A 546,101-nucleotide genomic window follows, 5' to 3' on the forward strand; every position below is an offset into this window, starting at 1 on the left:
AGGAAAGGATACTTCAGTGGAGGACTTTGAAATGGAAACTGTTTCGCATTCACGTTACACACAAGAAAAACCACGAAAATGCTCATGCAGCCATCCCATTCGCCGGAATAATACAAGATTTAGGGAAATTTTAACCAAGTAAGGATTAAGTCTTCAAAATACTACACATGGTTAGTATTAAGTTAAAAAAAAAATAATAAAAACCGGGGTTCTGAACATTTTTTGCTTTGTGCACCTCTTTCACCACTGCTAGTCGATCATTCCCCTCCTCTTCATTCCAAAACTCTAAAAATACATTTAATTTAGATTATTTTTTAATGTGTTGTAGGAATTAAACAACAAAATCATATAAAATGTTAATAATACCAAAACTTGAATAAAATTTGTGTTAACTACTAAAAAACCAATATTTATCAAGTAAATAAACTAGTATTTATCAGGTAAATAAAAGGCTGGCCGCATTCACCCCCCTAAGAAAATTTTATAAAATTTTTTTCCCCTATTTGAGATCTCCTAGTCTAAGAAGTCTCAGAAGACCAGCAGCTTATTTTCTAGGCAAGATAAAGCAGGTAAAAATAAGAAATAAATATATAACATAAGCTCAGCCCATATCCTTTTGCCCGTAAAACGTTAAGCATCATACTCGCTTCAAACACAAAATTCAAATGAATGCGTAAAATTGCTTCGACAGCTGCACGCGGTCCACAAGACCGTTGGTCGTTGGTCTTAGCCACTCGGTCATTGGTGCACCAAAGATAATTATGAATTAAGATATTTAATTGGCCAATCGTGATTGGAAGTGAATGTAAAGACAGTATTTTAGAATTCTATAATGTTGTTTTTTCCATATGCAAAACTGTAATCCTTATTAAGCATAAATAAAAATTCTTATGCAAGATATTTGCCTATCAAGCATTCTTCAAGAATGCCCTGACCACCAACGACCGAGGGGCAAAATCACTTAATATTGGTTAGTTAGACCAGAGATGAAATTCTGGTGAGTAGTCTGACTGCATGAAGTTTTCGCAATTTTCCTCGTGTATAACATGAGTACACGCCATTCCTCTTTAGAAATTTGTCCTCCCTCTTCTTAGCAGATAGTTCTCAAATGTTTGAACGTAATCTAAATAACCCAGTCCATCGGAAATGGCCAAACCCATTGATCATTTCAACGCCGAAAACGCTGCCCAAGATGCAGCCAGTTAGAGTTAGCCATATGTTACACCTATAAAGAGGAGGGAGGAACAAGAGATCAAGCTAAACATTACGCTGAAATAAAAACCACATTTTCTGTTAAGGTTAGGAGTCAGCTGCACTAACAACAGTGTGGTTCAAGGCTGCGTAATGAGAATTCAATCTATGCTCAATATTGCAGCATGTTATATTTTGAAACAAGGTATAAACATAGAATAATTTACACAAAGTCTATTAGTCATATACAAGCTTAGTACTTCACTTTCTGCTAGAAACTGGATTGTTTATTATAGTTTATTAACCCCTTAACTGCCGCGGACGTATATATACGCCTTGCTCAGCCGATGCGTTAACTGCCCCAGATGCGCCCAGATGCGCAGCCGATGCGTTAACTTTGCGAATAATTTTAGGTGTAGCAGCGCAAAGCAAATGATAGCAGTTTGGAAGGACGTATATATACGCCTGGGGCAGTTAACGCATCGGCTGAGCAAGGCGTATATATACGCCCGCGGCAGTTAAGGGGTTAAATAAGGATCAATCGATGTATGAGGCAAAAATTTATTGTAGATTGTAGAATTTATTGTATGAGGCAAAAATTATGATATATATGAGGCAAAAATTATGAAATCAATCGATGTATGAGGCAAAAATTTATTCGAATATTCTTATGGCAATTTTTTTTGAATAAATACAAACGCTTTACGTTTAATTTTCATAAAAATTTTATTAATAATTTAAAAGGTTCTTATTCTCTAAAAATTCTTATAGTCATCTACATGTAAAAACGAAATTTCATTATTTTGTTTTATGACATTCTTAAGCTATATTTTAATTATAAACTTAAAATATAAATAAAAAATAAAATTAAAGTAATTATTTGTGAAATATAAAAAGCTAAATAACAATTTCATAAATAAGATAACAGACTTACGTAATTCTTAAAGTTTGCTAAATACTTTCAGTATTACATATAGAACAATACTCAGTATCTGCTGGATTTATAAAGTAAACAGTTATCTGTACATTACTTGGAATTTCAGAATTTTCGATAAAAATTATTTTACAAAATTTCAACAAATGGAAAGAAATATTACTGCACAATTAGTATACAGCTCTTTATATGTACACTTGGTTTAAAGTTATATTTTCTTCTTCAAACAATTCGCCTCATCTTGAGCATCATAACAGTCCACGTGACCATCGCAGACTCTTTCTACCCGAAGACAGTTTCCTCCACCTACAGCAGCGCATGTCCATCCAGGGCATGATGATAAAGGAGGATTCTTGTTATCCGGCATCATCATAATTTTCTGAATCCAGTCTAGAAAGTACACAACTCTTGTATACATGCCTGGCGTCTTAGGCCTAGCACAACCTGTGCCGGCGCTAATGACACCAGCTATATACCACGACAAACCATCTTCTTGCAGGCACATCAGAGGTCCACCGCTGTCTCCTTGGCAAGCATCTCGTCCGCCTTCAACGAACCCAGCACACATCCAACGATCCATATTCTTCCTACAAGATTCGGTTAGAGGAACAGTGACCTCCAAGAGATCATCGGAATCATCATCCGATTCTCCAGTGTCTCCCCAGCCAATGGCCGTGCAAATGGATCCAGAAGTTTCGATCCTCCGAGGGTCAGGAAGGCATATCGGCCGCACCCAGAAATCAAAAACAACTGGTTCAGCAATTCTTAACATTACTATATCAAAATCCAAAGTAACAATGTTGAATTTGTGATGTGGTACCACCTTATCGATTCGATAGGTCTTTTGATGTGGTGTGAAAGATCTTCGTCGCAGCATGCCCAGTTGGACTTCGTAGTAATTGTTTGTATAACTGAGAAAGCAATGGGCTGCTGATATTAACCAGTTCTTGGTAATAAGAGTTGCACCACAAGCATAAGTACCATTCTTGTAGATTGCACCGTGCCAAGGCCATGCTCCTGGCTCAGAGAGCTCCCCACCAACTATCCTTCCTTGAGGACGTCGGGGCAGCAAGTGCTTTGGATTAAATCCACACCGAACGTCATCACAAGATACGAAGATGCCCTTGTCAGTCAAACATCCATTCCACTGTACAAATCTACCTAAATAATGGTAGACATAATCGCCTTTGTATACGTCTGGTTGTCGATCAAAACTTTTGAACTGATGTGTGCTGCCAGCGAGAGGATTAGCAGTGATGCTGACGCAGGCGAAAGAGGCCAAGGCATCTTGCATGAAATCCCGAGGATTGGCACACACAGGATACCAAACGCCTTTCCTGTTCCTCAAAAGAAAACCGGTTTTAGATACTTCAACGATTTTAGTTGAATCTGCAGGATCAGGACTGTCCGCATTTGCGATTGCTATATTCGATGACAACCTGAAAGAATGAACAAAAACCAGCAGAGATTAACAGAAATAAAAAATACATTTGCAGAAATGTTGCAGATCCTCTATTTTTTCCCTTAAAAGGAAAATCATCTATTATTTAACCAAGTTAAAAGAAACTACACAAAATACTGTTATGGCGTTTATATTAACACTAGTGCTAGATGGAACACCAAAGATACATGGATATACAGGGTTCCCACTAATGCCCGGTACTATCCGTTTAACTGGCGAACGGCTGCAGCTATATTCATAAAACTGGTGTCTAGATATAGTAAAGTGGCTATGCGCTACTTAACGAGATAGCTTACAGCGCCGCCTAGTGAAAAACGGCCGAATTAGCCTCCCTATCTCGGAAATGATACGAGATAGGAAGAAAGTGAATTACAAAGTTGGAGAGTATCGTCGATTTATTACGAATAGACAGATTGTGAACATGAATGCTAAAAACGAACGTTTAAAACACACATTTGTTTCATCGCGATTTTCGAAACTGTGACATCACAAAACTTGAACGAAGAGAGAGATTATCTTTCGGATGAAAAACATGCTCGTATCGTGGCAAAGTAATGTCGCTTGTAATTCACAACCGAAAGGACTGTGGTTCAAATCCCGTGGGGTGCATCCTTGTACTGATTGTCTTTACAAACAGAGTAGACAACATACATATCGGGCACAATCGTGTCGCAAAACGCAAGTTGAGCTTGATGTGCGAATTTGTGCATTATGCAAATAGTGTATGAAACGTCGCACCTGTTCACCAGAGACAGCAGTAAAAGAGATCTTCTCGTGGTTGTATGTTGGAGCTCATGGTCATGGAGTGATTTTCAAAAAATGATTATTGTGAGATGGTTCTACATATGGTGAACGTGAGCGTAAGGAACGATCGGCAGAACGGTTGCATCGACAACGTTTTCTTGCAGGTCCGCATCCTTCATACAAAACCATCTTACAGGTTCTGAAACGTTTAGGGAAACAGGCTGCGTAACTAGCCGACTTCGATCCGGCAGACCAGCTAAGGCAGGGCGGAAGGTGCAACCGAAAGATGTCTTATCACGGCCTCACACATCCAAACAGTGGCACAAGAGAGATAAGTGAAATCTCAAAAAGTCGCTTTTGGAAAATTCTAAATGAATTAAGTACTCATCCATACCAACACCTTAATGAGGCATTACTGGACGGGGATGCCTAGAGACGTTTCGCGTGGTGCAACTTCGTCATAAACCAGGTAAAGGTCCAGCCAACATTCTTGGCAGAAAAAATCATGTTCTGCCGACGTTTGACGTCAAATATACGACTTCCGATTAATGCTTGGTGCGGAATTTATAATAACAGGCTAGTCGGCTCAATATTCTACCAAGGTACGTTAATGGCCGCACAATACTTAGAACTTCTGAAAGGCATAATACCGGATTTTATTAAGAACCTGTCGTTGTTTCAACTCCTGAATGGATGGTTCCAATGCGACGTAGCAAGTGAAGCAGTACCTGATGGAGGAATTCGGAGAACAAATAATCGGGTACGGTGGTTTCGAAGAGTGGCTTCCACATTCTCCTAACCAGACTCAATGGACTTTTTGTTATGTGGATACCTCAAACAGTAGGTGTATGTTACTCCTCCACAAACATCGCAGGACCTTCAGCGACGTATTACAGATGCTTGTGCAAGCGTGTCACGCGCTATGCAACGACATGCAACGTGAAGTTCTAACAAGGGTCTAGATTTGCATTTCAGCTGATGGAGATATCGAAAATAAAGGTAGCTTGTGATAACTAATCACGGTTTGGGAAATATCGAACAAACAAATGCGCGTTTAAAACGTTCAGTTCTTAACATTCATATCCACGAGGTGTCTTTTCGTACTAAATCAACGATACTGTACAACTTTAATTCACTTTTCCTTCCTATCTAATATTATATGTAATTTAAGCAAGAGAAAAGGGGCAGGATTATCTACAGCTCACTGATATGGTCTGGCTTAACAGCGTTATGCTTTTTACAGATTTTACACAATACTTCAATGTGCAGAACAAGCAACTGCAAGGCTTGGGAAAAACGTCAGAAAGGATGTTTTGAGATATTAAAGCATTTGAAAGAAAACTGCATGTTTTTGAAAGAGATCTTGCAAGCGGGTAGCTGAAATATTTTCCAAATCTAAAGATTCATCTAGAAAATTCTACACGCTTTGCACACAATCCTTCAAGTCCTGAAGATATCTACAAGGAATTTTCAAGCATCGTAGCAGCTGCAAAGGAGAATTTTAATGACACATTTCTACAGTTCCGCCAAATGGAAACAACCATGTGTTTTCTTACTTCTCCAGATAAATTTAAGTTTGAAGAAATTGATCTTTCTTGCTTGCAATGGTTAGAGCTTGAAAATCTGAAAATGGAACTATTGGAATTTCAAGAAAGCTTTGCGTAGAAAAGAAAGTTTTCAGATCTGCGTGCAACATTTGAGAAGATGAAGTGTAAAGAGATCATACAGGACAGCTTAATTGATAGTTAGGAAAATGAAATCCTTAAAGCGTGGAATTCTCTGCCAAATAAGTTTAGATTTCATTTTGGGAAAACGGGCAACGTACAAAAAAGAAGATAGGTTGAAAGCCATCGCACTAGACAACTTCCAACGCTTCTGAAAAGATTAGAAACTGGAAGCTGTATCCCCAACAATGGGCTCCCTTTCCAAAGAACATACTATGAAGGAAATTTATATCACTGCAGAGTTTTCTCGAAGTAATATCTTTAATTTTCTGCCACGCTTCCCAGTTGCCTGTACCTTCACAGGAAATACGAGAAAAAGATACAGTGGACGGACAAAAATATGGAAACACCTTGTGAAATGCATGTTTGAAAAGAAAGTTTGATTTTAATGAAATATGTAGGTGGCGCTGGCGTTTTTGACTACTGACGCCACCTATATAACTTCGTAAATGTGCTAAACAGTTCAGTTGTTGTCGGAGTACTGTTATGTGAGGTTGTCATTGCATTATGTCAGAGTTAACAGACTTCGAACGTGGGCAAATTGTTGGAGCACGTATGGTAGGTGCTTCCGTAAGCAAGGTAGCCGAGGTGTTTAGTGTTTCAAGAGTACTGTATCGAAGATTTATTCCGCATATATGAAAAGCGGAAAAACATCTGCTAAATCACAGCGCGGACGAAAGTGTGTCCTGAGTAATCGTGACAGACCATCATTAAGGGCAATTGTGACGAAAAATAAGAAGACCACAGCTGCAAAAGTTACTGCTGAAATGAATGTTGTGTTACCGAACCCTGTGAGTACCAAAACAATTAGAAGGGAGCTTCATAAACAGGGAATTGCTGGCCGTGGTGCAATTGAGAAGCCACTCATCAGTGATGCTAATGCCCGTAACAGGAAAAGGTGGTGTTTAAGTCATAAAGCCTGGACTATAGAGCAGTGGAAGCGAGTAATATGGTCTGACGAGTCTTCTTTCACATTGTTTCCCACTTTTGGCCGAGTTTACGTCTGGAGAACGCCATCTCAAGCCTATCATACAGACTGCTTGTTGCCAAGAGTGAAACATGGCGGGGGTTCTGTTATGGTTTGGGCAGCCATATCGTGGTTCTCTGCTAGCCCCACGATAACTGTGTCAGGGCACATGACTGCCAAGACTTATGTGAACATTTTGGCCGATCAAGTTCATCCCATGGTACAAACTTTGTTCCCCGATGGTGATGGTGTCTTCCAAGACGACGAAGCCCCTGTTCACACAACTCACATTGTCCAGGACTGGTTTTCTGAGCACGAGGATGAGTTGTCCCATCTCCCCTGGCTACCACAGTCACCAGACCTGAATATTATCGAACCTTTGTGGTCTACAGTGGAACGGAAAGTGCGTTCTCGTTATCCACCGCCAACATCGTTATCTGAACTTGCCACCGTTTAGCAGGAAGAATGGTATAATATTCCCTTGGCAAACATACAGGAACTGTATTTATTCATTCCGAGAAGACTGCAATCTGTTTTGGATGCCAACGTGTTTCCTACACCATATTAAGCAAAGAAACATGTTTTTTAAAGGTGTTTCCATATTTTTGTCCAACCCCTGTATGTCAAAATTTATACATTGTCTCTTTTTAGTGTAGAGATACGAAAGGGTATAAATGACTTGAGAAATTAAGCGAAACATTCGGAATTAAAGAAAATGCGCAGATTTCTTAAAATGTACCAATCATTTTTCTGAAGCTACAGAAAAATTAGAAGTCACTCACCTGAAGCAGAAGTTTTCATCCATGAAATTATTACAGTCGATAGCAGAATCGCACACTTTATTCCTAGGTATGCACTTTCCATCTCCGCAATTAAAAGATCCTTCTGGACAATAAGAACAAAAGCTTTCATCACTCTCATCGAAGCAATCTGGGTACTTGTCGCAGAACTTGATTGGTGGCATACGGAAAGCACACACGCAGTTCAGTTCGTCTTCCGCTTTCGGACAATCCACCGTCCCGTCACACCTTTTCTCTAGAGGCAGACACTTTCTGGATGAATTGCAAGCGAAGTGGTGTTTGGGGCAGCTGAAGGGATTGGGAACTGTCCCGACGATTGTCTTCGAAGTGGAATTCGAATATGCATTTCTGTTGAAAGGGAAAGAGATGGTAATACCGCTTTCGATACCCTGCTTAATAGGTTCGGCTTTGGAATATAAAATACTGTCCTGTCCGTTTGCTTTACCGAAGTAAATTGCCAAAGCTATCACTCCAGTAACCAGGAGCCCCATAACAGCTGCTAAGATAGCACAACGCCAAGGAATTCTCGCACTGCATAAATGTTGCTGGAAAATCATTTGGACTTTCGTCCCCACATGCGCTCCCTTTTTTTCAGCTAAAAAGGAAAATATTGGTGAATTTTGAGCCTATAAGAATTTAGGTTATTAAAGAATACATACGAAATAAAAAATACAAGGTTATCGACAAAGAAGAACCTTATTTCAAATCACTATACTGTGTAATTCAGTGTTCTCGGTTTTCATACCAAAATAATTAGATTGTTTAATTATGGCAAAGCACACGACGGCTATCTGTCTAAGGGAAGTGATACCTTCATGGAGGACTTTCTAAAGAAACCGACTAGTATACATGTTACACATAGGGGAAAACCATGAAAACACCCATGCAGCGTGCTTGTTTGCCACGATTTAACCCTTTCAGGGGCGCAATGTTATGATTTTTTTAAAAGTTATGAAAAAGTAAGCATAATGACATGCATTGGTCCTATAGACAACATAAATGAGTTAAAAAAAATATTTTGGAAAGGGGACCGGTTTCGCCTTGAAACCAGCGCCCGTCTAGAGCATTTAAGACTAAACATTTGCTTATTTATCTTTACTTTGCTGAAAAGTATCTGAACGTAACCCAAATTGCAGATTATACTAGTAAATAACTGAACAACTAATGAAGTAAGTAATATTTGCATAAACACGCATTTTTAATTATAAATAAAAAATTTAAAACAGGAAACAAAAAAGTATGAGACTAAAAGTAACTAATAATGCACTAAATTACTTGCATTAAACTATGAAATATTTTAAAAAATTATGTTTAAAACTAAGAAAATTATATGTAAAAATAAAATAAATTAAGATGCATACAATTATTTTACTATGAGCTAGAAGCATGAGAAAAGCGACCGCTAAGAGAATCATAATAAAAACGCAACTGTGTTTTTCAGTGTGCTCTGTGTCTCTAAAAAATAAGAAATGTTTTCCCCTCTCTCAAAAGCTCCATAAATCCTCATCTTTGAAGCAACTCAAATGAAGATATTGTGCAACTGTTTACAGCAGTGATCCGAAAGCAATAAACACAACTGCAAAAAATCTCGCGACTGCGTCATCTGATCCTTTCTTCGATGTCCCAGAGGGGCGGTGGTTTCATACTGAAACCGCAATGAAAACATTCAAAAATAAAAGGTTTTTTTTTTTTTTTTTTTTTTTTTTTGTGTGTGTGTGTGTGTGTGTGTGTGTGTGTGTGTGTGTGTGTGTGTGTGTGAACTAAGGACATTTCATTACTCATTGATACCTGCTTATAAAATATATTGTGGAAAAATTAAAAATTTTTGGTTTTTTTGTTTTTAAAATGGGTCAAAAAGAGTAGTGTGCAAAAGAAGCTATTTTTGAATGATTCGTATCAATTAATGGATGCCCAGAAAGGTTTGCTGCTGCCATCTGTTATCAGCTTTAAGAAGTAATTTAATTTTAGCAGCGATTTTGAGAAAAAAAAATTTTCTAAATTTAAAAAAAATGTTGAAAATGCGGTTTCAAGGCGAAACCGCCGTCCCTGAAACGGTTTAACCCCGAACCGAACTACTAGTTTTCAGCAACTTTACCGCTAGGCAGCTGATGAGCCCAAAATAATTAGAAATTGCTAATATAAGTATAATAATGTAACTAACTAACCCATATATTTTCATGAGCTAATGTAATTTCACTTAGCCACTTACATTGCGCGCATGATGTGTAAAGAATAATATGTATATCAAGAATTAGTTGCCCAGCAGTAAATTATATCTTGTCTTCGACAACGTCTCGTCATAAGTATCATCTTTGTATCTATGAAAAAAAGCTTCTCTAGGTTGCTACAACTTCTCCAGCTTTAGTATATTGCAGCTATCGCACAATCAACAAGAGATTACAGTTATATTACTCATTGAAACCTAAATGCTGTGCCCTTGAGGAAAATCATTTTCTTCCTCATTGAAAAAGCATGTATTGTATATATTGTACAGAATTAAACTACATTCTCTAACGTTCTAACGATTTTTCTAAAAAGGCTATTCTATCACCACCAAGCATTTTTCTCTTTGAAGGTGGGAACATGCAAAATATAAAATATGAAAACAAAAAGCAAACCTTTAATTTTAATTTGACTACTTTCCTTTCCTGTTGTAAAACTAGTAAGTATTCGTAACATACCAATCTAAAGCGTGTTATTTCAAAGTGGATTGGATTGGATTGGATTGGATTATTGTAATTTGGCACAAAACCTGTCAAGGTTATCTGCTCCAGACAAATGGTAACAATGCAATTAGTCATTTGTAAAAACTTCCAGCTTAGGTAAAAAGAGACAGATTACAATCTATGATAAAAGCTGATATCTTTTAAAAAACAGGTTAAAGTCTATTATACAAGCCAATATCTTTTAAAAACAGAAACAAATTACGATGATGTGTTTTTCCAATTAAATTTCCTAAGTCCAGTTCTGAACAATTAAAATGTTTTTGGCGAAAATAATTAAAACTCTGGCATTCCACCAAGATGTGATGGACTGTCAGATCTGCATTGCAGTTTGGGCAGCTGGGATTCTCTTCTCCCTTCAGAAGATACTCGTGGGTCAGGCGACAATGGCCAATTCTCAGTCGAGTCAAGAGGACATCCTCCCTTCTATTAGCCATACATGGCCAGTATCCAATGGTGGGTTTTACATTTCTCAGCTTGTTATATACTTTGCCATCCCATTGCTTGTGCCATTTGCTGAGAATTTTGCTTTTGACAAACCCTTTGATGTCTGCTAGTGGAATCTGAAGATTGTACATTGTGGTTGCAGTTTTAGCTGCAATATCCGCCAATTCATTCCCCTTAATGGCAACGTGTCCAGGGATTATTTCAAAGTGATCCCTCTTCCTTGAAACACAAAAAAAGCTTAGCGATAAAGAAGTCTGAGAGAAAATGCAATACAGTAGCAAACCAAATTATAATATAATCATAAAAATATAAATTTGATGTACAATTTTCAAACAAATTATAAATTTTGGATCTAATCTTTTAAATAATTACAAAATTTTGAATACACATTTCTGACAATAAACGGAAACTTTAAAGTCCTGTTGGAATTCTTCCAATTTTAAAAGTTTGCAAGTTCTTTTTTTCTCAAAATATACGAGTTTAAAGGTCTTCAGATTTTTTTTTTTTTCCAAATACCATAAATATTGTCCTTAAATTTTTCAAGAAGGTAAAAGTTCTTGAAAGTCCTTGAAGTAGCATATATATGCAAAGGTAAAGAACATTAAAGATAAAATACCTGACTTTAATTTGTAACATCCCTTTAAAACTTTTTAATTTTGCCATTTTCTCTTTCACTAAAAATAGTAACAGGCTTATAATAAAAATTCCTTTTAGCCAATCATAATAATAAAAATTTGTTATCAAAAGTTCTGAACGAAGCATAAGGGAAAAAAAACCATGATTTCACTTTTCTTAATTTAGCATCCGTATTATCTTTGCTTTCTTTTCACAGTTTCCTGTGCTTCTTAAAATGGCCAACGATTATCTTTCTTACTCTTTGAATTGCTGCAAAACACACATGTAATAACTGAAGAATGGGTGCGAATGCTTCAGTTTAGCTGTGTATGCTATTCAAGAATGCCATGCCAAAACAAAGAACTGTATAACCTTCCAATGACGGCGGTTATACCTTTAAGCACCATCACCAGCTCTACGTCACCACTAAAAATTTCCATTTTATGCATGAAAAAAAAATGGATTAGACGAAGATACTACATCGAACGGTAAACAATACGGAATTTTACATGGCTCATTTGGCATCTATAAATTAATTTTTGTATGACTTAGAGGCGGTGATTGATTCGATTTCACGGCATGCAACCAGTTTTCCAATAACAGAATACTTCCTCTCAAGGAAATAATACATCTTTCGACTATAAGTATGAAATGTTTAATGAAAACTCGAATACCTTAACGATGAATACCAAGGATCACGCTGTTAAGAAAGAGGAAATAAATCTCAATTATCAACAGCGATGTATTCTAACGCAGTTTTCTTTGCAATTAGCATACCATTTTTTTTTTTTCTCATTATTTTAACGTTTCTGACAGATACAAGTCATTTATTTCTAGGATGCAATTTCGATTGATAGATCGTTTTCCCGAGCATTCCGTTACTCATCAGTAATATTATCTGGTTTTTTTTTTAATTCAGTTTCTTCTTTTGAACATCATTAAATTACTTTGAAAGTGAAAACAAGAAAACAGAAGAAGGAACGAAAAAATATCAGAGACATATTAGCACATCTTTAATTTTATTTTCCCTCCTCAAGGGAAATCCGAAACCGTTGATTGTTATGCTGCCATCAACCTAATAGCTTTAACACAGTTATCATGCTAGTAAGGAACATTGGTGTGGAAAGATAGGTGCCGCCAAAAAGGGGAAAATCAAAAGTAGTCTTGAGAATGAGATAAAAAATTTGATAATACAAGAGACTATACAGGATGTGTTAGTACAATAGTGACAAACTTTCAAGAGAGATAGAGTATACTTATACGATGGGAAATCACATAGCAATTGCATGGTCGGAAACGCTTTCCTGGCGCGATAGCGACGACACAATACGAAAAAAAAAAAAAAAGGGAAGGACACAAACAGTGAGACAAAACGTGTTTTATTATATTTAGTACAGCAGAAACCAACAAATAACAAAACAAAACAAAACAAAAAAAAAAAAAAAAAAAAAAAAAGATCTTTATTAAAAAAGGTTTTTTAAATTACAACCCCGGACCGAGATCTCCGTCGCATGGAAGATCGCCTTATGCCCCTTACGCCCTCGTCTGAACGGGGCCTAAGACGCATAACGCACGTTTCATGCATCACGGTCCGAGTCGAAATTTAGAACACCTTCTTTGATGACGATCGTTGTCCCTTTATGTTGTTTTTTTCCTTTGCTTTTGCTGTTCTCCGAATAATAAACATGTTTTCTCACCCCGTTCGTGTCCTTTCATTTTTGATTTTTGGGTCGTCACTACAGCGCCAGAAAAAGAGTTCCGACCATGCATTGCTATGTGATTTCCCATCGTCTAACGTCTATTCCACCTCTCCTGAAAGTTTTACCACCGCTGTACTGATAAACCCTGCATACATATGTACAAAATCACAGGATGAATACGTAACTACCCATTATAGGCGTTGGTTACTACTAAAGCCGAAAACGATGGTCCCTTTATTATGGAGGCACCTAGTAGGTGGGCCACCGTAGCCTCATATGTAGGTTGGTTTGGTTAATTTAATTATGGCAAAGCATACTAGGGCTATCTGCCTAAGGGGAGAGATGCCTTTGTGGAGGACTTTCTAAGGAAAAGTGGCTCGTATACACGTTAAACATGGGGAAAACCACGAAAACGCCCTTGCAGCCAGCCCGTTCGCGGGATTCAAACCTCGGACCGAACTACCAGTGTTCAGCGACTTTACCGCTCTGCCGCTGGTGGGCTACCTCCTATGTAGGAACAGACAATTTACATACATGCCTTCTCCGGAATTCGAACTCGAGCCCTTAGGTTCGGTAATCAGAATCACTAATCACTTTCCCGTCTGGGTGAGCTTTAATTCTGTTTAAAAAAAAAGTTTAAATTTGTATAAAAGTGTTTTCAATTTTCAGAAATAATAAATCACTCTACTTTTTTAATGCCAAGCATCTGTTCAGAGAGATCTAAAGTACATCTAAAAATAAATAGAACCAAAAGTTTTCTACTATATAAGCAGTACTGCAGAAACAATTTGACATTGCGGTTCGAAGAACCATAGATCTCGAAACATAGAACCATAGAAACAGGTCTCAAAATCTTCACTGTAATGAAGTAATAAGAGAATTAAATTAAATATACTTATTAAAAATAAAGCTTTTGGCTATGTTATTGCATTTGAAAAACCTGCTCTTTATTACTTAAGTATCACTTCTTTGTAGGCTATCCCAACTTTTCCGTGAGCATATGCATTATTAAAGATCAAATTATTTTAGTAATGATTGTAAGATTCTATGCTTGAAAAAAGCTTCAGATTTTCGCTAGCGATCATACTGTAAAATGAATCATGAAGAGAAGCTCTTGCTAAAAAATAATGCCGTGATTTACTGATGAATTTAATTTAAAATTTCAGAACGTAATCTTAAGATAGCAAATATTCGAGAAACTGTTTTAAATGTTGTAAATAACTTATGGAACAGTGAACACTTTTGATGATTCACTTCATTAAAAACATAACTTCTTCGCGTTTGCTCGCATTTTATTTTTGCATAATTTGCTCAGGAATAATTTCCAAATAGGGCCACAAGATGGCAGCAGCGACGAAAGCTTTCAGTCCTTTCAAAAGAGTATTATCGTCTCGGAAACTGCCTCAGCATGCGTAGATTATCGGCTACGGCAACAAAGCCCAGGCCAAAAGACTTGCGTCGCCTTTTTTTTTTTTTTTTAATTTTGTAAAAAATGAGTTTGCTAATGAGCCCCACATAAATTCTATGCTTAGATTTGTAGACTTCCAGTTAGACTGAAAGAACGGACTGTAATACCAACACTGTCTCGAGGTATAATCTCTTATACGGGCGCCCGCATGAAACTTTAAGTTAAATGAGATGGCAAGTATGTCAAAATTTATTTAAATTATATCTTTGTACGCATTTGTACTACTCTATTAATGGGCGTCAGAAATGGCCTTCTTTCTGAAGAGGCAGAGTGATAAAAGCACTGAACACTGGTAGTTCGACATGAGTTCAAACCCTAGTACACGGGCTGACTGCGTGGAAGATTTCGTGGGTTTCCCCATGCGTAGCGTAGATATGAGCCAGATTTCCTAAAAAAAAGTAATCCACGAAGACAATCTCTAAGGCAAATAGATCGCTTAGGCTTTGCCGTAACCCACATAATCCTCATTTTTTTAGCGCAAAATGTCTCCGTCTGGCATGCCTAGACTGTTTTAATGGGGCCTTGTAATTGGCAACACCTAGGCTGCTTTATCACCCCCTCTCAAAATGAAATATTTACAAATTTCTAAAAATGTTTTCTGTGGAGAAGGAGTGTTTGTGCTGTAAATTTTGCTTCTAATCTTTATTATTATTATTTCATTACTAAATGCATTTTGAGGCCATTACCTTAACCGTATATGTAAATATCTAATGAAATAAGAGATGATTTTTTGGGAGAAATGCTCACGTTTATGTCTTGGGTATAAAGAATAAAAGCATGCTATCAGATTTTTGAAATTACAGTTAAAATATATCTTCCTAACCGTCTAAAGCAGGACAGCTATTGCGAGGCGTGTTGTCGAGCCCCGCAATAATTAACTCAACATATGAGGCAGGTCATAGACGTATTTAAGTACATGCTTTATATTTAATCATTATTTCACAAATCAGTATCACCTCCAAAGTATTTTTTTGGTAATATGTCATAATGTAATTCGAGTTTATTGATTGCGCTGTTACGTTCTTGTTAGTTGAGTTCTTGTTACTATCAAATATGATGTTTTTTTAAACGATAAAAAGAATGTGAAAATTTGTATTACGTGAAATGGTACTTTTTAAATGATTGAATTCGGGAGAAATGCAATGTCAAATACATGCAGGCAAAATATTAGAACTGGAATCGGACACTGGTTTGAAAACAGATGTATTTTTTTGTAACAACAATTCAGTTTATTTATCATTGGGTAAAGGAGTATACGTCAATGAAATCTTGAAGTACAATTCTGATTATCACTCAGAAATGCAAAGATAACCAAACATGTGTTTTTCGGTAATTCATAAAGTGGCTAACGAGTTCTCGATTTATCATAGGTGGAGAACGATAATAAGGAACTACCAAACTCAAGAACTCTTTTTAATAATGAAAAAATATTTACTCGTAAATATGTGATATGAAAAATAAAAAAAAAAAAAAAAAAAAAGCCCACCAGCGGTCGAACGGTAAAAATCGCTGAACATTGGTAGTTCCGACTTGGTTCGACTAGATGCGATTTAAGACAAGCGGGCTGGCTGCATCTGTAACGTGTATAAGAGCCAGTTTCTCTCACAAAGTGCTCCCCGAAGGCATCTCTTTCCTTAGACAGATAGAGCAAGTGTGCTTTGTCGTAATAAACTAAGTAGAAAAAAATCTGATGTGTACACCACATGACTTCCTTGTACGGAGTGTTAAATTATACGCATTTTTCTTGCATTTCGTTTAAACTTATTGGATTAAATTAAATCTACTTCGCCAACAGCGCATAAACCACAAGAGAATAAATGCATTCTTTAAAATTCACTCTATTTGTTTAACATAGCGACACTCTGGAGCTAGGTTCACTTAACAGTATTATATTTCGTTCATATTATAACTCAGAATGCCCAAAATTTGTATCATTTAAAGAATTATCTAATCGTTGCCACATGTTCTATTCAAATACTATAATAAAGCTAGAACGATGTATAAAAGAAATTAAGAAAACAAAACAAAAAAGAAAGTTTTTCACAGACGATTGAGTATTTCTCCTTCAATTGACTCAATTCTCACTTCGGGACAAGGCAAAAATATATAAAAACTCAAAATATCCGTATTAAAAATTACTAATTATTAAAAATTAAATTATTAAAAATTATGTAAATCTTAAACACTTATTTCCTTGAAATAATTCCAGAAAGGATTAAGCATGATTTAATTGGCAATAATAAATGAAGGCGTTATCTTTGTTGTTGAGAAGCTAAGTTTCTCTAGATTAGCAACAAATCCACTACTCTGCTATTTCAAATGTAAACAAGCAATGGCCGCCATCAAAACAATTATTAGGCTTAATGGCACTTAAACAACTTTAAAATTGTTGATAATTCTAAAAATATTGCATACAGATTTACTAAAGGCATAAAACTCTTAACAGGAAGACAAGAACAGCATAATTCAATCATTTTTAAAGCAAAAAATGTACAATTTACAAGCATATAAAAGTAAAGAAACTGAGATCCATGAGACGGGTAAACGAGTGGATATATATATAAACATATTTATATACGTTTGGCGCGGTCGATTGCAACCAAAATATGAGATGCACATCTACATGTTATAGTAGTTATGTATACAAAATTTCAACGTTCTGAGGCTACCCGTTTTTGAGTTATGCGAGATACGTACGTACATACGTTCGTACAGACGCCACGAAAAATTCTCTTCAGAATTCATTTTAAAACAGTTTTATAATTTTTTTGGAGGAAAAGAGTCTTTTATTCTGTCCTTATATACAGATATCACGCAAAAACATAGTTAAATTGCATTCGAACGCGGTCAAAATGGATATTTTCGTTGAAATATGCTGCCTGAAACTTTAAAAGAAAAAAACTCGTAAATTAAAGAAATTATTAAATTAGCTAGACAAATTTTATAATATATCGAAAATATTGAAACATTAAATAATAAAGTTTTTTAGAATTCTAGCAAATATCATGAAATGTCATTGAAAACTGCAGTTTTCAATGAAATTTCCAAATATGTTATTTGCTAAGCCTCTGCATGATCTTTTTCAATTTTTCACATGGTAACGTGAATGCGAGCGTATTTCCTCTAAAACGTCCTCCACAAAGGCATTTTTTTCCTTAGGCAGATAGCACGTGTGTGCTTATTATTTCTTTAATCAATCAAACGCCTGGCATCCCTTATTATATTTAGGGTTTAACGCCTTGAAACTTTCTACTTTTTTACTGCTGATTTTATACCTTATTACCTAAGACATAACTGTGCTTTTGAAATTTCTTCATAAACAAAAGTTGCTCACGAGCAGTGAGGTGTCGCTGAAGACTGTTAATTTAACTTGGGTTCAATTCCAGTCGAAAGGGGTGGTTGCATGGGTGTTTTCGTGGTCTTCCCAGTTGGGTAACATTGATACAATCCAGTTTCCTTCAGTAACTCCTCCACGAATGCATCCCTGTCCCTAGTTTTAGCGCGCTTTGCCATAATCTAATAAAAAGTAAATAGTAGATCTCTATAAAGGTACCCCTTTCAAAGAATATAATTTTCAAGTACTTTACTGAGATATTCAGTTTAATTTTTCTTATAGAAATTATTTTTATGCACATGCTTCAAACGAAAGAATTGTTTAAAAATATTCAAAACACAAAATTTTTGTCTATCGTAGATACAGATTTTTATTTCATTTCTATTGCAGCAAAACACTCGTCAGCTATCTGGCTAGCACTTCCTAAAAGTGTGGTTTTTTAATTATCCGAATTATTATGGTACACTAGGGCTATTTCTAAGGGAACAGATGCCTTTGTGGAGGACCTTTTTAAGTGAAACTGGGTCGTATTCACATTATACATGAGAAAATATTCAAAACACAAAATTTTTGTCTAGTATAGATAGTTTTTTATTTAATCTATTACAGCAAAACTCTCGTCAGCTGTCTGGCTAGCACTTCCTAAAAGTGAGGTTTTTTTTTATTATGCGAATAATTACGGATTAATGTACGCTAGGGCTATCTAAAGGAACAGATGTCTTTGTGGAGGACCTTTTTAAGTGAAAATGGGTCGTATCCACATTGTACATGAGAAAATAGAAAACGCCCATGTAGCCACTTAATCACCTGGAATTCAAATGAATACCGGTCGAACTACCAGTATTCAGTGACTTTACCACTCTTCGCTGTTGGGCAGTTAATAATGGAAATTGACTGTTATTCGTATTATGGCCATCATAGAATTAAGACATTTTTCTGAGAAAACTGTTTTTCTCAGCAGTGGTCTAAACGAGTTTTCTAACCGAGACTGTTGCGTTCGGAGATCGATTGCGTAAGTACCCGCAGTACTTTATGGCGCTCAGAAAAGAAGGGGAACTAGTCAGTGAGACTCTTCCTAATACTTCTGGTAGAAATGTGTTTCTTGAAAAAGTTTTCTATTGAACTATGCACTGATAGATCTGATAAGGGTTTTACATATGAAGGCAAACAAAACTCCATGCAACCACCCTTTCATCACGAATGATGGCTGATAGTTCGAGCGGAGTTTCAATCTCCTTATTCTCTTGGGCCCACCAGCGGCCGAGCGGTAAAGTCGCCGAACACTGGCAGTTCAGACCGGACTTCGATTCCAGGCGAACGAGGTGGTTACATGGGCGTTTTCGTGGTTTTGCTCATGTGCAACGTGTATGTTAGCCAGTTTCCTTAAAACGTAAGCCACGAAGGCATCCTTCATCTTAAGCAGATAGCCCCAACATGCTTTGCCATAATTCAATAAACCATACCAAACCTTATTCCTCCTGGCCGTAGGTGACTGCGTAGGCATTCAAAGCAATCAAGCCTGATGTAAATGAACTTAGGTACTTTGATTCAAATGGTAATCGCAGAACTTTATTCGATCATTTGAGAAGTTTTCACGTACCCCTGGCTTCTATTAATCATCAATTAGTGACAGAAGAGATCCAGGTGAAATATATTTCGCAGAAAAAGGCACCTAGGCTTGTTAACCTCCATCCTGGTTAGGAAACATAATTTGTGAACAATGACAGAACATTCTCATAATATTTGCCGTTTCTGATTAAGCGAAAATTTTACTGAGGTTTTTCCTTTTTCTCGTGCGGTCCAACAGGAACCAAGTCAAAAGTTCAGAAGATCTGCAATTCGGCGTTTTTCCTGCCTTTTATTTTTATGTCAAGTTTTATTTAAGTTGAATATGATTTAATCTCTGCATTCTAAGATCTGAATTCCTAGACTATCTTGATTTTTAGATTGCGACGTTTACCATAAAATTTCTTTTTTGAGTTCCTGTAGCATACTGATTGTTACAGGCAAAAAATAAAAGCGGAAGTTGCTAACCTTATTCAGCCCCGTGGAGATGACATTGAGAAATGTAGCTTGAATTCTAATTTTGAAAATTCTCCTTAATGTAATAAATTTTATTTTACAGAAAATAGTTATCTTATACAGCTAACCCGCGCTTTATAATCGGTAGAAATCTTATTTTGAATTGTAAATTGGATCTTTTCTGATTTAACAATGCAAGTCATGAAGTCGAGGAAGGACGCTTTTGCTTACAAATTGCCCACAAAACGTTTCTTCAAAAAAATTCAGCTTGTTAAACCTCGATAAACGTCCACCTTTTTTGCTTTATGGATTTTACCAGCTGCACACCATTTAAGTAACGAGGGTCTTATCAGTATATCAAGAATAACAGAGTAAAGAATAACATTCAGCCTTTTCATTCTCTCATTCAATAATTGAAGGGAATCCTGGAAGAGGAAATTGCTCGAAAAGCTGGGAAATGCACAATTTTTGTTCTCTTTCATCTATCTTCTAAGAACTTCAATTCCCAAAACAAAATTGATAAGTAACTTTCTGAAGCAACCATGTTTTTGTAACAAGCTTGTTTTGGATCCTTGTTTGACGAAATACAAACTGCTAATTTTGCTCTTACAACATAGCCATCGTCGGACAGTGGTGAAAATATCTAACTTCTCAGAACTTTAGAGCAATATCTGTGCGTGTAATAGAAATATCTATGCTAAGAACTGGACTGTGATGTCCATTCTATGAGGAGTAAATCACTGTTTAACCCACTCATTGTAACATTATCCCAAGCTGACGGAGGTCAGACATCACGGCAATCAACTGCTGTATTTTTAAGTGCTCGTTGGTCAGTGGTAGGTGAATAAATGACATACCTGATGATGACTTGCTTTGTGCGTAACGATACAGATCTGTCCGTTCGGGTCAGCTTTAAAATAAATCCGATGTATGACCAAATGAAGCTGTTTATATTTCATGACTTCAAATTAGAGCACTCGGTCAGGCTAGCTCGAGAAAATTTGTATAAATCTGAAGATGAAAACATGTTCTCCTATACAAAAAAGTTAAAGGTTCATCACTGATGGACAAAGGACATTCTGGAGAATCTTTCGGTGTCTTGATTAGTTAACGGAATACTGCCGATGACTTGCTTTGTGTGTAACGATACAGATCTGTCCGTTCGGGTCAGCTTTAAAATAAATCCGATGTATGACCAAATGAAGCTGTTTATATTTCATGACTTCAAATTAGCTAGGGTAGCTCGAGAATATTTGTATAAATATAAAGATGAAAACATGTTCACCTATACAAAAAAGTGAAAGGTTCATCACTGATGGACAAAGGACATTCTGGAGAATCTTTCGGTTGCTTGATTAGTTAACGGAATACTGCCAAGTACATAAAGGCTACATGAAAAGAAACGTATATCTTGTTGGGAGCAGTTTTAAAGGTAAACAGACTTGCATTTATACACGAAGAAAACCATGAAAATATTCAGCAACTTTAAATTCACAGGAGTTTAAACCCAAGTCGATTTAGTAATATTCGGGGTCTTCCCCATTCCTCGCTGGTAGGCTTTATAATCTTTCGGTGATGGTGTGTGTGATTATTGCAAAACTTCGAGAGCTATCTGCCTAAGGGGAGGGATGGCTTCGTGGAGGACATTCTAAGGGAAACTGGCACACACGTTACACACATGGGAAAAACCACGAAAACGCCATGCAGCCAGCCCGTTCGCGGGATTCGAACCTCGGACCGAGCTACCAGTTTCCAGCGACTTTACCGCTCGGCCGCTGGTGGCCCGTCTAATCTTTCGGAGAAACCCCACTAAAATTTTCGGTTTCTGAAGATGAAATCCTGCATCTGCCTGACAGATGGGCAAGAGGTTATATTTATGTTATAAATGTTTCGTCCTAATTCTACTGGATGGGATACCAGTTTTTATTGTTCATTGCAGAATTCATTAAATCAATTGAATTATTGACTGCTGTGTTATAAAAGACCGTGTTCAATGATTTTACCCAGTGTCGGCTTTTCAAAATATTCAGCACATTTAAGTTTAGTTAAGATGATTAAATTGATTATACAACTAATTAGATTATGGCAAAATTTACAAGAATTATTTGCTTGAGGGAAAGAATGCATTTGTTAAGAAAGTAGAAAAAGCTGGCTTGTATTCATGTTACACAAGGGAAAAACCACGGAAACTCACCAGCCGGCCAGCTCGTTAGAATTCGAAATCGGGGCGAACTACCAGTTTTCAGCTTTCGTACCGTTCAGTGGCTAGCGAGCCCTCAGTTAACATATCCACTAAGTTAGATGTAATAGATGCCTTTGTGAAATTAACTACAGAGACCATCAGCAGCTGAGCAAGTAAGACGGCAAAACATTGGTAGTTCAAATTCCGTCTAATAGTTGTGTAGAACTTTTCGTACTTTTCTCCGTGTGCAATGGGCAATTCCCTTTAAAAATCCTTAGCCTGATGATCTTTTTTCCCGAGCAACTCTTGCATGCTGTACCATAATTTAAATAATCAAATCCCAGTTAAAGATATTTTGAAATTACACTGCATAAAAAAATGGCATCGTAATTCGAGGATGTAATTTTTTTAGGATTAAGTTTAGTATTCTTTAAATGAAACTTGTGACTTTTGAGCGGCTAAAACGTCTCACTTCCAAGACCAGTAGAAATGAAAAAAACTGAACTTGGCTTTATTGCGTAATACTTTGAAAGAAACGTTTATTCTTTCGCGCTGTTTTATGCTGATGTTAGTCATTGAATCGTGAAGAAACCTGTTTGGTTTAGGTACTTATATCAAGATTTTTCTTATCGTTTTATTCAGTGGCTAAGGAAAAAATATTTTTCAAGGTAAAAGTTAATATTTTCATTAAAAGTGGGATAAATGGTAAAGTGTCTCGAATTCGAATCCTAACAGGTTCTCAATTTTTTTTTAAATTTCTCATACTCTTTGTATAAGAAAAAAATATTTTGCTTAGTGTTAAGACTTTTAAGTAAAATTTTGTATACGTCTTCAATAAAAAAAAAATAGGAATGCAATTTTAATAATAGTCTTACAAAAGATACAAATAAAATTTAGAAAACGAAATGCATACTAAAACTTAAATTTTGAGTTTCATGTTTTTTTTTTTTTTTTTTAAATTTGATTATATGTATTTGAATAACAAGTCTAGTTTTCGATCATTTTCATTTTACAGGATAATACGTCAAACACTCTTCTAGTGTAAGATATATGCGGCGGTGTTACCCGTGGACAACCTTTTAATGTGTTGTTCTCATTTGTTACGAAAGTTCTCGTTTTAAAAATAAGTATTGTCGATAAAAAATTTTGAAAGGGTGCCATTCTATTTCGTTCTTTGTTTGTTGAAATAACTAATCTAAGATATATCTCTTGTGCTTAGAATACATTTCCTGTGTTTTCTTACTTTTACCAGAGTGGAGATTAACTAGTAATGAAAGATTGTTTTCTCATTGGAAGTTGAAAAATGTATCTTTCCACAAAAAATACCAGTTTGACACGTCTTGTTTTACAATTTTTTTTTTTTAAATTTTCCAGAAAATTTTTTAAATCAAAACAAAAAGAGGAGAAAACTATTTCAAGAATTACACCCTTGCGTTAAATATGGAAAGCTGAATTCTCTACAGTAAATACAGAGTGTGGCACTAAATCTTTCAACTGGATTACAAATTGAAACTGGTCATCCAGTTCCATCACCGAAGTTACAACAGTTGAGCCCCGTTTATTTTTAATTACAGAAATATTACAATGGACATAATTAAAAAGAAACTTTTCAAAGCTTTACATAAGAATTGAAACAAAGTTCGCTTCAAGTCGAAATTCGAAGGATTCGAAGTGATGAAAAATGCACGAAGATTAGAGTTTTCCAATCTCTAATTTTTTCGAGATAGGATGAAATTGGATTTTTTAGTAGTTCAAACTCTGTTGAAAAGGTTGTCTACATGATTGGTTTACCCATGTGTAATATGAATATGAAATTAGTGTATTCGGGAGCATCTTCAACTAAGATGGCCCTTCTCTTAGAGTAGACGGTCGTCGTGTATTTTTTGCCACATTCGCATTTCGTGGAGATATTTTTAAACAAAATTCGCATGAGAAAATCATGCAAATTCTAATGCAGTCAACCTTTTGCTGAAATTTGAATTCAGGTCTATTTACCAATATTCAGAGACTTTATCGCTCGGCCTACTGGATGATCCTTTTTCAAAACTCATAGGGTTCAAAAATTCGAAAGTCATTGCCTAATTTTTAGTTCTACCTTTATGATTTATAACATATTACAGACTGGATTATTCGTTTGGAACCCAAAGTTGGTTTGGTTTAGTTTGGTTTATTTAACGATGGCAAAACTCTCGAGGGTTATCGGCCTAAGGGAAGGGAGGACTTGCTAAGGAAAATACGTTACATATGTGGAACACTTCGGAAACGCCCATGCAGACAGCCCGTTTGCCGAGATTCGAAACTCTGAACGAACTATAGGTGTTCAGAGATTTTAACGCTCGGCCACTCGTGGGCTCCGTTTGGAACGAAAGCATGAAAAATTGTTAAATGTTTGTTCATCAAAATCTGCAGATACACAGTAAATTAATGTATATTATTATTTGTTGAATAACAAAAGGAAACTAAGTTAATAAAACTTAAATAAAAACTTGGTCTAATTACTGGCCGAACGCGTTAAGATAACTGATCAATTCTCCTCAACTCGGCTTCGAATCCCAAAGAATGCACCGACTGGCTATGTGTATCCATTCTGTGTATAATAGTAATTCAAGTTAGTTTCTGTTGGGAAATAGGTTCTCACCAGAGTGGATACGACCGCTGAGTAATAGTAGTTTTATCCCGGTTCAAGCTCAGGCGAACGATTTGGTTGTTTGGTTGATTTTTACCGTAATAAAATACAAGCCATTTTCTCTAAAGTTCTCAGCTAAGGCATCCACCCTGTTCGCAGGTAGCCCTCGTGAGCTTTGCCATTTTTAAAATCTGTTAAATTTGTGTTAGGAGGATTACCAAACTTAAATAATTGAGTATACTGATACTTAATGCATTATTTAAATTTTTTGTATCAACAACTGTGTTAAATGTTTGTTTTCACGTTTAATGTATTATATAGCTGAGTGTACCAAGTATAGCCATGTAACTCAGACATACCTTTACCTTTGTTATCAGCTGATTAATTGTATAATCAGTATTGTACAGCTCATTAATTGCTTCCGTTGTGGAAGTCCATTAATAGCATTTAAGCTGTCTTTATCCATCTCCAGCTCAGTACATTATGAAAACTGAAATGTTCTCCTCACCCGCATTGCACCTTTCTTCCATCCCTGAACCAATGACTCGTCCAGCACTAATTTTCCAACCCTCAGTGGTCATCCAGCACTCATCTTGCAAAAACACACACCAAAGTGCGTTTTGTGGACTTTTTGAAAAGAACTGAAACACGTCAGTTTTTGCTCTTTCGCCAAACACATAGGCTTGGGAAGCCTGAAACCAGAAATATTTGTAGCAAAATTGAATCTTTTAGCGGGACTACCCGGCCGATATGCTAACTGCCCCAGGTCATCGCCTGCCCAGCCTTCGGTGGGAAAAAAAAAAAAAAAAAAAAGTACTTCTCAACTGCAGAAGAATTTGACGTTATTAAATTAATACCATGTTAAAATTTCGCACTTGTGTTCCAATGCCTCTATTTCAGGTGCAGTTAGTAAACGAAGCCCGGACGGTTACAGCCGAAAACATCGCGGCAAAAACATCGCGGACGAAAACGTCGCGGAGAAAACAACGCAAGGCGAAAACGTCGTGCTACAAAACATCGTGGAAAAAACATCGCAAAGAGAAAACATCGCAGTTCTAAAACATCGTGGTACAAAACATCGTCGTCGAAAATAAAGCGGTTCAAAAACTTCACAGTTTAAGAACATCGTCGTCGAAAATATCGTGGTAAAAAATCTACAAAAAGTATCTACAAATCATCGCATGACGATAACATCGCAGACATGATTTTTTCAGGTTTGAATAATTGTAAATGGATATTCCCATAATGATTTGTGAGCGCAAGATGGAAAGAAGTATAATTTTTACTTTCATATTTTTTATTAGCTAATAAATTTTTACTGAGAAAATAAGGAGGAAACTTAAGCATAGAAAATTAATGCAACTTATAGCACTTAATTTTAAACCGACATAGCAAACTAACAAAGGCCATTAATAAATCATTTTTATGAAGTTTTTACTGGTAATTTTTCATGAAAAGTTTAATCTACAAGTTGCTTTTAATTTTCTATGTTTAAGTTTCCTTCTTACTTTTTCAGCAAAAATTTATTAGTTAAGAATATCCATTTACAATTATTCAAACAATTATTCATGCGATGATTTGTAGATACTTTATTTTTTTACCGCTACATTTTCGATGGCAATGCTTTTAAGCTGCGAAGTTCTTGAATCGCTTTATTTTCGACGACGATGTTTTGTACCACGACGTTTTACAACTGCGATGTTTTCTCTTTGCGATGTTTTCTCCCACGATGTTTTGTAGCACGACGTTTTCGCCTTGCGTTGTTTCTTTTAAGTATATCAAAAACTTAAAATTTTGCTACGGCAATTCCAACGGACCAATTACAAATAAGCCCTAAAAATTTCTTAAATACGTATAAAGACCAAACCTTCAGCCAATAGTCACGTGGCTAACCCTGGCACGAAGGCCAAACTTCTGGAAAGAGAAGAAAACCAACGAACTGTTTCTGATAAAAACCAAACTTCTTAACTCAAACCACAGCGAAAGAAAACCTTTCAAAATCTTATCCGTAAAAATTCCAGTCTCAAGGAATAAGCCTGCGAAAAGTATTCCAAAGCTTAAGAAACAGCCAAATTCTGGAAATATAACTGGTATTTTTCTCAGACTTCTTTAAAATTTTAAAAGAGACAAACAACATATTTTCTGATGTATCCATTTTGGACATTATGCCAACCATAGCTGTAGAAAAGACTGAGGTTAGGGAAGGCCCCGACAGCAATAGATAAAGCCTTCGTACCATTTTCAATATTCGAAGACATCTTAGGTCAAAATATATTCGCAAATGCAAATTCGATTTGGTACACTTTTATCTTAAATATTTTACAGCATGTTACATGGTTCTTATTACCAATTTTCGACAGCTAATTTTTTTGTGTGTGGAGTTTTTTTGGTACTATATGACCACTTTTTTGCCATTTCGTATATTGATTTCCTATTACTCATAATGTGATCTGAAAATTTCGTACTTCCATGATTCAGATTACTGTACTTGTTTACCAGTGTGATACTATACCTGTGCTTCTCAAGTTTTATCTAATCAACACGAGCTCCTGGAGACATCAAAATGAATGATTGTGTCTCATTAGAATGAATTAGAATAACTATGCATCATTAATATAGCATTATCAATTACTGCTGATATGCTGGTATGAAGGTTGAGTCATTAATTTGAGATTCCGGGGATAATCAGCATAACCAACTTACCGTAACCCTTCGGAAGGACTCCACAAAAATATTCTAATTTGAAAGACAATATAATTGCATCGTTATTCGCCCCACATTTCGTCATTATATTTCCTTTTTGTTCTTGTACGTTGAATTCTCATTTATTTATTTGCTTCAGAGTTTTGAAACAAATATTTCAGTAAAATGTGCAATATTTATGCTTCCATAATATAATTAGAAGTTTTGTCTAAAATGTTTAGTTTAATTTGCCAAAGCACGTTAGAGTTATCTACTTAAGAGTAGGGATGGCTTCGTGGAGGATTTTCTAAGGAAAACTGGCTCGTATACACATTACACTTTGGGAAAATCACAAAAACACCAATGCAGATCGGGTTAGATAGGGGATTTGAAATCCGTTCGCCGGGTGGTCTTTATTATCTAAAAGAATTCAAGTATATCATAGGCACTGTGCGAGCTTTCTTGTATGGTTGGAGGCGGAAAACTGCAGTACTATTGACTGCCTCGCATCCACGTTGAAGAAACACGAAAACATTTATTGAGTAGGTCAAAGCAAACTTAGGGGTTTCTTCTTATAGTACAACTTTTCCATTAAAAACGGGCTTCTTAAAGGGAAAGCTAAAAGCTTATGTAAGATAACTCATGTTCTGGCTCGAGAACGGAATTTGGAGCTGGTGTTGGTGTATTGAGAATACGGCAAAGCACAGTAGGGCTATCTGCCTAAGGGAAGGGATGCCTTTCGTGGAGGACTTTCTAAGGAAAACTGGCTCGTATACACGTTACACATGGGGAAAACCACGAAAACGCCCATGCAGCCAGCCCGTTCGCGGGATTCGAACCTCGGACCGAACTACCAGTGTTCAGCGATTTTACCGCTCTGCCGCTGGTGGGCCTGGGCCTCGGAATTTGGAGCAAACTACCCGAGTTCTGCGGCTTTAGCCTTGAATTCACTGTTGATTCCGAATGTAGTGTTGAAAGCATGTTTTATTTTTTTGAGCATTTACTCTCATAATGTTACCACATGGAATTTTCTGCATAAAAATCTGTGATTAGGCAAGATACATGTTGCAATTTTTTAAAGTTATTAAAAGAGTATTTAATCATTTATGGGTACTTGCCTACTATCGTAACCATTTCAGTAGAAATCGCCAACTTTTCACAAGGTGCCAAATCTCTGGTATCCATGTCCAGGTATGGTATATTTTATTATGGCAAAGCAGACGAGGGCTATCTGCCTAATGGGAGGAATGCCTTCGTAGAGGACTTTCTAAGGGAAACTGGCTCGTATACACGTTACACATGGGGAAAACCACGAAAACACCCATGCAGCCAGCCCGTTCGCGGGATTCGAAACTTGGACCGAACTACCGGTGTTCAGCGACTTTACCGCTCGGCCGCTGGTGGGCTATCCATGTCCAGAATTCTTTAGTTTTAAGGAACCCAATGACAACCAAGTTTTCATTTTCATATGCATTCTCTTTTTATTATATACCAATAGTTTTTATATATAAATTATACATTTTGTCTTAAACCCGAATTTAAAATTGTGCGATAAGTAAATTTGGTTAATCTTTGGATTATGGTAACTTGGCGATTTTTTGGCGAACATTTGGCAACCAACCCTGCTACAGCAACCTGCTAGTTTTGTTTTGGACGCCATTTTGTTTTCGCGAAGGTATTTTTTTTTTTTTTTACTCAATATTTTTGCCAACAATCTGCTAGCCGAATTACGCTTATACTAGAACTTTTATGGAACAAAAATGCTTAATAATGACGAAGATTAGGTGCGAAATTGGGAGAAAGTGCAGAATCGCAAACTGCTTGCCGCGTTTTCAAGAATTGCACATACACGGTATCATTAATGTACACGTCGACCTATTTTCACTTAAAAGAACATCCCAGAATTGCACAAAAATGGCATTGCGCACACTCTTGACTTTATCCATGTACACTACTAAAGTCCTAGCTAGTAACTTCTATCGCCTTACCAAAATGTCGCCAAACTACTTGTTACCATATTCCAAAGATTAGGCTTAAATTTTGCATTATTAATCCTCATTCTTTTCCTTCCGGCTAAAAATCGTATATAGCAAGTGTCAGCTTTTACCGCATGTGAATCAATTATGCTACTATATTATAGGCAAAGAAAGCTTTCGGCAATTTTCCCACCTACTTTGAAATATTTTGAGTTCGTTTGGTTTCGTTTATTCAGTTATAGGAAAGCTCTCGAGGGCCACCTGCCTAAAGGAGAGATGCCTTCGTGAAGTACTTTCTAAGAAAAACTAGCTCGTATATACGTTACGCATGGGAAAAACCACGAAAACGCCCATGCAGCCAGTCGTTTCGCAGAGATTCGAACCCCGAACCGAAATACCAGTGTTCAGCGACTTTACCGCTCGGCTCCCGGTAGGCGAAATATTTTGAGGAGGTGCTACAAAATTCCCGCCTTTTTTTTTTCTGTTATATGAAAGAATAGAATTATTTTTCTCCGGAAACTAGTACTGCATAATACAGCGAATTTAAAATTCTAGACTTATCTAAACAATCAATTTAATCCTGGCGTATTGACATAAAACTTCAGCAAAACAGAAGGTAGTTTTTGGAAGAGCTTTCAAACATAATGTGTGCCACAAATCCAGCGTCGTAGGGAGTTGCAAATCCCTACAAAACAATTCCCTTTATTTAAGCATAAGGTCCAGTCGATGGTGTTAAGTCTATTAATGCACAAATCTCGCGACGAGTGTGAAGAACCCTTTTATCTAAGTGCTCCGAAAGGGATTCGTAATCTCAAAGTAAATCAAGAATTGTTTGAGTACTGCTCGAGATATAACTATGATTTCAAATATCCAGATATTCCTCAAAACAAAAAGTTTTTACGATCTTCGAATAAGGGGTCTAGAAAAAGAAATTTTACACTCTAACAAAATAGAGAATGAGAACTGAAAAGAAAAAGATATTTAAAAGAAAATAAATATTAAAATTTCTCAAGTTAAATCATTTTAGTTAGGCCTACCAAAAAGTTGAAAATTTTTAGCTGCTGCAGAACTTCTGATCATGTCTAAGTTAAAAGTATCACGATTGTTAAAGATTACGAGGATTTAATTAAAACTAGTAACGAGAACATTAAGTGAATCGTGTTCTTACAGCGTCATTTGCAAGTTTTCACTAATGTGTTTCTTTTCCCTCCCTAACTCTGGTAACGTACAATTCTTCTGTTAAATGACCGGCTTTTATAAGTTTATTTTTAGGCACATCTGACCAAGAACTTTGTGATAACTAAAAAATATATTTCTCCCTTTTTTGTGCGTTTAGTTAAAACAGCATAACTTAAAAACTCGTATACAGTTTCCTTCTCTTCAATCCATAAAAAAGGAAAGAATAATGATTGTTTATGCGAGTATCGTTTGCTTCATTTTATTGTTGCAAACAGCGTAAATTCCTTTTGTTTTTCTTCCTTTAGTTTTGAACTTTATGTGTGGCAACAAGATAATTGATTGATAGAATTGTGTTTGTGACAGCCATGTAGAATGGCTTGCTTATTTTGTATCAATTATTTCGCATCGCTGTTATAATTAGTGTAATGGAATAAAAGTGAAGGAATACAGTCCATTTGTTGATTGATTATTCTTTGTGAAACATGTTAAGTAAAGATCAATTATTATTGGTCAAAAGTCTAGCCGGAGTGCTAGTGAAGATAGTGACTGTTCTAAGCGCATTGTAAGAACGCAAATATAATTATAATATAAGAAAGAATGCCTCTAAATGTAGAAATAGTCTTTTTAATAAAGATAAGAGCAAAGACTATAACCTCCATCCATAGTCTCCTGATTAAATTTACTTTTTTTAAGCCCAAAGTGGCGTTAGCCCAGAAGGACTATTCGGCACGAAACGGCACTTTGAGTTGAATCATTTAAATGAGATTTATTATTTTTCAGCATATTGAAGCCAAACATTATCTCCCTGTATTTATATTTAAAGAATATAAATAATGAAGAATCTGCGTGCATGTATGTGTGTATACATGCTTCTCGCACTGCGAAAAACCAACGGTACCTAGAGTTATAAAATTTTTGAATAGCATACTTTATAAAATTCTAACAATTTCTTGATTAAAAAAGTCAACAATTTCAAAGTGAGCAGTGGCAACACTATAGGGAATAGTATTTATCTCCAACGCGCGAGACTGTATATCGGAAATTCTAAATATATGTAGTTTTCAAATATTTTTAATTTTTAGCTCAAAGTGGCGTTAGCCCAAATGTTCTCGAAACGTGTATGTAAATGGGAAAAAAAAAAAAAAAAAAAAGCTTGTTTGGGCGCAATATAGAATCTAAAAGCTTCCAGGTTTTATTTATTTATTTATTTTTGTGGGGGAGAGATAATTTTCATTAAAAAAATCCCTTAGTATTAATAGACTTGTGATCATTGTTAACAGCCCATCGATCGATTAAAAAAATCAATTAGTATATTATGTTAAAGATTTCGAAGAAATTTCATTTAAAAATTAGAGGTGCCAGAGCCCTACAGAAGGCCATCAGAACACGTAAAAAAATAAAATAAGCAGCTAAAAATATAAAGAGATAAATAACACATTAATACATTAATTTAATGTATTACATACATTAAATAATATATTAAAAGGTACTTTTTCGTTTTGCCGGTGCAAACGATAAAGTCGCCAATAATGGTACAACTGATGGCAAACGGAATACCTTCGCTGGTAACCTTTTACACCTCATTTTCAAAACAAGTCGCAACCGTTTCTTATCAGATTGATTGTTTCTTTTAATACTGGCATACAATTACATAGAAATTTTACAAGATAGTTTACTTTTAGGCCCTAAGACGATTCGCGGTAATTAAGTCAATTAGAATGCAACCACATCGCTCACCCGAAAGCGAAAATATAGAAAAGACAAAATCAAGGGTTAAATTAATCAGTTCTAATGAGAATGCGCTAGCGAATTAAAGCACTACGGTTTTACATAATTTCTGAGTAAGCTATTCGTACGAATTGAAATAATTCTTGCATTTAAGCTTGTATTCCAAATTAAGATTTAACTTGAAATTAATGTAGATAATTACTGAGCGAATTAGATTTTAGTAGCGTAGTTTACGTGAGATGAGATCACTTGGGGTCACGTGATACGAACCGGCGAATCAGGATATTGAACCATGAAATCATAGTAAATTCTTAAATTAATGTCTTTTTACAAATTTATTGTCTTTATTTATTGGCTTTTTACAAAATTTTAAACCATATTAAAATGTTTATGCCTTCAAAATAAAAAATTCTTAGAATTAACATTTTTTATGTGTATACTGTATGTTGTCGCCAACAAAGTCTGCTTGGCGAGATTTGCGCCGGCGAAACGGAAAAGTACCGAAATAATTTCAACAATATTCGCTAAATCATAAAAGAAACTTATTAAAAAAGTCTTGTGACATTGTCATAGAACAACACGTGGAAAACAATTTTCAGCTGAAAAAGGCCTTACAAGTACCGTTAAAACGCTTTGTTCTCCTCTCTTCAAAGTTCTCGGCTTAAGTATATCGTTCTATTTCATTCTTTTTTTAAAATAACTAATTATATCTTAGCTAAGCGTAAAGATATAATTCTTAGGCTTATGAAACTTAAATGAAATGGAGCGTTTATCTCTGGAAATATCCGGTATATTTATATATGTTACGGTGAAACACCGAAATCTGGAGAATGTCGACTTTCACCGGTGAATGTCAACATTAACATAGTCTCTTGGTGTATGTCCGAAATATTTTCCAAATATTCTTATTTCTGACTTACACTGGTCAACGTCGACATTCACCATGTACTGATGGTGAATGTTGAACATATAACAATATTATATTTTCTTCTCCGTAATTCAGTCGCGAATAAACGCACTTGAAACTTGAAATAAGAATTTAAGAACATGAAAACCTAAAACATTCAAAATGAGAAAGGAAAATAATAGAAGTTAAAAACTTAATTATACAGTACGTTCTAAATGAGAACCTAAAAGGTACTTACGTATTAACGCAACCAGGCCAAAATTCGCATAAATCGCCAAATTTGGCGACCCTACTTACGGCAACCTTACATGTTATACGTAGTTCTTCGTAAAGAAATTACTTTTCTTACTGGTTAGATTGAATGCCTTGAAATACTTTAACTATGGGTATTTGGGATCTGCCTGCGAGTGAAAAAGATGCTGTTAAATTGTTGGAGGGATATGGAATTATACCGAGCGAACGTACTTGTAAAAATTCTCATAAAATGAAACTGTATTTTGGTAAGCAAATCTTCTGGAAATGTAACGTCGAAAAGTGCAATCAACATTTGGGTGTGAGAACCAGAAATTGGTTTGAAGGTAGCCGAATTTCATTTGTGACAGCGGTGCACTTCATTTATTGTTGGTGTAAAGAGTTAACTTCAATTAAATTTTGTGCAGAAGAGATGGGAATTGCTGACAAAACTGTTATAGATTGGAATAATTACATGCTTACATGCGCGAGATATGTGCCCTTGAAATGGATGAAAAAGAAAGAAAGCAAATAGGCGGCGAAGGAATAATTCTGGAACTTATTCAAATTCGAAACCGGAAGGGTTTAGTTTCTATTTTATATTTTAAAACAAAATAATATAAAAAACTGTATTAAAAATTATCTGTAATTAATAAATGTACATTTTCTTTCTATTCATACTTTTTTACTCAAACTTACAAATCGTGCCAACCTGGTTGCGATAATACGTAAGTACCAAATAGGGTAACAGTAATAAAAAACTAAATTGTGTGATTCAAATCTTATTTATTGCAACAACTTAAACTATTATGGCACTTTATGACCTCTCTTTTCGACTTTCACCGGAGCATATCTGCGTTTGTCGACATACACCGGTGAGAATCCGAATATACAAGAATGTAGTGAAATATTCGGTCTTTCACCAACGTATTTGGTGAATGTTGATATTCTCCGGTGAAAGTCGACATTCTCCGATTTCGGTCTTTCACGGTAACATATATATTTCTATAAAAGCATTCTTTGGTGAGTTTTGTCCTGTAAGGGAAAAGATCCAAAAAGCTAAGCAAAAGAAGCTTGCAAGGACTTGAAAACGAATCGTAATGTAAATATTACTGCAACCTTACAAATACAAATACAAACCGAAGACATTGCTAAAACAGGCTTTGTTTCCAAGAGAATTAAATCTACACTCATTAATATTAATAAGTGAAATCAGTTTATAAATTGCGCTTTTTGCTAAAATAACTATTTTAAAACTGATTTGGAGATAACTAATTTGCATTTTCATCATAGAATCCATTAGCTATTTGTTATGGTATGCAGCCTTTAAAGAAACAGATGTATGAACATGGAATACACAAACATAAAATGAATGTACAGTAAGTAATCTCTGAGATGACAATCCTCTCATATTTAGTCAATGGCCGTCTTAAAGAACCGACCGTCCAAAGTGAAGTTTTATTGATGTCATGAAATTAATACAACAGTTTTAATATACATTAGTTTTTTAACTTAAATCATAATTAAATGAGAAATTGATTACAGCAAGGGAAATTTTCTGTTATAGAACACATCCCAAACTATATTCCCTAGAAAATAAATGTACCAAGAGAGAAAACTTTATCATAAGCCGCATTTTCAAATGAGGTATTTTTTTATAAATATTATAAATGTATCTTTTCGATTACTTATTTGAATAAACAAGGATTGGAATAGAATGACACCCGTTAAAACTTCTAATTGACAGCACTTATTTTGAAAACAAGAAATCTTGTTATAACAAATATGAGCAACACACTCATATGGTAGTCAATAGGCAATGTTGTCGCGCATATCTTTCTGTACAAAACTGTTTAATACACGGTGTCCTATTACGGAAAGATTGTAGCAAGATACTAAGACACCTCTGCGCCTCTAGGAAGAGAGGCTTTTATGGAAATTTGAGAGTCTAACGGTCTTGTGGTTACGTTAGCCCATTAGTAGCCCAATGAATAAGATCTCTGAATGCTGATAGTTGGATCTAGTGATCAGACTACTTTATAGGAGTTTGCGTTATTTTCTTCCATGAGTAACTTAAATAACAACCACTTCCTGACAGAAACTGGACTTTCTAACAAATACAGACGGACCTTTAGAAGGGATCTCTAACATATCTGCTAGAGGACTTTATAACATCCATATTATTACGTATATATTCTACGTTTCAACTATATATTTATTTCAAAAGACAATCGGTAAACCTAGTTACAAAGGGTTTTTGTTTTTGTAGTGGTGAAAATTTCGTAGCGATCGCTTTGAGAAAGAATTCGAAGCATTGTTCCTTTACAGATTTTGCGGAAAAATAAATGTATTGCTGCAGAAATTTCACATCTCTTTCTTCTATCAGAGGAAAATTCTGAAAGGAAAAAACTTTAAAATCGAGTTTAAGACAAAAATTAATCACAGTTTTCTATAAAAGCTGTTGGAGCTTGGAATACAACAAAAAGAACTCTCACGAAAATAGCGACTTTGAAAACTGAATATTTGTCATTTCATTGAATAACTGGTACGCGCGTGGTTACCAGAGTTTAATGCGTTCTGAAGCTTTGGCGATTTCCATTAAGGTGGTTGCGATAATACTTAAATACCAGTCCAAAATTCTGCTTCAGATGAATATTTCTCCTTCAGAGAACATGGAAATAGTCATATAATCTGTCGCAGTGCGAGTGCTTGCAGAGTTGGAAATCAATTTATTGATGCCAAAATAAACAAACTTATGTACTTATATATTTTAAAACAAAACATAAAGCACTCAAAAAATGGGCACATTGTCGCTTTATATGCTTTACGAGAGCAAAGCATAATGCTCATATTTGCAAACTGTGGACTTTAACCTAACTGCCCGCATATAATAAAACCGCTCCAATACTTTCTTTGACTCACTAACTTGTGCACATGCGTTAAGTTGTGCTGAGCTGAATTTACGATTCATGCTAATATGCTCAAACCAAGGTATATTTTACTTCTTAGCTTCGTAGATCTTTGCGTTCTATAAAAAAATTTACACTTCCTCTTCATTTTTTAAGACCTGTAACTTCAGCCGTTACAGTTTTGCTCAATAATTAAGATAATAAGTAATTAAGATTTGCACTACGAGTACCATTTGTATCATCTACAGATTTATGCCATAATCTACGGTTGGTACTTTGCAGGCCTCAGATATTTGAACCCAGTTTTATTAACAACTTTAATTCTCATCGAAAATTTCAAATATATATTAGTTCATTCATAATTTTCAAGATTTTAATTTATCGCATTACAGCAAAGCACTTTTGGGCTACCGAAAACTGGTTCATTCACACTGCGCATGAGAAAAACCTTGAAAATGCTCATGTAGGAATCTCGTTCGTTGAGACTTTTCAGGATTTTGAGAGAAATATTTAAGCATAGCATAAGATATCGTAACATAAATTATTTATCATTATTGTGAATATCTGATCATTGATGTGAAAAGGGTTCATGAAATGTTTAATTTTTGGACCTGTAAGATTAAACCATTCCAGTTAGGTGCAAAATAAAAAAAAAAAGAGAAAGATCTTTGAAACGGCGGCAGTTTTTTTTTTTTTTTAACTGTCTTCTTGTTGGACGTTAAAAATCTAATTAACTTTATGCTTCTAGTAACTAAGTCTTGAAAAATAACTTACAACATAAATTCCTCATAAATTTCATAATGATTTTTAAGCTACACATAAAAGCAATTCAGGATTGGATTATATTATATTACTCTTCATTTAAAATGGAATTTTGTCATATTTCTGTGTTTCCAGGATAGGCACTCGAAAAACTGTTAGAAGTCAAAATAGCAATATATACACAATTTAGCATTTATTGTACACAAAACTTCCTTAAAAATATTTATTAAATTAACGAGTAGCAACATTTTGTTTCAGGTTCTGAAATAACAGCTAGCCAATGAAGATATTAAAAACAAAAAATCTGGGTTAATCTTTGGATTATGGTAACTTGGCGATTTTTTGGCGACCAACCCTGCTACAGCAAACTGCTAGTTTTTGTTAGGACGCCATTTTGTTTTCACGAAGTAAAGGCCTTTTTTTTTTTACTCAATAATTTTTTCTAACAATCTGCTAGCCGAATTACGCTTATGCTAGAACTTTTATAGAACAAAAGTGCTTAATCATGACGAAGATTAGGTGCGAAATTGGGAGAAAGTGCACAATCGCAAACTGTTTGCCGCGTTTTTAAGAAATGCACATACATGGTATCCATGTACACGTCGACCTATCTTTTTACTTTAACATCCCAGAATTGCACAAAAATGGCATTGCGCACACTCTTGACTTTATCCATGTACACTGCTAGAGTCCTAGCTAGTAACCTTTATCGCCTTAACCAAAATGTCGCCAAACTACCTGTTACCATAATCCAAAGATTAGCCAAAATCTGCAAAACTGAGCCATTTTCAGGACTTATTAACAGAAATTGACGGAAACCGGTAAAATAACATTCGACTAATAAGAAGTTGAAATTAAATAACATTTTCATTTTATATTATTTATATTATAACTATTTCAAATATTACAGAGCGAGACAAAATATTTAAACCCATTCAACTTTTTTAAAGTTACGAATGAAGCACAGAATCGTATCACTGAATCAAATAAAACTTCCTAAACCTTAACCAAATCAGAAAACTTTTAACACAGGATCTCCGATACTCATGTAAACAATGATGACAACAGTTTATTATACACCTATTAACTCCAATGTTTTATGATTAAATATCACTATTAACGATAAAATATAGATATTTCAAGTATAAAAATTATAAGCAGTTTTAAGAAACTACTTGTAAAACGCATACCTAAGTGCTTGGATACTGGATACAGGTCACTCAAATCCACACCTGTTTTCCTTATGCGCTTCGTACTGAATTATTTCCACATACTTTCCAGAGGTGGTTTACAGTTGTGGTTAATCATAAGTATTGTAAAGAAAGCCTCCCAGCGGCATACATGCAACTCAGAACGACGTTTCTGGACGTACAGTGCGCCAAAAAAAAAAGAAGAAAGGGACAGTTCTATATCACCCGTTCTACTGGGCCGATTGGCGAAATTCAACTTGCGTTTTTCATGTCTCAAAAGCGTGACTCAAGATATGTACTAGATTTATAAGTAGCATTGTTCTAATATAGGTATTTTGATACAAAATCGAACTTTTTCTGACATGACATGCCATTATTTTCCATATTTCGGTTCTACGACTTAAATTATGCCAAAGTGCCAAATTTTGTAAAAATCGCACGAGTAGTTTTTAAAAAATTAGCTCTTCAAATTTTATATCCTCAATGTTAATTGAATTTTGTATATATTTATTATTCTCTCTTTTATTAAACTTATTTGATTCAGCCTTTCACATTTCGAAATCTAAGTTCATTCCAAATAATATTCAGCCATTTTTTATGATTTATTTTTAAATAATTTTTATAAATGTTTCGAAAAAACTTTGAATTATAACCTATAAAATTGTTACCATCATCTTAAAGTCGATGTATTTCTAAGCATATCTGCAAAACATCACGTTTTTTATTCAAAATTTCTGAAAATATACGTGAATTTATATACAGTGTCTCAAAAAAGTGATGGGACACTTGTGCTTTACAAAAGGAAACTGCAATAAAATAAATTTAAAAAACATGTAAAATTTTTTGTGGGTGTGTTTCATACTTAAATTTAGTAACAATTACTACATAACATATATTTTCTCAAAATATTAAAATATTAATTTAATAAAAATGCAATTGTTTAGAACGGAGCAGAAAATGTCTCACTTAAGTAATGAGACACTTACTTTTCCATCAAATATTTATCCAAAAATTTTACTTTCCATAAGGTTTTAATATTTTGTTGGATCTCCTTTTACTTTTAAAACATGATTTAATCTTCTTGGGATGGATTCGACTAATGTCTTTGTGATTTTACCCCATTCTTCTTGAAGCACCGATTTGAATTGTTGTTTTCAAGAAATGGTGTGTTTGCGAATTCTTGATTCCAATTCTTGCCAAATATTCTCTATGGGATTTAATTGTGGAGATTGTGGGGGTGTTTTTATTATTTCAGGACAGTTATACAGCAGCCAGAGTCTAACGTTCAAAGCACTGTGCTTGGGGTCATTGTCCTGGTAGAATTTAAAATCGTTATGAAAGTTCAATTTTCGTGCTGAAGATTTCAAATTTTGATTTAAAATGTCAATATACTTGTACTGATCCATTATACTGTCAATAAAAACAAGGGTACCAACTCCAGCGGACGACATACACCCCCATACCATAACTCCTCCTCCACCATGTTTTACTGTTGGCACCAAGTTCTGTTTGCGAAATTCTTCCCTGGGTTTTCTCCACACCAAGATTGTACCGTCAGAACCACATATATTAAATTTACTCTCATCAGCAAATATAACTTCATTCCAGTAATCAGAATTCTTATTTATGTTGGATTTTGCGAAAGCCAGTCTGAGTTTTCTATTCTTTTCACTTACGAAGAATTTTTTCCTGGCTGCTCTACCGTGATATCCAGTAGATCGAATTACTCTTCTAATAGTCTCAGAATTAACAATTACTCCATAAAATGCTTGTAAATCAGCAGCAACTTTAGGAGCACCCATTCTTGGATTTTTTTTAAATATTTCGAACGATAATTCGCTTTATTCCATTGCATAGCTTTGATGGTCGGCCAGGTCTTCTTTTATCCTGAATCATATGATTCTTTTTATATCGTTTAATGATATTGAAAACTGTTGAATGACTGAAGTTAACTGTTTCAGTAGTTTCTCTAATAGATTATCCACGTTCAATATGCAAATTAATAACTAATTTTCGAATTCCATTTCGAATTTCTTTTCGTTTAGCATTCATGGCTGCACAGAGCTAAAAAACACAAAAATTCCAAAACCAACTGGAGAGAAATACTGCAGACGATTTTATAAATTATTGGCAATTGCTTTTGAGTAAAAATAAATACTCCAAAAGATATTTTTATTGCTTACTTCAGACGATTTTTTTTGCATAGTACGTAGTGTCCCATCACTTAAGTGAGCCATTTTCTGCTCCGTTCTAAACAATTGTATTTTTATTAAATTAATATTTTAATATTTTTAGAAAATGTATGTTATGTAATAATTGTTACTAAATTTAAGTATGAAACACACCCACAAAAAATCTTACATGTTTTTTAAATTTATTTTATTGCAGTTTCCTTTTGTAAAGTACAAGTGTCCCATCACTTTTTTGAGACACTGTATTAGCGAGTTTTGAAATTTGGCATATTTGTTGAAAGCGATAATAACTTCAAATGTGGTTTAGGCACTTTGTTAAAATTATTTGAAGGTAGGAACGATGTGACTTTGTTTCCGCTCCTGCACAATAGAAGGGAAAGGAAAATAGGTTGCTATATATTAAGAAGTTCGCCAAGTGAATTATTCTTGGCGCAAACTGAAAAAAAACCGCACCAAAATAAATTTTTGAATTTCTCCGTCAATTTCGCACCAAATTTTGCAAAATTTAATATTTAGGATAATGTGAGTCGTAGAATCGAAGTGTGGGAAAACTTTGGTATGGTATTTCACAAAACGTCCGATTTTGTGCCAAAATACCTATGTTAGACATACCTATGTTATACCAAATACCTATGTTATATATAAATCTAATATATATCCTTAGTCGCGCTTTCGAGACATGAAAAACGCAATTTAAATTTTGTCAATCGGCCCAGTAGAACGGGCGATATAGAACTGACCTTTTTTTTTTGCGCAGTGTACATTCAATGTCCGATTGCTGATTGAGATGCGTCTCTAGAAGACAAATGGCTAAATGAAACAACATTAAGCGATGTCATTTTCTACAAGTATTAAAATATGGATAGACGAATACGCAAATACCAGTAAATAGGATTATCCTCTGAACCATCTGAACACACTTTTGTTTTAGGAGATTATAAAAATTATGTTGTCTTTCCCTTCTTTCCATCTATAAAGTTTCACGTATTTTACAGAAATTTAACTTTCGGGTCGTTTATTCTCCCATCAATAAAATTCCGAGTTCCATACTCAAGGACCCCATTCCGGATATGAATTCCTGGGGTATTTACAGAATTTCTTGCCAGTATGGTTTAATTTACATTGGCCAAACTAAGAGAGCCTTAAAATTTCGCGTTAAGGAACATGAGGCATATGTTAAGAAAAAGGAAACACGGAAGTCTTCTGCTGCCCAGCATTGTTGGTCCGAAAATCACACTTTCAGTTTTTCTGCTGCCAAAATTATTCAAAAAACATCTTCCATTGGTGAACTGGATTTTCTAGAGGCATTTCACATTCAAAAAAATCTTTCTAGTTAACGACCCTAATTCCAATCCATCTTTGCCTTCAGCCTTTAAAGAATTTATGTTTTAGTTTCTGGTTTCATCAACAGATGAGGCCAGTAGCTTGACTCCTTTCCAAACTTTCTTATGTTATCTTATTTAATCATTATATCTTATCTCGTTCATCTGCGCTTTTGCAACTGAGGATGATGGTTCGATAAAACCATTGAAACAAACTAGTGCTGTGAAAATTTGAAAAATATAACGCTGATTTTTGTTGTTTGACTTCTATATTAATATTTGTTCGCCGTGTTAGTTTATCTCAACTTCGGTAGATATTGATTTTTCAACTGAAAAAGAGGCTTCTAAATGGAGAAATTTGAGTTTATGTGTACAATCAGATTACATATTTTAATTTTTTCATACTCAAATCTTTCATTCTTTTTTCGTCTTGAAATAATTTTTGATAGCAAAATATTGCATTCGTTATCCTTGTGTTTGAACTTCCACTAACATCTACGCTAAACAGACAACAGTTTCCGTTATTATATGACAACATACTTTTTTCTGATTAATTTTGCCCGAACTTCATTAACGTGAAGTTTCAAATTAAAATTTTAAACTGTTTGACAGGTTAACAATATTCAGTTATTCTAGAGAATCTAATCATTCCATGATTCAAGCCATTCATTTAGCGTTTACTGAAGCTTGAAAACAGTTTCTACTAGCTAACTAATAATTCGATAGTGCCGATAATATTGAATGAACTCGTTATGAACAAAAGTAAATGTATCACTTTTCGAGCGCTCGAGGGCAATCGCATTATATCGAATCAGAATTGAACAAGGTAGCGTTTAAGTGCGCCGATCCGTCACGTTCTCTTGAATTATTAATATTTCTTATGAAAAATAAGAGATTCGATAATGAATTAGACAATCGACAACAAATCACGCATGGGGGTAGACTTTCGTCGAGAATTTCCTATAGTAAATAATCTTATATTGTGGAAACTGTTACTAAACAAAAGCGAAGAAAATAAAAATGCAAGTAATTCGATCGGCTATGGACTCCAGGGCAAAATCCTGAGGATTCGGTAACACAAAGGGTCTGTCATATTAAGCAATAGTTTTCGCAAATCGGAAGGTAAGATTTTTTTTTCTTCTGATAAAGAAAGACCTGTACCTGTTTGCCCTCGAAATCGACTCAGTTCTTCACTAAATCTGCGCCAAACACGAGTTTGTTGCTTTGCTGATTTATTTTAAACTAATAGCAACTTTCTGAAAATTTACTCATGTAACTAGGCTCTTTAAATAAAGGCACATCTTTTGGCATATACTCTTTATAAGCATATACTTTTGGTGCTGCCGATTGCAACCAAAAAAGGAGCTGCACATCTATATGTTATAGCAGTTCTATGTACAAAATTTCAACGTCCTGAGGCTACTCGTTTTTGAGTTATGCGAGATAAATACATACATATATACAAACGTACATACATACGCCACGGAAAAAAAAAAAATCTCTTCTGAATCCATTTTAAATCAGTTTTATAATTTGTTTGGGTAGAAAGAGTCCTTTATTCCGTCCTTACGTACAGATGTCACGCAAAAACATCGTTAAATTGCATTCGATAGCTGTAAAAAATGGATATTTTCGTTGAAATATGATAGCCGGAATTTTTAGTGATTACGATACTTCCTTTACTTCGCATAAGGAAGTAAAGAATGCTGTTTTAGCAAATAACAGTTAAAAAAAAGTAGCTAAAACTTGATGGCTAAAATCCACTATCAAAATATATTTATAGTGAAAAATATTTTTGCAAAAATTTAATTTTTTACATGCTAATTATTTTAGCTTGGCTTTTTATTTTTTTACTTTTTAATTACTTTAATTTGTGAACTTATCATATAAAAAAGGATTAGCACATATGTCAGGTTTCTTGAGATTTTATTTATTTTCTTTTTTAAGAGAGAATGAAATGTGTACCGGCTCTCCACATCCCATTCTATGGCTGTGGGCACTCCATGGTATTTATGCTCTGACCGTCTTAAAAATTAATTTTGAAATAGTTCAAAAAATCGTATCTTATCCTTTATAGTATTTTCTAATTTAATTTTGAATGAAAATAATCTACATTTCTTTTTTATACTGTATTTCTCAGCAGTTTTAAAGGCCCAATAACTTATTTTTAAAGAAGTCTTGAAAATTGAAAAACCAAATTGTTAACATTTTATTCCTCTTTCTAAATTTATTTTTTTAAAGAGTACAGTTAGAGAGGAAATATATATTTTTCATGCTCTAAACTCTATAAGAGGATTTGGAAGCCTTCTGAAAATAGAGCACTGTTGCACATGCGCCGTTTGCCTTTCTGAAAATGAGTTCCATAAAATGTTTTAACTAATACTTCGATGCAAGTGCAATTACCAACTCATAACTTCAGTGTGCATTCAGTCAATACCTGCAGATCGTGTTCAAAAGATTCCAATTTTTCATACTTGCTAAGGTAGGGGCCCTGAACGAATTCGAAGGGGGCGATGAGCAATTATAATTTTGGAAAGGAGGTGATGAGCCATAAAAGGATGGCAATCTATGTTCTACACAAATGCTCTAACTCACAAAAGTTTTTTTTTTTTTTTAAATCTTGTACTACAATTTAAATAAACCTATAATTTCTAGTTTTCATCATAGAGCATAACACCACATATAAGGTAAACTTGACACATATCAAAATATTTATACCATTCACTTCCCTCCACATATATTAAGTTTTTTCATTCTTTTCAAGCGTTCATCGTATTTATTATAACAAGTTCCTTGTATGACTTATCTGGCCAATTTTAATTTAGGTTTTCATGTATAGCAATTTTGATTAGATTTATTTATCGTCTCTTCCAGTCTTTCATTAGTTCCTGATTCATGAAAGATGGTGGCTTTTCGTCGTTGTTCTTATATGGCTTGCTCGGAAGGAAAGTCTTTCAAAGCTAATTGAAGAATGAGGTAAAATAGCTAGATTGGTCATAGTTAGACAAAACCTCATATTTAGAACTACAATAGCCCATCTTTTACATTATGTAGCAGATACCAAATCCGATTCGTATCTGTTATCAGGGATTGATTTGTAAGAGAGACCTAAATATTGATTTGAACAAAATGATCTCCGTTTATCATCTAGAAGACCGAATTTCTGTTGAGAAAAAATGTGAAGGAACGTGCTGTTAAACGTAAAATTGGGAATGGTGATATGGCACGATTATGTACCACTACGGGCTCAAGAATACAGTAAGACCCCGCTTAACGCGGGGGATACGTTCCATCAAAGTAGAGCGTAATGCGAAACAGCGCTAAACGAGGCTATCTTTACATGTAAATATTGGGGTTAGGGGAAGATGGCTAGGAAATTGGTTAGGTATTAAATTTAAAAAATATGCTTTTTAATAAAAATAAAACCAAACATTTATTTCTTAAAGCCCAAATTAATACCACATTATTATTTCTTGCAAAAATAAAAACAAAATATAAATAACAAAACGAATATTCTTAAAAAAAAACAAATAAAATTCTCAGTCATATTTAGTTAGCCTTCCGCGTTTTCAGTGTTCTGCCTTTTTGTGACAAAAGCATCTAATGTTGTTTGCCTTTTTCTTTTGCGTTGTTCTCTTAAAAGTTCTTCATAAACGGATAGAGCATCTCTAACACCACGCCTTACTTTTGAGCTCCTGTCAAAATTCGGATCATTTTCAATGAATTGATCCATTATTTCAGTTATGGTAGACAAACTCCTTTATACAAACGCCATCGAAAGCTCTTTTTGCTCTTCTTCTGAATCACTGCTGTCAACATTTTTGTTTTCTTCTTGTTCAGTTAATTCCTTGAGCTCATCATTAGAAAGACTAGCCGCTGCTTCTTGAATTATTTCTTCGACATCTTCCACATTTACCCCTTCAAAATATGTCTGTACAATACCGCACCAAACAAGAAATACAAGTACACTCTTTAGGATATGTATTTGAAACCTATCGCTGCATAATATTTCGGGGAATCCCCGTATGCTGCGAGCGATTTCGTGGAATCCCCGGGTTGAAATAAAAGAGCGCTAAACCGAAACAGCGCTAAACGAAGCAGCGTTAAGCGGGGTCTTACTGTATTGAGAATGGCGATAATTCCATCCTCATTTAGAAGAAATCTTTTTTTGATTCTCATACAAAGGTCATCAAGGAATTTAATAATTTAAATAATCGTTTTTAAACATGCTTTCGCTATAAGCAACTGGTATTGAATTTAGTAAGGCCCAGGGGTAAGGGGAGATCTGTCCCCGGGCGCAGAATCCAAGGGGCGCCAAACTGATGTTACGACATTTTAGAATTAAATGTTTTCCATCCTTGGCAAGCAGTAGGGGGCGCGAAATTTTCAGTTGTCCCTGGGCGCTGTAAACCCTAGCTACGACTCTGGTAAGGCCACAAGACGGCCTCACAGATGTATCTTACTCAGAAGTTTAAGAATTATTGCATTGCTTGGATCAGTTCGAACCAAATTGATCCAAACAACGGAATAATTCATAAAACCTCTGAATAAAGCACGAAATCTTTTATGGAAAAACTAAGAATTTTCATATTCAGTTGGAACCATATGATGAAAGCCAATCTGAAATCTTTAGACTGAAATTTACTATTCATGCAGCTTATCTTTTCCAGCACGTAATTCTAACAATACCAACCTCTGTTTAGTTCCTTTGGTGTTCACAATATAGGAAATATTTCTTCCATCCTCCATTTTGTCCATTTTTGATTCAGACTGAAAGTAAAGAACTAACACATCCAATTTTTATTACATTGCCACGGAATAGCCAACATGTTTATGCTAATTAAGAGAACACCTTAAATAATCTTGAACTTGTTCAATCCTTTACTATTAAGGGGAAAATAATGTGACTTATCTTTTATAAATATTTCTAGAATGATAGTAGTACCTTGACTGAATGGAAGGCACAAAGATACTTTTACAGCTTGATAAAGCTCTTCTGAAGTACCATTTTAGACACAAACAGGGTCAAATAACACATCTATAAAATCAAGCTTTTGAATATGAAAATACTTGACAACAACAGCCAGATTGTAATACAGCTATATGAGTACTTTCACATGTTATCAATGTGTAGGGTTTTACTTTATTTTTCTAATAGTTATTTTTATTTTGAAAAAAAGCCTTCCCTTTACTTTCTAATTTTCTACCTGTGTTTCCCTACCGGGATGAGTTTTCAGTATTACGCTTTATGCAAATAAGTTAGAAAGGTAGGAAACGAGTATTTAAGCTGAGGTCTGAGTTACTTCATTAAGAGGACAAACGGAACGGGATTTCAGTAGGACAACGTGTTCTGCCTTTCGGCCGCGTTGTTATTAGTTAAAGCTTTCTATTCTACGGCCGTACTTAATACGTGCCTGTTAGTATACGCCGGCAATTCTTAAGTTAAGGGCCAACTGTGCGAGTTTGATTCTGTGCAGCTTCGGCTGATTAAATGTATCTAGCATTAGTTTAGTTCTGTATTTTCTATTTTAAATTAAAGCCCAAGTAGAGGCTTCTTGTACGCCCAAGAGGGGCCGGGCCATCTGTAAATCTATTTTGAGTTGGAATAAAAATGTAGTTTAACTCTTCTCCAGAGCTGTTACTTAGGCACAAAAACTCAGCGAATAGTCGCTGCATAGGTCTTCAGTGTTCAAGCATTCAAAGAACTCTATTTTAGCTAGGAAATTACAAGTGAAAAATTATTACTGCATATGTTAGAAATGCATACTTTTTTATGATTGGCTAAGATGCATAAGATGATAATAAGGTAATTTAATAAGATAAGACACTTTAGTGGTCTTCATCTGAGTTTGTTTTGCAATACTTCTACAATGAAATGTGTTTTATATGCTTCTATAAGATGATCGCATTGCGCAAATGGAATGTTATGCTCAGAGATCAGTGCAGCAATCAACTCTGTCTTTAGTATTTCTTCTTTCATTGTAGGTTTACTTTTTGTGCAAAATATGTCTAATATTGAGCTTGTCTTAGTAATATTTGCATAACTGTATTTTTGTAAGTTAGTAACATCGACTTATTTCCATTCTTTAATTTTATTTCATAACAAATACAATAAGACACACCTTACTGTCTTCTTTCAACCAATTCTTTAATTAAGCATTCATTTCTAAACGTTTTAGTACACCACCGTTTACTAACCTGTCTCTGTGGGGAAGAAGTTGCAGTCATTGTGAGTATGGTTAGTTAGTAGTTATCTTATTTTAAAATGCTCTATAAAATAAAAAGCCAAAAACTAATCCATAAACATAAAATAGAAATAGTTACTATAAATTGAATTTATTATATCAGTGCACGTAACACAGCATAAATTCAAAAATCATACCAAATAATGCAATAATCCCACGAAAGACGGTACAGCCTATATTCTTTAGGCTCAATAGGCTGCGCATATAACATGACTTAAAGGACAGAACTAAACAAAAACTATAGGATAGAACCTGTCCTTTTATGCTGAAATCCTTTTAAATTGATAGTATTTTGTGCAAGCACTTGAAATATTAAAAATTATAATTACTCTTGCTAGACTATGCTATTAAGAAAATTGTAAACTATTCTTCCTCATCGGCTCAACAACCCAGAGTGGGCCCTGGGCCTCCATAAGTCTTCTCTAGGCATCTCTGCTTCTGGCAACTGGCTTCCAGTTTTGGGCTTTTAGAATGCTTAGGTCATTTCCAACGTTATCAGTCTATCTCACCGGAGGTCTTCCCCGAGATATGGTTTCCATGAATTTTGCTAGAAAGGTTACAAAGTATTTTCTTCCTCCCTTCTGCATGACTTCATGGAGTAATGGTAGCATATTCTGGGCTTACTCGAGAGGCCCAGGTTCCCGTCCCGACGAAGGCATTACTCATTTTTCATGTTTCCTGCTTCAAAAAATCCTAATGACACTACAGTGGCACCCGAACTACAAAAGATGATGGATGATGGTGCACTGGGTTCCCTAATCCTGTCGCCCTTTAAAAGGAGGAGTATATAAGGTATTTTCCCCCTCCTTTCTACATGCCTTCGTTGTGTATCGGTAGCACTCTAGGCGCGTATTCGAGAGGTTCAGGCTCGAGTTCCGGCCAGGATATTGCTAATTTTTCCCGTTTCCTGCTTCAAAAAATCCTAATGACTCTACAAACTTATAACATACTTTTCTTATAACATCAATCTTCATGGATTCTGGCCAGATAACCAGTCCTTTAAGTCTCTGTAGTTTGAAGAACTTTAATACATCAGGTTGCCTATAAATCTTGTACAGTTCTAAATTAGATCTTCTTCTCTATGGTCCATTCACACGACTCCATTAAGTATGCATAGCAAAATCCTTATCTTAAAAATCCTCAAAGCTTCCTCATCACGTAAAGTCAGCTCCCAAGCTTCCCACGCATAAATCAGGACTGGCTTTATAAGACTCTTGTAAAGAAGTAATTTAGTTCTTAACTTGAGGAAGCTGGATTTAAACAGCTCTTCAGACCATGAAAGCATTTAATAGTAGCAGAGATTCTTTTAAGTATTTCAGAAGTTATCTCATTTTTACAATTTATATCTGCTCCCAAATAATTGAAACTGTAGACTTTTAAAAACTGTTATTTAATGCTTTAAAATTTATTGTATTTACAAGAAATAAAAATAAATTTATACTTAAAATTTAAAATTACCAAAAACGATCTATGAATTTGATTTTAATTTCAATATTTTGAAAATAATCAACTGCCAAACATTGTAATTTATGTTAACTAATGCTTTTGTACATATTTCTGTTAATAATTTTTCATTAAGTATCAGTTACGTTCTTGTTTCTGTCATTATCCTTTAATACCAGTTATATATAGAATAGTAAACCGTCATATTTAAATCCTGATTTCTTTTCTTGGTGAAGAGCACAGTTTCAAACTTGTTTACATTAAGCTATTTTTCATTTTTGGATGTGTTTGTTGTTGTAGTGCCTGAATGACTAAATCCAAGATATGCATTTTGAGTCATGATCACTGTATCATCTGCATATATGGTTAGTGTTGTATGTTTGTGTCGTATGTCATTCGCATAAATTAAGAATAATATTAAGCCAAACAAATTTCCTTGTGGTATCTAAATGTAAACAGAAGCTACGTAAATAATTTTTTCCCCACTTCTTGTGCCGCCGAGATATGTACTACTACTTCTTCTATGAGTATTATGCAATAGCAAGAGAGAAAGTAAACGCATTTATTTCGAAAGTATGTTTTGAGAGTGGGTTAAGTGTTGTAAGTAAGAATATGAAATATTACATTCATGATCTTATATTTTTACACTTTATTAAATATATAACTAGAACTTCAGATTTGAATTTCGGATTATAAATCTTTTTTTTTTTTTTCTTTTCCTTTCAAACATACTATATGATAAATTCGCCGTAATTAAAAACGCTTTTAAAAGTACACATATCGTTTTTGATAGTCGGTGATAGACATAAATGATTAATATAATAAATGAGTCTCATAACTTATCTTCTAAGTTATGCTGTAATTTTTTTTGTTACACAATAGTAATACTCAATAATCGTGTAGTATTCATTACTAATAATAGTATAGTATTATTAGTATGCACAATAATAGTATTAACAAGTATCAGAAATAATAATGCAATGTATGAAATATGTTTTATTAATCTTAATTTATTATTGAATTTACAAAAATATGAATACTTTAATTGCCTGTATTGATCATGCTAGCTGCGTTTCAGTAGCCACTTTTGTTACGCAAATGAGTTTTAAAAGTGGTATAAGATTTTTCAGTCATTTGAGTGTATTTTCTATTATAATTCAAAATTTCTTGAGTAAGTTTATATGCTTAATTATTCAAATAGGAAAAATAAGTTTTCATTTACAGAACATTTTTTTACTGTGTTCTACTTTATTTGTTTCATTTTATTCATTTATTTGTTTGTTCTGAAATAAAAGTTAATAGACATAAATTATTATTCATCTGTTTCACCCACAGAAAAAGAAATGTTCCCCTAATTTTCAAGTTTCTTACTAACTGTCAACATAATGTGCATCGGGAATAAACAAAAGGGCCATTTAATCTTAGACTTCTTACTAGTGATTGCAATGTCAAACCAAAAATACATTACCGGTATTTCATATTTTTTTTAATATTTCACAGGAGTACCAGTATTAGGAGTTTGTCAAGACAGTTACATAAAAATAGTTGTTTCTTTGTCATATTTATTAGTTTTATACAAAAAATATATAAAGTATAAAAAATATAAGCAATTTTTATATGTAAAAATATAAAAGGACCAAAAGTTATAATCAAGAACAGTAAAATAATAGTTTATAACATTAGAAACAAAAAATATAATATAAAAAACAAACCATTACTGTATTACTATACCATAAAAGAACAAAATGTATATTGTTATTATTAAGAAGAGTGAATATCACATAAAATTTTTTTTTCTTTAGTCTTTTGTATAATATCTATTAATAGAAAAAAGCATAATTCATGTATTGAACTGCCTTTAAGCTTGAAATTTATATTTGTGCACAAATTACCTGCAGTTGAAAATGCTCTTTCTGCATCCATACTGCTTTATGGTACTGTTATAGTTCGACCGCCTCATCTGCGACCATAAGCGCAAACATGCATGCGCCATTCGGACCGAATTATTCTCAAAATAGGGTGAAAGGATGGGGACTTTCTTTTCCTCCAGCACAGCTCCCTCTTTCCAGAGAAGAGAAGACCTTTCACATCGCAGCAAGTAATACAGTCCCTTTTGGACGAGTCTATGTGTTTTGGCAGAATGCCAACCAGGGTTGCTCTTCAGACGGTCGTACTATAATAATAAGCAGTATATTTCTAAATATTTGCCTCGGAGTCTTAACAACTTGCTCTCCCGTTTAATGGTTTTGGAAAAAATCTATTTTTCATATTACATTTGTATTATTGTTTGTGGCAATTATTTTATTTGTAGCTAATTATAATGTTTTCTTGAGAGACAATTCTTTTCCAATATTAACATCAACATCATTTTCAACAAATTCCTCTGCATAAGTTTGTTTTGCTTTTCATAAATGTTTTTGTAGAAATTCATGACAAGCTTAATTAATTCGTTCTCTGCTGATTGAACATGCTGACTGTGTATCTGTGGTTTTTACATTTTCCTTAAAATATAAATATAAACCATAAATAAAAATACAAACATAAATGAAAATATAAAACAAATAAAAATAGTCTTTAAAAAGTGTTCTTGAAGCATTTTCTCTATAGGCAGACCTAATGAGCTTTTCCTAGTTAAGAGCCATAGTCAAATAATCCAATTTAATCTTGCTTTAAGCACTAATACCAAAATTGTTTCTGTTATAGATATTCTTCAAATATATGGTATTATAATTACCATCTCTTGTGTAAGTCAAGTTTTTTGTGAAACAGAAAAGATGTTGAAGTTGGTTAGATCATATTCATCTAGTCTGTCACGTATGTTTTCTTCAACTGAGATCCAAGTTATACACAATCAGAAGCTAAAAGAATTTTCCCTGGGTAGCAGTAAAGGTAATTAACATTCTTCTCTCTTTCTCCTTTTTAATAATCTCTCTTTTTTGTATAATAAGAGTATGCATTATATTTGATCTAATTTGTAAGGTTCCTGCATCTGGCTGTGTGGTTTGTAAAGTGCCTGCTGGAACTCAACTTCTTTATTTCACAAGTTGCTGATGGATGAGATGTATGAGTGTTGCCAGATGATATGTGCAAAATAACGTTTCCGAAATACAGAAACTAATACCAATAATAATGTGTGGAACTAATAAAATATCCAAGTAAAAATACATTTTTATATATTTTCACTGAATTAGTTATATAATCAAACCATCTTAAATTGTTTTTGACCTGTCATACTTTAAAATTATATTTTACAAAATTCAAATCTGTTTATTGCAAATAGTATTTATTTTGCAGTTAAAAGTTAGAAAAGTAATGCGTGTTTAAAAAATCTTGAATTAGTCGTATTCAGCAACAAAATTGCTTTTAGATGCACATATTTGATTCATGTGATTTTAAAAAATAATGTAATACTTAGAGGTTAGTATAATGTAATACTTATACCAGATAAGTATAATGTAATACTTATCTGGGTTGCATTTTCTTCACAATAATTAGCAGAAATGAAACACTGCCAGTGATATTTTTGTAGCCCTTATCTGTAGCTATAAATTCTGGCTGTGTCTACAGCCAAATGTGCAAGTTATACTAACTTACCGTAATTAATAAATGCATAGATATTAAAGTTTAAAAAAAAGTAGTTAGCAAAATTAATGTACTGAAAAATTAGAAGAAAAAATGCAGATGATTGTTGCCATGGTTATCGCTTTTTTAGACAAAAAAAAAAAAAAAAGAAAAAGAAAAGAAAAAAAATTTGTATTAGTGATGAATGCGGTTATTTTACATGTTTATTGTATTTATAATTAATGTTATTTACATGTATTATGAATTTTTGTTCTTTATATGTGTAATTTTAACTTAAAGTTAAGACTAATGCTTTGCTTGAAATACATATGTTTAGACAAAGCAGTTTTACAATACAAGGAAATTTCACCATCTATCATAGAACTGGAGCACACTATTGTACCAGAAAGTTTACAAGGCCAAGGAATAGGAAAACTGCTTGCAGAGGTATATGTATAAAAAATAGTGAAATTGCTCTATGTAATAGTTTTCTTTTTTCGTGCTTTTGGATAATTTAAAGGGAATATACATGCATGTTATAATAATATGTGAAATCCTTTCAAGAATATTGGTATCATTTATCTGATTGATGGTTTTAGAAGTATTGCAATCGCAAAGAGTATTGGGTATCATATTTCAATGGAAGTGTTCGAATGATTTTTTTTTTTTTTTTTTTTTTGAGTGACATCTGTACATACACACAGAATAAAATGGATTGAAAAAGTTTTTTTTTTTTTTTTTATGTCTGTACGTACATATTTATGTTTCTCACATAACTCAAAAACAATTAATCATAGAATGTTAAAAATTTGTATATGGGATTGCTATAGCATCTAGTTGGGAACCTTGCTTTTTTTATCGCAATCAGCAATACTAAATGTGTGTGTGTGAATATATATACACCCAACCTCTTACCTGGCTTAACTCTTTGAAAACAGAACCCTTCGCTAACCTGTATGTTAGAATACCAAGCCGCCCATAATGGTTTTTGAGAATTGCAGCAATTTCTTCTCCTCCCCATCCATTAACACAAAGAAGAGTGAAGATTTCAAATGACATTCTTTATACTTCTAACAAATAAAGATAAATCCCTTTAGGGCGAGTTGTCTGCAATAAACTGATGGAATGCGTTTGGGGAAACTGCACCTGCTGCAGCATACCTTAGGGAAGGGAAGAAAACAGAATCAAAATTTTGGCTGTTTGGGGCGGTTGTGGTCGTTTTAATGAAAGGCCGTCTGGATTCTTATGGTCTTCAAAAGTCCTTATCTGGTTTTCATGATTGTTGCTCATAATTGCATACTTTACAGTTACAGAAGTGTTTTAAATGATGAAGATATTCATGTTTTGGTAACATCAAATTAGAAAAAAAATTAAGACAAAAAATAAAATCTAACTTTTAATGCAATCTCCTGTTTGCTGTACTTATATTTGAGAAAGTTTTATATTTGTTATGCAAAAATAAAATTACCTGAACTTTAACTCATGTACGGCAAAAATTGACTGGGATATTTAATTTCAAAATTTGCAGTTTTTATGTCATTTTCAACTTGCCATGAAAGATTGGTTATTCAAGTTAGACTAATTCGAGAAAATAAGTTTAAATGAAGTGCAGGAAAAAATGTGTATTATTTAATAGGCTGTACAAGGAAATCATGTGGTGTCCACATCCAACCCCCCCCCCCAAGTAAAAGCAGCTTGCTGTTTACATGAAAAGATCTCTTCAAACAGTGCACAGCTATTCATGATGTAATTAATATAAACAAGCCACCACATTTATCCACAGTTGTCTCGTTAACAGAAAAATAGTATTTATAATTTAAAACTAATAAGCTACAGATATTAGTTCTTAATGTCTTCCCTGCGTGTTCAAGAGATAATAGTAGTGTTGTGATTAACTGCATATATAATAAGTTTCGAAACCAAAATTTCTTAAGCAATATGCATTATCTATACAGCCCTGCTAAAAAACGCTGCATAAATAGAATTGCTCAGTCGTGTTAAAACTTGACAAAAGCAGTAAGAAGAAAAAGACATGATTAAAACTAATTTAGCAAATATTGAAAAAATATTGGTTTAGAATTGTTACATATCAGTTTTGGCTAGAGCTGCACCTACAAGAAATATTTGAGAATATTTCTTCTAGCAAGGAATTCCAAAAACATTGGAACATTATCCTGTGGAATCATCTGCAAATGCAGTTACACAGGAAGTTTAGTATACAAGATGGTTATAATCAGTGTTAAAATTTGTCTAATATGTTGTGATTGGAAAGGATTTAGAAATTTAGCAGGCAATGTAATATCATCATGTAAATTTTTTTTTTTTTAATGGTGGGCACTAGCTTTTCCCATTACTAAAATGGCCAGAAACAGTGGTAATTTTGTTATGGAGGCATCTAATATGTGGCCACTGTTACCTCCTACAAAGTTACAGACAATTTACATTCATGCCTCTTCTGGGAATCAAATCCAGATCCTTCGATACAGTAGTCAGAGTTACTTTTCTCTCTTTACTTCTCCCCCCCCCAGAGTTACTTTCCCTTCTGGACAGTTTATGTAAAACATTCTCAGGCAAGTTTATACTCATTGCAGGATGCTCTGATCAACATTCAAATATGTACAGTTTATATTTGATTAGAAAAAATTAAGTTCCTTAACACATTATTTCAAGTTTGTGTGATTTTTTACTGATGGTAAGGTAAAAATTACTTATCGGGTGTAAGCTGGTGGTTTTCACAACTGGTGGTTCCAAAAGATTCTCAAACTACTGATATTTATCATAAGCCAGCAAACATCATCAACACATGAAAAGAAAATATACATTTGCAATTTTAAAATGGAAATTTTAATTATTAATTAAGGATATTACATGACACATTAAAAATTAAAATACTCCTTCAAATCCTTCTGTAATTAGTCTCCCGACGTACTTCGCCCGTTCTGCACAAGTACACCCCATCGCCGACTAAGAGCACATTTCTTTATATATATAAATGTACCAAATGTTTCTAATTAAAGCCTTTTTTATAATTTTAATTACATTAACAAAGCCTAGAAAAATTAGACGTAATTTCTTTTTTGAACTAGAACATATATGCGAAATTATGTATTTATGTAAAACATTTATTTTATTTTATAAATCTTTTTTCAAAATTTTACTTTTCTTTTATTTCAGGCAGCTCTTGAATATGCTATTGATATGAAATTGAAAGTTAAAGTCAGTTGTGGCTTTGTTAAAACATATTTAGAGAAATATCCAAAACCCGAGTTTAAAGCTGTTTTATTGGATAAATAGTAAGCTTTAATTTTTTTAGCATTGATGAAATAAAACAGTTTGATGTTTATGAAGTTATTATTTATTTTTCTGAATTTTATGCCTGTATTCTTTTGTAATTTTTATATGCATACAGAAGCATTAAGACTATGATTTTCATTAATAATCAATCTGCACATTTGGAAATATATTTTAATGTAAATTATTGATCTTAAATAGTGATTATCTTCATATTTTCTTCTTAGTAAAGCTGACAGAAAATAAACATGCATTTAAGAAGGAAGTGGGGTGGGGGAGAATATTTAAATAGAAATAATGTAGATCACATTCAGTGAGTGACTTGAAAGCATTCTTAAATAATACATTTTTATATGGTATGTAAATCTCCATAAGAAGTAGTAATACTGTATTTGTTCGCATGTTTTATCTTATAAGTTAAAAAGTTTTTTGCATCGCATAATTTTCAGCTTCTTCTTCTTCAATTTCAACAAGATTGCTCCTCAAAGATATACCTGATGTTGGCAGATTTGTACAGATTTCTGAGGATCCAGTACTCTTCTGTTTTGATCTTTTCCGTTGTAGGACAGCTGCCATCAAACAATTTTTGTTATTCACTTTTTGGCACTGCTATGTAGTAAAAGTCACCAAAATTTTCAAAATGTGCTCAAATTCAGAAACCAAATGAATAACAATTCTTTAGTTTTAAAATGCAATGTAACATTTTCATATATGTTCTCTTTGTTGTATTCCAAGTTTCAATGGTCTTTCATAAACAAATTGTAATATTTTATTATAAATTCAATTTTAAAATATACATTTATGAGATTTGGTGCAGTGCAAGAATAGGTATACAAATTGCTCTTTGTAAAGTGATAACGACAAAATTTCCAAGAGCTTTAAGGGGAGAGAAGGCACCTACTAAATAATTGATTGATTCTGAGGATAAATATATAATTTTTAAAAAAAGGAAATTGTAAAGAAAAGTGTCATGGTATAATTTCTGCTTCATGTGGAAATAGTGTTTCAAAACTAAAAATATTGTTATTATGCGAGTCACATTTAATGTGCAAAAAGCCACTTCCAGCTTGTGAGCCATAGTTTGGCCATGTCTGTATTCTGCATTGAATATTATTATTGACAGCATGCCAGAACTGTGAATCTACAAAATTATCAGTTGTATTGCTGTCTTTTTTGGCATACGGTAAAACATTGAAAGATAGTCTAAAATTGTTTGTAGATTAAAACAGCAAAAAGTGCAGCTTTATGTTTCTATACGCAAACCGAATCCAAGGCCAAGAAATGAAACCATGGTGAACTTAAGAGTGTTTTGTGGCTTTAGCACTCGGATCATTGGTAAGCGCTCATTGAAATGGGCGCATGCGCTTCTTAAAAGAAGCACAACTTGAGACATTATTCATCTTTATTACAACCATCGTAAAATGGCTGGCTGTATTTTTTTAAAGCAGACTATTACAAAAAAATTGCAAAGTTCTTATTTCACTCCCTGGTTGATGAACTAATTAAAAAAGCTTAATAAAACCCAACTTGCATTATGTTGCCCCAGTTGCTGCCCAGACGGTGTAGTGGTTAGGAAAGCCTGACTGCGATACCAAAGGGCCTGGGTTCGAATCCCGGAAAAGGCATGGTTGTAACTGTCCGTCCCTTCATAGGAGGCAATGTTGGCCCACCTATTAGGTGCCTCTATAATAAAGAGACCACCACATCTGGCCTTAGTATAGATTAATGGACTCTGTTACAAAACTGTAACTGTTCACCATCTGCCATTGGAAAAAAAAAAATATGTTGCCCAAGTTTAAAAGTACAGCACTTCTAGTGAAACTTGACCAGTTGTTATTTTGGCCTAGTTAGAGTGATATATCATGTAGAACATTGAATATTCTTAAAATTCTATCTTGTCTCTAAACCTCTTGAATAGTTGCAATCTTAACTATTTGGATAATTTTGAATACATCACTTATTATATAAATCGAAGCCTACAAAGTGAGTGCATTATCCTTAATTAATGAATTTGTTTTACCTTAAAAAGGATTAAATAAGATACTTAAATAAAAATTAATTTTAATATTCTAAAATATAGACTTAACTTACCAATCTGTAATAATTGTTGTTGTTTTATATAGTGAAACTGTGCAATACTGTTCACAACAAAAACTGTTTTCGGTCAATGAAGCTATTCTGAATTTCAAAAAGTACACCACGGTTAATTAGGATTGAAATTTAATGCCAATTGTAAGTTTGAAAACCATGTACAACAAAATATCCATTTGGTTCTCTGAATTTGTCCAAATTATCTTTTTTGGCTTTGAAATGCATTAAAATAATGAAGATAGTAGAAAAAGTAAATAAGTTTACATGCTATATCATAATGGGACCAAACATGGTATTCAAAACTTATGGAAAATGGTGATGATCCGGATTCAGAAATATATATATATACAGTACAAAGTCCGTAATCTGGACTCATCGAGACTTCGGCGATTCCGGATTATAGATCATCAATTTAAATCTGGTAAGATGGCATGCAGAAATGATACAATTAAAATATGAAATAAAGAACAAATATCTAAAGGGTATCAAAATTTACAAAAAAAAAAAAAAAAAAAAGATTAATATTTATTTGTTTACTTTATTAAACATTTCTTTCAATGTAAGTTGTTTAAGATGCTTCCACAAAAAATTCAAAAAGTTTCTTTTTCTTATGTCACATATAGTGTACTTTCCAATGCCATACTTCTCGCATAATTTTGAGACGGATAGGCCTTTATCCATTTTTTGCAGTAATTCCACTTTTTGTTTAATGGATATCGAAACATGATCGCTTTGTAGATCCTTTGGCAGCTCCAGAATTGGAAACTCTTTTTGACATAATTGAAAGTTCAAGCTTAATTTTTATAAAATTGTTCTAACAGTCTTCAAAAAATAATAAGCCGGATCCAATTAGAAGATTAAGGAACAGTGCAATCTCACTGTCTGCAACATTAACTGAAATGCTTTAGATAATTTTAGCCTAGCTTACCGTCCATTATAAATTAAACGCGCATGCGTAAACGCATTCACATAAAGTTTGTAGCTTTGAGGTCCAGATTACAGACTTTGTATATGGATATATGTGTTCATGTATGCGTGTATGTATGTGCATAAATATGTATGTAGTGTATAGAAACACACACATACATACATATGCATACATTTCTCAATTCGGTCCCGATAGCAGAAGAGTACCTTTTGTTTATTTAATCAATAAATTTGCCATAAGTTTTTCTCAGTATGTACATACTATGTTATACTGTAAGGTGAAAAATAAATACTTTTCCTAAAAACTGTTTTCTCATTAAATTTAACAATATCATATCTAATTTTTTTATATATCACAGTATGTTGCACTATAAACAACAGCGCAAGATCGTAACTCTTTAGTATTTAAAGCTTGTTCTTAAAACCATTATGTGATTCATCAGATTTCCAACCTAAAATATTCACTAAAATTAAATTTTTAAAAAAAGAGAGAGAGCATCATAGACCTTAGTGTTTTAAGGTAACTTCTTCTGACTAGCATAATCATATTGTATAATTTTATTTATATGATTATGTAAATTAAGAAAAATTATTTATTTAAGTACTTTAGCCATTACATGGTGCTTTGGAATTTTAATAACTCAGAAGTACATTTTATCACATTTAGTTGTTTAATAATTTGAGATGAAATATTATGTTTGAGATGAATAACTTGCAACAAGAGCATGTTTCAGAGAGGTTGCGTAATAAGTTAGTAGAAAGTTAAAATTAATTTTTAGTTTGTTAGTTTACAAGTTGGATGTATGCACAGTTAAAATCTTATCAGCTGAAAATAAAAAGTAAAAAAAAATAATAAAAAAAAATCTGAAATTTTTCAGATTTTAAATTATGTCCAAAGGGGCGTTTTTTTAACGTTTTGAGTGTTACCTTTATTTATTAAATATCATGTTCTTTGCACTTAAACCATAAAATTCAGTTCAAGAGCAATATCGCAAAATAATGTTAAATTAAGCATATCTTTAGAATTTCCGATATACACAGTCTCGCGAGCTGGAGATAAAAGTATTTTTTTTCTATATAACGTTGCCATTTCTCGCTTTTAAAGCATTGAATTTGTAAATCAAAAATTCGTTAAAGTTTTACAAAATATAAAATCTATAATAAAACAAATTCCAAATTTGGGATTTCAGATGCCCATATTCGCAGTAGGATTTCGTCATTCAAAATTCGATGGCTCTATGTACCATTGTTTTATCACAATGCGAGAAATAGGCAATCATTTATGCAGATTTTTCATTATTTAATTTCTTCAAATATAATGCAGGACTCTAACATTTTGTGGCAACAGTTTGAAAAGTGAACCGACGTTTATGAGTCCAATGCAAAATGCCAAAACGAAAGCAATAGTCCTTCGGGACTGAAATCCCTTTGGACTAAAAATATTTATGAAATTATATAATAATAATATTGGAGTTAAAAGTTTTGACTGAATCACATATTGTTGTAAAATGTATGTGATTATTATATAAACAACTAATTTCAAGGTATCTCAAAACTCTTGACTTTCATGATATAAAAATGAGAATCTTTTTTAAGTCTTATTTGATGAAGTACTTTACTTATGTGAAGACTTTCTTATGTAAATTCATCTTTTAATGACTTTAAACTGTTCACTTATTTTCATTAAAAATTTTTATCTAATAAACGTATTACCTTCAAATAAAAGTATATAGATAGTTTTTTGTTTGTTTTAGTAGAGTGTTCTTAATTATTTTAATTAAATAAATACGTAAATGTTCTTAAATCCCAGTAATTCCTGAAGAAACATGGGTAAGAGATTAGATACATATTATATAATAGGTCTCAGAGACCTTGGGCTACAGTGAAGATAGTTAGACTTCTACACATCATTATTCTGGCTTAGATCGAAATGCCAGAGATTGGTTTATTTGAAGATGTTGGAAATTGTCATTCCTTAGCAATAATTTTTTCTTCCGGACTTTACTAACCGTGAAACACATAGGCAGCAATTCAGTGTATGTGACTTTCTATAGAATAGCTCAATACTTTGTACTGCAAACTGCTCAAAATTGTGTCCTATGCCATATTACTAATTCCGAATGGTACATTCGTAACAATTGAACACATGAGGAACTAAGGGTAGTTCAATTAAGGACACATTACTGTAATCTGACTAAGAAATTTCATGAAAGACAACAGCAAATTGACAATCTTGCTATTAAAATTTCAAATTGTATTTTAATGACCTAAATATAAATAGGCCCCTGGCTATCTTAAATACCTGGATGATGTAATTACTTATGTCTTTTGCATCTACATAATTTTATATCTCTATAATTTGCTTCTCTAGTATGTCATTATATTATATATTTATAGTATTGTATTTTGTTCTCTTTGCTGTAATTTGTATGGTGCCTATATCCAAACGAATCAGTGACCTTTTGTTTTGCACCGTCACATCATATTTTTATCACAGCTCTATTCAACTCAGTTCACCTGCGTTGTGCCTTTCTCCCTTCGTGATATATCTAACTTTATATCTTTCTAAAACCAAACTCAAGTTATTTATTCTGTCTAGGACTTACTTAAAAATTAATAAAAAAAAAACTTCATATTATTTCCTAGTTATTTTTTGCCATCTATTCAAAATGTAAATATGTTTTACAAGGGGTAGGGCTTCGAGCCCAGACACCCCAGTGTTTGACATCACACTACTAGAGTCTGAATACTTTGTAGAGGGGCCAACATTGTTTAAATTTTCCATTTGAAAGAAATTTAATGTAAGATGAATCTGCTGAAAACAAAATGCTTATCCAGGGTTCGTACACATTTCTGTGCTCGGAAATTAAGGACTTTTAAGGACCATTAATGAAAAAAATTAAGGACATATGAGCAAATAGGAATTAAATCAATTCAATTAATATTATTCTATGCCTGAATTTCACTTTTGTAATACCATCCTAAGAATAAAATAGATCCCTAAGTAGTATGCATTATTACTAAACATGAATTAACTAACATAATTATTAATAAGTTTGAGAATAAAATAAACTGCATGCAGTTTATCAAGCAGCATTAAATATTTTACACTTATAATAGTTGGACATATTTAAAAGAAGATAAGAGACATTTACGTTTTACTAATAGTTAGCTTTATGCTTTTTTTTTTTTTTTTTAATGTCATATTTTGTCACATACTTGGTTAGTCTAGAGGTTTAGCAAACAGTAGGGAGATTTTATGTCAAATGGCATAGGTTAAAATGAGAAGCAAGATCATAATCAGCATGATTCATTACAAAAGACTGAATGTTGTCCCTCTGCTGCTTGTCTATAGAGAGACCTGCTGATTGGAACAAACCTGAAAGGCCTGATGTAGGCACGGTTGGCAAGTGTTGAAAGTTAGTCAAGCTCTGCTTAATGCAGTTAATGTCATGGCTTTGTGTGGAGTTCCAGGGGTTATAACCCAGTTAATATACTTTAAGGTTCCAATAAGCCATTAAAGCGCCAAGAGGTGATAAGTTGTTTTATATATAAGTCTCAGTAGATGCAAAGAATAAGTTTTATTTGATGGTGTTGATGGTTACTCGATGGGTGTTGGATGATGTAATCTGAGACAATTACATGGGAAAAACGCTTACTATGAAAAAATTAAAAAGAAGACATTTTAATTAATTACATAGCTAATTTTGCTTTTACTAAGAGCTGTTTTGTAAATTATGCTTTATAGCTATATACCTTGTTTATTTTACAGATTTAAAATATTGTATAATAAGTTGCCAAAATGAAACTTTGTAATATGACAGCGAAAAATAAAAATGTTTTATTTTAATGTTATTTTTAAAATATAATTCTAATATATTACCATTATTTTAATGAAATTTATCAATGTTATGATGTTTTAAAAAAATCGTCGAAAAATTCTCAGGTCTTGGAATTAAAAATTTTCTATAGAAACTGATCTTAAAATCGCCAAAATGTTAACAAGTTGTCAAATTTAGAACCATTTAATAAAAGAATTCACAACCGCAAAAGCGAAAAGTTGTTTAAGAGCTCTTTACAGAAAAAATGAATTTTGAAATGCTTATGTTTCACTTCTTGCTTAGAAACTCGAGTATCCCATCATTTATATTAGAAATAGAAACAAGTTATAACCCATAAACCCATTCCAAAGATAACCATATACGTCAGTGAATTGCCAAAAATATTCCTCCAAAATGCTAATTCACACTCAAAATGGCAGTCGTAAAAACAGAGAGAAATTTCAGATGATTTAAAATTAAGGACCTTCTACTGATTTTGTCCAAAATAAAGGACTTTTAAGGACCAAAAATCGATTTAAAAAAATTTAAGGACTCTTAAGGACCATACAAACCCTGTTATCTAGATAAAAAAAACGATTATTTAAAGTAAAATATAAACACATATAAACCATATTTCATCACTTTATTGCTTTAAATCATTGAGGTATTGTTGTAGTTCTCTTCTTCATATAAAATTGTACATAAAATTCATCTCTACGATACTCAACACTCAACAAAGTAAATCTAATGAATATTTCATCCATGCCAACTAACTACAATCACATCGCATTACAGAACACAGTTATCACAAATACTGTAACAGAACTGCAAATGAACAGAACATACATATACATTATATACACAGTAATGCAATAATTTAAAGCACTATATATAATTGTGGTTAAAGTTCCATACTTCAGAGTTAAAAAAAAAATGTAACAACTTGTAAAACAACATAACAACCAAAAAAAATTAAAATTTGAGCATAAAGTTGATACCAGCATAACTATGATACTAGTTCTTACACTGAAAAGCTCTAAGTTAGCTTTCAAGCAAACAAAGTATTGTCTGGACGATTGTGCAGTGTTACTTGCACTATTACATTGATATTGAATAATATTATAAGGATAAAGCACCAATATGTTTTAGGTATTTAGCCTTTTATGCAGCCATAAACTTCATGGCTGCATTCTTTCATCGTATATTTCTATGAAACTTTGATTCAGAAAAATTTTGTTTCATACTCATCTGAAATATATGTATGAAAGAAAAATATAAAACATTTGAATGCATTTTGCACATGGTGATAGCGATATACACTTGGCATCAGACATACAGAGCTCCAAAATTATCACTCATGCAGTATTTTTACATTCAAATAGCATGTATATTGAATAACATGGTAGCTAGCTCTTAGAACTGGCTTCTATAACATTAAAAAAAATTCAGAGATTATTAATACCAGCGAATTTGTCATGACACATTGACAGACATGTATAGGCATACATTTAAGATATAATCTAACTAATGGATCCACATTTATGTATTGTTAAAATTGAGATGAATTCCTCACAAGAAAGAAACATATTTTCTACATATAATAAGAAAGGAACTGTACTTCTTGAGGTTACATCTGACTAGCCTATTTTTTTTTCACATTATGAAACAATGATTTGTATACAGTAAGTAGTTAATTCATGCAGATATACATAAGATTTTTTATTAGGATTTAGTCATTACTTAAGAAAGAATAATCTTAATATCAACAAATCCACTTTAATATTGAATTTTATTTTTATTAGTTAAATATTTATCATGAGACCTTTATTAAAATATTCTGGGATATTGTTATTACTATTTTGATTGAACACTGTTTCTGAGCTGGCTTAAAGTAATAATAACTTTAAAAATGAATCTTCAGGCTAGAAATGGAATAAATACCTTTTTTAAAACTTAAATTCTTAAATATTTAGAAATAGTTCACAGTTTGATTGTGAATTTTCCTCACTTTTGTCATAATATTTATTTTTCATCAACAGTTTATGCCGGGAAAATAGATATTACTTAGATCTTTGAGTTTTACTAAATTTTCTTGTTCTTAAGGATGTTAATGTATTTAAAGAAAGTAAAAATAAAAAGAAATAAATTAATTTAATGAATTCGGAAATTTGATATACGTTTAACATTTTACTTTAAGTAATTGTAGAGACAAAAAAGTTTGAAAATCAGTTTAATAATGCCATTTAATATACTGAGCAGTTGCAGTTTGTAAAAATGTTGACAAAATATATAACAGAAGCATATACTTGCGTATACTTTTACAATTCTTGATATTTAAATATATCGGGTGTATAATAAGTTTGAAAACTTTTTTGTTTGAGGAATACTGATAAAATCAATTATTCCCCTATATGTGTTAGTAACCAATTCAGAGTAAAGAAATTCGCACTTAATGCCAGTAAATGGTTGATGGCAAACAGCAAAGGATTTATTCATCACTGTATATGCTGCAATCTTCATGAAGGGAAAAATTCTTCAAAAACATGTACCTCAGTCTATTTCGTTCTTGGAGACTCTATTAAATTGATTAGCATGTGTGAATTTTAGTTTCAAAGTTGAAAGATGATGATTTCGATGCTGGCAATAAAAATACAGTGGAATTTTGGAGGCTGTTATAGATAAGGAATTGGAAGCATTACTGGATGAAGATTGATTTCAAAAAGAACTTGCTGAACATCTCACAGTCACTTGACAAAATGTATCCAAATATTTATACACCATAAAATCATATTCAACAGAAAGAAAATAGATGCTACATGAACTGAGTAGAACAAGGATGATCATACTGTGGAGAGTTTGAATATGTTCAATAAATACAACTGAAAATCTTCCATGAGGAAGACTATGTCAGATGATAAAAAATAGATATTTTACGATGATCCCAAATGCAGAAAATACTTGTTCTAACGATAGATCATGATAGATAATGAAACAGCATTGATGCAGAAATGCAATATTCATTTCCAGAAAATCTGTTTCGTGGGATATGAAGGATTTGTCTTGTTATGAACTATTGGAATTGGGTCCAGTCATTAAATACAAATGGTTATAAAGTTGTTAATTCTGGTTGTCAAAAGCTACAATTATTGCAAGTAAAATAAGAAATCAATTAAAAATTTTCATTTACTGGCAAATGATTCTATATAAATGACTGGTAATCATTTAGAACTTGCAATAAATGGCTCAAACTCTTTTGAAAAAGTCCTCAATTATAATACTAGGCCATATGTAACAAAAGCAGTTAAGGAACTATCTCTGATACTTAGCTGGGCAGTTTTGGATGATCTTACATATAGCCCTTGTTTTTGATGCAAATGGCTGCTACATGTTTCGGGACATTAAATGAAGTGCAAAAATGGGTTAATACTTAATCTCATTGCATGACAAAACAGCGATTGCTGGAATATGTCAGCTACTCGACCATAGCAGAAGGCCAAGGATAATGACAATGAATGTTTGATGATTAAAGATGCAATTATTTTTTTAGATAATGCATTGCATTAATTTAAAAGTACTTGAAAATTTATTTGTTAACCCAATAGAATTAGCACATGATGAGTGCTACATACGTAGAGTGATAAAAATATAATTTAAATATTTTATATTTTTATCATCCTTCAGTATGTAATTAGTGGAAGAAAGGTTGATTAGTAGGTTCCTTATGTTTGGCCAAAAATGCATGTTGCCTAATATACAAGCCTCTACTAAAACTGAAAAAAAAAGCTTGTAGCATTCTGTTTTAAACTCCTGTTAAGATTTTTAATGAAATTGCCTTTCATATTTTGAAAAACCTGGATATTAATTGTTTTTATTTTTAACACTCCCAGATTAATTTAATTAGGTCTCATAAAATCATAATACATTTTTTAATTAATTAAAGATATTCTCACAAAATACTTCTATTCTATCACAAAATTCTTATAAACTATTAAATTTTCTTTAAAGAAACAACAATTATTTATATACATCAAAGCTAATATATTTTAATCTGTATATTTGATTTAGTTCTGAATCAGATTGTGTTTTCTAATACATATTTGTTTAATTTTAATTATTTTCTTGACAGTATGTTAATTTTTATTTAAATTATTTATTGAAACGTTTTGCAGTGATTAAATTAAGAACATGAACGTTTCTTGCCTTTTAAATAGGAACATTAATTGAAATTGAAATATGAAGTTTACTTATTTATTTATTTTGGCACAATATATGGAACCAAAATATGGTTTTAGGTATACTGATATACATAATATAAAATTATGAAAGTACAGAGTTAGACAAAATAAAACTCAGTCAAAAAGGTTTAAAGTTAAAACAAGTAATCTACAGCAACTGATTTCGTCTTTAATGGCTTGTGTGATAAAATTCTACTCATTATCTTGCATCTTTTTTATACATTTGATTTAAAATGTGCAAAAATATTCCCTTATCATATAAAATTTAACATAGTTTAGTTATAACTACTAATTTTGAATGTAAATATTTTCTCGTTGAAAATTTTGTTTTAAACATAATTTATTAATTTAGTATAGCAATATTAATATATTTCAAGTTAAAAGTACTATTAGAAATAATGTAGTAATTCCTTTAATCTGAGATTATAGTGCGTCTTGCTTCGTAGCTATACTTCTATTGAAAAGAAATTTGAAAAAATAAAAACTTAAAGTACCATATCAGTACATGTTTAATCATTTTCTTTTTATAGTATATTATAATGAAAATGTTATATACTACCAGTAAAACAAATATTTAAGTATTAATTACAAATATTTAGATATTTAAGTATTTTTATTATATATATTAAAATTTTTTTGTCAAATTATGTTTTCATTATTAACATCCCAAAGATATTTTGAAAATCAGATAAAAAATTTCATTATAATAAGAGGGACAGATCATTCATAATTTGATTTCTCTGAATTACCTGTATGAAACAAATATACTTCAGTTCATGTAGATTTCATGAGCAAAAATTGACAAAATACAAAAATAATATTACATAGGATCTTTTAATGAAGATGTTAAGTTCTTCATGTAAAATATAAAAATAATGCTAGCTGTAAGGAGTTATTTTATTCCTTTGACATATTTCATAAAATAATATACAAGATTCTTTTCTTGGTGCTTCCATAGATTTCAAAGAATATTACCTGCTATTTCTTATAAGAAATTAAAATTATTCTTTCTATTGCAATTGAAAAGCAGTTCTAAAATAATATTTTCACTAATTTTAGCATTTACAAATCTGCGATATCACTCACAATTTTTTAAAACCAATTTCTGCCTTTTATCTTATTCCAAGACTAATATATATTTATACTTTGTATTTTTATGAAGTATAATTTTCAGAAATTCCCCTGAGTATTTGTGCTGCAGATTGAACTGCCAATAATAGCTTGCTGCACACTCAGTTTTCTCACTTTGCTGTAAGAATGAACACTTTCATCATAATATTTTATGAAATATTTAAGGTGCTTGAGAGGTTCCTGGAATGATTTTTTAGCTAATTGTTACAAAGAGTAAAACACTATATGACAACAACAAACAGCTGATATCTAATTATCATTACGTATTTTCACTGGACGGCCATTGATTGCTGCCATCAGATAAAGTGTTCAGTATTTATTAGCTTATCTTGTAAATGACTACAAAGGATTATCACTTCATCTTAAGGAACTTATGTACTTTATCATTCAGTGAATCTAATGTTTGACTGATGAAAAGCAATGTACTGCATAATTAAAACTAGATTTGCAAATAGTAAAAAAAAAAATTTAATCTTTTCATAAAAAATCATTTGTGAATCTTTTCAAGCACTCCATAAATTTGGTCTCCTCAAGCTGTGATGGAATGTGTGTGCGTGTTTCATTTTTCGAGATTCACTGGTGTGGAATTCTGCTGCAGAAAGTCTCCCAGTGTCAATCCCATATTATTGAGATCGCATAGCTTCTGGTAGAATTCGTTTTTGATTTTTTCCTCGGGTGTCCGAAACTGCTTCAGACGAGTCACACGGTTTCTGTTGTTGGACATAGGTGACCTGTTTGTAGTTTCTTGCTGATGCTTTGAGTTCTGCTCCTGATTATTTGAATTTGCTGACATATGGCAACTCTTGTAGTGTTCGTCTGAAAGGCTTCGTGTATGAAAACCTGTTCCGCAACATGCACATACGTTGCGAGATCGCAAGAGGTGGGTTCTTGTCTTTAAGTGCCTATTCAAGTCCGACTGTGTCACTCCATTATAGTTGCAGATCTGGCACATGTAATGCTTTATACCTGAAAAGATTATAAAAGTTTTATTTTTATTTACAATTTTAAAAGTTATATGTCTTATTTTGTAGAATGTTTTGTACTTGTATAATCAATTAATTATAAACAGTCATATATTTAGAATTTGTGTATAGTTACCAGTCATACATTTACATTTATAACTTGCCAAAAATCACTAATCCCAAATGCAAAAACTACCATCTCAAAGACAAAAGTCAATAGGTTGATATCATTTGGAGGGATTAAAGCTGATTCTCTGCATTTCAAAATAATGTCAGTTAATTATCCATTGAAATTCTACAGATTATCAGCAAAAAATTAATAAATGTAATCTTTTTTATCACAAACCTTTTTACAAGATTAAGCAACATTTTGAAATTTTAGAAAGCTACAAAACAACACTGCATTGTGAAATGTATTTATATTTTTTAATTGTGTATTAGCATTAATTGAACAGTGTTATTAAAATCATATGTATTTCTCAGTTTTGCTTCACTTGAGAGAAGTTTACTACTACTGTATTGAAATTGTTTTCTCATCATTTCTTCAAATTTGCTATCTGTATTTTGAAACAAAATTATTAAATTTTTATATATGTTTGTGAAAAAGCTTTTTGTTAAATTGTTATGATTCAATACAATAAATACAGCTGTAGTAATATAATATATATATATTACTGATTTGATCTTTTTTGCACTGCCACTCATCTGTGTTATGCATTTGATCCATAATTAACATGCTGACTGCCTCATGAAATGATTGCTTTATCTTTATACTACCATGATCACACAGTGCAAACATGAATTGCAGTATAAGGCATCTTTCTAGAATAAAATGATTTTTGAGGACTTAATATATTTTTATTACATTTTTCAAGACTGAGTTTGCTTTATTGTTACTAAAGTTTTTATATTAGTTCCCATAAAGTTAAAACACACATCTTTATGCATGAACCTTTTCAACAATCAATGAAATTCATAAATGAATAGTTCAATTCAAATTGAGATTCTACATTCATTTATTATTTTACATTTTCTTTCCGAATCCATCATTTGGGGAATTGAGCATGTTGAAATGTTGGAAAATTGTAAAATTATATCATTTGTTTTATATTTTAAAATTTTTTTAATCTGTGATGGTTAAATAATTTTAAAAAATACTCTGTATATATTTTTAGATGAGTAAATTCTTATAGATATGTGCTTTTCTTAGAAACATTAAAATTTCAAAGTCGAAAATTTTTTCTAAGAAATGGTTTGTGTTGGTGAATTTTTCACTTCTTTTATTTGTCCAAAATTCATTTGTTACAAGGGAGGTATTTTTATTCTCTCTCAGAAGCTTTCCTGAATAGTCCTGTGCTTCTGCAAATAAAGATGCTAATTTCTGTTCTTATGTACACATAATCACTTCTATTATTAAATGCATGTTCTTATTTTTCTCAAAAGGATTAATAGTTTCTACAAACAAAACAAAAATCTATAAATTATAACTTCATGAGTTTAGTAAAATCTCTTCATATGACATTTAAAAAATGTTTTGCTCTCAGCTTCATCTCTTAAATCAAAGCTTTCTGTGTTTAAATTGTTTATTATATGATTTTGCTATTCAAAATCTGCAAACTAAGTTGTCTTTTGTAGTCATTTTCAACTTATGAAATACTTTCAATCTATAACGAATGATACCAGAGGGAAGAAGAAACTGTCATAGATAATATACTATAAATGAGCTCTAAATCGTCTGTTGATCAAATGATAAATATGGCCAGTCTCACAAGCTGTAAACTGTGCTTATGAATTTAGTGATTGTCAGTACATGACAAATAAGAAAATTGACATTACTCCAGTGTTAGTTATTGTTAATTTCACTTTTCATATTTAAAAATCTGGTGTGGACACCATATGACTTTCTTCTGCGGCCTATTAAATTATACATGCTTGTTGCTGCTCTTCATTTAAACTTTTTTCCTTAAATTATTCTAACTTAATTAACCATTAATGAGAGATCTCAAGGCAGGTTGAAAATGACATAAAAAATTGCAAATTTTGAAATTAAATATCCCAGTCAATTTTTGTCATATGATCGTCAAACTTCTTTCAGTTTTATTTTTTCATAACAAGTACAAAACTTTCTCAAAAGTAAGTATAGGAAATAGGAGACAGCATTAGGAATTAGATTTTATCTGTCTTAAATATTTTTTTTTTTTTTTTTTTTTTTAAATTCGACATTACCAAAACATGAGCAATTTCACCATTTAAAACACTTCCTTGATTGGAAGTATGTGACTACGATCACCAATTGTGAAAATAATGGTCAGGTAAGTAGGTTGTTGTATATATATTATTTTTCGGTCTTCCTGAAACATTGATTGTAAATTTATGTATATATATGTATATATATACATTTGTTACTGCCAATTGCAGTGAAAAAAGGAGGTGCACAGCTAGATGTGAAGCAGTTCCATATATAAAATTTCAATATTGTATGGCTAATCGTTTTTGAGTTATGCAAGATACATGCATGCATGTAGACATCATGAAAAATCCCTTTTGAATCCACTTTAAATCCATTTGACAATCTGTTTTGGAAAAAAACAAACCTTTATTCTGTGCACATACAGACATCACACAAAAAAAATCATCCAAATAGATTCGGGAACAGTCAAAATGGATATTTCTGTTCAAATATGATATTCCAAAATTTTTCATGACAACTATACTTCCATCAGTTCATACAAGGAAGTAAAAATAAGTTTCAGGGTAATAATGAGAAACATTTAAGGAAAAATATTTGCTTTTTCAACTCTCCAACTGCTATGGTAGCATTTTCTTTATTGGAAAAAAATCTCATTGAAAGGAATCAGTTGTCAGCAGAAACACACAAAGCATATTTCCAGGAATTAATGTTAATGAGCAGAGGGAAACACTTCTAGTATATCTAACAGATTGATACAAATTTCTCCCTGCTGTATTGTGATTAACATTAAGACTGTTTAATACTTGGATATGGAATCAACTAAATAAGGAGATATTTGAATAAGAAGGTAACTGAAAAATTTAAATACAAAATGACTGCAATTTAAGAACAGTTTATTTCTATGTAGCTACAAAAGAAATATAAAGAACATAATTTTTATTTATTTGAGATACATATGACGTAGTTTATTTAAATTTGCAAAACTTTATTTCTTTTTATTTTCATTCTGTATGAAATGTAATACATTTGTATTTTTTAGGAATTACAATTCTGAAGTAGTGAATATTAATGAATAATTTTAAAGTACTTCATGGATGAAGAGAGAGTTTCAGCAAGATGTTATTTTCTTCAAGTGTATATTGTGGAATAGTATTTATATTAATAAATAATATATTTAATGTATTACATTTTATTTTAATTACACTAATAAGTACTTCTTTCCTTTTTTTAATATATGTTACAAAATTCTTTCATCATTATTTTATATAATAATATTATATTTAAATGCTTAAGTATAGTGGTTTCAAATTGCTCATGGGCCAAGTGCATGATCTGAAAGCAGCTGATGGTCTGCATTTTTTTAAACATGATGATAGAGAATTTATATATAGTTGTGTATGTATATATTTTGCACTCTATATAAGCCTAAGAAAGGGATATCATCCCTTTATGACCTGATGTTATATATATATAACACGCTCCACACAGGTATTGCATGCAAGTTCATAATGTATTTGAAAATATGTTTCAGTAATATTCAGTTGTATTTGCTACAGTATTTTTTTTCACATTTACTTTCTATTTCTCAAATTTATAGTTCCTTCCTTCTCTGTCTGGCTAAAGTTAGTCTTTCTTTCAGTTAAATTCTTTTGTCTTTTTTCTTTAGATTTCTGACATATATTTATCAAAACATAATAAAATAATAACAACAATGCAAAGGAAAAATTCAGATTTATTTTCTATCTGAAATTTTGGTGCTTGCAATAATAGCTAAATGTTAAATTTTCAAGCTGACATTGATTTCAAATAATTCTTATATTTTGAATTAACAACTAAATAACTTAAAACTAAAAAAGCATATTTCCATGAACTAAAAATTGCATATATTTGTATGTAAACAATTATAAACTTCTTTATATCTTACAATGTAATTTGAACAGTTGATGGTATTTCAGTTTTGATAAAGTTTGATTTTAAAAAAAAAATAATTAGAAACTATCTTCATCAGTCAGTCAGATTCTTGTCTAAGACATTTTGAATTTCAACTGTGAAAAAGCCTCCACATATAAATTTACATCCAAGGAAATCAATTATTCTTATTGCAAAACTTAATACTTGAGAGTATTTATGTTTTGATAAATGACAAAAGTACAAATAAAAGTTAATCAAATCTATATCTTCAAATACTTAAATAAGGTTTGTATCATACTGGTAAATTAGCACCATTTGTAGATTTTCTGATCTGTTATTCATGCCAATGGTAAGTTTATTTCTTCCTCAGTTATTTATTGAGAATATATAAATGTCCGGTTAAGTCAACGTTTTATTTATTTATTTTTGTCATGAAAATTTTTATTTTATTTATTAAATGTAAAAAAATCTGATGTGTAAACCACATGACTTCCTTGTACGGAATATTAAATTATACGCATTTTTTCTTGCATTTCATTTAACTTATTAGATTGAATTAAACTTACTTTGCCGACAGCGCATAAACCACAATAGAATAAATGCATTCTTTAAAATTCACTTTGTTTACCATAGCGACACTGTGGCGCTAGGTTTACTTAACAGTATTATATTTCATTCCTATTATAACTCAGAATGCACAAAATTTATATCATTTAAAGAATTATCTAATCGTTGCCACATGTTCTATTCAAATACTATAACAAAGCTAGAACGATGTATAAAAGAAATTAAACAAACAAAACGAAAAAGAAACAGTCTTTCACATACGATTGAGTATTTCTCATTCAATTAATTCAGTTTTCACTTCGCGACAAGGCAAAAATACATAAAAACTCAAAATATCTGTATTAAAAATTACGAAGTAAATCTTAAATACTTATTTCCTCGAAAAAATTCCAGAAAGGATTAAGCATGATTTAATTCGCAATAATAAATGTAGGCATTATTTTGGTGTTACGAAGCTTAGTCTCTCTAGATTGGCAACAAATCTACAATTCTGCTGTTTCAAATGTAAACAAATATGTCCACCATGTTATTTAAAACTTAACCGCACTTAAACAACTTTAAATTGTTGATAATTGTACAAATATTGCTTCCAGAATTACGAAAGGCATAAAAACTTTAACCGGAAGATAGAAACAACATAATTCAATCATTTTTAAAGCAAAAAATATACAATTTACAAACATATAAGAGTAAAGAAACTGAGATCACTGAGCCGGGTAACAGAGTGGATATATTTATAAATATATTTATATACGTTATTACGGCGCAGCCGATTGAAACCAAAATACGAGGTGCACATCTACATGTTATAGTAGTCTTATATACAAAATTTCAACGTTCTGAGGCTACTCGTTTTTGAGTTATGCGAGATACGTACGCACGCACGTACGTACATACATTCGTACAGACGCCATGAAAAATTCTCTTCAGAATTCATTTTAAAGCAGTTTTTTAGTTTTTTGGAGGAAAAGAGTCTTTTATTTTGTCCTTACGTATAGATATCACGCAAAAACATCGTTAAATTGCATTCGAAAACGGTCAAAGTGGATATTTTTGTTGAAATATGCTGCCTGAAGCTTTTCGCGATTACAATACTTCCTTTTTACTTCGTACAAGGAAGTAAAAAGGGAAAAAAAACTGGTTTAAAACATGTCCTTTACCTAAGTACAGCACCTTGCAATACTAAATAATTTCTCTTTATTCAGTTTCAGTTTCTTCACATTTCTCTAAACTTGATGATTCAGATCTTGTCCATGGGTAAATTTTACTGTTTTGGTTATTGTTTCAATAACCATATCCATCTGCAAACTTTTGGCACCATGTTACAATAAATATATAATTAAAATGGATTTGCGAGCCACCAGTTTGAGACCATTGTTTTAGTATATTTTAAGAAAGTGCCATTGAACATCAAAACATAACCAAAGTGTAGTTATTAAGTTGAATTCTATATTTTTTCCAAGATGGGCAGTATTATACAATCTGTGACAACTTTAAACATAAATTTCTAACTGAACATATTTAGATTAATTGCTGCTTTTTATGTAATTATGCACACTAACCTAATATTATTTATTATACAATGACACTTCATTAATTATGAAGTAGAACTGATTATGATTAAAAAAGTATTTTTAAATCTAATACACTATATCTTATATGTCTAAAATGTGTAGTATTTGAGAATATATACTTGAGAACATTAATGGCACAAATTTAAATTTATATTAACTAGATGTTCAGTACAGTAACAACAATAGTACAATGCTTAAATCTGTGTTGCAGTAATGGTTACATAATAAATTTTAAAGTTATTATTGTAGTAATGTGTGGCCAAACAATTGTTTCAACATGTATTGTAATATTTTTTGAACTACTTTATTCAGTGTTTAAGAAAACCATAATCTTGTTACAACCTATCGTGTATCAAATGAATAGAAATGCAAAGAACATTGCTAATTATTTAAAGAAAGGGAAAAAAAAAAAAAAAGATTTATTTTTGCAAAGAAAAGCATGCAGACTGAAACAAAGGTGTCCAAAATACCAGAGAAAATTATTACAGGAACAAAATAACAAAAAGGAACACAGGCAAAGAGGAAAGTGATGAAAACAGACAAAAAGCAAATCATCAACAAAAAGCTGTTTCTGAGAATAAAAAAGTTTGTTTCTGTGACTTGAAGGGAATGTTCTTGTGGATAATTTCATTAACTTTTATGGATTATTTGGGTTATGGAGTAACACAGGATAGCTATCTGCTTAAGGAAAGGGTTGCCTTCATGAAGGACTCTCCAAGGGAAATCTCAACAATCCCATGCCTGTTCACCAGTATCTGAACTTGGATAGAACTACCAGCATTCAGCGATCTTGCTGCTCAGCTGCTGGTGGGGCCTCATTAACTTTTGTGCAAATGGTGACTAAGTTAGCTTTAATGTTTAGTTTGATATTAAAAACAAGTCTATATAAGATGAAACTTTGGCTAGAAACAGTAAAGCTTAGACAATTTCAAAGCATTAAAGCTAGAAGAATAAATCTTGTGGGCAATGATGATATTCTGTATGCAAATGATGATATATGTATCTTGAGGATCTATAAGGTCAGTACTTTGGTCTAAGATATGGAACTGCTGGTGAGTAATAGCTAGTCATAAGTAAATGCCATAATTCAAGATATTAGTCTCTGTTCTATGCAGTTTTTTTTATTCAAGTTAACATGCAGCATGTATTTTTGCAACTATTTTCAAAGCAATATGAATAAAAGTTTCATTTGTTAATGAAAGGTTAGTTGTTTGATCTCTATGGAAGCAAGGCAAGTTTTAAGTTTGAAAAGTCTCACAAGTTTTGGTGACATACACTGAGTCAAGACTCCTACTTAGACTTAAGTGACTTATCGCTACGTCTAGATAAGCAACAGAAACATATGAAGCATATGAAAGACCCTTTTATTTAAAACTAACTAAGTTGAACAGAAGGCACATCTGGTGCTTACAGATCAGCCAGCATTTAAGGCATGAACTGAAAATCAGAATTTTAAATTGAATTAAATCTAAGTAACTGTTAGCCAAGAACTACGTAGCAATATTTAAACATGGAAGTTGTCTCTTAACCCAGCTGGCATGACACTATCGGCACTAATAAAGGAACACTGTAGACAGGAATGCTTAATATAAAATAATAATTAGTAGCATAAACTTCAGTAGGCAGAAAACACTTGTGATTCAAACCCTCAATTAATATACACACGAGCTAATTTGCATTCTGGCAGGAAAACAAAGAAGTCACAGTATGGCTTCATAAATACCTTACCAGTTAATATTCAAGTAATATTTAATTATCTGTAGTGAAGTGAAACATATCATTATAGATTGAATTTTAATACACAGTAGTCACTGAATGATTATAACTGCATTTAAAAACTACTTTGCTTGCAGGCCTTGAAAGTGCCCCCTTTATGTGAATTATTTCAGAAATATGCACGTATTTTTCGTGGAGATTTTCATCTCAAGTAGATAGTAAATAATTCTTGTGCTGGCATAATCATTTACCAAGTAACCATTTAACAGCAACAGAAAAAATATTTTCAATCAAACTGGTTTAATCACTATTAACTGAAATACTATTTTCAGATATGGAATCCACTAGAGGCGAAGCAGCTAAAGCAGTAGAACATGTTGATATTTCAGTGAAGGCATAATTGACAATAATTGAAGCACTTAAGATCTTCATGGGATTTTCTCTCTGTATAACATAAATATCAGTTAATTTCCCATATAAAGTGCTTTACAAAGGCATTCTTATCTAAACCACTAGTGAAAATTGTAAAAGCAAACTTCTGAGAAATAAATAATGAAAAGACAATAAAAGAAAAATCTGAAGGTAAAAATATTCTAATAAAAAATTTCAAGAAATAAATTTTAGTTTTTTTGCTATTTTTCTATAACATGAAATTAGAAAATGGAATTAAAAGACATAGCAAATAATAAAGCATTGCTCATATTTGAAACTAGATTGTATAATTTAATTGCATGTATGTTTTGTAGGGGAAAAATTTTACATCACATGGCCACATATCTTCATGCAAAACACTTTAGATAAAGATGAAAGGATGAATTAAAATTGTTCTCATTCATTAGCTAACTAGCAAAGAAACACTCTAGGGATAAACATCTCATCAAGATTAGCAACACTGCTACTCACTAAATACAATCAGGTGCCAATAAAAAGTATAATTATTTCATCATGTGTTTTTCCCCTTTCATAATGTGGAAGAAACAAATATACCTATAAAAAGTATAATGCAATGCGAATGTATGCATGCATGTACATATAAATTATTAATTTTGTAAGAAAAATTTAATTAGATAAAAAAATTAAATTTGTCTGTTATAAGTGCAGTGGCTCTTTCAGTGATTAAGCAATTAGTTGGCTAGATAAATATTTATTCGGTAACCCTAACTAATGTTTCCGACTGGTGACATTTATAAATAAATATTTAAAATTTATTATATTTAAATATTGCTACATCAATAGAACTTGTTTTTAAAATAATTAATTTGACAAAAAAAATTATTGTTTATTTTAAACAGTTGCTTGTTGCTTTAACTGTTGAGCCCTTCTGGTTTGCTTTAATTTTTTTAATGTGAAAAATGACAGATATTTAAAATTTCAAAATAACTTTCCAAAATGTTGATTTGTAATGTACAAATAAATTCAGTATTGAAAATATTCCCAAATTCAGAACTGTTAAGAAATGAAATAATTTTATCCCCATAATTCTGTTTTTCCTTGGATTATTTCCCCTTGTTTATAATGAATTTCTATACTTAGTAGGTTAGATAAGAATGTGCTTCGTAAAGCACTTTATGTGGGAAGGTAACTGAGATTTATGTTACATACTGAGGTCTAGATATGGGAAGACAACAAAATTCTAACTGAATTCAGCTGATAAATTGTTAATATTGTCAAATCATTTGACCATGCTTGCTCGACATTTTCTTTGATAATAAATGAATGGCTTGTAAAGCTTTAATTTCAGATTATTTTGCAGTACATTTGATGTGTACATGCATATCAAATTGAATAATAATTATGTTTTGTTTTGAGTCAAATAAGAAGCTGATAGGAAAACAATTTCATTAAAATAGAACATCAGACAAAATAATGCATATTCCCCTAACATTAATTACTTGAAGAATTCAGGGGAAAAAATTATGTAATGTAGTTTTTTTATATCTGAATAAATAATCTTGTTTTTTATAATTTTAACAATTACAAATTGAATGGAATTTTGAAAGATTCATTGTGTTGCATCATAATATTTTAATTCAGTTAAATGGAAAGGAGACATTTTAATTATACAAGCAAATTTGATAATCATGTCGCGTTTCAGTATTGAAAAAAATTTTCTCCGTAGCAACTGTAATGTATAGCAAAAAATCTAAAACTCATATTTAGTGTAAATCATAGGATGTTTATGACACTTGCACTTTTGGTTTATTCAGTTTTGGAAAGAAAATGCGGTTCTGCAATAATATGATACGTAAATACAAAACATAGATCAGAAGTTCTCAGCCAGGGAGAATTCGCCCGTGGGTGATATGGTCAGCCTTTATTTAACTTTAGTTCATAAATATAAAAAACTACTTTTATTTGAGGTTTGGTACTTACTAAGTTTTCTATACTTTTTGTTATTTGTGAAACACATTAAAAAATAATCTATATACATATGACATGTATTTTCAAGTTTTGGAAAGAGTCAAAACAGGTTGAGAACTGTTATAGATAAAATGAAGTTTACAAATTGCATTGACAAAATCTAAACTGGGACTATATTTGAGATGAAACAGAGTGACTGCTATATGTCTGCAAATTGCTGTCTGGATTGTCACCATGGACAGGTATGTAAAATTTGAGTAAAGTAAAATTTAAATTAACAGATTTCAAAACTTACCTTCATGCCGCATCATGTGGACTTTAAGCTGACTGTTTGTTCTGCTACAGTAACTGCAGTATGGGCATTTGAAAGGCCGTATATCTGAAAAAGTTCAAAAAAGAAAGTAATAAAATAGTTGCTATTAAATACTTTATTGCCAACATATTGAATATTTACTAGTATTTATAATTTTAATTAATTTCAGATGTTACATAATAGCTCATTTATTTAAAATATATGTAGGAAATCATCTACTGTAAGGTAATGTATTAGCAGCAAGATAAAGATGAGATTTTTTAGTACCAAATCAGCCAAACACTTACGTGAGTAATATTTAATTCTACTTTTTACCATATAAGTATAAATAAGTTTCTCTACAGTAGGTTTGGTTCTTAAATTGAGATTCCACTAACTGATTTGAGTCGTGGAAATCATTCAAGTTTTTTACTTGTCGGAAGATAATTCAAAATCCAAGACTGAGAGCATTTAAAAAGAAGATCCTTTAAAATTATGCAAGAAACAAGTCAGCTGTCTTGCATAATTTTTAATTTTGATAAAAAATTTGCAGAAATAATTGAATAAATATAAACAATAAAAGTGTCAATTTTATTTTAGAGTAGCTTTCAGTAAATATAATCATTTTGCTTATAGCATACTTACTCATTAACTGGATTAATCCCACTTAATGTATGTTGATATTTAAAATTCCAAATAATCTACAAAAAAATGTAGTGTAGTCTTATATTTTGATACAATTTGAAAAGATTTGGTCAAGAATTTTGGAATTATTCCTAATTATTATTCTGTATTGTATTATTATAATAACCTGTGCTATTTTAACCTTCATTATTACCAAAAGACAGGTGTTTTGGAAAATAAGTGAAATGACAAAGCTTTTATACATGCTGTCTTGCAGTTAATTTGATATTTGTTGCAATGTTTATTTTAAATGTAACATTAGGAAAACAGATTTAATTACATATACTGTTAACATTCTCTTGTGTGTTATTTATTTATCCATAACAGTTGCCATCAATTTGTAAATACTTTGTTTAGGTATTAGATATAAATTACGATTTAGCATGCTGTTTCTTTTATAATTTAGTGATAGCTCATTTTTCATATATTACTAAAATTAATGCTAACTGGCATATGAAAATAACATTTTAAAAAAGAGAACTAGGACACAAATTTTTACTTTAGAGAATTTGTTGATTCATTTAGAACTAATATTGTTTTGCAAAATGTGATTTAAAAATAAAAGAAAGTTACTGTGTTTTTGATGAAAGATTTAATATTCACTAATTTCTAGTATGATTTATGTGATTATATAAAGGACATTATAATATATTAAATCAGTATGGAAACTGCTGTCTCAAGTAACATGGAAGTGAGCATGTTAAAACCATTCCTGATTTTATAGTGCATAACATTTAAAAATTTGAGCTAATAGAAATATAAACATTAGAAGTACATATAAACAAATTAATGCATACTTGAAAATAAGAGCCCCCCTTTTTTGCTATATTTTAGGTCTTAATTTTAATAAAGTCTTGTAATTTAATAAATGAAACTGTAAAATGAGAGAAAGGAGTTTAATTATCATACTGTGTAGAATAATTACACTGCTTAAAATATTAAGTAAATACAGTAATTACTGTTTGTTTATTCATGGGAAGCAGCTTACATACCTGACCACAAGTGGCCCTATGGTTTAATTAGGCTGTCTCAGTTATAAGTACAAATGCACATTCACAAAGCGTGCACAAAGTAGAATTCTTGACACAATAATTAACAATGACACAATAAACACAATAATTACTTTATATAAACTACATAACTACTGTGAATTATAATACACTGACTACCAATAAGTATTTGGACACCTATGCAAATGACGATATCTGCGGTCCCAAGGTACGCCACGGACTCCGCCGGTATATATCGTGTTGGAAACAGCATCGGCTTTAGTCGCATGCAAGATGCCTCGCAGTTCGGAGCTCTCTGATTTTGAGAAAGGTATAATTATCGGGTATCACAAATGTGGCCAATCCTTAAGGGACATATCTAATGATCTGAAGTACCGAATATCGACAGCGGCCTATGTGATTAAGAAGTGGAAGGTGAAGGGAGATTGTCGGAATGTGCCCCGAGTCGGCAGACCAACGAAACTGGGGGATAAAGACCGACGAGTGCTGTTCAGAGAAATTCGGAAGAACTGCACCCAACCGATAGCCGTCACCCGCGAGGAGTTTCAACAGGCATCCGGGAGTATTGTTTCAATGAATACCATCCGTAAAGAAGCACATCTGCTTGGTTTTCATGGTCGTGCTGCTGCCCATAAGCCTTTGATCACAAAGTCCAACAGTGCTGCTCGGTTAATGTGGTGCAAAGCACATTGAAATTGGACCGTAGATCAGTGGAAACGGGTTCCTTGCAGTGACGAATCAAAGTTCACCCTTTATCGTTCAGATGGCATGGTCTGGCGTCTACCTGGAGAACCTGGTTCTGGGTCTGGCGTCTACCTGGAGAACGTCTCCTGCCAGAATGCATTGTGCCAACAGTCAAGTTCGGCGGAGGTGGAATTATGGTCTGTGGGTGTTTCTCTTGGTATGGGCTGGGACCATTGGTTCCCATTCATGGTATGCTCAACTCCTATGCCTACTGCACTATTTTGGATGACAATGTGCTTCCTACGTTGTGGCATTTTTACGGGTTGGACCCCTGTTACTTTCAGGATGACAATGCCAGTTGTCATGTTTCGGCGTTAACCAAGGCTTGGTATGGTGCCAATGGAGTTCATCGAATGGACTGGCCTGCCCAGAGTCCAGACCTGAACCCTATCGAGAACCTCTGGAACGAGTTGCATCGCCGAATTCAGGGATGCACTACCCGTGCAAAATCGGTGAAGAAACTTCTATGTCTTTTCCAAGCCGAGTGGAAGAAAATACCACTAGCTGTCATACAAAGACTTGTGTAAAGTATGCCCCGGAGGGTCCACGCTGTAATTACCTCTCGTGGAGGCTCTACCAACTATTGATTTTGAATAAAGTTAGTTTTTCTTTTCTATCACAGGTGTCCAAATACTTATTGGTAGTCAGTGTAGCCATATCTAGTTGAGCTATTTCAGTTTAGACATGCATCTTCTATATTAGGTACTGACAGGGCTGAGAGGGAAGGTAATAATGGATCATTAAGTTTTCCTAATTTTTCTTTCAACACCACAGTAAAACATTGTATTTAATGAAGTAGTTTGCCTTTTATTTTAATCAAAAATGGCATGATCAATAAACAGCCAATAAAAAGAACTGAAGCTTCCAAATAATAATATTTAGACCCCCTCCCCCCCCCAAAAAAATCAAAGTTTTTCGGGTTTCTGAGGGAGGAACCAAAAAATCAAAGTTTTTCGGGGTTCTAAGGGAGGAAATGCTCCAGTTTCAAAAATTTGTTATTACGCAGAAAGGCATTTCAATGTATAAAATGTTACTGATGATGTTCCAAACAACGCATATAGTGTCATATGTTAAGGTGGCACTGATTAGTTTCAAGTAGTTAGGATAAAATTGAGCCAACTGTGTTGCTTTGACCATATGTATAAATACTATAATGAGTATTATAAAACTCTCTCTCTCTATATATATATATTATCAGGGCTGGCGCTAGACACCCAGTGCAAACTTTGCAAATCCAAAATTCTGCCGCCCAGTTCCTTTCTAAATTTAAAAAAAAAAAATTTGCTGCACTTTAAGTCTGCTACCTGGTGCAGTCACACTGGTTGCAAATGTTCTGGTGCCAACCCTGCATATCATTTAACTGCAAATATTTTCCTAACATAATAATATTTATAATAATAAATAAGCTATACAATCAACTTAGAAAATTATGCCATCTGTTGCTAGACTTTAAATCTCTTGGTTACTGATCACTCAGCAACATGTGACATAATTCATTTTTTGAAATTCAAAATGTTGATACATGTGCTTAAAAATTTGATTTAAGTGCTGCCATTATGTGCAAGATTGTTACATTTTTAGGTTTCTTAACCTAAAATCCAAAATGCTGCTGAAACTCATTGCAATTGAATAATATCTATATAGGAAAAACACGATTGATATTACTATCCATAAATCATACAAGAAAATTTAAGACTAATAAAAATTTGTCTCTTAGAAAAGTCGGGGGAAAATGTTATTTGTATTTATTGTTTAATATGTTACAGCAAAGCATGCACAGGCTCTGTGCTTGAGGGAAGATGCATCTATGTAAAGGATTTTGCAAATAGGACCTGGCCTCAAATTTACATTACATACAGTGGAAAACACAACAATCGCCATGCTGCCAGCCCGTTCGTCCAGCCTCATACCTGACTCAAGTGACTAATAGAATTTCTTCATATTTTTTAAAACATGTTGTATCATTTTTACACACTGAATTATTAATATATCTTTTTCGGCTGACATTAATTATTTCTGAATTTTAATTATTTAAGCATTGTGGCTTTTAGCTTGAAGAAATCTGAGAATGCAGTGTTTTCACACATAGGCCTTTACCACAGTCAGTGCAACTAGTGAAGCTGCATCAGGTGGCAGAATTTATAGATGGCAAAATTTTGAAGCCACTGGGCAGAGGAATTTAAAAGCACAATGACTGCAAGTGCTAACAACATCAAAGCATTTAGCTCGATTTTATGGATACATTAATTCAATTAGATATCTGCGTATATGTGCTACATAAACAGATATACTCGTAGGTGGAATCCAAATTTTCATGACAAATGACATAATGTGTGATTAACTTTTGCACATAAAAAATTTTCTCCCCCCTCCCATTTTCATTTCTACACCCTTCAGAAATGTATCAAAATGCCAATCCTTATATTAGTGTAACTAATGTATAAATTTAACAAATTAGTTAAGCTTTCTAATGTTAAGCTGTGTGTCAGTAAATGTTATAATTTATATAAATACAGGAAGGAACTTCTATGAAATAATATTTCTGAAATATTTATAATGAATATGAATTCTGAATATGTCAAACAAATCAACAGTACTGTGAAATGAATCAAAACCTAAAAAGCAAAATTTACTGAGTAGCATAAGATGAAAAAATGAAGACATTTCTTGCCATTTTAAAAACTGGAATAGAGATATAAGACCTTGACTCCTGTGCCCACTGGAATACAGTAAATGAACAAAATGCACAACAAAAAGCAAGACCATCATATGCATTGAAAGTTTCTATGTCATATTTTTATAAATTTATTTTAACAGCAGAATAGAGAATCCACTGCCCAGCTACATTTGTTAATGGGAGGAACTTTTCCTTTCTCATATGATGAGCATGTTTTAACTAAATTGTAGATTGTCTTTTTTACTGTTTATATTTTGCTTAATATTGAAAAATTAAATGCCATATTAGATAACACTTGATAATTTTTTATGTAGAAAATATTCAAATTTACATCTATCTTAAAATCTTCTTGGGAAAAAGTGTTATTTATTCAAGATGAGTAGTTGAGGTCATTTTTATTTTCGTATTAAATATTATGTAATTTGAATTCTTATAATTTTAGAAAATAAATTATATATATATTTTAAATACAAATATAGTATCTTCAATATGCTGAAAGTAAAATAATAAAATTAATTTGCAGTGTAATGGTAATGTAGTAGTAGCATTAAAATTATACAGCTAAAATATATGTATCACATTCTTAAATTGAAATTTCGATTATATGACCTTCTCATTTATTGTTCTTTTTTCCCTTTAATAATCACTTGAATGATATATAAATGGTGGGCATTTTAGTACATATTTCGTTTTAAAATTTTTCTTAAATTATATATATATATAATTAAAAATTTTTTTTAAATAATTTAAAAATATATAGATATATATGTTATACATATACACATGTAAATATCTTTAAGAGTTTCAAAAAAGCAATTAGAAAGCATAATTAAAACCTAGACACAAATTTGCACAGTGTGCTGCAAAATTTTGAAAATAATAAATCAAAATTACAAAAATCTGAACAAAAAAAGAAAAAGCCACATTAAATATTTGAAGGCTAAACCTATTCTAACCATGTAACAAATAACTAGTAAAACACAAAGAAAAATACCAAATTCACAACAAAAATTTCTTTTCAAAGAAAAAAAAATTATGAAAAATGGGAAATAGTTCAGATTAAAAACCAAAATAATAATAATTTTCCCCCCTTCTTTTTTTATTCTGATTTCTGAGATTTTGGGTTATTATTTATATATACATATATGTACAAAAAATCTTCAGATATCGTATGCTTATAACTAATTAATTAAATGTTTGCAAAATTTGTTGGAATATAATAAATAAAGGCATATGAAATTTATTTATATGGAAATGCATTTGATAGATTTTATAACAATTCTTTTAAATTTACCTGCATGAAAACTCATGTGCCTGTTGATATCTGTGATCGAATTAAAACTTTTGTGACAGTAACTACATGGAAACAAGCATCGAGATTCAAAAGCATCTGGTAACTTTATAGCTGTAGAATTCTGCACAGGAACATCATTGTACACATTCAAGCTGTTTACAAAACATAATATATATAATTATTCAAAGTATTCAATTAAAGAACTTTCAAATAAAAGCCTAAGTAAGAAATTATATTATTTAAAAATGTTAAAATAACTTGCAGTTATCATAAACAAAATAAACTTAACTAAAATTTTAGTGAATGAAAGTTACAAAAGTAATTTTTTCTTGTTTTTAGACTATATATATTATTTAATAAAGACACACTGATTATATTATCTCTTAATAATATATATATATATATAATGTGAAGGAGTAGAATCAACTCATAATAATATTATCAATTCATGAAACAATACTGTTACAATTTTCTTGTACTTCACTCTCTTAAGATTTATTAATTCATTGTAGTAAGAATTACTATATCTGTTTTCAGTATAGTATTCATGTCAATTGAAACTTAAATTTGATAAATTTAAAACATATTTGTAATTGTGATAAAATCTTGAATGTTTCTAAAATTCTAATAGTGTGTTAGTCAAATTATGAAAATAGAACAGAGTTGCTTCTGATCAATTAACCACACCTGTATTAACCAGATTGTGGACTGAGGATACTTTTTCAAAAAAAAAATTAAGCTTAATTATTGTGGAATGATGGAAAAATTACAATTACAACCCAACCATGTAAAACAATATAAAGGCAAATGAATGGGATAGCAATAGTATCCTAAGTAATGGCATAATGTGATATAATAAATAATATATAAGTATAAATGTTGCCATAATCATTTATTACTCAGTTCTTCATTTCTAACAGTGTTTATTCTTTCATTATTTTACAGTGTGTTTTCTCTATATTTAATTTTTTATACTGATTTAATTTACGTATCCAGTATCCTTCAGATGAAACTTCATGAATGCCTGTAAATAATTTTGGTTAATGACTATATGTGTTATTCTTTTTTTGTGTGCTTTTTTAACTGCCCTCAGATTAACTGTGATTCTGAATTAGCTATGGATGTCATCTCCAATATTACCCCTGTTAATCAGGCTGTTACATCATTAATTTAAAATTCATGCAAATATGAATACAGTTATGGTGCTGTGCTTATATAAATGTAATGCAATGATTAAATATATAACTTGTAAAAGTTGAATCACTACCCAGAAATTTACCATGATTTTATTTAGACTTTTTTTATATATATATGATAGGACAATTTACTGCTATATCAGTAAATATCTGCACTGTGCTTATACATTATTAGTATATTGTTCATAATCACAATTAAAAAATATTAATATTGAATATTGTTGAGGAATAGAAACATAAAATACACTTCAGGATATTTTTTCCTTTGTATTTTTTAAAATATTTATTTATTTATTTTTTGTTTGTTTTCATGTAAGTGAAATTTATGCTGATAGGCATGCTGTTGAAAATGTTACTAAAAAATTTCTTCAAAAAACATGCTTTTTACAAAGCCTCATCTACTCATGAAATCAAAGCTCATTAGATATATTCTTATTTATGCATTGAAACTGCTACTGAAGAAGTAATTTTCACTTTCAGTGTGCAATGCCAAAAAAAAAAAAAAAAAAAAAAAAAAACTGGGCTAAAAAAGAATAAAACTTTCTGTACTCAAGAAATGACTGCTGGACGCTGATTGGTACCATGTGGTGGGCTGGCATTCAGCTTTTTGCACCACAGTTTTATGTCTGTTGTTTCTAAATTCCCTGTAAATTCGTAATTTTGAAAAAATTTGCTGCCTGGTGCAGCCATATAGTCTATGGTGACTGTTCTATATTGTGGCAATGTTACAAATATTTGCATCTTGAGTGCAGAGAGTTACAATACAAAAGGAAATCTTTAAAGAGAGTACTTGCCCAAGACTGTTGTCACTTTGAAATGATAAGTTCCTGTCTTGTACTTCACCTGTTTCTAATTCCCTATTTGGAGGTTCTTCCACTTTCTCTTTCACTGTTGGGTTTCTCATATCAATAGGTTCATTCACAGCTGGTTCAATATTGAAATAATTTAATTGAGGAAATGCTATTTCTGATTTCAAAGTACCATCTGAAATTAATAACAAAATATATTCATTTACCGTATATTCTTAATACCCTCAAATTAATATTATCTATTATATTTGATATGCTATTGCATACTGAATATACTTTCATTACTATTAGATATTTAAAAATAATAAAGAATAATATTAATTAGTTTTGAGCTTGTCATCATCAGAAATGAGAAATAGCAAAAACCAATTTGTATTAATATCAGTGCCTTTAAATATGTAAATTTTACAGGTTTTTGATAAAACAGAAATGGTTTTCAATGTGTTAGATATTATCAATATGGTTAATTATGATTCACTGAATATATTTCTGTTATCAATGAAATTTTGGCATGGCTTATAGCATGCAGAAGAATGATACAAAAAATATCAGAAGCATACTTGGCAGTATTTAATTACAATAGTGCTCGCTGTTCGGAAAAATAAAGTATTTCATTACATCAGAGATAGTCATCCTACAGAGGTGGTTATCAAGAGGTTTAACTATATTATTATTGTATATTTTGGAACTAAATGATTATTCATATGCAAGTTAATGAAATCACTGAATATATCTAACCCAATGCTAAAATGTATCATGTTCCTAAAAGTTATTTTCTAACCAAATGACATGCAAAGTGAAAGCCACTCTATAAGATTTCTTAATATCTTAAAAATGTTATTATTTTTTAGAGAAAATTTAAATATATTAGCAATAGAATAAAATCTATTTTATATAGATTGCACTTAATAATTAACAGCAAACTGAAAGGTGAAACTTCATTAATTTTGAAAGCTTATAACCAGTTTAATAAAGGGGGAAAAAGTATAAACTTTAGTATTTTACAATACACTATAGATTTTAGTAAGCAAACATACTAAGAGCTTCTGCAGCTGGTAGCAAACTGCTCTCAGAGACTGCTTCTGTGTGCTTTTCAAGAAAACTGTTTTCAGCGATTGAAAACAGCATATCTTCTCCACCAAGATGTAATGTTTGACAGGACATTGTAGATAATTTAAATGGCCTTCCTTTCCTTCGGTTGCCAAGTAGAGATCGTTTTGGATCTTGTAATACTTCTACAGCACCATTGTTACCCGTCTCAGTGCCATTTGTTAAATTTATATCTTTCACATCTTCAGCTACCCCAGGGGAAAGTTTTGGAGGGGGAACTTCTCCAAGATCCTGAGAAGGAGATAGTTGTGTTAGATGAGAGGTAGCATCAAATAATTTTGGCATTGTTGTTAATGTGTTTTGTTCATGAAAATTTTCAGGAATGTTAGATGCAATTGAAGTTGATAAATTTTGAGGCTGATCCGATTCTTGAGTTGCTTCTGTTTGTATTTTCACAGAGCTGCTATTAACATCTGTTTGGGTTGGAGGATCTAATTTATTCTGTCCCATTGAGTTTAATATCCTAACTGCAGTTTTCTTCAAAAATGAAACCAGTTTCTGAGAGCTGCTAACATTTCTCATCCTGTTAGGACGTCTTCTATATGGCAGAGGTTCTTTTTGTGCTGATTCAGCATGAAAGCGTATTATGTGATGCCTCAGATTTCTTAATTCACTAAATCCCCTGCCACAAATTTTGCAAAAGCAAGCTTTTACACCACTATGAATTCGTTCATGTCTCTGTAGTGAGAAAATACGATCAAAAGTTTTAGGACATAATTTACATTGGAAAGTGCAACCCTGAACCACATTTTTATCCTCATAATTCTCCATTGTGCTGTGATTTTCTGTAGAAGCATGGGAGTTATTTTGAATTGTTTCATCTTGATTGTTATTCCCTGATTGCACCTGAGGTTGCAAAGCTGCTGCAAAGAAAGGAAAGAAGCCAGGCTGCATGAGGGGAGGTATTTGTTGAGGCATAGGAAAAAAGGGATATGGCAACAACCGTGTTGCAGGTAAAACATTTTGTTCACTTGGAGTGACTACTGGAATAGGAAAAGGATTTACGTAGTAGCTGGGTAAGTAAGGAGACGTAGGCACATACTTTCTATCAGACGCCTGGTGACATTCTAAGTGAGAATCTAACTCCGTCCTCCATTTGAAAGATGCACCACATTTCTCACAATCTTTCTCCTTACTTGTATCATTGTGCAAAGCTAAATGTCCACATATTACCCTTAAGCTTGCAAATGCTTTGCCACAGAGACCACATTTGTAAAGAACGTATTTCTGTTGAGTTCCTGGATGAATTGCTTCCAGTTTTGATATCAAAACACTTTCAGAAGTAACCTGCAAACTTTCCCAAGATATAGGCTTTTCGTTCATCAAACCTTCTTCTGTTGCAGGAGTGCTAGGGAAAAATATATGTGGTGGCAGAACAAATGGATTAGAAGCATTTGTATTAGTTGTATTATTAATGCTAAAGGCAGTACCAGTTGTATTTGCTGTTGAACTTGGCAGAGTATTTGAGTAATAAGGCATTTGTTTAATGTCACTGTCACTTATGCCCATTAAATTTCTTAGAGTTCTCTCAGCTTTTTCATTGTTATTTTCGGATACATTATTATTAATCTCATCTTCATAAGAATCTGCTTTTTCTTTTTTGATTTCAAGAGTGAAGTCACTATTAAGATGTAAATCTATGGCATCTTCATTTTTATTTGGTTGTGTTAACTGCGGAGACTTGCTTGTGAAATTTTGTGTTGCTTGAGAGAAAAACTTTTGTTCAATCTCTTCATTTGGATAAGTAGGTAAAAAGGAATAATTCACTTTGTCCTGGGAACATTTTTCTTTGTTAACAAGTTCTTTCTTACTATGGTTGTGTGAGGTGCTAGATCCCAATTTTGACTTCTGCAGCCGAACATGAGGAGGTATCCAACGCCTTTTCTTCAGTCTGCTTTCTAGTGCTGGACTAAGATAAACTTTTTCATCATGCATTGACCTGAGATGATACCTGAGAGTATATATTGACCTAAATTGTCTTTTACAGTGAGTACATTTATGAGTCTTAATGCGTAATATGGGCACCTTTTTCGAACGATCTTTTTTCTTTTTCTTTGACATATAAATTGGATCATGATGATCCTTTTTACTCTCATTTATGTTATCTTGCTGCTCTAAGAATGTGTCATGTTCTTGTTTGATGGATGGTATTTCAGTTTCATTTTTACTTGTATCTTGGTGCGTTGCTTCCTCTTTTATATTATTTAAGCTGTTCTCATTTTGAGAACTAAAAAGACCAACAAAGCTTACTGGACCATCACTTGTGCTAGAAATTTCTTCGCCAGCAAGGATTTCTGTGTCTTCATCTTGGTCTATTACTGTTGGTGTTTCTGTTTTTTGTATCATGAAAGAATTATGCATGAGTTTATCCATCATCATTGGCATTTGGTTTGGAAAACTATCTTTCACTTTCGATGTGTTTCTTTTAACTTTTCGATGATCCAGGACATCAAGACGGTGTGCTGACAAGCCATCTTTAATGCCATGACTGAGGTACTGGTGTGTGAGTTGGCTTCTTTTACATTTAAATGTCTTATCACATGCCACACATGGGAAAGGTCTTTCACCTGTGTGTACCCTCATGTGGCGTAAGAGATCTGATGGTGTTCGAGCATGTTTTCCACACACTTGACATTTTTTATTTTTTTCAGGTTTATATGCATAATGAGGAATTTGCACCATGAATGATGAAGGAATGTTTTCTATAGGACTTTGTCCAATTTTGGATCGAGTTCTAGTGGTAGGACCATTTTCAATAATACCATTCTCATCCTGAGATTCTTGGATTTGTTGTCTACAGTTTTCTTGGCCATAGGAACTCGCATGCATAATGCCTGACATTTCGGAGACAGCGGAAAGACGTTCTGGTTCCCTCTGCTTAGACTGCACAGGTACCTCATCTCTGCTGTCCATAGGGTCAAAATCATATTGTTCCATGATCAAGTTACTTTAGCATCCAAATTGCACAAAGCTCCATTTCTTTCTCACATCTAAAATATAATAAAAAAAATTAATTTAAGTAGAATTAAATTCAAAGCAAATTCATATATCACACCAGTTGTATTTGCAGTTGAATTTGGTAATAAAGAAATAGGAATTGGAATAACTATTGCAAAAAACCACTGTATAAAATGATTGTAAAAGAAATAATCAAATACAAGAATGTAGTAAAATACAGCAGAGGATTTTACATTTCCCAGCATATCTTCTTCAGGGGATTCGTACACCGAGAAATGCAAAAGAAAGAGCCTGGAGATGTGCAATTAAACTTGTATATATATTATTTTATTATAAAAGTAGCAAGACAGCATTATTAGAGACTTTAGTGATCAAGAATTTTATGCATTGAGCTGCAAAATTTTTTTTTTAATTTTAGAAAACTTCTAAAATTTTATTTTATTATATATATATATAATTTATTTACTAAAGAAATATTAATTATATTATCTCCTAAGATTAATTTTAGTAGAATTGTCTTAAAAGAGTGAATCCATAGTTAGTAAGTTCAATTTCTAAAATTGTTTTAAAGTAACTTGAATGTAAATTGTTAAAAATGTTTAACGGGGACTTGAATTAAATCATGAATAAAAAAAAAATTCAATTGTAAAAAGAAATAAATTAAATGCAAGTAATCATTGCCATTGATCGGAAATTGGCTCAGAACCAGGCTTTTTCTTATATATATATATATATATATAAGTAAACAAGGTAATTATTAATATATAACAATATGGCCAAATATATCTTCAAAGTTAATACAGTCAGTGCTTTCAAATTAGAGAGCAGAATTAGTATGGTGTATATAGTTCATGATAGTTACTACAAAGTGCCCTATGTTGTAGAATATTAACATGTAGTTTAACAACACATAAACAAAACAGAAATACTCTAGACACTTAATAGAACATTCTTCATTACTAGCTCTTGGTAACAGTCTAGAGAAAGATTTTACCAGGTTTACTAGCTGAGGTCATGGAATTCTGGTGGATTACTAAGAGGTGACAATGAACTCTGAGCTAGCACTCAATAGCATCCCACATGTGTTGAATAGGATTAATATCCAGTCAATAGGAGGTGGAACATCATCTGGAATTCATAAGCTTGTTCTGCAGACCATTTAGCATAATTCTGGCCTTGTGATAAGCAGTGCTTTCCTTCTGGAAGAATTCTTTTCTAGTGGGGCAGATGGAAACCATGAAAGAAGTAACTGGTCAGCAGTGGTGTACACAAAATTCACAGCTGTCATGTTGTGTTCTATAAGAACCTCTGATCCTAGAATTTCCATCAACGTGATATAAAAGAAATTGTAATTCATATGATCAAATAACTCTCTTCCAGTGTTATGTGATCTTGTCACGATATTCACAGGCACACTATAACCATAAGCACTGATGATAATGGTTTAACGAAATGAGTGTTCTGCTGAGGAGCCCTGTATCCAATACAGTCTGTTGAATTGTCTGCTTAGATAACATGGACTTGGACCTGACCCTGTATTCAACTGTCAGTTGAGCTGCTGAAGCTACTGACAACCAACTATTTATCTTAATGAAGCAGGACAGTGTTTAACATTTGCATATGTTGGTCAGGCTATAGGACCTACTATCCTCTTTTCTCTTTTCACAGGTATTAAAAGCACAGCAGCATATGAACACCCAACAAGCAGTGACATCTAGAGAGGAGCAAGGGGGATATTCATCCCCAGGCATGTAATCCAGGGAGTGCCTAATTGATGTTACGTTTAGAATGAAATGTTTTACATTCTTGGAAAACAGGAACTTCAGTTGTCCCCAGGTGCTGAAATCCCTATCTACAGTTCTGCGAACAAGCAGTATCATTTTAGAGATACTCATTCCTAGCTCTTGGGCTATCATAATCTGTCCTGCATTGAAGCTGTTTAAATCAGCAACTTTTCCCATTACATTCACATATAGTTGACAGAATGATACCTTAGAAACCCCAATAGCCATTAAATAACTTTCCATGTTGCCATATCCCACAATGCCATCTACATCATTCCAATAAACACTTTCTGTCAATGTATGGGTGGTCATAATGTTTATGCCGATAATTATATTTTGAATTGATGAGTGAATTAAGACAATTTGGAACCTTAAGCACAGCCTGCTTCTTGAGCTATAATGCTTACTTTCCTAACTTTTTGGAGACTGCTTAAGGAAGAACACAGATATTACATTTTTCACAATTTAAATATTTTTGTTTGTATAAAAGAAGCTACTTTTCTTAATTGACCTTTGTTTATAATTTTATTAAATAATAACAATTGTTACAAATTAATAGACTTTTAATTAATATAGTATTATATAATTTTACAATTTAGATCCTTAAAATTTTGAGTTCTAGACCTTTGACAGTAAACAAGGTTTACTTATATGAACTTGAATGTCTGAAGTACCATTCTGTAATCGGCATGTCAAGGCTAATAGGATAATATGAAAGGATATTAAAAAGTGGTATTCAGAATTATATAATTTTAAACTATATTCATCATTGCATAATACAGTCAAACATATAGTACATAATGAAAATAAGAAGCTATACTAATAATATACTATGATGCCCTGTCTTTATATCTGAAAACATAACAATATAAAACAGTATCAACCATACATTTTTATAAATCACACATATTGCTTTAGACAGTATTAGTTAATACTTTCATAAATGTTTAATAAATAGCACTTAAAATATAGATTTTAATAATAAAGAATAATTAAAAAGATAATTATTAATAATTTTATCTTAAAAGTTCAATCTAAAGTAAAATTGACTGCATATAAATTTTTATAGTCTGCTTCATTTGTAACATTAATATGTGCAAGTTTTCTTTGGAAAAGTTGCACTTTGGTCAAATAAACTTTATTGATTTTAATTAAATTGATGCAAGTATGCTTAACAAGTTAATCAATTAATTCCAGTCCTATGTAAAATGAAGGTTGCTTCCTCAAGATCTCTAAATCAATTTACTGCTTATTTACATTGCAGATTGTATTTCTTCACAAATTGTTTTTGAACATAAGCTCTTTCTTAGATTTTAGGATTTACATTAAATCAGAGGGAAAAAATAATAACTAAAGCAAAACTTAAAATACAAACGCTACAACTTAGCTGAAGAAACGCTATAATATACTAATTTTTACACCTGAAGATGATTCAGAAACAGTTTTGCATAAGATGCTTTATAAGTCTGACTGAGCCCCAAAGAAGAATCTTTTCAGAACTGGAAGGCATGAAAATTCATGTCTGTATGCCAGTTACTATCCAGAAATTATACAAGCTACAGTATCTGAAGGAAACAGCTAGCTTCTAAATAAAAATATCTAAAATCTTTTGCTGAAGTTGACTGGTTCTAGTTAATCCTCAGTTAGTTGCTTTCATGTATGTTCTCAAGTTGGTCTCTAACTGATTATTCCACTAATTATACACTTTTAAGCTGGTCTTTTACTAATTAATGCGTAAATTATGCAAACTACAATATTTCAAAGAAGTGCCATGGATCTATATCCTTGACACTGATTGAGTGCCAGAGCGTTTAAGCAGTTGAAGATTGGATGCCTTTCTGAAGGTTTCCTAAGGGTAACATTTAGCGCAAGTGTAATAAAACTACTTTCTAAACAAAAGTTTAGAAAACGGAATTTGATTTACACTTTACGCGTGAAAATTATGATAGTACCAGTCTTACGCTGTGAAATAACGCCATTTGAGAGGCATATCATATGAACGATCGTCCAGGCATAATGGGATAGTTAGCAATCAGCAAGAAATAACTAGGTTACTTAATTTCTCATTTACTTAAAATTGACTTACAAATGATGAGGGGGGAAAATTAATCTAGGACATACAGCATTAGATCATCTTTGCCAGCAGGCGGCGCTCTCGCAGTAGAACATCAGTGTTTGACATAGGAAGACTTTTGCTTTGATCAAGAACTCGCTTTCTGAAGCTCATCCAGTGGCGGGAAAGGAGACAAAGTAAAGAAAACTGCGTGCGCGTCGTGATGAGGACGGTTACGCGCGTTTCGCGTGACATTCTTTGCAGGAAATCCAGTTTGGGTCCGAGCTGGATAGGTGACGCCGGTGTCAAGGCCGGCCGCATTTACACGCAATGCGCACACTTCTCGGGTCTTTTCTGCCTCCCCCCCACACACCAACAAAGCCCCGAGTGAATACTCAGGGAAAGGGGGGAGGGAAAAAAGATGGCTTATCGTCAACGCGTGATCAGCGAGCGCCTCTGGGTTTTCTTTCTCGGAAAGCGCAACCAGGATCCCAACCTGGCGAACTGCCGCTTCCTTAAAAAAAAGAGGGGAGGTGTGGAAAGAGTTGGTTAGGGAAAAAAATAAAAGAAAGCGAACGAGAATGGACTTAGCTGAAGCCTGAAAGAAATGAAATCGTTGAGTTTTGAGAGCGGAATGTTTTTATCTTGCTGTTCCCTAAATAAGAACGCATTAACTACTTGAAAGGAAAACCGCACCGCTCAAAACATGCTAGTTTAGAGAAAAAAGCTTTTTAAGATTGTAGTCAAACTGTGATTGAGATATTATTTATAAAGCAGAAATAAAGTAAAAGCTTTATGTGTAACAGATATTTAATTTTTATAAGGATTGACTATCACGGGAAGCAGGTAATAGGCAGAGCTAGTTTTTGTGACTATACTGTAACTCTGTTTAGCTATATAAAAACATGACATTTTAAAATTATTTTATTCACATATTTAAAATTTTAAATGCTTAAAATCATAGTTGCAGGTCACATGCAAATCTTATCCGTGATTTATCATAGTCGATGTATACGTGGAAAGTAAAAAAACATGCAATAGTTCAGTCGGCGTATGTATTCAGAAAATGGAGATGTAAAATTTTGTTGTTCGATGCTCGATTAGATAAAGGACGTGATGTATATGACTTCATGAAGAGATTTCTCTTAAGATTATGATTTCCTGAAGAACTATGATAAAGAACGTGATGTACCTTTAAGATTTCATGTAGAGATTTCTTATCATAATTGTTCATTTCCTACATTTCTTGGTTTTCAGACTGAAACGCATCTTTATATTTTCCGGTGAAATTTTTCGCTTCGTTAAATCATCATTGACATAACTAGCAATAGTTGCATTTTTTTCGGGGGGGGGGCATCTCTGATAAAAGAAACTAAGGACAGTTTATACATATGTTGACCGTAAAAATCGCTTGATACTGTCATATATTTTTCATGGTCTTGTTATAAAATTTATATCTATTTTAGGATATGTCATATTAAATTTCATAAATACGGTCAGAATACATAAAACCATTATTTCGACTGCATTTATAGATTCTCTGCATTAGAAATCTTGTAATGTAATATACGAGTGTGCAGCAACCCTCCTGGCCGATAATAATCGGCCTTATGGATAATGCAGCACACCCAACACAGATTAAAACAAAAATACTGTTAAAAACATCAAATCCAAATTCCCAATAAAGTTCACCAAATCGTTTGCAAATCTAAACTCTTTCCTGGGCAGTAGAATTCCTTTACGTTGCCATGTTTTTCCCTAACGTGCCGCAATAATACGCAGTCTTCGATGAAATGTTGTGCATTGCCAAAAACTATTATTTTGCTAATTAAATCTTTTCAGATACGCCGGGAAGCGCCCGTTCCCAGTAATTATTTGATTGTAATCCAAAATAGCATAACATTCTCTTATTTATAGAAACTTCATATGATAAGTTCAACAAACAATCTTTCCTTTTTTCCAAAATGTTCCATTTCTCTTCCCAGCAATCATAACAGAAATCCTTGATTTTACCAGTAACAATTCTTTTGATGCCTGAATATCGAACGCATTCACGGCATTACCCATAGCCGGGAATGCGTAACCCATAAGCCGGGAACTCACCAGATAGTGAGTCTCTCTATATATTAATATAAGTTTTAACAATCAGGCTTTCATCAATCCATTGAAGATCAGATATGATAGCAGACAGTTCGGCTTGAAAAACCGAATAGTAAGGTTCAAGTCTAATTTTGTCATTGTCTATTTCTATACCAAATAAATAAACCACACATACTGGAATTCCATTGTCATAACCCGAATCGTCAGTAAATACATCCAGTTCTCCGCGCAAACATTTAGTCTCTGATATTCCACTGTTTTTCTTAAAGCAGGATGTATACTGTTAAGATTAAAGCAGGGGCGTAGCTAGAGTTTCCATAGCCTGGGGACAGCTGAAGAATTTGCGCCCCTTTCTGCGTGCTAAGAATGGAAAACATTTCATTAAAAAATTTCGTACCATCAGTTTGGCGTCCCTTGGATGCTGCGCGCGGGGTACGCCACTGGATTAAAGGTAGAAAAACACGTATAATACGCAGGTGACAGGTCCGGACACCCGGGCGGCTTGCATAGCTTAATCGGGTATCGTCCGGATTCCGCAGCTGTTTAAAGGAACACTCCGAAATCAAGACGTTACATGGCCATACAAGGGTGAAGTATCAGATTATTCTGCATGCGTTACATAAAACAGAATATACGAAATATAAGTAACAGATCTGAAGACGCATAATACATTCCATACTACTTTCGATGGAATAACATTATTCTAAAAGCTCATGGTTGCAGAAATTTTGCAGTACTCTGAAAACATACCAAAAATAACTTTGTAATTAAACATTTTCCTGGTTACATCGCATGTTAACACACTGCTATACGTACTCGTTACACTATACATTTTATAATATGCATTGCATTGATCGTTGCACTATACTTAAGGCACATTTACAAAACTCATTACTACACTTAATACACTATATATTCTATGCTACATATTATGCTGAACATTATTCTTGACAATTAAACAAAGATTCTGAATAATGTAATTGAGTATATATAATACATAACTTGGTTATATAAGACATAGTTTTTGTTACAACAGACTTAAATAAAGAGCAAAATTACACATTACTAACAAATTACACAATGTGCAATATGCAGTAAAAGTCCCGTAAGTAATAAAATCAACATTTTGTGAAAGTAATTTAAATTTATCATAATTAAAAGAATAAAATATCGAGAGGGGCGGCATACCGGCTAATACCCAAACGACTTCGTCGTGAATCTTTTAAGGCATCTGATGAGAAGCAGTAGCCAGGGTCGTTGTATTGTGTCTAATTTATTTCTGATTCGCTGCAGATCCGCAGCCCTGAAACACCATATAATAAATATAACAGGAGTAATAACTGTTTTGTAAATTAATCTAATAACGTTACTGTTCAGTGCTAAAGACTCGGTTGAGAGATTTCTTTTATAATACAACGGAATAAAGTTTGTTCTTTTATAAATATTATTAAAATGTTCTTCAAAATTCAACTTACAATTGAAAAAAAAAAAAAAAAAAAAAAAAAAAAAAAAAAAAAAAACACCAAGCTATTTTAAATTTTCAACACATTTAATTCGAATACCTTCATATTTTAGTTTTTTTTTCACGTTTAGGGGAAAACAGGAAATTGGTTTTTTGTAAATTTAATCTCAGCTTTTCTTTCTCAATCCACATTTTCAGATCCTCTACAGCAAATGAAAACAGTTTCCCTAATTTATCCAAAGAGTTTTCACGAATCACATAAAATGTTATCAGCACAACATAACATTCTTATACCATTTGGACAATCTTTCTTTAGCAATCCATACATTACAGGGTTCAGAGTCGCAGCACTGCAAGAAAAAGCAGTGGGCATCTTTTGTAAACCATATAAATTTCCTTATAAAATGTGTAATAACATAACTAAGAAAGATTCTATAAATATTTTGGGGGATCTCAAATTCTCTAAAGATGGAGAACAAAGATGTTCATCTAATAGAATCAAAGGCTCCCCCTAGACATCGAAGAAGACCACAGCCAAATGGAATTTTGACTTTTGTCAGCTAATAATATTGCCTAGATCATAAAGAGCATTTTCCGTGGAGGGCCTGGCGTAACTCCGTATCGTTTTAATAATACAAAATCATTCTCTAATAAAAAGTAGTAGAGTCTGTTTGTCAGCAATTTATCCAAAACTTTTGCATAAAATTTTAACAAACATATAGGTCTGGTTGCCCCACTAAACTTCGGAATAAACAAAACTCTAGAAATTTTCCACATTTTAGGAAAACAGCATAAATAAGGACATTTATTCTATAATAACACAAAGAAATCAGAATATTTCCAAAATAAAAATTTTATTACCATAGTGGCTGTGATCCCACCTGGTCTCAGGGCACTACGATTACGCAATTTCTTAACCATGTTGCTAATTTCCTCAAAACTAAATGGCAGATCATCTGAAGCGCATCCAACATCCTGCAACAATTCCGCACCCCCCCCAAAAAAAACATCTTCAACAGACCCACAGCCAACGTGCCTATTAAAATAACCCTTTATAACCTCAAAATTATTCACATCAGTATTACCTTTTTCTCTCATAAACCATTTCCGAGACATGTTTTACCACTAGTCGCACGAAGAAACCCTCCGTAATACTTTGTACTCTGAAAAATGAATCCTATTTTACTTTGGCGTTTTTCATCAATATTTTAATCTGACACTGTTTTCTGAATGCGCGAATCCGTTGTTTTAATCTCTTTAGTTCTGGTGTTCACCAGAGAATAACATTCTTACCTCTCCTGTTGTGAAGTCTCAGGATCGTATTGGCTCTATTAACTATTGACTCTACTAACTTTCCAGTTTAACAGCAAAGTCATGAAGCTGATCTTTCTCTAGAATATATATAAGTTCCTTTCTTAAATTCTTCATTGTACTCCTTAAACTTTTAACATATCTTCCGACTCTTTGTATAACGTGAAAAATCTAATTGCTTTATGACATTTCATACGTATTTAATTCAAATTAATAGAAATGTATTTATGATCGCTCAATGATGCCTCTTGTTCAATAATTAATTACTCAGACATCGAAGACATTCCAGAGGACCTTAAAACTAAATCCGTCCAACCTTCCACAGCTGGAGATACAAAAGTAGGCAACTAATTGCAGTCACTATAAAGAATGAAATTATTCTGTAAAATGAAATCAAAAGAGTTACACAGTAGAAATTTTTGTCAACAGTTTGGAAGGGGAAGAAGATTTTAAGGGGAAGATAAAACATAGTCCTGCATTCGAAGGAGATAGCTTCTTTTGTACAATGCCATCATGTTTGTCATGCGGGAGGGTGAAGCACAGGAATTAAAATCACAATATTTTTGCCAACTTGGTATAAGAACCGACCAATCACAGGGACGCAAACATTAAGTGACATCCAGTCAGCTACATACCTACGCATGCGCAGCTTTCCTTTCCTTGATAGACTATGGCTTAAACCCTGTTAAATAACTGTGAATGACTTTTATGCCTTAAACCACAAAGGCCTTATGACGACAAATCCTTCGTCTGAATTAAATCTTGGATAATAGTACAGAACACTGGCAGTCCGTCTCAGAACAAATAAGTAGCACAACAGTTTTCATTAGTTTTCCTGGCATGTACATTGTGAATACAGTGACAAAAAATTCTCAAGGAAGGTGTCCTTAGACAGTTCACGTTTGAACACTTTTCCCAATAAATAACCTTTAATTGTTAGCTTATTATATTACTAGCCTTTATAAATTTGATAATTGTTTTTGAAAATAATTTTGACAGAGTATGTCCTTTGACAGAAGAAAAAAAAAAAAAAAAAAAAAAAAAAAAAAAAAAAAAAAAAAAACAACACTTTTTTATATTACTGAAATGCAGTATGCAGTGTTAGGACAGTTTGCATAAATCAATATGTTTATCGTACATAATAATGACCATCCATCTCTTAAACGCTAAAGCAAATTACCCCAAATTCTTTAAAAAATTAATTATTATTACCTATACGTGATTTTGAGAGTTGCACAAAATAATCATTTCGTTCCAGTCTGCCCCCTAGATCTTTTTTTTCTTTTTTGTTTCATCCCCCCTTTCGAATATAATTCGCATTTTGCCTTCTACTGAGTACGTGCAATTACACAACAAGCCTTGCGGATGGTTCGAGAACAGTATATTCAGAAGAGCACTGGAACTTTTGCAATAGAACGTTAGTCCCCCTTTCATTCCCAACAACGCGCACGATATTTCGAATGTGTAGAAGAAAACGAACAGGCAAGCGCACGCACACTTTGAGGCTGACGCACTAACAAATGAAAAGAAGGACGGGGAAGGAAAGTAAAAAAAAAAAAAAAATATTTTGCACGCACGCATGATCGTAACGATCGCCCAGTGGTTCTCACGGCCTCCAAGAGGCAAAAATAAGCGGTCGCCTTCTATCCACCCCTACACCCTAGCGGTCGAACAGTCCTCCAAATGATATGCACCCCACGAAGGATTAAGGGAAGGGGAGTTCGTTCCTGGGGCATGGAAGAAAAACATCGTGAAGTCAAGGCAATGGGACAAAAACATCACGTCTTTCTGCCCCTTCCTCGGAAGTTATTTAATTTTCGCCCAACACAGACGATGATTCATTTTGCTTATTTATTTAATGGAAATAAATAAAATTAATCGTACAGGAAGAGCTAATTTAATAAACAAATTTGAAGTAAAGTGGCTTAGATCAACTCAATATTTAAAGGTGAAATACATTCCTCTATCACACCACCATTATTGCAAGTAATTTTAATCCGCAGATATTTTTCAATCGGAAATGGGAAGGGACGAAATAAAAGGTTTCCGATAAAAAGATAACACTGAGATCGCATGATGGATCAGTTGATGGTGCTGAGGAAGTAGGATCTGATTATGACAATTTAAATGCTCAAACACAACAATTTAAAGCCTCAAACACTCCTGGGCAATCCATTTGCAGTCCCTTTGGATGCACAAAATCCGCAAAATCTATAAAATGTAAAAATGTTACACAGGGAAATAAATAATAATACTCTGAATACTCTTTATTTTTAATAATAACTTTGATTTTGAATAAAATTTTAATTCCAACATTCTATGCATTCAGAGTTCTATTTTGCTTGTTTTTCTGTTAGCAAAATCATCGGCAACATTCTAGAAGTTCGTTTTGTTGTGTCCACATTACACGAAAGAATAGTTGCCAGGGCCTACCACAAAGGGAGGTTGGACTTCTATTTTCCACCCTAATTTTGACGGAAAGCACTCGGGGGCGTGGTCCGGGGTTCTCTTTTCTCTCCCTCTACCAAACCACAAGATAGAACTTTCGGCTCGCCATATATTTAGAAAGCCCCCATGCTGCAAATACACTATACATTTACAAACATCCATGTCTTCTCCGGAATTCCAACCCGGGCCCTTGGGTACCACAGTAGGCTTCTCTAACCACTATACCGTCTGGGCAAGAGAAGTTCTTTTCACTACTCTAATAGCTCTTCCGTAAATAGTACACTAAGATTTAAATGTATTTAAGTTTTAGATCTCTGCCGCTTCTTCACCGACGTATACATAGGAAAATTTCAATGTGTAATAAGAGAGGGAGAGAGTGTAATAAGAGGAGAGGAGATTTCAATAAGAGAGGGAGAGGAGGGAAAAAGCAAGTCAAATATTTGCAGCATTTGTGAGGAAAATTCGCAGAAATTATTTGGAACTGCTTTCTGGAGACTATTTTAAAATAACCTGCAAAAACTCAAATCGACCCTTTTTTGTGCATATTTCTTTCATCTTCGGAAGCAGTCTCAAATGTCTCTTTCGAAGAGGAACTTTTACTTATTTATGCCGTTGTGATCGTAAGTTGATTAACATTCGTTATGTTTCATTCCTAAGTTTCTTTGGAGATCTTTCTTTGGACTCCTAAGTTTTCTTTGAAGAAAGGAGAGCAAGAGCATGAAGCCTGCTGAAATCTCTTTGTGATTTCTTTGGATACTCTATATCCAGTGTAAGAACAATTATCTCCTTAATTCAGTTTTATGTGACATCTTGTGATTCTTTACCTCACCAATGATCGAAACGGTAAGATGGGTGGATACTGGTAGTTTTACCTGCGGTCAAATCCGAAAGCTGCAGAAGGATTTTTGTCGCTTATCCTTATAAGTGCAACGTAAGGCATGTACTATAGTTATATATCCACGCATACATGATGTGAATACGGAGCTGATTTTCAGCTTTTAAGCTCTTCATGCAGAACTTTACTCTTCCACGAAGACATCCCTTCCCTTAGATAGATACTAGTGAGCTTCGTTATATTTCAGTACAATAGGCACTATTTAATGTGATCGCGTTTTTCTGCGGCTATTTTGATAACATTAAGGCATGATACACGATAAAAAAAATATCGTTCAAAATAGCAGTAGAATTCGACTAATTTACAAAATAATAAAAAAATTAAAAAAATCAGAAAAGTTTCATTTTTTAAATTACGCCCAAAGGGGCGTTTATAAAACATTTTATGTGTTATTTTTATTTATGAAATATCATGTTCTTCGCACTTAAACCATAAAATTCAGTTCAAGAGCAATATCGCAAAATAATTTTAAACTGAGCATATCTTTAGAATTTCTGATACACAGTCTCGCGCGCAGGAGATAAAAGTGTTTTTTTCTGTACAGCGTCCCCATTGCTAGCTTTGAAATCCTTGAATCTGTTTCGAAAATTCGTTAAAGTTTTACAAAATATGAAATCGGTAATAAAACCAATTTCAAATTTCAAATTTGGGCTTCCAGATGCCCATATTAGCAGGAGGATTACGTTATTCAAAATTGGATGGCTCTAGGAACCGCTGTTTTATCACAATGCGAGAAATATTCATACATTCATGCAGATTTTTTATTATTTAATTTCTATAAATATAATGCAGGGTTCTAATATTTGGCGGCAACAATTCGAAAAGTGAAACAATGCTTATAGAAAATTAACGCAAAATGCCAAAACGAATTTAATAGCCCTTCTGGGCAAATTGCTCCTTTGGACTAATAACTAGAAATATATAAACAGGTATTTTCATAGCATTTTAATTAACAGTCAAAAGTTTATTTATGAACTGTTCATAACATTTCAGGAAATTAGTTGACCCATGCTGTACCTCTAAATCTTAAAATTCGAAAAGGATCTCTCATTAGAAGAGAACTTGCCAATGTTAAATTTAAAATAAGCAAGAAAAAAGCAACCTTAGATTGGCGCAAATGTGTTTAGGAAGTCTTTTTGCTCCTGAAGAAGAAAGACCTGTGTCTGATCGCCTTCAAAATCGATAGAGTTATTGGAAATTTACGGCAAATAAAGATTGCTTCTTTGCATGGTTTTAAATGGTTGACTAAAATTGAACCCGAGCTGTTTGGAGACTTAATATCTTGCTTCGCAACATTTCTCTGTCACTTTGCAATTTTTGTAATCTATTTTCAACTTATTTATCGATTTTATCTTTTACCTGGCGACTTCAGTTTAAAACAAATTTATTCTATCAGACTTTGATCATATTAACGCAGTGCTTCTTAAACTTTTTTCATTCGAGATGTATTTTTAACATGGACATATTTTGGCGACTTAAGATATTAACTAAAGAATAAACATATAAAAGTAAATATTTTACCACAAATAATCTATTTCTTGGGTAAACGGTATACACATGAAAGAAAAAAAATCTGAAAGCTTTCAGATTTTATATTACATCTAAGGAGGGCGTTTTTTAAAGTTTTGTGTGTTACCTTTACTTTATTAAATATCATGTTCTTCGCACTTAAACCATAAAATTCAATTCAACAGCAATATCACAAAATATTTAAAAGAGCATACCTTTAGAATTTCTGATACACAGTCTCGCGTACTGGAGATAAAAATAATTTTTTTTTTTTTTTTTTTTTCCCCGTACAGTGTTGCCATGGCTTGCTTTGAAACCGTTGAGTTTGTTAATAAAAAATTCTTTAATGTTTGATAAAACATGATATAGATAATAAAACAAATTCCAAGTTCGGCCTTTCAGATCCGCATATTCTATTCTAGTGGAGGCAACAATTTGAAAAGCGAACCGTGAGTGAACCGACGCAAAATGCCAAAAAGAAATTATTAGCCCTCCTTCTGGGAAAATTGCCCCTTTGGGCTAAAAAAAAAGAAATTCTAGGATGTGTTTCTAATACACAAAAATTATTGAAAGAAATCGCATTTTAACGAGATGGATGTACTTGTTTTTACTGGATAACGAATTAAATCTTGGTGTCGCGACTCACAGTTTTAAAACTCCATGTCACCGAAATTTTAATCACAATATATTTTCCATGTTTTCCTATACGAACAGTCGAGGCTTCAACAACTCGATAAGAATATCCGAAAGATTCTGCCTAACTGCCTGATCACATTAAAAGGCGTCTGTTTTAAATCCCAATCGTTCCTTCTGCTCCGAAGATCCACATGACTAACTCCTATAATATGTTTCATATAAAAATTGCGTGCTCACCAGCGGCCGAGTCGCTGAACACTGGTAGTTCGGTCCGAGGTTCGAATCCCGCGAACGGGCTGGCTGCATGGGTGTTTTCGTGGTTTTCCCCATGTGTAACGTGTATACGAGCCAGTTTCCCTTAGAAAGTCCTCCACGAAGGCATCCCTTCCCTTAGGCAGATAGCCCTAGAGGCTTTGCCGTAATTAAATACACACATATAAAAATTGCTGCCGTTTCTACATATGCATTGTTTCAGAGCCCACGTTCTTAGTTTTGAAACAAAATCTAAATTACCGAAAAGTTTTTTTCGCTGTTGGTATTTCCGTATGTAGAAATGGAAATACGATGAAACTTTTCATGGCATATTGGTATATTTGATTTGATTATGGCAAAGCACGCTACGACTATCTGTCTGATGGGAGGAATGCTTTCGTGGAGGGTTTTCTAAAGAAATATGAGCCAATTCCCTTAAAAGGTCCTCCAAGAAGGCATCCCTTGTCTTAGATAGGCTTTGCCGTAACCCATATAATCCAAACGAATCTACATGAAGGATTCGAGAAAATTTAGGATTCTTCACTCCTCTATAATTTTGCTAATGAAACACATCTGCTTCTTACTATTTTAGGTAACAGTAATAAGAGAAATAAAATATTTCAAAAAATTTATATTTGAAAATATTTAGTTTTTCGGTTCATGTGGTATTCAAAAATGTTTTCGAAATTTGATTTTGATGTGCGGAATCTCTGCAGGAGTTGCGCGAAATCCTAATGTTCTGCGGAAGACAGTTTGAGGATTATTGGCCTACGCAAATAACCGCATGAACGCCCGAAGGTTCTAAATAATCGAACTTGGCAAGTCTAACTACCATTGAGGGAAATTCTTTCATTATCCCTTATCACTTTACACAAATAAATCGTATGCTTTAAATATTTTCCTAGCAGGAAATTTATTTGACGATGTATTCATTTAAATGTCGCTAAATTGGTTTAAATTAAATTTGCTTCGATGAATTAAATGCCGTTGAGTGCTAAATAAGATAGCTTGAATTAAAAATTCGTTTGATTGAATAAATCGAAGAACAGTTCTTTTCCCAAAAAAGTAAAAATAAATGTGATCCAATTAGAACAATTTATTTCAAGATTATGTTCATTAAAATACCGTCGAAATCGAATAAGCGTTTCCACGATATTAATCGATTTAAAGATCCATTAATCAAAGTTAAACGATTTCGAGGATCGGAAAGTCGTTTGATAAAGTAAATCGGAGGTCATAATCAACAAGTACTTCATATTTTATTTGGAGTTCTAAATCACTTATATATTTAAAGCTATTTAAAGCTATTCAAAATAAGTTAACAACGAGAATTCTTTATTGAAGCTACATAAAATGGTTACTTGCTTCTAATGTAAACCGTTGATTTAATAATGTAGAACGAATAAAAGATAATGTTTCATATACAAAAGCAAGTAAAATAACTGTTAAAATTAAAAGATACAGTTCACCTACGATTATCCGAAGTTATGTAAATTGCTGCCTCGATGGATAAATGAAAACTCACATAAATCGAAAATCCAAGACAAAGCTTGTTTGACGACTTGACATATGTGAACAAGGAAAAAATTGCAGCTTATAGCGTAATACAAACAAGAGTTTATCATTAAAATGTTTTACAAATTAAAATTCTAAAACACAAAATTAAAAAAAATAAGTGGTTTTTGTACCAGTTACATAATATGTGACTTCAGAAATATCTTTAAAAAAATCTGAAAAGTTTCAGATTTTATATTACGCCTAAAGCAGCCTCCCCTTTTTTTATTTACATACACGTTTCGAGAGCATTTGGGCTAATGTTCCTCTGAGCTAAAAGCCCACCAGCGGCCGAGCGGTAAAGTCGCTGAACACTGGTAGTTCGGTCCGAGGTTCGAATCCCGCGAACGGGCTGGCTGCATGGGTGTTTTCGTGGTTTTCCCTATGTATAACGTGTATACGAGCCAGTTTCCCTTGGAAAGTCCTCCACGAAGGCATCCCTCCCTTTAGGCAGATAGCCCTCGAGGCTTTGCCATAATTAAATAACCTAACCTAACCTTTCAGCTAAAAAATATTTGATAATAACCTATCTTTAGAATTTCCGATAAACAGTCTCGCTGGAGATATAAGTGTTTTTTCCCGTACAGTGTTGCCATTGTTCGCTTTGAAATCATTGAGTTTGTTAAAGTGCATAAAAACTTTAACCGGAACAAAAGAATAATACAATTCCATCACTTTTAAAGCAAAAAATGCATAGTTTACCCTGTATGTATGTTTCTCGCATTGTGATAAAACAACAGTATCTAGAGCCATCAAATTTTGAATAGCGTACGTCTCCACCCGAATATGGGTATTCAAATTTGAAAAGGAAGCTCAAATTTGAAATTTGTTTTATTATCTAATTTCATATTTTGTAAAGCATTAATGAGTTTTTGATTAAGAAACTCAACGATTTCAAAGCGAGCAATGGCAACATTGTACGAAACACACACAAAAGAAAAAGAAAAAAAAAAAAAAAATATTTATAGCACGTGAGACTGTGTATCGAAAATTCTAAAGATATGCTCTTTTAAATATTTTGTGATATTGCTGTTGAACTGAGTTTTACGGTTTAAGTGCGAAGAACATGATATTTAATAAATAAAGGTAACACACAAAACGTTAAAAAAACGCTCCCTTGGGCTAGTATAAAATCTGAAAGCTTTCAGGTTTTTTTCAGGTTAACTCAAAAGGGCTATTAATTTCGTTTTGGCATTTTGCGTTGGTTCACTACAAAAGTCTGAGTCACTTTTCATATCATTGCTACCAAATATTAGGCCCTGCATTATATTTAGAGAATTTAATAAATAATGAAGAACCTGCATGAATGTATGAATCGCATTGTGAAAAAACAACGGTATCCTAGAGACATCAAATTTTGAATAACGTAGTACTTCACTCGAGTATGAGCATCTGGAAGCCCGAATTTGGAATTTATTTTATTATCCATTTCATATTTTGTAAAACTTTAAAGAATTTTTGATTAACAAACTCAACGATTTCAAAGCGTTCCATTAACATTAACATCGCATGCATCTTCAAGCACGGATATTGTATGCGCGAGGCTTCTTTACATTTCTTACTGGTATTATGTTGGTAGTGTAGCAACACAATGACGTTACAATGTCTGGTGTTTTGCGTCGAATGACTTTGAATGTCTGCATCACTTTTCAAATCCGATTTTGAATCCTCTTGAAAAAAACGCCCCTTTGGATGTAGTATAAAATCTGAAAGCTTTTAGACATTTTTTTCCAATCCCCCCCCCAACTGCTGAAATAAATTTTCTGCTTCCAATTTTAGCTGAAATAAAATACGAAAAATAAAACTCGATAATGTGCACTACGGTAAATACGTTACTGAACTTACAGAAATGAAAGACGATTTAGTTATCTTGATTTTTAAATATTCGGATTCCAGTTTATTTTTTCTGCACAACAGAATGACTTGTTTTGTTACCGAACCGGATTTTCAAAACTGGAACTCCGGGACAAACCAGGCTCTTACGATGGAGGCTACATGGCTTTACTAGAAAATTATTCCTCTCTCCTTTCCGAAATTCAAAAAATACATATATATGTGTGTGATGTACCAGCTTTTGTCCGGAATAAATAGATTGGTGAAGACTCATAGATGTAGTTGTAGCTCAAAAGTATCAGACGATAAGTTTAAAAAACAAGATCCATTTATTATTATTCAGGAGAAATAGCAGTTGCAAAAAATCAGATCTCCGGTGTAAATAAAAAAGAACTACTAATAACTTTTTGTATGAAGTTTACTGCATCGTTACATTAAAGAAAAGACCCCGATATTCCTTTGCGAGTCCTTTTATAGACTCTGGAAAGGCGGAGCTTCCAATAAATGACGTCAGCCTCGCCAGCCAATCCAGTTCGCTTTAAATATTTCCAGAACATTCTATAACTGTACGTGTAGAAAAGGCGGGAAAAGCGACTTGACTACGGGGCTGTGGATTTAATTCTACGTACTTTCAAATAAGAGACCGTCGCCATTAAAAATGAAAAGAACATACAGTTAGAATTTTAAGTGTATTCTTGACTATGGAATTTTATTATATATATATATATATATATATTATTTAAATGAGTTTTAAAGCATTTTATAAATTAAATAAAAGCACAGAAAATGTTGATAAATACCAAAAAGCAGTTTTCATAAGCTAAAATTAAGTACCTATCAACTTAACCAGGGGACCTTTGCTGACTGTTAGTCTGAACTTCGGGTGAACGAGTCTCTGCTAATCGCTACACTGTACACCAAGACGCGATTTCAAATCCCACGCAAATCTTGGTTTTCTGTAAGCGTCCTACCACCGATAATGTACCCACTTCTTTCGGTGTGATATCGGTGATGCACCCTCGGCAACACTCTTATGATGAGAGGGCTAAATGGCCGAAAGGTTCGGCCATTTCCGACAAATGCATTAAATTTGGTCTTAAAAAAATATTTGTAATTTATTGTATTGTAAAACAACCGGAACGTATAGTGATTAGTGATGCTGACTGACGTTGAATTAATTCTGTTTCCACGATTCCTCTTTCCGCGTTTTTCAAAATTCTTCCTGTTCTCGCGAAATCGGAAAGTACAGTACTCCTCTCACAGCTCCTCAGGAGATGTCATGATGAGGCATTAAGAAGAGCTGGGCAGTTTTCTTGGTGAATAAATTAGTCTTCGTCAGAACTCAGAAGAGATATTCTATTTATCCCTGGTCTTCGTTAGATTGATATTTAGGCTCCTCTTGAAATCTTAAGTTTCATACTATTTGTAATTCTGCTACAATATTAGCTGTTATTTTCACATCTTATATTAATCAATATGAATGTTTTAGATATTAATGGAATTAAAAGGAAAAAAAAAACCTTTACCCCTTTTTAGGTTATTAGCATCGAATTAAGAATAAAAATAAGGAAAATATAGTTTATTGGATTTGCATAAATGAAAGAATTAAAATCTGCAAAAGCGAATTAAGACCAAAGAAGTCGTCGTTTTAGAAGAAAGAACGTCGTTTTAGAACGAATATTTATTCTGAAAGATTTTATAATAACTCATCTTTATGCAGAATTTTGGAAGAATACTGTTTTTTACTTTAGGAAACAATCTTTTAGTTCATTGTCAAAATCATCGCAGAGTTTGAACATCTCTCTCTTCTTTTAAATACAGTATTATCTTCATTCATGCAAAGATCTGAGATCGTAAATATTTTTCGATTATTTCTTTTAAAAATTCTTCTTTTTAATAAAAAAAAAAATTTTTGCTTTCCTACCTTTCGGGAGAGGCCAAGGTCCACTCAGCCTCCCCTACTATGTAACCCCTTTGAGAAATGAGGTGATGAAGATTGATGATTTCGCGGAAACAGGAATGATTTTGACAACAGCGGAAACAGGAATCGCAGAAAAAGGAAAACACCTTGACTGCCGTACCGATGGGCTGACTACCGTACCCGGGGAAAGCACGAATGTTTGTAAGTATATAATGTACGTGCGGCAAGAGGCACTCAAAATACACAGCGAGCCGAAAGTCCTTTCGAGTGGCTGGAAGTAGGGAAAGAGGAGCGCGAGACTCTTGGTCTGTCGCTTCTAGACGACATCTCGAATTGTTCTCCATCAAAATTGGAGTTTAAGAGTCAGCAAGCCACGGCGATAACCAGTACAGCTTCAGCAATGTACAGGTACTGGGCTCGCTTAACCTGTGCAAAATAATTCTGTAAACACATAATAAAAACAATTTTTTACAGATATCATCTACGAAAGTTCTTTTACTTTTTGTTCGTAAATTGATCCTAGGATATGGAGACTCCATATTATTCATTTTCAAAGCAATTTAATGCGATCCACACATTTCTTTTCAAGTTCAAAAATCAATCCTTCGTGGTACAGTGAAGGTAATAAAGGATACTCCGTTCTTCAATGCATGTCAGTAATCTGAAAGTCAGTAACTGAATAGAAAAAAGTCCATTTTTAATATAATTAAAATATGTCACTCAATGAAGAGGAACAAATCGATACGGGCGCTCCAACCAAGAAATATGTGTCACTGAACAAAGTGAAACGTTGATTAAAGAAAAGGACATTTTTAATAAAACAATCATATTTTGTGAACTGAAATGGAATAATTTCAATTACAAAGCATTAAATAAATCGAATCACGTAAAATTTTTTTTTAATTAATTCTAAAACAAATCACTACAAGAGTTATTATCAATTTAATCGGTTGGAATAGTTAACCTGTGAGGAATGAAAACCGGAATACTTTTTGAGAAAGAAAAACTTAGCCTGTTAAAATTGTTTTAGTACTGTTTAAGAGCAGCCGCTTGGCGTTTTTAAACCGTAGGTACGATAAATCCAGCTTCATTTCCATTTGGTTGATTTTAAAGAATTCAGAAAATTGGTTTTCGGTTTTTTCTCAGATATTTTAACATATGTGAATTATAGATATGAAAGTCGTACACATAATTTTATAATCTTCGTTCATAAAAATTATTTTTTGATTAGGGTTTGGAAATAGAAGGATATATTTTTAACGAATTTACCACATTATTTGCATTACTTAGATAATAGCCAAAGCATTTTAGGGCTCTCTGCTTGAAGGCAAAGATGCCTTCGTGGAGGAATTTCTAAGAGTAACTGGCTTGGATTGACGTTGCACATAGAGAAGAGCACGAAGTTTGCCTATGCAATCAGCCCATTCGCTGTAGTTTGAACTCAGACTATATTACCAGTATTTATTGATTTTACCGCCCAGCCGCTGGCTGGTTATCGCGTAATTCATAAATAGAGAGTTTGGATATTTTCTCCTTCCTTTCTGCATGCCTTCGTGGTGTAACATAGCACACACGAGGCGTATTCGAAAAGTCCAGGCTCGAGTGCCGGCGAAGGCATTGCTCATTTTTCATGTCTGCAGCATCAAAATAACCTAATGACTCTACAACACGTTTAGAAGGATTTTTTTTTCATTAGAATTAATATTTATTTTATTTGATAATCCTTTCTTGAAGTACGTACCATACTGCAACTTAATTTCTAAAATAAGAAAAGCTTTCTTTTAGTAAAGATTAGCGTTTTTTGCTTAAGCCCTAAGGGCCTTAGCCCAGAAGGGCTGTTAGTCTCGTAACGGCATTTTGCGTTGAATCACTTAAATGCGTTGTATCACTTTTCAAAACTGTTGCCACCGAACATTACCGCCCTGTATTACATTTAAAGAAATTTAAAAATGAACAATCTGCATGAATTTGTGTATGTTTCTCGCACTGTGAACAACGGTACCTAGAGCCATCGAATTTTGAATAGCGTATTCTTCCACTCGAATATGAACATCTGGAAGCCCGAATATGGAATTTGGAATTTGTTTTATTATCTATTTCATATTTTGTAACACTTTAACGAATTTTTGATTAGCAAACTCAACGATTTCAAAGCGAGCAACACTGTAAGATAAAAAAAAAACATTTTTATCTCCGGCGGAAACTGTCTATTAGAAATTCTAAAAATATTCGATTTTTAAATATTTTTAGCCCAAATGCTCTCTGAATGCGCATATGTGTGTGTAAATTATAAAAAAAAACCCTAAAAGTTTTTTTTTTTTTTCCTAAAGCAGTTTAGAGTTACAATAGTAAGTCGATGAAATGTAGAAGTTTGAAAAAAGTAAACAAAAACTATAACAAAAATACGTGTTTAATTTTTTGAAGAAATTCGGAGATAGAATTGCACGATAATACATGCATGACACCGAACGAGACGGATTCATGCAAAAGGAAGTAGCAATATAAGTAAGTAAGAATACAAACAGTCCATCACTGGGGATTTTGCAATCAAAAGCAGTTATACTCGTTTCAGATACAGTTGCTTTTACCGGTTGGTTTCCTACGACGAACCAGTTTTTTTTTATTTCAAGAACTATCCAGCATAAAAGTACAACACATCCTGTTATTTTCGCTGTCAAGCTTTTTACGGATGACTCACATTTTCAGAAAACTTGAACCCTCAGAGTAAGATAATCGGTACGGAATCATTCAATCTTCAAACGTTTACGTTGGTAATTTTGATTAGTATCACTGCACGACAACCTCATCTATTCGTTTCCCTTGCCATCAGCTGTCAAGGGTAAATGGTAAAAGGCGTCAACAAATTTAAAGGCTAAACATATCATCATAGCACTGAGCTATTTAAAGCACCAACTTTCACAAATCACCGGCAATGCAGTGTCCGACTTACGAAACTCGAGCAATAAGACAAGACCTCTTCTGAAATCCCCCGTTTTTTTTGTTCTTGTTCTTGTTTTTGTAACATAATCGATATACCACTCATTACAGAAAGTATTTCGCGATAAAAAACTAATAATTCAATAATTTTTCATTTAAAATTATTTAAACAGGGAGACTTTTCCTATATGTTTCATTTTCATGGTTTCAGTTTATATATATCAGTTTATATATATCTGTATAAAATATGAGGTCATATACAGTGGGTACAAAAAGTATTTGCACACATACATTTTTGTTCACAATTTATAAGAAAATGCATTAAGAAATACAAAAATTGGCATTTAAAAATAGAATAAGCTTATTCATTTAAATTAATTACAAAAAATACAATAATATTAATAAAAGACATTTTTTGCAACAATATTAAAATAGCTTATGTCAAAAAAGTATTTGCACACTCAACTCAACTTTAGCAAATTTGCATTTTTATGCTATTATTTGACAGTCATCCCGCAGAAATAACATGCGTAAGACGACTATAAAAGGAGGTGTTGTCAAACGTTATCAGTTGATTGTCGATTCAAATTGTAATGGCACCTAAGAAATCTGAATTGCCGATTTCGTTGCGAGAAAAAAAAATTTCTGTACGTGAAAATGGCCTAAGTTATCGAGAAATAGGTAAAAAAGTAAATGTTTGCTTCTCTACTGTTCGGTATGTTATAAAGAAAGAGGATCTACATCAAATAACTGGCGCTCTGGATGCCCAAAGAAACTTTCACTGCTAATGAAGCGAAAAATCGTAAGAGAAGCATGAAAAAATCCATTTGTTAGTGCAATTACTTTAGCCAATGATGTCGCTTCAACATCTGGAGTTCAAATCTGTGCTCAAAGTGTTCGAAATGTCCTGCACGATGCACACATTTATGGGAGATCACCAAGGAAAAAACCTCTCATAACTGAACGAAATAGACTGAAGAGACTTGAATTCACTAAGGAATATATCAATAAGCCAATTGATTTCTGAAAAAATGTCATATTCTCCGACGAGAGTTAAGTTCAATATCTTTAAACCAGATGGCAGGAAATTTAGTTTGGAGAAAACCTTGTACTGCTTTTCATATTAAAAATGTGTTATCTACAGTTAAACATGGAGGAGCTTCTGTTATGATTTGGGGGTGCATGGCTAGCAAAGGAGTTGGTAATTTGTGTTTCATTGATGGGAATATGACAGCTCGAACCTATATTGATGTGTTGCGAGATAATTTGCCACAAAGTGCAATAAAATTGGGTATCAGTAATTCGTACTATTTTCAGCAAGACAATGATCCCAAGCACACTGCCGGTATAACACATATGTGGTTGCTTTATAATGTACCCAGAAAACTTGCCACTCCACCACAATTACCAGACTTAAATCCTTTGGAAAATTTGTGGAATTCTGTGGATTTAAAAATAAGAAAAAGGAAGATTTCAAGCAAATCTGCCCTTAAACAAGCCCTTATTGAAGAGTGGTCGAATACTGACCCTACTGTTATAGAAAATTTAATTAAATCAATGCCAGCAAGATTACAAGCAGTAATAAATGCTAAAGGAATGCGTACTAAATATTAGTTATTTGAAATTTGCTTATATATTTTATTTCTTTTGTATTCATGCAGGTGTGCAAATACTTTTTTGATACGAGATATTTTAATTTTGTTACAAAAAAGCATTGTTATTTATATTATTGTAATTTTTATGTTTGTTTTGGATGATTAAACGTATTCTGATTTGGCAATACCAATTTTTTTATTTCTTAATGCTTCTTTTGATGAATTGCAAACAAAAATGTAGGTGTGCAAATACTTTTTTTACCCACAGTATTTTAAACCAGGGTCTTGTTTTTCCTGCAAAGTTAGATTAGGCCAATTGATTAAGGGAAAGCCTGTAAGGGTTATCTACCTACTTATCTAACTATCTACCTAAATGTTTGATATTTTAGAAAGCATAAAATTGAAAACCTCAAGAATTCTTAACTGCCTCCTCCCGTTCCTAATTTTATAAAAACCTAGGACTGAAAAATATCATAAAGTTTGATATTTTTTAAATGCTTTGGGAAGATCTAGAGTCTCCTGAAAGTGTAAACCCGGGAAAGTGCCTTTTGTGTAAATAAGACCGTGCCGATATGTGAACAATGTTAACATATCCCCAGCTCCCGTACTTCTCCCCTTTTTTTATTTACTTCGGTAATCAGCAAAAGGACTACCTTCAGTAACTAATATTTACCATTATTAGTTTTATTTGTCATTTATTTTAACTATCCACCGGCACCAGAATAAAAGACGGGCTACATGCAAGCCACCTGGGCAACTTCCATTTGTTCAAAAAATTAATTTTTCTGATATGTTATATTTTAATATGTATCATTATCTTTCATTTGCCTACCACTCGATATCGAGTAAAGGATTAATTAAATCTTCTTTTTTCATCCGTGTGTGTGAAGGGATATTCTTTAATATAATTATTATTATATTAAAGAATGCCGCTAAGTCCTTTTTTGTTTGATTTACACCTTCTTTGCCCTCTTCGACACCCTCTTTACTCGACAGGTTCTACACTACGTATAATCGACACTTTAAAAAAAAAGTATTGAAGCAATAACGAATAAGAAGATTACCACACGTTTGTCACCTGCACATACAATTGATAGGTACTCCGTCTGAATCGACACCGGCATGTCATCGATACAATGTAGACTGACATGGACATACGATGGACACTTAGGAAAATTGATTATTGGCATAGCTAAACAAGATGTAAAGTCAGCCAAACATCATAATAAAAAATTAAGAATTTGATTAAATTATTTTTGTAGGGTTCCTGCACAAGATCGACACCGGCATAAGACTGAAATTGGTTTTTGAGATGTTAAGTAGGTCCAATGCCAGCAAAGACACTGCCAATCCTGCGCAATGTGTCGACCTTATGCCACATTCCTTTTTGCTTGTGAACCCAAAATATGGTCGTCCTACATTGTTGTCCAATAGTTTTGTCTGTATAGGATTAAATAAGCAGAGCTTTGACTATTCCGCTGTCTACTGATCAATACACTGCCTATTGATCCACTGTCTACTGATCAAAGGGAGGGTAGTTCACACACTGAGCCAAGGACAGAGAAAATTTATGATATTAGAGTATTTTTATGCTTCTATGTTTCTGCCGAAAGTTACAACTTAAGGAGAAAGTAGCCACAACTGTCAGAATTTCGTTCACTTCTCAGCTGAGTGCAAACTCATGCCAAAGTGCGTGAAGTGTGCTGACGGCCATCAAAATTCAAGGTGTGAGAGTAAATGGATTCAAAATTTAAAGTGTTGCAGTTGCAATTTGGGCCCGCAACTAACTTCGAATTGTATCTGAGAAATCCTATGTATATGAGAAAGAGAGCTGCTGATAAGACCAGAGTGCATCCACACCAATTGCATCCAGTTATACCACGTGGGGCAAACTTGGATGCAAAGGCAGAAATTACCTCAGTTTGAAAAGTAAGCTGATATTTAAAGTTTTCAACACAAAATGCAAAAATGAAATTAATAGCCCTTTTGTGCTAACGCCCTTTGTGCTTAAAGCAAAATCGGAAGGCGTAGATTCGCCCAAACAAGAAAAATTCTGTATGCAGCGCACACAGAAATCGCGCAAACAGTAGGTTTCCTTATAATTCCAATTAACTCTACTCAGAAAAGACTTGCCTTATATTGAAAATATTTTTTATAGCAAACATAACATATGTCCTATCATGTACACCGGTACTCTGAAATCAATCATAATAATCATGGACTATCTAAATAATGTACAACGCAGAATAATTATAAGGAATTTGAATTATTTTTCTAGAAAAAATGAAGGTAAATTATTCAGGTACTACGTGATACATATAAAAAAAAAATTTGTTTGAGTTGACAGAAACCCTTTATTTTTATTCTGTTGTTTCGTGACAAATATCAGCTAGATGAAGCTTCTCATAAAAAGAGAAACAAAACAAAGCAAAAAGCAATATTATATCACGCACTGATCTCACTTGCATTCTACTTTAGCAGTGCACTGTAACTGTTTTATTATTCAGTAATTGATATTCTTCCCTTTATAAAACAGTCTCCTCTTTGCTTGATTCTGTATTATTAAGCTACAGCACGTAACAAACAGATTTTAATTCCTCAGATAAGCAATGTTTGGTATACCCATGGTCTAATAAGTTGTTGAAAAAGTTTGGACGTTCCTAAAGTGGGGGGGGGGAATAATGTACCTTTTATAGTCTTTAAAACAGCCTTCCGAGGAATTTTGCTGTTCCATGCAGCTCTTCTAGAGGGTTCCGGCAAGTCAGAAGGAAATTTTGAATACCGTGTAGACCGCAAATTTAATATCTGAAATTAAATAATATTGTTTTTATTCGTATTGTTATTGTAAAAAAAAAAAATCTGTTCTGGACACTACATGATTCCTTGTACGGCCTATTAAATTATTCACTTTTTTTGGCTGCATTTCATTTAAACTTATTTCCCCGAATTTCATTAGACATACATTTCTCATTCGATCAATTCAGTTCTCACTTCTCGCCAAGGAAAAAGTATACAAAATTTCAAAACACCTTCATAAAAAATTGTAAAATACAGAAAAACCTAAAACACCAAATAGAGTTTAAGACCGTTAAAAAAAAAGTATTTTTAGAATTAAAATTGAATTTAAATTAATTAAAATTAGGCAGAAAGACACATTTTTTTCAGTGAGCAAAATTTTTAGACCGTGCAGAAACTGACCTAATTCACTAAGCTCCTGTTTCAAATGTAAACAAATGGCGGCATCTTTAGGCTTTGTGGAACTTAAAACAACTTTTAAAGTGTTCATAATTCCACAACTATTGCATGCAGATTAACTAAAGGCATAAAAACTTAACTGTAACACAAGAACAATATAATTCCATCACTTTTAAAGCAAAAAGGGTACAATTTACCAACATACAGGAATAAAAAAAACTTAGCTCACATATACATATATGTAAGAATATGTAATAAGATTAAATTAGCAGTGAAAATTAATTCCCTTCTGTATTCTAAAAATAGTAACTTCTATTTGCACTGCGTCATTTCGAGAAAAATCTATGTCATATCATACATAATTCTGATGATGTAAATGGAACTAAAACTCAAACAGCCAATACTAATTTTAACAGCAATATTAACCATCCAATCAAAAGGCATTGAGAACCAAAACTAACTCAATTTGAATTAAGATTTCACTTTGAACACAACGCACTTGCTTTCTTTGCTTTAATAGATTCTGTAGTAGAACACAGGTGGTTGTATTCACAATAGAATTTTGATGCCGTAGAATGCTGAAACGCCGATCCACAAGGAATAAGAAATTTGGCAGTCAAAGTATATTTAATTTAACTTTTATTTCAGTAAACATGTTGTGGCCACAAGCAAATTGGCACATTTATTGTGACTATTCCCAAAAGCTTACATTTTTGATAGATTAGCAGTAAAAAGAAGGAGCAGTCCAGCTAAACCAAAGCGGTGAAAGCAAGTGCGTTCTGTTCAAAGTGAAATCTTTATTCAGACTGAATTAGTTTTGGTTCTCATTGTCAGTCTTCATTCGCAGGCTTTTCACAAAGCGAAACACATTAAACGGAAGTTTAGGGAAAAAATTAGGCAACTCAAATCGTCTGCTGCATTTGTCATTCCCCTAGTTAAGAAAAGATTCGGGAGGCGGAAAATAACCTTAAAGTTCGTATTTTAAAAGAACAGGCTATAATAAACTGCGCGATTTAAAGAGAATAAACGCCCTTTTTAATAATCTAAATCTCTATTTTAATAATAAACTAATTAAATAACATTTTAATTTATAATACCGGGTGGCCATAATTAAACTGACAGTGCTCACAGTGTTCTGTAGCGCGATCTATTTGCGAGAATGACGCCACATTTTGTAGGAAGATTAAACAAGACGGGGGACGAAGGATTCCGCGAAAAAAAAAACATTAGTTCCAAAAGCACCGCTAGGGGAATATTTGGTGCTGTGTAACAGAAAATAGAGTGATAAGAAATGCAAATTAATACGGAATAAAATTACCTTTTATTATGGATATGCCTTACAGAACGGTATGGAAAATCTTACGAAAGATTATCAACTTCTATCCAGCCGTGTGCAGGAGTTACTGTACCCCGACCATGATAAGCGATTGACTTTTTGCTCGCACCTTTCTTGCCAGAATGGAGGTGGATAATGCTTGGCCGTGGAAAATCTTATGGGGAGACGAGGCCCACTTTTACCTGAATGGAACTGTGAATATCCAGAACTGCCGAATTTGGGATGACAAATCACCACATGCAGTCACAGCAATTCCCTTACATTCACCAAAGGTAACTGTTTGGTGTGGGTTCACAGCGGAATTTATCGTAGGTTCATTCTTTTATGAGAACAGGACAGGACCGGAAACCTGTTCTGTTACCGGAGAGAAATATCGCCACATGTTGAACAGCTTTGTCATTCCGGCACTTCAGCAAAGACAATGCCTGGGGGAAATCATTTTCATACAAGATGGAGCCCCTCCACACGTTGCTGTACGAGTGCAACAGATGCTACGACAGAAATTCACAACAGAGTCATTAGCCGCTACTTTCCAACTGCATGGCCAACTCGGTCGCCTGATCTTACCCCATGCGACTTCTGGCTATGGGGTTGCCTTAAGTCCAAGGTCTATCAAGGTCTTAAGTCCAGGACCTGGCTACGTTGAAGGATAACATATCACGGACTATACGGGAGATTCCTGCAGACATGTTACTTTCTGCTGTTGTGCATAATGTGCACAGAATGCAATATATGGTTTACAACAACCGCAGCCACATTGAACCTCATTTGAATGCAAAAGAAAAGGTAATTTCCGTATTGATTTGCATTTGTTAACAATCTATTTTCTATTACACAGCGCCAAATATTCCCCTAGCTGTGACTTTTGGAATTAATTTGTTTTTTCGCTGAATCCTTCGTCCCCTCTTGTTTAATCTTCCTACAAAATGTGGCCTCATTGTCGCAAATAGATCGCGCTACAGAACACTGTGAGCACTGTCAGTTTAATTATGGCCACCCGTTATATTCAATTATTTTTATAAATATTTGGAGCATTATCGTAAATAATAGATGTTTCATTTGGTTTACTTCATAAAAAACTAGTAGCTTCGCTGCTAGCCTTCGTCTGGCTTTAAAATGTACCGGAAAAATGGCTGAAGGAAACACCAAACGTTAAGTTTAAAAACTGCGTAGAATTTTACTCTGCAGAACAACTTCATAAAAAAATTTTATTACGTATAACAAAATTACAATGAAATAAGCAATATCCTTTAATACAAATATTAATTATCCTAATAAATAAATTAACCAACTTCCCTTTGCAAAATCTTAAGAACTCAAATGGTATAAAGGAGGTGAAGAACATTTTTTCCTAAAAAAATCACTCAAAACTTTTCAATATCTTAAAAACAGTGAAATGAGCAATAAATAACATAAAAGAATACAAAAAACAAAAAATTCTGAAAAGCAAAGTATAATTAATAATATTTTATCTTATATTTTCAAGAGAAAAAAATTACAATGAAATAAGCTATATCCCTTAATACAAATATTAATTATCCTAATAAAAAATTAACCAACTTAATATCCTAATAAAAATCCTAATAAAAATTATCCGTTGAAGAAAAAAAAATCATGCAAAATTTTTCAATATCTTACAAACAGTGAAATAAGCAAAAAATAACATGAAAGCAACTCCAAAAACATAAAATTCCGCGCAGAATTTTACTCTACAGAACAACTTAAAAAAATCAATAAAAATGTATTATGGCAATGAAATATGCCAATCTCTTAAAAACAGTGACATAAGAAATACGATGAAAAATTGTTCCCAAACCCATATTTCTAAAAGAATGAAACTATTCAAAATGATGGGATTTCATCAAAAATCTATCAACAACAATAAGACAGGAAAATTGTTGCCAAAATCACATTTTTAAAGATGTGAGATGTGAGAAGTTTACTCGTAAGCTTCATTTAAAAACATTTTTAAAAATACGAAATATTATCGTTTTTCCAAAATAATTCTTTTTGTAAAAGCAGTAGCAAGGATGAAAGTTTAACGTGTCCAAAAATGAAAAAAAATAAATAAATAAATAAATAAATAAATAAATAAATAAATAAATAAATAAATAAAAAAATAAACTGTACATTTTTAAAAATAAACTTTTTTAGAAAATATTCCGTTGAAAAGATGTTAAGCTCCCTTTGTTAAATAAATTCGTATTTAATCGATTTATTGAAACACGAAATTTATTTTAAGTTCGTAAAATAGCTAAGTGCCTACGTTTCATGACGATGTGAAAATGGAGTGCGTAGAGTAAAATCTCGCTTTCCTATAGCCAATTATGTCTCAGAATGACGCGATTTCGTCACAAAACATAAAATAAAAAAAATTCGAATTTGAATTTCGAAAAAATAGCATCGAGGTGCACTGGCTCTTGTCTAGATGCACCTAGGCCCACCAGCGGCCGAGCGGTAAAGTCGCTGAACACTGATAGTTTGTCCGAGGTTCGAATCCCGCGAACGGGCTGGCTGCATGGGTGTTTTCGTGGTTTTGCCCATAGGTAACGTGTATACGAGCCAGTTTCCCTTAGAAAGTCCTCCACGAAGGCATCCTGTCTCTTAGGCAGATAGCCCCAGTGTGCTTTGCCATAATTAAATACACCACACACACCTAGATGCACCTATGTACCAAATTTCGTAGCCGTTGGTCTATTAGCTTACGCGCAAGCGCGAACGAGAGACACACACACGCACAGACAGACTCTTTCTTTTATTACATGTAGAGATAATTATAGAATTACTTAATCACTCAGTCTCAAATGTAAAACTCGTGTTTTTTTTTTTTTTTTTTTTTTCCCGAAAAGAGGAGAATATAAGGAGGTTTGGAGGTTTGTCAATAAACGGTTTTTGATAATCTTTTGTCTTTTGAAGAAATAGTATTAAGGTGAATTATGGACACAAAAAAATTCAATTTCAAAAGTTTAAATGCATCACACTCTTCTCTAGATTCTTCTAGGGGCCCACCAGCGGCCGAGCGGTAAAGTCGCTGAACACTGGTAGTTCGGTTCGAGGTTCGAATCCCGCGAACGGGCTGGCTGCATGGGCGTTTTCGTGGTTTTCCCCATGTGTAACGTGTATACGAGCCAGTTTCCCTTAGAAGTCCTCCACGAAGGCATCCCTTCCCTTAGGCACATAGCCCTCGAGGCTTTACCATAATCACACACACACACACTAGATTCTTCTATGATTTCGTTCAGCACATTTTTCAAGCAAATCAGCAGTTTATTAATTACAACTTCTTTATAATGAATTTCACATACTATGGTCCAAGTGATATTATATAGGATTTTCATCGAACATTGAGAACATTTACTTTATTGTTTGTTCACAGAAGCGCCTTTGTAAGGTAGCGTAGTTCACCAATATCAACGGGATCCCAGAACTCAGGTGAAAGAGAGCTGCTCACATGAGTTCGCCACTAATTACGCAACTGATATTGTTGCTTTTAGCCAGTAATTAACCACGGTAACTGATATTGTTGATGAAAGGCTTCAATAAATTTGGACTCGGTGAATGTACAGGAATTATTGACCTCACATTGTGAAGAGTTGAACGATAGCCATCTAGTTGGCACCAATGATTAATGAAGGCTTGACTACGACGACGATAAATTTACGATAGAGGAAAGTGCTCTCAAAAGCGAAATGTATTTCCAGGTTTCTGGAAATATTTCGCATTGTATTCGAATAGATGAAGTTTCGTACTATCACAATAATAACAACGTATTTCCATGCATGTTCTTGAGAGAAGTATACGCACTTTTGTTAAATGATAGACAATTATTTATCTAAACATCCAAAACATTATAAATAACTTTTAATTTGAAAAAAAAAAAAAAAAAAATTAAAAAAAAGGTAATATGAATTCCGGTTTTTCTGAATGTGATATTTATATGGAATAGAAGTATTTAAGATCTATTAGTGAAGTCTTATAGATATATTCTTATATATTAGAAGTATTTAAGTCTTTTTGAAAGGCTGTGGAACAAGAAAAAATAAGTAAGATTTCCAGATTCTATTTTTCGGGACTGATCAGAAGGGATGTGCAGCAACGCCAAAGAAAGTCTATGTATTCAATATAGTATATTCTTTGGCAACGCAAGACTGCACTCGCACTACTCGTGCTCAAGGTCTGCGACCAATGACCTATCTGTTCAGGACCTATACCTTCATCCTTGAAATTAGAGAACTACAGAAATTAATTTCGAAATAATTGTATGAATGATTAATGTACCTAATGTCATTATAGTTTCTTCAAAAACATTTAAAAGATGTCATAAAATAGTTTCCTAAATATTGATTGCCAGGTCGTAAAGTCCAACAGAATTATATAGCAGAATTTTAAATTCGGTGCCAAAGGGAATTAAATGGAAACAAAACTTTGCTGAAAATCATTCAGTTTTTCAGACTGAATCTTCGAAGGAACTCCCACTTTGAAATCATCGAAGAAGCTAAAAGAATCCATCGCAAGATTTCAAACTCACAGTTCCTTCTAAAAACTTCTAATTAATAAATTTGCTAAACACTGATAGTTTTCAACAAATATATTAAATATATATGCGCAATAAATTATTACAAATAAAAAATTTAAATCATTAATAATATTGTTTATTACACATGTAGAGACATGTGTAATAAATACTCATTAATGGAATTTATGAGTTTTCTTTAACAAAGTTTTCTCCTAGGTAACAGCCTCCCTCCCCCCCCCATTTTTCTAATTATACATAACGCAAATTTTTGTCAAAAATTTAGTCAACTTAAATTTTTGTGAACCTCTGCTTACGCTTCCACAGATCCCGAAAAGCTAACACCTTGTAATGCTATGTTCATTAAAACAATAGATTTTAGGAATATTTTTGCAATCAGTCCATGCGAGTTTTGAAAATCGAAAGTCCACTCACTGCCTGCAAATCCCTAAATCTTCAACTTCCTACCTGGCTGCAGGTTTTCAAAAGCTAGAAAAGACAATGGAATTGAAAAATGTAGATCTGATCAAGTACATTATTTCTGATCTTTACTGCTTTACTAAAAGTGAAGGCATAATCCAGATCACAGTTCCCAACGAGAAAGCTGAGGCGATCTGGTGGGGAAAGGGGGAATGTTACTGGCCCAAGAGGTTATAAGAAAGGCATTGAGAAGCCAGTGGTTAATAGGAACACACGCCTGGAAAATTTGGCAGCCTTAACATTTTGAAACAAATATTTAAATATTCACTTGATTAAATCATTTAAATATTCACTTTATCAAAATCGCGCTTCTGTACGAGAAACTGTGTTAGGCCAGTATTTCACACATGTTGGTCCAAGCTGCAAGTAGTTTCATTTTTCTGTTCTAGGGGAACGAGTAAAATCCAAGTTAATGATCCATCAATCTAAAATTTTAAAAGAACATGAAAATAAATTCGTACTTTATACGACACTCAGTATACGCGAGAAACAATAATGCTATTTTATGATGCAAGAGTAGGGAGCGCTGATCAAAAATACCCTTGAAAAAAGGGCGGCGAGACAGAAAAAGCTGGGAAATTATGATCTAGATCATTTTCATTTGACAACATTTTAACCATTTTGATTCTAGCATGATTCATCTATTGAATCTCCGTCTGTCTCCTTCTAAGACACTGAATAGCTTTCATACGTTTGAAGAACATTAACTACTATTTGATTACAATGCACAATTGGGGAAACAGAATAATTTGTGATCCACCGGACCGTGTCAATCATTCGAGATTTTAATGCTTAGCGTGTCTACGTAAATGATTTTAAAAAACAGCCATCTCCTCTCTACAAATGTTTTGGGGGAAAAAACACAAAAACTTGCTCATTTTTCTGGGCACCTTTAATGAGTACTTGCCATCATTCGATGAACTGCTTTATTTCTTTTCTGTAAAATTAAAACATTCAGAAATTTCTTATATCGTTACATAATCTTGATTACTTATCTTCCGAATGGGATTTACCAATTCCACAGCACAGGCGATTGGTTGTAAAACGGCACTTTTTCCTCTTAAAGGAGCCCCCTTTCAACCCGCAGCTCCTCTTGAGGACAGCATGCCCTAAATTCTATCCTACCAAAAAAAAAAACAGTTCCAAACTGAAACTTGCTTGCCGATCTAGCCCAACGATGCGGACAATCCCAGACACCGACGCACACGAAACAAGTTGAACAGACAACAGGGGGGAATAGTAGGAAAAAGAAGGAAGGCTACGTGACTATGCTTTCAAAGTAGAAGCGGTGAATCACGTGAGTACCAAGGGAGGGGGAGTTCAAGATTGGACGGTAAAAGAAGGAAAAAAAAAAAAAAAAATTGTTCTCCCCCCCCTTCATTGTCGTCGCGCGTTTTACGTCGCTGGCGACTGAGTGTTCCAAAGTATTTTCGTGCTTTTGCTGCGGAGGCAAACAGCGCCACGCAAAGGCAATTCTACCTCACAATGATAAAAAGAACGGCGAGGGAACTAAATCTTTACCGGACAAGAGTAATCAATAATTTCATGAGCTAATATTATGTAAATTGCAATTATCTAGTAGGGGTTGTTCATGCCATCAAGAGCCACATGTAATAATTTGAAAATATCCTTTAACCACGACCATGTTCCAAATCCAGGTTATTCATTTTATTTCAAAAGTAGTAAAACAGTTTTTGAACTTAAAATAATAATTGTTAAGGATTTCACACTTTTCTGATTATTGTAGCTATTTGAAAAAAAAAAAAAAAAAAAAAAAAAAAAAAAATTCTTTTTGCTCTTATTCCATATTCCTTAGACCACCAGCGGCCGAGCGGTAACGTCGCTGAACACTGGTAGTTCGGTCCGAGGTTCGAATCCCGCGAACGGGCTGGCTGCATGGGTGTTTTCCTCATATGTAACGTGTATACGAGCCAGTTTTCCTTAAAAAGTCTTCCACGAAGGCATTCCTCCCTTAAGGCAGATAGCCCTCGAGTGCTTTGCCGTAATCTAATAAACCAAACCAAACCATATTCCTTATTCTTTCATTCCATTCTTCGATTTCGATTCACAGATTTTAAACTTTTCTACGATGTACATTTCTTTTTATTTGTTTACTTCAGTTACAAAACCAAGCATTTTCTTTTTATTTCTAGTTCATCCACCCTTCGAGGTTATAATATGTCAACTGGTTTGAACACAAGTAAACTAACATTAAAAAAAAAAAAAAAAAAAAAAAAAAAAGCTCTATAGACAAAAATTTTAAAAAGAAAAGAAAGAGATTTAAAAAAAATTGTTTTTAATTGTTAGAAAAGTACTAAAAATAATTAAATTTATTAAAGTAATTAAATCATATGTTTTTCTTTAGTTTTAACATATATGAAGTATAAAAACTTGTATACTGTCAGAGCGTGCTATAGAGAAAATTCCAATCGATACCCAAAATTTATTTTTAAAAAAACCATCGGTTCACTACCGTTTTTAAATAAAAAATTCTTTTTCCCATGCAACTAACGTGAGAAATAACCTTGCATATAACTTGCATACACATTTTACGTGTGAATTTTAGGTAAACATTTAGTTACGAACTTGTTTTTTCTATTGCAAGTAATGATAACAGTCGAGAAACTGGAGAAATCCAGGAAATAACATCCACGGTTAACTCAAAATCACGGTTTTGATCCGACGGCAGTTTAAAAAACGCAGGAAAGAGGAATAATCCAAATTAAAACTAACAGAAAACTACTATTAATAATTCACATATATTTTCAGGAGAATAAATTTATTTGGTTATTTAACTTGAATCAGTGTTCAAAGCTCAAAGAACACATAAATAACGGAAGTTATAAATGGCGTTTGAGACCAACGATGACAACAAAACTTGAACAAATTCTTTAAGTTCAAACCTTTTTAGCTTTTATTGTATAAATATATTCTAGATTATGTACTATTTTAGGTTGAAAAAAGTTACCATATATCATAATTTTCTGCTGTTATCCTTTGCAATTTTCTTTTCCTTTTGTTACTGTTTTGCAAACTGTTTTCTTTCACGCTCAAAGTGGGAGAAAGTGCAGAATCGCCCACTACTTGGCGCGTTTTTAAGAATTGCACATACTCGGTATCCATGTACACATCAACCTATTTTCACTTAAAAAAAAAAAAAAAAACATCCCAGAATTGCGCAGAAAATCCAATTCTTCTTACTCTTGTAAAAAGCGCCAAATAAGTGGGCGATTCTGCACTTTAGCCCTCAAAGCGTTTGACAGTAGTTTTTTAATCGTTCCTCAATAAGTAAATTTATTTATTTATTTATTTTCCCACACAGAGCCCATTTAATCAGAAACTGACTGTATACATAATCGTAGAATCATTTCGAAATGTTTTTTTCAGCTCTCGATTAAACGGGAATAGATTAACCGATCCTTTAATAATAATAATAAGTGTGTTTATTTCAGAATGATGGGAAAAGAGAAAAATAAACCATTGGAAAATACTCTGTGACATTGTTTAGGTTTATAGTATAGTTCTTTAATACCATTTATGCCAAAACATTATGATGGCTAACAACAAAACTTGGTTGTAGCCAAGCCAATGTGTTTGGGTTTGAAATTCGGGAAAGACTTGAAAGTTGGTGATTACCATGCAGAAGAAAGAGAGTAAAATTCTGTACGTCCGAAAATATCCTCATGAATTTAGAAGCAGAGGAAAAGGGTTTGAGATTCTTAGATCCGTGCTGGAGGTATGCTCAAACTGACACCTCGACCTTCTTCAAAGCCCTATGATCAGCTCTAGATATATTCATGTCCCATCTATGATTTGCTTGTTCTAAATGGTCACAGGTTAAGCAAGGAAGCAAGAAAAGGATCAAAAAGCTTCTTTTTGTTCTTCGTTTATTTGTCCAAAGTAGGTACACAGTAATCAAGAAGAATAAAATATGCATCTTAAAATATCGAAGGTATGAAGTTCATTCATCCATTTTTATCATTCAAAAAAGAAATCATGCGACCGTCCTGAACCCATAATGTAGAGAATCAAAAGCTAAATTTGCTTAAACCCAGCACTTGTTCTCTTGTACAATTTATCAGCACAACAAGTCATTTTTTTTTTTTTTTTTTTTTTTTTTTTTTTTTTTTTTTTTGTATTTCGTTCTAGACAAAAATCTGTTAGTTTTATAACAGCAATACTTTTTGCGGAATAGTGTGGTATTGATAGCCTTCTCGGAAAATGCTCTTTTAATCGAACCCCTATCAAATGAAACACTATTGAATATCCCTATATCTTCTTTAATTAAACTCCCCAAGTGTGCAAACTGATTACAATGGATGTTAATTGGGATATAAATATAAACTCGATACTTATTTTAAATCGTTTCTAATAAGACTTGTTCCTTGTTAACAGTGATGGGTTTATGGAGAAGAAAAATGACATTTCTGACGTCTTAAAAAAGGAATCAGAGGTTGACAAATTCCTAAAATCCTATCAAGATTATTTCAGGAAGACTAATAACAATCTTGCCCATGATCAACGTTCCATCGATTGTAGATCTTCATCGATTTCAGCACAATCTTCTTCGTTGATTGTTTCTGGGGCCAAAGACTATCGATTCCAGTAAGGTCCTCTTGATCGATTACCACCACCAAGATAAAAGAGCAATCGACTGCGATAATTCTCTCAATGGAACCAAAGCGTTATTGATCGAAGCCTACTAAGTTAAATGACACAGTGATTTTAGCAATGTCTTCTCCATTTAATACTTGAAAGCTATTTATTTATCGTCAAGTTTGTACATTTTAAGAAATATAGAATCATTGATAAGTTCAATTAAATTTTTACATGCCTCATTTTGCCTAGTATGCGAAAATCTTTTTGTTTGATTTCCATTATGACAAAATTAAGTATGGTCTGAAGCCCTGATTTTCAAAATGCACTTGTGTCATTCTTATGGTTGTATCATGCCGTAGTAAAAATAATCCAAACTTGATGAATATGCCCTGACCTTTATACGAGTCAAGACTTATTTCTTTGACATCCTCGTCAGTGTGAAGTTCAGCATGAGAATTTCCAAGCAAGTCAAGAACTCAACCATTATTATGATCGAAAAATTTCTTGCTGATACTATGCATTCGAATGATCAGATATATGAATTAAGACTAAAAGGCACAAATATTATCCAACTAAAGACATTAACTACAATCAGAACTAATTAGCAGTGGAGTTTTTCATGTCAACCAGAATTGCAGAGTTTAAATTAACTGCAAGTAAAAGGTACAATATCTGTATCAGAACTGTCTTCTTCAGTGTTTCTGTTTACATCAATAAGGACAAGTAACGTATTTGTTGTATTTCGAGAAGACCCTGCCATTATATCTGGTCATAACATACATGAAACAGAGATGCGATTCGTTCTACTCATTATGCATGAATCAGTATTCAGAGATGATGCGAAAAAGATGACAATTCGAGTCGTCAAGATGGCGTGTCCCGACCAAATTCCGTTGAAGTTAGAGATCAGCTGTCTCATCCAAGGAAAGATACTGAGGCTGATATTATCCATAATTTCACTTGTAATGATGAACCCAGTGTGTCAAATGTATGATTTTAGACATGTTTCTTTACGCCCCAAGCTCATGTAAGTGTCTTTGATGAGGCCCAACTTTTGCGCCATCGTTGTGTTTCCAGTGGGTACCAATCACCAGTATCAGACCACCCATGACCGCAAAAGAATAGCAAATACGAAAGAAGTCTCTTTTTTATTTATTTATTTATTTATTTATTTATTATTATTATTATTTTGCTACGCATGGGAACAGTTGAACACAAGTGCGACATTCACCAAGAATTTCTAAACTGGCTGCAATGTGAAACGTTTCTAGGCGGGTAAAAGAACGTGGATAATATCTGCAATATTTTTTTCAGGCACCTACAGAGCAAATTCAAGCCCGTACCAAATGGAATATTATGGCTGAAAATAATATTCTTTTCCTTAACTATATTACCTCGTGAAAATTTTTTCTGAGGCTTTTTGAAGAAAAGGACTCTTTATCGATCTCCTTCAAAACTGCTCTAGCAATACAAGTAGTGCAAATTAAAAGTTTAATTTTAAAAATCGAAGTTGCACTAGCGAACCCTTAAATAAAGTGCAGAAACGTTAGGAAGATCTGCGTTCATAGAAAAGCACTGCACAGAATAGACACAAGGACTAGTTACTAGCATACGATCGATTCGATAAAAATGAAATACAGTGAAAAGTCGTTAATCCGGACACCCATAATCCGGAATGATATATAATCCGAACCTCAAAGCTACAAACTTTCTGCGCATGCGTCAACGCATAATGACTTCACGCATGCGCGTAATCCTTTTACGCATGCGCATATGTGTGTGCGCATGCGCATAATACGTTTATGCATGCGCGTTTAATGTATAACGGATGGTGTAAGCTAAGCTAAAATTATCTAATTATCTATTTCAGTTAATGCTGCAGATTGCGTTGTTCCTTAATCTTCGAATTGGATCCGGCTTATTATTTTTTGCAGACTGTTAGAGCAATTTTATAAAAGTAAGCTTGAACTTTCGATTATGTCAAATAGAATTTCCGATATATATTTACTAATATGTAAAGGATCTACAAAGCGAAAGTATGTTTCGATGTCCATCAAACAAAAAGTGGAATTGCTGCAAAAATTGGATAAAAGCATATCCATTGTTTCTCTAGCCATTCCGAAATCTATTTATCAATTTCACGCTGCTCTTTGGGGAGGGGGGCGACGTTGCGGCGCGCAATGAACTGGAAGTTGATTTGTCAGCACTATCCTTATTTTCAGGGCAGATGTTTTTATTTTATTTAGCTTAATTCCTTACTTAATGTAGTACTTCATCTCGATGTATTCCGTCTTTGATATGATTGAAATCAAATTCCTCGTCATTATAAATATCACGAGTACACATCAAATAGTTTTCTGGTTGCAATTTTCTAATTTCGACTATGCGTAATGTATGCTGTACGCATGCGCGCGTTGAAAGAAATGTTTAATAAAGTAAACAAATAAATATTAAGCTTTTTTTTTGTAAATTTTAATACTCATTTATTTATTTAATCATTTTAATACTAATTAGATCATAATTGCTTTTTATTTCTTAAATTACGGTTTCATATTTTTAATTTTATAATTTCTGCCCGCCATCTTACCAGATTTAAACTGATGATAATCCGGAAAAATCGATAATCCGCAATCGCCGAAGTCCCGACGAGTCCGGATTAAAGACTTTTGACTGTATAAATGATAAATATAGTACTGAGTAAGCAAACTAAAGCATATTTGTGATATGCACAGAGTCGTCACAGGCATATGATCAGTACTGCATCAAGTTGACATTGACACGACGCAGAGTCAACCCAGGTATACGCCTGATACTGTGTAAAATCGACATCGACTTGAAATGGCTACTACTATGACAAATACTGGCATAGCCCCGGCAAGAATTATGATTAGCGGAAAAATTTGTTAACAAGAGAGAAAGAACTTGGTTAAGTTATTATTTGTTTAGGATGCTTGTCATGGATCGACACTGTCAAAATATTAAAACTGGTCTATGAGCTGTAATGTCGATCACTTGCCGGTAGAGAAGATGGCGATCCTATTATGTAGTAGTCTTGTGTCGTTGCTGATTGAAAGACCTAGTCGCAGACGTATCCGTCGATCCTATTCGCAGTAGTATAAAGTCGTTATTGATCGAAAGACCTATTCGTCGATCCTATTAGCAATAGTCTTGCGTCAATCCTATTCGCATACCTATCTCTCGATTCCATTCGCAGTACTGTTGTGTCTTCTGTATAGGAATATATAAGAGAAAGACATAAAGCACAAAAAAAAAATTAAGATTACCACATAGAAATTTTTAAGGTGGTCTGAAAATCGAGAAGAAGTTGGTCCGGGATTCAAACTCCAGTGACGGCGTACTTGATTTTTCATGTGTCTTGCTTCGAAAAATCTTCAGAATCTCTACACTGGCATTCGAAATAAAAATGTGGCGAATAACTCGTCAACAAATGGATTTCGTCCACTGGATTTCGTGTCTCTTCTCAACGCACTTTTACCTTGAGAGATTGTACGGACATATCGCATTTCCCTGTGCGTGCTATTGTGCTGTAAAGAGCAGTGGCGTAGCTAGGGTGGGGCAAAGGGGGACATCTGTCCCCGGGCGCAGCATCCAAGGGGCGCCAAATTGATGGTACGAAATTTTAGAATGAAGTGTTTTCCATTCGTGGCACACAGAAAGGGGCGCAAAAACTTCAGTTGTCCCCGGGCGCTGAAAACCCTAGCTACGCCTCTAGTAAAGAGTTAGAGCGTCCTGTCAGCAAGTGGGAGATCCATGGTTCGTATCCCGACGAGGACGCACTTCATTTTACATGTTCCCTGCTTCGAAAATACTATAATAGGCTGTGTAACAAACAATTTACCTATGTCTGAATTAATTTACGCTTAAATTATGAAATTTATAACTTTAAAAAACTGAAAGGGAGGACAAGGTGAAATGTGTCGATTTCCCTCAAAAGTCTGCATCGAACGTTTCAATGCGAAGAAGAAAAGTCATGAAAATAGGAAAATATACCTTTCAGCTATTAATGAGCCCACCCACAATTTTCTCATTACCTGAGCAACAGTGCCATTGCGTGCCTCTGGCAGCATTTATGCAAGTTTTAACTGTCACGAGATTTATGTTCATTCCATCCAAACATGTCATTAAATGTACGCACGCTCGCTGCAAAATATCATTCCAGTTTCTCAGTTGCTGCTACTGCACGTAGTACTACGCTACAGACATATACACTGCCATCTAAATAAAAAGTCTCTTTGGAGGAATGAAAATCATTAGAGTTGTTATGCTTAACAGTACTAATTAGCCACACCAAATGCTAACATATCATTCAATGATGCATTGAAATCTCCGTAAAGCGGATACTACTCGCAAAGTATTAGAAACATCCAACTGTTTAGTGCGTAGTTTGTCAATCATTTTTTTTGGCTCACCAACCTCTTTCTCGGCGCTTTGTACCTCTGCAATGATGATAGATTAGATGTCCCTTGAATATGATTTGCAGGCACTGACTGAAATCGCATTGCTCACCGCGTTAATACGGAAACAGAATGACAATGGTTAAGGACATCTCAAAACATACATAGCAATGAACTTAATAAAACATGCGCAGATTCCTGCCATGCGCGGGCAGTGACACATACTGAAAAACAATCTGTTTTACAAACTATCAGTTTTAAAAATTTTAAACTGATAATTAGTAAATTCCGTTCATTTGGAATAAAAGAAAATGAATTTGGAAATAATTTCAACAAACATGAGCGAGAGTCAATTGACGAGCTTTGTTATGATTCTTGTAAAAAGATGCGTGACTGGTATACACGCCACAGATCAGTTTTTTGTTTCTTTTGTTACAACTTTTTCTTGGTCTTAGCAAGATCCACTTAGTTTGTCATCATCTTAATATTCTTTTATTTTAATTACAGATTTTCATCACAGATTTCTAAAATATATATAAATTAAATTGTTAATCTTTAAACTTGCAGGCCCAGCCCGTATGTTTTTTGTATATTTAGGACTAATAGCTGACCGCTATTTATTTTCGTTTTATTTTGATTTTATTTTTGATTTTAATTTTGATTTTAGTCTAGATTTAAGATGTTTCGGTATAGTTTAACATATTTTAACACCTTACTGTGTCATTTTGTGCGGACGCGTCGGGAAATTGGAACAGAGAATTGAGACTATTAAAATTTCCAAGACACTTTGTCTAAATTTAAAAAAAATTTTGTAGCGAAAAAGTTTCAATTGTCTGTTTCGGCGAAACGCGTAATGGGGTTAGCTTGATTCGATGTTCAAATAAATTAAATTTTTCTTGAAAAGCCAGTTTGGAAGTCGAGTTGGGCTAATTTACCATTTTCCGCTTACTTTTTTATCTGATTCTGTTTTTTTAAATGTTTTACATGTTTAATGGTTTGATTTTCATATGTGTTAATTTTTTTTAAAACGTGTTGAACTTTTTGGAGCAGCAGCTCTTGGTGACTTTTAGGCGAGCTTACTACAATTTATATATATATATATATATATATATATATAATTTATTTCCTAAAAAATATTGATTAATTGATTATATTATCTCGTAAGTTTAATTAAAGTAGAATTATTTTAAAAGAGTGAATCCATACTGGTAAGTTTAAGATCATACAACACTATATATATATATATATATATATATATAAATATAAAGAAACAAAATTATATTAAACTTAATTAGAACCCACTGGCAGTAGAACTTTAAACCCATACATATTAAAAACACATTTCCGCTTAAATGATACGTTTTGCCCTATTTTTAATCACTCTGTAGCATGTTATATCACTCTTTCCCTGCAATTTCACTGCACTGCGTAATCTTTAACTCAATCGCTGCTCAGGATTGAAACAAAGGTTTATAAACATGACCACAGTTACTACGTATCACTACACTCTCGCCTGCTGCTGCTTGAATAAACTACGTCAGTCGCTCCGCCTTCTTTCTTTATTACCTGAAATGTAAACTGCGTATATGGGAATTGTGGAAAGCGTTTACCATCCCTAGTGTGGTACCAATTTAAGCAAAAATGTATTTTGAAGAATTTTTCCTCATAAAAATAAGAATGATAACTATCAAGCCAGTTTTGATTTTCCCTCCAGTCATCTGCACAGCAATTGTTCTCGACCATGACTCAAGATTTAATTGATTCCATTATAAGATATTTTCTTCCTCCTTCCAGCATGCCTTCCTGGTGTAACGGCAGCACACTCGACACGTATTCCAGAGGTGCAGTTCTCCCTCTTTCTAGCATGTCTTCGTGGCGTAACGGTGCATATTCGGCGCGTATTTGAGAGGTAAAGATTCGAGTCTCGGCGAAGGCATTGCATATTTTTCACGTCTCCTGTTTCAGAAATAGCCTAATCACTCTACACAATCTTCAGCAAAAGCTACAACATCGCACACACATACATATATATATAATGAGTGGTAAACATTTCGATTCAAAATGTTAGGCAATCAAATTTTCCAAACGTTTTATTAACTACGTAGTAAGTTTTATAGGAAACTGCCTCATATTCACATTACACATAACATAAAACTACGAAAACGTCCGTGCAACCAAGCCCATTTAGCGAGAGTTGACGTCGAGTCAAAAATAGCTACGTTGTTTCAGTGCTCAACTGCTTACGGTCATATCAATGCCAATATTGGGAAACTATGGTTTAGAATAACTAATTCTTCTGGTTTTACCAGGAAAAGGAAGAAAGTCTTTCTTATTACCTCCCAAAAAGCAAAACGTGATAGATTGCACAACTCTAACAGTCAGTTTCAAATATCAAGCCAACATCGTCAATACCTAAAACAGCAATGTGACCGGGGAATGAATCGTCGGAAGTCCGCGAACAGTTTTTAAATTTGATTCATTATTTAATTTAATTAATATTTAAAAAATAATAGCTACCTGATGTTTGGCAAATTGCATATGAAAGAATTTCACAAATTCTTGAAGTTGGAAAAACGTTGATTTAAAGGAAGAACTAAAATCACACTTTCTGTACAAGAAAATTTTAGCAAAATGTTTACAGTCGAAAATTTTCTTACATGTGATACTAATTTAAGAGAACCGTCCTCGGTGGCAGAAAATTTTGACTTTACAGATGATCGCTCTATAGAACTTAACTTTTTAGTGATGTGCTTTACTACCATTTATTTACGTTCTCAGATATGCTGGCCAGTTTCAAAGATGGTAACCACTAGAAGTTTCACTGTGTAAGCAGATTTGCGGTTGTGGTTAAAAAATTGAGTATTAATTAATTAAAAATATGACATCTTCGATTGTGTGAAGAGATCCTAAGGATATATCTCGGAGAATGTGAGCAGCGGTTTAAGTCTCGCAACATTTCCGTACGCTGCTAATGGAGCCTAGCGAGAATGTCTTTGGGATATAATGGGATGCTGCATTAATCATATAAGAGGATATTCCGCATTTCAAGTATTTGTGTTTTTTCACGTAAATGTTTTGTAAATTCGTTTACCAATGAGTTTTAGGAACGTTAATGGAAAAGAGCAAAGTAACTAAGAAAGTTGTTAGGCTTACCATGGAGGTGAAGAAAGATATTGCTAAAAGGTTTTGCTTGGTTGGTTTATTTAATTATGGCAAAGCCCACTAGGGCTATCTTCCTAAGGGGGATGCCTTCATGGAGGACTTTCTAAGATTGCTAAAAGGAATGAAGGCGGTATGCGTGTCCCGGACTTAGCTCTTGCATACCTTATATCTATAGCACATAATAGTATAATGAAAAACAAAGATGCTTATCAAATCGGCTATCGTTGCGATGGGTGTGAAATCGATTACCAAAGAACAGACACATTACAGCAAGTTAAAAAATCGCTTTTGATCTGGACAGCAGGAAAACATATAGTAGTACTTCATTCATGTACAGTATATATTTCACCCAGTGCTTATGTAATGTAATATTAAACAGTGTTATAATAATAATAACAGGATTTTTTACAAGAACGATGAATGTTTTCCCGTTTATTTCTTACTGGAAATGTTAGCCTTCTATACTACTAGTCTGGTGTACGCCTAACGATCTGCAGCGGATCAATGACGTAGACCGAGGTACCAATCGTATGAATTAATGTCCACCAATAACGCAGTGGACAAGAACTCTGAATATTGATAATTCAAACATCGTCCGAATCCAAGCAAACAGCCTGGCTGCATGGGTATTTTCGTGGTTTACCTCAGATGTAATGTGAATACGAGCCAATTTCCCTTATACAGTTCTGCATGAAAACATCATTAATCTTAAGCAGATAAGCATCGAATATAAAAATACTACATATAATTTCACGGAAATACTTTTGCAGTATAAAGCAACGCTAGCAGAACGACAAAATGGCACATGAAATTCAACGCCAACTAAAAATATCTGATGTGTACACCACATGACTTCCTTGTACGGAATATTAAATTATACGTAACTTATTGGATTGAATTAAATCTACTTCGCCGATAGTGCATAAACCACAATAGAATAAATGCATTCTTTAAAATTCACTCTAGTATTTGTTTACCATAGCGACACTCTGGCGCTAGATTCACTTAACAGTATTATATTTCGTTCATATTATAACTCATAATGCACAAAATTTGCATCATTTAAAGAATAGAATTATATAATCGTTGCCACATGTTCTATTCAAATGCTATAATAAAGCTAGAATGATGTATAAATAAAATTAAGCAAACAAACAAACAAAAAAAAAAAAAAGTTTTTTCACAGACGATTGAGTATTTCTCATTCAATTAATTCAGTTCTCACTTCGCGAGAAGGCAGAAATACATAAAAACTCAAAATATCTATATTAAAAATTACGAAGTAAATCTTAAACACTTATTTCCTCGAAAAAATTCCAGAAAGGATTAACCATGGTTTAGCTGGCAATAATAAAGGAAGGCGTTATCTTTGTTGTTGCGAAGCTAAGTTTCTCTAGATTGGCAACAAATCCACTAGTCTGCTGTTTCAAATGTAAACAATCAATGGCCGCCATAAAAAATGGCTTAGCGGCACTTAAACAACTTTAAAAATGTTGATAATTCTAAAAATATTGCTTGCAGATTTACTAAAGGCATAAAAACCTTAACCGGAAGATAAAAAAATCATAATTCAATCATTTTTAAAGCAAAAAATGTGCAATTTACAAACATATAAGAGGAAAGAAACTGAGATCACTGAGCCGGGTGACACAGTGGATATATATATAAATATATTTATAAACGTTTGGTGCGGCCGATTGCAACCAAAACACGAGGTGCACATCTACATGTTATAGCAGTCCTATATACAAATTTTCAACGATTTGAGGCTACTCGCTTTTGAGTTATGCGAGATACGTACGCACGTACGTACATACGTTCGTACAGACGGCACGAAAAATTCTCTTCAGAATTCATTTTAAAGCAGTTTTATAATTTTTTTGAAGGAAAAGAGTCTTTTATTCTGTCCTTACGTACAGATATCACGCAAAAACATCGTTAAATTGCATTCGATAGCGGTCAAAATGGATATTTTCGTTGAAATATGCTGCCTCAAACTTTTCGCGATTACAATACTTCTATTTTACTTCGTACAAGGAAGTAAAAAAGAGCCAATGTTTCTGCATGCGATAAGACGAAACAGAGTGATGTGAAATGACGCGAAATAGTGACAGCTCACACCTGTGAGTTTATTTGTAAGTATAAGCCGCTAAACTTAATGTAAGGGTAACTGAGAAAGCTTCCGTCAGTTTAAGATGCATAAAAATTAAAAATCTCCGTTTTATGAGTCATAAACTAACTGCTCGCTTTTGAAATAAGAACCGAATACCATTCTCTGGTGAGACCTTTTCCTGACTTTGCTTGAAGTATACTAAAACAATGGCAAAAAACAAAACTGCAAAAGACGGCGATGCTGCATTTTTTCGTTCGCCACTTCCCTAAGCTGTTTGCGACGCGAGCATGAAATAGCTCGAGCGTTGCCAGAAAACTTGAACGAAATGATCAGTCCAAATACACAATGACGGAAAACGTTGACTCGTTGCCAATTTTCGCGGCAAAAACAACGAAATAACGATACGCGACTTTCGGAACAGCGTGATTCGCGCGTCCTCCTGCATCTTCGTCGCATCTGCAGAATTCGCAGCCACGAAAAATTCCAGAGAATATCTTAGCAGAAACCTCGGCCATCGACACTTACGAAATAGGAGTAAATGTGCTCCACGTTGATTGGACAACAGATTTTATCTATGAGGGCTGCGTTTAGCCTTCTAATGACTAGTGAACCGAAGGAAATATATCCAATTTTGCAAAGCATCATGTTTGACCTCGGTATTCGCCGCTCCTGATGGGGTATGGTGAAAGATTTGTGCAATGGCTATTCGACATCGCAGGGAAAGGTGCTGATGCTCACATATTATGGGCGCGAGTTTAAAAATCGAAGAACATAAGTATTATTAGTTCATCAATCCCTTAAATTCTGCTTTAGAATGCAAAACTATTGGGTTGTTGCAAATGAAAAAGCGATGGAATATATGGGGTAGTCTGTTTGCTCAAAGACTGTGGTTTATGGAAATTTTTTAGCATATGAAACACGTGCAAACATTGATGATGCAACAAGAAATACTTGCTAGTTTAAGTGAATGCATAATAATAATAATAATACCTACTTACATAAAATCGATCATTCAAACAAATCAAGTGGCATAAAGCCAGTTGACGTCACTCTTCTCAATAAAATCAGATTAAAGAATTCTGCAAGATTATGGAGAGAAATATCCAAAAAGTCTCTGAAAGAGCAGAAGAATGGCTTATGTGAACGCAGAATGCCATAACTGCCTAAGTTCCCAAGGCCTGTGATTTGATGACTAGACGTAAAAAGGTTCCAAAATCATTCTACACTTCTTCACGATTGTGTTCTTCCTTCATAAAAACAAGGAATGTAGACGTTGGGTGATCTTTATCGGATGGTCTGCCTACTTTCTCAAACCATTCGGCATTGATTAGTAAAAGTACTGGTACATAATATATGGATTTTCAAAATAAATCTTATGGCCATTCCCTTCCCTCTTTTGATCTCGCTTAATGAAAGAGTTTGATTGGCTGAGAGCCACAACAAATAATGTGGGATATCACGTAGATATTGAATAGGTACCACTCAACTGTTTCACGCCGCTTAACACAAAGGCATCTCTCACCTTAAACATGAGCCTTAAGTGTATTTTATGGTGATAAAATAATCTATTCTCACAGTTTAACAATAAGAGGTAAGAAGATTTAGAAAGTTAATATAAGGGTGCTGCATAACGTCGCCAGACATAACAAAGCAAAATGATATGAGTATGCCTATCTGGATAAGTACAAACAAAAAAGATTTACTCATCACATTCTGGCTACAGATGAACTGTGATTTTGTATTCTAGATACAGATGATATGTGGTTTATAAGTGGCAATAGTTCAGAACGTGGCTACGGCATAGTTCCAGGATGCACTTCAGAGCCAAGAAATAGTAAATAGTAATTATATCAAAAAATAGTAATGCTGATTCTATGATGGATCTCTTCCAGTGTCGTTCCTCCTCTCCTAGGAAGGTAGAACCAAGACAGCAAATTGCACTGTTAAAATGTGCAGCAAATATTCCAGAAATTGACTTTGAGCAGCTAAAGTTAGTCAGTACCTACAATACCTTGCTGCTTCAAAGACAACGCCACAATACTTGTCGCGTTAAAAACCATGCAACAGATATACCATCTGAGATTATGAAACATTTCTTAATTTTCCTTATTCTTCGGACTTTGTACTGGGAATACTTTTTTCAGCTCTGTGAAAACCAATGAATCACCAGTCGTTCAGACAGATTAGTGTTTCACGACATCCGTATAAGCTGAAACTTTTAAACATAAACAACTTATCCATTTGTTAGCACCTGCGGGTTTATGGTATGCTTTTTAATTATGCGTTCCGTAAGTATTCGCGATCTCATTATTCAGTTTGCAAAAGCTCACGAGTGATAAAAAAACTCACTAAAGAGTAGTGATGAGTCGGTACTACCGAACCGGGTATTTTGTAACGGGTACTGAAAATCGGTACGTCCAAGTACCCGTTACTTCAGTACCGAAATCGGTACTTTTCGGTATTCGTTACTTCTGTACCGAAACGGGTACTTTTCGGTATTCGTTACTTCTGTACCGAAACGGATGCTTTTCGGTATTCGTTACTGGAGGATCGATGAGGGATCAGCTCACTTCGGTTTTGGTACGAGGACAGTAGTATCTGGTTGTATTTGCGAAATGGTGATATGCGCTCCTTGTGTCCATGAATTGCCTGCTCCTCAGACACTTCCGTAGTTGACATGTTTTCTGATATTCAAAATCTTACTCCGTACAGATAAAATCAAACACGTGGTGACGTGGCAGAGTTCCTTCAGTGCGCAAAATTGTTAGCTGCGTATTTCGGTACTCCAAATCGTTACTAGGGTACTTTGGTACTCCAAATCGTTACTAGGGTACTCCGGTACAGCAAACCGTTACTAGGGTATTCCGGTACAGCAAACCGTTACTCCGGTATTTCGTTACTTCGGTACTCCAAATCGTTACTTGGGTACTCGGTACTTGAAATCGGTTTTCGGTACTTTTCAAAGTAACGGTTACTTGAGTAACTGGTATTTTGTACCGGGTACTTGTCTGTACCCGTTACTTTCGTACCGGGTACAAGAAAGTACCGAAGTTGCCCATCACTACTTTTGTGCATCTCCAAATCAGATGATGGTGGTTCAGTGGGTTTACTAATTTGAACACTTTTACATTTTAAACAATATTTTAATTACTATATACAGAGCGTATTCTTAGGCCGCCGCCTTCAACATGAACAAACTTTATTCTCTTACAACTAAGCGAGCAACAGCGCCCTCTAGCCTTTTTCTTCAAATTACACAACACTCCCCACCTGAACTCGGTGGAGAGTTCATCTTTCAATAATATATTCTAGAATATACAATTAATATTTCGACAATAAATCCTGGAGAAATGGTTAAATATAACAAACATGCATACATAATTATAAGCACATAAAATTTTACAAAACATTAAATAATACCTATCAGCAAGGTCAGGAGAATCAAACCTAAAAATACAAATACAAACATTAGTTAAGTTCCATATTATATAACAATTGTATAGGCCTTTTTAAGGTACCAGTAGGTGTTTTAATTATGCAAGATCTTATTTTACCATCTCTGCCTGGCTAATTCCAAAATTTTACCTATTGTCCAAAGATTTCTGGGATGTTTGTCGTCATGAATCAAGACAATATCGTTGATTTTAAACTGAGATGCGTTAGAGTGTGGAGGACAAATATTGGCAGATCTCAGATTAAAAAGATACTCTGATCTCCAACGCTTCCAAAATGATTTAAAATATCTTGATGGTATTTATATCGTTTAATAATTGAATTTCTTGACCCAGTCAAATTATTTGATGTTATTTTATTAGCAGGCAGAGATAGCAATCGTCTACCAACCAGAAAATGAGAAGGTGTTAGTGGAGAAGGTTCATTGGGATCGGTAAACACGTAGGTAATTGGTCTACAATTAATCATTGCCTCGATTTCAATGAGCACTGTTTCAAGCTCTTTCACAGTAAGGGATGATCGACCAATAATTTTTCGCAAGCTGGATTTTATGGTTCGTACCATACGCTCCCAAAACCCTCCCCACCATGGACCCCTCTCAATAATAAATTTCCAATTTATGTCTCTAGCAGAAAATAATTCTTTCACAGATGAATCACTCAAAGTTTTAAAAATATGTTTTAGTTCTTTATCAGCTCTTTTAAAAGTCTTGGCATTATCGGAGTACACGGTGGTACACAGTCCTCGGCGAGCTAAAAATCTTCGGAAAGCTAGCAGAAAACTTTCAGTGCTGAGATCAGTTACTATCTCTATATGTAAGGCACGAGTGACCGCACACGTTAACAACAGCATGTAAACTTTACCTTGCCTGTCTTTCGTAAAAAATGGATCGGCGAAGTCCAACCCGGTCACAGCAAATGGAGGCGACTCTTGAATTCTGTCTGGAGGAAGTGAAGCGATATCCTGTACCCCAGGACGAGCACTATATCGTTTGCATATCACACATTTGCTGATGATAGTCTTAACACGCTGTCTTCCCTTAATGATCCAATATTTGTCTCTGATCTGAGTTAGTGTCGAATTAACTCCAGCATGGAATACCCTTTCATGCGAGTCCGTGATGATCAACTCGGTAAACTTGCATTTTGAGGGTAATAGAATAGGATGTTTTAAATTCTCGTGACAGTCTGCAAATTGAATGCGACCTTTCAACCGAAGAATTCCCTCCTCATCAAGCCTTGGATTAAGGGAGTAGATGGAAGAATCGAGAACTGATTTTTTATTTGATAACTTAATTATTTCCGCTTGATACGATTCTCGTTGCGTAATTTTTACCCAATAATGTTCAGCTGCTTTAATCTCAAAAGCACTTAAAGGTCCATTCTCTGTAGACCTTTTCCGAAGCCTCCCAATAAATCTAAATACATAGGCAGTAATTCGAAGTAATTTTCCTAAAGAACTGAATTTTTTTATATGCAAAATTGGGGATTCATTGTTAATTACAGGTGCAGTCAAAATAATACTTTTTCTTAACTCCAACGATTCTGAATTTGGTTTTAATTTCTTTTGTTTTGGAAAGTTTTCAATAGGAAAACGTAACCAGTGTGGCCCATGCCACCACAAATCATTCTTAATTAGTGACCGAGCACTAATTCCTCGAGTTAGTAAATCGGAAGGATTTTGTTTCCCTTCGCAATGGTTCCACAATTTTTTGTTGCATATACTCTGTATTTCTGTAACACGATTGGCGATAAATGGTTTCCAATTATTTGGCGAACCTTTAATCCAAGTAATGGCGATTTCGGAATCACTCCAAAAATAAACATCCTCAATTAAATCACCAAACAATTTTTTCAAATATTTATACATTCGAGCAGCCATGAGTGCTCCCATTAACTCTAAACGAGGAAGCGTGATTGCTCTTAAAGGTGCAACTCTGCATTTCGACATGATAAAGGAAGTTTTAATTTTAGAATCACTCGTACAATATCTGAAATATGAGATGGCCCCATATGCTTTAGGACTAGCGTCCGAAAATAGGTGAAGGCTTATATTCATTGGATCGTCATCAAAGAAATTTCTCTGTATCGATATTTCAGTTAAATCATTAAGTTCCTCCCGCCAAATGTTGAATTTGTCCTTAATCTCTGCAGGAAGGACCTCATCCCAGTCAGAACCGGAACACCAGATTTCTTGCATAATAATTTTCGCCCGAATAACAAAGGGTGCAATAAATCCAAATGGATCGTATATTTGGGCGATGCTTTGCAAAAGTTCCTTTTTTTGTAGCAAAATCGTTTCCAGTAGAAAAGTCAATTAATTTTTTTAAATTTAACTTTATATTGTCTTCAATGGAATTCCAAATCATGCCTAAGAAATTCGATTCACTAGTTAATTTGTTATCTGATTCCTTAATCCCATTTAAGACCCATAAATCGTTTAATGTTTTAGAATTAGTTCTTAATTTTCTGAAATTCATCCCAGCATCCTTAAATATGTTAACCGCATCTACAGATAACCGATATGCATCTTCAACCGTTCCTGCTCCAAAATATAGGTCATCGACATAGACAGAAGAATTTAACATTTGGAAACTGTCCGGCATTTTATCTTTATATTTTCGAATGTGATATTTTATAGTGGCGGCCAAAATGAAAGGAGATATAGTCAAACCGAAAGCTACGCGACACATTTGCATAATCTTAAAGGAGTCATTATTTTCATTAAACCAAAGAAATTTTAGAAATTTTCTATCACCTTCAGCAATTCCTATCATCAAAAAGTCTTTTTCAACGTCTCCACAAAACGCTATCTTAAACTTACGAAAATTTAACATAATGTCTAGTATATTTGGATTTAGATTAGGTCCCGATTCAAGGCAGTCATTTAACGAATTCGTGTCCTCTGTCCTTGAGCTAGCATCGTACACAATTCTTACCTTAGTAGTTTTACTAGGTCGTATCACTGCTCGGTGCGGCATAAAATATCCCAAATTTGTATCATTATTTGGACATTCCTCCACAATTCCTTCTAATATCTGGTTCTCAATTATATTTTTATATTCCCGAAAAATCTCCGGAGTTTTACTTAGTTTATTGTGAAGGTTTGCGAATCGTTTCTTAGCTACCTCAAAATTATTTCCTAAATTATTCGGACTGTATTTCCAGATTAAATTTGCCTCATATCTTCCGTTTTTAAACTGCAAATTTCTTTCAAACTGGTCTACTATTTCGCAGTCAATATCAGAATAATCATCAGAATCATTAATTCCCATATGTTCTAATTCCCAAAAACCTTTTAAATCTTTCAACACAACAGTGTTTGTCATTACCGCTAAATTTTCAGAACAATTTTTGTTTGTTTTATTTTTCTCGATTCCTGCGGCAACCCAACCAAACACAGAACTGACTGCGTACAACCCTTCAGATATTTTAATTCTTTCAGAATAAACTACATTCCAGAATTCATCCCCTCCAATTAATATCTCAACATCTATGTTATTTTTTCTTGCGCAATCGGCGATCTGCAACCCCATATGCTCCATGAAGTCTGCAATTTGTTCACTAGGCACACTGATGGACGCCGAGGAAATAACATCGGAGATCAAACATTCAATTCTTATTTTATTATTTTGTTTCCAATTCTGAATTTCGATTTCAACGACCGGATAGGAATGATTCATTGCCTTCGTCGCACCAAATGAATAAACAGAAAATCTTTCATAACGGATTGGAGTAAGTTTTAAATGGTCGGCCAATTTTTTCGTTATAAAGGATCTGTGACTGCCTTGATCAAGAATTAATCTAGTTAATTTTGATTTATACTTAGAACAAGCATAAACTGTACAAGTTTGTAATAATATTTCCCTGGCATTACAGTCATTATTATTATCACATTGAGTAACAGAAGCAATCAATTTTAAGTTTTGAACTTTATTTCTTTCCTCAGAATTCAAAGTCAGAGATTCAGTTTCATTTTTGGAATAACCTTGTTCCAACTTTTTGTTTACAAGGGATTTATTAGTACAAATCGATTCATTGTGATACATACCGCCACATTTATTACATTTAGTTTTATTTCTGCACCTTTCTGATGTATGGAATTTTTTAAAACAAGAAAAGCAGCGGTTTTCGGATCTTAGTTTCTTTAATTTATCAGAAACATTCACTTCGCATTTAAATGACTCGTGCAAATTATCACAAAAGATGCATTTTCGGTTAACTGCAGTATGAAATGCAGCCGTGGGTGTATTTTTTACATATTTTCTAGTTTCATATTTTGATTGATCGACTCGCGGAGGCACAGGATTTTTCCTTTCGCTTAATACTAGATTTGAAACTTCCCTGCATTCTATTTCCGTTTTAATAAATTGTGTTAATTCCGAAACTTCAACTTTATCTTTCGATCCTCTTTGCCGATTAAATTCCAAAACTAAATCGTCCGGAATTAATTTTAATAATATTGGAATTAATAAATGTCCATATGAGCCAGAAGTTACTTCTAAAGTTTCCAAATTACGAATCGAAACTTCTAATTCGTCATATAATTTACGTAAAGCCTTTACGTTAGCAGAATTTTTAACGGCTTCTAAATTGAGAATTTTATTCATGAATGAATTAATGATCAGGTCTTTTCGACCATATCTGTCCTTTAGTAATGCTACACAACTATCATAATTACTTTCTGTTAACTCAAAGCCTGACACAACATTCGAAGCTTGTCCCGTTAAGAATGTTTTTAAGTATACAAATTTTTGTATTTTTGAAAGCGTTTCGTTTTTATGTATCGAATTTTCGAAACTATTCCAAAATTCATTCCATTGTTTGGGGTCTCCCCAAAATTTATCAATCATTAATTTTGGTAATTTCAGCGTACTACTCCCACTAGAACTGGAACTTACATGCAAAATTCCATTACCACTAGACTGGTTTAAATCAGAACTTTGGGGATTCCTCGCTGGCGGTACTGCGGTAACTGCACCTAGAAACTGCTTAATTTGACTACAAGCAATTATACATTTGTCATTGTATTCTTCGCTTATACTACAATCTTCTTCAATTAAGTTAACATCAATTAACTCTTGTATTTCATCATCAAGCGTTCTCAAATTATTTTTCTTTTCGGTTAATAATTCAAAGAATTCTCGTAATTCTTTAATCAAATTTTCCTCTCCTTCAATTTTTAATTTATCTTCAATCACTTTAATTAACCTAGTAACAGACAATCTCAATGTGGAACGTTTACGTTTCAATCTATCTAACTTCTCTTCCATTTTATTTAATTTAAATACACCCACGACAGCAATAATAAATACTTACTAATGTACTACAAATAATCACTAAATAATTAATTTAAGATTTCCCTACCTTTATTTGGAATTCCATTGTCCCTCGAGTATGAAATATCCATTGAAATCGAAACACTTGGATCGAACACCTAAAATCTTCACAAAGCCTTAATTCCTTACGCCGATGCACCATCTAATAATTTTGTGCATCTCCAAATCAGATGATGGTGGTTCAGTGGGTTTACTAATTTGAACACTTTTACATTTTAAACAATATTTTAATTACTATATACAGAGCGTATTCTTAGGCCGCCGCCTTCAACATGAACAAACGTTATTCTCTTACAACTAAGCGAGCAACAGCGCCCTCTAGCCTTTTTCTTCAAATTACACAACAACTACTAAAGAGACATGATTTTGTATCATTTTAATTTGTATCAGAAGGATATATGAAACGTTTCTACAATAAAACACAATAACTTTTCACGCATATTATGAGGACGCATGCATATATGTTCGATGAACATTCAAGGATGTATGAAAAGCTGACTGCCAAATCCCACGGCTGGAGAACAACGAGATCATGGGTTAATAAGATGACATACAGATTCTATAACTGCACCGAAGTGTAGTGTCGGCCTTCAACCGACACAGCATTTGGCCAGGACAATTTTCGCTTTAAAGAAAGGGAGCATGCAACTAATCGAAAAACATGCAAGTAAACAAGCTAGTTACCGGCTTCGGTAATGTCGCAATAACGCGCTCATCTTTGGACCAAGAGGACTCGAGAAAATAATCAAGAATTACCATTGCTTCTTTAAGGCACTTTTCAATTGCGTACACTTATTTTAGTTTTAAACGACCTGATTACTTCTCGATACTACAATTAGTGTCATATTTTAAATTATCTGGATAATTTAAATTGCTTGCTTTCCAAATTCGACAAGAATTTTTTTTTTTTTTTTTTTTTCATTCCAACAGTGGAATAAAAGTGTTCTAGTTTATTCACTTTTGCAGTGGTGAAAGCGGAAATCTCGCTTTAAAAATTCTATGTATGTGTCTGAGCTTCTTAAAATGGGAGAACAAAAAATGACATTTTAACAAAGTACTTGTTATCAAAAGTAGTCCCGTTATCTTTTGAGTTATTGTTTAAATATCCATATTCATAAGCTTTCACTTCCAAGATAGATATGTAATGGAATCTTTACAGGAAATCCTAAAAATTCCTAAAATCCTAAAATCTTCATCTCTTTTCAAAGATACGGCATTTGTGGCTAGATAAAGAAAGAGTGCAAGTGAAAAACAGAACTATTTTCCCCGTTAATAATCAGATCGAGTGTGGTTTAGAATACAATGATCTATCAACAAACTGCAGTGGCTATAGACTCTTAGAGGTGACTTTTATAGGCGCGTAAATGAGGTTCGAAAATATTCACCGTTTTATAAAGAATGAATATTTAGGGCCTCAAACGGGAGAACCGTAAAGAACTGTCAATAGGTTCCAGTAGCTGTAAACTCGTAAAGAAGATTAAAACATATTTATCGTTTTTAAAGAGCCTATTAAGACTTGTAATGGAATAAAGCTGAAGTAGAAGTTGGGCAATAACTTTGATACGACGCGAGTTTACGAGAACTTTAAGAGATTTAGAACGTTGAAGAAATTTGCGAATTTCGGATTTCCCACTATTACTTTTTGATTTGTATTTTAATTATTATATTGCTTTTATATTTAAATAAATTTTGTACTGCTTTTCATTAGAATCCCCGCAAAAAATACACTACGGAGTAATTTTATTCCACAATCCAAACTAAAAGTTTGAACTTGGAACCTGTTTCAGGACTTCTGAAATATGAGAAAAATTCACTTCTGGAAGTAATATAGAGCACCCCTCCTTTCCCTCTTAAGGCCAATAAGCGATTTTGATGGCGAAGGATTCTTTTTTAAAATCGTGCTATTCAGAAATTCCGTGTATACAGGATGATTCAGAATTCATCATCAATATTTGGTGGGAAGGTAGGGAATAGGAAAAGAAGGAGATTTCACATAGGAATGCATGGGCGCATATGCCATGTAGTAGGGCAAAATGATCCCAGTTCAATGATGGAAAGAACGCATAAAAAGGAAGTATAAGGAAAAAAATCATTTATTATCTTACATGTAACATTTCTTTGCATCTGTTTTACAGACTTACAAGAGGTGCTCGAACTGCTGACCATGTGCTAGAATGCATGACTCACAACGGCGTTGCATGGACAACCGGAACTTTTGGAATATGCTTGGCATTTACATGCATATCTGCAAGTTCATTACACATATACTGGTTCATGTTACTTCTGCAAAGTCACCTAGTCGAATAACAGCTGTGCTTATGTATGGAAGTTGTGTACACACAGCGCTCTCTACATCACCATGCGTTCGTCAGCGCCCATACTTTCCTATGTGAAATCTTCTTCTTTTCCTATTCCCTACCTCCCCACCCAATATTGATGATGAATTCTGAATCACCCTGTATACACCGCATAACATATAAAAACAGATAGTTATGATCTACATAAAAAAGCAATATTAAACATACTTATAATCTATACATAAAACAGCGATGTCAAATACGCTTCCAGAATGTGATTCGTTTATACATGTAAATTCCAGTTTTTATTTAATATACTAGCTATTTTTGTTATTGTTTCGTTTCTATTGCACATCACCTCCCCTTCCGGAATGTTAATGTATATCATCGATCGCAAAATTATCAGTCAATCTGAAGGCGCGAAAATTTTGAGAATTTTTAGCACTTACTGGGCGATAAACCAGGAAATTACTGCTCTAGGTATAAGTAATATTTCGTTTAATTGAGTTTGCATAGCCGCGCACTGGTTTCTAAGAAGTTGCGCCGGTAATTTTAAATACTGCATATGCAGCCAACTACAGGACATCAACATATGCTGGCACTGTGGTATGGACAGCCGCTCTGTTCCCATTGTGTTGTAATGGCTGCCATAGCCTTGGGTCCTGGTTCGAATCCAGGTGAAAGTATGGATCTTAAGTGTATACTGCCTTTGCCGTATGGAAGCACGTAAAATACTGCAAAGTCAAAAGTCTTCTCGAGAGGTGGTTTTAGGAAAAGAGGGATGGGAAACTCCTGTATCCATTTCTGGAGATGTTCTCGTCATTATTCGAACGGTGTTTTTCCTTTCTCGCGGGTGTTATTTCGACTTTTCTAGTGGTGAGCCTACAAACTTTCTCGTTGATGAGACGGCTATATGACCGATGGATTTGGCCATTCCCAACAAATGCATACATTTTTAACTGTTCGACTATTTGAAACAACAACAGCATATATAACAAACTCAACAGTTTCAAAGCATTTCATTAACATTAACATCGCATGCATCTTCGAGCACGGATATTTTATCCGCAAGATTTTTTACATTTCTTACTGGTATTATGTTTTAGTTTAAATATCACGCTGAATAACAATCAAAAACAAAGTCCAACATTAAGAATCAGTGTAATTTTTTCAAAAATTTTAGCAGTACTAGTTTCGATAGTTTTTGAACTACCTTCATCAGATGAAGTGCAAATGAACCAAATAAAGGGTGAAGAAAAGATGAGATAAGATAAGAAAAGTTGGACAGAAGTTAACTATTGGCGCCATCTATTGATGAAACAAAAACAAAATTCCTTTACACGTTTCCAGAGCATTTGGGCTAACGCCACATTGTGCCAAAAATATTTAAAAACAGCCTATCTTTAGAATTTCCGATAGGCAGCGTCGCGTACTGGAGATAAAAATGTTTTATTCCCTACACTGTTGCCACTGCTCGCTTTAAAATTGCTGAATTTTTTAAAAGAAAATTCGCTGAAGTGTTACAAAATATGAAACAGGTGATAAAACACACTCGAAATTCAAATTTCGGGCTTCCAAGTCCATCGGGTGAATGACTATGCTATTCAAAATTGGATGTCTCCAGGTACCGTTGTTCTTCGCCAATACGAGAAACAAACATACATACATTCATGTAGATTCTTCATTATTTAGTTTCTTTAAATATAATGCAGGCCGATAACATTTGGTAGCAATAATTTGAAAAATGATTAGAACATTTAAAGTGTTGGACACGAAATGCCATTTCGAGACTAATAGCCCTTCTGGGCTAACGCCCATTTGGGCTAAAAACTTGATGAATTTAGAACGCATACCGATAAGATTAATAAATAGAAAATTTCAATCTTTGGTGAAATAAAAAAGCTCGGAAGATTGCGTTATTTGTCTTCCTATAAATTCTGACTTTTATATTTCAATTTATAGATTTTGATGTTCCTTGGTAACATAAACTAGATCAAAAACTCTGAAAGACAAATTACGAAATATCGCTATGTGTTATAAGTACCACAGAGAAAGTAAAAGAGTGTAAAGGACCCTTTTACTAAATCAAATAAAGTTTAAGAGCCAGCACTATTTCGTGCTTACAGAAACCAACAATTAAGGGGTGAACTAAAGTTAAAGAAAATAAGATTAACCTAAAGACTTCACAACCGAATAGACGTCCATTATCCGGAATGATCTATAATCCGGACCTCAAAGCCACAAAATTTACATGTCCACGCAAACGAACCTAATGGCAAAAATAAATCAACGCCATTAAAAATACTGATCGGAAGAGAATCAGGCACTCCTAGTTCTACTCCTGTAGTTCTGTGTCTATAGTGTCTACCTGTCAGGTTATAAGGTATTTCTCCTTCCTTCTTAGCGTGCCTTCGTGGTGTAGTGGTCTGCACGCTGGTTGCGTATTCCAGAGGTCCGCGGTTCGATTCCCGGCGAAGGCGTTGCTCATTTTTCATCTCTCCTGCTTCCAAAAAAATACCTAATGTCTTTACAGTGGCGCCCGAACTAAAAGGGCGATGGATTATGATTCTCCACACCCAGGATTTAGCGATTGGGTCCCCTAAAATCCCAAGTCGCCCTTTAAAAGGGGGAGTATATAAGGTTTTTCTCCTTCCTTCTTAGCGTGCCTTCGTGGTGTAGTGGTCTGCACGCTGGTTGCGTATTCCAGAGGTCCACGGTTCGATTCCCGGCGAAGGCGATGCTCATTTGTCATCTCTTCTGCTTCCAAAAAAATATCTAATGTCTCTACAATATTATGTATTAAAAACTCTAGATACACACAACATGTATAAAACAAGAATTATTAAAAAATTCTAGGTGAAATGGAAAAAAAAAAAAACAAAAACATTTAGTTAGCAAGCGGTAGCAGGAGGGAGGAGAAGGAGTTCTATTCATATGCTTCCAGTCAATAAATATTAGCTTAAAAAGGTCGGTTAACAAGCTACTTTTGATTAAAATGCCAATTTGGCATTACAGGACCTTTATACCAGATTTCTTCAGTCATTTTTTATTTATCGTTATTACTTTTAATTCTATCTACTTTGCGAAAATTGTTAAATTACAGAAAAGTTATGTATGTTTGCTGAAAGCAAGAACTGTCTTTGTACGTGACTTTATACGTGAAACTGGCTTCTATTTCCGTTACATATAGAGAAATATTCGAATGTGACTACATGTGTTTATTTCCGCAAATAATTTTAATATGGAATTTTTCACCCATTCCAACATCTTCAAAGATCTTTACAGCATAAGTGGTAAATAGTATTTCTTACAGGAACATTATGCTAACTAATTTTCCTCCTAAAGGCAAACATCACTCATGTGGAAGTTAATCGTCAGTATACTATAACCTACTTAGCTACCTTCTTCCGAGCTTTATTTGCTTTAGAATACTGTTCAAGATATTTTTTCGATGATTTCTGTTTCTCCCTTTATTACAATATTTTTCCAATGCTTGAGAAATTTATTTCCCAATCTTATATCGAATTTTGTAGGCTGTCTGCACGTGGAGTTCGTTTGTAGGACATCGGAACTTAGAAAACCAGACGGCGACTTGGCCATTTGTTACGGAAAGCAAAATTTGACAAGTCCCATAAGGTGAAGGGGCAGAAGAAAAGATGGCGCCATTTTCTTTTTCACGTGTCCGATTACCAAGAGATATCAGGCCAAAACTATCGAATGACACCCGCATTCGTAACTGCAACCGCATGGGCTCCCACCCGTTCTCCTTGGTCCTCAAAGTCCCAAGATAAAAAAAAAAAGAGCGCGTGACGTGAAGTCCGAAACGAGTAACACGCAGAGCAAGACGGCAAGTCGTTGTTCGAGTTTTTTACCTGTTTCTCCTCCCCTCTGTGCATCCCCCTCTTTTACCTCAACTACCACTTATCACTCACGTTCGAAAAACATCCCTATTGCCATCCCACTCTCTTTTCTTTCTTTCATTTCGAAGGTGAAGATTACGAACAAGCTGGCAACTACTTGGAACAGCAGTTCTTCCCAAATTGATTCGAAGGTGAGGATATTTAATTGGAATTCCTTCGGTGTGACCGGAATGGAAACAAGCGAATCAGCAGTGAAAGATGTGTTCTTGACAGATATGGTCTGTTCCTGATAACCAGAGATATGTTCTTGATGATTCCAGCCTGGAATATCCGCCTCTTGAACGAAATAGATTCGCCGAATCTCTTTCTTCCTTTTTATACCATCTTATAACCTCAGTTGGTGGCGAACCGAGACACAGCTTGACCATGCAAGTGTGGCAAAGTCAATGAACTTAAGAATTAACCAACCACATTGTTCTGTAAAATTTAGGACTTGTTTTCGACAGCTATGCAGAGGTTATCAGAGCATAATCGTGCTGAAACCAAATTAATCTAGGCATCTAGGTTAATTTGCTGTGGCTTGTTTGTTGAATCTTCAGAGGGATTTCATACATTACCTTGACACCACATACTCACGAAATATAAAAAGCCAGTAAAGCACATTTAAATATATCTTGCTAATGTTTCGACATGATATACGCATTGTCATGAATAAATTACGCAAGAAAGGCAGTAATTAATAGTTCAGTGCATTTTAATGTGGATATCACAGCATACTACACCCCCCAGCGGATACGACAGCAAAATACTAACTGTCTCGCATTCCTTCCCCTCCCTTACTTACCAGTGTCCAACTGGTTAACTCCATGAAGAAATATCCATTAGTAATGTACGCTATAAATTTTCAATTTTTATAATGGATCACTTAATTTGTAGCACAGTAAACAGGGTTTAATTGCAGGCATCACAAAAAATTGTTTTAAAGGCGTTGGTAAATTAGTGGTGAAAGGGTGTTACAGATTAGCTAATTATATTATAATAGTTCAGGCTCAGTAACAACAGAGGGGCATGAAAAAAGTATGTTCATGTTAAAATTAATATGTGAAGGGCATCAAATGAATATCACTGGCGAAAAAGTGTTCTTCGAGTGCACTTCTGAGGGAAGATTTTTATCACTGAAAGGGCAAATAAGAAAATAACAGAAAGCCCTTTCACTGTGTAATTCTACCAAAGAATCAACCATATTTTTTTATCTAATCTGTATAAAAATGCGATGTTTTGTTTCCAAGTCACATTTAAAAAAAATTAATAATATTCAAGATACGGTGATGACTCATTGTGACATGCTACACTCTGCAGGTGGAGATATTTTCATCACTTTGGCAGAAGGCATCTCGGAGGCTTTAAGGGCCACAGAGATGTCTTCTGTATTATGAAATATCCAATACTTACTGCTTGAGGGCACATATGACATACAAATTTTCAATATTAGACTAAAAAAATAAAGCGAGAAAATTCCAAAAATATATAATTTATGCATCTTTCGAAATTTTAAAAGATCGAAATCTTTCATTAAAAAATGTCAACAAGCTGTGACACGCCCATCAGTTTAAAAGGGACAGCTGTCTGGTGTGGCAACGATAAAGTCATATCAGCTGGTGAATAGTATTATGTTCATCAACATTCTTTGCCAGAGCCTGTTCTATTAACTGTTAAAAGCGTGTTTAAAAGTTCCTCTGACAAAAAAAAAAAAAAAAAAAAACTCTCTATCAATGTGCATTCATGGAAGAACTCAAAACCCGAATGAAAGTTTTAATAATTGCATCTGGGCCCGCATACCAAAAACTATTTTTGCGAGTGTTAGATTAAAATTAGGAAGATGCGGTAATATGTTTTAATGATGGTGTACAAAGCCGCGATAAAGAAATGGAACTGTTACGAATACAACTAGGATTTTAAATGGTAAAGTTTTTGCGAAAAATAGATTGTTATAGAATTCGTAAGACCTATCTCGCTTATTTAAAGTTTTTTTAAATGGTCAGAAAAAAAAATTAATAAAATAAAAACAGCTTGATGTAGAGATGTCATTTCAAGACGATTGTGGTGCAGGAAAATACTTATTTTTTTTATACACTTTTCTTAAAACTATTCAGCCTGGAAGGTTTAAATTTTCCACACTTGTTATCTCATCTATTTCTTTGAAACTATGCAGGATATAAAATTTTCGATGATTGGTATTGGACATATTAAAAATTTAATACTATTTTTTTATGATTTTCAAAACACTTTGTTAATTTATTTTTAATATTTTTTCTATTTAAGTAAAATGCACTGCTTATTATTCTTAAATGGTATGTTTCTAATCATCGTTCAACATTTAAAGGAGTTTGATATTTTTTAAGAAAGGTGTACCAACCTAGCACACTGTCACAAAAGATTCGTCAAAGGTAAGTGAAATTGAACAACTGGTTTTTAAAAACAGTGTGTTACATTTTATGTGCGTTATCTAATCTACAATCTGTGTATTTTAGATGGAAAAAGAATCGAATGAATAAGTTTATTTTGAGAGAAGTTATAACCTAATAACTTTTGTCTCAAAATAGTTGCATTCCCTTTACTCAATTCTTCTGTGAGTAAAGTACTAAATTCCTTATTGCTGTTATTGTGACTTATCTCTCTTGTCTGGATCAGAACAACCCCACAAAATCCATCATGGCAAAGAGTACAAGATTACGCCTGTCTTTGACAAGAGCCTCGGCACCATATAGGTGACAATGCGATTTTGCTCAGTTACATACAAATTCTGAGAAAAAGCACGTCGGAGGAGGGGTGGTGGTGGATCTGAAGGACTCAGACACCTCTTTCCCTAATACCAAACCACGAGAGGACTTTCGGCTCGCCATATATTTACAGTACCCCCCCCATGTCGCAAAGACACAAAACATTTACAAACATCCATGCCTTCTCCGTTATTCGACATCGGCCCTCGGTACGGCAGTCAGAGTCATTAACCACTATACCGTTTCATCAATAATTTTCGTACTCGTACTAAAGGTTGATCCCAAGATTCTAGGTTTTCGCCTTACCCTGAATTATAAGTTTAACTGAAAATAGTTGCACAAAGTTTAATGATAAATAAAAATGTTCAAAAACAGCTGGCCTTGTAGGTTACAAAAGTTAATCACCACTAACTGCAGGAAAGAAAGTGAAATTAAGCAACGTTCTCGCTTTCCCGAAAACTAACTAAAAAGTTATCGAAAGTTCAAATCATAGTCTCACTATAGTTTAATATTAAAGGCTATCAAAATGTCATATACAATTTACTATTCCGGCTTCTAGGATTAAGATGCATGGCCGAATGGATAGATTTTTCCAATCTGTCAAGAGTGCAACTAAGATTGTGGCTTATCTGAGGTACAGCAGTGTTCAAGCACTTTACCTGAACTCTCAACATCAGACTATGCAAATGCGAAACCTTAAATACAAATATGCATTTCTTAGAATTTAGACGAAGCAATAGAAATGATAGCAAGAAAATAACTTGAACAAAACCGGGCACGAGCTAAAACTTTACAAGATTAGCAACACGACAACAGCTTATTAAGTTTTCGAAATATTTAGCGTCCTATTCCGTTTAGCGACAAGTCCGGGCTGTTCATTAATCCGAAGTTCTTGCACCACAATCTGGGAACAAAACGCAATTCTCTTCTTCTTTGGTGATCGAATAATCGTCAGTTTGACACGTCCCCATGCGGCCTAATTTAAGCAAAGGCTATCAGGCACTAATGCCCTGATCCTCTACTTCCAAAAGGGCCTCTTCTGCATTGTTTGAAATACGTAAAATTTTACAAGTTTTTTAATTTTGAGCTTTAAATGTATACAATTAGAAAGAAAAAATCTTAAAAAGTTGGAGAAGTTTAATTCCTTCTCTTATTCCCGATTGTCCACAATGCAATGCAGTTGAGCCTTCAAGACAGGATTGCCATGCCGTCCACCTGCACCATATAGGCATTTCAACCGATCCTATTTGCCCACTTTTTTGTGATTCTGAAGAAGAAAGGGACAGAGACCACCTGCTCCGATGTGGGGTTCTTCGTGGTCTTACAGAAGATTCGAGATATTGAGAGAGCAAGAACATTCTTTAGGCAATGACTTTGGTCTTTTCTTAGTTCGATTGTTTGTAACCTCTGTTTATGAGATTTCAGTTCTTTGTAAGCTTTTGCCTAGCCGTTGGAAATTTAAAAAAAAAAAAAAAAAAAAAAGAGAGATTTAAACATTTCAAATTTTTTAAAGACATGGAAAACCAGTAAGTTTCAAAAATCAAATACTCGGCTATTGTCTCGCCTTCTCGTTGGCAAGCGAGGTTTAAACTGCTCTGTATTTTTAAAGCAACGATGGCAACTTTCTCTTTCATAGTGGGAAATGCCTGTCAGAAAAAAAAGGTCGGGGGTGGAAACCTGAATTACTTTATTCTGTGTTTTAGTCTTATACTTAATACTCGTATACTTTTAGGAAATACTGAATACTCGTACACTTTTAGGAAATACTTAATACTCGTATACTTTTAGGAAATACTGATACTCGTATACTTTTACGAAACGGGAAAATAACTCAGTTGCATTCATTTGACCTTATCTTTGTAATTTAAGTAATTAAGGTTTGTAACCAAAAAGAAAAAGCACTGGGTTTAAATGTAAGAACTCGTATTCTGCACAATACTCAAGAAACAGGAACTATGAAAACAAAATGTACAAAAAAGTAAAATCTATTTTTTGTTTACATAAACTTTAAATGAAAAAAAAAATGCTAAATTATTTTTCCAAAAATTATTTTATGCAATTAACATCAATTGTACAACTGTTACCGTGAAAGACCGAAATTGGAGAATGTCGACTTTCACCGGAGAATATCAACATTCACCCAATACATCGGTGAAAGATCGAATATTTCACTACATTCTTGTATATTCGGACTCTCACCGGTGTATGTCGACAATCACAGATATGCTCTGGTGAAAGTCGAAAAGAGAGGTCATAAAGTGCCAAAATAGTTTAAGTTGTTGCAATAAATAAGATTTGAATCACATAATTTAGTAAGTTTTTTATTACTGTTATTTTATTTTCTCATTTAGAACGTACTGTATAATTAAGTAAGTTTTTAACTTCTATTATTTTCCTTTCTCATTTTGAATGTATTGTGCGTTTTAGGTTCTGATGTTCTTAAGTTCTTATTTCAAGTCTCAAGTGCGTTTATTCGCGACTGAATTACGGAGAAGAAAATATAATATTGTTATATGTTCAACATTCACCATGAGTACATGGTGAATGTCGACATGACCGGTGTAAATCAGAAATAAGAGTATTTGGAAAATATTTCGGACATACACCAAGAGACTATGTGAATGTTGACATTCACCGGTGAAAGTCGACATTCTCCAGATTTCGCTGTTTCACTGTAATATATCTACTAAGTTGAAAAAAATTAGATAGGGAGGCCTCCACGCCCCGTTAAAAGGCTGTCGTACTTGATTGGGCTAACAAAAACAAGAACAAGGACAAACCGCAATATTTCCTCGAAACGTGTTATCATAGAACCATTTCGAAAGCTTTGTTTCCAAATGCAATATTTTACGTCCAAAAAATGTTGCAGGTTGCAGATCGCCCAATCGGAAAAGAATGTAAAAGATAACAGAAACCTTCTGGTGAATTTCTACTTCGCTTACGACTCGGGTTATCGGCTGCAGATGGCAAACTTACTACGAAAGCAGTTTTTAGATATGTTAAAACTAATTCTGAGTTGCAGACACTGTTCTTAATCAGCAACGATTAATTGTATCTAATAGGTCCTTATTCCGGACGAGCGTGATGTGAGATGCTTACAAAAATTATCCTTCATCATTTAGAAGGCATCGAAAGCAACGCAAGTGAAGTGTAATCCGGATTATTGAAGCTTATGATAACACACGGCATCACAGTCGAATGTGTCAGAATATCGGTTGAGGGCATTCGCTGCATAGTTCATTTACTAATTTCATTTAGATCATTCACTAATTAGTTTTTCAGTTTTAATTCTACATAAAAGTTCGGTTCCATATGTTGACGATAGAATAACTAAATAACTAATTTCCACTTTACTCATGAGTTTTTGATTGGAAATGCTAACCAGTTTCGAGTTTTAAACGAAAATAAAAACTGGATTATGAAGCTAAAATATATAGAGAGGGAGAGACAAAAAGTAAGAAATTTGAACCAATTTTACACAAAGCCCCAAGAGAAGTGAAGTTTAATACAAATAAATTTCAAAATATCATATAAATATGCAAAATAAGAATTAAAGAAATGTGAAACTAAAACCTAAAAAATTATAAAAGATGAGGAATTCAACCAAATCTGTTATAACGTTATTAAGAATAGGATACATCAGACTCCATTACAATCCTTCTTACACTTGAAAAATTACTGCGTTTCTTTCAAATGAACAGCTATAATTTAACGGCAACATTAACAGATTTTTAATGTCCCTTTGGGCTAAAAATATTTCAAGATAGCATACCTTTAGAATTTCCGATTAACAGTCTCGCGCGCTGGTGACTTTTTTTTTTTTTTTTTTTTTTTTTTTTTGTGCAGTGTTTGCCGCTGCTCGCTTTGAGATGGTTAACTTTATTAATCAAAAATTCATTAAAATTTTACAAAATATGGAATAGCCAATAAAAAAATTCTAAATTAGGGCTTCTAGGTCCTCATATTCGGGTGGAGGACTACGTTATTCAAAATTTGATGGCACTACGTACCGCTGTTTTTTCACAATGCGAGAAACATATATTCATGCAGACTCTCCATTATTTAATTCCTTTAAATATAATACAGGGCGTTAATATTTGGTGGCAATAGTTTGAAAAGTGATATAACGCTTTCAGTGATTAACGTAAAGTGCCGTTTCTAGAATAATACCCTTCTGAGCTAAGCCCCTTTGGACTAATAAAAACAAATTCGAAATTGAAAATTCAGGCTCCGAAATGCCTATGTTCGGGCAGAGGATTACATTTATTAAAAATCCGGTGGCTCTGAATGCCGTCGTTTTTCCACAGCGCGAGACACATACATACATACAGGTTCTTCATTATTTAAATTTTTTAATAATTAATCGAGATAACATTTGATGGCAACAGTTTGGAAAAAATGATTTGGGCACAAAAATGAATTTCGAGACTAACAGCACCTTTAGCGCTAAAGGAAAAAAAAAAGAAAAAAAAAAAAAAAAAAAAGAGCGAGAGAAAATACTCAATAAGATTTTTAAAAAATTGTTCGATTGTATTAAAAAGATTAAAGATGCATAAAAATTGTTTAAGAAAACTGAGTCTGATCTTTGCATAGATTTAAGTTAATACTAAAACTAATTTTAAGCTTAACAGTTACCTTGGCTATGTTTATAAATTAAGCCCCAAATATTAAAAAATCAAAAAACTTTTTTTTTCTTTTTTAAAGTGGCAATACAGATTACAAATTTAGAAATGCCAAGAGTAATAGACATTAATAATACAACAGAGTTAATAAACTAAAGTCACTGCCTCAAAAGCTTCACGATTCTATCACAGCGCAGAACATAAATTTATCTCCTTGAAACGAGTTACACAAAATAACAAAATCAGACGTTAGGGAAGCACTGCGCGGTACAAAACTGAATTAATAAATCATGCTTAGTAAAAAGTTCCGATGTTTTATATCTTATTAGAAAAATAAAGTATACGAGTTCTAATCATATATTTCATTCATAAATTTACTAAATTACCATTCCGTGCCTTTCAGTTAAAAAAATCGTTGTTTTTAGAATGGTTTAATGAAAAACAAACGATCTTTAAGAGATTAAGGCATTGTAAGGGGCCCCTAGACACACTTTTCATGCTTTTATGATGAGGGAAAAACAAAATTATAAGAAATTATAGAATAATTCTGTGGTATTGGATTCACGGCTAGTTTCGGTAGTGACTAGGACCTGCAGATTGGTAGTTCCCGGTTTGAATCCAATGAGGATATGTGTTTTATCGTGAGGTCGCCTGAAAATTATGGTGCATAAATCTGCTTTTCGGTAGAGCAGCTAATGGAATGCAAATGCAATCAAATTTTCACGTGTAAAGTTGTTTGTCACTCTTCTTCAGCATCTATCAGTTTACTAACTTAAAAATAATATAATAATTTATTTATATGACGAAAAGAGTACGCCACAAAACTAAATGCTAAAGCAATAAGAATTGGTGTAACATGAGGGAATTGGCAAAGGTTAAATAGAACATTTCCCTTTAGCTGCGGGACTGAAAGCGACGAAAAAGACATACGTGAGATAAATTCGAGAATACTCTACCCAAATAACAGGAACCAAAACCACTGGCACATCTTTTGACCAAAACGTAAAAGAAAATCAACTAAGAAACAAGTTATTAAAAAGCTGTTGTAAAAAAGAGATTAGAATTGGGATCATTAATCACAGCCGGAAGAATTTTACGCTTGGAAAACTTCTTTAAAAAATCAAATTCACCAACAGAAGACATTTTTTAAAAATAATTTTGCCTATGGAGAAATACAAAAATGAGATTTTTTATCCAACAGTGATAAGCAATGGACGATTTATGTTTTTTTTTTTTTTTTTTTTTTCCAAAAATAAGTATCTTGCTTTTCAAATTCTGCATGTCATATTAGAAAAATCTAAGGATTATATTAAAAAGAATAATGTGTTCGGTAAAAAAAAAGGGGGGGGGGAATTATAGGCACACCTGCAAATTCAAAGGTTAGGAGAAGCGACAATTATATCATGTAGAAATCAATGGGCGGGGCAAAACGAAAAAGAATGTAGCATTTGTAGAGAGAAATACTAATGAAAAGTGAAAAATCAAAACAATAGAACTTTTAAAGCATTGGGAAGAAATTGGAATTAATATCACGAACAAAAGAAAATAAATTTTTATGAATGTGAGAGGAATATATAGAAATGAGGAAGCTTTAAAGATGGTTTTTTTTTCAAACCAGATTCAAAACTGTGGTTAAGTGCCACACTATGGTTTGGTTTATTTAATTATGGCAAAGCACACTAGGGCTATCTGCCTAAGGGGAGGGATGCCTTCGTGGAGGACTTTCTAAGGGAAACTGGCTCGTATACACATTTCACATGGGGAAAGCCACGAAAATGCCCATGCAGCTAGCCCGTTCGCGGGATTAATACCTCGGACCGAACTACCAGTGTTCAGGGACTTTACCGCTCCACTTGTGGGCCCAAGTGCCATACTATGATTAGTATCAAAGATTGTTTTGTTGGACTAGAAGAAGTATATTCAATTATTTTATTTATAAACTTAAAATAACGTTGGTTTGACGTATTTTAAAATTTACAATATGGGATCATTCTTTTCCTTTTTAAAAATATCTCCTATAAAAAGTACAAAGCAGCAATGAGCGTTTATAAATTGACAATTTGTCAGAAATCCACTAATAGCTTTCAGGACCCTTATTTCATTCATAAGTTTTTTTTTTAAATTTTTTTATCACGTCTGTCTATTTTGCTTCTTTTAACTGGCAATAACATTGGTAAGAGCGGCAATAACGGCAGAATGGGCATCTTTTATGTGCAATAAAAAGCATAAAGTTGTCTGGATTTCTAGACGACTTTTTTATCTTCATAATAAAGTGAATAAACTTATATGCAACGATTAAATTTCGCTTAAAAATGGTGAGAGCCAGAATTTCCCGGAATCATTTTTAATGTATCCGAAAACGTTGAAAAGACCAATTTTTGCCCCAAATGCCAATTTTCTTTTTATTCATTCATTGAATAGATTGTTAATTAGCTTTCCAGAACAGGTTTGCTTTTGTTTCTACGTTAATTAGAAGCCCAGATATTAAGGTTCCCATAAAGACGCGAAAACTGGATTGGTTATTTGTATCACCAAAAGTTCGCATTCAAAAAGCAGAAAAGCGCGAAAACTGGACATAAATTGTTCCCCCCCCCGTCTCTTGAAATATAACATAATAAAAGATTTTTTAAAGAGAAAGAATTAAATGAATTTGTAGCGTGTGAGGGCAACATGAAATTACTTCAAATAAAATGCAATATTTTTATTTACGTGTTGAAACTTTATATTTCTTGCTAAAGTATGAATCTGATTTTCGTTCTAAACATTATATATTGCAATTAGATTTATTTCGTTCTTCGATAATTTTTTGTAACACTTAAATTAAAAGTCTAGTGAGGGGTGATAAAAAAATCGAAGCCGTATTTGTAAACGTGTTGTAGAGTCATTAGCAATGAATGCTCTCGCCGAGATTCGAACCTGACCTCTCGAACACAGGCTGAGTGTGCTACCGTTAGGTGTGCTAAACGAAGGGAGAAAATACATTATATACTTCTAGGCGTGGCCTCTATGACCATAAAACCAACTTGTTTGGCTAGGTGGGTCGGGTTGCGCCCACTTCTGGTACCTTAGATGCTCCCCCTTTTAAAGCGTGACTGGGGATTAGGGGACCAGTTATCTTTTGCAGTTGAGACCTGTAGTAAGATGACGATACTCGATACCCGGGACCCAGTTGCCAAATCCTGGTCGTGAAGAATCATCATCTCCCACCTTTTAGTTCGGGCGCCACTGTACAATCATTAGATTATTTTTAAAGAGACATGAAAAATGAGCAATGTCCTCGCCAGAACTCGAACCTGGACCTCTCGAATACGCGCCGAGTTACACCACGAAGACATGCTGGAAGGAGGGAAAAAATACCTTATAATGTACGGAACAAATTTATGAAATGGGTTGCAAAGGAAATCGAAAATAATAAAGCAATTCCTATTAAATGAACGGCGTCCACCAGCGGCCGAGCGGTAACGTCGCTGAACACTGGTAGTTCGGTCCGAGGTTCGAATCCCGTGAACAGGCTGTCTGCATGAGTGTTTTCGTGGTTTTCCCCATGTGTAACGTGTATACGAGCCAGTTTTACTTAAAAAGTCCTCCACGAAGGCATCCCTCCCTTAAGGCACATAGTCCTCAAATGCTTCGCCATAATCTAATAAACCAATAAACCTTTTGAATGAACGAAAACTAAAAAATTGCTCACCAGCAAGAGATGTTTTTGAAAGCGATCTATGATGCGAATATTTATCTTTAAATAATGTCACCATGTACGCATGATTAGGTCATATTGTGAACGCTGTTCGAGGCTTAAAAAATTGAAGTGAAAACAAAATGGTCTTGCTGGACCTGTCAACGTAGCTCACCAATGGATGTCTTTATTGACGAACTTCAAAATTACTATGGAGTTCCAATTCAAGAACAATAAGTATAATTTACACGGTATAGTGTTGCGAGGCCCCAACTTGTTAGCAACAGTAGTAGTGACTGCTATGAACTGTAAATTACACAAAGTCGTAAGAAGGGTTTAAATCCCTTTTTATTCCACTTTAGAAATAACAGCTGCGTTCACTTGACGCTCACAAACTACGCCGACCCGGCGGTTTAACAAAACAGAAATGTGAAACTAAAAATAAATGACAGGATGAATAAATAACGAGATCACTACCTACGAGGCTCTAAAATCGTAACTAACTTAACTGCGTTCTAAGATACAGCTGAGATTCAGCAAGCTTACTGATTAAGCAGTTGAAGATTCAACGAACTGCCAAAATAGGCACACAGGCCGAAACGCACGGTTCTTAAATTTCTACCTAGCAACCTTCACGCTCGCGATTCAAGAAGCACACATACAAACTCGTTTCTCTTCTATTTAAACTCAACTTACTTCTGCTAAAATTTGAATAGACTGCGCGTTCTACTACAATTTACATACTCTGGCATTGGCAATTCTAGGGGAAAGTAAAGGCTTGATAGGAAAGATAGCTTAAAATAAATGTTAGTTAAAATAAATATAAACCCTACAACGGAATGCAAAGAATTGCTCCATTTTTCACACCATCTCTAGTGCAAAACAACCTATGCTATTGCTCAGCTGGACCAGACACTTGGTGTAAATATCAGCGAGTTAAGTCAGAAATCCAGAGGAGTGCCAAAGAATGTTTTTAATATTCTTAAACCTGTACATATGAAACTATGTGAGCAGAAGTGCTTATATGGAAAGACACAAAATACAGCAAAAGTTTTAATGGCATTTTGTGGAAATTTATATCGATGGATGTGTTTGTGGAATTACGAAGTCTTAAACTGGGGATATAGTATATGGCTGTTATACAATTTAATGGAGAGTTTCCAGGCTTACAACATATTTGCTATTTGTTTCCAGGCTTACTATATATTTTTACTATACATTTAAATTGTATAGAAATACAAAATGGTGAACATGCAATAGAAGGATTTAGTAAGCTCGACATGGAGCGAATAACTGAATCGAAATGTGACTTATTATCCAGAGTAAAAATTGCCAGAAAAAAAAATAGACTGATTATAAAAATCAAAACAATAAAGCTGAGGAAAAGGAATGTGTAACCTAAAGATTTCGGTATCTGGGTGAAGATTTAATAATAAAAATACAGCATCTTAAATATATTTTTCTCAAAATCTATTTTTTTTCATAACTTGCTTACTTGGTGCAATCAAATTACTATTATTTTATTTTTATGAAATATTGCATACTTAATAAACATATAATTAAGACACAATAACACGCCGAACAAATACTAATTCAGAAGTCAAGCATATAATTATCAAGAAAACGACATACCAGAATATTTATATGATAAATATTTTTTAAATTGTGGCATTATAAATAATAACATTACGAATTTATTGAAAATCTCATAAAAATTTGATAGGCCGAAAATGTTTTATTTTTTAATAAATCCTTAATATTGTATGTTATTCTCTAGATAAAAGCATTTAATTTATTACTGCATAATCTTTTCCTACATAACTGCAATAGTTTTTCCATGTAGGATGTTTCAAATTGTTTTAACATTTGCTTAAAATTTCACGTATGTTTAACCTTTTCCGCAGGATACTAATAATATACATTAAATTTTGAAACCCCATAATTAATCTGTGAAAAATATAAAAAGTATTTATAGTACACCTGTTCAGTTATCGCAATTTATCACACTAAAACCAAAAGTCATGAAATTCACATAATGAAGTTTACACACCAGACTTATACGACTGTATTCAAATATTTTAATATTGTTTACACAATAAGAACATTACATTTTCTACTTGGATAGACTCGCTAGCCATCCAGAGTTAAGTGCATATTAGATTATCAGCACAATCGCCTTAGAATTATATAATCAGAACACACAAAATAATAGCTATCAGCTTAACTCCATTTCTTTTTTACTATAAGTTGCTAGATCCATTAAGTTAAAACAATACAAAAACATTACACTGGCTTCACTTCATTTCAGCGTTAACAATACCTATACTGTACTTTTGAAAGAAAAAATATGATGTGTATACCACATGACTTCTCTGTACAAAATATTAAATTATACGCATTTTTTCTTGCATTTCATTTAAACTTATTAGATTGAATTAAATCTAGTTCGCCGACACCGCATAAACCACAATAGAATAAATGCATTCTTTAAAATTCCCTCTAGTATGTGTTTACCATAGCGACACTCTGGCGCTTGATTCACTTGACAGTATTATATTTCGTTCATATTATAACTGATAATGCACAAAATTTATATCATTTAAAGAATAGAATTATCTAATCGTTGCCACATGTTCTATTCAAATACTATAATAAAGCTAGAACGATGTATACAAGAAATTAAACAAACAAAACAATAAAGAAACAGTTTTTCACAGACGATTGAGTATTTCTCATTCAATTAATTCAGTTCTCACTTCGCGACAAGGCAAAAATACATAAAAGCTCATAAAAAATTACGAAGTAAATCTTAAACACTTATTTTCTCGAAAAAATTTCAGAAAGGATTAAGCATGATTTAATTGGCAATAATAAATGAAGGCGTTATCTTTGTTGTTGCCAAGATAAGTTTCTCTAGATTGGCAACAAATCCACTAGTCTGCTGTTTCAAATGTAAACAATCAATGGCCGCCATGAAAAAAAAGGCTTAGCGGCACTTAAACAACTTTAAAATTGTTGATAATTCTAAAAATATTGCATACAGATTTACTAAAGGCATAAAAACCTTAACCGGAAGATAAAAACAACATAAGTCAATCATTTTTAAAGCAAAAAATGTACAATTTACAAACATATAAGAGTAAAGAAACTGAGATCACTGAGCCGGGTAACAGAGTGGATATATATATAAATATATTTACATACGTTTGGTGAGGCCGATTGCAACCAAAATACGAGGTGCACATCTACGTGTTATAACAGTCCTATATACAAAATTTCAACGTTCTGAGGCTACTCGTTTTTGAGTTATGCGAGATACGTACGTACATACGTTCGTACAGACGCCACGAAAAATTCTCTTCAGAATTAATTTTAAAGCAGTTTTATCATTTTTTGAAGGAAAAGAGTATTTTATTCTGTCCTTACGTACAGATATCACGCAAAAACATCGTTAAATTGCATTCGATAGCGGTCAAAATGGATATTTTCGTTGAAATATGCTGCCTGAAAGTTTTCGCGATTACAATACTTCCTTTTTCTTCGTACAAGGAAGTAAAAAGTGCTCCGAATGTGTTCGGATACCTTAATTTTACGATGTTTGAATATACCGGCATTTGCCTAGAGTATGTTAAACGAAATGCGAAAAAAACTCGAGGAATATTAAAATGACGTTCAAAAAATACATTTATGATTATCGCTATAGTGTTAGTCTCGTGCCCATCTAAACAATAATAGATATTACGTACAAATTTTACACATATGATAGATAAAAAATTTTACACATTTTGTGGACGTGAGGAAGTATAAAATTCTTCGGAGCATGAAACACGGAAAATCCGCGATGCATTGGTGGGGATTTAAATCCAGAATCCTCCTATTCCCAGCTAGAAAACCGACCAGTTACAACACGCGAATACGTACGTTCCAAGGCGGTAATTCCTTATATTTTCTACATTAAAGTATTTCTGGGGGGGGGAGGAGGAATGAAACGCACTCGTCCAAATCCTCGTGAAGAAGAATTATAATCCAACACACTTTAATTCGGCAGCAGTACAGAGCTAATATAGGTATTTCGGAGCGAGAAACAAAAAAAAAAAAAAAAAAAAAAAAAAAAAAATTACTCTATATTCTTTCCGGGATTCAAACACACAACTTCGACTACTAGATGTACTTGCTATCAGTTACACCACAAAAGTACGTACGAGGAAAGGCGATAACTCCTTAGAAACTCCTCACATACCGGAGATTGATTAATCGAACTATGTCTTCGAAAAAGTTAAGTTTCTTTATTGCAGAGCGGTGGAAAAATCGTTGTCGAAAAGCAACAAAAAAAGGAAGTCCTAACTGATCTTTTAAGAGAGTTTGAACTCAATGACACTGCTTTGGTGATCATGTAAACAATTGTCCTTTAATAGCGCTTGTAACTTAGTTTCATCATTTGTAGTGATATTTCATCTTCCGTTATTCACAATACTTTCTCTTTGTTTTGAATACTGACTTAATTTACGCAACTAATTCTCTAGATTAAAGTGTTTGAAAATGCAGATAAGTTATGTATATATTTACATGCAATATATATTTTAATACAATATATATTATAAATATACACTGTATTAAAATATATATTGTATGTATATTTTAAAATACAGTATATATTAATATTTTAATACAGTATATGTTGTAACATATTATAAATAGAGTATATATATTTTTCTTTTCTTGTTAAATGTAATATTGGCTATTTCACATTCCTGTGTTCTTAAATTGTGCTCTTGTGATTCGACCGTGATTTTGAGTTTACCGTGGACCACTATCCGGGTAAATCGTGACAATCAACTCTCGATTTACCGGAATTACTTCAAAATGACGTCATCAAAACGCAAACCCGTAAGGGTATGACTTTATTTGCGTGATCTAGATCTGATTACATATGAGAAACAAGCCCTGCTCACCGTCTAATAATATAAGGAGAAGGCTAGGGAGTAAGCCCATAAATCACACTGTAATTCCTAGTAATGGTGTTTTTGCCTCCAAACAACCATTCCTGGTAATATTTAACAAGCAAAAATAACAGCAACAACAAAAAATGTGAAAGGTTTCATATTTTATATTACGCCCAAAAGGTGTTTTTTTTTTTTTTTTTTTTTTTTTTTTTTTTTTTTTTAACGTTTTGTGTGTTACTTTTATTTATTAAATATCATGTTCTTGAACTTAACTTTCAATTCAGCAGCAATATCCCAAAATATTTAAAAACAGCTTATCTTTAGAATTTCCGATACACAGTCTCGCGCGCTGGAGATAAAAAAAAATGTTTTTTTTTTTCGTACAGTGTTGCCTCTGCTCGCTTTGAAATCGCTGAGTTTGTTAATCAGAAATTCGTTAAAGTTTTACAAAATTGAAATAGAAAATAAAACCAATTCGAAATTCAAAATTCGAGCTTCCAAGTGCCCATGTTCCGTTGGAAGACTACGTTATTCAAAATTTGATGGCTCCAGGTACCGTTGTTTTTTCACAATGCGAGAAACATTAATGCGTTCATGAAAATTCTTCATTATTTATTTTCTTTAAATATAATACATGACGATAATATTTGGTGGCAACAGTTTGAAAAGTAAGCGAACGTAGAAAGTGAAACGACTCAAAATGCCGTTTTGAGACTCTGAGACTTTCCGCTAATAACATAATAATATATATAAGAAAAGAATATGCCGAGGAACTAAATGTTAAAGCGACAAGAATTAGCGTAACATGGAAACATTTGCAAACTATATCTGAAAGTTAAATAGAACCTTTCTCTTGAACTGCGGGATTGCAAATAACGGGAAAAAAACAACTTATGCAATCATAACAGAGAAAAGGACGTTGAACATCCTTGAAAAAAAAAAATGCTGTGGCTTGAGTACCAGAATTATTAATTTAGTACCTTAAACCTCTCAGTTAAAATCATAAACGATGCTACATATATTTTCATCCATAATTTTCCAATTTTATTATTGCTGTTGTTATTGTTACTATTTATAGTTTAAATTAAATTTTAAAGCAATAAATACTCCATTAGCGAAGCTTATAATGAGAAAGATTAAAAACCTCATTTTAGATGTCCCAAGATATGTTACGTCTTAAATTACTTCCGCAAATTTTTTAACAGAAAAAGCTGTAAAACATGTTTCGCAACCTAGCTTCAGTATGTGCTGAGAAAGCAATACCCGCCTGCGTATTAGTATATACGAGACAAATATGCATACATTTTTAAAATTTTTTCAAACAAAATATGGTACTGCTTATCGTCTTATTCTTTGCCGATTGAACAGAATTACCTTATTTCAATCTCTCAACGTAAATAATCCGCACTATAAGAGAATAGAGGAAAATTAACTGCAGATGCATGTCGCAAACAATTTAACTTTTAATCTCAGTCTTAACCTGTTATAACATTCGGTGTGCCAGTGTTGTAGATAGCAAACGGAAATCAAAATTAACTTCGAAATTAATTCAACAAGTATGCCAAATCGAAAATCCCAGATCCGAGTCCAAATCAAAACAAAGCAATTATTCAGACTAAAATGTATTCGCTGAATAAGTTATTATTAACAACAGCAACGAATTCATTTACTTACTCATTTGCAACTATCAGTCGTAGGAGACAATCTTCCAGTATTCGATGATCTTAGCCAGGGATAGGGAAACTGGACGGAGCGTCAGAACTTTCCCTATGGATTTACAGGTTTCGCTCCGTCTCACTACTGTTCTAACACAACATCCATTATAGAACATAATGCACTCGCCTCGGGATCCAGCTCAGCAAAGACTTTTTTTTAATGGCGGGCACTAGCCATTTTTAGGCTTTACTAAGGCCAGTAGTGGTGTTCATTTTATTATGGAGGCACCTAATAGGCGGCTACCGTTACCTCCTACGAGGAAACAGGCAATTTACATCCATGCCTTCTCCGGGATTCGAACCCGGTCACTTCGATATCGCAGTCGAATCACTATACCGTCTGGGAAGTAAGTGCTCAGCAATGAATCCTCTACATAATGTGAAGCGTTCTCACCTTTCTCGTACAGGGAGGTCTCTCCATGTTGCTTGTCTCGGTCATACACTCTGCGTTTCTTTGCATAGAATTCTAATTATTGTATTTTGAAATACCATTTGGATATTTTGAAAATGCCTTGGTGTCTATTTATAGCTCGTTGATCATACGTACATTTTTTGTTCGTTTTAACATTAACAATAAGAAACGTCAACTAGTATCATAATAAAGGAATATGGTATGAGTAAAATAAATTAGCCTTTGATGTATGACTTATCCTTTTGATTTGAATCCAGTCTAGATCATGTCTATGAATTCATCATGGCCAAGAAGCACAGAGCTGTGCCTGTCGTTGGCTTGGGCACCTTATTAGGAGTACAACCTACAGCTTGGGCACCCTATAGGTGTCAGGACGAGTCTGTCTAGCTCCATTCCATTTCTGATGGAGAAACCCCCACCCGGGGGACGAATCCAGGTCTCAACTTCTGAAAAGGGCTTTCGACGGTATTTGAAGTGCCTTCTTGTTGCAAAGAGACTACATATTTAGAAACATCCATGCCTTTTTCGGAATACAAACTTCGCCCAATGAATGGCAGGTACTAAATGCTACACATTTCAGAGCGACGTTTAGTGTAAAATAGTTATAGTGTGATTTATAAAGGAGTTTCCAAGGGACAGGAAGAATGTGCAAATGCAAAGATCTCAAAGGTACGTTTATAATAATCATCATCCCTGAATCACAGTCATGTATGAACTTTTCTCTATCCACCTGTACAATCAGTGATGAAATTTTGGTGTCCCGCCCATTTCTTCTCCTATTTCCCCACATCAGATCAAAGTAAAATAAAGCGTTAATGCTTTATTTCAACATTTTAGACATATCTAAAAATTTTAGGGTGGCACGACATTTGCGACAGAAGTGATTTTTAAATGTACGGTACCCTAACATTGCTTTATTTTCCGATATTTTTTATCTGGAATATTCGCACTTTAGTCCAACGGCGAGACGAGTAGAAATGTAATTTATTGTTGACAACAGAGTCGAAAATATCAATGACTGCATCTTTCCCATAATGCTTTTCGCTCTCTGAAGGATCGTTCAGTCTGGTAACTTCCAATCACTCGTTTCGAAATGCTTTCGATAGTACCACAGGCGAAGATGAATCTTCCATCGAAGGTAAAATGGTCAGAAGGAAAGGAAGGGTGGTGAAATGGATGGTGACGCGACGACTTGGATGACATAGAACGCGTCGCGCGTTCTTTTTTGGCAGGAACCACCTCCTCGTTCTCCCCCCCCCCCGTCGGCGAACGTTCGATGGCCAGTGAGTTCTACCAGGAGCGGAGAGCGCGAAACTTATTGAACGGTGGACGGGCGCCAGATGGGGGGACGCACGCAGAAGAAGGGGGGCGGCCAGGGAGGGTCTGCGAACGCGCCAGAAGGGACATCACGTGATAACGTCTTCTCGACCTTCCCTTCTGCCCGCAAAAGGGGGAAAGGAAAATGTGTGTGTGGAGGGGAGAGATTGGCGAGTTCGTGGAATAATTTGGTCGCCGGCGTAGCGTGGTGAGAAGCGGCAGAAGAAAAAGTTGGACGGGGTGGTTCTTTGAAGGGGGGGTTACCTCCTCCAGGAAAAAGGGCAGTCACAGGCAGACGATGATGTGATCAAATCGAAAGCCGACGACGATCGTGCACTGCTGAGCGCACACATGAGACACCACTTGCGCAACGAGGGATGTGCAAGAATTTACCAAACATTCGATGCATTTTCAATGAAAAATTCCCATAAATCTTGAGCAAACTTATAACGAAAGTGAGGGGGGCATGTAAAGGGACTTCGAAGTATCGTAAATATATTTTGTACAAATAACTACCCCCACTCCGTTCTGCGGCGGCATATGCGCTGCTTGTTTGGGTAGAAAAAAAGCGCATTTTAGTTGCATAATAACAACGCACAAAATGGTTTTTCATGAAATTTCGGATTTTCGGTTAGTACATTATATGCTTATTACGAGGGAGGTGTTTCCGAAAGGACTTTCTAACGGAAGCTAACACTTTTACGTTACACTTACGAAAAGCTTACCTGCAAAGGACAGAAGTGGGACAATCTACCACTGCTCTCTATCAGTTTCTCTAGAGCTGCCCGATAGGCCGTTGCTCAACCAATTTTCGCCTTTTCACAAACGAAAAATATTAACATAAAAACCATATAAATTTTTTATAATATCTGGCATTAAAGCATTTTCAATTCTCTAATTTTGTGACAATAAAATGTATTGCCACTGTTGCAAAAATAGTTAGATTTCGATTTCAGTCTTGTCTTCGAAATGTCGGGATGTTTTTCAAGATGTTTGTTATAAATTTCACGAAAAGTTACGTCGTTTCCCTTCCCCCAAAAATGTATATAATTATTAAAAATAACGATATAATTATTAAAAATAACTAATACCTATATGCATTCGTAATTATTAAATAACATATTTATAAACTGATATATTAAAAAAATTGCTTAAATTTAGTAATTCCCTTAGTCCTATTACTTGACGACTGGATTTCCGTGTAAATACATACAGTTTTGATACCTTATATTATCCTTTCACAAAACAGTGTTTTTGCATTTAGGGTGGAAATCACGAAAGATCACCTTTACATTTTAAGATATTTCTCCTAGCTTCTTGGCATGCCTTGGTGGTGTAGTGGTCAGCACGCTCGACGCGTATTCCAGAGGTCCATGCTTCGTGTCCCGGCGAGGGCCTTGCTCATTTTTCATGTTTCCTGCTGCGAAATAACCTAATGTCTTTACAACATTATTAGCTAAATAGACCGTATCTGTAATTTTCCTGGGTCTAGACTCCCCCCCCCAATGCAATTCTCATGTGAATTTTAAAGATTAAACTCATTTAAATAGTGTGTAAAGTAATACAACATAATTAAAACGGAAATTACAGGCTGGGAATCTGAAATTTTCATATTTTTTTAATAATCTTGTAAAACTATAAATTTGAAAAAAAAAAAAAAAAAAAAAAAAAAAAAAAAAAAAAAAAAAGAAAGGTTTTAGATTTTAACGGTCGCCCAAAAGAGTTTGTTAAGGTTTTTTACTCTCTCGCTGAGGTAGTTAGTCTGCTCTTGCACTCACTCCTACTAACACTTTATTTATTTATTTATTTATCATTTTTGCTTTGTTATTATGCATCTTTTCCTTCCCATTTACGCCACACAGTTCAACAACAAAATCACAAACATTTTCAAAGCTGCCTAACAGCGTATGTTCAGAATTCCCCTTACAGTGTTAAGTGTTGGCATGCATTTTATATTTTCTTCAGTCTTAACTCAGTTCATCATATCATTTTTCACTTTCATCAGTTATATGGTTAACAAACTCTTTATTATTAACTTATTATGTATTAACTTTATTTATTAAATATAACGTTCTTCGCACTTACGTCACACAAAATCCAATTCATGAGCAATATTTAAAATAGCATATCTCCACAATTCCCGAATACACACTGTCATACTTTATTTCCGCTGTATTATTTCTTTAAAAACTAATAGCTTTCGCCGCCAGCCGCCTAATATATTTATCATAAAAAGGAAAAAGTATTTAGTGATTTTAATGATAATGAATCCAGCTAGTGTAATTTTATAAAAATATTGAATATTTCTAATTACACTTTTCTTATTTTAATGCATGTGTATTTAAATCAATCACATTAAAAAACAGAAGAAAAAAAAATATTCTTAAGAACTGTGCTTATTACTTTTAAATCTTTTAGTTCATTATTCAGTAACCTTCCAGACTAAATTTGAGAGTATGTTACGTTTTACTGAATGGCGACACGCTGGCACATGGAAGATAAAAATATAGGGTGTTCCTAAAGTCCCGGACCCATTTTGATGTTTAATAACTCATAAAATAATAAAGATAAATTAAAATTAATAACATAACTGGTTAGATAAGACTCAAAAAGTTTCATGGCCCTTGTCAATGAACTTCCACATGTGACCCCTTCGTCGCACGGAGAATATCAAGTCGATATTCAATTTCACGCCAGGTACCGGAAAGCATGTGTTATGGTGTATGCATTCGCCTTAATATCCGATCGAATAAAACATCACATACAAAAGTACTAGAACAAAAACATCAAAAGTAAACATAACATTGCAATAATTGCCAAAAACAAAAGAGAGAAAAATGCAATTAATAAGCAGACGATATTTAGAAAAGTACAGATATTTAGACTGGAAAATGAAACTATCTGAAATTAACCACAAGCGCAGACGATATTTACAAAAGTAAAGATATTCAAACCTGAAATAGAAAATATATAAGTTATTCCATCAATAAATGCCATAAGTTTGTTTATATCTTTATTATTTTATGAGTTATTAAACATCAAAATGGGTCCGGGACTTTACAAACACCCTGTATTTTATTTCTGCGCGCGGCAATACATTGCTTTCATGAGTTTGTTAATTAAAATAGAAAGACATTTTTCTTACATTTTTCCGAATGGCAACAGTCTCGCGCGCTGGAGATTAAAATATTTTGTTTCGAACAGTATTTGTTGCCAAACCTTGCTTTCAAATCGTTGAACTTGTTAATCAAAAATTCATTAAGCTTTACAAAATATGAAATAAAAATTAAAGCAAATTTCAAATTTGGAACAAGTGGTTTTTTTCCTTTAGGCAAAAAAACAAGCAATAGGTTTTAGGTGAAGAAGAATAAGAAATAGTAATACAATGAATTACTTTTCTGGCTTCCAAGTGCACATGTTTGGCAAAATTTGATGGCTCTAGGTACGGCTGTTTTTTTTCACAATTCGAGCAATATACACGCATACATGCAGATTCTTTACTATTTAATTTCTCAAAAAATAATACGGGGCAATAATATTTGGTTGCAACAATTTTAAAAATAATACGTCGTTTATAGTGAACCGACGCAAAATCCCATTTCGAGGCTAATATTCCCTTTTGGGCTAATAAATAAAATGAAACTAAATGTTTCTGTCGCGTATATACAATACATGGGGTTATATGGCGCTGTTGTTAATGACAATAATATAGTTTGCCGTATCTGAGTTTCATTAACATGCTAAAGTTTAATTTGCATCTTTTCTTTACGTTTCATTTCATCACCGACTCGCTCATTCCAGAATTATGCAGATTTGATTGGCGAGTGGTTTAATATAAAATTAGGGTAAGAATTCTTAACCGTATAATTGTACTATGCATTAGATTAACGTTGGCTATACGCCTGTCGAGCCTGCCTATTTACAAAATGCCTCTGCTCAAGAGAAAATTAGAATTTATCACGTTAGCTTGGTGGCAAGTTAAAGATTTGATCCATCTTTTAGTTGTCGACCCATAGGTTGAAGACTTGATAAGAAGTTACTTAGATTCGTATAGAGACTCCAAAGTCTCAGATTGCTTCTCGGTGAAGTCACGGGATTGGTAATTTTGTGTTGCAATATTTTAATTTGTTCCTCACAAGTGGTGGTTTATTTTCTTGTTTAGTTAAGCTATCAGTGATTACATGCACCAAAGCTTTAAGGTAACATTTGAGGAGGAAGAGTCAGATTTGAAACAATTAGTAGTTAGAATTAGTTCCATACATTTGTTAAAAGTTTAAAGTGTTTTCATTTATATCAGTTAGATATACTTTAAATGCATTTATTGTTTTTAAATCCTTTTTACTTCCTTGTACGAAGTAAAAAGGAAGTATTGTAATCGCGAAAAGTTTCAGGCAGCATATTTCAACGAAAATATCCATTTTGACTGCTATCGAATGCAATTTAACGATGTTTTTGCGTGATATCTGTACGTAAGGACAGAATAAAAGACTCGTTTCCTCCAAAAAATTATAAAACTGCTTTAAAATTAATTCTGAAGAGAATTTTTCGTGGCGTCTGCACGAACGTACGTACGTACGTATCTCGCATAACTCAAAAACGAGTAGCCTCAGAACGTTGAAATTTTGTATATAGGACTGCTATAACATGTAGATGTGCACCTCGTATTTTGGTTCCAATCGGCCTCACCAAACGTATATAAATATATTTATATATATATCCTCTCTGTTACCCGGCTCAGTGATCTCAGTTTCTTTACTCTTATATGTTTGTAAATTGTACATTTTTTGCTTTAAAAATGATTGAATTATGTTGTTTTTATCTTCCGGTTAAGGTTTTTATGCCTTTCGTAATTCTGGAAGCAATATTTATACAATTATCAACAATTTAAAAGCTGTTTAAGTGCGGTTAAGTTTTAAATAACTTGGCGGACATATTTGTTTACATTTGAAACAGCAGAATTGTAGATTTGTTGCCAATCTAGAGAGACTAAGCTTCGCAACACAGAAATAACGCATTCATTTATTATTGCGAATTAAATCATGCTTAATCCTTTCTGGAATTTTTTCGAGGAAATAAGTATTTAAGATTCACTTCGTAATTTTTAATACAGATGTTTTGAGTTTTTATGTATTTTTGCCTTGTCGCGAAGTGAAAACGGAATTAATTGAATGAGAAATACTCAATCGTCTGTGAAAAACTGTTTTTTTTTGTTTTTTTTTTTTTTGTTTTTGTTTTGTTTGCTTAATTTCTTTTATACATCCTTCTAGCTTTATTATAGTATTTAAATAGAACATGTGGCAACGATAATTCTTCAAAGGATATAAATTTTGTGCATCCAGAGTGTCGTTATAGTAAACAAATATAGTGAATTTTAAAGAGTGCATTTATTCTATTGTCGTTTATGCGCTGTTGACGAAGTCGATTTAATTCAATCCAATAAGTTTAAACGAAATGCAAGAAAAATGCGTATAATTTAATATTCCGTACAAGGAAGTCATGTGGCGTACACATCAGATTTTTTTTTCTTGTAATCACATCTTCTCGAGCTACAAGAAAAAAAAACAACGTACAAAAAAACCACGAAGGGCAAAACACCGTAATAAAAAACATTACGGTAAGGGAGAAAAGGGAAAACCATTTGCAAAACTTTGTTACTTCAAACGATCGTGCCACAAAAATACAATAAAATAAATAAATGAAAGAACAAGAAAGCTTGGTCTTTTCAAACCATGACCGGGGGGGGGGGAAGCAACCAAATAAATAAATAAAATTAAGCGTAACAATGTCATGCATTTTATGCACCGGAATAATTTAAAATACCATACAGAAGTGTTTTTGAGAAAATAAAGTGCTAAATGGTTTAAAATTTATGATGTTAATGGTTAAAATGTATTCCATTTTTTCAGATTTCAGATAATGTTGAAATCGGGTAAGTTTTATACTTGGCCTGAATACAGTACATTTTTGTAAACGTTAAAAATAAATACATACTTAAAAATATCTATAAATTACTTACAGTATTCAGAATCGCAAGTAGTTATATCCAGGCTTAGCAACTAACCGGTTTCTTTTTCTGATAACCATGCTGGAACCTTAAATCTGAAAAGATTAAACAACAATTTTAAAAACTGAAAAATTTATTTTCCAATTAAAAAAAATCATAAATTGAATATTTATTTCAAAGTGTTAATGGTGTTCAAAATAACGTTTTAATTAATGCATTCAAATTTAATTGCACAGAATAAGAAAATGCTTCAACGCACAGCAATTACGGAGCATCTTAATCACAATGCAAATTTCTACGAATATTTTCGCGAATTCTAGAGGAATTATTAAGCGAATATCAAACATTTTCTTAATTTTTAAATAAATTATTAATTATTAATAACTGTTAAATTATTAGTCCAAAGAGGCTTTGTGCCTGAGGGACTATTGTTTTCTTTTGCGATTTTGCGTGGAATCATTCTGAATGTCCGTTTCATTTTTCAGACAGTTGCCACCAAATATTATCGCCCTGCATTATATTTGACGAAATTAAATAACGAAAAATCTGCATCAATATATATATATGTTTCTCGTATTGCGATAAAACAACGGTACCTAAAGCCTTCCAATTTTGAATGACGTAATCCTACTGCGAATATGGGCATATGGAAGCCCAAATTTGAAATTTTGAAGTTATTTTATTATCGGTTTCATATTTTGTAAAACTTTAAAGAATTTTGATTAACAAATTCAAGGATTTCAAAGCGAGTCATGGCAACGCTGTATAGAAAAAACATTTTTATCTCCAGCGCGGCGGAACTGTGTATCAGAAATTCTAAAGGATATGCTCAATTTAAAATTATTTTGAGAGATTGCTATTGAACTGATTTTTATGGTTAAAGTGTGAAGAACATGATATTTAATCAATAAAGGTAACACACAAAATGTTGAAAAACGCCGTTTTGGATGTAATTTAAAATCTGAAACCTTTAAGCTTTTCTTTTTTACTTCTTTGTACGAAGTAAAAAGGAAGTATTGTAATCGCGAAAAGTTTCACGCAGCATGTTTCAACGAAAATATTCATTTTGACCGCTATCGAATGCAATTTAACGATGATTTTGCGTGATATCTGGACGTAAGGACAGAATAAAATACTCTTTTCCTTCAAAAACATTATAAAACTGCTTTAAAATGAATTCTGAAGAGAATTTTTCGTGGCGTCTGTACGAACGTATGTACGTACGTACGTATCTCGCATAACTCAAAAACGAGTAGCTTCAGAACGTTGAAATTTTGTATATAGGACTGCTATAACATGTAGATGTGCACCTCGTATTTTGGTTGCAATCGGCCGCACCAAACGTATATAAATATATTTATATATATATATACTCTGTTACCTGGCTCCGTGATCTCAGTTTTATACTCTTATATGTTTGTAAATTGTACATTTTTGCTTTAAAATGATTGAATTAAGTTGTTCTTATCTTCCGGTTAAGGTTTTTATGCCTTTAGTAAATCTCTATGCAATATTTTTAGAATTATCAACAATTTTAAAGTTGTTTACGTGCAGCTAAGCCTAATACTTTTCTTAATGGCGGCCATTGATTGTTTACATTTGAAACAGCAGGATAGTGGATTTGTTGCCGGTCTAGAGAAACTTAGCTTCGCAACAACAAAGATAACGCCTTCATTTATTATTGCGAATTAAATCATGCTTAATCCTTTCTGGAATTTTTTCGAGGAAATAAGTGTTTAAGATTTACTTCGTAATTTTTAATACAGGTATTTTGAGTTTTTATGTATTTTTGCCTTGTCGCGAAGTGAGAACTGAATTAATTGAATGAGAAATACTCAATCGTCTGTGAAAAACTGTTTCTTTTTTGTTTTGTTTGCTTAATTTCTTTTATACATCGTTCTAGTTTTATCATAGTATTTGAATGGAACATGTGGCAACGATTAGATAATTCTTTAAATGATATAAATTTTGTGCATTCCGAGTTATAATATGAACGAAATATAATACTGTTAATTGAACCTAGCGCCAGAGTGTCACTATGGTAAAGAAATAGAGTGAATTTTAAAGAATACATTTATTCTATTGTGGTGTATGCGCTGTCGGCGAAGTAGATTTAATTCAATCCAATACGTTTAAATGAAATGCAAGAAAAAATGCGTATAATTTAATATTCCGTACAAGGAAGTCATGTGGTGTACACATCAGATTTTTTTAAATTACTTTTACGTTACTTTTCCTTACAATTTAAACAAAAATACCCTGATAGGTATATGTTTGATTTGATTTATCTGATTATTATAGGAAAGCATTCTAGGGTACCTGACTAAGGGAAGAGATGCCTTCGTGGAGGATTTTCTAAAAGGAATTGGCTCTTATATGGTTTACATACATGGAAAAACACGAATACGCCCGCGCAGCTAGCCCGTTTGCCGAGTTTCGAAATCCGAACCAAACTACCAGTGTTCAGCGACTTTACCGCTCAGCTGCTGGTAGGTTCCTGTTACACCTAGAAAACGCAAAACAATCCTAGCACAAATTTCAAATTAGAAGGATGAAATTTATTAAATTTTGCTGAACTTCTGTAGTACTAGAAAAAATTATTTCTGTTCGCCTTCAACGCAAACAATTAATTTGAATGCCGAATGATTAACCTACTACTTAATGAAGAATTTTGCGCATGTATATATAATGTACAAAAGTATTCTTCAGTTAAATGCTAGTTTTGCTCTAAAATAACTGTTTTGAATACTCATGGAAAGTTTGACTTTTTCCCAAAAAGTTCAATTAAAAAGCGTGTATGCAGTGCCTATCTAATTACGCGTTACTTAATCGTGTTATTGCTTTATTTCTGCTACATATTCCCCTTTTCAGAAAAGTTAATGTAAATCTTCGACTGCCAGACTTTTCGCGGAATCATTAATAAAAATTCCCAGACCGCGAGAGTTTTGCGAATTTTTACTGCCGCCACTGTCCAGCGGATTTTGTGGTTTTTCACCTCACAATAAAAGTACTGCCTAAAATATGTAAATAATTTTAGTGAAATTGTAGTATCTTTTGCATAATGTAAAATGAAATGCTTGAAAGAGAAGCACTCTGTCGGAGAAAGAAGAATACAGGGCCTAGTCTATTTAACATTCAGTAAATGGCTAAATTGGCAAAATATGTCGCCAGTGGCGTAGCGAGAGGGGGGCAAGGGGGTGCATGATGCCCCGGGCGCCGCTCGTACAGGGGCGCCAAATGGTCTCCAAACAAGATTTTCCGGAAAATTTCTATTTTTATTTTGATCGATTTCTGGAAAATATATTTAAAATTAATAACTATTGTAATATAATTAATTATTTTCTTGATTTGTGTGATAAAATGTGTAATAAAATGTTTGCAGTACATCAACCAAAACGTTCTTTCTGATCACTTTATTTCTCCAAAGTAGATATATATATTTAAACGAAATGCACGTATATCTCCCGCTTTTTATTTTAAAACGATAACACGACCTTGTCCCGAATTTCTCAAATATATCCAGTTTCCAAAATCCAATTCCATAATCTGGAAATGACATTTTTTGAGATTCGTAACGCTTCCGCTACAATGGATTGCGTTTGACTCTCCTATAAACGGCTGATGGCCTTCCTGGCTACCAATTCAACTAAGCCATCTTCCTGAGACGTTGTATATTAACTTCTACGAAGCATTTAACGCATGTGAATTGTTTTTAATCTTCTATTACAAAAGGAATACTGCAGGTCGTATAATTTACTAAGGAATACTGCAGGACTAAATTTGCATATTCCCAACTTTGTAAACGTTATAATTTTCCTTTATAATCTCTTCTATTTTCTTTTGTTCAAAAATGTTATCGATTATATGGTTATTTCATACCGAACCCACAATATCCCCTAATTGTTTTGAGCAGTGAATGTGACTGCATGACGTTACTCCGCAGTAGAAAAGAAACAGAACCTAAAACTCCACTACATATCTATAGAGAATATGTTTTTCCAAACCTAAGAGTCGCACTTTAAATACTACTTACTATGAACGTTCGTTCAGCAAATTAAAATAAATTTTCACATATTTACAATCAAAGGTGGGACAAGATCTCCTAAGTCATCTAGCATTTTTAAGTGTGGAAAGAGAAAAATTTGGAAGGATCGACTTTGATGAAGTAAATGATAAATTTGCTTCATCCAAGGTAAGAAAAATGTATACACAATAATTAATTTTATTCATGTATTATATTATTATTAATAAATATAAGAGCCCGACCAAGTCGAGGTGCACGTGATTGAAGCGAGATGAGGACAAATTAAAATTTTTAAGTTGGTTGGTAGTGTGTCTGACAATTTTAGATCTTTGGCACTCCAAGCATGAACGTATCCAGTTGGCTATGTCCTTTTGCATGCTAGGCCATACGAAACGTTTCTATATAAGTTTCCTTGAAGCCTTGATGCCAGGATGTGACAGACGATGTAACTGACTAAAAATGGCATGGCGAAACCCGGAGGAACAGTCGACCCGGAGGGAAGTCGAAATCTTGAATCCTGAACATCACAATAAAGTGATTTTCCAGGTGACAGCTGCATAGGCTGCAAGTTGAGATTAGTGGAAGATTTTCTTTTCAAGAGGGTTTGTAGTTCTGAATTCCGGTGTTGTTCATCCGCAAGGGCAGCAAAGTTTATTGGCGAAGGAACGGCTAGTTCTTCAATACGAGACAAGATGTCTGCTACAATATTCTGCGAACCCGCAATATAACAGATATCTGTTGAAAATTGCCCTATGAAGTCTAGGTGTCTCATTTGACGAGGAGAAGCTTTCTTCGCTGTTGAAAAGAGGCTGCTGAAAAGTATAGATTAAGGGTTCGTGATCTGTGAAGATCATGAAAACGCGTCCCTATAGCATATGCCTATAGCATATAATATTTCACAGCTTCATAATTTCCTAATAATTCGCGATCGTAAGTGCTGTATCTGGTTTGTACTAGTAAGAGTTTTTTAGAAAAGTATGAAAGGGGTTTCCATAATTCTTGACCTTTCTGTTTTAAAACTGCTCCTATACCTGTCGTTGATGCGTCAACGTGTAGAGATATTAAGTTATTTTTTGGAAGCAGAAGAGATGAAAAATATGCAACGCCTTCGCCGGGAATCGAAACGCGGACCTCTGGAGTACTGGCCCAGAGTGCAGAACCACTGCACCACGAAGGCACGCTAGGAAAGCGGAAGAAATACCTTATATACTCCCCTTTTTAAAGGGCGACTGGGGTTTTTAGGGGACGCAATCGCCAAATCCTGGGTGTGGAGAATCCTCATTCAACACCCCTTTTATTTCGGGCGCCACTGTAGAGACATTAGGATATTTGGAAGCAAGAGAGATTGAAAAAATAGCAATCGCCTTCGCCGGGAATCGAACCGCGGACCTCTGGAGTACCGGCCCAGCGTGCAAAACCACTACACCACGAAAGCACGCTAGGAAAGCGGGAGAAATACCTTATAAACGTAGAGTGATAACGGTTTAGATGCGGAAGGATACTGCAAATTTGTTGCCGAAATTAAATCATTTTTGCATTTTTGGAACGCTTCGCGAGATTCTGCGGTCCAGGTTATAACACGTTTATCGTTTTTCTTGATTCCAACCAAAAAAGAATTTAGAGGTGCTTGTATGGTTGTTGCATGAGGTAAGAAACGTCGATAAAATTTGAGCATAACAAGAAATCTTCTTAAGTCGTTAGTCCTTCACTGTAGATGGTTCGGGCATATCGCGGATAGTGGTGACTCTATCTGGAAGGGGTCGAACGCCATCAGAGGAAATTTCATGACCAAGAAAGCATACTCTTGGTTGGCCAAAAACGCATTTGGATGAATTAAGACTGACACCGTACCTTTGAAAACGTTCAAAAACTGTTCTCAAATGTGAAAGGTGTTCTTGCTCTGAAGAGGAGGCGATTAAGACGTCATCAAAATAAGGTACACAAAAGTCGAGGCCGTTTAACACCTGGTTCATGAAGCGTTGGGACGTTTGAGCAGCATTGCATAAGCCGAAATCATGACCGGAAACTCAAATAGTCCAAAAGGCGTAATAACCGCAGTTTTTGGAATATCAGTTGGCTTATCGGGCACTTGGTGATACGCCTGCTCAAGATCAATGGTTGTAAAAATAGCTTTTCACTCGAAAACTTGCATACAGTCTTGAATGTGAGGGACTGGGTAACGACCAGGAATTGTAGCTGCATTTAACCAGCGATAATCGCCACTTACCATTTCGTTTTCGAACTAGATGGAGCGGATTTACGCAGGAACTTTTTGAAGGACGGCAAATTCCCTGTTCCATCACGTATTGAAATTCCTCTTTGGCGGCTTTAAGCTTGTCCAGAGGTAAGCGTCTTGGTTTAGCGTCAATCGGAGGTCCGGTAGTTTCAATATAATGTAATACATTCTGCTTGGGTTCGGAAATACCCATAACTGGGCGCGTGTTTGTAGGGAATTCTCTGAGAAGTTGATGTCGTGGGTAGTTACCGGAAATCAGTTTAATGCTCAAATCTTGACTATTGCGAATTACTCCCGGATAAGTTAAGTTGGTTGTGGAATCTATCAAACGGCGATTCTTAAGATCGGCAAGAAAAGAAAATTTTTGAAAAAAATCTGCGCCAATAATAGGACTTGAAACAGTAGCAATCATGAATGGCCATTGGAAGTTGCGGTGCAATTCTAAATCAACAGATATCAGGTGTTCACCAAAAGTTTGAATAGGAGTTCCATTTGCTACATAAAGTTGTAACTTGGTAAGGCGCTTTTGTTCGTGAAAACGTGGTGGAACGACAGAAACATCAAAAGACAAGAACTACAAGAAACCTTAAGCCCGAATTCTTTTCGATGAGAAAAAGGCGTGCAAAATTCCAGCCGCTGTCGTTCACAATTTCGAGCAACAGCCCTTCTCGTTTCCCTGGTCGTTATAACGACACGGTGGGCGGTATTTGTTTGCCTTGTTTCGAAATTTGTGGTGGTAAAAACAAATACTCGGAGGAGGGCTTTGATAACGTTTCCTCAGTTGGCTACGGCGTGTATTTCGACCACGTGATGTGGAGCGGTTGCGCTGAAAAGGTTCAGCTTGGATGACTACTAACTGAGCAACCTGTTTGAACAAATCATCAATATAAGCTTGTAACGCCACAATACCTGGACCAGGAGCCTGCATTACGTGTATTTACGCTGGAATGGCCATCTCGTGAATTTTATCAGCGATTTCGGGAAGATTTTTAAGTGGCTCGCTACTGGCCGCTAAAATGGTTTGCATGTTAGATGGGAGTCTATTCATCCATAATGTTTTAAGAATGTTATCCGTTAGTTTACCGGCGACTAAATCTGACATTTTAGACAGCAAGTGAGAAGGCCTCATATCACCCAACCGTAAATCATGCAACAGCTGCTCGATTTTAACTGTCTCGGATTCTTCATAAACAGAAATTAATTTTTTTGTATTTGTTCGTCGTCGGTGGATTCAAAATTATTTCATGAGCTGATTGCAGTACCTCTGATTCTAACGCGGCTATCACTGTATAAAATTGAGTTTCGTCGGCAGTAATGTGACTCAACTGCGCATCCAATTGAATGAACCATAAACGATGGGTCTCGGCGAGAAAAAAGCGGTGGCTTAACTGCCACTCGCGCCAATTGCGAAGCAGCATCGTTGTCAACCACTTTAGATCAATCAAATATGCACAATAATAATATGTATAGAATATGCACAATAATAATATGTATAGAATATGCACAATAATAATATGTATAGAAAAATAATCAATATGTATATAGTGACACAGTTTCTTGGTATTTGAAATCAGAGATATTGGAGGCTCAAATGCAGCAGACGATATATATATCCGCTGAAATTATGACAGAAATATGTTGACTCACCGGAATGCGGTAAAAAGCTTGAAATGACAGGTGGATGTCTTACTTCATCTCATCACACTGGATAACTTACTGTTGCTCAGAATGTAAACATATAAACTCCATATTCGTGCAACATTGAAGGTTGCTATTCGTAATAAATACGTGTCACCAATTATGGTAGTACAATTTTTTGAGACAAATCGTTTATAACAATTGAATGGAATAAACATCATTTTTGTTTTTGGTTGCTATGGTTTATCAGACTGGCAGAGTTGAGTTGTAGTAGGCAAGTTGCCACATATCTATTTATCTATAATGTATATTAAACTTTTAATTGTTTAAAAACTGTACTTTTTAAAAACACTTATATAAATATGTAAAATAAATAACACCTTTTTAACTAATTCTAGATCATCGTATGTCAGATTTTTCCGCCGACACAGATGCATTTCAGAATCCAAGGCTAGTGCAGTTAGGTAGTGACTAATCTTAATATATTTTTGAGTATTTTATGGCAGATTCAGCATTTTATTATTATTTGCATTATTTTCTTATTACGAATATATTCTATACACTATATTACTGAAAGTTTTTTTGTGGGGGGCGCCAAAACGTTATTTTGCCCCGGGCTCCAGTTATGCTTGCTACGCCACTGTATGTCGCCAAGCTAGCGATTGTTTTGGCGACTAATTCTTATTTAGGATTCCAAACAACTCCAATATCTGGAAGTCAGATTCAAAATTCGAAAACAAATTTGAATACCATGTGAATCGCAAAAATATTTACTTCTTTTTACCAAAAATCACATGAAGTAAATCTAGTCTTATGAGTAAATTTTTTACATAAAATGCATATAATATTGATATACTTTCACTGCTTTTCTAAACCTTATTTTTCTGAGGATAGCAGAAAATCCGGAGAGGGGGGAAGGAATATGGGTTTTTAAAAAAATATAGTTTCCATAAAAGAAAATAATAATTTTGGGATTTACTTGCTTTGTTGATTCCCCGAATCGACGAATTGCTTAGCTAAATAAAGATCGCTGTTTAAATAATAATGTGTACGTAATCACTATGCAAAATACATGTGTTACTACAGTTAATTCTTGAAAATTTATCCTAAAATTTACAATTGTTTAGTAGACACAAGTTTTTTCCAATACGTTAGCATTTCAGGGGTAAAAGATGATATTCAAATAATTTACTCATCTAAAAGTCAGTTTTTCATTCGAATTTTTCCTACTTTTCCCCCTCATGGTTTATAATATTATTTAAAAATTAGTGGTATTTCACAGGAGTTCTAATTCAAGAATGCTCTGAATGAAGCCAGTTGGTTTTAACTAACTACCGAACACTTTGCTCTAAAATTAGTCAATCATACTCTTCTTTATATAGTCAATCATATTAAATTATAAAAAAAATTAAGAAACTTGTTTACAAATATAATTAACTAAAAAGGTGCACAAATTCTAGAGATAAATTCTTCTACAGCACTTAATTTTTTCAGCCAGAATTATTTCAATTTTATAATTAATAAAAAATAATAAAATAATGTTGATTATTATTGTCAAATTAAATTTTATTGCTAGACATCTGATATAAAATTCACTCTCATTTCTGCTTATAGTTCTGTACAGTTCATTTGAATTAATGACAGAAAAATAACGAAGATTTTTCGTTTCATAATTCTTCGAACTTGGCGATCGAAATATGCAAACAGGAAACATTTGGCGCCGATATCTGGCGGTAACGCAGCATTTTGGCAAACTAAAACAATCTTAAATAAGGTTACAATGCTAAGTCATTACGATTTTCCTTCCGGATAGCCACGCAGATGATAAATGATAGAAAGCTTTGGAGTGGAATGAAGAGGTCTATTTTTCAATTTCATTTCTTTATTTTAAATAAATGGTGTTTTACACAAAAACCGCAATTGCATTTAATTTAATGAATTACAGAAAGAAAGAATAAAGAAAACTTACGCAAACTATATCAAGGTTAAATTCCAAATTTAATCGCATGGTGTCGCGCTTTTTCAGTAGGAATAAATCTACGCAAGCTCATTAGTTCACTTGTTTTGATAAAACAGTCAACTCATCGATAATATATTAATTAAAAGAGGAAAACGAAACGATGAATACTGTTTGCCTACTTATCTCATAAATTATATAGTGCTTGCTTTTTTTTCCCCTTTAGTTTTCTCAACATGTGGCAATAAAAGTCAGTTGACCAATAAACATGCGCAGAATAATTTGCTTCTGAAACAGACAGACTGTGTCAAATTATCTTCCAAAATGTAATAAGATTTTTCATTTGAATTCAGTGCCGAAGAAATTTTATATTTTACCAATAATGCTATTAGAATGTTCCTACCAGAGGCTGGCCACGTAAAATTTCCGAACAATAATTGTTTCAAGTTTTATCTTTATGAAGAACAGAGTTTGTTTGTCTGAATAATTCGCTTGTGAAATAATGACGATATCTTCGCTAATATTGGTGAAAAGTGTCCATTAGTCCGGCACCTAATGGTTCAGTACAAGATGTGATTGAAAATTATGAAAACATTTTTGACACAAAAAATACTTTTATTAAACTCTTGTCATTAAATCTAATCATTCGAACGCTAAAATAAATTCCCTTAGAAAGTCCTCCACGAAAGCATCCCTCCCCTCAGGCAGATAGCCCTGAAGCGATTTGCCATAATTTAATAAACCAAACCGAAGGCAGTCTTCATGCAACAACATAGCTTCCAAAACAGAAAATGTTTAAGAATCAATAAAATTATGCATGTATGTTTTCAGTTACTAAATGCATTCGTAAAGTTACTCTATATGCATTCTTATAACATGCTAAATTACGTTTACAACGCAATTTTTGCTCTGTATTAACTTGATAACTCTGTATTAACTCGAGAAACCGTAATATCCATAATTTGTCACTATCGAACTTTAAGAGTGCATACAAATAAATAAATATATTTGATTAGATTGAATCTCCCTCTATATTTTTTCTTCTTAATTACCATAAAGAACATACTAACAAATGAAAAGTAACTTAATTCGATGTACCTTATTGCTATCTACTAATTTTTACAAATTTGTTGGTTATAATTTTAGTCATAGCTTCTTTGTTATAGTAAAAATAAAATAATAAAATAAAACAACATAAAAATTGCCTACATACGAAATTTTTCAAAAATTCTTGCTAAGTTTCCAAGTATTCTGGATTGTGCCAGGCAGTTCCACATTTCAGTGCATTATCCCGCTTTATATATTCCGGAAAATTTCCCACGTTCTATAAATATTTATGAATTTTGCAAATATAATTTACATGGAGTTTATTAGGGCCGTTACATATGACCATAAGGATGTTTTTGTGGATTAAAATAATTAAATAATCATCCTTTTTAGATATGTGCTTTAGGTACTTCGTTGGGTCTGCAAAAAGATTGATTTGTAAATTAATACGTAGATTTATTTTTCAGATGTATGTCGTACTTGAAAATTGGATACTGTAGAAGAATTTGATATGAATCCCTTTTGAATAGATTGAAAAATATAAATACGCGAGGGAAAAAAGCTTAATATTACATATAAAAAATTGCGGCAAAAAATAATTGATAAAAAGGATTCGATGAAATACTATATTTAGAAAAATTAAACAGTTTCCCTAGTTTAAAACGAAAGCGACATAGAAAGAATTTTCTTACATAATTTGAGCAATCGTATATTCTTTTTTTAATCTGTAACATTAATATCAGAATTTCGCTTATTGGTAACAAATGCCTCAGCAATAAACAATATATTTCGCGAAAAAGACAGTGAAACTTCTCGTGGCGACTATCTCTAAAAGTGGACAGTGTTTTCTGATAACGCAAACAAGCATTGGTATTGAAAATTATCGACAATCAAATTCCGTAAGGCGACTGCATTCACAGAAAACAGAAATCGTTTGGAACAGTAGGATGGGTGTTTTCACTGTGACCAACTGAAAATACTCAACAAGGAGTATTAATTTTTAATCTCCTCTGAAACCCGGAATGAGATACATTCCGATGACCTCATTGATCACGTGACTTATGTATATCTTTTGTAAACAAACAATGCAAATGACATCAGAGATCACGTGACTTATGTGCAGCTAATGCAAACAAGCAAGGTCATTCTTCCTCTTCTTCTCTTGCGGAATATATCTCATTGCCCCCTTTCTACATACTTTTCCTTCGCACCTATGCTTGAGTTTTTTCGCCCATCGGAGCAGAAAGACTTAGCGGGTGCAAAACAAGACATCGGCCTACTTTGCCTGTTATTTGAAATCATTAAATTAAGCTTCAGACAAAGTTTCACTTCTCTTCTATTCATCGAGGAAACTGTTTTGTGACACACTAGCTTCAGAAAAATCTCTTCACTTTAGTTAGTATTTGAATTACTGTCAACTCCCGATTAAAGAGGTCGACTATAACGGGTTATGGATTAACCTTGTCGCCGCCCTCTCCTGTCCGCGAAAATTTCTCCCCAGCGGCCGTCTGTTTTTCGTAGCGTGTAATGTTGTCTTCTCTGTGTATCATAACTTTCCATCCATAACTTTCGTAGTGGATGAATGTCAATGAATATTAAGTAAAATTATAAGAAAATAAAGCATAATGGGAAAATAATATCTCTGCTTATTTCTAACAGCAGGATAATTTGATAACATCTGTTCCAGGCCGTCCACTCCTCCCATTTTGTTGTTGTAATCTTTTACAATTATTGCTTTTTTTTTTACAGTTCTTTTCCGTGTTCCAACACCAATCATCGAGTTATTATGGACTATAGTCATCAAACGTATATCCTTCTTGTCTTTCCAATTCACAACCTCATTTTTTCTCTTTTTCTGCTGAGTAGACGTTGAAGCCATCTCTCACTGTCTTGTATCTTATGTAAAATGGCGCGAATATTTATAAAAACCGTGGCAAATTCAATTAGAAATAGAATTTCTGATGAGTGCTGCCCTCTAAGAGGTATTAGAACAAACAAAAATAAAAACTCAAACAAGTAAACATTTAGAAAGCGTTTTAAAATGTAGAAGAACGCTTGTAGGGCGTTACAGCCGCCCTGCGGAAGTTTCACTTGAACGCGTTACGGACGACGAAGAGGTTAACCAGGCGCAGTCTAAAGAAATAATTAATTTATTTCAGAACTACGGAATTACGATCACAAACTGTTAGCGTAAAGCAAAACTGTCTACGGACAATACAAGAAGAAAAATTCGCAGGATAACTTCTGTACATTTTCAGTATTTTACCGCAGATAAAATACCTAACATTAAAAAATCAAAATTCTTTTAACCTGAATTTTACAAAGTTGATTATTGCAAGTGTTCTTTTGTTAATAACATTTACTGTAACTTGTTCACTTGGCAATACTTACAACTTCATTTGCAACAAATTCACTTAACACTACATAGAAAACAATCTCGTAAATAAATAATGTTTTTCAAGAAGAATGTTCAGTTTCGTGTGAAATTTTCTATTAAAAAAATTTACATTAATTCAGAAAGATTTAGCTATCATGCTCTAATTAAAAGGGTACTTTTAGTTGCAAATTTAACTGTACGTAATTTGGAATAATAACATAGTGCAATAATAAACAGAATGTTCAGGCTGACTACTTTAAGCAAATTTGAACTAAGTACTGATCTAAAGCTCTTTTGTAAAAGTTCTTGATGCCATGACAATTGGCCCAAAAGGGGCTATTAGTGTTGGAATGGAATTTTGTGGCGGTTCATAATAAATACCGTATCATATTTCAAACTGTTGCCACCCAATATTTTCGCACTGCATTATTTTTAAAGAAATTAAATAACGAAGAATCTACATATATATGTACATACGTTCCTCCCATCTTGAAAAAGCGACGATACCCTAGAGTCAAATTTTGAATAACATAATCCTCCATCCGAACATGTGCATCTGGAAGCTCGAATTTTTCATTTCGAATTTCTTGTATCAGTATTTATTTTATACTTTCTAAACCTTTAGAGAATATTTCATTAATAATCTCAAGGATCTAAAAGGAGCAGTGGTAATAGCGTTTGAAACAAAGCATTTTTATTTCCAGCGCGGAAATCTGTTACTATTTGGAAAAAAATTAAGATACTTATCTTTCAATTTTAAATAACAAACTAGGCTGTATGAAAGGAATGGGTTGCCTCGACCTAAAACAAAATAGTTTTATGTTTCATACGCCAGCCTGTTGCCATTCAATGAAACCCAAGATACTTTCAAATTTAATCTGGAAAGTTATTGAGTAATAAACTAAGCGATTTAAAAGCAAAGAACACAGTTTTTATGAATAGTTTTGCTACTTTTCAGACTGATTTAAATACAGATGTATCAAAACAGTGAGATGGCTTATTAGAAATGTTCCATATTTTTATGAAATGACTCTAGCTGGAATCATTGAAATAATTATAAACTTTTTCTTTTTTATAACTATTTTAGGTGGCTGGCCGTGCAAGCAACGAGTTTTTAAAGAAATAATATAGCGAATATAAAAATATGTATGACAATCTGTAAAACTCTATCGGGCACTCTAAAGATATGCTGTTTTTAAATATTTTGTGATTTTGCTGTTGAATTTATGGAGCATAAGTACGAAGAAGGTGCATGATATTTAACAAATAAAGTTAACGAAAAGTTAATAATAAAAAGAAAGTTTTGTGAACCATCTTGCTAAGAAAACTGAAGACTGAAAAGATAAACTGAGAAAAGACTGAAAAAAAAAATAATAAATAAATAAATAAATGTTTACCAACACTTAACACTGTATTGAGAATTCACCATATGCTGCTACGCTGCATTTGAAAATTCGGTGATTTTGCTGTTCAATTGTATGTGGTGTAAGTGTAAAGAAAAATATGCTTAATAATAAAGCTAAAAAGACAAAAAAAAAAAAATGTTAGCAGGCAGATGCAGGAGCAGATGGGTAGACTGAGAGTTCAGAGAGAACATAGAAAAACTTTAACAAACACTTTAGGACGACTGTTAAAGTCTAAGCCCTTTCAGATTTTATTTTTTTCCTAATATTGTTTATTCCTTCATTAGTTACAATGGGCTCTTTTTGTTCTGAATACTGATATAATATTTACATAACCATATGAACTTATTTTCCGGGTTAAACTGCTCGAAAATGCAGTAAATTGTTTATAGTTTATTTCTGTTAATATTGTTACGAAATGTCCACCACGCGGTGGGATAGCTCCTCCGCAAAGCAGATTTAGAGTTGCCAGAAAATGACAAGGGAAGGCACGGTTGCCATATTTGGCGAGAAATCGCCCATTTGGCGACAAAATTGGCGAAATGCCACAGACAGCTGGAGAACCTTCTAGAACGAATTCTTACCGATTTGGACCAGAATGTTCTCGAAGGCAGCCCAAAAGCTATATAAACCCTACTTGTACGCGAAGTAGCAGTCAGTTAATAGGCGAGTCAGTGAGTCAGTCAGTGTCTCGTCTAGTGAGTTAATCGTCTAATCTAGTCTCGAGTTGGTCGTCGAGAGTATCGGGAAGTCTATCGAGTGCATCGTCGAGTCTATCGAGTGCATCGCGAGTTGTAGCGTGGAGAGTCTCGAGAGTACGTTGAGTTCCGAGAACGGCCGAACACAGTCGGGAGCTGTACTCTGGTGTTTTGCCGTGAAGCTGTCCTCACTGTTATAGTCTGAAGGCTAGCGTCTCCTAAGTACGTAGAGTTCCGAGAACTACAGAACCGACTCGGGAGCTGTACTCTGGTGCTTTGCCGTGAAGCTGTCTTCACCGTTATAGTCTGATAGCGTGAAGGCTGTGTTGCTGACTGTGTCAACGTGTTTTTCGACGACTGTCAACTTGATTTTGGAACTGTCCTGGGTAATACTGGCTAATAAAATGTGTTTTTATTCTTCATCAAGTATTGACGCCAATCACTCCAAATCTACAAACCCGTACAGAAACGCAACAATATTAACACGGATTTTTTCTCTTTATTGTGCTTTGTTTAACTGCCCTCCGATAAATCGTAATTTTGAGCTATACACAGACGATTACAGCAATAAATCGGTTGTTAACTATATTAACAGCGATGCCTATATTCAATAGGAAGAGGGAAGAGAGTAAAGGCCACAGCATTTTTCTGCTTCGGATCCTTTAAACATTATAAATCAGATAGCATAATTTCGGTCAGAGAAATCACTCATTTTTTTTTTATCGTATAAACTTTTTGATTCGAATTGAAAGGACTGTCTGAAGAGTTACACCTCTTAAATAATTAAATTGCGGAAGTATATCTTTCGTATTTTATGGTTAATGACCATTTACCACAAGTCTACAAATAAAAAATAAAATAAAATAAAAAAAGGAAATCTGGAATAATTTGAGGTGGAAGAAACGAATTTCTTTATTGGCAACGAATCAAAATACGGAAGGACGGGAGGATCACTTAACATCTGCATAAAGAGACATTGCAGTCAATAAAAGCTTCCTGAATACATTAAACTTCAATAAAGAAAGTAATCGTTTAACAACGAGTACGACTAGTTTTACTTTCTCACCTTACACAGAAATAAAGGTCTGGAGGTAACGAAGTTTGGTGGAGGGGTACAATTTGATTGTTTTGATTATTTCGAGTTTTATTTGCCGTTTAATTATTTTTATGATGGCATTTCTCACTTTGGTATTGTACATTGGAAACTAAAATTATGCGACGGGTCAAAGAAGTTATATATTTACAATGTCTCTCAAAACATAGGTAGCCTACACCTTCGTTTCTCCATTTATCCCAAGATCCAAAAAAATACTGATACAATGCCGCTGGAAAATCTTTTCCCCGCTGATGATATTATAAAGAATCCAGATACGTAATTAATAGAGGGCGATTCGTCAATTTTAGACGTTGCAGCATTTCAAAGATGTTTCTGCACTTACAATCCTCAGTAATTTCAATTCAATGGCAATGTTTTGAGCTATGCCGCCCAGACGGGAAAGTGGTTAGTGACTCTGACTATTACACCGAAGGGCCCGGGTTAGCTACGCCATTATGTGACACGCACTGATCTACAAATCAGGCAGTCCATAGAAAGTCATTTCTATTTTTACAATACAGACGGGAATTAAGAGCTATTGCTAGTTTAAATTATATACACTCATGTCCATAAATTAAGGATAATGCAAAATCAGGCAAAGGAAGAGTTAGAAGCAAAACAAATTTGACTTATTTGTAAAGCTTATTTATTAAACAAAAGGTAAAGAGCAAAAAAAGATGCTATATGTTTGATATTATTAAAAAAATTAGCAATGTTTTCTCCCTGGAGCAAATTACAAAAAAAAAAAAAAAAAAAAAAAAAAAAACCTACTTACAAAAAAAACCAATATTACATGGTTGGTAGGATTGTTAATACATTGTATGTCTCCCAGACGATGCAATACAGTCCATGCAACGCCTAGGCATGCTGAGTATCAAATTATCGATCTGATCTTGGGGGATATTACACCACTCAAAAAGCAATGCTATCCGAAGTTCCGGTAGACATGTAGGAGGAGGTTGACGGGCTGCAACTCGTCGGCCAAGTATGTCCTACACTTGCTCTACTGGATTCAAATCCGGTGAGAATGCTGGCCAGTCCATACGGGTGATATCCTCCGATTGAAGGCATTCGCTTACGATGTTTGCACGGTGACGACGGGCGTTGTCATCCATAAACACAAATTGCGCGCCCATGGCGCCCCGAAATAAACGTACATGTTGTTCCAGAATGATGTCCCGACAGATTTGGCTTGTCATGGTTCCAATTTGAACACGCAGGTCAGTTCTGGAACCCAGAATAATTCCACCCCAAACGAGCACTCCTGCACCACCGTAACGGTGTCGTTCAATGATGTTTTCTTGGTGGTAACGGGTACCTGGAGCTCTCCATATGAAAGTCCGGCGAGAATCAGACTGCAAGTTAAACCTGGACTCGTCGGAAAACATCACACAAGCCCACTGTTGTGGTGTCCACAAGGCATGCTCTCTACTACAGGCTAACCGCAGGCGACAGAGAGTTGCAGTAAGTGGAACGCATCTGACAGGTCTACGAGCATATAGACCAATCTGCCCTAAGCGTCTGTACACGGTCTGCCTTGAAACTGTCGTACCAGTGGCTGAAGAGAGCTGACGAGAGAGGTCTGAGGCTGTGCTCCGCCTGTTTCTTTTGGCAGTAACTGCCAAATACCGGTCCTCATTCGGCGTTGTAACTCTTGGGCGACCTGTGCTGTAACCTGTGCTGTGTCTACTCACATTCCCATCATCTTGGAATCGTTGCCAAAGCCTGGAGATGACACTCTAGGCAATTCCAAGTTCGTCTGATACTTCCAGTTGGATACGCCCACATTCCAGACGGCCGATAATTCTACCACGTAAAAAATCATGCAAATGCGTCCTTTGTGTCATAACTATTCGGTTATTGCACTGAAATGCTTATAAAGCGCCTGCGAAAAATTTTACTTCTTTGCCCGTATTCCTTATATATCACTCTCTTACACTCTCGTCATTGTGACGTACCATTGGTGTCATCTGGTTAATGTAATAATCCAGTAAGCAGGAGAAAAGACACAAATAATTTTAATCATGGCCGTTGGTTGCAGTCGGTGTTAGCATAGAAGGATGGAATTTGCAGACAAACGCAATTCTATATTCAAAACATTTTCTTTTTGGAAAAAATAATTCTTGAGACGTATACTCTGTTGCAGACATCATATGGACGTGGTCTGCACCCTACATTTATAGCACATTTGTGCACATGTTTAAAATATCTTCAGGCAATGTATGATACGGAGAAGTGAGCCGCTGCGTGTTACTTGGAAGCAAGCAGGCGGGAAAATGCGACGCATTCAAAAGAAAATATGGAGAAGAGTGTTAAAAGATTTTGGTTAAAAAAAATTTTGACTTCATTTTGAAATATTCTTCGCTGATTGGCTATCTGCATTGCAGCGTTATTAAGATCGCATGATACGGATTAATTTGAAATGAGCAGTTTAGATTGATATGCTATAAATAGCTACTATTTTTAGGATAGAAAGAGAAAAATACACAAATTAAAATAAAGAATAAATGATGTTATTGCCAATTAAAATCAGAAGTTTGCTTTACATATTTTTTTATAGTACATATATGAAATAATAAAATTCGATAGTCAAAAGTACACTTAAAATTCTAATTGTATGTTCTTTTCATTTTTAATGGCGACAGTCTCTTATTTGAAAGTACGTGGAATTAAATCCACAGCCCCGTAGTCAAGTTGTTTTTCCCACCTTTTCTACACGTACAGTTATAGAATGTTCTGGAGATATTTAAAGCGAACTGAAATGGCTGACGAGGCTGACGTCATTTTTTGGAAGCTCCGCCTTTTCAGAGGCTATAAAAGGACTCGCAAAGGTATATTGGGGTCTTTTCTTTAATGTAACGATGCACTAAACTTCATACAAAAAGTTATCAGTAGTTCTTTTTTATTTACTCCGGAGATCTGATTTTTTGCAACTGCTATTTCTCCTGAATAATAATAAATGGATCTTGTTTTTTAAACTTATCGTCTGATACTTTTGAGCTACAACTACATCTATGATTCTTCACCAATCTATTTATTCCGGACAAAAGCTGGTACATCACATATATATATATAAATTAAAGACGAATTTTTTAGTCTAAAACATCCTCAGAAAACCAAAAATTATTTAAAGCGGCAAAATACTAATTAAGCGGTTAGTCCGTTAATTTTTAAACCTTAAAATAAATAAATAAAAACAAGTTAAAGAAGTTAGCAGCAAGCAAAGCAAGCTAAAGCAGGTTAACCCTTCTTTAACTTGCTTTGCTAAAGAAGGGTTATCTGTTAATGTTAGAATAATCAAGATTTAATGTTAGAATAATCAAGATTGCCTTAAACACGTCTCTCCACCTCCGATGAAAGTTTATTTAAGGCAATCATGATTATTCTAATACTTTTTAATATCTATTTATTTTCTTTGTTTTATGTTTTGAGGTTTAAAAATTAAAATACTAACTATTTAATTACTTTGTCATTTTAAGTTGTTTTTGATTTATTTTAGGTTTCGGGATGTTTTAGAGTTAAAAAATAAGTAAATATTATTGTACTTATAACTGATTAATTTTGTTACTTTAGCGCAAATTAATCAGTAAATGGAATTACACATATATATGTATATATATAATATTCCTGAATATATGTATATATATAATATTCATTCCATAGATATTATATATATACATATATTCAGGATTCCAAAGATATAGCCACCTGATGGATATAGTTGTAATTAAAATTAAATAATGTATTTTCCCGCTGACATATAGAGAGTTTTCTTGATCAATTTCCTTAACTAAGTCATTTGAAATCTCATTAATGCCATGTAAAACACATATACGGATTCCTTTTCATAAATACAGAGGCTATTCACACATTTTTCAGACGATGTATATTGTATTCACAAAACTAAATTACACAAAATTCTTGTGTTTTAAACGTTCTATTTGACATCCCTTATTCTGAACTATCTTCCGACACCGAAATTTCCAGGATAATAATGCCTTTGAAGTGGCAGAAGAGATATTCTATCCCATTCCTCCCGAACAGCTTTCCTGTTGGAGTCCTGTTAGGGTTTTGGGACAACGTTTGGATAATGCAGTTTTTAAAAGTCCGAAAGCACAAAAATCCATAGGTGACACGTCGGGAGATTTAGTAGGGATATCAGTGAAGGGTATGGCCTCGATACCAGTTTTTTGTTCCATTTCTTTTAGGAAATTTACAGTGGATTTTGATGTGTGACTGCTAACTTTGTCCTGATGGAGTCTCATGGCACTGTGGGTAAAGCGATGGTATTTCATTCAGAAAAATTGGCGATAAAATATGTTCCTGATAGTATTTGGAGTTATTCTTGACATTTTTTTTTGCACTCTCTTTATTTTTAACTTGCCTTTATAAGAAAAACCAGCAACAATCATGAATCCCTTAGAAAAACTTTCTTTCGATTCTTTGAACCATGTACTTAAATTTTTTTTCTCCCCTTTTATGATAATAAATTACTCTTTTTTTTTTGTTACAATCATTTAAATACACCCATGCTTCATCTGTGACAATAGCTTTCCATTTTTCTTTGGATAAGAGTTTCTCATGTAGAATTCTGCAGCGTGTCCTGCGTTGAGCGATATGCTTTGGAAGAAGACGACGCACATTGCGTTTTTTCGCTTTCTTAAGATTTAAATCAACGTTTATCATTTTGTTTACAGTGGACACCGAGCATTTTAATGATTTTGCAACTGTCCTTTGACTAGGGGGATTTTCTTTTAACATTAAACCACGTACCTTTGCAATAGTCGAAGATGTCCGTTTTTTCCTTGGATACTTGCTTGGAATTTTTGTCCCACTTGAGGCTCCAGTTTGACGTTTTTTTTTTTTTTTTTTTTTTTTTTTTTTTTCTTGTTGATTATATTACCTATCGTCGCTTTAGATATCACAAAACCATCACTCTCACATCGTTTTTGGATAACGGAGTATGCATATTTCTCTTCGGAAAGAGCGTAAATGTAGCCTTCGAACCACTGCTTTGTTGTTAAATTCCCTATTTTGAATAAAAACAGAACTTTCAAGCCACAGACGATAATTTTGACTTTTAAAAACATAGTACAATTGCAATTATTTCTTTTGCAGCAAACGAAATTTTATTACCGCTTACCAAAATCGTCTAAAAAATGTGCGAACAGCCTCTGTAAAGATCAAAGCTAGTCAAGCGGCTAATTAGATTATTCGAATAACTCTTCAAATTTCATCATTAACTTAAGAAATAAATATCAGTACAAAAAGTTAAGCAAGCAATTACCATTTAATCAAGAAATAATCGGAAGCAAAAATTCCTGAAATATCGAAACTAAAGAATATCTTATGCGAGAAGAAAAATAAACAAGCAAAGATAATCTCTTCTGGAAGAAAACGATGAGAAAATAAAGGAACACAATTTTTCAACCATAGATTTGACAATAACAACGTCAAGAATAACAAAAAGACAAGACAGAGTTTAGTTAAATATTTTTTTAAATACTTTCAAACTGTTTATTATACATATATGTGAATTGTATCGAACGCAGAAATGTAATATAATCTCTTTCTCCGGGCGATGGTATATCATTTACATTTCCAAAAATAACTCATAAGTCTTTGGCAGATATAATAATGGATTTGTAAGCGTCAACATAATTGTTTCATTCATAAAATAGTCAAGATAACTAACGTCAGCAGGTTTTTCATACCACAAAACGCATTTTGTATTTGTTGCATTGACAAGATAGGCTCTTTAAAATTTAATTTAATTCAGTAAAATGCTTTTGCTTAAAAGAGTATCTTCTATTGTTACCGAAAATGCTCTTTTATACTTTTTTGTATCAAATTTGCGAAGTGATTAAATCTTTTAACAGCTGCATTTCAAAGAACTTCTATATTGAATAACGAAATACTTACAAGATATTATTTGAAGTATTTTTCATTAATGTATTGTAAGTACTTTACTTCTTAAATATTCTAGCCATCCAAATACTTCATTTTATTAAATACGCATTTCACTTGACTTTAAAGGAAACATGTTTGCTTTTTTAAAGGAAACATGTTTGCTTTAGTGTGAGCTACTATTAGCTCACACTCTCCTTATATCGTGTTCAAATTTTCAATCGTTAATATCACCCATTCAAGTTCAAATACATTTTTTTAAACTTGTAGTGGATGACACTTGATGTTAATACAGTTTTTAAAATATTAAAATTTAACAAATTTTTAATAATTTTTTTTGTATTTTTAAAATTTGTTTTTGTTCACCTAAGTAGGAATTGACTTTTGTTTTGCTTTAAAATGGTGGTTATTGGGGGGGGAGTATAAACCACTATACACAGGTCAGACCCTGGGACTTGAACCTGACTGCAAAATACTATAGTAAAAAAATTAATGTCATATTAAAAAACACAGAAATCATCTAACTAGCAAGCAAGATGGCGTTCTTACACTGGCGTATAGCATGCTACGTTTTATCAATGAACAACAAATTAAACTATTTCCCGCATAATTTAAGTTAAATAGATTTCTTCATGAAATTTGTGGACATAACAGCGAAAGTAACAGTAAAACAGAAATATTATCAAGTCAATGAAAAAGTGGGTCCTGAAAACTCAGTTTTCGAGACAAATATAGTAAACCATTGCCCACGCGATCTTGCGGAACGCGATTTTGCTTATACGCGTTATCTTTATAATGTATTTTTCCCGCGTTCTTAAACTTCGTGGTGTAGTGGTCAGCACACTCGGCGCATATTCGAGAGCTCTGGGGTTCGAATCCTGGCGAGGGCATTGCTCACTTTTCATCTTTTCCTGCTTCCTAATATCTCTATATCTTAATTGTATCCGTTGAATTTGGCCAACGCGAAGATTTCAATCATACGCGGTACGCTGCAGAACGTCGGGGTCTTGTTTATGCCTTTTAATGAATGGTTTGAAAATTTATTCATAAAGAGCTCAAACATTACTTAGAAAAGCAACACTTGAGCTTGTAGAGTCTAACTGTGTGTTTAAGGAGCATAAACTATAGACCCTACTGAAAAGACGAAGTACTGTAAAGACGAAGTTCTGTTTGCATAGCATTGCCTAGGCATAAAGGTGTGGTACCTTTATGAAGATTGCGTTTACTAAGTTAGAAAATGATCTGCATAAGGGAGAGGGCACCTTTATGAAGGGATATTCTTATGAAGGTTTCTGTCTTTTGAGTCGTGGCCGTAGGTGTCGGCATCTTTGCGTAAGCGTCCGTCATCAGCTATATAAGAGTATGGCAACCATACCACATATTACACGTAATGCCAGGAGCATTACTTTGGATGTTACAGTGAGATATTCCGCACTTCTTCTGGTCTAAGGCTATGGCCGAATGATGCTTTGTTGATAGTTCGAAGTGTTATAAATATTAATTGTTGCACAATTTAAACTGCCTACCAGCGTCGCTAATTCAAAGACACACCTACTACGGTGGCTCAGGATTACGATGTCGAGATCAGATAAATCCACTGACTTAGAATTTAGACGACATAAAATACAAACTAATATCATTCCGGAATCCACATCAGCGACCTTCGTACTACACCTGCAAGTACATAAATTCGAAAAATGTGCGAGTTGTTTCAAAAATTCGGCTCACTTGTGCGTAATGTCTAATCAAACAGTTTTGGAGAATAATCGGTTCATTCAATTTAACTTCCAAGTCTTTTTTTTTTCCTCCCTTATTAAGAAATGTAGGTTTCTCGTCAACAACTATTAAACTCCGAGCCATACGTCTTTCCATTCAAATTTCGAAATTTCAGCATCGGCTGTTAGGTTGAGGCGAATGGTGAATAATTTGCTATTTTTCATGAGTCACGGGAATTGAGTCCACATTTACTCCTCTCTGGAATAGAAGAAAGGGAAGGGAGGGTTCAAATTTCCCACTCAACTCATCCCCTTCCATTGATGACGGGGCAGTTACCCAGACAACCGTAACCTAGGAAATGAGAAATATTTCACTCTTCCTCAAAAATGATATCGCGGAATCTAAGGAATGATAGAATGGAAGGAGGTACAATTTAAGTTTATAATAATTATTTTTGCCGCTAGCACGTGAATATTATTTAAAAGTCAGCGCTCACATTTTTTCCGAAATACAAACGTTTCGCAGAAAATTTGCGCGATTTCTTTGCGGAACAACTCAAATGGTTTAAATAAGCTATCAGAAGTAGCGTCATCGAAAAAGAACTCACTGGAATTTTAAAATCCCATCTCCCCCCCATAAATTTTATAAATTTCGAAAAGCATCATAACGTATATTTTCGAATATACGCTGGTGTGCAAAAATTAAGGACGAGACGGTTTTTTCAATATAACTTTGCACAAAAGCTTTCCAAATCAACACATTTAATACCGTAAGATCCCCAATACGTAAGGACATCAGTAATGTAAGCAACACTTACTAAAAGAGAAATCAGAGGGATAAAAAGAAGCTTTATTGAAAAAGTAGCATGGAGCGCAATGCGACTGAAGGCCGAAACATCCCTGTGATGGGTGTCCAGCAAGAAACATCCGGTCTTTAATAGGGGATATGATCTCCCCTGACTGCTAAGCAGGTTTTACAGCGTCTGCCCATGCTGAGAATGAGGGTGTCAATGAGTTGTTGAGGCATTGCTGCCCATTCGTCTTGCAGCGCCAATCGAAGCTCCGGAATCGTTACTGGTGGTAAGGTATGAGCTTCCAAGCGTCTGCCTAGAAAATCCCATACATGCTCGATGGTATTGAGATCCGGAGATCGTGCCGGCCAATCCATACGTTCAATATCCTCACTCTCTAAGAGCTGTTCGGCAGCTACTGTGCGATGACATGGTGCATTGTCGTCCATGAAAAGGAACTGCGGACCCATAGCGCCTCTAAAAAGACGCACATATGGAAGAAGAATCTCGTTACAATAACGGGTCCCGTTGACTGAACCTGCGTCGAAGATGTGAAGGTCTGTACGACTACCAAGCATGATGCCTCCCCAAACGAGAACACCGCCACCTCCATACCTATCCCTTTCAATGATGTTCGAGGGATGATTGCGGCTTCCCCGCTCTCTCCATACGAGTATGCGATGAGAATCGCTACTCAGACTGAATCTGCTCTCATCTGTAAAGAGTACTCGTCCCCATTCATTGTTTCTCCAATTCCGGTGTTCCCGGCACCACAGAGAACGCCTTCTCCGATGGGCAGGCGTTAGAGGTACACACCGTACAGGGCGTCATGCAAACAGACCACCACCGTGCAGTCTTCTGGCCACGGTAAAACGCGATATCGGTCGTCCAGTCGCCTGTGTCGTGTGTCTAGCGATTTCTCCCGCTGTCTGCTGCCTGTTTCTTCTGCCTATAAGGCAATATACCGGTCAACGACCACTACTAATTGTAGTTTGAAATTGTCTCCAAAGTCGTGAAACGATGCTGTGAGCAATTCCGAACTCTGCAGCCACACTTGTCACACTGCGGCCTTCCTCCAACTTCCCAATGATTCGACCTCGAGTAAAAGCATCCAGATGTCGTCTAACAGATTGACTATTCGCCATTTCTCGCTGATGCAGCAACTCGGTGTGATTTTAACTGCTATACGGCGTGCAATCTCTTTGCCAGAAATACTGATCTTACACCGACAACATGCTTTATACTACTCAGACACTCCCCCATTACGTCTACCTGCATATCTGCGCATGTGCTACCGTACATCACGTTACTTAATCTCCTGATTGGTCTTTCTGACCGCTCTGCCTCTTCGTTCAGCTGATATGCTAATTTTTCGACTTCGTCCTTAATTTTTGCACACCAGTGTTAGACCGAAAGGTAAAATTTTGCTTCAAAATTTGAAATTCTGTCTATAAACTGAATTTGAAAATGGCCAATAAATTCAGCAACATACAATGACAATGAGTCATCTAATTTTGCTAGATAGACAAGCTGAAGATGATTGTCAAATCCTCATCTATTCCAAAAATAGGCCAGAAACGATCGTCCATTCGGTCAAAAAAATGTTGCATTAGCAATGCTATCAATAAAGATGAAGATGATATTATCTACGAGGTGAATGACGACAATCTGAAATACAAAATGGTAGACGATGCTTTCGCCCGGACTTGCGTGTAGCAGAATTCTGAGAAAATTCCGAGTCTCGTAAACTGATTTGAGAAATTTGATGTTTATTAGGATTAAATAAAATACAATAAAATATTTTTTCAGTTAATATCAATAATTAATAGTTTTTAGATTATTCAATTTTGTGACTTTTGGACTTGCGCGCTTTCGGACCAACCCTCTAAAACTTCAATAACAAACCGTTTGTTGAAAAATAAACGGCTTATACACAGAAATGTATGATATTTTTACTTCCTTGTACGAAGTAAAAAGGAAGTATTGTAATCGCGAAAAGTTTCAGGCAGCATATTTCAACGAAAATATCCATTTTGACCGCTATCGAATGCAAATTAACGATGTTTTTGCGTGATATCTCTACGTAAGGACAGAATAAAAGACTCTTTTCCTCCAAAAAAATTATAAAACTGCTTTAAAATGAATTCTGAAGAGAATTTTTCGTGGCGTCTGTACGAACGTATGTACGTATCTCGCATAACTCAAAAACGAGTAGCCTCAGAACGTTGAAAATTTGTATATAGGACTGCTATAACATGTAGATGTGCACCTCGTATTTTGGTTGCAATCGGCCGCACCAAACGTATATAAATATATTTATATATATATATATATATCCAGTTTGTTACCCGGCTCAGTGATATCAGTTTCTTAATTAAATCATGCCAATTAAATCGGCCAATTAAATCATGCTTAATCCTTTCTGGAATTTTTTCAAGGAAAAAAGTGTTTAAGATTTACTTCGTAATTTTTAATACATATATTTTGAGTTTTTATGTAGTTTTGCCTTGTCGCGAAGTGAGAACTGAATTAATTGAATGAGAAATACTCAGTCGTCTGTGAAAAACTGTTTCTTTTTTGTTTTGTTTGCTTAATTTCTTTTATACATCGTTCTAGCTTTATAATAGTATTTGAATAGAACATGTGGCAACGATTAGATAATTCTTTAAATGATATATATTATGTGCATTCTGAATTATAACATGAACGAAATATAATACTGTTGAGTGAGTCTAGCGCCAGAGTGTCGCTATGGTAAACAAATAGTGTGAATTTTAGAGAATGCATTTATTCTATTGTGGCTTATGCGCTGTCGGCGAAGTAGATTTAATTCAATCCAAGAAGTGTAAATGAAATGCAAGAAAAAATGCGTATCCGAACAAGGAAGTCATGTGGTGTACACATCAGATTTTTTATTTACTAGTAATGACAATATTAACATGAACCTTTCCTCATAAATATAACGCACTTCAAATTGAGAATATTTCTGAATTCTTCAATTTGAAAGGAAATGCAAACACTTGTAAAAAAGCAAGCTTCAGAGCATTGCCTGATACGTATTTCTAATTCGCCTTCGTTATTGAGATCACTGCAATACTCTCATTAAACTACTAATCACTAAGACATAATAACAGTTAATAACCTTATGCATTTAAAACCCTGTTCTTTCAGAGTTATTTAATTTTTATATTTCTCCTTAAAAAAATTAAACAAGCGTTTCAGACATTTCAAAGGAGACATGTTAATTATTATAACTAATGGCTATAGTCCACTTACCTGTTTCCCTTTCTGCTAATAGACACTAATAATCCTTTTCCTGTCAGAATACTTTTGTTTACCATATAAGTCTTATATTTTCAATAATGCTCTTTGCTGCTTTGTCACAATAAAATAGCTTATTTTTACAGATATTCAAAGTATATAGCAATGAGTTTTATAAATTTTAAAAAATAATTATTATTATTATCTTTTTACTTAATCAATTCTGCCGGGAAACAAATAACAAGAACAAAAATGCTGAAAATAGCCTTTTTTTCTTATACTTTTGCCTTTATTATACAGTATTAAAAATTTCAGCTTCATGTACCATTAGAAGAGAACACCTTCAAGACCGATGCCCCATCCCTCTTTCCCTACCACCAAACTTCTGAGAGGACTTTCGACGCACTGTATGTTTTGAGTGCCCCCTTACCTCACAGACACTATATACGCTTACAAGCATCCATGCCCTCTCTGGAATTCGAAACCGAGCCCGTTGGTACGGCAATGAGTGTCACTAACCACTATGCCAGTTGGGCGGGGATGCCTCGTCATAAAGGTGCGCGGGAAAAAAAAAAAAAATGGGACAGTTCGATATATCCCGTTGTGCCGATTGATGAAATTCAACTTGAGTTTTACATGTGTCGAAAGCGCGAATTGGGATATATATTAGATTTATAAGTACAACTCTGATATACGCCCTAATTTCACCAAATGTGGCGATATGTGTTCTGCGCTAGTTTTTGGCGCGATTCCGTGTTGTATGACAACCGTGTTGACGCTGAAAAATCTTTCGCTGGAGTTCGTTGGTTGGCGTCATACTCTGTGTCTGAGAAGCTAAAATGATGGAAGTTGTTGAATTGAAGTTCGGCAAAAGGAAATATCGTCTCGGCCATCCTGTTGAGGGGCAGTGGGTATTTGGAGCTGTGGAAAGAGGTTCTGGGAGATTATTTTTAGTGGCTGTGCATGATAGAAGTAGGGATTTGTGATTATTTGTTATTTTAATTATTTGTGAACCATAGTATGAATTTTCTGGATAGTGTGTTTGGCTGTCATATAAATACGATAGTGATTACGTGGCGGCATGTTAAAGGCGGTATGAAATTGGTATTTCTGCTGTTCGAAAAAGCATTGATACATGGTAAGTGCATTTTATTTTGTTCTTGTTCTTATTTTGTAGAATGTTAGGTTCATTTTTTTTAGTATGAATTTCTGTCGTTATTGCTGTTTTTTGAATTGTTTGAAATTTATTTTAGTTATTTTGTTGATTAGTGCGTACCGTCTAAATTGTGCAATTCGTAGATGTTTTTTAAAGTTGAAACCAGAACGCTGTATACATGGTATTCTTTGAAATTTATTGTTGTTATGTTAATTTATTAAAGTGAGGTGTGCGTAGTTCGTAGATTCGTTTGTTGCCTAAATTGTGCAATTCGTAGATGTTTTTTCAAGTTTAAACAGGATGCTGTGTACATGGTATTCGTTGAAATTTATTGTTGTCATGTTAATTTATTAAAGTGAGGTGTGCGTAGTTCGTAGATTCGTTTGTTGCCTATATTGTGCCATTCGTAGATATTTTTTTAAGTTAAAACATATCGCTGTGTACATGGACTCTTGTCAAATAATTTTGGTTAGAAACTTTACGGTTTTGCTATCTAAATTTTTTGTTTTTGTTTCGGATTTTTAGCTTAAATTGTGTGTTCAAAACGTGGTTTTTCCGGAGACATTTTAGGCCTAAAGTTCGAAATGTAGATAAAAAATTTAGATAGCAATATGACAGCGTGGAGTTTCTTGCCAAAAATGTTTGGCGAGAAATTTGGCGACTTGAGGGCGCATATCAGAGTAGTTCCGATTTATATATACCATGTAATATAGGTATTTTGCGACAAAATCGGACTCTTTCTGAAATGGCATGGCAGTTTTTTTCCCATATTCCGATTTTACGACTCAAATTATGCCTAAATATTAAATTTTGTAAAATTTGGGAGGAAGTTTAGAGAAAAATTACCCATATCAGAACAATGCTATATATAAATCTAACACTTAACCCAAGTCGCGCTTTGGAGACATGAAAAACACAAGTCAGTGTGCGTCATCCATGGTTCAGGCGGACACTTTTAGCTTGCATTCAACTTTCGGCACATGACTCTTCTACGATACAAAACACGCAATACTAAAACCCACAAGAGCGGCTAGGACAGCCGCAAAACTCACAGCATAGTAGAGTCATGGATGGTATTGTTGGCGGTGTATCGCCTGGTCTGGTTCATTTGATTACGCTAAAGTAATGATTGGCTTCGTTGTGTACATTCTTATGAAAAAATCGTATTCACATTACATACGAAGCAAATCTAGAAAACACTCATAAAGCCAGCCCGTTCGACTGGAGTCGAATCGAAATGGAACGACTAGCATTCCGTGGCTCGAACGCTCGGCCAGTTGTGAACATGTGAATCGTCTGTACCAACTAATACGCAAATATCGCGTAATCATACACATACATATAAATACGCTTTACTTTCATGCAGTCGAAGGTCTTGTTCTTCTGAAACGTTAATATTTTTAATGATAAGCAGTAAAGTATCAACTATTCATTCATCGCGTGTCACCACTGTCATTTTCGTTTCGTTTATGAAGTAGTTCCTCAGTTAAATTTGTTGTTTCTTGGTTGAGGCACAAGACAGAAGGACTTAAAAAAAAAAGGAGATCTTCATGGAGGGTTTTTCAAGGGAAACTGGTTCGTATTCTCATTATGAAAAAAATGCAGTGCCCCTATAGCAGACCCATATCTGAGGCAGGGGACGAATAATTAATGTTGAACGGTCTTTTCCATTCTATCGCTCGAGGGCAATACTAATTAAATTAAAAATTAAGGAATTATATATAATCAATTGTTTTGAATATAGTGTATGAATATCTTTGATGCGTTCAATTAGAACTAAATGCATATTTATTTTCCTGTTTCAAGCGGAAACTTATTTTTCACCTTTTCCTTCGTTGTGTAATATTGCCAGTACATGAAAACAATATTTATTCTATAGTATATCATTTTCCTTGCAAAATAACAAAGGTTTCTTTACTTCTTTTGACTATGGTGTGAATACTTTTGAAGTTTACTGTAGGTACACTGATTCTCTTTACAAGAAGAGTATTTCAGATTATAAGAGGCCCACCAGCGGCCGAGCGGTAAAGTCGCTGAACACTGGTAGTTCGGTCCGAGGTTCGAATCCCGCGAACGGGCTGGCTGCATGGGCGTTTTCGTGGTTTTCCCCATGTGTAACGTGTATACGAGCCAGTTTCCTCTTAGAAAGTCCTCCACGAAAGGCATCCCTCCCCTTAATCAGATAGCCTTCGTGTGCTTTGCCATAATTAAATACACCAACACCAACAACCAGATTATAAGATATTTTTTCTCCCCTTTCCGCATGTCTTCGCGCTGTAATTGGAAGTATACTCGACGCTTATTCGAGAGGTCCAGGGTTCGAGTCCCGGCGAAGACATTGCACATTTTTCACGTCTCCTGTTAAAAAAAAAAAAAAAAAAAAAAAAAAAAAAAAAAAAAAAAAAAAAAAAAAACTGCTGTCTTTAAACATAAAAGAATTTACTGTGGGACAAGATGAAAATCTATGTCGATGCGAAAATCTGCCGAATCTAGAAATAATGGCTGACTGAGTGGTTAAGATTTTTTTAAATCGTTTTCTTTTAAATCTTCTCATTTAGCGTTAGGTTACAATGTGTTATTTTAATGACAAATTACTACTCAATTTTTGCTCGGCTTTACACCATTTTTAGTTAAATGATTTCGGAAGAATTCTATAGCTGTGTCCAGCAGATTTATTATATATTTATAAGAACAAGATTTCAGATTATATACAGATAAAGTACAAAAAATGAAGTTATTTTAAAAACATGTAATTTCCTTTAACATTAAAAGTAACGGGTGAAAAAGTATTGCGATTTATTAGTCACTCATCCTAAAAAAGAATCTCCGAGTGCAAAAGATAATATCAAAAAATTGCCTTTCTAATGCACTTCGTAGACTTCGAATTTAACTAATTTTCAGACGAACGTAACGTAAGCGAAATTAACAAGCCTTCTCCTTTCGCTGTGCAAGAAGAAAATACTTTACATAGCACAGGGAAGAATATTACAGAAAAATTTCCCTGTTGCTTTAAATTGAAAATCATAGAAATAAATGTTAATTCTTAGACATCAACCTAGACATGATTAATTTTTAATGAGGCAATTCTCAGACATTGTATCGTTGTACAAAGAGTTGACGCAATTAACAAGGAACGTTCTTCATTAATTTACCATTTACAATTCTTACAGAATAAAAAGTTAAAAACAGCTTGTTTCGAGAATGTTTGAAATTACCTTTGAAGCCAACTAGAATATATTTTTGCCGATAATCGCTCTACATAATATTTCTAATGTATATATTCACTTTTTCTCCTTAAGCAAAAAAAAAAAAAAATAATAAATTCGAAATATCGTAAAAAAAAATTATGGTCTAACGCTCTCAAAATTATAATCGAACCCCTTAATCATTTAGCTGTGCCTTCACCGAGAGCTTTCTCCAGAGTACTGCACTCGTAAAAAGGGGAAAGCCAAGCCTTACACAGGAGATGAGCTCCCACTATTGGTTTCGGGTATTAGTCAGCTTCCATTCACCGCTATACAACTTCACAGTTAATTTTTACGTAATAAAAAAGTTAATGAAATTTCCCAATTTTAATGCTGATAAACATTAGAAACTGCAAGTAATAAACTTACAGAATCTCTTTTTTATACACAGAACAAAACAGGAAAAAGAGGGCGGAGCAACAGAACCTGAGCAATAGTTTCACATGTACAGTCCATTCCAGTTTCAATGGAAAAATCCCCAAGGGACAAATCCGAAGACCCCCTACTATTAAGCCTTTCGAAAGGACATTATGTTCGCTAGTATATTAAGTGTTTCCATGCCACACAGACACTTTACATTTACAAACATCCAAGCGTTCTCTGGGTCACCCAGGACCAACAATTCGGCAATCAGCATAGCTACTCACTACACAAATCAGAGCACACATTTTTATACACAAAATTAATGCCAGTTATTTTTAGAAATGAAACTAAATTATTAAAAAACTAAGCTGTTGTGCCCGGTATGGCGGTTATTGCAACCACCTGCCATATGCCATATCACTAGTACCTCGGTTCAAGTCTCGGAGAAAGTATGAATGGGCTATGTTCCATTTCAGGCTTTCCCAACTGAGGGTTTTTTTTTTTTTTTTTTTTTTTTTTTTTTAATTCGTGCCATTTCAGCTTCTCTTGATGGGGTGTATAAAAACTATTCCCAATCCAGCCTCTTCATTATTCAGGGTTAACGCAAATTCCGGGAAGCGCCATAGGAGGTCACGTGACTTTATCGGTCATGTGACTTTACAGTAATGCTGAAATGAGTCTTCTCCTTCAAACTTTAGACACTTGCTTAAGGGGACTCATACACCTTAAAACCCATAAGATGTTCGAATAGGTGACTGTTGCAAGAATTGGGATAGCGTATTTATTTTAAAAGCAATTACTTCCAACTTTTTACAGCTGACTACATAATATAGCTTCTTTCTGAAATAGTAATCAGAAAGTTTGTATTGCCACAAATATTTTTATAATTTAATCCGCTTTGTGACAACATTTTTGTCATGTTTCCACCTTGCGAGCACATTCTACTGCATAATTTAATTAGATATTTAATATATAGCTTTTATAACTTTTGAAAACGACTGTGAACCAAAATTCTAAGAATTTGATGTTAAATTTTTATTTTATTTTGAGTTGAGTTTATAAAATGTATTTTATTAACAAAATTTGTAATGTTTTCATCCATAAAATTTTTCAATATTAAAATATTTAACAGATTGTTGGTTCAGTTCGAAAATAGTGCCCATATAAAGAATTCCATCTAATTTCAAGTATGTACCATTAGCCATTTTTAAAATATCATACGCGCAAGGTGGAAACATGGCGAAATATTTTGTCACAAAGAGGATTAAATTACAAAAATATTTGTGGCAACACAAACTTTCTGGTTACTAGTTTCTAAAGCAGCTATATAAAGTTGGAAGTAAAAGTTGTTTTTAAAATAAATAAAATATCCCAATTCTTGCAACAGTCACATATTCGAAGATCATGAGGGATTTAAGGTGTATGAGTCCCCTTAAATAAAAATTAATGACATTTGTGATTATACCTAATACCGAAAACAAGATGTTTTTAAAACCCGAGTACCATTTAGTACTACAGTTTTCTTAAAACAGATTTCTAAATCTTGAAAACGGAAATACCGGAAGAAAAATCATACAGAAAGAGAAAAATGAAAATTTCTGAAGATTTCGTTATCATTAAATCTGTTTTAAAAATATAATATCCTAAGCAGGCATGAAAATCGTAAGTGGTACTACCACCACAGTTTTTTTTTAATTAGATTTATTATTTTATAGACTTTTAAAAACGTGACTTTCACTGTAGAAAGTAGATTTTAAATCATAATGTAGGGAATGGATTTTTTTTACGACTGTTTGACTTATAGAACATGGTATTCAGACAAAGAATATGTATTTTTTGGGCTGAAATAAGTGTTCTTTTTACACCTTAATCTCCCCACCAATTATAATGAAAAGTTAAGAGCAGAAAGACTGAAACTGGTACGATTTTTGATGTTTTCAATCCAGACCACCAGCAGAAGGACAAAAAAGGGCAGGAAATCACACGCTATTTGTTGCCGCTTTTAGATGGCCTGAATCGGGAAAGCTCAGAATGGGATATCATGGTATGGATGTTTTCAACTGCCTGGTCTGCGTTTTCTAGCGCGGCCATACCTCAGCAATATTCTTTGTGATGAGACGGCTAACTGACCAGTGGTTCGGAGCAAATGTCTGACTGTTTAAAATGGAGAAAAGAAAAACCGAGGAAAATATCCGTTCTTTTCAATAGTAAAACAACACGCGTCCAACAATTTTCTTTAGAAGCTACAACTGAAGATTTAACATTTCCAGCAAGAAAACATACTTTCGTCTTCAGCTCATATCGACAATCGTCAAATGTTTCCGAACATGAGCAACATATATCTTAGGTTAGCTATTTTAAAAATCTGACGTAAGAACCACAGAACCTCCTTATACAGCCTATTAAATTATACACATTTTCTGCTGCGTTTCATTTAAACTTACTTATTCTAATTATTCTAACTTAATTAACCAATCCCTCGACTCAAATAGAAAATGAAACCCAAAATAGCAAATTGTGAAATTAAATATTCCGGTCACCTTTTGCCATACGGGAGTCAAGCCTTCTTATAATTTTACTTTTTCATAACGAGTATAAAACTTTTCCAAATATAAATAAATATATGAACTGGAAGATCGCACTAAAATTAGATTTTGTTATTTGACGAAAATTAAATTTTTAGCCCAAAGGGCTATTAATTTCGTTTTGGCATTTTGCGTTGGTTCACGTTTCAAATTGTTGCCACCAAATATTAGAGCCATGTGTTATATTTAAAGAAATTAAATAATGAAAAATCTGCATAAATGTATGCCTGTTTCTCGCATTGTGATAAAACAACGGTACCTACAGCCATCCAATTTTAAATAACGTAATCTTCCACGGAATATGGGCATCTGGAAGCCTGAATTTGGAATTTGAAATTTGTTTTATTATCGATTTCATATTTTGTAACACTTTAACGATTTTTTGATGAACAAACTCAACAATTTCGAAGCGAGAAATGGCAATACTGTACGAGGGAATAAAATTGTCTCCAGAGTGCGAAACTGTGTATTGGAAGTTCTAAAGATATGCTCATTTTAAAATTATTTTGCGATATTGCTGTTGAATTGAATTTTATGGTTTAGACCGAAGAACATGATATTTAATAAATAAACGTAGCACACAAAACGTTAAAAAAAGCTCTTTTGGACGTAATGTAAAATCTGAAAGCCTTCAGATTTTATTTTTCATTTATTTATTTTTTTAATTTGATTATGCCAGAACATGAATATTTTTATCATGACCAACAACTGGAACTGGATTTTCAAGCCCGATAAGGACGGGGTGTATGCGTATATATATATATATATATATATATATATATATATATATACTAGAAATCCTGGCGGTCATACGAAATGACCGCTGTTCTAGATATTATAAATTGTAATTAAAATGATTTGTACAAAGGTTTCTGCTAATTTAAACTGAATTACCAAGAGCAGGCGGCGAGGACGCCCCTTTGCTTACTGCCCCACGGGTTCCCCCTTCTACTTGCTTACTTGCTTAAAGTAGTGTGCAATGAAGGAAACCACTGGCGGTACATTCACCGCTAGCTCAGTCAATAAAGGTGATTTAAATAATGAAATAAAAATACAAAATACAAAAAGAATACAAAAAGATCTGTGACATGTTATTTCACATGTCACAGATCTTTTTGTACACAACATTTGTGTAGATCTTTGCATCATTTTTAAGCTCGCCTTGCAGAGGACCATCCATTATTTTTAATTTTACGTCCGTTCTTTCACGAACTCTTGAACAGGCAATATAAAGTTGACCGTGTCCAAATGCAGGCTCAGGTAAAAAAATGCCGACACGCTTAAGCGCTTGGCCCTGAGACTTATGGATGGTCATAGCAAAGGCAAGTTTTACAGGAAACTGTCTACGTCTCAATTGAAACGGCAACCCTGTGCCGTGGCAACTTCACCCCATTGGCTAGTACAGTTACGCAAGCAATCAATAAACTATCGGCGACAAGCAGACACTTAAGCCGCATATATATTTGATGTAATATCATCTCCTCCGAAACGGCTGTCTCTTGGGCTTAGCGAAGCACACCGTTGGATTCCGGAAGACCATGGCACGCCATTTGGACCATTCGCGTCTTCTTGGGACTTTAATTAGCCGGGATATTAATTAAAAACTAATTCCCCCTTTGTTTTCCCTACATTTTCCACTTTCTTTCTTGGATTTTCCCTATTAGAGGGATTTGGCTACGAGCAAAATTCTTTTTTCTTGAATATCTACGGAACGTCGTCGAGTTGAAATTCGAGACGCCTATCCTCGGTTTCCAAAAAATTCTCCGAATCCATCGACACCGTTCTCATCTTCGTACGACTTTAATCGGCCGAGATACTAATTAAAAACTGCGGAAACGTTAATTTCCGCGCTCATTTTTCCGAGTGGCAACAATAAACTATCGGCGACACACACTTTAGCCGCTTATATATATATAAAAGATATACGTTTGGTACTGCCTATTACAATAAAAAAGGGAGGTGCACAACTAGAAGTTGTGGCAGTCCCGTATACAAAATTTCAAAGTTTTACAACTAATCGCTTTTGAGTTGTGCAAAATAAGTACATACAGACGTCATTAAAAATCCCTTTTGAAACAATTTTACAATCCGTTTTGGGAAAAAGAGTCCTTTATTCTGTTTGTACGAACAGATGTTACGCAAAAATATTTCCAGATGGTTTATCGGGAACGGTCAAAATGGATATGTCCGTTGAAATGGGATAACCGAAATGTTGCGCAATATTACAATACTATTACAATACTTCATTTACTTCGTACAATGAAGTAAAAGCAAACGAAGCGAAGTAGAATGACGCATTTAAAGTTGTTTAGTGACAGTATGTATGTTGTTTAGTACTTTAAAAGCAAGAACAACGTTGTAAGAGATAAAGAAGCCGTAATTAATTTAAGTGTGACCAATAAGATCGGAGCATTTATTCTTTTGCAGAAAATCGCCTGGTGCATTTGTTCTATGACAAAGAAGATAAAAAAAAAAAAAAAAAAAAAAAAATCATTCAACAACTTTAAATCTTCTGAGCTAATCCAATTAAGTAATTAAAGGGAAGTCATAACAATGAAAACAAAACTGACATTCTGCGCCACAAATACACATTTATCCCAGCATCCGAAAGAAGCACACATATCACTCACTGCATGTTCAGAGAAATGCAAACAACTCATCAACCGAAGCATTTCCTTTTCAGAATACAAGTTTTAAACATTTCAGCTTAAGCCCCGTTGATGCTTTCAGTCACGCACACGGTTCCCTGACAACAATAATACAAAACGCAAACGTCAAATATTCCATTTCTTGTTTAGAAGTAACAATTCACTGATTACCAAAGACATGGCTGCACTCGGGATTCATACTTACAGAGGTGGGAAGAGCACCTGTTTATTTATTTATTTATTTGTTTATTTATTAAATATAACCGTGCTAATTCTTTTTTAAGGTTAGAGCAATCATACGACAGTTTAAATCAGTACAAACTACGAGTCAGATTTAGTTTAACTTAGTTTGAGGGGGATATAAATGTCAAACTCCCGTGTATTTTATTGCAAAGAAAATTTTGAACGGAATTCACATTTTGATTTTCTCCGTTTATTTTACGCCATAAGACGAACTTCTAACTTTAATTTGCAATAGACTCTTAAATACCATTTTTAATTTGGTTATTTCTTATTTCCTTGTAAAGACATTAGGATTTTTTTGGAAGCAGACAAAATGAAAAATGAGCAACGCCTTCGCTGGGAATCGAACCGCCGACCTCTGGAATACGCGCCCAGCATGCAGACAACTACACCACGAAGGTACGCTATGAAGGTGAGAGAAATACCTTATAGGTTGACTTCACCGATTTTGCACGGGTGCATTACCCGTGCAAAATCGGTGAAGGAACTTCTATGTCTTTTCCAAGCCGAGTGGAAGAAAATACCACTAGCTGTCATACAAAGACTTGTGGAAAGTATGCCCCGGAGGGTCTATGCTGTAATTACCTCTCGTGGAGGCTCTACCAACTATTGATTTTGAATAAAGTTAGTTTTTCTTTTCTATCACAGGTGTTCAAATACTTATTGGTAGTCAGTGTATATATGTGTTAGACATGTGTTGATCTTTAAAAAGTATCTGTATCCTATATTATGTGACATATGGTGCTTACACCTAAACTGGTCCTATATGTGACCCGTTATTTCAAAGTTATACACATACATTCCATACTTATAACATTACAACTGGTGATGAAGAGGATCAAGAGTCTGCAGGTGATGAAAAGGAGCAGAAGCACATAGTTGTGCAGAAGCAAGCCGCAGAAAAGCCTGATGTGATACCGATTTTAAAAAGACAATGCATCGCTTGATTACTATTGGTTGGCTGCAGCTTTTGTTAGCATACTCTTATGAAATAATTTTGGCACTATTTTTCGACATTAAATTTTCCTACTTGCGGAACCCTTCTTTAGATGTAATATTTTTAATCCATGACGATGTAGGGATAGAGGCTTTTGCCTATGAAACTCTTCCTTAATCCCTAATCTTCGAATACTATTAGGTAAAAAGACTTTAGTTTCATTTTTTCCCGCTATACAGTAGGTACACTGCGGGAAAAAAAAAAAAAAAAAAAAAAAAAAAGACAATTCTATATCTCTCGTTTTACTGGGCCGATTGACAAAATTCAAATTGCGTTTTTCATGTCTGAAAGCCCGACTTTAGATATGTAATATTAGATTTATATATAGCATTGTTCTAACGTAGGTTTGGTTTGGTTTATTTAATTATGGCAAAGCACACTAGGGGTATCTGCTTAAGGGGAGGAATGCCTTCGTAGAGGACTTTCTAAGGGAAACTGGCTCGTATACACGTTACACATGGGGAAACCACGAAAACGCCCTTGCAGCCAGCCCGTTCACGGGACTCGAACCACGGACCTCCTGAAGACGCGCCCAGGGTGCTGACCACTACATCACAAAGGCTTGCTAAGAAGACGGCGGAAATACCTTATACAATAAATTTAAAAAATTGTTAATAACTTGTTCTAACATAGGTATTTTGACACAAAACCGGACCTTTTCTGAAATAAGATACCAATGTTTTTAGATATTTCGATTCTATGACTCAAATTATGCCTAGATATTAAATTTTGTAAAATTTGATGCGAAATTTGCAAGGAATTCAAATCTTTATCTTGGCGCAATTTTTTCAATTTGAGCCAAGAATAATTCACTTGGCGAACTTCTTAATATATGGCAACCAATTTTCCCTTCCCTTCCATTATGCCGGAGCGGAAAAAAAAAGGCATCTCGTTTCTACCTTTTTACATTGTGCATGAGCAGAAAAAAGTCACATTGTTTTCACGTTCAAATAATTTTTAAAAAAAGTCTAAACCACATTTGATGTTCTATCGCTTTCAACAAATATGCCAAATTTCAAAACGCGCCAATATATAAATTCACGTATATCTTCGGAAATTTTGAATAAAAAGCACAAATCTTTTGCATGTATGCTTAGAAATACGTCTACATTAAGATGACGGTAAACACTTTATAGATTATAATTCAATTTTTTTTGAAAAATTTAAAAAATTTTTTTTTAAATACAAATTTAAAAAATAAATCATAAAAAATGGGCGAATTTTATTTGGAATGAACCTGAATTTCGAAACGCGAAAGGATAAATCAAATAAATTTAATAAAAAAAAGGGAGATTAATAAATATATACCACGCTCAATTAACATTGAGGAGCTAATTTTTTTAAAAACTACTCGCGCGATTTTTACAAAACTTGGTAGTTTGGCGTAATTTCAATCGTAAAATAGAAATAGGGGAAAAAAATTCGTATGTTATTTCAGAAAAAGTCCAATTTTGTGTCGAAATACCTATATTAGAACAATGCTGTATATAAATCTAATACATATCCTAAGTCGTGCTTTCGAGATATGAAAAACGCAAGTTGAATTTCGTCAATCGGCCCAATAGAATGTGAGATATAGAACTGTCTGCCCCCCTTTTTTTTTTTCAGTGTACACCATTCGAATTATATAAGAATCATAAGACAAGCATTAATTAATTTGAAAATAACGCCCTTTGAAAGTTTTATTATCAGCACGACACTATTTTAAAAATGGAAAAGAAAAATATTCATAAATTTAAACATAAAAACATATTTATGTAATCGGCTTTTTTGCGACTAATCGACTAGGATTTTGCCATCTTGTTATAAGCCTGCGTGTTACGTACATATGTAATGATGTTATATTTAATAATGATGTACATGCATGAACATGAAAGCCAAATCATGAAAATGTAGATACTTGGGCAATCGTGGCGACTAAACGATATATATATATTTTTAATTTTGATCTTTGTCATGACACTTTTTTGATGCAGACACAGATTAATATTAATTCATGAAAAAAGAAAGTGCGTTCTTTGATGAATTTTCACATTTTGGAAGTAAACAAAAAAAATCTGATGTGTACACTACATGTCTTCCTTGTACGGAATATTAAATTATACGCATTTTTTCTTGCATTTTATTTAAACTTATTACATTGAATTAAACCTACTTCGCCGACAGCGCATAAACCACAATAGAATAAATGCATTCTTTAAAATTCACTTTGTTTACCATAGCGACCCTCTGGCGCTAGGTTTACTTAACAGTATTATAATTCGTTTATATTATAACTCTGAATGCACGAAATTTATATCATTTAAAGAATTATCTAACCGTTGCCACATGCTCTATTCAAATACTATAATAAAGCTAGAACTATGTATAAAAGAAATTAAGCAAATAAAACAAAAAAGAAATAGATTTTCACAGACGATTGAGTATTTCTCATTCAATTAATTCAGTTCTCACTTCGGAACAAGGCATACATAAAAACTCAAAATATCTGTATTAAAAATTACGAAATAAATCTTAAACGCTTTATTTCCTCGAAAAAAATTCCAGAAAGGATTAAGCATGATTTAATTCGCAATAATAAATGAAGGCGTTATCTTTGTTGTTGCGAAGCTAAGTTTCTCTAGATTGGCAACAAATCCACTAGTCTCCTGTTTCAAATGTAAACATCAATGGGCGCCATCAAATTAGGCTTAGCGGCACTTAAACAATTTTAAAATTGTTGATAATTCTAAAAATATTGCATACAGATTTACTAAAGGCATAAAACTCTTAACCGGAATATAAAAACAACATAATTCAATCATTTTTAAAGCAAAATATGTACAATTTTCAAACATATAAGAGTAAAGAAACTGAGATCACTGAGCCGGGTAACAGAGTGGATATATTTATAAATATAAATATTTATATACGTTTGGCGCGGCCGATTGAAACCAAAATAAGAGGTGCACATCTACATGTTATAGTAGTCTTATATACAAAATTTCAACGTTCTGAGGCTACTCATTTTTGAGTTATGCGAAATACGTACGTACGCACGTACGTACATACGTTCGTACAGACGCCACGAAAAATTCTCTTCAAAATTCATTTTAAAGCAGTTTTTTTTTTTTTTTTTTTTTTTTTAGGAAAAGAGTCTTTTATTCTGTCCTTACGTACAGGATATCACGCAAAAACATCGTTAAATTGCATTCGAAAGCGGTCAAAGTGGATATTTTCGTTGAAATATGCTGCCTGAAGCTTTTCGCGATTACAATACTTCCTTTTTACTTCGTACAAGAAAGTAAAAACCGACGACAACAAAGTAATACAGCAGAGATACAAAGAGCGCTTACTTACTCATTCTGATTACTTAATTTTATTCGGTTCGAAAATCTGAAATTATTGTTAGCTGAAGTAATGTGTAAATAAGTATCTGCGTCATTAACGTTATGTAAGAATCATGCGAAGAGGATTAATTAAAAGGCAGAAATATGGGTTTTCCCTTTCCGTTCTAAAAATAGAAACCAAATTAAAATGGAGAGTTAAGAGACTATTTTCAAACTAAAGTTATAATTTTCTTCTATACATTTTTATCTTATACATACACATGCGGATCATACTTATAGATTATAAAAACAAAACATCAGCTTCTAATTGAATACTTTACTTTTTACAAAAATAAAAAAATAAAATTAAAAAAAACTGTGCTTTAAAAATTCAGTTGTTGAGACAGTAGGTTATTTCGAAGCAAGAGTACAATGCCTTCGCCGGGACTCGAACACGGACCTCTCGAAGACGTTCCTAGTGTGCTTACAACTACACCACGAAGGCATGCTAAAAAGGCGGGCGAAATACCTTGTAAAGTAAATAAAAAAAACTGTTAATTATTAAAAAAAAAAAAGAGCATCACAAAATATCAGATACAATAGAACCTCTTTTAACCGGCATCAAAGGACTCTGCCGATTTCGGATACGAGATTTTTCCGGATAATTGTATATATAGAAAGAGCTTACTTGTTCATGTTTCATGATGTCATCAGCAAAAACTGCAGCATGCGAAGTCCATTGATCATATTTTTTAGATCGGCCCGAATTTAATTATTATGTTTAAAGAATTATGTTTAAAGAATGCCAAAAATCGTACAGTACTGGTGTACAATGAAGCTTCATACAGATGAACATTTCTCGACAAATTTCCTTCCACGTAAATATTTTTTGCTTTACGTGTCGTCTTTATTTTCATGATTTCCATACTGCTCATCACCTTTTTTTCCCCTATCCCAATAGGTATCCGATTATTTCCTTACTATCTTGAGGATGCGTGATGGAAAAAGAAGTTTTTACATCCACCCAAACCGAAACCCGAACATGCTCTTCATTATTATCAGTTTTCTCAGAACACATAACTAAATCCAAGATGTCGCCCATGGTTACCGGACGTGTTTTAAAATTAAAAGAATCTACGTCACTCGACTCGTCACCTGCACAAGCCATAATTTATACCAACAGCGGCGTTAAGTAATGTTCTGTACTTTTTCCCTAGCAAGATATAATTATAATAATGCTGATTCATACCAATCTCATTTAATTCTCGCTGATTTGAGTGGAACAGGGATTGGTGATGAAAAGCATCTAATTTCACACGATTCATTTTATTACGCTTTTTATATAATCTTTTAATTCTAATTGCAAATGACGAGTTATGCAACATCAAATATACAGTATCATGAAATTTAATTAGTATCAAATTACAGTATCATGAAATTTTTGTAGAATTTTGATTGCACTAAAAAGAAATTTTGTACAAACTAGTGTAAAACTGATATAAGTGAAAAATGTTTTTGAAATTTTATTTTGTAATAAAATTAAAAGAGAGCAATTTCAAAAAATACATTCAAAATCATGAAAGCAGCATAAAAACGAAACTCGATCAACACAGTGGAATTAACCTCACCAAAAATTGGAGATAAGCGAAATTTTTTTTAATTAAAAATTAAAACTAAAATTTGAAATTAAAAAGCTATAGAAAAATGTTTTCAATTCTCCAGACATCTTTATCAAGGAGTTGGTGTTTCGAGAATTGTAATTGTATTTATATATATCTATATATATGTCAAGCAAGGTAGTAATTACAATTTTGAAAAACTAATTTTGGTCTAGAAAACATCTTGCGCAATATGCTGCAAAATAAGTAAAATATAAAAATTGTAGTAAGCTCGCCTAAAAGTCACCAGTTTTCATATGTGTTAATTTTTTTAAAACGTGTTGAACTTTTTGGAGCAGCAGCTCTTGGTGACTTTTAGGCGAGCTTACTACAATTTTTATATCTATATATATGTATATATACATAAATTTTATGTAAATATAATTAATTATTTAATTATAAATAAATTTATAAAAAGAAACAAAATTAAAATAAATATTTTGTTTCCCAGCCAGTAGGAAATATATACAAGATGGACAGAACGCATATAATATTCCACAACGGACTTAAAACAAAAATTTAAAGATATTTATTTTATCTTTAATTTCATTTAATTCACTTCCACAGAAGGAAGAATTAAAAGTTCCTTATTAATGAATTTTGTGGAAATTATCCGTCTCACATCCGTTAAACCAACGGAGAATTAAAAAAAAAAAAATTAAAGTCTCCAACAAAAGTTAAGTACTGTCAAAAGCCTAAAGATATAAAAGTAAAGAGCTTATAAAGCACTTTCAATGCCCATCGCTCGCATTTATCATAAAAGAAAACCTCTCGTGGATAATAATTGGCGACTTTCTTTCAGCAGCCACGACATAAAGGAATAACTTGAGAAAATCATGGAAAGAAAATTACTAATTCTCTAATGCATGCGGAGAATAAGTGCACTCGGGAGTGAAGAAGCTAGCCTTCCGGCCGGATATTTAAGAGTACCGGATCGAATTTGGTACTGAGGAACACTTGTTCAAAATGGTTCCGAAGCTTTGTCCGGTTAGTAATAGTTAGAAACAGCATTTAAAAGAAGACTGGTCAGCAGCTTTTATATATAGCACATGCTAAATTTGCAACAGGGCTGGACTCGGATGTCTTTAGTAACCTCCTTTACTTTTTCTCTCCCCCCTCCCCCACTTTCTTCTAGGAAAGGAGGGAGAAATAAACTACATTAGAGTGCTTTCCCTATTCATCATTTCCCGGTCTCATTCTGCGGTCAAAATCGTCATCTTCCTCCCGGTAACCCTTACTGACGGGAAACTTTCCCATTTCATCCTCTTTTCAAAAAATCATTGTTATTATTATTACCTGATAAATACCCGTTGGCTTGTTACGCTTAATCATCTGATCGATACGCTAACTGCTGTGAAGTAATTTTAGAGTATGAAATATAATTCTGCTTTCGATGACGGCATTATTCGAAATTTTTGTCTCGATATTTTCATGCAGTTTAAAATGTGATTATGAGTTTATCGAAACCTCAATTTATTGAAACTAAACGTGGTCTATTTAGCTTTAATATTCGGAAACATTGCTAAATTAAAAATAAATTTGTAAAATAATTGTCGAAAGGAAACGGCTAGTAGACATTAAAAATCGAAAGCTCAGGCAAGTGAAAGCGTCTCGTCTACAACGATTTATTTGACGAAAGTGAGTGTTCGCTATTTCAAAAGATCACTTTTCGAAAGGAGGATGAAATGGGAAATATGGAATCGATAAGGGACAGTAGTGGACGAATCGGCACGATTTGCAGCTGAGCCTGAAAAACACTTATCCTAGCATGGTCTAATAATAGTCCCGATTCAGCCTTTTCCCAGTTCAGCTCTAGACGAAAATATCCCTTGACCCACATTCCCAACTCAGGCTTCTTTCCTATCCCTCGTAAAAACAGGTGGGTAGGAAGTAGGGGTAGTCAATGCCTACTCAGCTTCCGATTTTACACCAAAACAGTCAAAAGATCTATATTAACCTGTCTTCGTATTTGACTTTTCTGACGGACTAAAGTTTGAGAAGCAGATTCCCCCCCCCCCTTTTTTTTCCCTCTCATATGACAAGCTTAGCTTGTCGCACTATAAGGTTAAACTCAGTTTCGGCTTAATCTATAACTAGCCTAACCTTCTAGCCGGCTACACAAATTTAACTAACAATACCAGAACACTAAGTACAGATCCCCTTCCAGCTTTTTCGGCTCCCTAGACAATCAGTACAGTTTTCGGCCATATAAATTAAATAGGTTAATAAATTCAAAGCGAAATGTAATTTAATTTAGTTGCCGTTTAAGAGAAAAATTCTGTTGGCGCCCTTCGAAAACCGGCGCCTTAAGTACCTACGTCGCCAGTACTTGCAGCCAGTCCTGACTAAATAAGCATAATAGAAATAAAATAAACGTTTCTAAAAAGTGTGACTCATTATTTCTGAATTCTTGATAAGTGAATGAGACTTCCTTAGAGAGTATTTGGGTACTGCATACCTTGTTACAAACAGACGCCCCCCCTTTACGAACGAAGTACGTTTTCAACAACCGTTCGTACCATGAATTTGTTCGTAAATTTTACTTAGTTCGTTACGTATATCTCCTAACGATGTTCGCGAGATAAAAAGCTATGAATATTATCAAATAAACAATTAAAAATACTAAAAAAATAATACATTTTAAAATTTAAATGCAGTATATTATGAATATAAAAAATGTACAGTACGTATCTTGGATTGTCCCCTTTGAAATGTACGTGGACGGGATGAAGATGAAGCTAGTAGATGTCTACACAGATGACTCCTGACTCGCCTTCTGAAGACCCATCAACAAGTAAAGGGAACATTTAGGAGGCTGTATGAGAGGTGGAAGGAATTGGCATGTTTATTGGACCAATAGAAAATAAGCATCTAAAGTTTTCTGAATAGGATTTCATTTCCTTTCGTCATGAATTATACAATAGCACTGTATGGCATCGTGCACAGGAGATTTTACTTTAGCAAACATTTTAGACTTTCGGTCTTCGTTTTTCGAATAAGTATATTTCGAATTATTTTTGATTTCAAACAAATTTCACTTTTTGGAAATAGCTTTGTAAGTATCTGTGAAAATTCGTATGGTGGAGAGCGTTTTCAAGATTGCTTGGGACCTGAGCTTAAATTGCGCCAGAGCCTGGTTCCTATACTTCTCAGTTTCTGAGGTAAATCGTAATTCTAGCCGGAGCGCTAAATAAAGGGGATCTTGTACTTCTTTTATATGAGTGAAACACAGTTTCAGCAGACAAATTTTATTTTAGAAATAAATATAGCTTTAAAATCGATTGTAATTTCCGAATTCATGCCTGTCTTTCTCTGGGAAACAAGCACCTTGACGGAGGTTAAGACTTTTAAGGAAAGAAAAGCTCCTATCCACATGTCAAAGGCTTATTCTCCAGGTAGTGAAGTCAATTTACATGAAAGCGGGTAAACAATTTCTTTCCGGAACGTATTAACAGTGATCACCTTAGTCATCCTTGTCCAGTGCTAGTATCCGCTCACTGCAGAGCTTCTACAACTATGTAACCAAATACAAACAAATTGGACTATGTAACCAAATAGGGGAGACCAAAATTGTCACTCATGCAGACCTTACATTTGTTCTCATTAAGATAAAATAACACGCCGAACAAGTATTAATTTAGAAGTCAAACAACAAAAACACTTTCAATTTTTCTGCAGCCAAAATTATTCAAAAAACATCCTCCATTGGTGAATTAGATTTTCTAGAGGCGTTTCACATACAAAAAAATCTTTCTGTTTTAGTTAACGAACCTTATTCCAATCCACCTTTGCCTTAAGCCTTTAAGGAAATTATGTTTTAGTTCTCAATTCATCAATAGATGGCGCCAGTAGCTTAACTCCTGTTCAGTCATTCTTATCTTATCTCATTCATTTGCACTTTGGCAGCTGAGGCTGTTGGTTCCGTAAAACTACTGAAAGTAGTCCTGAGAAAATTTGCAAATATAAGGTTGATATCTTTTTTGGGGGGTGACTTCTAAATTAATATTTGTTCTTATGTTTTCATCGGATCGAATTCGGGAAAGTGTTCTGGCCCAGTCACATTTTACTTGATAGCTAGAATTCTATTCGCAGGGCACCACAGTCAGAAAGTGTTGCACACTTCTCTCTTTATTTTCGAAGCTACTATTCTCTTTCCATATTCCCATATATTTCTAGCATTCTATTTTCATTAGTGATGCTTTAATCGTTTGACTTTTTTCTACTGATGTGCGGGAAAAAGAATAGTTTCCCTCCCATAAAATATTTAGGATCCAAATTCTGCCGGAGGCCGGATGAGCTAGTTTTTCACCAAATAAGATGACAGTATCTTATTTATTAATTTAATAATTTATTAAACTTTCATTTATACGTTTATATATGCAGTGAGTTTCATTTATACCTTTATATTTATTGAATTTTAATTTTAATTTAAATATTTTAATCATTAGTTATTTTATTTATTTATTTTTTCCCTTTATTCCTGACGGCCTTCGAAAGGGCTCCGGCACTTGTTTTAGAAATTAAGCTCTGCTTGGGACTATTCTAACAATATATGCATTTAACGAGTAAAATTCCTATCAAATCCTAGGCAAATATAATTACTTTCTATAGGATATTTCCTATAACTAGCAAGAAATTCTGGCAAATTACTTTAAATTCGGTAAACTTTAGAAGCAAAAATTTTCCTTCTTTTTAAAACTACCCCATTTATACTGTACAGAAAATTCTGGCGAAAACTCGTTTTTTCCTATGAAGGCATACACATCTCTCTAGAAAGGCGAATATCGGAGTGTTTCATCTTTCCGAAAATTGGACTTTAGATGTATTGCCATCGCAAAAGACAATATCTTTTCTTGCAAAATAAGGTGTATAAGGTCCTTCAAACAGCATGTGCTTGGTAGTAAATAGTTCAGATTTCAAAAAAGCTTTCATTTTTCTTTACTGACATGATCATACTTTTCCTCTCAAACTTGAATTTTATGCGTCCATCACAGATACAGAGGGTGTTTATACATTTTTAGAACGATTTCGGGGCCATTTAGTTAACGTTTAAAATGTTCGAGATGAAAACATTTAAATTAAAATTCAAACAACAAAAAACAGCGTTATATTTAAAAAATTTTATAGTTAAAAGAACAAAATTTAAAAACTGTGACAATTTACAAATAAAACGCTGTTTTTCTGTTGTTTTAATTCTAAACTAATACTTGTTCGGCGTGTTATTTTATCTTAATGAAAACCTAAAACCTTTTTTTGGACTATAAATATGCATCGTGGTTTCTACGATAGAAGAGCTTTTCGTAAAATGTTCAGGTATATTGATTTCTATTCCTGCTCCATTACTTTCCAGAAACCATCAATCGTGATAGTTTTGCGCTTAGAAAGAGCTTTTTTTCGAGAGACTTAAAGCACAACTGTCCATAGGTGAAACGTCAGCAGAAATCCCAGGAATACTTTGAAAAAGGTATATATATATGTAATACCTGTATCAGTCTTCATTTTTTAAGGAATGCAGTGGTACTCTTCGAAGTATGACTCGTTGCTTTGTTTTGATGAAGTTTCACTCCTTTAAAGTCATTGGGATAAAGAAATGGAATTTCTCTGTGAACATCGGGAGTAAAACTTTCCTTTGATAGGCGCGTTGAGTTGATTTTAACATTTGTGTACACTCTTATTGTTTTTAGTTTCCCAATGGAAAACAGTCCTGAGACAGTCGTAAACCCCTTACTGAAATTTTCTGAGCATTGACGGAACGAGGTTTGTACGTTTTTACTTCCTTTACGAAGTAAAAAGGAAATATTGTAATCGCGAAAAGTTTCAGGCAGCATATTTCAACGCAAATACCCATTTTGAGCACTATCGAATGCAATTTAACGATGTTTTTGCGTGATATCTGTACGCAAGGACAGAACACGACTCTTTTCCTCCAAAAAAAACTAAAAAACGCCTTTAAAATGAATTCTGAGGAGAATTTTTCGTGGCGTCTGTACGAAAGTATGTACGTACGCGCGTACGTACGTATCTCGCATAACTCAAAAACGAGTAGCTTCAGAACGTTGAAATTTTGTATATAAGACTACTATAACATGTAGATGTGCACCTCGTATTTTGGTTTCAATCGGCCGCGCCAAACGTATATAAATATATTTATAAATATATCCACTCTGTTACCCGGCTCAGTGATCTCAGTTTCTTTACTCTTATATGTTTGTAAATTGTACATTTTTTGCTTTAAAAATGATTGAATTATGTTGTTTCTATCTTCCGGTTAAGGGCATAAAACCCTTAACCGGAACATAAAAATAGTATTAAGTATCTTGTTATTAAAGTAATAAGTATTAATAAGTATCTAGTATTAAAAATAGTATTTATTCTGAAAATATTGCACAAGATTTAGTAAATCTCTATGCAATATTTTCAGAATTATCAACAATTTTATAAGTTGTTTAAGTACCGCTAAGCCTAATAATTTTTTTGATGGCGGCCATTGCTTGTTTACATTTGAAACAGCAGGATAGTGGATTTGTTGCCAATCTAGAGAAACTTAGCTTCGCAACAAAAAAAGATAACGCCTTCATTTATTATTGCCAGTTAAATCATTCTTAATCCTTTCTGGAATTTTTTCGAGGAAATAAGCGTTTAAGATTTACTTCGTAATTTTTAATATAGATATTTTGAGTTTTTATGTATTTTTGCCTTCTCGCGAAATGAGAACTGAATTAATTGAATGAGAAATACTCAATCGTCTGTGAAAAACTGTTTCTTTTTTGTTTTGTTTGCTTAATTTCTTTTATACATCATTCTAGCTTTATTATAGTATTTGAATAGAACATGTGGCAACGATTAGATAATTCTATTCTTTAAATGATATAAATTTCGTGCATTATGAGTTATGATATGAACGATATATAATACTGTTAAGAGAATCTAGCGCCAGAGTGTCGCTATGGTTAACTAATACTAGAGTGAATTTTAAAGAATGCATTTATTCTATTATGGTTTATCGCTGTCGGCGAAGTAGATTTAATTCAATCCAATAAGTTTAAATGGAATGCAAGTAAAAATGCGTATAATTTAATATTCTGTACAAGGAAGTCATGTGGTGTACACATTATATTTTTTTTCTTTTCGATAATAGACTCTTTTGTTGCTGTTGTTGCAGCAGTTATTTAGGTAGACCCTATGCTCATCCAGGCTTACAATATATTTTCATTTATCTCCTGCTAAATAGTTTTCATACGGGGTTCTACAAAATATTCTGCAATAAGGCTCATGCCTCGGAAGAAACTACTGAACGTTATGTTTTTAAGTTTTTTTAAGTTCCAAACCTTGGTTTATTATTATATTTATTATTGTTACAGATATGTTTCAAGATTCTGTAATTGATTCTTTTCTACGTCGGCGGAGTTTCTGTTGTTACCAGCGATTTAACTTAGAGATAGTACGTACCTTTTTTGTGTATTTATATACACTAATGTCCATAAATTAAGGATAATTCGGAGTCACGCGAAAATCGAACTCTAAAATAAAATAAATATATCACCTGTAAAATCACAACACACATCTTCAAGAATCATAAGCAAATTTCAGGAAGTAACCAAATGACACCGATGGTACGTCACAATGACGAGAGTGTAAGAGAGTGATATATAAGAAATACAAAGAAGTAAAATTCTTCGCAGGCGCTTTATAAGCAATTCAGTGAAATAACCGAATAGTTATGACACAAAGGACGCATTTGGATAATTTTTTACGTGGTAGAATTATCGGCCGTCTGGAATGTGGGCGTACCCAACTGGAAGTATCAGACGAACTTGGAATTGTGCAGAGTGTCATCTCCAGGCTTTGGCAACGATTTCAAGATGATGGTAATGTGAGTAGACGTTACAGCACAGGTCGCCCCACTGTTACAACGCCGAATGAGGACCGATATTTGGCAGTTACTGCCAAAAGAAACAGGCGGAGCACAGCCTCAGACCTGTCTCGTCAGCTGTCTTCAGCCACTGGTACGACAATTTCAAGGCAGACCGTGTACAGACGCTTAGGGCAGATTGCTCTATATGATCGTAGACCTGTCAGATGCGTTCCACTTACTGCAGCTCACTGTCTCCTGCGGTTAGCCTGGAGTAGAGAGCATGCATTGTGGACACCGCAACAGTGGGCTTGTGTGATGTTTTCCGACGAGTCCAGGTTTAGCTTGCAGTCTGATTCTCGCCGGACTTTCATATGGAGAGCTCCAGGTACCCGTTACCACCAAGAAAACATCATTGAACGACACCGTTACGGTGGTGCAGGAGTGCTCGTTTGGGGTGTAATTATTCTGGGTTTCAGAACTGACCTGCATGTTCAAATTGAAACCATGACAAGTCAAATCCATCGGGACGTCATTGTGGAACAACATGTACGTTTGTTTCGGGGCGCCATGGGCGCACAATTTGTGTTTATGGATGACAGCGCCCGTCCTCACCGTGCAAACATCGTAAGCGAATGCCTTCAATCGGAAGATATCACCCGTATGGACTGGCCAGCATTCTTACCGGACTTGAATCCAGTAGAGCAAGTGTAGGACATGCTTGGCCGACGAATTTCAGCCCGTCCACCTCCTCCTACATGTCTACCGGAACTTCGGAGAGCATTGCTTTTTGAGTGGTGTAATATCCCCTGCCAATGCCAATGATTTAATAATTTCGGAGTTCCTATGGTTCAAAACCATCTACCTCCACATCAGAATTATTAAAAGCGAGCAGAAATAAGAAAAATTTGGCATAAGTGATTTACTTGATGCACACTAGAGGGAGCCACAGGCTCTAGAAAGTTTAGGGATAGAGATGAGTAAAATAAAAACTTAAGTTTCATAATTTTTTTTATAAGTTTTTAAAATTTTTTTTTTGTATTTTATATTTTATACTTTTTTTGGTTTTTTATAATTTTTTATACACAGTACAAACACTAAAGCAAAAAGTGGATAGGAAAGATTTTACGATTAATAGGCTCATTGGCATGTGGCTTGTGTTAGGGAGTGCAAATAATTATTGAGATCGCGATGAAAATATTCATAGGCAGATTTGAAATCTGCGGGAGATGTGATTCTTAAGTAAACAGATTGATAACTTTGCTTGAAGATCTTGATAGTAGTAGCAGAGGATGAAATAAGCAATTATATGGCAGCTCGCCGAAGAGACGTCCTTCCTTCTTGGCGCGGGAGCTGGAACTGATGTTGAGAGGGCGTGTCTTGCCCTTTGGATGGAGGGTAGATGCCGAACTCTCGGCCAATCACGGCTCTTGGTCTCTTCTGTGAGCTGCGAATAGCAGGATCATATGCTGGAATCTGCTGAAGTGCTCGGTTATCAATCTGTTCAATTTTGAGGAATAAATTTTGACTAAGCTTTTTAATATGATAATCTACAGGTTTAATATTTAGGTCCGAATGAATCACATCTGTACGGACGTACCAGGCTGCATTCAGGACCATACGTAAGGTTTTACTTTGAAAAGATTGAAGTTTTTTCACATGAGTTTTTGCAGCAGTACCCCAGATTGTACATGCATACATAAAGACAGGTCTTATAATGGATGTAATATCCCCTAAGATCAGATCGATAATTTGATACTCAGCATGCCTAGGCGTTGTTGTAATTTGCTCGAGGGAGAAAAAATCGCTAATTTTTTTAATAATATCAAACATATAGCATCTTTTTTTGCTCTTTACCTTTTGTTTAATAAATAAGCTTTACAAATAAGTCAAATTTGTTTTGCTTCTAACTCTTCCTTTGCCTGATTTTGCATTATCCTTAATTTACGGACATGAGTGTACTTTCTTATTCTTCTGGAGCCTTCATCCCATGTAGAAGTAATAATTAACGGTTTTTCCCGTTCTGATTAATAATGTTGCTTATTTTGCACTTAAAAATATTAATACCGTGCATTTCCCAATGGATACCATTTTTCTATATTAATACCATTTTTCTGTACTTGCAATGTAACTTCTGAAAAACTAACACTAACTATGAATGATACACAGTATGAATCGAGGGTGTTATATTTGCGGATGGCATATTGTAGCTAGGCATATGCTTCCTTTATTTTTTTAAAACTGTTTAACTGGAATTCAGAGACGATATGAATGGAGAAATGACCATGCAGTGATCCAAGAAAGAAGATCCTTAGTAGAAAGCCCAAACACTGCTTAAGAAAGTTCAAGGAGATCCAAGAGATGATGGCCTTATGAAGCGGAAACTTTTCAAAATTGTGTGGAATATCAGTTATATCATAAAGACTGATGGCTTTTTGAGCAGTATTGCACACTTGTAACGCCTTCGGATGGGAAGGACGTGGGGGATACAAATGCCGGATTATCGGATGTATCAAACCACTAGATACTGAATTAGCCGACTTAAGCTGTATGTCCTTCACGGTAAAAAAAAAAAAGTTCGCTCTTTACAGGCAAAAGTTTTGTAAAGTTACAGAAATCAAAAAGTTACAGAAGAATTTCCTGTAATGGTAATAGGTTGAAAGCAAACTGTAGCGGTAACAGCTGATTTGCTTGTAGCATTACAGATAATGTTTCAGTAGCCGCGCGGAAGAATCACGTGACTGACTGGAAATTAGCCAATCAGGAGAAAAGTGTTTGAAAGCTAGTTGCAGAAAAAAAAACATGGCTGAATGCATGTTGGTTGTATAGCGCAGGTAAGTAAGAAAATGTTTACAATTACTGCTTGAAATATTTTTTGTTCATTTTATGCAGATTATTCTCATGCACTTTGCACTGTTATATGTAGTGAGTAAGTATTTAAACGTTTAAGCTTTGCGATTAATTAATATCAGTGTTCGTAATGTCTAAAGAGTTGAAAGAGTGCAAAATATTTATTCCAAATGCAGATCTAATAGTAGTATTTTGTCATTGTGCATCCGATAAATTACGCCTTAAATTGCCCGTATTATTATTTAAAACTAATTATTCCAAAATTTAATCACTGTTTGTGGTATTTAATTGAAATGGTAATGTGGTTGTTGAAAACAAAACTAATCATGTTAGCGTTCTTTTCCAATCGTCTGACCAAAGAACGTTTGACATCTTTTTCCCGGTAGGCCTTGCGAGAAACGTTTATATAAACATTTAGAATTCTGAATGTAATGTATATATTTTTTGCTTACTAGGTTTAGTTTATTATTTTTCTAGGATTACCTAATTAGTTATACCTGGTTTATAATTCAGTCTAATATGTTTATGTACGAGTGTGTTATGAAGTAAAATTACAAAAACTTGAACAACGCGGTCGAGAATCTCGTTTATTCCTTTAGTGTAATAATATTTTTTTCAGTGGTATTAATTTCTTACGAAAATATTATAACTCCAAAATGAAGTAATTATATTGATTAAAAATATGCCGTATCATACTTTTCGTAATGTTTTGTTGTACTAACTAGATGCAACTTAATTATTCCATATATTTTAATATACCAATATCAACAGGGAAAAATGGAAATGACCTAAAATATTTTTCTAACAATTCGTTAAACTAATTATAAAACAAAACTAAAATTTTGTGCGTTATTTCCAAAAATATCATTTCATTAATATTTTATAAATGACAACATATATTATATTGTATATATAACTACCATTGCATACTTATAAGTTTTTAAACATTTAATGTAGAATTTATGTTGATTTTATTTTGCCCAGTTTTAATACAGTTTTGAAGTATGATAATCTTGTTACTAGGATAGCATGAATCTGCTAATACAAGTTTAATACATTTCTTGACAAATATTTCTCTTATTCATGTAATATAATATATAAATCATAAAATAAGTTTTCTTAAAAATAAATTATTATTGTTTATTGGAATTTAAAACAATTCTGTATCTGTATGTTGTATTAAAAATAAAATAATTATGAATTTTTAATGAAGCATTGATTTTAGCATTAACAATGTAAATAAATATATATATATATACACACATGAATAAATGGAAATGCAAGCTACTTTTCCTTACAAAACCGCCCATGAATATATACTTCCCTTTAGGCTGATAGCCTTTGCATGCTTTGCCATATTCTATCAATCCAAATGATGCAAATATGCAGAAAATTTTACTTTCTTTGAAAGTTAATACCGGAAATAAAATTCAGTGCATTTGTAAACTACATTAGTTCTCTTATAGCTTGGCATTTAATTGCCCAATGATTTACTAGTCCAAACTAAGGCAGAATTCAGATATCGTTCAAATAAAAGAAAATTAATAAGGTCTGATTTTTATACGTATATATGAAGATTTATTTTTTTAAATATTATTTTAAGTCAACCAAATTAATTTCAAATTTAAGTAAGTATTCATGCCTTTCAGTAGCATTATTTTTTATATCTTAAATTAAATAACTGAATGCAATATTTCTTGTTAATAAAAGAAAAGCAATGTTATGAAAGACTAGCGAAGTGGATTTGCAAGTTCTAATTACGAAAGGTCCCATGCTTTAAGGGGTCATTTTTAAAAATACTTAATTAAAAAAAATATTTAACGTGAAACTTCCAAACTTCACACATGTGGAATATTAATTCTATATATTTTATCTCATTCTTATTTTATTAATTAATTTCATAGCATTTCGTGTGACACTAGTAGTAATTATTAATTAAATTTTATGCAGTTTCTGATCTATGTTTTGATTTTGTTATTAATTACGTTAGTTTACATAAGATTTAAAATTATGTAAGGTACAAAAACCTCCTGCATCTATTAATATATGCTGAAGTGAATGAAATTATGCCAGTGAAATTTTTTAAAATCAAAAACAAATTTCTGTGGAAAATTAAAGTTATAAATTCTAAATGCAAACAAAGGAGTGAATTTGAAAGTTATCAAATAAGCCAAAGTGTTGGTCATTTTTTCAGTTTTGCAGAAGAATTTTTTTACTTTGCAGAATGGGAATATGATGTTTGGTTTTGTTAGTATTAATTATTACAACTGAATTATTGCAACTTACATTGCAACACGTAATTTAGCTTAAAATTCATTTGAACTTAATTTTCTAATTTATTTTGATCATGTATATTTCATGTGTCATAAGTCTTTGAAATGAACTTAATTCTCATCCTATTTATTTACACGATTTTTTTAAAGAAGAAAAAGTCACATTTGTTTTGCTTAATTGCACACGAAGATACATTTCTATATATATAGAGAGAAAGAGGAGTTATGTTTACTTGCAGACTTTTTTCCTCCTTTTATATTATAGTATGAAAATCAAGGGGGAAATTAAGCAATCAATTTAATTTTGAAGGATGTGATTACAATACGATCATAACCAATCAAAAATATTCATGAATGAACTACTGGTAACTATCATAGTATTATTATTTAAAAGAAACCTACATTCCAATAAGAACGCTTAGTAACATAACCATTTAAGTTATCTGATAAAAGTAATTTTGATTCCTACTTCCCTATACCTTGAATTTCACTCTTAGTATTGCCCACTACTACTCCCTAGACCTTCAAAGCATTTAATGCATCTGGAACTGCAATTTGTGTCTTCTTCTACAGCATGCAAGTTATCACCGTTTAGTTTGTACTGCCACGAGCAATGATCTTCAGAATTACCGTATTGCGTTGCATATTCCACCCCACCCAGCTTTAGAACCAGATTCGGAAAAGTAAAAAAATATTTACATAATTTTCCCCCTTTTAATGCATTCAGAAAATGAATATCCCAAGATTTTAAAATGGATTTATCAACATAATGATTGTTTCCGTCATACTAACAAAGGCAAACTTTTGCACACTTAAGGCCCCGTTGGGTCTTTCTCTTCTAACTGTTGAATATTATGTCAGCCTAATACAAACAATGATCTATGATAGTGAAAGCAAATACCAACTGCCATTCACTGTGCAATTTTGCCATATCAGCTGAATGTTCACCCTAGCAAGCATCGGACCACAACCTTCTCTAATTATTTATGTATGATCTGAGGCCTAAGGATTTGCAAGAACAACAATGAGAATGACAGAAGTTCAAATTATAAAGAAGAAATGAGATAACTTATTAGATGTTGCAATTATGTGTATTCTTATTGAAATAGATGTTTCTTTTAAATAAATAATATTGTGATAGTAGTAGTTTATCCATGATTACTTTTCATTTGTTATATTCCTACTGTGACTGTGTCCTTTGGAAATTAAATTATTCGTTTAATTTTTCCCTCTTAATTTTCGGAAGATAAAATTAGTAAAAATAAGTGGGAATATGGCATCAAGAGCATTAGATAGTCCCATTTTCTTGAAGCTGTTCACTATTATTGTTTCATCAATGATAGGCCATGCACCCAAAATCCACTAGCAAATCAGTTAGTAAGATGAAAATGACCACTATGCGGACAAAACATTTAGGGTAACTTGTTTTGTGAGCGCCTTAAGGAAGACAAACATTACCTAAATCATTAAAACATATTCAGAATCCTGTGCTAAAAGAAAGCTAGGGGGAAAATGTTGTCCGAGTCCCAGTGATTCCTTTGGACGAATATGTAATATTGTTTTAGAAATTTAAGGTAATAAATATAATATTTTTCGAATGCTAAAACAGTTCGAGAAATTTATTCAAGTTCTGAATTCTGAATATAAGTATACTGTATATTATATTTAATAACTATGGTGGCTTCATTTATGAAAATATTTGAATATTGGCTGTTTTTGTACAATGAACCTTCTCTAAGCTAGCTATACGTGATTCCTGAAAATTTTGATCTTTAAATGATAGTGGGCATCCTAGAGAAGTTATGTTTACTAATTAGTTATTTTATGAGGAATGCTGGTTAAATTTAAAAAGTGATTGACTGAGGTAGCTTGTCGTAATGAGACGGTTCACTGTAATCTAATTTTTTAAAGAATTTAAGCTGTTCTTAATTAATTAAGATATTATAAAGAAATATGATTAAAAGTGTTATATAAGCACATGTTTAAAACATCTATTAAAATAATTTTTATAAGCTTTTTAAGAACATGATTATGATTTTAAAAGAAATGTTTTTTTCTTTATTTAGGAGACATGGTTTACAAAGAGGGGAAAAACCATTCATTTTTTCCAAGCAGTCGAAACGAATTTTTATGAAATGTTTATTAAATTATATTATGTTATTTTTTAATTAATTCTTTTTTTCAGGTTTTATGTAAAGTTTATGAATTAAGTAATAAATTAATTTTACTTCTGTATTTTAATTAGCATATTATTTGCTTCATAGTGTTTCACAATAAAATTATAAATTCAATAAACTTCTTAATTAACATGCTGTAATATAGAGAGAGCATAAAGTTTGTTTTCTGTTGTCACATGTTTATTTCACAATTTTGTATGCGAATCTTGAAATTTATAATAACTAGGAATACTTTTTAGTATCACTTTCGAAATGGTAAATATTAAACTTAGATTTATTACATATTATGTTTGTAAAAAATTATAGGTAAAATTAAAATACATTAAATTTTAAGCTAAACTGAAGTATTAATTTTAGAAATAAATTTCTTAAAGGCATAATTGTATTAAGAATTTTAAGGGAAACAAGGCTTTAAAAATTAAGGTCAGTTGGCAAAGTTTTATGCTTATTCAAAAAGCATGACATTAGGTTTTTAATGAAAGACTTCTATCTGTTAATTCAAAGGAAATTATTTGAAGGTAAGTAAAAAAGTTATGCATAATTTCAAACTATAGCAGACTGTTGACAAACACTGAGTGCAGATAAGAATAAAAAAATTAGTTAGACGTTGTAATTCAAGCATATGAACAAAATTTTGAATTCCTTGTAGTAACAAAATTAAGTTCATTGCTATGTTGAATTCTTTAATTTACTGAAAATGTCATTTTTTAGAAGGAGAGAATATATTTTTGAAATATGAAGAACAGCTGTTCTGAGTTCTTCATAGAAATATTTCACAAAATGTCTTTTACTGTAATAATACTCGTATGATCATATCAACATGCAACATATAGGTTAAATCTAAAGCAACATATGTCTATTTTAGCTAAAATTACTAAAAAGGAACTTCTAGAACATATCTTATTAACTGACACTAAAACATGCAAATAAAACATACTATTTTTTTCAGCTATTTTACCGGGCAAATATAAGGAGTAGCATATCAATTTGAACTTTTAAATTAATCAAAATGATAATATGAAAGGCCTTTCAATAGTATAAGACATAAGTTTCTCTTCCTAAAACAAAAATACTCTGCAACAGACTAATGTTACTTTTTGAAAAAGAATATTGCTGTTGAAAGTGCATCTTTTAAATTAATGCTATTCTGAGGTCAAATTGGCTAATTTAAAAAACCAAACTATTATGCTTCACTTGCATATATCTGTATAATGATATACACATGCAGATATTTTTTTACTCAAAACATCTTGATTTCAATATATTTTATTATAATAAGCATCATTTTAGACAAAAAAATCTATTACTTTTATAGACATATCCTTTAGTATTATCTATGAAAAATATATTCTACACACATAATTACTTAATGGGATACTAGAAGGAAATAATCTGAAACCTTTACAGATACAACCATTGGAATTTTACGTAAGAAAAGTATCTTCTACTCACATAATAACTTGCTATAATAATACAAGCAAATAACCTGTAACGGTTACAGATATATCTGTTGAGATTTTACATGAGAAAAACATGTTCTTTTTACATAATTATTTGCTGTAATATTACACGCAAATAATCTGTAACCATTACAGATATATCGTTTGGGAATTTACATGAGAAAAATATGTTCTACTTACATAACTATATGCTGTGATATTACAAGAAAAAGATCTGTAACCATTACAGGCAAAACTCTTGTAATGTTACAAAGAAAACACCTGTTTCTGTTACTCAAATAACCCATGGCATCCCAGTTTCCATGAGTTTTCTTAGTAACCTTACAGATTTTTTTTTTACAGTGTTCTGATCTATAGGCCGAGTTTCTTCTACTGTTCCTCTTATGATAAAACAAGTTCTATTTGCACTAATCAGAATAAATTTGTAGAAATTTTAGAAGAAAAAAATAAAAGATATACAACAGTTCAGAATTCTCTATAATATTCGACGGCATTCCTAATTACTAGTCCATACGCAGTGGCAAATACTACAACGCTAATCTTTCATCGTTAAAGAATACCTCAAAAACATTCATGCGGTTAACTAGAAATTCGTTTACGTTGTTGTTTTTTTTTAAAAAAAAAAAGACAAAAAACGAAGTGCATCATCTAACTAAAGATTCTGCATCATTAAGAAGGAACTGTTGTTCATGAATGTTAGCTGTAAATCGTAAACGAAGCGCCAAATTCCTTACATACTCCTAAAGAAATTTTTATAGATTCAACAGGAATGTGAATTGAAAAATAAAACTGCACCATACTTTTCGTTTCCCTTAAAGGCGAAATAATCTTAAAATTTCATTTCTACACACCTTGAGAATTATTAGTGCTTAACAAACAGTTCCCCTGCTGTTTATTTCAGTTAAAAAAATTTGATTAAATTGTATTTTGATTCTTGGCAACAGCAATGGTATCTTCAAGTTTCCAGTAGGTTTACAATGCACGGGGACGTTTATATGGGAAACAGCACGTGGAAGCAAAAACTCTTTAATAACGGAACAACAGGAAAAGTTTTACAGGCAACAAAACTGGCTTATTATTTATTGGCTCATTCTAAATCCTTAAATACAGGCAGCACCGATTATGAATGGGTAATAAACACGATCGTGAATAATCGCAAATGCAATAGATGGTAGTTCTAGTGATTCGGCACGTCCATCCCAATTTTAACATGGCTTCGAAAGGGTGATCCGTTATAAGTTTGGTGATATCTTCAATGCAGGTCAGATCGTTCAGTTATTAGCCAACTCAGAAATCTTCAGAAAAGTGCCCTGGATGCTGCCTTTATTTTTTTTACAACAATCGCTTTATGTCTTGGAAGTGCAATCTTTATAAAGGTGTCAGCATACAGTAAATATGTCATTTTATGAAGGTAAGTTTTAATTTGAATAATACCCCCACTGAAATATTAGCATCCTTATGCAAGGTTTTAATGCTTTATTTAACAGAAAGAGCAAAACTAAGTGCTGGTATCTTTATGCCGAAAATTTCTTTCCGTTTTGAATGACCTTATATAAGGGTAATAACAGTGTCTGCATCCTTATGAAGAAAGGAGACGATTCAGCCAGTGTTGTTAGAAATTTTAGAGCTAAAGAAGCAAGAACAGAACCGAAAACTCGCAAAAAAAGTAGCACGTAACGTTAGAAATCAAGTGGTTTTTTTTTGGGGGGGGACGCTCCGAGTGTTTTGTAGATTACAGATCGTAACTCCAGGCTTGTTCACTATTTAAAAATTGGTTCTGCTATTTAGAAATCTGGTAATGCTTTGATTATTAAGTCATTTCAAATGATGTTTAACTGTTAGTCATATATTAATAACAATCAGGAGATGAATTTCATAATATATGGCGCATAGGCCAGGCCACAAATCATCACGTAATCATATTAGAAATGGGGGTGGGGAGCTTTAAAATTTTTTAAATTGCGGGAGGGATTTAAGAGTGATAAAATCGGCAGTATTCTTAACATTGTTTTACATTTGTTTCGAAATATTTTACTTTTTATTACTATTATTCGTGTGGAGCTGGCCCATTTCTCAATTATGCAATACAAACTGTGGTCCTATGAGTTCGGAGAAAAGGTTTTAAATCTCCTTTTATATAAAAGAGAGGTAGCTCGAGTACAAATTTTACAATCATTCCGTTTTCGATTTTTGAAATTATTTATATCATGGCTTATATATATATATATATATGTGTGTGTGTAATATAACTATGTTATTATTGTAACAAGACTGCGGCATTATTATTGTAATAAGATGACTTGGGGGGAAAATGTTGCAACGGATTGACGTTAGTTCTCTGTATTATAACTGCGTAGTTAGCAAGATGACACTCGAAGAACACACATAACGATAAATTCCACACATAATTTTATTCCATGATAATGCACATCCTCACTGTGGGTGCGTTGTGCATGCACTCAATTTTGTACAGCTTACATCTTAAAAAAAATGGACGAAATTAGAAAAGTAAACTCTGCGTGGATAGCAGGAATGCGACGGGCATATTCACAAAGCCTACAGACCATTTCACTACGGTCTGCTCTCATTGGATGAAACATCTGTTTGGCGGTCATATTTGGAATGGCGAGTTATCGCCCTGTAGGCGTGGTAATTAACGCCAAACAAACGGAAACAGCGTTTATTTCATTCGATATCTTTTTAGTTTATGAATGAAAGCTTGGAGGAATTGTGTGGAATATATTTTAAATAACTTACTGATCTTATTGATAGTTTATTAGTATTTGAATTTAAACTTTTAAAAGTACGCAATTGTTTTACAAGAAAAATGTGTTTACATGGAGATAGCATATGCACTTTTTCGTCATTTCTGTTAGAAAGAGTCTGATGTGTAAATTTCCATAGCGCATTCATTTATACGAATAAAGGAATGTTAAAAATAAACCAAATGAAAACATTCAGTAAACATTTAAGGGCGTCAGATACCTATTCTTTTTTACCTAAATTGAGTATAAGTAAAATTATATTTTATTCCATTCTGCGCTATTTTTGAAATGCTTTTCGGGATCTTGGATCGTATAATCTTGCTACTGGTATCTACTACAAAGAGTACAAACCAGTAAATAGAAATAAGAAAAATTAACAAAAATAGAGAAAATAAAGGAGTTTAATTTTTAACACCGCACCCGAAGGCGAAAAGACAAATAATGACAAAATCATTCAATAAAGTTAAAATAAAAACAAATACGTGTAGAGTAGAATTCATGAAAGCTACGAGCGGAGATAGAACAGGCGATCTGGAGGTCTGAGCACTTTTTTCGCGCTCGTTACCGCTAAGCTGCGGTTTCTCTGGTGGGTTGTGCACAATTTTTGGTACACCAGGCTCAAACACAAATTGTAAAGGCGATGAATCAAAAGTCGCCAAGCACTAGGTTCTGTAAAGCTACGTTTCCTGTTTTAACCAATCGGAGCAAACAGCAGTAGAAACGGTCTGTAGGCTTTGTGAATAAGCATGCGACGCAATTACCCTTTCATACCGAATTCCATTTCAGATCACATGACAGTTTAATGTCCAGATGTTGGGTTCATCGATAAGTGCGCATCAGAACTGTTGAGAGTTTAGTTAGAAAAATTATTGCTATGTTATTCTAAAGAATTCTAATTCTAAAGAATGAAAACGGAAGTTAAGGGCTATTGCTATTTTATTATTTAAAAGATAGATATTTTATACTTTATATATGTGTGTAAAATATAAAGCAAAAAGTAACACAGGAAAGTGATGGAATAATAGAAAATTTGAAAAAATTGCAAATAAATTTTAGCACATAAGTTTATTAAGGTTTGGCTCAGCACATAAGTTTGTTAAAAGTCTCCGATTTGCGAAAAATCGCATGATTAGGCAACACTGATTCCAGCTAAAGCTTATACTAAAAGAGCGGTACGATTTATTCCCAGTTCAGGCCGAACTGGAAATATTCCTTAACTATCACTCCCATTTTAGCCTTCTTTTTCCATTCCCTCATATGAACATAAAGGAGAGTGAGGGTCTGACTCTTACCTTTCGTCACACCTAAACAATCACGTGATTCATAAGCCTGTCTTTGCATTTGTCTTTTCTTATGTGCCAATTTCAAGTACCCCATTTTTTTTTTTTTTTTTTTTTTTTTTTTTTTGTTAGCTTGTATCACTATAACATACTATTTGAGTTAGGAATTCTTTTTTGTCGTAGCTTATGATGACTTCTAGTTAGTGTGTGGGGCTAATACCTGCTTACTTAGGGTAAATATTAGGTGGCCCCCTCACTTCTACATAACATAGCTTATGATGACAGATTTTTTTTAGAATGCCATATAAAAGTGGAAATAACCAAAATGGGTTTAACCATTGCAATAAAAATACTCCTTCAAATACAGATCGGGCTGAACTGGGGAATAAAATTACTGGTTCTTAACCATCTAAGGCTGAAACGCTAACAAAGCCGTTACTTTTATAGTCAAAACATCTTTTAAAGCCGGAGAGTTATTACATTACTCTTATATACAGAAATGTGCTATTATCAACTTTATGGTATCATCTTGTCTTTCGGCAGTAGATCAAGAAAACGTACTCTGAAAAAGAAAAAGAATTTTGACGAATGATTCGAGAATAATCAAGTATACTATGCTTAGTTTCATAAAATTTTCCTGATATAGAAGCTCTCAGTATTAAACAGAAGAAAATGCTAATTTTTTAAAGCCTGTTTACTAAATTTTGAACATGCATATACGATTGCAAACCTCGCCCCCTGGCGACGAATATCGAAACCGGAAGGGAGATGTTGGAAATGTTTGCTCAGCACCACTGCCCACGGCGAAAGCAACGCTTCATGTTTGCGAAGTGACCCGCCAGACGTCGTCACAAATCACTGAAATTTCACGTTGAATGCTGAGTTCCTGTATGGTGAGTGGCTTGTTTGCATGAAGTTTTTCTTTTTAAGAGCCCCAAAAGAAAAAAAAAATCGGTCCGACGTAAATCTAGGGATCCAGGCAACCATAAGCCTTTCGAAATAATCCGATCATCAAAATAGCTTTCGATTTCACTTATCCTGTCTGTCAGTCGGTGTCCTGATAGCTTCATGACTGCCTTTTTTTTTTTCATTTTCCAATGTACCAATTTCCTTTTATACAAGTTTTATGTATACATAACTTGGTGATTATCAGCATTTGCTTGGTTTTAGTTTAAAAAAAATCACCCTATACAAGCCGAAAATATATCTAAATTTTTGCGATAATTAGGAATGACATATCAATAATTAGGAACATCCATTTCCTTTAGCGATAGAATAAGCGTAGGAAAAAAAAAGGGAGGGGGGATTCGGAGAGAAGGATATAGGCCGAACCAATCCTACCAAAATAAGCTGGAGTCTTCTTAGCAATGCATCGAAGCTTGTTTTATTCCGTTTAATATCCACTTGCCCAATAAAATTTTAAATATAGAATCGGAAAATACAGGTATATTCTTGGTTGTATAAATGTGTGTATATTGAAAATACCGCAAAGCACACTAGGGCTATCTGCCTAAGGGAAGGGATGCCTTCGTGGAGGACTTTCTTAGGAAAACTGGCTCGTATACACGTTACACATGGGGAAAACCACAAAAACGCCCATGCAGCCAGCCCGTCCGAGGTATTCGAACCTCGGATCGAATTACCAGTATTCAGCGATTTTACCGCTCGGCCGCTGGTGGGCCGGTTGTATAAATGTATTATATGTTTTCCCCCGCTTATAAAGGTATCTTTCTAAAGGCATTTCCTGGAAAATAACACCCTCCTTACATTTTAGATAAGATTTGATTTATTTGATTTTGGCAAGGCACTCGAGGACTATCTGCCTAAGAAGAAGGATGCTTTCGTGGAGAACTTTCTAAAGATCGTATCACACATTCAAAATATTTCGGAAGAGCAACTCTTTAGAATATTTTTTTGCTTTGTCAGACGACATGAAATAGCAAATCACCGCGGATCGTTCTGGAGTTACTTCGTAAAGAGAAATTAGTTCTACAAAACAATGGAATTTGATGGCGCGGGATTTGACGCGGATAGCTGATTGGTTGTTGAAAACGAACAACTTTCAGTGTTCAGCGATTTTACCGCTCGGCCGCTGATGAAGCATTGTACATACATCATGCCTGAAGTGAAATCGCTCAGCTAAGTATGACTATTGTAATCAGCAGTAATTATGCAGTTCATTTATATGATAATTAAATTTGTGATTTATTTAGTATTTAAACACAGTCATTATTCTATTTAGCATGATAATTAAAATACTTCCTCTCGTTCTGCAATTTCACTTATCAAAATATCCTTAAATAAGACTCTACCAAATTTTAGAACAAAAATATAGCAATGAGGATTACAGACAGCATTTTCGGAGTTACGTTACTTGGGATGCGTGTTTCACCATGCCATTCTTTATCGTCTCTCCTAACAACTTCCCACAGTTTTGGATAATTTTTAATTTAAAAAAGAAACAAATTACATTTAAAACATTTGTTTTCAAGCTGTTCACACATTAACTCACCTTACGGTTCCTTTGGGAAAAAGTATAATACTTCTCAGAAAAAGATTTAAATATGTTATCAACTTTGGTAAAAAATAATACAACTTTAGAATTTTATACGCAATTATAAGGATATATAACTTGATTACTGTCAAGAAAAAATTAAAAACAACAAAAACAAAAGAAAAAAATCCAAAAGTTGTCAGATTTTATATTACTCCCAAAGAAGCGTTTCTTTTTAACGTTTTGTGTGTTACCTTTATTTATTAAATAGCATGTAATTCGCACTTCAACCACATAAAATTCAATTCAACAGCAAGACTACAAAATACTTAAAAACTTAGAATTTTGGATGCACAGTCTCGCGCACTGGAGGGTTTTTTTTTTTTTTTTTTTTTTTTTTTAAATATAGTGTTGCCATTGCTAGCTTTGAAATCCTTGAGTTTGTTAATCACAAAATATGAAATAGATAATAAAAACAAATTCGAAATTCGAAATTCAGAATTCGGGCTTCCAGGTGCCCATGCTCGAGTGGAGGATTACGTTATTCAAAATTTAATGGCTCTATACGTACCGTCGTTTTTTCAAAGCGCCAGAAACATACATACATTCATGTAGATTCTTAATTATTTAATTTCTTTAAATATAACACAACGCAAAATCCCGTTTCGAGAGTAACTGCGCTTCTCAGCTAACGATCCTTTGGACTAAAAAGATAAAATGCTATTCCGATATAGTATATGACTAAATTCATGACATTATTGAAACCATTTAACGTTTTAATAATTCATATTTTTTTTTTTTTACAATGCATTTTTGAGAAAGTGAATGTCAAATGTAGACCAACCTAACTTCCTTAAACACCCGTGTGAATTATAGTCTGGCCTTCACTTTTTAAATGCAAAAATCTTAAAACGTTAACGAAATTAACTTTCTTTTCTTGTAGGCTGTATAGATGATAATTAAAGTTTAGATTTAAAGTCTAACAACCTGGCTCAACTACTCACGACTGCAAATATATGTAATTTCAATCAAATATAAATTTAACATCCAGGGGTGTCCGCCGATAACATCGCGGACGAAAACGTCGTGGAGAAAACAACGCAAGGCGAAAACGTCGTGCTACAAAACATCGTGGGAGAAAACATCGCAAAGAGAAAACATCGCAGTTCTAAAACATTGTGGTACAAAACATCGTCATCGAAAATAAAGCGGTTGAAAAACTTCGCAGTTTAAAAACATCGTCGTCGAAAATATCGTGGTAAAAAATAAAGTATCTACAAATCATCGCATAACAGTAACATCGCAGGCATGCTTTTATCAGGTTTTAATAATTGTAAAGGGATATTCCCATAATTATTTGTGAGCCCAAGATGTAAAGAAGGATAATTTTTATTTTCACATTTTATATTAACTAATAAATTTTTGCTGAAAAAGTAAGAAGGAAACTTAAGCAGAGAAAATTAAATGCAACTTATAGATTATACTTTTCATGAAAAACTACCAGTTAAAAATTTATAAAAATTGATTTATTAATGGCCTTTGTTAGTTAACAAAATGTCGAAAATTGAAATGTCGGTTTAAAATTCTATTAAGTGCTATAAGTTGCATTAACTTTCTATGCTTAAATTTCCTTCTTATTTTTTCGGCAAAAATTTATTAGTTAATAAAAATAAGAAAGTAAAAATTATCCTTCTTTCCATCTTGCGCTCACAAATCATTATGGGAATATCCATTTACAGTTATTAAAGCCTGAAAAAAGCATGTCTGCGATGTTATCGTCATGCGATAATTTGTAGTTACTTTATTTTTTACCACGATACTTTCGACCACGATGTTTTTAAACTGCGAAGTTTTTGAACCGCTTTATTTTCGACGACGATGTTTTGTATCACGATGTTTTAGAACTGCGATATTTTCTCCCACGATGTTTTCGCCTTGCGTTGTTTTCTCCGCGACGTTTTCGACAGCGATGTTTTCGGCTGTAACCCATCCAGGAGCACAGAATGAAAGGTAAAGCAGCAGTAAATGAATTTCATAACAACATGATCAGGCTACTAGCTCTCTCTCACTAAACTAAAATTCTCGCTCATTATTTAAAACTTCCTTCATTTTGCATAGTAGATCAAACAGCAGAAATACAGGAAAGATTCAACAATATAATTAATTAAAATAAAGCTTACATTATAGAAGAAGAAAATCTCAATATATTTTAGTACAGAAAACTGAAATGAACATCTTACATAATTTTAATGAAGGGAATAGGGAAGCGATTGTTTCATAGTTTACCTGATAAGATGTAAATATCATGAAAATAATCCATAAATTGGCAAAGACGTTCGCAAACTGCAGACCGTTGCAGAAAACAATGGACACCATTACGGTTATAATTTCCACTTGACTGACCACTGCGACATTCTTATAGCAGTTCCTCTCGACAAATCGATTACCTTCCCATTCATATAGAAAGAACTACATGCTCTTAATATTAATCTTAAATCAGTAGTTGCTTTTATTATTATTATTTATTAGCCCAAAGGGCCAATTTTCCCAGATGGGCTATTAATTTCGTTTTGGCAATTTGTGTTGGTAAACCATAAACGGCGTTTCACTTTCGAAATCGCTGACACCAAATATTACAGCCCTGCATTAAAGAAAATAAATAATGAAGCATCTGCATGAATGTGTGTATGTTTCTCGCACTGTGAAAAAACAGCGGTAGCTAGAGACGTCAAATTTTGAATAACGTAGTCCTCCACTTGAATATGAACATCTGGAAGCCCAAATTTGGAATTTGTTTTATTATCTATTTCATATTTTGTAACACTTTAACGAATTTTTGATTAACAAACTCAACGATTTTCAAAGCGAGCAATGGCAACACTGCAGGGGAAAAAACAAAAAACAAACAAAAAAAAAAAAAAAAAAAAAAAAAAATATTCCAAAGCGCGAGACTGTGTATCGGAAATTCTACAGATATACTCTTTTAAATTATTTTGCGATATTCCGTTGAAGTGAATTTTATTGTTTAAGTGCGAAGAACATGTTATTTAATAAATAAGCGAAACACATAAATAGTTAAAGAATCGCTAAATAATAAATCTGAAAATAAATAAATAATAATAAAAAAATTGAAAGGTTTCAGATTTTATATTACATCCAATGGTATGTATTTAACATTTTCTGTGTTACCTTTATTTATTAAATATCACGTTTTTCGCACTTAAACCACAAAATTCAGTTTAACAGCAATATCGCAAAATAATTTTAAAATGAGCATTGTATAAAACTTGAGCGCTATGATCACGATTCACGATTCTATTTTATTCACGAGTTGGGAGACCATCAATTTAATCAAGAATATACTAGTATTTCAAGAGTCAATATACCATTTTCACGTAAAGACTCAACTTGAAAATAAGAAGTTCCAGTTGATACACAGAAATATTTAATGAAGAACTTATGTACATTATTAAAAACATAAAATGTTCATATAATATAAATTTCCCCATCATAGGGCCAAGATTAGTTTATCAAGAACAATTATTATAATTGTTGATTATCGCTATGCGGCCAAGAACAGATCATTTCAAGCGTCGCACTCAAACTAAACTCAAAGAGTTATTACATTCTTTCTCTGCCGCCAGTCGCGTGACCTAGTCGGCGACAGACGATAAATAATAAAAGAAAAATTGGTTCCATCGGAGGGAAAAAGAAATAATTTCAACAAGCATATCTTTAGAATTTCCGATACACAGTCTCGCGCGCTGGAGATAAAAATGTTTTTTCTGTACACCGTTGCCATCGCTGGCTTTGAAATGCTTGAGTTTGTTAATCAAAAATTCGATACACTTTCACAAAATATGAAATAGATAACAAAACAAATTCCGAATTTCAAATTTGGGCTTCCAGATGCCCATATTCGCAGGAGGATTACGTTATTCAAAATTGGATGGCTATAGGAACCGTTGTTTAATCACAATGCGAGAAACATACATACATGTATGCAGATTTTTCATTATTTCATTTCTTTAAATATAATACAGGTCTCTAATATTTGGTGGCAACAATTTAAAAAGTGACACAACGCTTGTAATAGTCCTGGGTAAATTGGCCCTTTAGACTAATAAAAATCTGAAAAACGAAAATAGAGCATAAAACACCATAAAATAATTAACTTGAATAGAAACATTAAGAGCCAGCGCATGCACATATAATAATAATTTTCGTTTCTTTTCTTTTTTAAAAAAATATATATGTATGAACTAATGCCACGAAATAAGATCGCTTACAAAAATGCAATATTTCCAGGCTAATTCTACAGCAAAGTCAAAATACCGTGTTCGGGTAAAACTGGTCTTCTTACCGTTTCGACATCCAATGAAAGCAGTTATTAACATTAAAACAACGTCAGGCGTCCTGGTGGTAGGGAAGCCGACTGCAATAGTTTTAGACCGCGTTGAAACCCCAGAGAAGGCATGAATGTGTGCAAACGTATAGTGACTTTGCGGCATCGGCATTTCAATATTGTCCAGCTGAAAAAATGTCCTCTCGGAAGACTGATGATACGGAAAATGGGTAGGAAATCTCACTCTCTGTTCTGGGGATTTGGTGCCCAGGCCTAAGCGACAGGCACAACTCTTGCCTCTTGACCGAGAGAAAATTCGTTCACCTAAATCTAGCTGCAGATCCAGATCGGGAGAATTAGAAACACCGACAACAACAAAACAATGTCCTGTTTCTTAATGGAAATCGGATCTTCCATAAAGAAAGCAATTCTAAAATTATTACCTACGATATCTACCATGTTTCTGAATCTCTTGAGTCGACTGTGCACTTGAAGTTACGTTTTTCAGATTCCAATGATTTTTCTTTTGTGGTTTCCTGGAATTGAAAAGTAGTTGTTGAATTTTCGCCGCACAATACGGAAGTTGAAACTGCTTCTCCTTCTTGTACTTCATCTATTATTTTCATATTTGTATTCACACTTAAGTCAATCTCTTCTTAAAACTCGTATTGTAATAACTAAGCAAAGAGAGCTGTGCATTTCTGTGTAATTAATTAACTTTGGTAAGACCGACCACCAAATCAGAAATATAACGATCTGTGACACTATTCTGAGATCTCAACACATTGTGATCGATGCATATCGACTGTTGACCTAACATTTCAGTCCATGCAAGTTAAAAAAAAAAATTAAAGCAAAGTTACATTGTTGAAGTAGAAAATTCACTAATTTTTCATTAATACATTTGTGTACGACGAGGTCTGTGGCATTTACGGGTATTACGGAGCCCTTGAAGCAGCCCTGCTGCTTATAAATAAAGGCTTACACAAAAAACAAGTATGTAAATTCTTATTTTGGTTTGAAAAGGATTTCAGACTAGGCTTAAATTTAGCCGGAGGTGATGAAAGCCCGGATCCTGTAGTTCTCAGTCTTAATTCCAGCCGAAGACAAATAACTTAAGATAATCGTGGATATTTTAGTTTATTCCTTAACTATTGGTCATTGATTAAATTTATTCACTTAATTAATTTTATAATTTATTTATTATTTTGTTTATTTAATTTTCTTACTTTTCTTGATAGCCTTCCATATGACTGTGGCCGTTCTAATTTAAAAAATTAAAACAAGCATTCGTACTCTTTGTATGCTGTGCCACTAAATGAAATCAGAAGTTATTTCACCGCCCTACTTTGACAGCGGAAAATTATTGATTTGTTTATTTGGTTGGTTAGATATGGTACATGATGATTTCGTGAAGGACTGTCTAAAGGAAACTTAATCACGTTACACATCGATAATTTCTTGAAAAATTGAATCGCGATGTATGGATTCTGCGACGCGCAAAACATGAATTCTTTGTTACAATCTGATTACTTAAGAATAGATGTTTTCTGTAGCATAACTTGTGCTGTAATTTGTTCTTTATCAAAGCTTTCAACATAGCTCACCACGATTTGTAAATGCACCCAGAAAAATGCTCATAAAAACAGAAAAATATGGTGATAGGCCCTCTCTCTTAATAAAACCGCTAGGATAATGATTTCTGCACGATCGTCTAGTTCAGCTTTTCTTTTTTTGAAAGTTATAATCTGAGGAAACCGATGAATCGATTACCTCCCGATTCAGATGAAAAGCGATATGTGCGCAACCTTTTCGCCGAACATCATCGCGAACCGTGGATTGGACTTGGCAGACAGAAAGCTCGCGCTGCTGCAGATTCACAAAAAAACAATGCATCGCCTCTTTTCCGGAGAAAACCTCACCGATATTCGAACTCGACTATCTTGCGCAAGGAAAGGTAATACGTCTTTTCGGTAGGTCCGAAAAAAAAAAAAAAAGGAAAAAACTAGGCCTAACACAAAACACTACAGCAGTAAAGGAGGGAGGGTAGTTGAAGGAACGGGGAAAAAATATCCTACAAATTAAAACGCAGGAAGAAAAAAAAAATCTTTAACTTGCACGAAAGCCTGAGGGAGAGAGAGGGGTGACAAAGAAAGAAAGAACCAAAAAAAAAAAAAAAAACTCCAAAAAACCAAAAAGAAAGGCGATCAGCAAAAAAACCAATTTGGCTGCGTCTCAGCATTTCGTTCCCAGGGATCACCAAGAGACCGTTCCAAGCTTGCCTCCCCCCCATCATTTCTATACTCTTCCCTCTCCCCCCAAACGCTTCGGGCTGCTTCTGGCGCTTTCATGGCCCCCTTCTAGTCCAATCCCCCCCCCTTTTCGGATTTCGCGAAAACACGTGCGCGCGCGTCTTCGCGAAAAGCAGTTTCTCTCGCGCCGAACGGATATCGGCTCGTCTGATGACGCCCCTCCCCGTCCTTTTCCGACCCCCATCCGAACGGAACGACGAGGGCTGCATGCGAAAGAAACAAAGGCTGTCCAATTGTCTAGGAAACTTATTTAAAGGTCACATCCAATACGGATGGAAGATCTTTGAGTTACTCGAACATGATCAGCTTTTATCATCAAATAGGAACACTCTGATGAAGCTTCATTCTGTGTTTCCTCTCTCCAAGAAATTACGTACATTGTACGCTCTCACCGAGAGCTACATTTAACTGCAACCAAATTATTATTTCCACGTAGAAGACTCAATTTGTGGCTTCGATTCAAATGACACTAATAGCGCAGACCTTATTACAGAAAGAAATTTCTTTGCTTACAGTCCATTACCACTTTTTATACATTTTATTACTTTATTGCCACTTACTAAACACTAACGACGTTATGGATCGTTTGGATCATTAAAAAACAATCGTCTAAATTGCATCCATTCTTCGGTCAAAGGTTAGGATTTAAGTGATTTATCATACAGAATCACTTTTGCTCTGAAAAACTATTTCCAGAAACGTCCAGTAAAAAAATACTTTTACCTATCAGGTTGCAGAAATTAGAAGTTACGTCTCGTGTGCATCCTTGTGGTGAAACCAGCGGTTGGAAAGGATTTGGGTTCGATCCATTCATTCTCTTTTCACCAATGCTGCTCAGTGATCACGGCCAACTTCTTGGTGACGTCATTTATTTGAAACGTTTCTCATTTTGGCAAAATACTCGATTGCAGTTTTCTCAGTTCCATGGCTGAATCTATGAGAATTTTCGTGGTTTTCCCATACGTAACATAACTACAAGCTAATTTCCCTCAAAATATCCTTCACGAAGGTATCTCTCCCCGAGGCAGATAGTCATCGTGTGCTTGGCCGTAATGGAAATAATTCAGTTCAAATCCAAGCAAATGTATAGATTAAATAAATAAATAGACACAGCAAAATATTTCCATATTCAAGCGCCTAATATTCAAGGACTTTATGCACATACTGGAAGGAATGATCTTAAGATTTCAAACTACAATTTAAAAAAAAAAAAAAAAAAAATGAAAGTTTTCAGATTTTATATTACGCATAAATTGGCTTTTTTTTTAACGTTTTGTGTGTTATCTTTATTTATCATGTTCTTCGCACTTAAATCATAAAATTCAATTCAACAGCAATATCAGAAAATAATTTAAAAAGAGCACATCCTTAGAATTTCCGATACACAGTCTCGCGCGCTGGAGTTAAATTTTTTTTTTTTTTTTCCTCCGCGTACAGTGTTGCCATGCCTCGCTTTGAAACCGTTGAGTTTGTTAATCAAAAATCCATTAGATTTTTACAAAATATGAAATAGATAATAAAACAAATTCCAAATTACAGCTTCCAGATGACCGTATTCGGGTGGAGGATTACGTTATTCAAAATTTGATGGCTCTAGGTATCGGTTGTTTTATCACCATGCGACGCCTTCGGCGGGACTCGAACCACAGACCTCTCGATTTCGCGTCGAGCATGCTGACCACTACACTACGAAGGCATGCTAAGAAGGCGGGAGAAATACCTTATATACTCCCCCTTTTAAAGCGCAACTGGGGTTAAGGGGACTTAATCGCCAAATCCTGGTGGCGGAGAACCATCATACACCGCCTTTTTTTTTTTTTTAGTTCGGACGCCACTGTAGACACATTAGTTTTTTTTTGGGGGGGGGGAGGAAGCAAGAGAGATGGAAAATGAGCTACGCCTTCGCCTGGACTCGAAACACGGACCTCTCGAATTCGCGTCGAGCGAGCTGAACGAAGGCATTCGAAGAAGGCAGGAGAAATAATTTAATTTCTTTAAATTTAATGCAGGGCTGTAATAATTGATGGCAACAAGTTCGCCGTTTATAGTGATTAGAAACAAAAAGCCAAAACGAAATTAATAGCCCTTCTGGGCTAATTACACCTTTAAAAAACCTTGTACGTTTTTACAAAATTTCATCATGAGCGGGTTTTTATTCTTAGAGCAAAGACTAATGTATACAAGTCGCATATGTTAGAAATTTTGTATTCGGTCTGTTCTAAGTGTACAAAACTTAAGAAAGATGATAAATGAAAAATATTATTCATAGCCATACGGCAACAATTTTATTTATGTCGCAGTTTAATTGAAACAGCAAACAATACTGCCTCAACGAGAATTCTTTGGTATGTTAAAAATGTAACGCAATTAAGTTTTTCCGATGAGTTAAAACGGAAATCTAATTCAGTTTTTAGCCCAAAGGGGCAATTTGACCAGAAGGGCTATTAATTTCGTTTTGGTATTTTGCGTTGATACACTATAAACGGCATTTCACTTTTCAACTTGTTGCCACCAAATATTAGAGCCCAGTATTATATTAAAAGAAATTAAATAATGAAGAATCCGCATGAATGTATGTATGTTTCTCGCACAGTGAGAAAACAACAGTACATAGAGACATCAAATTTTGAATAACATAGCTCTCCACTCGAATATTTTATCATCTTTCTTAAATTTGCTTCATTATCGATTTCATATTTTGTAAAACTTTAAGGAATTTTTGATTAACAAACTCAACGAATTCAAAGCGAGCAATGGCAACCCTGTACGGGAAAGAAAAAAACATTTTTATCTCCAGCGCGGTAGACTGTGTATCAGAAATTCTAAAGATATACTCTTTTTAAATAATTTTGTGATGCTGCTGTTGAGTTGAATTTTATGGGTTAAGTGCGAAGAACATAATATTTAATAACTAAAGGTCGCACATAAAACGTTAAAAAAACACCCCTTTGGGCGTAATATAAAATCTGAATGCTTTCAGAATTTTTTTTTTTTTTATATATTATTATTATAACTAAAATATAGCACAAACAGTAAATCCTGCGAAAAATTCATCTTTTTACAGCATCTAGGCATTTATTACAATTCCATAAGAAAATTTTTGGAGTTATTGCTTTTCTCAGTACATTAATTAGTAAGGAAAACTGGAAGTAACAAATCCTGGCAAACCTTCAAGCAAATATACTTAGACTTTTGGGTTTCTTCCCTAAAATTCAGTTATCTCATGCACCACAACTGTTTTGCAACAGAAACAAAACCTAAGTGAGACATTTCTCAGTCCTGCCCTAACTTTGGGGAAATTCATAAATTTATCGCCGATGCTCTTTCACTTCTTTACTCAGTATTTTTTCGAATTCTAGATTTGTCCAGTATTCTAAAGTAACAGATGTCCAGTGCGTCATAAGATTCCCACTTCCCCTATTTCTTAGATTCAAGCTTTCCTACTCAATTCTTCAGAGTAGAGGAAGAAAAGAAATGAGGGGTGTTTTTCCGAGTTATGAATGTTCCATGAATCCACTTTAATGCGTATTTCTATAGTATCATTGAGATGAAAAATTTATTGAAGTAAATTTATTAAAAGAGTTTAGAATTTCTTTTAATCCTAGGGATAAGTTTTTTATTTACACCCTCCCCCCTTGAAGATTTGTTTGAAAGGAAAAATGTTTGTGGATAAAAGTTGCAAATACGCGACATACATCATACGATAATTATGATGTCGCGATCGCGGTCGAATATTTCCTTAGAAGAAAATATATTTTGCTACGGTTCTGCCCCTCCCCACACTTCTGAAAAAGTTCAAACAATTATTCCCTTACTCAGAAAGCGCTTTAATTTATTTTAACCTTTCGAAGACATTCACTATGCATTATAAAGCTTTAGGACTAAGTTCTTACGAAATAGAAAGCTGAAGAAAACAACGCTATTAACCCTTTTCTTTACTTATACTTGCTTTCTTGATACGCTTATACAAGTGCTTGATTCCTTTGAAGAACTCTGCTTTTGGATTAAGGCTTATGCAATCTCGTTCTCTTCGGTAGCATAAACTAATAAGCTCTAGAAAGACTTTATAAGAAATTATCCTTGGGTCTTAGGACAACAGACAAAGTCAGAAGAAGGGTGTTTAAAGAACCCTTTATTCAATCACATATACTTGCACAGACGGCCCTAAGTGGGCTTATATAAGCCCACACTTCTGGCTTAACTCAAACAGGTAATGTTGAACTTAAAATAAAATGTAATTAAACTAACCTAACGGCTCACAGGATAATTTAAACGCGCAGGAAGGCTCTGACTCGTAGAAGTCGGCGGAAACAAGCTAAATGGCTAGAAGCACTCAATCACGGGTTCCAGTTGCCGCGTCTAACTTTCTAAATATGTAAGCCGTATACCAGCTATCGTAACACAGATGCTTCAAGGAGCGATGCAATTACAGAAATGCTTGAGTAGGTACAGAGGACAGGATGAAAGTTTGAGAGGGCGTGACTCCTTTGTCACGTGATCCAACAGGCTTGAAAAAATATAAGTTACAAAATAATACATAAAATAAATATCAAAAACATAACTTTCTCGTCATCTGCAGGTAATATTCAGTTGATATAAGCAATAATAGTCTTTCAAAAGCCTTCTCGTCATCTGCAGATAATATTTAGTTGACATATGCAATAATAGTGCTTCAAATAAGTGCAGAAAGTCCTACGAAAAGCAAAACAATGATATGGCATAGTCACATGAGCTGATAACCGTCGATGTAGTCTGATTGGCTGCTGGTCAAAAGTTCAAAAATCGTGAAAAAACACATTTCACAGATTTATACAGTACGTAAAACATAAAATACATATTTCCCCCAGAAAGCAGAACACTGTTTATGTAATATTTACAAGTATATGGCATGCTAAAATAGCAGAAAGTCCTACAAAAAGTAGGAAAAAGATTTAAAAGCGTGGTCAAGTCCTGACCCTCATGCTGCTGCTTGAGTTTGCACAATGTGGAGTTGTAATAACAATTTTAAATCCTATTTTTAGTTTTCATTTAAAATAAAAGCTGTGAAAGGGCGCAAGTGACGATCTTCTTGAAGAATTTCATAGCTGAAGAAATTGAAATGATTCATAATATGGCAATCTTGAGAGTTCTGAGTGACCAAAATCACCTTCCGAAACCTTCGCTGAAATAATCCTTCTTTCCTACCCTAATTTGAAAATGCGCGTTATCTAATTAGCATTCTGGCAGGAAAGTGTTGGTGAAAAAGGAGAATGAAAGGATAGTTGCTTTAACTAAAAATTAACTATTAGTCAAAATAAATGAATCTCCACAGGATTAAATCTCCAATTACAGTTTTCCGAATTTTTTTAGTGCTGTGATAAAGTCGCATAAAGGTTCTTTATCTACAATGAATGATTTCAGAATGCAATAGTACCTCTTTCTGACGAAAGGAGAAATCTTGGTGCAAAGAGGTGCCTTTGTTAATGATTCCGGTTGCAGCCTCGAAGAGCACCCCATGGGATAAAAGAAGTATTTTCATCAGGGTCAGAATGTAAACTTTGTTATGTACGAGTGAAGAAATATCCCTCCCCCCAGGAGTTCAGCGCCGGTAATGACACCGTGAGTTAGTTAGGTTTTGAGCAGCGAGAAAGGAAGGTGGTTTTTCTGAGAAGAGCCAAGACTTTCCTGCTGGAGCTATGGGCATATTGGCCCGCTAGAACTATCACTCCTCGTGTATAATGTTAATCGCGATAGCGCTTTCTTCCTGTTAACAATTTTTTGAAATTACGGGACTAAATGTTCAAGTCCCACATCGTGATGATTTTCATTTGTTAATGTTTTATTTTATTAAAATTCATGTTATTGATAGAACTTGAGTTAGAAGTTCTTTTCAACCCTGAATTCCAACCCGGGGTTTGTGTAGCGATTTCGGCCACTAAGCCACAATGCTTTTAAAATTACTATTCGTGAAGTAACACATAACGTTAGGGACGAGAAAACAAAATGCAGGAATCAAATCTGCTGAATAAGGCTAAGCATTTTGACATACTTTTTTTTCCCTAAGACTGTTTGACAGGATTGGAAGTTTGCAATGGCACAAATCGTGTGGCAAAAACCAATTATTCAATTGAGCTATTTTCAGGTCTAACGAGTTGAACCCTTGCCAAAAGTGTATTCATTACGTCTTTACAAAATATGGAGTTCACCGTCCATCAGTCGTGAACGAATTCCACGTGAATTATGCCTCTCTAACCAAAAAAATGTCAAAACTATGACATTTACTTGAGATTTCTGAAATTCCTATGGCCAAACTGAATCTTTACCTACCTTAACAGCTGATAGCCATTTTGGTACTATTCGGTTTCGAAGGCCGTGAGAAAATTGCAGCGAAAATATGCGCAAAAGCGCCAAATCTAGCAAACACGCCCATCTAACAGCGCTCTACATCTAGCGTACGCGCTGATTTCAGATTGCGTAAATTTATATAGTTCTATATTTCTTAAGACGCCATTGAAATACTAGTTTAATTTTTAAATCCTTTTTTGATATTCTATGGATTTAACAATTTGGGAATTGCCCATGACGAAAAGTCTGCAATAGAGTTCTGGATAAAGTGCAGAATAACCCACTGCTTGAAGCGTTTTTAAGAATTGCACATACACGGTATCCATGTGCACATTGACCTATTTTCACTTTAAAAAAAAATCCTAGAATTGCACAAAAATGGCACTGCGCACACCCTTGACTTTATCTATGTACACATCGACCTATTTTCGCTTAAAAAGTGAAAGAAAATTGACAAAAATCCAATTGTTTTTACGCTTGTAAAAAGAGGCAAACAAATAAGTGAGCGATTCTACACGTTACCGAGAATATTTTCAAAGAAAAGGCATCGTTCATTATAGATTTTACGTTTGAACAACCAACGAGATAAAATTATGCTTTAGCGATAAGCCGGTAGCGAAAGAGCGATGCAGGCACCCATTCAGTTATGTTTAGCAATTTTTATATAAATTATAATAATGATCGAAATACTTATTTACTCTTATGCTTCCATTCAGTCATTTTTAGCCTTTTTCATATAAATTATAATAATAGAAAAGTATTATATGAAATTAACCTTTCATCTAAATTAAAACATCAATCTTAAATAGTTATTTACTATAATACTTCCTTTCTTGCCGCAATAATTTTTGGCAGCAATGGCATCAACAATAGTTTGGCGATTTTTTACGTCCCTCGAAACCGAATAGTACCACCATTTTCTTTTAAGGATTATTAGCAAAGCGCAAATAAATTGGGGGAAAAAATTAGGATTGATGTGTGCTATCTGGATAAAATTATTGCTAGTCTTTGATAAGCTTTCCAATTTATAATAGCAGACGTTCGCTATATGAAAGCAAATGATTAACTGAGTAAAACTTCTGCCCATAAGCGAACAGTATCTTAAAAAAAGCAAGTTGAGATGTCATAGAAATAAATTCTGTTAATTATCGTTTCCCTGGTTTACTATTTACAATTCTAAAACTACTTAGTAGAAGAACTGCTTGTTATTCCCTAAATCAAAGACTTACCATTCTGCGCTCTGATGAAATACTCTTCATAACAGACTTTTACGGCTTATTTCCGCTTTATCAAAACACGATCATTCACGCATTAAATCTTTTATTCGGTCTCACATTCATTAGTAAAGGGATACTTATTTCTTTGCACTTTGGAACCAGCACTTTTCACAAATTAGATGAATCTCATTTCCAAACGCATAATGTGTTTATTGGTAGGAGAAAGAAGAATGATGTTCTTCCCCCTCTCATTATATTCAATGAGCAGTTCTAATTACAGCGGAATCTGGTTTTATGCCATGTTTTGGTGTCTTAAATATTGACACTGTAGCGCAGTCAGACACTTAACTGGAATACTTTCCTTCTCAAGAAGTTGATTTTGTTTTTCCATTTTTATTTCTGCTGATTTATTAATTTTTGATTTAATCCCTGTTTGATATTTTACAACTTTTAATTAATACTTTGTGAACTATATTCCTTTGAACAGACACATTCACAAAAATGTATCTCCTTTAGTTAATGACGTTATGCCCAATCCAGTTCTTTCCGATCTTAGCTTCTTTTAGCCAAAATCTTTGCCAATCAAAGGTGTTTACTTTTGGGAGGAAGGGCTTAATTTTTAATTAAAAAAAAAACTGCCATCGCTTAGCTTATACCATTATCAGTTTTTGATTTCGCCAGTGATAACTATAAAACACGCATATTCACTTTATGCTACTTCATTTTTTACAAAGGAATAACTCTTTGGTTTACGAAAGAAAAGTTTTCCGCTTTTATGAAAAAAATGGCGAAAAATTAAAATATCACTCAGCGTTTGTTTTAGGCAGCTGTTGAAGAAAAGCAAGACTAACTGCAAAACAGTAAGCAGGTTTAAAGCAGTTTTGTGCGACATTTCAACTAACTACAATTTATCCTAACAGGAAGAGAGGAGATATGTTAGACTATGCGGCCAAGAATAGTGCATACCGAGTCTTTCACACCACCTAGATCAGAGAATAAACTTTGTCTTTCGGACTGGCGCAGACAGAGAAAGTAAGTAGTAATCTGTCGTATCCATCCAATTCACCTGCCATTACTAAGCTTCCGATGTCTCACGCACAATTGTCACTGCCACGAAGTCCAAGTCTTCCAGTGTGCTGGCTATCTTTCGAATTTTAGACAGTGAAATGCACAATAAATGTAATATTACTGTTTATTTGAGTTATAGATTTATCATCTATAAAACTTCAAATTTGCTACATCTGAAGGAAAAAAACGGAATATCCTCTTTTTTTCAAAAATGCGCAAGTGTATTCATCGTTATTTGAGTACGGTGAATATGTCAAGTCCTGTAACACTTATCAATTAATTAACGATATTAATAATAGCACGACCAGGTTTCTATGTAGCATAACAGCCATATTCCCACAGAAATCCAAAGAACTCATTTGTTAAGTCCTTAGTCACGTAGGCAATATATATATATATATATATTCTTGCTCGTGATTGTTGATCATTTTCCTAAGTTGGAATTTGAATAATTCACCTCAGAAAGGCGTCCACAAAAATTATTGAAGATTCATTTTTAATTTAATATATATTAAAATATGAAGCTCTAGTAAATATAATCTCAGACAACCCACAATCAAATACCACAAAGCGGGTTAATATAGTTAAAATTATCTGCAGTTGTATAATAAATTACCAACAATGCTGGGATAGCTATGTTAATGAATTATCCTACGCATCAAGATCCGCTAAACACGATACCACAAGTAAAACAGTGGCTGAATTATTTCTCGGGAGGAAGCTGATTACCCTCCCCCTCAATAAACTCCTTTTTGTTGAGAAAAAAAAATCGAAAGACGTTAAGATGGCAGACATTTAGAAATTGGCGGACGAGGCAACGTGAAATTCAAATATGGAAAGTGAAAACCAACAATTTTATTATGATAAGAAAAGCGTGAGGTCAGTTTTAAAGCATTGACAAGGTTTTAAAAATTAAGCATTCACTTCTCTGTGCGCCAGCAAGCAAAGTGGAAAAATTTTATAGTAAATTCGAAGGTCCCTTTTTAATGGAGAGAAACACTTTTGTATTTAAAAGGAAACATGGGTGAATCTTTCAGAGCGACATGAAGCCGGCCAAAAAATACTATGAGCCGATCATAAGAGCTGGATTACAGGGATCACCTGGGCTAAGCAGTGCAGGCCGTTGAAAAGATCGGTTGGTTTAGCAGAGGTATCTGTGTCACAAAAAGACCAACAGAATGAAAGAAAAGATGTCAGAAATGGAAAACAGACAGGCCCATTAAAAAGAAAAGCTACAGGGTAGGGGGGGTCAAGAAGGAAGAAAAGAACAAGGAACGTGTCAAGGATCCCTGAGATGTCGCGACCACCCTAGTAAGAAATAAAGGCAACTTCAACGAATGCGAAAAGAAAAAAGTCTCTGTGAACTATATCAGCAGGAAGCTTGCAGAGATAGGGAAACGACTAGCTAGTTACGGAGAAACCTTACGCTAAAAAGGCCTCCGGACGAGTAATCATTACGAAGGATATTTAAAAGAACCAGCGATCAGAAAGCTCAGATGGAAAAGAGACCAGATGGTGTAGATCAGGGGTTCCCAACCGGTGGTACGCAAAGAAGCAAAGTATTTTTAACTATTAATTCAAAATTAAAACCCCAACATTCTGATTAAGTTTTTTCTCTAACACTCGTAAATTTAAGCGATTTGAGTTTTGTTATAGAGTGGTGGTGGTAATAGTACTTTGTAGCGCTGGTACTAAAGGTTTTCAGTTTTTGTTTAGATGGTACGCGTTAGTCAATAGCTTGAGAACCGCCGTTCCATTTATGATCATGAACTTCATAGGAACATTGCAAGTAAGAGGCTAGCACTACCAGAATACGAAGATCGAAGGAAATTGGCGAGAATTAAAGACCGATTCGAGAAACGAAAGAGGCCGTAAGTTGACCAGAATAACTACCAACCCTGTAGACAAATCGGACTCAACACAACTGTAACTGTAACACTACATAGAGTGAATTTGTGGAAAACAGTACATGAAACGCAATCCCCCCCCCGAAAAAAAGGAAAATTTACATTACTTCTTCAAGTAGAAGTTTATTTTATGTATGTTAAAATATGCGTAAAAAATTGCTAGTATACTTTGTACTAGCTATTAATACAGGTAAGAAGCGTCTTTTGTTGATGTATTCATCTACCTTTTAAGAATTTGTTTTGTGTGTTAATCACGATTATATTACTTTAGTACAAAAGACTGTAAATAGTGATAGTAGTAGAAAGTTTAGGCGCGAATTTCAAGTCAAAGTAATAACAACTAGTCTATACGCTTATACATTTCAAGGATCCCTGAGATGTCGCGACCACCCTAGTAAGAAATAAAGGCAACTTCAACGAATACGAAAAGAAAAAAATCTCAGTGACAGCAGGAAGCTTGCAGTGATAGGGAAACGACTAGCTAGTTACGGAGAAACCTTTACTCAAAAAAGGCCTCCGGACGAGTAATCATTACGAAGGATATTTAAAAGAGAACCAGCGATCAGAAAGCTCAGATGTAAAGTTGAAACTAAGTAAAAGTGTTGTTGTTGTGGCTGATCTCGCCTATCTGATGTGAAAACAAGCCCACGAAATTCATTGCGGCAAGAAGTACAAGATTACGCCAGTCGCTGGTAAGAGCGTTGGACACATTACGATTTTGCCCAATTCCACCCCAGTTTTGAGGAAGACACACCTTCCACCCCTCTTCTCCTATATCCAGTCCATACAACAGGGCTTCCTGCTCGCTATATATTTAGATAGCTACCATGCCACAAAGACAGTCCCTTCGGTCGGTACCGTAGTAAAAGTCGTTAACCACAATCCCGTTTGGGCGGCAAGTAAAAGTAATCTTTTGAATTATGGGCGGCAAGTAAAAGTAATCTTTTGAATTATGGGGGGCAAGTAAAAGTAATCTTTTGAATTATGGGCGGCAAGTAAAAGTAATCTTTTGAATTACAGTATATTGAATGACGTTTAATAGCTTGAATGCGTGAATAACATATGTTAAGAGCTAATGTATAGTAAAAAAAAAAAAAAAAAAAAAAAAAACGTGTTCTTAATCATGTGTATTGTAGATGAAAATTGAAAGTTAGCATTTAGTAAATGAGTTTACTTAAAATATATTAGGCTATCCACTAAACACTTATAAAGTTAAATGAAATTTAAGTCTAGAACATTAGGTATAGATTTTTAAATAGGGTGTCGTTGAGGTCTGGTGTGTCTAATGACTGTAACCATATAGGAATTCGGTTAGTAGATAGCTACTAAAATATATCAATTTTACATACTTGTGGCGGCCGCGCAGCTGCAGTGATTTATGGTTCGCAGCTGTGCTTTCGGTGTGAAGCGGAGGCTTTGTTCATGGCGACATCTATGGATCGAATCAGAAGTGCAATACGAGAAGCCGCGCTGATTTCGTGGACAGAACTTGAGACCGTGACATGGGAGCGGAATCCTCTCCCGCTAGGGCAGAACAGCTCTTGTGAGTTAAATTCGTCGAAAAATGTTATTATATATATATATATCAAATATTCTCTGCTAAACTATTTTTCTTTCCAGATTCCTGAAAGGAAATGTGAGACAAAATCTTGGATGGATCTAGAAATGTAAATTCAAGAGTAAGAATTAAGTTTAACTTAAATGAGATTGTGTACGAGCTGGGTGATGCGTTTGGACTTCAAAAATTTTAAATCTCTTTCAAGGTCATTAACACCTTCGCTTTCGATTAGGTTAAATTCTTTTGGGGAAATGCAAGGTTTATGTTAATTAACTAATTATTACGATTTGAACCTTTACTATAACTTTTTCTTTTCGTAGTGCTCACCAGAATGCAAATAAGTTGTGTGAGTATTTAAGCTAAGGTCTGAATGTTTTACAATTAGAGCTTTTGGCAGCCTCACTTGCAATTTACGTCGTATCGCTGTTTTTGTTAAAACTTACTCCGGCTTAAGCCGTTTTGCAAACTGACGTTAAATAGGCATCGATAAATATTTGAGCCAGGTTGAGTAGTCTACTTTATTTGAATTAGTTTAGTAGTCTATGTTATTTGAATTAGTTCAGTGGTCTATGTTATTTGAATTAGTTTAGTAGTCTATGTTATTTAAAATACTCACAACTGGCGAAGTTTTGTTTTGTAAGCACAAAAGTGGCGTCTTCTGTTAAGTATAGAGAGTAAATAAAAATGTTATTTTAATCTTCGTAGTACTTTGTCACTTGATTCAGTTAACACGCTTTTCAGTCAAGGACAGTCTGAAGAACATTGATTTAAACTAACTTCTACAAAATAAAACCCTGCACAATGAGCAGTGGAGGTACACTGCGCAAAAAAAAGGGGGGAGGGCAGTTTTATAACTCCGGTTCTACTTTCCGATTGACGAAATTCAACTTACGGTTTTCATGTCTCGAAAGCGCGACTTAGGATAAGTATTAGATTTATATATAGCGTTGCTCTAACATCGGTATTTTAACACAAAATCGGAAGTTTTCTGAAAAAACGTACCAATTTTTTTCCATATTTCAAATCTACGACTCAAATAATGCCAAACTATCAGTTTTGTAAAAATCGCATGAGTAATTTTTAAAAAATTAGTTCTCAAAATTTTAGCTCCTCAATCTTAATTGAGTTTGGTATATACTGATTAATCTCTCTTTTTATTATTAAGCTTATTTGATTCTTCCTTTCACATTTCGAAATTCAGCTTCATTCCAAATAAAATTCACCCATTTTTATGATTTATTTTTAAAATTTGCATTTTTAAATAATTTTCATAAATTTTTCAAAAAAAAAAAAAACTTGAAATATAATCTATAAACGTTTCACCATCATCTTAAAGTAGACGTATTTCTAAGCATACCCGCAAAAAATTACAATTTTTCACTCAATTTCGGAAGATATAGAATTTTTATATTGGCGCGTTTTGAAATTTGGCATATTTGCAGAAAGCGAGAAAACCTCAGGTGTAGTTGAAACACTTTGCTAAAATTATTTGGAAATAGAAAAGCTGTGACGTTTTCCCCACTCATACACAATGTAAAAAGGTAGGAGCAAGGTCCCTTTTTTTTCCGTCCAGCATAATGGAAGGTAAAGGAAAATGGGTTGCCATATATTAAGAAGTTCACCAAATGAATTATTCTTGGCCAAACTGGAAAAATTTCGCGAAGATAAATTTTTGAATTTCTCCATAAATTTCGCTCTAAATGTTACAAAATTTAATATCTAGGCATAATTTGAGTCGTAGAATCGAAATATGGAAAAAAATTGGTATGTTATCTTAGAAAAAGTCAGATTTTGTGTCAAAATACTTATGTTAGAACAGTGCTATATAAGGTGTTCGGGATAAATTTGACATATTTATAATTGATTATATTTTCCCGTAGGTTGGAGGTATTGACACACACTACTCGTCATTTAAAAGTTTGGACCCTTCTTCATTCATATACAAGATGTCCGAAAGGATGGATAACTGGAACCCACCTGAATCACGGAACAGAATAACTTGCATCATGATGATTCGTGCCGGCCATCAAAATAAGGATATTATGACTGCTGCCCAATGCTCCCTGAACACAGTAAAAACAATCAGGCATGAACTAGAGACTTGCAATGGTGACTACGAGGATGTAGCCACCACCAAAAGTCAAAAATGGTTGTCTGAAAATTTCTACAACTTCACCAGTCCAAATGTTTGACCTCCCCAGACTTTAACCCCATGGATTATTTTGTATGGGGCGCAGTTGAAAAAGACACCAATCGCAATTCCAGTAATACAAAAGCCCAGTTAATGGATAAAATTAAAACAGTTTTTGAGGCCCTTCCCAGGGAGACTGTAGCATCAGCTTGTTCGAGGTTTCGAAGCAGGATTGAAGCTGTGATCGGTGCTAATGGTAGTTATTTTGAGTGAATTTTGTTTATAGTATTGTAATTTACTCTACCTGTAATTTCTTTTGTTAATTCATTAAATTTAATAGATACAAAGCGGATTTTCTCTTTCCTCACGAAACTGTCAAATTTATCCCGAACACCCTGTATATATATATATATATATATATATATATATATATATATATATATATATATATCGTAAGTCGCGCTTTCGAGACATGAAAAACGCAATTTGAATTTTGCCAATCGGCCCAGTAGAATGAGAAATATAGAACTGTCCCCCCATATTTTTTCCCTCCCCGCAGTGTGCATATTTTTCTCGATGAACACAGAAAGTGTTAACTACATTAAGCCCATGAAAAATCGTTGCTGTTGACGTCTATTTTACTTCAAAAATCTAAAGGGAACAATAATTTTCCGAGTCGTTAGTTGCTCTCCATAACAGGAGAAAATTTCAGCTAAGAATTGCTTTATATCATGGCATTCGGTCGCTTGTTACTGTAACGAAGATAACCATTTGAAAACTAAATGCATTAGTTTGAGGATGCTTCATGACAAGAAAATTACTCATACGAAAAATCTGGCGTGCAAAATTTTAGCTTCCAAGCCAGTCGTATCAATATTCTTCATAAAAGGGTAGAAGTCCAAGGCTTTAATAAAATTTTACAATACACTAGCATACGAAGTAACAGGCAGGAATTGGTTGCCGATTTATCTCTTACACAAAAATTTACTGCTATATATTTCCGAACATAAATCAATCCATACACTTTATATAAGTTGAGAAGATAAGATTTTGCTGCCAAAATTTCAGGAGTGCATATTTTGCTAGTTTTAAATTAAAAATTTTTGCTTCTGTTGAGAAGTGCTAAGGACGGAACTGAAGATGATATCTTTTAAACGGTAGATAACGATTATGGTCAAATGCAGGAAGATGACATTAATCGAGATTTATCTCTAGCTGACAGAGACTTCTGAGAATTACTAGAAGAATCCAGATCGGATAGCAGTATTACGAATTTTGATTAATGTAGTACATTAGCATTAAATAATATAACAAATTTAATTATTTCACCCATAATACAATTTCTTCACAGAATTCTTTGTACAACATTTTAAACTCGTATATAAGAAGACCTCTCCTCATACTGCAGATGTGAAAGAAATTATTAAAAGTTCTCGCCTTATACACGGAAATATACAGTAAATAAAACCTAAATGTAGAAAAATAAGCAATACAATATATAAATAAAAATAAAAACAAAACTAATAGTTTCATTAAATTTCTCAACTTGTAGAATACAAAAATAAATAAATAACTATATACACATATATACAGATGGGTTTTTTACAGGTTTTTAGAAGGATCACAATAAAGACTTTTTTAAAAAAAGTTTTAGAATAAAACTTTCTGGCAACAGATTACTATTTGAAATGAGAAAGATCGACTGCTGCATTTAAATTTATTCTTCTTTGAAAACGTTGCACGTAAATAAGCTGTGTATTGAAGAATATATTTTTGCGCTTTCCGAAGAGAAATATTCCTATTCTATAATTAAAAAATTTGGCTAATCTTTGGAATATGGTAACAGGTAGTTTGGTGACATTTTGGAGGCAATAAAGGTTACTACCTAGGACTTTGGGAATAATGTGAGAAGTACTCAGTTCCGATTACGCATTATTTTGTGTGAGGGAAATGAGAGATCATGAGATATGTCATGTGACATTAATGGACGAATTACAGTTCTTTAATCGGAAAAGGGGGTAAAAATTTAGAAAAATATCTGTAGTACTATATTATTTTGTATTAAGCTTCATTGTGTGTTGTGTGAAAGAGTTTTGATTAATTTTTGGATTGCATGGCGATATCTAAAGTGAATTCTAAATCTTTTATGCGTTTATCTGATAATTCAAAAGAATTGGTTGAATGGTGTATGAGTGTAGGATTAATTGCGGATAAGTATGAATGTCCAACATGTGGGAATGAAATGAGATTGTGTGAAAGGAAGGATATTACAGATAAGTTTGAATGGCGGTGCAAGAAATCTGGTGAAAATGGACATTTTGTGAAACGGAGTGTAAGGAAGGGTACGTGGTTTGCTGAAAGTCGTTTGAGTATGGGGATTTCTTATTAGTAGGTGAATAGAATGCCAGTTGACTACTGGATTATTTAATCTATAAGAAAAGTTTATCCGCCACGTAATCAAGATTCTGAAGAAGATTAGGTAAGTTAGTATTTTTAATTATTTGAGGATATTATTTTTATGCAATGTTCTAAATGTAAGGAGTAAATAAAGTAATATGGTATTATTGGAAAATTGTTATTAGCAATGATTTAGTTTAAAGTAATTAGGATTGTAAGCTAATTTTTATTAATTTAATGTATGTGCTTATTTATATTTTAAGTAATGTTTTTTAATTTAATTATATTTTAATTAAATGATAGTTATTTTGTGAGTTATATGTTTGTAGTAATTTGGTATACGTTTCTGTGGAAGTAAACGTGCATGGCAATAATTTAAGTATTTGACACTAAGTATTTGCAACCATTTTTAATGTTTGCGTTATGAATTTGTTGGTGACGTTTATAATAGATAATTTAGAGGTAAAAGTTTTTGGATATTTTATTTATTTCATACGTGGAAATGTTCATCCTTGGAAAGGGTATATACTTTTTCGCGATCAGGTAATTTCATATATGTGCTTTTTACCGAGTTTAAAGATTCACAAAATTTTCCTGCATTTTCGTGCAAATTTTTGTAATTTATGAGAAAATAGCAGTGTAGATGGATAAAGTTAAGAGTGTGCGCAATGCCATTTTTGTGCAATTCTGGGATGTTTTTTTAAGTAAAAATAAGTCGACGTGTACATGGTTTATGTGTATATGCGATTCTGAAAAACGCGGCAAGGAGTTTGCGATTCTGTACTTTTTCCCAATTTGGCAGTTAATATTTGTAATGATTAAGCAGTTTTGTTCCATAAAATTTCTAGCATAAGTGTAATTAGGATAGCAGATTGTTGGAAAACAAATAAAAAAGGGCTAAAAAAAGGGGAAAAAAATAGAGGGTTGCTGTAGCAGAGTTGGTCGCCAAATTTTCGCCAAAAAATCGCCAAGTTACCATAATCCAAAGATTAACCAAAAATTTTCTTAAATGTATGAGTATTAAAATTCCTAAGTGCAAAATAAACAATATTAATTAATTGGCACGTGAAAAACCATCAATTGTTACTTTTACGTAGAAAGAAAATCCACCCCCCCCCCCTCAAAAAAAAAAAATACACGAGAAAGGTACATACTGTTTCTAATAAAGTTAAATCGTTGGTAACAAGAGAAAATCTGCCTGATGTAGAAATAAACTGAAAAATCTTCTACACATCTGTAGCAACAATAAAATAATAAACTAAAATTAACAACTTAAAAAAGTTAAACATTATATTCACCGGCTTTTACTGAGGCATTTGACTCAACGCAGAACAATTTGTAGACCCCTGTATGAAAACTACAACAGCAGGAGATAAATGGAGAACTACCAGGAGATAAATGGAAATGCATTCTGATCCTTGATGAAACATGAGTTTACCTAAATAACTGCAACAGTTTATGGCAAAGCACGCGAAGGTTATCTCCCTAAAGGAAGCATGGCTTTGGGGATTATGTTTTACAGAAAAGTGCCTCATATTCACATTGGGAAACCTAAAAAATTCCCATGCATCTAACCGATTTCCCATACCTGAATCCAAATCGAACTACCAGTGTTGAATGGTTTTGTCGGTCGGTAGCCGATAGGTAGGGAGAACGGGTCAGCTGTAAGGGCGTTTTCAAGTTTTTCTCCATGCGAAACATGAATATCAGCCAGTCCCCAACGAAAATCCTTCATGAAGGCATTTCCATCTTACACAGATAACCCTACTGCACTTGTGCACTTTACCACAATCGAATAAGTTAATACATCTTCAAACAAATGATTTTTGTTCTTTATCCTTTAAACCCGTGTACTTTTATTGTATAAAGCACTCAGCGTCTTTCTGGTTTAGGAAGGAGCACTCTCAAAGAGAAATCAGGAAGACCAGGGAAATCCTCGTTTCAACGATGGGGATTAAAAAAAAAAAAAAAAAAAAAAAAAAAAACTTCATTTAGTCAATTCATTCGTTAGAGTAAATTATTTGAATATGGAAAAGCACACAAGGCCTATCTGCCTACGAGGGAGGGATGCGGGATGCTTTCGTGAAGAAATTTCTAAAGGATTGACACCAATTTATTCGTCAAACCTCGTATTTACGCCAATTTATTCGTCAAAGAATATAAAATATCGAAACGATAAATAAATATAAGCTTTTATTGTTTAAATAATAAACTTTGATTTCAACATCCTAAAGTTCTATTATACTTTTTCTTTTGTTATAGTCAACGGCATTTATAAATGTATGTCATTACTCCAGTAGTTGCTATTTCGTAAACAGTACAGATCTTAAAAGCAAGTACTCACTTTTAGATCTCATGTGCGTCTTAAATCAGTTTGAATTCAGAAAATTTCCCTTCATTACAAGCAACATTTACAGCAATTGTGAGAAAAATTTGCAGTAATATCATTACATTTGGAATTGTACTGTATAATAACTGGTGGTAACTGTATGATAAACTTTTGAAGTTCAAACTGACCTGTCCTTCCACTTCTCTATTTCTTCTATTTTTTTCCTCAGTCAAATTCTTTCTTATTTATGTGAGTGCAATCTTAATTTAATTGGCATTCGTATTTTTCATTTCAGTGCAGAAAGAAAGACATAGCAAGAAGATGAAGATGGTGAAATCTCGTTGTGATTCCTTTGAATACCCTATTCCGTGTAGACACAAGTCTTCTGGAACTCAGTTTCATATGATAATTCAAGATCACGTGATTCTTCACTTTAACAGTGACCAAGTGGATAAAATGGCTAAATACCGGCAGTTCGTCCTAGGGTCAAATCTCAAAGAATGGGTGGATTACATTAAATTTGTTTATGGTTTATTCTATGTCTAACGTATGGTATATAACACTGTATTCACGCATACTTTGACGTGAATACGAGCCAGTGCCCTTTTCGCAAAGTGAATATGCGTCAGCTCCCATATTCAAGTCTAAACCTATTGCAGAGAATTTAATCCCTCCACGAAGGCATACCTTCTTTTAAACATATAACTATAGCTTATTATATTGTAATCCTTCTCTATGCTCGAAATAGCAATATATAATAACTAACCTGCATAAAACCGTATTTTACATGAAAATGCCAATAAAAAAATCACATTTCACATGAAAATGCCATCCCCAAAAATGTGCTCTCCGGGGTGAACCACCCCCCTCTAACTACGCCGCTGGTTTATGAGTTAAAGATATGTATTTTTACATCATACTGAAAATCATACAAACCTACAATAGAAAGCCGAAAAATTTCTACGTCAGGACTTCGCTCCCAAACTGCATTACCATTGCGCAACATAGAAGTATTTTCGCACGAGCTTCTCAACCAGGAAAGTGGGCGCGCGTTGCTTTAGCAACGGACGATCCACTTTTCCTTTCCCCTAACGTACGCGAAGCACGTGGGCAATGACCGGAAACTGTAACCGCTGGCCCCTAGCTACGCCATCGCTAGCTCCTGGAAGACAAACCTCGTTTATAATGCATTACGGGCAGTGTCTATATAAAAAATATCCTTGCGCGTGCTTTCAATTTGTACCATGACCTTCCCAATCTAATAAGGAGATGGAAGATGAGTGGAATGGAGAGGTAAACAGCTGGATCAGGAAGTTAATAAGTCTGGACGGATAGACTTTATTATTGTCTAACTGAAGTCATGTCACTAAATAATCATAGCTAGGACAAGAAGTGAACCTATCTTACTCTATGTACCGGTGGTATCTTACTCTATGTACCGGTGATAAGATGACTTTTCATGGTTCCACTTCAGTTTTCATCAAAAATACTTTAGGTGATACAATATAAAGGCTCTCGCTATTCCTTTTCCTCTCTCACAACCTCTCCATAGAGCTTTCGTACTGGTGGACTTCAAGTCACCTTGTTAGTTTCATGTAGCCGCAGAAACTGCAGTCACGAATCTCCCATATCTTACTCGGTATTCGAACCCCAAATTCTTTGGCGTAGGAGCAAGTGGTCCATTATGATAACCTATTAAACATCCAAAAGCCTAGATAAGTTTCTGAGTCTTTCGTATTTACAGATTGAAGACAATCACAAGGAAGATGTTAACCTCATATAGTAGTTATCCGGGGATTCTATAAATAACCAATAGTTTTGCAGAATCATCGCATTTTATTTATTCGTTACATTCGATCTCGACAGCAGACTTCGGGGCATTGCATTCCTATCTCGAGATTCATTTTCGTGGGCCAAATGGGATGGTTTCACAATGAAATGGCTAGTATTACCATTCTTTTCATCATAAGGAATGATAATATTAGCCCCTGTAGCATCTTTCATGAAGATGCAAAAACATAGACGGTTGGCCAAAAATGCAGCATATTAGACTGGAAGGTAGACAAATCGATCGCTAAATACATTAACAAGAATGCGGATACATATTTCTTTTAAAAACCTTTTACAAAAGCATACTTCATAAGACTGACAGTCTTCGAGTGTTTTGCTGCCACAAATTACATCTCTTCTTTCTTGCAGGGCATGAAAAGTCCAATCTGCTTCTGAAATGAAAACAATGAATTTGATGAAAAATCGAATATCTTAAGTGCGCCCCAGGGGCGTTTCCAGCGCCCGGGGACGTCTGAAGAATTTGCTCCCCTTTTTGTGTGCCAAGAATGGGAAACATTTCATTAAAAAATTTAGTAGCATCAATGTGGCGCCCCTTGAATGCTGCGCCCGGGGACAGGTGTCCCCCTTGCTACGCCAGTAGATAGAAAATGACAGTTCTGCAACAGGTGGGTCAGTGGGTCAGGGGGCGTGGTCAATGACATCACAGAGGGCGGGGCCAAAGGCAACGTCATTACACTAGGAGGCGTGGTTTCGAGTGGAGTTGAGTTGTTGGTAGATTGCTGGTTGAGTTGTAGACCTCCTGCTTTTCATTTAAAGTTAGTTTTTTAAATTGGCAACAGGAAATATTTTCTGCATCTTAATTTTGATGAAATGGCGATGCTGCCCTCTCTTGACGAAAAAGGGAATTATATGTTTTAGAAATATATTTTTAAGTCTGGTGTTAAATTATTCAATGCGCGACTCTGAAAACAATGTAAAAGAAACAAATATAAAAAAGACTTTCCTTTAATGGAACTACAAAATATTTGTTTTTATTACTCAATTTTATTCTGATACTTTTATCTTTTCTAGTTTTAAATGAAACTTTAACTTATTTCTTAGGTTTTCTGTTCATAATAACATATTCATTTACTGTCATATTTTTTTAATACTTAACGTTTCTAATTTGTAATATTTTATTTAATTTCCACATACTATTTTTTTCATACCTTTCATACCATTTCAGCATACCCTGATTTTTAACTTCTATATTATATTTCACAAACGTTCCCGCACATGCTGTTTATTTGTTACACTACTTAATTTTAGATGCACACTTTTTTTAACGTTATAATGTTCAATATATTCTGAATTTTAACTTCATTTACTTTTTTAAAACCATTCTAGTATTCTATACACACTTTAACTTAGTGGTTTGAAATTCTATTTAAAAAGAAACGTTTATTTTTCGTGATCTTAGTTCTTTTACTAAATTTTCTACAGAATTTCTAATTTCTTTCACATGTTTAACAATATCTTCCTTACATTACCGAATATTTTTTTTAAAAAACTTAAGTTTATAACTGTTAATTGCTTTTCTTACGTTCATGATTTCCCTTCTGTGTTTATATTTCTTAATTCTAGTTTAACTTATTTATTATAATGTTTTTATTTCTGTCTCATCACTCGTAATTCCAACATTTTATCCCTTTTTATTCATTTTAACGATATGGATTGTTTTCATTTACTCCATATTCAAATATCTTACAATTTTTATAATACTTGTTTTATTCCTCGATCATAATAGATCATCTACAGGTTTTACTCAGAAATTTCCATTCACAACTTTACAGTTTAATACCATTTATATCTAAATGTATTTCTTTCTCATATAGTTTTATGGTCTTCAAAGTTTCTAACATCATATTTAGTTTTAAATCCCGATTACCTTTAAGTGTGTTGATAATTTTCATTTCTAATTCTACAACCACGTTCAATGTTTCATCCACACATACCAAAATATTTCTTACATTTTCTGATATTTAGTCTATGTCATATTTCAGTACTTCAAATGAATTTACACTGCTCACACTATTATTTTTTCATGTTTTAGAGACACTAACTATACTAATTTTACTATTTTTCCTGCACTAATTGCATCTATGTCAGCACTCATGATAAACTAGCAATTGTTTTGCATCACATGCATAAAGAAATTCTTAAAACCAACTTTTTCAATATCGTACTCAAATTACTGTTTTCCAGATGGGAATTACCAGTATTCTTTGGTTTTACTCTGTTACATCTTTTTAAATTTTAGCATCTTACTTTTAATTCTAACATACATCTTTTAAACAGTTTTTTCTTTTAATGATAGCCTTACCTTATTTGTTCAAATTAATTCTTTCATTCACCTTCTTTACTACCTTTCAGTACCTTCATAATTCACTATGCAAACGCAATGTCTTTCACTGACATTCTGTTTAATAATACCACAAGTTTCCTTAATTGACAAAAAGCGAATTATTTCTCATTTCAAAATAGAACTACTATATTTTTGCACAAACATTTCCTTTATCCATTCAAGCCACCCCTTAACCTGTAACTGACGTAGCGATAGGAAAGGAGATTCTTATCATATGCTCTTTCGACATTTGAGGTTTCTAGAACTTCTTTGACAAGTATATCAATACCATCAGAAAATATACTTAACACTTTTACCCAGTTTAAAGGCAACATACTGTTATAAGAATGGTTTTAGTTAAATTTATAACACAAATAAACGCATTTTGTGCTAAATAGGCATAAACATTTAGATTCAGAATATTTCTTTTTAATCCGATGTAAGACTTGAATTTCATTCATGATACGGATTGTCTCTTGATTTTCTTTTTGTTTACCTTACACTAATAGAAAATTTTTATTTTACAAGTTCAGCTTTTAATGAAATAGAAATAAAAACTACGATACACCTGCTGTTTTTAAGAAAAGGAACTTTGATATATTTCTGGAAATGTAAATGCTTTTAGAGTTTTCTTTCAATAACGTTGATTTTCATTACTTTACTAACTTCAATAATTCTCTTATTAGCTAATATGAATGAAAGAAGATTGTCAAAAATGTGACACAGTATAATTCTTACGAACATACATACCTTTACCAGCATACAGGTATTACCGATTGAAATGAAGAAAGATACAGATATTTTACTCCAATCTACATTAAATTTAAAAAAAATATTTAAACTTTCATACATTCCAAAGAATAAACGAAAACTCAATAGATATTGTCATGTTTGTACATATGAGATAAAAGTTTTATGAATGGTATTTAAAGTAATGCTTAGAACTTCATAAAAGCGAACATTCACTATGTTAATACACATATCATCAGTTATTTACATTAATCAATGTAATATTAATCATTACATATACTATATGCATATATATTTAAAGTTTAATTGTCTTACAATTGAATAATTAACTATTGAGAGAAAGAGGTTCATATCTTACACTATTTAATTCACATGGAACAAATTTTTCCATCAACCACATTGAACCACGTTTATTAAATTCGCCAAAGCTCTTTTATTTCTGCATTTTCACACTCACGACACATTTTAAATGTAACTATTGATTACCCTTTCAAACACCGATATCATAACTCAGTGTAAAACTACATCATAACTCATTTTTTCCCTACTAACTACAATTTTATATGTTCAAGAAGTACATCTAAGACATGATCATTTTCTATGTTCTAGCAAATTGATTCAATTGCGAACATACTATTAAGACTTGCGATTTTAGAAGACTTGCATGTATTAACGATGTCAACGTTTCTTCGTTTTTGTAAGATTCGCATCAAATCATGTCGCATTCGAATGTGGTGTAAGAGATCACTTTTTCTTTTAAACACTTGTAAACAATGGATGCAATTTATAAGAAGAGAAGTATCATGCTGTTTCAAAACATCATCATCAGCATATTTCTGTTTCTTTTGACACCGGCAACATTTAAAAAAAAAGTTTCGTGAGATATTCTTCAAATTCTGTTTTACTTGAAAAAATGTCCGAACTTTCAATACGATGTAAAGTTTCATATTGTTTTAAATTCTTATGCTCACTAAATATTTTTTATCACGATTTACTCTTAAAAGTAACTTTATAAGTTTTCATATCCTTTTTACATGAAAAGAACTTGCGATTATTCACTACAAAATTCTAAGGCGACTTTTCAAACTACAAACTTAAATTTCTTAGGACATACACTACATCTGATGTTTCTTTCATGAGATTTCAAATATCTCTTCAGATTACTCGTATTCAAGAAACCTTACAAATATATCACATAAGTTCAGCGAATAATTGCTTCATAAACTCTTAAATTTTCAACACGAATGAATCACTTGAAGCATATACTGCACTGTAAACATACAATACTTAAAAAAATTGTTATAAAAAATAAAAATACATTCATTTCACCAAGAAGCTTTTCTATTTAAATACATTTATTTATTTCCAAAGAACAAGTTTCTGTATTATACATAAAATATACTTAGAATTTTCTTTCATTAGTTAATATCAAATTAACAACAATATCCATTTACTGATATTTGATATACATGTTTGTTTTAAAATTAAAACTAAAATTTCAATATATTTCTATTAAAAAAAACATAATGAAAAAAAAAAAATACTCATAACATCAACCAAAGACAGAAATTTAAATAGAATAGCTGTACTTATATTAGTGCATTTTTATAATCTTCATAACATTTCGATTCAAAAAACCTATTACAAAATAAATGAAACATTTTTTTCTGCCTTAAAGAATCTCTTATATTTTTAAAATTAATACATAAAAATATATCTTCACCAATATATTTAATTCTGTCCTCAACACTTATTATAATGCAATCATGTCTTGTTTGTGAAGGATGATTTACAATGCAACCTTCGCATTTATATAGCTTTTTTATCACTGAATTTAATTCAGTTTTGATAGAGTTTATGAGTTCTTTAAAAAGTTCATCATCATCACTTACCATATCCGAACAATTGTTTTTACATTTGATTTGCAACGGTAAAATAATTTCAAAAATACTTTTATATAAAGTATTAGATACATCAGGAATAATTTCTTTCAATTTTTTTAAAATATCACAGTTTACTTTTAGGTATGTAGGTTTTAGTTTAAAAGAATTTTCATCTTGTTTAAAAACTTGTTGAAAAATACACTCACCTTCTTTGTTGAAAACTACCAACTCATTATTGCAAATGATGCTGGCACTCATATAGACAAGATTAAATTCACATGGAACAAATTTTTCCATCAATCACATTGAACCACGTTTATTAAATTCGCCAAAGCTCTTTTATTTCTGCATTTTCACACTCACGACACATTTTAAATATAACTATTGATTACCATTTCAAACACCGATATCATAACTCAGTGTAAAACTACATCATAACTCATTTTTTCCCTACTAACTACAATTTTATATGTTCAAGAAGTACATCTAAGACATGATCATTTTCTATGTTCTAGCAAATTGATTCAATTGCGAACATACTATTAAGACTTGCGATTTTAGAAGACTTGCATGTATTAACGATGTCAACGTTTCTTCGTTTTTGTAAGATTCGCATCAAATCATGTCGCATTCGAATGTGGTGTAAGAGATCACTTTTTCTTTTAAACACTTGTAAACAATGGATGCAATTTATAAGAAGAGAAGTATCATGCTGTTTCAAAACATCATCATCAGCATATTTCTGTTTCTTTTGACACCGGCAACATTTAAAAAAAAAGTTTCGTGAGATATTCTTCAAATTCTGTTTTACTTGAAAAAATGTCCGAACTTTCAATACGATGTAAAGTTGTAAGGATCTTAAGTTTTACTAACGTTTATTTTATTTTAAATCTTTACTATCACTTCTTATTTTCTACTTCCGGCCAGAATTATAAGCGTGAAGGAGTTTATGCAAAGTTGTCTGGCGAACGCCAAGTATTTAAGTGTGGCCTTTTTGCCAAGCAGAAGAGAGGAAGCCGTGAGTTCGAAGCAGGCCGCTTACCTTAGAAGTTACGCAGTTGCTACTTTGCCTTCCAGGCCAGAGGTTTTAATCCTCTTGATAAATTAAACGTATTGTAGTGTTCACAGTCTCTGTGCTACATACGCTTTCTGTTATTATAAGGCCAATCTTATTCTAAAGTTAAATTAGAGTTTAGTTTTATTTTGATATCTTTTAAGTTAGACCCCGAGTGGAGGGTCATTGTATTCCGAAGTACGGAAGTCATTGTATATAAAGAAAAAATAAAGGGTTTTGTATACCCTTCGTCTGTATTCTGTCTACTTACTACAATTAGTGAACATAGCTCTCTGTTCTAGTCAGGTCATTGTATGTTTCCGAAGAAGGTTAGAAGAAACATTGAACCTGATAGTGGCGCCCGACGAAGAATAACCATGGCCGAGTTTCAAGAAGAACCTGTGCTGCCTGCAGAAACAGCTCAGAATCCAGAAATGCCAGCTGCCGCCCTGGAAGGATTTGGGTATATTGTCCAGACCATGCGCGCTTCGATGAAACCAGAAGCAACGTTTAATGGAAACTCACAGGTAACCAGTTTTTTGGAAAAATTGGATGACCACTTCATGCTCTACCCCGTGCACGAGTTTCAAAAAGTTACCTTAGCTACCAGCGCTTTGAGGGGCCAAGCGCTTAACTGGTTCAAATGTATCGGCAGAAGTCTCTTGGGTCAAGCAGGAAGTCCCACCTATACCTACGAAAATTTCAAGACTGCCCTACTAAAAGCCTTCCCTGTTGTAAGGGATCGTGCGAAATTAGAAACAGAACTTTTCAGTATATATCAACAAAGAATGGAAAACATCTCGAGTTTTATTTTAAGAAAAATTCACGTTTTCAAGCTCTTGTATGGAAACCGTCCGGATCCTGAAATAATTCAAGTGATTTTGCCGAGGTTACTACCCCAAGCGCAAGACTTTATTGAATTGAGAAATCCGACTACACTGGAAAAATTATTTGAGCTAGCAATCCAGTTTGAAAGTAGAAGAACGGCGGACGTCGAAAGAAGACGCCAATATCAACAGCGAAACCAATTTGGTACGCCAAGACTACAGCAAACTCAAGCACATGGCTACGGAGAAAAAGCGAATCAGTGGGCAAGGAAACCCGAGCATTCAAAAACAGCCGGCGAACGTCGACAGTTCAATAGCAACCCAGGAAAAAAGTCTCAAGGCCAGTGGAGAAAGAAGGAAAGCACCGAAAGAAAAAATAATTTAAACTAAAACGGATTTCTGCTGACGAGAGGGTGCGGAAATCCGAAGGCCACAAAAACCCCTCTTCCTACAAGTTAAATACATTAATGGTGAAAAATTTAACTCTTCCGAAGATTGAAGTCTTGGTAAATAATATCCCGGCCACCGCGCTCCTGGATACCGGCGCGCAGTGTTCCTGTGTGGCAGAAGTCTTTTTTAGAAAGTATTTTCGCAAATACCGCATATATAATGCGGATAATACAACAGTATTAGCGGCACAAGGAGAACAATGTAAGTGCGTAGGTAAAGTACCTTTGTACATCCGTATCAAGGACGAACAAGTAAAGGTGATGTTTTTTATAGTAAAGAATTGGCAAGCACACTTAATACTAGGAATAGACTTTCTTTCAGACGCACAAGCTACACTGGATTTTAATGAAGCGTCTCTTAAGCTGACGATGAAACCAGTGCGTGTAGAAAAGGTTGAACCGCCAAGGTTAAATCTCGACCACCTGCCTAATGACGAGCAAGATAGAATCCGACAAGTGGTAAGTGAATTTGCTTCCTTATTTAGTGATATTCCAGGATTTACCCAGGTTACTAACCATAGTATTGACACCGGAGATGCATTGCCGGTTCGTCAAAAACCATACCGGTATGATAAGAATAAGGAAAAAATTATAGAATGGCATATTACCGATATGCTACGTAAAAAGATCGTAACGCCTATCTCAAGTAGTTATGCTAGTCCGGTGGTTTTATGTAAGAAAAATAATGATTATCCTTTGGAGCATCTAAAAAGGTGGAGATTCGCTATTGATTACCGTAAATTAAATTCCATAACGAAATATCCGGTATATCCGTTACCGATTATAGAAGAAATTTTAAGGAACATAAAATCAAACAAATTTATGACAACTTTAGACTTAACGAATGGTGATTTTCAAATAGGGATCAGGCCTGAGGACGTGCCTAAGACTGCTTTTATAACCAAGTCTGGCACTTATGCATTTTTGCGAATGCCGTTTGGCCTTTCAGGCGCCCCAGCAACATTTCAGCGATGCATGGACATTGTGTTAAGACCTGTTCTCGGAAAGTCCACATTTATCTATTTAGACGATATCATTATTACTAGTGATAATCTAGACCAACATGTACAGGATTTAAGACAGGTGTTTTCTTTATTAAATGAGGCCGGTCTAAAAGTTAATGTCGAAAAATGCAAATTTGCAGCCCCTGAATTAAAATATTTAGGTTACAAAATATCGCAAAAAGGGATCGAGACAGATGAATCAAAAATAATCGCTGTACAAAAGTATCCGACTCCAAACACGGCAAAGAAGCTCTCTTCTTTTCTAGGACTTTGTTCATATTATAGGTCCTTTATAAAAGATTTTACGGCTATCGCTGAGCCATTGTTAAAATTAAAAAGGAAAAAGGCAAGATTCTCGTGGACGGCCGAAGCCAATAGTGCTTTCGAAAAATTAAAACAAGCATTAACGCAAGCCCCTGTGTTGAAATTTCCTGAAAAGGATGAAAATTTAGAAATTTCAGCGGATGCTTCGGATTATGCGGTAGGAGCGGTACTTTCGCAAAATCAGCAGCCAGTAGCATTTTTTAGCCGAACTTTAAATCAAACACAAAGAAACTATTCCGCGACCGAGAGAGAGGCACTTGCAGTTCTGTTAGCAGTGCAAAAGTTCCGAGTCTATTTTGGAAAGGCGCCGATAACAGTATATTCTGATCATGCGGCGGTAACTAGATTGTACTCTGGAAAAAATTTATCCCCAAGGTTAATAAGATGGGCACTCAAGCTGCAAGAATATAATCTGGTAATCAAGCATACCCCCGGAAAGGAAAATATCGTAGCAGATGCCCTGTCACGAATTAAATTAGACGAACAGGGTAATACCGTAAAAGTTGCAATGCTGACAGCGTGTACAATAAATTCCCGAGAAACTGTAATAAGCGCTGTAGACTTCACGTTATCATGATAACGTGCAGCACTCATCAAGGGTCTTCCTTCACTTCTGTATGTATTGTCAAACTTGGAATAGCAACAACAACCTTAAGATAATACATTCTTTCGCGTATGATTATCAGAGTTTTAGAAATTTTCCATTACTCTATCATGATAAGTAGATAATGCTTTTAAGATTCTCCTTATGCATATATGTAATATCGAGGTTCAGAATAACAACATTAGGACACTATAACACTTTCCCACTATCCTATCATGATTATTTTTACACATATGACGCCGGAAAGACTGGCTTCACAAACAAGACATGACAAGAATGTATTACGATAAGTGTTGATGAAATCATTTCGTTAATGTATGTTTTAGATAATTTTTGCTATTTAAGAATGCTACGTATTTCTATATCATTCAGAATTGTCGTTAGATTCAAAAGCGAATATGAGGAATATATGTGATACGGAGTTAAATGTGGAATTATACGAAGAATTTTATTCACGAAATGAAGCTGATATTTTGCTAGATGAACTATCAAATTATGATTTTAAAAATATTAGTTTTGAAATTAATGGGACTCAGTATGTTCCACGAAGAAAAGTACTCGGTTTTGGTGATGAAGGACTTAGTTACGAATTCTCTGGAACGAGCATTTGTGCAGAACCATGGACTCAAACTCTTCTAAATGTAAAAGATTATGTTGAAACGATAACTGGCAAAAAATATAATTTTGCTTTATTGAACTATTATCCTGACGGAGTGGCGAAAATTTCAACGCATAAAGACAATGAAACTTGTCTCGAACCTGAAAGTGATATACCTATCATCAGTTTAGGTGCAAAACGTCAAATGGTATTTACCAGGCGAAATTTCACATCTCGAAGCGTGGACTTAACTCATGGAACTCTCCTTGTAATGAAACACCCAACGAATCAATTTTGGATGCACGGAATACCCTCTCAACCTGACGTTAAAGATCCTAGAATTAGTATCACATTCCGAAACATAAAAATTTCGAAAATTAAAAAACGACGATTGGAAGATAATGAGGATGAACTTCCAGAGGATGACTGGTTTGCCCACTATATGAAGTCTGTTCCTGAAAATATCTTCATGCCGAATAATCGAGAACAGAAAAAAGAAAGTTCGAAGTTGATTGCACAGTGGACTCTTGGTTGGGGAAATTTTGTGTCCATAAATCAGTTTGAAAACAGAATGAACATTCATCTACGTGAATGTGTGGAACAAAATAAAATATTATACCCTACTACACGCGGTGTTGTTATAACTCCTGCAACATGGCAAGAATTTTCCTCAAAAATATATGAATTTAATCTTGTCTATATGAGTGCCAGCATCATTTGCAATAATGAGTTGGTAGTTTTCAACAAAGAAGGTGAGTGTATTTTTCAACAAGTTTTTAAACAAGATGGAAATTCTTTTAAACTAAAACCTACATACCTAAAAGTAAACTGTGATATTTTAAAAAAATTGAAAGAAATTATTCCTGATGTATCTAATACTTTATATAAAAGTATTTTTGAAATTATTTTACCGTTGCAAATCAAATGTAAAAACAATTGTTCGGATATGGTAAGTGATGATGATGAACTTTTTAAAGAACTCATAAACTCTATCAAAACTGAATTAAATTCAGTGATAAAAAAGCTATATAAATGCGAAGGTTGCATTGTAAATCATCCTTCACAAACAAGACATGATTGCATTATAATAAGTGTTGAGGACAGAATTAAATATATTGGTGAAGATATATTTTTATGTATTAATTTTAAAAATATAAGAGATTCTTTAAGGCAGAAAAAAATGTTTCATTTATTTTGTAATAGGTTTTTTGAATCGAAATGTTATGAAGATTATAAAAATGCACTAATATAAGTACAGCTATTCTATTTAAATTTCTGTCTTTGGTTGATGTTATGAGTATTTTTTTTTTTTCATTATGTTTTTTTTAATAGAAATATATTGAAATTTTAGTTTTAATTTTAAAACAAACATGTATATCAAATATCAGTAAATGGATATTGTTGTTAATTTGATATTAACTAATGAAAGAAAATTCTAAGTATATTTTATGTATAATACAGAAACTTGTTCTTTGGAAATAAATAAATGTATTTAAATAGAAAAGCTTCTTGGTGAAATGAATGTATTTTTATTTTTTATAACAATTTTTTTAAGTATTGTATGTTTACAGTGCAGTATATGCTTCAAGTGATTCATTCGTGTTGAAAATTTAAGAGTTTATGAAGCAATTATTCGCTGAACTTATGTGATATATTTGTAAGGTTTCTTGAATACGAGTAATCTGAAGAGATATTTGAAATCTCATGAAAGAAACATCAGATGTAGTGTATGTCCTAAGAAATTTAAGTTTGTAGTTTGAAAAGTCGCCTTAGAATTTTGTAGTGAATAATCGCAAGTTCTTTTCATGTAAAAAGGATATGAAAACTTATAAAGTTACTTTTAAGAGTAAATCGTGATAAAAAATATTTAGTGAGCATAAGAATTTAAAACAATATGAAACTTTACATCGTATTGAAAGTTCGGACATTTTTTCAAGTAAAACAGAATTTGAAGAATATCTCACGAAACTTTTTTTTTAAATGTTGCCGGTGTCAAAAGAAACAGAAATATGCTGATGATGATGTTTTGAAACAGCATGATACTTCTCTTCTTATAAATTGCATCCATTGTTTACAAGTGTTTAAAAGAAAAAGTGATCTCTTACACCACATTCGAATGCGACATGATTTGATGCGAATCTTACAAAAACGAAGAAACGTTGACATCGTTAATACATGCAAGTCTTCTAAAATCGCAAGTCTTAATAGTATGTTCGCAATTGAATCAATTTGCTAGAACATAGAAAATGATCATGTCTTAGATGTACTTCTTGAACATATAAAATTGTAGTTAGTAGGGAAAAAATGAGTTATGATGTAGTTTTACACTGAGTTATGATATCGGTGTTTGAAATGGTAATCAATAGTTATATTTAAAATGTGTCGTGAGTGTGAAAATGCAGAAATAAAAGAGCTTTGGCGAATTTAATAAACGTGGTTCAATGTGATTGATGGAAAAATTTGTTCCATGTGAATTTAATCTTGTCTATATGAGTGCCAGCATCATTTGCAATAATGAGTTGGTAGTTTTCAACAAAGAAGGTGAGTGTATTTTTCAACAAGTTTTTAAACAAGATGAAAATTCTTTTAAACTAAAACCTACATACCTAAAAGTAAACTGTGATATTTTAAAAAAATTGAAAGAAATTATTCCTGATGTATCTAATACTTTATATAAAAGTATTTTTGAAATTATTTTACCGTTGCAAATCAAATGTAAAAACAATTGTTCGGATATGGTAAGTGATGATGATGAACTTTTTAAAGAACTCATAAACTCTATCAAAACTGAATTAAATTCAGTGATAAAAAAGCTATATAAATGCGAAGGTTGCATTGTAAATCATCCTTCACAAACAAGACATGATTGCATTATAATAAGTGTTGAGGACAGAATTAAATATATTGGTGAAGATATATTTTTATGTATTAATTTTAAAAATATAAGAGATTCTTTAAGGCAGAAAAAAATGTTTCATTTATTTTGTAATAGGTTTTTTGAATCGAAATGTTATGAAGATTATAAAAATGCACTAATATAAGTACAGCTATTCTATTTAAATTTCTGTCTTTGGTTGATGTTATGAGTATTTTTTTTTTTTTCATTATGTTTTTTTTAATAGAAATATATTGAAATTTTAGTTTTAATTTTAAAGCAAACATGTATATCAAATATCAGTAAATGGATATTGTTGTTAATTTGATATTAACTAATGAAAGAAAATTCTAAGTATATTTTATGTATAATACAGAAACTTGTTCTTTGGAAATAAATAAATGTATTTAAATAGAAAAGCTTCTTGGTGAAATGAATGTATTTTTATTTTTTATAACAATTTTTTTAAGTATTGTATGTTTACAGTGCAGTATATGCTTCAAGTGATTCATTCGTGTTGAAAATTTAAGAGTTTATGAAGCAATTATTCGCTGAACTTATGTGATATATTTGTAAGGTTTCTTGAATACGAGTAATCTGAAGAGATATTTGAAATCTCATGAAAGAAACATCAGATGTAGTGTATGTCCTAAGAAATTTAAGTTTGTAGTTTGAAAAGTCGCCTTAGAATTTTGTAGTGAATAATCGCAAGTTCTTTTCATGTAAAAAGGATATGAAAACTTATAAAGTTACTTTTAAGAGTAAATCGTGATAAAAAATATTTAGTGAGCATAAGAATTTAAAACAATATGAAACTTTACATCGTATTGAAAGTTCGGACATTTTTTCAAGTAAAACAGAATTTGAAGAATATCTCACGAAACTTTTTTTTTAAATGTTGCCGGTGTCAAAAGAAACAGAAATATGCTGATGATGATGTTTTGAAACAGCATTTTCACTGAGTTATGATATCGGTGTTTGAAAGGGTAATCAATAGTTACATTTAAAATGTGTCGTGAGTGTGAAAATGCAGAAATAAAAGAGCTTTGGCGAATTTAATAAACGTGGTTCAATGTGGTTGATGGAAAAATTTGTTCCATGTGAATTAAATAGTGTAAGATATGAACCTCTTTCTCTCAATAGTTAATTATTCAATTGTAAGACAATTAAACTTTAAATATATATGCATATAGTATATGTAATGATTAATATTACATTGATTAATGTAAATAACTGATGATATGTGTATTAACATAGTGAATGTTCGCTTTTTATGAAGTTCTAAGCATTACTTTAAATACCATTCATAAAACTTTTATCTCATATGTACAAACATGACAATATCTATTGAGTTTTCGTTTATTCTTTGGAATGTATGAAAGTTTAAATATTTTTTTTAAATTTAATGTAGATTGGAGTAAAATATCTGTATCTTTCTTCATTTCAATCGGTAATACCTGTATGCTGGTAAAGGTATGTATGTTCGTAAGAATTATACTGTGTCACATTTTTGACAATCTTCTTTCATTCATATTAGCTAATAAGAGAATTATTGAAGTTAGTAAAGTAATGAAAATCAACGTTATTGAAAGAAAACTCTAAAAGCATTTACATTTCCAGAAATATATCAAAGTTCCTTTTCTTAAAAACAGCAGGTGTATCGTAGTTTTTATTTCTATTTCATTAAAAGCTGAACTTGTAAAATAAAAATTTTCTATTAGTGTAAGGTAAACAAAAAGAAAATCAAGAGACAATCCGTATCATGAATGAAATTCAAGTCTTACATCGGATTAAAAAGAAATATTCTGAATCTAAATGTTTATGCCTATTTAGCACAAAATGCGTTTATTTGTGTTATAAATTTAACTAAAACCATTCTTATAACAGTATGTTGCCTTTAAACTGGGTAAAAGTGTTAAGTATATTTTCTGATGGTATTGATATACTTGTCAAAGAAGTTCTAGAAACCTCAAATGTCGAAAGAGCATATGATAAGAATCTCCTTTCCTATCGCTACGTCAGTTACAGGTTAAGGGGTGGCTTGAATGGATAAAGGAAATGTTTGTGCAAAAATATAGTAGTTCTATTTTGAAATGAGAAATAATTCGCTTTTTGTCAATTAAGGAAACTTGTGGTATTATTAAACAGAATGTCAGTGAAAGACATTGCGTTTGCATAGTGAATTATGAAGGTACTGAAAGGTAGTAAAGAAGGTGAATGAAAGAATTAATTTGAACAAATAAGGTAAGGCTATCATTAAAAGAAAAAACTGTTTAAAAGATGTATGTTAGAATTAAAAGTAAGATGCTAAAATTTAAAAAGATGTAACAGAGTAAAACCAAAGAATACTGGTAATTCCCATCTGGAAAACAGTAATTTGAGTACGATATTGAAAAAGTTGGTTTTAAGAATTTCTTTATGCATGTGATGCAAAACAATTGCTAGTTTATCATGAGTGCTGACATAGATGCAATTAGTGCAGGAAAAATAGTAAAATTAGTATAGTTAGTGTCTCTAAAACATGAAAAAATAATAGTGTGAGCAGTGTAAATTCATTTGAAGTACTGAAATATGACATAGACTAAATATCAGAAAATGTAAGAAATATTTTGGTATGTGTGGATGAAACACTGAACGTGGTTGTAGAATTAGAAATGAAAATTATCAACACACTTAAAGGTAATCGGGATTTAAAACTAAATATGATGTTAGAAACTTTGAAGACCATAAAACTATATGAGAAAGAAATACATTTAGATATAAATGGTATTAAACTGTAAAGTTGTGAATGGAAATTTCTGAGTAAAACCTGTAGATGATCTATTATGATCGAGGAATAAAACAAGTATTATAAAAATTGTAAGATATTTGAATATGGAGTAAATGAAAACAATCCATATCGTTAAAATGAATAAAAAGGGATAAAATGTTGGAATTACGAGTGATGAGACAGAAATAAAAACATTATAATAAATAAGTTAAACTAGAATTAAGAAATATAAACACAGAAGGGAAATCATGAACGTAAGAAAAGCAATTAACAGTTATAAACTTAAGTTTTTTAAAAAAAATATTCGGTAATGTAAGGAAGATATTGTTAAACATGTGAAAGAAATTAGAAATTCTGTAGAAAATTTAGTAAAAGAACTAAGATCACGAAAAATAAACGTTTCTTTTTAAATAGAATTTCAAACCACTAAGTTAAAGTGTGTATAGAATACTAGAATGGTTTTAAAAAAGTAAATGAAGTTAAAATTCAGAATATATTGAACATTATAACGTTAAAAAAAGTGTGCATCTAAAATTAAGTAGTGTAACAAATAAACAGCATGTGCGGGAACGTTTGTGAAATATAATATAGAAGTTAAAAATCAGGGTATGCTGAAATGGTATGAAAGGTATGAAAAAAATAGTATGTGGAAATTAAATAAAATATTACAAATTAGAAACGTTAAGTATTAAAAAAATATGACAGTAAATGAATATGTTATTATGAACAGAAAACCTAAGAAATAAGTTAAAGTTTCATTTAAAACTAGAAAAGATAAAAGTATCAGAATAAAATTGAGTAATAAAAACAAATATTTTGTAGTTCCATTAAAGGAAAGTCTTTTTTATATTTGTTTCTTTTACATTGTTTTCAGAGTCGCGCATTGAATAATTTAACACCAGACTTAAAAATATATTTCTAAAACATATAATTCCCTTTTTCGTCAAGAGAGGGCAGCATCGCCATTTCATCAAAATTAAGATGCAGAAAATATTTCCTGTTGCCAATTTAAAAAACTAACTTTAAATGAAAAGCAGGAGGTCTACAACTCAACCAGCAATCTACCAACAACTCAACTCCACTCGAAACCACGCCTCCTAGTGTAATGACGTTGCCTTTGGCCCCGCCCTCTGTGATGTCATTGACCACGCCCCCTGACCCACTGACCCACCTGTCGCAGAACTGTCATTTTCTATCTACTTACGCCACTGGTATGCCCAAGTTAAAAAGACTCACTTTTTTGTCCAGTCGTTGTACTGGACAGTGCAAACACTTAATACGCATGTGAAATCTGTCAACTTGAAAATTCTTTGGTGTGGACAAAGGAGGACGTGGCGCAAAACCGATTAACCATAATGGTAAGGGTATGGTGCCCACGTCCTATGTAAAAAAAAAAAAAAATTCTTCGGTAGAGTTACAGACAAGGCAAGATGAGTAAGCGACGCTAGGAATTATTTCTCAGGATAATGTGTATCGTTACTCGAATGTTATGCTAAGAAAAGTCATGCTGTCATGAACAATAACTTATTGTAGCGCTAATTTCCGCAGTTATTCATAGGCGCGAGAAGGCGCGAATAATATAATATATAATAATTCAGTCGCGGCCGATATTCTAAACGAGAATCGCACGCAGAATGCATAATTGCAGTCCGATGCAGTCGTCATAACCATTCAACATACTTTATTTTCTAGACAAACAACTCTTTGGAAGCAAATTCCCATTACGAATCATGCATCACAATAGGCGCAAACTGCACCCATTCTTCGTCTCATTTTGTACCTTTTTACATTACGATTGACGATAGAAGCGTTCATGTAAGTACCTCCATCAGCAGAGTTATATACGATTGTATGACATGATTCATTTGGAAATGATATAGTTTAGTGAGATTTATTCTAAGCAGTTACTGTTTTTAGGACCAGATAGGAAAATAGCCAAATTAAAATGGAGTGTTAAGGGACTATTACAAATTACAGTTAGAGTTTTAATTTATATATTTTCTAATCTTACACATATTTATTTATGCTATTTTGCTGTAGAATTTCCACAAAAACACACTGCAATCTAATTCCATTCCAAAATCCGCAGCAGAGTTTTGACTTATTTCCAGGACTTCTGGGAATACCAGATAAAGTCGTTTTACAAAGTTACATATATGCGCGTTCCAGTGTCGGTCAGTGCCGATTAACAAATTTTATACTATGCGATTCTTTTTTAAAAGCACTACTTGATAAAGAAAATCTCTGTATGTATAATACTTAGCGGTTCTCAACCTTTTGACTAACGCGTACCATCTAAACAAAGATTGAAAACCTTTAGTACCACCACTACAAAGTACTACTACCACCACCACTCTTGAACAAAGCTCAGATCGCATAAATTTACGAGTGTTAGAGAAAAAACTCAATCAGAATGTTAGGGTTTTAATTTTTGAATTTAATAGTTGAAAATACTTTGCTTCTTTGAGTAACACCTATTTTGCTCTTGCGTACCACCGGTTGAGAACCCTTGCTGTAGAGTACAAAAATATCAATTTGTTAAATGTTAATCTTGATCAAAAACAGAGGTATTGAACTGATTGCTTTACAAATATGAATTTCGATTAAAAATTGTGTAATGTAATGGTTATTTAGTTACAATATTAGATATTTGTGCTGTTGCTTCCTTCCCAGGAGACATCTCATCCTCGGAAATGCGTAACTCCTCGATCGCGAAACTGTTAGTGCGCAAATTCCAAGTAGGAAAGTTTCAAGAATTTTACTTATTCCAGGCTTCACCGCAAATTTTACGATTCTGTGATACAATTACGTTCCTTTTCATTACTAATGGCCACGCTCATCCCTCAATAACGATTTTTGAATCCGTGTAACAATGGACATGGGTCAGGTAAGAAGCAACAGCATTCACTTAGTGAAGAACACCCAACTTTGACATTGTCTTTTCTTAAAGACTTTATTAGACTCATATATATTCGAAATGTGGTGAAATGTCACATAAAAAACAGTCTCTGATAAAAATGTAAGTTTCCTAAAATGTTTCTGGAACCGATTTACCAGAAATATTTGTTGTAAATCTGCTATTTTAAAGAGAGGTATATCGTAGGATGCTAATTTTAAGAAAATGCATGGTAACTCCCAGCGCGCATTCTGGCATAAAACGCTTTGGTGTCAGCGTAATCTGAATTTTAATTAATAACGAATCGGTGTCTGAAATACTTTTACTATGGCAATGTTTCTTTTGCTACATATGAGCCAGAAATTCTCAGTTTCGTCGTATACAGCACTTGAGCGTCTCTAAATTACTATAGTGCATTAGAATTAAAGAGTTTAATAGCTATGAAATGCATATTCCTTTATTTGGGACTGAAAATTACCGTGAAAGACCAAACAGAATGTAATTAATAACTGATAAAGATCAGCATCATCTTTCAAAGAAATAGTAATGAAACAATAAAATGAAGCAACAACTTGGCGATGAACGAAACAACAACTTGACGATAATGAAACAACAACTTCGCGATAATACAAGGGGTACCCTGAAGTCAACTCTAACCCAAAAGTTTTAGAATTTAGGAGAGGTGGCAGCAGGCTGGGTAGCAGAATTTTTAGAACTTTGGAAAGCATCGAGCAGTAGGAATTAGGACCTACAGAAATCGCACTGGGTGACAACATGTCTAGTGCCAGCCCTGCTTGCGACTGCTTTTCTAACTTCAGAGAAGACCATACTTGTTTATTTGCTCCTATTATGGCGTAGATATTTGGATATGAAAGAAATGACGTTTCGTCTCTTTACTTCTGAGTAAGCATCTTCTTAAATTTGCAAATATCAATTATAAAAAAGTGTTATCTATGTGCAATCCTACGATCTGCTCCGAGTATCTCACATTTGGGTAAGTTCATTTACTGTTAATCGTCAGAAGAGACTAATATATTAGGAAGGAATCAATATGTTTAGACAAATACTTGAAATAAAAATGTTTCTTAGGCTGTTTCCAAAAGGAAAAAAAGGGAAAAAAAACTGTTTTTTTTTTTTTTTTTTTTTTTTTTTCCCTTTCTTGTTTGTTTGTTTATCTGGATACGACAAACTACACTGCTTGAGGAAGGGATACTTTCGTAGAGGCAACTGGTTCGTACTCACGTTATGCATAGGGGGAAAAGTATGAAAACGTTGTGACAAACATCAGGTTTATATTAGAGAGACTCCTGTTTCTCTTGGAAATTAACAGCAGTATCCGCCGCAATGGCGGGAAAATGTGATCAAAGACTGGTGGAGTATCCGTTACTCTTCGGATAAGAGAAACGAAAACGTTGGCTTTTGTTTGAGAAATGCCGAAGTAAAACGCATCACGCGTTGAGACAGCTATTGTCTTTCCTCTTCTATAATAATGCTGCAATGTTACTTTTTAATTAACCAAGAAAGCCTAGTTTAAGTTTTAAAATAAATATAAAAAAGACAACTGGTTTGAGTTTTTCCATCACGGCAATTCGGCGACGTTACAACGCCCATGAAGACGCTGGCGGTAGACATTTTGCCACCCATCACAAACTCTCCGACTGCATAATTCTGCCAACTGGCTCCTTTCTAAATTCTAAAAATTTTGCCGCCCGGTGCGGCCGCAGAGATTGTGCACGCTCTGGCGCCGGCCCTGGTTCGATCTCTCAGTCGGAAAGAACTATTAGCGGAAGGTTTCTAGAACTCGCAAGTAGCAACAGGTATTAAAATATGATGAAGTTCTGCATAATTTCTGCCGAGTGCTTCTGTCTCATCTGAATTTAATTAACCATCGTATCTAAGAAGAAACACGTAGGAACTGTTTCGTGTAACATAGTCGTACACAAAAGAGAACAGAAGAGTGCACACACCGTACACATAAAGGCGTGAGTGTCATTACGACACAATGGATATTGCCAGGCACGGTTCGAAACCGAGGGCCGTTGTTGTACACTTTTTTAGTCCAAAGGGATTTGAATCCCGAAGGACTATTAGTTTCGTTTTGGCATTTTGCGTCGGACGGATAAATGTCGGTTCACTTTTCAAACTGTTGCCATAAAATGTTAGAGTCCTGCATTATATTTGAAGAAATTAAATAATGAAAATCTGCATAAATGTATGTATATTTCTCACATTGTCATAAAATAACGGTACATAGAGTCATCGAATTTTGAATAACGTAATCCTCCAACGAATATGAGCATGTGGAAGACCAAATTTGAAATTTGAAATTTGTTTTATGATCGATTTCCTATTTTTTAAAACTTTGACGAATTTTTGATTAACAAACTCAAGGATTTCAAAGCGAGCAATGGCAACGTTGTGCAGAAAAAACATTTTTATCTCCAGCGCGTGAGTCTCTGTATCGGAAATTCTAAAGATATGCTCGTTTTAAAACTATTTTGCGATATTGCTGTTGCACTGGATCTTATGGTTTAAGTGCGAGGAACATGATATTTAATAAAGAAAGGTAACACACAAAATGTTAAAAAACGCTCCTTTGGGCGTAATTTAAAATCTGAAACATTTCAGATTTTTTTTTTTATTTTTTTTTATTTTACTGAGAGGGGAAAGGCAAAAAAAGCATGACGAGTAAATAAGTTTTTTGCAAGTAGACAATAGACAGAAAGTTAATTGCGATGTATACTTGAAATTGGTTTGTCCAGTCAAAACGATTTCAAGAAGGGAGGTTCTATTTAATTTACTTTTATTTTACTTATTTATTTTTATTTTATTTTATTTATTTATTTTTAAGGAAAGAAGTTTGATAGATTTTTAAAACACCGTTAAGTAAGACTTGTTGAACTTGAAAAATGACGAAGGGAAAGGGAAAGAGAATATACAAAAACGCCTAACACAAAAAGTACTCGAGTCTTCGAAATTCAGCATGAGAAGTATTGTGTGTATTTAATTATGGCAAAGCTCACTAGGGCTATCTGCCTAAGGGGAGGGATGCCTTCGTGGAGGACTTTCTAAGGGAAACTGGCTCGTATACACGTTACACATGGGGAAAACCATGAAAACGCCCATGCAGCCAGCCCGTTCGCGGGATTCGAACCTCGGACCGAACTACCAGTGTTCAGCGACTTTACCGCTCGGCTGCCATGAGAAGTAAAAGAAATTGACTATTATCTATCATCAGTTAAGGTATCAGGAAAAACTACTCTACAATTTATAACTACATACACACACATAAATATGAGCAGAAAAACGTGGCACAAAAAATGACATTATTTACTTAAAAAAGCACAAAATCGGCAAATAAATAAGTTTGTTAAATAACTATTAATATCTGGGGGTCGAATCTATCTATACAAGAATTGCATTTTTTCATTCTAAGACGTGCTCCTTAATTTCAGTGTCACCAATAGGTGGGCTGGAATTTGTAGCAAATAAGGAAAATTCGAATCAAACACTAAGAAACATCTACCAAATATTTTTTTTAGTTGCCCACTGATTTATTTGCAACAATAACATTTTAACAGAAAATTAATTACTTCAAGTAATAAGGAAAAGTCTGCGATTCTAATACTCCCACCTGCTCTAAGACGTATCTCAATTTTAGCGACGTTATGTGCTAAAAAGAAGGGTAATGCCTTAGACTCGCAATACGATAAGTGCTATTATAAAAGGTAAAATTTGTAACATGCAACGAAGGAACGCATTTTGCGGAGAAAAGTTTCCATGCCCATAATTCTGCATCTTGTATTTATGAACTTTTCTAGAAAAGCATGCATCAGTTCATAAAAGCTAGGGCCAGAATTATCGAAATAATATTATTCCACCGTCTTTATTTGTACAATCTGATCCATAACGCATGTCTTGCGCAAGGACAAAACAATCATCGGTACTTTTCTGTTTCGCGGGCGCAAATCTTGCCAAGCACACTTTATTGGCGACAACATACAGTATAAGCATAAGCAATGTTATTTCTAAGAATTTTTTATTTTGAAGGCATAAACATTTTAATATCGTTTAAAATTTTGTAAAAAGGCAATAAGTAAAGACAATAAATTTGTAAAAAGACGTTAATTTACTATGCTTTCATGGTTCAACATCCTGATTTGCCGGTTCATATCACGTGACCCCAAGTGATCTCATCTCACGTAAATTACGCTGTAAAAATCTAATTCTCTCAGTAATTATCTACTGTGGGTAAAAAAAGTATTTGCACACCTACATTTATGTTTGCAATTCATAAAAAGAAGCAATAAGAAATAAAAAAAATGGGTATTGCGAAATCAGAATAAGTTTAATCATCCAAAACAAACATAAAAATTACAATAATATAAATAACAATGCTTTTTTGTAACAAAATTAAAATATCTCGTATCAAAAAAGTATTTGCACACCTGCATGAATACAAAAGAAATAAAATATATAAGCAAATTTCAAATAACTAACATTTAGTATGCATTCTTTTAGCATCTATTACTGCTTGTAATCTTGCTGGCATTGATTTAATTAAATTTTCTGTAACAGTAGGGTCAGTATTCGACCACTCTTCAATAAGGGCTTGTTTGCTTGAAATCTTCCTTTCTCTTACTTTTAAATCCAAAGAATTCCACAAATTGTCCAAAGGATTTAAGTCTGGTGATTGTGGTGGAGTGGCAAGTTTTCTGGGTACATTATAAAGCAACCACATACCTGTTATACCGGCGGTGTGCTTGGGATCATTATCTTGCTGAAAATAGTACGAATTAATGATACCCAATTTTATTGCACTTTGTGGCAAGTTATCTCGCAACACATCAATATAGGTTCGAGCTGTCATATTCCCATCAATGAAACACAAATTACCAACTTCTTTGCTAGCCATGCACCCCTAAATCATAACAGAACCTCCTCCATGTTTAACTGTAGGTAACACATTTTTGGTATGAAAAGCAGTACAAGGTATTCTCCAAACTAATTTCTTGCCATCTGATTTAAAGATATTGAACTTACTCTCGTCGGAGAATATGACATTTTTCCAGAAATCAATTGCCTTATTGATATATTCCTTAGCGAATTCAAGTCTCTTCAGTCTATTTCGTTCAGTTATGAAAGGTTTTTTCCTTGGAGATCTCCCATAAATATGTGCATCGTGCAGGACATTTCGAACACTTTGGGCACAGATTTGAACTCCAGATGTTGAAGCGACATTATTGGCTAAAGTAATTGCACTAAAAAATGGATTTTTCGATGCTTCTCTTATGATTTTTCGCTTCGTTCGCAGTGAAAGTTTCTTTGGGCGTCCAGAGCGCAAGTTATTTGATGTAGATCCTCTTTCTTCAAGACGTTTTATAACATACCGAACAGTAGAGAAGCAAACATTTACTTTTTTACCTATTTCTCGATAACTTAGGCCATTTTCACGTAGAGAAAATATTTGTTCTCGCAACGAAATCGGCAATTCAAATTTCTTAGGTGAAATTACAATTTGAAATCGACAATCAACTGATAACGTTTCGACAACACCTCCTTTTATAGTCGTCTTACGTATGTTATTTACTGCGGGATGACTGTCAAATAATAGCATAAAAATGCAAATCTGCTAAAGTTGAGTTGAGTGTGCAAATACTTTTTTGACATAAGATATTTTAATATTGTTGCAAAAAATGTTTTTTATTAATATTATTGTATTTTTTGTAATTAATTTAAATGAATAAGCTTATTCTATTTTTTAAATGCCAATTTTTGTATTTCTTAATGCCTTTTCTTATAAATTGTGAACAAAAATGTATGTGTGCAAATACTTTTTGTACCCACTGTACGTTAATTTCAAATTAAATCTTAATTTGTTATACAAGTTTAAATGCAAGAATTATTTCAATCCGTACGATTAGCTTAGTCAAAAGTTATGTAAAACCGCAGTGCTTTACTTCGCTAGTACATTCTCAGATGTACTAGCGAATATATAAAAGGCAAATATAATATAGAAAAGGCAAAGTCAAGGGTTAAATTCATCAAAGAATTGATGAATTTAACCCTTGACTTTGCCTTTTCTATATTTTCTCCTTCGGGTGAGCGGTGTGATTGCACCCTGATTGACTTAATTACCGCGAATGGCCTTATGGCATAAAATTGAACTATCTGTTAAAAATTCTATGTAATTAATTTTAGGCCAGTATTGAAAGAAACAATCAATCTGATAAGAAATGGCTGCGACTTGTTTTGAAAATGAAGCGTAAAAGGTTACCAGCGAGAATATTCCTTTTGGCATCAGTTGTACCATTATTGGAGACTTTATCACCTGCGCCGGCAAAACGGGAAAGTACCCAATCATCTTATCAACTGATAAGTCTTATTCGAAAGCGAATCTGATATGGGTTCGATTTCAGGCGAATGGACTGGCTGCATGGCGTTTTCATGGTTCCCCCCCCCCAATGCATAATATGGATATCAGCCTCAGAAAGTCCTCCACGAAAGCATCCCTCCCTTTAGGCAGATATCCATTACGTGCTTTGCCATAATCAAATAACCCAAGCCAATCCATTGAAAAAAAAAATCTGCTCTAAACAACTTTCCTCAGAGAGATATATGCACCAACATTGCCTGGCCACTGTTATTTAACATCGAGCTTTTCCTGTCTTTTTATAACAACACTTGTTTCTCTTTGCTTATTGAAATAACTAATCTAAAACATATATTCTTATGTTTAGAAAAATCCTTTTAACGCCTTCAGAACGAGCTGTTTATAAAGTTCCAGAAATTATGTGCCCTTGGCAAAACTAGAGAAGAGTACAGCGATTATTCGTTGTTCTTCTAACAACTACAGAAACAAAGTCCAAAGAAGAGTTAAAATACTCTTTTATTCAACCCAAAGAATAATAACAGTTGGTCCCTCTGAGCTTTAAGCTAAAAAATAAGCAACTAATGTTAACTAACTAAACTTTAGCCGAAGCTGTAAACCGAGTTGGCCCTTATTTAAACTTCAACGGGGAATACGAACAGGAATGTAAGGATAGGCCGAATATAGTAAGATTGGCTTAAAGCAATGACGTGGCCAGTAGGCAGAACACGCTCTACTGAGAACTTCTGAGTTCTTCTATAGAAGTGACTGAACTTCTGAATACTGGTTCTACCTCATTTACACAAAACGCGAAAGTGAAAACTCATTCTTGGCAGGGAGCTGTAAACGGGAAACAAGATAGGGTTTCAAAATTAAAAACAACTATTACAAAATTTAAGCAATCCCTACATGTTGATGAAAATATATTTTCTCGAAGTTAGCTCATACATCTTTTTAGAGAAACTGCTTGTGTGTTACACACGAAAAAGATCTTACTTACGTCTTACAAACAAGAAACGAAAAAACATGTTGTCTTACAAATGAAAAAGATCCAATTTAAGTTCTGTTTTACGTTGATTACGAGTTAGCAATAAATCTGAAATATTGATGTCAATAAAAACTTATCCGCTTAAAGTGATCGCTGGGGTAGCTCTAGCATGGTACGATGCTACTACGATTATTCCTTACAAGCAAATACGGATTACGATTTCCTTGGCAAAAACTAGCGCAAACAGCCCTAATGGGCCAAGGCCTGCAGTGTCCCGAAATCTGCTTTCTTGACGGTGGGCCCCGGGGTACGTAAGCATATGCCCTGAACAAGTGGTCAGCTTGGTCGCAGGACCCCCATTGTTTAGTCAGTACCTCCTACATATGTACTACCTGTATGTAGAAGGTACTGGTTTAGTCCCCAAGCGAACTTGGTACTCATTTTATCGACCCAAGGGACGGAAATCAAGGAACGAAAGGCCGAGTCGACCTTGCCCAGCCCGGAGTTCGAACGGCAGACCTGTGGTGCTGCTGCGTGATGCGCTATCCCCTGCGCCACCGGTCCTCATTTCCTCAGCAAAGGTTACTCAATAATTTACACAAATCAAAACACGTAATTAAATATCATTGTTAAATTTCAAATTCGGAAGTGTTTGTATTTCTACCGCATCCTAGACGGAGTAAATAACATAAACTACTTCAGGCGGTAATGCAAATAGTATTTAAAAAGTACAGGATATCTAAGGATTAATGCTGATAAATTTGAATGAGTTTTAATAATTCAGATTTTAAGTCAGACACTGAAATGTGGTTTGTTGTACCTGATGCAAAAATTCATAAAGTTTCGCTGTCTTTCAGGTGAGGCAATTGCCGTGTGGACGTCATAGGACAAGGAGCAATGTGTGTCTTGGTTCATATGAGCCAGTGATGTTCAACCTTGGTCGACTTGCGGAGCCCTTAGAACTATAAGATTCCGTCGGGGAACCCCATCCCAACCTCAGAAAAATACATCTTAAAATAATGTTTAAAGCAGATCAATATCAATATGTTATTTATTATATATGTAAGGACAAAGAAAAGTATTTTATTTTTTATTAAAACAATTTAACATGAAATTAATGTAATTTACTCGTTAATAGCATTAGATCATGTTCCAGATGTCATCTACCCTAGCATTATAATTTAGCGACAGAGGTGTGCTTCCATTCTTTTTACACAAACTGTTCAAGTGTAGCTGTATTGAAACTACCTGCAGTCGAATTTCATATTCTGCGGTTAATCTGCTTCTACGTATATTTTTTGTTGCCACACACGTTGAGAGAAACATTTTCATTTAAATACGTTGTTCCATATGACATCAAGATTTTTTTTAGCTGAGTGAGAAACTTCCAGTTATTCTGGATGAATCTACAACCAAAAATTTAGGAGCTGATCTTGCTTAAATTGAAATTTTAACGTCGAATCGGTTAATATGTCGATTAAGTTGTTCTATTTCTTTCACTGGCAAGCCTTCTGATTTATCATAGTACTCGAATGGATTTTTTATCCAAGTTTTTAATCCTAGGAAATATTCTTTAACAGTTTTCATCAATTGAAAAAGGGGCGTCCTTGTATAGCTTTCAACAGTGTCGTCTTAATAATTTAATTCATTTTCCATTAGAAAACAGTTTAGTTTTTGCTAACCATTGCACGACATTCTCTTTGACTAGTGATGGGCAACTTCGGTAAATTCTTGTACTCGGTACGAGAGTAACGGGTACAGACAAGTACCCGGTACAAAATACCTGTTACTCAAGTAACCGTTACTTTGAAAAGTACCGAAAACCGATTTCAAGTACCGAGTACCCAAGTAAGGATTTGGAGTACCGAAGTGCCCTAGTAACGATTTGGAGTACCGAAATACGCAGCTAACGATTTTGCGCACTGAAGGAACTCTGCCACGTCACCACGTGTTTGATTTTATCTGTACGGAGTAAGATTTTGAATATCAGAAAACATGTCAACTACGGAAGTGTCTGAGGAGCAGACCATTCATGGACACAAGGAGCGCATATCATCATTTCGCAAATACAACCAGATACTACTGTCCTCGTACCAAAACCGAAGTGAGCTGAACCCTCATCGATCCTCCAGTAACGAATACCGAAATACCAAGAAGAGACGCATATTTTCGTTACAAAGTAACGAATACCGAAAAGCACCCGTTTCGGTACAGACGTAACGAATACCGAAAAGTACCCGTTTCGGTACAGAGTAACGAATACCGAAAAGTACCGATTTCAGTACTGAAGTAACGGGTACTTGGATGTAACGATTTTCAATACCCGTTACAAAATACTCGGTTCGGTAGTACCGACTCATCACTATCTTTGACATAAGATGACCAAATGTTACGTTTTAAAACTAATCTGTAACTAAATGGATATTTATATTTTTAATTAATAAATACCCAGTAATTAATTAGACCGATTAATTTATAATTTTCTTTTCGAACATTTATTTTGACTCGCGGAACCCTGGGAAATTTTCTCACTACGTCAGAGGTCTCCTTCTGGACAAAGCATTCGTGCATTGCATAATGGAGCCCTTGTAGGCATTTAATAAAATTTCGTTTTGACATCTTTTAGACTTAATATGCATTCTGTAACGAAATCTAATATCCAATCGAAGGGAGGTTTTAAATTTTGAAAGTTTTTCAGTGTTGTTCAGCTGCTACGAGAACATGACACAAAAGAAAAGGTCGTGAAATAGTGAGATGATTATTATCATATTACATGAAATATGGATATGGAGTGTGTATTTAGTTATGGCAAAGCTCACTAGGGCTATCTGCCTAAGGGGAGGGATGCCTTCGTGGAGGACTTTCTAAGGGAAACTGGCTCGTATACACGTTACACATGGGGAAAACCACGAAAACATTCATGCAGCCAGCCCGTTCGCGGAATTCGAACCTCGAACCGAACTACCAGTGTTTAGCGACTTTACCGCTCGGCCGCTGGTGGACATGGATATGGAAGGCATTGATATTCACTTCGACGAGAAGCCATCCGTAGTTTCTTCGCACATTTAAATTAGCTAAATTAAAATTCAAAACATGTACCGTACAGTGACTGACTGAATAATACATAAGAACTGCGATTATTTGAACCAGTAGGAGCAGAACCAATTACCGATTACCCCCCCCCCACAAAAAAAACACTTTTTAAAAAATTTTTGATCATATTATTTTCAAAATTGTAATTTAGAATATCTGCTTCATAAACTGAATTTTAAAAATTCCTCTGCTTAAACTTCTTACTTTCATTTAAAGAAAATAGTATGCATTGTAATTAAATAATTGTTCATTTTAATTTTGACTACATCACGCTTTTTAACTATTAAAATAAAATTCCCGGAATGCATTTGATAAACAAAGTATGATGATACTAATAAGTATGATGTCTTAAACAAAGTATGATGACACTGATAAGTGTGATGTCTTAAAGTATGATGATACTAATAAGAATTGAAATACGGAAGCATCTTTAAAATAAATAAATAAACATTAAGTCTCGAAAGTAAAATTTAAAATCATGAAACAGAAAAGTGAAAATAAATCATAAATAATCTCAAATTTCGAGTTTCAGTTAACTCCTTCTGGGATATCATCAACAAGAGTGGTTATTCACTGACAATTTGTTCTCTTAGAATGATAAGAATTCATTTATAATTTATTGGAAGCTTCTGTTTTCGCCAATTTATTCAATCTTAAGGAATATACCATGCGAATATCAATTGACTAAAATTTCATCGATGAACGCAAATTACAGTATAAATCCGATAATCCAGCATCCGAAAGATCGCAAGATCCGATAATCAAGCAGCGTATCCCCAACCTGCGTGCCATCCGAAGGTGGTACAAGCATGTTATTCACAACACTTATTCCAGAAACATTCAGCAGCTGCTCCAATCCAAAGTTATTTCAACTAATCCATCTTGGCTTACGGGGTAACACATAATAAAAATAATATTGGAAAGATACCAGCTTCTAAGAAGTTCCTTTTTGGGGACACTATGAGCCTCCTTTGAGGCCTCTTGGCCCACTGCCACTCCTTTCGCCTCTGATTTCGTAGCCGACCGTTCTTTAATACACCATCCAAAAACAGCTATTGTTATTTCTTACACACATATATATGTAAATATGTAAAATATAACAAAATATGATAGCTGATTTTTAAAAAATATGGCGACCTCAAAATTAACATTCTAGATTTGGTGATCTCCCCTTAAACTCATCTGTTCTCCCAAATTCGAGATTTTTCGACGTTACGTAACTCTGCTTGAAAAGCCAAACTAATAACTAACCAATTATAGCTTATCTCTAAAATCCACTTACTCTGGTATAAAAACTCCTGGCAGTTAAGGAAACAACTACTTACGAAAAATCACAGGAGCACCCTGGTTCGTTCGCAATGAACAGCTACACAGAGACCTTAAACTCCAAAATCTGGCGTTAATTATCAATAAATTAAATAATAATTTTTTCAAGAAAGCCATCACCAACGCGGAGGTAAATTATTCTGACAATTTTAAGTACGAGCTCCTGGAAATTGACATCAGTTTAAGGCCCTATGCAACCCACATTTATCGGAATCCCTCATAAATACTCCTAACTTCTGCCAGCCAATTTTTGAAGTTTCAAAGTATGACTTCTTCATTTACACTGGCCTGGGCCACATCTACACAATCTTCCTGCAGTTCCTTATCAAGGTATTCCTGCGAAGCACTGTATGTTATGTCTCCTCTAACCGGGGTTATTTGAGGTACCTGTAATAGTGGGATATAATTCCTGCTGAAACAGGCATATCAAAAGTATCAAAGTATCAAAGTTACGTCATCTTCTTTTCCTAGCTTCCAACTTGCTAATATCTCCTCTCTTCGCTTCCCCGTCTAAACTGTCTGCGTCTTAATCTTTTATTACATACGTCTACATAGAAATTTATTATATCTAATTATAATCGAATAAGTGTCTGCCAAATTAATTAGATAAAATAAGGACTGGAAATTCTTCAAGTTCATGTTATATTATCTTCATTTGTAAGCTATTATATGCAGAATATATGCAGTCGTTGTAGCTTCACCCTCAGCTACAACGACTGCATATAATTCATCTTCTATGCCAGGGGTGGCCAAAGTGCGGCTGAGTCTGATATGGCTCTCGCAGGCAATTTATGCGGCTCGTGCATATAAAATATATGTATGAAATATGGTAAACTAAAACTATTCAGTGTCCAAAAAGAAGTAATTAATTAGTTTAGACTCTTTTTACAAAGTTATCAAGGATTTCTTTCTATTTAAAAGCTCCTCCACTACTTCTGAAATGATGTAAATATGAACTTGTGGCTTTTAGAAAATCTAGATTCGGCTCTCGAACATTCCTGAATTCAAACGTGCGGCTCTTACTGACATAAAAGTTTGGCCAACTCTGTTATATTATATATTAACCAATCTCTAAACCAGTGACTGCCGTAGCAATGGGCCCGGATTCAAATCCCGGAGAAGGCATGGTTGTAACTGTCCGTCCCCCTACAGGAGGCAACGGTGGCCACCTATTAGGTGCTTCCGTAAATAATGAAATGTCCAACACTTCCGGCCCTTCTAGATCGAACTACCAGTATTCAGAGACTTCATTATCACTGGGCCACTGGTGGGCGAGACAGTTTTGGAACTCTGACAGAATTATTCAAGTTGATTTGTCGCAATAGAATTGCTTCAGTTTCTGAACTGCCGTTTTTTTAACCCCGATTTAAAGAGAGTAAATTAATAAAATTCGGCTCCAAATGTTAACAGAGCTAGTGAAATGTTCTAATACTGTCACGCTGAACTTTGTTATAGTTATTCAACTCTCGATTTAGCGGTGCAACCGCGAAGATGTCGTTTACGGTTAATCCGAGGACAGTTAAAAAAATGCAGCAACTCATGTGATAATCGAAGGAGAAATACTATAAATAATTAACCTGTGATTTCAAGTAGTTTAATATGAAAAATAAATTCGTTTGAATTTGCAATGTAAATCAGTATTCAAAGCAAAAAGAATAAGAATTTGAATAACGTCATTAAATTAAAACTTGCGAAAAAAAGTCCGTTAGAACTTTTTGTTTTATACGGTAAAATGCTGATATATTCCGGCTCATGTACAATTAAACTACGCATTGTTGCAAATAAAAACAGCTTCCAGATATTATGATATCATCTGCTATCAGTGTTGTTGCCTACGCGGTTTTCTTTCCTTTTTATATTTTCCGAAAACTATTTTATTTTTCGCTTTGATGGTTTGACAGGATTTTTTTTTCAGCGTTTCGCAATAAATAAAAATGTTGTCTTTTAGACGAGTTAATCAATCGGAAGTTAACTTTCTTACTTAACCAAGAATGCTAATCCGCGATTCCCATTTTGAACTTGGACAACACGACGTGCACATTATTGGGAACTGTTTTGTCCCTATAGGAAAGGGAATGATGCGGTCCTGTCACTTGTAGTGTGCTATCAGGGCAAGTATTTGTATTTTGAGAGTAAAATATTTTACTTAGGTTCCTTTATCAAGAGGAAGGCGATCATTCTGAAATCTTTTCAAATCATACCGAGCCTTTTTTTATGTTCCTTGTTTCTAGGAGGAAAAAACACGATTATAAAGATATGTAAGATATTTTTGCAATCTCCTAAGGCCTGTGGCCTAGATACTTGTTAGTCTAGGTTATCAATCAGGCCCTTTTTGTACAAAACGCAGACAAACATCATCTTCTTCATGCTGTTGTTCTTTTTCATTGGATATACATATTTTTTAAAAATTAAAAATATAAAAGAGGCTTACTCAACTCACGGGGACAGAAACTTTCTTCTCATAGGGCAGAGGCTCAAATAGAATCGAAAATTCCTGGAAATGCTGTGACCTCATAACATACTCACTTCGTCCATTGAAACGACAAAGCAAAGGGGGGAGCCTCCTAAATCATGACCCATATGCTATTTAGTATATCCAAGAAGGGAGGCGCCAAGCGATATACACCACGCGCGCTTGCGTTCGTTCCAATTACCCCAGGACAAAACTAGAATCTTCAGAGATAATCGTCGTTCTTCGGCATCTAATTAAACGCAGGTATATCCATCGGAACTGGGTAGGGAAGAAAGAATTTAAAAAAAAAAAAAAAACTAAAGTAAAATAAAATAAAAGATGATCCTTTACTTAAATGAAACTAAGTAAAGAACTGTATCGATTGCAACTGAGATCTATCCTTGCCCTTGCATTTTTTTTTTCTTTTTTGTACTCGTTTTCCTTACTTTTTTCCCTTTTTTTCTTTTTATTTTCCCTCCGCCTGAGATTCTCTCGTGAAGAATTTTTTTTCGGCCGACTGAAGGAAGGAAGCGACGGAAAAAAGTTTTCCTCGCGCTCTGTCCCCCCCTACTTCTGCAGCCGCCCCCTCCACCTCCTCAGAGGGTGGTCGATCGATTGCCGGCTTCGGATGAGATCATCGACGGCGTCGGCGTCGACCGTCGATTGTTTTGTTGTTGGATGCTGCTGGACCCCACTTTTCGACACTTTTTCTTTGCAGAGACGAACGAAGACATTTCGAGAAAATAGTTCTCTTTTGCGACCAACCATAAATCCAGAACAAGCTTCTCACGCAGTAGGGTTGACTGGCAGTTAAATGCTACCTTCTCACAAACCGAATCAGTTTCGATACCATCAGCAGTTGAAAGGTTGATTGGATTTATCCGTCCATTTGCCACCATCAATGATTACAGCCAAGAAGAAAGACTAACCCACAGAAATCAATAGAAGACGGTAGTTTTTAACTACTAGTACATAAAACTAGGTCAAGGTGTAGAAAAATATTAGTAATACTACGCTAAAAATTCACTGCTATTATTAGATCCGCTGAATTCTTCAAGGGAAACAATATTACAGGCGACACTTGCTTTTTTTTAAGTAGTTTTTTCAGCTTTTTTCAGTTATAACCATAGGCAGCGGGGTGTATGGAGGACAAATGCAATTCCCTTCCCCTAAGATATTAAACCGCAAAGCCTGCCGAAAAATTCGCTCATTCTTCTAAACGTTTTTCAGTGAAGAAATTCTAGATCCCTGGACTAATAATTTTAATCGTTTCCAGTCCTTCACAGTTTGTCCTGCAAAACAGCAATCGGCTTGTCACGTCAGTACGGATAGCCTTTTATCTACTCTCACCTTAAAAGATGCAAATGAGTAGCGGGTAACTGGTTGTTATTTCAGTTTTCTGCAGGCAAAATTAGCGTTTTGCCTTATTAGTTGACAAATGAGTATATCATTTCCTCAGTACGCTTGAAGGTGGGCTCAAGGGAAGTTAACTTGGAAAAAATTATGGACTATGCCATTTAGAGTCTCAGATCTCTTCGTATAGTTAAGGAGAAGGGGAAAGGATATTGTTACAAACTCGCCTTTAATTTGAAGAGACATTAGGTATTTTTTCGAAACAGGCAAGATGAAAAATGAGCATTCGCCTTCGCCGGGAATCGAACCGCGGACCTCTGGAATACCGGCCCAGCGCGCAGAACCACTACACCACGAAGGCAGGTTATGAAAGCGGGAGAAATACCTTATAAATTTCATTCATTACGATGCCCAGGCGAACGGGCTTGTTTCACGGGCGTTTTCATAGTTTTCCCCATGCATAACGTGTATAGAGCCAAGTTCCCTTAGAAAATCCTCCACGAAGGCATGCCTCCCTTAGGTAGGCAGCCCTAATTTGCTGTCATAATCTACTAACCATTCATTTCGATATTCAGACTGTAGAATATAGCAAAGAACGTGGCGTTATATAGTTATAAAGAACATATGCTATATAATATTGTAGCATGCGTACGGGTTCATAACAGATTGAATGCACACAGGTTCGATGATAGGTTAATAAAAACTTATTTTATCAAAATAAACACTTCAAAGTTCTGGAATTTTCTGCAGAAATACACGTACGGGCGTTCGCAGTATAACACCTTGCAATTAGTAGTTACACATCAAACTACTAAGAACGTTAAATACAACAGAATGCAAAGGGCATCTAAAGAGAAAGCTAACCCGAATATCTCAGTTCAAGCGGAACTACAACTCGTAACAGCAATAACTAAGCAACCGAAAAGCAGATGCTCTCTCTTCGGTCTTAAATAGTTTTAAACGGACCGTCGAGATATTTCTAGTACTTTCTGCTTTTCGAAGTTACTGGAAAAAAGTACGAGGAATTACGGTTACAGCTAACGTAATGGTCAATTACATTTATTCAGTTGCTTTGGAATTCCGGAGCAAAGGTGCTTTTATGACAGTTCTTCCCATGTATAACGCGAATACGAGGTAGTTTCTTTTAGAAAGGCATACACGAACGCATCCCTTCCCATAGGCAGGTAGCCCTTGCATGTTTTGCTGGCGTCGGATAAATGCAAAAATCCATCTCCTTATATGCTTCTTTACATTATTTTATCCGAATGAATTTTGCATGCCCCCCCCAAGCCCGGACTCTCTTTATAAGGTAAAATTAAAATTATATATTTTTTATTTTTTAGAGTTTCAATATCATGCCGCGATCTGCCTATTATTTATGTTTACTAATGTTTCTATAGAAATACACTGAAGAGCCAAAACATTATGACCACTTACTCAATAACCCTTTGGCCTGCAAAACACTGCAACTCGCCTAGACATGAATGCCACAAGTTCTTGGTAGATGACTGGAGACAAATTGTATCAAATGTCTAAGCAGCGGTCAAGCAAAGTCGAGATATTCCAATATGGTGGTGTTTATGCTCCGAGCTGCTGCTCCATGACATCCTAAATGCGCTGTATCGGGTTGAAATCCGGCGAGATAGGTGACCAGGACATTAACTGGAATTCATCCTTATACTCCTCAAACCACTACAACAGAATTCGAACATTATGACATGGGACGTTGTTCTGCTGAAAGATTCCATTTCCAGTTGAGGAGACAGATGCCATATAAGGGCGCAATTATGTTCAGATAGTCGCATCTTTCATGGTCTGATCTACCACAGCCAAGGGTCCCACAGCCGCCCATGAGAACGTCTCCCAAAGCATAATACCACCACCAGCAGCCTGTGAGGTGCTGTACGGGGGGGGACTGTTCGCCTGTAAGACGGCGTACCCTGACACGACCATCGACATAATGAATGAGAAATCGTGATTCATCCGGCCAGGCAACTGTCTTCCACTTATCCATGTCCAGCCTCGATGTTCCCAGGCACACTGTAGGCGTAGTTGACAATGACGCTTGGTCAACACAGACAGACGAGTGGGAAGTCTACTGCGCATTTCCATATACAACAGTGCCCATTGAACTGAGTGTTGCGAAACACTTGTACTTGGACCTCGGTAGTAATGGGTTGTCAGTTGAAGGGCGCCGATTTTGCTGTACCAAACGGAACAATTTCTAACCTCCTTTAGCTTTGATGACGTGTGGACGCCCAACACCTAGGTGATTACTGTTGGTTTACCGTCATTTATCCACTTTGCATAAATACTAATAACGGTAGATCGTGAACAACTTACCAGTCGTGATACTCGTTGCAAGTCTTCGGGCTATTACAATCTGCCCTCTATCAAATTCGCTTAGATTAGCAGCCTTTTCAATCACTCGCAAATTTAAGTACAAGGATTCCTTACCTTCTCCAGCATCAGTTAAATACCATTCCCACTTAATTATGTGCCCTATACGACATCCAGACAAGTTCATTGAAACATGTGGGGATGGTCATAATGTTTTGGCTCGTAAATGTAAATCAGCAGCCTAAGCCAGATCGAACACCGGTTTCACGTAATAATATGGATAATAATAATAACAGGTGCAGCAGCATTATACCTGTGCTAACTTTAATACATTAGTTCTCTTCTTTCTAAACATTAATTGTTGATTCGAATTTGTCATTATTTTAGGGAAAACTAAATTGCCCCATAGACTATCGTAAGCTCTATAATATCAATTTCTATTTCTCTACTTTAAATTAAAGTTTTCCTAAAATAGGAAAAGTCATTCGTTGTTCACTAATTTTTCTAACTGTGGTCAAGATCATCAAAAATCTTTTGAATCTGAGCAGTCTCTGAAAGCTGTAATGTAGATTGTTTGCACATCGTCTTCTTCAGCCATGTCAGCCTTCGAATTCTTCAACCATTCAGTTTATATTATTTTCTGTTAATACTTCACAATCAAGAATCTGAATATTTTACTATGAATGTTCTACATTAGTAGATGTTTAACCCTCGTGAAAGAACATCGTATAAAGCAACAGATATTTTATGTCAGGATATTCTGCGTCGCTCATTATATAGCTGAAATCACTTTTTTCCCTTCAATGGCGGGCTCTAGCCGTTTATGGGTGTTGTCTACTCCTATGTCCGGAAACGGTGACCATTTTACTGTGAAGGCAACTAATAGGCGGCCACCGTTAAACCTCCTATGACGGGACAAAGAAATTCATTCATGCCCTTCAGTACGGCAGACAGCGTCACGTCACTAACCACTTTCTCGTCTGGGCGGCATAGCTTAAAACAGTGCCATTGAATTGCAAATACTGAAGCTTCTTAGTGTAACATCTTTCAGATGCTCCAATATCTACATAAAACTGACGAATTTTACAAAATATCTCTATTAATTACGTATCTGGATTCCGTAATTCGTCATCAGTGGAAAAGATTTTCTCGCGGCAGATCATCAGCACTTTTTTACTGTTATTCCCTTATGGTTATGTTAAAGATACCATATGAAAAGTTAAAAAAAAAAAGTGCAATGTTTCGTGATTTTCGTGACATAAACCTTTGCTCACTCTTGGAAATAATAAGCAAAAATTGACTATATGGAAGAATCTAGTATTGGAAAACTTCATGACAACGATGTTTTTCCACAAACAAAATATACTGTTCTTACTTCTTTGTCGGCCGAGCAATAAAGGCGCTGAACACTGGTAGTTCCTCTCGAGTTGAAATCTCAGCGAACCGACTGGTTGAATGGGCATTTTTGTGGTTTTTTTCTATGTATAATGTGGATATGAGGCAGTTTCCCTTTCCTTCACGAAGGCATTTCTTCCGTTAGGTAGACATTCGCTGAACACTGGTAGTTCCGATCTGGATTCGATTCCAGGCGAACGGGTTGGCTGCAGGCGCGTTTTGTAGTTTTCCACGTGTGTAACATGTATACGAGCCAGTTTCTCTTAAAAAAAATCGGCCCACCAGCGGCCGAGCGGTAAAGTCGCTGAACACTGGTAGTTCGGTCCGAAGTTCGAATCCCGCGAACGGGATGGATGCATGGGTGTTTTCGTGGTTTTCCCCATGTGTAACGTGTATAGGAGCCAGTTTCCCTTAGAAAGTCCTCCACGAAGGCATCCCTCCCCTTAGGCAGTTAGCCCTCGTGTGCTCTACCATAATCAAATAAACGAAATCAAACTTTATTTCGTACTCTCTTGACGTTGGGAAGGATTGGATTTCCGAAACCGACCATTTTATAGGAGGAGACCCGGGGTTCGATCTGGACCTTCTGAGAGAGGGCATAGCTCATGATGGTAGGTAATAACTTTTCTTGCCTCTATGGTATAGCTACAGGGGGGTGGGTTTACATAGCCTCTCTTGTCCCTATTCAACACAGGCACTAGACTTATGGCTCTCGCTGGTAACCAGGTTCGCCTGAGCTGTCGGATACCACCTCTGGGAGCCGAGTGGGACTGACCATCCCAGCGTACTGGCTAGATCAATTTCTAGACAGCCACGACTTCTGGGGTAAGTAATCAGTCTCCACAGGACTACAGCCATCGTTTATTCGGTGGTATGTTCAGGCTTGTACATCGAAAAGGTTCAGGTTGAATGTACACCGAAAAGTAGTTTAAAAAAATCCAAACAAGTAGGAAGTTCTAGAGAGATTTAGCGCAGGTAGAATTAAAATTGCTGTAGCATAACTTAAAAAGTTTAAAAAAATAAGTTCAGGAGCCTTTTTGCTCTTAGTATTCTCCAACTTCAACAATCTGCTTATTCATGTATTCGAGTTAATTGCTTATTTATTCGTTTATTCGATTAGGACAAAACATGTGATTATTCGATTATAGTTATACGCTGAAAGGGAAGGAATATCTTTGTGGAGAATCGTTTACGAGAAACTGCCTCGTTTTCATCTCAAACGGATATTTACGAAAAACCACAAAAATGCTCATACAACTAACCAGTTCGCCGGGATTCGAAGTCTTGGACTTGATTACTAATGCTCCGTTGTCTTTCCACTTGATCACTGGAGGTAGTATTCCAGGCCAGTCCCAATTAAATTTCTGAACCTAAAGTTCTTGACTCGGATATTGGCTAAGTTCATTGTTGTAATTAAGGTACCCCATTCAACTTCCAGTTAACCGGGATAATACTGAGAACGAGATGCACGGTTAACAAAACACCGAACACCGTATTATAACTAACAGAAAATACTATTAACAACTTATCTGTATTGTCCAGCAGTTTCGTCTGAAGAATAAGTTAATTTCTTACGTGAATTAAATCAGCGTTCAAAACAAAAAGAACAATATTTTTGTTTGTATTGTTCTTGTATTACGATAGGTGTCATGTAGAATAAAAGATTAATGACTATGCACTTGTTTTTTTGTTTTGTTTTGATTTGTCCCCCCCCTTCATGATTTAGCAATTTATTTTCAATGGATGATTTAATAATGCTTATTTATTCCAGATTACGCACAATTAAATTACATGCACTGTTGCGTATTAAAGAAAACAAATAATATGGCACATCTGTTATCAGTGCTGCTAGTCCAAACACTTTTCTTTTAGCTTTCGTATTTTTCGTAGACAGTTTTGTTTCACGCGTCATTTGTGATAATTATTTTGAATTGTTCCACAATAAACAAAGATCACCATTTGTATTCAGGACATTGTTAATCGGAAGTTGACAGTGCTATCATTATTGTTGTTATTGTTATTATTATTTAAGAAGGCAAGATTCGCAAAGGCGGTTTGTTTTTGAGATAAATCTCAAAATTTACACTAACAATTTCGTGAAAATTTCCCGAAGATTTGCATCATTAATTTCGTGGCATAAAACATTTTCTGTGACCTCAGAAACAGTACTGAAACTAATGACTTAGGGTCATTACGTCTTTTCTGATTCCTCCTCAGCTGAAAAGAATGCTAAATCATCCGCCGCCGTGCATTTCCTTTTTCCCGTTTCATCCATTTTTCGAAAAGCCGCTTTCTCATGCGGCGAACACTTGCTCTAGTCAATTAGACAGTTTAAATGAGCTTTGACCTGCTTTGTTAGATGAGCCGTTGTTGCTTTGACCTGGCTCAACTTTCAATTTTTTTAAAAAATTTATTAAATATTTCTTTCATACAGTTTATTCAGTACAGAATAATGAATTGCAGGTATGTTCAAAATACGAATATATCTGAATCTATCCGATTTTGTTATACAATACCCATTTTCGAAAATTAAATTCACATACTTTTAAAAGACAACAGAATTACGGTTACAGTACACTCAAAGAAAAAAATATATTCAAGAAATGCATACGACAATTCTATATCTCCCGTTTTACTGGGCCGATTGACTAAATTCAAGTTGCGTTTTTCATGTCTCAAAAGCACGACTTAGGATATGTAATTATATTTTTATGTAATTATATATAGTATTGTTCTAATATAGATATTTTGACACAAAAATCGGACTTTTTCTGAAATGGCATGCCAATTGTTTTTCCATATTCCGATTCCACGACTCAAATTACGCCGAACTGCCAAGTTTCGTAAAATTCGCAAGAGAAGTTTTGAAAAAATTAGCTCTCAAAATTGTAGCTTCTCAGTGTTAATTGAAGTTGATATATATTTATTAATATCTCCTTTTTTTTTATTAAACTTACTTGATGCCTTCTTCCAGAATTCGAAATTTAGGCTTAATCCAAATATAATTCGCACATATTTTATGATTTATTTTTTAAATTTGTAGTTTTAAATAATTTTTATAAATTTTGAATTGTAATTTATAAAATGTTTACCATCTTAAAGTAGATGTATTTCTAAGCATACCTGCAAAAAATTAGAGTTTTTTAATTCAAAATTTTTCTAAGATATGCGTGAATTTACATTTTGGCGCGTTTCGAAGTTTGGCATATTCGTTATAAGCGATAATAACGCCAAATGTGTTTTACGCGCTTTGTTAAAATTATTTAAAAGTATGAACGATAACCATTTTTATGCTAGTGTACAGTGAAAAAAAGGAAAGGAAATTAGGTTGCCATAAATTAAGAAGTTCGCCAAGTAAATTATTCTTGGCGCGAACAGAAAAAAAATGCGCCAAGATAAATTTTTAAATTTCTCCGTAAATTTCGCTCCAAATCTTACAAAATTTAATATTTAGGCAAATTTTGAGTCGTAGAATCGAAATAAGGAAACAAATTGGCACGTCGTTTCAGAAAAAGTTCTAATACAGTTATTATTGTCAAAATAACTGTATTAGAACAATGAGACCTTCTGAGCTCGCCTACGGAAGTGACTGAAACTTCCCATTAAATACTGGTTCTACCTCATTTACATAAAAAGCAATACTGAAAACTCGTTCTGGCAGAGAACTGCACACGGGAAACACGAAAATATAGAAAAGCTGTTTTAAAATTAAAAATAGCTAATAGGAATTAAAAATATACTCCTACCATTGTCTCAACAACAACATCCTAAAAAGAATCAGGAAAGATTCAGGCTTCAGTCAGCAGGAGAGAGAAAGATAAAGGCTAGCAGCGCAGTGAAAGGTTCCGTCAGTAGGATTTACTGATGAGAGGGATGAGGGGTAGTAGCGGATGAATCGACACGATTTTGACCACAGGATGAAACGGGAAAGGACAAATAGGAAAATCCCCGAAAATAACTAGCACCTTATCGAAATAATCAACATAATTGATTCATTTAATCAAAAATTTCCATTTAACAGAACAGCTCTTTAATAGCGTAACTGTTTAAAATTAGGCTTAAAAAGGGGGGTGGCTTTATTTTATAACAGATTTTGGATAAAAATTTATCGATTTTGAGAGTGCTGAAACACAAGTCGTCTTTTGTAATAAGGGGAAAAAATACATCATAGATAGTTTCCTATTGTGTTGATAATTTTTTAATTCCCTCTCCTCGCTATCGTTCCGTAATAAATAAACTTCATTATTTTAACCCTTTGCTGCACAGTGTGTCCGGTCGGGACACACCTAAAAATTTCCTTCCGTACGCACGGCAAAATTGAATGAAAAAGGATTTATAGGTTACTCTGAAACTTCTTTATTTATAGTAGATGGCAGCTCAACACAAACCAGTCCATATATTTTAGCCATGTTTAGTTTTTTAAGATCCTCATTTTTCAATGAAATCCTCCAGATTTTTTTTAGGGTATAAAAGGAATTGTTTCAAAAGAAAGTTTTATGTTATTTTTTTGGCTGTATGCTAATCTCCTTATTCGATATTAGTTTTAAATTTTTACCTTGAAATCTTGCCTAAAATCAAACGGCGAACTCTGGGTGTGCCCATACCGGGCTCACCGATAATGTAAGACAACTGAAAGTATGTATTCTTTGTATCTGCGCATCTCATCGGTCCGTTCATTGACAACAATGCTCGCTTCAGCACCCTTTTTGAAGCTCTATTCAATCAGTGTGCCCACACCCACAGAATTAAAACGGTAAGTGCTATCTTCACAAAATTTTACTTGTGTACTCCTCTAGGCCTAATTAGACTGCCTACCTTTTTTTTTTTTTTTTAAATCAAAACTCCGACTTTAAAAGGTAGCGTGCCGGAAAGGGTTAAAGACAAGGTTTAGTTCATCCGGAAACACCTGTGGTTAAGTTAATATCTGCGCAATTAATCAAGATTTGACTTTAAATTAAATACTGTTAGAGTCACATGAGGAACTAATAGATTTACCAAAATCAGAGGATTAAGTTTTTGCCTCTTCCATACCTATTTCTGGCCAATGTGGATTGAAAAACACTTGATTTTAAATATGGTACACGAATATGAATAATAATATTGAATTATAAAAAAACGTTTTCCGTTTGTATTTCATTATATAGCAGCTTGTCAATAAAAAGTTCGTGCGGCTTAGTGAATTAATAACTACAATAGGAGAACAAACGTCCGTCACAAATATCAGTCGTAATTAGATGACGCTTAAACTCACGTGGCACAAATAAGCTATCTGCGAAACACATTGCCGATTCCCAGAACAATGGAATGTCAGACAGGTAATTTTCTATGAAAAAACGTTCTGTTATTTTGTTTTATGTACACTTAGAAAACCCTGTTTCGGGCAATCTAAAAATGTCGGCGATTAGCCACGCGAATCATAATTGTCCTTCTTTCTTTCCTATGATTTCGACGACATCATTTAGAAAGCTTTGAGAATGAGCCACGACTTCACGCCACTTTTAGTAAAGAAAAAGCAACTAACTTCGCACACGAAGCGCGATTTTGACACGTGCTGTTGCGATGGCAACTGAACCTGCTGTTGGCAGCGCTTGCTGCAGACAGGAATTCTTTTAATCTTGAAGACTGTACCTTAAAACACTTAAGTTTCGCAACTTGCTTTCCATAAATAACCTGAGATTTTTATCTTGACAAAATTTTTTATATTGAAAAGAGATCCAGTTATCTAAAAAAAATTTGAAATGTTTCAGATTTTAAATTACGTCCAAAGGGGCGTTTTTTAACATTTTGTGTGTTACCTTTCTTTATTAAATATCATGTTCCTCGCACTTAAACCATAAGATCCAGTGCAACAGCAATATCGCAAAATAGTTTTAAAACGAGCATATCTTTAGAATTTCCGATACAGAGACTCACGCGCTGGAGATAAAAATGTTTTTTCTGCACAACGTTGCCATTGCTCGCTTTGAAATCCTTGAGTTTGTTAATCAAAAATTCGTCAAAGTTTTAAAAAATAGGAAATCGATCATAAAACAAATTTCAAATTTCAAATTTGGTCTTCCACATGCTCATATTCGTTGGAGGATTACGTTATTCAAAATTCGATGACTCTATGTACCGTTGTTTTATCACAATACGAGAAATATACATACATTTATGCCGATTTTTCATTATTTAATTTCTTCAAATATAATGCAGGACTCTAACATTTTGTGGCAACAGTTTGAAAAGTGAACCGACATTTATGAGTCCGACGCAAAATGCCAAAACGAAACTAATAGTCCTTCGGGATTCAAATCCCTTTGGACTAAAAAAAAAAAGAAAACTCTCAGATTTTATATTACGCCCAAAGGAGCGTAATGTAAAATTAAAGGGGGCGCTTTTTTTTTTTTTTTTTTAGTACTGAGTGTTATCTTTATTTATTAAGCATCATGTTCTTCGCACTAAAACTATAAAATTCAATTCAACAGCAATATCACAAAATATTTAAAAACAGCATATCTTTAGAATTTTCGATACACAGTTTCGCGCTCTGGGAATAAAAGTGCTTCTTTTTTTTTTTTTTTTTTTCGTACAGTGTTGCCATTGCTCGCTTTGATATCGTTGAGTTTGTTAATCAAAAATTCGTTAAAGTTTCACAAAATATTAAATAGATAATAAAACAAATTCCAAATTTGGGCCTCTAGATGCCCATATTCGAGTGGAGAACTAAGTTATTCAAAATATGATGTGTCTAGGTACCATTGTTTTTTCACAGTGCGAGAAACACGTAAACATTCAAGGAGATTCTTCATCATTTAATTTCTTTAAATATAATGCAGGGCTCTAATATTTGGTGGCAACAATTTGAAAAGTGAACAGCCGTTTATAGTGATCAAAATGCCAAAACGAAATTAATTTACTACGCAAAATGCCAAAACGAAATTAATAGCCCTTCTGGGCTAAAAAAAAAATAAACATTGAGGTAACTTCAGTCTTTGGAAATTCTTTGAAATTTGATATATTAGTCCTTTTTATTAAAACCTACTAGTTGACGAAGAATTTCTAATTTGATCTTAAAATGTGACTGAAAGCAAGATAAGATTATACGCTTACTGCATCATATCATTGATGGTTTATATATATTGATGGCTTACAGTGCATGCTTTACTCGACATTCAAATTTTATTATATATATATGATGTATGTAGCTTATTTTCGAATACCTACAGAGGCGGAGCGGATGCGCCAGCTGAATACTGTTAGTTTGATTTTTGAGCGAATCATAGCAAACGGGCCGACTCGTGTTTTTGTAACTTTCGAAAATAAATAAAAATGTGTAAATACTTGCCAGTTTTCCTTGGGAAATCTTCAGTGATGGCATCCCCCCTGTTAAACTGATAGCCTTGGGATGCTTTACCGTGAAATGGCTGAATAAACAGATTTCACATTAAGCCCCCTAGCACCTGCCGGAACGTAGAACGGCATTCCGGCAGGCGATATCAAAGGGTCTCGTAATCCTTTTTCCTTACCATCAGTCACATAAAAGGACTTTCCAAATGCCATAATTTAACGCCCACATACTTACTCCACATAAAAACATGATGATACAAGTATTTCAAAGCTTACTTTTACTTCGATACCAAGCACGTCGGTATGGTAGTCTTACCACTAACCGTCATAACGGCAAGATGACCTATATATTAAAATGTTGCTATTCACGAGAATCGCATTCAGTTTTTGTCTTACGAGTCTAACCTAATGGCTAACCATGTTACGTACTTAATTTATTCGTTTTTTCCTCTGTAAGGATTATGTTAATTTTATTAACAGTTAAATTTTAAGTTAAAGTTCCTTTCCTGTCAAATTCTTAACTTCAACTTACTACTTCCTGCTAGAACGTAGCTTTGGAATCTTGCTGAATATTTAATGAGGAGGAGCGGTATTTAAACGACGAAGTTACTTACAGAGGCAGAGAGAATCAGAGTTTCTGATTTACGCGCGTCTGCATTTTTGGCCACTCTCTCTCTCTCTATCTCAAAGCTGTTATTACGCTCGGCCGTACTCAGGCCCTTGCTAAGCTTCGTTGTCAAATAAGTTAAGGGGCCAACTCGATTTGAATCTTGATAGCTTCGGCTATATTTCTTTAGTTAATCTTAGTTTTAGTTTAATTCTTAGTCTCTTAAGTTCAAGCACAAGTGTCGGCTTTGTTTGTACACTCCCAGGCGGAGATTTGTTAAATCTTATTGAAATAATAAAGGGTTAGTTACCCTTCTATCTTGTTGTTTCTTGTCACCCGAAGTTGACCGATTATTCGCTATCTCGTTCTTAAGATTCTTCACTTCCAACATTACAACAGAATTACAAAGTGAGGAACTCTACACCTCCTTTAAGACATTTCAAATTAAGAATCACTAATCAATCTATTGAAGTAAAATCAAACGCTCTAGTTAGCAGTGGCGCATCAAATTGTCGCTTCGACTGTCTAATATTAATGCCATACCAGTTTTATCAATCATCTTCTAACAACTGCTCAACACAAGCTGACAACTTGTTCGCTGATATTACGGAAAATGGAAGCTTAATCATCGGATTTCAACCAGTCTTATCCGCTAGCAACGGATGGAGCTCAAAATACAGTAAGAAAGTACCACTGAGTACCATAGGTGTGAAAATACTACAAGCACAAAACTAAGCACTGCTCTTTGGATCTATATATATGTATGAGGAAATCTTTTTATTTACGACTTCTATCAAAATTAAATATTCAGGGAGGGGGGGGAAGAATTCTTGGACGAGGATTTACAAAATATGTAACCACTACATTCAAAATTAATTAAAAATACGCCACTCAGCATGAAGAACAGATTTTTGAGTTAATAATATAGTAATCTTCGCATAATAAAATTGTTTTTCTATGTATTAAATCAAAATATGCAGGTTACTTTAATTACATAAACAATAATTAAACATCCAACTTCGATCTTAATACAATAATATGACATCAATTTTAGCAACTATATGTAATAAGAAAATTAAACACTGTTTTCAGGACATCTGTTTCCGCAATCAAGGCTTAAGGGAAAAATATATGCTACGGCACAAATAAAACCGGATAGATGAAAAAGCTTAAAGTGTGCAAAAGAGTAGAATTTTATTTGTTTTACAATATTTACGTTCTAAAAAGGAAATACTCGGTTGTTTTACCCATATTCCCGTAATGCTTATGTTCAGTTGTTTTCAAAGATCTTGTCCAGTTGGCAAGAACTCTGGGAATGCCAAACTCTGAACAAATTGAGGCAGGTAAAACCCAATTTGGAGTATTGGGAGTCGAGAGGGAATCGAAAGGAGGACGTACTACTGACTCGCCTACGAATTGATCATTGCAGACTGACACATCAGTATCTCTTGAAAGGAGATAATGAGCCTATTTGTGGCACTTGCAACGTTCCCGTTTCAGTCAATCACATTTTAACCTGCTGTCCTGCTTTTAGTCAGAAACGTGAATTTTATTTTAACTCTACAAGTGTTAAATTAACAGATCTTGGACTTACTCCTACTAACATAATTTCCTTTTGCCATTTTAGCTTTGTTATTAAGTATCGTCGCTAATTTTTACATTCAATCTACACTATTTAATAAAATCATATTACAGCAGTTTTAGATTGTACCATTCTACGGTGATTTTACATTCATTTTAAAGTTTACTCAGTGTTGTGAATATACGAATAATAATATATCTTAGAATTTCGGATAGCGTATATGCAAATTTTACATTAAAGAACTGGCTATTTGGACAAGTACACTTCAAACGTTAACCTCAAAGTGGTATCCGGACATAATCCCGACAGCCGAAATCTCGACAAGCCAGAATCCCGACAAGCCAAAATCCCGACAGGGTCGAAATCCCGATTGTCCAATATCCCGACAGGGTCAAAATACGGACACGGGCGAAATCCCAATAAGGCCTAATTACCCCTTAACATACTTCCACAGCTGCAACTAGTATATGCTTTGATTACTAGCAAATCTGAAGAAAATTACAAAAGATTATTCCAAGATTTAATTGATTTCGCTGAAGAAAATAATATTAAACTGAGTCCATCTAGAATCATTAGTGATCTAGAAAAGGCAGCTATAAATGCTCCGCGCACTCAGAATGCTGTCGAGGATTGGCACAGAGATCGGAGACCTTAATTGGACGGACCATGTTGGCGTTTATAACATCATAGAAGGATTTCAAAAAGAACAGGAGCATGTGGAATACCAAGTTGAATGCATTCTTCGCGGAGAACAACAACCAAAACATAGGAAGGTAGATGACGACAGAGAAAGGAGAATTATGACTGTTGCGGACGATCGTGATAATCGACCTGTGATGGAATATCTTCGTGCTATCGCTCACAATGTGTCACTGTAAATATGTCGTTTGCATGTGTAAGTGATGTTTTCTTTTTCTTAATAAAAAGAATTTTATAAATCTTCATTTCAAATTTTAACGTTCATTTCAATTTGTAAAAAATTATTTAAGTAATGACATAATTTTTATGATTTTTTGATTTAAACTTTTAATTAGTAATATGTAATAGTTAGTTAAAAATTGTATTTTATTAAGCTAAATTGAGTGTTTGTGTTTAGATATTAACTTGCCGGGATTTTGGACAGTCGGGATTTCGACTCTGTCGGGATTCTGGACACTCAAGATTCTGACCCTGTCGGGATTCTGGCTTGTCGGGATTTTGACCCTGTCGGGATTTTGACCGTGTCGGGACTTTGGGTTGTCGGGATTTCGGACCTGTCGGGATTTTCGACAGTTGGGATTCCGACTGTCGGGATTTCGGCTGTCGAGATTATGACCCAGACCCCCTCAAAGTAGACCCCAAGAAGAGACAACTATATGGTGCATATATAATAGAAAAAAAAATTATGTAAAAAAGGCTTTCAAAAGAATATCCTGCACAACTGCTGCTAAGATTGGTATAAAATAATTATTTAATTAAGTTGAATTGTAACTCAACAGGCAAAGAATGAATTAAAAAGTTGAAATTTTATCAAATTATTAAAAATAATTAAGCAAAGTTGGTGGAATCTATGGAACTGACCTGGGCTGAGTTTGAAAAGTAATGAAGTAAATATGTAAAAATCCACGAAATTCAATTGGAAAAAAGCTGTTTTATTACTGTCAGACTAAGACTTTTTCAAGAAGTTGAAGAGTTTGCATATTAATACTACTACTTTTTCTAGTATTATCGATTATCTTTCTGTTCGCTTCCAATTAGCTGAGGCACCGAAGTTAATTATTTTAAATTATTTTTACGTCTGATAATTAAAAACGCCCCCTCTACATAACCAGTCTGCCGAAACAAAATCGTATTAATCGTTATTATTAAATCGTTATGTAATCCTATGCAATGATATTTCTATTTCCTTTCTGCCTGATTTATCACGCAAACTACAGTAATCAACAGCACAAGTGCGTATTGATTGCTACAGGGCATATGAACATATGACTATACTAGCGACCAACCTAGCTCAGAACACTAGATATGCCAGAAAACATGTGCATTCACTAAAAAATAATAATTCTATCATTTCTAGTAGCTTTAATTTAGAAATTAAACTATGAAATATGGATATCGTTGCGATAAAAAGGGAGAAAAAGGGAGAAAGGGAAAGCCTTAGGGAAAGAACATTTCACCGCTAAATTTTTATTTGAAAATGACGCAGTAAAGATGTCAATCATTTGATCACGAATAACTCCCTCTGTAGGCGTTACTGTATGTTTTTAACTGTAATTGTAACTGTTTGAAAAGATTCTCTCAGGGATCGCAGTTCCCCCATCACGTCTTGCAAACAACAGGAGCATCGTTAAAGATCGTCAAGTTCCTGCCCGCAAGATGCACTAAAGAAGAACTTTTTCTCCCGATGTTATAAGTATTTGCCTGCCTCTAAACCAGATGCTTTGGATGTGAAGAATTTTCATCTTTTTTACCGGATAACTTCGTGGTATAACTGAGATATTGCCTGCACAGCAGTTGAGAGGTCTGAATTTCGAATCCTGGAGACAGCAAAGCTGATTTTTTGCTCCGAAATAAACCAAATGACTCGACAGGGACATTTTCCACATATTTTGTAAATGGAGTTGCAATCACATGCATCAATGCACATGCACGCTTTATACCACATTCACTATTTTTATGAATGTGTTTTATGTATGTTCCATGTACGTTACAATTATAATTTATTTTTTTAGAGATACACAAGTGAAATATGCTGAATCATTAAAGCAGTTTTCGTTAATGTACGAGTAATAAATTCCTCCCGTAAGTATAACAAACACATAATTTATGACCTTAAGTGCTAATTTTTATTAAACATTAACTTTTATTTACCAGGCAGTTCCGAAAGTTTCAGGAGATCACTAACTTAAGATGCTGAAAAAGTAAACGTCTGGATACAGAGCGCCAATCTTTGATAAGAAACAAACAAATTTAAAGCTAGGAATGAACACAGATATTTTAGAACTGTTGTGTGAATAGTTCGGAATTCTAAATCAAAAGCAGATGATTTCAGACAGAAATATACTATGACAGTTTGACAGCTAGGCTGTATACGAAGGCCAGAAAAATAACTTCAAAAAGTAAGTTCTTCAGTCAAAAGAAAAATTATTCGACAAGAACTGCTTTAAAAAATAGTGTCATTATGTCTTTTGGTTGGCGTCGTGACGGATTTCAAAAATCGAAATAAAAGAACTTATTAATTGTTGCTGATTTCGAACTTCAGGCTGTCTACAGAATCGCTCAGGCTATCATTCCTAAATCACGAACCGTTTGAAATGAAGGAAAAAAAAAAAAAAAAATTACCAATCACAGTACAGCTCCAGAAAAGAGCAACCTTGTCAACTACTTTTTCAACCTCGTAGGGATTCTACCTGCCTTCTCCTCCTAGAGCAAAAAAAAAAAAAAAAAAAAAAAATTGAAAGTTTGTGGGTTATGGTAGCTCTGAAGTCGAGATTGCTCCAAACTTCAAAAAGCTTCCATAACCACATTTCACCAGAAAACATAGGAGTTGAAATGATTCAGAACTCTTATAGCATATGCATTTTTCTAAAGCTACATTACAATATTTGCTGCAACGAATCCATTAATGATGGCTACATTCGAACAGAAAAAGATCGCTCCATACATGGCCTTATCCTTGAGTTATGCGTGGGCTCCTTTAGCAACAAAAGCCGAACAGCGGTCGAAGAGTAAAACATCTGAACATAGGTAGTTTGACTCGAGTTCAAATTTCGGCCAGTTTTCCTTAATTCTGCCCACTAGGCAGATAGCCCTCGAGTATTTAATCATAACCCAAGTTACTATCATCATAACCAAGGTAACTTTTACGTCAGATGCAAACTAGCACTGCAAGTCATTCAAAATGACCAATTCCCTATTCGCCTCTGCTGAAACTATCAAAGTTCCAAATATGTGAGATAAAGTGATACTTTGCGTAATATACGTAATCCGTTCCGCAATAGCGTTCATTATGCTAAATGCTGTTTCCCATAGGTTATTATGGGAACAGTTTTACTCCTTTCATCAACATAATCCGCCTAATCATAAATCAAGTATGCCATATACCAGCGATTCTCAACCGGTGGTACGTAAGAGAAAAACAGGTGGTACGCAAAGAAACAAAATATTTTTAACTACTAAATTCAAAAATCTCACAAAAAAAGAACAATTGATACAAATTTCCTGCTATCGAATTCTTAACTGAAGATTTAAAAAATAACACACTTGTTAACTTTTGGCTACATCACAAAAAAGAATATAAAATCGTTTCAAATAAAGCTACTAAGTTCTTGTTGCCTTCTTTGTACAACCTATTTGTGTGAACAAGGCTTTTCTTGCCTGTTTTATTTGAAAAATAAATGCAGAACAGAATTAAAGGTGGATCCTAATTTGCTGTTAAAGTGGAATAAGATCAGACTAAAGAAACTGATCTGTCTTAAACAGGCCCAAAATTCCCGCTAAATTTTAGAATTGAAGTGTTATAGCTTAAATTTTAATAATTAAAATGGCAACCAAATTTTAATGTAATATTTTTTTATGTGGGCATATTTAATAGGCTGTGCAAATGGCAAAATATATTTGTTTTTAAATATATCTATTGAGAAATAATCATTGTAAAATGTAGTGGTGGTATTAAAGTTTTTCAGTTTTTGTTTAGGCGGTACGCGTTAGTCAAAAGTTTGAGAACCGCTGCCATATACATATAATATACGTACATAGTACGATACATATAATATACGTACTATGTACGTATATTATTGGAGAGACATTAGGTTTTTTTTTTAGTCCAAAGGGATTTGAATCCCGAAGGACTATTAGTTTCGTTTTGGCATTTTGCGTCGGACGGATAAATGTCGGTTCACTTTTCAAACTGTTGCCATAAAATGTTAGAGTCCTGCATTATATTTGAAGAAATTAAATAATGAAAATCTGCGTAAATGTATGTATATTTCTCACATTGTCATAAAACAACGGTACATATAACAATCGAATTTTGAATGACGTAATCCTCCAACGAATATGAGCATGTGGAAGACCAAATTTGAAATTTGAAATTTGTTTTATGATCGATTTCCTATTTTTTAAAACTTTGACGAATTTTTGATTAACAAACTCAAGGATTTCAAAGCGAGCAATGGCAACGTTGTGCAGAAAAAACATTTTTATCTCCAGCGCGTGAGTCTCTGTATCGGAAATTCTAAAGATATGCTCGTTTTAAAACTATTTTGCGATATTGCTGTTGCACTGGATCTTATGGTTTAAGTGCGAGGAACATGATATTTAATAAAGAAAGGTAACACACAAAATGTTAAAAAACGCCCCTTTGAACGTAATTTAAAATCTGAAACATTTCAGATTTTTTTTTTTTTTTGAAGCAGGCAAGATTGAAAAATTAGCAACGCCTTCGCCGGGAATCGAACCACGGACCTCAGGAATACACCACACCACGAAGGCATGCCAAGAAGGCGGGAGAAATACCTTATACTATACTATGTGCTATTTCGCAGTTTTTAGTTAAATTTACTCTGACTCTTCTCAACTCAGTTGCTGTCTGCTTTCTTAACACATGCTTGCTTTTGTTTTGGGGGGCGGAGGGAGGAAGGTCCAGATTTTAAGAAGTTGTCTAAAATGGTTTAGAAGTTGTCTCGGGAACAGCCTTGAAAGTAAGCGCACGGCATTGAACAAATGGGCGAATGAGCTACCCGTTCATATGAGCTTGGGATGTCAATGCTTAATTGTGATGCTTCATCCTATTTCTAATTAAATAAACTTTCATTTAAAAAAATGGGAGTAAGTCTAATTTTCACTTTTTCAAAAGCCTTTGGTAGTTGCAATGGATCCTTTGTGTTTTGCTCTTTCTCACCACGAAAGTTGGCAGATCTTAAGCAGCAATACAATAACGAGAAGTATATTTATTTGCTTGCTTCTGGGCTTTGTTTACACGCAGTTACTCCGCCCCCCTTTTTGATTTTTCCTATGCCCATTAAAACAGGAAATAACATAAGTTTAACTCAGTGTTTCGTGTGCGACGAAATTCGCGTGTCGTTTGTAGTGTCGACCCGAGTTCGTTACAGAGACATTTTTCGCGTTCGTTATTCGAAGAAATATGTAGTCCAGATCGCGAATGTATAGCAACCGCTTTGTTTCGTCCAACAAAATCGACAAATGGAGGCTGCGGAACAAAAATGGGAATTGAACTCATGCATTTAACGGTGATAACTCGAAAACTGTGAATGCTAGTTCAGGACCGTAAAGAAAACAAATCTGATGTACTCCGTAAGACTTTGAAACAATTGTTTTAAAAATAATTTTACATCAGAAAAAACTACGGTCGAGTGCGATGTGCTTAGTTCAACAGTGATAAAAAATGTTAATACATCATATAGATTACAAATATAAAAATCGATGTTATATACGATTTTGCAAAATGTGATGAGTTCAACAAATTCAAGGAATTTGGAAATGGTATCTGAATCCAACAAATTCAAGGAATTTGGAAATGGTATCAAGGAATCGAACGCATTTTGAGTTCTATACCTTCATGGAAATTTATTAATGTGGTTGGAGTCTTTCCATAGTCATTGATATGATTTTTTGAAAACTGCAGTTTCTGATTTGTGTAGTGAAAAGGGGATCTTTTCCAGTATGGAACAACACGGGCTAAACAATTTTCGACAGCAACATTATATGCAACAATTTGATATTTCTGAACGAAGAAACGCGCTTTCGTCACCCCTTCATTTCGCAAATGTTGTACGTGACATTTACTAATTGAGCTGATGACGAAAGTGTTTTTTCATTAGAAATGGTAAAATTTTTATAAACATAAGAACTATTTCTCTTAGCTATTTCATTAGACAAAGAAATAGAATAAACCTCCTTAAAAGCTTTTCATACAGAATATATTTTTAGAATAAAAACAGTGTCATAAGACATCAAAAAGAACAAATTTAACTTAATGGTGGCCAACGGGCAATGTTAGAGCATATACAGTGAATGGACAAAAATATGGAAACACCTTGTGAAATGCATGTTTGAAAAGAAAGATTGATTTTAATGAAATATGAGGGTGGCGCTGGCGTTTTTGACTACTGACGCCACCTATACAACTTCGTAAATGTTCTAAACAGTTCAGTTGTTGTCGGAGTATTGTTATGTGAGGTTGTCATTGCATTATGTCAGAGTTAACAGACTTCGAACGTGGGCAAATTGTTGGAGCACGTATGGTAGGTGCTTCCGTAAGCAAGGTAGCCGAGGTGTTTAGTGTTTCAAGAGGTACTGTATCGAAGATTTATTCCGCATATTTGAAAAACATCATCTGCTAAATCACAGCGCGGACGAAAGTGTGTCCTGAGTGATCGTGACATAAGGGCAATTGTGACGAAAAATAAGAAGACCACAGCTGCAAAAGTTACTGCTGAAATGAATGTTGTGTTACCGAACCCTGTGAGTACCAAAACAATTAGAAGGAAGATTCATAAACAGGGAATTGCTGGCCGTGCTGCAATTGAGAAGCCACTCATCAGTGATGCTAATGCCCGTAATAGGAAAAGCCGGTGTTTAAGTCATAAAGCCTGGACTACAGAGCAGTGGAAGCGAGTAATATGGTCTGACGAGTCTTCTTTCACATTGTTTCCCACTTCTGGCCGAGTTTACGTCTGGAGAACGCCATCTCAAACCTATAATACAGACTGCTTGTTGCCAAGAGGGAAACATGGCGGGGGTTCTGTTATGGTTTGGGCAGCCATATCGTTGTTCTCTGCTAGCCCCACGATAACTGTGTCAGGGCACATGACTGCCAAGACTTATGTGAACATTTTGGCCGATCAAGTTCATCCCATGGTACAAACTTTGTTCCCCGATGGTGATGGTGTCTTCCAAGACGACAAAGCCCCTGTTCACACAGCTCACATTGTCCAGGACTGGTTTTCTGAGCACGAGGATGAGTTGTCCCATCTCCCCTGGCCACCACAGTCACCAGACCTGAATATTATCGAACCTTTGTGGTCTACATTGGAACGGAAAGTGCGTTCTCGTTATCCACCGCCAACATCGTTATCTGAACTTGCCACCGTTTTGCAGGAAGAATGGTATAATATTCCCTTGGCAAACATACAGGAACTGTATTTATCCCTTCCGAGAAGACTGAAAGCTGTTTTGGATGCCAACGGGTTTCCTACACCATATTAAGCAAAGAAACATGTTTTTTTAAAGGTGTTTCCATATTTTTGTCCAACCCCTGTATATTTCTACTGAAATTGCTTGGCGTATGTTGTCCTATAACAGAAAAAATAAAAGGCGAGGAAGGTACTTTGTAAGTAATTTCAGTTTGTACCCCGACTATTTAAATACCTTTTTTTGCTTTTCTTGAGAAGGAAACGTGAAAAATAAATTATATCACTAGCGGGAAAACTATCACAAATATATCTTTCATTATACTAGAGGGATTTGCTAAACACAGCTTAAGAACATGCTCGGGAAGAATGCCTCAATTCTTTATATTCCCCTCACAAACTTAAAGAGAGACCAGTTACTTGAATATGGCAAAGCACAAGAAGGCTATCTGCCTAAGGGAAGAAATGTCCTTTGCGGAGGACTTTCTAGGAAAAACTCGCTCATATTCATGTTATATATGAGGGAAACTACGGAAACCAACCATACAGCCAGCTTGTTCCCATGGGCTCTAACTCATGTCGAAGAACCAGCATTCAACGATCTTAACCACTCAGCTACTGGTGGAACTCTTGCAGAGAGACAAAAGAGAAGCAGCATATAAGATACCGTTGGTCAAATCCAGGTTGTAACGAGTTATTGCTTATCATATTTTAATTCAGATACCACAATAGAAATTTAGGTTCTTTCGGAGCGAGAAATGGGAAAAATTAACTGCAGTTTCTCCGATAATCGAACTAAAGAACAACAAATAAAGAATTTCCAATCCATATTGCAGTTTGCTAACTAGGCATGCTAACCATCCAGCTAATAAAGTGAAATAACCATTTCACTTTTACCACAAAAGCACGCAGAGAAGAAATGCCGCAATTCTAAGCGCAGATGAAACCATTGCATCACAAAGACGATCTTAACCCAAAGATGTGTCCAAGAGAAATGCTTTGATTCCATGCACAGAAGCAACGATTACACTGTAAAAGCATGTCCAAAAGAAACGCCTCAACTCTTTACAAGCTATCGTAGGCCTAACCATCTGTAACAAAGAATTGTATTAGAGTATTCGACAGTCTTTCTGATTAACACGAACACAAATGTTAAATGACGGTTACATATTTCCGAATCAATATAGTTAACTACGGAGAGTTAAAATCCTCTCAGTTTATCATATTGCAAACACATGTCCCTCTTTTTATCAACAGAATAGATCTGAAAGACACACATATGCAGTCTACGTACATTTCGTTGCTATTCATACTTCGGTTAGCTATCAAAAGGATTTATTAATCTCTTCTATTAAATAATCAAGAATCCGTCTATCAGTCTGTATATATATATATGTACGTAAAGCAAATGAAAATTCAACTTGCAGATAGGTGCTCAAGCATAAAGACGTCCACACCTTTAAAGCGGGTTACTTTTTAATACTTAAAAACTGTTCTTCATAAAGAATTGATTCTTAAGAACTTCTGCCTTTTCAAAGCGAGGTCGATTTCTATACAGTAGCCCATCCTTTTATGGGAGAGCACTGTTTTGATGATCCTGACGCCTGCACAGAACCGACATCATACGGTCGGTATGGCATGGGATGGATATTGACATACAATTGGCGTTTACATAGCATAGACAAGGCTTATAAATTAGCAACGGCGCATATTTAAACAGGTAACAATTTGATTAATTTATTGCTTTTAAGGTACTTGCATAGGATCGAATCATAATGAACAGTCCATGCACCAGCTTTACTTTACGCTGTACTTCCAACACCGAAGTATTTGTGTCCATCCTGTCTTTTAGCAAATAGTATGAACGTGGCTCTGACGGATCCATCAGCAGCTGAGCGGTGAAATCGCTTAACACTGATAATTCGACTCGGGTTCAATATCCAGAAATAGGAGTTTTCGTCGCTTTCCTCATGTGTAACACGAATGCGAGAAAGTTTCCTCTTAAAACGACTTCCAAGTCATCCCTCCCTTTAGACACAATTATTCGTGTTCTTCACCGTAACCTAATTAATACAATGCAATTCGCCACTGTGATGCAAATTACTTGCCGGGATTTACGGCATGCGTGCGTTAATGATTTAAATCGGTTAATTCCAAGATTCCTTTTCAATTTTCTGAACACGAATATTTACATAAACATGCCCATTTCTGCGTATCTAATACAGTAGCGATACTAGTCTCTTCGCCACCTAGCCCAAACTTTGCGAGTCTGAAATTCTGCCGCCGGTTTCTTTCTAAATTCTAGAATATTTTCGGTCTCTAAATTCTGCCGCCTGGTGGGGCCGCAGCGGTCCTGATCCTAAACTTCGAACTGTTCGAAACGTTTTATAGGAAAACAATATCATTTCAGTTTTCTCAATATATGGTAAAAAATAAATAAATAAATAAATAAAATAAATAAATAAATAAATAAATATATATATAAAGTTTAGATGTCGAGCCTGCGGTTATTTAAATGTCTCTAAATTAAAAACTATAAGGGTCCGGGTTCGAATCCCGGAATTGGCATGGATGTAAAATTGTCTGTCCCTTCATAGGAGGTATAACGTGGCTACCTACTATGTGCCTCCAGAATAAAATGACCACCACTTCCGGCCTTAGATGTGGCTAATGCCGTTATAGGCAAGTGCCCGCCATTGGGAAGAATAATAATTGGGCTAGATTGAAAAATGTCAACATGGCAAAATACCAAACAACATTCTGGATGAAACTAATTTTTTTGTAAATATACTTGCATATATCACATCATGACGAAATCTCTTCAAAGCAAGCCCTTTGTTTACCAGACAATAAGAAATAAGCCCGCGAATCCGGAACGGAGGAATTAAAAGAAAAAAATTGGTCAATTAAGTTAGGAAAAAAAATTCTTCAAGTTGTTATAAATCAACCGTGCCGCGGTCTCATTATTTACAGATAAATATATATTTTGTAATAGAAACCAAGTTATCTCAATGTATTATATGCAAAAAAAAAAAAAAAAAAAAATTAATGGGAAATTTCTAACAAAGAAATGACGTTGGGGAAAAAAATTACCAATTTTGGAATCATTAAAGATTTCAGTAAATTATGAAAACATTTTGCAGTGTGTTCATGGGTGAATTTTTGCTTATCTATTTGACCGTGATGTTGTTTGTATTCCTTAAATTACTTCTGAACACAAAAAAATTTGGAAATTTACTGCATCTTTTTTATGGAATATAATGATTACACCTTCCTGTTTCATATTTTTTAGAAGTCGTATGATTTTGTAAATACTCATGTTTTAAAATTACAATATTATTCATTTTCATAATTTAGTCATTGTTCTATAGAAAACTGATTTCATTGCTTAAAAATGCTAATTAAAGGGTTGAAAATAAAATAATGACTATAAATTAAAAGCAACAAAAAATTATGAGGAAGTGGTTACGAGCCGTTCAGCCGGTATGGTGGTTAGCGTCGCTGACTGCCGCGCCGAGAGACCCGGGTTCGAATCCCGGAGGAGGCACGGATGTTTGTAAATGCGACCGTATATTTGGAGTGCCCGTGCGACATGGAGGCACTCAATATACGGTGAAGCGAAAGTCCTCTTGACAGGTTTGTGGTAGAGAAAGAGGGATGAGAGACCCTCGGACCCATTTCCCCGGGGTGCTCGCCATCAAAATTGGGGCAAGGCTGTTGCTAACGGCAGGCATAACTTTGCGCTCCTTACCACGAGGAGTTTCGTGGGCTTCGGCTGACTACAGACAAGGAGCATTAATTAGCAACAACAAGTGGTTATTCTAAATCCAAAATATAGCTTCCATCGTTAGTTCGCGATCTTTTATTATCGTCTGAGTAACTGTTGAACGCCTTCACTGCACGCAGGGGGCATTATTTGTTCAAGGGTCAATAGGGGGGACATTTAGAAGCAAGTTGCTAGTTAGAAAGCACTTGGAAAATTTGACTATATAAACATTTTTAAACGAAACAATCAAACATTCACTTGATTATACAAATACTACAGTTATGTATGCTTTCATTCATATTGGTCCAAACTGTATGTAGGTTCATTTTTCTATTTCAAGGCAGCAAAGTTACAAAAATTGGTCAATTAAGTTAGGAAAAAAAATTCTTCAAGTTGTTATAAATCAACCGTGCCGTTTTTTGTAAATATACTTGCATATATCACATCATGACGAAATCTCTTCAAAGCAAGCCCTTTGTTTACCAGACAATAAGAAATAAGCCCGCGAATCCGGAACGGAGGAATTAAAAGAAAAAAATTGGTCAATTAAGTTAGGAAAAAAAATTCTTCAAGTTGTTATAAATCAACCGTGCCGCGGTCTCATTATTTACAGATAAATATATATTTTGTAATAGAAACCAAGTTATCTCAATGTATTATATGCAAAAAAAAAAAAAAAAAAAATTAATGGGAAATTTCTAACAAAGAAATGACGTTGGGGAAAAAAATTACCAATTTTGGAATCATTAAAGATTTCAGTAAATTATGAAAACATTTTGCAGTGTGTTCATGGGTGAATTTTTGCTTATCTATTTGACCGTGATGTTGTTTGTATTCCTTAAATTACTTCTGAACACAAAAAAATGTAATACTCTAAATTATCATGACTACACATGTCATCCCGTCATGACTACAAATTCGCACTTGCAGTGATATGCAGTATTGCACCATGACAGGAATCTTATTGTTTCTAAAGTTCAACACTATAAATGCTTCGAAAAATCTTTAATTGTAATCCTTCTGTATCCGCACTGCTTGATGAACGTTATTAATAATTTCAAGAACTGTAGTTAAGTACCTAAAATTTTTAAGCATTTTTTGTCGGTGCTCGTAGTTTCATTCAAAAGATAGCGAATATTTCATTGCTGTGAGTGGTAGGGAAGTACTGTTACAAATTCGAAGGTGATGCTCAGCAAAAATATCATAGAAAATGGCACAGTAAATCCAAAATGGTTGGGAAACTATGATTTGGGTTATCGAACCACTTTCCGTCTAGGAAATGTTGCACTGATGTGAAGTTACTCAAACCAAAATCTCAAAAACAGTCTGGATGTGGCAACGGTTCTTAGCCCAGATCCCCAAACGTAATCACAGTTCACTGTAGCTATGTGTGGTCTCGCTTCCTGTACGAGGATATCCCTGAGATTGAGAAATTCTGATTATTGATGCTAGAGATCTTTCAGTTAGTAGCAATAAAAATCGACAGTGATATCTATATTTTCTGGAATCTAATACTAAAAAAAAATTAAAAAAATAAAAAAAGACAGATTATATGAATATAAGCCTGGTTACAGATGAAATTGAAATGAGTTTCTAATCTTCGTCTACTGTTCCCAAAGCTGAATTATCATACAAATTCATTTCTCATAGCAGTACGGCCCATGAGTGTCTCAAATTTGTTATGTAGAAACAAAGAAACAACCGAAGTCATTTGCATTCTGCTTAACAATGACCTTATGAAATATCCAAGTTGTCCTCTTAGTTAACTTTCAACTTTGATGGAACTGAGAGACAATGCTCTAGTCTCTTCAGCCAATTATGATTTGGTTACATGCGGATCAGTTTCCATTAATGCCTTCTGTATAACCTGAAATGTATTCACGGGACGCATTAAATTCCTTTGGTGGCCTGCAGCCCTGCAGTTCAAGACTACTGATCTAAAAATCCAATCGAATTGACCCGGCTTAAGATCTCAGCTAATGAACTGCAACCATTCTACAGATTTGCAACTTCGGAATGGAGCAGAAGACATTTGTTAACTTTATTTAATCCTCTGATTCGTTGAATAGGCCCACCAGCAGCAGGGCGGTAAAGTCCCTAAACACTGGTAGTTTGGTCAGGGGTTCAAATTCTGGTTTAGGCAGATAGCCCTGAGTGCTTATGCCATAATAAACTAAACTAAACAAAACTTCAGAGTAATAGCTTCAATAATATCCTCAGTTTTGGTGAGAATCGGGAGTTTCTTAATTACTGCTCGAATGGGTTTATCTTGCGCTAGAAGAAAAGTGTGGTGTGAAATGTCGCTCCGGTTTAGTAGCGCAATGGCCTTTCGATAATCGTCTGGAGTAGTCTGATATGTATGTTTCCAGTTTCTAGAATGCCTTCAAATTTACGTACAATTTTGACAATTTGATATCGAGGAGGCTTCCACTCGAGAACGTCGAACAATGATAGGAGGATTTCACCTGGCTATTTTCGCAGGCTTAAAACGTTATTTTCACTTAGTTGTGCATTTGTTTCCATAGCATCATCATTGGATAGAGTGGAAAATTTGTTTTGTATGAGAATGTCAGATCAGGCTAGATTCACTAGCCGTTCTTTTATGTCTGGATTTTTGTTGTTTCCATCCATTATTTTCTAGTGTTGTGTTATTAATTGCCATACTTGGCGGTGAATATTTAACAGTGCTACGATTAATTTCAGATGCAGCATTACGAGATTTGGCTTGAAAAACATCTAACTCTGCAGCTATTTTTGGTATGAGTTGAACAGTGCCATTTTTGGCATGATTTCGTAAGACAGTAAGCCTAAAAGCTACATTACTCAGTTCATCTTCATCCCTATGGGCAAGCAACTGTTAATGGTATTCCGGGTGGCTAAAGAATTTCATCCATTCCACTTCTCAAATAGTGGGATCCTGCATGCCGCCGCCCAACTGCGCTCTTTTAAGTACAAAAACACATTTAAATATTACATGTAAAGGTAAGTTCGTGCAATTTCCAAATTCGCAACAATAGCGATGAAAGCACTATGCCACAGATACCGTATCCGTGCTCAGCGTGAGGCCGTCCTATACTGTCCTGACAGGAGACTGACTAGCTTTGTTGAGACACACAATACATAGGGAGCTAAGAAGTCATCCAACTTTAACGTACGGCTTTTAGCATCGAAACTGCAACGTTAAGATAAACACAAGCATCAGTTTACATACTCCATCCACGAATCTCTCTCTTCAGTAGCAGGTGGGATTAGATAAGTAGAGCATTGGTATAGCAATGACTATAGGAAGAAATAACAGGATCCCATGAAGAGTTAAAATCGTCCAACTCCGTACTTATTACTACCACCTTGCTAAAAAATTTCACGAAGAACTGTTAATAATTCAGAAATTAAGATTTGTGACTATGATTTTTCAAATATTACTTATAAAAAACGATCCACGGTCATACTTCAACCCAGATATTGTCACTTTTCAAAACTAGAAAATGCTTCTATTATGATTTTTCTACATCTTATGTAACCATATTATTTTTGTGTAGGTTTCTCTAGTATTTTGTATTTAATTTGTTACTCTGCTGGCAGCACCTCAGTATTTCGTACCAGCCTCGATAGATTTTCTTCTTCCTCCTAATATAAACGACACGGGAAAGTTCCTAAAATCAGTTTCTTGCTCTCGTAGCAGAACTTCTGCATATAGTACCTAATCGAAAGAGATTCCTATGAGATTTAAAAGGCACAAGTACTGATACGACTGATTTCTGACCTGTAGTAATATTTTAAGATGATAATTTTCTATGATCTTCAGTTTCCAATAAAATGATGACCAATCACGGAAGTAAGGTAACTACCAGTTTCTCGTTTTTGCGGGCAAATCAACTAACTCTTTTATAATCCTGAAACTGCAACATTCTAAACTTCAACAGATTCCTGAAGTGTAGAAGATATAAAATCTGCATTAGATGACGATGTTAAAGCAGAATTAAAAGAAGACCATAAAACCATAGCGGTGAAAACAGCAGAAGCTGCTACCATATTGCGCACCTTTTTAGAGTGGTCTGCACACATGAATTAATCCCCTTTGATTTGATAGTTTTACCGAAAGTTGTTCAGTTCCGAAAAGATATAAACAGGCGTCAGGTTTTATTAACGGATTATTTTTACTAAAGTATGTTCTTCTATTCCCGTTTGTATTATGCATTTGACTAGACTCTATTTAACCCTTGATAAAGCTTATATTTTTAGTTTAAAAACTTAAAATTAAACATTGATAATATTTCACAGCTTTATTGCGTAATTCCTTGTCTTTAGTTTTGTATACATTGCAACTCTAAAATATATCAGGAATTAAAACAATAAAATTTATCAGAAAGTTATCTCAAAAATTCTTCCTTTCCCGCAAGACTCGAGGTATCCAGCTTCCATTGTAACTTTGTATGGAAAATCTAGTCTTCTTTTACAGCTAGAAATTCTATTAAATTTAATTCCTTCAATTTAAGAGAGATTAGTTTCGCCTTAAAGTTGATCCAAGTCCACTAAAAACAGGATTTCGAAAATTGGAGTTTACGTCAACATTCCAACATCTAGCGAAAAACCAGCAAGAAGCGGTCAAATCCTCAAATCTTTGACTGAGACCGAGATGTCATCCTGATAGATAGATCACCGCGTCTTCCCTGCCCCCCCCCTTTGGCGGCGCTGCGCCCCACTGAACAACCCGCCATTCATTTCCAGCCCCCCTTTCCTTTCAGAGCGCCAAGTGCAGTCCAGTCCAGTGATTTGTCTCCCCTTTCCTTCCCCCCCTTTCCCCGCACTTGGAGACACGTACCAAAGCCTGCAGGCCCCAGGAAAGGGGCTCCAAAAGTGTCCTTCTGTAGTGCAGACTCCGCTACTACTTCCCAGGAGATTTACCTGACCACTCCCACTCACGATGGTCAAGGGGGCGGTCACAAATTCCGTCATTTCGAACACTAGAATTGTTCGAAATGAGCTCATTTCCTTCCATTTGCAGTTCAGATGATGTCCACAAACAGAAATCACCAATATGAGTTTATGAAATGTTTTGCTTTTCGAAAATCGGAAAACTAAAAAAAGATCTTGATCTTCCTTCTCCAATCTACAGTAAACCGCAAATACAAATATCACCTTCAATACTTACTTGAAGATTTTTATTTAGAACTTTCCATCTATCTCGTAAGGTATATAAATGCACAATGTTATATTTCTTTAAAGGGGCAGATTTACAGAAATGGAGATATCTTCTGGAGGCTCCTCCTTTTAACACAGCAGATATCGTTGATTCCAGCTGTATAACGTTATTTCACGAAATAACCAAGTACAGTAGTAGGCGTACAATACGCCACTTAGTATGATCACCGTCGTCCATGGATATATTGATAACATTAACCAAATGACAACATTAAACGATAAGAAAAGATATCCTTCAAAATAGCAGGGGACTGTTCCTAATTTAATATAAAATTTTGTTCATGAACTGCTCATAATAAAGTTCATTTATGAATTGTTCATTATATTTCTGGAAATTATTTAACCAATGTTACATTCCTTATCGGGTTACAACAGGGCATCCCTTATCGGTAAGAACACTTGTCAGCGTCAAATATAAAATTAGGGGGAAAAAAACGTTTCGCGTAGATGCTTCCAGGATTCTGGAGAAATACTTTTGCTCCTGAACAAGAGGAACCCGTGCTTGATCGTCCTACATAACCAATAGAGTTATTCAAAATTTACGTCAAACTAAGTTTTTTTTTTTTTTTTTTTTTTTGCCTAGTTTTAAATAATTGACTGAAATCGAAACCAACCTGTTTGGCAATTTAATCACTTACTTGGCGACATTTCGCTGTCATTTGGCTATTTTTACATTTTTGGCGGCCTTAGTTTAAAAAATTTATTCTATAATATTTTGTTTATATTAGCCGAATTGTTAATCACAATAAGTGATGTATTTTTCATGTTTTCGTATATAGACGACACAAATTTGACAATTCAATAATAAACGAATGATAGCGTTAACAGCGATCACATTAAGCAGCGTCTACTATAACACAATATTTATTTATTTGAAATAAAAAACAACTCGTTTTGTACGTTTTGTTGTTATGGTTTCAGTTTACAGCTGTATAAAATATAATCTTATAATGTTTAAAGAACTCAATTTTTTCCCGTAAAGTTAGATTAAGTTAATTGATTAAGGCAAAACATACAACGGCTATCTCTCCAGAATTGGAAACTAGAAAAAAGAGCCTTTTCACTGTTTTTAATTTTATAAAACCCAGAATTTAAAAAAACATTAAAAAAAAAAAACAGCTGGATCAATAGAAAACATCGACGATTATATACTCCTGTAAATCACAACACGTAATTTCACAGCTACTTTTCAAGAGATAGTTTTGTTGAGTGCATGTTTTAAGAGTGACAAAAAATGTAATATCTTGTCTTCTTGTTCAGATTCCAATTTAGCTCCTGAAACAATTTTATGCTAAACAGTCATATTACGCCTTTAATTCCAGAAAATTTATGGTATAGAAAATAAAACTGCTCATTTAAAATGAGTTGTTCAAAATAACACGACTTGTGCGTGTGTGGAGGGACCTGAAATCAAAACCAATGGAGTTTCAACCAATCAAAACCAACACAAAGTTAAAATATTTGATGATGTTTTCCCTCCGTGGATATAATTTGTGAAAGAAAGTTTGAAAAGATATTTTGCGAGTCAAATGTCTCTTTTTACTTATAGCCTTTATCACTGATTATTTTGTACTTCTATATTCTATATAGTAATATCTAAATGATAGGATTCAAGTTCTTATTTTAAAAGTAAGATGATAAAAAAAAGACAAGAAAATGAATGAACTTATACAGATTTTCTTTAAATAACATAAAAGTCAGTATTGCAAAAGAAATTTGACCATAAAAATGCTCGTATTCCCGATTTCCAAATTTATTAGAGATAAAAATCTTTAATTCAGCCGTGTACATGATCTGACACTTCTAAATCCGGAGACAGCGAAGAATTCTTACATATTACTTTAGCATTCTTTTTAAAAGATTCAGTAACAACTATAACAGTTTGAGGTACAAGAAACTTCTAACAGTAAGGGAAAAGTGTGGATTACAGATAAAAATTAAAGTCTTAGTAAAATGTGTGTGATCCACAGTAATACTAACTAGTATATAACAGTAATAGTTAGCATTACTGTATTCTTTGGAGTAAACCCTTTTTTCAACAGCAAAAATTAGTTTCGCAGCAAAATTTTTCTGTTATATATTTTAACAATGAAAATGATACCTACATAAAAGGTACACATTCTAAATTTTCATAACATGATCAATGTCTTTCTAATTTCTATTATTTAGAAAAATTAGTCAAGAGAATTATCAAATAATCAAGAGAATTATCTGTCCGTATATCAAATAGTAACTCTTTTTGTAAACGTAAGAAAATTTGCGAGGCAAACCGAAACGAAAATAAGAGTTGTAAATTTAGGATTAAGTACTCCAAAATATTTACAGCAATTCAAATACAGTCCTCAGAAAAACAAATCAGGTTCCGTAATGTTATGCCCCCAAAGAAGCAAAGCCTGTTAATATTCATGAGATTACTGTATTTAAGCATTATAAATACATGGATTACAATAGAATATTAGCTGTTTCGAAATTATCTTTTATTACTAAATAAAAGTAGTTTATTACGTGGGAAAATTACCATACCTGTCATCATATATTTTAATAAATATCTGCCAGACACGCTTTAAAATTCTGGCATGTGAGCTATTCGATTTTTCATTTGATTAGTTAAATTCAAGTAATTAATCACGGATATCACATCTCGCTTTAACGAAATAATTCGTATGACGGGAATTCCTAAAGGGAAAGTATAATTAATACCGGTTTTGCATCCGAGATAAAGTTGCCATGGCAACGATATGCTACTCGACTATCGTTTTGCGACGGGCAGAAAAACTTTGACAATTTCGAATTCATGTATTTATTTTTAAATGATGTATTCATAATTTCGAATTCTCGTTAAAAGCAGTGACTGTGTTTCAAATCTAGAGATAGTTGAAGCAGATAATCATTCTGAAGTGGAAGTGAGAATACAGGCCATTCCCCGTATGTTGAAAATATCCATTCGTACACAATTAAGATACGGTAAAATAAATGGAATACAAAATAGCTCGTAAAGATGGTGGTCGTAAATGGTGCGACAATATTATTATTATAATTGTATTCCAGATAGACAAAATAATAATCTAATCTTACGACGGTTAAATAAATTAGAAATTAATTCACTGATATGTTGTTCATGAATCAGCATAACAACTTCTTTAAGGAACATGCAAGTACTTTTAAATACATCGAAGAAATAAAAACCGAGTTTTTTTAATTATTAGCGTTAGATCAATAAACCCTCGTAAAATTTACGAACTAACTTGACGGCATTGCATGATTTATAGCAAATAACTCAAGTTATCCCTAGCATGCACAACAGTAAATAATAGTCTTTATTAGTAATAAATTCATTTTAATGTACTAAGATTTCGATACTTAATTTATAGGAGTAAATGTATTATGTCATGTGTTATTTATTACGGTTTAATAACAAAGTAATCTTTTTCAAACTCATTATTTTAGACTTAAAAATTTGATTTATGCAGTGCGAACTAATGCTCTTTAGCACTTCACCTCTTTAATTTGCTAACATTCAACTGTTAACAGGATTTTACTATCTGAAATAAAAAGCAGCACCTAATGCCAGTTGTCCTTAAAGTTTTTTCTCCTTACTACATTCCGTACACTTTCTATTCGCGATTTTGTATTTAATTTCATTTCCTTATTGCATCTGTATTTCTACTGCGGCACATCCGTTGCAACTAATAATTTTAAAAAAGGGGTGAAAAAATTATGAACTCTGTCAAATATGTATTTTTTTCTTAGCATTGCATTAATAATTAAATTCACTAAGAAATATCAAAGATTAATAAATCCAGATCCATCAAAATGTTAAAAGTTGTTTTAGGGGGGGAGGGGTAACAATAATAAAAATATGGCGTCAGAAGAGCCTTCCACTCCCCCTCACCTGGGAAAAAAAAAAAAAAAAAAAAAAAAACAGCGAAAATGATCATTCAACACAATTTCGAATGTTTTGTGACTCCACCTACGGTTAAAGATAATGTTTTAGTAACTTTTAAATGACCTTACCCTACAGAAGTTTTCTTGGTACAAAAAATATGTATCGGCTGTTTGCTTCTTCGATGAAAACTTATTTAAAATCAATCAAATCACTGATCAAGGTATGGAGAACGAAATCTCTTGTTTATTTTTCCCTTATACCTTGAACACTAAGTTATTAAAGTATATGAATTTTATTCATTAAAGAAGGTGTATGAAAGCAATAATAGGGATGCTGTGTTTAGACATCTGTTCATAAAAATAATGAATAAATTTCATCAAAAGATTTAATGACCTATATCATTAATTCTCTATTTCAAGTAATTTATCACAAATAATAATTCTCCATTTGAAGAAATTTATCACAAACAGTAATTCACCATTTGAAGTTTCAACAACCACTGATTCCAGTCACATACCTTTTAATGATAAATAACTTTCTACGATGATTTAACCATAACCGAAAATAAACACAGCGAAGCAGACGACAGAAAATAACAAAAGTTGTCTCCGACCCTATCGAAGAAGGGCCAAAAACCGCCCTCCAGCCTAGAGCACGATGTCACGCAATCCACTAAAGCAATAAAGAATTAAAATAGAAAACGAATCATATAGATTTCTTTCAGCGCAGTACGTTTTAGAGCACAGTGTAATGAAGCGCCATGCATATTTTTTTAAACAAAAAATTCAACTGATAATTATATTTTATATTTGTTAACAAAAGTAATCTGGATGTAAAAGTAAACCGAAAATATATAGTTATTAAAGAATATTTACATGACAATGACTTCATAAACGAAAAATCAATAAAGCATCAATCAGTACGACCTAGAGGCAAATATTCTATTTATGTAAATCATTATAACGTCTCTGAATAAAAACAAGATTCCTTTGATAAACATGTCCCGATACTGCTTATTAATTAGTTAATAATTTCCACTCCAATTAAATGCATTAAGTTATTAACAAAAGTAACAGTTCTTTACTGAAACGGGGAAAAAGTCAGTAAATAACAACAAAAATTCGGAAATTTTTTCATGTACATTAAATGCCTCGATAAAATATTTAATTACACACAGATATATGTATATAGTGACAACTTTGGATTATAATAACTTTTTCCTTTCTGTTGTAGAAATGCAAGCCGCTAATATTTACGTTCATATTTCAAGGGGGGACTGCCTAATTAATTTAATAATTCTTTTTCTAAATGCACTCTAGTATCAAAAATCGTAAGAACAGTTGGAATAAAAATATCATCAAATAATATCTGTTTACATAGCTGGAGAAAGTAATAATTCTATAAAAAATCGTAGCATTTACCATTAAACGTCATAACAATAAATTACAAAAACATTGTTATAAAAATAATAATTAAATAAATATTAATAAGAAAAATGGATAATAAAATTTAAATATCAAAACGAAATGCTTCCTCTACTCAATATACCCGCTCATATGAACTAACTTCAAAACTTGCGAGCCCGTCCCAAAAGAAAAACAAAGAACGCGATGTCTCAGTAAATGAATTATCACACCCCTCTTCTCTTTTAATACCGAACGCTTTAGCAGTACCGCTTAATGCGCAAAATGTCAGCGCTAGGTCTTCTTCGTAAATCTACAATATTTCCAAAGAACTTCATCGCCTCAGCGGAATGAGCGCCAACCTCAATACACATTTCCCGCCAAATGTTATGATAAGAGAACTCACCCTTCTCCTTATGATGCTTCTCCTATGCAAAGATAAAAAGGCAGATATGTAAGCCGTCGCATATGATCAAGGTTACAGCTGAACGCAGACGCCGATATGGTAAACAGTATGTAGCAGTTCTCGAGGACGAAGTTTCCGCCGAAGGATGGCGCTGACGGCAACTTCAGACGGGCCTGCCAGTTCGTGGAACCTGTCTCCAATGGGAAGCTTGGTAAAAAGCCGAATTTATAAAGCCTTATTTTCAATAGCCCAAATCACATGATTAAATTTTATACCAGCATTAAATCCTCATTTAGTTTATACAAGGGGGCTGTACATACTTAAAACCACTCTAAATTAAGCATTTTAAAGGATAAAAAAAACTGGATATCCTTTTTTTTTTACTTTTCTCAATAAGGAAAGAATAATGAGAAGGTATAGTTTATTCAGCGGGATATTTAAACGACATTATTCATTTCAAAATTTTAAACGCAAGAATGACGTATGATTGGTCGGTAACTTAAATAATGAAAAATGATACATATTCCCTAACATTTATAAAATGTTAACTTTGTTACTGAATATAATTTCTTATAGAGAACAATAATAAAATATTATGTTGTTTTAACTTCAATAGCGTTTATTGTTTAAAAATGGGAGAGCTAAAAAATCTCAAATATTTCCAATATTTCTTATCCAAAAGCTACTGCTTAGAATATAGAAAATACTATTTTAATATCTAAAAATTTAACTAACTAACCAAACAAAAATTAGTAACATTATGACCATATTAAATTACTAAGCAAAGTATTTTAGATTATTGAAAATAGCAAATTTATGAATGATGAAAAATAAGTAAGTCCTTTATTCTAACTTGCTATTGCAATCTGATACCGACCATCTGACAAAATTTTCAGCTAAGCAATTTATGATAGGCTTCTAATTTAAGAATTAGTCTCCCAGAAATTAAACTTAAAATCTTAAGTTAAAAATTAGCTGTTCAAGAATCAAATCAAAATGGCAGAGAAAAATTCTATGACATTATGTGTATTTATTTAATAATCTCAAGACTTATGTATTGCTTCCACTTGTAATAAATATTTTCATCGAGTGGCAATAATTCCTGCTTTGACAAGACACAAAACCCACTAACATTAATTAATAATTTGGAAGCAGAACTCAAAATATTTCTTCCTTCCCCCCCCCAAAAATCTATCTCTTTTATACACAAGAAGCACTTGTTTGTGGTTCAACCCACTACGGTCATATTAGTTTATATATATGTGAGAATTAATTTTCCTTTAGAGAACAGTAATACATAATATGCAAGATTATGAAACTTGTCGACTCTTAATATATAATCAGTATGGGCTGGGTGGCTAAAAGCAAATATACAGCTGGAATAGTAAAACTTTGGCAGAGAGTAGCCCTATGACCACAAAGGGTCTTTTTTTGGTCCAAAATTTGATATATGTGATTTTTCATCACATACCTAGAACTAAGGATAGTTAATTTGAATACAATTACTAATAAGAGTAAAAAGTAGTCATTTCAAGCAGTTAATTGTAGACTGAAATCAGAAGATTGAGATTTATATTACTTTTTCAGCAAAGACCATGCTAATATTCTTTGACATTTGCTTTTATTACTGCATTTACTAAATTTGTTCGCACTTTTAATTTTGCATTTCAAGAATAAGTCTATTTAAAAGCCTGAGTTTGTTGACAGGTTTACCAAGTGCATGCCATATCAATTTTTCATCATTTTTTTAAATGATTAAAACCAAACTTAATGATTAGTGCTAAAATTACGGATTTCTGTTATTCATTTCAAAAAATTCTATTAAACAGTTAATTACAGCTTCTCAAGCAAATACTTATTCAGTATTTGAAAGCAGTAAATACTAGATAATTAAATAATATGGACTGATAACAATAATACAGTTAACTGAAGAGTTAATGATTTTGTGTAACTATAATGTGAAGTTTCCTAAATAATAAATATCTAAAAAATTACTATAACAACATTATTGCCTTTTTTATGCTCATTTGCATTTACAACTAAGGCTAAAAAATTTAAGCTTACATATTTGTTTCTCAATTTTGGAAAAATATAACTATGATGATTATGGGCATTTTCTAAAGCAGTGTTTCCCAAAGCACATGTCAGAAGACAAACTTTGTTTGGCTGCTAAAAGATTTGTATCTTGAAGTTGCCTTATTATATAATTATGTAAATTTATTTAAAATTATTATAGTTATGTATAGTTAACAATTATGTTATTTATTACAGTCCATTAATAAAATATTTTCTTCTTGACAGCAATTATGTGCATCTGAGTCACAATAAGTTATAACTGTACACATGTCAATTATAATACTAAAAGTTTGGGATACACTATTTTAAAATGATGTAAAAGTCTCAATGAATGTTAAAAACTTTTAAATATAGGTCACAAACACCAAGAATGGGCTAAATAAAAACTTACCACTAAGCAAATTTTTTATACAGCAGCATACAGCCGAAGTCATAAAATGTACTTTTAATATACATATGTAACATTGTAGGAAAGCTGATAGCATAGAAATTGATCTCTAATGAACAGCAAACTTGGCAGCAAGCACAGATTAAATATTTATTTTTATTTCAATTTACATTTATAGATACAATTCACTTGGCAATCTAAATGACCCTGATTCAAAACATTTACATTTTTGATAGTTTTGTGGTAAAAGAGAAGCAGCAAGCAGAGGTCTAGCTATGGTGAAGAAAACTAGTACGTAGTTATTTAATATGGAAGCTTAGTTAAAGATAAAGTTTTCAGTTCGAATTAGCTACATCATCATGTAAAAGTCACATGATAGGGATTAATCTAAAAATGACACAGTCCAGAAAAGCTATTATAACAATTATTGTTTTTAGAAAAAAGAGGGAAAATGCCTAAATTAAAATGCAAAATAAAGGGCCTATTGCTAATTTAAGTTATAATTTTGATTGACGTACTTTTTATATTACATATTGTGTGTGTATATATATATATATACAAACAGGAGCGTCATTAAATAACTTCCTCGATACATGAACCCCTAACGACTTATCTGCTCTACTAATTGAAATGCAATTTCAGATATTGTTATTTGGAGGTATGTGCTCAAGTTAGTGATGATTTAAAATAATAGATTTCTCACGATTATGGTTACAGTGAAACAATTTAGAAATTTTTGAATGGCAACAACCACTTTTTCCCTATGCAAATTGATCAGCACATTGAAAAATCATAAATGGCATTGGAACAATGCATGTATGACGAAAATTGCTGGCACGAAACATTAGCAAAGAAGAACATTATAAAGGCCAGGCCCAATGACAACACAAGAGAATAGAAGAAAAAAAATTGTTACTGGAATTACAAGTTTCCAATGTGGCCACCATCGGAGACAATAATGCATTGCAAGCAGGAGATTGTTGATAACAATGAACTTAACACTGCAGAAGGAATCTATATAACCTCAAGTTTTATGGCATCTTTCAGTTCTAATAAATGTTGTGGATCTGAAGTGTACACATTAGACATCAGATAACCTCAAAAGCAGAAAAGAGTGAGGTCAGGTATTGTTGTGGCCACGAAACTACAAAGTTATAGGAAACAACTCTGTCAAAAAAGTAATGTTGCTGCACTTGTCAAACACATGTGGAGGAGCACCCTTTTGCATCCATACAATGTCATTAATGACTTTTGCTGCTGCAATTCTGGAAATAAATAATTCTGCAAGGTCACTGTACACCAAGCTTTTGAGACAGAGCATGTTTTCACACCTGTGAAAGTGACCTCATCGAAGAAATATGGACCGAGAATGAATGTGTTTGTGATGCTGCACTGCACAGTTTCTTTGGCCTTATGAAAAGATGCTAGTGCTACATCATAAGGTGCTAGTGAAGATTTTCATCAGCCTAGTAAATGCAGTTCTTGAAGTTCATGTTCCCAGTTAAAGAGAAGTACACCTTAGCTATCCAGAATATCTACAGCAGCCATCTGCTATCTTCCTGATATGTGACGAGGGAAAAAATTCACAAAGTTGACATGCTGTTCCTCGCCTCCAGGTTCTAACATCTGGAATCTATAATACAGCATTCCCAAAACAGAGTGTAGAAGCTTGAAGACTGTGGTTTTCAGCAAGTCAAAAGTGGAGGCAACACTTCTTGCAGTATAAAATGGATCTGCAGTAATAGTGTTACACATTTCTGCAACTTCAACAGGAATACATAGTTCACCAATAAATTTGCACTGCTTCAGTAGCCTTTTATCTGCTCAGATAAAACAGCTTTTATCAATTCACCTCATTGTTTCCACATAAGTGTCATTGTTGAAACTCTCACCGACAACCACGTGATTTGCGCATGCGCGCAGTAAAAACTAAAACAGAACTCTTTAACTGGCTCTAAGAACTCGTGATGGATGTTTGAGTGAAACATGTAATCCTTCTCTTCTATGTTATATATATATATTAGTTTACTGATGTGATTGTAAATTAAATATTTTATTATCTTAGAAGCCTCTCTTTTTTTGTGAGTAGTGCCTTTGATGAATGTAATTAATAAAAACATTCCCGGATACGCCTTTGGAACGAGAAAGAAGATCGACTAAAAGGTAAGCCTTTTTACCTTTATTTTCTAAGAATGATTGATTATACTGTTAATCATATCATGAACATTACATATTTTTGGCATCCTGTGCCGCGAAGAAAGCAAATTAATTGAAGATTGATAATAATGATTTTGTGTATTTTGAATTTAAAAGGCACTTATTGAATTCTTTAAGATTTATATGTTTGATTCAGTAAACATGTAAGTAGAAGTTATTAATAACCTTCTCTTCTGTGTTATATATATATTTTAGTTTAGTGATGTGATTGTAAATTAAATATTTTATTATCTTAGAAGCCTCTCTTTTTCTTTAGTTTATTAATAAGATTTATATGTTTGATTCAGTAAACATGTAAGTAGAAGTTATTAATAACCTTCTCTTCTGTGTTATATATATATTTTTGTTTAGTGATGTGATAGTAAATTAAACATTTTATTATCTTAGAAGCCTCTCTTTTTCTTTAGTTTATTAATAAGATTTATATGTTTGATTCAGTAAACATGTCAGTAGAATTTATTAATAACCTTCTCTTCTGTGTTATATATATATTTTAGTTTAGTGATGTGATTGTAAATTAAATATTTTATTATCTTAGAAGCCTCTCTTTTTCTATAGTTTATTAATAACTTCTACTGACATGTTTACTGAATCAAACATATAAATCTTAAAGAATTCAATAAGTGCCTTTTAAATTCAAAATACACAAAATCATTATTATCAATCTTCAATTAATTTGCTTTCTTTGCGGCACGGGATGCCAAAAATATGTAATGTTCATGATATGATTAACAGTATAATCAATCATTCTTAGAAAATAAAGGTAAAAAGGCTTACCTTTTAGTTGATCTTTTTTCTCGTTCCAAAGGCGTATCCGGGAATGTTTTTATTAATTACATTCATCAAAGGCACTACTCACAGAAAAAGAGAGGCTTCTAAGATAATAAAATATTTAATTTACAATCACATCACTAAACTAATATATATATATAACACAGAAGAGAAGGATTACATGTTTTACTCGAACATCCATCACATATGTAATGTTCATGATATGATTAATAGTATAATCAATCAGTCATCTTGTTAGCAGGTTCAAACACCTGAGAACAATCTCCCCACACAACTTACTATAGGGTCACTACCAGTAATGTTCTGCACATGGTGTTCTGTGAATGGTGCTAATATTCTTAATCCCTGTGAATTATGCAAACTGCATCAACGCACCTCCTCTCTGTATTGCATTGCTTTACAATGGTTTAGTTGATTACAGCAAAGCACAACAGTATTATCTGCTTAAGGAGAGGAATGCTGTCATGGAGGACTTTATAGAGGAAACTGGCTCATATACATGTTACACATGAGAAAAACTATGAAAATGCCCATGCAGCCAGCCTGTTCACTTGGAATCGAACCCAGGTTGGAACTACCAGTGTTCAGCTATTTTACCATTTGGCCATTTATGGGTGCTCTTCTTCTTTGCAAATGTTTTATGGCAGTAATTTTTGTCACATGTGTATCATTCCAATGCCATTTACCATTTCTTAATGTGCCGATCAATTCGTACGGGAAAAAAGTGGTTGTTGCCATTCCAAATTTTCAAAACTTTTCACTGTAACCATGAGAGCTCTATTGTTTTAAATCATCACAATCTCAAGCACATACCTTCAAATAATATCCGAACTTTCATTTTGACTGATTGAGCGGATGGGCCACTAAGCATTCACATAACAGGGAAGTTTTTTATAACCACTCTATATTATCTCTACTGCAAAATTTAAATGGCAGACTTGGTCTTGCCATTTAAGCATGTTAATTTCTGCCCTTAACATATGTGAAAAATCTATATATTATTTAAAAAACATGTAAATTACATGCACTTAATATATATAATATATATGGAAGTCTACATATTGAATATTTATATATGTAACACTTGTAAAAAATCTTATGAAATAAAAAGCTTGAAACAACCTTCTTAAATTAAGACACAATAACATGCCAAATAAATACTAATTCAGAAGTCAAACAACAAAAATCAGCGTTAAAAAAATTTTTTTGTAGGTATTTTGTAGGTAAAAAATTTTGTAGGTATAACGCTGATTTTTGTTGTTTGACTTCTGAACCTTCTTAAATATTTATAAAATTCAAATCAAGTTTATAACATTAAAAAAATATCTCAAAGTTATAGTCCATATAAAATTATGCAGTTTACTGATCACAATTTTATAATTTGAATCACGATATTCAAAAGCTTATTTAAAATATAAATGTACACTAAAAAAATTCTACATTTTCCTCTAAATGAGTTTCTACAATATTTAAAATCTCTCACATGAATTTCAAATAGATATCTTGGAAATATGTAACTGAAAAAAAAATTTTATCCTTATGAATAACACAACACTTTAAAAAATATCAATAAATGTTCATATCTTAATAGCATGCCATCCACTGCTGTAAGTTCTTTAGATTTATGACATTGCTAACATCACATTCTACATTCACTTTATATTTAAGACTTTTCCATGTTAAGAAATTAAAATTTTTATTTGATGGTCAGTTTATCAGTTTCTTCATATTATATTTATCATTCAAAAACTTAATACAAAACAGCAATGATTCAAATCAGTACAGTTTATTAATTTTATTTACAATCTTATTTACATTAAAGGTTTTACATTAATTGTAAACAGTGAATAAAATGAAAATATTGTAACAATAAAGAAACTTTGTAATGCACATAAAGTTCATAAAACGTAATAACAATGTTAAAAATTAGTATCTTTTTTTATTTATGGATATATTTATAATATTTACTGCATTCTAATTGAAAGCCTTGATTCTCATTTACCAATTTTTAAATTTGAGATAGTTAATTCAGACGCTTCTTCCATGATGAACTCAAATGAATTCAGTTGCCTTGGTTTGCCAAAAAATTCTCTTGTCATAATGTGACAAATGCTTTATCTACTGCAATTAAAGTTTTCCATTTTTCCTCACCGAACATGCTACATAAAAGTATTTGTAATTACCATCTCTCAAATCAGTGTTTCTCTAGCATAAACTGAATACAATGTTTCTTAGTTATCCAAGAATTCTCAGTTGATTTTAAGTTGCATCATCTTTTTAAACATTAAAAATTATATATTTAGAAACTTCTAATGTTTGTTTAATAGCATATAAAATGTTGGCACACACTGACAAATATAAAAATCTACATTGAAGTTCTTTATTAAAAGTACTACAAATTTTTCGTATGAAAACAATATAACTCAGAAGTTTGGTAATGACTTTTTTTTTTTTTTTTTTTTTTAAATTCTGATAGAATAGAACAAAAAATGCTTCAAAACTAAATATGACAAAAATAAAATTTTCTTATCAAGAAAAACAAGTTATAAAACACATTAACAAAATTATCAAGAGCAGATAACACATATTTTAAATAAGTTAACTTGAAATGTTAACTTAAAATATATTTATCACAGCAGTTTTTAAGTATCACTTAATCAGCAGTTTTGAAGGCACTTGAAACTGTAAGTATTTCAGCAGCAGTTTCAGTAATAAGGATGGTATGCTCAAACTGTGCACTTCTGCTATTATCCTCAGTAGCAGCAGTCCACCCATCTTCTAATATGACTATATCTGGTTTGCCTTCACATATTACAGGTTCTAGAAGGTTAAAAAAAAAGGAAATGAGACTAAGTTCATTACAGAAATCTGCAGGATCTTTTTAAATTTGTAGGGGCAAAATCATAAAAATATTCTCAAATGAACAATATGTATAATGAAACTAAATATTACTGTCAAAAATAAAAAGTAACCACAGTAATTGGAAAAACAAGTTTTATTTCAGTGGTTAGGTTAGGTTATTTAATTATGGCAAAGCCTCGAAGGCTATATGCCTAAGGGAAAGGATGCCTTCGTGGAGGACTTTCTAAAAGGAAACTGGCTTGTATACACGTTACACATGGAGAAAACCACGAAAACACTCATGCAGCCAGCCTGTTTGAGGGATTCGAACCTTGGACCGAACTACCACTGTTCAGCGACTTTACCACTTGGCCGCTGGTGGGCTTTTATTTCAGTGACCATGGGCTGTTATTTAATCATAAAGCTTTGAATGTATGAAACTTTGGCATGGATGTAACGCCACGGAAAAAGAGGCATTGATTTGGTCACCATATGAGCTGACTGCACTTCAGTAAACATGAACAAGAAGTAAACATAAAAATGATACAAAAATATTATGAGAAAGTTATTCATACTATTATTAGTTATTTCATACTGTGAGCAATTCCATATGTCTTCACACTGCAAGATAAATCTTACATTGCAATTCATTCTAAAGCTTCTACTGTAAAGATGTCAATGACTTGGGATTCCTTTTATAATGACAGGTTTCATACAAATGCTGTTGCATTCTGACTCTTTAATTCACTTTAGTTCTAATAACTTTTAGATTTATTAAGGCTATATGACAAAATTTAAATAACCAAATGAGATTTAGAGGAAAAAATAGCAATAAAAAACATTTGTATATTCTTATATATTGGGTTCATTTGTAAAAATTATGTTAAAAAAACTAGATTCTCATTACCATCGAATCAGTTACTATTTATTAAAATTAATCTGAACTTAATCTCAAAATTATCATACAATGAATTTACTGGATTAATCACAAAATAGATTTCATTTCTCTGAGATTGATCCAACAGTTTAATTACCATTTCCATTTTCAAGATTACAAACAGTTAAAGAACACCCAATTATTAAAAATTAAAACTCTGAATATTTTTAAAAAGAAATTACTGTTGAACAATACAGATGTTTTGAAATCTGTAGCTCTACCTTCAAATTTGTTTCCCCAAGAACTTTTGAAACTTTTTTTATCAGCAATAATTTCAAAAATTTACCAGCAAGCTGACAATAAAAACAATAAATTAAGGTAAAGTTAGATATGTTACAGTTTCATAAAATAGAATGATGCCCAAAATTATCTTTAATGCACAAAATCAGATTCCTCAGAAACTATGAATTTCTGTGTAATAATACATAACATCATAAACCATAAATACAATTTTTTTTTAAAATTATAAAGCACTGCATATGATATAAAACTGTAGCATGAAACAATAAAAATGGTTATAAAATGTTACCAGGAAAGTTTTGGGGGAGAACTACACAGAAAAACAAATCAAGGCTTATGAATTTAATATGGAATAGGATCCTCCAACTTGTATACACACATTAACAATGTGCTTTCAACCTGGCAGGATGTGGTGAACCACTGTTTGGGGAATTAAGTTCTGTTCCTCCAGCAATGCAGCTTTCAAGAGATTTACCTCTCTAAGAGCAGGATGTCTCCATCCAATTGCTTTGCTAAGGTAGTTCCATAAGTTTTTTTATCATGTTAAGATTAGGAGATTTTCCTGGCTATGGTATTTGCTCAATGCTTTCACTTTTAAGGAATTTGTCAATGAGGTTTGCTCGGTGTGGATGAGCATTATCATCCATAAATAAAAAGTCAGATCCATATGAGCTTCTGAAGTCTTACATAAGGTTCTAAGACCTCATCTCGGTACCTTTAGCCCATCTCAGATCCGCTGTTGAAAACATGTAGGAACATAAGTCCATTGATCCTTATTCCTACCCATACCACCACATCTGCATGTTCTTCCATAACATTCGCAAGAAGATTTTATGTTCTTGACTCCCTATACATGTTTAGAATCAGATGTTAAACTGAGTTTCGATTCAACAATAAAGCAACATGGAATCCTTGGTGTTCACTCTAGTTTTGATGTACTTTGTATTAATTCAAGTGATCTCGTTTCCATTGTGAACACAGCGAAATACATACCTTTTGCTTTCTGGCATAAAGATTTTCTTCATTATGACTTCTGTATACATTTTTCAGTGATACAAAAGTTCCAGTAGCGATTGCAAGATCTGAACTTAACTGATGAGCAGTAGACTTCCAGTTACAGCGAGCAGTTAGTGCCAGATCTTGAGAAGCTGAGCAAAGTATTTCATTAATGACCTTGTACAGGCCTACTTACAACAGTTCCAGAATTCTGAAGTTGTTTCCACAGAGTAAAGACTGTTTGTCTTGAAATATTCACACACCTCACTGCTCCCTGATTGTCTGCCCCATTTCTAAATGACCAATGATTCATCACTTCACAGATTCTTCTAAATGATACTTTAGAGCCTTAACAAACCATTTTGAGTCCTTACACAATGATATCAAATGATGTATTTCAGAAATTCACTCAGATAGTCATTTTGAGCAAAGTGCTTGATTCACTATAAAATAGTGTAATGCCTTGATTTGCATATTAGAAACTGCTTGATTACTTTGATTGCATAATTGCATAGACTTGCTAATTACTACTTGATCACTTTAATTGGATAATGCTAATTACTCATACATTCCCTGCAAAAATGGATTACAACTATTGGATATTTAATGGAATATCATTATTTTTGGGTATGTAAAGATAAATCTGAACATGAGTGTATATAGAGTTACTGACATAAACATGCATGATCTCTAGTACTGTTTTAAACCCTTATCAGACATGAAAGCTATCTGTGACTACATGTCAAACAGAGCTGTGAATTAAACATATTTATCTCAATCGCAAAATGTAGTGTGTAGGACATCAGTTTCACTGAGACTGTTTTAGCTAGGAACCCTCCTGTTTAACCGCAATGATAAGAGAAGGAAAAACTCATTTTGCAGAAAAGTTTCTTCTACTGTCACACATTGCTAGATGTGACAACCCCATTAAATTAACTATACAAAAGAACAAAATGGAAAATTGATATAGATTGATGTTAATAAAAATATACAAAAAAGGAGAAAAGGATAAGAATATCTGGGATTGATACTGATCATGAAACTAAATCAAACCTTCTATCTGTTGAAAACAGAAGCAAATGTCATTGAAAAGGAAAAAAAAAAAAAAGCATTATGTGGCCAGTCTTTGGGTTAAGAAATTTAAGGCTTAGATTAATGGATGCAGAACTAGATTTGAGAAGATTGTGAAGATGACCCTCTAATTATAGCTAACACAAGGATTAAAAAAGTGAAGAAATAAAAAATTGGCTACATCAGTCGAGAAGAGCTTGCTGAAAATGTGGTCTGAAGAGTAACTATTCATAACATACTCAAGAAAGAAGTTACTTTCCAGATTAACCAATTAGGACACCACAGAAAATCAAATTAAATTTTTGAGAAGCTATTAAACAAGATTTGGCTCTCTTATTTCTAGATGGCATTCAATGAAACTTTTGTGTCTCTGATTATTCTTGATTCAATAAGGGCTTATAATTTTATTAATAAAAGATAAAACTTTCATTGCATGTCTAAATTATTAATTAGATTAAATTAGAGACTAATTAATTTTTAAAAAAAAATTAGAGACTTTTGGGCTACTTTATTTTTAATAGGCATTTTATAATAAACCTATTTATAAAAATTCCCTCTGAGATTTTGTTAAAAAAATAACTAACATAGTGTAAGAAGTTTTGCAAAGAATTGCTATCAACAGAGTATTTTAAAGTTTAAAAACTGCTATAACCTGTATGGCACATAACTGATTCTTGCTTTTATGGAATCAGTTTAATGAATGTGCACACACAGACTATGATACAGCAAAATTCATGGTTTCCTTATCAAATGATGTTTAACTTGTTTTGTATCATATGTATCCTCACTTATGAAATTCTTCATTTACAAAAGATTTATGATACTATTTCTTGAAGAGACTATAAAAAAAGGCCTGAAGACAATATTACCTTTCATGAGAAAATGGCAACAAGTGAAAATATTATTTAGCATTTGTTTAACCTAATGAATGAAAAAGTATAATTATAAAAGAGCACATATTAAAGCAGCTTTCAAGAGCTCTGAGAGAGAGCTGTACATCTCTCTCACAACATAATCTCTAACAACTCAGCGTAACATGCATCATCACTGATATCACCAGCTTTCCAGCATGATCACATTTTTTTCATTTCTGGGAGCTGAAACTCCACTATTTTTACCTAATTAGATAGTGCATATATCACATCAATCTAACTTTGAGTATTATTTCATATATATTCATTACAGAACTGGAAATACCCAGAACTCTTTCCTATGAATTAATTTTGGTCATTTTGATTAAAAACAAAGTTTCACAAGAATGTTCTGTTATTTCAAAGCATGGGGAAATCCGTAAACGAATGAAAAATCTCACAAGTAAGAAAAACCTGCATCTTTTTGAAACGCCCTATATTAACAAAACAAAAACAGATATTTGATGGTTTTGCAATAAGCAGGACAACATTTATAACCTTGACATTCAACAACTAATAAATTTCTGAACCTTTACTGATGTGCCATAACTTTACAAAGTTACAGATGTCTAAGCAAGTACTTGAAGTAAAAAAACTCATAAATTTTGAAGATAAAAATTCTTTAACCATTAATTAAAAAATAATATGATTGACGATAAATATTAAATTAGCTTAAAACCAAGTTCTTGCATCTAGAAGTCCCTTACTGCATTATGAATTACTACTTTAATGTTCACAGTCAAAACAATTTACAATTTTATGCAATAAACTACTATTAACCCTTTGCGGCATGGTGGGTCAATATATGTCCCACCTAATTAATATTTATTTTCTCAGTTAGCAATTTCCGTTAGAAATTTTCTAATCTTTTAAAAATAATCTATTTTAGTTATTATTTTTCTCAGTAGATGTCACTACTATATCAGGGCTTCAGTTTATAAGCAAAAAATATTCAAAATAGGATCACAAGAGTGATATCCATGTATCTCGCATTTTTCAATATTTTAAAACTTTTGGTATGCAATTTAGGATATGTATGATTCTTTTTAATATTCAAAGGTATTTTATTTTCTAAAATCTTAATTGGATTCAGTATTTTATAACATTAATTTTGCAGTTGAAATAAGTGGGTTAAAATTTGTCCCACCACACACTAGAATTTCCGCTCAATAGATGGCAGCACTCACGATTATTTTTTCTTTTCTTTTTTGCATCTATTTTTTTCGTGATTGCGCGCGCTTTTACATTCGTTGTATGCTCTGATGTGCTAAAATGTCTAGAAAAAAATTAACAACTCAGGAAGCTTTGGATCTTTTTGCTGAATTGCCATCCGATTGCGACTCAAATGCTTCAGATATCAGTTCTGATTCAGATGAAATTGAAATCCAGGAGAGAATAACTGAGGTTGAAGTTATTGCTGAAGAAGAAAGGGAAGTAACTATAATTTGTTTTGCTTTTTAAAGACACAGACCCATCTATGCATGTGGCACTGTTAATATGAATCGGAAGTATCTACTCACAAATTTATGTCAAGAGAATATATAGACTTTTCAGTTAGCGATGATTCAATTTATTGCATAAAATGGAAGGATAAAAGATCTGTTTCTATCCTGTCTTGCTTGGAAAAGGCAACTGAAATGAAAGAAATTAATAGAAAAAACGAGATGGAAAGACAAAAAAAGTACTATGCCCAAACAGCACTATTTCATACAATAAGAACATGGGATATGTTGACTGATTGATCAACTGAAAGGACTACATGAAATAGACCGCAAAAGCAAGAAATGGTAGCACATGATTTTTTCTTTTTTTTTTTTTACATTTGTTCGTGAACCCGATCATGATGTAAACACAATGAAAGATTTTCTTCTCTCAGTGATAGAAGGTCAAGCAAGAAAAAGCAGAAAAGAAAACTAAAATCCCCAGTTCAAATAAAAACTAAAAACCTGTTCGTACAACCAGAAAAGAGACTAAAAAATATAAGTCACACGCCAAAGAGAACGAGCAGGAGAAGATGTGCATATTGCAGCACATTGAAAGAAGAACGACGAACATTTTGGATGTGTGAAACATGTGAAGTGCCTCTATGCTTACAAAAGAATGAAACATGTTTTTCAAAGTTTCATGAAAAATGACTTTTTTTCAGTTTTAATCATATATAAATGTTTGTGAATCAAGTGCCAATTTCAATATTTTATTTAGTATCATATGTATGTGTATCAAATTTTAATCTTAAAATAATATTCAAGAAAATATTTTCTTTTGTTCCTAAAAATATTAAATATATATGCAAAATGTGCATATGCAAAATTTTACAAGTCATGCATATATGCAATATGTACAAAATGCATTTTAGTGTGTTTATTATGAATGTTTTAGAATGCATGCTTTATTTTGTTTATTCATTCCACATATGATTTTTTTTTCCTGCTATACACCAATATGCTATAAGACATGTGCTAGTTGCATGGTGGGACAAACGGTATCCCACCTTCCCCCGTAAAAAATAAAAGCGCAGAATTTTTTTGAAGCCTTAAAGACACTTAAGTAAGTCCATCTCACTTATTCTAAGGCATTTTTTTAAAGATTAAAATATATTTTAAATATGCGTGTCGCAAAGGGTTAATGGAGCTTCAACTGGTCATTTGACACAACTCAACCACTATCATTATTTCCAGCAAATGGATTCCCAAGATACATTCTTGAAGAATAATATTTGTAAACTATTATGAGACAGTGCCAGTATGTTTTGCCAAAATATAATTTTGCATTAAAACAATTTATTGTATTCCATTATTCCAGAACTTATAAGAATCTAATAGATGTTAAGGCCAAACTGTTAACTTAAACATAGAATAATAAGCAAGTCATGTCAACAAAGTACCAAAATAAGGATACTGCAACATTCTAAAGTAAGACTCATTCAATCAATATCTTTTACAATTTGTGTCAGTCACTGGCTGAATGACTAATGCTGTGAAACACTAGTAGTTCTCTATGGTTTATAATCTAGTTCAGTGGATAGGTTCCCTGCTCATGGTTTTAATAGTTTTCCCTAGTGCTAAAATTAATAAGAGCCAGCATGCTTAGAAAGTTCTCTCTAAAAGTACTCCTTGGAGTACTTTGTCATCATCAGAATAATCCAAACCACCATAAAATATAATAATGACTAACTCTCCCTCTAGAAAAGTGTAAAGACTCATGTGAAAATGCTCCTGTAGTGATACATTTATACATTAATAATTTTAAAACTATGCTGCCCTGATTAATGGTATTTCTGCACCCATGCAAATTTTTTACATACACAGATACCAATAATTATACTTTTCTGGCTAGTCAACTTACTTTAGTCCTACTATATTATTTTCTTTATAACTGCATCAGACATATTTATCTATTATGGAATATATACAGAGGAACTTTGGTAATGAAGACCTTGGATTGCAAACAAATTTTTAAAATGAAAAGTGTCTTTAATGATGTCTTGAGATACAAACAAGTAAGCCAGCAATAAGTGGTATGCCAAAATATAGTCAATGCAATGGAGGAAATGTTTTCAGAAGAAAACAGAAGGGAAGATGTTTCTAGCTATTTCCTAATTTGTGCAAAATGGGGTAAGGTGCAAAGGTTCGAAGAACATTATGAAACTGATAAAGCAGTAGTAACACAGAAATATTTGCAATGACAATGTCATGTCTTGCTTTAGGTGCATTTAAAAACACAGACAAGCAAATCACACTGAACTAAGGGCAGAAAGCTCAGTGATTCTCCAGTAGAGGCAAGTGATATTTAAAAAAAAAAAAAAAAGAGAGAGAGAGAGAGAGAGAGAGAAAACCAGAAAGGCAGCAGCTATCAGATACTTTACAGAAAAGGATTTCTCTTTCAAACTATAACATTTTATACCTTTGACCTTTTTCACCATTTTCTGCTTATGTTATCAACTTCCCTTGACAGAGATATGGTAAAATTTGATTCAAGTTTTCCAATCTTTTATGTTTAGTATTGCATTAAAAATTATGTATAAGTTAATACTGCATATGTATTAGATTTAATTTATTCCACTGATTTTGCATTATGAACTTACAAACAAAGTACTCTTTTCTAAGCAATCATCTAGGATCAATTCATTTTACTTTCATTCGTAAGAGGAAAATTGCTTTGGTTTACAAATATTCCAAATGATGAACTACCTTCAAGTATGAACTCAGTTTGCAAACTAAGATTTCATTGTATCTGGAAAAATCATATTCAGTATAAAATTAGGTTTATTTATCTGACATTAAATGTCTTCCATACTAATGCTCAGTATGATTTTATCTAAATTTTTTAAGTATATGCTATCTCAATTCCTGATCCTAAGTTTAGAGATCCAGAGCTTTGAGAAGCAGATAACTATTTTGACATATCATCTATTAGAGATATGGGACTGGGGAGAGATTTATTCCATTCTACTAGTACATCTATGTAGAAACAGACAGTGCTGAAATGATCCCACATCCAAAGCAATTTAACTATGCAAATATAACATAAACTATGCAAACAGTTCTAATAATCTATGCAAATATAACATATAAAAGCCATAGAAATACAGTCTTCATATGCAGTTTACAGTATGATATATGGATTTGCATCACATGTATAACTACAGTTAACTTTTATAATGTTTTACAGGAACTCTATGAACAACAGAACATATTTAAAGGACTAGAAAATAGATATTTTGAACTCGAGAACTTTACAGTATTAAAAGGATAAAATTGTCATTTATTTTTTGAGAGAAAGAGAGCCACAAAAATCCATGAAATAAGTTTAAAAATCTCAGATATAACTGGACAATAATTAAAAAATAATTTACTATATATAATAGCTTTAAAACAATTTACAGAAAAATATAACTTGAAGTATTACTAACTAAACTGCATGAGTATAAAGTCAGAAACTCAAAAAACATCTGTTAAGTGTACCTTCAACATTATAAGCTTTTCACATTAGAAATATTTACATTAGAGCAATAGAAACTTTTTAACCGATGGCATTACAAAAGGTGCATAGTTAAAATAAAGCAAATGAGAAAGCCATCAAAGCAGGTACCTGTTTGAATTCCAAACAAGTATTGCTTTTTTGGTTTTTGATATAGAATGACTAATTCATATTTTCTTCAAAGGTCTCTTTAAAAATACAGCTAGCTTATTTAAGCTCAGTTTAGAAAAGCATTATTATTAAAAATTACTGACTGTTAGTTTTGCTTATTTATATTACAACTAGATTTTTAGAACCAGTACTAGACTATTATTCTAACTAAATCTACTAGTTTAAAATATTTTATGAAGTATATTAAGCTAAACAGCATTCATAAAAATATTACCTATAGTAAATATCATTCCTTTGGACATTATACCTTGTTCTTCATTTTCTAAAATAAACATATTAAGAAAGTTAAATATAAGGTGATAGACAATACAGTTGAAATGCAAAGCAGCAACAAATACTTTTTCCTACAAAATATGCTATCTCAAGGCAGCATGCAAAGGTATATTAAGCTAATCCATATTTAGGATGCATTAAAAGTACCTATTTCTTAGAGCTAAGCCATAAGTCTAAGAAATATGTACTTATACTTTCTTAACATTAAGAAAAGTGCACAAAGAATGTTCATGTAATAAAAATTACATGAATACAAAATATGTCTGTTTATGAAAACAGGATAATGCAATCTCAGATTAACAGCCAATATTAAAATTGGTGTGCTTCAGATTCAATCATATCGTTTCAAAATAATTTGAAAATATAAAGTAAATATCTTCAGCGAGTGTTAAAATAATAATACTAAAATTTCCCCAAAATATTGAAATATATAAATTTTCCACTGAAATAATAAAACACAGTTGAATTGAGTCAAAAGATATTTATAATGACTTTATAATTTTACTGAATTTAGTTTAATTTGCATAACTTTCAAAAACAATATTAAATTATTTACAATAATAGTAATAATAACAATAATATGTTTATTAATTTAATAGTATTATTAATTAGAAAATTCTAAAGTACGTAGCGTATTCGGAAACTAAGTACCGTTTCATTCTAGCGCCGTTGCAGTGCTGTGGTAGGCGTCCCGTGCATGCACACTAGTCTTTCTTGTTTACTGACTTTCAATTGTCGCCATTTTGGTTGCTCTGTGTTGTGTTTTCAGTTTGCTGTGCACATTCAAAATGTTTAAGACAATTAGTTCTCCCGCTGACTGCGAGATTCGTGCCGTGATTAAATTTTTTAACGCAAGGAATGTTAAACCGGCCGAAATTTATCGTCAAGTGACAGAAGTTTACGGTGAATATGCGATAAGTGATGGAATAGTGAGAAAGTGGATAAGAATGTTTAATGCAGGTCGAACAAATGTCCACGCCGAGGCTCGGAGTGGCCGGCCTTCTGTTGTCACCGATGATTTGGTAAGGAAAGTTGATGAAGCAATTCATGAGAGCAGACGCTTCACAATGAAAACTCTTTCAGAGGCATTTACACAAATTTCACGTACTGTTTTGTTCGAAATTGTGTCTGACCGCTTGAATTATCGCAAACTGTGTTCCCGATGGGTTCCAAAAATGCTCACTGATGTTCACTAAACAAAGCGACTTGGTAGTGCCCTGACATTTTTCACGTGGTACAGTGATGAGGGAGAAAACTTTTTAAACCAAATTGTGACAGGTGATGAAACTTGGGTGTGTCATTTCACACCAGAATCGAAACAACAATCGATGGAGTGGAGACACACTCATTCTCCGAAAAAACAAAAGTTCAAAGTGACAATGTCATCACAAAAAATCATGTGCACTGTCTTCTGGGATAGGAAAGGCGTTTTGCTTACTGAATTTCTTCCCAGAGGTGAAACCATTAATGCGGCACGATATTGTGAGACTTTAACAAAACTAAGGCATGCCATTCAAAACAAACGAAGAGGAATGCTCAGTAAAGGAATTGTGTTGCTCCATGACAATGCTCGGCCCCATACTGCTGGTGTCACTCAATCGTTAATTCGACAGTTTCATTGGGAGCAGTTTGATCACCCACCGTACAGCCCGGACTTGGCGCCGTCCAACTATCACTTGTTCCTGCACATGAAGCACGAGCATGGTGGCAAGCACTTTGGATCTGACAATGACACAAAAAATGCTGTGGAGTCATGGTTATTGAAACTGGCGGGAAGTATCTTTGACGATGGTATACAAAAACTGGTCACCCGCTAAAGCCCCGTTCACAAGAGCAGATTCGACCGGTAGCAAAAACCGGTTCTTCCAACGTGTCCCGTTCACATGGGACAAGCATTAACTGCCTCGCCAAATTGGAGGTAGAACTTGGTTGAATGTTCCTTACCTCTCGGGAGCAGGGCAAATGGGGAGATTTCCCGTACGATACTGCGCGGTTGACTTAATTTTAGTTACTACTCGCTGGACTGTCAGCGAAACAATCGCGCTGATAGATGTCTGGGGATGTGATAGCATACCCCCAAAAATTAGAACTGTACAAGATACGAAAATTATAGACAAATACAGACAAGATTATCCGACGTTATTCCAGAAATGTCGTTCAAATTAAAACTAAAGTTAAGACAAGTGCATATCAGCTTCAACGCGACAAGGGACTCGGTATGTTTTGAATGATTTTTTTTTAATTAAGCATTTTCATCTACTTTTTATGAATATTATTAAATTGTTTTGTGAGACAAAATAATTTTAAGCTGGAAAAAAGTTTTTGCTAGTAATTTTTTTTAATTTAAAGTTTTGAAGAAAAATTTTACAATTAAAATGCCTTTCTTCTCCTACAATTTTCAATGTCTCCCCCCAGTTTTTTTATTGTATTTATTAGAGTGTTCTTAATAACTTGAAGGAATGATTTTGTAATTAATGAATTAGTTTCTGAGAAAAAAAATAAAAATACACTTTTATCTAAAATCTTTAAAACAAATATGATCTCAGTCACGTTTTCATTTCAAATAATTTTTCCTTTCAGTATTTTGCAAAATCCATCCTTGTTTCTATAAAGTATATAATTTTCAATGAGCAGTAAAAATAATAAAAAATTTAGTCCATACCTGTATATGTTTTAGGATTTAAGTAAAAGGATTTATTGAAAAAAATGCAAAAGGTTTCTCAGTTTGCATTTGCAGTTTAAAGAATACAAACTGTCTAAATAGACATTTAATCATTTCAAATCTTTAAAATTTTATTACTGAATTTCAATACATGCATATGTATATAAATCAAACCTAGAGCTATTTATTCAACATAAATTACAAACCTTTTTTTAAAAACCTTATGTGGCCAGAAATTGCAAAAACTCATAAAATGCAAACAGAATTTTTTTTAACCTGTTTTTGTTTTGTAAAACACGTTGAAAACAATTTTAATACATTTAATTAATTATAATATTGCTGTGTGTGTAATAGATTGATAATAATTTGTAAATGATTGTCATTGCACTCAAATCCGATGACAGCTTAATTAAATTTATTTTATCAACATAAACACTCCAAAGTTCTGGAATTTTTCACAGAAATATTCGTACAAGTGTTTAGAATATCACTAAGTATAATCAGTAGTTATGCTTCAATCTAATAAGAATGATAAACACAACGGAATGCAAAACGCATCTTAAGAGAAAGTTAACTCAGAAATATCTCCGATTTCACCCTGAACTAACAACTGGCAACAATAACAACATATATAGCATAAATAATGTCATAAAAATAGTGTGGTATAATGAGATTATTACTTTGAAACCGATGTTTCGAATTGATGTCCAAGAAGAACCAATATTTCCCATTCTGCTTCATTGCATATCTTTCAAAAAAGTAAAAAAATCATCCAATTTCCTTTATCATTTTTTTAAATGCGAAAAGTTTGTTTTATAAGCTGTGAAAATGTCGGAAGATTGTAACCGATATATTTTTAGATATGAAATTTTAAAATTAATGGGCATCAAAATGTCTAAAAATATGAACGATTTTCAAAAATTCTCCCAAAATATTTTTAAAAAAAATTACGCTAAAAATTTCATTTAATTTTTTTTCCTCCACAGTGTGTTATGGGGCAAACTAAAATATTCTGAGATTCTCAGTTTATTTGTTAATATTTGCAAAAAGTCGTTTCAACTTTAAGTTTGAAAAAAAATCTAATCCTCTAAAAATCAAAAGTGTGACACCACATCCACAAGCAGTGTATGTACAAAGTTAGTTCTATATCTTATCGGGAAGCAGCTTAAAAATCCATGACCATCTTTTAACCATAGTGACAAGCACCAAGAGTGAACTAAGTAACAGCTTATAAAATAATAATAATAATAATTAAAAAGCATATATTTTTCAGGAACCATTATGAAAGTTCAGGTACCAGTTGCGAAAGTACAGATTACAAAATTAGGAACAGTAAACAACGTTAAAAATGTGTAAACAGTATTAGAAATCTGCCAATTTGGAGATGTGATTGTTCACAGAGGTTTAGGTGTAAAGGGGAAGGAAGACGGTGGTCTTCTGAACGGGTCCTAAAGACGAAACTCTTTCATGTCTCCTTTTTCTCCTCTTGCTAACGACAGCTGTGCGAAGGAGCGTTGCATGTGAACAGGGCTTATGACAAGTGTTTGATCATTGGCGGAAACTATGTTGAAAAATAGTTTAAGACATGTATTTTCATGTAAAAATTCAAAAAAAAAATTGCTTTACTATTTTTTTTTTTTTTTTTCCAAAACGGTACTTAGTTTCCAAATATGCCTCGTATATGAATTAGTTCTTACAAATTACATTATGTAAAGTTATTCAATTTTACATTTTACTTTAGAACTATTAGTTATATGAACTAGACTGGTAAATTCTATATAATTATGCAGACTGCAAACAATTATTTGATACTAAAGTATGGCAAAGCAGACTGGAAATATTTTTTGCCAATTACAAGAATGCAAATGTTCATAAAAAATTTTAATTAGCTATACTTGTTACCTGTGAAATATATGTATTACAGATTATTTCAGTGATAGCATTAAAATATATAAAAACATATCTTCACTGTTTTTATATTGCGCAAATTAGATAAGCTAGATAAAGTTTTAATTTGCAAAGTAAAACAGATAATTTATACCTCATCTAATGGTAAACACCTGAAATATATCAAGTCAAAGACTAAGTTATAGATACTAATTCAGAAGTCAAACAACAAAAATCAGCGTTAATTTACAAAATTTTCACAGGACTAGTTTCGATGGTTTTACAGAACCATCATCTTCAGCTGCAAAACCGCAAATGAGCAAGATAGGAAATAATATTTAGATAAGATAAGAAAGCCTGGACAAGAATAAGCGAGTGGCGCCATCTGTTGGCGAAACCAGAACTAAAACATAATTTCTCTAAAAGCCGAAGGCAAATTTGGATTGGAATTAGGATCGTTAACTAGAACAGAAAGATTTTTATGAATGTGAAATGCCTCTAGAAAATCCAGTTCTCCAATGGAAGATGTTTTTTGAATAATTTTGGCAGCAGAAAAATTGAAAGTGTGATTTTTGGACCAACAATGTTGAGCAACAGAAGACTTCTGTGTTTCCTTTTTTCTAACATATGCCTCATGTTCTTTGACGCGAAATTTTAAGGCTCTCTTAGTTTGGCCAATGTAAATTAAACCGCACTGGCAAGGAATCCTATAAATACCCCAGGAATTCATATCCGGAATGGGGTCCTTGAACATAGAAGTTGGAATTTTATTGATGGGAGAGTAAACAACCCGAAAGTTAAATTTCTGCAAAATATGTGCAACTTTATAGCTAATTGATGGAAAGAAGGGAATGACAACAGAATTTTTATAATCTCCTAAAATAAGAGTGTGGCTTTTAGTGTGTTGAGATGAGAATTTTTTAACTGCTTGATTAATAATGTTGGGTGAAAAGCCCCTGTCAATAGCTATTGCTTTTAAATAATTTAGTTCTTCATCAAGGGCTAGTTTGGAGGAGCAAACTTGAAGAGCACGGAAAACATAGGAATAAAATGAAGCTAACTTTTGTTTAGTCGGATGACATGATTTAAAGTGTGGTGGAAGGCAAACCGATGAAGGTTTACGGTAAACTGTAGTACTGAAGTTGGATGTGTTACGTGTGACCAGAATGTCGAGAAACGGAAGAGAATTGCAAGTCTCAAGTTCAAAAGTGAACTGAATAGCAGGATCAATAGAATTCATTGTTGAAAGAACTCTATTTAAATCATCTTTATTACCTTCAAACAGGGTAAAAGTATCGTCTACGTAGCGGAACCATGCCGGGAAGTTTAAAGTTTCAAACAATTTTGATTCATAATAATGCATGTAGATATCAGCCAGGATGGGACTGAGGGGGCTTCCCATGGCTAATCCCTCAGTTTGCTTGTAATATTTATTTTGGAAAACAAAATGTGTTTGTTTGTAACTGGAAAAACATGGAAAACTTGCCTGCGCAGCAGAATCAGAAGCTGGTTCGGCTGCTGAAGATTTAAAGAATTGCCGTGAATTCAATTATAGACTTTTTGTAATAGACAAAAGAACTGGGATAAAATTTTTGATTGACAGTGGCGCAGATGTAAGTTTAATTCTAGCCACTTGAAATGACAAGGTAAGTAGCGATTTTAAACTTTATGCTGCAAATGGTACTGAAATTCTGTGTTTTAGACATAAAATTTTAACTCTTGATTTGGGACTTTATGCGCAGCGGAATCAGAATTAGCAGCCGGTTCAGCTGCTGAAGATTTAAAGAATTGCCGTGAATTCAATTATGGACTTTTTATAATAGACAAAAAAACTGGGATAAAATTTTTGATTGACAGTGGTGAAGATGTAAGTTTAATTCTAGCCACTTGGAATGACAAAGTAAGTAGCGATTTTAAACTTTATGCTGCAAATGAACTGAATTCTGAATAATTTCACTTCTGTGTTTTTACTGAATAACTGAAATTCTGTGTTTTACTGAAATTCTGTGTTTTAGGCATAAAATTTTAACTCTTGATTTGGGACTTCGCCATAATTTTCAATGGCCATTTATCATAGCCAAAGTCAGTAAAGGCATTTTGGGTACAGAGTTTCTTAATCGGTTTAATTTATTGATTGATATTAAAAACAAAAAGTTAATTGATGGTGTAACTAAACTCAGCATTGTTGGTGAAATTGCATCATCAGCCAGTGAATGAATGATAAGCACCTTAAACAAAAATAATAGATTTTCTAACATTTTCGCACAATTTCCAGAAATCACAAAACCTGATTTACTAATTTCTACAACAAAACATAATGTTGAACATAACATACCTACTAATGCCAAACCAATTTTTTCAAAAGTGAGACAATTAGATCCTAGAAGATTACAAATAGCCAAACAATAATTCAGCTTTATGCTTGAAAATAATATTATATGGCCATCCAAATCACCATGGGCAAGCCCACTTCATTTAGTCCAGAAAAAAGACGGTACTCTGAGAGCATACGAAGATTATCGGCGCTTAAATGATCTCACAATATCAGATCGCTACCCTTTACCCAGAATTGAAGATTTCTATCACGTTTTAAAAGACAAAACAATATTTTCTAAACTTTATTTACTTAAAGCCTATTACCAGATACCAATATCAGAGCAAGATAAACAAAAGACAGCTATAATAACTCCATTTGGACTTTTCAAATTTAATGTGACAAGTTTTGGCTTAAGAAATGCTCCCTCCACTTTTCAAAGATTCATTAACAAAGTTTTCATGGATGTAGATTTTATTTTTCCGTATTTAGACGACATTCTAATTGCGTCGGAAACTGAGGAACAACATACGAAACATCTTACGAAAGTATTTAATAGAATTCAACAGTATGGACTACATCAATCTATCAAATCAGTGATGGGGGATGAACAAATTAGAATTTTTGGGATGTTTGATAACACCAAATGGCTCAAAACCTCTTCCAGAAAAAGTACAAACCATAACAAGTTATAAACTTCCTGAAACTATTCACAAACTTTGTAAATTTTTAGGAATGATTAACTTTTATAGAAGATACTTAAAAGATGCAGCTAATACCCAAGCTTACTAAATGAATACTTGAAAGGTTCAACAAAAAAAGATCAAAGGAAAATTCCATGGACAGAAGAAGCAAAGAAGTCTTTTGAAAAATGCAAAGAAGATTTAGCCATTGCTGCTATGTTAACTTTCCTGAATCCAGATCTACCATTAGCTTTATGTACAGATACCTCTAATTTTGAAATTGGATCTGTTCTACAGCAATATGAGAATGGAGATTGGAAACCAATAGCATTTTATTCAAAAAAATTAAATGATACCCAAAAAGCTTATAGCACATATGACCGGGAACCTTTAAGTATCTATCTTTCCATCAAACAATTTAAGCATATGCTAGAAGGACATGAATTTACGATTTTCACAGATCACAAGCCAATTATATTTGCATTTAAACAAAAAAAAATGATAAAGCATCTCCTACGCAATTAAGACATCTCCAGTATATCTCGCAATTTTCGACAAATATAAAATACATAACTGGGAAGTTGTTGCAGACTTGATGTCTAGAATTGAATCAGTTTCGGACATTGATTATGACAAAATTGCGGATGAACAAATCAATAATGAAGAATTAAAAGAATTACTAAATAGTAGTAAAAATTTAAATTTTAAACAATATCCACTACCTTCGGAGAAAATAATCTGGTGTGATATTTCAACTTCAACTATTTGACCGTTTACACCACAACAATTTCAAATAAATGTTTTCCACAAAATACACGACTTGAACCATCCTGGCATCAAATCATCAGTGAAACAAGTAGCATCAAGATTCATTTGGAAGAACATTAAGAAAGATGTTAGAGAATGGGCTAAAATGTGCATTAATTGCCAGAAAAGTGAAATTATTCGCTTCACATTTTTCAAATTTAACTCATTTGAAGAACCTGATGAAAGATTTAGCATAATTCATATCCATATAATTGGACCATACCCACCATCAAATGGAAATAATTATTGCTTAATACGCATTGATCGTTTTACTTGCTGGATGGAAGTTACACCGATAGAAAATATAACTGCAGAAAAAATCACGAAAGCATTTTATGCAAATTGGATTTGTCGTTTTGATGTTCTTTTCAATGTGATCATAGATAGAGGAAATCAGTTCAGATCAGAACTTTTCAGAAGTTTAGATACTAGCTGTGGAATTAAAATGCAAACAACTTCATACCACGCGCAAAGCAATGGGAAAATTGAAAGACTACACAGAACATTAAAAGCAGCCATTAGAGCTCACAATTCAAACAAATGGAGTAAAACTTTACTAACTATACTCCTTGGTATACGCGCATCTCTACGTGATAATGCCAATTGCTCCATCACAGAAATGGTCTATGATAAATCACTGAAGCTACCAGGATAATTCTTTCAAGAGCCCAAAACCAAATTAGAACCAGATACTTTCACCAGTGAACATCAAAAACAAATGGAACAATTAAAAGTCGATGCAAAAGAAAACAGAAATTAGTTTTCCATGAAGATTCAAATTCGTGTTTGCATGTATTTATAAGAGTGGATCGTGTCAAAAAGGCATTAGAACCTCCTTATGAAGGACCTTTTCCTGTCATTGCCAGAAATGACAAATATTATACAGTGAGAATTAACGGAAAAGACATCAATTTCATCAATCGATTAAAACAAGCTTGTTTGTTAGCCTCAGGTGAGGATGATTCTCCAAACCTAACAAATAAAGAAAAACCTAATGTTCCATCAAACAGAGATGAAAAGGGAAAGACTGATGATTTAAAATTTAAAACAACACGTAGTGGGAGAACAATTACTTTTCCAGTCCGTTACCAAGATTACGTGAATATTTAATGTTGTATACTAATTTTTCATATAATGACTCTAACATTTTGTAAATAGTATTTATGTAGTTTATTGTAAGTATTTATGTGAGAACAATAATTTTTCTCCTTGTATTGCAACTATGTTGCTTGGAAGGGGACTAGTGTAACCTCTACAAACCATATATAATCTTTTTTTCGTACAACTTTATGTAGGCTGTGAGTGGCAACAGCAAGAAACAAATAACCATAGAATGATGTCCTTTAAAAAAGAATGTTTTTAAAAAGTGAATAATAAATTGTATTTCTTGCAAAATTAGTAGTGTAAAGTAATTCTTAAAGCAGAAAAATAATGTTTATGATGTAGCAACTGCTACAAGCGTATACAAAGATTTCTTTTAATACAATATTTATTTTAGGTGCACAATTTTCAGAATACCTGAACGATGAAATAGTGACTTGCAGTCTCAACCAAATGTCCCATATGTAGGGATAAATGACTTTTTGTAGCAAACATGTTCTTAGAAAAGGGGGAAGATAAAAGAAAGTCAAAAGCAGTTTGTGGGTTTTCTAGCATTTCCTTTGCTGGGTTCACCCTTTGTATATTAAGATGGGGAATGGAAGAGTTGGCTATTGTTCATTGGTCTCGTGCAACTTGTACCTTGATAAGACTCCCCTTAATTAAATTTTGTGCAGCTAGTACCCTACCACGTTTGTATGAAATAACAACAACAAAAAATACAGACTACACACAGCACTACTTTATTAACTTGCAATTAAAGCCAAAACGGGTTTTATTAATAATAATATAATTAAAAAAATGAATTTTTAAAAGTTATCTTTCTACACATATTTTTTGTTTTTGTATTTTTGTTGCTGATGGTTTTTTTAGCAATATTTGTTATAATGAATTTAATGAACATAAAAATTTTTTGCCACTCTGTTAGTCATATTCCCCAATGCAAGCTCTTGTGGTTAGCACCTTGAGCTAGCAAACTGGAAGATCCTGGTTTGAATACTGGTAAAAGCGGGTTCAGTTTTCATGTTCCCGATTTAAAAAAAAAAAAAAAAAAAAGAATAAAACACTTATGATCTCCACATCAATTCATTATGAACAAGATGGACTGCATTAACATTACAACAACTACATTTCAATGGATAAACAAACATGCCTTCATAGAATAAAATACAGAGGGTGTTTACACATTTTTAGATCACTTTATTCTTGCACTAATATTTTTAGTTGAAATCTATGCAAACAAAAATTAGGTTTTGCACATATTTTTGTGTTTATGTCCGACTAGAAGCACATCATTCAAAATTAATGAATGGGTATTATTCATTTTTAAGAAAACTGGCGAGCTGAATTTTTGTTCCAATGTTTCATTTGCTTCCTTTTGAATTGGAAACTTTCATTAGAAAAAAAAAAAAAAAAAAGACATCAAATAGATTTTGCAGAAATGAGTTTCTGAAATAAAATTGATGGATTTGGATACTTCATGTCAGTTATTTTTCTTAAAAGCATTTCTTTTATCTACTTATTATCTGAAATATATTTGCATATGTAACAATCAAGAGAGACATGCCAAAAAAAACCTCAAAATAATTTTTAATATACTTTCATGAAGATTTATTATGAGTGCGTCACCTACAAAGGTACCCAAGAAGGCCATGAGAAAATTCATGGATTTGGTTTCGTGTTACTATCAGGCAAGTGGCTACAACAAATTTAGTTTTGTGTTTTCAAATACCTAAGCAAAAACAAGTATCAAGATAGGCAGTACTCCCAAGATGCTATATTCTTAATTATAATATCTATAACAATTTTTTTATAATTGGAATGCCTAATAAAGAGGGTGTTTTATACATTCTTAGAACAATTCGGGGTCACGTAATTAATATTCAAAACATAAAGAATATTTTTTTACATGTTCAGTCTGATAGCCTTTTTTCTGGTTTACATCGTGATTTTCATGTTAATAATAGAATAGAATATAGATAAATAATAATAAATAGAAGGGCTTTTCATAAAATTTCCAGAGTATTGATTTCCATTTCGCTTCTACGAGGGTAAGTTGAAAAATAAGTTTTCCCTCTCGACTGTGGTCAGAGTTGTGTATGAATGTCAAAAAATAGAATGAGACATTAAAGATACGACATACCTTTATTTTCCCACATAGGTACCAAGTACATTGAGACATTTGTCATATCGTTTGATAAGCTTCAAAAAGCCCTCCAGGAAAAATCAGGGCTTTGCATATGGAAGAAGCTTTGAACGGCTTGTTTCACTTCAGTATTGCTTTCAAAGCGCCTTCCACCAAGATGTTCCAGGCTGACCCCCATGCGTTGTTCCTTGTGTGTCGAGGTCAATTGTCGGGGCACCCATCGTGCTGACACTTTTCTGTATCGAAGAATGTCATGGATGATGTTTTGAGCTCGCTCATGTGAGATTCCAAGTTCTTCCGCTACTTCACCGATGGTGATCCGCCGGTTCGCTCTAATCATGTCATCCACCTTCCTGACATTTGCATCTGTAGTGGCTGTGTGCATCCGTCCAGCTCTCGGTATGTCCTCCACTTGCTGACGTCCATCACTGAATGTGCGACACCATCTCCGCACCATTTGCTTCGACATCACACCTGGCCCATAGACTTCCACGAGGCGGTTATGAATTTCTGTTCCTGATACTCCACGTGCCCATTCATAGCGGATAACCGCTCTCACTTCCTCCTTTGACCACGAATTCAAAACGCACCTTCTCTCCATACCTACCGGGGCTCAAATGAGAGGCTGGCCTCCGCTTTGCGCAGGCACTGCAACAGCGCTATCTGCTTGATTTGCAGCGACCTCTACCCAATGGTGTATTGGTGACTTGCACGTTTTCCTGCTGTGTCGCCTTTCGCCCATAGCCGTTCAACGCTTCTTCCATATGCAAAGCCCTGATTTTTTCCTGGAGGGCTTTTTGAAGCTTATCAAGCGATATGACAAACGTCTCAATGTACTTGGTACCTATGTGGAAAAATAAAGGTATGTCATATCTTTAATGTCTCATTCTATTTTTTGACTTTCATACACAACTCTGACCACAGTCGACAGGGGAAACTTATTTTTCAACTTACCTACGTATTACTTTCCAGAGTTTGTCAATTATGGTAGATATGCAGAAGACCTATTTTCAAGAGACTAAAGTCACAATTGTCCATAGGTGAGAAATTAAGGACAGGAAATTTTACAAGAATATGTTGAAAAGGTATGTATACAATACCTGTATCAGTCTTTACTCTTTCAGAGAATGCAGTGGAACATTTTGAAGTATACCTTGTTCCTTTGTCTTGATGAAGTTTCACTAGGTCATTCAAAGTCATTAGGATAAAGAAACTTGGTTTTTTTTTCAGTAAATATCAGCTGTAAAACTTTTTTGACAGAACATTGAGTTAATTTTAACACTTCCCCCTTTTTATTTTTAATCTTTCACTGTAAGAGAATACTTTAAAATCATAAACCCTTTACTAAAATTTTCTTTGCATTTCTTTCTCTTCCTTTTCCACAATAAATAGATTTTTGTCGCAGTCACTTACGTAAACCCATGTTTTATAACACACACACGGTTTTATAATATACAACAGTGTATTTCCATGTTTTATAATACACAACAGTGTATTTCCATTTATATCCTGCTAAATACTTTTCATACAAGGTTCTAAAAATTGTTCTGCATAGAACCACATGTCATGGCAAAAGCTGGTGAATATTACGTTTTGTAGCATTTTTAATTTGTAAATCTTAATTTATTATCTTATTTACTGTTGCTACAGATGTATTTAAAGACTTTAACTGATCTGCATTGGTAGATTTTCTCTTGTTACTAACAATTTACGTTAGAAACAGCATGCGCCTTCTTCAGGTATTTGTTTGGAGACTTCTTTCCATGTAGAAATAATGATTGATGATTTTTCCCTTCCAATTAATGATGTTCCTTATTTTAAATTTAGAAATTTTAATATCAAGCCCTTTACAAGACTTTTGAATTGTGGATTAGGAATATTTCTCTTCAGAAAAATATCCTTCATATCCTCCAAACTGCAGCTTGTTTACATGCAACATTTGAAAGAAGAATAAATTTAAAAATAGAAGATGACTCCAAATTTAAAACTACACATACAGAGTTTTACTTGAATATTTAGATGAAATAATTAATTCTTACAAAAATAATGACATAATTCCATCATGTATGAGAGAAGGCAGAAAATGTTAATTATATGTTGTCATTTAAAATGCTGATCTTGCAATGTCTTCCATAAAATACTAAAAATAATTGCTAAGGAAACTAAAAACTATTTTTAATGCGAAATTCTATAAGAACTTTAGTGATTGTTATACTTATTTTTAAAATAAATAAAAACAAATTTATAAAATTGGAAAATAATACAGATTTTACGTGAATGCATGAAAGATTAGATGAAAATTTTGAAAACCATTATTATAACAAAAATTGATTAAGGGAACCATATACTATAAATCATTTTAATACATGAAATTGCAATAAAAAATATACTTTCAAATGAAGATGTGCAATAGCTTACATTCTTTACTTTCTTATGTTAAATATATAATGGGAAAGCATAAGATTTCAACAAATCTCCAAATATCTATATATTTCCTTAATCTGAAATTTCAAAATTTCAACTGCAGAAGTTTCTTGTTTATAGCTTCTCTTAAGACTTCTCAATGTTCTCTTAGATTTCCCAATATTAAAACCCTTAATTGAAATCATTTTTAAGGCCTGAATATAATAACAGCATAAATATTATGATTTGCATAAAAACTGTATTTTAATACTTTACACACAGGTGACTGAAAATTTCTATAGCATCTCATCCTTTCATTGTTAACTTTTTACTTTATATGGAAGAAAGATTAAGAACTGCATAGCTAAGAAAAACTTTACCATAATGTAAAATATTTGGATGACTGTGGAAGGAAGAGCCAATGCCATGACCACAAAATGCTGGTATAACTGAATATCCATAAGAGTTGGCCACAGTACTACAAGACATAAAAAATAAATATCAGTCTTTTTTTTTTTTTTTTTTAATTTTATGGTAAGAATAATAAATAGAATTTACATATACAAGCCAATTAGCTGCTTTGAAAAAAGAAATGTTAATGTATTTTAAATCACAAAGCAGAAACACACGAAACCATACCACAAAAATAAATTCAAAGATTTGTGTGCATTTTTTAAAGAATTTCTGCGTGTTAAATAAAATTTTTCACTCAATATAACACCATATACACACAAAGGGAAAAATTATAAAACTCATATGTATCTATCTATACACACACACAAAACAACAACAACAAAACAAACAAACAAACAAACAAACAAAAGGGCTACTTTCTAAGGGACAAAAAAGCTTAGAAATAAAAATGAAAATCAAAGGAAAAGTTTCAATATATACAAAATTTAGATACGTGCTATGTTGATTCTAGTAGTTCTCCAAGCTTTTATAGCACACAAAAATGAATTCTGAAGAAATGTATATACACCCAAAAACTACTATGTATTTTTAACTATTTAGCCTATGCTTAACTTTGTAAAAACCTAGTTGAATTATGTAATGACTTATTGCTGAGTGTATAAATGACAAAGTCCAGAGAAGTTAAACTCGCCCTTTAATATCTCAAACTAAGAATACATATGGCCCCTTTCTCAGGCTTACAGAAAAGCCTCCACTTAGTTTTCTACTCAAGATAAGAAAATAAGAAACTAATCTAATGCTAAACTTAACTGAACTTAGCCAGAGCTGCACAAAATTATCTAATGCAGTTGGCCTTTAATTAAATTAATAGACAAATATCAGCAGGCACGTACAATATAGCCAAGCAGAGTTAGCTTTAACAATGAAGCAGCCTGACAGCAAACTTGCGTCACTAAAGACTCCTAAGCTCTTCAGCTGAAGTAAGAGAAACCTTCCTTTCAATGCTCTTTCTATCTCATTTGCATGTAAAGCGATACTAAAACGTATTCTGGTAAGGAATAGCAGGTGCAAAAAGAGAATAGAGAGTAAAGCATGTTTAAAAATTAAAATAACTCTTAGAAACTTAAAATAGCCTCTACATCTAAAAGAATAAAAAAAAAAAAAAAAAAAAAAGAGTAATATAAAGAATTATATACAGAATATTAAAGAAATGTATATGCATATAAAGAAATCTGCATAGAGATAAAATTCTACCAATTGTGACGATTGTTGTCATTAATTTCTTCAAATTAAAGGATGAAATCTAACAGAAATTCAGATATAAAAACAGAAATAAATAAGACATTCAGCAGTAAAATTAAACTAATGATGAACAAGGGTAAAAAAATAAAATGCCTAAATAATTAAATGAAATATATTAAAAGTTGAGTAAATTAGTGAGAGTAAGGATCAAATAAAAATAAATACAGTGAAACCTCCTTACAACAATATTTTAGGGACCAAATAAATATATTGTTGTAGAGAGGCATATTGTTATATCCAGGGCCCACATATTTTGAGCATTTAATAAGAGTTTTTTTTATTATTATTATTAGTGTTTACTTTTTCTTTTAAGTCTATATTTAGAAGAAATTAATTTGTAAAATACTAATAATAGTGGTTTAAATACTAAAAAAAATAAAAAAATAAGATAAATTCAGAAAATAAGCACAGAAATATTCACATACCTGAAAACACTTTTTATTGAAAATAATCCAATATTTTTGTTTGTTTATTGATTTTTTTAACTGTTAAGTTCACCATTGAGTCTAGTGCACGAAAATGTTCTTCATTTGTCAACAGAAGGCTTGAAAAAAATGTCCGTAGAGAATTCACAGATCGAAGAGCTTCCTGAGATGACAATAAGGACTGCGATGGACCTGTATTATCATCATCATCAATATCATCATCGTTTCCTATCTCATCAGTAATTTCAGAGAGAATATCTTCATCAGTAACTCCTGCAAAAACCATAAGATCATCATCTGCTGTTAAATAGTCTTCTATACTAATTCCAAACTTTTTACCGCTTGTTTCCTCAAGTTGGGATACGGATTTTTTGATGTGCAAAACACGTTCTTGATCGTCTGAGAGATCATTGTCTATGGAATTTTCATCATTATCAGATTTCTTATATTCCATAACACAAAGACCGGCCTTTTTCCAGCAATTACGAATGGTTTTTTTCTGTTACTTCCCACCAACTTCCAGCAATATTGTCACACGCTTCCTTGACATTTACAGCTTTGAAAGGGTCTTCTACTTTATTTTCAAAGTTTACAAGTATGGAGTCCACCAACCATTTACTGTAATATCCTTTGAAGCACTTAATTATGCCCATATCAAGAGGCTGTAAAATTGAAGTGCAATTGGTAGGGAAAAAAGCGATTTCGATATTTTGTAGCTTTGGAAATGACGTGTGAGCACCGCAGTTATCTATCAACAAAATGATTTTTTCTTTCTCTTCTTCATTTCATTGTCTAACTTCTGTAACCATTCGGAAAAAAATTTAGATGTCATCCAAGCCTTCTTATTTGCTTTAAACTCCCCGGGAAGACTTTTCACGTTCTTAAAGCACCTTGGCTTCAATGATTTACCAATGACAAGAGGTTCTATTCTATGCGTTCCTGTGCTATTTGTACACAGAACAGTCAGTCTCTGCTTTGATTTCTTCCCTCCATAACACTTTTCACCCTTGAATGCCAATGTTCGATCGGGTAGGAGTTGGAAAAACAGCCCAGCTTCATCTGCATTATAAATGTCTTCTGGAGCATACTTTTCCAAGATTTCTTTCATCTTGTTTTGCCGCCATTCATTTGTGTCGTTTATCGGGGCTGACTTTTTCTCTTCGTGAACTTCTTGGAAAGTTATTCCGGTTGATCTTTACATTATGGTAACTTGGTCATTTTTTGGCGACCAACTCTCCTACAGCAACCCTCTATTTTTTTTTCCCGCCGCCATTTTGTCTTCACGAAGTAAAGACATGTTTCTTTTCTTTTTATCTACTGAACACTTCTTCCAACAATCTACTAGCTGAATTACACTTATGCTAGAAATTTTATCAAACAAAACTGCTTAATCATGACAAATATTCACTGCAAAATTGGGAAAAAGTGCACAATACCATACTCCTTACGCGTTTTTCAAAATAACACATACACATAAACCAAAACGCAGACACACAGACTTATTTTTACTTAAAAAAACATCCCAGAATTGCACAAAAATGGCATTGTGCACACTCTTCACTATATCCATGTACACTGCTTTTTTCTCATAAATTAGAAAAATTTCACGAAAATACATGACAATTTTCTCAATCTTTAAACCCGGTAAAAAGAACATATATGAAATTACCTGATCGCGAAAAAGTATTTACCCTTTCCAAATATGAACATTTCCACATATAAAATAAATAAAATATCCAAAAACTTTTACCTCCAAATCATCTATTACATTATACACATCACCAACGAATTCATACCGCAAGCATTACAAATACTTAGTATCAAATATTTAAATTATTTCCATGCACATTTACTTCAACTTAAACGTATACCAAATTCCTACAAACATAAAATTCACAAAATAACTATCATTTAATTAAAATATCACTAAACCATGTACACGTCGACTTATTTTTACTTAAAAAAACATCCCAGAATTGCACAAAAATGGCATTGCGCACACCCTTCACTATATCCATGTACACTGCTTTTTTCTCATAAATTAGAAAAATTTCACGAAAATACATGACAATTTTCTCAATCTTTAAACCCGGTAAAAAGAACATATATGAAATTACCTGATCGCGAAAAAGTATTTACCCTTTCCAAATATGAACATTTCCACATATAAAATAAATAAAATATCCAAAAACTTTTACCTCTAAATCATCTATTATATTATAAATGTCACCAACGAATTCATACCGCAACCATTACAAATACTTAGTGTCAGATATTTAAATTATTTCCATGCACGTTTACTTCAACTAAAACGTATACCAAATTCCTACAAACATAAAATTCACAAAATAACTATCATTTAATTAAAATATAATTAAATTCAAAAACACTACTTAAAATATAAATGAGCACATACATTAAATTAATAAAAATTACCTTACAATCCTAATTACTTTAAACTAAATCATTGCTAATAACAATTTTCCCAATAATACCAAATTCCTTTACTTCCACCTTACATTTAGAACAATGCATAAAAAATAATATCCTCAAATAATTAAAAATACTAACTTACCTAATCTTCTTCAGAATCTTGATTACGTGTCCGATAAACTTTTCTTCTTTCTGTTTCAGAATCTTTAAAATCATACTTATATTTCATAGCAAGGTACCAAGTAAAATAAATAACATAATAAAACATCTTTATTTCTATCTCGCACAACCTTAAAGAAACATTTATTACTACCCTTTTCAATACCACTAAATACCCATTTCGAATTCACTTTAGTTACGGCCATGGGATCCAAAAATTAACAAACACTGTTTCACACAACACAGAATAAAGCCAAATACAAAATTTCCAGATTTTTTCCCGATTAAAGAACAGTAATTCGTCCATTAATATCACATGACATATCCCATGATCTCTCATTTCCCTCACACAAAATAATGCGTAATCGGAACTGAGTACTGCTCACATTATTACCAAAGTCTAACTAACCTAATCTTCTTCAGAATCTTGCTTACATGGTGGATACACTTTTATTATGGATTCAATAAAATTATTGAAAGATTTTTTTTCCGAATTTTTCCTCCACACTTCCTCTGCTAAATAAAAAGCAAAATTCTCCTTATCACAATGCCTCGGAATGGTGCTTTTTATACCACTCCACGTGCCCTCTATTGTATTGGTATGTGCACCTGTTTCCGGATCTTTAAAATAATATTTGTGGTTCACAGCAAGATGCTTAAAACCTTCATCTTCCAAACATTCATATGATTTCCAGCAATCTGAAATACTTATAGTACCCGGTAGAATATATTCTTTTATAAAACTCAATAAACAATCTTCACTTCTATCTCGCACAACCTTAAAAAAACATTTATTACTACCCCTTTCAATCCCACCAAACACCCATTTTCCTTCCACTCTCCTACCTCTCTGATACTTCCACTTCCCAAACTTACTCTCATCAATTTCCACAATAACATTCATACCACCAAGCATACCCAGTGGCGTAGCGAGGAGGGGGCAAGGGAGTGCATGATGCCCCGGGCGCCGCTCGTAGAGGGGCGCCAAATGGTCTCCAAACAAGATTTTCCTGAAAATTTCAGTTTTTATTTTGATAGATTTCTGGAAAATATATTTAAAATTAATAACTATTATAATATAATTAATTATTTATTTTCTTGAGTTTTCTGATAAAACGTGTAATAAAATGTTTGCAGTACATCAACCAAAACATTCTGACCACTTTATTTCTCCAAAGAAGAGATATATTTTTATTTCTTTAAACAAAATGCATGTATATCTCCCGCCTTTTATTTTAAAACGATAACACGACCTTGTCCGGAATTTCTCAAACATATTTAATTTTCAAAATCCGATTCCATAATCTGGAAATGACATTTTGGGAAAATCCTAACGCTTCCGCTACAATGGATAGCGTTTGACTCTCCTGTAAACGACTGATGGCCTTCCTGGCTACCGATTCAACTAAGTCATCTTGCTGAGACATCGTATATTCACTGCTACGAAGCATTCAACGCTTGTCAATTGTTTTTAATCTCCTTTTACAAAAGGAATACTGCAAGTGGCTCCTTACTCCTTATCTAAAACGCATAGGTTTCGACGTCACAGACTAAATTTGCATATTCGCAACTTTGTAAACGTTATAATTTTCCTTTATAATCTCTTCTATTTCCTTTTGTTCAAAAAGGTTGTCGATTATATGGTTATTTCATACCGAACCCACAATATCCCCTAATTGTTTTGAGCAGTGAATGTGACTGCATGGCGTTACTCCGCAGTAGAAACGAAACGGAACCTAAAAGTCCACTACAGATCTATGGAGAAAATGTTTTTTTAAAACCTAAGAGTCGCACTTCAAATACTCCTTACTATTTCATTATCAAATGCTAGCTATAAATGTTCGTTCAGCAAATTAAAATAAATTTTCACATATTTACAATCAACGATGGGACAAGATCCCCTAAGTTATCTAGCATTTTTAAGTGTGCAAAGAGAAAAAGTTGAAAGGATCGACTTCGATGAAGTAAATGATAAATTTGCTTCATCCAAGGTAAGAAAAGTGTATACATAGTAATTAATTGTATTCATGTATTATATTATTATTAATAAATATACGTTTCCGACCAAGTCGAGGTGCACGTGATTGAAGCGAGATGAGGGGAAGTAAAACTTTTTAAGTTGGCTGGTGGTGTGTCTGACAATTTTAGATCTTTGGCACTCATGTCCAGTTGGCTATGTCTTTTCGCATGCTAGGCCATACGAAACGATGCTGTATCAGTTTCCTCGAAGCCTTGATGCCAGGATGTGACAGACGATGTAACTGACTAAAAATGGCATGGCGAAACCCGGAGGGAACATAAGGTTGAAATCTTGAATCCTGAACATTACAATAAAGTGATTTTTCAGGTGACAGCTGCATAGGCTGCAAGTTGAGATTGGTGGAAGATTTGCTTTTCGAAAGAGGTTTGTAGTTCTGAATCCCGGTGTTGCTTATCCGCAAGGGCAGCAAAGTTTAATTGGCGAAGGAAAGGCTAGTTCTTCAATAGGAGACAAGGTGTCTGCAATATTCTGCGAACCCTCAATATAACGGATATCTGTTGAAAATTGCCCTATGAAGTCTAGGTGTCTCATTTGACCAGGAGAAGCTTTATCTGAACGCTGTTGAAAAGCATACGTTAAGGGGTTTTGATCCGTGAAGATCATGAAAACGCGTCCCTCTAGCATATGTCAAAAATATTTGACAGCTTCATAAGTTCCTAATAACTCGCGATCGTAAGTGCTGTATCTGGTTTGTGCTGGTCAGAGTTTTTTAGAAAAATATGAAAGTGGTCTCCATAATTCTTGATCGTTCTGTTGTAAAACTGCTTCTATACCTGTTGTTAATGCGTAAACGTGTAGAAATATTAGGTTATTTTTTTGGAAGCAGAAGAGATGAAAAATATGCAACGCCTTCGCCGGGAATCGAGCAGCGGACCTCTGGAGTACCGGCGGCCCAGCCTGCAGAACCACTACACCACGAAGGCACGCTAGGAAAGCGGGAGAAATACCTTATATACTCTCCTTTTTAAAGGGCGACTGGGGTTTTAGGGGACCCAATTGCCAAATTCTGGGTGTGCAGAATCCTCATCCAACACCCCTTTTAGTTCGGGCGCCACTGTAGAGACATTAGGATACTTAGAAGCAAGAGAGATTGAAAAATTAGCAACCGTCTTCGCCGGGAATCGAACCGCGGACCTCTGGAGTACCGGCCCAGCGTGCAGACCCACTACACCACGGAGGCACGCTAGGAAAGCGGGAGAAATACCTTATAAACGTAGAGTGATAATGGCTTAAATACGGAAGGATACTACAAATTTGTTGCCGAAATTAAATCATTGTTGCATTTTTGGAACGCTTCGCGAGATTCTCTGGTCCAGGTTATAACACGTTTATCGTTTTTCTTGCTTCCAACCAAAAAAGAATTTAGAGATGCTTGTATGGTTGCTGCATGAGGTAAGAAACGTCGATAAAATTAAGCATAGCAAGAAATCTTCTTAAGTCCTTCACTGTAGATGGTTCGGGCATATCATGGATAGCAGTGACTCAGGAAGGGGTCGAACGGCATCGGCGGAAATTTCATGACCAAGAAAAGATACACTTGGTTGGCCAAAAACGCATTTGGAAGGATTAAGACTGACACCGTACCTTTGAAAACGTTCAAAAACTGTTCTCAAATGTGATAGGTGTTCTTGCTTTGAAGAGGAGGCGATTAAGACGCCGTTAAAATAAGATACACAAAAGTCGAGGCCGATTAACACCTGATTCATGAAGCGTTAGAACGTTTGAGCAGCACTGCATAATCCGAAACTCAAATAGTCCAAAAGGCGTAATAACCCCAGTTTTTGGAATATCATCTGTGTTAAGGGGCACTTGGTGATACGCCCGCTCAAGATCAAGGGTTGTAAAAATAGTTTTTCCCTCTATAATTTGCATACAGTCTTGAATGTGCGGGACTGGGTAACGATCAGGAATTGTAGCCGCATTTAACCGGCGATAATTGCCACTTACCATTTCGTTTCCGAACTAGATGGAGCGGACTGGTCCATGAACATTCTGAAGGATGGCAAATTCCCTGTTCCATCATGTATTGAAATTCCTCTTTGGCGGCTTTAAGCTTGTCCGAAGGTAAGCGTCTTGCTTTAGCGGCAATTGGAGGTCCGTTAGTTTCAATATAATGTAGTACATCGTGCTTAGGTTCGGAAATACCCATAACTGGGCGCGTGATTGTAGAGAATTCTCTGAGAAGTTCATGCCATGGGGAGTTACCCGAAATCACTCTAATGCTCAAATCTTGACTGTTGCGAATTACTCCCGGATAAGTTAAGTTGGTTGTGGAATCTATCAAACGGTGATTCTTAAGATTGACAAGCAAAGAAAATTTTTGTAAAAAGTCAGCTACAATAATAGGACTTGAAACAATAGCAATAATGAGTGGCCATTGGAAGTTGCGGCGCAATCCTGAATCGACAGATATCAGGCGTTCACCAAAAGTTTGAATTGTAACTTGGTAAGATGCTTTTGGGTGCTACTTTGGTAGACGGTTGCACGGATTTTGGCGATTTTTTGGCGATTTTCCTGTGGCGAGTAATACAACTTATGGTAAACTCATTGCACGATAAGTTATTTATGGTAACCGATACTTTGTTGTCATTTTATTTAAAAAATAATGCGTTTTATTGTGCATAAATTCCGTCTTTAAAATATTATTTATGGCTTTTAAATATTAAAAATCAATTTAATTTTGCATTTTTATTTGAAATAAAAATTTTCTTGTTTATCATATTTTATGAAATTTTATGTTGTGGATGATGTAATCAATGACGTCACCTTACTTTAAAAGTAATTCGTTTTAATATGTATAAATTTAATCTAATGTTTTAAACATTATTTATGGCTGTTAAATATTAAAATACAATTTAATTTTGCATTTTTTTAAAAAATGATTTTATTATGTATGAATTTTTAAATAATTTTAATTCTAGCCGTGATGTTATAAGCTCTCTGATTGGTTATAGAATATTTGTGCATTAACGAGCTGTAATCAGCTCCCTGATTGGTTATTGATAATTTGTGCATTTCCGCGCCGTTTTAAAATTTAATTCATATCTTCGAATTCCTTCAAAGATGTCTTCAAAGATGTTATCTAAATTATGATTCTGATTTTTTTGTGGTACTTACGAATAAACAAGAGGTTAAATACTCAAAAAATGTAAGTACATATTTTTCTTTTATTTTATATTTGTATACTTCAATTTTTGTTAAAAAATTAATACACTATTTTCAGAAATTGCTGAGATAATTATTGACCATATGTTTAATGTTAATTAATACTCTATATAACGTATTTTAAAGTATCTGAATTTAATAATATTCTAATTCTTTTAAATGTTGGTATGATGGTTTTTAATTCGATATTCAATTTCAGTAATATTTTAATCTAATTAAACGTTGACCCAATGTTTTTATAGCGGTGTTTTTATTCTCTTCTTTGCTATATGAAAGTAATAATAACCTTACTTTAGTATTTTATACTCATAGTAAATGTATTTATTTACACTTGCCTGCCATCTTAAAAAACGGCATTTTCAACAAAAAATTAATCCATCACTTTTAATGATATTTATTTTTTTTTAAGCTTCGAATACTTTACTATGCGTAAAAACAGCGTTTTTCAAGATGGCTCACGTTTGTAAAAATCGCGCCAACAATTGCGCCAACGTAAATCGCCAAAAATCCGTGCAACCGTCTACCAAAGTAGCACCTGCTTTTGTTCGTAAAAATGTGGTGGAACGACAGAAACATCAGCCCCGGTGTCTACAAGAAACCTTAAGCCCGAATTATTTTCGATGACTAAACGGCGTGCAAAATTCCGTCCGCTGTCGTTCACGACTTCGAGCAACGGTCCTTCTCGTTTCCCTGGTCGTTATAACGACACGGTGGGCGGCATTTGTTTGCCTTGTTTCCAAATTTGCGGTGGTAAAAACAAATACCCGGAGGAGGGCTTTCATAACGTTTCCTCAGTGGTTTCATAACGTGTATTTCGACCACGTGATGATGAGCGGTTGCGCTGAAAATGTTCAGCTTGGATGGCTACTAACTGAGCAACCTGTTTGGACAAATCATCAATTTGAGCCTGTAACGCCACAATACCTGGACCAGGAGCCTGTGCTGCGTGTATTTGCGCTGGAATGGCTAGCTCGTGAATTTTATCAGTGATTTCGAGAAGATTTTTAAGTGGCTCGCTACTGGTCGCTAAAATCGTTTGCATGTTAGATGGGAGTCTATTCATCCATAATGTTTTAAGAATGCTATCCGTTAGGTTACTGGCGGCTAAGTCTGACATTTTAGACAGCAATTGAGAAGGCCTCATATCACCCAACTCTAAATCGTGCAACAGCTGCTTGATTTTAACTGCCTTGGATTCTTCATAAACACAAATATTTTTTTTTAAAGTTTTGTATTTGTCCATCGCCGGTGGATTCAAAATTATTTCACGAGCTGATTGCAGTACCTCTGATTCTAACGTGGTGATGGCAATATAAAATTGAGTTTCGTCTGCAGTAATGTGACTCAATTTAAACTGCGCATCCAATTGAATGAACCATAACAATGGGTCTCGGCGACAAAAAGGAGGTGGCTTAACAACCACTCTCGCCATTTGTGAAGCAGCATCGTTTTCAACCACTTTAGATCAATCAAATATGCTCAATAATAATATGTATAGAAAAATAATCAATATGTATATAGTGACACAGTTTTTTGGTACTTGAAATCAGAAAAATTGGCGGTTCAAATGCAGCAGACGATACATATATCCGTTGAAATTATGACAGAAATATGTTGACTCACACGAATGGGGCACAACGCTTGAAATCACAGGTGAAATGTCTTACTTGCATCTCATCACACTGGATAACTTACTGTTGCTCAGAATTTTGACATATAAACACCATATTCGTGCAACATTGAAGGTTGCTATTCATAATAAATACGGGTTACCAATTATGGTAGTATAATTTGAGACCGTTAAATAATAATAACAATTGAATAGAATAAATATCATTTTATTTTTGGTTGCTATGGCTTACCAGACTGGCCGAGTTGAGTTGTAGTAGGCAAGTTGCCACATGTCTATTTATCTATAATGTATATTAAACTTTTAATTGTTTAAAATTTGTACTTTTTAAAAACACTTATATAAATATGTAAAATAAATAACACGTTTTTAACTAATTCTAGATAGTCGTATGTATGATTTTTCCGCCGACACAGATGCATTTCCAAATCCAAGGCTAGTGTAGTTAGGTAGTGGCTATTCTTAATATATTTTTGAGTATTTTATGGCAGATTCAGCATTTTATTATTATTTGCATTATTTTCATATTACGAATATGTTCTATACATTATATTACTGAAAGTTTTTTGTGGGGGGCGCCAAAAAGATTTTTTTGCCCCGGGCGCCAGTTATGTTTGCTACGCCACTGAGCATACCCATATCATTTTCGCAAAATTCCACGCACACTTCCCTACAAAAAGAATTCCAATCAGCTGCAGTCCTACTGCTAATTTCTAAATCCGAAATCCAATAGTCAACTGGCAATCTATTCACCCAATAATAAGAAATCAATAAAATCTCACCCATACTCAAACGACTTTCAGCACACCACGTACCCTTCCTTACACTCCGTTTCACAAAATGTCCATTTTCACCAGATTTCTTGCACCGCCATTCAAATTTATCAGTAATATCCTTCCTTTCACACAATCTCATTTCATTCCCACATTTTGGACATTCATACTTATCCGCAATTAAACCTATACTCATGCACCATTCAACCAATTCTTTTGAATTATCACACAAACGTATTAAAAATTTCGAATTCACTTTAGACAGCGCCATACAATCCCAAAATTATTCAACCCTACTTCACACAACACACAATGAAGCTTAATACAAAATAATATACAGCCAGAGATATTTGTCCAAATTCCCTCCTTTTCCGATTAAAGAACCGTAATTCGTCCATTAACATCACATGACATATCCCATGATCTCTCATTTCCCTCACACAAAATAATGCGTAATCGGAACTGAGTACTGCTCACATTATTACCAAAGTCCCAGGTAGTAACCTTTATCGCCTCCAAAATGTCGCCAAACTATCAGTTACCATATTGTAAAGATCAACCGTTATTCCATGACGATCTCGAAAACGCATTAACCAACCATTGCTAGCTTTGAAAGTTTCGTTCCCTAGCATTGCTGCAAATTTCCTTGCTTTTGCACATAATAAAGATCCATTTATTGGGACATTTGTTGCTCTCATCTCTTGAAACCATTTTAAAACAGCAGCATCAATGTTTTCATTTGTCGCAACTTTCAGTCGTTTTCGCTCTGGGTTAATTTCATTTGAAGTTACAGCATCTTCGATTTGCTTTCTCTTCTTTAGGAACGTTGCAACTGTAGATTGCGATAATCCATGTTTCTTAGCCGCATCAATCTGCTTCATTCCCTCATCAATATCATTGATAAAGTTCAGTTTATCTCGAAAAGATAGTTGCTTTTGCCCTGCCATCTTAGGGAACAATATCGCGTGAAAGAAACAAAAGTTTAAACCAAATGTTTCGCGTAGAACTCAAAATCGTTAAAGACTATAAAACAACTTTTGAACTCACTTTTCAGTACGTCACTTAACAACATCCCGCCTCCATCTCCCCCTGTTCCTCTAACAAAGGGTACTTGTTCTGTGACAAGGTGACCAGACAGGTCTAGATGTCCTTAAACCTTATCAGAATTCCAAAGCTTACTGGGAAATGAGACTAGGCATACATTTACACTTCACCCCCCTCACCCACTCCAATTCCCAAAAGGGTGGTCTTCATCTGTTTTGAAATCTGAACAATAGCTATTTATTCAGGGATAAGTTGAATATCCACAATGAGTCTTAATAGACGGAAAAAATAACAAAAGAAAACGAAAAAAAAAAAAAAAGCATTTGAAAATCAAAATATTGTTATAAAGGGAGAAAATAATACTGAAATTTAGATTGAAAAAATCGTTTTACAGAGGTTTATATTGTTCTAGAGAATATAGCAATATTGAGGGGAGATTAACATTAGTTTATATGCAAAATCACTGGGACCACAAAACATTATTGTAGTAGAGGGAGTTATTGTTGTATCGGGTATCGTTGTAGCGAGAGTTTACTGTATTCTGAAAAACAGTCTTCATGATTTAAAAAAAAAAAAAAAAAAAAAAATCTGTTTTAGTTTCTTACCTAGCTGATTGGATGGGCATATCCCATAATTTCATTTTCAGAATTTAATGTACTTTACTGTTCCCAGGAATAGGCATACATTCATTAACCCTTTGGCTGTTGCAGTATTAAACAATTCTTTCTTCCCAAATATGTGTGATATTTGTCACAACATGAAATTTTTTAAACTTAGGATGGTTCTTAAAAAATACCAGACAATATCATATATAAAAAGTTTACAATAAAAAATTAATGCAAAACACAAACAAAATGTACATTTAACCTTATTGTTTTTCCTATTTGACAGAGCATTTGGTCAGGATAGCAAATCCTAATAGCTTCTTCAAGACACAAAGATGCAACTTTTACAAGTCTATGGCCCTTGGTATCAACATTGCCAACACAGAAGGTAGAAGCACAGTCACCATGGAAACCATTGTAGAAAACCTGAAAAGTAAATTGATAATTTAGTATTTTGAAATTATTAAACTATATTATTAAAAGGACTTCGTCAATAATCATCTGCTTAATTTTCCTTAGGGAAAAAATTCTTTATAATGATTTTTAAAAAAAATACATATAAAAGAACATGCTAAGTTATTAAAAAAATGACGTATGAAATATGCTGCACACATTTGTAAATAAATAGAGATAGGAAAATATAGAAATAAATGTGCTTGGAACAAGAAAATAAAACCTTTCAGATTGCAAGCAGAAAAATGTGTTTATGATAGGTAAAAAACTCGAGAGTATTTATAGCATTTTTAAATTTTGGAGCTTTATATTATTATGAAGAAAGAATTAAAGTACCAAAAGGATTCTCTAACTGTGAATATTTAGACCAACTTTAGGAGGTTACATAAAGGAAAAAAAATCTCATCAACAATATGCAACTAATAAAACAGCTTAAAATCCAAGAAAATTAGCTTAAAATGAAACAAAATCTCTATGAATAAAGTTTGCAAATAGAAAAGACCACAGTTCTGCTGTAGAAAAGACTTACTTTCTGCCTGTTTCTTACAATTCTTGAAAGCACAAGTTCTTCTTTTTTTGTTCTAACTTCAAAGCCAACATGAAAGAAGATAAAATTTTTAATGTTGCAAGCTAAGCAAAAAATTACCATTTTATATTAACCTGTAGAATACAAAGTCTGAGATCTGGACTTGTTGAGACATTGTTGATTCTGGATTTGGGAATTTTCCAGATTCTAGATCACTGGCTTAAATCAAGTAAGAGATGAGAAATTTTAATGTGAAATAATTCTTTACGAAATAATGAAATACTTTAGATCTAAATGGCATCAAAACTTACAAAAAAAAGCTCAGTATTTATTTATTTGCTTTGATAAACATTTCTTTCAATATAAGTTACTTCATTTTTTGTGCTAATACTTTCTCTTTAATTTTATAGACATAATTTGCTGCTCAGTTACATGTTGTCATGTTGATAATTCTCACTAAACTGCCAACTGAAGTGTTTTTGTTCTCAGCATCTCTATCACTTTTTTCACTAACGCTAGCAATATTTTCTCAGTTTAGAACCATACTACACATTTTGTCATCTGTTAGTTGACCAATTATTGGGGCAATGTCATCGCAATGGAAAACTGTTACATCATCTTCATCTATTACCACTTCTCCACATTTCTCCTCAAATAGGCTCACTCATGGCTTTGGGGAGGTAAAATTATGTGTAACTCAAGAGTGACTAGTTCTGAGATTATTAAAAAGACATCCTCTCTCCTATTTCTACTATCTTTCTTATATGCTACTCTAGGTTTAATATTTCTCAGCTTATTATGTAGCTGACTGCCTTAAAGCTCCTGCCCCTTATACAGCATCTTATGGTTGATGACAATTTTGATATCTGTGGGAGAAATAAACCAACTGGACATTTTAAAAGCACACTTTGCTGTGATGTCTGCCAGTTCATTTCCCTTTATACTTGCATGAGTAAGAACCAGCAGTAGTAAAGAATCTCATATCCATGATTTTTCAAGTTTATGTTTGATTTCAGAATTTCAACAATGCTAGGTTTCAAAAAAGGTTTCTAAAGTTTTTAGTGCACCTATTGAGTCCCTGTAAATAATAAACTTCCTCCTGCATATTTTAGATATAAAGGAAAGTGCATATTATCAGCAGTTAATTCAGAGGTCAAAACTCGGCAAACATTATGCAGACAGATGTCCTTAATAAAATTACCAATCACAAATGATGCTCCGACATGGTTAATTCCATTAGAACCATTTGTACATACAGGAATCTACCTGCTGTATTTTTAGTCTATGCTCAAGGAAGAACCGTCTACATACAATTGGTATTTCTTTTGTTAAGATTGTTGAATGCATCGAGAAGCTGGATATGCTCACCCTCTCAAGATGGAATTTCGAAATACTTTACTGCTTGGATATACACATCATTCATGTTGTGTTTTCCACTTAAAGGGTGAACCCTTAAGGAGGAAGAAGACACGCAAGATGGCCAAGAAACAAATAAAGGCTCGCACAATGTCATCAAGCAAAAGCAGCTTCATACAAAATGGCAGACTATGACAACTTATAGATGATGAAATACCGATGAAGAAACAACTGCTCGCATGTCAACTGGAGTGATGGTACATAACAGTCAACATATATAATTTGGGCAGGAAATGTACTGAAAGCACCAGAACAAATCTGCACAGCCTGATGATGAACTGATCCACTTTTAGTAAAATTTAGCGTGGTTGTCAGTTTAGTAAAACTGACAACCACGCTGATCCATAAACTATTGAGACGCAGACAATTCTGAAATGTACAAGTGCTCTATAAATGTGAAGCAAAGAGTAATCATCCACAGTCCAAGAGGTATTCACCAGCATTTTTAGAAGATCTAACACCTTGAAACATTTCTTCCTCAAGAACAGGATGAGTGAAAAAAATGCTAATTTATGATCGAAAAACACACCTATTTCGGACGCAACTGGAATCAAAGATCCATGAAGATGTAGCTCAGGATCAAGATAATACTTTCTGCAAAAGTGCATACACACCATCTTCTGTTTTGAAAATAAAATCTTCGTTTATCTGACCAATTCTGAATCCTGATAACAGCAATCTGCAACTGTCTCTCCACATATTTCATATCTGCATGTCAGCAACTTATCTGGATGTCATCAACTTACAGAGATCCTGATATGATAGAAGGAAGTCCCCTATAAACAGAATTTATTTTAAAACTAAATTAAGTAACATACATACAGACAGAAGTACAGCAGGCACTAAAACATCGCCATGGGAAAAACTGATATTGCTCCACTGCACTAACCATCTATAGAAATGCACCCTCATGGGACACGCTAATGCCATGCTCGGGCATTTGTTTACATTGCAGCATTCATAATAAATGCATATTAATGGTGCATAATTTGCACTACAGACAATATTCATATAAGATATACTTTACATGGGTACTTTGCAGTTGCATGGATAAATACAATAAATACAATTAAGTAATTTACAGATGTATATACTTATTTCTTTCGAATTTCGGTTTGGAGCTTTGTTGGTGGGAAGAGTGATTATGGTACATGGTTCATTGTTTGTTTGGTTTTGTTAGATGGTTCGCAGTTTATAAGTTCATTTATAGTACACAGTAGTGTCTTCTAAAGGCACTCCTGTATAGTATTAGAGCGGAGAGTGGATTGGAAAAAAAAGCAACAGTATAAAGTTTTGAATTTCTTCATAAATTTCGCACCAAATTTTACAAAATCTAATATTTAGGCATAATATGAATTGTACAATCAAACTATGTAAAAAAATTGGTATGTTATTTCAGAAAAAGTCCGATTTTATGTCAAAACACCTATGTTAGAATAGTGCTATATATAAATCTAATACATATCCTAAGCCGTGCTTTCGAGACATGAAAAATGCAATTTGAATTTTGTCAATCCGTCCAGTAGAACGTGAGATATAAAACTGCCCCCCTCTTTCTTTTCTTTTTCTTTCTTTCTTTTTTTTTTTTTTTTTTTTTTTGCACAGTGTACATTGTCCTTGTTTCCCCTGACATTGCCACTTTTCATTCGCCATTTGTTTTAGTTTGTACTTTAATGCTGATTTGGGCCATGGGATACAAATTTGAGATTCTGTTTGTTCTAGTGCTGCTTGTTTTGCTAGAAAATCGGCCCTCTCATTGCCTTCGCAGGCGTTGTGTCGTCTTGTTCATGACAGGAAAAATATATGTTTGCTTTGCTTAATTGTTTAATTAAATTTAATTTTTATGTTTTTCTGGCTTCTAAAATCCTAGTGGTTCCCAGCGCCGGATCTTTGATTTTTCTGATGTGGGGCAAAAGCTAAAACTGCCACCCTCACCCATCATCCTTTAAGTTTCTCTAACAAGTTTTAATTTGTATAATAAATACAGAAATAGGTGGTGTTTGAGGTAAAAACCTAAGCTTCAATCCTAATCCTAACTCTAATCCTGGGTGCTTCTAACCCTCCAGTCTTCGAAACCATTCGTTTTTCTGCTCTAGGGTAAACTGGCATCTCCTAAGCTTCTCACTATTCCATGTTATTGCATACTCGTTAAATTAGGTTAAGTTAGATTATATGAATATGGCAAAGACAGGAGGGTTATCTGCTTAGAGGAGAGGTGCTTTTGTGGAGGAACTTTTTTAAAGGAAACTGGCTTGTCTTCACATGAGGAAATCCATGAAAACAAACCATGCAGCAGCCCGTTCTCCTGGGTTTGATCCCAAGCAAGGTCGAACTACCAATATGCAGTAGTCTTAATCACTCGGCCAATGCTGAGAACATTGAACTGATTATTTACTATGTGTTTCATCATTAGGCACTGCATGGAAAAGGAGGAATGCCCCGGGGAAAAAAAATTTGTAAGGGAAACTAGCTCGTATGTATGTTACACACAGGGAAAATCATGGAAATGCTCATACAGCCAGCACATTCACATATACTTGGCCCTCGGACCGAACTACTAGTGGTCAGCGGCTTTTATTGCTCAGCCTCTAATGGGGCCATTGCATACAAAATATGGGCTATTGTGGAAAGAAAATATTCTGAAAAGATTATACAGAATATGGGCTATCACTGAGAGCATTCATGCTTCTTTTCTTGTTTTTCATACTTTCTATTTCATAAGTAATTTTAAGTCCCTACCTGCCTTAACGCTATTAAAATATCACGGAATTAGTAACGAAAATTAAAATTTTACTCTGTAAGCCTTTTGTTCTGCAAAATAAGTACATGTAATCGTCATAATTTGATCTGCGGTTTTATTTTTCGGTTGCCAGAATCGCGAGACTTGATAAACCTCCTGGCTCATTGATGATCGTAGATACTTTTTAATATGTTTTAATTTGCTGAAACTTCTATCTGAACAGGTTGAAGTGTTCGTGATTCGCCCTCAAACAATTCATCAGATTGCATTTTGTGCTTTGAAATTTTTTCTTTGTCAAAATAGACTCAACTGCAATTTTTTCGGCTACTGTTTTAGACTCTTGTCTCCAATATTCCATAGAATTTTTCTCTCATTTTTTTATAATTCCTCAGTTTTGGTCAGTTCTTTCATTAATTACATAGAAGAGGAATTCCTTTTGAATTTCTTTATTTACTCGATTGAATTCTAGAAAAATATTAGCTCAAATTTTCAGGTTGACAGTAAATTCAAAATTTTTCACAGCACGTACCAGATGTTCTACCTCGTGCTTTGATTCCACATCAAGAGAAATTTCTTTTAAATATTTTAATATTTCCAGTAAATTCATTAGAAGGAGTTTCACAGCCACATATTTTGCCTACCCCTTGTCTGGCTACTTCCTTTTAAGTTATGATTTGTACATTTTTTCATAATGTACAATCGAGTAGTGCATCCGACAAAAAAGCAGTATTTTCTGAGTAATTCCAAACAGATTAATTGCTTCTGGGCATGAAGAAGCAGAATGCACAGTGACAAGCTAGGAGGAGTGAGCCAAACACGGCATAAATTCCTCCAGCTTATTCATTTCTGTAATCCTCGCATGTACTGTTTTAGAAATGCCAGCCATATTAGACCTATTGTCGTAAGACTGACACCGACATTGTCCAATATCTAAACCATCAAGTGTCAATTAAGACAGTAAGTTTCTACAATGCATTGGAGAAATATATTCTCTTATCTTTCCACCAACTTCTATGGAATCAATTAAATTTTCTTTTATCTCACACACATCACCACACGTTTTTACGTATTGAATCACCTGGTTCAGTTTATTCTATATGAGACACATATGGAGTGCAATCAAACATTATTGTGTAGTATTTGGCTTTTTTAATATTGTTTAAAATGATACTTCAGACTGTTTTGCCTTTAAGTTAATAACTTCATTTTGAATTATCTTTGATAAATATGATTCCTTTCCCTTTGTTTGGTGCTTTGAGTGGTACTTAAGAGTTGAATTATGTTTGGCAAATGGAGAGATTAAATTCAGAAAATTTCCTTCGCTAGGTCGAGGACACTATGTGAACAGGCTACTTGGGATATCATCAGATGAAAGAAAAGAATGACAGTTTGTAGAAGGATACAGTACCACATCCATGACTATACAGTCAAAAGTCGTTAATTTGGACACCCATAATCCGGACCTCAAAGCTACAAACTTTCTGCGCATAGGCGTTTACGCGTGTGCGTAAGACCTTTACGGCTGCGAATATGCGTGTGCGCATGCGCATAATACGTTTACGCATGCGCGTTTAATGTATAATGGATGGTATAAGCTAAGCTAAAATTATCTAATTCAGTTAATGTTGCAGATTGCGTTGTTCCTCAATCTTCTAATTGGATCCGGCTTATTATTTTTTGCAGACTGTCAGAGCAATTTTATAAAAGTAAGCTTGAACTTTCGATTATGTCAAATAGAATTTCCGATGCTGGATACTGCCAAAGGATCGACAAAGCGAAAGCATGTTTCAATGACCATCAAACAAAAAGTGAAATTGCTGCAAAAAATGGATAAATGCATATCCTTTGTTTCTCTAACCATTCCGAAATCTGTTTATCAATTTCACGCTGCTCTGCGGCAGGGGGAGGGGAAGAGCGGTGCGCAATGAATCTGTCAGCACTATCCTTATCTTCAGAGCAGATGTTTTTATTTTATTTGGCTTATAATTCCTTACTAAATGTAGTATTTCATCTCGATGTACTCCGTCTTTGATATGATTTAAATGAAGTTCCTCGTCATTATAATTCGCTTCCGATAGTGACGAAAGTGACACAGAAATTATAGAAAACGAAAAAATTTTGATCGACAAATTAGTTGGTATTCTCTACACAGCAATTATAGGACTTGAACAGCGGAACTTTGTAACTAAATAAGAAAGTATTATCACATGAAATGAAGCAACTTAAACAACTTACATTGAAAGAAATGTTTAATAAAGTAAACAATTAAACATTAAGCTTTTTCTTTTTGTAAATTTTGATACCCTTTAGATCATAATTGTTCTTTATTTCATAAATTATGGTTTCATATTTTTTATTTTATAATTTCTGCATGCCATCTTACGAGATTTAAACTGATGATCTATAATCCGGAATCGACGAAGTCCCGACGAGTCCGGATTAACGACTTTTGACTGTATAGAATTTCTCTCCATTTTTCTTTCTTTGGGTGAATGAGTCGCTCAGTGTCGTGATCGATGCCTTAACACGATTTCATTTGTTGTACTCAAATTTTCCACTTAATCGTGCACCTCTGTGGATTTCAGACGCTTCGTGCTCAGTATCTTGCTAAACCATTTTTTCAATTAATGAATTCTGTAGTATGGTGTAGCGGTAGCACCATGTTTCTGATAAATCTTGCAGGGGGTACAAAAAATTGTATTCTTGTTTTAGAATATGTAAACCAAGATTTTCTAAGCTTTTCATTATTTACTAATGTTCTGTATCACATGCCAAATGTCTGCTATCACGTTGAATGGGACTGAGGTTTAAATTTTCTGGATGTTTACCGGCTAATAATAGTGATTCACTGCTTAAGAAAAATTGTTGGTGATCTTTCATTTTTTTTCTATGACCAGCCAACTGCATGGGTCCTACAGATAAAAATTTTTTTAGTTTTTTGTTTTTCTGCTGCCCGCTCCCAGCTAAATGAAAAGATCTTTATATACTGGTTTGATGTCCTCCAGCTATTCGTTTGATGTCGATGAAGAAGGTTGTTCTTTCAAATACTGACTTGTAGATTGTTTGGGGATGATATATGCAGTCATGTTTGGTCGTGCAAATTGCAAGAAATATTAATACCCTCTAGAAACTAATCATAATCGGAATTGTGACAGGGTCTGATAGTTTACTTCTTCCGTAAAGTTATTTTTTCATCTTAGCTGAAATTTTTTTTCTCTGCTTGGCCTTATCTTTGGCTTGTTTTCTACATTCCGCTTTTCTCCCCCTTGGCATGCAGATGGTTTCTTTTAATCTAAATGAAATTCACTATGAATTGCTTTAATAAAAATAACTAAGAATTGAGGTAACTACACTGAACAGTCCTAAATAAATGGTCGCATCTCGCTAAATATAGTGCGGGCTATTAAAAGCAAGCACATCTAAAAAAAGAAAAAAAAAAAAAAAAAAAAAGAGTACAGGAGAGACCTGAAAACTAAAAAAAAAAAAAAAAATCTAGCTTTAAAATCCAAAATACCCTCCACTGTTCCGAGTCAAACCAAAGGTGAGCATAAGTTGCCGACTGCCTGGAAAAAAATCTAAATGCCTTGCTTCATCTTGAAGACATAATGATGGTGTCTTGCATATACTCGACAAATATTAATTTGAATTATTTCATTTGTCTAGGATGCCCCAAGGTTATTTTTTTTTGAGTTAGCTTTTAGAAAATAGTTACAATGCTTCTCCATTTCCCAGCAGACGTTGCTATGGAAACCGGGCGACTTCCTTAACAAGCTATCGTTCTGTTTCTCATTTAAGTACACCCCACCCAGACAGGAAATGATAGAGGGACTTCAGACGTTACTGATAGAGTCAGTCTGATTCTATCAGTGATGCCTGGAGTCCCTCTATTTGCGTCTTTCTAATCTTATATTTATAGTTGTAATCAGCTGTACTGAACTTTATTTTAACTCATGTTCAAAGGCTTCTTAGTATTTAATTATAAATCTTCTTAAAAAAGGTTTTTAAATTTGGCCTTAAAACTATTAACATTGTACTAAAATTAGAGAGCTGTTTTAACGCACAACATACCAAATACGATCCAGCGTTATATTTGAATTTGTCGCCTGGGGCGAAAACCCCGGCTTGCTCTCCCGCTTTTTATTTTTTATTATTATTTTTTTTAAGACATATTGTGGAAAACACATTACATTAGTAAAAATTAATTTTCTTATATAATACATTTGAGATGCACAGGTCAATTAAAAGCTTTCAGATAACCACAATATTCACAGACCTCAGTTAAAAAAACCCAGAATTCCTTTTCTTTTCTAATTATTTTTCTTAGCTAATTACAATAGTGTTTCTACAAAAAAAAAAAAAAAAAGGTTTTGATGCATGCTGTGCATTTCCTCAGTGCCTATTTGTTTATTTTCCCTCAACTTCAATGCAGCTCTACAGCTGGAAAATAAACAAATAAAATAAGAATAATAAATATTAAAAAGTAGATTAATAACCATAAATATCAAGGAACTAAATACAGATTTTCCATTATTTCCATATTTATATATTTATCATTTAATACACAATTATTATATGTTATATCCTCATTTAGCAGTAATAATATGAAAAGTTTAGAATCCCTGCAAATGAATTTAAATGCTCATACTTACACTAACGTCGACGCTTATAATATCTCCATCTTTCAATTTTCTATCATCAGGGATACCATGGCAAGCAATGTTATTCACAGATGTACAAATAGATTTTGGAAAGCCTCTATAATTTAAAGGAGATGGATAAGCTCCATAACTAATACATAAAGTATGGGCAACACAGTCTAGCTCATCAGTTGTGACTCCAACCTATTTATGAGAGGAAAATTACTTCAGATGCATTACACAATAAATTTCAATATTTATTTGTTATAAACACAAAATACTCACTACATAATTTGGTAGTAGGGGGATTGACCAGTATCTGCTAATGCATCGCCAATAATAAAAAATAAGTTTGCTTTCTTGAGAATGTTGTTCTGGTATTTTTTAGAAACATCAGCCAAGAATTCCCCCCTCCCAAAGAAAGATAAGGATTTTTTTTTTTTTTTTTTAATTTCAGCATAAATTTTTGATTAATCTCCAAAGCTCATTATATTAGGATTAAGTATATATCTGCTCCACCTTTTTTCTTAGAAGCCTTTTTCTCACAGAAAAGTTTTCAGGACAATATTTTTTCCTCTTATGTTAATTTTTATTATACTAGTACTTGTTTGTGGCAAGAAATTATGCAGAAACAAATGATTTCCTAGCATGTTGTAGTTTACCAAAAATCATGAGTTTTCCAGTTCTCATACGATGAAACTGTACATAATGGAAATGTAATATTAACAATTGCTGGCAAAGTGTTAGAATAAGGACTGGAAACTGTTTGATGGAAGTCACGTTCTTATTTAGCAGAATTGATATAGAAACAAGGACAAGCTTTGAGTAATAACAATTTGTTTAATGTAATTTCAAAATAATACCCACCAGAAAACCCAAAACCTATTTAACCGATTTGTGATACCGAAAATATAATTCATTGCTAAAGGATGTCAATAGACCATTGGCGTACATATATTGGCTAATGCCCAGATTACCAATAATTTAATATAAAATTTTAGATATACTGGTGGAATACAATTAAATAAAAAAAAAAAAACATGACTTAGCTCTCTTGTAAAACTGTTTACTATACATTACCAAAGTAAACCTTAACCATCACGCATGAACATTTTTCTTATCAAATCTAATTTCTAGTTATATCTGGTAGAAATACTTTAATTAACCCAACACAGAAGGGTTACTATGGCTATATACATGACTCTTAAGGAAATCAATACTGATAATATTGCAGAGAAAGGATTACTTAAAAATTAGCATTTAAAAGAAGGAATTCACATAGGACTGGTCATGGCATTCTTTCTTGGCTGTTGATAACTCTGCCTTTAAATTATACGTTTCAGCCAATAATTGATTCCCTACATTGCTAAAAGAAGGAACTTCTAATGAGAAAAACCTCTGCTGTAAAAGGACTAAATTTAATTATTATGTCAAAAAGCAATGTTTACTTGTCTAAGGGAAGAGACATATTTCTGGATGATATTTTAAAAGAATATTAACATTACCTGAGATGAAAAATCCACAGAATTAGCTGCTGAGCTTCTGTAAACCAAACCTGAGGCAAACTTAATGTTTTACAGCTTTAGCAGTCAGCAGTTGTTGGATATTATGAAAGGCCACATCTAATCTTCAGCAATATTAAAGAAGGTGGCAAATGTGAGATTTTCTACAAATAAATGACAGTACTTACAATTTTCTAACACAACACGGCTCAAAGTACCAAACCTCCTTTATTAACTTTTCTTTACAATACAACTTACCAACAGTATTTTCAAGCTTACTGATATATATATATATATATATATAAAGAAATATTGAATATATTATCTCCTAATATAAATTTAGTAGAAGTATATATATATATATAATTTATTTACTAAAGAAATATTGAATATATTATCTCCTAATATAAATTTAGTAGAAGTATATACTATATATAATGTTGTATGATCTTAAATTCATTTAGCGCAAAAACAAGTTACTACTACTTGCACTATTGCTGCAAAGTAAGTTAATAATAATTTATGTCCTAAACAATATTGATTAATTGATTATATTATCTCCTAAGTTTAATTAAAGTAGAATTATTTTAAAAGAGTGAATCCATACTGATAAGTTATATTTTGAAAGATGCTTTGAAGTAACTTGAAAGTAAAATGTTAATAATGTTTTAATGGGAACTGGAAGCCATTTATATGATAATATGTCCCACTACAGAATTTGAACAAAAGAATGTTAGTTAACAGATTTCAAAATAACAGGCTTTATACCAAATCATAAATTTGACATGTGCCTTCATTTGCTTACTGTTGTTTACAAGTAATCTGCAGATAACGTACAAAAATCTGAAATCTGCACATCTAATAACCAGAATGATCTAGCATATGGACCTCACATAAAACCCTTCCTCCTTTCTTTTTTAATTTTTTTTTTTTTTCTTCTCACACAATACAGGAATGGAGAACATGATATTCAAGAAAAAGCAGATGTAACACAAATCAATTTTTGTCTCGATTATCCACTATAGTACTGAAATACCTTGCATACTGTTTTGCCTTTAAATGCCTGCAGTCTAGTGAACTGTATTTTGATTTTTGGTCTGAGTGATTGTGTGGGAAGTGTAGCATATTCTGTCTTACTTAGGCCTGAACACAATTAGTGAAATCTAAAGACTAGTGTTTGCTTGGAGTGGATGTTGCACACATGAAGTATAAGACTGCACATACAAGGTTGCTTTTGTTGACATAGTATGGAAGAGGCAAAAAGAATTAAATTCCATTTCACTGAAGTTCAGTAATGCTGCAAACTGCATGCTTTCTGATTTGATCCAGCTTATTATTTTGTTTAGTTTATTACAATATCATAACTTTTATTTTATAAAGATAAAAAATTTTAGTAAAAGATAACATCTCCATTTTACTCTTTCCCCAGAACTGTACATCCATTAATCAGCCAATGAATATCATAATTTTGTGCACACTGGAACACACATATAAAATATTTTTTTTAATTGATTCAGCAGTAAGAACATCTAAGAATTCTTGGAATATTTTAATATAAAATTTGCTGTGTGAAGCATTACAAGTTCATGAGAGGACATGTGTATAGATATTTCAAAAACATTTGACATAATTTACATTCTAACTACCATATTTGATGTTGATATTATTTGCAAATTTGAAGATTTTTGGATATCAGAAGTAAAACACAAATTTTTTTGATTAATGGAATTGTTCAGAAATACTAAATGAAGATGATGTAACTAAAGTCTTCCATTGTGATGACAACACCTTCCCAGTCATCAATCAATTAATGAATGGTAGAATAGTAGTAAGCTGAAATAATGCTATTTTCTGCCAGTTTAGTTTACTCCATTTTAATCAGATAAGATGGTCAAACAAAACCTTTTCTTAATACAAAATACTTCTTTTTCGAATTAGGATATCAACTTTTCCAACAATTGTACAAATATTTTTTTCCAGGGGGAGAGAGGAGTAGAAGAGGAAGAAAAAAGAAAAAATATGCTTACCTGAGAAATGTGCTTGCATCAGGAAGTAAATGAAAAATAAAAATAAATAATAACAATAATAAACTAAACTGATGATGCCTAGTGCCAAGGAAATATGCCAGATTAAAAAATGTGCCAAGTGGTGTGGCTTCAATGGAAAAGAACCACAACTTTTTTCAATTCATGGAATATGTGAAGAAATGCTGCTAAATAAGGTCATTTAACTGAAGTCTTCATTGTGATAATGATACTCATCAGTCAGTCAATTAATGGATCAAAAAATCTGTAGTATGGTTTAAATCTCAAAAATATCATTACCAGCAGAGGATAAAAAAGTGTTGAGAATGAAAATTTTAGGTTATGGGAATTCCTGATGCAGTAATTACAGGATTTGAACAACACACAACTTTGTAAACAAAGAAAAAATGTCTCTCTCTAAAAAATTTAAAAAAGTATTAACAGAAAAAACAAAGTTACTTAAGTTAAAAGAAATGTTTAATAAAACAAAAATCAGCATGATCTTTTTATAAATTTTGGTTCTCTTAAGATCATAAATAACTCTACAGGCCCAAAGCTGGATAGATCTTACACTGGTGATGCCCAGTACTGCACCTATAGTTTCTAACTGAAATGTCTCGGACCAGGAATCTTTAAGCGATCACCGCTACATAACCTTTCAGTTACAAGAACTCAACTTTATTAGCCGTTAGAGAAGCTATGAAATTTGCCAGGAAACAACAAGAAAAAGCATTATAATTTCCAACAGTGCTTCAAGTTTACAGGCAATAATCGGGCTCAGCCACTCGCCACTAATAAGGGAAATCTAACGCTTGCTATCCTTTTTCCCAGAGAAAATCTGTCCCAAGCTTCACTGGACACGCACCCATGTGGGCACAATGGGCAATGAAGCAGTTGACCAACTGGCAAGAGATAGTGCAAATGGACAATTCCATTATCACATCTTAAATCAAGACTGGAGTAGGACCTTATGTCTCAGTGGAAAACAAACTGGACGCAAGAGCTGACAGGCAGGACGACATGTAATTTCTTCCCGGTGCCCTCAAGGGAATTAACCACTATAGGCAGAGCACATTTCCTGATGGCCCTTTCGCAGCCTATCTGTTTCGCTTCAGATTGCACCACACAAACTCATGGCTATGCGGCTCAACAGGTACCATCAATCTCTAGATGTTCGAGTGTGAAATCCCCAAAGACCTACATTTCCACCCGTACACAGCTGAAAAAACTCCAAAAGAGTAAGCTACTATGAAACAAACTTAAAACTTTAGGAACTACTCTGATATGCACCCTCAAGGCGGCAAATTTCTCGGCAAATATTTTTGGCGAGAAACTCCACGCTGCCATATTGCTATCTAAATTTTTTTGTCTACATTTCGAACTTTAAGCCTAAAATGTCTCCAAAAACACGGTTTTCGCGAATGCAAAAACCACGTTTTAAACACACAATTTAAGCTAAAAATCCGAAACAAAAACAAAAAATTTAGATAGCGAAACCGTGAAGTTTCTAACCAAAATTATTTGACAAGAGTCCATGTACACAGCGATATGTTTTAACTTAAAAAAACATCTACGAATGGCACAATCTAGGCAACAAACAAATTTACGAACTACGCACACCTCGCTTTAATAAATTAACATAACAATAAATTTCAAAGAATACCATATACACAGCATCCCGTTTAAACTTAAAAAAACATCTACGAATTGCACAATTTAGGCAACAAACGAATCTACGAACTACGCACACCTCACTTTAATAAATTAACATAACAACAATAAATTTCAAAGAATACCATGTACACAGCTTTCTGGTCTAAATTGTGCAATTCGTAGATGTTTTTAAAAAACATCTACGAATTGCACAATTTAGACGAAATCTAATAATTTAGACGAAATCTAATCAACAAAATAACTAAAATAAATTTCAAACAATTCAGAAAACAGCAATAACGACAGAAATTCATACTAAGAAAAAACAATGAACCTAACATTCTACAAAATAAGAACAAGAATAAAATAAAATGCACTTACCATTAATGCTTTTTCGAACAGCAGAAATACCAATTTCATACCGCCACGTAATCACTATTGTATTTATATGACAGCCAGATACACTATCCAGAAAATTCATACTATGGTTCACAAATAAATAAAATAACAAATAATCACAAATCCCTACTTCTATCACACACAGCCGCTAAAAATAATCTCCCATACCTTCTTTCCACACCTCCAAATACCCATTGCCCTTCAACAGGATGGCCACGACGATATTTCCTTATGTCGAACTTCAATTCAACAACTTTCACCATTAAATCTTTCCCCCCTAGTTTCTCAGACACAAAGCATGACAGGAACCAACGAACTCCAGCGAAAGATTTTTCAACGTCAACAGGGTTGCCATACAAAATGCAATCACGCCAAAACCAGCGCAGAACACATATCGCCACATTTGGTGAAATTAGGGCATGTATCAGAGTTGTACCCTCTCATAGACCACCTGGCAATGAACTGCGAAAATCTAAAAGCAATCTAAAAAAAAAAAAAAAATCATTCAACAAAGTCTTGACAGAGACTCTTTAATAACCACAGGTCACAAATACCTATCTTCCGAAGCAACTTTATAAATTCAGCTACAAATTTATTTGATTTTTAATTAAATTTTAATATTCTATAAAGATTTTTGGTTAGGCTTAGCGATAATAGAATGCTCCACCAATTGAGTACAATGCTGATAGTCATATAAGAGATGGTACAGCGATTCAGCTGTTGGTAAGTAAATAAGTAAATACCATACTATTATTAAGTCTCTTCTTCGTGGCCAATAAATTATAACATTTTTCATCATACTGTATTATGCCAATACATGTTTATTCTCTGATATCTACTGATTATTTTCAATGAATAATATTGTATAAAATTATTGTGTTCTCCCATGTGAGTTTTCATGGTGTAACTGGTAGCATGTCCGGCTAGCAGTTGTAAAATCCAAAATTTGAATCTCAGCAGAATTTTAACCTTTCTTGCTCTGAAAAATATAATTCAATAACATAGCGGCACCTTACTAAAATCTTATGGACAATAATTTGTGACCACTGAGATTCGATGAAGTGGGTCTTATTTCTCTCTTCCCTATCACCCTCTGAATATAAGAACGTCAGGAATTATTGAGGCTTTTCAGGGCATGTTCTGGTGGTGCAACTCATCATATATCCAACTAACAACTGAAAGATTTGCGGTTCAGAAAATCTTGCTGAAGGCATAGCTGACAGTTTGTGTTTCTTACTTCAAAGAACCTAATAGCTTTACAAGATGAAAGAAGTACAGTCATGTCTTTTTTTTTTTTAACCTGTTCTCTACACTTTTCTAAAAACTTAATTCTACAAGGTAAGTAAGTACTTCTGCATATTGCAATTTATTTAATCTATAATTAAATAAATTGCTCAAAGCATAAACCCAATACAGTAATAATTATACAAAAGCAATACACCATAAAAACATATTCGACAAATGAATATATTTTACAATGAGACTCAAGATTCCACAATGAAAAACATTTAATATAACTTTCTTATTAAATAGTTTACAATATTTCAGTCAACAGATAACTTACTCCAATATGTCTCCCTATTTCTTCCAAAACTAATTTTGCCAAAGCACAAGACTGCCTCATTTTCTTCAACTTATTTTCATCTAGTATTTCAATATAGTCATCAGCCTCTTCATCCACTCCAGTTTCAGCATAACTAGGCTTTTCAATGTGCCTAGGAATTTTTCTTTTTGGCCCAACGTCACCAATATCTACAATATCATATTTATTTTTCTCCATTCTGAACCATTTAGGAAGTCGTGAAAAATTTCGATAGCTGTATTCCATACTATTTTGCAATGATAAGGATAAAAACTGAAAGTGTGAGGAAATACCATGATGTATCAAGCACGAAACACATTTTGGAAACTGGATTCTTGCACATCTTGAATGAAATGCTTTCTTCACAAATATAGACATTGTTATTTACAGGAATCTAATTGAAAAGAAATGATTATGTGAAATCTTAACAAAAATAATTTTTAAATCTGAAAGAACTATCAAAGGCATTTTCATATTTTAGAATAATCCTTGTACTTTACAAATATATATAAATATGTTAAGATAAAAACAAAGTATATCTAAATTCTATTTTTAATATGCAGTAGTCCCTTGAGACTCAATTTTAATTTGGTTATTCCCTCTTCTATCTTAAAAATGGAGGCTGCTAGAGTTAGAGTAGATTGAAGGGTGCCCCTTGTATTATCGTGAAAATGTTGTTTCATTTATCGCCAAGTTGTTGTTTCATTTATGGTAACCTAAGTAGCTGAATGTTATGGAAACCCTATTATGACATAATTAGTTGCATGATTGTGGTATATTTTGAATGATGGGAAATAGATTTGTAAGGGCTTGTGGTGTGTGTTTTTAGGAAGTACATTGCTTGTTTTGTGGTTTAGACAGTAGAATGGCTGGCTGAATGTGGTAAGATTAATTTGAAGTTTCGGTACAATTTGGAACAAAAGGGGAAGAGTGCATTAATTGACTGGTGTGCAAATAAAGGTTTACTTAGTAGCCATTATGTCCTGTTTGTACGAAGGAAATGCGTATGGTTGAACGTCGGAGGATACCAGCAATTTTACTCTTATTTTTGTGAATTCAGTATGTGGCAACGCCGATATACGGATTCTAGTTCAGATAATTTCAGGAAGTTTTTGGATGCTGTTAAGGAATTTTGTATGCCACAGACTGAAGGACTCAGAAATTTCTAAATAAAAGGATATTTGCTTTGTGTAGTGCTTATATGCATAAGACGAATTTCCTTTTTTGTTATTTTATTGTTTGATTTAAAATGTAGTTTATTGAGATTATGTATTTTTTGTTTGGCTATACTTAAGAACTGGATGCTCCTTTGACTTTTTAAGTGAAAATTAATCGATGTGTACATGAACAAAGTGAAGGGAGTGCACAATGCCAAGTTTGTGCAATTCTCTGATTTTTTTTAAGCAAAAATAGGTCAATGTGTACATGGATACAAAGTTTGTGCAATTCTTTGACTTGTTATTTTGTCTTTGTGTAGTGGTGATTTTGGGTGTAAAAATCGCCACTACACAAAGCCAGAATAACATATCAAAGAATTGCATAAAGTCGGTATCCATGTACCACCAAAAATCGCCAGTTTTCACCAAGGGACACTCATAAATATATTTTTAGCACTACTAGTATAAATCACTCCAAATTGCATCATCTCAAAATTAATCACTATCGTATGGTTCCTCCACAGTGCTCATGACACAGATACTTACATAATGCTTCAGCCAACAGCGATTTCAAATTTGGTAACCAAAACTTAAAATTAACCAATGGGGATAAGTTTGAATTAAAATTAAACACTTTGAATCGAGGTTTCATCTTAAACATATCACATTCACTCGTTCTCATTTTGCTACTAAAGACCTGCTAAACCCTATTGCTGCTTTTTCAAAAGTCTAAAAGATATTAATAAAGTTCTTCAAGAACAAGTACACTTATGGTACCAATTTATCTTTGACATAAAAAAAAATGCTTTGCTAACAAAAATAAAGAAATATTACATCAACCATGACTGTAAGTATCTCAGTCATTGTTTAAGAAATAAAAAGTGTTAGAGCTCCCATGACTGTATAAAGCTCATCATCAATTGCATCATTAATGATCACTATCTAAATTATTTAGATATATGTATATAAAAGATTCAAATATAAGGAATTACTTCAAATTCATGCATTTGCATATGTTGCTAGATAAACATAAGTTTACAGAATTGGTACTCCTCTGTTATTGGGACCAGAAATGAGTAAACTTCTAGAGTAAGAAATGAGTAAACTTCTAGTATACAGTACAGGCTTGGTGCGATTTTCAAAAACTGTCACCAATGCCAAAATGAGTCATTTACTGCTCATCATAATATTGCTAAATCACATGCATACCATAACCCAGAAAGTATGTATGCATGCTGATGTATATATATGTATGTGTGTGTCTATGAACACATAAATACGTATACACATACGTACATGAAATTTATTCGAACATGCATGCATACATACACATATTTCAGAATCTGGTCTCTGTAACAGAAGAGTACCATAGAATTAATAAAATAATTCTCAATCACTGTTTTATCATGCATATGTTTAAACGCAAATTGACTTGATAAACATAACTTTAGCAGATTTTTTAAATATGATAAATGGAATAAATAAATTACATCAAAAGCAATTACAGACTATCTAACTAAGAGCAGGAATCCTTCATTGAAGACTTTATCAAGTATATTATTTCATTACAAGATACTTGTGTTTCGTGGCTTTAGCTATTCAGCCTTTTGAAATGATCTCAATAAGCAGCATTTACTTTAAACTCAGAGAGGAATAAAATGATAGATAGAAACTGGAAAACTTTATCAAATTACACGAAATACATACTTTCTTCAGAATAATAATAGGAATAGAAGCTAAGCAGCTTATTTTATATTTCTAACATATGGAACGATTTTGTACAATAACTTGTGCATTTGCTAATTTTAGTTAAAAACTATTGACCATTATATTTCATCTCCTTTATTATGTTACGCTCCTTTACTATGTTTATGTTTCCACACATAAATCTAGAATTCTTGAAAACGCGCGAAAAATTGAGAAAAACAAAATACTGCATAATAAAATATAAAAAATAAACTGTAAATTGAAGTAGAACAGAAGAAATTCGAAGTGCTACATGACATTCTGAACTAATCAACATGTTAAATCTGCAATTCAAAAATCCTATTAAAAACTCTGCATGTTCCATCAGTAACTGCAAAATTATCAAAATTCAATTTTGGGACAAAAAAAATCATAAAAGCCGCTGTAAATGGTATAGTCTGTTCACGTTTAAAAAATACTACTTCGAAATAACTATGACACAGATACAATTTGACTGCGGGCGTACATCTGACAACCCAAAATAAAAATTCAAAATTAAAATATTCCCTCCTACCTTTAATATATATATAAACAAACATTATTATGTATAAAAGTTGAGATGTTCTTTTACTAAACACAAGTGAAACATTTATCACCATCAAATCTTGCACTTTGTGTGGCCGATTCAAGAAGCGGGGAGAAAACCAAAATGGGTTATGAGTGATTTAAGTCTGTACGAAATAATCATAATAACAATGATGCTTAAGTTCTTTCATCAACAATGAAGTCCTTTCATCGTCTCATGCTCTTTCTACCAACAGAAATATTAATCAGGGCCCGACTTAACCTAACTGGGGCTTGGGGCAAAAACTTTTTTGGGCCCCTCTCTGCTTGACTACTTTAGTAATGAACAAGCGAACTTTTTGGAGTTATTTAAATTTTTATAATAATAAACTTTCCATTCGATTTTGGGGCTCTTCTGTGACGTGGGGGACCGGCATAACTGCCCTGTATTAGAGCTACTAGAGTACCCTTTATAGTAGCCTTACCCTGTATGCCTCTGCCTTTTAGGGCCCTAGTCTGGACACCGTCGAGATAGAAGAACGGGTCGCTTTTTGCGATCTACTCGACAGGGAGCTAGTCTGGTGTCATCGTCTCGATCATTACAGAGATCGATGCGTTGGAAATTTTTCCGTCAGCTGGACAGCTGCCGCTTAAGTTTCTGACTATCGTTGTAGAGCTAAACTGAGGACGGCGGAGGTCACGGATTGTTTTTGAAAGTGTACGTAATAGATATTTTAATTTCTTAAGATTTGTGAAAAACTCGAGTATTTCGCTATAGTTATTATTGGATATCGCTATAGTTTTATGTAGAAATGAACATTTAATAAATCTCGGAGCATGTTTGCATCCCTCCGATGAATGTTGGCAATTATGGCACTGAGCAATACCACCTTTGTATTTGTAGGGTTCTGTTTTAACATCAAAACATAGCGAATTACTGAAGTCTTAAATTTTATCAGTGCCCTCAACAGTAGCTAATTGCACTTGAAACAGAGATAGTGGAACACAAGCTTTAAATCTGAATATTTGGTTCACTTTAATAGCATTCAGGTCTTCCGCAATTAACTCATCATTAATTTCCTCCTTAGGGCAGTCAGAGTATAACCCTCGAATAACAACCTTCGCAAGTTTAACACGTTTAGCATGTAGTAAGTAATACTGTATACCATTAGTATCTAGGTATCTCGTAATCTCACGGTGATGATCCACAGTGAGTGGTAATCGTTTTAAGAAACCACCAGGAATTCTGACTGTGAAGACAACATTTAGTTCATTATTAAGTTTCTTAACAAAGTCATAAATTTAATTGGGTGAATGACCACAATCGGAATTATACGTGGTTGTGGTAGTGTATACTTATCTTCAGCATCAGGACTATCAACATTCGTATCCATATTATCAACATTTTCATTAGCCTTTTCAGTATTATTTTCACTACAATTAAGGGTAGTAACTTTATTCCAGATTGCAATATAAACATTGTTTTTTAACATTTTACGTGGCCTGGTGATCTTTTTAGGAAAAATAAATCCATCCGAGCACGTGGTTTTATCTTGTGCACGTTTCTTAGAATTACGTTTAAGTTTACTACCTTTTTCTAATTCTTTACCATTTTTAACAACATCAGAGAACAGTAATTCATTAGAAGTACCCAGTTAACTAGCACATTTCAATACATTATTAGTATTCTTATCCCTGTTGTTACGAATTTTGTATTTAGTTATTTCTTTTTAGTAGAATTATAATTAAAATTTTTTATATCCCCGTTCAATGAAGCACGATACTTATAAAAGTAAAAATACAGGAGCACGCGCATTCAACATTTAATAAATAGACATCTCGTAATTCTATTCTTTTTCTTTCCAGAAACCTCGAGGAAACAGAAATTACCAGAACTTTCTCGTGTCCGATTAAAAAGCTTTAAAAAAGCGGAGAGAAGCAGCTCAATTCGGTTGTTTAGATAATTATTGTTGTTGATTGTAGCGAATTCGCGGTAAGATCGGATTAGCTTTCTCTGCGCTTTGGATTGCGTTCTATTTAACGTTTTGGTAATTTAAAATATAACTACTGCATGATATTGTATGATATTGTGCTAATATCTCTGAAGAAAAATGCAAAGTTTTATTATATTTCATGTGATAAGAATAAATTTTATTAATTTTTTATCGGACTTGTGCATTCAATCTATTAGGAACCCGTACGCACGCAACACTATCATTAAACACTTTACCTTAAAATCAGAATTTACAACAGAATCGGCAATAGAACAATTACGTACCCTAAAATTTTGTCACTTACCTAATAAGCTCTTGCGTTTGGCAAGTCCATTTTCTTAATTTGAGTTTCAGCGAAGAGTCTTTGAGACCATCCACAGTATGATTTTCCTTAAAAGTTAATTCACAACTATTACGAAGTTTTTCACCGAAATCCATAGTGCTTTTTAGAAATCCAGTAGCATTAATAAAATCCACAGCGTTGAATTCCTTTTTAGAGAGCAAATCATTCAAGTGTTTCATCCAGTCCGAAGGTTCCGTTTATAGATCACTAAAATGACCGTCACTATTCGTTGCTAAATCATACACATATTGTGTTTCCATAATGTATATCACAGAACACCAAAAAACACCAGCGTCCGAAGCAAATCCAAAGGCATTCAGACCATAAATGTAGAATACAGTGCTCCTGTAGAACACGTCCTACTCATACGGTGTCCACCAGTGTGTACATTGCAAGAACAATGCAACATTGTACTTTATTGTTTTAGATGTTATTCTATTTACAGTTCAGGATAAAAATACTCTTTACTCTGTACTAGAGTAACAAAGGCACTGAAAACTTATGACCTAGTTCCATCAATGCATAGAAAGTTTCAGAAGCAGGCTATGATTGTCGCAGGATTGGGACATTTCACATAGGAAGAGTAGAAAAAATGTTAAAATTAACCTAACGTACTATCATGAGAAAGTTTTAAGTCCGGTATTTACAGAAGAAATGCAATTTCTTTATTTCAGTGACTGTCAAAGAGTGAAACTTCATCAAGACAAAACAGCAAATCATACTTCGAAATGTACCATTGCATTCATTTAAAAAATGAAGACTGATACTAGTGTTGCATATGTACCTTTTCAACGCATTCCTGGGAAGTCCCCTGACGTTTCTCCTATGAACTAATGTGCCTTTGGTGTCTTGAATAGAGTTAATTCTAAGGGCGAACCCACCTCATTTGATAAATACTGAAGAATAGTGGAAGAAAATGTAAATCAGTACCCCTGGAAATTTTACGAAAAGTCTTCTATCATGAAATTCACGATGCATACTTATAGTTTGGAAAAAAGGCTATCACACTGAACTTTTAAAAAAAGTACTCTTTATATTTTTAGCATTAATTAAACGATTCCGAAATCGTTCTAAAAATGTGTAAACATCCTCTGCATTTATTTCCGCCATTCGAAGCTTTATATCTGACTGCTAAAAACAAAACGCCATACAACATTATAGTAGATCGTGTATTACAATCTGGCATAAGAAAGGTAGAAATACTTCACAGAAATAAATATAGTGATGAAATTCGGGAAATTCCTTTTCCAAACGGCACTGTCACCAATAACATTTCTGAAATTAGCAATGACCAGTTCGAGCAACTTACAACTAGACGTTAAGAAAACCCAAATTTTACAATTCAATTGGACGAAACGACTGGTTTAAAAAATATCAGTTGTAAAAAAAGCTTAAATTGCGTCGGAGCACACTGGATCTTGTCTCCGATACTTTTCAGTTTTTGAGATAAATTGTAGTATGCCCCTCCTATGCCTGGGGAATAAATACTTTGACGGAGGTTGAGAAGTGTAAGGAAAGGAAAGCCGCCATCCACTTCTCAAAGACTTGAGACGCCATCCAACTTCTCGAAGACATCTACCTCGCAAAGAATTTTGTTAAATGAATTAATGACAGCGGGTAAATGTTTCTTTCCAGAAAGTACTAAACTTGATCATCTTGGTTGTGCACTACATTGCTAGTAGTTTTCGTCACCGGACCTCCTGCAGATACTTATGAGATGCAATGGATGAAAATTGTCATTTGTACAGAGCCTTACACTTGTTTTCACGTTATAATCGGATCGGATTTGGGGAGGGATTTTTTACCCCTGTCAAATTATGCTTGACAGATAGAATTATATCGGTAGGGCATAGCGATCAGAAGGCGATGAATTCTTCTCTTTTTGTTTTTGAAAGCTACACTTCTCCGTTAAAATTTTCTTCCACACTCTCGTACTTTTTTTTAGTAATCTCCCTATTCTCCTTAGTGAAGGTTTAATCGTTTTGCTTTTTTTATTACTGTGATGGAAAAAGGATAACTTTTATTTCTATCATCGCATGAAACAATACAATATACTATATATTTAGGGCTTTAAATCCAGTAGGAGGCTGGCTGAGCTATTACTTAGTTTTTGTGTAAAATTGTAATTCCATTTGAATCTCCAAACAATAGGAGGTCAGTTTTTTATTTAATTATTTATCATTAATTTAATACTTTATTAAAATTTTATTTATACCTTTATATTTTAATCAAATTTTAATTTAATTATTAGTTACTTTTACCCCAAAGGGGCAATTTGCCCAGAAGGACTATTAATTTTCTTTTTGGCATTTTGCGTCATCCACTGTAAAACGGTGTTTCACTTTTAAAATTGTTGCCACCTAATATTAGAGCCCTGCATTATATTTAAAGAAATTAAATAATGAAGAATCTGCATGAATGCATGCATGTTTCTCGCATTGTGAAAAAACAGCGGTACCTAGAGTCTTCCCATTCTGAATAACGTAGTCCTCCACCAGAATATGGGCACGTGGAACCCCGAATTTGTTTTATAATCTATTTCATATCTTGTAAAACGTTAATGAATTTTTGATTAACAAACTTAACAGTTTCAGATGTTTCCCCAATGGGCCTTGTGCTAAAGGAACATGAGTAAATCACAATATGAGAAGTCCGCAGTGTTCGATTCAACACCCAAATAACAAAATATCTAAAAACAGCATATCTCTGGAATTTCCGATAGATAGTCAGTCTAGCACGCTGGAAATGAAAATATTTTCCCCCTTGCAGTGTTGCTACTGCTTGTTTCGAATTATTGAATTTGTTAGTCAAAAGTTAGTTAAAATTTCACAAAATATGAAACAGATAATAAAACGAATTCAAAATTCGGGCTTCCAGGTACCCATGTTTGGGTGGAGGACTATGTTATTCAAAATTTGAATGCTCTAGGTACCGTAGCTTTTTCATAATGCGAGAAACATGCATACATTCATGCAGATTCTTCGTTATTTAATTTCTATAAAAAAATACAGAGCGTTAATATTTGTGGCAACAATTTAAAAAATGATACAACGCATTTAAGTGTTTCGACGCAAAATACAGTTTTGAGCATATTTGCGACGAACGTCCCTTTTGGGCTAATGAACATGTGATTATCACTGCCTGCAGTTCACGAGAATTTAGTCCAATTTTATCTTGCTATTATGGAGAATGCAATAAAGCTTATAGAGCTACATGCGGGCTTTGGAGTACTTGATCTAAAAAAGAATAATGAGATTCGGATTTCTCTTTTCTTACAAAAACTCAATTAGAAGCTACTTCGTTCTAAAAATTGCTATGCAAGAACATTTCGAAGACTTCTAAGAAATCCAAATTGAGCAGCGAATTAGAGCAAGCGATAATTTTAGTCTCCCGAAACTGGAAGTTACTGTTTTTATCCTGACAATAGAATGCTGTGATGGACTTTTTCATGTTTGTTTAGCATATCGAGTATGTTCACCGGATATTTTCATTTACCCTGAATTCAAAAAATCTTCGGATATTTTCTAAACATGAAATCTCATTCACAAGAGATTTTTATAAATGCGCTATGCCGAAAATTCTATATTCTACATTTTACAACTGAGAATTTGCTTTTATTGATAAGTTTAAAGGAAAAAAAAAATCTGAAAGCTTTCAGATTTTACATTGCGCCCAATGGGACGTTTCTTTAATGTTTTGTGTATTACAATTATTTATTGAATATCATGTTCTTTGCCCTTAAACTACAGTGTCTCACAAAAGTGATGGGACACTTGTGCTTTACAAAAGGAAACTGTAATAAAATAAATTTAGAAAACATGTAAAAATTTTTTGTGGGTGTGTTTCATACTTAAATTTAGTAACAATTATTACATAACATACATTTTCTCAAAATATTAAAATATTAATTTAATAAAAATACAATTGTTTAGAACGGAGCAAAAAATGGCTCACATAAGTGATGGGACACTTACTTTTCCATCAAATATTTATCCAAAAATTTTACTTTCTAAAAGGTTTTAATATTTTGTTGGATTTCCTTTTACTTTTAGAACATGATTTAATCTTCTTGGAATGGATTCGACTAATTTTTTTTTTTTTTTTTTTTTTTTTTTTTTTTTTGTGATTTCTGGAGTGATTTTACCCCATTCTTCTTGAAGCACCGATTTTAATTGTTGTTTTGAAGAAATGGTGTGTTTGCGAATTCTTGATTCCAATTCTTGCCAAATATTCTCTATGGGATTTAAGTCTGGAGATTGTGGGGGTGTTTTTATTATTTCAGGATAGTTATACAGCAGCCAGAGTCTAACGTTCAAAGAAGTGTGCTTGTCATTGTCCTGGTAGAATTTAAAATCGTTATGAAGGTTCAATTTTCGTGCTGAAGATTTCAAATTTTGATTTAAAATGTCAATATACTTGTACCGATCCATTATACTGTCAATAAAAACAAGATTACCAACTCCAGCGGACGACATCAACCCCATACCATAACTCCTTTTCCACCATGTTTTACCCTTGGCATCAAGTTCTGTTTACGAAATTCTTCCCTGGGTTTTCTCCACACCAAGATTCTACCGTCAGAACCAAATATATTAAATTTACTCTCATCAGCAAATATAACTTCATTCCAGTAATCATAATTCTTATTTAAGTTTGATTTTGCGAAAGCCAGTCTGAGTTTTCTATTTTTTTCACTTACGAAGAACTTTTCCCTGGCTGTTCTACCGTGATATCCAGCAGATCGAATTACTCTTCTAATAGTATCAGGATTAACAATTACTCCATATAATGCTTGTAAATCAGCAGCAACTTTAGAAGCACTCATTCTTGGATTTTTTTTTTAATATTTCGAACGATAATTCGCTTTATTCCATTGGATAGCTTTGATGGTCGGCCAGGTCTTCTTTTATCCTGAATCATATGATTCTTTTTATATCGTTTAATGATCTTGAAAACTGTTGAATGACTCAAGTTAACTGTTTCAGCAGTTATTCTTATAGATTTTTTAAGTTAAATATGCAAATAAATAACTAATTTTCGATCTTCAGGCAAAGTTTCTTTTCGTTTAGCATTCATGGCTGCACAGAGCTAAAAAACATAAAAATTCCAAAACAAACTGGAAAGAAATACTGCAGACGATTTTATAAATTATTGCCAATTGCTTTTGAGTAAAAATAAAAAAACCCAAAAATATTTTTATTGTAGTACGTAGTAGTATCTAACGGTGTCCCATCACTTATGTGAGCCTTTTCTTGCTCCGTTCTAAACAATTGTATTTTATTAAATTAATATTTTAATATTTTGAGAAAATGTATGTTATGTAATAATTATTATTAAATTTAAGTATGAAACACACCCACAAAAAATGTTTACATGTTTTTTTAATATATTTTATTACAGCTTCCTTTTGTAAAGCACAAGTGTCCCATCACTTTTGTGAGACACTGTATAAAATTCAATCCAACAGCAATAACGCAAAATATTTAAAATAAGCATTACTTTAGAATTTCCGATAACCAGTCTCGCTGGAAATAAAAATGTTTTCCCCCCATACAGTGTTGCCATTGCTCGCTTTGAAATCGTTGAGTTTGTTCATCAAAAATTCGTTCAAGTTTTACAAAATATGAAACTGATAATAAAGCAAATTTAAAATTTAAAATTTGGGCTTCCAGATGCCCATATTCGGTGGAAGATTTCGTTATTCAAAATTTGGTGGCTCTAGGTACCGTTATTTTATCCCAATGTAAGAAACATACATATATTTATGCAGATTCTTCATTGTTTATTTAATTTCTTTAAATATAACACAGGTCGACAATATTTGGTGGCAACAATTTGAAAAGTGAGCCAACATTTATAGTGAACCAACGCAAAATGCCAAAACGAAATTAATAGTCCTTCAGGGCAAATACACCTTTGGACTAAAAAAACATATACTTCAGACTTCAAATTTGATTAATACACTCTGAAATATTTAAAACATATAAGACTGATTTCAGGGATAAACACAAGCAAATGGCAGATTCTAAACTATCCTTAATTTGAGTGCATAAAGTTGATGTTTGGAATGTTTCTAACATGCGGAGTGGATGAGGACAGAAGGATAATCATGAGAAGCACAAAAGTCTTTCAGACTAAATTCCTTTCCTGAAGTGACTGTGTAAGGTTTTAATTTAAACTAACCAAATTTCTTTTTATTTTAAGTCACCTTTTCCTGTAAAATCTTATTTCAACTTCCCTTCAGAATGAGCGCGCGGTTCAGCTTTATGCTTATTTGTGTTGGAGCCAAGTTTTGTATTTAAAGGTTAGTGAGAAACTTCTCAAGTGTTAGAGCTTTTAGTCTCAGACCACGTCGGCTCGGTGGACGTTCACCACATTAGTTAGTATTTAACTTCTTACGCCTTAGAGCTATTACTCTAATACTTATTGAAGTGATTTAAGTGCGTTAGTAATTAGCTAAGGCTTGCTCCGCACCATAGCTAGGCCAATCTCGCGTTTAAGCTCTGTGAACAGTGACTATTTAAATGTCGACTTAAGCTTTACTTTAAATTGTTTGATTGTTCAGTTTAGACCCAAGCGCGGTCATTATTTTTCTGTTATCACTCCCGAGATGGGATTTCCTGTAAATAGTGATTTAAATAAAAGGGTCTTTTACACCCTTCTGACATTGTAATTCTTCTAGCACTCACAAGAACATAGCTGCCTTCAGCTCACTGTTCGAGATCAGGACCTTGATACTGTCACCATTATGTTTGCCAAGAGTATGCATGGAACACGTAGTCCTGACAACTGGAGTGGAGCTATAATGGAACATTAATCCAACACAAATTTAATCGTGATGATAAAAATCCATTCTATTTACTGTTATCAATGTGTTGCTGTCTTCATTATTTTGTATTATTATGTGCGTGGTCAAAAATTTTTTTAGAGAACATACAGTGTCTCACAAAAGTGATGGGACACTTGTGCTTTACAAAAGGAAACTGTAATAAAATAAATTAAAAAACATGTAAACATTTTTTGTGGGTGTGTTTCAAACTTAAATTTAGTAACAATTATTATATAACATACATTTTCTCAAAATATTAAAATATTAATTTAATGAAAATACAATTGTTTAAAACGGACCAAAAAAATGGCTCACATAAGTGATGGGACACCATTAGATACTACTACATACTACAATAAAAATATTTTTTTGGGGTTTTTATTTTTACTCAAAAGCAATTGACAATAATTTATAAAATCGTCTGCAGTATTTCTCTCCAGTTTGTTTTGGAATTTTTGTGTTTTTTAGCTCTGTGCAGCCATGAATGCTAAACGAAAAGAAACTTTGCCTGAAATTCGAAAATTAGTTATTAATTTGCATATTGAACGTGGAAAACCTATTAGAGAAACTGCTGAAACAGTTAACATGAGTCATTCAACAGTTTTTAATATCATTAAACGATATAAAAAGAATCATATGATTTAGGATAAAAGAAGACCTGGCCGACCATCAAAGCTATCCGATGGAATAAAGCGAATTATTGTTCAAAATATTAAAAAAATCCAAGAATGAGTGCTCCTAAAGTTTCTGCTGATTTACAAGCATTATATGGAGTAATCTTTAATCCTGAGACTATTAGAAGAGTAATTCGATCTGCTGGATATCACGGTAGAGCAGCCAGGAAAAAATTTTTCGTAAGTGAAAAGAATAGAAAACTCAGACTGGCTTTCGCAAAATCCAACATAAATAAGAACTCTGATTACTGGAATGAAGTTATATTTGCTGATGAGAGTAAATTTAATATATTTGGTTCTGACAGTAGAATCTTGGTGTAGAGAAAACCCAGAAAAAATTTCGCAAACAGAACTTGGTGCCAACAGTAAAACATGGTGGAGGAGGAGTTATGATATGGGGGTGTATGTCATCCGCTGGAGTTGGTAATCTTGCTTTTATTGACACTATAATGGATCAGTACAAGTATATTGACATTTTAAATCAAAATTTGAAATCTTCAGCACGAAAATTGATCCTTCATAATGATTTTAAATTCTACCAGAAGAATGACCCCAAGCTCACTGCTTTGAACGTTAGACTCTGGCTGCTGTATAACTGTCCTGAAATAATAAAAACACCCCGACAATCTCCAGACTTAAATCCCATACAGAATATTTGGCAAGAATTGGAATCAAGAATTCGCAAACACACCATTTCTTCAAAACAACAATCAAAATCATTGCTTCAAGAAGAATGGGGTAAAATCACTCCAGAAATCACAAAAAAATTAGTCGAAACCATCCCAAGAAGATTAAATCACGTTTTAAAAGTAAAAGGAAATCCAACAAAATATTAAAACATTTTAAGAAGTAAAATTTTTGGATAAATATTTGATGGAAAAGTAGGTGTCCCATCACTTATGTGAGCCATTTCTTGCTCCGTTCTAAACAATTGTATTTTTATTAAATTACTATTTTAATATTTTGAGAAAATGTATGTTATGTAATAATTGTTACGAAATTTAAGTATGAAACACACTCACAAAAAATTTTTACATGTTTTTTAAATTTATTTTACTAAAATTTCCTTTCGTAAAGCACAAGTGTCCCATCACTTTTGTGAGACACTGTAGATAGGTATTTTATTTCGATGCCATAGAGAATTTTGGTAATCGCTTGCGCAGACGATATAGCGGTTCAGAGAGCCTACTACCAACACCTTCTTTAACGAGTGTTGATCTATTAGGTGTCTCCATTATAAAATGCCATGAGTGGCCAACGCTGAATAGGCAAGTACAGTAGATCTTCAGTTATCCGAATCAGTCGAGATCGGACCCTATTCGGATAATCAAAAATTCGGATAAGTGAATTTTTTCCGAAGAAAGGATGTACGTACACTTTAATTAATTACTGTATGTAATGTATGTTAAAAATGAGAGAGAAACTATTTTTAAAGAAAAGAGGTTTTAATTAATTAAAAATGAAAAGGCAACACTTTTGTGTACATGTTATACAGCATACTGTTCAGTACTTAGAAGTGCTGTAAAGTCATTGCTTGCTGAACATTTCGGTCTGTTTGATGTGTAGAGTCATTAGGATATTTTTTGGAGGCCGGAGAGATGAAAAATTAACAACGCCTTCGCCGGGAATCGAACCACGGACCTCTGGAATACCGGGCCAGCGTGCAGAACCACTACACCACGAAGGACGCTTGGAAAGCGGGAGAAATACCTTATAGATGGACATCGTGTCTTCCTCAGCCAGCCGTTACTTGAACAACTAAGCTTCTTAGCTAAGATCTTAGCTTTTTCACAAAGAATCGGATCCGAAATTGGGTTTCCCATAGAACGTTGCTGTAAAAACCACTTGAAAACGAGATCTTCTAAATTTTTGCTTGTTGCTGCACTGATTTTCTTGAAGAACTTCCATCTTCCTTTTCAAGCAGTGACGCGAAGTTTAAAACTATTAGGTTTGCTCCTTTTAATGCCTGAAATCGTTGATTGACCGGCACTATATTTCCGTCTTAATTTTTTTCTTAAGCTTTGAAAGCGATTCGGATAGTCGGAGTTTGGATAATTGGAATTGTACTGTGCCAGACATTGGGTTAAAAAAAAAAGTCGTAATGAAATCTATGATACTTAAGGGGGCTCATACACCTTAAACCCCTTATGATCTTCGAATATGTGACTGTTGCAAGAATTGGAATATTTTATTTATTTTAAAAGCAATTACTTCACACATTTTTACAGCTGACTACATAATATAGCTGCTTTAGAAACTATGAACTAGATAGTTTGTGTTGCCACAAATATTTTTGTAATTTAATCCGCTTTGTGAGAAAATATTTCGTCATGTTTTCACCTTGCGCGCATAATATTTTAAAAATGGATAATGGTACGTACTTGAAATTTCATGGAATTCTTTAGATAGGCACTATTTTCTAAGTGAACCAAAAATTTGATGAATATTTTAGTATTAAAAAAATTTATGCACGAAAACATTACAGATTTTTTTTTTTAATAAAATATATTTTATAAACTCATCTCCAAATAAAATAAAAATTTAACACGACATTCTTAGAATTTTAGGTTCACAGTATTTTACAAATGTTATAAAAGCTATATATTAAATATGGAATTAAATTATGCAACAGAATGTTTTAAACTGTGCGCGCAAGGTGGAAACTGGACGAAAAATGTTGTCACAAAGCGGATTAAATTATAAAAATATTTGTGGCAACACAAACTTTCTGATTACTATTTCAGATAGCAGCTATATTATGTAGTCAGCTGTAAAAAGTTGGAAGTAATATCTTTAAAAAAAAAAAAGTTATCCCGATTCTTGCAACAGTCACATATTCGAAGAACTTATGAATTTTAAGGTGTATGAGTCCCCTTAAAAGAATGAGCACACGTGCTCATTTGCATGATACATCACAAGGTTACACTTTTGCTGTCGTTTTCCGTTTTTTTCGTCGAACAGTTAATTTATTCATGTCTGAACATGAATTTGAATGGTCAGCTGATACACCGGAAGCAAAATATTCAAGGATAAAGGAAGAGAAAAAAAAAAAAAAAAAAAAAATTCTTCAGATCATACTGCTCTATTTCTCGTCTACAATTACAAGTCCTCAATGATTTAAAAAAAAAATAATCTCAACTTGAATTACATGTAGGAGGTTTTGGGTATGCAGACACATAAAATTAAAACATTAATATGAAATTATTTATACAACAAACCATTTGCTACTAGAAAATTTATTTTCTTATGCAAAAATTGCTTGTAGTTGTTATCCAGTTAATTTTAAAATTTCAAAATTTTATATTAAATTTTTCTCTCAACACAATCCGTTTAAACCAGAGATTCTCAATCGGTGGTACGCAAGAGAAAAATAGGTGGTACGCAAAGAAGCAAAGTAGTCTTAACTATTAAATTCAAAAACTTAAAACCCCAACATTTTGATTGAGTTTTTTCTCCAACACTCGTAAATTTATGCGATCTGAGCTTTGGTCAAGAGTGGTGGTGGTGGTAATAGTACTTTGTAGTGGTGGTACTAAAAGTTTTCAGTTTTTGTTTAGATGATACGCGTTAGTCAAAAGGTTGAGGACCGCTGGTCTAAACACAATAAAACTCCAATTACACATATTAAGTGTGATGGCAAAATATCTCAATAATCGGAAAATTATGTAACTGAGTAGTCTTTTTACTTCCTTGTACGAAGCCAAGAAGTACTGTAATGGAGAAAAATTTCGGGTAAAATATTTCAACGAAAATATACATTTTGACAGCTCCCGAATCCATCTGAACGAGATATATCACGATATGAAGGAGATATATCTGAATGAGATATCAGAGTATATTTTTTCGTGACGTCTGTAAATACGCACATATGTACCTCACATAACTAAAAAATGAGAAATAATAGAATATTGAAATTTTGTGTATGGGACTGCTATGACACATAGTTAAGCACCTCCCTTTCTCGTTGCAATCGGTGTCACAAAACATATGTAATATATATATACATATATATAATATATCAAGCAAGGTAGTAATTACAATTTTGAAAAACTAATTTTGGTCTAGAAAACATCTTGCGCAATATGCTGCAAAATAAGTAAAATATAAATTGTAGTAAGCTCGCCTAAAAGTTACCAAGAGCTGCTGCTCCAAAAAGTTCAACACGTTTTAAAAAATTAATACATATGAAAATCAAACCATTAAACATGTAAAACATTTAAAAAAAAAAAACATTAAAAAAGTAGAATCAGATAAAAAGGTAAGCGGAAAATGGTAAATTAGCCCAATTCGACTTCCAAACTGGCTTTTCAAGGGAAATTTAATTTATTTGAACGTCGAATCAAGCTTTAATTAAAGTAGAATTATCTTAAAAGTTAATTAAAGTAGAATTATCTTAAAAGAGTGAATCCATACTAGTAAGTTATATTAAATGTTGTATGAACTTAAATCCATTTAGTAATGTAACATGTAAAACATTTAAAAAAAAAAAAGAAAGAAAAAAAAAGAAAGAAAGAAAAGAAACAGTTTTCCACAGACGATTGAGTATTTCTCATTCAATTAATTCAGTTCTCACTTCGCGAGAAGGCAAAAATACATAAAAACTCAAAATATTTGTATTAAAAATTACTAATTATGAAAAATTAAATTACTAATTACTAAAAATTAAATTAAAAAAAAATTAAGTAAATCTTAAACACGTACTCGTATTTCCTCGAAAAAATTCCAGAAAGGATTAAGCATGATTTAATTCGCAATAATAAATGAAGGCGTTATCTTTGTTGTTGCGAAGCTACGTTTCTCTAGATTGGCAGCAAATCCACTATTCTGCTGTTTCAAATATAAACAAGCAATGGCCGCCACCAAAAAAATTATTAGGCTTAGCGGCACTTAAACAACTTTAAAATTGTTGATAAATCTAAAAATATTGCATACAAATTTACTAAAGGCATAAAAACCTTAACCGGAAGATAAGAACAACATAATTCAATCATTTTCAAAGCAAAAAATGTACAATATACAATTCTATAAGAGTAAAGAAACTGAGATCAGTGAGCCGGGTAACAGAGTGGATATATACATAAATATATTTATATATGTTTGGTGCCGCCGATTGCAATCAAAATATGAGGTGCACATCTACATGTTATAGCAATCCTATATACAAAATTTCAACGTTCTGAGGCTACTCGGTTTTGAGTTATGCGACATACGTTCGTACAGACGCCACGAAAAATTCTCTTCAGAATTCATTTTAAAGCAGTTTTATAATTTTTTTGGAGGAAAAGAGTCTCTTATTCTGTCCTTACGTACAGATATCACGCAAAAACACCGTTAAATTGCATTCGAAAGCGGTCAAAATGGATATTTTCTTTGAAATATGCTGCCTGAAACTTTTCGCGATTACAATAATTCCTTTTTAGTTCGTACAAGGAAGTAAAAATGCAATGTTTTATGTAGTGTTTGCTTTGGATAGATGCTTTTGCAATTCGCCATCGTCATTATTGTCATCCCCATCGCTTGCTCCTGTATTTCTCCAAGATTTTAGTTGTATCATTTTATGGTTTATGAGCAACTAATGCACATAAGTGACAATCAAGGCTTCTTTTATTTGCGAAGTTCTATAATTGTCGTCCGGAAATACATCTGAAACAGTCATTGGACCACGATGCTTTTTTTTTTTGGTTGATTCTCCAGTAGATTTTAAATTTCTCCTAACTACTATTCTCCTTGTTCAAATGATAGAGATCTTGACTTCCTTCTAGTCATATAATAAGCTTTCGTTTTTTCTTGTTCTCCAGCAGTTTTTCTCTAACTTCTTTTTGTAGTTCCCAACTCTTCCTTTTATAATCTTTTTCCTATTTTTTTTTCTTTTTTTTCTTTTTCCTCTTTTCTTTTCTCTCTCGTATAATGATGTTCAACCATTCTCGGACACAACCTTCATCGTATTCTTTGCTTGTCCAAATTATCTTTTTCAAATCACTGATTTAAAAATTATTCGGAGCCTTTCCTACCAATTCTTCTGCTAAAATTTTAAAATCACACTTTTTTGTTTTTCCAAACATAGACATTCTGAATTTCTCATTTAATTCTTAGCCTAAAGAGACGTTAGCCCACATGGGTTAATAGTCTCGAAACGGCATTTTGTGTTGAACCACTTAAATGCGATGTATCACGTTTCAGATTGTTGCCACCATTATATATATATTATCGCCTTGTATCATGTTTAAAGAAACTAAATAATGAAGAATCTGCATGAATGTATGTATATTTCTCGCACTGCGAAAAAACAACAGCACCTACAGACATCAAATTCTGAATAACGTAGACCTTCGCTCGAATATGGGCATATCTGGAAGCCCGAATTTGGAATTCGTTTTATTATCCTTTTCATATTTTGTAAAATTTTTGATTAACAAATTCTACGATTTCCAAGCGACCAATCGCAACACTGTAGAGGAAAAAAATCTCCAGCGCGCGAGACTGTGTATCGGAAATTCTAAAGATATGCTCTTTTTAAATTGTTTTGTGATATTTCTGTTGAATTGAATTTTATAGTTTAAGTGCGAAGAAAATGACATTTTATAAATCGTTAAAAAACGTTAAAAAAACACTCCTTTGGGCGTGATGTAAATTTGAAAGCTTTCAGAATTTTTTTTTTATATTATTTATTTCATATTTTTTATAACTTTTAACGAATTTTTGATTAACGAACTCAACGATTTCAAAGCGAGCAGTTGCAACAGTGTAGGAAATAAAACATTTTTATTACTTCCTTGGTACGAAGTAAAAAGGAAGTATTGTAATCGCGAAAAGTTTCAGGTAGCATATTTTAATGAAAATATCCATTTTGACCGCTATCGAATGTAATTTAACGAAATTTTTGCGTGATATCTGTACGTAAGGGCAGAATAAAAGACTCTTTTCCTCCAAAAAAAATTATAAAACTGCTTTAAAATGAATTCTGAAGAGAATTTTTCGTGGCGTCTGTACGAACGTACGTACGTATCTCGCATAACTCAAAAACGAGTAGCCTCAGAACATTGAAATTTTGTATATGGGACTGCTATAACATGTAGATGTGTACCTCGTATTTTGGTTGCAATCGGCGGCACCAAACGTATATAATATTTATATATATATATATATATCAACTTTGTTACCCGGCTCAGTGATCTCAGCTTCTTTACTCTTATATGTTTGTAAATTGTATATTTTTTGCTTTAAAAATGATTGAATTATGTTGTTTTTATCTTCCGGTTATGGTTTTTATGCCTTTCGTAATTTTGGAAGCAATATTTGTACAATTATCAACAATTTAAAAGCTGTTTAAGTGCGGTCAAGTTTTAAATAACATGGCGGACATATTTCTTTACATTTGAAACAGCAAAATAGTAAATTTATTGCCAATCTAGTGAAACTAAGCTTCGCAACAACAAAGATAACGCCTTCATTTATTATTGTGAATTAAACCATGCTTAGTCCTTTCTGGAATTTTTTCAAAGAAATAAGTGTTTATGATTTGCTTCGTAATTTTTAAGACAGATATTTTGAGTTTTTTATGTATTTTTGCCTTGTCGCGAAGTGAAAACTGAATTAATTGAATGAGAAATACTCAGTCGTCTGTGAAAAACTGTTTCTTTTTTGTTTTATAAAGCTGTTTCTTTTATAAAGCGAATTACCGTTCGATATATTAAAAAAAAAAAAAAATCCAAGAATGTGTGCTCCTAAAGTTGCTGCTGATTTACAAGCATTATATGGAGTAATTGTTGATTCTGAGACTATTAGAAGAGTAATTCGATCTACTGGATATCACGGTAGAGCAGCCAGGAAAATATTGTTCGTAAGTGAAAACAATAGAAAACTCAGACTGGCTTTCGCAAAATCCAACATAAATAAGAATTCTGATTACTGCATTATATGGAGTAATTGTTGATTCTGAGACTATTAGAAGAGTAATTCGATCTACTGGATATCACGGTAGAGCAGCCAGGAAAATATTGTTCGTAAGTGAAAACAATAGAAAACTCAGACTGGCTTTCGCAAAATCCAACATAAATAAGAATTCTGATTACTGGAATGAAGTTATATTTGCTGATGAGAGTAAATTTAATATATTTGGTTCTGACGGTAGAATATTGGTGTGGAGAAAACTCAGGGAAGAATTTCGCAAACAGAACTTGGTGCCAACAGTAAAACATGGTGGAGGAGGAGTTACGGTATGGGGGTGTATGTCATCCGCTGGAGTTGGTAATCTTGTGTTTATTGACAGTATAATGAATCAGTACAAGTATATTGACATTTTAAATCAAAATTTGAAATCTTTCAGCACGAAAATTGAACCTTCATAACGATTTTAAATTCTACCAGGACAATGACCCCAAGCACAGTGCTTTGAACGTTAGACTCTGGCTGCTGTATAACTGTCCTGAAATAATAAAAACACCCCCACAATCTCCACAATTAAATCCCATAGAGAATATTTGGCAAGAATTGGAATCAAGAATTCGCAAACACACCATTTCTTCAAAACAACAATTAAAATCGGTGCTTCAAGAAGAATGGGGTAAAATCAATCCAGAAATCACAAAAAAAAAAAAAAAAAAAAAAAAAAAAATTAGTCGAATCCATTCCAAGAAGATTAAATCATGTTCTAAAAGTAAAAGGAAATCCAACAAAATATTAAAACCTTTTAAAAAGTAAAATTTTTGGATAAATATTTGATGGAAAAGTAAGTGTCCCATCACTTAAGTGAGCCATTTTCTGCTCCGTTCTAAACAATTGTATTTTTATTAAATTAATATTTTAATATTTTGAGAAAATATATGTTATGTAATAATTGTTACTAAATTTAAGTATGAAACACACCCACAAAAAATTTTACATGTTTTTTAAATTTATTTTATTGCAGTTTCCTTTTGTAAAGCACAAGTGTCCCATCACTTTTTTGAGACACTGTATAATGCTATATTTTTAACGATAAATTATTTTTTAAATAAATTTCACTCAATTTATTGAAATAAATAAACTGTGACATAAAATCTCAAAATTAATGGAATTAATAATTTATTCATAAATAGTCTGACTGGAAACATTAGCAAGTAAACAATTTATAATCGAAAATCCTACTGATACTTATTAGTTTTTACCTTTTTAAGCGTAGTTAAAATGCAGATCAAAAATTGTAATTTGAGTCCATATACTTGCACATTTCAAACTGAGAACCTAAGAAAATGGAATAGTAAAAAAAACGAATAATCTGCATTCACATCATTCTTAAAAGACTAATACTTTGGCACTCTTACTAAAGAAACATTTCATGATTATTGCATCATGTTGTTTACACCGAATCGTTCAATAACCGTAAAAAGTCGCTACAACTCAAATAACAGGGTATCACGGAAGAATGGCTTTGGCAGGTTATTAAAATCCTCGTAGATGATAATATCTCTGAAAATGAAACTTCTGTTAAACAAAAAAGAAGAAAAAGAAAGAAAGAAAGAAAAAAGACTTCAGATTTTAACTTCACATCAGTGGATTCTTAAGGTTTTATTTATTTATTTATTTTTTATGATTTCTCTGAGCATCGCCAATAACCAGTCTGCCCTTGGACTCACTCCTACTAACATAATCTTTATATCGCTGCATTATTACTTTGAAAAACCAGCCGCTCGAACGTCCAGAAGCTTTCAAGAGTTACCATTAAAAGAAAAAATTAATAACAAAAAAAAAAAAAAAAAAAAAGTCTGAAAGGTTTCAGATTTTAAATTACGTCCCAAAGGGCGCGTTTTTTAACGTTTGTGTGTTACCTTTATTTATTAAATATCATGCTCTTCGAACTTAAACCATAAAATTCAGTTTAACAGCAATATGGCAAAATACTTTTTAAATGAGCGTATCTTTAGAATTTCCGATATGCAGTCTCACGTACTGGAGATAATCCCCCCCCGTACAGTGTTGCGATTGTTCGATTTGAAATCGTTGAGTTTGTTAATCAAAAATTATTTAATGTTTGGCAAAATATGAAATAGATAATAAAACGAATTACAAATTTGGGCTCCCAGATGCCCGTATTCGAATGGAAGATTACGTTATTCAAAATTTAATGTGTCTAGGTACCTTTGTTCACTCCCAATGCGAGAAACATACATACATTCATGCAGTTGCGAGAAACTTACATACATTCATACAGTTTCGGGGTGAACATACATACATACACACATATTTTTCATTACTTAATATTTTTAATAATATATCGTGATGATATTTGGTGGCAACAATATGAACATTTATTCGGACAAAATGTGAGGTTTAAGACAAATAGCCGGGTATCACATGATAATTGCAATAAAATTCATGAAACTTATATCAATATTGAAACGAAATACTACATCCTAAATTCAGCATTTCATAAACTAAAATGAATACACACATACGTATATATAATGTGTGAAGTATCAGCTTTAGTCAGGAATAAATAGATTGTTGAAGAATCATAAATGTAGTCGTAGCTTAAATAATCAGACGATAAGTTTAAAAAACAGGATCCATTTATTATTATTATTCAGGAGAAATAGCCATTACAAAAATCAGATATCCGGAGTAAATAAAAAGAATTACTAATAACTTTTTGTATGAAGTTTACTGCATCGTGACATTAAAGAAAAAGCTCTGAAATTCCTTTTGCGAGTCTTTTTATAGCCTCTGGAAAGGCGGAGCTTCCAAAAAATGACGTTAGCCTCGTCAGCCAATCTAGTTCGCTTTAAATATCTCGAGAACATTCTATAACTGTACGTGTAGAAAAGGCGGGAAAAAACAACTTGACTACGGGGCTGTGGATTTAATTCCACGTACTTTCAAATAAGAGAACGTCGCCATTAAAAATGAAAAGAACATACAGTTAGAATTAAGTGTCTTCTTGACTATGGAATTTTATTATTACATATGTATATAATTTTAAGAAAGGAGAACAAACTAAAAAAGACCTGTGCGGTCAAGAATATTGCGCATTGAGCTGCAAAATTAGAAAACAAGGTAAAAAGGAAATTCTTCATGCTAATTGCTTTAAAGCAAATGTGATACTGTGGGTCCCGTGAATAATTTTTAAGTTAAAATAAATTGCAATTAAAAGTTTAAATACAAGAAAAATTAAATTATAACAAGAAAACACACATACATAACAAAAATTTCGTTTATTTTTTATGATTTATGACGATCGGATGTGGATGGCCCTGCGCACTGACGTTTTTTCTTCATAATAAGCAGTCGAATAACTTTCTTGAAGCAGCAGGTACAGCCGAACTTTAAAGTAAAAATGAAAATGCAGACATTCCATATTTGATAAGATTAAAGGTATATCGTTTTTCAATACTTAAATTGCCAAATCACCCGAAAAGTACTGTAAAGACTGCTAGATGAATTATCATCCGGTCTATCTTCTAACTAAAGATATTACAGCTCAAATCTGAAGGTTTAAAATATATACGTCAGCCTGATTGATACACTAACTAAAAATTACAGGGTGTCTATAATTTAATCACTGGATAAGAAGATTAAATTGAAACGTAATTTTACGCAGTAACAGGAAATAATTTACATCGATGCAATTCTTCAGTTCAAGGAATTCCGTTTGTTTCAATTTTGCGGAATGGCAGCAGAGAACTTGTTTATTCACAGACAAAATGGCATCGTGCACTGAAAAAGCAATGTGCGTTCTCTGGTTGCGGGAAACGAGAACTTCAAAAACAGTTTAGAGGCAACTCAGACATGAATTAAATAAACTTCCACCAACGGAACAATAAATTAAAAGATGGTTAAAACAGTTTCGAGAGACCGAACATGTTTTGCAAAAAGGAAGTGAAGGTAGGCCAAGTGTCAGTGATGTAAATGTTTCCGTTATTCGATGGGGGTTTGTATGTAGTCCCAGTGCATCCATTTCCCATGCCAGCATGCAAACAAGAATTCTTAGGTCGACTCATCATAAAGTTGTTCATGAACGGTTGAAATTGATTGCGTATAAATTACAGATTTGTCAACAAATCAAATCTAATGATGGAGTCGTTTGTAAAGAATTTTCTACAGCCATTTTTGACCACCATGATCAGTTTCTTCAGAAAATAGTATTCAGTGACGAAGCAACATTTCATGCTTGAGAGGAGGTTACTCAGCATAACTGCAGGATCTGGATTACAGAAAACACGCATTTTGTAAGAGGAATTAAGGGAGGTGGTCCTTCAGTTAAGGTTTGATGCACTATTAACTCACACCAAAGTGATTAGACCCTTCTTTTCCAGAAGCCATCAATTAATTCCATTCGGTACCACTATTAGGATAAATGCAACCAAACTTTTTTTCCCCCAGGATGATGCCGCCTGTCGTTGGGCTACTCATGTTCCTGAATGAAACGCTCCCATATCGTTGGATTGGTAGAGATGGGCCAATTTCGAAGCCACTCCGTTCGCCGGACGTCACAGCAATCGACTTGTTTTCATGGGGTACTCGAAGAACCTCGTTTATGCTGCAGAGATTCGCAGCATCAAAGAATTAAAAAATTGAATCATCACAAAAGCAGCTACTGTGACTCCGCAAATGATTGGGAGAAATCGAGGGAAAACGAAACAGACTTTATGTACTCTGAGCAACTAATGGTGCTCATGTTGAAGTGCACAATTATAAAATTCTTTGAATGGTGAAAATAAAATTCAGTCAGTCTTTTTTCCCTATCTCTTATTCTATATTATTTAAAACATATCTTTATCCGGTGAATAAATTACGGAAACACTGAGTGACGGAAACAAAATTCCTCCGCTTGCGGATAATTTAGCTCAAATTCAAAATGTTCGAGTCGAAATGGAAATTCAACGGGTCGAATTAAATGGCATGATCAGTTTATGCTGCCAAAAGTTGTTTCAGTGACCTTAAGAATTCTGCGCTTGTTAATAATTTAACTACTTTATATTTTGGTGGGAACTGATGAAAATAGAAATGAAAGTACAGACAAACTGAGTTAATAAACATAAAACCTTATAGAAGCCCTCAGCATAACTTCAATAATTCGAAACCAAGGATTTATGAGTTTACTAGAGAAATTAAAATTCTAACTAAACTTGACCCAAAACATACATAAATCGATAGATATCAGTGTAACATATGAATACTTTCTTGAAGGATCACCTCTTCCTTCCAGCTTTCTTGGAAGGAAAAACATTTCAGAATCTTTTATAATAAAGTTTCATATACTTTTATGGCAATTTAATTTCACATTTAGAATACTTTTACATATTTATTATTTTAAACTTTACAGCTTGATGCGAATGGGAAGCTCCGCGGGAGTCTGTTATTATGTAATACACGTTTCTACCTAATATCGAAACTCTTAAATAATTAGCTTACTCGACACATTAGACTTCAAAGACACCCTAATTCTAAATTCCAAAGCCAGTTTAACTTTATACCAAAGCAAAATGTTTACTAGATAGCATATTCATGCTCAGCTACAAGTCGTTTTTTAAACCGAGACAAAGTTAAATATTTAGAAATAAAAGCTGAACCAATAAATATGTCAAGAACTACACCAGTGTACAAGATCCTATATGCGATCAAAATATACTTTGCAAAACCCTTTTCCATTAAAAAGAAAGCTACTTTTTAGTCCAAAGGGACTTGAGTCCCGAAGGACTATTGCTTTCGTTTTGGCATTTTGCGTCGGACTCATAAATGTCGGTTCACTTTTCAAACTGTTGCCACAAAATGTTAGAGTCCTGCATTATATTTGAAGAAATTAAATAATGAAAAATCTGCATAAATGTATGTATATTTCTCGTATTGTGATAAAACAACGGTACATATAACAATCGAATTTTGAATGACGTAATCCTACTACGAATATGGGCATCTGGAATCCCAAATTTGAAATTTGGAATTTGTTTTATGATCGATTTCATATTTTGTAAAACTTTAACGAATTTTTGAGTAACAAACTCAACCATTTAAAAGCGAGCAATGGCAACGTTGTGCAGAAAAAACATTTTTATCTCCAGCGCGTGAGTCTCTGTATCGGAAATTCTAAAGATAGGCTCGTTTTAAAACTATTTTGCGATATTGCTGTTGCACTGGATCTTATGGTTTAAGTGCGAGGAACATGATATTTAATAAAGAAAGGTAACACACAAAATGTTAAAAAACGCCTCTTTGGACGTAATTTAAAATCTGAAACATTTCAGATTTTTTTTTTTTTTTACTTTTTTCTTATTTTTTATTAAAATTACTTCTTTTTTTTTTTCTAATATATTATTGAAACCGGAGTCTCATTATTGTTGCACAGTTTGCGAAATTTTGGCGCAGCCTAATTTACAGCTGCCTTAAATTTTTTTTCTGCATCGGATTCTGATATGGCATTAGGTTTTATGGAAAAGACGATGGCTAAAATCCCTAACATGCGTAGATAAAGAAGTTGCTAGTAATTAGTAGCTTCATTACTTTATTATCAAATTTTAAAACACTTTTTTAATGAACTGAAAAATTTTGGCACCGACATGAATATAAACTTTAAATGGAGAACCGATGAATATTCTATCAGATATCTCCTATTCTACAATACAAACTTCCGAAGGGGTATCACTAATAAATTTATTTTGCATAATCTCACTTTTCAATGAAAAATCTTTTAAAATTAAACAGAGAGGCAAATTTAGCATCCTTGAACTACAGAAACAAGTTCTCTTCACATAAAAATACATTTCATTGTCCGTAACGGTCTATTGCAGAGCTCTGAAAAAAAAAAAAAAAAAAAAAATCCATTCTCTTCCTTCATTTATTTTTCTCTTTCAAAGAAATTTCTTTTTGAAGGCCGAAATTTCATGAGTAAGTTGAGTCAAATGAAATTCCGTTCCTTGGCACAGGCTTATTCAGACGTTCAATTTTCAGAAATATCACAGAGATATGAAATCTGCATCCACAGAACTGTCATTATTGACGTAAATTTATTTGTCAAGATTAAGTTTCTTGTATAAGGTTATCAGGTTCAATGTTCCTTCTAATCTTCTTCGGGAACATACTAGGACCTGATTAGGAACAGAGAGCTTACTAAAGCTATGTTCACTAATTGTAGTAAGTAGACAGGATACAGACGAAGGGTATGCAAACCCCTTTATTTTTCTTTATATACAATGACTTCCGTACTTCGGAATACAATGACCCTCCACTCGGGGTCTAACGCAAAAGATATCAAAATAAAACTAAACTCTAATTTAACTTTAGAATAATATACGTGGAAGATTGGCCTTATAATAACAGGAAGCGTATGTAGCACAGAGACTGTGAACACTACAATACGTTTAATTTATCAAGAGGATTAAAACCTCTGGCCTGGAAGGCAAATAGCAACTGCGTAACTTCTAAGGTAAGCGGCCTGCTTCGAACTCACTGCTTCCTCTCCCTTGCTTGGCAAAAAGCCACAACTTAAGTACTTGGCGTTCGCCAGACAAACTTTGCATAAAATCCTTCACGCTTAAAATTCTGGCCGGAAGTAGAAAATAAGAAGTGATAGTAAAGATTTAAAATAAAATAAACGTTAATAAAACTTAAGATCCTTACATACTTCCCGCCAGAGTTAATTAGTTTGAAACTGAGGTCTAAAACGACCTTGTTGAAAACTTTTAGCTCTAGAATATAACGCGAGGCCAACCTTTTACAATCATAACTTCGTTAGAAACTAGAAAATTTAAAAGAAAGAAATTTGTTACAATAGCAGCTCCCAGGATCTACAACAATCTTTTTTTTTCATTTGTACTGCATCTAAACAGGAGCTTTATTCAATTCTGGTTCCTTCCAGAGATCTGGAAGGAAAACTAGTTTAATGAAATGTTACACAATGACATTGCAAATAACATATAGAATATACTTCTCTTAACATTCTTATTTCATTCATGACTATTTTAATTATCTCTCCCCGTGCTCTCTGACATGTGTTGTAAAAAAACACCAAACACGAATGTGTTTCTGTCTACGTGTGCCACACTTCCTCCTACAATCAAAACACTAACGTGTTAAAATTCAACATAACGAGACCTCTTAACACACCCTACTTTCAACTCTAAACCCTGAGGTACTATTCTAAAAGTGGCTAACTCTAAAGTGTAGCGTCAGAGAGCGTAACTACATCATTCAACCTTTACCACATATTCGCCATGATTTAATCTTTACAGTCACACGAATAACAAATTTTTAACATTACTTTCACTTTTACCATATCACGGTATTTCTTAACATTTAAAATAACAGTTCACATGTATATAAGAACATATCAACATGCCGTTAATTTTACACATTTGAAAACATACATTAGTAGTACATTGTTAACTTCTATTCTTTTCAAAGCAAGTGCCAATTCTTTCTACATTGAAATAATACTACATTTCAAAAAGTCTTTCAGACTAAAACTTCTTTCTTGCTAGAATGTTTTAAATAAAATTTATACAATAACTTTTTACAATATTTAAGTCTTTACACAACGCTATTATACATCAACTTTAGTTTTACGCACGAGTAATTTAAAAACATAATACGAAAATCGGTCACAACTCATTTCTCGCCCTTTTGGCGATAAAGGTAGACCTCGCATGAGGTAAAACTTCTCGAAATCTGCCACTTGCAGTAAGAATGAAAGATTAACTTAAGTTTGCAAAGTAACATAAAATTTTACTTATCTTTGTAATATTCGGACATCCTTTTCTGGGCCCAGTCTTTAAAGGTACTGCAGATATTAGCCTGGTTTATCCTCCTTCTTGTACGGGCTCGCCCTTCAGTGCTTTCCTCTGGAAGCTTCCGTTTTTCACCAGTACGGCCACCCTTGAACACCTTCCTTTTCTCCTCTGCTTGTGGTCTTGGCCGTTTGAAGGCAGCTGGTCTTGGCGGAACCGGGAAACTTCTGTCGTGATCCTGCTTGGACCTCGTTGTTGGCCGTTCAAATTTTTCTTGTACTTTTTCCTCCGCCGCTGATGGCCCTTCCGCAGTTCGGCGACTTTTGCTGCGGAGAGTTCTGTCGGATGAGTCGATCTTCCGTTTTAAAGCCGGGTTATAGTTGCCGTCATTTCTCCTGGTCCTCTTCACATACGTCGTCCTTCTCCCTTCTTCATTCTGGGGGTGTTCGTGAACTCTGTTTTCTGGACGGTGGAACGGCTTCTTTTTCTTTTTACCTTCAATTTTTCCGCGGGGCAATTTTCTTTTCACTTGCTTCTGTCTCTCATTGGCCTGCCCTTGTACTTGTCGTTTTCCCACCTCTGGAACTTGTACCTGCGGTGTCTGCCGTGCCGGATCCTGCAAAAGATCTGAAAATATTTGCATTTTATTACGATCGAAGTAGGGCTTAATTTGATCAATATTTGCGGAACAGGTTTCACCATTTCTGGCCTTTAACACTACAACAGCGTGAGTTATTTTTTCTATAACATATGGTCCTTCAAATCGTGGAAAAAATTTGGCAGTTTTATCTTCTGGTGCTGAAGAAAGTGAATGCTTAATTTTTAGTACTTCATCCCCTACTTTATAAGTTACTCCCCGTCGTTTCAAGTCATAATACAATTTTTGTTTTCTCTGTGCTACTTCAGTATTCTTCTTTGCCTCCTTAATTAGTTTTTCTATATCACCCATTTTAAATTCTGGGGCTCTTTGTTGCACATAAAATAATTTATCTAACGGTGTTATAATCTTTCTGCCTAGAAATAACTCAGCAGGAGTTTTGCCCGTTGTATCATGTTTTGCGGTCCTAAGGGCGAAAGCAAATTCATTGACATAGTTATCCCAGCTTTTATGAAAATTTTTAACATAACTACGGATAATTTTCACTATATTTCTGTTGACCCGTTCCGCTATATTTGATTGCGGCCGATACGGGACCATTTTTAAATGACGTATGCCCAGTTTTTGGCACATGTCTTCAAATATATTACTTACAAATTGAAGACCATAATCCGATATAACTTTTAGGGGCGCCCCGTATTTTAAAATATATTTATTTAAAATAGAATCAGTAACTAATTTCGCGGAGGCTCGTTTTAAGGGAACAATTTCGGTCCATTTACTAAAATGATCAACCATAACAAGGAGATAGCGACTTTTATTTAACTGACTTTTTGGGAAAGGGCCCAATAAATCGATGCCAATTATTTCATTTGGAAATTCGGATTTAATACTATTTAGAAACCCGGCCGGGCGGAAATTAATATAATTAACGGCTTGACATGTTGGGCAGGACTGGACATACGCCCTTGTTAACTTTTGCAGTTCAGGAAAGTAGACTGCCTCGCGTACGCGTTGAATAGGTTTTCGAATACCAGCATGAGAAGCTAAAGGGCTGTCATGGAGCTCATGAAGGATATTTAATCTAAGACTAGCTGGGATAACAGGTCGAAATTCGTTGTTGGAATTCATAGTTTTTGTGTAGAATAATAGACCATCTATTAGTTCGTAATGGGCCGCTCTATTTCTTATCGCCACAATATCTTGGTGGCTAAAATTTTCAGGATCCTTCAAATACTCATAAATACTTCCAAACTCAGGATCCTTACCCAGTTCTGTTATTACAGTTTCTCGGGAATTTATTGTACACGCTGTAAGCATTGCAACTTTTACGGTATTACCCTGTTCGTCTAATTTAGTTCGTGATAGGGCATCTGCTACGATATTTTCCTTTCCGGGGGTATGCTTGATTACCAGATTATATTCTTGCAGCTTGAGTGCCCATCTTATTAACCTTGGGGATAAATTTTTCCCTGAGTACAATCTAGTTACCGCCGCATGATCAGAATATACTGTTATCGGCGCCTTTCCAAAATAGACTCGGAACTTTTGCACTGCTAACAGAACTGCAAGTGCCTCTCTCTCGGTCGCGGAATAGTTTCTTTGTGTTTGATTTAAAATTCGGCTAAAAAATGCCACGGGCTGCTGATTTTGCGAAAGTACCGCTCCTACCGCATAATTCGAAGCATCCGCTGAAATTTCTAAATTTTCATCCTTTTCAGGAAATTTCAACACAGGGGCTTGCGTTAATGCTTGTTTTAATTTTTCGAAAGCACTATTGGCTTCGGCCGTCCACGAGAATCTTGCCTTTTTCCTTTTTAATTTTAACTATGGTTCAGCAATAGCTGCAAAATCTTTCATAAAGGACCTATAATATGAACAAAGTCCTAGAAAAGAAGAGAGCTTCTTTGCCGTGTTTGGAGTCGGATACTTTTGTACAGCGATTATTTTTGATTCATCTGTCTCGATCCCTTTTTGTGATATTTTGTAACCTAAATATTTTAATTCAGGGGCTGCAAATTTGCACTTTTCGACATTAACTTTTAGACCGGCCTCATTTAATAAAGAAAACACCTGTCTTAAATCCTGTATATGTTGGTCGAGATTATCACTAGTAATAATGATATCGTCTAAATAGATAAATGTGGACTTTCCAAGAACAGGTCTTAACACAATGTCCATGCATCGCTGAAATGTTGCTGGGGCCACAGAAAGGCCAAACGGCATACGCAAAAATGCATAAGTGCCAGACTTGGTTATAAAAGCAGTCTTAGGCACGTCCTCAGGCCTCACCCCTATTTGAAAATAACCAGTCGTTAAGTCTAAAGTCGTCATAAATTTGGTTGATTTTATGTTCCTTGAAATTTCTTCTATGATCGGCAACGGATATACCGGATATTTCGTTATGGAATTTAATTTACGGTAATCAATAGCGAATCTCCACCTTTTTGGATGCTCCAAAGGATAATCATTATTTTTCTTACATAAAACCACCGGGCTAGCATAACTACTTGAGATGGGCGTTATGATCTTTTTACGTAGCATATCGGTAATATGCCATTCTATAATTTTTTCCTTATTCTTATCATACCGGTATGATTTTTGACGAACTGGCAATGCATCTCCGGTGTCAATACTATGGTTAGTAACCTGAGTAAATCCTGGAATATCACTAAATAAGGAAGCAAATTCACTTACCACTTGTCGGATTCTATCTTGCTCGTCATTAGGCAGGTGGTCCAGATTTAACCTTGGCGGTTCAACCTTTTCTACACGCACTGGTTTCATTGTCAGCCTAAGGGACGCTTCATTAAAATCCAGTGTAGCTTGTGCGTCTGAAAGAAAGTCTATTCCTAGGATTAAATGTGCTTGCAAATTCTTTACTATAAAAAACATCACCTTTACTTGTTCGTCCTTGATACGGATATATAAAGGTACTTTACCTACGCACTTACATTCTTTTCCTTGCGCCGCTAATACTGTCGTATTATCCGCATTATATATGCGGTATTTGCGAAAATACTTTCTAAAAAAGACTTCTGCCACACAGGAATACTGCGCGCCGGTATCCAGGAGTGCGGTGGCCGGGATATTATTCACCAAGACTTCAATCTTCGGAAGAGTCAAATTTTTCACCATTACTGTATTTAACTTGTAGGAAGAGGGATTTTCGTGGCCTTCGGATTTCCGCACCCTCTCGTCAGCAGAAATCCGTTTTAGTTTAAATTATTTTTCCTTTCCGTGTTTTCCTTCTTTCTCCACTGGTCTTGAGACTTTTTTCCTGGGTTGCTATTGAACTGTCGACGTTCGCCGGCTGTTTTTGAATGCTCGGGTTTCCTTGCCCACTGATTCGCTTTTTCTCCGTAGCCGTATGCTTGAGTTTGCTGTAGTCTTGGCGTACCAAATTGGTTTCGCTGTTGATATTGGCGTCTTCTTTCGACGTCCGCCGTTCTTCTACTTTCAAACTGGATTGCTAGCTCAAATAATTTTTCCAGTGTAGTCGGATTTCTCAATTCAATAAAGTCTTGCACTTGGGGTAGTAACCTCGGCAAAATCACTTGAATTATTTCAGGATCCGGACGGTTTCCATACAAGAGCTTGAAAACGTGAATTTTTCTTAAAATAAAGCTCGAGAGGTTTTCGATTCTTTGTTGTTATATGCTAAAAAGTTCCGTTTCTAATTTCGCACGATCCCTTACAATAGGGAAGGCTTTTAGTAGGGCAGTCTTGAAATTTTCATAAGTATAGGTGGGACTTCCTGCTTAACCCAAGAGACTTCTGCCGATACATTTGAACCAGTTAAGCGCTTGGCCCCTCAAAGCGCTGGTAGCTAAGGTAACTTTTTGAAACTCGTGCACGGGGTAGAGCATGAAGTGGTCATCCAATTTTTCCAAAAAACTGGTTACCGGTGAGTTTCCATTAAATGTTGCTTCTGGTTTCATCGAAGCGCGCATGGTCTGGACGATGTACCCAAATCCTTCCAGGGCGGCAGCTGGCATTTCTGGATTCTGAGCCGTTTCTGCAGGCAGCACAGGTTCTTCTTGAAACTCGGCCATAGTTATTCTTCTTCGTTGGGCGCCACTATCAGGTTCAATGTTCCTTCTAATCTTCTTCGGGAACATACAAGGACCTGACTAGGAACAGAGAGCTTACTAAAGCTATGTTCACTAATTGTAGTAAGTAGACAGGATACAGACGAAGGGTATGCAAACCCCTTTATTTTTCTTTATATACAATGACTTCCGTACTTCGGAATACAATGACCCTCCACTCGGGGTCTAACGCAAAAGATATCAAAATAAAACTAAACTCTAATTTAACTTTAGAATAATATACGTGGAAGATTGGCCTTATAATAACAGGAAGCGTATGTAGCACAGAGACTGTGAACACTACAATACGTTTAATTTATCAAGAGGATTAAAACCTCTGGCCTGGAAGGCAAATAGCAACTGCGTAACTTCTAAGGTAAGCGGCCTGCTTCGAACTCACTGCTTCCTCTCCCTTGCTTGGCAAAAAGCCACAACTTAAGTACTTGGCGTTCGCCAGACAAACTTTGCATAAAATCCTTCACGCTTATAATTCTGGCCGGAAGTAGAAAATAAGAAGTGATAGTAAAGATTTAAAATAAAATAAACGTTAGTAGAACTTAAGATCCTTACAAGGTCAGAAACGGAATGACTGAAATACAGAAATATATTTCTTGAGGAAAGTCATTCGCAACCAATATAAAATAAAACAATGTATTTAGTTTTTATAATTTGAAATACTTTATTGCAAAAATAAATCTATCTTGGTTACCTACACGGAAACGCTGCAAGGACGTTACCAATTATCAGTTTTTATACCTGGTAAAGTTGACGCAAACTGCTGACTAGGACAACTGATACCGAACGATTACGTACGTGCATTCATTACTAACGCTAAAAATTCCCATAATTTTAAACAAATCTTTGTACATCGTATATACGAGTTAATAAGCAAAATAGTGCCGGTAATATTCTCGACAAAAGAATTAATATTTATTTAAACAAAGAATAATAACCACGACCCTGCGGGGTTCATCCCTAAATAAGGAACTTCAATGCACTGTGACACATCAGCCTAAAATCACTGAAATGGTGTGTTATAGCCGTTACTAAAGTTTATGCAAAAATTAAGGATGAAACATATGAATCTTAATATGGCATGAATTCTGAAAAAGATTCGAGATTCGAGTGCTCAAATATCCGCAAAACATTGGAACATAAACTTCATTAATGTCCAGCTAATGCACCCATTAAAAATTGTTGCAGTTTTATTGAATCTGGATCAGCAATACCACACTATTGCTATATGAATGGCATGAACACTAGCTCATAATTTTCTGGAGAGTAATTAGCGCTCTGTGTTTCGTGTTTATCTATGTTAAGTTGTAGGATTTTATGTTAATTAACCGATTATTATGATTTCAACCTTTACTTCTTTTTCCGTAGTCCTTACCGAAATGCAAATCGGTTATTGTGTATCTAAAGCCGATGTTTAAATGCGCATAATTGATTACTAAAGCCAGCCTAAGTAGTCTACTTGTGTGCAGGGATCGGACTATGTTACCTACCGTAATTTCCGGAAGAAAGGCCGCATCAGCGTAAACGCTGCATTCGAGAAAAATGGCGGGAAAAAAATTAAAATTACACAGAAACGCCGCATCAGCGTAAACGCCGCAATAGATTAAATTGCGCGTGACATTTTAAAATGTGATCAAGGTGACATCGTCGTGGGCCGTATAGATGCAAAAACTCAACCTAAGTCGTGATATATGACATACCAGTTAAGAAAAATGCATGAAATGAAATCATAACTCAAAAATAAATTAAAGGTATGAAATGTATAGCTTCTGTGCCGTTTAGAGACATTTTCAAAAATTTTCCGCTCCCTTCTTACTTAAAAACTATTCAACAAGTACTTGTACCCAAACTGATGGGATCTGTATTTGGCAGAATGCCAAGAAAAATCCATTCATGCTCAAGGGGAAATACGTCAGAGTTCGTTATTGCGAGGCAGGTGGAGTCGTATCCTCCTTTGAAAAAAATTGCAGAAAAGGCAGGGGTGGGGAGAGGATGGGTCCTGGAAGATTCATCGAATCACAGAGGAGAGAGACTATTCAAACTGATGAGAATGTTGATTTGAAAGGGGGAAGAATGTTATTGTTCTGAGATCTCGTTTAGGGTGAATAAGGCATGTAGGTCCGTTCAAGGGAAAGAATGTAAACAAAATAACGTTCGCAAAAAGCAACTGAGTGGTCTTTTGTGTGGGAACAGCACCAGTCTATGCACAATGACAAGGCCATCCAAACTATGTACAATGACCATCATAGGAAATATTTTATTTTCAGTGCACCTAAACGCCGCATGGGTAGAAACGCCGCACCCGCTGAAAATTTAAGTTTTAAATACGTAAATGTCGCGGCGTTTCTTCCGGAAATTACGGTAAGTTTGAATTTAACATCATCTTATATTTTTTAAAATATGCGCAAATAGCGGAGGCTCATCTGTGTAGCACAAATAGTACCTTCTGTTAATTTAAAGAGTCAAATAAAAGGGTTATTTTAACTTTCTTACACTTTTGTCATTGCTTCAGACTACATTGATAACTCGCTTTCCTGCAGAGTAAGCTAAATGACTTAAGAGTTAAGTATCTAGACATAGCAGATCCCCTACATCTGGCGCCCAACATTCTCATTAACCATGGCGGAAGAAAACGCAACTTTTAGCCTCCCCCCCCCCAAAAACCAAAAGACTGCAAACTCCTTGGATTTGGACTTGGATGTTGGTATTTAGTCTAGCATACAGCTAAAAGTTAGCTCTTTCCAGCTCTTTTAACATTCCTAGGAAGGGCATGACGAAGTACTGAGTGAAGTTTTCTAGAAGAAAAGGTCACAAAATAGAAAAAAAGAGGCAGCATTATCTTCTGTGGAATGCAGCATCTGGTAAGTACTGGAAAGCAGACGGTAGAGGTGGCGTCATCTAATGGTCACAGAGATGGTGAAAATTTCTGAACTGGTGGAAGAAAACATATCCAGGACAGGATAATAAAATAAGTCAGCATATCAGGTTCAATGTTCCGTCTTACTTTCTTCGGGAACATACAAGGACCTGACTCGGAACAGAGAGCTTACTAAAGCTATGTTCAATAACTGTGGGAAGTAGACAGGATACACAAGAAGGGTATACAAAACCCTTTATTTTTCTCTATTTACAATAACTTCCGTACTTCGGAATACAAAGATCCACTACTTGTGGTCTAAACTTAAAAATATAAAAATAAAACTAAACTCTTATTTAATTTTAAAATAATAAACGTGGAAGATTGGCCTTATATTAACAGGAAGCCGTATGTAGTACAGAGAACTGTGAACACTACAATATGTTTAAAGTTATCAAGAGGATTAAACCTCTGGCCTGGAAGGCAACCAGCAACTGAGTAAAACTTCTAAGGTAAGCGGCCTGCTTCGACTAACTGCTTCCTCTTTCTCGCTTGGCAAAAAGCCACAACTTAAGTACTTGGCGTTCGCCAGACAAACTTTGCATAAATACGTTAACGCTTATAATTCTGGCCGGAAGTAGAAAATAAGAAGTGATAGTAAAGATTTAAAATAAAATAAACGTTAGTAAAACTCAAGATCCTTACAAGCAAATATGTACAAGATGCAATATTTCAAAATAAGGTTTTGTAAAAACTATACAAGTTCCTATCTGAGGCAGAGCAAATAAAATATGTCCATACTGGTGGAAATCCAACACAAGCAGTGTAGTAGGTCAGAGGCAGTTGAAAATACACTACTAAAAATATAAGAATAATTGCAAAAATTTATCCAAATACTGTACAAGTAGAAAATAGTCTATATCAGTAGAACAGAGTGAATTTACGAAAATCGTTTGGGATAGAACTCAGGACTGTGGGGAAATTCCGTGACATAACCGATCAGCTGCTCATTTTCTAACGCTACATCGTAGAAATTCAGTAGAGTTAATAAAGCCCTGTAACCAACTAGTAATTTTGGATTCCAAGCTGGTGAGCTGCAAAAGACCTGATAAGAAGATCATCCACAAGAATCTCATAATTACGGTGCTCCTAGAAATTTGCTACAGGGCAGGGTGCAGATTTGCTGAAAAATGCGTCGTTCAGTTTCTTAAGGTAATCTTGAACGTATTCAATTTTTAAGTTCCTTTGCAGAGAATTGTTTCCTGACAAAGTATGGGGCTCCAGTAATGTTGCGTAGAAATTTATTTTTAATAACTTGAAGATGTTTGATGTCATTAGCTGTGGCATGGGCCCTGGTGGGAGAAGCGTAGGTAAATATAGGACCGCTGATGGACATGTAATTTCTTCTTTTTCTTTGTAGATTGAGTCTTGTGGTGCTCGAAAGGAGGGAATTAAGCTTGAACATAATTTGTGGTGTTTTTTTCTTTAACGTTCCTGATATGGTTTGACCATGTGAAGGTAGAGTTTAGTGTAATACCCAGATATTCGGCGGTGCGCAAAATCGGGATGTTGGCATTGAAGAGACTGATCCGGGAGGTAATACGGTCAAATCTTTTGAATTTCCTGATGAGAAGCACTTCGGATTTGATTGGATTTATGTTAATCTTCCACTTACGACACCAGTCTTCAAAGGCGGGGACCTTGTTCTGAATCCGTGAGATGGCACAATTAGGGAGCCTAGATTTAGCGAGAATCGCCGTATCATCGCAGTGTTCATTTTAAATCAGTTTTATCATTTTTTTTTGGGGGGGGGGGAGAGTTCTTTATTCTGTCACGCAAAAACATCGTTAAATTGCATTCGTATTGCATATAGCGCGGTCAAAATGGATATTTTCGTTGAAATATGATACCCTAAATTTTTCACGATTACAATACTTTCTTTTTACTTCGTACAGGGAAGTAAAAAGTTAAATAAATTTTTTTTTATAGATAGTAATAAATTAGAGAAATATAAGCGTATTTGTTTATAGTTATATCCTTATCATTGGCTTTGAGATGTCCCAGCCAGTTTGTGACCATGGCTTATGGTCCCGGCCAGTTTGTAATTTTGTTATTTATTAAAAATTTTATTTGGTTATTTGGTAAAAATGAAACACTGTCAAATACGTGCGCATTATGAATATTTCTAATATCTCCCTGTAGTACTGTGCCACCCTTCAGCTGGTGTAGTTGTTAGTAACGCTGACTGCCGTATCAATGGGTACGGGTTTGAAAGCCGGAGAAGGCATGGATGGATTCTTATAAGCGTATAGTGTCTGCCTGTGCGACAAGGAAATCTTCAAAATTTATGGTAAGTAGGAGATAAGAGATGAAAGATTCTTGGGCTCGAGTAATAAACAAGGTAGGTTGAAAGATGTTGAAAAGGGAAAAGTTTCAGTGAACAATTTCCAGGTGCAAGCTTGCACTGACGAGGAAATGATTGGTCAGTAAGAAGAAATCTACGCTGCAAACAGCCGTAGGTTAAGGAACTACTACCAAGTCTAAAGAACCAACGGTCAAAAAGCACGAATGAACGGCAAACCTAAGCGTGCAGATCACGAACCGAAAAGAAACCTTCCAAGGAAGAGACCACAACAGCCAGAAATATACTGAAGATTAAAGGAAATCGACTAGAATTAAAGACCTTATCGAAAAACGAAAGAAGCCAGCAGAGGACCACAATAATTTACAACTGCAAAGACGGGTCTAGGACTTTTCGCCGTCGCCATTTCACCATGACCGTTTCGCCGTTGGAGTTTCGCCGTCGGGACGTTTCGCCGTCAAGATATATCATACAAGCAGGAAATTCACATTTTAATGAAATTTGAATGGAAAATGGAATTTCTTTGGAATCTTATCAGCACCTTATTCTCTTAAAATTAATGTCTCACGTGTAACGGTGTATTTGTATAAAACTGTACACAGAAACATTTTATATATTATTTTATATAAAATGTTTATCAAATTAAATTATTAAACTAAACAGACTTATCAGTTTAAATCAACTTAATATAATACGCAAGCTATAATACAGCCGTTAAAGAAAAATATGTCTTGACGGCAAAACGGCCACATTGAAACGGCTACGGCGAAATGGCCACGGCCGAATAGTCCCATTCCCGCGAAGACGTATTCGCATACACAGTATAATGCCTACCCCACTTTGAGCGAATTTGTAGAAAAGTGGATGTCTAACTTCCACAACAAAAATAAAAGACAAGCAAAAATTTTCTTTATTTCTTTAAGTATCAGTTTATTTTATGTATTATAAAGTTACTAGTGTACTTCTGTTTTATCTCAAGCGAGAATATTTAAGTTAAATATCTCGTAGAAGCAATTTTTTTTAGCCTACTCAAAGGGAGTTAGTCCAGGGCAGCTATTAATTTCAAAACAGCATTTTGCATCAATTCACTTTTCAAACTGTTGACACCAAATATATAGCCCTGTATTATATTTAAAGAAACTAAATAATGAAGAGCCTACATGAAGTATGAATGTTTCTTGTATTGTGAAGAAATAACGGTACCTAAAGACATCAAATTTTGAATAACGTGTCCTCCAACCGAACATGGGCACTTGGAAGCACGAATTTCGAATCTGTTTTATTATCTATTTCATATTTTGTCAGACATTATAAAATGTTTGATTAACAAACTCAATGATTTCAAAGCGAGCAATGGCAACACACTGTAAAAAAAAAAAATTAGCGCCTGAGACTATGTATCGAAAATTCTAAAGATATGCTCTTTTAAAATGATATTGCTGTCGGATTGAATTTCGTGGTTTAAGTGCGAAAAACATGATATTGTATAAAGGTAACACACAAAACGTTAAAAAAGTGCTCCTTTGGGCGTTGTGACGTTACAGCTACTAGCACCCCCCCCCCCCGCGGGCACAGGTGCTGAATTATAACTTCCTGTTTGTTCGCGGACGAAATGGACCATACCTGCAAAAAGCAGGACTTCAGATAAAACACCCTGGGAATTTCCGGACACAAGGAACTAATTATGTTTCTCTTCGCAGATAACAAAACGAGTGAAATCTTTGTGTAAGACTTCTTCATGTGATTTTGAGGTGACAGGACGCATCTTTTACGTCCTAAACCACGCCAGTGGTTTCTGTAGAACAATAGTTTTTTTTATGCCGTAACTACAGTAAAAAGGACGCTTTTTTGCGTCCAATCTGCGTTAGCGGATATTGTATGATTTAGGGCTGTAATGATCAGTTTATTTTTATGTTTTAATCAAGAAATCTATTTTAGTTTATCAAATAAATAATTTAAAAGACAACCTGTCTCTTTCTTTCACCCGACAAGGGTGTACTGACGTTACAGCGTAATATAAAATCTGAAAACTTTCAGAATCTTTTTTCCATTTTATTTATTTATTTATTTTAAGGTATTTATTTACTTTTAAGAATTTTATGTTTGTATCTTAAATACGATTATCTTTAGTTCAAAAGACTGTAATGAGAAGAAAAGTTTCTCACGAAGAAATGAAATAATAGCAATTTAGAGTACACGTGCATGTATTTTCTATGTAAAGTTAGTAAGTAAAAGGAAAGGTATTTTGTTGGATTGTAGTACATTGAAGGAAGTTTAATATCTTGAATATATGAAAAACATATGTAAAGAACTAATGTATTGTAAAAGCAAACAGCGTTCTTGATAGTCGTAAATGAAAAATAAAAGCTGGCGCATTGTAATGAGTTGATTTAAAGTTGACTCTCCAGTCTCAGTGCAGAACATTAGGTATAGATTTGGAAATATGGTGTCGTTGTATTTTAGTGTGCCTAATGTTTATAACCCCGTAGAAATTCGTTTAGAAGGTCGTTGTTGAAATACTGCAATTTTATATGTGTTTCTCCCAACACAAAGCTGGAGAGGGAAGTGCGAAAAAGAGTTTTTGAAAGGAAACATGAATTGTGAAAGGTTATTCTTTTGTATGTGCATACTGTGATCATCTTCTCTTTCTCTGCTAAAGTATTTTTCCTTACAGATTCCTAGAAAAGTTATGAGACAAAAGTCAGTGATGGATTTGAAACAAGTAAAGTTAAATGAAATTTTGCGGGATGTGGAATTAACCTTAAGAGTTTAAGCGAGGTTGTGTAAGAGTTAATTCATAGTTTTAGACTGTAGGAATTTAACATCTTACCCAAGATCATTAAGACCTACGTTTTCGATCTGTTTTAGTTCTGGTGAAGAAAACTTTAGAATTTTATGTTAATTAACCAGCTATTACAATTTGAACCTTTATCTTAACTTTTTCTTTGCGTAGTTATCATCAGAATGCAAATTCATTGTTGAGTATTTGAGCCGAGCGGATTGTTTTACTGTTGCAGCCGAGCGGATTGAAGAGCTTTGGGCTGCTTCGCCTTTTACTTAAGTACTAGCGTTAGCTCTGCCAAACTTTTATTCTGGCTTTAGCCATCTTGCTAGCCAACGTTTAAATACGCGCCATTAAATACTTAAGCCAGCTTATAAGGTATTTCTCCCGCCTTCTTAGCGTGTCTTCGTGGTGTAGTGGTTTGCATGCTGGGCGCATATTCCAGAGGTCCGTGGTTCGATTCCCGGCGAAGGCGTTGCTCATTTTTCATTTCCTCTGCTTCCAAAATAAACCCTAATGTCTCTACAAGCTTAAGCAGTCTATTTGTGAGTAGCTTAGACTAGATAAACTTAAACTTGAGTTTAACTTCAAGTTATTTTAATTACCCGCAAGTAGCAGAGATTCATCTTCATAGCACAAGTAGTGCTTCCTTTTAGTTTAAACAGTTAAATAAAAAGATTATTTATGTATCTTACGACTTTGTCATTACTTTAGACTAAAACGATGACTCACTTTCCAGTCTAGTAGTGTCTGGTGGAAGACTTTCAGTTAAGGTTCTAGACACAACAGAATCCCCCAAAGTCTTAAAATAAACTTTTCCCCTCTACACTAAATTTATATTTAAAAAACCTTTTTAGATAAATAAGTATTACCAAAAAAAAAAAAAAGTTAACTGTTACTCAAATAGTGTTGCAACATTATACTGAAAAAATGAACTTAAACATTCACGTTAATTCTGTACTTCATTTACTAAATTTTATGTGCACATTTTCAATAAATATAGGTATATTTTTTCCAAAACAGTGTTAAGATTCTCATGCTAAATTAACCATTTATTATGATTTTGATCCTTATATTAACTTTCCGTGTTCCCCAACAGACTGCAAATTAGCCTGTAGTGCATTTCAACTGAGAGATTTTGGATCTTAGAAAGAATTCTTGGCACTAGCGTAGCGTTGTTAGAATCCTGCCAGCTGCAGCTAAGTGTAATTAGCTCGGCTTTACACGATCTTTCAGTCTGCGCTTTACTTACGCATCGGTAAATTATTTGAAACAGCTTGAAATTTAGCTGTTCATTTGTGTAGTCTTAGACTACTGAATCAACGTCTGAATTTATTTGACTGTTTAATTTGCATCGCCACAAGTCGAGGTTATATGTATATATGTAGCACGGACCGTACTCTGTTTTATTACCAATTCTCTTTAAAAAAAAGATTGGTTGAACCTTTGTAAGTCTTTGACATGCTATTTTATACATAGCAATAACTCGATTCTAGCCTAGTAAGATTACAGGACAAAAGTTCCCGCATATCGGACCAAGTATAGCCTTTAGTCTTTTGTTTTCGTCTTCTTGTTATTATTCTTAAGTGAAAGATTCGAAACCTTCGAGATCTAAAAGACTTGAGAACTTCCTAGGATTCGGGTTCGAGAAAATTTACGATTCGTCCATCTCTAGTAAAAAATGAAGACAGTTCCTTTTCATTTGCATGAAACAATGTTGAATTTTTTTAAAGCTGAAGCTATCCTTTAATTTTCCTTAAATTTTTTTATACTTTTTACTTCCTTGTACGAAGTAAAAAGGAAGTATTGTAATCGCGAAAAGTTTCGGGCGAAATATTTCAACGAAAATATCCATTTTGACCGCTATCGAATGAAATTTAACGATGTTCTTGCGTAATATCTGTACGTAAGGACAAAATAAAAGACTCTTTTCCTCCAAAAAAAAAAATTATAAAACTGCTTTAAAATGAATTCTGAAGAGAGTTTTTCCGTGGCGTCTGTACGAACGTATGAACGTACGTACGTATCTCGTATAACTTAAAAACGGGTAGCCTTAGAACGTTAAAATTTTGTATATAGGACTGCTAATACATGTAGACGTGCACCTCGTATTTTGGTTGCAATCGGCTGCACCAAACGTATATAAATATATTTATATATATATATCCACTCTGTTACCACGAGCCAGTTTCCCTTAGAAAGTCCTCCACTAAGGCATCCCTCCCCTTAGGCAGATAGCCCTAGTGTGCTTTGCCATAATTAAATACACCACACCACCACTCTGTTACCCGGCTTAATGATCTCAGTTTCTTTACTCTTATATGTTTGTAAATTGTACAATTTTTGCTTTAAAAATGATTGAATTATGTTGTTCTTATCTTCCGGCTAAGGTTTTTATGCGTTTAGTAAATCTGTATGCAATATTTTTAGAATTATCAACAATTTTAAAGTTGTTTAACTGCCGCTAAGCCTAATAATGTTTTTGATGGCGGCCACTGCTTGTTTACATTTGAAACAGAAGAATAATGGATTTGTTGCCAATCTAGAGAAACTTAGCTTCGCAACAGCAAAGATAACGCCTTCATTTATTATTTCGAATTAAATCATGCTTAATCTTTTCTGGAATTTTTTCGAGGAAATAAGTTTTTAAGATTTACTTCGTAATTTTTAATACAGATATTTTGACTTTTTATGTATTTTTGCCTTGTCGCGAAGTGAGAACTGAATTAATTGAATGAGAAGTACTGAATCGTCTGTGAAAAACTGTTTCTTCTTTGTTTTGTTTGCTTAATTTCTTTTATACATCGTTCTAGCTTTATTATAGTATTTGAATATAACATGTGGCAACGATTAAATAATTCTTTAAATGATATAAATTTTGTGCATTCTGAGTTATAATATGAACGAAATATAATACTGTTAAGTGAACCTAGCGCCAGAGTGTCGCTGTGGTAAACAAATAGAGTGAATTTTTAAAGAATGCATTTATTCTATTGTGGTTTATGCGCTGTCGGCGAAGTAGATTTAATTCAATCCAATAAGTTAAAATGAAATGGAAGAAAAAATGCGTATAATTTAATATTCCGTACCAGGAAGTCATGTGGTGTACACAATAGATTTTTTTTTAATGTGTCAAACACTTACGCATTCCCATAATACGTTTCGAAAGCTGCTCGTGCTTAAAACATTCGTATTCTCTCTTGTGATTACTTCAACTCCTTTTCGGCCAAAATTCATTTGAGATTTTTGATTCCTTCTAAACGTTTCATTTTCGTACTATTTTCTAAATTTTTGCTCCATGTTGACAAAAGGAGATGCATTTGAGATGATCTTCTGTATTTATTGCTGTTGATGCACAGTTAGGAATCTTTTTAAAAGCACACTTTTTAAGTGTGCGATCACTTACACTTTTCACACCCTAACAGTTTTTAAGTGTGTGATCACTGTGACTAATCTGCGAGGATTATGACCCTTACATAACTGAAAATTTTATCGCTCTGTCATCGTTTCGCTATTTGACGTCACAAGTAAGATAAAGCAGTAGTCGAATGAACGCTCCGTAGCGTCATCTAAGAACAAGGTGTTAATGACAAAGTGAACTTTCTTTTGCGCGTGCGATAACAAAACAAACAGAAAATAATTTTTTTTCAAGGTTAGATAATTTGTTACTTTCAAATAGATAATATGCCGTTTGTCTCTAAATGGGAAGAGACATTTTAGTTGAGATCAACTCAAAATCTATGTTGAATTTTATCAACTATTAAAATTCATGTATTTAGAGATCCATAATTTGTTATATACATTTATAAAGAAAACCAAATAAAGAACTTGTTTCTGCGAAAAAATGCTTGTAATTTTGAACAAATAGATATGCTTTCTTTTCATAATTCTATAATAAAGATTTTTGCGTAGGAAAGATTTTGTGAAAAATAGCAAATTATCACTGGTAAAACAGGCATTACATTGAAAATTAACACATATACTCTCAAGTAATTTAGTTTTATACTTCTGTTTCGAGAGCTTTATCATGTAAAAGAGCCAATAAAAATGCTTCAAACAGGTGGGACATTTTGCAAGGTATGTTATGTTAATTAGCGTATTTTCTTATGAATTTTTAAATATACTGTCAGTTCTTTTTGTTTTCTCTCATGAGGATATAAATGAGCTACCTATATTTAGAACAGAGTTCTAGAAAGTTTAAAGAGAGACCTTTTAGCAGCAACACTGGTCGTAGTACTATTCTTTCACCCATATCTGAGACTTAATATTAATCGGCGTTAGCCATTTTGTTAGCCGAAGTCAGTCGATCATTTTAGTACATTTGAGCGAACGCTTGTTAAAATACCATTGCAGTCTTCAGTATCTAATTACTTTTAAAATTTAAGTTCACATTTCTGTTAAATGATGTCTAGCAAGCTGCTAGATATAAATTGTAAGCACAAATCGTGCATTTGTTCAGATTTAAGTTTTAAAAGGTTGTACCTTCTTAGGACTCAATTGTTACTTACACAGACGGGGCGATAACTCGCCTGGCTGTCTTAGTAACAATTAAGAATTCAAGTTAATTGCGGAGTGTTAAGAAATTATTACTCAAATATGCAGTACTTTTACAAATAACTTTTACTCTTTTTCATTCTGTAACATTAATTCTTAGTGCAGCTTTCTTAATTACGTAAAACCTAATTGTATAGCGATATTAATTGCATAAATATTTTCTCGAATATCATACATTTACTCATATGTATCTATGTATTCATAGCATAGTTAGTAACAGTAGATAAATCATTTTTATCAAAATGAGTAAATAAAAAATCGGCAAAATTCAGCCTTATTCTGAGGCTTGGTATGATAGAAAAAATGTATGCATTTCTAGGAAGACTGCCGTAAGGTTTCTCTTCTTTAAGCAGCAAAAACATACTATACCATAGCCAGAAAAAAATGCTACTTAAACAACTGAAATAAAATAAACATGTTCTAAGAAAAAAGAAGCACCAGTCAGTAGCACTATCCATCAAGCAATGCAGAGATCAAAGAAAGCCAAAATTATAAGAAAAGATTTAATAAACTTTCCGCAAAACAGGATTGGAATTAAAAAAAATGGGCTAAAGTCAATAGATTTTGGGTGAACATGAAAGCCCTTGCAAAAAGCTAATCCATAGTTGAATTTGTTGTTAAAGAAGTTGTTGAAATAATTTTATCAAAACTTAAATTTATAACTTGATCACTCTATATAGTTACATCGCAAAGGACTTAGGATTGAGCCTCATAGCAGCAGAGTATGTTGATGACCCCAACCTGTTGGCAAACAAAACAAACACAACTCTAATGGCCTTATTAGATCTATCTGTGCGCATTGCACTAAGAAACATTTTCCCAAGAAATGCGCTTCTTCCAGCAATAGTTTGAACGGGATGTTTTTAGCCAGAACAGTTGAAATCAGCATTCTGTTTTGCGTATGTAGCCACAATATTTTACGATTCCGGGAAATTTGTACAACACGGGAAAGGTGGCAAACTTTTGTATCGAAGGCAGGGCTTAATTTCTAAAATTAGAAGTGTCGGAGCCGTATGAAAGGCCGTCAGCAAAGAGGAACAACAGTAAATAAATAAATAAAATGACTTTTAAACTCATTAATAATTTTAAAATTAAACAGTTAAATATTATAAAATTAATAAATAGCCATTTAATTAATGTTTATAAACTGTTTTAATTAATAATTATTATATAATTAAATAATTAAAATAAAATTAAATGTGAAGAGATAAATTAAAATTTAATAAGCGATATTTAATATAATTCTATTGCTAAAAATAAAATTTTTGAGATAAAATTTCTACTGAAATTGTTATTGAATTACATAAAAAAAGTTCCGTAACCTTCTTATTTAGGGCTCCAGTGCGCTGCGGCTAGAATTATGATTTATTACAAAAACTAGGAAGCATCGGAGCCAGGAGCCGGTGGGCTCCGGCGCAATTTAAGCTCTGATCGTAGGGAGAAAAAAGTTCTTTTATCATCGCAAAAATTAAATATACTTAAAATATAGCTGATGTAAATTCAGATAATGCTAAAAAGAGGGCGAAAGTGAATGAGGGCGTGAGGGTATGAGTGGATGGAAACAAAAAATGAGGGGAATCTTAGTGAGAGAGAACGTTTTCTTTGACCGCGGCTCTTTGCTGATATAATTATAGCCATCAACCGGATGTGTGTCAGGGGTAAAATGAGAACTGAATCTGACTCCTAAGGATGAATGCAAAGTTGCTGGTTACGCTTTTCGCCCCCCGTATTTGGTTACATTAGTGGATACTCTGGGAAGACTATGTATAGGACGTGCTTGAGCAGTTTATCTCAGTATTTCACTCTTACTGCACTCGCTGTCACTTAATGCACATTTAAGAACACAAAATTTCCTTCCTGTGAGGATAACTAACTGTAAGCTTCGATAACAATACACTAGATACGATGTCATGACGAGAAATTTACGCGTTCCTAAACAAACTCCCCCAGATTTATTGCCCTTCTTAAGGGGAAAGGTTTCCGCATGTGAGTGAGGGGACTTTACTTGAACGTCTCATGTTCTCATGAGCTCGTACTTCTAGGGAAATATAGTATTGCAAAGTCTGCTTATTGTTAAACTAAAACGTTAGGAATTATATATATATCTTTTTTCTTTGAAATTGTGGCTCAGTTTTATAAAAAGAAGTACCGGAACTCATCTTATTTAGGACTCCGGTTCGCTCCGGCTAGAGTTGTAATTTATCTTAAAAATTCAGAAGTACCGGAGGCGGGCTCCGGTGGGCTCCGGCGCAATTTAAGCACTGATCGAAGGCAATGGATGAAGCAAAGTTAACACGAACATAGTAACGAAATGTGAAAAACTCAAATGTTAGCATTCTGAAAGCTTTAGAAGAAATGGATTGGATCCAGTTCGAATCAACTCGGATTGTATTCAGTCTAATGAACCAGAAGTGGGTTCAATCTAATTAGTTAAATCTTATAAATTTTTGCTAATGAGAATAATACGATTTACTTATTTCTGCTTTTTAGATGCAAATTTAGTCTTAACAGATACACGATGTTATAAATGGCCGATTTATGTTAAAGATCTCTGACAGAGAACCTTATAAATGCTTCAAAAATTAAAATCGGAAGGAGGAAGTTGAGGAATTGATCAAGAAATTTGATTAATTCGGTGAGAAATTAGCTCACAAGCTGCATATGTAGAGACTCTGATTCAGGGGTGGATGAAGATGTCGGGGATTCGGGAAATTTCTCGAGACGCCGGTGGCTCTGGCACCGTCTTATAACCTGATTTGGATGGTTTAAAAACAGATGACATATTCATAATCATAGGAAAATGTCCCAACACTTCTATGATTTCATAACGATGCCCTTCATAAACATACCGGCACCTTTATTCCATGGAGGTAGGAAAGGGAGGAGGGGCCATTCCGCGCTAGAAGTGAAGCACTGCTTTAAAGCTTGGGTCACCAGACGGGGTGTTATTTGTTTACATTCAGAAGCTCGCTTGACAAGATTCTGATAGTATTTCGACACACGACAGTTCCATAGAAATCGAAAAAGGGACACTCTCGCATGAAAGAAACATTCATAGTGGGATGGATACTAGCAATTTGTATAGTTTACTGACATTTACGCAAAAATCACATCTTGGTTATTTTTCGATAACTAACAACAGCGATTTTGATTATGAATTTGTTTTATAAAATTATAAGCTGTTGCACTACAAAAATATAGATTTTAAGAAAATTGCTAAAAGAGATCTGCCAAAATTTATTTTCGAGAAGATTTGAAAAGTTTGAAACTTGATGGCTAAATGTAAATATAAAATTATGTATGTTAAAATATTTGTAATTAGGGACATAGGTCAGATTAAGTTTTTATTAAATAGAGTAACGCAGGCAAGGGCTATCTGCCTAAAGAGAGAGATGCCGTCGTGGAGGAATTTTGAAGAAAAAATGACCTTTGAGTGGGTATTAAAAATAATACTTATAATTTTCATTCAAATTATATTCATATATATATTTTTATGTAAAACTTTCGGGTGTATGCTAAATTAGTGTAAATTACTTTACACGAAAAATATAGTGAATGCACAGAAATTAAAGATTTGCACATGCCGGAAATGATAAATAGGAAATATGTATGGGTATTTATGCATGTGCTTGCAAAAAGCATGTATCTGCCTTTGACAAAATACTTAAATATTCATTATTTATAAATGTATTTGAAATGAAGAATTTATTCACTTATAAAAAACTGTGAAAGTACTGTGAAGAAATCTAATGATTAAATGTATCTAATTTATAATGATTATAAATATTATCTAAATATATAATAACCTTAATATTGAATTGTAAACATAAATTGAAATCCTGTTGACAAATACGTTATAAAACTATTTAAGCAAGAATTGTTCGCATTGGAAAGCAATCTGTTAAAAGGTATTGTAAAGCAAATGCTATGAGATGCGCACTTAAGAACGTAATAAAGAGTTTTGGAATATGTATTGTTGAAATGAAGGGTAAAAAAAAAATCTGATAAGTATAATTAAAAGAATTATTCCCTTTACATTTTATAATAACTCAGTTACAAGTTTTAAATAATACTTAAAAAAAAAAAAAACTTATTTTATTCCCTTTCAGAAATGTTCAAAGAAAGTCAAATGCTATTTAATACATATTTAATTATTAGGAATTAGCGAAATACTTATTTAAAGTATTTCGCTAATTCCTAATAATTCTCTAATTTAAAATGAACCGAATAGAGCATTAATTATAAATTGACTTACATTTTTCGATTTAAAAGAAGCCAAAAAATCATGTCATATTTAAGAAAGTATTTTAGGAAGAAGCTCTATAAATAGAAAAGAAATAATGCATAATTTTAATATTAATAATACAATAAACTTTGATCTTAATTTTTGTACGTTAACCGAATAAAATCGAATTACCTTAATTTTTTTTTCTAATGTAATTAACGAAAACTTGTGAAAATATTTCATTCAAATTAAACCATTCTGAGAAAACTGTCCTGTGAAAAGTATAGCATTTAATTCCGTTCAGAATGAAATTTTGTTTAAAAATATGTTTTCACATACTTAGGACTCTGAAGTGTTGTAGAAAAAGAAAATATATACATTTATATGTATATTTGCGACGTAATTACAAAATATTTACACCCGAACGCGTCAAATCCCATAGAACTCAATGGTAAATGACCCAATGTTTTGGTCACCACGTAGGGATCGCCGGTGCTTCAGAGCAGGGTACGGAGAAACTTGTTTAGGGCGACTCCTTCTTACTTCTTACCTCCATGCTTTATTCAGATTGGTGTCTATTCTTTAAGGTGTTCACATGGGCGTCCCAGCACCTTTAGCCTATCAGCGGCCGAGGGAGGGGGAAATATCTGAACCCTGGTAATCTCGACCTGGCTTCAATTCTAGGCAAACGACACGAGCGCGTTTGTGTGGTTTTCCCCATGTTCCCCACATGGAGGTAGGAAGTAAGATGGAGTCGCCCTAAACAAGTTTCTCCCGTACCCTGCTCTGAAGCACCGGCGATCCCTACGTGGTGACCAAAACATTGGGTCATTTACTATTGAGTTCAATGGGATTTGACGCGTTCGGATGTAAATATTTTGTAATTACGTCGTAAATATACATATAAATGTATATATTTTCTTTTTTTACAACACTTTAGAGTCCTAAGTATGTGAAAACAACATATTTTTAAACAACATTTCATTCTGAACGGAATTAAATGCTATACTTTTCACAGGGCAGTTTTCTCAGAATGGTTTAATTTGAATGAAATATTTTCACAAGTTTTCGTTAATTACATTAGAAAAAAAAATTAAGGTAATTCGATTTTATTCGGTTAAGGTACAAAAATTAAGATCAAAGTTTATTGTATTATTAATATTAAAATTATGCATTATTAGTCCAAAGGGGCTTTGTCCCTGAAGGACTATTGTTTTCGTTTTGCGATTTTGCGTCGGACTCATAAACGTCGGTTCACTTTTCAAACTGTTGCCACAAAATGTTAGAGTCCTGCATTATATTTGAAGAAATTAAATAACGAAAAATCTGCATAAATGATTGTCTATTTCTCGCATTGTGATAAAACAATGGTACATAGAGCCATCGAATTTTGAATGACGAAATCCTACTGCGAATATGGGCATCTGAAATCCCAAATTTGGAATTTGTTTTATTATAGATTTTATATTTTGTAAAACTTTAACGAATTTTTGATTTACAAACTCAATGCTTTAAAAGTGAGAAATGGCAACGTTATATAGAAAAAAAATACTTTTATCTCCAGCTCGCGAGACTGTGTATATCGGAAATTCTAAAGATATGCTTAATTTAACATTATTTTGCGATATTGCTCTTGAACTGAATTTTATGGTTTAAGTGCAAAGAACATGATATTTAATAAATAAAGGTAACACTGAAAACGTTAAAAAAACGCCCCTTTGGACGTAATTTAAAATCTGAAACATTTCAGATTTTTTTAAATTTTTTTTTAAATTTCTTTTCTATTTATAGAGCTTCTTCCTAAAATACTTTCTTAAATATGACATGATTTTTTGTCTTCTGAGGCATCTTTTAAATCGAAAAATGTAAGTCAATTTATAATTAATGATGTATTCAGTTCATTTTAAATTAGAGAATAATTAGGAATTAGCGAAATACTTTAAATAGTACTTGACTTTCTCTGAACATTTCTGAAAGGGAATAAAATAAGTTTTTTTTTTTTTTTTTTTTTAGTATTATTTAAAATTTGTAACTGAGTTATTATAAAATGTAAGGGGAATAATTCTTTTAATTATACTTATCAGATTTTTTTTTTTTTACTCTTCATTTCAACAGTACATAATCCAAAACTCTTTATTACGTTCTTAAGTGCACATCTCATAGCATTTGCTTTACAATACCTTTTAACAGATTGCTTTCCAATACGAACAATTCTTGCTTAAATAGTTTTATAAGGTATTTGTCAACAGGATTTGAATTTATGTTTACTATTCAATATTAAGGTTATTATATATTTAGATAACATTTATAATTATTATAAATTAGATACATTTAATAATTAGATTTCTTCACAGTACTTTCACAGTTGTTTATAAGTGAATAAATTCTTTATTTTAAATATATTTATAAATAATTTAATGAATTTGTTAAAGGCAGATCATGGTTTTTGCAATAATATGCAACAATAATATATGGATGTGAAAAAAATTTGTTTTATTTAAAACATTTTGGCGTTTGGAAAATAAAATAAAAGTAGATAATGCTCTATCAAGGGTATCGAAAGACGTATATAATTTTAAATGTACCGTAAGGTATTTTTCATTATTTAAGCATAAAATTTTTCTTAAAATCTATATTTTTGTAGTTCAACAGCTTAGAATTTTATAAAAAAATTCATAATCAAAATCGCTGTTGTTAGTTATCGAAAAATAACCAAGATGTGATTTTTGCGTAAATGTCACTAAACTATACAAATTGCTATTATCCATCACACTATGAATGTTTCTTTCATGCGAAAGTGTCCCTTTTTCGATTTGTATGGAACTGTCATGTGTCGAAATACTATCAGAATCCTGTCAAGCGAGCTTCTGAATGTAAACAAAGAACACCCCATCTGGTGACCCAAGCTTCAAAGCAGTGCTTCACTTCTAGTGTCGATTGGCCCCTCCTTCCTTTCCTACCTCCATGGTTCCCCATGTGTCACCCATATACGAGCCAATTTTCCATAGAAAGTCCTCCACGAACACATCCCTTCCCTTAGCAGATAGCTCTCGTGTATTTGCCACAATCAACTAAATCCAACGAAACCAGCATCTTTATGCATTCTTTGTAATATATATATATATATATATATATATGTAATTCTTCGCGGGTGAAGACCAATTTACAAAAACGGCGGTGGCCTTCTTTGTAAATTTTCTGCGCCGGTCAAACCAGCCTCATCTGCCCTTGTTTGGAACAATTTCACAGCAAGCAAAGGAAACAAAATAGGATAAAAACGAGATTATAATGATTGTTTTAACTTGTATCGCTGTGTGTGTGTGAAGAGAGGATTAAGAGCTTTATTTATCCAACAGAAGGAAAAAAAGCATCTATTTACCAGCACTTTTGAAATAAGCGTATTCTTGAGTAGGTAAAAACTTAAAAGCATGGAAACCTAAGAGGGAGCCATTTTTTGCTTACCGGAATGGTGTGATTTATTTGATTATGGCAAAGCTGTCTGTTATCTGCAAAAACTAGAGTATCTGCATAAGGGATGTGTTCATGAAGGCCTCTTTAAGAGAAATTTGCTCATATCCATGTTATACGTAGAAAAAACCACAAAAGTGCCTATGCAGCTAATCCGTTCCCCTGAAATCAAACTTAGGTCGAACTATTAATGTTCGGTGGGGTGCTGTTTAGCGGAATGAGAAGATTTGCTATGAAGATTAAAACAAATAAAATAATGTTTTCAATAAATATATTGTTGAAATTAAATTCATTATATGCAGTTAAAAAGCCCAGGAAAGGATTTAAAAATTTCAGTTTCATTTGAATGGTAGGATCATTAGAATTTGTAATAGATAGCTGCTTTCCTATGATTTAATTTGATCTCTGTTTTGCTCCACATTTTACGCCATATTTGTTGGATCCTTTATTGTTATTTATTCATTTTTCTTCACCTATTTAAATGACATTTGCAGTGTAGAATTTTTCTGTTTGTTGAAAAAGAGAGATTCACTATCTCGTCATCTTGAAATTGGCACCGTTATCTTTCATATATCAAAATTAATAATATTTTAACGTGCGTGTTTCCTTTTATATGAATTCAAAGTATCTCAAACGAGTACGACAGATTGCTTTAATTTAAATTAATATTTCGTTATGATCTGAGTTTCTAAAACTTGAATAGCTTCTAAGTGATAGAATTATTCTAATATCTGTAACGATGTTTCATCAGTGTTTAAAATTTACAATGAGTTCTTTCTATTCAGTTACCTCTGAAAATGATCACTATTCCAGACAGCATAAACATAGGCACTGAATATCGCTTCCCAAACTTGACACCTTCACGAAAGACCAGTCGTAAATTTTTAACTTAACTAAATTCTAGAAAGAAATAGGTTACTTTTTGTCCTCATTCGCAATGTTAAAACTGTTCTAAAAGGGGTAGGGCCTTCGGTCCAGGTACCCTGGTGTCGCGACACACCGTTCCACTGGAGGCTTCGTCTGACAATAGCACCCCCTGAATCTATGAGTTAGCTGGGACTTATAAATGGTTCTCTGGATTTATAGCCGCACCCTTTGATTATAAATAAAATATCCACAACAAATAAACGCGTATAAATTTTTGCATATAAAATATCCCTGATTCGCGTGAAAATTTTACATAATTGTTCCTGATTGTTAAATAAATTATGTATGTCTCAAAATGGAAACATCGATTTTAGTTTAATCCATGAAGTTCTCTTTGTATCCTCTTTATTTCCCCTTCTTTTTAGTAGCTCCATTCTTCATGCTGCTACTAAAAGAAGGTTCATTTCAATCAGGACTTCATTTCAATAAATCGGGCCCACCAGCGGCCGAGCGATAAAGTCGCTGAACACTTGTAGTTCGGTCCGAGGTTCGAATCCCGCGAACGGGCTGGCTGCATGGGCGTTTTCGTGGCTTTCCCCATGTGTTACGTGTATACGAGCCAGTTTTCCTTAGAAAGTCATCCACGAAGGCATCCCTCCCCTTAGGCAGGTAGCCCTCGAGGCTTTGCCATAATCTCACAAACACATTTCAATAAATCTGTCAAAATTATTTTTTTTAGTATCATATTTTAATTTCAGTTATCCTTAAATTGTGAAATTAATATGAAATACATTTCGCATCTACAAATTTTTTATGAAATTTAATATCATGGTCTATGGCACCCTAAGTATTTGGTTAATCGTATGGGATAAATGTGCCTTTGACATCCCATGCTAAAGAAGGGATAAAAGATTCTCTTGTAAATAATTATGTAATCATCATTGTTGATGCTTATTTATTTATTTATTTGGTACTTTCTGTCTTTTCTTTTCTTTTCTTTTCTTTTCTTTTTTTTTTCTTATAACAAGTTGTCAATGTTCACGTGAAGCAATGGCTGATATTTTAAAGAACGTTTCCAGTTGGTCTGTTTGTAGCTGAGGGCTTTGTTAAAATCCTCTCGAATCCCAAATAATTCGACCCTGAAAAACTGAAGGTCTGACTGTAACAAAGAGGTGACATGACGTCAAAATGACGTGTAACGGGTTACGAGTTTCCAGATGGCACGACACCAACACATTCCTCTACTAAGTTCTGAGAACCAGCAGGAGCGTAACTCACAGGACAAATTTCGTAACCGTGATCGAGACAAAGACGAAGAAAGCAATAAATAAAATCTAAAACAGTACTTTATTAGGAAGATCTACGCCTCGAAATCTGGTTACCCAATGCTACGGAAATTAACAGAGTTCGGTCCTATTGTTTTACTATACTTGCGACTCATCGATTTTAGCGCTATTCATAGACCAATGGTTTCAAAAACTAATCTATATTATATTAACTAAAAATATTATTAATTACTCTGTCTTACCATCATGATATATTAATGGAATTTCTGATGAAAGCATTTCGAAGATGTACAATAAAAATATTAAACATTATTAAAATATAAATAAAATTCGCATTAATGTTAAATGTATTTACATAGTTACTATGTATTAAACTTTAAAAGGCTGAAACACTTAAAATGAATAAATCTACCATTTGCTTGTAAGAAATTATGTAATGATGAAAACTGGTGCATTTAATGAAACAATGTTAAGCATAAAAATAGCGTAAATGATGGCACGATCTACAGAGAAAAGGCTATTTTAGAAACAAAAAGGTGTTTCTTCCACACTCGCCTAAAAATGAAAAACCATAACAGCCGATCTCCTTATTTAGAGGCACACCAAGCGGCCAAACCGTAAAGTCGTTGAGATCTGGTATTTCAGTCCGAGGTTCAAATCCTGCCGAGCGGATTGGCTGCATGGACATTTTCATGGTTTTCCGCATGTGTAACGTGTTATACGAGTCAGTTTCCCTTACAAAGTCCTTCACGAAGCCATCCCTTTCCTTAAGCAGATAGCCCTCGAGTGCTTTGCCATAATTAAATAAGTCAAACCCTTATTTACGTTCCTAATACAAGCCTACACCACACAGAACAGAAGAGATTAGGCGATTTCAGCAAACTAATGCATTACAATAGGTTGTTACAACTGGTTAGGAGACAAGTCAAAAAGAAGGAAAATGACCTTGAAATGCCAATTCTAGAGTATCAGAGTATAGCAGTTCTTCAGATTTGTGGCTCGGATATCAGAGAGAGCAAACCTGTTTTAACCTTTTTTTCAGCTCCGAAAATTCGCTGTACATTAAGACAGATAATATTTATATCCGATGTTTTATTATGTCTAATTAGAACCACCTTTATTTTTTAAAAAAAGATAAATACTGATTAAGGGAAAATTTCTTGTCTTTTATAATTAAAAGCAAATATGAATGCATGCAAATATGTTTACTAAAATGTAGATGTAAAAGTTATAATACAAGTATATGTAAGAAGATCAGACGATCACAGGAGTAAAAATGGTAGTGAAAGAAACATGAAAGCTCAAGTATACCGCTTTACAAGAAATTCCTTTTCAGCCGACATTTAACATCGCTTGGAAGCGAAAAATTATCTTCGAAGACAGATTTTGCTTTCTCAACCGTTAGATGTACTTGTTTCTGTCTTCTTATCTATGGAATACATAGCGCGTTCTACACGACGTGGTAAAGTGGTGCATGTTGCAACCGTGTTCTTAGAACATATATTAAAACGTACAACATTGGTGCTTTTCGAAACGTACCAGCATTTGCTATAAAGTACAATCTAGACGGTATATTAAAACGGCGCATGTTACAGCTGTATCCTTAGAACGTACATTAAATTGGACAACAATCGTACTTTTCGAAACCTTCCAAGTATGTGCTATAAACAGAATGTCCTACATGACGTACTAAAATGGTGCGTGTTACAACCATGTTCTTAGGCCGTACATTTCAGCGTGCAACACTGATTTATTTTAATACGTATAGCACGTTTCGAAACATTCCCATCACGTGCTGTAAAGTACGAATTACTCACGTTACTTTTAGAACAATTACTTAGATTTTAGATAAACATCAAATTATTCGTTTCCGACAAATTATCTGTGCTAATATTTTCTATTTTGTAGCGGAATTTGTTATAGAAAACATGTTTATTATATAAAAAATTTTATTCGCATAAAATATAAATAAAAAGTATTTATTACAAAAATAGCATAAAATGACGTTATTTAAAAAATATACAGTGTATATTTAATATAAATTGCTCAAAGTTTGCAAAAATATTTAGAATTTTATGATTTTTTTAAAATGAAATGTTTTTGTATGATATATTTAAATTTCAATACGGATTCAGTAAATACAAACAGTGCTACATTTTTTAAGAAAAAAATTTAAATTGGTTCATCAAAAGGCAGCTGAAGCTTACTGACGATTTTAGAGGAAAATGCAGCATAATTATTTTACGAATTACATTCAAAAACTCGTGATTTAACTATTTAAGTAAAAGACATTTTTTGAAATTTAAAAAAAAAAAAAAAAAAAAAAAAAAAAAATCTGTTGTGTACATCACATGACTTCCTTGTTCGGAATATTAAATTATATGCATTTTTTCTTGCATTTCATTTAAACTTATTGGATTGAATTAAATCTACTTCGCCGACAGCGCATAAACCACAATAGAATAAATACATTCTTTAAAATTCACTCTAGTATTTGTTTACCATAGCGACACTCTGGCGCTAGATTCACTTAACAGTATTAGATTTCGTTCATATTATAACTCAGAATGCACAAAATTTATATCATTTAAAGAACAGAATTATCTAATCGTTGCCACATGTTCTATTCAAATACTATAATAAAGCTAGAATGATGTATAAAAGAAATTAAGCAAACAAAACAAAAAAGAAACAGTTTTTCACAGACGATTGAGTATTTCTCATTCAATTAATTCAGTTCTCACTGCGCGAGAAGGCAAAAATACATAAAAACTACGAAGTAAATCTTAAACACTTATTTCCTCGAAAAAATTCCAGAAAGGATTAAGCATGATTTAATTGGCAATAATAAATGAAGGCGCTATCTTTGTTGTTGCGAAGCTGAGTGTCTCTAGATTGGCAACAAATCCACTAGTCTGCTCTTTCAAATGTAAACAATCAATGGCCGCTATCAAAAAAAAAAAGGCTTAGCGGCATTTAAACAACTTTAAAATTGTTGATAATTCTAAAAATATTGCATACAGATTTACTAAAGGCATAAAAACCTTAACCGGAAGATAAAAACAGCATAATTCAATCATTTTTAAAGCAAAAAATGTACAATTTACAAACATATAAGAGTAAAGAAACCGAGATCACTGAGCCGGGTAACAGAGTGGATATATATATATATATAAATATATTTATATACGTTTGGTGCGGCCGATTGCAACCGAAGTACGAGGTGCACATCTACATGTTATAGCAGTCCTATATACAAAATTTGAACGTCCTGAGGCTACTCGTTTTTGAGTTATGCGAGATACGTACGTATGCACGTACGTACAGACGCCACGAAAAATTCTCTTCAGAATTAATTTTAAAGCAGTTTTATAATTTTTTTGAAGGAAAAGAGTATTTTATTCTGTCCTTACGTACAGATATCACGCAAAAACATCGTTAAATTGCATTCGATAGGGGTCAAAATGGATATTTTCGTTGAAATATGCTGCCAGAAACTTTTCGCGATTACAACATTTCCTTTTTACTTCGTACAAGGAAGTAAAAAACCACTTTTCTGTATCGAACGACATTATTATTATTGAATTGTACAGTCACGCGATAATTTCGCAGAAGAACTCGCTGTGACGACCGTCGAGTTTTGTTTTGTAGAGGTGATCTTTTTAGAGAGATTATGTTTAATATTAGTGTTGATTTTCTCAAAAATGTTGCTTTCTTTCAGAAGTTGTCGTCTTTTTAGGTGATCGCGTCGAGATTGTTTGTTAAGTATGCTGCCCTTTTTAATAAAATTGAATTCATTATTATTAAACATCAGTTTATTCACAAGATATCATAAGTTTATTTATAAGAAAATGTGGTCAAGTATGTAGTGTTTGTTACAGAACAATGTAGAAAATTCTACAGAATTACGTTCTTTCACGGCACCTTGATCCGAGCAAACCTCTGTAATAATTCTAATGACTGTCATCTTCTGCCGCCGAATGACGGTCAAAAGGCAATTCACCAGATTTCCATGGAGGTACCTCCATGCAGATTTCGGAGGGGGGGGGAGAAGCCTTCCATTCAACACTCCTTAGGAAAGAACAAGATGGTGTTCACGTCTCATTTACGCTACTCATCCAATCTTCATCTTGTTCAGTTCTACCTTTTTTGGCGGGAAAGTAAGCTTTCAAAATGTAGTTCGCTGGGTAAAAAGGAAATTTAGCAATGGACATAAGATGGGGGAAAAAATAGTATTATTGGTCTTGTGTAATATTCCGTGTCAAGAGTTCTAGAACTGTTTCCATGTTTCTAGCAATGGATAGAACGTTGGGGAAAGTATATCGATGTTGGTGTAGAACATGTACAGGTACAAGTAGGCAGAGCACCAGAATTTCACCTTTGGTCTTACAGGTATAGTCCCGCCGCACTAAGTGTGCACTTCTGCTTCGAGTTTGATGGATAACCAAACTAAGGGATGATCCGGGACCAAACCAAGGGATCAAGGGATGGTCCGAGGATCTTCCAACTGTCAAGCCATTGGAGACGGCTTTCGACTAGCCAATATTTTAAGTGCTACTATGCCGCACAAATACCTATACCTTTACAAACACCCATGCCTTGTCTGGAATTCGAAGCTGGGCCCCTGGTTACGATAGCCAGCGTCACTGTACCATTGTACCGATCAGGGCGGCACTTTGAAAGGTATTAAAACATCCAAGTCTAAAGTACTATAAAATACTTATTAAAAATAATTCCTATCCTTATTGAGTACCTTATCGTAAGTAACAGTTTTGTTCATTTTAATTTCCGAAAATTTTTTTAACGATTACAGATGTGCAAGATATGGTTCAAATAATAAGTAATTTGAAGAAATTAGTAAGTAATGCAGGAGGCCGGAAAAGTAAAAAATTCCAGCAACAGGGATGAAAGCAAACGAAGCTTCCGATTTCTTCTGAACTAATGAAAATGCACTCGCATGAAATTTGCATAATTGATACAATTAATTAAGATCATTACTGATCGCAGATACAGGCATCAATCGAAAATTTAAAACTTTATCATAAGAAAAAAAAGCAAGCACACTTTTTTTTTTTTTTTTTTTTTTTTTTTAAATCTGCGGCTCATGTTTGTCAACCGCGATATCATCTTCATCGCAATTGAAAAGCTTTTTCGCAATGTAATGCTAAGAGCATGTCTTCAAATTTTGACGTTAGGAACGATATTAGTGACGTAATTCTGATTTGCTGACGATTTGAATTGATACTCTGACTTACGTATATTCACAGAGACGACTGTAGGGACAGTGTTCGAGCTTTCAGCAGAGCTTAGAAATTTTAACTTATTACTCAAGTTATATCAACACACCGCTTATCAGCACAACAGTATGAACCACTTAAAAACAAAATACTTTTTTATAATATTTTGACTTCTCGACGCCGGCTTGATTGTGAAGGGACTATGTATTGCTTGAATTCTGTCTTCGATGCAATTACTTTTATATACACGTGTATATTCAAACTAATAAAATACGTTCTTAATATCGGAATATTATACATCATGGCTACATGTAATGTTTTTCGCAACATTTTTGTTTTCTCAAATAAAGAGATTCCGCTGTGTTTTTCTTGAAACTTCAAGAGAAATTTAGTAATAACATTGTGTGAAATTAATTAAAATTTCATTTTGTTGGAAGTGGATATTAAAAAATACTAATTACTTATTTACTTGGATATTTCTTATTTGTTTTAATAAAATCATTACTATACATTATTGTTTGTTCATATTCAAAGGGCAATAAAGGTTAGTTAATAAAAATCATGTTTTATTACTCTAATGGTATATAAGTATCAGAATAAAATTTAATAATCAAAGCGTTTAAAAATGGATTTATTTTTATTTCGCCTGAAATTATAGATAATAAATAAAAACTTATATTTCTATATGTCTAAATTAATGTACACAAAAACTAAATCTTTGACGTTACACATTTAATTTACTTTACAAAATTTCTTTAAAAAATCGTAACGCTGATAAGGTATTCTTCCTTCTTTCCGCAGCCCTTCGTGGTGTAATTGGAAACATACTGGATGCTAGATGTCCAGGGTTGGAGTGTGGCGAGGTCATTGCGCATTTTCACGTTTCCTGTTTCAAATAAAACTTAATGTCTCTACAAGCTTCAGAGAAAAACATAAAAAATCATTTTTACTTCCTTGTACGAAGTAAAGGAAGTATTGTAATCGCGAAAAATGTCGGGTATCATATTTCAACAGAAATATCCATTTCAACCGCTCTCGAAACCGTTCAAACGATGCTTTCGCATGACATCTGTACGTACGCATAGAATAAAGGACTGTTTTTGCAAAAAAAGGATTGTAAAATGGATTCAGAAGAGATTTTCTTGTAAGAAGTGAAGGAAGCATTGTAATCACGAAAAATTTCATGTATCATATTTCAAAGAAAATATCCATTTTGATCACTATCGAATGCAATTTAACGGTGTTTTTGCGAGACATATGTACGTAAGGACAGAATGAAGGACTCTTTTTCCAAAACTGATTGCCAAATGGATTTAGAATGCATTCAGAAGAGATTTTTTTCCGTGACGTCTGTACGTACGTATGTATGTATCTCGCAGAACTCAAAAACAAGTAGCCCCAGAACGTTGAAATTTTGTACATAGAAACACTGTTATAACATGTAGTTGTGCACCTTCCTTTTTGTTTGCTATCGGCCACACCAAAAGTATTATATATATACTAAATAATATTGGTTATATTATCTCCTAAGATTAATTATAGTAGAATCTGAAAAGAGTGAATCCATACTTAGTAAGTTCTATTTCGAAAAATGTTTCGAAGTAACTTGAATGTAAATTGTTAAAAATGTTTAAAGGGTGACTCGAATTAAATCATGAATAACAAAATTTTAATTGTAAAAGGAATAAATTAAAAGCAAGAAGCTTTTCAGATAATTCTGCTATAATTAATCTTAGTAGATAATATAATTAATATTATTTAGTAAATAAATTATTATTAACTTACTTTGCAGCAATTGCGCAAGTAGTAGAATAACTTGCCCCTCTGTTACTTAGCTCTGTGAGCTCAGTTATTTTTATTCTTATATGCTGGTAAATTGTGGATTTTTCTTTTTTTTTTTTTTTTTTTTTTTTGCTTTAAAAATGATTGAATTATGTTGTTCTTATGTTCTGGTTAAGGTTTTTATGCCTTTAATTAATCTGTATGCAACAGATGCAGAATTATCAATAATTTAAAAGCTGTTTAAGTGTGGCTAAGCCTGACTTAGCAGCCATATTTGTTTTCATTCGAAACTTAGCAGTGCAACAAAAGCAGTAATTATGAAAAGCAAAATAATAGCAAAATAAAAAAGCAGAAAATAATGAATTAATTCACGTTCTGCACCTTCAGTCAGTCAGTGACCAAAAGTAATCTCTTAATTTTGTGCACTGAAAACACTGCCTTCTTGCCCGCTGGCTTAATTGTTTGTTTTTGCGTAGAAACTCAAATTTTAATTGTAAAAATTGTTTTTTTTTAATTGTTTTAATTGTACTTGCTTTTTTTTATATTTTTCTACATTTTAAAATTTTTAATGAAGATATTATGAAGTTTTACGTATTTTCGCCTTGCCGCAAAGTAAGATCTGAATTAATTGAATTAGAAATTTATCTCTAATAAAATTCCAGAAAATAAGATTAAATGAAATGCAGCAAAAAATGTATATAACTTAATAGGCGGTATAAGGAAGTCATATGGTGTCTGCATCAGATTTTTTTCTTGACGTCTGTACATACGTACATATGTATGTATCTCGTATAACTGAAGAACAAATAGCCATAGAACGTTGAAATTTTGTATATAGTACTGCTATAACATGTAGTTGTGCACCTCTCTTTTTCGTTGCAATCGGCTGCACCAATCGCATATAAATATATACATATATTTCCACTCTGTTACCTGGATCGTTGAACTTAATTTTTAGTCTTAGTTGGTAAACTGTGCAATTTTTTGCTTTAAAAGGGATTAAATTATGTGGTTTTTATGTTCCGGTTAACGATTTTATGCCTTTTAGTTAATTGGCATGCAATTTAAAGTGGAGAATTAAGTCTAACAAATTGCCATTTGTTTACATTTGAAACTCAGAAAAACAGTGAATTAAGTCAGCTTCTGCATCTTTAGTGTCTTTTTGCCGAGTGAGACAGACCAAAAGCAAACTTTCAGTTTCGTGCATCGAAAAATCTTCTTTCTTGCACGCTGTACTAATTAATTCCTTGTTTTTGCGTAGAAACACTAATTTTAATTGTAAAAATTGGTTTTTTCAACTGTTTAACTATATTTGGTATTGTATGTTTTACTGTTCTTTACAATTTTTAATGAAGACGTTTTGAGTTTTTATGCATTTTTGCCGAGAAGTGAGAACTGAATTAATTAAATGAGAAATATATCTCTTATGAAATTTGAGAAAATAAGTTTAAATGAAATGCAGCAAAAAATGTGTATAATTTAACAGGCCGTACATGGAAGGAATGTGGTGTACTCATTAGATTTTTTAGTAAAATAATCATTATCAAATGAACCGCTCGTTTTACATAGCAGACGACGCACCCTCAGTTGTATCTAGTTTACCATACTTTTGCTACTTATTTCAGAATAATAAAATTCTCGAATGAAAGCTCAGTACTTTTTATCCCCACCATATTTGAATTCTCTCAATTGATTGATTATACACAAATTTAATTAAACTTAAAAAGACAATTCTTCTGTATTAAATGCAACTGCTGAAAGCTATCTTCGTGAGATCTACAAGCAGAAATATTGCCTTCTTTTGTCAATGTTGCAACAAGATATCGTCAAGAAACAAATTTTCATGGCAGCAGGAGCGGGCAAAAGTTCGCCCGCAGGCCAAATGAAACCCTCCTAATTGCTTAATCTAGCGCACGGAATTCTGGGTAATGACAGTTTCATCTATTTTCTACTCTATTTTGTAGTCCAAACTGGGTTCGATTCCAGGCGACCAGGACGACTGAATAAACATTTTCGTGGTTTTCCTACTTGTATACGAACCAGTTGCCCTTGATCAGCGCATTGAAAAACCATAAATGGCGTTGGGAGCATATCTTCCCGTAGAATGCCTTCATTTAGAACCCCTTATCTTAGCCAGATAGCCTTCGTGCACTTTGCCGTAGTTAAAGAAACCAGACCAAACTGACTTTATACTCAGACTATCGAAATAAGCAGCCCGAATGTAGTACGTCTATTGTTATAGTGTACATGCGCATACATACTCATTTATGATTATACTAGCGATAAAGCTAAGTTGAGAATAGTAGATATGCTCTAAAGCATGTGCATCCGACGAAGAATATACACCTATCATTTCTAGCAGCTTTGATTTAGAAATTAAACAATGACATACAAATGTTTTTTACCCCCAATGGCAGGCTTTCAGCAGACTTCGGCTTGGCCGCTACTAAGGCCAGAAGTGGTGGTTATTTTATTATGGAGGCACCTAATAGCTTGCAGAACCAATTTCAACTGATCGGAAAAGGAAACTAAAAAATTTTGGTTAATTTACTTCTCCTTGGTTACTAGAACTTTAGTGAAGTGTCTAGCGTGTGTGAGTGATTATGGCAAAGCCTCGAGGGCTATCAGCCTAAGAGGAGGGATGCCTTCGTGGAGGACTTTCTAAGGGAAACTGGCTCGTATACACGTTACACATGGGGAAAACCACGAAAACGCCCATGCAGCCAGCCCGTTCGCGGGATTCGAACCTCGGACCGAACTACCAGTGTTCAGCGACTTTACCGCTCTAGTCTAGCGACTGTTCTCTGGTGTTCTCGCAACTATAAAATATAAGTCGAAAAAAAGGTTAAAATACCCTTTTATTCACCCAAAAAAATACTACAGACGGTCCCTCTCGGGCTTACAGGAAACCTCTACTTGATCGCATCTTGGAAACAGAAGAGACGTCGCTAAATTTCGTCACCGCTTTTCCCACATGGACCTTATAAGAAAGGTGCTTACAAAGTCCATGTCTGCCCACATGATGCAGTAAAAAAGGCTTTTTTAACTTAAGATAGAAAATAAGGAACTAAACTAATTCTAACTAAACTTTAGCTGAAACTGTACATAAATAACTAACCGAGTTGGCCCGTAATTAAACCCTCACAGGCGAATATTAACAGGCACGTAAGACAACGGCCAAACGTTGAATAGTTTTAAAGCAACAACATGGCCCGAAGGCAGAAAACAGTTTACTGAGAACGTCTGAACTCCCATTGACTGAACCAAGTCCTGGGTCATCGCTTGTGTAAGTGGTGAACACGCCCTAACTGGTCTTAACTCGTCTCTGTTTCTATTCCGGAAAAACATAAGTAATGAATAAAAAAACTGGCATAAAAACCAGTGCAGAATAGCATCCATTCTTGGCCGAGGACAAAAATGGTCTCGTAAACACTTTATACACAGGGAAAAGCCATGAAAACACTGATGTGGCCAGCCCATACTAAACCAAGTGACTGAGTTTCCCATTAAACACTGGTTCCACTTCTTTTACATAAAACGCGATACTAAAATCTTATTCTGGCAGGGACTTGTAGGCAGAAAACAAGAGTTCAAAGGAAAGGGTATCAAAATTAAAAATAACTATTAGAAAAAAAAAATAAATAATAATAATAATAATAATAATAATAATAATCCTTACAAAGCTTAAGAAAAAAATCTGATGTGTACACCACATGACTTCCTTGTACGGAATATTAAATTATACGCATTTTTTCTTGCATTTTATTTAAACTTATTAGATTGAATTAAACCTACTTCGCCGACAGCGCATAAACCACAATAGAATAAATGCATTCTTTAAAATTCACTTTGTTTACCATAGCGACACTCTGGCGCCAGGTTTACTTAACAGTATTATAGTATTTCATTCATATTATAACTCAGAATGCACAAAATGTATATCATTTAAAGAATTATTTAATCGTTGCCACATGTTCTATTCAAATACTATAATAAAGCTAGAGCAATGTATAAAAGAAATTAAGCAAACAAAACAAAACAGAAACAGTTTTTCAGAGACGACTGAGTATTTCTCATTTAATTAATTAGGTTCTCACTTCGCGAGAAGGCAAAAATACATAAAAACTCAAAATATCTATATTAAAAATTACGAAGTAAATCTCAAACGCTTATTTCCTCGAAAAAATTCCAGAAAGAATTAAGCATGATTTAATTGGCAATAATAAATGAATGCGTTATCTTTGTTGTTGGGAGGTTAAGTTTCTCTAGATTGGCAACAAATCCACTAGTCTCCTGTTTCAAATGTAAACATCAATGGCCGCCATTGAAAACAGGCTTAGCGGCAATTAAACAACTTTAAAATTGCTGATAATTCTAAAAATATTGCACAAAGATTTACTAAAGGCATAAAATCCTTAACCGGAAGATAAAAACAACATAATTCAATCATTTTTAAAGCAAAAAAATGTACAATTTACAAACATATAAGAGTAAAGAAACTGAGATCACTGAGCCGGGTAATAGAGTGGATATATATATAAATATATTTATAATACGTTTGGTGCGGCCGATTGTAACCAAAATACGAGGTGCACATCTACATGTTATAGCAGTCCTATATACAAAATTTCAATGTTCTGAGGCTACTCGTTTTTGAGTTATGCGAGATACGTATGTACGCACGTACTTACATACGTTCGTACAGACGCCGCGAAAAATTTTCTTCAGAATTAATTTTAAAGCAGTTTTACAATTTTTTTGAAGAAAAAGAGTATTTTATTCTGTTCTTACGTACAGATATCACGCAAAAACATCGTTAAATTGCATTCGATAGCGGTCAAAATGGATATTTTCGTTGAAATATGCTGCCTGAAACTTTTCGCGATTACAATACTTCCTTTTTACTTCGTACAAGGAAGTAAAAACATTTCACCTCTAAATATTTATTTTTGCGTATTTGTAATTTTTTAAAGAATTTTTTTTTTAAATTGCAATTTAAGAATTTGAAAATTACAATTTTTAAAAATTTTTTTACCGGAGACAAGCATTTCTCTCCCTGCCATCGCATCTTGGAAACAAAAGGGACGTCGCTAAATTTCGTCACCGCTCTGCCCACATGGACCTTATAAGAAAGATCCTTACAAAGTCCATGTCTGCCCACATGATGCAGTAAAAAAGGCTTTTTTGGGACCGCGGTTAAAAGTGCTTGCCCAACCCTGCCCCAGAGTCTGTCAATAATAGCAAAATTACAGCATTTAACCCTAACTTTCGAAATGTCATATCGGAATTAAAGACAAAGAACAAGTTGACCTTCGTGCCAAATACGCTGCTAGATGTCGTTTATCAAACTATTAAAATACGAGTATCTAAGAAGTCGGTACTTGCAAAAGTCATATTTTAATTATTTTAATGTTAAGATAATTTTTACATGCCTTTACGACCAGCAATTTACAGATCCTTTCATGTTCTCTTCGTATGTGATTCTCTAAAGCACATTCAAGATATATTTTCCTAGGACGGAATCATGCATGCATTTGGTATACTTGATCAGCTACAGAAAGCCAAGCACAATGCTAAATATTTAATTTCTGACGAGTATGGTGTTTTCAAATTAATTTAAGATAATTAATTAAGATTAATTTTTTAAAATTATTACTACTGTAATAAAATACTATATGAAGCTAATAACTACGAAATTCCGAGCGTTTGTACAGAGATGGATTAGGAATAAACTTAAGATGAGGACCTGATTTACTTTCTTTACTTATGCATATGCACGCGTAAAAGTGAAAATAAAAACACGGGAAGTGTATAAAGTTATGCAAATAGATGTTGAAAGCAGGTACTGTGACGATCTCTCCTCTTCTACAGCTGTTTCCTCTATTGAATACGCTATCATCACGGAAAGCGAATCGGAAGATACGGCACACCAAGGAAGACGTAAGCCTTCCCATCATGCATTGCTTACGTCATTTATGATTAAAAACGTAACCTCAACGAAAAACGCGCATCGCCCGTGATTTTTATTTACATTTTCTACTTGTTCTAGTTTCAAAGTTCGTATTTTGATTTGTACTTTAGAGTGGTTTGAGATAAAAACTAATGATGCGATGAAACCAGAAATTACTGAAAAAAATATTAATTATGAGGAAATAAATAAATCATAAACATATAATTTAGAAACCAGTTCCATAAGACTATCAGTTAACAGATAACAATGTCTAACATTAAATATACTGCTTTTTTATTTATAACAAAACTGTAAATAAACAAACACCAAATGATAAATAATAATAATAATAATAACAAAAAAATCTGAAAGGTTTCAGATTTTAAATTACGTCCAAAGGGACTTTTTTTAATGTTTTGTGCATTACCTTTACTTATTAAATGTCGTGTTCTTTGCACTTAAACCATAAAATTCAGTTCAACAGCAATGTCGCAAAATAATTTTAAAATGAGCGTATCTTTAGAATTTTCGATACACAGTTCCACGCGCTGGAGATAAAAAGGTTTTTATTATTATTATTATTATTATTATTCCTGTAGAGTTTGCCATTGCTCGCTCTTAAATCGTTGGGTTTGTTAATTAAAAATTCGCTTAAGTTTTACAAAATATGAAATCGATAACAAAACAAAGTCCAAATTTCAAATTTGGGCTTTCAGGTGCCCATAATCTCAGGAGGATTATGTTATTTAAAACTGGATAGCTCTAGGTACCGTTGTTTTATCCCAATACGAGAAACATACATACATTTATGCAGATTCTTCATTATTTAATTTCTTCAAATATAATACAGGGCGATAGTATTTGGTGGCAACGATTTGAAAAGTGATACAGCCTTTAAAAATTTTCAACGCAAAATCGCAAAACGGAAACAATAGTCCTTCAGGGACAAAGCCCCTTTGGACTAGACAAGTTTTCACTGAGTATATAAATATCAGTTATTAAACCAATCTAGGACCTAATACAAATAAGTTTTCTTTCTTTCCTTCTTCTTCCTTTTTTTATTTATTATAGTAATAATAATAAAAGGCACGTTTAAGTTTATTATTCCAGAATTTACTGAGTATATAAATATCATTTATTAAATTCAATCTAAATCTTATGCATCTGCGTGTTCTTTCTTTCTTTCCTTCTTCTTCTTTTTATTTATTATTTTTTATAATAATAGTTATAAAAAGAAAAGTTTATTATTACAGAATTCACTGATATAAATTTCAGTTATTAAAACAATCTAGGCTCTATGCGGATAAGTTTTTTTCCTTTCTTTCCTCTTCTTTTTATTTATTTATTTACTTTTATTTTTGTAAGATTTTTATTAGGAAGCCATCAGAATAGAAATTTGCTCCTGCTTTGAATTACTTATTTGCATAGAAAAATAACTTTAATAAGTGGCCGTTTATGAATAAAATTAATTTGTTTTGTTAACACGACAAACTAAGAGGAATGCTTGGAAAAAATCTCGAATAGCACCTAAATTTAAGAAAAGAGATTAAAAAGAGAAAAAGAAAATTAAAAAAAGAAAAATTAAAAAGAGAAAGCCTAGCCAATATCCGATATAATTTTTCAAAGCATTTCTAAACGAAGAATGAATAATTAACGTGTAACTATTATTAAAATTTCCATATTTAATAAGCAGTATAATTTTGCCATTAATATTTTATTTAATGAATTAATAATGAAAATTAAAAAAAAAAACTTTTAAATATCTCATCATATAAAAATATTTAAGATATTAACGTTATTCACATATAATTCGTTGTTAAATACGGAAATGATTGCTAAAAAAAGTGCCTTGAATTTTGGAATCAAATTTTGACAGATTTGAAAATAACTGTAACAGTACCAATACCTAAAAAGGAAAGTCATAAAATACTCCCCCTCCCCCCTAAAATGTTTCAAGTTCCTAAAAATAAACAGATTGCTTCAGTTTGCTCTTAGTTACATAAAGTAAAGATATATACCAAAACAAGATCAAGAATATATGAAACAAAGCATATGACATCACTAATAACTAACAGATAATTCTTTTATATTCTAATGTGTACTAACAGGAATATCCTGGTTGTATACTAAGATGAATATCCTGACTTGCTTCAGAGGTTTTCTTTTTAGTTTTACGGAATAATCAAAACATTATGTCATCCGTCTTGCAAGGCCGTAATCACCGCCGAAGCAACCAAGGCCCCGAGCTTAGAGGGGCTCGAATGAGGAGGAATATATACCAGTTCTTTTATATTGAAGATTTTACTTTAAAAGAATGAAAAATTAAACTTCGTAAACGATATTTATATTTTCATTTTTCAAGCAGAATTATTGATAATAAATCACAGTTCAATTTCATCGAATTTTTCTGATGTATGTATGCACAGTATGCACATGTACTTAACGGTTCTTGTGACTGTAGCTAAGGCTGAACGATCATTCTCAAAACTGAAATTAACAGGAAAAAAAACTATTTGCGAAGCAGTATGGGACAGTAAAGGGTCACGAATTTAACTTTGCTCTCATTTGAGAATAATCGAGTCCAGACCGTGATAAAATAATTAAAGAATTTACAGTCTTGACAGTTAGAAAACAGAGTTTGGTACTTTTCCGTTTTGCCGGCGCAGGCAATAAAGTCGCCAATAATGGTACAACTGATGCCAAACGGAATATTCTTGCTGGTAACCTTCTACACCTCATTTTCAAAACAAGTCGCAGCCATTTCTTACCAGATTGATTGTTTCTTTCAATACTGGCATACAATTACATAGAATTTTTACAAGATAGTTGAACTGTATGCCCTAAGGCCACTCACGGTAATTAAGTTAATTAAGATGTCATCACACCGCTCACCTGCAGGCGAAAATATAAAAAAGGCAAAGGGTTAAATTCATCAATTCTAATGACAATGCACTAGCGAAATAAAGCACTGCGGTTTCACATAAGCTATTCGTACGAATTGGAGTAATTCTTGCATTTAAACTTGTATTCCAAATTAAAGTTTAACTTGAAATTAATGTAGATAATTACTAGGAGAATTAGATTTTTGTAGCGTAGTTTACATGAGATGAGATCACTTTGGATCACGTGATACGAACCGGCGAATCAGGATGTTGAACCATGAAAGCATAGTAAATTCTTAAATTAATGTTATTTTACAAATTTATTGTCTTTATTTATTGGCTTTTTACAAAATTTTAAACGATATTAAAATGTTTATGCTTTCAAAATTAAAAATTCTTAGAACTAACATTTTTTCCCCTCCACTATCCTATAATGGCTCCTAAGGCCAGAAGCAGTGGCCCTTTTATTGTGGAGGAACCTAATAGGCGGCCACCATTACCTCCTATGAAGGGGCAGACAATTTTACATCCATTCCTTCTCCGGGACTCGAACCCTGGACCTTCGGCCTAACAGACAGGCCTCCTTAACCACCATACAGCCTGTGCGGCTGCTGGTAAATATTTTACCCTAATTACATTGTATATGTTTCACATAATGCCACCCAAACAAGAAAACGGTTAGTGACTCTGACTGTCGAATTCGAATTTCGGAGAAGGCCATGAATGTAAATTGTCTGTCCCCTCACAGGAGGTGACGATGGTCCACCTATGGAGGTATCTCCATAATAAACCATCACTTCCGGCCTTAGTAGTGGCCAAACTTAAGTCGGCTAAGTACCCGTCAGTGGGGGAAAAATATGTTTCACATCTCTCTGTATGACATCAAATAGCTTCTGATATATAGTCTTCTTGACTTGATAGCATTAAACATGAATCAAAAATAGTAAATAAGAGCATAAATTAAAGAGATATTTATCGGAAAAGTTCTTCGATTAAAGTGTATAAAGCTTTTTTTAATTGTTAACATAGTGATCAAACGTAACTAAAAAAAGTGGTTAAGGTTGGGAGAAACAATAAAACAGGGAGCCCTATTATTATTCACCTATTGTTCTGAAGCCGCCAAGTCTGTAGTTATAATCCTCGACGGTTGTAAAGCAAATATGTTTGCTATCAACCAGGAAGTTTGCTTTGGCCAACAGTTTATGTTTAAATTCGAAATTTTATGAGTTAATTAATAATTCCACATCATAGTAATGGAAATCAAGGGCAATGCAAATCAATACTGTCAAATGTTGAAACCTCCTTCTTCTGCAAAAAGTTTTCATTCTCTGGAAAGAGTTATATGAAATTGGAACAATAGCCAAAAATAAATCCAGTGACAAGAACGTTTCAGAGCCACTATAAGTGAATTTAATTGCCATTTAATTGACTCTAATAATCCAAAGCAGTGCAGAACCGATAGTTACGCAGTTGTCATCTGTTCGGGAAACCTAGATATCGAGAAAAGTATTTTATATAAGAAAAATAATATTATGCAAGAAAACCTGATCTGCGTTGCATTCATCACTTTTTACGAAAGCAACGTCTGAAGCAGAAGATGCCAACTTTACTTTTCGAAGTAAAGTTGGCATAAGTTGATAAGCGCGGTCTTCTCTTTGAAGATGAGTAATATTTAAACTTGATTTCTTGACATACTCACTTCTTTAATAAGACAGGGACAACAGACTCCATCTCTGACATTAAATGTTAAAGAAAGTGACAACGGTTTTGGCAATGATGAAACTCAAGATGGTGGATGACAGCTTGTTGGATGGACATACGATAAGCTTCGTGTTTCGGAATATTCCTTGATGATTTAAAGTTCAAGAAGGAGATATTAGAAGACTATATGAGATTTTCTCCAAACAGCTTTCGGCTTCCAGTTTAGTTTTATGGACTGCAAGTTTCGTCTGTTTATAGCTGACCTTGTCGATGAATATCTCATAAGGCTTATGAGACCTATGAGATACCTTATAAGGCTTATGATGCTGAGTGAAATCTGCACGAGTTAAATGTGATCACATTCCCTCCCGAAATGACACTGCCGTTCCTTTTCACATTAGCAGGCTTCTGAAAACGAGCTATTTTTGGAATTTCTTTTGGATCACCACGCTTTCGAACTTTAAGGCTGCCATGTCACGATGAATATCATGAGTAAGTATTCTTGTTGATTATTTTTTAATTATTCAGATATTAAATTATTATATCTACACTAAATTTGCTGAAACTATATTAAATATTTCTTAATAAATTTTTAGTCCAAAGGGATTTGAATCCCGAAGGACTATTCGTTTCGTTTTGGCATTTTGCGTCGGACTCATAAATGTCGGTTCACTTTTCAAACTGTTGCCACAAAATGTTAGAGTCCTGCATTATATTTGAAGAAATTAAATAATGAAAAATCTGCATAAATGTATGTATATTTCTCGTATTGTGATAAAACAACGGTACATATAACAATCGAATTTTGAATGACGTAATCCTACTACGAATATGGGCATCTGGAATCCCAAATTTGAAATTTGGAATTTGTTTTATGATCGATTTCATATTTTGTAAAACTTTAACGAATTTTTGAGTAACAAACTCAACCATTTAAAAGCGAGCAATGGCAACGTTGTGCAGAAAAAACATTTTTATCTCCAGCGCGTGAGTCTCTGTATCGGAAATTCTAAAGATAGGCTCGTTTTAAAACTATTTTGCGATATTGCTGTTGCACTGGATCTTATGGTTTAAGTGCGAGGAACATGATATTTAATAAAGAAAGGTAACACACAAAATGTTAAAAAACGCCCCTTTGGACGTAATTTAAAATCTGAAACATTTCAGATTTTGTTTTTTATTTTGTATTTTCAATTTAATTTTTGGGTATTACTGTAACGCCAATAGTGCAAGAAAGCAGGTAGTTAGACAGAAATAAATAAAGTGGCAGTTAGAGTCTGCTGCTAAGAAGTGTTTGGAAGATCTTAATAACCAAAAAGGAATAGCCCAGATCTCTTATTACAGTTGCCCGAACGTCCGTTGATTAGTTGGATATTCCAATTAGGTATTAGGTGATAGAGAATTTTGTCACCTACTTAAAGCAGCTGGTTGCTCTATTTAATCAAAAATCGGTTTCTTCATGCTAATGTTTATAAATAACTCGAAGTATCGATAAAATCGCGTCCAACGTAAATAGATGCTGTTGCCAAACGGCAAAGAGTAAACTCTTTCATTATTAGTTTTCGTTATCATTTTCTTCTCTAGCAAAGAAGTGCGTTAATTACGTAAAAGGTATTTTATGTGAACTTTCGAACAACATTTTGCAGCAACTGTTACCGATGCAAAGATCATGAGCGTCAGAAATAAAGTAGGTTTTTAAATACACTATAATAGGTTTGTTATAAAAATTCCAACTCTACTTATTATGAATTCTTCCGTCTTGCATTAAAAATAAAATTTAATGTGTATTATAAAGCTTTGCAATAGATACAGTATACAAAATTCATGCAAATTCGTGCAAACTCTTTACACGTTTATTTCCTTTTTAATTTTATCCACTTAATGTTTTGTTTTTTCTTTTCACACCTGTTCGCCCTCAAAATAATAATAATAATAATAATAATAATAATAATAATAATAATAATAATAACAATAATAATAATAATAATAATAACAATAATAAATAAATAAATAAATAAATGTAAAAACACACACCATGTAATTCTTAAAATGATTCTTTTATATTATTCATTTATTTCACTTTTAATGCATCATGTACAGATTGTTCTTATGAGATGGCAACAGCATATATTATATTTATGTAAGTCAAATCATTGCATTATGTCAAATATTGTATGACATTTTTTACATTTCAATTAAAAAAAATTAATGGGCTCTGCTTTGTGAAGCTTTTCAGACAATGATTTTTTTTTTTCCTTAGTTTATTTTATGCACATGGCGACGCATTATCGCTCACAAAAAATTTTTCCACAGGTGCTCTAGGGAAAAAGAAATGGAATGTGCTCATAAAACTAACTCTGTCATCCTAGTCTTTCCCTATAAGTTCCTGAGTAGTCCAGATTTCTTTCTGGTTCACCTCCAATGTAACAACAACAACAAAAAAAAATAATAATGTATTTTTTGTGTTTTGCACTGCACTGAAGGACTTTGAATCTATTATTCAGAAATATTACAGAGCACGTGAACTTTAGCATGGCAGTGATTATGACTGAAGTTAATAACAACAATATTTTTACTGCGCGATGTCTAATAAAGTAAACATTCATCACAAACTGAGGAGACTTAAATCACTCGTTGTTTGCTCATTACAGAACTCTAGTCAGAATACCGTAACAAACGACATATCGATTAGAAGCATCGCTAAAGTTGACGAAAATAATCAGGGGGGAAAAACGTGCCGGCTGAACCGACAGAAGTTTTCGCTCGAACTCAAACCTATCACAGCCGCACGAAAAACGGAAGTAGAGAATGGAAGCGAAAAACGTAAAGATGCATCAGCGTTGCATCATGCTGCTAACTCTGCTCTCATTGGTTAAAAGATTTACGTGTTGCTATATTTGGCTCCTTATCGCTCTATTTTCGTCTTAAGTGAATGACCGGGAATTCTAAATTAATGGTTTCGGTGAATTACCCAATCTTGTTAGGTCCCTTTGCCAACAAATGAAAGATGGGAGGGTAATAAATCAAGGTCTAGGGTAAGAAAAATCAACAAATTCTAGCTTTAAAAACTGGCTGAATGCGGTTCACAAACAGTAATGAGTGTCTGAAAGAATCTCTTTTAGATAACGTGATTCTGATGCCTCTGCTTTATTGAAAGCCAAAAATTATATGGGAGATAAAAATTTCAATTTTATTATTATACTTCATCCTTGTCTAAGTGTAAACAACACGTAATTTTAAATAACTGTAGCTACGCAGTATGAAAGAGAAGAATAAAATTCACAAAAGAAACTACAATAACGCTAGATGTTTATAAGCATTTCAAGTTCACCAGAACAGCAAAACCTGCCTAAACAATCCCCCCCCCTTTTGTGTCTGTTTAAAAACACTTTGCATAGGAGATGCTTTGAAAGATATCATAAGGAAAAAACGAGTTTTTAGCAAGAAGAATTTTCATTAAAAGTAATGCAGCTATTAAAACACTTAAAAAAAATCTTTCGTACAAAAGTCATAAAACGTTAACATCTCAAAAATTATTTATGTATGATGTACATACATATAGCTTGCCAGTATATAAGCAGAATAAATGTTAGATCTCTTTGATTTTGCACGTGAAAACGTTTTCTCCTTCTCTTTTCAGAATTAATGAACTGCTGTTTTTTGGATATATGGTTATCCCATGAACAGGAAAGGTAATTGGTGTGTATATTATCAAGAAAAACCAATCTGAAGTTTGTTATTTTAAACACCGCATACGGAATGAATGCATAGTTTTTCAAGCAGAACTTCTGTGTATTTATTTTGCCGTCAAAATGGATCAAGGATAATGGGACAAGATCCTCAAGATACCTTATTTTTGTTCTGATTCTCTTTCTTCTCTTCACCTTTTGAACAGTATTATCAGCAGCGACAAATTAGTAATCAAAACTCTATTAACTGTCGATTCGCTTAGAAACAGGGGAATTGGTATCCATTTTGCTTATGAGGGTACTCATCATGGAATCCATGGAAATGAATAAGCTGATTTCTTAGCTAAAGATGCCTTAAATGTACACATAGATATCAATGCTAGCATTCCAAAGAGCTATTGGAAGTCCTTTTAATATAAGAGCTGTTAGCTAAGTGGAATGAGGAATATATTTCCCCTTGTAATGGTTGAGGGCACCAAAAAGTTCTTTCCTTCTGTTTACTATAGGCTGCATTCCGAGTCTTTTCTCTCTATTAATTTAAAAAATATCTCAGTTTTTATCTGGTTACGGTAAATTTGCGAGTTACCTATTTCGTTTTAATCTAAGGTCAAATAATTTAAGTGAATGTTAAAAAAATGTACCTGAAGATGTGGAACATTTGATTTTTTCACGCCCTACCTTTGATGGCCTTAGATTATGCTTGTAGAACGATTTGAAAATGTTCGGCGTGAGCTGGCCAATGAACTTATTTGTTTTCGTGAAGTCCAGACTGCTGTTCTCTGTTTTTGCTCGGTTCATTTATGCATGTAATAGTTAATGGTTTAGTTAACTTACTTTTGTAAGCCCTGTGTTGTAAATTTGTGGTGCATGGAGAGATTGTATGGGTTAAAAATTAAAAAAATAATAATAATTGTCATGAGAATAAGACGAATGAGGTAAAGGTTCCATGTTAAGCTGCTGTATTTGATGTGAGCAGATTGTTTTGGATCGGAAAATGCTCCTTGCGAATCATGAACATGTACAACTATTGGAGTCATTCCATACATCTTTTTTATAGTGGACCGCAATACATGCAGATGTATTGATCATTTGCTTTGTCTGTTACTGCATAGTGCTTCATACAAACTTCTGTGTATTATTTTCCCCCAAATCTTCTTGGGATACAGATTGTAAGCTTTATCTTTTTCGAGAGGTTTTTTTTTTTTTTTTTCGCTGATACCATTGATAAGGTCCATGCGTTTTGTCATAGCAAATGCATTTTCCGTTTTACTTTTACCTCATATTTGGACAAAACTTTAATAAAACTTCTCTTAAAACTTAAATTATTCTTATTTATTCTTTAAACTTCTCTTAAAACCTAAATTATTCAAATATATCATCTATCAGTTCAATAAATATAATTTAAGTTAATTACAGTATTTGCTAAAACAAACCATTTCCTCACCTGACTCATGTTAAAAATCTCAAACCTGGCTACAGGAAAAAAAAAAAAAAAAAAAAAAAAAATTCTTTCAGAATAGAACTGCCAGACGGCCATGAGATAACTGAAGACGGGAAAAAGTACAGTTTGGAGGATTTAAGAAAAATATTCATAAAATAATAGTAAAATCTCCACTCTAGATAAAAGTGTCTAAAGGTAGACTATTCAAATCAATACGTTATCTGAATTTTCCAAATTTCAATAGTAGTTACAATGGATTATCACAACAATTAGGCAATAAGAACCTCTTGATACGATAACCGGTTAGCAGCTGAGAACAAGATATGAGGCAGATTTATCCGTTGCAAAATAAATGAGATGTGAAAAGATAAAATATGTAGACTCACCTTAGTCCACGAATGCTTTTATTTGAAGTACTATAAACAATTATTATATAGCCAAATAGAATTACGAAGTCAAATAGAACTAAACAGTGCGTCTACAAAGCGTTAGAACAAATTAAGGGGGAAAAAATTCTAGCAAACATGCCAAACGATAATTGACAGCAATTTTTCTATGGTATCTCAATTCGTTTTTTCTAAAATACCGTCTGCTTACCGTCTAAGTGGTTAATTCTTTGTTTTTAACATCTGTCATAGATTTGAAAGCTGAGCAAAGAATTACAGCAGCGTTTGGCTAAAAGACAATTAATTATAATTTTTTTAAAGCAAATTTCGACTGTTAACAAAAATTTGTACTTTGTTTATGATCCTGAGACAAAACGGCAATTATCTTAATTTCACAGAATCCGGCCACAGAAACATTAGTATCAAAAGTCTTGAGTAAGATCAATATGGTGAACTTTTTTAACTGGAAATAAAGTATTCATAAGAAATTTTTTCTGAAGGCATAGACGGAGAATTTCATAAGCTTGAAGAGAATTCAGCTCATTGGGCCTGAAAAAAGTTCAGTCAAATACTTGGTTTCTAACCGAGAAAACATTCATTCAGCACACTCCTTATTCACCAGATCTGCAACCTGAAAAACACTTTCTTTTTCCCTAAAGTGAAGTCTCATCTGAAAAATGATGCTTACAACAGCGACTCAAAAATCATAAACAGAGATTCAAACGCCGTTCCAAAAGCTTTATAAAGGAATCAAACAGAGGAACGAAGATGCCAAGGGCTTTATAGATTAACTGAAGGCTACCAAGCAAGCAATTTGTTTTAGTTTTCTACTTTATATGAATTATAAAACTTTGTAGAGCACTGTGTATGTAATGCAAACACCTTTGTAGAGCACTGTGTATGTAATGCAAACACCTTTGTAGAGCACTGTGTATGTGATGTCCACATCATTATATTCCTAAAATTCTGGATAAAATCTCTACCTGAAAGATGTACAGAAAATCTTCCAAGAAAATACGTTTAGTAAAAACGATTCTCGATTGCTTTGTGTCATAATCACCTGACTAAATAATTATAAATTTTCTTTTTGTAATTTTTGAAAGAAATTTAATTAAACTTAAAGAAATTTAATTAAATTTATTATTAAATTAGAATAAAAACAAGGCAATTTCTCCGTAATGTAATTAGTTGCAACCGTGTATAAGAGGTATAATACAATATCAAAACAAATCCAATTTAAAGAAAGAATTAAACTAGAAATTACTAGAATTCATACAAGAACAAGCTCGAAAAATGAAAATGCGAAAGGGAAAAATATGCAAAACTAGCCGCTACGCGACCAGCCTTCGTCTGGCTTTTAAATGTACCGGAAAAATGCCTGAAGGGAACACCAAACATTAAATTTAATTAAAACTTTAATTAAAACTCCAATTCAGAACTCATCAGGGATAAATAGATTAAAGCTTCATAAAAGTCAATTAATATGTTTCAAAAATATGTTTCCTTCCCTGGTCCATTTGAGATCAAAAACCGCAAAAAGATTTCATCAAATTTTGTATTTAATTTAATTCAAGCTTTGATATAAGATATATTCATTATATTCTAAATATAATTCGTAATATAATAAGATACAAAAAAGCCATGGAAGCGTTACAAGTTTTTCAGTAATAACATAGATAGGTTTCACATATTCACAGCAATGTAATTGACGATAGAACAGAAGCTGCGGACATGACGTTAGCAGCACAAAAACAGATGAGAAAAGATTGCAAAACTGATACTAAATTAAGAAATAGCTAACTTTTGGTTCCGCTTTGTTTCCATTGATTGGTTTAATTCGCAAGTTTTTCCTTATTCTTGCTTTAAAAGATTTCAGTTTCATTTTTGTCGTCATGTAAGTACATACGTCAATATCATATAAGACGCATATGGAATTTTGAAATGACGCAGTTCAGAAATATTGCTATTTTAAAGATCTTAGTAATTTTATTTACTATTATTAGAATAAAATAGAAATGGGAAATAACTAGATTTAAGGGAAAATTATAAATTAAAATTAAAATTTTATTTTAAATATATGCATATTCTTTATCCATAGAAATAATTAATAATTTCATATTAAAATAAAATGAAATGAATATTTGTACTGAAAATAATGAACTTATCGACATGCATACAGTATTTCCCTAAGTAAATAAAAAACGTCTTAAAGTAAAACATGATGCTTCGGGGCCTTGGGATCTTAATATACATCAATTCAAAGTATAAAAAGACTTTAATTTTTTTATTTGTCTTAAAAGTTAATTGAAACCAAACTTATAATTTCGTATTTAGAAATCAAAGCAAGTGAAAACATGCAATCTTGCAGAAATTGCAAGCAATCAAAATCGTTTTCTTCAAAAACTGTTTTTTTTTTTTCCCCTTTTTCTTCTTCTTTTTTTAATTCAATCTCAGGATCAGCGATATGGTTTGGTTTATTTCATTACGGCAAAGCAAGCGAAGCTACTTAAGGGGGGAAGGGATGCTTCTAAACTAAAACCTGGCTCATATCCACGTTACACAAACGCATCATGCAGCCAGCCCGTTCGTCCAGAATCGAACCCAAAAAGGTGAACTACCATTCTTCAGCGACTTTACCGTTCGGCTGCTGTTGGACCCATCAAGCGACGAATTAGGATTTACTGGTACAAGTGAGTGGGACACCAGAGTTTCACCATTATTTGCAGAGTACTGCACTAAGTGGGCAATTTCCAGTGCCCCCATGCTTCGCAGACACTATACACACATTTACAAACATCTAAGCTTCTCCTAGGACTCAAACGTAGCATCGCTAATTAGGACTTACAGCTATTTTGCTGAAAATAACTGTGATACTGAGATACATACGGTATTTCCTAAATAAATATACAAAAATCTTTGGGTAAAATGTGGTGCTGTGGTTCCTGGAACAACTGAATAATTCCTTACTAAAGCAAGAAAATCAGGGCTTAAATCTACAATTGGACCTATTTAGGGTACTTCGTAGTTTTTGAACGAAATGGTAATTTCAGCCGGAGCTCCTAAATAATATGAGATTGGATAATTCAATTTATTATTTAACTATGTGTCATATATTTATCTGATTTATTAATTTGCCGTTTATTTCTTTAAATTTAATTTAATTTAATTATTAATTATTTTATTTTTGTTCATCCTTCCTGATATATTTCCATAAATCATCGAGGCTTTTAATTTTAGAAATTAGAAATTGAGTCTTGAAAAACATGTAGGCAATCATGCAGAAGTTGCTAGTGTTCCTGTTAATCCATTTTGCTCCTTTTTTAGCTTTATCATTAAGCATCATTTTCTTAGCACCTACGCCACATGCAGTTCAACAACAAAATCACAAAATTTTTAAAAGCATTTGCAGCAGTTTACAGTTGTTCAGCAGTTGTTACAGTTACAGTTTATAGTTAGCAGCAGTTGTGACAGCAGCATATGTTTAGAATTTCCGATGCAGTGTTAAGTGTTGGTAAGCATTTATATATATATATATAAATTTTTTTTTCAGTTTGTTTTTCAGATCATCATATCAATATTCAGTTTTCTTAGGAAGATGGCTAAAAAAAGCTGTCTTTTTATTATTATTAACTTTTTATACGTTAACTTTATTAAATATCACCTTCTTCGCCCTTACACCATATAAAATTCCCTTCAGCAAAATCAGAAAATATTTAAAAAGAGCATGTTTTTAGAATTCCCGCTAGAGTGTTAGAGTTTGCCATACGTATTTTTATATTCGCTACGTTATTTCTTTAAAAATTAGTCGCTAGGGCTGCCAGCTGCCTAAAAAAGTTATCATAGAAAAGAAAAAATATAATGATTTTAATGAATCCAAGTTAGTGTAATTTTCATAAAAATACTGAATATTTCTAGTTAGACGTCTCATGATTTTAATACATGCTTGTTTAAATCAATCACATAAAAAAGTAGAAAAAATATTCTTAAGAACTGTGTTTAATGCTTTTAAATCGCTCAGTTTATTACTCAGTCATCCAGATTTATTTTGACAGCGTCTTAGGTTTTACGGAATGGCAACAGGCTGGCGCGCGGAATATAAAAGTATTTTAATTCTGGTCGCGACAACACATTGCTTTCATAGAGCAGAGTTTGTTAATTAAAACTGAAAGATAAATATCTTATATTTTTCCGAATGGCAACAGTTTCGCGTCTTGGAGATAAGAATGTTTCAAACAGTATTGCCACTGCTCGCTGTCAGATAGTTGAGCTTGTTAATCAAAAATTCATTAAAGTTTTACAGAGTAGAAAATAAGTAATAAAAAATTAATACATTTTTTCAGATGCACTTAGGGTGGAGGACTACGTTATTCAAAATCTGATGGCTCTCGTTACCGTCGTTTTCTCATCAATGCGAAGAACATGCAGATTCTTCTATACTTAATTTCTTTAAAAATAATACAAGGGGATAATATTTGGTGGTAAAAATTTGAAACGTGATATGCCGTTTATAATGAACGAATGCAAAATCCTATTTCAAGACCAATAATCAATTTTGGATTTAAAAAAATATAACTCAAAATATAGAATTCTGCATTAATTAATTACGACAAATTAAATTTTACTACATGTTTAATTATCTTATAAAATTAAGAACATAAATGAAAGAAAGATGGAGCATTTTAATGTGAATGAAACTGAGAAATTATGTTTTTAAATATATCTATAGTCTTTTTTTGTTAATCGTTTTAACCAGTTATAAAACTTTTGGTAAAAAAAAATATAAAAAGTGTAAAAATAGCGACTGGTATAAAAATATTTTAAGAAAGGTTTATTAACAATATTTGCTACAAATGGCCAAAAAATGAACTAATTAATTTTCCGTTATGATATATGAACAGATGAAGAAGAAAAATAAATTGAACAATCTGAAATTGTCACAGGCTAAATGAACGTTTACTAAAATTTTCGATCAATTATACTACATTTTTAATGCATTTTAATCGAAACAATATATTTCAAAACAAATTGATTTAATAAAAATATTTTGGAGATAACTGGTAGACGAAAAATATCTCGAACTGGGTGCAGTTCTTTCCGTTTGGCGACACTTGGCGAAATGAACTCACCGGTAGCAACCCTTGAGCTCCAATTCAAAAGGAGTCTCCTCGGAACTTTCGGCCGCTTTTTACTTGACACGTGAGTGACTCGTAAATTATTCCTGTCCTAGGCTGCCCTCATACGGCAGCCCCTCTAGTCCAGAGCAAACCTTGGTGCATTTATTTATTGCATTCACATTATTACTGAATATACAGTAGATGCAAAAATGAGCAACATGTGGGTGTTTGGTTATGGATCACTGATTTGGAATCCTGGATTCGAATTCTTGGACAGCAAAGTTGGTTATATCAAGGGTTATGCCCGCCGTTTCTGGCAGGGCAACGACTTTCATAGGGGAAATCCAGAGAAGGTGAGAATCTTTGAATAACCTTGAATTTGGCGTTTCTTCAGATAAAAATTTAACCTCATTTTCTGTGTAATTCCTGTTATGTGAAAATGAAATGTGTGTTGTTTTTCATTGTGCAATTTCATTTTTATGTATTTTATGATTTAAGTAATGCAAGGTAATCAGTCGCAGAAATTAGTGTGAAATTTACGCTTGAGTAAAATTTTATTAGTTTTGCAAAGTCCTGCATATTTAACATGCCGTTTCTTCGAATGACTGTAAACCGAATATTGTACTTTAGAAATTTATTTCCACGATTTTATTACTTTTTGTTTATTTTTAAATGAAATGAAATTTTTTATTTATTTTGCAAAACTGTCTACTGTAAACTGTCAAGCAAAATTAAATTTTTTTCAGTGCTGTGATATGAACCAAAGTTATCATATTTATGCTAGTTCTGTAATATATATATATATATATATATATATATTTGTTTTTATTTATGTGGAGGCCATAAAAGTTTTTTTTACTATGCGAAATATTTTAATACTAGCACTGGAATTGAAAGTAAAGTCTACCTTAATTCTTACGCATATAAAAATCATGAAAGAGTGTGAAGAAAAACTAGATTGAAAGCGATGATATACCAGGACGTTTATGTAATTTTTTAGGAAATAGAGAAATAGAGTTTTGGTGCTGCAAACATTTCTGCTGCTCAAAAAAAAAAAAAAAAAAAAAAGTTCATATGTTGTCATATAAACTGCAAAATAAATTCCTATGCTGGTATAGTGGAAACATTTCATATTCCAGGGCTAATGTTTCAATCATGGAAAATTTGTTTCTCTGTCTATCTCTGTGTGTATGTATAGAGAAAGAAAAAAATTAGAACCAAATCCATGACGATCAAAACCAATGAAATCCAAAATTCCCTATAAATATGTAAAAAAAAAATTAAAACATAAAAATTTATGATACAGTTATAGAAAAAAATGATTGATTGATTTCAATGATGATTTGATTTCAATATTAAAAAATATTCAATGTTATTTCAAAACTACATCAAAATGATTTATAGCTAAAAAATAATTGATAGGATTATTTTACAGATTATAAATAAAGAGGTACAGAAAAATATATTTTATAATTAATTAGTTAATTAATGCTTACAAATTTATTGCTAAGCATTAATCTTTTATCGTTTTCCAATCTCTAAAAATTCTGCCCATTTATTTATCTTCTCGGAAAACAAAGAACTAAAGCTGACTTTTTTTAACATTCGCAGCATTCAATAAAAATAAAAGTTTTAATTCACTTTTTTGTAGAAAGTGTCAAACAGATTTCGAGTTTTAATAAATCCTTTGTTTAATAAAACTTTACGAAACTAATGACGTACTAGAATGCACTCTAGCTTAAGTTTAGATAATCAGAAACAATTGATCTAATTTTGATCAAATTAAAGTATATAAAGTGGTTCATATATTTAGACGGATCTATCTTCAAGAGCAAATATCTTGCACTTGATATGTTAAACTTGTGAATTTTTCGATAGAAATGCATTAACCATTCCTCATTGCAATTAAAGGTAAGGTTACATTTTGGCAGATTACAAATGTTTCAAGTTTTGTTATGCTCGAACAATTCTGCTAAAAGAAGTGGAAAGACATTTTTTTTTAGTCCTTTACATTTTTTCTAATGTGACAAAGTGATTTGTTGTAAGACACATTTAGAAATTCCGACCGTTCTAGTAATTTAAAATGCAGGTAGTGGTTGAATCATATCCGAAATTAAACATTCGAATTGGGTACAGAATAATTTTGCATAAATTTTAGCTTCCCGTATTAAATATACATACATATAAATTTCCATATTTTAATTTAAAACCTGATTTGTAACATTTCTGTAGAAGACGTTTTAACTTGTTTAAAACTTGATTGCATTGATGTTAACCCTTAAATTCGAAGGCAGATTGCAGGTAAACCGGTTACGTTTTGCTTATCTCATTAGAAATAAGATCTCTGCTAAGATAAAAAGTACTTACCGGTAATTTTTCCACTTCTGTGTTATATCTTACATTATTGATAGCAAGATAGATAAAAACCGCTACCAAACGATAAATAAGCCACAGTCAAAAACCCAGCAGATACTGATAGGCATCCAATCAGTTTGCTTTGTCTAACAAAAGCGAGTTAAATGAACTTCCGGTAAGTGTTATCTGTAAACATGGAGATAAGAATGAACTTACTTCCTACCTCCATGGTAGAAACGTTGGAATTCTTGGTGGTCTGTTTTCTACCTGACGGTTCTTATTACGGCTCATCGGTTTCGGGAATCGGTGGGGTGTGAAACATTCTTTACAGTTGTTCCCGTATCTTATTTTATTTATACGGACTTCCCCATCTATCAGTTGTTTATTGGCTATTTAATTTACTTCTGTTTGTAGTTTTTTCCCCCTCAGATACTTCTCAGTCAGAGGCGGAATTCTTTGGTAAGTCCCAGTCGGAAGTGCCCCACATTACAAGGGTCTCGATATTCGGACTAATTAATTGAAAAAAAAAAAAAAGTGGTAAATAAACTCTGCGTCTTCAGATACGGCACTTCCAGAAATTCAGATGAGTTGGTTCTTTATTTTATAAAATTAGTGCACTTTCCTTTACATTAGATGTGCACGGATGAATAGGCCCATCGTCATAAAAAAGACGAATGATCGGAATTCGGAAGTAACCCATACTTGCAACTGCTCGATATTCGAATGCGAACATTGTTCAGAAATATGCTTGCATTTTAAAATCATTCACATCTGTCAGCTGCCGTCTCCATCTATGAAAGCCGCTGAGAACTAAACGAAGTTTTCCGTTAATGAGGCAGGTTCTCTATTTAAAAAAAAAAAAAAAAAATCGTGTTTTATGTTAATCTCATTTAGGATCATAGTTCTTCATAAAATGCGATATAATTATACCGAATGCTTTTAAAGTAATGATATACTTTTGTAATAATACACATTTTTACCTCTTTTCCCAGAACTGCGCTTAAAGGGCCTGTTACTAATGTAATCTACAAATCTAGTTAGTGATAATAATCATAGCTAATATAAAGAAATTGTGTAAACAAAATTTGCCCCCCCCCCTTTTTTAAGGGGACTCATACACCTTAAAACCCATAAGATGTTCCAATAGGTGACTGTTGCAAGAATTGGGATAACATATTTATTTTAAAAGCAATTACTACCAACGTTTTACAGATGACTACATAATATAGCTGCTTTCTAAAATAGTAATCAGAAAGTTTGTGTTGCCACAAATATTTTTATAATTTAACCCGCTTTGTGACAACATTTTTCGTCATGTTTCCAACTTGCGCGCACAGTTTAAAACATTCTGTTTCATAGTTTAATTCCATATTTAATAAATAGCTTTTATAAGGTCTGGAAACTACTGTGAACCTAAAATTCTAAAAATTTTCATGTTAAATTTTTATTTTATTTTGAGTTGAGTTTATAAAATGTATTTTATTAAAAAAATTTGTAATGTTTTCGTCCATAAAATTTTTCAATAGTAAAATATTCACCAGATTGCTGGTTGGTTCAGTTAGAAAATAGTGCCCATATAAAGAATTCCACCCAATTTCAAGTATGTACCATTAGTAATTTTTAAAATATCATGCGCGCAAGGTGGAAATATGGCGAAATATTTTGTGACAAAGAGGATTAAATTAGAAAAATATTTGTGGCAACACAAACTTTCTGGTTACTAGTTTCCAAAGCAGCTATATCATGAAGTCAGCTGTAAAAAGTTGGAAGTAATTGCTTTTAAAATAAATAAAATATCCCAGTTCTTGCAATAGTCACATATTCGAAGATCATGAGGGGTTTAAGGTGTATGAGTCCCCTTAATATAGTCTAACTTTCAAGTCATATTTCGTGCCTTGGTAAACTTAATGCTATACGAAAAGAAAAAATACACATTCATATTTTTAAGCATAAAAGTATATTTTGATGCATTTGCTTAGTTACTTGATTAGGGTTAAGTTTGTAACCAAGAGAAACTAGCTTGTAACCAGTTAACGAATGGGGAACATTACAAAAACTTAATGCCCCTAGCTCTTTCACTGCCAAGCGAACCTGTGACCAATGTTCAGCGGTCTTATCACTCAGCATTCGTTGTTTTGTTGCAATTGCATTTCAATATGAATGTCGATAACAGAAATTTAAAAGGAACTAATTTTGTAATATATTTTATTCTTTGAATTTTCTTAAAAATATAATAACCTCTACCGTTTTTTTTTTTTTATTTATTTTTTATTTATTTATTTATTTTGTAGAAGGAATTATATCTCTTTCAAAATTGAAAATTTTCTAAAATTTCATTATCAAACTAAGGTTGATTTTAGTTTAATTTTAAATTGACATGCATTTCTTCCATATATAACCAAAATCAGTTTGAGGATTAATTTAATGAGACGTATTAAATGCTTCTGGGCAACTGGCGCTTCCCAAAACAAATTGCTAAACTGTATGTCAAGGTTGTTTTTCTGATTGGAAGGGAGAGCACAGCTGCGACATTCGATTCATTCTGCGCAGCTGCTGCTTCAAAAAACCTTTTTACACTTAATCTGCAGTTGAAAGACTTGAGTTCTGTATTGAGTTGAGATGGCATTTGAAAAATACTTTATGAACTGTTTCATCTTAGAAGTAAAAAAAGAGAAAAATGCAGCCCATGTCTGGATTTCTTCATGTACATGGTTTAAGATATCACAATATCCTTATTTTTCAGAGCGGTCTAATTGATTCGGCATTTTAAAGCAGAACCGAAAAAATTATAAATGCAGTAATATACGTTATAAATTTAATAAATTAAGATTTAAACCAATTCCAGATTTTACTGCTTGGGTAAAACAGAGATAACTGAAAGAAAGAAAATCCTGGGCATGGTAAAAGGTATTGAAAGACAAGAATATAAACTTAAAGTTTAAATATTGAGCACAATTAGGAATTGTATAAAAGTATTTTATAATTATTAGACCACACTTAGTCATTATGCTTTAAAACTGCAATCAATTCGGAGATCTGACTTCCTTTTATTGCGAAAAAGGCTGAACTGTTGGTAATTATTTGTCTTGCAAAAAGAGGCCGAGGACTTGATTACCATCTAGGCTCACAGGAACGACTCCGGATTTTAGGAGGTCTCTGATATCTTGTTTCTCATAGTTCTCATACAAGCAAAGAAAATGGGCGTTGGAGGTTCCTGAATGAGCACTGCGCCTACAGACCGCATCAGAGTTTGATTATAGGCCACAAAGTCCAGGTCTAAGGCTTTAGGTTTATGTTGGTCGTTTTTTAAATCTAGTTTAGGATTGCCTCTAGAAACATCCTATGATTTCTCAAAATTTCTTTTGCAAAAACAAGAGCTCCAAAAAAAAAAAAAAAAAAATCTGAAATGTTTCAGATTTTAAATTACGTCCAAAGGGGCGTTTTTTAACATTTTGTGTGTTACCTTTCTTTATTAAATATCATGTTCCTCGCACTTAAACCATAAGATCCAGTGCAACAGCAATATCGCAAAATAGTTTTAAAACGAGCATATCTTTAGAATTTCCGATACAGAGACTCACGCGCTGGAGATAAAAATGTTTTTTCTGCACAACGTTGCCATTGCTCGCTTTGAAATCCTTGAGTTTGTTAATCAAAAATTCGTCAAAGTTTTAAAAAATAGGAAATCGATCATAAAACAAATTTCAAATTTCAAATTTGGTCTTCCACATGCTCATATTCGTTGGAGGATTACGTTATTCAAAATTCGATGACTCTATGTACCGTTGTTTTATCACAATACGAGAAATATACATACATTTATGCAGATTTTTCATTATTTAATTTCTTCAAATATAATGCAGGACTCTAACATTTTGTGGCAACAGTTTGAAAAGTGAACCGACATTTATGAGTCCGACGCAAAATGCCAAAACGAAACTAATAGTCCTTCGGGATTCAAATCCCTTTGGACTAAAAAAAAAAAAAGTATCTAATACAATGAATAAAAATGTTTAGTGAACATAACAAATATTTATTATGTGAAGAAGATATCGTACATTACAGCAAAAGGCTCTATGATCGAAAAGATAATTATTATACTCCGTTGCCTATTGTTCAAAAGCAGAGTTCATATCTAAGTGTTCTTTACATCGGTTTTACGTAGGTCCATTGAGCGTTAAAATTCCTGAGATAGCACCGTAATTTCAAACCTAAGACTTTAATCTAGTTCTGAGCTGAAGAAATGGAGTAATCAAAGCCTGAAGAGGCCTACTTATTCCAAAGAAATTTTGTACTCGCAGTGATGAGCTCGTGCAGCCAGTGCGGCCCCACCGAGGGGCAGAATTAAGGCCCTTATAATTTTTGGAATTTAAGAAGGAATCGGGCGACAGAATTTCGGAGTTTGCACCGGGCCCCCAAAATGCTAGCACCGGCTCGAGTCTAAATTGCACAGTGTTATTGTAAAACTAGATTTTTCATTCGTCGAGCCAAGCCTCAATAAACCTATAGGGGCGGGACATGTAAAGCCTTTGAATGAAATCTAGTTTACTTGTTTTGTACGTTGATGTTACCCGTCTACACTTTCCTTCTCTAATCTCGTTTAGGATATGAATCACCATTGAAAAAGCTCATTCATAGCCTGAAAGCTTCATGTCATTTACCCAGGAATTATCTACTTCCACTTCTGGCGCGTAGATTGATTCTAAGAAAAACATTAAATGGAGATTGAATGGGCGAAGGTCAGAATAAAAGGAAATTCCCCATTTATTTGTTTATCATTTTTGCTCAGTAAATCGTAATTGTAAAAGTGCTGAAATTTAAAGTATAAAGTTATTGCAGGCAAACATTTTACAAACAGGCGAGTAAGCAAAGCAGTTTTCAAGATCACATGCTCCATGCGAAACATAAAAATTCCGAAACCCTTCCCAGAAGCAATTAATTGGTTTCATGCATGCTTCCAAGATTTAATTATTTCCATCTCTGTATTTCAGAACTGGGACAAAATGTTAGGCATTAGGTAATGGAGGCGAGAACTTTGGCACTTCGGCTTGGGTAGATGCTTTTTCTTTACATGTAGCATGAATACGAACCATTTTTCCTTAGACTGCCGTTCACGAAACCATTCCTCCTCAGGCAGTAGCGTTGGAGTGCTCGATAAGCATTTTAACAGTCTTCAATAATACTGTATTGCGTTAAAGGATTTATTTTTTTTTAAAGTGTTTAATCTAATCGAAATTTCTCTTTCAAAATAAAGATTTTAAACCCTGGTGAAGTTATCTGCCAAGTGCTTTTGGCAAGTAAACATAGAAGTTTCTCTTTTGCAACAGTTACAACAGAATTAAATCATATCATAAAAACAAAAGTTTGCAAAACATGTTTTTGGATTCTCTTGATTTGAAATAGTGCCAGACCAAAGTAAATATTCAACGTCTGACATTACAGACATTTTTGTATGTAATCTATTATTTGAGAATTTAAGTAATTCTGTGTGCTTCGATTCCATTAAAAGATTGCAGTGTACTGCACTTGTAAAACCTTTTTCTATCCGGATGAAGAGAGTTACATTTCGAAAAGTTCGATCCAGAGTTAGAAGCACGATATCATGATTTTAGATAAAATACAGCTGAATAAAAACAGTTGCAGAAATCATGATTATAAACTGCTACTTTTACCATCTTAATTTTTTTAAAGAAACTTTATCTTACATACCAGATAGCAGTAATTCGCGTGATCTTTGTTGCCTGAAATACGGAATTTTCATGGAAGAAACTACTGTTTTCAAGTTCACTGCTTTCAGGAAATGTAATTTCTAACAATGATATCAAAATTAAGATAAGATTTTTGTTTGAACAGAAAAAGTTGTTTGATTACAAATCTTCTGCTTATGATTCATTTTATCTTCCTATTCTTTTTTTTTCTCCCATCAGCTTCCTGGCCTGACATTGTGTAATGTAAAATAATCATGTAATCAGAATAAGCATTTCACAAATTTTATAATCTTTTTTGTCTCGGAAAACTTGCTTTGGAGGAATTTTCTTAATCTCAGTGGCCCCTCTGTCTGCGACCTTCTTTCTTTTGCTTCTAACAATAGTTTAAAAAATAATTTTTTTTTTTTAATGTTTCCATGAGAAAGTCAATGATCGTTTCTTGATAATGTAATCAGCACAGATATAGAAACATTTATCGAATGATGCTTCAAAGGAAGAGATAAAATAGCTAAATATGTGATTTTTTCTTTTTATCTGTCATGAGAATTTGACGAGAGAGGTCTTATTGATGACAAAGGAAAGGACTTTTATTGATAATACAGACTTTATCTCGGTGGCCTTAACAAGGACGTTATCAGACCTCGTACTATTTTTCATGGCAACCAGTGTTTTAATCTAGTTAGCAATATGGATTGTCAACCACTGACTGCACTTTGCAACTCAACGTTACTTTAACTACGGGAGTTTGGCAACAATACGGCGTCTGACTCTGTTCATGCAACGTTAGAGGTCTAGAGTTGTTCCTAAGAGCACTCACTACTTTACTACTAGCTGATGATTCAAGTTAACGACATATGTCTTCGCTCGCGTGCTTTGTCATAACCTAAACAATTCATTTAATGCAGCCAAATGGTTGAGATTATATGGAGACGATCATGTCATTGATAAGTGTTGGCAGTCGCCGATGATAAACTTCTAAACAAGCAAGACCTTAAAGCTGCCCAAGTAAAAATACATCGAACATGTTTGTTTCAAATGCATAAACAAAACTCAGCGCCATTATTTTGCAAAAAAACAACCCTGACATATTAAAAGAGGTCACTGACACGATTTTTTATTCTTGACAACCATCTAGACGGACGAGAAACTTTGCCAAATTCCATATCAAGAAAAACTGCGAAGTTTGTAAACAATATATTTTCAGTTCTCGGAAGTGCGTAGTTATTCTTTTTTCTACCCGTTTTTAAAATTCCGATGCTTTCTTTCTCTCTAAGCAGTAAAATGTAGTTCTTATATAATAGTTTCCAGTTAAAAACAATAAATTTATATCTTACCTTTATTTTACTTTTCAGTGCTAACTCAAAAATACTTTAAAAACTCGTACTCAAAATTACTCAAACGTTGAACTTTACACTAAAAAATTGATTTGCCTGGAGCACAGTGAATACTGTTAATTTTTTTTTTTTTTTTTTTTTTTAACTATTGGAAGGGGTTCCATGAAATCACCACTAACATATATAAATATATAGATATGCAAAATATAAAAAATGCGTTTGTGTGTGTATGTAAAATTAAGTTTATTTATCCTCGAATTCCGTATTGAGACAAGATGATATTTGTCTAATCACTTTTGAAACTTCATATCTTCCTTAGTTAACTAGTTCTATATATTTAGCTATTAGGATTCAAGTGTTATGAGAAAATTTTTAAAAAGTATAAATAAAACAGTAACTGTTAACATGAAAAACCTTAGTTACTGAATACGACTTATCGGAATACTGGAATGATTAGCTTGGAATATTTTTAATGCTAGAGTGATTAACTCAGTATTTTTAATACTGAAATGGTAAACTTAGAATATTCTGAAACTGCTAACTTGGAACATAAATTTTGGAATTTTTATTTATAACGGTCGTAAGTAACTGCAATAGTTGCATCAAATAATTTTAAATCATTTTTTTTTTTTCAAAATTAATTTTGATCTTCACATGTGCTTCGAACTGAAAGGAAAATAATAATCATTTGCCGAATAATTTTTATTGGGAATTTTGTAATGAAAACTTTTCAGCTTCATTAGAGAAAGAATCCATGCAACCAAAATCCTTTAAAAGTTTTAAGAATTTATGTGGATAAAAGTTCATAGAAATATCTTTATATGTATGTGTATATTTCTTTGATTATAAATTCAAAGCGAGGCTTGAAATATGAGCTATCTGTTATTCTAAGATAACATGTCATCTTAATTGTTAATCTTAACGAAAAATGTTTTGGAAATATGTATTTTTGTATATTGTGTTTTTGTACTAATTGTGTTTTTGTACTAATTTTGTATATTGTGTTTAATGTATTATACATTTTTTTACACTTTTTATTTAAAAATATTTCTTTTTTCTCCTTTCAGCCAGGAAGAGTGGCAACGCTTGTGGAAGACGAACAAGTTAGTATTATTGCTTATTTTTACGTTTAAATTTATTATGCATGTAATGTTCATTTACGAAATATTATTTAACTTTTGTGGTCATTTAAATGCGACAGTCTAATAATAAGCATTAAAATACTCCAGAATCAATATGACTGCCATATATAATTTCGAATTACACTGAAGATCTAATTACCAGTAGCGTAACATTTCTTCAGCATCTTAATCCATTTGGTTTGAGTAAATTTCGCGAAAAATATCTTAAAATCGACAAATGAATTGATTTCCTTAGATAACCTTTCTTGCTCTGTTTAGGGCCTTCAAAAACGTAAGTGTTTATGCCATCACTGTGAAACCTTTGCAGGTGTAAAATATACCTAGCATCTTCCTACGATCCTGATAGTTGTTTTTCATACCTCCCAAATCAAAACAAAATATGAAATTTCCGTTGTTAGACTGTATGCGTTGTTACACTCAACGTATACACACACATCGTATACACCTTTGGCGACTATTATCGGAAATTCAAATAAGTTGCACATTACAAATTTGGCGTTTAATAATAAAGCTGGCAGGAGTGACTGCAACAGCAAACTGATAGACATCGAGCTCAGTGTGAGCTTAAAAAACTTTAATAAAACCTTTTAGGCGAACGTTAAAATCTGAACTCTTTCAGACTTTTTTTATAAATTGTGGTTATTTGAACTTGGAGATCCAAACTTACCTAGCAGCTTTTCTCCAAGAAGACACTTCCAACAACTTGACTAGTAATATTTATATACTTTTTCTTCAATATTAGCAGTAATAATGAACACCAGTAGAATCAGTAGGAATCTGGTGCCTAAACGCTTCCTAAACAGCCTGTTTGCATAGTTTTAGGATGGATCTTTTTCAGCATTTACGATAATAAACAGTGTCAAGACACAAAAAGTAACTGTGTTGTAAAGCAGAAAATATTACATCATGGTGTCTGAACGCAGGATAAATATAAGCATTATTTTCTTTACAAAATATTAAAATACTCAAATTTTCCTAACATTGTTTCTTCAACATCAATAAAAATTTCGATTTTTTTTTCTTTTAGGGTCTGACATGGGGTCGAGCTTTCTTACTGGGAGCTGGTGCTGAGAGTTCCTTAACATATCTAGACAGCCGAGAAGCGAAGCTTGGAGGCTATATTACTACTATTGTGACTTTCTATCCTAGAGATCCTAAAGAGGAACCTTTTCCAGCTTTGCTGTATGTTGCCCTTCCGTCCAGTCGTCTCTACATGGGACCTGCACCCTTGCCGCAAGTAGCTACCGAGATAGCTGAAGCAGCCGGTCACTGTGGGCACAATGCGGAGTATTTGTTGAGGCTTGCAGATTTCATGAGAGAACATGTTCCAGAGGCTTGGGATGAACACTTATACCTCCTTGACCACTTAGTTAGAGCCCGGTTAAAAGAAAGCAATTTATCTATCGAGGATGTGATGGGGGAGGGAAGATCTTTGGCAGTGGCTGCTATTGCTGCTGGGAACTTTGACAACCGCCACGAAGAGAGAAGGCGATCTCCGTCACCGACATCAGATTATGCATCGAGGATATCATCCAGAAAACTTAGGTGCCTGGACTTATAACCAAAGATGCCTTTAATAAAAGAGCTTCCAATGACACGAATTTTTGTACAGGAAAAATGGCTGAGCCATATTTCCTACACGTTGTCATTAAATGCAAACCAAATCTCAGAATTATTTATTGCTTCTGATGTCTTGTCTGTTGATGTATAAGAATTATGTGTATATGTATATTTGTGTATATATGCTATTTAAGAGGTGTACATATTTAAGCTATTTAAGAGTGCGTTCCAAACGATACTGTATATTCCTAGTTGAAATATATTTTTTTTAAAATTGCTATTATAACGTTTCTTCCTTTCAAGAAACTTTTATTTTGAATAATTCAATGAAATTTTATTATTCATACTGCTATGATTAACTTGAACAGGATGTAAATGAACATCTTTTATAACCTGACTAATGTATGCCATATTGAAAGTACTGCACTTTCTTGTATAAGATACTGCTTTAGAAAGTTTTCTTGTGATATATAGATCTAACGTGATCATCTGATTGCCTCCTAATAACAATATAAAATATGATAAAAATATACACAATGAAATAATCCCTGTATATATTTTTACATCACTCTTACTTTTAGCAGCTTGAAAATGTGGTTCTAAAATACTGTCATATTAAAGATATATTTTTTATAAATTTTTCGTTTCGGTGCTACTCATTAACTGCTGTTGTGTCACTGAAAATTTGAAAAATGTATTGTAAAACTGTTATATCTTTAGAAACGTAAAGCTTTGAAATAGCATTAAAATATGCAATGTAATTATCAGATCCCAATCGCGAATAGAAATATTTAATTACTTTTAACAGTATAGAAATGTATATCACAATACAGGAAGCACATATAGTGAAATCTATTCCTTTGCTTTGAAATGCAAGTATGATATTGACGGTATTATTAACTCCTAGACTTGTAATGTTTTGAATTGTTTCATATTCACTGTATGGTTTGGTTTATTTAATTATGGCAAAGCACACTAGGGCTATCTACCTAAGGGAAGGGATGCCTTCGTCGAGGACTTTCTAAGGGAAACTGGCCCGTATAAACGTTACACATGGGGAAAACCACGAAAACGCCCTGCAGCCAACCCGTTCGCGGGATTCAAACCTCGGACCGAACTACCAGTGTTTAGCGACTTTACCGCTCGGCCGCTGGTGGGCCTATTCACTGTATGCATTTGGCATATCAAACAATAAACCAAGCTGAGGCCAGTGAGAGTAATGAGGTTTTCGCATATATTGGTCCAACAGATTTATATTGGCATCTTTGTGCTGAGTTGAGTTCAACAACAACAAAAAAATTCTAAATTTTTTGACGTTTCTCTCACTTTCTTTGTCAGATGCCTCAATAGATCTGTATTTTCTTTACTCTTCCAAACTGCATGGCGTCAATTCCTCGCGTTTACTGCGTGTTAGTTACTGTTACGTGTGATTTCCTATATTCTTTATGCATGGGAAAACATCGCTCAAAAACGTGAAAATGCTATACAAAATATAATTTGAAAATAGTTACAGTGATAAACGCAGTAGAATTCTAGATATTCAAACTAAATGTGACCGCACTCTGTTCGGATATTCGAAAAATATGGACAGATGGATTTTCCTTTTTTCTGCACGCTAAATTTGTATTTATTATAACACAAATGATTAAATTATTTCCTTTTATTATAATACATCATCATCATCAGGATTATATAATTAGAAAAAATATGTACCCTTTTTTGGAGACATTAAAAAAAGTATATTACGTTTTTGCTCTTCAAGTGAATAATAAATAAACAAATAGAGGAAAAGATACACATTAGCATATTGTAAGATAAATTCCTTGCACGCACGGAGAACTGATATTACGCCTCACGTTTAATATATTTTTAGAAAAAAAAGCAGTTGTTACGGATTAAACAAAGAATAATAAATCTATACACATAGTTCTTTTCCCATCAATTTTTATGGGTTATTTATTTGGCAAATATTATTGGCCATACAAGTAGTCATTCATCGAAATCGATTTAGTAGCTTTTAGTATAAAGTATGTACTGTACTGAACTATATTTTTGTATTATTTAGATCTGAAAAAGAGGCAAATATGCTAACACATTTACAACAATCTGAATTTAACTTTGCCTACGAGAACAACAAAGTTAATTGAAGATTTGCTGAAGCATATTATAATTTTGAAGATAAATAGAAAGGAATTCCACAGTTTAATTTAATTGAAAGAGATCTGATATTTGTTTGAAAATATATCTTTCAAAAGCGAATAAATTTTTGATGACTAACGAGTCAAACTTAAAAGTCAATATTTTTTGTAATATTCTCTAATACAAAATTTTCTCTGAATGTAAAATGGCTTAAAGCTATGGCAAAGCTATCTGTCATAGATAGAAAAAATTAAGAGTTATACGGCAAAAGAAGCCAGAAAATGTCTTTAGAGGACGATTATTTTTGAAAAATAGGACTTAAATTTACTTTACATATGAAGAAAGTCGCACAAATTATCATAAAACCAGACTCTTCTGCTAAAAATCTAATTTAGAAGGAAATTAGTTCTAAGCAACTTTACCTAATACACCATTGCCGGACAAAAAAGTTTAGTAATTTTGTTTCAGATTTCATAAAATGTTTTTGCAAATAATCTTGAATACTTTAACTCAATAGATCAATTTAATGAGATTATTATTAGTCTTATGGGAAATTTTTATTTCTTGTTAAATAATAAAAAAAGTTCTTTGTATACCATTTGAATGGATAAAATCATTGCATTCTGGAAGTTTTATTCCAAGACCAATTCTGGGTAACAGAAAGCGTAATTTTAGGCATCAAATTTTTCCCATGCATATAATAACGTAAATATGAGACAGTTTTCCTTAGAAATACCTCCACTAATGTATCCTTGACCAGGCCACATAATTCTCTTTTGCTTTGCCTCGACAAATTATCTAATAATAAGACAAAGGCATTGTCTTGTATACAGAACATAGCTTAGATAGATATTTTAATAAACTTTTAAAGCAGGTTGTATGAATGACTTTCTGTAAAGTAGAATATTTATGTAAATTGAAAGGGCAAAATCTTATTGTCTGAAAATAAGATCTCAAAATATTGATCTCACAATTTTTTTTTTTAATTTAAAAAAAATCTCCAGAACTATAACTTTGAAGCATAATTTATTATTTAATAAGTAAATATTTATTCATTATTATACTGAGTGTATCTTATAAAATATTTTTCCAAAGTATGTTTTAAAGTAAGCTGTAATTTCGGCATAGTACTTAGTTATACAATGCTGAAGTTATATTTAGAGCTTACATAAAAGAGTATTTTGCTTTACTGTAATTTACTTATGCAAAAAGACAATAATTTAGTTAGTGTTTGTCTATTTTAGACATACGTGAAATTTTGATTATAAATATTATTGAGAGTTTGTATATAACTATATACAACTCAAGAAAATTGTTTCAGATGGTGCATCTTTTCAGATTATAACTCTCCTCTCACTTCCTTAACATTCCTTTGGAAAGTTTCCTATTGCAACTATGGATATTTATTCCAGTGTTGTATTCATATGTATCACTGCCTTTTTGAATTATATACTGTTTGTATAAAGAGACTTGTTATGAACTGTTTTCATCTTGTGTCATGTAGTGTTAAAATATCACACTTTTTCATGTTTCATACGCATTTGAATAAGGCCGAATGTGACATTCTCCCAACGGCTGTAAATTATTCTTATAAGTATGCATTTCTCATATTGAGAAAAGTGTTGTAAAGTATTTATTTTTGTATGTGTATTAAAGAGTGCATTTATCACATTAATGCTTGTTTTTTGTGTATTTATAACTTCAGACACAAGCAGGAGGCAAAATAGATTTTAAAAGTTAAATTATTTTGATTAAATTTAATATTCACAATAATTACAAATGTATTAGAACCAAGTTGCTATATCTTCCATATATATAAAATCTCGCTCATAACGTTTCCTGTTAAAGCACCCAAATTTAAAAAAGAAAAAATCTGAAAGCTTTCAAATTTTATATTACGCCGAAAGGGCGTTTTTCTTTCACGCTGGATTCAAAACTAGATTTGAAAAGTGATACAGACATTCGGCAAAACCTACCGTTAGACATTGTAACGGTTTTGTGTTGCTACGCAACTATTCCAGTAAGAAGTGTAGAATAACCTCGCGCATAAAATATTGATTGACGAAGATGACCGCGACGTTAATGTGAATGGAAAGCTTTGGAATCGTTGAGTTTGTTACAAAATATGAAGTAGATAATAAAACAAATTCCAAATTTGGGCTTCCAGATGCTTATATTCGAGGGGAGGACTAAGTTATTCAAAATTTGATGTCTCTAGGTACCGTTGTTTTTTCGCAGTGCGAGAAATATACATACATTTATGCAGATTCATCATCATTTAATTTCTTTAAATATAATGCAGGCCTCTAATATCTGGTGGCAACACTTTGAAAACGGAATCAGACTTTTATAGTGAACCAAAATAAAATGCCGAAGCGGAAATTAACAGCCCCTGTGGGCTAAAAAAACTTCTTAAACTGAAACATCATCCCCGCCAAAAAAATATCGTTCTTAAAGCAGTTTACTAACATATTACTATTTTTTTAACTTTATTAATATTTTTTAAATTAAATGTGTTTATATTATTTTTAGTCCAAAGGGGTAATTTGCGACTATTAATTTCGTTTTGGCATTTTGCGTCGTTTCACTACAAGCGTTATTTCACTTTTCACATTGTTGCCACCAAATGTTATCGCCCTGTATTATATTTGAAGAAATTAAATAATGAAGAATCTGCATAAATGTATGTATGTTTCTCGTGTTGTGATAAAACAACGGTACCTAGAGCCACCAAATTTTGAATAACGTACATCTCCACCCGGATATGGGCATCTGGAAACCCCAAATTTGTTTTATTATCGATTTCATATTTTGTAAAACTTTAACGAATTTGATTAACGAACTCAAGGATTTCAAAGCAAGCAATGGCAACGTTGTACAGAAAAAACATTTTTAGCTTCAGCGCGCGAGACTGTGTATCGGAAATTCTAAAGATATACTCATTTAAAAATTATTTTGCGATATTGGTCTTGAACTGAATTTTATGTTTAAGTGCGAAGAACATATTTAATAAATAAAGGTAATACACAAAATGTTAAAAAACGCCCCTTTGGACTTAACTTAAAATCTGGAGGCTTTCTGATTTTTTAAAGTGTTAATTTAATATTATTTTTAATTGTATTATTTTGACAAAAATAAATTATATACTCTAATAGAAACAAATGACTAAATCATTCTCTTTACAAAATTCATCTATAATTTTGTATCACGAAAAATAAAAACGTGGGGCCTAAATAACGAAATCTGTTAATTGAACTGTATTGTCAATAGTATAAGTCCTTATTTTTATAAATTCATCAAAATCACCCCACGCTGTTATTATTCGTGATATAAAATTGTTGATAATTTTGTAAAGAGAATTATTTAATCTCTGTTCCCATTAAATTGATTAATAAATTTTTTCTTTAATTTTATTTTGTTAACTATTTTATGAGTTTCAAATTAAATAAAAGATAACTTTTTTAAAAATTTAAAAGAAAATTATTCCTGTTCTAAATGGTTCTGTTTTCTGTATTACATATTGTAAAAGAAAATGGGCAAAACTTACGTGATTAATTCGTCTAGCGATCTGGAATCATTGTGATATTAGGAAGGAGTCTGCTGGGAGTGGAGAGCCATTCATAACAACAGGGGGAAAAAAATTCTGAAAACAAGATTGATGACTTCCGTTCTTAGCTCAAATTGGTAAATTAAATACAGAAAAATATCTCTTTTAGAAAGCAGAAAAAGTTCCTCGAAAGATTAGTGCGAACTTTTTAAGTGAGAAAATCTTTCAAAATAAAGCACATTATGCGGACAATTGAATGTTATTGAAGTAGAAAAATGTCTGGAATATTGTGAAAAACAAATTTTATAAACGGTATTTAGTGTAATCTGACAACATGCATAATATTGTGAAAGTTTATGATAAAAAACTGAAATTTCCAGAGCCAAATTTTAAAAGCGGCTTTTCTTGAAATTTCACCCCATTCTCCTGACAGTTCCAAATAAATATTAAAGCTTTTTTTTTTTTTTTTTATTTTTAAATGATTTTTTTTTGAATGTAAGATTTTTATGATGCATTGCGAACCATCGAACTCTCTTTTCACTCCTCTTCTTCAATGTTTACTGCAAGGTTTTCCGTGAATTTGCTTGGACGGTTAATGACAATTATCTGTTTATCATACTTTTATAAATGCAAATCGAAAATAAAAAATAAATAAGCAAATAAATAAATATAAAATACGTTCAAATTTTGCTTTTTACTTCCTTGTACGAAGTAAAAAGGAAGTATTGTAATCGCGAAAAGTTTCAGGCAGCATATTTCAACGAAAATATCCATTTTGACTGCTATCGAATGCAATTTAACGATGTTTTTGCGTGATATCTGTACGTAAGGACAGAATAAAATACTCTTTTCCTTCAAAAAAATTATAAAACTGCTTTAAAATGAATTCTGAAGAGAATTTTTCGTGGCGTCTGTACGAACGTATGTACGTACGTGCGTGCGTACGTACGTATCTCGCATAACTCGAAAACGAGTAGCCTCAGAACGTTGACATTTTCTATATAGGACTGCTATAACATGTAGATGTGCACCTCGTATTTTGGTTGCAATCGGCAGCACCAAACGTATATATATATATATATCCCCTCTATTATCCGGCTCAGTGATCTCAGTTTCTTTACAGGCCCACCAGCGGCCGAGCGGTAAAGTCGCTGAACACTGGTAGTTCAGTCCGAGGTTCGAATCCCGCGAACGGGCTGGCTGCATGGGCGTTTTCGTGGTTTTCCCCATGTGTAACGTGTATACGAGCCAGTTTCCCTTAGAAAGTCCTCCACGAAGGCATCCCTCCTCTTAGGCAGATAGCCCTCGTGTGCTTTGCCATAATTAAATACACCAACACCAGTTTCTTTACTCTTATATGTTTGTAAATTGTGCATTTTTTGCTTTAAAAATGATTGAATTATGTTGTTTTTATCTTCCGGTTAAGGATTTTACGCCTTTGGTAAATTTGTGTGCAGTATTTTTAGAATTATCAGCAGTTTTAAAGTTGTTTAATTGCCGCTAAGCCTGTTTTTAATGGCGGCCATTGATGTTTGAAACAGAAGACTAGTGGATTTGTTGCCAATCTAGAGAAACTTAGCTTCGCAACAACAAAGATGACGCATTCATTTATTATTGCCAATTAAATCATGCTTAATTCTTTCTGGAATTTTTTCGAGAAAATAAGCGTTTGAAATTTACTTCGTAATTTTTAATATAGATATTTTGAGTTTTTATGTAGTTTTGCCTTCTTGCTAACTGAGAAATGAATTAATTAAATGAGAAATACTCAATCGTCTGTGAAAAACTGTTTCTTTTTTGTTTTGTTTGCTTAATTTCTTTTATACCTAGTTCTAGCTTTATTATAGTATTTGAATAGAACATGTGGCAACGATTAGATAATTCTTTAAATGATATAAATTTTGTTCATTCTGAGTTATAATATGAACGAAATATAATACTGTTAAGTAAACCTAGCGCCAGAGTGTCGCTATGGTAAACAAAGTGAATTTTAAAGAACGCATTTATTCTATTATGGTTTATGCGCTGTCGGCGAAGTAGGTTTAATTCAATCTAATAAGTTTAAATAAAATGCAAGAAAAAATGTGTATAATTTAATATTCCGTACAAGGAAGTCATGTGGTGTACACATCAGATTTTTTTAACTGAAAATACCATCTGCTATTGCCAAAATCTTTATTGTTGAGAAACATTAAAATAAATAAAAAGGTGCATGACATCTTCTCACTCAGCTAGAAGTTTAAAACTCTAAAAACACAGAAATGAGGTATAAATTTACTGTATTAATAGTACATCTTGTAGATATAATTGAAATTTATTGGGAATAAATATGCTTAAATATATACAACAATTTTTAAGCACAAGAGCTAAAAAAATGCAAGAAATCATTCATCAAAACACAGATATATTCTGCATTCCCAAAGCTTTCTCTCCAAATTAAAGATTCGCTCACTATTAAATCCTATTTGTATTCGGTGGGGCTGAGAAAAAAAATAGAAATTACAGAAAAGAGTTAACATAAAAATAATATATTATCTAAAGCGAACCTTACAAAAGGTTCTGACGTTTACATTTCTTTTCTGAATATAAAATGGCATGAAAAGAAAAAATATCATAATATTAAAAAAAAAGCATTACATTTTGAAAAAAATTCAAGACAGAAACATGCATAGAAAGACTTGCAACCTACTTGCTTAGCAAATTTTATCATAATAATAAAACTTTATTCTGGAAACAGATGACAGCATACAAAGAAGTGAAGATGATTTTGTAATCGATTTATATTATGACGTATTAGAAACCTACTTTAGTTATGACGTTCATTATATAAAATAATAGTTACAAAATGTTGTTAAGGTGTCTAGATAAAATGACTTTTTAATTGATTTAACGATCTATTAGCTTCTCACTTTTATTTCATAGAAGATAAGTGAAAGATATTACTCATCATCAATCAACAAAATCGTCTATTTATGTCCGAAGCAATTTTATTGAAACTTAAAAAATACCACCTCTTTAACATATTAAAAATGATTTGATGGGCATTTAATTTAATCATTACGAATAATAAACTCGATTTCATAACACTACACTGCAGTTTCCTATTCGTAGGAAATACACAGATGGAAAATGAAATCCCAACATCAATAAAGAGTTGTGCTAGACCCGGGGTACTCAGCCCGGTGACCGCGGGCACTGGGGTGCCCGAGGCGACCTTGCATAGCGCCCGTCAAGCTTCGGTAAAAAATTTTTTGCTGCAACAGTCTTTCTTGGATATAGAGGTTTGCACCGGGGAAGGGGTCAGAAACTTGGTTGGCCTTTCTTGGATTTCGGAAACATCGAGGATGATGACGTTCTTAACTTGATCCTTCTTATCACTTCTGTCCGGTTTCAAATGACAATGTAACCTAAATGACAATGCGAACTATGGAGGTAGGAAGCAAGTAGGAAGTTCCTTTCTTACCTACATGATGCGAACGCGCGCCTCGGGCTTAGGAAGCTCGGCTATCCAATTTCTGAAAAAGGAGGGAAGGACAAATTCCGGAAATGCCTGTGAATGTCACGTACATGACCTTGAACGCAGCTACTGAGAAGGTCGAAAAATTTCACCGAAAGAAGTTATTTCTGTATTATGTTTTTGTAACGACCGGACGTGGCAGGCCCGACGCGCGTTCTCGTCGGTTAATAGGACGATAAAGTTTTAAGATTGGGGGCACGATATTACAAGGCTCACCACTCCAAAAAGGGCAGTAGTTGTTAGGCCAGTTTCAAAGTCCAAAAATGCAGCAACGGCTTCGTTTAAAATTGCTCACTTGCTGAAGAAAAAGGATATACCATTTCAAGACGGTGAGTTGCCGAAGGAAGTATTTCTTGCAGGTGTCTAAAGCAGCGTTGATTCAGGACCTTCAATTAGCAGACAGCACTATTTTAAGCAGAAGCAATTGCTGATGATATGCAATCTTAACTGAAGAGAGACTTGGAAATATGTGAATGGTTTTCTCTCCAATTTGATGAGTCCACGGATATTTCCGACACGTCGCAGTTAGCTGTTATGATAAGAATGCTATTTAACGACTTTTCTGTTAAAGAGAAATTATTAAGAATTCTGCCTTTGACGATGAGAAAGCGAAGATAAGATATTTACAACGTTATTAAGACGTTTGCGGCAGAAATCGGCTTGCCGCTTAAAAGCTATCAGAAATTACCCCAAGGGTGGACAGAAGTGGAAAACCTCGAGCTGGAAATTGTCGAACTGAAGAATGATATTATCGTGCAAGCACAATGCCACAGATGTAGACTTCTGGAAACTTGTGGAAAAGAACAGGTTTCCATTAGTAAGAAGTGTTGCGTATAAAACCAAATCTTGTTTTGGGTCTACCTACCTCCCCCCTTGCGAGTATCTATTTTCAACCATGAACATTATCAAATCGAAGAACCGGAGCAGGCTCATTGATTCGCATCGTGACAATTGCTTGCGTGCGAGAACTTAAGCGTATGCACCTAACATACATATGTTGGTGGAAGAAATTCATTGTCAAAAGTCTTATTAAAAGCAACACCATAAACAGAAGAGACACGACTATATTGTGAGTAATAAAAACTTTGTGCATGAAATGTATATTTTGTTTCTCTCTGGATCCACTTTTTTGAACTTCTTTCTGAGGAAGCATTTTTTTTTTTCTTACGGGCTAGCGTTAACTAGTAACGTGATAATATCGCCAGCCTGAATATCACCCGGGACAGAATGTTATGTGGTGTCTGCTTCGCTTTCTGGAACTCCGTTGTGTGTTCCAGCAACAAAAAAGGTTGAGTACCACTGTGCTAGACAAACAAAATTTGGGAGGCTTGTTTGTACACCTGAAAGATGACGCCTATTCAAATTTCGCACTAGATGAAGAAGTGTGGCTATAGTAGCGCCACGAATAGCCAAATCACATTTGCTTTAAATGCGCGATGTAAACTTCGTGTGCTTTGTGAGCGAGGCTTAAGTCAAGAATGTCTTTCAAGAGACCAAGAAGAATCTGCAGCTTATTTGAGTTTGAACAAGGCTGTATGATAAGGTTACGAGAAGGCGAACTATGTATGCAGAAAGATATGGCAGAGATGTACCCACTGTGCGCCTTAGTGGTATTTGAGGCTTAGTGACACTACCGCACAAATTGAAAAGCAGGACACTTACGCACAAGAAATAATCATTGCTGGATTGGTAATAATGGACTGTATAGTTCGGTGTCAATTCCGTACAAAAACTTATTTTCTTGATTATCTTACTTATTTATTATCTTCTTGATTATGTATACTTATTTCGATATTTTTATATATTATATAAGCGGCTAAAGTGTGTGTCGCCGATAGTTTATTGTTGCCACTCGGAAAAATGAGCGCGGAAATTAACGTTTCCGCAGTTTTTAATTAATATCTCGACCGATTAAAGCCGTACGAAAATGAAAACGATATCGATGGATTCGGAGAATTTTTTGGAATCCGAGAGTACGCGTCTTGAATTTCAACTCGGCACCGTTCCGTAGATATTTGAGAAAAAAAGAATTTGGCACGTAGCCAAATCCCTCTAATAGGGAAAACTCAAGAAAGAAAGTGGAAAATGTAGGGAAAACGTAGGAAAAAATTAGTTTTTAATTAATATCGCGCCTAATTAAAGTCTCAAAAAGACGCGAATGGTCAAAATGGCTTGCCACGGATCTGCGCAATCCAACGGTGTGCTTCGCTTGGCCCGGGAGCTAGCCGTTTTGGAGGAGATGATGTTACTTCACCCCATATATATATATGCGGCTTAAGTATCTGTTTGTCGCCGATAGTCTGTTGGTTGCTTTCGTAACTGTACTAGCTAATGGGGTGAACTTGCCACGGCACAGGGTTGCCGTTTCAATTGAGACGTAGGCAATTTCCTGTAAAACTTGCCTTTGCTATGACCATCAATAAATCTCAGGGCCAAACACTTAAGCGTGTTGGCATTTTTTTACCTGAGCCTGCATTTGAACACGGTCAACTTTATGTTGTCTGTTCAAGAGTTCGTGAAAGAACGGACGTAAAATTAAAAATAATGGATGGTCCTCTGCAAGGCGAGCTTAAAAGTGATATAAAGATCTACACAAGAAATGTTGTGTACAAAGAGATCTTTGACACGTGAATTAACATTTCATTATTTAAATCACCTTTATTGATTGAGCTAGCGGTGGCTCTTAAGAAATGTACCGCCAGTGGTTTCCTTCATTGCACTCTACTTTAAGCAATTAAGCAAGTAGAAGGGGGAAACCCTGTGGGGCAGTAAGCAAAGGGGCGTCCGCCTGCCCTGGGTAATTCAGTTTAAATTAGCAGACACCTTTGCACAAATAATTTTAATTCCAATTTATAATATCTAGAACAGCGGTCATTTCGTATGACCGCCAGGCTTTCTAGTCCTTTATAATGTATTTGGTACTTTTATTTTATCTTCGACATATTTTAAATAAAATGCCTCTTTTGCCAATATCATAATACGTACTGCGCGCAGCATTATATAAACAAATCAATACTTTTAGCTGATTTTTTTTTCAAAGTAGAAAAATAATGTGCAGTTAAGATGACTTATATTAAAAATAATAGAATTATATTTTCTTAAAAAAAAACATTTTTTTTAATTTTTGTTACACCAAACTCTATTATTTTTTTAATATAATTAAAAACAATTTCTAAAATTTTTTGGCGAGAGGCATAAGTAGTTAGTTACTCATTGTAAACTCCCTTAAGGTTTATTCAGTTGTTGAAAGTTTTTTGAAATTCTGACCAATGGTTTCGGAGAAATCATGCACGCAAGCAACAAAATTATAATTTTGAGAAATCTTAATTTAAATTTTATAATTACCTCCAAATCCTGTACATGCATATTATTTTAGAAACATAAAATGTACTTGTAAATTAAAGCTTGTATAAGTATGCATAATTATATATTTAAACAATAGCTAGTTCTAAAAGATTTTAGGTCAGATACATAATAATGGGATATTTTATGCAAATACAATGCTTACACAATTAATAAAAATTCTTGAAATTCTAATCAGCCAAGTCAGAGAAATCTTGCACACAAAGGGGTAGGAAAATCCCATTTTCGTGAAAGCTTAGTTGGAAAATGAAGTTACCTTAAAATCCTGTCAGCACATTACTTTCTTCAAGTTAATGAAGATATAGACAGATATGCTAATGAGTTAACTTTTCTATCAAGTGTAAGTATATATTTGTATAAAATTGTATGCAGATGCAATTTTATATACATAGTTTGGAGGCTTTTGCTGCAATGCAGTTATGAACAAACTGTCTGGCTCTTTAAATTCTAAAAGCTTAGAGCTATTTTTTTATCATAACTTTGGATGTAGAGCGAATTTTTACATGGACTTTGTTCTATGTTTCTAGAACTCGGTTAAAAACCATCCAGAAATACTCATAAAAGACGACGCAGCAAGTATGGGCACTACTTCAGAAAAGTCGTGTCAATAAATAAGGCTGGTTGATTGTTTGTGACAGGTCAATGCGAAAGTGTCTCTTGTTGCCCATAGCTAGTCACACCTGATAGAAAATTTCATGTACCCGCAGGGATGATGTGCGCAGATGGCATTTGCAAGGAACTGCCACGGGAGCGCAGGTGTCATATCACCTGCATGGACGTTGGCAGCATTGGTCACTGGAAGGTCACTGTCATCTCGAATGTCATCGAGATGACATTCGACCTAAAAAGACCTAACGGATGTTATCCCGATAGTATACATTTATTGAATCTTATTTGTTACATTACATGATGCACAGAGCAGACATGTGAAACATTTGTGTAAGGATGCATCCTTACACAAATGTGCATTCGTACGACAAATAAGTAGATAATTTTGCTGAATACATAATAAGAAAAATAACGCAAATATATAGTCCATAAACGTATACAAAGATAGTCACAGACATAGTCACAATGTATAGAAAGGCACAGATAGTCATATATAAGCATACATAGATGTACATAGATATTGTGCCACATACAAGTCAAATGTGTACAAGTCAAAATACTTAGCCCGAAGTTAGGTAATACATAGTAATACAGTAGTATACATATTAAGGGGACTCATACACCTTAAAACCCATAAGATGTTCGAATAGGTGACTGTCGCAAGAATTGGGATAACTTATTTATTTTAAAAGCAATTACTACCAACTTTTTACAGCTGACTACATAATATAGCTGCTTTCAGAAATAGTCATCAGAAAGTTTGTGTTGCCACAAATATTTTTATAATTTAATACGCTTTGTGACAACATTTTTCGTCATGTTTCCAACTTGCGTGCACAGTTTGAAACATTCTGTTGCATAATTTAATTCCATATTTAATATATAGCTTTTATAACATTTGGAAACTACTGTGAACCTAAAATTCTAAAAATTTTATGTTAAATTTTTATTTTATTTTGAGTTGAGTTTATAAAATGTATTTTATTAAAAAAATTTGTAATGTTTCCGTCCATAAAAGTTTTCAATACTAAAATATTCATCAGATTGTTGGTTCAGTTAGAAAAAAGTGCCCATATAAAGAATTCCATCAAATTTCAAGTATGTACCATTAGCCATTTTTAAAATATCATGCGCGCAAGATGGAAACATGGCGAAATATTTTGTCACAAAGAGGATTAAATTACAAAAATATTTGTGGCAACACAAACTTTCTGGTTACTAGTTTCCAAAGCAGCTATATTATGTAGTCAGCTGTAAAAAGTTGGAAGTAATTGCTTTTAAAATATATAAAATATCTCAATTCCTGCAACAGTCACATATTCGAAGATCATGAGGGGGTTTAAGGTGTATGAGTCCCCTTAAGCACATACATTAGCATCTAGCGCATGCATTAATGTGCTTAGCAATGAATAGTAATATAGACATACTTCATATGTTTGACTTATATTATTCATATATTTGAACATATGAATATATGCTTCATATATTTTACTTCATATCATTTGACTTATGATACACATTTCAGCAAGTCATATAATACATAAATGATTTATATGTTCTTTGCGCCAGAATAACAGTATATTCATTTTCGAAGTAAAGATGATAAATTTCCATCCTTTGTTTGATGTTGAAATTAAGTTATTTACTATTATTCTACACACTAGAATAGTGAGTATTTATATTATTTCTAATTAATGATTATTCAGTGGATATTCAACGAATTATTATTTCATTGTATTAATAGTACATAAATTCATTATCAATAGTACATAAATAATAATACATAAAAGTACGTATTCCGTGTCATAATATTATTCCATATAATGATATCGTAATAATAACTGATAACTTCAGAGTAAATAATTAATACTATAACGTCTATAGCCTGTAGTTAATCATCCATTGTCAACATTACAAAACAATGCTTAATAAGTAAATTAGAAAGTTCATAGTCATTAAATGTTTCAAAATTATATGATAATGAGTCATACATGTATATAATTCATACGAGTAATTCATGCATTTATATTGTAGCGTACCTCACTTTGGAATTCTAAGTTAATGTTGGAAGTGAGGAATCTAAGAACTCATAAGCGAATAATCGCTTGCGTTCGGTGACAAGAAACAACAAAATAGAAGGGTAACTAACCCTTTATTATTCTAATAAGATTTAACAAACTCCGCCTGGGAGTGTACAAGCAAAGCCCGCACTTGGACTTGAACTAAAAAGACTAAGAATTAAACTAAAACTAAGATTAACTAAAAGAAGTATAGCCGAAGCTATCAAGGTTCAAATTGAGTTGGCCCCTTAACTTATTTTACTACAAAGCTTAGCAAGGCCCTGAGTACGACCGAGCGAAATAACAGTTTTGAGAGTGAATGGCCAAAAAGGCAGACGGGCATAAATGAGAAACTCTGATTCTCCCTGACTCAGTAAGTAACTTCGGGGTTTAAATACCGCTCCTTCTCATGAAATATTCAGCAAATTCCAAAACTACGTTCTGGCTGGAAGTAGTAAGTTGAAGTTAAAAATTTGACAGGAAAGGAACTTTAACTTAAAACTTAACTCTTAATAAAATTAACATAATCCTTACAATATAAGATACATCTTATAGCGGTCTAAACCAACCGTATAGACCAATAGTACAGAAAAGCGCGAATGACATTATGGTTGTAATTTTCTTGGATTATTTGCATTGCGTTTTCGTTTTAGAATTAGACATAGAGATAAAAATATGCGGCTGTTCTATCTAGTGATCGTGATGACAGGTTGAAATTCAAAAATCTGGAAATTCTGTTCAACCAGGCAAATTTCAACCAGATAGCGATTACTTGTAGCTGAAAGTTTTAAACTAAATAGTTGAAGAAATAGGTGCGTTGCGAACATTAAAGAAGTTGTGATATGTTCTTTACGCCAGAATAACAGTATGTTTATTCTCGAAGTAAAGATGATAAATTTCCATCCTTTGTTTGATGTTGAAATTAAGTTATTTACTATTATTCTACACACTAGAATAGTGAGTATTTACATTATTTCTAATTAAAGATTATTCAGTGGATATTCAACGAATCATTATTTCATTGTATTAATGCCTTATCATATATTACTTGTTAAATACTGTATTTATACAAGAGATATATTGTTACGAAATGTACAGGCGCAGTGAGATGGCTTCCCCGCAAAGCAGTTTAGGGTTGCCATAAAATGGCAAGGAAAGACAGGGTTGCCACATTTGGCGAGAAATCGCCCATTTGGCGACAAAATTGGCGATATACCATGGACGGTTGGAGAACCTTCTGGAACGAATTCTTACCAGTTTAGCCCAGAATGTTCTCGAACACAAGCCAGAAGCTATAAAAACCTTGCTGGTCCACAGTCAATGTGGGTGTCTCTCATCAAGAGTGTGTGTGCCTCGTCTAGCGAGCTGATAGTCAGTCATTGAGCGAGTGTCTCGAAGTCTAGCACCAAGTTTTGCCTTAGACTGTGCTGAGTCGAGAGCTATACTCTTGTGTATCGTCGAGTGCATCGCGTGGAGAGTCTCGAGAGTACGTGGAGTTCCGAGAACGACCAGGAGAGTCGGGAGCTGTATTCTGGTGCTTTGCAGTGAAGCTGTCTCCCCCGTGATAGCCTGATAACCTGAAGGCTGTGTTGCTGATTGTTCCAGCGAGTGTATATAGTAGATCTCCGACGACTGTAAAACGTGACTTTGGAGCTGACCTGATTAATATTGGCTAAATAAAGTGTATTTCGATACTTCATCAAGTGTCGTCGTTATTCACTCCAAATCTACGAACTCCATACAAACGTGAAGGAAGAAAATAACGTAACAATATTTTTCAGTCACTTGGATGTCTCTCGGAAGAAAGCCTTCAAAGAAGTAACAAAACATTCTACTCCTAAGGATCTTCCTTACAAAGGGAGGTAATAGTTGATCTCGTTATACTTGTACTTTTCTGTTAATCCATGTGAATTTTTTTTTTTTTTAATAGCAAGAGCCCTCAATGGAATGATGAACAGAAATTTAATCATTCAGCCATGTTCTCGGTTTGAAATCATTTCCGAGTTATCAAACGTCTGTTTCATTTCGAACTGAAGCCATGCAATCAGAAATTGTAATGAAAATTTCCGTCACAAGTAGCACGTTTACGCTGAGGATAAGCGTGCATAAGTACCTTCAGGGTAAACGTGCACAAGAAGCACGTTTATTCTGAGGATACTATACCAGATTTGGTTTACGGCACGAAGCATAATGCAAAAGGGAAAAGTGTAAAATATTTTGTAATTATTTTTAATGCATCCTCCTGGAAGAAATTGAGTAAGAGAAGAATAATTGTTACATGTTAGATGTTCTTTTGAAACATATTTAATTTTTATCGCATATTTTCATTGCATATACGTGATGAAAAAGAGCAGTTATCAGAAGAGGAAGAGCAGTTATCAGAAGACCGTGTTCGAACTACGATATTTTTCAGCGAATTCGTGTTCTTACGTGCTTTTATTAAATTTTTATTTCTAAGAATTGAAAGATTTTTTAAGAAGAACAAATTTCCTTTAAATTGTCCAACTGGTAAAACCGAAGGAAGTAAGTAAATGGTCCGTTTCACTATTTGCTATCTAAAATAGATTTGATAAAACGTTTAAAATATAAATCAGAAATACAAATTTTTAAATATACAAATCTCAGTTTACTTCCTTCCACTTGTAACATTGTAAGGTTTATATTTATTTTAACTAACATTTATTTTAAGTTTAAACTATCTTTCCTGTCAAGCCTTACTTTTCCCTGGAACTGCCAATGCCAAAGTATGTAAATGTTAGTAGAACGCGCAAGGATTCAAATTATCAGCGGAAGTATTCTGAGTTAAATAGAAAGGAAACGAGTTCGAGATGTGCTTTTCGTACTTCACGAGCGCGGAGGTAGTAAGCTAGAAATTGAAGAACCTCGCGTTTCGGCCTGTGTGCTTGCCTCGGAGAATTGTTAATCGTTCAACGTGATATTCAAAGTTTGCTGAATTAGCAGCGGTATTGTAAAACGCGGTGAGGTTAGTTACGTTTAGAGAACCTCGTAGTTAGAGTCTTGTTATTATTTCTTTTCAGGTTCTTATTTTTATTTTACCGCCCGGTCGGCGTAGTTTGTGAGCGTCAAGAGCACGCAATTGTAATTTCTTAAGTTGAATAAAAAGGGACTTAAACCCTTCGCAAGACTCTGTCTAATTTCCAGTTTCAGCAGTCACCACTTTGTTGCGTGCAGGTTGGAGGCGCGAAACTGTACAACATTAATGCCTATTTTTAATAATGTGACAATTAGAAATTATAGAAGAAGATTCTTCTGAAGCAGTGTACATTTTTCATCATATATAGCGCGTCTAAACGTTTTAGAACTAATTTTTTAACGAATTTCCTTAAACTTGCTAATTGATAACTGGCAGAAATCATTACTATGAAATAACAACTTGCTTTGAGTAAAAATCGTTTGCTCACAGAAAAAAAGTTTCTGAGCAATTTATCGTTTGCTCGATTCCCGTGAATCACTGCAGTTGTGGATTCAATGGCTGAGCAAGGAATTGCAATCAAACAGTTTGCTTTTTGTTAAGAAAGTAGCAAATGCTCTAAAACAAACTGTGTGGCGATGAAACTAGGTACTTTGCTTATGATCTTGAGAGAAAATGGCAATCATCTGATCACATGGGAGTAGGTGGATTGCTGCTTGGATTGAAGGCAGAGACTTCGCTTTTAGAAATCTGGCGTAAAGACCCCGGTGTTCTTTTTTGTCTGTAAAAAGATAATTCACAAGGAATTTATCCTGAAGACCAGAAAATGAACTTCATATTTTATGAAGGCGTAATAGACACAAGAATATGAAAGAGAATTCAGCGGGTTAGGCCAGACAAAGAACTCAAACGAACAATCGATTTCTGCCGCAAGACACTTCGCTGTTCTACAATTCCATCATCAAGCAGTTTCTAGCAAGGAAAATTGTCACAATTCTTAACCATATTCATCAAATTTAGCAAATTCAGACCTTCTCTTCCCTAAAGTCACACTTCAAAGATAAATATTAAAATAGCATTGAAGAGATTCGCCGTAACCAGAGACTTCAAACTCTATTTTAAAAAATGAGTTCTAGCAAGGAATCAGTCAGCTGTATGAAGGGCCAAGCACTGTATACACTTCCACGATTGTATATTGAACGCCCTATATATATATATATATGTAATAATAAAATTCCATAGTCAAGAATACAATTAAAATTCTAGCTGTATGTTCTTTTCATTTTTAATGGCGACGTTCTCTTATTTGAAAGTACGTGGAATTAAATCCACAGCCCCGTAGTCAAGTTGTTTTTCCCGCCTTTTCTACACGTACAGTTTTAGAATGTTCTGGAAATATTTCAAGCGAACTGCATTGGCTGACATCATTTCATGGAAGCTCCGCCTTTCCAGATGATATAAAAAGGCTCGCAAAAGGAATATCGGTGCTTTTTCTTAAATGTCACGATGCAGTAAACCTTCATACAAAATATTATTAGTAGTTCTTTTTTATTTACTCCGGAGATCAGATTTTTGTAACTTATTTTCTCCTGAAATATAATAAATGGATCATGTTTTTTAAAACTATCGTCTGATAATTTAAGCTACGACTACATTGATGATTCTTCAATAATCTATTTATTCCTGACAAAAGCTGGTACATCACATATATATATATATCTGTGTGTGTGTGTAAGACTAAAAATAAATAAATCTAACTTATAATTTACATTAGCAATAGCGTCTTAATGTTTAATTTTAATTTTGGTATTTTCCCTTTCTATTCTAAAAATAGTATTTTTTTTCTGCACTGAGTCATTTCGAGACTAATCCATGTCATATGTTACATAATGCTAATTATGTAAATGGAATTTAAACTCAAACAGCCAATTTAAATTTTACAGCAGTATTAATTGTCTAGTCAAATGTATTAAGAACCGAAACTGGCTCATTCTGAATAAAGATTTCCTCCTGCGAACAGCTGGTTTTTGTACCTCGGCCTAGATAGATACTAGATGACTTGTCGCTGCTGTCTTCTTACTGCAAAGCTATCAAAAATGTAAACATTTTGCAATAGAAACGAGTAAGTGTATCAAGTTGTTTGTGACCGCAACATTTTTTTTTTTTAATACAGGAATATTCAATCTATCTCGGCTGCCAAGTTGCTCTACATCATGGATCAACATTCTACGCCATCAATATTTCTACAACATCATTACTTATAAATTTGCTTCATTACATGTATACATCCATATATACATATACATAGCTTCTGTTTAGTAAAGTCCTCTAGTAGGTGAAAATTTAGTGTTTTGTATTTCTGGTGACACTCGTTCGTTTCCCTCCCATTCTGGCAACCTTTTCTCGTGCGATTTTAGCTCAAATTAATTTTAGCAAGAGCTCGAGTCAGACGCAAATATGTTTACACATTTGATTTCTTCACCTTTTTACTTTTTGAACAAAAGCTCCGCCTCTTAGTTTTAACAGGACTTCTCTATGAACATTTTTCTTAGCAAAAAGTTTTTATTTCACTCCAACGGGCCTGCCCTTAGTTTTGTATCTAAATATGACTTTCAGGTTTAATTTCTACCTAACATTAATGCCTCTTTTTAATAATGTGACAATTAAAACTATTCAGAAAATCCCTGAATAGTTTTATTTGTACATTAGCCTTACTAGGCCACTATGTATATAATGTTTCTTTTAATGTGTTTAATTCTGAATTTTTATTTTCATAATTCTTAATTCATTTCAATTATGCACATTTACTACTTTGTTTATTAAATTTTTAATCTGAACGTATAAGACACGCACACACGTCGAGAAAAGAGGCAAATCTATTGAGAATTTTATTAGTTTAAAAATAAAATAGATTACAATTAACACCGTTTGGAGTCTCAATTTGCAGTGTATTTGCTCGACGAAACGTGTTTGCATGCTCTTAGTTAATGAACTTAACTTAAGGCTTCAAGCACTTTTCCCTTGATAAGTTCTGTTTGAAGCTTTGAACAGGGAAGATTGATTTTGTTGCTTCTATGTGCGCATTTTTCTGTTTTTATGTAGATTAGATAGGATTCATCGCATTTTTTAAATTTGATTTGTCATTTATTTTACATGGAGTTTCAGGAATTTTATAGGTTACAGAAATGTTTTACGACCTCTGATAGGTTTTAAACCTCGTTTCTAATTAAAATCAATTTTAAAAATCAGCAGCTAAATGCGCTATTTTTGACCTACTAGGTCACTCGATGTTTAATGCCTTTTTCTACTATTTACTATATTTACTATATATATATTATATAATTTTTTGTACGAACTTAATCCTAAAATTTTAATAGGTCAACAGTGTATACCTAATTTTCTCTGTAGATTTCCTTTTTGTACGAACTTAATCCTAAAATTTTAATAGGTCAACAGTGTATACCTAATTTTCTCTGTAGATTTCCTTTTTGTACGAACTTAATCCTAAAATTTTAATAGGTCAACAGTGTATATCTAATTTTCTCTGTAGATTTCCTTTTTGTACGAACTTAATCCTAAAATTTTAATAGGTCAACAGTATATACCTAATTTTCTCTGTAGATTTCCTTTTACAAGGATTAGTTGCTACTTAAAATAGACCGTATACTGTTTGATTTAAGTATGCGTGGATTTTTTCCTATAAATTCAAAGGAGTATTTTCTATCATTCGTTATAAAACTTGTTAAATTCGTGTCTATATATGTGATTCAAAGTCCCTAGTCGGTAATGTTTTTTAACAAAAGTCAAAAGTGATCTAGAAATAAAACTGAAAAATGGCTAGGATATCGTTCCACCTATTGTCTGCATTAACTGGCGAAGTGGCAATTTAACTTCGCTCTTAAAATTGGAAGCTCTCTGTGGATAAAGCGATTGTGTCTAGACATATGAGGACTGAGGATTCGGATATGAGAAAATTTGCTGATAACAATGAAATATATAATTCAGTGGAAAGGAGTATTAGTGCAATATTTTAGCAAAAAGAGAAAGAAAATCTGATGCAGTTGTTAACAAATTCATAACTGTAGATGAATTTACTTATAAGTAGTTTATTACAAGTGCTATAAATACAGTAATTGTATAAGAAAGATAGGTAGTAACGGATGAAGATTTTTGTCTCTTCTAATAAATGTGAGAATTGTAGTGAATGCTATGCAAGTAATATAATTTAACATGGTTAATTTATTAAGTATATTTATTTTAATTGCAGGAAAGAAATATAGTTTTTATTTATTTCTCTTCTTATAAATATTAGTGTTGTGGTGAATATTAAGCAAGAAATATGTGATACATACTCAAATTCCAGTTAACCGGAGTAAAACTTGGACGACATGCTTAATTTAAAATGACATTTAATCTGATAACAATTAAAAAAATCTGATGTGTACGCCACATGACTTCCTTGTATTGGAAAATTAAATTATACGCATTTTTTCTTGCATTTCATTTAAACTTATTGGATTGAATTAAATCTACTTCGCCGACAGCGCATAAACCACAATAGAATAAATGCATTCTTTAAAATTCACTCTAGTATTTGTTTACCATAGCGACACTCTGGCGCTAGATTCACTTAACAGTATTAATAATTATATAAGAGTTAACTTATACAATAATTATATAACGGAAACTAATTTAACTGTTATATAATCCAATAATTATATAACAGTTAACGTATATATTTCGTTCATATTATAACTCATAATGCACAAAATTTATATCATTTAAAGAATAGAATTATCTAATCGTTGCCACATGTTATATTCAAATACTATAATAAAGCTAGAATGATGTATAAAAGAAATTAAGCAAACAAAACTAAAAAGAAACTTTTCACAGACGACTGAGTATTTCTCATTTAATTAATTCAGTTCTCACTTCGCGAGAAGGCAAAAATACATAAAAACTCAAAATATCTATATTAAAAATTACGAAGTAAATTTCAAACATTTATTTCCTCGAAAAAATTCCAGAAAGGATTAAGCATGATTTAATTGGCAATAATAAATGAATGCGTTATCTTTGTTGTTGCGAAGCTAAGTTTCTCTAGATTGGCAACAAATCCATTAGTCTCCTGTTTCAAATATAAACATCAATGGCCGCCATTGAAAACAGGCTTAGAGGCAATTAAACAACTTTAAAATTGCTGATAATTCTAAAAATATTGCACACAGATTCACTAAAGGCATAAAATCCTTAACCGGAAGATAAAAACAACATAATGCAATCATTTTTAAAGCAAAATATGTACAATTTACAAACATATAAGAGTAAAGAAACTGAGATCACTGAGCCGGGTAACAGAGTGGATATATATATAAATATATTTATATAAGTTTGGTGCGGCCGATTGCAACCAAAATACGAGGTGCACATCTACATGTTATAGCGGTCCTATATACAAAATTTCAACGTTCTGAGGCTACTCGTTTTTGAGTTTTGCGAGATACGTACGTACATACGTTCGTACAGACGCCACGAAAAATTCTCTTCAGAATTCATTTTAAAGCAGTTTTATAATTTTTTTGAAGGAAAAGAGTATTTTATTCTGTCCTTACGTACAGATATCACGCAAAAGCATCGTTAAATTGCATTCGATAGCGGTCAAAATGGATATTTTCGTTGAAATATGCTGCCTGAAACTTTTCGCGATTACAATACTTCCTTTTTACTTCGTACAAGGAAGTAAAAACAGCAAAGATGAATTACTCATATTATGATTAAAAATATACTGCTAACAATTTAACCGTATTTCCAAGCAGTTCATTCTAGAGGGTAATTTCATTTGGTTGTGAAAATCGCTATCGAAAACAAAAGAACTTACTAGAAATGAAGAAACTAATTTATAAATGTTAGCAAAGAATTATATTCAGTGGGAAACTTGAAAAATGTCCTAAATTCAAACTCGCGAAAAACATCGACTTTTTTAATGATACTAAGGGGCTTTGTCCCTGAAGAACTATTGTTTTCGTTTCTGTTGAATCACTATAAATGCCCGTTTCACTTTTGAAACTGTTGCCACCAATGTTAGAGTCCTGCATTATATTTGAAGAAATTAAATAATGGAAAATCTGCATAAATGTATGTATATTTCTCGCATTATGATAAAACAACGGTACATAGAGCCATCGAATTTTGAATGACGTAATCCTCCTACGAATATGGGCATGTGGAAGACCAAATTTGAAATTTGGAATTTGTTTTATTATCGATTTCATATTTTGTAAAACTTTAACGAATTTTTGATTAACAAACTCAAGAATTCCAGTTAACCGGGGGGGGGGAACCTTTTTATCTCCAGCCCGCGGAACTGTGTATCGGAAATTCTAAAGATAGGCTCATTTTAAAATTATTTTTTGATATTGCTATTGAACTGAAATTTATGGTTTAAGTGCAAAGAACATGATATTTAATATATAAAGGGAATACACAAAACGTTAAGAAAACGCTCCTTTGGACGTAAGTTAAAATTTTAAACTTGCAGATATTTTTATTATTATTATTTTTTTTATTTTTTAAAATTTTTATCGAATTTTTGTTTTTTTAACACAGTTGGCAGACATTATCTGCCAACTCGCCATTATCTCATCGCCGCTATCCGGAGCCATTTTTCTTTCTTTTAGCAATTTTCGCAAACATCATTTTCTTTTGACGCGGTTCCCGAAAGTAATTTTTCCATCGTTCGTCAACAAATAAAGCATTTCCAGGCTAGACCGATTTATCTGCTCCGGTTAATCGGGAACTGGCTGCAATTTAGTTTGTTGATTTTTCTTTTGAAAGAAAGTTTGGTTTATTTGCAGTAGAGGAATATAGTGTTCTAGTTTTTATTTCATTTTCTACAGTTTATCTAGCTTTTAAATATGCATCCATTACATAACAGAACTTTTGAATTCATAAATATATTCCTAGAAAGAGGCATAACACTACTTATGTAAATGGCGTTTATTAATTTCAATATAACAAAACTTCCAGAGAAATTTTAATACAATAAATTAGGTTTGTGCATAAGTTTCAAATAAATTTAATTAATAAGTTTATTAAATGAACTATAACAAATAAAATGTGAAAGCTTTCAAGTAACAGATTACACCCAAAGGGGCGTTTTTTTAACATTTTGTATGTTACCTTTATTTATTAAATATCATGTTCTTCTCACTTAAACCACATAAAATTAAATTCAACAACAGTATCACAAAATAATTATAAACAGCATATCTTTAAAATTTCAAATAGCACAGTCTCGCGCGCTGGATATAAAAATGTTCTTTTACCGTACAGTGTCGCGATTGGTTGCTTTGAAATCGTTGAGTTTGTTAATCGAAAATTCGTTAAAGTTTTACAAAATATGAAATAGGTATTAAAACAGATTGGAAATTCAAAATTCGGTATTCCACGTGCCCATGTTCGGCTGGAGAATTACGTTATTCAAAATTTTATGGCTCGAGGTACCGTCGTTTATTCAAAACGCGAGAAACATAAATACATTTATGCAGATTCTTGTTTATTTAAATGCTTTAAATAAAATATAGGGCGATAATATTTGGTGACAGCAATTTAAAAAGTGATTCGCCGTTTACAATGAATGAAACCTCACAAAATGCCGTTTTGAGACTAACAGCCCTTCTGAGCTAATGCTTCCTTAGGCTAATAACGAATTATTAGCCAATCGAGTTACTATTAATGAATTATGAAAACTTATACCATACTTCATCGAGTCTTACTTTGAAATAAAAAAAAAGTTAGCTATAATATACAGCTTACGTCCCCTTGATTAAATTAATTACACCGTAGGATTTTCTGGTTCCGTAGGCTTCAATATTTATACGTAAATAACTGCGAAATTTTTTAGACAAGGGCATACAATATAAGCTAAAAACAATTATTCGTTAGATATATAAATTTGAACTCTTTTATGTCACCAGACGATAATTTTCGGGAATAATTACGATTTATCTATCATAGAATAAATTTTGATGAAAAGGAAAAATGGAGTTGACGTGAAAGCGTAATCGTACTGTATGATTTTAATGTGGGATTAAATCAGGAATACCTTCCACGTCTACAATTAGTGCATGGAAATGAAACACCATATCGTGTCGCTGTATTCAGATGGTTTATAAAATTTCCTTCTGTATAGTCGAAATTTTCTCCTGGATGAAGAACGTACAGAAAGTCCTTTGTCAGCTATTGCACCAGAAAATGTGTCGACCGTACCAAACATATTAATCAGTGATAATCGCTGTTAAATGATACAGAAGAAATTCAATATTAGAATCGCAGCTATATATAACAGCATATAAAAAAAATTAGTTTGTCGTTTGGTTCTCTATAAATTAACCGAACACCGGAAACCGAAGTATATAAGAATCAGTGAAAATTACTTAACAGTGTTAAATAATGATGAACACCAGAGTATTTCTAAAACTATAACTAATGATGAAACGAGCGTACCATTTTTTGACGTTCTGACACATCAAGAAAGTAATGTATGGGTCTTTGAAGATGATCCGCTACCCAACAATGGCCCAATGACAACGAGTCAAGAGTAAATGTCGACAAATGCAAATTCGCAGTCAAAGAATTTCGTTACTTTGTAAGGATCTTAAGTTTTACTAACGTTTATTTTATTTTAAATCTTTACTATCACTTCTTATTTTCTACTTCCGGCCAGAATTATAAGCGTTAACGTATTTATGCAAAGTTTGTCTGGCTAACGCCAAGTATTTAAGTTGTGGCTTTTTGCCAAGCGAGAGTGAGGAAGCAGTTAGTCGAAGCAGGCCGCTTACCTTAGAAGTTTTACTCAGTTGCTGGTTGCCTTCCAGGCCAGAGGTTTAATCCTCTTGATAACTTTAAACGTATTGTAGTGTTGGCAGTTCTCTGTACTAGATACGGCTTCCTGTTAATATAAGGCCAATCTTCCACGTTTATTATTTTAAAGTTAAATTAGAGTTTAGTTTTATTTTTTATATTTTTACGTTTAGACCACAAGTAGTGAGTCTTTGTATTCCGAAGTACGGAAGTTACTGTAAATAGAGAAAAATAAAGGGTTTTGTATACCCTTCTTGTGTATCCTGTCTACTTCCCACAGTTATTGAACATAGCTTTAGTAAGCTCTCTGTTCCGAGTCAGGTCCTTGCATGTTCCCGAAGAAAGTAAGACGGAACATTGAACCTGATAACTTGGGCAACAAAATATCACATCAACTGATTGAAATAGATGACAAAAAATACTTGCAATTAAAATTTACTCGCCGCCGAATACGGCAAAGAAATTACGATTATTTTTAGATTTGTGTTCACGCTATAGGATGATCCTAAAAGAATTTCTCAATAACTGAAGAGCCTTTCTTCAATTAAAGAAGAAATAATTAATTTAATGAGCAGAGGTGAATACAGCTTTCGGGAAGCTTAAAGCTGCGTTGATTCAAACTCCAGTTTTAAAATTTTATGATCTGGGAGGGGAGCTGTAAATAACTACAGACGTGGTTTGATTTTGCGGTAGGACATTTACTTTTGCAGGATAGTAAACTGGTAACATTTTTTAATAAAAACCGCAACCAAACTTGGTAAAATTACACTTCTACCGAGAGAAAAGCCCTAGGATCCAGCTGAGTTCAGAAATTCAGGGTTTATTTCAGCAAAAAGCTGTAACAGTATTACAAACTATTCCGCAATCACTCGGTTGTTTTCGGAAAAGAACTTATCACTTTTTCCAACTAGGATGCAAATTAATTAATGTATATAAAAATAATTATTCTTCAATTTAGTGCAGAGCTTTTGGCAACGACTGTTCACTGTCTCGATTCAGTTTTCTCCCTAGCTTATGAATTTACTTGAATTGGCTTAAGCCTTTAGTAGACGTACTTGTTAACGTGACTCGAGGGCCTGAGACAAAATTTCTGAGCGGACTTTATCTTGTCAATCTCATATTTTCAATACTTACCTAAGTCTTATTTTAACTTTTGCATTCTTTTAATCACGCAGGCAGTGGAGTCTTTCTGCGTTGCACAAGCTGTGTAAATTGTTATGCTGAAGAACTAAATAAAAGGTTTATTTTAAACCTACACCTGTGTTGGTGTTAGTTTTACTGAAAGATAAAGACAGTGCGATTTGGATGGCTGCCTTCACGGAACAAGGGTTAAACGTTTAAGGTTGCTATGTTCCGTACAACCCACATGAATTAATTAATGTATGTAAGACTATTATTCTATATACATTATGTTAAAAAAATTAGAGCAGGCTGCTTGGCAAGAAGATTTGCTCTGAACTCTGTTTTGTAAATCAGTCCCTAATTTTCACTTCAAGTTAATATGATGGACTGGTTGGAGATCGGAAGATGGAGTTTTTTGCTCATTTTTGTTCGTTACTAATTTCTTAAAACACGTTTTGGATGAAAGATTTTAGTAAGCTTTTATATAAAGACACAAAACACTATACTTTGCGTAAAGATTCCTGGCCATTAGTGGGGGGGATTAGACTTCGACAACTACCGAATACCGGTGCTGGGAGACGTCCGATAAAATTCTTCATGCTTCCAGCTACATAAACCAATTTTTCTTCCCTTTTATAACAAACAATTAACTCCCTCTGTATTTAAAGTAACAGGCTTGTTTAACACACTAACTACCACGTTATTAAGTTTAACTCTTTCTAGTTTTAAGCCCGAAGCCTTGTGAAGCCTACGCAACGTATACATGTCACTGTTAATTAAAGCGCATCATGGCGCACAAACAAAGGGCATCATGGCGCACAAACAAAGCGCATCATGGCGCACAAACAACTCATACTACTATGCTATAACATTACAAATTACGTAAAGGATGGCCTCGTGGATAAAAAAAACTTGCAAATAGTTCGTGAACATATTACTTATTGGTGGTGTTATTATTAAAGTAATAATGGCAGTTTAAAAGCATGGATGGAAAGAAAAAATTCCAATTAACTTATTTTAAGCTTTAAATTTTACTTTTCTTTATGAACAGTGCTCAGTCTTCCCCACTGCTTTACTAAATGTCAAATTTTTATTTTATTTTTCGCTGACCTGTGTTTTAAAAAAACGCATTTTTCAATAAAATACACGCTATATTTACTGCAATTCTATGTTGTCTTTCTATATCTTTTCAGGGTGCACTCACGTACTGTCCCGGCTTTGATAGTTCTTAGCACATAATACATCTGTCGATAGAGCCTATGTTAGGAGAGAAAACGTTGCAGATGGTGACGAGAAGAATGGCAGCGTCTGTATTCTATTTTCGCAACAAAACGTTGTAACTCAAGGGAAGCTATTTTTTTTTTTTTCTTTTAATATGGCAGTCAACGTGTTAAAACGTGCATAGGCACTTAATGCATGTGATTAGCTTATCCCGATATAATTTCAAGCCAAATTTACATGATGTTACATCAGGATACATTAATCACATATTAATTGATTTTGATTGAAAAGTCCTTCATTTATGCTTTTGTGTTATTACTCTAGCCAGTTCTCACAGTAAGTAATTAGAAGCTAAACATCACCTAAATAATAGTTCAGAATATGATAAATTGTTTTACAAATCTTTTCGCAGAAAGAGTTATCTGGATGAATTCGTGTCAATGAAAAAGCCCACTAGCGGCCGAATAGTAACGCCGATGAATGCTTGTAGATCGACCTGGGATCGACTTCCGGCGAACTGCATGGTTGGTTTTCCCCATGTATAACATAAATACAAGCCAGTTTTCGTTAAAACGTCTTCCAAGAAAGCACTCCTTCTCATAGACAGATAACTCTCGATTTGCTTTACTTTAACCCATTAACAACGATACGTCAATGAAAGAATCACAGTTTCCAAGTTTAAAAAAAAAAAAAAAAAAAAAAAAAAAAAAACTGAAATGTTTCAGATTTTAAATTACGTCCAAAGGGGCGTTTTTTAACATTTTGTGTGTTACCTTTCTTTATTAAATATCATGTTCCTCGCACTTAAACCATAAGATCCAGTGCAACAGCAATATCGCAAAATAGTTTTAAAACGAGCATATCTTTAGAATTTCCGATACAGAGACTCACGCGCTGGAGATAAAAATATTTTTTCTGCACAACGTTGCCATTGCTCGCTTTGAAACTCTTGAGTTTGTTAATCAAAAATTCGTCAAAGTTTTAAAAAATAGGAAATCGATCATAAGACAAATTTCAAATTTCAAATTGGGTCTTCCACATGCTCATATTCGTTGGAGGATTACGTTATTCAAAATTCGATGACTCTATGTACCGTTATTTTATGACAATGTGAGAAATATACATACATTTACGCAGATTTTCATTATTTAATTTCTTCAAATATAATGCAGGACTCTAACATTTTATGGCAACAGTTTGAAAAGTGAACCGACATTTATGAGTCCGACGCAAAATGCCAAAACGAAACTAATAGTCCTTCGGGATTCAAATCCCTTTGGACTAATAATAAACATTTCTTTCGAATTTACAGACACTGACAATTGCTTAAGAAAAATTTGAAAAGAATTTATTAAAGAGCTCCGATCCAAAAACACTACAAAAAAAAATTTGAGAAGAAATGTTTGGGAGACTACATAGAGTTCACTGCATGTAAACAAGGAAATAATATCTCAAAATCTTTGAGTGAACGAGCAAGAGAAATGAAGTTGAACTTACGATTAAGATACGATTGCAATTCAAGTCATTGATATCATCCGATATAGCGATCGTACGGCTCATTGAATCAGGTTAAATTAGTCTGAACATCTGGCCATTAGTTCACAACCTACTTTTCAAGTTTTTGCTTCATTTCGAGCTTTCCTTTCTGGCATTTCTTTTCAAAGTGCTACCATTCTAATAAATACACTTACAATCAAGCGATAAATATTTATATGTTTAGGTTTAGAAAAAGGCCTGTAAAATAGTCTGTTTTCAAGGCCTTGTCAATGCAAATGGAATTAAAAAAAGGTTTAAAATATTTGAATTTAAACTCAAAAAAGTTTGGATACAAAAACTGATGCTCATTCTCATCGCTAGAAGGTGATACTTTTCACTGCCCGGCGTTGGAAACTACATAGAATTAAGTGTTTCGTTTTGGCATCGCATCTCACGTATCTACACTACTCGCAATAAATGCAGCTTCAAGTTGTTACAGTTATATAATTTGTAGATACTTTACTTTAAAATATATATGTTAATTTCATCAAATGAATTTCTCATGTTCACGCATCTTCGCACAGTAATAACTAGTATATTTTACGGACCGGTACACCTACGATTGATTTTATTTAACTAACACGAAAAATAATGTTGTTTATGATTTTGTGACAAATGAAAACAAAATGAAATTTGCATGCTATTCGGACCACATTTTCTTTTTTTTTTTTAAATGATGGTGGTTAGAAATATATATAGATTATTATATATTTCTATATTATGTATTCCTCTGGATAAAGGCGGCTTTTGAAAAAAAAAATGTTGCATCTGGATGCGAGTAAAATTCTGGATATGAGCCCAAGCCACAGGTTCGCTGACCATCATTAGTTGACGGATATGTCGCATTTCTCTAATACTTCGTGCTCGTTTTCTGGCATTCTTTTATGTATATATGCGTTTATTTTGCCCGTGTTATTGACATATAATAATAGTCGATATAAGTAAATATTTATAATTATGATATAATATAACAATGGGTGCTAAGAAGATGAATAGTGTAAAGAAGTGGTTGATGTCCTTAGATTTAAAGAAAAAATCATTGATTAACATGAGCAATGCGTGTGTAGTCGACTTGGCCAAGCAGTATTTGAGTAGTACTTCTACAATTTGTACAATATTGAAGCAGAGGAAGGCAATAAATTTCATCAACTTGGTATTCAGTCCACCAACTGGGGGCCTGTACATTACCAAAATCTTTTATCAAACAGTAGTCGAACGCATCGTTCTTTACGCTGCAGTCATCTGGTCCACACCCGTGCAAACACAAAAACAAAATCAACTTCAGATTATACAACGTCCCTTCGCCCTTATGATGTACAAGGGCTACCGCACTACAGCCGCAAATGCTGCTATTGTCTTGGCAGGCATTCCACCTGTACAACTGCGAGCGGAGCAAGAGAGCGCACTTACAAAAATTCCACAACTCCTCAAGGATGCCAATTTCCACGGTATCACCTACAGCCCTGCGACGTATGAGCGCCCCAGCACAGCTCCTCACTTACATCCTGGTCGTAAAGGAATCGGCATGCACATCACTGTCTCTACCACCCAACCTCTCATGATCCCCGCAAATACCTACACATATTACACAGATGGATCCAAAACAGAAAACGGGGTCGGCAGCGCTTACGCGCTCTATCACCACAACCAACAGATTTCCAGCTGGAAAGGCCAACTCCACCAACATAATATTGTCTTCCAAGATGAAGCACTAGCCATCCACAAAGCACTAAAACAAGCTACAAGAATCACACAGCATCCCATTTACATCTGCTCCGACAGCCAATCATCTCTTCATGCCATCCTGAATCACTGCCACACATCACCAGTAATTACGGGCATACAACGTCAACTTTACCACAGCAGATATAACAGCTTTCAGCTAACCTGGGTCAAGGCGCACGAGGGCACAGAGGGCAACGAGACTGTAGACGTCCTGGCAAAAGAAGCTGCCAACAGAACCGATGCGCATCCAGAGAACATCCCAGCTCCGCCGTTTCATCTAAAATCAATATTGCATTAAGCAGTCCTCAGAGAGTGGCAACATGAATGGAACACAAGTGACACAGGTCACCATACCTATATCTTCCTTCCAAAAGTGTCAACGGTACGTCTCATTGCAACCTCACAACTCACAAGATATATCACTGGACACGGCCCTTTCATACACTCTTAGAAAAAAAAAAAAAAAAAAAAGACGCGCACCGTCAAGATATACAGCAAATTGGACACAAATTGATATGCATACAGGTTTCGACGGAAAATGCAGAATTTTACATTTTGGCTTCCACTGAATGAACGGTTGTCGCTACAGCGCATCTGATCTGCGCAACTGGCAGGATATTTAAGAGGAGAAATTACGATTCCAGGTCATAAATTCTTCACGAATTTCCTTCCGTGTACTCTGGTAGACAGTAACTATGCCTCGCACAAAGGTGCGCGAACGATATTCGCAGATGTCAGAATTTGAGAGAGGTCGTGTAGTAGAGCTCAAAGAAGCCGGTTGGCCTTATCGGCGAATGGCTCGACATTTAAGCAGGAGCGATGCCACTATTAGACGATGTTGGCCGGAATGGGTGAACCATGGCCGCACACAGCGTCAAGAAGGAAGCGGTAGGCCTAGAGAAACGACAGAATGTGAAGACCGAGCAATCGTCAGAGCGGCACTCACAGCCCCAGATGCATCATTATCATCGATTGTACGTGCACCTAGTGCTTCAGTGACCGCAAGGACCATTCATAGACGGCTCACAGAAGGGGAGCTGAGATCACGGCGGCAATTGCGTGACCTCTGTACAACGTCATGCCCGTTTGCAGTGGTATCGGGCTCATTCGCATTGGAATGTCACTGACTGTAGTAGAATAGTCTTCAGTGATGAGTCCCACTTTGAACTGAGATCCAATGACCAGCGAAGGCGAATCTGGAGATGCCCCGGACAGCGGTGTGGTACCAACCTGACTGTCTTCCGGTAGACAGGCTGACAACCAGGAGTGATGGTCTGGGGTGCCATTTCATTTCATAGTAGGACCCCTTTGGTTGTCATCCGTCGCAACCTTACAGTACAGCGGTACGTCGACGAAGTTCTAAGGCCCGTTGTGTTGCCTTTCATGTCACACCACCCTGGGCTTACATTTGAGCAAGATAATGCCCGCCCCCACACTGCATATGTTTCTACTGCTTGCCTTAGTGCTTGCCGAACATTACCTTGGCCAGCAAGGTCACCGGATTTCTCTCCTATTGAGCACGTTTGGAGCATTATGGGCAGGGCTCTCCAACCAGCTCGGGATGTTGACGATCTAACGCGCCAGTTGGACAGAATTTGACACGATATCCTTCAGGAGGACATCCGCAACCTCTATCAATCGATGCCAAGGCGATCATCTGTGGCCCTTATGCCTGCTAGCATAAGGGCCAGAGATGAACAAACGCGTTACTGACTTTTCTCTTTGTGAAGCTCTATCACTTTAATAATTCATCGAATTTTTCTCAAACTGTAATCATTTGTTTTTCTGTACATGTATATCACTTCTACCGATTTTCGTCCCATTCAGATAACTTCTTCTTGGTGCGCCGTTTTTTTTTTTTTTTTTTTTTTGTGGTGTCTAAGAATGCATTACTTCAGACACCATATCTCCAAGACGGACACCTGCATCTCTACGGCCGAGAAGAAGCAACCGATCATTACATCTTCCACTGCCCATTGACAACTTTAACTCACATTAAGCATTCCACAACAATAACTCAGGTCTTCCAGCGCTACATTATCTGCACTAAGCGAACAATAGCACAAATCTTCAAAACCATCGACGCATTAACGTCCATGGGCCAAATCCAAGATGTGTGCCAGCCATACTAAAGATGTGTGCCAGCCATACTAAACCCTCGCCTTTTCCCAGTAACAGCCCACCACAAGATCTACAAGAGCAACCAAAGAACATAGATTTCAACCATTTTAGGTTCCATGAAAATCCATGCAATTGCCACAGGATGCAATGGCTTCACTTCACTGTCACAATTACTACAAACTATGTAAACTGCAACTATGTGAACTGTGCAAACTAAGATCTGTATTTACTGAAACCACGAACTGTGCAAATGCGCAAACTGTGAAACTCCAGAGTGCGTAAATGTGCATCTTCCCGTACTACAATCGCCGCTATTTGCAACACTACAACCGCAGCCAACTGCACCCTCCTGTTTCCTCCGTCAAAACTTTCGCAACAATTTGTGAACTGGGAACTTAGAAGTGCACGTTCGCAAACAGAGACTTCAGAATACAGAATACCGCTGAGAAGGCGTCCGACCTAAGGTTCAACCGAGCGAATTTTTGCCTGATCAGCGGAAAAATCAACTAACTGAAGCTTCCCCAGCCAAGGGGGAACGACTTGGTTGTGACTTAATTTTGATATTGAGATTGGTCAGTTGCTGATTTTGAGGCTCAGATTAAGGAGGTTGAAGCTGCGAAGGTTCTAGAATTATGTTACATAATTAACAAAATTATTGGAAGTGAAACTAAGATGTTACTTGTTACAGTGATATGAATACATAATTTAAATGTGCAGTGCTATTGCTTGATTAAAAGGTGCATGACTCAAAATCCTGACTACAGAGTGAAAAACAGGAAAACATAAATAAAAGTGCATAATACAACTGTTGCAAGTGCCAAAATTATGGATGTACAGTAATTAATCACTTATATCACAGTACAGGTATAAATTAATCAGCGACATGGTGGGTTCGAAATACTAAATAATTACTTATAACAATGATAAGAATACGTATACATAGCAGGTTACAGAGAAATATATATATATATATATATATATATATATTAATATGGAAGACAATGTCAGAAGTTACAAGTACCAGAACTGTAGACGATACAGTAAATAATCACCTACTGAGGTAAAATAAACAAAGCACTAAGTACAAATAACAGATACTAGAATAATTTTGGATAAGTGAATCTAATGAAACCGATTTTTACATATAATTGCAGGATTAATCACTACATGTACAAGTTCAAAGTACTAAACAATACAATTATTTGTTGCGATGGTGACATAATTTACTCATGCTTGCAATATTGCAGACTAGAGTTATTCTAAGACATAGTGCAGTCAGTTTCTGCAGAAACAAAATATATCGCGGAATACAAATAAATGAGTACGAAATGCAAAAATATAGAATTTTGGATGTTAATACTGATTTAAATTGTTCAATACAAGTGGAAAAAAATGGGGGCCTAATCTAACACATGATTGGATCGAAATTCTAACTACAAATACTAACTACAAAGAGCGAAGCAACTGTTAAGCTATGGGCAAATTATGAACAACGCGCGCAAACAGCGAATTATTTGTGACTATACACATGTGTAAACTGTTTACCTATGTGAACTACGCAACCGTGGACAGTCTTATGTGCAAACGCTCGTGTAATCTATGCGAACTTCTCGCACAGAACTCAACATACTGCGTATCGCATGCATTTGAGGTTATTATCCTAGCAACTTAGCTCAACACATGCCTTAATTATATTTCTTTGCATGTTTTAATTCTTCTTCTTGCTTTTTTGAATTCTGCAACATTTTTGTTTTCTTGCCATATCTGTTCAGTCAAAGTCTCCAAATCTCTAAAAAAAAAAAAAAAAAAAAAAAAAAAAAAAAAAACCCACTACCACGAGCGCCCATGTCTGGCTGGCCACGGACAGCCTTTTTCATGTCTCAATAAACTCCCGACTAATCATTCTTATCCTATTCAAGAAATCACCATTAGTATCCCTCAAATTGGACTGGAACTCCACACTAAAAATTACAAATTACCTATAATTCCTTTACTTTGCAACCAGAGCCGCTAAGAACTGCTTCTGTTATTGTAAAAAATAGAGGTAACATATTTGATTATGCCACTAATCTAAAACAATCTATTAAGACCCACCACTAAATTCGGTGATAAAGGCTAAAAGTTTTCATAAACTGGAAAAAACTGTATATTTCTCCCAAGATTTAACCATACATAATGAAATTCTCATTTCCGAGGGGATTGCGTGAAATGTGCTTTAGCATATCATCTTATTTAAAATCCTGGTCACACGAAAAACATAAATGGAGTTTTCGAAATTTCCAGTGAAACTTGCAGAAGCTACCAATAAACCTAATGCCACTAGCAATAAATGACAGATTTCGGGGGGGGGGAAGAGAAAAAAAATCACGTGATTGGAATAAATGAAGCCATTATCCTCACTAATAATGCAGATTTATTAATTTATCTCGGCATAGGTTCAAATTAAAATGAACGTGTTGGCTGTATGGACGTTTCGTGGTGTTGCACATATATAAGTAAATACGAACCGACTCCCTTCCCATTTCCATTCCTTATAAGTTTCTCCATAAAGGCATTCCTTCCTCTAGTCAGATAACCTTACTGTACTTGCCCTTAATTCAAACACTTCAAATTCAAATTCAAAATAGTATCCGTTCTTTAATAGATATTGTTATATTCGCGTAGGATATCATGACAGCATTTCATTCTCCCTGTCTTAGAAAATAATTATATGAGAAACTAAGATAAGTCTGGAATTAAAAATGCGCAATATCCTGCTGAAAAATGTTTACCTTTGTTGCTTTGATGGATGAACGCAAACTATAAAAACTAAAATTTCTTAAGTTCTGTACTAAGTACTATAAGTTTCCGTTCGCAAGGAAAGTTTGCACTCCTCCTAATTCCATTCAGAAAATATTACCTTCGTGCGTCTCTGAAAAGACTCAGCCTATGTCACCTTTCGAAGTTATTTTTAAAGTTATATTAAGCTTATAATGTATGAACTCTTTTGCAAAATGTTTGCTCTCACTTTCATTTCTAAACATTGTCTCATCTCCGCTGTCATTATGTTAACATAAGATTCTTTTAGCACCTAAGATGCGGCATTCTAGACCTGGAGTTTACTTAAATACTGTTTCGCTTGTGTAATGAAACTCTTGTATTTATCACGAGGAAATTATCAAAAAATTAACACGGCTATAATATTAAAATCTTTATAAATTAAAATTAATTTATATTTTACAATATTTATTTTAAAAATACAGTAAACCTGAAGTCCTCCCAGGCTATGTAGGGCTTGACTCTATATTAAAACCTCACAAAATTGTAAAATGACTTTAGTTGGTAAGCTTAAGAAGGAGTAGAAAAACTGAAACAGTAGGTAATAAAAATTAGACCACGAAATTAAATGACTTTCTATTTTCTGCATTATAGTGAATTTTCTAAGACGCAAAAAATATTTATGTTAAATATTGCACAAATTTATTTCTCATATGCAGACTTTTGATAATATAATATAAAAACGAAATACGTAAAAGCTGTCTACTATACATGGGTTAGTAGGCAAAAGACAGATACACCGTAGGTGTCAGAGTTAACAACAGTGTAATAAACGGATTATAGTAGATTAATCCAAACTGCATAGTAGTAATGCTAACATAGGCCAATGATATGTCCTGTGTCGTGTATTTTAACATTTTGTTATCATACTAAGATGTTTACCTAATTAGATAACTTTGTTTTTATTAGACTATTTGTCTTAAGGGTTCTCTAGATCATGGTGGACGTGGTGCTACACTAATTAACCGTATGGTAGAGGCATAGTGCCGACGTCCCCCGTTCCTTATCCTTATCCTTATTAGACTATTCTAATTACAACACACAGCTTGCCATGTAAATAGAATTTGCTCATATAATTTTAAACATATTTATTAAAAAAAAAAAAATAGGAGACAGAGAGCGAGAAATGAGAAAGACGGATTTGTTCTTCCGGAACTATTTGGAATTATTTCTTCAGCACGTGCTACTTAATCGAAACTAGGTCTAGCATATGAAGGTGCTTATAGGCAACTTGAAACTCCATTCATGCAATTAACATCACTTAAACATCTTTTCCGTTTTTGGAACCGATACACAAGGGATTAATTTTTCCTCAATAGCACTTTCATTATTTGCCATACACCCATGCATAACTGTATGTCTAAATACAACTGATAATGGGACTTACATTTTAGATCTGTTAATTTGCGAAATGAGAGAGGTCGGAAAATGGAAATAGACTGCGTAAAACATAGGAAGTCCGAAGCCAAACTAGACTTTATGGTTTTAAGAAATCTATTTCCCGATAATGTCCTAAAAATATCAAGGGGCATGATCACTCCTGAGATATATTTCAATCCCCGGCATATCAAGATTTTGTTGTATTTTTAAAAATCTGATAGAACATTTACAGATTTTAAAATTAAAAACATTTAAGCGAGTAAAAAATACTGTTGCTGCAGTTTAAATGGCCGATTATAGGAATCATTTTGCTTAATACATTTTATGGGAGTTTGGAATAAACAGCACATATATATTTTGTAGTCACGTAACGTGTATAGAACTATTGAGAAGCAGTAGTATCATAAATGTTTCTCTATTTATTGACAGCAAAGAACACTCTATGAATTGAACGACGTGCCACAACAAGACTACATTTCACCAAGTTATCACCTTTCAGTCATTACTTTGTATAAAATACATAAATAATTACAAATTAAGATACAAACATTAAAATATAACTTTTAGTCAACTTCAGCCTGTACCCCCATAGCACAAAACATCCTCAGGATGTCCTATTTAAGTCGCAATATCCCGAGACATACTTAGGATGTCCTGAGTATGTTGATTCTCAGATGTCCTGAGGACATCGTAATTTAACATCCTGAGCATGTCTTATTTAAGTCGCTATGTC

At 33.6% G+C, this 546,101-nt stretch overlaps 5 protein-coding genes across 12 annotated transcripts; 2 read left to right on the plus strand and 3 right to left on the minus strand.

The window, feature by feature from the left end:
* Nucleotides 1–1,957: 1,957 nt before the first annotated feature.
* On the minus strand, nucleotides 1,958–38,641 carry LOC118192238 (serine protease ndl-like). Its single transcript, XM_035363150.2, has 3 exons — nucleotides 38,504–38,641; nucleotides 7,805–8,417; nucleotides 1,958–3,564 (listed from the first exon to the last, which is right to left on the minus strand). Exons 2-3 carry the CDS (start codon nucleotides 8,377–8,379, stop codon nucleotides 2,334–2,336), a joined length of 1,806 nt encoding a protein of 601 aa, XP_035219041.1. The 5' UTR covers nucleotides 8,380–8,417; nucleotides 38,504–38,641; the 3' UTR covers nucleotides 1,958–2,333.
* Nucleotides 38,642–50,180: 11,539 nt separating this feature from the next.
* LOC118192239 (protein NATD1) lies at nucleotides 50,181–73,097 on the plus strand. 3 transcript variants are annotated; one of them, XM_085816579.1, is made up of 5 exons: nucleotides 50,181–50,305; nucleotides 52,409–52,594; nucleotides 53,604–53,713; nucleotides 56,441–56,559; nucleotides 57,007–64,252. In XM_085816579.1, the coding sequence occupies exons 2-5, from the start codon at nucleotides 52,480–52,482 to the stop codon at nucleotides 57,053–57,055; spliced, it is 393 nt and encodes a 130-aa protein (XP_085672705.1). In that variant the 5' UTR covers nucleotides 50,181–50,305; nucleotides 52,409–52,479; the 3' UTR covers nucleotides 57,056–64,252. The 3 variants fall into 3 exon arrangements, with proteins under 3 accessions (XP_085672705.1, XP_085672704.1, XP_035219042.2); XM_085816578.1 differs by lacking the exon at nucleotides 57,007–64,252 and adding an exon at nucleotides 72,955–73,097 and having other exon boundaries at nucleotides 50,207–50,309; XM_035363151.2 differs by having other exon boundaries at nucleotides 50,207–50,309.
* Nucleotides 64,023–346,387, minus strand: LOC118192242 (uncharacterized). 3 transcript variants are annotated; one of them, XM_085816575.1, is made up of 7 exons: nucleotides 346,269–346,387; nucleotides 181,351–181,433; nucleotides 89,788–92,850; nucleotides 88,736–88,925; nucleotides 86,746–86,897; nucleotides 80,340–80,423; nucleotides 64,023–69,728 (listed from the first exon to the last, which is right to left on the minus strand). In XM_085816575.1, the coding sequence occupies exons 3-7, from the start codon at nucleotides 92,795–92,797 to the stop codon at nucleotides 69,322–69,324; spliced, it is 3,843 nt and encodes a 1,280-aa protein (XP_085672701.1). In that variant the 5' UTR covers nucleotides 92,798–92,850; nucleotides 181,351–181,433; nucleotides 346,269–346,387; the 3' UTR covers nucleotides 64,023–69,321. The 3 variants fall into 3 exon arrangements, with proteins under 3 accessions (XP_085672701.1, XP_085672703.1, XP_085672702.1); XM_085816577.1 differs by lacking the exons at nucleotides 181,351–181,433; nucleotides 346,269–346,387 and adding an exon at nucleotides 96,724–97,091; XM_085816576.1 differs by lacking the exons at nucleotides 181,351–181,433; nucleotides 346,269–346,387 and adding an exon at nucleotides 96,689–97,091.
* Nucleotides 346,388–353,511: 7,124 nt separating this feature from the next.
* Nucleotides 353,512–412,645, minus strand: LOC118192240 (methionine aminopeptidase 1D, mitochondrial). 4 transcript variants are annotated; one of them, XM_035363153.2, is made up of 7 exons: nucleotides 412,502–412,645; nucleotides 409,067–409,478; nucleotides 401,937–402,128; nucleotides 392,415–392,578; nucleotides 378,542–378,639; nucleotides 364,103–364,150; nucleotides 353,512–354,561 (listed from the first exon to the last, which is right to left on the minus strand). In XM_035363153.2, exons 2-7 carry the CDS (start codon nucleotides 409,460–409,462, stop codon nucleotides 354,395–354,397), a joined length of 1,065 nt encoding a protein of 354 aa, XP_035219044.1. In that variant the 5' UTR covers nucleotides 409,463–409,478; nucleotides 412,502–412,645; the 3' UTR covers nucleotides 353,512–354,394. The 4 variants fall into 4 exon arrangements, with proteins under 4 accessions (XP_035219044.1, XP_035219045.1, XP_035219046.1 ...); XM_035363154.2 differs by lacking the exon at nucleotides 412,502–412,645 and adding an exon at nucleotides 411,949–412,463; XM_035363155.2 differs by lacking the exon at nucleotides 412,502–412,645 and having other exon boundaries at nucleotides 409,067–410,545.
* An 81,729-nt stretch (nucleotides 412,646–494,374) lies between these two features.
* LOC118192241 (putative glutathione-specific gamma-glutamylcyclotransferase 2) lies at nucleotides 494,375–510,229 on the plus strand. The gene is made up of 3 exons (XM_035363157.2): nucleotides 494,375–494,668; nucleotides 504,780–504,815; nucleotides 505,882–510,229. Exons 1-3 carry the CDS (start codon nucleotides 494,525–494,527, stop codon nucleotides 506,413–506,415), a joined length of 714 nt encoding a protein of 237 aa, XP_035219048.1. The 5' UTR covers nucleotides 494,375–494,524; the 3' UTR covers nucleotides 506,416–510,229.
* Nucleotides 510,230–546,101: the final 35,872 nt, after the last annotated feature.

The sequence above is a fragment of the Stegodyphus dumicola genome, chromosome 5, assembly GCF_044657685.1.
Source record: "Stegodyphus dumicola isolate Sdum_Otavi_A_Nest chromosome 5, ASM4465768v1".
NCBI classification, from domain to species: Eukaryota; Metazoa; Arthropoda; class Arachnida; order Araneae; family Eresidae; genus Stegodyphus; species Stegodyphus dumicola.

Bases quoted from the DNA above. Each gene is read 5' to 3' on its own strand.
- LOC118192238 (XM_035363150.2), bottom strand. From the start codon at position 8,379: ATGATTTTCCAGCAACATTTATGCAGTGCGAGAATTCCTTGGCGTTGT. The intron at 3,565-7,804 runs GTGAGTGACTTC...TCATTCTTTCAG, and splicing joins GATGAAAACTTCTGCTTCAG to GTTGTCATCGAATATAGCAA.
- LOC118192239 (XM_035363151.2), top strand. From the start codon at position 50,210: ATGTACTACTACTTCTTCTATGAGTATTATGCAATAGCAAGAGAGAAA. The intron at 50,310-52,408 runs GTAAGAATATGA...TTTCTGTTATAG, and splicing joins GAGTGGGTTAAGTGTTGTAA to ATATTCTTCAAATATATGGT. The intron at 52,595-53,603 runs GTAATTAACATT...ACATATGTTTAG, and splicing joins TTCCCTGGGTAGCAGTAAAG to ACAAAGCAGTTTTACAATAC.
- LOC118192242 (XM_085816575.1), bottom strand. From the start codon at position 92,797: ATGGAACAATATGATTTTGACCCTATGGACAGCAGAGATGAGGTACCT. The intron at 86,898-88,735 runs GCAAGTACTCTC...TTTTGTAAACAG, and splicing joins CAAAGTGACAACAGTCTTGG to CTTGAATGTGTACAATGATG. The intron at 69,729-80,339 runs GTAAGTTTTGAA...TAATCTTTTCAG, and splicing joins CCACATGATGCGGCATGAAG to GTATAAAGCATTACATGTGC.
- LOC118192240 (XM_035363153.2), bottom strand. From the start codon at position 409,462: ATGTCTATATTTGTGAAGAAAGCATTTCATTCAAGATGTGCAAGAATC. The intron at 402,129-409,066 runs GTAAGTTATCTG...TCTCATAAATAG, and splicing joins AAATAGGGAGACATATTGGA to GTTGGAGTCACAACTGATGA. The intron at 364,151-378,541 runs GTAAAGTTTTTC...TGTTTATTTTAG, and splicing joins TCCAAATATTTTACATTATG to AAAATGAAGAACAAGGTATA.
- LOC118192241 (XM_035363157.2), top strand. From the start codon at position 494,525: ATGAGCAACATGTGGGTGTTTGGTTATGGATCACTGATTTGGAATCCT. The intron at 494,669-504,779 runs GTGAGAATCTTT...TTCTCCTTTCAG, and splicing joins ATAGGGGAAATCCAGAGAAG to CCAGGAAGAGTGGCAACGCT. The intron at 504,816-505,881 runs GTTAGTATTATT...TTTTTCTTTTAG, and splicing joins CGCTTGTGGAAGACGAACAA to GGTCTGACATGGGGTCGAGC.